This window comes from Lepisosteus oculatus, chromosome 28, assembly GCF_040954835.1.
Source record: "Lepisosteus oculatus isolate fLepOcu1 chromosome 28, fLepOcu1.hap2, whole genome shotgun sequence".
NCBI lineage: Eukaryota > Metazoa > Chordata > Actinopteri > Semionotiformes > Lepisosteidae > Lepisosteus > Lepisosteus oculatus.
In genome coordinates this window covers 8,168,750-8,745,465 of record NC_090723.1, presented here as the reverse complement: position 1 = coordinate 8,745,465, position 576,716 = coordinate 8,168,750, and the positions used below count along the sequence as shown (strand labels likewise).

Below are 576,716 nucleotides of genomic sequence, written 5' to 3'. Positions count from 1 at the left end.
AGGGTGCTAATATGAATCGCCTCGCTTGTATAATTAATGAGAATTAATTAACGTGGATTTGAGCTCCAATGTAGCACCTCCTGATCGCCTCGGCTGCGGTGAGAATTCAGGACGTCAGAGTTTCAGGGCTGCAGTCTCGTCCTGAGATCCCGGTGAAACCCGTCTAGTTTATCCGTACAATATAAAACAGCGAACTGTTGTTATTCACAGCGAAAACAAGGCGGCGTCCGTCAAATAGCCACCTCGATTTGTCTGTTTTGAAGCGGCCTGTTGCTTTGAATTAACGCCCGCAATAAACCCCAAACCCAAACAGAAATATATGGGATTTCTGGGTTTAAAGTTTCCAACAGCGCACAGATAATGAGTTTGTACGGACTGAGTCAATGAATTCCACTGTATTAGAGTGTTATGTAATGTGGTTGCCACATCTCAACCTGTTACATCGGTATTTATTTTCCGTTTGTAGAAAACGGACGACGTCGTGAAGATCCGGAAAGCCCCGTGCAGGTATTAGTTTAATATCGTCACTGTATGCTTCTGAAGAATCAGACCTACTGGGAAAGGATACTGTAAAACTGAAAATGGATTAGTAACTCTTTAAAGCGAACAGTTTTTTTTTAAAAAAAAGGAAATTAAGTGTAAATCTCGACAAACACATTCGCGCATCCAAAATGCAAGACCTGCAAAACAATTTGAGACAAAAACGTTTTCTCGAAGCTACACCAGGAGAACTTGGCTACAGAATGACTTTCATTGCCTAAGATACTTAACTGAAGCTCTTAATGTGCATTTGTAACTTTTTAACAATTGGACACAGGTCGTTTTTTGTACACGTATCCTTTGGGGGCAGACGTGTACTATCATTTAATATAAGGTTTTCGAATTCACTTTGAGCTCCAGTACTTAACCCTGGCCCCTGAAAGCTAACTCATACCATAATCTTACTATTATGCATTAAAAAATAAGGGGGGAAATTAACGTTTTCATAGTTAAGAAAACGGAATTTCTCGTTTCAGTCTGGGCCACACGAGGCTGGAAGGAATCGACGGCAGCTCATCTGTTTTGCAGTGTTTTCACAAAGCTTCGGAGGCAGAGGTTTGTGGCACGGAATCAGGCCGGAAAATTCGGGGTACTTCTGTGCAGGGTTAGAGAGCCGAGGTTCAAAGCACTGAGGCAGGGACACCGCGTATTGATGTGTGTCTCTATATATAACCATCTCGTTGGCCGCTTCGTACAACGGGGCTCCCCGGCCGCCTGTGTGAGCGAGGCAGGGCTCGGGCGGCGCTTTTCCAGCACTGGGCTTCTGCTCGGTCCTGCGGTTTCGAAACAGGATGGGCGGGTGCGCTGGGTGCTGTAGCTTCGCTTCAAGACGTTCAGCTTTGTGTTACCAGGAGGAGGGGAGGGGAGGGGGTTGGGTGGAGGGGTGCTTAAGCAAGTACCATGACATCCCAGGACCGCGAGGTAAGAAAATACGTTCAATATCAAATAGGTCCAACAAGAAAAGCACACCAGGACAAGTTGTCGTCTGCTCACGCATACAGGCAAACGGCAGATTGGATTAAATTTCACTTCTTTCGATTGATATCTATTGTTCCACACTCATTGGTGTCAAAATCGGTCAGGTATTGGTAGGTTCATTAGCTGTGCTGTGCCCAACCCGTAGATCCTCCCTCTGTTTCGGCTGTGAGCCGGCTGCGGGTCGGCTTGTTTCTGTTCGTAAAGACCCGGCGAACAGGCCGAGCCCCGCCCTGGACCCACTGGAGACCCCAGCATCGGACACAGCGCTGGGGGAAACAGGGACGTGGGTCTTGTGTTCAGAGGAAGAAACATTGTCACAGCTGATTCAACTCTTTGCCGAAGGTTCTCGGCTTTGATGAAGATAGGGATGACCTTGTTGGGTCGCCCATTGATGTTTTTCAAAGAATTATTGTTTTTTTTTTATTTTAACCCAGCCTGAAGGCTGGAATCTCTGACGTGCCTTTCCGAGCCCCTTATTAATGAACTCATTGATCAGTCTAATGATGAAATGTAGTCCCTTTCCAGCTGTTAATAGGTGTGTAACTCAAACTGAGGAGCACATCGGGAGCAGCTGAGCGGCAGAGGAGGTCTGTCTGTCCTAGAGAGGGACTACTCTGCTGCTATAGGCCGTGGGAACTTTTGATTTAGGAAGTTTCATTTGCATTAAACAGAGGACAGGGACTCCGGTGCGATCTCATGGCTGGGCGGTCTCGCACAAGTGCCGCTGCCGTACCCCGCTTAAGAGAGGGATTTCAGCAAACTGCTGACTCTCTAAAGGCTGACAGTTAGACTGCAGGCGCTGGTCTCCTCTCAACGTGTGCGCCTGCTGCACGAGTCAAAGAGCGAGCTCTGGAGGGCAGCTCCAGCCCGAGCAGGCCTGTCCCCGCCCCCGCCCGCCGGCAGAAAGGCCCGGCCACTCTGGGGACTCGCCGACCGCACCAGGCCGGGGAGAGATCGCCGAGAGCCAGGAGACGTTGAAAACGGCGGGGTGACCGGGCCTTGCCTGACAGCCGTGAGCTAGCCTGGACTAGCGGAAGGTGCAGCACTGAGAGCTGGATTGTCTCAATACGATGGTAAGTGTTACAGAGTAATTGCTATGCCCGGTAACTGACGTGCACGCTACCTACAGGATAGGGTATCACGGAAGGCGGCCTACAGAGTGGCGGAGAACACTTTCCAAGGCACTGGATAGATGCATCTTATTTACTTAGAACTCAGTCCCCCGTGGTTCTACGCAATCCGCCTCCTTATGGGAACCCGCTGGGCCGTCTACGCGTTTCTCACTTCCTGGCTCTGGTTTCCGCGCCAGCCCGCGATCGTGCGAATGACGAGGTGCGTTCTGGAGCGCGGGGAGAGATTCGGGGTGTGTGTGTGTGGCGGTGGGGGGTGGAGAGAGGTGATTTTCTCGTCCTCCGTCGCGTCGAGGGGGAACTTGCGCTCCGCCGGTGGCATCCCGGCAGCCGCTCTGGAAAACGCGGGATCAGACTACGTCTCGGAAACTTCAGCACCAAGTCGCCGAGGACCGTGAAAAGCAGGGCTATGCTCTCCAGCAATGAAGACACGGTTGCGTTTATGAATGTAAATTCTTCTCGACTTGTGGTATCGAAGAGGCTGTCTTTAGGAGGTTTTTATTTTCTCTTTCTTTGCACACAGGATCCTGCAATGCAACAGCAGGCCGGACTCGTCTCATTTTTTTTGTGCAGCCGAGCGCATTTATCACAAGCCCTCAAATTATCAGACTCACACCATCTCTTGAGCTCTCATGCGCTAAGTCTAAACCGGAGGTGTGAAGTCAATCTGAGTTTTAGCCCTGCAGCACATCTTTTTTTTTTTAGCTTCTCGCTCCTTTGAAATTACTTTGCTAAACAATTCAGAGATATTTAGCCATTAGCGTCCACAAAAGTACTTAAAGAACAAATTACTTATAAATAGCGGAGTAAGGCCCCTTTCCTGCTGTTGTTAAGAGCAATAGAAAAGAATCCCTCAAAACACTTGATCAATGTATTAAAGGTGTAATTACTTATTAGTCATAACATAATTAAATTGTCACTACAACCAGTTCTGAAGGCAGTTTCTGCAATCAGTAATTGCCTTTCATTGCTTCACTGTTAAAACTAAGTGCAGTTCCTATGTCCCTGATTTTGGATTCTTTTTGGATTTTGTGAAGGCGGTATACATTAGATTAACAACATCGGTTATAAAATAAACGCCAAGGTATCACGTAAAAACAAAGATGTGCATATCATCTGAAGCTTAAGATTTGTTTAACTTTTCCACACCAGGGTTTATGGTGAGAGAAATGTGTCACAGCCGACTACCTGCATTTAATTAGAGAAAAGGTATTGCTAGTATTATTAGAATTCTTGCTATTATTATCATTAACATGCACAAAAAGTACTTACAGAACAAATTATAAAAAACAGGCAGCATGGTGGGGCAGAGGGTAGGATTGCTGGGACCCAGGGTTAAATTCCTGGGGTGCTGTCTGTGTGGAGTTTGTATGTTCTCTCTGCGTTTGCCTGGGTTTTCCCCAGATGCTGTGTTTTCCTCCCACAATCCCACAAAAGTGTACTGGTAGGTTAATTCTCTCCTGGGGAAAGCTGGCAAAGGTGGGAGTGTGACTGTGTGGGCCCTACCATGGACTGGCGTCCCATCCAGGGCGTACCCTGCCTTACACACGTTGCTTGCTGGGATAGGCCCCAGCTCCACTGCAACACTGACTTGGAAGAAGCGGTCAGAAAATGGATGGATTATTATGAATCAAAAGAAATATCTATCAGTGTTGAAATCAAGTTTCATTAATGAGTTAGCTGAGTAGTTTTGGCTATTCTTAACAGGTGTTTCTTCATAAAGGAAGCTGCACTTCGATATTCATTTGTGCAACTTGAAGGACACCATTGCATTTGTTTACATTTTTAGAGATGGAGATGTTGGAAATTATTATTTTAATTAATAGAATTTGTATTGTAGATGGGCATCACAATGGCTTGGCAGTGGTGCTTAGAGCTTCCGAGTCTTGGGCTTGATTCTGGGCAGGGGAAACCTTCTGTGTGGAGTCTGCATGCTCTCCTTGTGTGCTTCCTTCCTCTCAGGGACCAGTAGGTTCAGGGCAACGTGGCTGGTTAACAAGGCCTGTAGGCTGACTGGCTGAGCTCAATGACCTCTTGCCTGTGAGCTCATTCCTCACAGCAGTGGGGATAAGATTAAATAAAAAAGGACAAAGTGGAGTTTATCCATGGTACAGAGATTTGTATCTGTGTACACAAGAAAACTAAAGACAGCCTGTTTGCTGCTGGATCCATCAGTAATTAACAGGAGTCACCTGAAAGGTGTTTAACAAGCCAACACTTTAGTCTCAGGAGTGTCAGCTCAGTGCACAGGGCTTTGACATTAGGCGAAAAATAAAATGAACTTTTGGTTTTCAAAATAGAACACAGTACAAAAAAAAACATCAAAGAGCTGGAGCTTCTTTTTGCATCGTGTTCTAATACAATTTGCATGCTAAACAGAAACAAAAAGGACAGGGAGGGGGGCTCAATACACATGTTTTGAAGATTAAAAAAAAGGGTGTCACAGCCGAGTTTTAAGAGTGCAGACTCGAACCAGCTCTTTCATGAAAACCTAATCTTCACGGGACTACAGCAAAGGATCGCAGCAAGGCGATTCACGCTTGGTAGCTAATAATAATAATAATAATAATAATAATAATAATAATAATAATAATAATAATAATATTTGCTTACACTTACATAGTGCTTTTCTGGACACTCCACTCAAAGCGCTTTACAGGTAATGGGGATCCCCTCCACCACCACCAGTGTGCAGCCCCACCTGGATGCCCAGCTAAGGGTAATTGACTGGAGCTGCCAGAACTAAGACCTGTGAGCAGCACATCGATAACCCTGATGACTATTTTTTTATTCCATTGCAATTCTGCAGTAGCCAAGATATCCTGCTGAATAACATTAGACAGAAACAGCGTCTCCCCCTGCCTCTCTGGGTGCACCGCCCCGGCCTGGGGCCTGTTCGTTTCAGTGCAGGGCTGCGTGAGGAGTGTAAAAGGAACTGAAAATGTCCCTTTACGGGGGCAGGCTTGTGCACACGCTCCTGTGGCGCTCAGGCGGAGATGTTTGACACAGATCAGCATCCCTTCACCTCCCAGGGACTTCCCAGCTTCTTCCTGTAGCACCCAGTGAGGTACGGACCTGCACGGTATGGATCGGAGCCGATAGAAATATTGATACAACTTATATGATGTATAAAATATTTCATAAATGTGTATAATATTCAATGATACTTTACCATTTATATTTGGTATTTGTAGAATATAAAATATTGATAGAAATTGATAAAATACTGGCAAAAATATTGATTAGGGCACTGAGAAATTCCACCAATCACGATAACCTATTCTCTGGCGTGTTTCACAGTCCTCTTTCTGTTCAACACAGTAAGGGGGTCCCAGATGCCAATCTGATTAATTTCCTTCCAGCCCTACTCCTAATTACGTATTAGATCTCTTTATTGAACTAACCATTTGACTCATCAAGATGAGTTATATGAGCTCATTCTGTGAACCTCAGCAATTAGACTGACTGTTCAATTGCAACTGGTTAGCAACTGAAAACGACCAACGCTCATTTAGAAAATGATTCGTTCATTTAATTTAAGGGGTTAACCCTTTACAATTTCTTGCATTAGGAATTGTCTTTTCGCATACCCCAGCTTGCTCTCCGTGAGACACACAGACAGGGAGAGAAGCTGGGGGTCAGAGCGCAGGGTCAGCCATTGAACAGCGCCCCCGAAGCAGTTGGGGTGAAGGGCCTTGCTCAGGGGCCCAGTGGAGTAGGATTCCTCTGCCGGCTGCGGGATTTGAACCGGCAACCTTCCAGCCACAGGCGCAGATCCTGTGATTGCAGATACTGTGATTTAAATGTGATTGTATAAAACATTCCCAGTATATTTTGTATAATTCAGCCTAATTTTTCAGGAGTCCTAAATTTCACATCCACCCATCCATTTCTTAACTGTTTCTTTATATTCAGGGCGGAGGGGGAGCCAGAGACTATCCCAGCAAGCAACGGGCACAAGGCAGGATACACGCTGGACCTCCTGGGACACCGGTGTCTTTCAGGCCACACACACAGACCGGCACCCACTCACACCAGGGCCATTTTTCCCAGAAGCCAATTAACCTTCCAACATGTCTTTGGACTGTGGGAGGAAACCGGAGCACCTGGAGGAAACCCACATGAACATGGGGTGAACATACAAGCTCCACACAGACGTCCAGAACTGCACCCAGGGACCCAGTGCTGTGAGGCAGTAACACTGACCACTGCGCCACAGTGCTGCCCAATTCAACATCCATCTCCAGCCCATCCCCAGAATTTGGCTTCCAGCACAGACTGAGCAGTTGCCTTAGAGGTAGATGTGTGATTTGTGCCAGAACAGCAAGTGAGCCCCCTCTTGTATGTAAACTGCTTTCTGAGCCATCGTGTTGAAAAGTCTTGTATAAATTCATTGGATTCCTTGGTCTTATTATCAGTGGCGTACCTTTCCCCTGCCTCCTCCGTTCATGTATCTGTGGCTGAAGTTACATTTCTGACTCATCTGTTGGTCCACTGAAAACAGGGGTCTCCACCCCTGGTCTTGGAGAGCTGTGATCCAGCTGCCTCTAGAGACCTAAGCAGGTGAATTGTTAGGTTAATTTCGAGGGCACTGGGAGCAAATCTCAATACGCCTTTTCCCTCGAGGATAAGAGTTCCCTTAATTAAAGCAGTCGCTTGCTCAACTGGTCAACAACTTGCAAGCGTTCTCTTCTGAAAGAGGTGATTCAATAGGACATATAAACCCCCTGTCAGTGTGGAAGCAAAATTGGTTTGCAAAGGCGTTTTGATGCACTGCGTTTCGCCCCCTCCCATCTAAACCACAGGCTCCTTCTGAAGCCCCCAGTGGGCTACAGGAGGGGGGGGGGGTGTGAGTAGGAGTTGTGGGGGGGAACCCTGCAAATTCTGGAGTCATGTGATTTAAGAAAATCAAGAGGCTTTCGCAGCAGCAGAGAGGCTCGGGGACCGAACTCTCAGTTGATTCAGTTTCTTAACGTTCTCTTCTCTTTTTCACACTGCCTTTGTGTGCCATGACACCCACAGCCTTCCTGCTCATTTCTGTACACAGAGTGCTCTCGCCAGCCTTCGCCTTTCTAAACACGCAGAGAACCGAGAGAGAGAGAGAGAGGGCTTGGGCATTAAAGTATTAACACAGCCGTCGAATGCTACAAACTGCAGCGCAGAACAGAACAGGTAGTGAATAAACTTAATCAGAGCGTTTCCGTTAATGATTACGTACAGAGAGAGAGACTGATTGTGCATTCTGCTTATCCTGGGGAGAAATCAGAGATAAGGAAATGGCAGAGTCTGATAGGGGTGGTGTGCATATTGGGGAGAAATGCTTTAGAAAAGCAGGCTTGATGCTATCACCCGCAGAGCACAGCGCAGCGCCGCTGTGGTAAAGACACAGTGGGAGATGCAGATCAACTATGGTGAAAGCAAGATCACTGTGCGTTTATTGACACGGCGCATTAGAAAGCTTAGATGAAACCACCCAGCATCACCCAGGTTCCGTGTGGAGCGGCTTAGGGAAGGGAGGTTTCTGGGCTTTCTCAGCCCCCAGAGACTGTGTCTCAGCGCCCTGTGGGGCTGTGAGCCCCAGATTGGAACCCCAGGTCCTGGACAGGAGTCACATGGACTGAGCTCTTTCAGGACTGCAGCAGGGAACGCTCCTGTGCTGCTAGTGAAGCTGCCTTTGCTGAGAACAGACAGAGGGCTTGTGCTGTAGACACAGCTCGCGAGACCCTTATACTGTCCACAGAGGCTCCAATACTAATAGCCTGTAGGGGTATTCCACAGGTTTTATACTTCTCCCAAAACCATTGGCCTCAAAGGAACTGGGAAAGTCCCTTGAACCAGTTCAATTAGACAGTTGTCCTTGAATGAGAGTCTCCCAGGGGACTGGGCTAGGATCTCCTCTGGAAAGGGAATGGAGCTCCTGGGTTGAGTGTTGATAGAGCCTCTTGTGATAATGCCAATAGTGCTAATGCTAGTAGTGTTAATAAGAAGACTTCCTCAGTTATATAGCACTCTTCTGGACGCTCCACCTTAAAGCGCTATACAGGTAGTGGGGACACACCTCCACCACAACCAGCCCCACCTGGATGATAGACCAGTCTGCTCCCCACACACCAGCTCTAAGTGGGGAGGAGAGCAGAGTGATGAAGCCAGTTCAGAGAGGGGGATTATTAGGAGGCCATGATTGGTGAAGGTCAGGGGGAATTTGGCAGGGAAGCCAGGGTGTTATACATACCATCTATTTATATAGAGCTTTTTAAAAGTTCTGTACAGACAGCACTCTTATATTTACATCCTCACGTACACGTTGGGGATCAGGGCTCTGCCCTTCGTCAGAGCTCTTAATACTGAGCACAAACGACCGTTTTCTTGTGTGACCCTTCATATTCCGACAGTCGGCCAAAGACTGGGATGTTAACATGAAGACGTGGATAAAAATGAAATTTAAAAAAAAAAAACGCCACGAGGTGTTTTGCCAGGTGATTGACAGGTGAGGCCTTGGCGCGGCTCCCGGGGGCGGAAGTGACGTCACCCGTAGAGTCCGCGAAGGTGGACGGTCTAGTGTCTTTCTTTCTGCCTGGGAAGTTTTTGTTTTCAACCTGCTACAGAGGAAACACAGGTTGGCGTCGAGGCGCTTGGTTCTCATCACCACGTTTTTAAGAGGAAGACCCGTTAAAACGTTGACGCGGCATAATGAGGTGAGGAGCCGTTAATTCCTCTGAAAACACAAACCGCGTCAGTTGAACGTACTTCGCTGGCCGAATGGCGACCTCTCACTTTTGTGGGTTTTCTAAAACGTATATTTTTTAAAGGAAACTGAGCCTCTACCAGCAATTTCGGATAGTGGGTGTGTCAGAAAAGGTGGAAAACCATGAAGTATTGTTTTCCAACTCGAGGTGTGCTGTAGGTAGGGCCTTCGCTAACAGGTTACTAATTTAATAATTGTTTGTTACCAGCGCTACGTGCTGCCTGTATCAGTTCTGTTGCCGAAGATAAACTCGTTTATTTATCGGCGAACGTGGCGCGTGAAAAAGCCTTTTAGCAGAAATTAATGTTGACCTTCGACCCATAGTGGGTGGGGGGTGTATAGGTAACCCGTTTTAAGGTCTAGACATGGAAACGGGTGTGTGCACATACATTCATCAAAACTCCCATGCGTTCTCTGTGTATGTCTTAATGTGTTAGTATGAATTGAAGGCAACTGTTCTGTTGTGTGTCGTTGTAATCAGTGCTTCCTCAAATTCTCCTGGTCCTAGTGTAGGAGTCCTGCTCATCCTGAAACATTCCCAGACAGAATACCCCCCATTCGCTGCTTTCTGTTCCAGACAGCTGTTGCCTACAGACGTTCCAAGACCTTGGAGGAATGTCTAAGTCAAGCAAAAAAAATGAAATTAAAAAAAAAACGCCACGAGGTGTTTTGCCAGGTGATTGACAGGTGAGGCCTGTTCGATCAAGACAAGTCAAACGCAAGAGGAGTTCTAGTGATAGTAAATGGTGGAGTATGGCACACTTGGGTGTCCTGGCTTGCAGTGGAAAGCCTTGTGTCAGAGGCAGCAGTTCTAATAGAAATCCCCATTTTGCAGTGCCGTTGTTTGTTTTTTCTGTTGATCTGTACATCCAGACGCACACACGCACGCACACGCATGCCACACTCGGCCTGTCCTTCGGGTCAGAGGTGAAGCCACAAGCTTTTCCTGTGATGGAAACTTCAAGGGCAGATCGGCTCTTCTTTGACACAAGCAGAGAGAAACAGGCTTCCTGGAACTGCGCGCAGGAGATGAGAGAGAAGGCCCAGGGTGTGTGTCTGCAGCCTGCGAGGCACCGAGCGCAAGGCGGGGGATGTTTGACAGCAGTGTGGAAGGTGTGATGATAAAGAAAGAGCCGAGTTATTGCATAAAAGCAGCAAAGAAAAGACGCAGTCCTCTGTCCAGGAGAGTGGAACAGAGAAAGATCTTCGATCCTTTCATAAGCTAGACAAAAAAAACTCATTTCCGCCACGGTGTGACCAGTGATTTTGTTTGTGCCTCTTTCGGGGCTTTTGTAAAATGCTTAGCTTTTTTTCGTAAAGTGGTTGATATGTTTCATTGCAGTTGTGTATAACCTTTGTGACTGTTGCGGAGTTAAAAAGGACAATTATCTGAAGCGGTGCTTCTCTTTTGTATATATTAGACAAGCAGACATCAGCCTGGACTAAACCTCACAGTTCAGCAGACCTCTGCCGAGTGCTGAAGAGGGTAGGCGTGACGCACAAGTTACGCATTCGCGGGTGCTGACGCAGCCACCCTATTACCCGTCTTCATGATCGGCAGCAAAACACGGTTAGCTGTTAGCTCAGCAAAGCAGAGGAAAAAAGGAGAAAATATGAGGAAGTCCATTTAAAACTGAGAACGGGGGGGTTGTTATTTACACAGAGGGTTGTGGAGGTGCTGAACCAGTTTACCCAGCCGTGATTTTGAAGCCGGTTTCCAGGCTTCTTTCAAGACATGGCTGGGTGAGATCCCCAGGTCATTTAACTCCTAACTACCACATGAACTAGAAGTGCCAGGTCTCCACTTGTTTGCAAACGTTTCGTTTTTTTATGGTACTTTCAATAACTGGCTGTTATGTCCCCACAGAGGATGGAGTCAAGTGATTCACTTCTAGCTCTTAGTTTCGTACCAAGCCTTTCTTTTATTATAAACTGGGGGCCTGTCTTCTCGTGCCTTTTGAATGTCCTGTGTGCAGTGCTAATCTGCTTCTCAGTACCTGTGTTGTAAAGCACAGCAAACGTCCCAGTTTCATGGAGACAGTGAAATACAAGGCGTTGCTTTCCCAGAGAATGTTATCATGGTAAATGTACTTAAACAATAGGATTAAATATAAAGTGATGTGTTGAGGACCTGATGTGAATCTCAGTGCTGTGGGCACTGAGTTAGAGCTCAGACTATGGACCCCAGCTTAAATACACCAGTCTGAAATGCACTTTCTTTACCAATAGCACCGGTTTGCTGTACTCCTCCACTATGATCATACCTTTCTGACTTTTTTTGGCCTGTTGCTTTCATTGTCATAATTTCTTTTCTTTCAGTGCTTGAAATTCTGCTTTTTCCTGGCTTGGTATGGTTGAAGCTCAGTGACCGCCTGATTCAGGTTTCTATGTTACTCTCCATATGCCGCTGTTGCATCTTCCCCAAGCTGCAGAATGACTCGTTTTGAAAAGCTTTGTGATGGCGCTTGCTTACGGTCAGAGAATTGTGCAAAACATGCATTCTGCACTCATTAAGACAGCTCAGGAATGGCCAATATCTCTGCAAATTTTTTGGGAGGGGTGCAAAACTCATTGACATCCTTAATGTCTTTTGTTGTTTGTACTGTATTGCCTTCATCGAATTCTGTGCAGAAGGTTTATACATCTTAGCCACAATCCAGACAATACATCCGCAGTGTGTACGTTAGAAACATCAACGATTTACTCAGAACCAGCACTGGTGTTTTGTACTTGGGCTGTTATTAACGGAGCTTAGTCTGGGTGAGAAGCAGCCAAGCTTGTTGTTTAGCATCTTTGATTAACACGTTGATCAGAATCTTCAAAAACGTGATCACAACATCTCAAGGTTAACTATACACGAGCAGCCAATATGATGTGTTGTAGCAGCAAATCCATCACATTTGCCAATCGGGTCTAATTAACTCGTTGTCAGGTGTTACTTGTCATTAACGTTTGTTATTCTCTCCACATCCATCCACCCATCTATGAAGCTAAAAAGCTACTGTTTCTACTACAAAATACAGATTTGCACTAGCTGCTATCACAAAACAAAATGGCTAAAACTTCAGCAGAAGGTTACCATAAAACTGTTACCGTATAGTAAGAAAAACTTAGAGTGGAAAGAGCAGAACAGTGTAAAATGTCTTTTGTACCGCAGTAGAATTGAAATAATTATTCAGACTCAAGCATTTAAATCCTTGTGTTGCAGTTCCTAATGTGGTGAGATATTTAAAGGAACCACCTTAGAGCCCGCTGGGTGGTGGGTGGTGACCTGTCACTAGAGTCTAAAAGCGCTGGGAGGAACTGTGCATTTATCTGCAGTGGTTTAGCTGTGCAGTTTATCGTCAGCCTGTCTGTCTCATTACTCAGGTGCACCCCCTGCTTTGCTTTTTTTGGCTCAAGTGCAGAATGATAGAATCTAATCATAACCAACTTGTCAAAACAAATTTATTTTTCTCTTGAACCTAATCTGCTTGGTTCTAATTTATGAGTACGTTCTTAGCTTAAAAAATAAACCTGGCAGCTGTTTTCCGTGCATTAGTCTGCATTGGGAACAAAAAATCCTGGTTTGGACTCTTTCAGTGAAAATTAAACTGACATTAGGGACTTTCTAATAACCACATCTACCTAGCAGTGAGTTCTTATCATCATAATAAGTTGCATGTGTTGTGTCACAAAGTCAGAAGTATTCACACAGCACAGCAGTCAAAAAGTTTTATTGCATGGTTTGCTATGTATCAAATATAATTTTCAGGACAATATTTAAAAATGACTGCTTTTTGCTTGTGAATTTCCTTTTTAAACTAGTCTCTCCTTAGGCATTTCTATTTTATTGGTAAGGGTTCAGTTCCAGTTTTGCTCAGCATGTCTTGTTGAAGCTGTTGTTTTTGCATTTCCTCAAATATTCCTCTGCTCGTCATTAAAGAAAGGTTTAAGCTGCCATGAGATGTTTTCAGTGATGTTTTAACACTTTCAGTTTTCTTCTCACATTGTGGTGGGGCATGTCGCCCATTAAAAGTAGACTGATGGCAGCTTACAGTAGCCTTTAATAGTCATTGCTGTTTGTTAGTGATGGGACACAAGCTACTTGCTGTTTCGTGTGTTTCTCTCGACTGCTGATCTCTTGTAGCCTTAAAAAGAGATTGGAAAATAAATCCATAAATCATTTAAATTAATTCAGCGGAAAAAAAAATTCGGTTTGGAATTCTGTATTTTCTTGCATCACAGTATCTGCTTACTGCACAAAATCAATGGGTTGCACGCTAAATCGTTCTAAGGGAGGAAAAGATTTTTCGATATAAAGATGTAACACAGAACTTCCCCTGTGTGGAAGCACTTTGTCTGAAACCTGAGCCTCCTCTGCACAGTTAGGAAAGTAAGGCCCTCAGTTTCAAAAACTGGCAGATAATTTGCTAGTGAACAAAACACATTTTCAAAAATTTTATTCAGTTCTTGCAAATGAAACAAAAAAATGTTGCTTTTCTTTTCCAAATTAAGATGACCTGTATTAAATCACACATTTCCTTAAAAATGGTCTGTTTAAGTATATTTTACTTTATAAAATATTTGATTCCTGTGAGTTGAGTGAGTTAATTTTTTAGCTTTGACGCTAAAAGCCCTCACTCATTTTGCAGACTCAGAGTCCATGTAGAAATGACCAGTAGGTTGAGATCAAGGAGAGGAGAAAAGACTGCCATTTTGTTCAATTTTTAATGACTGCTCAGTTTTTTTTAAATGAACCATGTTTCTAAAACGACCACATTTTACAGAACCTTTTACCTAGTAAAAAAAAAAACAAGAATAAAAAAATTGCGTTGCCATTTTAAACCCAGACCGTTCTCTCAAAACAGAACAGAGGCATCTATATTTTTATAAACTGTACGCTCTTCAATGCTTCCTTTAAAAAAATGAAAAAGATCTTAGTCTTAGAGGTTAACACCATTGTATTTCCTCCAGTTCTGTGGGCTATAGAGCTACGAGCTGTGTTTCTTTCACCCAGGCTATGGTGGTAGAGAGAACAGCAGCTCAAACCACAAACTCGACTGCTCACAGTCGGGTTTAACACATGAAGAGAGAGAGGCAAACACACCTCGCAGCCAGAGCCCTCCTCCCTCCCCACACCACCTCTCCAAGCCCCCAGACCCCTCCATCGGCATTCCAGGCTCTGATGGTCTGAATTTCACAAGACCACACGTTCGAAAGGCAAACCTCTGTTTTTGAAAGTGTGGTCAATGGCTTGTTCGCGGCCACCGCTGGCTGCCCCTTGTTTCGCACCGCATTTCCCCTTTGCCACTTGGGTATGCATTCCCTCAGCGAGCCTGTCTCTAACACAGTGGCCGTGTGCTGTACCGCGCCGTGCCCAGAGCGCACAGGGGTAGTGACCAGGCACAGTGCAGTTTTCATATTGGCGACGTCTCCAAGAAAACCTACGGCCTCTCTTGTGCAAAGTAAAAACCACCAATGCCCAAACACAAGTCCACATTTTACTTGAAGGTTATTTCTGGCTTAAAAAACAGGGCACCAGATATATATGCTCAGGGTACGCTGTGAAATACCAACCTTGTCTCTTCTTGGATCACTGAATAATTTAGCAGGTACTGTATTCCCCCACTTTTGGGAAAGCTGCTGTCGCACGTTCCTCCAGATACACAAGTTTATACACAGTAGACATTCGTCATCAAAAGAACTGCCTGTATCTACAAAAATCAGCTTATTTGTCAGGCATAACCCATGTGTTATAAGCTCAGCTACTAAAAGATGGTCACGTGGGTTTCACTGTCTTTTTTTTTCTGGAAGAAAAAGCAGAGAGGACTTCACGATAGTTTGGCGGTTGGTGCTCCCGCATCAGACCTCTTGGGTTCTGGGTTTGATTCTGCCACTCTCTGTGAGGGATTTGCATGCTCTCCCCATGATCCTTTTGGATTTTTTCTGGGTGTCCTGGTTTAAGGATATAATCTTAACTGGTGACTCTAAACGTCCCCCCATATGCAAGTGACTGAGATGTCATGGTGTCCTGTCCAGGGTGTGTCCTGCTTAATGCCCATTGTGTGCTGGGTGAGACTCTGGAGGACTGTGACCCTGTATTGGACTACGTTGGGGCTGATAATGAATGGATAGAATGTGTGCAGGTGTCCTGTGCCGTTATCTTTTTCATTTTTTAACAAGAGGCAAGGAGACTGTTCTACTAGACTTGTAACATAATGTGAAATCTTAGCATTCAAATTTCTGGATTTACTGTATATTACCGTCCCAGAGCTCATCTGTGCTGAGATGTCAATAGGGTGACTTCATGTCCAAATGTGGGAGGTTATCAGATAAGAGCAAGAATATTTTATATTTTTAATATGAAGCATTGTTTTTCAAAAGTGACTTATGCTACGATGTATGTCACTCAAAAAATTGAAATGATAATTGATTGCTTTTTTAAAATCAGCTTCCTGCTCTCTCTCTTGTATAAACATATTCAGTTTTTTTCTCAGTCCCTCACTTCATCTTTATAGGAAATCTTGTTCATGTTGATTATTCGTAGGTGTGAATACAGTGTGCAGTGTACCTGAGATGTCTCTTGGTTCACAGTGTTATTTTATCTCATTTAATAGGACTTAAATATCCTCGTGTTCAACAGGATCTCATAGCGCTTTACAACAAGTTGAGTTCCAATAGAGCCAAATGGTGTTACCAGTTTGCAAGTTATTGTAAAATTGTATTTGGAAGTAACTTTTTGTGATTTTTTTTGTGGTGTAGATCTAAACTGAAGAATTAAATACACACATTGTTAAAATTAGGATTCTTACTGCTAACTTATGGTATAAAGGAAAAATAACTGATATAAAGGTTGTTAGGCAATCAGGAAGCTAAATCCTCACAGCTGGCCTTTAAACTGTTGCCTCTAAACAGAAAGCAAGAGCCAGTTTTGTTTTTATGATGTGTTTTTAAAAAACGGGCTATTACACGTTCTTCTGAGCTTTTGAGATCTGCTGAAAGTCACTCAGCTTCAGCCGAACTTCAGAGGGAATGGGGCACTCTGGGGTGCCATAATGTTCACGGGCTTCACCCTGCTCCTCAGTGAGGTGGGAGTTGTGGTTCATGAGCCATCACTGATGGATGATGAAATGTTTACTGTGGTTCTGGCAAGGGAATCTGTGTAGCCGGGTTTGTGTATATGTTTTAATTTTATAACTTAATAAGTTTTATGTTCTTGGCTCATTTTGGTAACGTACTACCCAAATGTACTGCGTGGCTACAGAATTTTACAGCCTGCATCCTTCTGCCAAACTGCCAACAGACCTTTGCGCAGTATGAAAGCGTGTGTCTGCATACGTGCAGAAAATACATACAAATGTGTGTGACCGGGACCTAAAAATGTGTACATATCATTGTGTGCACATCTAAACCTGGGGTCTCTTTGCATTGTTTTTTTTTTGCTAGGGGCAGGGCAAAACCTTTGTGTCAGGTTACAATTTTTGGTGTGCGTTGTGCACACAGCTCTCAAGCATTTATAGCCCTGATGCAATTTGCTTCAATAGAAGGAGTGCATTGATGCCAAAAAGTACAACTGAAAGTTATCAAAGTTCTGGTCTGTTTATCTGGCTTCTGGCTAGGGCTGGACGATATGGCTAAAAACATTATCACGATAAAAAATGTCATATCAGTCGATATCGATAATTATCACGATAAATGTCAAATCACTATTTCTTTCAGGTTTAAAGGCAGATTTTTTCTCCTGAGTGAAAGTTGAAGAAACCAGACAGTTAATTGGTAAATTAAACAACTCTTTATTTTAAGAACACAACAAACACTTGCCAAACAGCAGAAACATTAACCAAATCTGAGGTAGCGAGTATCCAAGTCTTTTTATGTCAAAATATGCATGAGTAAAATTTACAAAATAAATATCTTAACAGAAAAATTAAATACTGCAGTGTGATAAAACACACATAGAAGATGGCTAAGACAGACTGCAATGTTGAAAGTGCTCTGTTTTATGTCTGATCGTAAAAAGCCAAAATATCTCCAAATTACCGAAGTTGAATGACCTTTTCTGTCGACGATGTCATTGTCCTTCAAGCTGGTCATTGGCAGCACTACATTTGCTTCAGTGTCGCTCATTTCTCCACTCTTAACTACAGTCCTGTCTGCCACCACCGTGTGGGTAAACACCACCACGTTAGCTGCCCAGTCTGCAACACGCACGCACACTCGCGCAGTATTTTGCGCAAAGCACAAACATATATATCGAACTTTTGTTAAAAATATATCGCAATAATTATCGTTATCGAATTATCGCCCAGCACTACTTCTGGCCACAACTGTGACTGCTGTACGAACTGCCCAGCTGGCACTGCTCTGTGCTCACCTGTGTGTTGTCCCTTCTTGTAGCACAAGAGTCTGGCGGCGGTCAGTGTGATGTTCCCTCACCCAGCTAGGCACAAGTCGGGGAAAATAGTTCTTTGTCTTTTGTTTTTGTTTTGTAAATGTGAAAAAAAAAAATTGCAGTTAAACCACTATAGGCTTGTGGCTAGACCTAATCAGAAACAAAAATCACAGTGGTTTTCAATATGATTCACCTTTTTTTATTACTGTTCTTTACAGTTTTATAAATTGGCAGCATTGGCAGAAATGTTGGATGGAGTCCATTTTTCTCCCTCCTCGTCTAAGGCTTCTTTTAACGGACTTCTCGGAAGCTAATAGTGTGACTGGTGGCGTGACTCTGTGTTTTACAGAGTTGGGTTCTGACACCCGGTGTCGAGGATGGCCAGTAGGAAAGCCCCTGGTCCTGATGTTTAAGAGCAGCATTGTCCTTTGCTGGAATCCCATTGAGAGGAGGTGTCAGAGGTCGGGGAGGGTGGACGAACGTTGTCCTTGGCACGTGTCATTAGCACATCAGCACGTGTATTTCAGGTAGATGTCTCAGTGGAAACATGAAGCAGAGCAACGCTGGATGTGGCAAACTGTTGATTTGACTCAGACAGCCATACAGGACAACAGACAACGGAAGGGTGGCAGGGCAGGAAAATGGAAAGTGTCTCTGATTGTGAGTCAGACAGCTACTTTACCCTAAATTGATGTCCTCCCATCATTTTTGTTTTCCTGCTGTTCTGCAGCATCTTTTTTCTGAGACTGAAGACATTGCTCTGTTGCTGGCTTGTTAAACCTTTTCATCTTTTTTTTTTATTTTCTACCACCAGCTCCTGTTTTTACAGATATCTCTCTGCACTTCTTCGGTAGACCACTAGGGGGGCCAGGCAGACCACAAATGTTGCTCTCATCCCATAACCACAAGCACAGGGGACTGGAGCGCCAAAATGTAGTTTTAGGTTCTGCAGTTACGAGAAATGACACTTGTGTTCACTCAGCATTACCATGCACGGTATAGGAAGTAAAAGCCCAGGATTTAAAGGGATTTAGTGTTTGGATAAAGGGCTCCTTAAAATGTTGTTTGAATAAACTTTGTCATGGCATCAACCTTAGAACCCAGCAAAGAACCTAGCAAACATTTGAAGTATTCAGATCACAGTGGTTATGTTGTGAAAAACCGTAGAGCCCTCGATCTTTAAACTGAGGCCCTTTAGTGAGAACGAAAGACGTGACAGAAAGCGAGTGCTGACAGGACAGATGTCGAGGCAGCATGTTCATGTGTTAGTTCTTTATGACTGGAGGGGGAGAGAGAGAGTTGTAAGGATGCACTTTTTTGACTCGCCCACCCTTCCCAACTTTTAGTCCAGGGACGTGCTGCAGGGCCCACCGAGCTCTACAGGGGATTTGGAGCTGTTGCGCCACTAAACCTGGAACATCCTGGTGTTGAAAGCCTGCCAGACCTGTCGGTGCTGAGCAGATGGTGTTTCTCCCTAACCTGTTACTGTGAGCCGGCGACCAGTAACCATGCCTTCATGGGCTGGGCAACTTGGTGGTGCAGCCCCCCCAGTCTGAACCCCAGTTTCTGGTTTCCTCAGAGGATCCAAATGAAACAAGCAGGACGGGTCTGTGCTTTGCAGTCATACACTAAGGGCAGTGGTTAATGCAAATGAATGGTTTTTAATTTGGGAGTATGCTCCTGATGCTGTTCATCCTTAATCATGCCACTGCTTTATATATGTTTTTTTTTTTTACAATGCAGACAAAGTGTTATTAAAAATGAGTATAGTTTTTGTCTTGAGCTTTTTTTCCTGTCTGGTTTCTTGACTGTGGCCAGTCTCGCAGTGGGTGTAAAAGGTGAAAGGTTATTGCTTTCTGATAGTGCTTGATGCTGAAATTTCTCTGACTGCCTGCAGTTGTCAACATGTCGATAACAAAGCAGTACCCCTGGCAAAATTCCCCTGACTGAAGAAATCTTCAGTTATTTTTAATTGTGCAATTTCAGCGATTCAGACAAAGGTTGTCTGGCCTTAAAGAACAATGGTGAAGTAAATCAAATGATCACTAGTTAGAATTATTTCAGTTCTTTTCTCACCCTAAAGAACAGGAGTCTCTGAACCCTCAACTTTGAACTGCAGGAATCTCCATTGTCTGGGATGGACACTTGTGTATGTGAAAGTCTACTGCCTTTAGTGCAGTGATTGGTAAGTGGTGGCTAGTTGATATTAGATATTATGATCAGTATATATAGCTTTTAAACATATCTGAATGTTCCACTTTGATTTTGCTGGTGGTGCAGAGGCTCTGTGGCTAAGAGCCCCTGATCAAGGCCCTTAACCCCAGCTGCTCCAGGGGTGCCCTATAGATGGCCGACCCTGCCCTCTGACCCCCAGCTTCTCTCCCTGTCTGTGTGTCTCATGGAGGGCAAGCTGGGGTATGCGACAAGACAAATTCCTAAGACAAGAAAATTGTATATGGCCAATGAAGTGATCTTCTCGTATGTGTGTGCATAGCTATATGTATGCCTTTCAAAAGATGATCCCTAAAAATAAATCCAAATGGAGGATTTTTCAAAAGCTGTGTAGAAAGGTGCTACTGGAGCTAAAGGAGTCAGGTCTCGATTAGCCTCTGCTGCTTAATTAGCTACTTGCACTTAGATAGGGAGTATGAGAATTGTGCAGAACACACTGACTGCCACATGCTGGGGGTTCCCCACTTTACTAAACATGACTGCAGAATCACTCTCCTGCACTTAGGGCATTTGTGTCTCAACCTCTAAGGAGTTAATATCAATATTGTTGTACGTCTGACCTCTCTTTCCTTAGTTAAATCAATCAATTAGTTTATTATGAAAGCAATAAAGATGTAAATACTGTCTTACGTTTTGAACCAGAGCCACATTTTCCCTGACATCCTGAAAAATGTCTTCCGGTATAGAATAGGGCTAAGGGCACTGAAGGTGTCCATCTAGATCTGTGCTCTTATATTTTCCTGTGTTAATTGGGAATCTGTGCTCTGAAAGCCATCCGTCCCAAAATTTGTTTAGCTTGTTTTTTGTGCTGGTTCCCACTATCTCATCTGACTAGTAAACTATTGACCTGTCAGATACTAGGTACGTTGGGATGCAGCATCACACGAAAATCTCATTCATGAGTATATTGAATGTTTAAGGTACTTTTTCAATGGAAGTAACTTCGTTTTGTGAAATAATCATCCATCACCAATTCACACTGGTTTTGTTTTGTTGTTAATGTTTCAGATTCATTAATGCCACCCCAGTTCATGTTATTCCAGGGGTGCTGTATAAATGGCTGACCCAAATCCCTAATACAACAAATTATATATTGCCAATAAAGTGATCTTATCTGTAGATCCTGAGACCGGCAGGTCTTGGGCATGGAAGGCAGCTCTTTCATATAAAATCACCTGTCCCTGTGGATCTGCAGCTGGTAAGCTACATCTGCCAGTTTTAATATTTTGTTCACATGCCCAAGATGTTAGTATTGGAACATGCAATGCTCTTGGGCTGTTGAGGACAGTGAGCTGGAACTTCTCTCGCGTGTTCTGTACTACACAGCCCTTTATTGCTGGAAATAAGTGTTGCATTCTTTTCTCACACCTTCTGCCCCTTGGCAGTTGAAAGATTTGTGTTGCTCTTGGAGGATTTGTGGCTTGTTGGAAGGTAACGGACACTAATAGTCTTCTCGCATTTTAGCAGAGTGGCACTGCAGCATTGGCATCTGAACCAGCGGGTGCTTGTGACCGGCTGTCTGGTACAGTGCTGCTCTTATCCGCATTATGGACAAGTGCTCCGCTGTTAGGTAGAGTGTCAGATAGGGTCTTGCTTCTCCACTGTCTTGTCCTTCGTCTTTTTCATGGTCTTTGGCATGTGCCAGAGTTTCCCCTTCCTGTCAGGGGCTGAGCTGGCCAGATTGGAGTGGTTAAACAGTGATTTAAGATGGCAGAGCTCTGGAAGGAAAGGAAATTGTGTCCCTGTGGTTTTTGTCAGTTGAAAGACAGAGCTGTCATTGGTGATGACAATGCAGTTGTCCTTCTTTTACAGAGCCTCCAAATTAACTGCATTGGGTGGTGAACTGAGGGTGCATCGTGGTATGATTATACATCGGCGCTACAAAAAGTCTTAGTAATGCAGATGCATAACAATGTAGATATTAAAAAATAAAAAGGGTTCAGGATGATGATGTTTTTAAAAAAAACCCAGGACATCGCCCGTGCACGCTGGAGAGTGAGGAGGGAGGGCCCGCAGAGCGAGAGGAGAGGAGAGAGAGTTCACAGTAAACAAGCGGCCGTGAAAACATTAACGAGCAGAGCTGACATTTGGCAGAGGCTCGACAGCATGTAGGTCTGACCTGCGTTTGAACCGCTGACCTATGTAACTCACCCCTATCGGTGACGGGGCACACTCACAGCACCGCGCCTGACTGAGCACAGTGTGCCCAGGGGCATGGGCACTGGAGGAGGGAGGGGGGGTTGGTTGGGGAATAAGTGCTGGAGTAACACTGAGGCACGGCTGCCAGCCTGTAAGTGGAGTTGGGTTTATTTGTTCAGTTCTGTCTTGAAATAATTACTGGATGATACAAGAGAGAGAGATCAGGAGCAAGTGCTGTGACAAATGCAGAATGTGCCTTCTAGGCCCCTTTTTGTGCGTGTTAAGCGGGATACATCGTGGTTCATCTGCAGCCAGCCTGCATTCGTCTTGTAGTGCAGAAAAAGCGGTCTAGTGCCCTGCCTTGCTAAAGACACAGGGGGACACTGGTTCAAGGTGAGGTTCCACCCGAGCTGAAACTTGACCTTAAGTGGCAGCGATCAGAAAATGTTTTTGTTTTTTTATTGTAAAACGCTGAGAATCTCCAGTTACTTTATATACCCGACCAAGCTGGCAATGTCAAGTGTGTTTAATGGCGAGGTCACAGCTGTGATCCCCCGGTAATGTCTGGGCTAGGTGAGGACCTGCAGATGGGCAGCCCCGACGTGTCCCCCTGTCGGAGCTGTTCAGTGTTTTGACGCGCTGCGAGCCTCCTACGGCAGAGGTAGGTCAAATCGCAAACCTGCAGGGGCCCAAAAAATGACAGGAGTCATCGTCCCGCGAAAGCCCTGATAATGCCCACCCTACTTTGGCGCTGCCCTACCTACTGTGTGCCCCTGTCTGGGGAGTGATATAGGCTCGATACAGCAACATCTGGGTTGCTCTGCTTTTACGCAGCATTTTGCGAGACCCAGGAAAAATATTTCCTTTCACACTCCTGGAACCGGCTGAGAGGTGGAGGGCTGAGACTGCCTGGGTAAAGCCCAGCTTTTTCGGCTACACTTGGGTTCTCGGTCCAGGGCAGAGCTGTAATTTTAGAATTTCAGAATTGGACAGTTAAACTTGTCACCAGCACTATTACGGTTTACCTGGGTGCATCTCAGGATGTTAAAACATTCTAGACAGAAACTTACTGCTGACATGAACCATATCCTCAATGGGTAATATAATAATAACAAATGTTGTTTACACTTCTATAGCGCTTTTCTGGACACTCCACTCAAAGTGCTTTACAGGAAATGGGGATCACCTCCGCCAGTGTGCAGCCCCACTTGGATTATGCGCCAGTACACTCCTCACACACCAGCTCTCAGTGGGGGGGATAACAGAGTAATTAAACCAATACAGAGATGGGGACTAATAGGAGGTAATGATTGGTAAAGGCCAATGGGAAATTTGGCCCAGATGGTAAGCCTTCATGCTTAGAAGCATAGAAGTAAGTGGGTACATATTTGAAGTTCATGTGCTCCTGCTGACACCAACAGCCTTACTCAAACTGGAAATTATGGCTTTCAACTATTTGACTGCCCAGCATAGCCACTGCAAATCTTACTAGCAGTTACACATAAAATGTTCATGCTCAAATACTCACATAGAATGAGAAAGATGTTTCAGGGTGGTTAAGGATATGTATGAAGGTACTCTCAAGTGTTGTATTGGAAGTGAATTGATTTCAAGGGATGTGTCTTTCAGAATAGCATGGGTATTACTACAGAAATGTATTGACATTCATTAGTAATAATTGTCTAAATTCCTAGAAAAATGATGGATTGTGACATAAGCTATATCCATGCATAAGTTTGTGTATTATGCATGGTATTTTAGACCTTCAGAAACATATATCTGAAGGGGGATACATATATCAATAACATGAACTGAATTTCATATAAACACCTCTTTTTATAGGAAACAGAAAATGTCTGAAAAGAAATCAGCCCTTTTATTTTTTAGAAGTTTCTTTTTTGGATATTATTCAAAGTTTCTTTCCATTCTGTGTCACAGATATGTGGTCGCAAGGTCTGAATGATTCAGGCCCTCACATGTGGTTTCATAACCACACACACAGGCACACACCAGGACCTCCCACACAGCACCTCCGTTCTCTAGTGACATGTCCCTGTGATAAGTACTTTTCTCAAAACAATGTCAAAGATCCAAAATATTCATACACTTTCTGTCCCGTCAAGGTTTGTATTTAAGAGTCCATTGAATAAGAGTTTTGTAACCAGCTTCTAGATTGGTAATATAATTGGTTTCACCACTTGATTAAACAGCTCCATATCACCTGAATGTGGGAGAAAGAAGTGAGATTGTAGCCTCCTGGAAGAAGGAGATATAAGGTTAATCAATCTTGTGTGCTGATTTTATGTAGACTCTGTCATGTGTCTACAATATACAACAGGTCTCAGACGTGTATTTAAAGAATTAAAGAAGGATCAAAATATGCTTCCTTACATCCAATTCCCATATCCGGGAGCAGAAACAGGAAAGGCTGGTTTGCATCTGTGAAGCTCCTTCTTACTGTCAGTGCAGTTTAAAGGTGTTTTTTCCCCTCCTTCACTGTTGTGCATAAGCAATTGCAGGGCACTGCTTACTCTCAAAGAGATGCTGTTGTTTTTTTTAAACTATTTTTTTAAGGTGTACCAAGCAAGAAAATGTATTAAAAAAAGATTTCTCTAACAGTTGCTTTGTTGTTGGATACTTTGGGGGAAAGAATCTTAACTGATTTTCAGGAGTTACATGAAATCACCCCGTTCTTGCAGAATGATCCAGACTGTTATTGATCTGATTGAATGTTTGCAGGAATTAGTACTGTTTTACTGAAAATCTCTTGAGATCTCAAATCTGATAGTGGATCTTCTGTTTAGAAGATGGCAGCAATAAAGTCATCTCAGAACTGTAGTAGAACTGTAACAGAATCTAATTTTTCTAAGAAAATGATACTTTTTCTTGATACATTTTCTTAGGGTAAGTTCATACGGAGTTCTTTCTCATCACATGCATTGCACCTTTAAAACAACCTAAACAATTTTAGAAGATGTTCATTGCAGTTGCACTCAGAATTGCAAAGGTAACCCTAAAAAATGATGTCTCCCCCAATTCAGCATAAAAGAAAGGTCTTTATTCTTCACCCCCACCACGACAGGCGCAGGAACATGCTTGGAGCTCAATGCTGTGATGTCTTTTAATTTCAAGCTAAAAGTCTACTTGAACACCCCTTCAGGTACAATCCACCATATATTTAATCCCATTAGTTACCAGTCCACAGTAAAGGTGGTAACCCTAATTACAGGTGAGGGTTTACATCACAGTAAGAGATGCTTGCTACCTCCACACCTCTGTAAGCATGTTTTAGCTGCAGCTCTGGGTTCGACTGAGCAGCTCTTCATTTTAAGATGCTGTGCCATGGCAGACGGGTGGCAGAGCATTTCTTTTACACTTGGCAGTATCACAGCTCCGATCTGTCACCCTCTGCCTGTCTTAATGTGCGAAAGGAAGACGTGTTGCGCCTATTAGCACTTCCTGGCGAGGCTGGCACGCTGATCCCCCTTCCCCGGGGAAGGAGGCAATATGGTGTCGCGCGGCCCCATTCCGCCGGCGCGCGCGCGCTCTCCGGCTGTCACAACAAATCAGGGCGCTGCCGGCCGCCTGGGCCAAACCAGGCGAGCTCCGGAGCATGCCGGCTCGCATCCCTGTCGCGCGGTCCCGTGGCCTGAGAGACTTCCTCACGCGGTCTGTCCACTGCCCCTTATCACCTTGAGGCTGGCCAGGGCCCCAGTGATTGCTCTGATTGCGTTCTTGTCTTCTAATGTAAGATCCCTTGACCAGTCTCAAGTGCAGGCACTAAGCTCAGTTTGTCATCACCTAAAACCTTTTTTTTTTGCCCTATCTCACTGCCCTCCCTGCCTCGCTCTCTTGTATAGGACAAAGATCATTTTACAAGGGCAGCTTTCTAGGAACCTGGTAGACTGAGTCAGATTTTGAGGTGAACTTGTGGTTTTTCTCAGGAGACAAGTGAAGCCGTTTGAGGCAAACCCACTAATGATGGAAGAGTGCATTTTGGGGTCACCGCTCTTTCACATGATCCTTAGGTCTCCTTGGCTCATATTCTCTAAACCAGTAAATGAAGTGATCTTTTCTGAAGGCATTTCCAGCCTCTAATATAAACATCTGGAAGATAACCTTACTCTGGTCCTGATTTTATTTTTACTTCTGTAATGTGTTTACACTTACAATAATAATATTACTCAAATCAGTTTGCACACATCACAGTAGCAATGTTATATATCAGAAAGCCAAAAGATCAAAAGTCTCAAAATGGAGACTTGGTCTTTTACCCTGCTTTGGATGAACTTGTGCTCCCCTGACCTCCCGATAGCAGTTTTCCCCTTCTCCGTCTGACGACAGTACCTTGGAGAGACTGTTATGGGTGAAATTGATGCAGAGGCTTAACCTTTTAAGCAGAGCAAATCACAGTATAGGTTTAGACATCCAAGCAGGAGGGACTTTTCCTAAAATGGTTCTGAAGAGCTGGACCAGGTCTTCACATCTGACTCAGATCTATTATTTTCAGCTCTTTCTCCTTTAAAAGCAATACTTTGCAAGATGGATGTTGACCTGATTGGATGGAGTCAGATAAAAGTGAGAGACAGTACTCTGAGTTGCTCCAAACTCCCCACTCCTGATCAGCTCACGAGGTGCATAGGTCAGGAACTCATTAACCTAGAAGCTGGTGATTCCCCATAGCTTGTGATGGGTGCTTATTGAACTCCTGCATGTAAAACAGGAAGATGCCTGCCTCTGTTCCTACAAGTGTTGTTGAGACGTTTGTGTTGTGGTCTTGTCCCTTTCCAGAGAACCATGCTTGTCATGGGAGCTTTATTGCCTCTCAACTACAGGAGATGGGCTCTACCGTTTGTGTAGGTTTGCATGTTCTCTCCATGTTGGCATGGGAGTTCCACCTGGTGCTCCATTTTACTCTTACTTTCCAGAGACATGCAGAGTAGGGCTCATCATCTAATCCAGGGATATCCAATACTGGTCATGGAGAGCAGGGGGTGTCTGCAGGTTTTCCTTCAAACCTGGCTCTAACAAGCTATTCCAGTTTGTTACTGGCTTCACTGGGCCATTTTACACATTTCTTTCAGCTCTTCAGGGGAGTTGATGAAAAGAAACCTAGAAAATCGCAGTTACTGCAGCTCTCCAGCACCAGAATTGGATGCCATTGGAAAGGCAGAGCCCTAGTCCGATAAACCCAAGGCTAGCAGCACTGGCAGTGACAATGGGGATGGAAGAAGAGTTTGGGCTTGACCAATGCTAGTCCATAATGTTTCCGAGGCCCATCTTTATGCTCAAGTGAGCTGGCGATGGACAGGAACTAACAGTGGTCCTTCTCTTGGGCTTTCATTACTAGCTTGATTTAGTGGCAGAATTATAATTAGACAATTTTATAGTTTATATTGCAAAACTGGGCACCATCAGCTGAGGTCAGTGGAAGCCACTCTGACACTTTGCTGACTGTCTAGATGTGCTGTTGTGCCTGGGCGGGCAGACTTCCTGTCTGTTGAATTGGGCACATGGGTCATCTCATCTTGCACTAGAGGAGAACCTTGCTTTTTACTGTTAAAAAACAAATGATTTCCTTCAAAGGGTTGGGCTGAGACTCTCTTACAGTTTTTAAGATTTCAGCTTTGGTCTCTCTTCATAATGTCTGATATATTCGAGTTTGGTCCAGGAAGCGGTTTTGTCATTTTTGTTAACTTTAGCACTGTAGGTTTTAGGAGTTGTCCTATAGTCAAACCTGTGCCTTCAAGTATTTGTTCAACAAAGCTGGCAGCCTGCTCAATTGTTATAGTTATCTGGCAGTCAGTTCTTATTAAAGGTCAACTTTTCAAAGCTCTTGAATAGGCCTTAATAAAAGTGTAATGTGGAAATTAAAGTATTAATTGGCTTCAAAAAATATTTAAAAAAGTATTTATATTTTGAGAATTTTATTTCCCCCAAAAAAAGACTGGCACAATCAGTTCAGAGCACCAACAATTAGAAGAAATAACAGATTCTCTAACTTTGTGTCAATTTGTGTTAAATTTCTTAGCAAAAATAAATACTAATGAAAAATACTCTTCCACTCTGTTTAGAGACAAATCTATTCTGTAGATCAGTTCTCCTTCAGATGTCTCGGTAAAGAAACAGTTGTCAAATAAACGCTTGGGAAATAGTCGTGTATTTTCAAGGAGAAACGGCGTGAAAAATTAAAATAAATTGCATTCTCTGCCGTGTTACCCACTTCCCCCTCTTGCACCCTGAGTTCTCTCCCTGTGGGGAGCTTCCCTGGAGGTTTTCGCACCCTGACGCCAAAGATCACCAGGTTTTTGACCTAAAATTAAATCAAAATTAAACGAGCCGGCGGCCAGGCCGAGGAAGCCGATATTAGAGAGGTTCACCAAGGTGGGGGCTGGGCTGTCTACTGATCTTCCACAGCTGTGTGCTTGGATGCCTCTGCTCTTATTAGCTGTGACGAGACACCAGAGTGACATGTTGAAGCTCGGGGGGGTGGTGGCTGCAGAGATTTAAATACAGGCGCACACGCACAGGAACAAACATTCCTGCATATCTGTATCCACACGCGTGTGCAATCGCAGGGATGCGGGGGGGGGGGGCAGTCATAAAAATCCGCGGAGGAAAAACCACGCGCATTGGCATGGTTCACAGACGGGCAGCCTGACGGATTTGGGGGGCGTGCGAAACGATGCCAGGGGGTGACAGGTTTGAACTTTGGGACATCTCCGCTCCCGACAGATGACACAGTCAGGGGGCACCCGGCGGTCACCGGGGGCACGATGGCGGTCAACGGGGATGACACAGCCCCAGAGGGGGAGGGGTCTGGGATGGCGAGGCGGTGGAGGGGAGGGGGGGGGGTATGAACACGCGAGGCGTCACAGTGTCGCCGTCATGTCAGCCATTGTCAAGTGCAATCAGCGTTCGTTGTAATTTTCTGAGCAATTAGAGCGCTTATATTGAGAGGGCTGGCTGACTAACAGGAGGCTGGTTGATACTCGGCGCCCGTGCAAGCACAGATCCACACACACAGGCCTCGCACTTTCTCTCTGCCTTCCTTTCACATCTTGCAGTTTGTTCACATCTTTTTTTTATTTTAGTTTCTTTGCTTTTCGCCGTTTTCTCCAAAACCATGTTGATTTTACTATGCTTTTTTTCTGCCCCTTTTTCACACTCCAGATTTCATTGAAGCGTTTTTAAGGCGTCCCAGTTTGAATTGACTGATTTTAAACAGGTACAGTTGTGATGAAATGCCTTCAAGGCATTTGGGAGCAAAGAGCATAAGAACTCAACAATATTTGCATGTACAAGGAGGTCCAGATCATGTGCTGTATAGTAGAAAATTGCATGAGTATCTCACCTAAGTGTGTCTTGAAGAAAGCCAAGGTTTTATAGTCATGATTTAGATATCAAAGGTGTTGATAATGAACTAGGTATCAGTGAAGACCTTGTCATAGGGTCAGAATCACAATTCAGGAGTTTTGCCTTTTTCTTTCATCAACTTGTACCTACATTTATTTTGTTTGGGGGCTTTTCCTTTTCTTCTGGTGAAACTTGTCTGCAGAGACTCGACTGTGGAAAGAGGCAGTAGGATTGTCCGGAGGTGGTGCCCGGTTCAGCAGGGACGACTTGGTGGGGGGTCTTCGTCCTCCCTGAGAGTGGCTCTGAGTAATACTTGCCGCCACCCCCCACCCCAATCAGAGCTAAACTTCCTCTCTGCCTGCCTCCTCAGCTCTGTCACCTCTCACCTCTCACCAGAATGTTCCAGTGTACCGCGCTGCTGTAGCCAAGCTGCTCATTCAGACGGGCTGTGGTTACACAAACCCACAAAACAAGATGTGAAAAACAAAATCACCAAAACCAAGGACATCTCAAGAAGCAATATTTGTACAGTTTAATTTTATATACCGCTTCCTAGAATCCATTGTCTTGGTTTAATGCTAGACAATAATACAGTAGTCGAAAATTGCCATGCGATTGCCAATCTCTGTATCGGTTCTGAGCAGTGTTAATAAAGTACTGGACAGGTTCCTGGAAAAAAAAAGGCAAAACAAAATAAAGACAGGCAAAAGTCCTGAGCTTATTCACTGATGCTGTATCTTCTGGAATCCTTATACTTTTAAAATCCCCTTTTCTTTGCTTTTAAACATGTCCTGATAGACTACATCTTGCACATGTGCTATTTATCGTATTTTTAGCAGATCATGGCTGATCAGTATTTTCCTGACCTGTGTTTTAGTCCTTTTGCCCATTTTTTAAAAGATGAAGCTTGGTCTGATGCGCACTGGAGTTATCTTACAAGTTTAATGACTAAATTAAGAAAATGTTTTTTCAGCACAAATAGGTATCATGTTATTCCCCTGCACCTCCTATCACATACACTGTAGTTACAGTGCTTGCCCAGATTTTTTTTTAACACCGTCTCTTGAACAATTAAGTTTGAATGAATGATTTTTTTATTGACTGGATTCAATTTCAGCAAAGTTGATAAAAAAAAGAAGGTAGACGGAGCGGGGTTCTGAGAAGGTCAGGACCCCGAGGGGCTGGCTGGTGCCGAGGCTGCTAGGGACCCCCCTGCGCCTCAGTTTCTAAATCTAGGGGTGTTCACAGCTCTGCTGCTGCCGTCGCTGCCTCATGCCTCACTGAACCAGAAGACACCAGCAGGAGAGAATCTGCAAGTGTCTGGTGGGATCAGACCAGATGACCGCTCATCCTCATGCCCCTGCCCCCCCGCGCCTCCCCCTGACTTTCACGAAGCCTGAGCGGCGATGCTTGCGTGGCGTCCGCACACGTCGACGGCGCTCTCCCGTTGCCCGAGGCCTGGCGCTCCTCGGCTCCGGCCCTGCCTGATGAAAATGAGCAGCCGTGGCATATGGGTCATGGAACAGCAGTGCAACGCCAAGCACAGAACAGAGGAAGTACCACACACTGGTACAGTGTTTGTAAATTAGACTGTTGCTTTTTCCCATGGTGTGCGCTGATTCTGTGGGAGATGTATCCTGTTGTTTCTTCTCCAAGGCGGGCACGGGGTGGATGTCATGGGGGGTTGCCTTGATAGGGCTTCATGTGACTTCTTCTTTTGCTGACTCCAGTGTGGAGCACTCAGTGCTTCAGAGTTTTCTATAATAGTTTGTTTTTAATTGGTTCAAATTCAGCTTCATTCTATTGGTTTAGAATTCTAATACTTTGTCGTTTTGACTTCATAACAGTGCTTCAGTGAAAGACAAACACCAGTCCTTTCCAGCCTTAAGTCCTTGTTACTAGCAGCTGCTTAATTACATCATTCAGTTAATTATGAATTGATTATTCAAGCAATTAACTGGGAGGCTGTGCCTAGCCGTGAGTTTTGCAATGGGAGGAATTGCTAAGGCTGTTGTTTGGCTGCTCCTGCAAGAGTATGTTGTGAGGTTGGATAGTATCTAAATGATTGTACAGTGGTTAATGGGGTGAGCATTGAGGTGAATCGGGGTATGTGGGAGCCTAGAAAAGGCCTGGATGAGGATTTGCTTTCTTGTGTTTAGGAGATAATCTATGTGTTCCACAGATTCAGGTAAAGCTGGCCAAGAGCAGTGGTGATGACCACTTGCTGGTGAAAGCCTTTGCCCTTTTCTCTTTGATGTTTTTTATGTAAAAAGTGTCCTTCATGCCAATATACTGAAACAAAGGGGGCTGCAGTTCCACAACCCAGGGTTCTTACTTAATTATCATTCATAGGAAGATGATTATATATCATCCTGGTATGAATCAGCCTTCTTCAGTCTCCCACTGAAGGAAGACAAAGTTCTTCTATATGAGTCTTCTCTCTCAGCCAGCTGGCTCTTGCAAGCCCGATGCTTTCGTCATGGGGGTAGTTTTTTGGACCGTTGTGGTCTCCTGAGATGCACTTTTATATTTACCTGGTGCATCGCATTTCCGTTTTAGTGTCTTGACTCTGGTTATGGTGAGGAGACACCTGTGTGTTTCAGGAATGTAAAGGAATGCAGAAGAGCACTGCTCTGTTCCCCAGCTTCATTTCACAGGGTTTCCAAACTTTTGAATAGTGCTCTGTGTGTGCGTTTGTATATATATATAAGAAACCCAGCAGGGCTATCCAGACAGCCCCCACAACCCCTCCTGATTCATGGTCTAATTAGGATCTCCTGCTCGTTAACGCTAGTCACCCCTCGGGCTTTGTAATAAAAAGTTGATTTTATATGACTAAACAAGTCAGTGTCAGGGGTTGTTGTGTGTGTGTGGGGGGTTAATTTAATCAAACTCAAGTGCTGCTCCTCCAACAGTGTCAAAGATGAAAAACAAAGTGAAAACTCAGAGTGGCGTTAAAGAGAAGATTAGCAGGTGTTTGATTTGTGTCTGCGGATAGCTCTCTGGCCCCCTGTGATACTTTGTCTCTCCCTACATTAGGGTTCTGCCTGTCGTTCTGAGCACCTTCAGGGCAATGTTGGCAAGGAGATTCAACGGAGACACTCAAACATGGCCCATATATTGTGGATATACAGTAATTACTTTAATCACATCTTCCTTACCCCCCTCTCTCCCCTCTTCCTCCCTCACTCCATCATCCCCTCCCTCCCTCTCTCCTCTTCCTCCCTCTCTCTCTGTGCTTTCCTTGCTGCCCTCTCTCTTTCCCCTGCCTAACCCTCTCTCTCCCCTCTTCCTCCCTCACTCTGTCTCCTCTTCCCCCCTCTTCCTCCCTCTCCCCCCCTTCTCTCTTCTCCTTGCTGCCCCCTCTCTCTCCGCCCTGACCTACTTTTGTCATTTGATCTTGACGGGAAGGTTATCCCCCGTAGGGTGTACAGTGTCAGCCTTTTGCCACATCAGTTTCCATACAAAGGGCACCCTTTGTCACTTCATATTTCTAATTTTTTAAAAGTACCTTTTTTTCTAATACTGTTATCGTCATTAGTATTTTCATTTTGCGTTTGCTTCACATTTTGTCCCCCCCGCCCCCGATTGTTGCTGTTTAACCCAGGGGGAGTTTGTGGCGTGTTGTCAGAGGGAAAACGAACACAATCTCCATCTTTGCTGCAACAAAGCATCCTCAGCTGTACAAAGTGCCTTTTTAACTAAGGGGTCCTCTGGACGGTTAAATAAAGTGCCTTCAGTTCAATTTTTCAGTTATTTTAAAGGTGTTGCGCAGAGCATTTGAAAATAATCGCCTGGATAAAAGTGTGATCAGCAAGCCAGGGCCAGAGACCTTTCTGTTGACACAGATCAACCACTTGAGAGGCTCAGTTTTTTTTTTAACTTCAACTTAAAAATGAGCGAAAAAAAAGACACAAAGATGAGGGAAGTGTCCCTAGCCTTGTTTACACCAAATCATAACACTGTTTATTTGTTCCAAAAATCTCGCAACTGTTAACGAAAAAGATTCCACTTATAAGCGTTAACTAGCAGCTTAGAAAGTAAGCTGATGGGTTTTTTTATTTCTCTCACCCAAGTAACTTGCAAAACAATGCACTTCAGCACAAGACCCTGGCGAAACAGGTGGGGAAGGAAGGAGGGGGATGAAGAGCAGGATGGTTGTTTTTTTTACCCCCCAGGGCCAATGGCAGCCTTGTGAAACCGTGGCATGCTGGAGCACTGTTGGCACGCGGTGGGCCTGACCCTGGCACCCCTCACGCCAGCCGTGTCGTGGGCCGTGTGGCGCCGGGAGGGGTCAGCGCCCATCATCGCGCGGCGGCCTAATGGTACTGATGAGCTGGAGCCAGCCCCGCGGCCCACGCGCCCCGAGGCCTGGCCTCTCCCCGTCACGCTAAGCAGGGCCGACAGAAATCAACGGAGATGGAGGAGGGGGGGGATTTAGGGGGAAACTAAACTTTCCCTGGCTTCATAGGACATGGTGAGGTCAACTCCGAGCGTGAGGAGCTGATCCCAGGATCACCACCACTGCCAGAGTAGGGAGAGAGCAGAGCGAGCCCAGCTCTGTGTAAAACTGCCAGTGCCAAGCAAGACTGGAGGACAGTGCTTGTGCAGTCTTGCTGTTTTAATGTTAGGTGAGGCATTTGATGAGAGGAAACTTGAGTCGGAGTTACAGCTTCAAAGTGTTTAATTCTAACAGTTATTTTCCTTTTATATGCCTACTTTGAATGTGCAGTACTGTGTAGTATACAGTCTGTACTGTATGATTTCTGGAAATAAGATGGTGTGTACTAAAAATGTTGTATTTATGAATAACACTGTGATGTTTTTGTGTGAAAACCATATAGATCGCCAGTTAAGAAGTTATCTTTCTGTGGTCTACCACTTCTGGCTGCTCTGTATGGATGTGGGTTAAGTTTTTGTTTTCTGAGACCAAGTGCATAAAAATAACAATTATGTATCCACTTTTGCACAGAATTTTAATTTAATTAATTTAACAAATTTTAAAAGGCAATGGTAACATGTAATGTACCTGTGTTAAATTGATTATACTGCTAGTTTCACAGCTCTGTCCACTTGTTCTTGGTTCACTGACCTTTTTCTTTGTCAAGATGTCTCAGAGCGACAAGCTGGTTAACAGCTGAAGAGACATTCTGATCCTGTACAGCAGAGCATCAGCGCATGACTCCGCTGAGTGTCATCACAAAACATTTGCCCCTGTGCAACATTAGCACCATGTTTTGGCTGAAAAAGAGAATCTTTGCCTTGAGTAGTACATTTGTGTGCAATATCCTGAGCTTCTATTTGCATTCAAGTTGCTCTTTGTCTGTCCTGAAACTCTTAACCAATCTTTTGTATAACTGGAACATGTTAAGTATAGTTCTTTGATTCACTGAAATTTTGATTTAGGATTATACTTGTTACTACCTCCTTCTGTATGGCTGAGAAGTTACATACGTTGCTTAAACTATGTAAAAAGCAGTGCATATTAATTTCCTTCAAATATTCGTGGCAAAAAGTAGAGGAGTCAAAATACTAGTGGACATAACTTGGCATTTAAGTGCAACAGTGAAAGCCTGGCTTGTTCACAGCTGCAGTTGGAGGTAGCGACGTTCCTGCAGTGTCTCTCCTGACCTGGGCTCTGAACCACGGCTAGTACAGACTCTGTAAGCTCATCACAACCCCCTGAACCTCACTCCTAGGCCAAATTGTTCTTCTGCTTTTCAGTCCTGGGCCTCTCGCAGACAGAGATGGCTATCCCATCTGGCCCACAGCCAGACTTGGCACCAGCTGATCTGAGCAACTCGGCAGGAAGCAGCTTGTTCTGTAATAGAACAGGCTACCTCTAAGGGGACCTGGGAACTGCATTTAACCAGCTGGAATGATTCCTTCAAGCAGGGGGCATCCTTTCTCCTGAATTAACCTGAGACTTGTGTGACTATCACAAAATTATAGAATGACTCTCAACATTCTTCATGGGTTATTTAAACACCTCTCTTCCTGACATTAGTGCTGTTTTAATTTTATACTTTTATTGAGGAAAGTGTACAAGTCCGTGCATACTGTTGAGTTGGGCTGACAGGGTTCAAAGGTCACGTGTAGAACCTGACAGTGGACTCCAGAGCCACATCACTAGAAGGTGTGACAGAGCAGACACGTACAACTGGGCTGTGCTAACCTTGGCTTTGAGACTTGAGCAGAAAACTTTCATTGATAAGACAGTTGTCCTGCATGAGGAAGAGAGAGAATAAAAGAGGCCAAGGGAAGGAGAGAACAGAAGACGGAGGTTGAATCGAGGGGGAAAACTATGCAGCCGCTCTCATTGACAGATGCCAGCCTGCTACATTAGCATTATTAATGATCCTGATGTAGCTAGACTTGGGGGAGGGGGGCTGGAAGCGAAGAGAGCTGGATGAAACTGAACACTGTAGCGTTGATTTCCAGGAATGCAAGCTTGCAGAGCCCTGCTCAGCTGGCACCAGACCCAAATACCTTCGCCTGCCCCTCTTCCTGCCCCCCCCCCAGCCCCATTTATCCCCTGCAAGCTATCACTCCCTGTGAAATGGGAACTTCCCCTCTCCACTTCCTCTCACCAGCGTTCCACCCCCCCCGCACACACACACAGCACCACCGCTTTTATTAAAGCAGTGAGCCAGCTTGCGGTGCCTGCCCTGCTGTTATAACTGGCCTTCCATAAAAGACCGTGTCAAATGAGTTACTAGAAAACCGGACAATCCCTGGAACCCTGAGAGCAAGGACTCCAAGATCCCACCATTCCTACAGTTTTTCCATTGTTCTTTACTGCTGCGCCAGGAGAGGTTTTTCAGGGAACTGAAGCTCCTCATTAGAAGGGTGAATGGGTGGACACAGTGCAAATTAAGATATGAATTTTAAATACAATAAAGTGACTGGGAGCAGAAGGCACATAAGCTTTGTGGGGCCAGGTTGAGGCCAGCATTTCTTGGTCTTGCCTACTGCTGTCTCAGCCGTTCCACTCCTCTTATCCCTTGTCCCTTATCTCTGCTAGACTTAATGTATCTCTTCTCTGTTCCCTCTCCCAGAGTCTGTTCCTTGCTCCTCAGTGGTGCAATAAACTGCCTACAGAAGTTGGGATAGTCAGTTCCTGACTCTCTTTCTCAGACAGGACCTGTGACCTCTGAACTGTAATTCCTCACGCACTCTTGCACTGTATAGCTCTACTGGACTGTACTCTCAAACTGGACGTAGAAGGTATGTATTGCACTTCTTAGCTATAAACAAGGAATGAATGACTTTCCTTGGACGTATATACAGGCTGCTCTCCCAAATGCAGATGCGAGTGCACTTGACTGCAGCTCTCTAACATTACCAGCACTAGTGCACTGAGGTGGAATGTAGTCAAATACATTTGCCCACTACTGCAGTGATGTTCCCTCCTATTCTGCGGTCTCCAGAGACCTTAGAAAATGTGCCTGCGGAACGTAAGCATGGTAACATTGCAGTTTACCACGCTCCTATGTTTATACTGCAATGTACATTTACTTTGCTTTACCGAGGGCACTCTTGATCTTGTGCAATGCTTTGTTGCGCTTTTCCCCCTCTTCGGCATAATCCTGTTTTTCTGTACTTCAGTCCGCTGTGCTTTTATCAGGTTTTACTCCAGTAATCTTTTGTGAGGGGACAGCTTGGACGCAAGACGTGCTCCTTCTGAGAGCAGTCCTGGGCTCGAAGGGGAATTCTGGCTGTTTTAATTAAGGTTCATGTAATTTACATTGGACGAGGCCCGTGTCACGGCACGTCATGTGCGCCTCGCAAATTACAAGACACACGTTAGCCGAAATAGCGCTTGGGCACTTAGACAGATTGACACTCATTATCTAGCACTGCAGGCTGTGGGCTGGGAGTAAGATAGTGGTGGTGGTGGTGTTGTTGTTGTTTTTACAGCTCTGTCCTGGGGTGGCCGCTCCGGGTACACCTTGGGCTTTGCAGGGGCTCGGACTTCACGTACGATCAAGCCCAGGGAGCAGACACAGCAAGATCCAGCTAAAAATAATTAAAAACAAAAAGATTGGATGATTGATACAGATAGAGGCCGACTGGTAAAGCCAGATAAATTAATAACGAAGGGGAAATGAGCTTTCCCTGCTGGCTGGTGTCAGGTTATGTGGCTGCTTAAACCCATTCGGATACCCCCCCCACCCAGCTGTAGACCCTTTTAAGCCCTATAAACAGAATCCCCCCCCCCCACCATAACCACCACCTCACACACTGAGCCACCACTCCTCCCCCCACAGAACCCAGTGCCAGAGAGTAGTTGGAAAGAGCCTGAGTGGAGTGTGGAGTCCAAGAGCAGGGCCACATGCGCACACGGTCCTTCTCGTCTCCCCCTGACATTTGAGTTGCCTGCACCGCGCACAGTGCAGCACCAAGGCCTGTGTTTTTTTTTTTTACTCTTTTGACACAGTTTTTGTAACTTCTTGTTAGTTTGAATGTAACCCCACCCCTCCGTTACCCTTCTGCCGTCAGCGTGAGGTCTCTCTAGGCCTGGCCATGCTCTGCACGCTTGAATGTGCCGATGTCGCTGATGGGGCGGCAGGCTAGCTAACTTAAGCCCTCCGCCTCTCATCGCCGCTGTGTGCGCTTCTGACTTTGCAGCAGGAGAGGGCAGGAGGCTCCTCGGATCTCCCGTCGTCTCATCATGCTGTGACCGAGAACGGGTACCATCTGCAGCACCGTCCTGGGCGATGGTGGATGGGGGGAGCTGCAAGGGAAATGAGAATAGGTGCAGAGGAAGAAGCAGTTTCATTACAGGATATGGGGGGTCCTTCTCCTCTTCCTGGGATCTTCAACAGCATCTCTTTCTCACCCAACCGATTTCCCCCTTCCACCCCACACCTACCCCCCCGCCACTGCGGTATTTCCTGAACGAGGGCTAAATATACCACAGGACAGAAACGAGAGCTTGATCCGGGCTGGGCACACGCGCCAAGTGGGTCAGCGTGGGCTGGTCCTCCACCACGTCTGGGCGGGACGCTGCCAGCCCCCGTGTAGTGAACAAAAGAGTAAAAATATAAACGGCCACAGCTGCAGGGAACATCGCTGCTTTGACGCGTAACACTGAAGCTATGAGCAACTACAGACAGTACTGGCCCCCCGCCTCACAAATAATTAATTCACTGGCACGTCTAAACTGCCATTCGTACATGACACCTTTTCAACAAACTTACAGAAGGTGTCATTCACAAATCACTGTAGTTTGTTTCAACTATCGCAACTTTGTTTCAGACACTGATTGGAGGATCTTACGTTTGCAGCTGTATCTAATAATGTAACAGTTTCCCTGTTCTTTGCTATAACTTCTCTTCCGTTTACAAGCAGGTGTGCAAGTGAGTTATTCTTTTCTTTGTAGTGATAAAGTGCAAGTGTTTTGTGCTCCATATTTATTGTGTTGCCACAGAGCAGGTACACTTCTGGCCATATAGGGATCTGAGGATTACATCTGGGTTACAGGCACTAATATGCAGAATAATTTTGAAAAATGTTTTGTGGAAGTCCTGTATTATAAAACAGAAAATATATTTTTTACCACGTTCCGTTCAAGGGGGTACAACCTAATGTTTAATAGAGATTTTAAGAAAATCTACATTTTATTCTTCTCTGTAACTCTCCATACATCTATTGTCAAAGCTCGAGCCTGTCCTGAAGTGTAGGATGCAGGGCAGGACAAGCTCCCTGGACAGTCACAGGATGCACATACACGGGGACAATTTCAGAAACCAGTTGACCTAAGGCAGCCTCCATGTCTCTGGGAAGTGGGATGAAGCACAGGTGAACATGATGAGACCACACAAGCTCCTCACAGGAGCTCAGCAGCTGGTAGCTTGGCCAGGCTGCTGTGGTGCCATCCAGTTGCTCTAACTGTTTGGATTAACAACCAAAGAGTGTAGGACATCACGGAACACGGGAGTGGGGAAGAGCAGATGGAGGCAAGAGACTTGACGTCTTGTGATGTGTCGCTGTCGGTGAGACAAGTTACAACGTGCCCAGTCAGTTTCTGGAGTTTCAGGGGCAGGAACAGAGACATCAGAATGTCTGTGCTTTACTGACACAGTCAGTCACTTTAATTTGTGGGATCCCTGGCATGTGAAATGCCAGATATTACAGGATAGAGACTCCCATCTTCGCAATGTCAGTGCAGCAGAGCTTCTTTATTTGGGCGACGAAAGAGAAAGTAAAGAGTTTGTATTGCCACATGGTTAATTTTAATAGCAGTGGTAAGAAAGGTCATAAGCTAGCAGCTTCAGTAAACACTCTACTGTAATTTCAGAATATATCTTTAAATAATTATGTATTAAGGTTCCTTACAAACCCAAAATACGAGCATTTGCAGAGAGCAGCTTTGAAAAGCTCTTAAAATGTTTAGGTTTTCTTGCAGTTCGTTCTGAGCCCCAGCCTTTATTTCCTTTATGCTCCCTAATTGAACTTGTCTTGAACTTGCAGTGAACTTACTGAAATGCACAGAAATCAAGCAGGGTGACTAAACACACAATCTTTTCATAGCTCTACCCTGGCGCCCTGGGTGAACTAAAAGCAAGAAAAAAAAAGCACTACGGAAGCTGTAAGAACTATCACAGGTTTCATCTGCAGATTTCATCAGTGCAGTAATAAGTCTTTTAGATTTAAACTAGCAACCAAGCAAATGACCTCTTTCATTAGTAACTTGATGTGCTTTCTCTGATCATCTCCTCCCCCCCAAAAAATAAAATTAACTTCTTGACTTGAAAAAATTCGAATCCTGGGAAAAAGCCCTCTCCTTTTTCTTCCAGGCGTTTGTACAGAAAGTAACTCGTGCCTGTTTTTGTAATGTGACTAAAAATAAAGGGTGAAGTGTTTAGGTACTTCTGTACACCCTTTTCAACCTACATAGATCACAGTGATAAAAATAAAATGGCAGAAGGCTACTGATGCACCATATCTCTGTGCCGAGCAGGGAGAGATACAGAGCAGTGATAGGAGGCAGATGCGATACCAGGACTGATGTACAGAACCTAGGAAATGGGTGCTATGGCAACCTAATATTTACGTATATAAGTATAAAGAACTGGAATGGAACTCTGCTATCTTTCTATGGGGGAAGTTTAACTCGTTCACCTATTTTTGTGTGCAGTGCTTCAGATGAGGACTGGAAATCAAAACATCATCGTGTTAATCTGATATAAAAAACAAAGAACTGGAGGGATGTTCAGCACCAGTGTGCAGCCAGCTCTTTTCTCTTGGCGTTTCTGTTTTGTTGTTGTTTTCTGTTTTCGTTCAGAGGTGCTCCTCTCAACTTCTGAGTAGTTGATCAGCATGGTGTCTGAACTGAGACAACACTGAGTTTCTGTGACAGACAACAGCATCGCTATGCTCAAAACAACTGTCTTCCCCCTTTTCTTAGTCTGTGGTTAGTGCTCTGTAGTGGTCACTGACAAAAAATAACAAAAAAAAAACGCCTGTCATTTGGAGTGTTTTCCGGAAACCTTCTGGTGTCATGGACACATGGAATCTATGCCCAGTTCCTTGGCTGCAAATCCAGCTATGATCACAGAATCCTGAACAGGGCAGCAGTGGCATGCTCATTAAGAGGTGTCTGGAAGTGTGCTCGGTCATGTGAACGTCATGCACTGTGTGAAGCTCGGTAATTCGTTCATGCCAGATGCCTAGTGCATTGCATTAGGAATCTGCTTGTTAACAGTCACTACAGCTTCAGCCCTTGTTCGCTTGTCCCTAGCTCCTTGAGTTAACTTTAAATTTGCTAGGAGAGTAAAGCGAATTTGAATAGCCACTGTTTGTTACATTGGTAAGAATGTAGTAAAAGAGATACGGTAAAACAGAGTTGGGTGGTAAAATGTATATATATATGATCTTTGAGTGGAAATGGTAAAATACATTTTAACCACAAAGAATTACCGACTTTAAATTTGCATGAGGGTGCAGATCATGGACGATGGCTATGGTGCTCGCACATGGTCGTGAAAAGTGGTGAGACTTAGCACATGCACAATTGTGTGACGGTTTATCTACTGCTTGGAGCAGTATTTCTCAGTGGGTGCAGGGTTCGGGGGGGTTAGGACTGCCTCTGTGTGGTTGCAATGCCCCTGTGAGTTAAGGGCCGTGTTGTGAAGGGCAGCTTGAAACTTCTGCACACGCTCAGGCTAGAGGAATGTGCCTCTGGCGGCAGCTGCTGTACCCCATCAACTGCAAAGTGCCTTACCATTACAGCCGAGCATCACGCTTTTGGAAGAACGAGAAAACTTAAGATCGCAACTAGTTGTTATGTAGTAACCTAGCAAACAGTGTAGGCTACGTCGCTCCAGGAAGTAGTTCAAAACTTGTCTTGCCCAAATTCAACCTGACTTCCTGCTCTTCTTCTCAGCTGGAGCCAGCCAGGCTCTGGGCGGCCGTATGATGCCGTAGTGCCCGTATCGCGGAACTAAAGCTGAGCCTTTGAACAACGTCGGATCGAGACAGACGGTTAAAAGATTCCAGTTGATTCTCTGGGTGGGCACTCAAAAGTATTAATTTTATTTTAATCTCTTGCTGTGACAAACCGAATAATTTCCATTCCAGACTGAATGAGAGTCATATCTGGGGCATCCCTGCACAGGCAGTTAAAACGGTTTTGCATGGCTGAGTAAGTCAATGAAGCCTGACTCATGCCAGAGTGCAGCATTCAAGACTGAACTTCCAGGGCCCTGCTGTCAGGGACGTGCAGTTCCAGTCAGGAGGGGTGTCCACATAACAGACCACATAAGTACAGATCTGTTGCCGTCCCTGGAGGTAATGAAGATAGTAAAAGAAGAATGAAGGACACCCAGTGATACAGGCCTATTATAAACTTGTGGCCCTCTGAAAGCCCCTCTCTCTTTGTTTCTGGCCTTTTCTGTGTTGCAAGGCTGATCCACCTCAGTGCTCAGCGCAAGGCTAGCTGGCTGCTTTGCAGGAGCAAACCCAGCATTGATTACCAGCTAATTATAAACTGAGGAAGCAGCAGCTTGTTTGTTTCTAGGGTTGCGGTGGAATATATTTGCACTTCTTCTCCAGCAGTTCATGTGATATCGGGTGCGAATTCCACAGGGCACTAAGTGCTGCCTCTCTCTTCCTCTCTCTCTGCTTCTTCTTCATTTCCCTCCTGCTCCCTCTCTCTGCTTTCACAGACTCCATAGGTGGTGCCTCCTGAAGCTTTTTTTTTTTCGCACCAAATGTGGAGAACATTTAAATAAACATATGTTCAGTTAATTCCGCCCCGTGTCTCTGCGTAACGACCCGCAAGGAGGATCGCACTTCTCCAGGAGCGTGTCGGAAAGCGCGCGCTGTTGAGTTTCTCGGGGCGGGGCTGGGCTGCTCCTGCCTCACCTTCAGGGCTGCAGGGCTCATGCAGATCTCCCTGGCATCACTGGGGGCCACATGCAAACAATACCCGTTGTGTGGTTCTTGCACTTCAAAGCACTTGTTCTACATTTTCGGTGTTTTATTTCCACCTACATACCTCCCTTTAAACTGTAATTAGCAATAAATGAGTCTTCACTAGATCCCAGTTTAGTGACATTAATATTGCCCTCTGGGTTTAGGGTGCTTCTTTTCAAATTAACCATACTTTTTGTAAAAGGTTTTACTTGTGATTATTAAAAAAAACTATTTTCAGGATTATTTATTGGGACATCTTATTCAACAACTGACTAAAATAAAAATGTTACCATGTATGCTGAAAGGAGTTTGTGTTTGTGCCCAAGGTTAAAGTGTTTTATTCAGACAAAAGTCCTTTTTCAGCTGTTTTGAAAGATCCGCAACCACAGTCACTTTGCTGGAGGGATTCACGGGGAGAAACACTCAGTTTTAAGTGAGAAGCAGCTCACTTTGTTTGGTAAGAAGCAAATGTTTGGCAAGTTGAAGTGACATCATGTGATGGAATAACATATGTTAGTAAAAGGGTCCTGAATGTAGGTCAGCTCTTAGTTTATTTTGTACTCTATTTTATTACTCTACTTTACTCTATTTTATTTTTCACTTTCTTTTATTTTGCACTCTTCAATGACTAAAAGACTTGGAAACATTTGTAAGATCTATTAAGTCACTAATTGATTCAGTTCAGCCATTAAGAAATTGGAGTGAAATCTAGAAGACCTTGTCATGAAAATTACTGGGGATGTTGATGTATGTATAGAAGGGTTACACAGAGTTCACTCCAGGAGTAAGTGCACATTGAATACACTTTCTTAAGTCTGAAGAAATTTTTAAATATTTTCTAATTAACTGAACTCCAGAATGAAATAAAGCCACTAAATAGGAGAAGACTTTTTAAATGCTAAGGAGACAAACTCCTAAGGAGGACACTCTTTGAAATGTTCAGTGTTAATATTTAAAGACCTTTAGAACCCGAGACTGTTTGTGCTGTATGGGCTAATTGAAAGACCGCCGTGTCTCAGGAGGTGGTTCAACTTTTTATAGAGCAGGTAAAATTCCCCAGAAAACCTTTCTGCGTACAGATGACTCAAAAAGAGTTGTCAAATTACTCAACCCACTCTGTGACTTGGTGGAAAGCATGGTGTCCAATCTCATCCTCAGTTCAGTGCTGAAAAATGGACGGGTCATTTTTGGAACCTTGTGCATGTAAAGTCATGAAAGGAGAAGGAATGATGACAATGTTATCCTGTAGCCTGCAGCTGATATTAACTGAGCTGTCAGAATCCAGTGCCGTTTGCTCAGATTTCTGCTTTGAGAAACTGTTCCAGGCTTATGCTTTTTCTCGGTGTTCCTCTCGATACCGATGCACTGTTTGCACAGACCGGTAACAGTTATCTAAAAGCCATGTGGACTCAGCTCAGCTCGGTTCTGTCCACTAGCCTTCTGGGCCCCTGTATTCCAGGCAGCTGTTGTAAGATGAAGTTGTGTGCCAAGGGAGCTTGTCTTGTCCTGTTTGAGCTCGGTGACTCGCATGTGACACAGTGCAGATTCCAGGCAGGTAAACGGCCAGACCCTGGCATTTTGTTTTCTCAAAAACAGAAGAGACAGGGAGAGAGGTTTGGGAATGCAGGCAGCAGGCAGTAAGACACGGAGAGAGGAGAAAAGCTGTTCTTGAGATATAGATCCCTTCTGCCTAGTCAAAGAGATCGTCCTCTTAATTTCAGCCACTCTGCGTGAAACTGTGTTGTAGAAGGACTTTGAAAATGAATTACATGCCAAAGGCCATTTAAGAAGCGCTGTCACTAATATGCTTTAAAAGTCACACAGCAGTTGGTCAGGCAGTGACACCAGACTGGCTTTTGGTCAAGCAGCGTCCTTAGATCTGCTAATAATTGATCAAAAAGACTGAAATGTAGGGATCCTGACTGCGTGAATCAGTAAGGTTTCTCTCTTGGAGAGCGGGTCAAGACCTCCCTCCTTTGAGGCTGGGCTCTGTCCCTGGCTTGGGTACCCTTCTTGAGTCACACCACCAGCCGTGCGCTTGCAGCGCTGGCGATGAGAGCTGCCGTGCTCCTCCGGTGGGAGAGGACTGTCCTGTGGGAGCTGTGCCCGCCCATGATGAGGAAAAGGAGGCGGACGTTCATTTCTGGGGCCTTTTTCAGAAAAATATAGCATAATAATAATTGCTTACACTTATATAGTGCTCTCCTGGACACTCCACTCAAAGCGCTTTACAGGTGATGGGGACTCCCCTCCACCACCAACAGTGTGCAGCCCCACCTGGATGATGTGACAGCAGCCATAGCGCGCCAGAACGCTCCCCACACATCAGCTCTCAGTGGGGAGGAGAACAGAGTGATGAACCCAATTCAAAGATGGGGATTATTAGGAGGCCGTGATTGGTAAGGGCCAATGGGGATTTTCTTTTCGAGAAACGCCCTGGGATTTTTAATGACCACAGAGAGTCAGGACCTCGGTTTTATGTCTCATCTGAAGAACGGTGCCTGTTTACAGTATAGTGTCACCGTCGCTATACTGGGGCATTAGGACCCACATGGACCACAGGGTGAGCGCCCCCTGCTGGCCCCTGCTGGCCCCACTCACACCTCTTCCAGCAGCAACCTTAGTTTTTCCCAGGAGTCTCCCATCCAGGTACTGACCAGCCTCACACCTGCTGAGCTCCAGTGGGCTGCCAGTTGTGAGTTGCAGAGTGATATGACTGCTGGCATGTGCGTGGCAGCATGGTCATCAATCCTCTGCAGTAAAGCGAAAGAAATGTTCTCAGGTGAGGGTTTTTTCAAAACGAAACAATTGCAGATTCCCAACTAAAGGTAGAAGAACTAACTGACATTCAGTGTTGCACGTTGGGGGTCGGAATTAAAGGCTGGGAGAAGGGATTGCGTTGAAGACACCTTTCTTCTGTGGATCTTAATCTCCATGATGCTCAGTGTCTCCCGTCTTAGGTGTTGTTCTGAACACTGTCGGGCTTGCAGATGCCTTTGGGGCTTTTAATTTTTGTTTGATTGTAATTAAGATAATTACTGGCTTAATTGGATAAATTATTTATTTTCCCATGCAGTGGAAAACATTTAAGATTTTGTTTTACAAAAATCAAATCCCTCTTTATGTACCAAGAACATTTAAAAAGAAAATATCAGAGGTGTGATTTTCAATCAGACTTTAAAAAAGAAAAAGTCCCCTGGCCTACCACAGCCCAGGTGCTACATTTTCTCTGGCTTCTTCATCTTAAATGGTTGGTAAATTTAAGCTTTTTATAGCTTTACTGAATGTGGCAGACCTCTAACTTCTCAACAGGAACAACATACAGCAACAGAGCTTTGCTGTCACGCATTGTGCAGTGTCCAAAAAGATTTTTCCTGTCATGGACGGAAACACCTGTTCCGCATTGTCCTCATTTAAGTAGCTAAATCAGAGACTGTCCTTTGTCTTTAAGGCCCACACACTTCCAGATAGCATTTTATTACGGGGAATTGTGCAGAATTTCTCTTTATTTTTCCAAGTTGATTTTGGAATAGCCAGGCCTAGATAGTGGATTTTGTGCCTGATGCACAAGGGACAGGACTCCCCTTGGACCATTTTGACCATTTGTGCCCAACACTTAATCAAGAAGTTCATATGACAACCCTTGATGTGGACACTCCTCAAAAGCTTACAACATGCTGACACTCCACTGTTCTAAATATGAGCCTTTTCATTGAGCCTTTCAGTTCGGTTAGTATTGTGTCCATGTCCCAGAACTCCTTGCTGTGTTGTATACAATTTCAGGTTCTGCTAGAGGCAGCTCAGACTGTGCAAGCACAGTAAACCACCCAAGACACCCCAAGTCTGAACAGGAATCAGAAGCCTCTCTGCTTCCTTCGCAGATATGCAGGCTGCATGTGTTTGACAGATTGCGACTGCCAGTCTCACAGAGCAGGGCATGATGGTAGACAAGGTGCTGTGTCTCCAGTCACCTGACCTGCGAGACGGTTTTCACAGCAGATGAATGTGCACTGCTCTTGCTTCAGGGAGAATCAGGCCCAGGTCTTGTCCCTCCTGCACAGTGTCAGCACCAATGAAATCATAGTGTGACCTTCTGTGCTCACCTTGCTACAAGAAACACAGGAAGTGGGATAAGAGCAATTGCAGTGAAGGAGGAACCACAGAATATCCGTGGTGTTTCTGCGATGAACTATGTTGGCCTAAAGGCTTGACGAGCAGAGATTGCTCTTTCATTACCTTTCTCCTAACCACATTAACCAGATATCGTTTTCCTATTTCAACACAAATTAAATTTGTTCTTTTTTTCAATTTTTCCTGGCTTTGGAAGAAAAAGATAATTTCACTTTTTATTTGCAAATTTAAAGGGTTGCTACTTACAGTATATATTTTGTAATTCGGGGGGGTCATAAAGAGTAAGAGACAGTTGAAATGGTGCTTAAAGTAGAACTAGGGTATTTTTTTTTTCAATCTGTATGATATGAAGGCTTCAGTCTGAACTATTAGTTCTTCTGAAGATGTCCTTTATAAATGGCAGCAGTATCAATAGTTTTTTCTTATTTATTCTGTTTGATGAACTGGAGCTAACAATACCTTTAACAAAGAAGGAATAAAGCTGTGTGTCTGCAGTAGTGTAGAAATGTGATTCTTGCTCTTTTTTTCCACAGGTTGGCAAGCTTTTGGTGTTTGGGATCTGCTGTCATGCCCTGTGTTTTCCCTTGTGCTGTTCAGGCATTAGGAAGGTGAAGTTTGATGTGCCTTTAAGGAAAGGGCTGAAGCCTACGGCGTGAAATGCAGTAAGTTAAATTCCCCGTTCGTTCTTCCTTCGAGTATTGACAGTTCCTACAGCTTTGAGTGTTGCTCAGAGCTTATCACCTATGCCCTTTTGTAATGGAAAAAGTCTCCATGTTTAATACTTCAGGTGTTCTGTGCTGTGAGCACCAGGTTTCTGGATTCCAGCTGCTGGTGGTTTAACTGAAATCATGTTAGTCATCATGAAGTCGAAAGTAGCAGAGATAGGCATCTAACTGTTCTATTTCTTACATAAACCCTCTCTTATTCTTTCTTGCATTTCATCTTACCACACTGCCACCCATCCCTCTCTCTTGAAGTGAGCACAGCGCAGGGGGCAGGGATGTGTAGTCTTTACCCTGAAGCTGTTTGTCCACATCTCTGGGGCTGTGTGGAACAGCCAGGGACCCTGGCCGAGATATTGTCATCTTTGTGGCGTTTGGACTGAGAATAAATGTTGGCCGGCACAGATATTTCACTGCATTGGGTGTCAGAATGGCTTGAATTAGCAGAGACCTCAATCAAATTCTTACTCTGCGAGTTATAAGGCACATAAGCCCAATTTGCCAACACTGAATCCTGTCCTTAATTTACACTTAAATAACATTCTCCTTCCGAGAGACTTGATGCCTTCGGGGGCTCAGAGCTTTGCTCCTCGTGTGTTTTGTAATGGGACGGTTATTCCCAGCGATCTGGTAGGGGGCTGTCTCCCGGTATATTGGCCCCACGGGTTATCACTCTTAAAGCTTCGCAGTTTGCGCTGGCTTCATGGAGATTTTAAGTCTGTAATGGTATTCACCACTATTTACTGGAATAAACATTCTGAATAAGCATGTTGACACCTTCCCCCGGCCCAGTCGGTGAGTTACAGCACATTTACATAGACATTTCCGGTTTTTGGTTAATGTCTTTACCCCCGTTAAAATATCAAACACAAGACTCTTTCCACTAGTTCTTTTTTTTGGTCCTGGTGCCCAGTAATCCCACATTCAGCCTTTTTTAAAAAAAAGTCTCCTTTACCTCTGGACAGGCACGGCATCACCCGGCGTTTTTAACAGCAGTGAATTCCAGCGCAGGGACTTAAATGAAACTTAACTAAGATGGAGTTTTATCTTTTGAGTCTGTTTAAAAATTCACCGTGAAGACTGTGACGTGCATATCGAAAATAAACTGCGTTAATATTCATTTTTTAAACCTAGGTGAAATGAAAAAAAAACGTTGTTACCAGTGTGCATGTATACCTATTTTAGAAAACTTATAAAGATGCAGGTATTCGAATAGCAGCATCATCATCATTATTTGTATTTTATTGAAATGGGGCGTTCGTACTTCCACTGTGCAGTCCTAAGTTTGCAGTGAAACTGGTATAGAACTGAGCGATAGTCTGGCTAATGGGGAGTACCGACTCACCAGCACGGTTCATGCAGAGAGAGAACATGTTTAAAACAGGGCGACAGCCTACTCGAAATGTGAAAGGTGCAAAAACGACCTGCAAAAAACAGGTGACTTTATAGGAGCAGCAGCAGCAGCTAACATCTTTAAGCAAGATGAGCATGTGTTCTCAGTGTCCGGGGTATCTTAGAGAGCGAGGATCTTGAGAGCCCGTCTTGAGCAGAGCGAGTCGGGCGCGGACGCGTGGTACCGGGGGGTATTTCGGTTGATTTTTTGCAGTTTCTGCGGTGCCGATTTCCTGATGGAAACCGATCGCAAGGAGGCTCGATGCGCAGATAACCGGGCACTAGGCTCGCATTTCAAGCCGGCAAAGAACCTTAAAGGAAACTGCGAAACCAGTTCAGTGTTATCTGGGCACATCATCAGAAGAGCCACTTCCAAAATCACTCTAGCCAGCATAATGCTTAATAAGTTTCTAAAATGTGTGGCGTTTTGTGCCACGTAAAACGTTCTTGATGCATCGTTATTTCTGATGGTGTAGCTGTTCGTTGACGCTCCAGTTACTGTCATTACCAAGTAAGATTTGTTCGTCAGATTAAAGAACTGCGACTTTAGACATTTAAACAGAAGCCCCCCGATTTAATGAGGGGTTCGGGGCTATATGGTGTTTTCACACAACCCATAAATGTGGGGGGGGAAAAACGCGTTGACTTTCAGGTGAAGACATCTCGTTCTCTCTTGTGGAGGGGTGGGTATACATCGTGTTTCTGGGCGATCACAGATACAGCAGTGGGCACCTTTTCTTTCGCGTAAATGAATACACCCCTTGTGCTTTGGAAAAGGGAAAGGCGGTTTTTCTTTTTACCTGACAACCCGTGCTGTTCTGTTAAACTAGAGGAATGCAGACTCGTTCTTGGGCGCTTTACACCAGCCCCTCAATTCCTAAACGAAAGGGGCAGATCGCTGCCTTCTTTAAAAAGCGCCTCGGTGCGCGAGTGATGAGGACTGACTCTCGACAGCCCCAGGCGAGACAGCACAGCCCTCTGTGAAAGAGGTCCCGCCGCTCCAGCCAATCAGCGGCTCTAGAAACTATATATGATTTAAGAAGGCGAGCATGTGTTTCCAGCTTTAATAGCGAGCTGGGTGAAACACGCTGTGATGTCTACTATACTTTCAAAATAGCTCACTTGAACTATCCAGTTCACGAACGGCTACTGCTATCGCGTTAATTTAAGTTCCTTGGCGTTGCTTTTTTTTAAACTTATTCTTTTTGGGCACAACACTGTACAGCAGCAAACTTGTAAGTTGGAGGAAAAAAAAAGAAATCCCCCCCCACCTGATTAGCGGTAGTTAAGAAGAGTAACCGCGCTCGAACCCATCCCACCTGTCTCGGTGCGTCCTCGGCGCCGGTTCGGGCACCTTGCGGGCTTGCGCTGCTGCAGGTTCTGGGTTCATTGAAAGACGAGGAAGAACGGAAGACAAGGCGAACTTATGAAATTACACGGACACCTGGGCTGACGCAGCAAATGGGCGGAATAGGTGGCAATTTTTACGTGAGCATGTTGAATGGGACTGAGGCGCAAAGTTTTGGAAAGGACTCGGACATCAACAGCCACCTGCACCGCAGCAAGGATCTGTCCGACTTCAAAATGGGGATCCAGGACACCCGGTTTTACTACCAGGACCCGCTGCAGGCGGGCCAGGACAGCTGCTCCATCACCCTGCCGTACTCGGCCGGCCAGACCGTCACGGGCTTCGGGTCGCACATGGGGAGGTTGTTCACGTCGCCGGGCCTCGACAGCTGCCCCTACAGCGCCGTCCGGTCCCCGACCCGCAGCGGCGCCGGCCAGAGCTTCGCGCCGGGCGGCGGTGAGAGTTTCGTGCACTCGGGCAAAGAGGTCTACCCGGCCGGGGGAGACGGGTACACGGCGCCCTTCCAGCACGGGTACCCCCGCCCGCCTATGTACCCGCTGCCCGGGCTGCAGGTGTCCGGGAAGACCCAAGCCGTCCTGAACAACTACCCGCTCTGGGCGAAGTTTCACAAATACCAGACCGAGATGATTATCACCAAACAGGGGCGGTAAGAGGACTGTTTCTGTGTTATTTTTAAAACGCCAGACCGCTGGGTTTATTCCTGATGGGTGCTCACACGAAATGTGGGGTCAATTATAGCAGCGGTGTCATCGTCGTCGTTGGTATTAGCGGCGCAGATTGTAATTCGTTTGGTAAGGACGCGCAAGTTTGCTGCCTCGTAGCTTACGTTGTTTTTGTTTTTCTGACGGCCTCCTCTTTACTATCGAGTTAATTAACGATATTCTGCATTCAGCGTTGTCTCTATCACGCTCCGCTCTCGGCTCAGAAACCCGGCTCTGTCGGATACGAGCAGTGCCCAGTGAAGACGCACAGGCGGGTCGCGGCAAAACCGAAACCGGTTCGGAAGCCACACGCTCTCTCGTGGGTTTTAATAAAGCGACATAAATAATGCTAAATAGCCGGACCTTTTGTTTCCTGTCAAGTTTTCTGGAGCTATGCATTTCGGGTTTTTTTTGCACTACCGTTTCCGCACACGGCTCACCACCACCACAAAAAAACAACAACATATATATCTTGAAATAGTTTTGCTCTTTTGCCAGTGTGGTATCTGCAGTCTGAAAGTTGACCGTCCTCTGGAGTTCTCACCGGCTGTATATGGACCCCCTGTCTCCAACACATCAAATAGGTATACACAGAGACCTCGCATTCAAACCACACACACATGCACTGCTCCACATAAACACACAACCCCAATGACCGCATGAAGCTGACTACTTCTGGGCTGTGCGTAAACTAAAGATTAAGGCAGTACTTTCTTCTTTTAAAGAGCAGTGCTAACCTTTCGTAGTTAGAAGCTCAATTATTTCATTGGCCTTATCTAGGTACTGGCTATTGCGTGTCAAAAGGGCTATTTTACTTTAGGTTGATCGTGGCCACTAAAAATTCCCAAGTGATTAAAAAAGGCCCGTACTCTTTAGAGCTCTTTTCATATTTTTTTTTTAAAAACATACTGCATTTCACCGCATTTTGAGATGCTTTGGTACTTTCCCTGCCTTGCGTTAAAAATTCCTCGATGAAGACGAATGCATTATCTGAGCAATTGGTATTGGACCTGCCCTAGCGCTCCCGTCGTGACGGGCGGTGTGCGGTTAATTAGGGGATGGGGATTGTGAAATACCTCGAGGACGTTGTGACACCTCGGCGCGCCCCCCCAGGACAGAAGCGCCCCCGGTGTGGTCTGATAGGTCAGCGAGCATTAGCGCGAGGAGGGCGATTAATCTCCTAACGCGCGACACGTCTTCCTGACATCGGGCTTTCGGGCTGTGGGCTTTCTGTCCGTCGAAAATTCTTACAGGAGGCGAAGACGTAAAACGAATCCATCAATTTATTTTTTAAACAAGCCCTTCCTGCTGCCTCCACAGGCTACATTAACACTCGGTGCAAAAGTTCTCTTAGGAAAAAACTCAGCCGAATCCTTTAAAGAGCATTGTGGTTTTTTTTTTTATTTCTTATTATTAGTCCTTTGTTATTTTCTTTCTAATTATAATTGACAATCAAAAAAGCAACTTGCCGTTAACATTAACAAACCGGAAAGAACTATCAACAGCTGTGAGAGACAGTAAATGCTGGATGAAAGAAATATTCGTGGCATTAGTATATCATTATTAGATCAAAGTATAGTAACTATGGCTTGTGTATTTTGCATATGGGTATAGTCTTCCTAAGATGTAAAAATCGACTTTAGATGAGCTTTACAGCAGATACTGCCCGGTCTTTCTGGCAATGCACAGATGCTTATTTATATTTTAAATAACAATGTAATATAAGGACCATGATGATCTATTGGCAACATAAGCTTGCCTAGAAATTGAGTCTTTTTTTTGAATTAGTGGCAAAACATGGTTAGGATATCAATAAGGTTGAGCAAACTAATGGAGAAGTGTATAAGCCTTTTAAAAATTGAAAAAAAATGCAAAAATGAATCAGTTTTTTGCTTTGACTTTAATAGTAGAAATAAAGTAGTCATCAATCCACTGTAATTTCAGTGTATTTTTCCTATATCCAAGCAGAACTTATTATATATATGAAATACAATCTACCTAATTACGCCTGAAGATTTTCTATTACAATATTGTTGAAATAAGTTGAAAAAGTACTGTTTTTAATGTCTTACATTTACATTTGTTATACTTTTGCTCATTAATGAAACAAATTCCACCTTGTTAAGGTAATATTAATCTTTGTCAAATTTGCTTGATAACGGTAATTCAACTACTGTTGAAGTAAATACCTGTTGGGGTGACATTGCTTATTTATTCAATACCAATGCAAGTCGGACGGCACCACAATTCAGTCACCCTGGTTTGTCGCTTCCTCTTGTTTCACTGCAACTCAGTTGACCAATTTGAAAGTTCAAATGGTAGAAAAAGCAGCGAGAAAGCGCTGTTCCCTTGCGAAACGACCGACAGCAGTCTAGAATAAGTGTGGCCTTGTGAAGCTGAAGAGGGCTGCAGCTCGATGGCGACCTGCTGTCTCCCAGTTCGACAAGGGCGCTGCAGCAGGCAGGGGACTCGCGTGTAGCGAATAGGAAGTGCAGGGAGACCCAGACTTATTGCTGTTCTGTGTTCCTCTGACTTGCCTGGACCCCGTGCTGGTGTCCTCAGCCACAAAGAGAACGGTGTTCAGTGTCGTAAGACTGCTTGAGCTTCAGTACAGCAGTAAAAGAAAACGAGGGCGCCCAGGTGTTGAGAGTTGTGTAGCTTACGTTTTATTTCACCAGTTGCTGCCAGAGTTCAGCGGCCTTGTCAGTGTTCTGTTTTGACAGAGAGGCGTTTTCCACAGATATTTGATTTTGAAAACCCTGTGGGACCAGGAGCGTTTTTTTTTAATTGTAAAGCAGAGCATCAATATAATTATTGCCTCTATTTTTCATGTTCTTTTAGCTTCTGCTGGTGCTCCCTCTTATCACGATTAGGATTATTCCATCTCAGCTTTAAGAAGACTTCATTGACCCACAGTGTGTAAGTGGGTGAGGAGTTAAGTCAGGATTGTTTTATAGGTCTTAAACAGGTTCTGACTGAAAGCTGACTCATAAACCTGCAGAAACCCATCATTTGCAGACTGGAGGTGCCTGCCCCTGAGTTAGACTGAGTACAGGAGATTATACCATACAGTGTTCAATATACAGAACAGTACAGTAAATGCTATTACTGTGATTACAAGTGACAAAGGTAAAGTGTAAGAAAAAATTGGATAGCAGATGATACAGTGGGCCAACAGAGACAGTCAGCTCTGGTGCTGATGAGCAGACAGAGATGAAACTGCTTTAAAACGAGTGACTGGGAGCACTGTGCTGCCTGTTGAAGGGCCAGCAGCACCTTGTGCCATTCATGAAGACGCACAGTTTCAGTGTGTGAGTGTGTCGTAGCCTTTGAAAAACCTGTACTCACTGTCAGCATTCAGAAGATCTTCATGACGTATATGGTCAAACAAGTCAAATAATTCAAAATAATAGGGAGATTCTTGAAAGATTATTTTGTGTTGGAATTATTTAGTAGCGTGTCATAAAAGATGGTGTTTTACATTTGAAATTTTGACCGATCAGCCTGTTTTAAAGGAATAAATAATTTGTGATTTTTTTTTCAATGATGTTTTGCTATTTTGACAAAAAAAGAAATTCAAATCTGACCTTTTGGTTCACTTTAGATAAGCAATTTTATTTTTAGTCAGAGTTCTCTGCATTGTTTCTGAAGAGTGTTGTGAAAGTATATATTTTATAAAGAAGAGCTCCTGCCCATTTCCTAGTTATGTTAGATAATTGAACATGTTAATGATTAATATGCATATACATATCTTATCGTCTGATCGGAAGTGATTATTTCAGAGACGAAAAATCTATGACTATTGAACAGATAAAATCCTTTTTGAACTTAATTCTCAAGGCTTACAATTACAGTAAATTTGTAGTATCTTTACTGTAAAATAATTAAGGTTGAAATGTACATAATGAAAAATAAAGAGAATAACATTAAGCGTGTTTAATGGGACATATCTAAGAGCTCTTTGGTTGCACTACAGAAAGTTTTCATTCGTCTCATTTGAGAACCTCTTGGTGTGTATTGGTGCCCTGTAAACTCTTTCAGAACTTTTAAAATTGTCGTCAGACAGAAGTTTCAGAATTGTCCTGTTCCGATTCAGGTTTTGCTTGTTTTTTTTAAATAATTGAACTAATTGCAGAGTTGGCCTACAGGGATTACTCAACCTGTACGTGTTGAGCAGGAGGCGATGAGGTTCAGCAGGAGAGGATAAAGAGGTGTTGCTTTGTTCACGAGGGCATGTTAACCTCACATGGCCTGCGCCAACTTTTTGAACCACACCTGCTTGCGCTCCCTTTAAAGACTCTTTTTTTCTCTTGTGTGGTCTTTTTACAATGCACTTTCTGTTAGTAAACACAAACTAAGATCTATGTATGTTTTGCTGTTGCTGTTTCAGTCTAAAAATAAGTGTTTAGAGGAGGTTTCATACCACAAGAATAGGTTTCATATTGTCCTTGTCTTAGAAGGTTACAGCCTAGCTGGTCTTCACACAGGTTTGAAATTAAAATTCAAGTAGATACATTTGATCAACCTTTTCCTCACCTCCAAAGAGGCCGTGGAGTCTTGGAAAAACTGTAGGGACTGTAGCCCTGGGGAATGCACGTTGTGGGGCTGTGCTGTAGAGGATCATGGGAAGAGTTTTGTGTTCTGTACCGGAAGCCCGTTCCTCTGGTTTTAAAATCTGTGTCATGTGGATTTTCACCTTGCGTGATAAACCTGTGCGTGAAACCCCTTTAGGCCTACAGTCTCTGAAGCCAGCTGGGCAGAGGTACACTGGCCCAGCACGAGCCATGTAAAAAGCCGAATATTTACCCCTCCTGCCTCGCCGTTTCTCTTGCGAGGTAGTGTGGGCACAGGAGGGAGGCGATTCTCTGGTTTCTCACATCCCACAGCTCGCCTCACTCGCCTTGAACGCGTCCAGGACCGCCTTCAGCGTCGCAGCAAAGTTTCTTTAACGTCAGTTACTTGACGTTAAAGGAGCAAGAGGGAACGTTTAAGTTTTTTTTTAATGTTTTGAATGTCTGGAGGTTGGTGGAGTCATGCCATGAGGTGGGTAGTGACAGGAATGCCCCAGCAAGTGTTCTTGACCATGCGTGTATGGCCACATACTGGACTGCCAGTTCCAGGTCCGCTGCCCCTGGGTCACAGGCTGTCAGTCCATCCCGCTTGTGAGGTCAGAGGAAATAGCTATCCGTTACTCAGCCTGGGTATTTTGGAGTCGCACCGATGAGTCTGAGGCGGGTCGAGGGCTCTGCTTAAGTCAGGGTCGCTGGGGTCTTGTGTCGTTTATGTTGGTTCCATGTTGGCAGGTCATCAGGATAAAGTATAAAATATTAGTGATGCTTGCTGTAATTGTTTAGTGAGATCTAGCTCAGAACATCTGAGAACAGAGGTTTGGGCAAGAGAATAGGCCTTTTAATTGTCAGCAAGGTAAAGTCATGTTCTTTCTACAAGATGGCAATGGCCATATAGTCACAATTGCTGACTTTACCGGTTCGAACCGCTGGGCAGCTGCGGTCAGCACCACTCATACTAGCTCTTCCATGTGAAGGAAGCTCAGTACGAAAACTCAAGTCATCATTTCACATAGGTCTTTTCGGCTGGTCCACAGCAGCTGTCTATAAAAAGCACAGACATAAACCTCTTTGGATGTCTCTGTGTGCTAGGGGAGGGGAGTTTTTTTGGGGTATATTTATTGCTTTAAATCCTTCAGCGCAGCTAGCAAAGACCAGCATGTCATTTTCATTTGGATCCCAGGGCATCTGCCAACACGGTTTATATCAAAACCAGCGCATCACAACACCGTGCGCGCACATGCACCCTCGCAGGGCACTTGAGCGCTAACTAAGTGGTAAAGAGGGATAACGTACGTAGCGTAAACGCCGAGCCTTGCAACCAGCCATGCCTCTCTTTAAAAAAAAGAAATGGTTTTAAACTGCCGGCTGCCAGTTTTTGTCTTTGTCTAATCTCTCTCGAGTTTTGAACGCTAGCCATTCAACCCCCATCTTTAACCTTTACAGTTTTAAATAAGCAGTAATGTTATTTTCTTAATCCTGCACTGATCTAGAAGGGAAATGAGAGGAGAGGTGGTGTACCAGTGATTAAGGTTTCCAGCAAGGGAGGTTATTCCATTGTGGACAGGTTCGGTCAGGGTGCTGAGCAAGTCAGAGGCGTTTTGGCTGTGGGAGGTGATTGTTACAGAGAACCGCTCTGTCCCGCTGTCACTCAGTTGAAACAAAAACTGCAGGGAGAAAGAAAAACCCGTCACTTGGCAGCACAGGTCTGCCCGCCGAAATCTGCAGCCCGCTAATATTGATAGTAACGCCACTTCTAGTAGCGTAACTACAGTTACTACTTTTAAAAAATAACACCTGTTCTGCAAGTGTGTGAAGATATACATCACGATTTTTGGGGAAAAAAAAAAGATGGACTCAGTTAGCGGTGTTTGATTGTTTTGAAATTGTTTTTGTGTGCAGTCTTCTTTTTCCATGTGTAGATGCTCGGTAGACCACAGAAAGGCAACTAGTGATTAGTTTTCAGCCCTTGCTTTGCATTACATAAGCATACGTACAGTAATTCAGGCCTACACACTCGAAAACAGGGAAACAGTTTCCTCTAACATTTGCTCAGTAATAGATGCCTTTAATCTAGGTAACATCCTACTTCCTACATCCTACATCCGCAGCACCTGTTCAAGGGCAGATCTGTCAGCTGGCCCTTGGGGCATCTCGGTTTCACGGCCCTTTGCCGTTTCGGGTAGAAAGAAAAGGTTTTTTGAACATTATGACCGCGTAGACTAGTGAATTTTGAAGTTACATGAGGCTCCGGCATGTCCAAAGTTTCCATATATGCAGCTTCATAAATCAGAAAGAAACTAAAGTGAATCGTGAATCATACTAGGAACACAGAAAAAAAAACCCATAGAAAACAAAGCAGGGAATTGTGTATATATATAAACACAGATTCATACGTGATTATTTTCATCTTCTGTTTGAAACAAGGGTTTTCATTTTTACGTAAGATTGATAAAAATATTTTTGGGATGGTATACCTACATGTCAGTGATTTCTCTCCTATGTGTGTCAGTGCGTGTGCTTTTTAATCCTAGACGGGTCGAGGAATGCTTGTGAATCAAGTAAAGATGCAGTTACTATCGCCATGTGTGTATGTTGATTTTTATACCGCAAGTATATACACTTGCTCCTCTGGACAGGCCCTGTACCTCCATGCCTTCGGCTCACAGGCCGTCACTCTGTTATTCCGCTGGGTTACGTATCGCACCATCTTTACAAAAGGAAGTTATGTTCTATTTTCTACCGTTCAAAGTCGATAAAGCTAATAGTTCATCTGGTTCTGTGCATGATTTAAGTATCAATACCGATTATTTATTACCGTTTGTTAAGGTATTATTTAAGTGCAATTTATAGATTTGCATTTTGTTGTCAGTGTAAACGTTACTTTGGCTAATAATTCTGGTATAGTTATTGCCGATTAATTAATTAAGTGCCCAACGATGCACTAGTGTTGTGTTCTCATTGGGAAAATGAAAAGATGTGATTTCCTGGAACACCGCTCCGGAGTCTTGCCTGGGGTACCTTAGGCGGCCCTGACAGTTGGGGCCCTGGCAGATGTTGGGGTGCCTGGAGTTTGGCTGTGCGACTGAGTCCGAGCCGCGGCACAATCCCCTCCACAGAACAGCAGTCCGAGCGAGTGACGGTTCAGACCGAATTGAAGAAAGCTCTGACAGGAACCCCCCTTTTCAGACGGCAGGTTGCGTTCTCCCTCCTGCCCAGAGCAGCGTTCCTTTTTAGGTTGGCTAACGCCTTTTCTTTTTCCTGATTGGTACAATCTAAAATTTAATTTAAAGTCCTCACAATATGAATCCGTCTTCCGACCATTTTGGTATGAGAGCGACTTTACGAGCTGTTGCGATTCTCACATTGGAGTTTTAATGGCAGCTGAAGAATCAATTTGCCTTAGTACCCTTTAAAGCAATCTTTATCTTGTTTTAAATATACTAATATGTAACATTAATGTTTTATTATAATATTAATATAATTGTTATAGGTTATATAATATATATATACTAATGTTATATATGTGTTGATTACATATGCAGATTACAAGGTACTTCTGCAGTCTTGTCTGGGAAGTTTTATAGCTTAAATATGACCTTTGAAAGCAAACTGCGAAAGCATGGCTCTCTGTGGTGTGAAAGGTGTGTGGATGTGCTGAAAGGGAGTTCCTTGTTGCATTGAGTCAAAGCAATATACATATGTATGTGTGCTGAGACTAGATTCTTGGTTTTCCTGCCTGAATATATACACTCTAGTAGTGCAAGAGTAATCAGAAGCATGTTTCAGATGGAAAGGCTCACCTTTTGTCTTTTGTTCAAATTGAAATCAGCTGGTGGTAGTGGTGGGATTGCGATAAAGTGTGCAGACTTTGTGACTTAGAATTGCACTAGAAGGAAACCGGAATTAAAGTCATCTAATTTAAGTATCTCTGCCGATGGGTTTCTGTGGTATTTAATTGACCAAGGCAGTAAGAACATTGCATCCACACTGAAAAACAAGTTCTTCATCTGATATGTGCTTAAAGATGCAAAAACAGAAATCTCGCCTTGCTGCGATAAGGGGCAGGGCTGTTGTTCCACTGCGTTGTTTCTTTAGATGCAGCTGACAGAAAGGAAGCTGACTGTATGGAACCTTGTTTTCGGTGCTTCTCAGCCACAACAGAAATGTCAATTATCTCCCTCTTGATCAAACCAAATACAACCCTGTCATGGTTCTGAGCTTTGGGGGTGAAGTTGAGCTTGCCCTCATCGTGATGGAATGTATATACCATTCGAAACACAGGATGGTAATCTTCAAACACTACTGTGGGTTACTTCTGAACACGAGTCACCTTTGACTAAGCACCAACAATGATTGAGCATGTTCCTGTGGAATTCGCATCGACTCAGCAGAAAATGGCAATTCCTGTGTTAGGCTTTTGGATGCTTGCACCTTCTTGGTTAAGTTGTGTGTATTGCAGAAGAATCTCGGAGTAGATTTATGTTTTTAACAAAATATTGAATACTTCATACAGTTGCACTCAAAATAGTATATATATACAGGAACAAGTAATAGGTTTATTCCATGCTGAAAAGAGAAGAGGGAAAACACAATGTTTCCACTGTGGAGCCTTTATACCAGTTAGTTATTCTGATGGCTGTACCAGGCGTTGTTGCTGAAGCTGCTACCTTCGCCTCTTTAACCCGTTTTGGTTATTTTAGTATTGAAGTTACTAATTATTAAATGGGCTGGATGGCCTCCTGTCGTTTGCCGACCTCGGGGTGTTCTTACGCAGAGCAACATGTATGTGTAATTCCCAGTGAGTTTCCACTCTTTAAATTCAAATCCAAAAACCCTTTTTTAATGTGCTTTTGCAGTGGCACGGACAGGCCATCGTGTGTGAGATGAGGAAATTGTGAAATCTGTTCAAGGTGTGTATTATCAGCGGGGTTGTTTTAAGTGTAATCAATATAGTTGAGTACGTTCTTGTCCCAGTCAGGGGTAGTTGTGATGAAGTCGTTTCAGAAGCAGGGCGCTGAGACTTGTGACTGCAGCTGGACGGAGCCGCTGTGTATCTGGAGCAGAGATGATGATGATAATAATAATAAACTTTATTTTATATAGCGCCTTATATAGCGCCTTTAAACGTGGCTTTTCAAAGCGCTTTACAGGACGACAACAACAATAAATAAGAAGACTACACAAGATAAAAACAATTACAATATACAGAGGAGACCGTGGATGGTGGTACTAAGAAAAGCGGAGGTGTGAAGAATGGAACCAGTTAAGTAAAGGCTTTTGAGGGTTTTGAGTCTGGATTTGAAGGAGTTTAGAGAAGGTGACTCTCTGATATCCTTGGGGAGAGAGTTCCAGAGATCATGGGTCCTGCTGTCCTGTTTTCAATTGGAATGGCACTCCAGGGCTACTTTGGCAAAAAGGGTGCCGTGTTCCGCGTGTCCTTTGCCCAGGAATCTGCTTGACCTGCTTGGTTTTCAGTCAGTTTTCTCAGGAGGATTGATTGGTCTCTCCTCCTCTGCACCAGGGGGCCAGACCAAGCTCTTAGTGGGGTTGAGCATCAATTTCTGGCTTTTACCAAGGGAAGCTCCAGGAGTTTCAAATTCAGGTTTACAATGTGGTTGGAGAGAAATACACAAATAATAACCGAATCTCATACTGAAATTTCTTTAAATAATTTCAGTGACTTAAACACATAGTAACATTTTACAGTGGGAAACCAACAGTGAATTAAGCTAGGGGTAATTTTTTTAAAGCCTTAATTCATAGATCGTATGTTTATTTGATTTTTTTTCTGAATTCATTTTTATGTTTTAAGTGGTAAACTGATAAATAGTTTAATCAATATCAGCATGTTATTATCTGTAAAATAAGGTTTTAAGTCTCTTAGGAACTCAGGATATAAGTAACCTGCTGCGGTGAAGAAAATTGCGTGTGGAAAAAAAAGATTTAGATTTACGTACTCAACCAAGCAAGAGAAGGTTTCCTCTCTCACAGGTAGGGGTACTGCTTGGCTGTACTTCAGCGTGATTATAAAATGGGTACACGTATACCAGCTGGCGGTTGAGCTGCAGTGTGTTAGGCGATGAGGAAGGAGGCAGGGTTGTGGTTATCTCAGAGTCAACTGAGCCTCATAGACTAGCTCGGAGACTCTGGAGTGCGGTGAACTCCGCGCCTCACAGACAGGGCAGCTAGCAAGAATGTGTTTGAAAAACAAATACAAAAAAACACAATCAGCTGAGATACTTTCAGAGTCTTCATTTCTTTTAAACAGTGAAGATAAAAAAAAAAATGGAAAACCCGTTTGGCCCCTACTCTTAAACATGGACCTCACTGCACACATGCAGAGGCTGGGTGGCCCAGGGATTTAAACCACTCACATGAGGGTGCAGGACCATGCCCAGCCTCTGCCTTTGGCTCCCTGAGCCAGTTACTGGGCCTCCTTGTGCCTCCTTCTTAAGATGAGCAGGACACCCGAGGTCCCACTGTGAGCAGTGCTTCAGCAGTAGTTGCTGGTGTGCAGTTCATCCCCTTCACTCTGCTAGTCACTCTGAATGGTGATTATTGTTATTACTGTGCGGGTCGTTTCCACAGGGGACCTTCCATATTGAGACGTACAGCAACCTGAGAGGGGTTGGGGGGTCAGTCAGGCTTGATCTGGCCTTGTACTTGTTGTCTTCTCAAGCTGTGGAGTAGAAAACCTCCAGGACCTTCTGTCGGAGGGATGGGAATGTTCTTGGCCACCATGCCTGGTGTTGGAAGCACGGCTGTAACTCGTGTACTTCAAGTGTGGTGAAGTGCTAAGCTGTGGTATCGAGCCATCAGTGGCTTTTCAGTTCCGTGCCCTGACCAACACGCTGATTGATACACACACACGCATTTTATCTGATTATACACACAGTACAAAGGAGGAGGTTGAGTGTTCTGCTGGTGTCAAAGTATAAGTCTACTACCGGTTATTTTCAACAGCAACATCCTGCAAAACACAAGGAAGTTCTGTGGTGCACCTTGTCAGCAAAGGAGCCTCAGAGTTCACAGTGCAATAGCAAGAAAGAAAACTCAGAGGGAGGACAAGAAAGAGCCGAAAAGCACGAGTACACTACAAAATCTCTTACAGCCATGTGGCTTTGATGTGCAGGGTGCAGGGAGAGCTATGCTGTCTTTTCGCTCTTTTTTTGTGCAGGTATATTTAGAGGAAAGCCAGCTGAGTTCCCTTCTGAAGATTTCGGCCTGCTCTGAGCTCTTGCTTTGAAATGCACCCGAACCATGGGGCTTGTGGCTTGGACGAAACTCGCTGGCTCTTTTCAAGTTTTCCTCTAAAACAGGAGAAATTCACTCAAAATAACCCAGAGTCATAGTACTGCGTTTCACTTTGATTCAAATGAGGTTGAGCTCTGTGCCGTTTTCTGTTACTCTCCTGAGGCTTTAGGATCTAATTTAACTGTTTTGATTAAAACATTAATTTCTGTTTTAGTTTTAAAGGTGTACAATAGAGTGCCCTCTTGATTTATTCCTATCCCTGATGAAAGAGCAACAATAGCATCAAATAACAGGAACATTTCTAAAAATATTATGCAGTAATTAATCTTAATTAGATTGCATAGAGAAAAATCCTATTTGGCATGAATAATCTTGAAAATAGGAGGGTCACATTCATTCACACCCCTGTAGTTAATTTTTTGTAAATCATCCTCTGGCCATGAGACTCTGTCACTTCAGATGGGAAATCTGTGAACATTTCTCCTTTTAAAATTGCTACTTTGGTTTCCTTTAGTGAACTACTGTCATCTTGAGTTACAATTACAAAAGTTTAATTAATTCGATCGAATTCTGGAGTTTGAGTTGGCCAGTCAAGAGCACTTAACCTTGTGTGCAGTTAACCATTTCTTTGTTAATTGAATTTATGCTTTGGGTCGTTGTGATGCAAGAACGTTCATTTCCTGCCTAGCCACTAGTTTCTTGACAAAAAAAGAAATAGTTCTCAGGGTAAAATATCTTGGTATGTGTTGGAGTTCATGATTTCCTTGTGGACTGGTGATATTACCTTCTGTTTGAGAGCCCATAACAATAGACACTACTGCAGAAAGTGGTAGGTTCAGATTTTTTCTGGATTCTTGTATATCCATGATACTACTAATGAATATTCTTCGTGTGTTGCCTCCTTTATAACCCAGGGAAATAGGAAGCGTTCAAAGAAACAAACAACTTCCAAAGAGCAGAATGTTGTTGTAGGTTTTTCTTTGCTGAATTTTATTTAAAGTGACACTTAGGTGTGTGAATAAATGTGACCCTCTCGTTTTTTTGGAATTCAATTGTGTATTTATGGCAGGTATGACTTTGTGCTTTGAGTACTCTACTGGAATGTTTTTAAGCAAGGGACATTATCCAGCCTGTCACCCCTTCTATTCTCTGTCCCTATTTCATCGGTGCTATGAATAAACGTGGAGCAGGAAAAAACATTTCTGTTAATCAGGGTTTAATTTCTTTGTACTTTATATAAAGCACTCATATTGAACGGTTTCCTGTCAAATGCAGGGCAGCTTTGGCCAAGACAGTGAGTAGTGATTAACTAAAACCTCAGTCTTGGCCAGCATGTTACAGACCTAATCCTAGGACAGGTTGTGAAGGAGCAGCTGAAGATCTCAGCCTGCAGCTGATCTTAGTGCCCGAGTCCCTCCTGGCCACCACTGTACTGTTTTCTTAACAAGGTTTGTTCCTTCTTGCTGAGGATAATTCCAGGTGGCCTCTTTCTGAGGAAACCTCCCTCGACAGACAACTGCGTGTAGATCTCTCACTATGCAGAGAAAATCAAAAGACTCCTATCAGCGAGAGATGCTTTCAGAAGATTTTGGCTTGCGATGAAGCAACAAAGCATGTGGCCAATTTCAGACTTGTGCGGGAAATCTACCAAACTGTTAGAAAGCTTTAATAAAAAAAAAATAGAACAGTCTGTGTTTTCTTCAGTACACTCTGTTGAAGAGCTTTTGTTGCCAAAAAATAAGTTACTTATACGCATGCATAAATCAGTTTTTCTTATCAACTATCAGCTACCTGAAAATACAGAGAAAGGAAGCCAAATGGTTTTTGTTTCAAAAGTTCTCTAAATAGAGATACCTTCTGAAAAGTTTTTCTGGTTCCTAAAGTTATTTTTATGTGTTTTTCATTAATGCGCCGTTAGGAGTTGAAGGCGATTCGAGTGTCGATATTCGCTTCGGTCGCCACCCAGATAGCAGTCACGCCCGGCGCAGCTCCGTTAAATTTAAAACACAGGTCGAAGAATAAGTCTGGAAACATCGCTCGTAATCATCCGTTTGAAGAGTCACTTCTCCAGTTGCAGCCTAATATTTTATTTATTCCGGTTGTCATATTGCATTTTCGGCTTAATGCAAAAGCGATGTTTGCCGCATTGTGCTTTTCGTGTCAAAATCTCAGACATTATTAAATGATGTCACATCATTATTCAAGAAGCTTTTCATTAAGCTGTGACAGTGGTTAAAACTGATCAGCTTTAGACTGCTTGGCCGTACATGCTTTTCAATATTCATATTTCATGTTAACGGAGACCCTCCAAGGGTGTTCAGAGGTGCGGCTTTTTATTCTTAGAAAAAGGCAGATCGACAGGGGAAGCAAGAGTGTCTATTTCTGGTTTGGTTTTGTTGTAACTTTTTCATTTGTGTGTGTTTTTTTTTTTGTTTTCTTGCACTCGCGCTTCCTGCTGTGCTCTCGGGGTTTGACACCCAACGTGCGAGGGCCCCTCTGTTGCCCGCAGGTGCGGCTCTTTCATCTCCTTCCACTCTCCACGGCAGTGAGCCGCTCCAGTCGCGCTGGGCCTCCCCGCCGTGGGTCAGCGCCGACCCCCGCTGTCCCGGCTCGTGCCGAGGAGCTCGGGGTCCCCCTCCCCCCACTGTCCCACCCTGCGGGGTCACGAGGACGCTTGTGCACTCGGGCGAGACCTGCACTGTGCTGCTCTCGCCTTGTCTTCGATGCATCGCAGCCCTGTGAGCGTTTTATTTTGGGTAGACACGATGACCAGTGCATTTTTTTAAAATGCTAAAGAAATATCCTGTTCATCTTATTAATATTAGCGAGTTGGAAATCCTATAACTGCTGTATAATGCATGTATTTGGCGTTGCTGACAAACCTCGCATGCTCAGTTTTGTGATGTGTGGAGTGTTACACGCAATAGGAGACCGACCGGCCCTCCCGGGCCTCTTGGTGCTAGCAGATGATCGAGCTAGATCATCTCATCCAGCCGTTTCCTGAAATCGGCTTCTCCAGCTTAAGATCCCGCAAGCCAGTGCTAGTGCGTTAGTCATAAAGGAGGAACGCTTGTGCATCTGACAAAGTGTGAAGAACGTTTTTTCACATGTGGTGTCAGAAACCCACTCAAGTAAAACAGAGTAGTTAGAAGGCAACCGTACCGTTGGAAGTCATTTGGTTAGAGAAGAGAGCAGGGGTTGTGAGCCCTGTGCTCTCCAGGCACCCAGGTGCTTATCGATAATATTCCTGAGTGTGTTGCTCTGACAGGTGCGCCAGAGTGGTGCTCCCAGCTGGAAGAGCAGGTATCCACAGAATACCTTCGGACTCGTCGATGCTTGAAAGTCCGTTACCGTCTCTCCACCTCACACAGTAACGAGGCGGTGGAGAAGGAGACCCAGTACGAAGCAATGTGCTGTGCAGGTCCCGAGCAGGGCAGCTCCACTGGCAACACCATCTTGAGCTGGCAGCCCTGCCATAATCTGGAAGTGAACTCTTTTTCTGTATTCCTTTTCAACACATTTCTCAATTGGTTCTCCAAGTTATTCATTTTTTTATTTTAAAAAATGATTTAAGTTCTTGGGCGCAATAACTCGGGTGATAATTTACACTAAGTTTACAATTTTTTAGGACTTAAGTCATTACTGTCTAGTTAAGACCAGTGGTGGTCAGTAATCCCAGCGAGTGATCAATGATGAGTCCTGCAGGTGAGCGGATGTCGTCGGGCGGCGGCGCGAGACGGGCCGTGCTCACGTGAGAGGTCATTTCGCAGGGCTGCGGAACAGCGCGCCGTGTTCCCGGATTGCAGGTCTGGAAGGCCATCAAACAGACAAACGGCGATTCCACTGGGGGAGGAGACGTACAGCTAAAGCCTGTATAGCCGTGGTGCCTGAGGCCTGGAGTTTACCCCCTGCCGCGGTCTCTCTGCGGCACAGCCTGAGGTGTACCCCAGAGCGCCTCTCTCTGCAGGCTTCTCACCTCCAGCGCGGCCTACAGCCCGGGGCTGCGGGTTCGAGCCGCTCCTGCTGCCTCCCCTGTGTCTCCGAGTTCAGCACACTCAGTGAAACTCTGCGATTCCCCCGCATGCAAATGAGCACCCTCTCTGGTACTTTCTTTGGTTTCTTCCCCCGTCTTCTGATTTCCTATAAAAAGGCTCTGTTTTAATAACTCTGACAATATCAGGGTCAATTCAACTTAGGAAAATGACACAACTCTATTTTTGTTTCAGTCTTTTTCTCTCTTTCATTGAGTTTGTGTGGGCTGGCAGGCTGGTCTCGTATGAAGAAAGTTCACGGCTGGTTTCTTTTTTCAGTTATATCAGTGACTGAATTGTGTCCTGAACAATCCTTCTGAGCCCAGAGACTGTGCCCTTTCTCATCTCTAGCCCGGTGACTTCCGTATTCCTCTCCTGCGAGAGAGAAATCTACAGCTGAGTGATTTTAAGATATCAATTAAGCTGCTTATTTAACACCATAGAATGTATTTTTAATATAGATGGTAGTGTGCAAAAGTCTTTTTTTTGCTTTGTTCTTGACACAAAACTCAATTCTGTGGTGTCCTGTTGAAATTTTACTTAGGTTTAATAGCAGTTATCCCTTGCCATCCTTTTAAGGTGGCTTGTTCTTCTCGTACAGGGTCCTTGGGTTTGGAAAGGCGCTTTATGAGTAAAAGTTATTATTAACCTCTACACATGCATAAAACTAAAAGGCAACTGATTGTATCGCAGAATACTGTATGATAGCAACGAGATTTGATTGGCTAATGTGCTGGATCCGCTGCTGCTTCCGTTTATATTGGCTGCTCATGAATAGTTCACCTGCTGTGATCACGTTTTTGAAGACTCTGATCAATGTGTCAATTAAAGATGCTAAAATGATGAACTGGGCTTTTTCCCTTCCGGACTGAGCTGTATTAAATACAGGCCATGTTTTTATCTCGGTAGAAAGCATTCGGAGGCTTTGAGTAAGTTTTCGATGCTCATCGTATGCACACCTATCATGACTCATGATTGTGTCTAAGATATCTAGGCTTTTGCTTTGCAGGCCACATAGTATAAATTTGGGCAAATGTGCTGATGCTTTTGTATCAATGTAAATGATTAGAATGCTTTACAAGACATCACACTGTCACTGAGGTGCACAAAATCATTTTTTTCCCCTTTCAAGCCCCCAGTAAAATGCAGATGTTGCACTTGTTAAGTTATGCGCACGCCGCCCTTGCTGTATGTGAATCGTTTCAGCCCACACACCCGCACGGCACCTTTCAAGTGAGCCAACTGCAATAATAGCCAGATGCCACCCTGGGCTGCTAAAAAAAAAGAGAAGTTTTGGGTTTATTTTTTTCTCTCGACGCGCTGCTCCTTGTCAAGCGTGCAGCCTGTCGGTCTCCAGTCTGCTGCACACGCAAGGAGTGAAAAGCAGAAGCGTGGAGCCGGGACCCTCTGCTCCTGCGCGCGGGGTCCGTGCCCCTCCCCGAGGGAGGAGCGGTGTGTAAGGGCAGCTGGCGGCGGACGGCCCACCCACCCTGCGGGACTGAGGCTGCCACTTACTGGACATGTGCTCCCCTACTTGTTCGGTTATGCCCGGGGGGCGCAGGGGGCGCGGGGTGGGGGGGCTTTACCATATCTTCCTTCCGAATGATTCCCACTTTGGCTGAGGAAGCGCTCTGGGATTCTTAAGTGGGATTAAACTGCCTAGGTGCAGCTTCTTCCCCTTCTTGGGTGCAGGCCGGACGTGGTGTTGATTGAAGCTTGTCTTCTGAGTAATTCAGTTCGTCAGGGTACCTCCCGGCCTGACCCACACACACAGAACAAATAACCTAGATTATTTATTTCTACAGTAATTAGACCTTTTCTGTTTTATAAGACTTCTAATAAATGGGCTGATTTAACAGAAAGCCACTGGTTAGTTTGTTGGCTAAGGGGAAAATAAAATACCAAGGCCACCCACTGTCTGTGCGCTGTGCCCAGGCAGGCGGAGTGAGTCAGTGCAGGGCTGAGCCGCTCTCTCCTCGCCCTCAGTGTGATGGGTGGCGTGGGGCTGTTTGTTCTCGGAGTCCTTCCTGTGCACTGAGAGCTCAGACCCTCTGTTACTCTGCAGGGCTGCACCAGACCTCAGCAGCTGCAGGTTCAGCTGCGTAGTCCTGGATACACGCTTGTCAACCTTATTCTGCAGCGTCAGTTTAGATTCACATGAAAAGGTTAATATTTTCCTGCTATTCCAGGGTTACGAATACTAAATACCATTTGCTTTGGCGTGAACCTTTTTAACGAAGCGTTCAAAGTCAGGATGTACTCACGAAACATTCCACATTGATTCATATTATTTCCATTCTTAATCACAAACACCTACGTATAAAAATTGTTTTCCTGCTGTGGTAGTATGGACACGAGGGTGCCGCTTGCAAGACTTAAAATGGGTTGAATCTCTGTGACCCTCTGTGTTTGTGCACTTTTATTATTACACTCCACATTTCCAGCTGTGGACTTTACTGGAAACACTTGCCTCCACATCTGGAACTGGATTTGTTCTAGATTCTTATCCAGAGCTTCAAAGCCTCTTGTTGGAATATTGAGAAAACGAAGAAACTCATTTTTCCATTACTTTTGTGGCAACTTTTCAGCACATAGACACTCTGTTTTACAGTGCTGAGTCTTGGGCGCTCGTGCTCCTTAACAGTTATCAGTGCCCCCTGCCGTGCTCTGTGCTTTGGGCAAGGCTTAAAGTTTGCAGCTCTGCACTCATTTGGGTCCTCAACTTCCCACTTTCTCCTGAAAATATTTAGAGTATCACAGCAGTGTAATAAACTCTGGTGACAAGATGTTAATCCCCTATTGCAAATGTCTTGGCACTCGAGCTGATTACAAGCTAACCTTTAACTGAAACACAGCCGTGGGTAAGACGGGCCAGCACCCTCTTTTATTGGTTTTAGTACATTGATGACTAACTATATAGAACTTTTATTGAATCTGTTCGAACATTCGCTGTGGTCACCTGGTGTGGTAACTGTGCTGACTATCCTGCTCCGTCTGTTTTTATGGTGAATATTCAGGTTATCTGCGCACAACAGCTACAGCTGGCAGACATCGACAACAGGCGAGTGGTGTGGAAGGACAGTATAATCACAACCACCCTTGTAGTTTTAGCTCCTTCCATCAAGACGTTGATTTACACTTCCTATTTTTAAAGTGCAGTAGAACTAGGTTACCTTTTCTTCATTTTTCACCTGCTTAATTTGGAGGACTGTCAGGTTTTTTTTTTTGTCATGTATCTCACTCACGGATGACCCATCTTCTTTCTAAATTGTGAGGATTATTTAAAGCCTCAGACTTGTTCATCTACATCCATCTGATGCATGTAGGTTTGTTATTGGTTGATTATAATGTGTATATTGTTATTTTACTTATAAGCAAAGCAAATGTTCCGTCTGGGACAATATTAAGGAAGGAAGTATTGTTTACTGTGTGCGTCGCATGCTTGAGCTGAAAGTATATTTGGGGTTTTCTAGTATCTGTAGTTGATCTGGTATCATTATTGAATGTGTTTTATCGTACATCAGGTTTACCAGAAACAGTTGATCGCTTATCTGAAAAGAAGATCAGCCTTTAATTCACAAATGTGTTTCTGGGAAGCATGGTTAGGCAACACAGACGTGGAGAGCTAATGCACTGCAGTGTAGTCAGGGTGAGCCCATGAAGGAGGCACGCCGAAGAAAAGGTTTACCAAGAGGAACTCGTGCACGTGCTGGAGCACTCCGGGTTGCAGAATTGTCTTCACCTCGCTCTCAAGAGCCTGCGCTCCCCGCTGAGGAAAAAGAATACCACATCAATGACACACACCGAACAGGAAAAGGCACGCGCGCACACACACGGCTCTTGCAGTAACCCGCTGCCGTGGCGACGGCAAGCTCCACCTGAGAGGAGCTGGTCTGAGGGTTCAGGAGAATGCTACGGCGGTTTATATAAACCTGCAGCAGCCTCTGGGCAGGTGGCCGGGTGGCTTGTGCATAACAAAAGCGTGCCCCCTACACCTCGGAGTCCTTGTCCGCAGGGTTCGACCCTTTTGAAAAGTCTGGCCTGGCCGTCACTGTGAAAGAGGACAGTGGTGTGGAAACATGGCAAACGTTAGAGAGCGCTCATAAAGCATGGTGTGACTGGAAAAGCAGGACAACGTCAGGATGCATTGTGGGAGAACTGCAGAAATACCATGGGGGTGATCTTGCAAAGCTGTGATGGGGTTACAGCAGTGCCATGTGTAGAGCTATACAGGCTGCGGTTTGCGGTGTATAGTGATGTCACTTTGTGTCCTTTCTAAGAAGTCCAGCTCTAACTGCAGTGCCTGTGTGTTCATCAGACAATGGCCTTCTCAATAGTGGTAACTAGAGAGTATTGGCACAGCTCCCTAGCCTCTTAAAAAGAATTAGTCTGCAGAATTAACAGAATCTCCCCGTTTCCCCCCCAGCCTTTACCCTTGTGATACAGATGCATTGCTGTGGAAGCCTGACCTACTGTATAGCCGATACGGTACTTTTTGTGACTTCTTTGTTTAATGCTTTGTATTGAGCCACAGCTGTAATATATCCAAGTCAAGACAGCTCACATTAGTACAGCCAGGTTCTCTAATGTTTTGCCACTTTTGAAAGTTTCTGATTTATTGAAGCACAGACCAGTTTAGTGTTTGCTGATTGTAGGTATAACCTACAGTAAAAGGTTAATTGAGGGGAAAATATGAGTGTTTGTTGAGCAGCACGGGCACCTGCTTACAGTTCTCCCCTTGGCACTGTTTAAATGCAGACTGTTGATGCAGCACCGCAGACATTAATCCCACACTGAATATAAACATGGAGTTCACGTTATGACTATAAATAGGGTTTTTGAGTGTTAATTATGAACTTTCAAGTGTGTGAATGAAAGTGTTGCTTTGGTAAGGCGCTGAGGAGTGATCCTGGGCGTCTCAGTCTGAGCTGTTCTAATGTCACAGTGTTAAGTGATGTGAATATTTGAGCTGTGGCAAGAAGCTGCAGCACTGCCCTGCGACCTCTGTGTTGAGACCTTTGCAGACAGACAGGTGGATAACGGTGACCGATCAAGACAGAGGCAGCAGGTTGTCAGTCCAAGGCTCTCATTGACTTCGAGGGGTGATGGTTTCCACAGGCTGTGCTGGAGCTGCAGCTCTGCTCCTGCTGCGCAGCACACTCAGCCTGGGCCCTGGCAGAGTGTGTGAGTGTCTTCCCCCCCCGCGTGTTTGATAGCACCACCGGCTCGGCGCCTGGGGATTCGCCGACCTTTCCGTTACCTCTTCTCTGTGTCGGCCGCGCCGTTATCAGGATCAGTTCAGCGAGTATAGAAGGAGTGGTGCCCCCTTTCTCCCTGCCAGCATCTTTTATTAAACACTCTTATTAATCATTCAGGTCCCGCCCAGCACTCAGTCCCGTTAACCACTTCCCTCTAGGAGCATCGCGGCTTCTGAGAGTTTTTTTGGGGCCTGTCTGTATTCATTAACGTCTGCTCTCCCCTCGCAGGAGGATGTTCCCTTTCCTCAGCTTCAACCTGAGCGGGCTGGACCCCTCGGCCCACTACAACGTCTACGTGGACGTCATCCTGGCCGACCAGCACCACTGGAGGTACCAGGGGGGCAAGTGGGTCCAGTGCGGAAAGGCCGAGGGCAACATGCCAGGTGAGCCTCGGGCCCCGGAGAAAGGCTCTTGCTTGTGGGCATCAGTGGGATTGTGGAGGAGCAGCAGGGAGAGCAAGATGCCAAGGCCTCAGTTCTCATCGTGTCTGCAGAGTTTGTTTTTGTTTAATGCAATTGCAGCATCTTAATTACCTGTTTCTTGTTACAGAAGCTTCCGAGAGCTATCATTGACCAGTAAAGCTTGAGCAGTGCTTGTGTCTGCAACCGAAAATCTCATTTACGTCACAGATCCCGATAGGGAGCCCTCACCTGGGGTGTTTCCTGGGTTTTCAGAGTGCGAATGGGGGTGGGGTTGTGATACTGAATGTTTTTACCTGTCACGTGTAAAACTGAGGGCACCTCCCTTTCTTCACTGTCTGCCAGGTAACAGGATGTATATGCACCCTGACTCGCCCAACTCAGGGGCTCACTGGATGAGGCAGGAAATCTCCTTTGGGAAACTGAAGCTCACAAACAACAAGGGCAGCTCCAACAATGTGGCACAGGTAACTGCGACCCAGTGACACACTGAGAGGCACTGAGAGGCTCTGAGAGACAGTGGCACACTGACACACTGAGAGGCTCTGAGAGACAGTGGCACACTGACACACTGAGAGGCTCGGAGTCACAGTGGCACACCGACACACTGAGAGGCTCGGAGTCACAGTGGCACAGTGGCACACTGAGAGGCTCTGAGACACACTGGCACACTGAGAGGCTCTGAGTCACAGTGGCACACTGACACACTGAGAGGCTCTGAGTCACAGTGGCACACTGACACACTGAGAGGCTCTGAGACACAGTGGCACACTGACACACTGAGAGGCTCTGAGTCACAGTGGCACACTGACACACTGAGAGGCTCTGAGTCACAGTGGCACACTGACACACTGAGAGGCTCTGAGTCACAGTGGCACACTGACACACTGAGAGGCTCTGAGTCACAGTGGCACACTGACACACTGAGAGGCTCTGAGTCACAGTGGCACACTGACACACTGAGAGGCTCTGAGTCACAGTGGCACACTGACCCACAGAGAGGCTCTGAGACACAGTGGCACACTGAGAGGCTCTGAGACACAGTGGCACACTGACACACTGAGAGGCTCTGAGACACAGTGGCACACTGACACACTGAGAGGCTCTGAGACACAGTGGCACACTGACACACTGAGAGGCTCTGAGACACAGTGGCACACTGACACACTGAGAGGCTCTGAGACACAGTGGCACACTGACACCGACAGCTACGTAAGCTGTGTTCCTGCCATTGTAGAGACTGACTTTTTATATTTTAATTGATTCCTAATTCCTCTGAAATTGGAAAAAAAGACAGTTAAAAGCACATTTGCCATTTTTTTAAATATATTGGTTTAGCCTGTAGGAAAAAAAGTCCTTATCAAACTGAGGAAATCCCCACTTTGTCACTTTTTGAGGAGTTACTGTCTCTGTGGGGAGGTTATGTGAAACTTTTCACCCACATTGACAGCAATTCCAGACCACATGCCCCAGAAGAGACACAAATCCACCCACATTGATGCACCTATACACAGTCGAGCTCACCGCCTCACACAAAAACTGATAGTTACACTTGCAGAATTTAACTGCTCGTCCATGTTAACCTGCACAGTGCAGAGTCAGCCCTCAGTCACAGTCGGCAGGCGCTTTTCTGCAGAGCCACATGCTCGTCCTTTAGGGGCTGGATATTGGTTTTGGTTTAAAGTGACTTGAGAGCAGGGTGACGCACAGTGAGTCAGCAGCAGAGCTGGGGCTGGAGCCTGCACCCTGAAGCAGCAGAGCGCCTAGGCAGCAGATCCCTGGAAGGGAGACGTGCCTTAAGGAGTGAGCGCTGTGCGGTTCTCCCCAGCAGATGATCGTGCTGCAGTCCCTGCACAAGTACCAGCCCCGCCTGCACGTGGTGGAGGTCAGGGAGGACGGCACAGAGGACCCCTTCGCGGATAACAAATCGCAGACCTTCGTCTTCCAGGAGACGCAGTTCATCGCCGTCACCGCCTACCAGAACGCTGACGTGAGTCACACTCGGGCGGGCGGAGTGGCAGCGACACCTTGCCAACTGACTGGCGTGGGAGTAAAACTCAAGTCTTGGGCATCTTCACCTGAATTAGACGTCTGCTGAGGAAAGGGCTGACGTGCAGTGTCTTAAATAAGGTCCACTTGCTCCATTGGCCTTGTGGTTGCTGTAACCAGTGTGGAAATACATATTAAGCTGGTAAAAAATATTGATCTCGACATGGGTTCATAATAATAATAATAATAATAATTGCTTACACTTATATAGCGCTTTTCTGGACAGTCCACTCAAAGCGCTTTACAGGTAATGGGGTCTCCCCTCCACCACCACCAATGTGCAGCATCCACCTGGTTGCACTGTCTTTCACAAAAGACAACATGATTATTGCTTTGTTACAATGTGCTCAGTGAAGTGAGGCAGGAGCAGTAGAAATTAGCCATTAGGAATATACCAGCGTTAGCTATATCTGCTGCTGTTTAGTGCTCGTCTTGTATGCTTTAGTTTAATCAAGCCCATGATTCTTGCTTTTAATATCCACAATGCTGTAAATGGCAACACAGCATTATGTAAAAGAAATATACACTGTAAAAATGCATGATAAGGTTTTTCCTGGGGGATCCAGGAAAGGCTATGCAAACTTTGCATGAATGGGTGTGTGGAAACATCAGAGAAGGAAGATTTAAGTTTCTTTCAGTGGCCCCAAAATCCCAGATAGATTTAGGTGAGCTGTTGCAAAAGCTGATACAATGCTTCGGGCTTTTGGGCAGATGAAGTAGACTGGTACTGAAGATACGAAGACTCTTATTCGGACAACAAAACACATTAACTTAAAAAACCCAGCCCTTCTGAAATTTAGTACATTCTCGTGTCGGGTCTTAGTCCTAATATTGTTGGCTTCAACTGGAAGATTGGACATTACATCACACATACATGAAGTTGAGGATTTGCAATTTTAAGATGTATGGGGAGAACCTATAACTGGATTCACTGGATTGCAGAGCTCTTGCTGACAGCAAAACCTCATGCTGCAGAATTGTGTACCTGGGGTCTATCCACAACATTAACAAAAATGATCATAAGCCAGTCTCTGTTGCAATAGGTTCTGCAGGAATTAAAAGGCATAAAGTAAGATAGATAAAATGGAATATCATATTAAAATTGTTGTAAATGCAAAAGATTGAAAGAAAGGAGGTTCTGCCTAGATATTTTGTAACAAACCCCAGACTGTTATTTCTTTTAGCCAGGAAAGATCTTGAGATTTAAAGTGGTTCTTACAGAGCGTTTTAGTTCTTGGGATGAGCCATGATTGCTGTCTTATTGCCTTATTTTCTGTCTGCTGTCTCCTGTCGTTTGGTATACAGATCACACAGCTGAAAATAGACCACAACCCTTTTGCTAAAGGGTTTCGGGACAATTTTGACACGTAAGTAAAAGATTTTTGATTTCTAGCGTTCCCTAGCTTGAAGGGAGCCCTTCTGAATTTTGGTGCATGATCACATCAGCCTTTAACCCTAATATGCTCAGTGCCTTTTATATTGGTTTATCCTTAGGAGGATGATTATACTGTACTAATCTAAGTGTTATTCCTTTTACAGTGCAGCTCGTGAAGGACCCCTAATGGGTTAGGAGCTTGTGACCGAACCCTTGCACCGTGCACTGCTAACCACTGTTCTTTTGTGCTTGAATTGACGTGACCTACAGGCCCGAGTCTGTGCTGAGGTGAACCTGTGCTTCTGTCCTTGTCGTCCACAGGATCTACGCCTCCGCCGACTCTGACCGGCTGACCCCCTCCCCGACCGACAGCCAGCAGCTGCTGCCCGGGGGCTGCTACCACCAGCCCTACCTCCCCGAGCAGTACATGAGCCCCCTGCCCCAGGGCCGCTACTTCAGCCGGGACCGCATGGGCGTGGGCATGGGCCACGCGGGGCATGCCGCTCACCCTGGGCAGCCCAAGGACCCGAGCGGCAGCCCGCACAGCCGCTGGTACCTGCCCGGCCAGCAGGGGGCGGGCGCCAACCGCCTGGACTTCAACTCCTTCGATGCCGACTACTCCGGCAACGGCTTCATGTCCTACAAGCCCTTCCCCCTGCAGACCTCCGCGCACCACGCCCTGGGCTACTACCAGGAGCACCACCCCTTCGGCTCCAGCGCCGTGTCCGCCCCGGCCGGGGGCTGGGGAGCCAGCCGCCCCCCCGCGCCGTACCTCAACCCCCACCCCCACCCCAAGAGCGGGCCCGGCCTGGGCTGGTTCCGGCCCGTGCCCGCGGACCCCCGGCTCCACCCCTCCCCGGCTGCCGCCGCCGCCGCCGCCAGCGCCGCCGCCCCCGAGCTGCAGCAGCACAACCCGCCCCTGCCCCTGCCCCCCCCGCCGGACAAGCCCAAGGAGGCCGGGCCGGGGGAGGACTCCTGGCTGGAGCCCCCCTCCGTCAAGTCCGTGGACTCGGCCGACTCCGGGCTGTACGAGGGCGCCGAGACCAAGAAGAGGAGGGTGTCGCCCTACGCCTCCAGCACCGAGAGCTCGCCGCCCACCCGCGGGGGGGAGGCCTGCGAGAAGGACAGCAGCAGCGACGCAGGCTACTACGGCTTTTACGGGAACTGAGCACCCCCCCCCACCCCCAGCTGCGCAGCTGGATCCCGCCAGTCAGTATTTTTCAGGAGAGGGGGTGCGGAGCAGAGCCGGAAGTCCGCGTCTGCAAAAGGGAAGTGTTGTTGGGAGAGGTACGATGCGGCGCTTGGACGAACACCTTATTCTGATTGTCTGGTCCTGGTGCATCGGTGTGTCTCGTGTTTCGTTAGTAATTATACGATTATTCATTTTGTTTTACTGCTCGTCGAAGTTCGCACTTCTGCCGGCTGGCAAGGGAGGAGGGCAGAGGCTGCAGGCAGACAGTCCCTGGGAGTTAGGGCGTGGCGAAAGGTCATGGACGGCCACCCCAACTGTTTTTAGACGGGTCTGTGGGTCGCAGGGCTCCGCAGCAGGGCGGGGGGAGACAGTGCCTGGAGGGGGGGGGGGCCCTCCAACAGGCTTCTCCCTCCAGCTCTGCACCAGGCCGGGGGGCTGCACTGCGCCGGACACTGTGGGCTCCCGGGGGACAATTCCAGTGCAGAACTGAGCCAGGGCTCACGTGAGAGCAGCCTGCAGGGCAGGGCCTCTAACCTGCACCACTCTTAATCACCATGAGAATAATAATAGCAGACAGGGCTGGGGTTTAATACGTCTTCTGAAAGACCGTCACTGTAACAATCCATCAAGAGAGACTGCAGGAGACGGTATGACCAGCTCGTTCCTCAGGGCTCGTTTCGAACACAAGGGAGTAACACTTGTGGACAGTTTAGTTGGTGGCACCTGCTGGCCTGCCCTTGACGGATGCTGAAAGTTGGCATTTTGGTTTTTTTTCTTGCGCTCCAGACATTTCCAGACAGGCTTGTTGAGGATATTGACTGTGACGATTACAGTGGCTTCATGTGTCAGGGATCTAACAGAGGGATACAGTTTGACACGGAGAAGGTATTTCTTAGGGAGCTAACGTGAAAGGCAGCAAAGGGGGGGGTGGGCGGTTTTCCTTTGGGAAGGACCATCCCATTGCTGCAGTGAAAGGGATCACTATCACCCAGAACCTGGGTGCCTTTAACAGGAGGCACCTTGTTACACAAAGGGTTGTGGGAGCAGGGAACAGGCAGTTGAAACTGATACCCTGGCTTCTTTCGGGAAACAGCTGGATGGGATCCTTGGTTCAACTACCTACTGACAACCAGTTAAACAAGCTGGGCTGAATGGCTCTTCTTGCTTGTAACCTTAGTGGAAGAGTCGAGACAGAATGTGCAGTGGCAATACGGTGAGCTAAGATCTTATTGAATGTCTAGGGAAAAGGCAGCTCTGAGGAGGCACTCACTGATAGTCTGCTTGTGGCTTTCAGATACTTAAGCTACACAACCCCCAAAAGAAGGAGGGATTGAATTATCTCCACTCAGATGTAGCTTTTCTGATGTTCTGATGTTTTAATTGTGTTTTTATATAAACCATATAAAGTGTGTTGTATTTTTTCTATATTGGGTGCCAGAAGACAGTGATGTGATATTTTTATATGTATATATTGTACAGGGGAACTAACAGAGAATAATTTTGTTCAATTCTGTAACAGAAGAACCTAATGAAATCATAATGACAATCGGCCACTACCCGAGACTATGGAGTAAAGATTGTTGCATCCACAGCTCACAAGCTCATGGTTAGGTCAAAGAAATTATAGAAGTATCAACAAAGGAACAATCTTTAAGAACTGGAATTAGTCCTGTCTGCACTGTGGCTCCATCTAGTGGCCATTTACTTGCATTGACTCTCCAGCCAAGCGCAGTTCAGTCCGGCGAATGAATCGCCTTATTAGAACGTGGGGACAACCTTACGGAGCAAAAGGCATCTTAGAAACAGGTCAAACCTTTTATTAAGACAATAAGCACCAATTAGCTCAATTCAGGAAGAATTTATTTGTAAGCTGGGTTTCCCCCTTTCACAGTGAAAAGGTTCTAGGCAGTTTGAGTTATTTATATTTTTATGTAATTTTTTTTCCCTGTTTGTTTTTAAGACTTTGTATGTTAGATGTGCACATTGTGTGTGGTGTGCAAAGTCCCACTCTGACGATCTCACCTTTGACTTGCAGAGTATGCTGTTACTGAGCCATTTTTATTTTGCAAACACTGGTAACATTTGCTTTGCACAGACCCTGAGAGCGACTGTTAGGCTCCTGGGCTTTTTGTCTTCTGGGTCATTGTTGCATTCAGGAAGCAATGCGTTTGTTCATACTGATACCAGGCATCATTCTTTAGAGGGTCTCTCTTCAGGACCCAGCTCTGCTCCGCTGCAGGATGTTGACAAAGCAATAGGAGGGCAGGGGCAGGGGTGGAAGTTAGACCCTCTTCATATGAGGGTGTATTTGGGACTTATGAAATAAGCACACAGCAGCTAAGACATTAATAAAGGCAAAAAAAAATAGTGATTTCTTTATGCAACTCATTACATCCCCCCCCCAAAAAAAATCATTCATTTAAAAAAAGGTCATGAAAAGCAGCAGTTGGATCAGTAAACCACACTATAGACCACGGGCCTGGGTCTGCTGTTGGGGGTCTTTGTTGGCGATACCTGATCTATTTAGAGCAATAGGAAAGGGGATCATTGTCTGAGATCTGCAAATGAACAGGGGATGGCTGCAGAAGGAGCAGACAGGTGGGGATGCTAGGTCTGTTTTTATTGAAGAGAATGTGATTCTATCAGATTTTATTAGGATCATCTGTACATGAAGCCCTCTCCCTGGCATCTGGTCTGTTCCCTCAGTTTCTATTTTAATGCAAAGACAGGTCAGGGGTCAAAGTTGACTCCTATTAATGTTTCCTTCCTAGGTGTGGGGATGGGAGGGGTGTGAAGGGCAGTCAGGCGTTTATAAAGATACAGTATATGAAAGTTAAATGGATAACAATTTATAATGTGCAAGATTTTTTTAAAAAAGTTTAAAGCATTTATTTATTAAAAGCAGGCTTTACCTCGTGCAAATGTGTATGAATTGTTGTTTTTTATTATTGTTCTTGAATAAAATGTTAAATACCCAACCATCTTTTTATTGTATGATGCCACTGCTTTTGAAAAAGTGTAAACAGAGAGGAGAGTTATTCTCTGTATCTTACTACAGTAACTAATACCTGAGCTTCAGGTGACTCAGGACTGTCCATAGTGCCACTGAGCTGTCATTACTTGGAACAGTTCAAGTTAAAAACTGCAGCCTGAAAAATTACAGCCTAAAAAATTACAACAAGAGATTAAAGAAGGAAATACTAATTACTAGTGTTCTCATTTTTTTATAGAATCCTACTGGATATAGAATAGTTCCTGCAATGCTTATAAAGTTACCCAAGAATATGTCAAATGCTGGTGTAATTAAGGGTAATTGTAAGTCAGGAACTGAAGTGCAGTTTGTTTTGTTTACCTTATGAAGAGGTATCAGAGGCAAACAGTTTTCCGTGAGTCTTTTCTCCCCTGAGCTTCAGCAGCGATGTTGAGTTTGTGACATTGTTTCTGTACTCCTGTTTCCTGTGGTTTGAGAGGTGAAGGATTACAGGGACATATTCCTACTAGGTCAGCAAAGAAAGTGAGTTTAACTGAAGTCTAGGACCACATTCGAAAGGTCTAACTCTCACTTTATCCTTCTGTAGTCCTGGCCAGTAACAGGACAAGGCAGGATACACTCTGGACAGGATGCCAGTCTGTAACAGGGCAGATACACACATGCACTCACAGCAGGGCCAATCTTCCCAGAAGTCAACTAACCTACCAGGGTGTCTTTAGACTGTAAGAGGAAACGGGCACCCAGAGGAAACCCACTTTAACACATGGAGAACATACAAACTCCACTCCAATAGCAACCCAGGCATGTAATTGAATCTGAGGCCCTAGCGCTCTGCGGTGGAGAATGGCCACAATGAAAACAATACTTTTTAAAGACATTCACCTTGGCAGCAAAGATCCAAGTAAGGAAGAAACAACATTGCAACTTTTAAGTCTACCACTGTGAGAACCTTTTGGAGCTAAACGGCCAAAACTTGTTGCTGTATATTGTTTCAAATGGAACAGGTAAAGGTTAATTCCATTCTGAAAAGTAAAATGAAAAATTAAGTCAAGCCATTAGGATTTGTTAAAAAATACTTTTAGTAACACTGAATAGTACAACATAAATTGACTCTCAACAGTGTTTTTTTTTAAAGCAAAATGAATGTGTACAAATACATGAAACAAACTAAACATTTAAATATTGGTATGTGCATGAGTATGTATATATGTACAACAGACACAATCATTTATATGCCTCTAATCAGGCATCAGAATAAATGCACATTCTTGGAAACAATTACATACACCCTTTTGAAAGAGCAATATTAAAATTAGACATCTGGTCCCAGAAGAGACTAGTACCTCTGTGAAATTTAACCAATTCCAATCTAACAATGCTAGCTGAACAGAAGATCAATTTAAAAGTGTAAGAGATTCCCTCCCCCATCTTTTTCTCTGGGAATGACGTTATTCCAAGGACAAGTAGTTCAAGTAGGCAGTTGCGTCAGCAGACGTAGGCTGCAAAGGAACAAGTAAAGGTTTATTCCCTGCTGGAAAGAAGACGGGAAACAACTTTTCGGCTGTGGAGCCTTCTTCGCCTGATGGCACAAACCTTTACTTGTTCCTTTATTCCAAGGACTGACAATATCAGTACCACAGCTAGAAAACACTGCAGAACTGAAATGCTGCACTTGTGTTTGAAATGGAGTGCAGTATCCAACAGCTTTTCACCATGTGAGAGCTGTATATCTTTACCTGGTTTACAGTGGATTGTGACAGACAATTTGAAACCAAACAATTCACTGGTTTGAATCACATTTCTCTATTAAACCATCTATACCTTTTATAAAACGTATGCATGAAAAACAAACTGAACATGTCAATATCAAATTAAACACTTCAAAGCCCCTTTCATTCACTCACAATATCCAGCAGGCTGTAAAACAATTCAGAATAAATACACTAGAGGCCTAGAACAGTTTGGAATTAGACAGAATCAAGTACATTTTCACTTTTAAAGTCAGAATATTTTCAAGGCAACATGGAGCCCCGGAGCTCCTGCAGAGCCCTGTGGGCTACAGCTCTCGATAACGTCTCACTGTCAAGTCCAGTGTTCAAGGGCACAGAACCCGTCCAGTCAACCGGAGAGCCCTAATCGGGGATCCCCAGGCAGTGACGCCCCGTGACCCACAAGCCAGAAGGACAGAAGGGCGCGCCAGTGCCGTGTTAAAAGGCGAGTGGCTCAGCCTGTACTGCTGCAGTGTGGGACAGCAAGGCCACACACACACACACACAGCTGGCCATCAGCGGGTTTCAAAACTAACTGGCGATTCGAGATTAAAAACAAGGCACCAGGACGCGACAATATGAAGTCCCAATAGCAGCATCACAAGTTGCACAAGTTGCGCAAAATCTGAAGCCAGGACTTCAAAAGGTAAGGGGGGGTAAAATGACAACCAGTTTTAAATCCTATTACAGCACTGGAACAATGCTGGGGGTCAGCTCACCACGGTTTTCAATCCCTAGACAAGCCTAAGGTAAAAATGGCATCTCTGAGTCAAATTCAAGCAGTGTGCAACTGGGAGGGAGGTGTTAGGCTTGAGGCAGTTTAGGCACAAAAAGATCCAATAAGAAAATATATTTTTGAAATGGAGTGGTTTCACACATGAAAAAGATAAAAGTATAGCCCCTTTAAAATGTTTTTTTTTTTTAAACTCTATCAAAATATTTTGAAATTTGTGACTATCCTGTCTGAACAGAATAGCTACTACAATATTGCACTAGAAAACAAAATATTCTGATAAGCCCAGCTCAGGCATTTACCTCATCTCCCCTACCGTCGGTAAAGGTACAGGAAACTCAGCAGTCGCCTTCCGGCTGGGACGCCACAACCCTATTGGGCAGGACTGGCCACGCCCAGGCTTCAGAGAGGCGGAGCTTGTGCAGTGCAGTTCCCCATCTTCCAATGAGGAGTTCCCACAGAAACCAGGGGGAGGGGCTAGAGGGATTAGTAGTAATAGCGTTGCATTTCGGTCCAGTTGGTGACCCAGTGCTTCTTCCTGGTACTCCTGGTCAGGAAGCCCTCGTTGAACTGGTAGCGCTCCTCCTTGCGGATCTTCACAGCATGGTACTTTGGCATTATCCTGTAGTAGCTGGCTCGCTTAAAGAAGCCACACTGCCGCAACAGGAGGAAAAAAAACAACAACAACGAGGACCATGAAAGTGAACTTTGTCAAATGCTCTGTTTCATTGCAGTAGCTACTACTTCTGAATCAAGGTTTGTCCCAATAATGATCAGCTTCTGTTCAACAGCTACTTTACTATACATCTATTACTTGGCTAATGCAAGTCAACTCTATAGCAAGATGAGCTTGTGCTCAGTGTTGTGTCTGGGGTACTTCTGAGGGCTGTGTACCCCATCTGTCTACTGTTTCAGGTTCTCATGAGCAAGACCCCAAGCTGGATTCGAACCCAGGACCGTGGGTCTGGCAGGCATCAACACCAACCTCCCCATCGTGAAATTTGTAACTAGGTAAGACAGGAAGGTTTTTGGACAGGAGACAGGCACTGGGTCACCCTGCACTTTTCACTAAGCCTTGTGCGACACTTAAAACTCTCATGCATGCTGGAACTGTTTCAGCTTTTACTGCATCCTTGAGTACAAGGTCTAAAAGCAAGAAGGGAGAAAGATGACAGCTGTGAAGAAAGAGGAAGAGTTGAGCAAAGAAAAGCCAGCGTGTCTACATTTCCTGGACACACAGGACACTGATCGTGTGCAGGAGGTGAGCTAGAGGAAACAGAGAGAAAGGGAGTGATTAATCTGGCTGAAAAGTGAAAACAGTGTGCGAGTACATTTATTTAGGAAGCCATTAGTTAGGGGAAAGAAAGAATAAAGTGGTTAGTGGAGTAAAGCAGTTTTCTCTTACAGAGGAAAAAAAACGTTAAGTATTTTCAAAGGAGTAGCTAAAAAATAGCATTCCCAAGACAGGAAAAAAGGTTAATGTCCCTGGAAGGAGAAATATCAGAAGACACTTAAGAATTTGTGACAGAGGCAGGGAAGGACATAAATGTGACGACATCCGGAGAGTCCACACCGCTGTCTGGGAAGGACTCTCGGATGCTGTCCAGATCTATCTCCTTCCTTGACATCAAACCTAAGCGCCTGTCTAGGTAATTCTCACAGCTCTTTGCTCCAGAGGGAGGGAGGTGCAGGTGTAGCAGAGAGAGATGAAAGCCCTCTTGAGCAGTCATGAGAAACGCGCTGGAACGCAGCAGAATAGAAGAGCCTATTTTTGTGCAAGAGCAGACAAGGCTTTCCAGCAGTCCTGCTGGTCCACAGAAGAGAAAAAGGAGCCAGTCTGTGGGAGGAGGTTTAGTGTCTGACTGTGGGGCCCTGCGGTGCTTCACAGCAGTCGGCTCGTGACTCACCTGGGGGTTAGGGATTTTGAGTAGCACGTAAAGCCAAATTCACATATAATCAAGTTTTACCCCTGCTAACCTCTTACGGTAATTCAAGATAATACATATAAGTATAAAAACGACTGAGAAGGAAGACAACTGAATAGGCTCACAAACTAGCTCTCGTAGATGTGCTTGAGGAATTTTTCAGAGAATAAAGCATTTTTCCAATATTTTGTTATCTTCCGGAGCCGACCGCACAAGTTGCGAGTCGATGGTAAATAAGAGAGAAGATCCTCCTCTTGATACATGAAAATTGCCAAAACGTGACCAACACCGTGCTATTACACGAAGAGACTGGCTCCTCTTTTAACCCTGCTGCGCTGCACTCCCAGTTCCAGGAAGGTCTCGTCTGGAAGAGGTCAGACTGAGCTGCGCAGTGCTTCCAGATTTCCACCAGCTCACTGCCGCCTGCTCTCCCTTCGCTCTTTACTCTGCGGAGGTTTCCGACCATGATGATCTGACGGTCTTCCTCCTGTAACTGGGATGCTGCCCCCCGCCTGCCCCCATCGCTCTCCCTCCCCCGGACAGAGCGCGGTCGAGGCTCATTACCAACGCTGCCCAGCGGCACACGACAGCGGCCCTCGGGGCCCCCTGGTCAGTAGTCCTCGGTCAGCCGCTCGGTCTCGGACGGCTGGATCTTCATCTCGGCTTTCTGCGCCTTGGCCTCGTACATCTCTCGCCTGCTGGCCCGCCTGAAGAAGCCGCACTGGGGGAACCAGGGAGGGAGGTTGAAGAGAGCAGCCGGGCGAGGGCCCTTCGGGGAGCAGATGGGACCCCCCGTCCGGTGGAGCAAACGGACGCTACAGAGCCTGGCCATTTTGAAATGAGCAACACCAAGCACAAAAGGGAGTGGGCACCAACACCCCGTATTGGGCAGCCTGGCATGGCGAGTGTAGAGGCTAAGAGTGAAGGCAGATATCTACATCGCATTCCATGGGGAAAATCCTGACGTTACCATTCATGTGGGGGATTTTATTCAGCTTTTTGAATGACAGCGCTCTGTAGGCATTAAATGTTAGTATTGGTTAATCTCCACCAGAATGTTATCCACTGCAACCTGCTGTGAGGATCACAGCGAACTGACAGCTTTAAGATGCCTTCATGGAACACCCCCTGTAATTCGCTGAGTAAAGAAACAAACATGTTTAAAAAGCACTTCTATCAGCCTCTGTTAAGTTTACATAGCAAGCAGTGTCTGTCCCTTCGGAAGTTTCAAAGAGATTCAGCCTCCCCACCTGACAGGGAATCACCTTGATTACAGCACATGAAGTCTCTCCATGGCCAAAGTGTTGAGCTGACATTAATGATGCTCCAGCGAGCACCTGCCTACTAATTGACATACAGCCTCTTCACACTGAGTGCTCTGTGCTGGGTCAGTGCCAGCAAACTCATGTTGGAATGTGGAAGAACAATGTGGAGGTCTGTTACAGGTCCAGATGCTGGCTATTTGTTGCTTAATGAACTGCACTGCTGATCCCATTTCATATTGTCAGTTTTTCCACAATTCCTGCGCTGCAGCAATGAGATTTGCTGTGCTTCATTTCATGAGAGAAACCAGACTGAATTGATCCAAAGGAGAAAGGAGAAAAGGTGGTCTAATGTGAGTGGTGGTCTAGTGTGTAGTTGTTAATTCTGCAATTCATTTTCTCTTTGATCTTACAATTGACAGGACTCGGAGGGTGATGGCACAAGCCGTGAAGCACAGCAGATACAACAGCCACACGGACAGACTCGCAGGAGGAACAGGTTCAGCTTTGACCAGGTGAGGCCCGAGAACCTGTTCCACAGTCCTCACGGTAACTGGGGCCGGACGACACAGACGGCAGTTCTGTGCCGACGGAAACGGGGTGATTATAGGTTGGAGGGGTGTGGTGAGCACTTGCGAAACTGACAGGCTGAAGGCACTGAACCTTTTCAGTCTTGAACAGAGAAGATTACAAGGAGATCTGATCCAAAGTCTTCGGCATCCACCTGTTACAGGTATAAAAGATCACCCAGCAGATTTCTATCGTATCACCAGTGAGATAGGAACCAGACAGCGCAAATGTTAACTGCATGGAAGTGCGTTTAAAAGTGATAACAGGGGGCACTTCTTTACACTTAGTGGTAGTATGGAACTACTTATCCAGCCATGTTGATAAAGACAACATCCAAGCTTCTTTCAGGAAACAAACGGATGAACTCCTGACTACCCACTGGAACTCTGAAGAGCAAGACCTGACGTTATCAGACAGCAGCAGAGAGAGGGGCTCACCTTCCAGAGCAGCAGGATGATCAAGCCCAGGAGCAGCACGCCAGCCAGCACCGCCACGATGATGATCCACAGCGGAATCTCGTAGGGCACCTCCTTGCCCAGCACGGGCAGAATTTGCACTTCAAACTGAGAGGAGGGAGCAACAGACTGAGTGTACACCATGCCATGAGGCTCATGACTAGGACTGTGGGCATGCAGGACATCGGACTCTGACATTCTGGTCCTCCAGCTCTGCCTGCTGTCATGTCAGATCACAGCTCCCCTGGTGGCCCAACCCACGTGCTTCCCCTTCTCGAACCCAGCCCTGCTCACCTCCGTCGTCTGCTGGCTCATCCTGATGGTGGGCTTGTCCGTCTGCAGCTTCAGGGTGGCCCTGCCCTTCACCTTCACCTGCCAGGCGTTGATGTAGTCCTGGGCACAGACAGGGTCCTAACAGGTCAAGGGCTGCAGAAGGCCACTGAGCCATCAGCTGCTCCTCTAGCGACGTGGCCAGAAAACAGCTCACAACTCTTCTGGAGCCAATGCAATTACTGAGGACCTTACTGATTACTGATGCACAGCTTCCAGAAAACCTTTGAGTCTGCAATTCTGTTCTTATGTCCCACTAGCAACAATAGCAACCCAGAGGTGTTCAGAACAGCAACATGGAAACATTTGGAAGGGATAAACTTTAAAGGGAGACACGAGAACTATGTGGGGAAAACAAAAACAAGAACAGGAGTCAGGAATGGTTTGATGATAATGCAAATTGAACAATATGTGCAATCAATCAGACAGCGTGGTGGTCAAGTCTGACTGCTCTAATAACCCACTGAGAGCGTAAACTTAGCTGCATTCTGGGAAAACAGCTTGAGGTAGCGCTGCAGAGCCCTGCACCCACCTCCAGCAGGGTGCTGTTCCACACGCGCGCTCTGACGGTCACCTGGGCCTCGTTGCTCATGTTGCGCAGAGGGCAAGTGAACTTCTCGCACCTGGCCGTCGAGACGGCACAGTCCTGCAGGAGGAAAAACACCCCGCTGAATTAAAACACCCAGCGCCAGTCTGAGGGCTCTCTCCACCCAGTGCCCGGCTCTTTGCTTACCAGCAGGAAGTCCTCTTTCTTGGCCTTCTGGACCGTGATGGCCGCCTGGGGCTCCACCTTCTTCTCCTTCCCATCGGCCTCTCTCTTCCGCCGGCCGGAGTCGGTGCTGGACAGCTGAGCACAGTGACAGAGAGAGAGAGAACAATGTTCTAACTCCTGGCGATGGGTGCCGCGTCCTGGATGCTGCCCCAGAAGCAGAGTGCACAAGGCGGTACTACACCCTGTGGGCAGGATACCTTGGACATGTGCAAATGAAGCACTTAGCCTTTGGGAGGAGGCAGGAAACTGGAGGGAGCGATTGAAGGGAAGTTTTAAAAAGCCGATATCACCCAAAAGAAAAGAGGGAGTCTGAACTTGGGTGGAGAAGAAAGGAATTCTGGGACGGACTATTGATGCAACGGTATTAAAATGCATTTCATGTCACGCACGTCAGGCGCTCTCTCTATACAAGGAGAACCAAAATCACACAAGGCCCCCAGGAGGCTAATGCAGTCTACGATCACTTGCTTGTACATGTCTGCTGTTCTGTGCAGCACAGGGAACTCTGCCCACTGGCAGGACAGAGCCCAGACAGCCCAGGTGACGCCAAGCCAGACGCAGACTCACAGTCAGGTTGAGTGGGTTGATGATGTCGCCGGGCGGCACGCAGCGAGTCTCAGCTGTGCCCCTAGTCACCACCTCCGTTGGGTACAGCAGCCACTTGCCGTTGGGCACCTCGTAGGGCCAGTCGATCTCCACCTCTAACGTGCCGATGGAGCCCAGGGGCTCCCCTTGAATCTGGACCTGAGAGCAATCACAGAGACAAACACCTTGCCAGCCACAGGAACACCACCTTCAGCAGAGGCACGAACCCACAGGAGGGCAATTGTCTGAGTGCAGAAACTTTCCAACCCGCTGTTGGTTGGCAGCCAGAGAATGTGATGACAGCGATACTCAGATCTTCATCAGGCTGTTCCTCCCAGCGCCCCCGATCGGGTCCGGTTCCGGACCGTTTGCGTGACACTCACCTTGAAGGTGAAGTCCACCGGGCTTCCTATATCCCTGGTCTGCTTCATGGCTGACTCGCCCATCACTGTCCCACTGAAGGAGGTCTTCACTTGAGACTGCGTCCTGTAGGGGAAAGCTGCTCTCGTCACTGAGCAACAATACCAGGCCACTGAGCTGGGCTTTGCCTGTGCCTAACGAGCACTGAGGCACCATTGCCCTGAGCCGTGCAGAGGGAGCAGGGGAGCGCGGGACTTGCTTTCTACTTACATAGAGAAGGTGACGTCTACGGAGTACACGACCTGCAGCAGCACCGGCACAGGGTTCAGGTCGCTCTGCTCGCTCAGCCTGCGGACCACACACACAGAGGGGCGTGCTGATAGCCTCTACACACACAGTGGCAGGAGGGTGGAGCAGGACAGGCAAGCCTTCAGCGAAGGCCAGCTGTGTAAGGAGGCTGGAGGAGTGCCTGTCCTGGTCTCACTAACATTCTGCAACAGGAGCCTGTTATACATTCAGCCTTTACTGAGCTCAACACACAGCAGCACAGCATCTGCCCTGCAGAACTGTTGAACTGCTCCAGGTTCCTAACCCTTTTTATACAGTATAGAACAGTCTGGGTGACTGAGAAGTTCTGGTGCTTAAATGCATTGTGCAAAATTGTGAATAATGCACAATTGGTGTTTCAGTTGTGAATAATGTTTACAGGGGTATTTGGGTATTTTTTAGGGGTTGAAAATATTTTATGTTGTCTTTGTTTTCTGTCAGTAAAGTCTAGTTATACAATACAGCCTCATGGAGTATGTGACCAGTTGGTTTGTTTTAGATTTAAGTGGTTTTCTTCAGGGTCTTTGAAGAAGTCAGTTCATATCGGACTTTAGGAGACCTTGAAACGGTCTGGTCACTAACACAGGGCGGCACAGCTAAGTTCAAATCTTGCAGTAATTATTCCACTCCACAGTGTAATTAAGCACTAACACTCCAGCCTATGACAGGTGCCGATGTGCGTGTCCCACTTCAGGGAGAGTCCCACAAGACAAGCTTGCTCTGAACTGAATCTGCAGGGGATCTGCACAGCTGTTGGGAGACGCAGCCAGCAGATCTGTCCAGCTCTGCGCTGGGGGTGGGCTCCACGGCTGAAATCAGGGGACAGCTGGGGCGAACACCCCCCTCATGAGATGAGGGAACGTCCCTGCAGGGTTCAGACGCAGACTCACGTGGACAGCTGGAGCTGGGTCTCTATCTTGTCCGTGTACAAGTTGATTCCCGAGGTCTCAAAGATAATCAGGATTGTGGCCTGCAGGAGGGGAAACAGGGGAGTTTGGGGGTCAGAGAGGGATCGGTAAATGGAAATTTTACTCACTTAAACCAGAAACATTTCTTTGGTTTATGAGCTAAAGTCTGAAAAGACATCACGATGGACATCTTTGCCATCAGAGATTCCTAGTTTGGTTTCGATTCATGTGCAAGACGAGCACTATCTTTCTCTCTGCGTGATGCTGAAACAATGTAAGAATCTTAAGTTTACCACTATAAGTATTAAGTATATAGGCATTATCCCCTTAAGCAAGACTTACAGTTTAATTACTTTACATGATACCCTTTAGATAAAAAAACTTAAGAGATAAGTGGAAATTTGGTTTTAGGTCTTCTATGCAGCACAGATCACAAACTCCATTGAGGAGTCACAGTGCCCCGTGCACCCAGCAGGGGGCAGTAGTGAGGGACTCAGCCCAGCACAAAGCTTTCCGTACCTTTTCATTGCTTTTGAAGGGGTTTCCCAGCTGGCAAAGCAACGTCTCGTCTGCAGAACAAACAATGTTCTTCTTGTCCTGGGGATTCACAAAATGAACTTTGACATCCAGCACACATTTAATTCAGCTGTCCACCCTTAACCCACGTGCACACGTTTGCCCCAGTCTCTCCCCATACCTCTTCGACTCTGCAAGCATGCATGCCCCCCCCGCAGAGCTACTGCTGCCCTCCTGCACCCCGGAGTCAACACACCGACCCCTGGCTCAGTCCGCGCGGAGGCCGGCTCTCACCGAGTGGCTGGAGCGCACCCCGGAGTAGCGCAGCGCGGCGGGGATGGTGACGTTCAGCTCGGCCCGGTGAGCGTCCTCCGCCTCCGCGGCCCCCGAGGGCAGATTGGTCACGTTCACCACCAGCAGCAGCTTCTTCACACTGGTGCTGTACTGCAGGACCTGCAGGCCGCCCTGACTGCACACACACACACACACACGGGGCAGAGCTCAGCCAGCGCATCACCGGCGTCTGAGCACACCTCAGCTTCACATCAGCGAGAGCGCTGCAGCACCCAACTGTACCTGCATGAGCCTGGCTGTGCCAGACCCTGAGCTGGACCCAGGGACTCTCCAGGACTGTGGACCCCAGGCACCCCAGAAACTCTCCCCACACACCCTGCACAGATCCTGGACACTCTCCTGGCACCACCTGAGTGCTCTTGAGACACATCCTCTGGCCACCCCCCCCGACCGCCCCTGGACACGCCCCCGACCCCCCTGGACACGCCCCCCTGGACACTCTCCAGATACTTCCCCTGCATACCCCGGACACGGTCCTGTAGCTGAAGGGCGGGCACACTCGACCCTACGCACCTGGGGAGGGGTACCTGCTGCTCGCTGGCGAACAGCGCCGAGAGCTGCAGGTTACTCCTGCACCTGTTGTCATCGCCGCAGTCCTTCTGGAAATTGATCTGAGAGAAAGAAGCACAAGGAACTGACCCTGGGACACCAAGAGTTGGGGATTTACCTCGCTGCAGAGGCCGAATTTCTCACACCCAGTATAACCAAGTCATTCAATATGAAACGGACAGCTCTGAAGGACTGCCCTCACTTTCAAGAGTCCTTATTACAGAGGTAAAGCCCATTTCAAGTACTACTACAATTACTACTACTAGTGCTGCTAATACTACTGCCATGGTAAATGCTACTGCTACATGAATGTTCCTGCTTCTATCAACACCACTTCCACTTTACTAACGCAACTGCTCCTGCGTCCGACACTAGCGCTGCCATTTCTGTCACGACTAGGGCCAGTTCGGACTCAGTGTGCTGGTGGGGGGTACCTCGGCGGTCTCCGAGAGTTTGTGCCCCTCTCTCAGTATGGGGAACCCGTCCAGGTTCTGCAGGGCCCGGCGTCCCCTGCCCCTCTGGGTCTGCTCCGCCAGCGAGAAGTTCAGAGCGAACACCACAGGGTGCAGCTTGTCTTGGATGTTACTGTCCTGAGAGGAAACAGAGAGCAGACCTCCTCTCACTAACAGGCCAGTCACCTCTTAAAATGACATTTTCAGTCACGTATACTCAATACTGATACAGACACTCACACAGGTGCCCCCGGAACCTTTATAAAAGTAAAGGAACACTACGGTAAAAGCAGAGTACAATACATAAATCCCAGTGGCTGATAAGCAAAACCAGAGTACAGTGCAGTAAAGTCCAGTAAAAGAAGAGTACAATTTGTGTGAATTAACAGTAATTGAAGTGAAAGAAGTACAGCACAGTAAAGCACTGGTGTAAAGGAGGGATAAAATAGAGCAACCAGTCTTACGTGGGTCAGCTACATGAAGACAAGGCAGTGAAACCGAACAGATGTGCACAGCCCTTGTACTAACTTTATGAAATAAAAAAAAACATTAAATATTATTTTCCTACATTGCTCTGGTTTTTCATCAAATTAAAAATAACAGACTCTCCAGAAGCTGCCTGGAAAAGGAGGAGAGGGCCTGTGGCATGTTTCCTGCGTGGACTGAGCTCTCCTTACCACCAGGACGAGCTCGAGGGTCTGGCAGCTGGTCTCGGGCATGGAGAAGGAGCCTCTGTAGGTGTTCTGGTTGTTGCTGAGGAATCGGACTCGTGGGCTTCGCCGGTCCCTGTCGGCACTCAGGTCATAAGCCAGAGCTGAGCGGTGGGAGACAGACAGGTTGGTGTGCGGCTCACCAGTGATAAAACTATGTCAGACCAGTGATAAACCAGTGTCAGAGCAGGGTTAAACCAGTGCCAGACCGGTGTCAGACCAGGGTTAAACCAGAGTCAGACCAGGCATTTGAAAAGCATTACTGACTCCCTCCTGTACAGAACAGGAATCTGAACTCACTGATGTTCCTCTTGAAGTTCTTGTTGCCAGTGCTCAGTGTGTAGGAGAAGCACAGGTTCACTTGGATACTGGAAAACACCATCAACACACAGTAAGAGGCAGCTTAGGACGAGCATGAATAAAATAAATAAAATCCTCGCTCATAACAGACCACAACGGGCGTTTCTGCAGCTCTCTCACCAGGAGTTTGAGGTACATTTACTGGGGTCCACGATCTTGGGCTCAACGGCAAACGTCGTGGAGAGATTAATGACTGGCCGAGCCCTGAAACCAAGCAACGGAAAGAGGAGGGATTTGAGATATCTGGGGATCGGGAAAAGAGGCAAGAGGGAGATATCTGGTCTGATTTCTGCTTTCTGATCCGATTTCAGGTCCAGAGACAAACAGCCCAAGCTGTGAAGTGGATCCAGATAGGAATTGTGAGCTTTCACAGGAAAATGTTTTTTAGGAGGAATCAAAAATGGAAGACTACTTTTCTGCCCAAGCCTCACGGATACGCAGGCCCTGTATATGCACATGCATGCTGACAGAAGAAGCAAACGGATAAAAGCAGCCGACGGGACGCTCCGAGGGGTCCGGCGCTGCGGCCCACCTGAGCAGGGCTATCTTGTTGTCCAGGGAGCCCACCAGGACATCAGGGTAGCTGTTGTCGTCCACATCCAGCCCCCCGGCGATGGAGTAGCCAAAGGTCATGAATCCACCCTTGCCCACCTCTTGCCCCTCAATCACCTGCCGTCAGAAGCACAGCGTCAGTCAGACACGGTTTTAGGGGTGCCCTCATCTCTTTGCGGGGGATTGTCAAATGGGGTTCAAGAGTCGAATCACGAGTCGCCCCCCCCCCCCCCCCATAAAAAGACATCAAGCCTGTGAAGGTTTAAGAAGCACAGGCAACGTGTCCAGGGGTACCCCCACACACACTCACTTCCAGCCTCCTAGTGAGGCCCCCATGTAAAGATGGGGACAGAAAATAGCAGTCAGAAGCCCCCTCATAATAATTTTAAGTAAACGTTTTAAGTACGGGGTGAGAAATTCATTATTCATTAAAACCTCCAAGGCGTTCTGTGAAAAAGCACATCTGCTCTCACACTGTGCGAATGGCACATGGCTCTGGCACACTGAACGACTTACCTGACTGTACTCCGCAGAAATCCCCTTGTTACGGCCACACCAGATAAACACCTTCCCCGAGCCATCGAAAGGGGCTCCGACTGCAAAATCTGCACGGGAAGGAGATTAGAGATTGGCAAGGAAATGTACAACGGATGCAGTTCGGTAAGGTTTCAGGATTGCATTGCACTGCTACACAACGCCAGTAAGTGGCGGCACTCCAATGCACTTCAACTCAACATGAGGGAGAATGGCGAGAACCTCAGGGGACCTCAGTCTGCAGATGTCCTCTGCTTCTGCTGTCATCTTGTCCTCCTCAGGTGATGCTGCTCTGGGAAGCAGGGGGAGTCTTGAGGCAGGTTTACCGTTAAGCGGTATGCAAAAGCTCTTGGCATGCATCTCATAAGAGTCCTCATGCAAACACACCGCCAGGAAATTAAACCACCAGGACGTCTCGCACACTCTCTCAGATGCTCCAGCTGTTAGCGCAGAGCCCTGTAATGTTAACGTTGTTGTGGTGTGGCAGATCTCTCTTAGTTCAAGCGCAAAAGGCCAGATGCACACATAATCGCTTGTCAAAATACTGCAGCCCCCCGACTCCCACAATGGGACAGGCCAGGGCTCCCCGTGTGTGCTCTGCAAGGCTGTGACATGTCTGAAGCTCAATGCCATCTCACTTTGGGCGGCCTTCGGCTGAGGCTGTGGACAAGGTGACCGAGCACGAGACCGAACTGTGCATTGCAGGGGCTCTGCTGTTCTATGGCTCATTCTGGACAGGGAAGCTGATGAAAACAAGCCCCTGTCGCCGTCCAGGTCCTTGTATTTCCACCAGCGAGCGCGGGTCTTCCGAGTTTGCCTTGTGCTGCAACTTTACAGAACGCCAGTAGGTGGCAGCAGCGCAACGCAGGCAAATTGCCTGTTTCATTAATCTCGGCTGCGCCAGTACACTGCACAGCCCTCATGGTAAAACAGTCTTGCCTGTGGTCCACTCTGTCCTGGGACCTCACGTCTAACCAGATCATCGAAAAGCACAAGGCTGTGGAAGAATGAATGCCTCATTCCAAAAGGCTACATGGCAGCTGAGAATTTTGAATAAATTAAACTGTTAAGAAGTATTATTCTTATTAATAATAACAATAACACCTGAAGAAGGCTCCACGGCAGAAACGTTGTGTTTTCTCTCTTCTCTTTTCAGCATGGAATAAACCTAATACTTGTTCCATAACAATAATAAGTCTTATATATTAATACAATAGATTCATGTATTTATATAGATATACGATATTAATATATCATTATTGTATAATATTGTTAATATGTTATAGTAATAATTAATTCTAAAGCACTTTTCCCAAACACAAGGACCAAGGAAAGATAATGCAATAAAAAGTAAAAGAAAAACAGGAGGGTTTTGAGATTTGAAGAGACTCAGAGAATTTGTCTCCTGCAGAGTCCGAGTCCGAGTGGGAGGAAGGGCAGTCCGTGTGGATGAAGCAGCAGGAGAGGAGGATGAAGAGTGACCGTCAGATGAAGACGAGCTTTCGGGAGGAATGAGCCACTCCGTTCGTCTCCAGGCGGGGTGGTTGGGGCGGAGGAGGGGAGGGGAGAGACAAGGGGTTCACCTTGGAAGCCATCCTGGTTAATGTCCCCGATGGCGGCGACGGCGATGCCGAACCCGGAGCCGGGGGCGCCCGGCAGCACCACGCTGGCCCCGTCCCGGAAGGAGCCGTTCTCGTTCATGAAGACGTACACCGAGCCGCCCTGCTCCCTCTTGTGGTGGAAGTAGAAGGGGGCCCCGACGATCAGGTCGTTCCACCTGCGCGGACACAGGGGAGCAGGAGGCATGAGGACCCGTCCCCCCCAGCTCCTCTCGGCCTGGCTCAAGCAAGCGCCAGACCTCCTTTCACCTGAGAATGGCCCCATCTGGAGGGCTCATTCATCAGCCTTCAAAGAGAAAGAGTCTACCGTAACCCCAAGTGACTGTCTACTGGGCTGTCGTGATTTTTATGACACAGTGCTGATCAACTTCGTACAATCATGCAGATCAGTCCGTTTATTATAGCTGAAGTTATAAAGAAACTATCAGTATTGATTAAATCATAGTGAATAAATCACCCTAACGCAGTTTTCTATATTTTTGGCATTTAGAGCTTTATCACAAGGTGTCCTTTAAAACTTGCTTTGATCCCTTTGCTCCCTAGTTAACTTTCAGTTACATGCTGGGACCACGTTAAACCATAACTGATGAAGGTACCCAAGAACTTGAAGCTGCTAACCACCTCTACAGCCACCCCATTGGTGTAAATAGGGGCGTGGTCCCCACCCTGCTTTCTAAAATCGATGACCGGCTCTTTGATCATCTTCCACACTCGGTCGTTTCCACATGTGTCTTCTAGTTTGCGTTTCACCGTTGTTTCTGATTAAATCTGCTGTGATCTTCAGAAAGCACCATCTTACACTCAGAAGCCCATATACACACTTACGTTGTTGAGATATTGGGGACATGATATAAAAGGTTCCCCGATCTTGGGTACAGGCGTTTTCAATCTAAAGAGTGTATCTTGCGTTTAAGAGAGTTGGTGGTGAGAGCAAGCAAGGACGACCTTCAGCACATGTGATCTCGGTGCCCGGAGCCAGTGAGAAGAGGCACGACTCAGATGCATCTCATCTACAGGTGCTTGGATCCATTAAAAAAAGTAAAATGCTTACAATGGTGTCATGTGAAAAACACTGGTAGGTCATGATAGAAATGAGTGACAGCTTAGTGTAAAACGCCCCCATCTCTACTCTAGTGCATTGATCCTAAGAATGTGTCTGTCATGTTGCTTTTCACAGGAGGAAACACGCAAGGAAGCAGTTCATTGTACTGGGGTACACATGACAAACCTGAAACTTGGGAAGAGCCCCCCATTCGTTTATTTCCCATAGGTTTGAACTCATAGGGTCCAAACGTCCCTTATTTTTATTGCCCTTATGTCTTCTCATCATCGCACTACAAGTCGGGACTTTTGGGGTTCCCAACCCCAGCGTACATCGGGTACCCCCTGTGCCCGTCTGCCCAGCCTACCCATCCTTGTTCAGATCAGTGGCCGCTATGCTGCTCCCGAAGTAGGAGCCCAGCTGCTCCCCCAACAGGACCACGCGGGGGGTCAGGGTGGCATCGATATCGGCCAGCATCACCGAGCCCCGGCTCTCGTTGCGCGGCGCCCCGGTGATCAGCGTGTACGAGTTCTTCCGCAGGACGTTCTGCTCTTGCAGGACGGAATACCCTGCAAAGACACAGCACGGCGGCCTTAGTGGGGAACCCCCCAGCCCGGACGGGCTGCTCCTGATTCCAGAGCCACACACACTTCCCTCCCGCCAACCCGCCCCGCGCCCACCGCCGCCCCCTGCAGCAACACCAGCTGTCCCGTCTCGCCAAACCGGCTTCCTTCCTGCCGCCGCTGTCTGGGACCAGCTGTCAATCTGCTGTTACACTCCATTCCCCCTCCTCCCCTATTTGAAAATGTGGGTTTCATGAACCACTGCGGCCCCGCAGGGGGACCAAGTGGAACCAGGTGCAGGAGAAGAAACCATCTGCTGGTGTCCTGCACTGGAGAGGACAGCGCCAATGGCCGAGGCCGGACAACCCCGGGCGGGCGGTGTGCCCGGTGTCCCCGACAGAAATGCTGCTTCACATCTGCCCCAGCAAGAACCAAACAAGCTCCTGTAGCAAGCGCTGCCTGGCACCACGATCTGGCATTGAATACTCTGGCTGAAGTAGATGGACCGGATTACTGTACCGATGTAGAGGTATCGCTGGCCACGCAGGTCAGGGAAGGACTTCTCATTCGAGTCCCAGGACTCCTGGGGGTTCCTCCAGGTGTTATGGACATTTCCTGGAAACCACAAACAAACCACACAGCTGGGTGACAAAGCCATTCTGCCAAGGGCCAGGAACTGCAACAGGGACAGCCTTGTCCCCAAGGTCCCTCAAGCTGGAGACGCGCTCCGCCTTCCTCAACCGCACCAGACGCGCTTGCACCCAAAGCTTTTGTCGCGTCTGTGCCGATGCAAAATGCCCTCGGCAACCTCTCCCACCTCCCTGCGCGGAGAGGGCGCCGCCCACCTTGCCACAGGAAGCTCCCCGGAGCGCCGATGTACACGTCGGTTTCCGTCATGCCCGCGGAGATGCCCATGGTGCACATGCCCTCCAGCTCCATGTCGTGGTTGGGGTTGCACACCTCGTAGCGGGAGGTCTGCCAGTCGTCGTTGGCGTCGTACTGGAGGTCGTTCCCTCGGACGTAGCACCTCCCGATCATCCGCCTCTGCTCCATCGAGCCCGACCACGTGATCTTCACAAAGCGGTGGCCGCAGGCCTGCTCACGGGGAGAGAGAGGCCGCAGTTACACAGAGGCTCCAGAAGGGGGCAGCACAGAGCAGCGACGACGCTTGCAGAAACGGAAGGCAAACAGACCAGGAGAGGGATTTTGCCAGGATTTGAGCTCTGGACTTTGGAAGCAAGTTCGGAAGGGCTAAATCCCTGGAAATCCTCACCTGCTACACGTTCCAGGGCAGCGGTTTGGAACTGGCTCAACTCTAGAAAGTTAGTTGGAACGGCCGATTAAGACCTTGTGCTGAACGACGAGCAGAGAACTCTGCAGGGCTCAGGGATGGGAGAGAGCAAGACAGAAGCCCATGTAAAAAATGGGGGGCAGAGAGAGGCCAGCAGAGGAGGAGAGAAAATGAGAGCACGAGCAGGACTCAAGAAGATGGGAGTGCGACGCTCACCAGCACACGGCCCCCGTTCGGCCCTCCCTGACTGGCCACGGTCACGCCCAGCCACATCCCCTCCACCATCTCGGTGTTCTCCACTGCAATCAGAGGTCAGGATCAGAGAGCATGCTGGGCACATCCTGGACTGGCATGTCAGTTCCATACCATGGCACACCATCAATGCAAACAGAGCAAAGAGAAACCCCAGTTTGGTTGCCGGATCTTCATGGTCTGAGGACCTCACCCAGCTGTTTCTTGAAAGAAGCCAGTGTGCATTATTGACTTGTAAAGGAACAAGTAACAGGTTTATTCCATGCTGAAAAAAAGAAGAAAGAAAACAAACGTTTCGGCCGTAGAACAGGTGATCACACCTGAAGAAGGCTCCACAGCCGAAAAGTTGTTTTCTTTGTTCTTTTTTTCAGCATGGAATGATCCTATTACTTGTTCCTTTGCTGCCTACGCATGCTGACGCAGCTACCCCCCTGAACTTAGTTACCTGTCGGTGTCTTAATGGCTGAAGCAGTGTGTTCAGCTAATGGGACTTGACTTGCGTCTGGAGAAAACCCACAAAGCTGACGTCCTTACTTCACTAACCACCACAACCCTGTGCTGCCCACTAATCCAAATGATCAGGAAAAAATGATCCAAAATGTAAGGCGGGACTGTAGAGGCACCGCTCTGAAAAACTGCAACCCGAGCTCTAGCAACGATAGCTTTAACTTGAACAGATTTTAAGTGTAAATCTGTCACTCCTCTTCCCAATCAAAAGTTTAATGGTGCTTTGCAATTATCTTATGACAGAGAGGGACCTGACCTCTGTTGCAGCTCCGACATATGAAAACTTGCAGGTGGCATACCGAGTTAACCTACGAGCCAACGTAATGAGAGGGGAGACAGACCCATTCTCGATCACTGGGCCTAATGCAGGGCCTGACACGGAAGGTCACAGACACGGGCAATGATGTACTGTGAGGAAAGTGCTTAGGTAGGCATGGAGGTGTATGTTGTGAATAAGTGTGTAACCCCAGTTTATTCAGTCCTGGCACCTACAGGCACTAATTGTCAGTATTACACACTTTTGTTCTTGCTACACAGAAGTATGCCTGTCATTCGCTTTCTAAATTGCATGTTCCTTGCGCCTACAAAGACACGGGACAGTGAAATTAAAGAGCTGAGCATCTCTACAAGGTTTGCTACTTTCTGTTAAATGGTCAGCAACCTCAGTGTGTGTCAGATGTGGTAAACATACATTGGCACAGCAGTCTGTGGGCTCTGTTCAGATAAAAACCCATCGTCACTCCTGACGTGTGGAGAACCACAACACTGCTGACAGCAGCCAACATGGTAGCCTCAGATCACATAAAAGATGTTCAATTATTTTCCACCACTGACAGTCACTATTATCTTCACAGTGCCTGAACAAAAAAGAATCACTTAAAAACATATTTCTTGCCAATATAAAAGAATCCAACATGCAAGACTTGGAAATCCATGGCCAGATGTATTAAACATGCACAGCTAGAAGCCCACCCAGTTCCCCCCTTGAGGGAGTCCTATAGTTTACGGCTGGGATTCTGAGCAGCTTGACCAAGGGCAATATCTAATAACACTTCTGTCACAAGCCAACATGTGGCAGTTCTGGATGGTGGACATAGCAGCACCTAAGCAGTCGTTGACAAACCCCTTTATAAAGGTTAGGAAGGTCCATATTACCCTACATCAGTAATAATTATCTAACACAGGCCCTATATGACCCCTAATAAAGGCAAAATAATACGCATCTGCCAGCACTAAGCAGTGTTTGAGCAATGTTTCTGGCCAGCGATCTGAACAGAACCACTGTCCCACTACGTGACAGTGATCTAACATACTTTGGGGTAGCCTGATTCCCCCTAACATATTAGCAGGTCTCTTTAAGAAGAGGGATGAGCCAAAGCTTTTCCTGTATTCCTACGGCAAACTGAGATAAGGTGACATGCATGCAGAATCAGTTACAGGAATTTATTTTTTTAAAAACTGAATGTAATAGAATCCGATTGTTTATTAATCTGGTATCCGACGAGTAACACCCGGATGAGATGGCTGAATCAACAGAGATGAGTTTTCCAAGCCAGACAGCCTGCCTGGGCTGCAGATGGTATAACAGTACCTGCATCGACCAGGCCCATTCTGGTACAGTCATCTGGGTCAGTGGTCACTGGACAGGAGTAGATGGCTCCTGTCTCGTTTGCCTTCACCTGGGGCAGTGCCTTCTCTTTCGGAGCTCCCGTTAAGAGTCTGAGGACAAAAACAATTGAGAGGAAAATGACATGAACCCATAAGCTTCAGCTTAAACAAACACATAGTGCCATTCCAAAAAATTAGAGAAAATTCGTAGCTGATCAGACCTTGTGAGCTGATTGCTGCCCTGAATATGGGACCACTCGTTCCCAAATTGTGGGCACCACTTCAACAGCTACTTAGGGTGTAAACTGGCTTCCTGTTGGCGATATTTTTATTTCTTCAAATCAAAGAACGTAAACCCTTTAGGTTGTCTGAAAAGACACATTAGACAGGTGTGCTATTGCCTTCAACTCTGCACCAACCTCTTGTGAGGTCACTGACATCACGGCTTTGCATCTCGCAGAATGACACACTGAGGATAAGGCCTTGCCTGCTACGTCTTTACAGTTCTCAGGAGGTGTGAGGAATGCCACAAGTTGGGTGATTCCAGATACTTGGAGATATAACTGGGTTTCCCTTACAGCACTCACTATTCCCTCATATTTACCAGGAAAATATGTGCACTCATCTTCAGAAACTGTAACAAGCAATAATACTAGGGATAGCTTCTGCCTGAGCCAGACAAAACATTTTTCTTGGAACAAGATCTAACACCAGTTAAAATAACATATTGTATTTGTGTTGTACAGGACACCACACACCCCATCTGCACCTGTGCCAAAACAAGCTATTGTAACCTCAGTAAAGGACACCGATTTAATGTATCGGATTAATTCAGCACTGACATTAACCACAGACATCAAGTGGAGTATCAGTAAGGTGAACAGTACAGGTTTTAAAAATAACCACCAGCTACACTTGCAATAGTATTTAATTGTATTTGCAGCTAGCATATAATCACTGGAGCAAAGACTGCCTTTCCAGAGTGTGAACATTTTCTGGCAATTCAAATAATATTTTGCACTTGCCCTGGGTCAAAGACCTCATCAGTCACTTAACACCAGCTCTGTTGCCAGTGACTGTTTGCTTAGAGTTTATCACTATCTCAGAGACCTGCTGGAATGTATCAAAGAGCTGGCTGGCTGTGCTGTATTTTTCTCTCTCGTTTACCACTCGACTGGTGATCCAAACACTGGGTGAACAGCAGGGGGCGCTGTACTGTGCACCACGAGACCGGAGAGGGAGGAGGCGATGGCAGAGGGAAAGTGAGTGAAGGGAGAGATTAAAAAGACGGGAAGACACACAGAGAGAAAAGCTGAGTGAAGCAGAAAGCAAAAAGGTTTGTTACAGCTTTGGCAACACTGTAATTTATCAACCATGCCAATAAAGCTCTTTAAATTGAATTTAAATTGAGAGGAGCAGAAGAGTGGGGGGCACGAAGGATTTCTATATTTCTACTTGCGACACTCACATGTCCAAATCACATCATCCACAGGAGGTGTGTTGACAAGCAGCCATATCAGCCTGCAACTCACAGCTGGCAGCCCACTGGAGCTCAGCGGGTGGGAACCTGGATGGGAGACTCCTCGGAAAAACTAAGGCTGCTGCTGGAAGAGGCCAGTAGGGGGCGCTGATCTCCCTGCAGTCTGTGTGGGTCCTAATGCCCCAGTATAGTGACGGGGACACTATACTGTAAACAGGCGCCGTCCTTCGAATGCGCCGTAAAACCGAGGTCCTGACTCTCTGTGGTCATTAAAAATCCCAGGGCATTTCTCGAAAAGAGAAGGGGTGTAACCCTGGGGTCCTGGCCACATTTCCCATTGGGCTTTACCAATCATGGCCTCCTAATAATCCCCATCTATGAATTGGCTTCATTACTCTGTTCTCCTCCTCACTGACAACTGATGTGTGATGAGTGTACTGGTGCACTATGGCTGCCGTTGCATCATCCAGGTGGGGGTGGGCTGCACACTGGTGGGGGTGGAGGGGATCCCCATGACCTGTAAAGTGCACTATAGAAGCACTATAGAAGTGTGAGAAACTATTATCATCATTAAACCTACTGCACAATAGTTCAGGTGGGTAGCTGCTTCGGCTGGATAGGAACAAGGAAAGGTTTATTCCCTGCTGGAAAGAGAAGAAAGGAAACAACGTTTCGGCTGTGGAGCCTTCTCCAGGTGTACACTTAAATCACACCCCAAGATTTTACACCTTTCTTCTCTTTCCAGCAGGGAATAGACCTTTCCTCGTTCCCCGTCTGCACAACACAGCGGCTGCTCACGTGGCGGACAGAGAGGGAGGTGAACGGGTGGAGAGGGCGAGGTCTGTCCTTGCCCTGCTGCAGCGAGCGGGTCTGCGCGAGGGCGCGGGGCGACACCAGGAGTGCGGGCCTCGTAATCGGGTTTCACAGGAGAGCCAGGAAACGATGCCCGGGGGGGTGAAAGTTGAATTCGTTTTTGAGCGTGCCAGAACACGACCGCGATTAAAAGGAGATAAATGGGACAATCTCATTTAAATGCTCCCTTTTTGTTCAACCTCTGTGTCAGCAATCAGCTGGGGGGGGAGATGCTTTGAAGTGGGCAGATTAGCTGCTAGGCCCCAGGTTGAGTCAGCAGGGAAGACGGCGCCCTGTCTCGGCCTCGGAGGTGGGCGAAACATCGTATCGCTTGCTGTCTGGCAGAGGGTTTTCTGCCCAACTAAACAATCAAGTCACCATTAAAACAAAAGGGGTATGTTTGCTTCAGAGACGGCAGACCAATATCGAAATTCTTGGAACTTTACTCTGGAATGTCCTTGCATAGGCCTGCAGGGGAAATGGATGAAAACGACAGAGAGAGTAGCTGACTATGCAAAATCACAGCAAAAGCAGATTACTGCCAAGGAAGGCCCAGAAAAAGCATGAAATGGAATAAAGGAGAAAATCCATAGTAAAAGTTAAAAAGGTTTAGCAAAGCATGATAAGGCAAGGGAAGTCAACATTCAGGATAAAGGTGGTAAAATTCACTATGGGCAATCAGAGGACTGAAGAGATTCTCTTGCCTGAGAGCTACACAGCCCTCTGTTCTGAATGTTTTCTCTATCTCCAGGCAGTGGAATTAGAGGACCTGCATGATCAGACACGCACGGGTGAAGCTGCCTTATTCAAATGAGCCAAAACGTGTTGGTGCCCCCAAGACACACATTCGATAACCCGCGGTTTCACTCTGGAAACGTCAGCCACAACCAGACCTTAAAGAAACAAGGAAAATATGAATCCTGATTTATAACCTCGCATTTTATTGATACTAATTGCAGTTGATAAGTGCAGGGTTCACTGCTGTCTTTTTCAAACTTTTCCATCAATAAAATGACATACAAGGGACATAAAAATGCTTCAGCTGTTACAGTGGCTGAATTTTGTGCAATGATTCTTTAGCCATTTTTTTTAAACCCAGGCTCAAAGTCATATACTACACTGACAGCCTAAAATATACAGTATCAAAAACCTGCAAAAGGGCCTGATTGAAGTACTATATTCATAATCCTCTAAGGAATAGGATAAATTCAAGTGACTTCTTTAGATCCAACAGCGGAACAGGAACACAAGTCGAAACTAATGTTCTCTGCATTTAAAACATAGAATGAGAGGCAATTCTTTACAAAGCAATTTATAGGGGCCTGGAACATGTTACCCATTAATGTTGTTGAAGCTGATGCCCTGGTTTCTTTCAAGAAGGGTCTGGAAGAGATCCTCAGATTAATTAATTACAGCAAATTAACAAGATCAGTGAGCTAAGTGGCCTCCTCTCATTTGTCAGCTTCCTTTTGCTCTTCTGGTTACTGCACAGAGAGAGACTCACTGCAGCTTTTCCATCGTAGATGGAGAGGGGAGTGGCAACTGTGTGTACCTGGCTCCTGCAGGCTTTGTCTCCGGGTTAATGTTCACCAGGAAAGCACACCTGAGAGAGCTGACTTGTCAGTGCCCCACACCCTCTGCACTACAGGCAGCTATCGTGCACACACACACAACCCACTGATAAGAGTTAATTCCACTTGCCAATCTGGCCTGGCTCCATCTGCCTGCTTTCCAAGTAAATATGGCCTCACACACAAAGCAATGTTATTGCACTCTGATACTGTAGATTTTACAGGCGATTTATAGAAAACATGATCCCATCAACTTGAAGTTATTTAAATAAAAAATGGCCCCATATAAATCAGCATGTAATGGTTTAAAAACCATTTTGCAATCGGTTTCGAATTCTCACCTCTCCTGAAAATCAAATGCACACAGAAAACATTGCACAGACATTTTACTGATGGCTTAGTTACAGTGAGTCCCTAAAAAGCATGGCAGATTCCAGATGAAGCTACAGGAGATCTGGCAAGACTGGAGGACCAGAAGCGTGGGAAGAGTCAAGGAGGTGCACTGCACTGTTAGAAGAGGGAGACTGGAGAAAGAACACCGCGTTCATTCCTGAAGAGGGAGGACTGCTCTCTCACTGGAGGCACTAGGCCCTGGAATTTGATTCATCTTTTGGATAACAGATACAGAAAAAAAATCTGTCCTGGGCCATCACCTACTGGTACGACCGCCTGGTTTCTCTCCTTGAACTGGCATATTTCTCAAACAGCTCCCCTAAAACACACACGGCAATGTAATTAGCTACAGCAGTTTTTAGATTCCAGAGGGGAGAAGCAGTGCACACCCTCATCACGTGATCTCTGAGTCCTCTCTTGTTCACCTGCTGCCCTTATCATCCTGGAACAAAAGGCATTCTCTTTGCCCTTTGATATGGTGCATATTATTGTGAATACGTTAATCTATGCATTGGCTGTTTTGTCTACCTTACTGGTTGTGGAGCCTCAGTCCTGTCCTCCATGTCGTGCCTGGGTTAGAGAGCCTAGCTCACCTCTGGGTGAAATGGAAGCTCACCTGTCCACCAGGGGGGGCTGGGGGCAGAGCTCAGGCCCCCTCACCTGGAGCTCATGGTGCAGCAGTGAGTCGTAGTCTGCTCTTGGCCAAGTGTTTGCACATTGTGCGAGTGTACCCTCCTCTAGTACGAAATGCCTTAAACGACTACAGTTTACTATTTTGTGGAATGTTTTCTCTTTTTGATCATATTTGTTCCCTACAAGAACACTTAGTCAAAATGATTTTTAAGACACCTTTTTTGCACCATCTTTTTGCGAGGCCTGTATTTGTAGGGCTTCTAGATATACAATCAGGTAGTTTAATCATGAGTTCTTCAGCTTCTTTGTGGTCTTTGACCACACAGAAGTGCAATTATATGCAAATGTCTAAAACAAAAGGCACATCTTCATGCACAGGGTTGTGGGAGAGTGGAACAAGCTACCCAGCCATGCTGTTGAAGCCAATAGCCTGGCTTCTTTCAGGAAATGGCTTTTTCCACATTCTTGGATCAATTAGCTACTAATTACCAAACAGGCTAGATGGGCTGAATGCCCTCTTCATTTTTCACCCTTTTAAGGACTGCAATAAAAAGGACAAATGAATGAATTATATTGCACACTGATGGCAGCGTGTAACAAGGACTCATGCTCCTGAAGGTGAACATGAGCATTTGTAATTGTTCCGCAAGAGCACAGTTCAGGGTTCACAGCATGAATTTAATGGGATAATGGAACAATCAAGCCCCTCAACCAAGTGCATTCAGGTTTGTTGGATAAGCTAGACTTCTCTTCCAAAGCTTCCTGGGCACCCATACATCCAAGCCAGCGGTAGCTCGAGTGAATAAACCTAGTTAGGAGACAGGGTGCCCTGTGCTTATTCTGTAATGTGCCTTTCGTGACACGTGACCTCAAAGTGCTTTTCAATCCCGCACAGCGAAAGCTGTAGAAACACAGGAATCTGGAATGCGGAGGGCAGCAGGGCGGGCAGCCAGCTCACACCCTGGCTCTGCTTGGCACTCGGGCAGAGTGGGCAGCCACCCCCACCCCTCTGAGATTCTGCAGCTCCAGGGCCCTCATGTCCAGCATGGGGCAAGTTAAAGGTGAGTCACCCCCCCCAATCAAAAATCAAAACCTTATCAAAATGCTCAGGAACCGGACGTTGGTTTGATACCAAGAAACACCACCCTGGCAGCTTACTCACAGCTTACTCACTTCCTACGCCTCCCCCACAATCCCCCACCTGGTCCAGGATGCAGCTGGCAAAAAGAGCAAGGTCATCCTGAAATACTCCTTTTATTTTAGAGACCGCTCTGTGTGCCCGGAGTGGGACAGGCAGTGCTGTGATCGTCTTCAGTATCCTTGCTTTAACAATATAACCCCACCACCACCACCATCACACCCCCCAGCACAGCCAGCGTGCCAAAGTGCCTGGAGAGGAGTTTGAGTACTTAACTGGATCCCCAGTGCATCCAACAGGAGGAACATTCCTGGAATTTCTTTCCAGTTGCCTGTGGTTCCGTACAAAATCGGGCAAGAAAGCAACTTTACATGATGCGTTTTTCCCTTTTGCAACTGCAGGGGACACCGAGTTTCCTTGCTTTCTTAACGCAAACATGAGTTAAAATTATTTTCATTCCCAGGGGGCACCATCCCACAGCCCTTAAGATCAAGGGTTACAAACGAGAAGAGTTCGTCTAGCCTGTTTGGTAGAATTGATCCCAGGATCTCATCCAGCTGTTTCTTCAAAGCAGCCAGAGTATCGACTTCAACAACGTGGCTGGGAAACCTGTTCCATGCTCCCACAACACTTTGTGTAAATAAGTAACTCCTTCTCTCAGTTTTAAAAGCACGTCAGCGTAGACTGGGGATGATCACTACATTTTACTTATAATCCAGCCCTGCAAGGCCCTTTGTAGAGCTTCCCCACAATGAATGAACAAGGCAAGTTGAAATATGTGGAACGAGTCCTTTAATTTCAATAATATTAACCGGCTGGGAGTCCCCCTTCCATCTGCAGTGAAAGGGGAAATTGTCCTGTGTGGTTTATGTGAACAATGCATCAGTGACTCACCCACACCGAGACAGCTACATGGGAAATATAATCTACACACAAGCAGGTTGCCCCTTTCGAGTATAAAAGAATATAAAACACTTTCCTTTCTGCAAACAGTAACAGCTACACGTGGTAACAATGTTAGGCCTCACTTAAGCTCTGGCAAACAGACAGATCAGTCTTCCCTGCCAGAGCTCTCTCTGCGTGTGTGGCTTTCTGCTCAGAGACAGCTCAATACTGCTCAGTGAACAACAGCCACTAGGGAGGGATTGGAACAACGCGGATCACAGCTTCTGCAAAGCATCTCATTCATTCACCCTGATCAGTGAAGCCACATATGTCGATAACTGGCTTTCAGCAACGTACCGGGGAGGAGAGCTTGCTGTGAAACTCCGCCGATACGGATTCTACAGGTGACATAACAGCCCCAGCAGGTCTCAGCGGGCGGAGCAGTGGCTCTGTGGCTAAGGATCTGTGCCTGTGACTGGAAGGTTTCCGGTTCAAATCCCGCAGCTGGGCAAGGCCCTTAACCCCAACTGCTCAAGGGGCGCTGCACAATGTCTGACCCTGCGCTGTGACCCCCAGCTTCTCTCCCTGTCCGTGTGTCTCATGGAGAGCAAGCTGGGGTATGTGAAAAAAGATGAATTCCTAATGCAAGAAATTGTATAGGGCCAATAATACAACATTATTATTATTATTACACATTCAAAGACAGATCCTGTCTGCCACCATATTTCACACCCTACAGCCCCGATCTCCCTCCTCCTGTACTCCTTACTGTCGGAGAGAGGCACAGAGGGAAAGGACGTTGTTGTTTTCCCTGTCGATGCTTTAATGTCTGTGTTTTGCATTTGTTGAGCTTGTTTTTTTTTTCTTTATTGCCTAAGTGCTTAAAGCTTTGGAATGCATGCCAATAGAGCCTTTTCAATTTGAACTGGAATCCGAGAGGCTAGGCGCTCATTGCCCACAGTGCGTGTTCTTAGTGTTTGTGCGTTCTCTCACCTCCCCCGCAGAATATTTCACACTCAGGTCACAATGCCCGACTGAGAGGCAGAGCTGCAGAGAACCTCACAGCTCGTGCCGTCGAGGACGCGACAACGCGAAGCTGACCATCGTAGAGATTCATACGAACGGGAAACTAGAGCCGCCTTTTCACACAGAACGTTGTTTTCACAGAGCAATGTCAGGTTTCTGGAATCTGCTAATAAAGCTTTGCCAGGACTCAACAAATGAAGTTGCTGACGATGTCGGTTTTTAATTAATGCAATATATGTCATCACCTCCCACTTGTTCAACCACAACCTCAGAATCCCAGGTCATGGTATATCAACTAATTTCCGACATTCTTGGGGGAATGAAATCTAAAACCTTTTTACAGATTTTTGCCCAAAAGCAAAATGTAGCCCTCTTGTTTGTAACCACTTAATAAAAAAAAAATCTTATGTTTACTAACACAGAGAAAGGAAGTCTTATAATCTTCTATATTTTCTAGAATCTTCCTCTAGGCAGGAGGTCCTGTTTTAGCCGAACTGGAGCCTGGAAGCCCCTAACACTCTAAGCCAGCTCAAAAGGAGCTCACATCCCAACACCAAGATCAGATTTGTATGATGCCCCCTACAGAAACTAGAAGGTCAACAGCCAATTATTTTCTAATGAGCTATTAAAAACCAATGGCAACCAGGACAGAAATCCAGCAATCTGGAAGGTCTCAACTGTAAGGTGAAGTCAGTAAGATGCAAATGATCAAATTCAGCCCCATCTGGAGGAAAATGACCAAAATGACATCAGGACTGGATCTGCTGTGCCTCGTTAGCACAAGACATTCTGTTCTCCCTCTCCGCTTGATAAGTATTCAATGGGAGGGAATTTACTTTCCCCCTCTCGTGGCATATAGAAATGGATCTGAAAGATAGATATTAAAAGAGAAGCTGCTAACGATGCAGTATAACACCAGCTGCCCACGGAGTAACAAGAGCTGCCCTAATGTGTCGAGGCTCCCAGTAGGTCAGTGTATCGCAGCAGCAGTCCCAGACACCAACAGATGAGCAGGGCTCAGTTTACCAGCCCTGCTGCTCACCGGCAAGAAAAAAACAAATAGGAAAAAAAAACTCTACGTGCATACTGTTGCCTTTCGTATTTCTTGCAAAATGTAAAAAGGGGCAAAGTCAATTAGAAAATCTCCCATTTCAGCCCACTGCTGCGTTTTTTTGTGCAATCTTAGGCATTGTATAAGGATTTCCTTGTGACTTAGGCAGGGAGATCATGGAATCAGCCAGGTGTTTCAGCTCAGGGTGGGCAGTGTGTATATAAAGAGGCTCCTACATGATCAGGCCGTGCCTGGCTCTTTTAAAAGGGATCAAGCTCAGTTCACTGCAGGTATCTTATAATACTGATATATTGGTCACCTGCAAAATTAATATGGAAAAATGAACGTCACTGAGAGCTGTAGAATTTGCAAACTGCTCTTCTAGTGCTGTGCTCCTCTAGGCACTGGAGCAGTGCTTCCTCCCAGAGACAGGCTGCCCCCGATCGCAGGGGATGAGCAACAGCCCTCCAGTGCCCTGCCAGACCACGGCCACTGTGGCAGTACAGGCAGTAGCCCAGCCTCTACTTCCAACGCAGGTCTGCAGGACGGCCTTCCACTGCTAGCTGCTACAAAACCTCCACCGCACCCGGCAGAACGGTAGCCAGATAGTCAGTCTCCTCGCAGCTCTGCCTCAGCTCTGCTGGAGCTCAGTTTTGTTTTAACTCTGAAAAGCTGGAGCTGCAAGGAGACTGGCTGTGCAGCAAGAACTGCACACACATCGCTCAAACCCTCAGGCTCGGTTTGCTGGCTGCCTTCTGCGAGGATGAGAACTTCCAACAGGGGAGTTGTGGGCTGTCTGAACTGGCTGATAAGCTATTGCAGCTGCCCAGCTTGTCTAAATTATGAGCTACAAGCACATGGTAGCAAAGGAAGGTCCACAATCCTGCTCTGATTAACTACTATCTGCTGTAATAATCAGTTCTTTCTTCCCTGCCTCAAAGAGGGAATACGATGGGAACTGTTTTTCTTACAAGAACCCTTTGCTTCCAGGAGGCTCTTTTGAAGTTTTTCACCTTGTGATACACAGGTGATCTAAACAGGTGTTGCTCAGAAAAAAGGGGGGGGGGAATAAAATGACAAAATGCTCAAATGCTTTCAGCACACAAAGAAAAGATTAAAGATAAAAATGCAGACTGACTGAAAAGAAATGTCTTTGCACTTTATCAGTATGAGGCTCTGTGTATCCATCCCCATATTATTTTATTCACACAGCCTGGTCTGCCTCTGTATTTGTGTCCCTGGAGCACATCTGCAAAAGGAAACATGTTGCTTTTTCTCTGCTGTTAAAAAAAACACTGTTCTCTGCAGGTTATTTCCTGTGAACAAGGTCTATCTATCCTGCAATGTGGTTGATCACAGGCTCTGATCTGTTTGCTTGATCTCTTTTTCTGCTGGCTGTGTCACCGCTCACTGTAACAGAGCCATACTCCCAGCTGGAGGGCCACATGTGAATTAGTGACCAGCTATATCAGACCACCGCCAGCCTTTCGTCCCCGAGTCCAACTGCGTTTTCTTGCTTTCGACATTCTCTTCCCTTGCAAACGAATAGACTGGAGATGCCAGAATTCTGGCGTGTTGATCTCTCCCAGCACACTCTGCAGGTACTGCCCATCGTCAGCACAGGACTGCCTGAGCAAAGCGTCAGACGACCACACTATCTGGAAAAGCGTACTTAACGGTGCCAGGGATCTCGGACAGCGGACTCGATCAATCATCAGAAAGCTCCTCTTTCAGCAAAATTTACGGGGGAGCAGACAAAGACATTAGCTTTTGCAGCAGATTTGCGGACGGATCAAGCAGTCGAGCAATACATTAACAGGCCCATTAGACAGAAACTTCATTAAGGGACAAGGTTTTCCACTGGACGCGTCTCTGCGTTCTTTCTGCAGATAAATCACTTCCCGTCACGAAAGGCTGAGGGCCGTGGAGGTCTCCAGCAGATCCCTACCGCGTCTGATGAAATTCTGCAGAATAAGCTTTCATTCCATGGTGCGCACCCCCATCTTAGCAGTGTTCCCTCCTGTCGGGGGTGTGGGGGACCCCAGACCCCCCTGGGGAAGGGGAAAAACATGGGCAGGGAAGCTCAGAGAGCTATCTACAACAACCCTCCCTGACTGTGTCGTCCTGACTGACTCGTCACCTAAGCGTTTAGCGCTGGAACAGGCTGAAAGATCTTCCTCGGCACGCAGCCCAGTGGGTCGTGGCGGAGGGCTGAAGGCTCAGGCCTTCGTTTCAAAACACAGTGGTTGTGTTCACGCCACAGGTGTGCTCACCTGGACAATCAACAATTCGCTAGGCCTAACGTCACATACTGAAAGGATTAGGGAGTGTAGTGAAAATCTGTCTTAACGCTCCTGGCCAGGGGACGAGGAGGCGGAGACCCCCCCAGCAGAGTGAAGGGTGACCCAAGGAGCATCTGCAGGCAGGGAGATGGGGTGGAGGAGGGATGCAGAAAGATGTATGCTAGCGAGAGAAGGGGAAAATGTGCTGTATCTAGAGTGTTTGGTCAGTGTTTACTGACAGCCAAGTCTGACTGAACCCGGCTGCTGTCATCCCTCAAACAGAAGGGTCCTCTTGCACACTCTGAGTAGTGCCGTCAGTGCTCCGGGTCGGGTGAAGAAATAAAATAAAAAATAAAACTCTATTCCTGCCAGTATAGGGCAGTTCTTTGACCCTGGGGGGGACTTTGTGTGCCGCCTGCACATGGTCAGTCCCTCTGCTAGAAAACAGTTTTATTAAATGCAAGCAGCCATCCATCTGTTAGCAGGTATTTTAACTTAAGTTCTGTACGTGTATCAGTCTCAAGTCAAAGGGTTCTTGTCATTTCCAGAGCTGACATCTGTCAGAAACCACACATCGATTTAGGAGGTCCTGCGGCCAACGGGCTGTCTGAAGAATTAGAAATACGAGACGTGAGCGTGTGGGCAGGGGGGCTTGCGGTACTGGTATTTATGATGACAGCAATGGGACACACGTCTCACAATTCCACCCCCACCTTCCCAATTCAAAACCAGGGTCAGAAAAGCAGAATGAACAGTGAAGCACAAGAGCGCACAAGTGGAAACTGTGTGGGAGGCGCATTTAACGCAGGGAACCGGGGCCACTTCTTTACACAAAGGGTGGCGGGGGTGTGAAACAAGCTGCATAGGAATAAAACCCTTCCCCCGTTTCAGACTGGGCTCAGATGAAATCAAAACTAACTCAGCTGCCAACTCTGCAAACGCGAGAAGCATCTACACACAAAAAAACCTCCATCAGCTACTAGGTTTTCTGACCGAGTTCTCCGTTTCAGCTGGGTTTCCATTTCAACCATCATCCAACAACACCCGTTTGAAATCAATGTAATGGCCTGACTTTTGAAATCAACTTCATACTGGTAGAGAATGAAAAGGGGGGTGCACACCCCCCCCCACACACAAAAACAAATATACACAAGGCAGGCCGTCAACCATGCAACAGCAGATTGACCCGGCATCTCACTCACGTCTGGGAAAAATGAAACCCTGGATTCTTTCGAGGAACAGCTGGATGAGACCCGGGGATCAATTAGCTACACCGAAAGCGCTAGCTGGGCTGAAGGGCCCCCCCCTCTTGTTCGTTAACTCTCCGCAAATTTATATTTCTGATCGTGGTCCCGGAAAGCCCGCGCAGTGCTTGTAAAAGCTGACGCTCCCATTTCGGGCATCTTCCAGCAGATGAAACAGCAAACAAAATGAAAGCTTTCGCTTTCCTCTGCACACGGGAACCACACCTGACACCCCATCATAATGAGCAATAAATGGTAATTAGTCATCGTTTCGTTTCTTATTCAGCTCTGTTCCTGCTGTTGGCTGCAGGCAGGTAGGCATGACTGGGGCAGGCAGGCAGGGAGAGAGAGAGAGACAGACACAGGACAGCAGAGGCGAGGCTGTTACCGACAGGAGATAACAGGCCTCTCCGTCTCTTGGCTCAGGTTCTAAGGAGACGGTGCAATGAGCTTTGTCAGGTCTTTTACCACGGAAGTATGAAAGAGCTTGCTCAGGGGTCTGCAGCACCTGGGGGAGAGAGAGCGCACCAGGAATGTGCGGATCACCACAATACAAACGTCCTTCGTCCAACCAGCAGGCCCCTGCGCCCCAGGATGAGCTCGTCTTGCAAGGCTGGTAGAGAAGCAGCCTCCCGGAGCTGTGTTTATGCGCGCTGATACTAGCTATTATCTCCAGATCCATCCCGCTCTCAGCTCAGTGGCTTTGAAAGCTGAATTACAACGTGCTGCGATTATAAGATGGCAGGGTGATGAGAACGTTTTGGCCTACAGATACCACCTTGCAGCTAGAAATCGTTATTTATACATTTAGAAGTGTTAGACTGGTGAACTGCATCCCTCAGAAACCACGGACCACAGAAGAAGCTATTGCATTGTCTGACTGAAGTCTGCTCTCAGGCTGTAACAGAAGGGCTGCTATTAGCACAGAACCTTCACAAAACGAAGAAAAGGCTGCTCTCGCGCTCCTCCCTGCCCAGCAAGGCTCCGAATCTAGACAGCCCAGTGCTTGAATGACGCTGCCTTATTTTGTCACCTGAACTGTCCACAGGGAGGTAAAGAAATGGGATACAGTCTGGTGAGAAACTGCAAACAACAAAGCGACCAAGCCACCCTCCGTTATGAGCGTCTCATATCGCCGACGTGTGGCACTCCTTCATCGTGATTCTGCTGTTCGGCTGTATCTATACCCTCCGGCAAGGCTCTTTACATGTTAATTCCTCGCTGCTCCACGGGCAGGAGTCAGAGGTGGACAGAGGTGTCCCATTAGCGTCGCTCCCTGTGCCCCGTTATCGGTGTTAAAGAATCTGTACCCCCGTTAAAAAAAAAAACTTTAACAATCGAACACCCTGGACAAGTAGAGGAGCTCGCGCCAATGCATTGGATCTCGGGTTCGACTAGGATGTGCTCTGGGTTCCACAACTGGTAGAGCAGCACTGGGGAGGAGGGGGGTGGGGGGGGTCAGCTTTTTGACTGACGGCGGCTCCTGACACTTGTGGGGTACCCGCCGGCCGGCGTGCAGGGACATCAGTGATGGGCCGCCCTGCTTCCCTAGAGACGTTTGGCTGGAAGGCGCGGCGCCCCCCCCCCCCACCCGAGCTGTCCGCCCCCCCCGTCTCCGTGCGAGCGCCGGGCAGGCCACAAAGACGCGACAGGGCGATTCCACACCAGGCGGGACCGAAACAGACTGACACAAAAACCGCTGCCGAAAAAAGCACAAAGTGCAAACTGCCGACAGCAGGGGTCATGTGGGGATTGAACAACAGGGCAGTGCCGCACAGTGGCGCAGTGGTTAGCACTGCTGCCTCACCCTGGGGTCAATCCCAGATCTGGGGTGCTCTCTGTGTTCTTCCCATGGGCTTCCTCCCACAGTACAAAGACCTACTGATGAGGTCTATGGACTGTGATCAGGCCTACTTAATTGGCTCCTGGGAGAACTGGCCCAGGTGTGAGTGAGCGTCTGCCCCGCGATGGACAGGGTGTACCCTTGCTTGCGGTCTTGTGCCCACTGCTTGCCGGGACAGGCTCCGGCTACCCCCCCAAAATCCTGAACTGAAAGAAACAATTAGGAAACTCATGGATAATAGGGCAGCTTCAGGCTGGGGGGAGCACGCAGTGAGGCAGAGGAAGAGGGAGGAAGGTGGAAAGATGTTTACTGAAAACCAGTGCGGTGGGGAGCTGCTCAGGCCGAGCCAGAGAAGGGCAGGCAAGAGTTCTCATTAATCACAGTGACATTCATTGACTACAGAGCACTGCCTAAAGCACAGAGTCACAGCCTTTCTACAGCACGGGGAGGTACAACTTAATTCACCAGCATAAATCAGATTTGAAGAGACAGTGGACACAGGCTGCTCTTTATATAGCGGAAGCAAGTACATTTCTGGATTTTGTTAATAGGCCTGTCCATTAGCAAGGAAATGCTGACTTCTTATGAAAATTACAAGAACTGGGTTTGGAAAATCTCTCGAGACTTAGTCTTATTCTGCTCTTTGCACTAAATCCAAATATTTTTTTCTTTCTTCGGAAACACAAATCTATCATCTGGAACACATTGACACTGGAGAAGTTTTGCTCCAGACTTCTCACTGCAGAAGAAAATAGGAGAACAAATCCTCATAGATCTGCATTTTGAAGTCCAAAAAGACCTTTTAGAGTGAAAGAAATTACGTTAATGATCTGACATCAATTCATTTTCATTGGTAAATTAGCTACTATAGTGGCTGCTCAACAAATTCCCCTTGCGATGCTGTGATCAGGTTTTTGAAGATTCTGCTCAACGTGGGGATTAAAGATGCTCAATGAGTTTGCTTTCTTCTTACCCAAACTGAGTTGCGTTAATACTAATACTAGTAATAAAGGCAGATAACAACATGAGTAGATGGTGCAGACCTGTAACACGCATATATTGTAACTCCTGATGGAGTCTAAAGTGTCTGAGCCTTTTGCACACTAGTGAACACTAGTGAACGCTGCCCACACTGCAGATCCCTGAACTCACACTAGCTGCCAGCAGGCAGTGCTGAACTCTTCTTGACAGTTTCAGGGTGAATGGAGGCTGTTGCATTGATTATTCAGCCTTTCAGCACACGGGAGGGGGCAGCTCAAGGCTCCAGAGGGTCCGTTTGCTCTAGGAAATGCTAAGGTGATGCATCAGACAGGGAGGGGCCCATGACTACTCAGCCGGTTTCCGAAACCTTGTGGGGGTTTCTGCTCATTCCAGTTCTGTCCCAACCTGCAGGACTAAGTGAGCTGGGAAGAAGAAGACAGGCATTCCTGGGATTCCAGAGGGTCAGGGAGCTGAACTGGGAGAGTGTGGATCTCAGCGGAGCACTAAACCTTCCCTGAGCAAGGCAGCCCCTTGAGGGAGGAGGAGACTGATTAACAAACACTCCGTGTACATTAACACATCAATGGAGCGAGACCCAACCAGCCAGGAGAAAAGCACATTCCGAACATTTTTGGAGCAACTCGCAATTGCAAATTCCTCATCCCACCGAATCAGGTAAAAATGATCAAGTCTTAATAGTTAATCTAGTTAAAAGTAGTTGCTGCACTTTGGGCTCCTATGATATTTTAATGTTAGCTGTAATGGCCTTTTGCTATAACACTGTAGAATCAGAATAAATTGAACCACTGAATCACAGTAAAATAGCATCTAAAGAGACACACAGTGTTAGAGAAATAAAAAGTAGCTGTGGCAAAGTATGCTTATGGTATAATCCTTGGAAAAGCTCCAAGCATTCCACACAAATGTACTGTGGTTAAATTACACCCCTTTTTCTGGGCAACCTCACAGTACTGCATGTGGGCCAACACAAAGGAGCCCGTCTACAACAGTAATAATGCTCTAGAAGAGAGAGCTATGCTCCTGACATTGTGCCCAATACACTACAGGGAGCTGAGGGTTAAGCCATGTAGCAGGACTTAAAACTAAACCACAGCAATTCCACCCCCTCCTCATGTATCTGTTACCTGAGATGATGTGTGGGGCAGTGACACGTGCACATTCATTCATCCAACGTGTAGCTTCATTTCTATAATGCCACAGCCCGTGTTCCTGCAGACAAGCTCATCTTCAGCTCCTGTTGAGCTCCCTGCCTCCTCCTCCTCCTCCATGCTCCCACCCCTGGGACCGGCTGGAGCAAGCACCAGCACCGCCGCTGACCTCGGCCGCCCCGAACGGCCCGTTTCCCCCCCGAAGCCTGGTTCAGAGCACGCGGACCTGCACCACAGCCAGAAGCCCTTCGCTTTGATCTCACCCGAAAAAATGCGAATCATGTTTACCTGCCTCAGCAAGAGATGAATTCTAAAGCAAAAAAATTCAAGGATCCAATTACACACAGTACCCTAAAAGCTCCAACTACATATACACAGTTTATTTCTGCTCGGCGCTGATGGACAGAGGCCTGGGGAGGCCGAGTCACGGAGTCGTTTTCTGACTCAGCCACAGTTCCCAGGCTCCCTCCTTGACCACTATCCCACAAGCGGCAAGGCCGCAGTGCCAGGGAAGCACCAGGCTGTCCCGTCGCCCTCCACCCCCCCCGCTGCTGGGTCTGGGAACAGCCCGAGGGCCTGCTGCCAGCTCCTCTCATCTGCTCAGGCTGGCAGACGCTGGACTCGAACACAGTGCGTTTCCCCGCCTCGCCCCCTCTGCCCACTTCCAGACAGAGAGCCCCCAAGCCTCCTCTGGTCCTTCACCACCGCCAGAGGACAATGGGACTGAGGGAAGAGACAGATCCTGTCTGCCTGGAAGGAGACAATCCCTGTGGCTGAAGACTACAGCAAACGCTTACACTATGAGCCTCACTTCAACATGCAGAGGAACTGCTATGCTATTTTTATATTTCGGGGTTACAAAGAATCAGCACTGATGAGCGCATTTCAAACCCCAATGGAGGTAAAATGTACCCAGTAACATGTGAAACCTCCCATTTACATCACAAAATAGACTATTTCCAGGTATGCGCAACATCATGTTCTGCGATTTAGAACCACAACAAAACTTCTGGTGATGTGATGCGGCTCTATAAACACTGTAAACAAGCAGGCTTGTGAATACATCTCTTTTAATCCAACAGAAATATTGCTCTTGACTTTGAGATGGTTTTGCCAACAAATACCACTTTCTTGTTAACTCAGCATGCAGATCGTGCTGGAATATTTCTGCAGTGAAATGTCTGCTGTACAACCTGCACTTATTCGCTCGTACATCACATTAGGCATTACAGGGACTAGTGAGCAGGAAGGGCTGCATCACGTCGCAATCCATGGGACCCCAAATTCGAGTTTGCGACAACTGGGCGACCTACAGCCCTTCCCAGATTTGACCCGACTGATCATTTCCGTCCCCCCACCAGCCTTTTCTCAGTTTTAAATGCACTTCCACCTGCTTCCAGGGCAGCTTGGTGTGTCCCCCTCCCCCAAACCCGCCACTCGTTTTAACTCCGAGACCGTTGTGACTTCGCGTTTTTGCTGACCAGTGACTGCATCCCCCACCCCCCCCCCAACCCACCTCGAAACTGCCAGCCCCCACGCTGGACGAGATCCAGTTGTTGATTTCCAATTTGCTTTCTGTGGAAGAGCTGCAGGGGCCCCCTCACACAGGACGAGACAGTGCAGGAATGCTGAGCTTGACCAGACTGAACGGGCACGCGAGCGCACTACTGTAGGCCCGCGCCTGCCTGTCTGCTCCAGGGCCGAGGGACTCTGGGCGGGACACTGCTCAAAAGATTTAAAATGAGTGAACTGTAGAGTCTCTCCCCTTTAATTAAACCACCAAGGGGCTTTTGGTTTTACAGAAAATAACAAGAGTTATGGTCTTGATTCCTCATTCATTTTTATGAAGTTATTTGATCATGCCCACAATGCTGTACCCCATACGGCATTTCATGTGACAAAGATACCCTTCTTCTTCTCAACAGGACTGTTTCTTTCACCTGTCCAAATGCTGAGCTGTATCTAAAATCACTTGAAAATGTTTCTCTATGGGACTGCCCTCAAACCCCCCTGACTACCGCCCTGCAGAAGCAAATAGGAAACAAACGGAACGACAGTGGCTACTGCGCGGTTCTGAAAAAATCTGGAACCAAACGGAGTTGAGCGTTTCTACAATCACCGCGTGGACCACTTAATGAAAATGGGCTTGTACTATTTACAAGAACAAATTCAGCAGTAATAAAAATGAAAGATTTACGACAGGCATTCATTAATGTCGGGAAAAGAAGTCAACTGCAAAGCTCCAAGCGCAGGGGCCTGTTGCCTGGAGGGGTGGGAGACTTTCATGTACAACTGCAGTGCCTATTTATTCTCCAGCTCTCACAGCACATCTGCCAAGAGCACTGTCTCACAGACACAACAGCCTGACCGCAATAAAGAGGAGGCAGGCTTCCCTTTGAAGGCATAAGACAAACATTTGCTTTGCTTTCAGTGCAGTCATTTTTTTTTTGTTAATTTCTTTGCACAAAAAAAAAAAGGAAATTTGTGTTTTAATTTGTTTTGGTACATCATGCAGGAGCTCACCGGGATTTGAAGTTGTTTCTCTTATTCCACACTGGATTAAAGCTATTAATCAACAGATGATATTTTTCTATAGATAAGGCTTTGACGAAACCTGTTTAGGGAAAGACCACTGATTAAAACATGAAAAAAATTAAAGTGTGTTTGTACAATATCACTCAAGTCCTCCTGTTTTCCTCCCGAGCTCCTGTTTAGATTATAATTATGCTTCACTTAATCATACTCATTCCTGCAGGCCCTCCTCCCTCAGCTCGTGCAGATTCATGGAGCAGGAGCTGGTCAGTTCTCCTTCGGCGGTGCAGAACGCGAGCTTATCTGTTGCATTAAACAGACATGTTGAGCTATTCATAACCTAACACAATCAGCAAGGAATCATGAAACACCTGATGGGATTTCCAAAACCTCTACAAAGCACAGATGCATTTATTATACCCCCATTTGATTAATGTCTCCTTGCAAGCATTTTACCAACGTAGCCACTACTAGTGCTTGTATTCATATCAACTATATCACACTAGTGTTACCTCTTACTAAGCTGTAAAGATATACAACTTTACAATAATGATAAATTATCCCTCAGGAAAGGTTCCACAGAACTTGAATTAACAGCTTTTACACTGATGCGCTGTAGTGTCTATACCAGCCCAATCACTTCAATTATGTTTGACCTGCCCTCATCACTGCTGAATATCTATAGATGCTTTATTGACATTCAATATGCCCACAACCGATGATAAATTGATGATTAGTATGGTATCCCTTAAACCTGCATTCATACAACAATCTTAAGCACAGCCTCATTTTCTAAAGTACCTTTCAAGGTGAATCAGATCAAAGCTCTGCACAGAGAAACACTGAGAAATGAAGAGGATATTCAGATCTCTCTCATGCCGGACGTGAAAGCACCTTTCTGGATGCAGAATAACAAAAGCTGTTGTCAGCTACACAATTCTCTATAAAAAGCTCACTTCCTGAGACGCTCCTGGAATAAATTACACCAAACTGAACCCACGTTTAACAAGGTTAATTGTACAACAAGGGATTCAATGTAAAAAACTGAGATATAGGAAATGATTTTTTTTTGCCTCTATGCATAAGGCCTTGAGATGAAAGCGCTGCACAAAGCAGGCAGCGAGGCAGATGTGCTGCACCCAGCTGCTGATTCACCGCTGCCCAGCTGCCTGGTCCCAGCCAGAACGCCAGGAAACGTCACTGTTGCTACCCACAGACCCCTGCCTCCTTCCACAGGTTACCATGGAGTTTCATTAGCATCTCCTGCCTCCGCAAGATATCCAAGGGGCAGGGAAAACCTGGAACCTGGAAATCAGGGGGTCTTGAAAGTTAAGTTAGCTGAAAGCCTTAAGAGTACCCCTAGCCCCCCCTGGCTCAAAACCATTGACTGGCAAGTCAAGAAACGGGACTTTTTGAAGACCATGCTGACAACCCCCCCTCCCCAAGCTACTTCAAACCTTACGCCCAGCAGAGTGGAGAGATTTAACACACCTTTACCAATGCAGCTCTCTCCCAGCCACACAGGAGGAAGGTCTGGGAGGCGCTAAGCCCGATGTATAAAGGGAGCTTAAGTGGCTACTGCTGCTGAAGCCACCGACAACCCAAGATAAAATGACACAAGGCCAAGTTCAGTATCGCACATTGCTTTGCTCATCAGTGGAGTTATGTCTCTGGCATGTAGATCACAATCGGGGCTTAAAATAAAAAAAAAAACTTCAGAATTTTGCAAAGACGTGTAATGAATGGAAGTTTACAAATATGGCTCAAGAATACATGATCATACCTGTTTTTAAGTCTTCTAATCTTCGTACTGTATGACTCACAAAACTTTTTCTGATCCAGGGCTTCGAAAAGTGACTGCTCCAGGACACAATTATGCTGCAGTCGAGCCCTTAAATATTTAAGGGATAATTAGCAGGATAAATGTAGTAATGAAGGAGCCGGTTGCCGTGTGTCACAATGAAGCCGATTAGACAGTGTCACAGTTGGAACAGCCCTGATCCGATTTGTTTGTTCAGAATCAGTGGTTCTGCTCTAGTTGCAGCTCATGGGAAAGGCCAAGAATTTCTCCAGATTCGCAGTACAGCAAAGTGAATCGGCACTACTGCACCAAATCCAAGGACTGGCATTTTCTTGTTACCATATTCGAACATCGGCCTAATGCAAGAAATACAGAAGAAACTTTTCACTTTTTACCCTAATTAACAAAGGCTTTAGTGAAGTTTACAACAGGGGTCTACAAAGCTCCTGAGAGAAAGAGGAACAATCTTTAGAACATAAGAAAGGTAACAGACAAGGGGAGGCTATTCAGCCCATTTGCATGTTAGTATCTGACTGATCCACGTATCTCACCCAGCTATTTCCATAAACCAAGGGAAAACCACATGGCTGGGTAGCTTGTTCCACATTCCTGTAATCTTAAATCAAAGATCTGCTCTTTGGGGGTTCTGAAATGAAGCAGGTTTTCTACATCTCTTTGAGTGACAGAACAGCTCTTCACCCGAGAGAAGTCGTAAATGTATACAATGAAGGTTCACCTGGACCTGTGTGTCCCTCCTCCATAGCCTTAAGTGGAGATGATTTAAAGGCAGACAGAAGCCCAGGGTTCCAGCACTACGGATTTGGGAAGCCCGGTCTTAGGCACACAGGAAAATCCTAAACGGATCAGACTGCCCGGCAAGAGCATGCAATGCCAGAGGCCATGTCACCACAGCGACAATTTCATAATCATGAAGTTCACAGGAAAAATACCAAGGCAGATAGCCCAGTTTTCTGAAATCTACAGTATATACTGGATCCCACTGGGGTCAGCGCCAAGCAGGTCATGCTAAATGAGCTAGAATTACCACTGCTGCTATTTATTATTATTGCTCTCAGAACAGACGGCTTTGTGACACAGGGATCACCAGTCCTGATCCTGGCCAGCCGGGCCTGGAGAGACCTGGTTCCGATCACGACTGGATTGATTGGACTGGATTCACCGCTGCTCCCAGCTTTTCAGTTGGCTACTGCTTGAAAAGGACCCGGAAAACTTTGAAGGTTGCCCCTGGATTGGGGGACCCCCTGATCTAAAGTGGAGGTACAAAGTGGAGGTAACCCCTCTGGGTTGCAGAGAAAATAGGGAAAAAAAAAAAAAGCATGATCATTTCCCAGCCTAGAGCACACTTTAGAAATTAAGAAAATTCTTTGTTTTGCAATGCACAAAGTGGATAAGATTGTGCATTGGGAAATCACAAAGTATATATGCCTTCTTGTTTAACAATCGGGAGCAATTCTTCAGTCAGGCAGGCACCCTGGCATATCTCACCTGAGCACTTCAATTCTGAAGTAGAGATGTGGAGAACGGGTTAATGACTGACTAAACCTGGGGCCTGCTCAGGACTTCCATATGGCCGACATCAGTGCCAGAAATACCGCACTCTGGGATTTCACAAACATTCTTTCCCAAAGTCACAAATCGGATCCCAGAATTCCCACACCTGCCAGAACCAGAACAGCTTCTGGTCCTGCTGGCGGAGGAAACTCAGCAGGGCTGCAGCCCAGTGTGTGGTCACTGTCCCAGCCCGAGGAACAGCGAGCCCGTCTCACACTAGTCTTGTATGCGATGTCTGCAAAAGACCGATACTAGGTTGTTACTGTACATGTTGTGTTAACTGCGCTGTAATTCCCCAGCCACGCCGATAAAGACCCTTCAAACTGAATGGAACAACGAGGAGAGCAGGCTTTGCCCAGAACGACAGCTGCGAGTGACTATTCACAACGTGGCTCGTCACACTATGGGCCGCTTGATTAAAAGGCCTGACCGCCACGAGTCTTCGGCAGCTCCTGTCTGTCCCAGCTCCGCTGTGCCCCTGTACCGGGGTGGAGTCCCATGGCCAGGGACCCCCTTCAGCTGAAGACACCTCTCCGGGTTCACCTGACAGCCCCGTGATTACTGGCCACAGTCTGGAAACAGACACTGCACAACCTTCAGGGGTTTCTAATGGTCACCAACCCGTCGGTCTGCCTACTGCCATTTCCCTTTGGAGTGAAGCTGGCTAGCTATAGGGGACAGTGGGGGCAGTAAGAGAGGAGGAGAGGGGCAGAGAGCGCAGGAATTATATTTAAGGCGGTGAAATATAAATTCAGGTGCATACTGTATGAATCTACTGACCGGAGACCTCCTGTAAAGACGAGACTTCACAGTTTTTAAAAGTAAACCGCAGGACGCGTTTAGTGCTTGTGTTTAGCCGTGACTTTGCAGACTCTGCAACTTCAGTCCTTGCATATTTTTTAAAAAAAGAGTGATCGCTGGGGTGGAAAGGCAGCTCTGAATTACCTTCCAACGAACGAGCAGGAATCCGCGTCCCCGTACTAAGCACAGTGTTGATCTGTAAATGTGTGAGGTTATTACGGATTGTGGAAGGATACTGCAGCTCACACAGTGACAGGCTCACACACCAGGTGCTGAAGCCCCATTTAATTTCCGTCCTGAAGTCTAAAACAAGCAGGTGTCTGCTATCGTGAATTTATAGTGACGACGGAAAAACAAAGTGGTTTGATGTTTGCGACAGGGGCAACAACTTTATCACCCACATGACAGACTGTCGGTTTTTAGTTCCTTAAACAAACAGATCTCGGCGCCCTTTTTTTTTCCTTCAAGGGGTATAAACTGAACTATTAACTGCTTGCAAAAGTTTGAACCAAACTACCGAGGTCTGAAACCTCTCGGGAGATTTCTCGAAAAAGCACGGTGCCCGCAGGAGCAGTTTAATCCGCGCCGGTTTGAGCAGACTTTTAACGTCGCTTCTCGGGCTCCTATCAGTTTGAGAACTGCAAGGAGCCCGGTGTGGTCTGTCCCCCCGTCCCTCTTGAAAAGCTTGATAAGAAAGAGACTGGACCGTACTCACAGGTATCTCTGCTCTCCGGCTGTCTGTCTGTGCAGCGCCACGGAGAAGCCGAAGAAGCTGCCGTTGGTCTTGCCCTCTTTGATGACCGGGAAGCGCAGATCTAAATTGTATCCCCCACAGGTCCGAGCCGCGCAGAAGAAGGCGAGCACCAAAACGCCGAGGTCCCTGGGGAACAAGTGTAATTGACTAGAAGCCATGTTTTCACTCCCTAGCTCCTGCGGCCGCCCCGGGTCCCACTTGCCAGCGAGAGCAACGAAAAAGATTTTTTTTTTCCCCCTCAGCTCTTGAGGAAGGAGGAGGGGGGGGGAGAGAAAAACTCGGAGGGCGCTTCAGACCTGTTCCCTGCTTTCCAAGCACCGCAGCAACGCGACACCTTCCTCTAGGGTTTTGCGTGAACTCGCTCGCTGGTTAGATCGCCCTCTCCTCTCCTCCCCTCTCTCTCTCTCTCCGTCTCTCCACACCCCTTTGCACAACATGCGCTGAATAAAACCGACTTTCCAACATAGATAATAGCCTTTTCTTCCGGGAGCAGAGGCACCGAGATGATTCGGAGTTCTGAGGCGAAATGGAGCCGCCGCCGCCACCTTGCACGAAAGGGCCTGGAGTCTGAGCACTTGACGTGATTAGTTTTGCCAACGCTACAGCTCAAAGCGTACTCACTCTCACACACACACACACGAGGGGCAGAGGCAATTTCTGTCGCCTGCTTTCTCCGGCGGTTTAAATTAATAACGCAGGCTGACAAAAATACACAGCAGCGAACTTCGGAGAGGTAGAATAAATCAATTCACGGGCTCAGAGATCTGCTCTGGGGGAACTTACTTATAGTGTATGTGTTGTTTTTTTTTGTCCCCGTCAAACCTAAGGGACAGCCCATTTACAGGAACCCTCATGTTGCAGTTCAGTGACCTGATAAAGGGATACCTGGGACCGGGAAACCACTGTCCCGAGCATTGCACTCTCTTTATACAGTGTTATATTAGGCGTCAGTGCTGAATTCAGATTGTTTCAGTCCCCCAGTCCTGGAGATGAACATGCTGATGGCAGGACTGGAACCCGAGACAGCATGAATGAATATAACTGTCTGAGCGCTGAGAGCTGGCTTTCGGAACGATGCTCACAGGTTCCGCTGTCTCAGAGGCTGTCTGTCTGTACCAGACCTGCTCTTAAACCTGTTGCCTCAGAGGCCGCTAGGTCTTTCTGTGACCTGTCTGGGAGCACAGACAACAATTCACAAAACGCAGTGCACAGAGACGCCCCCGTTTTAACCCCCGTGTGTGTCAGACACCCAGAGCAAACATAAACCAGGAGCTCGTCCTAGTCTCGGGAGTGTCGAGTGAAGTCAGACACAATTCCCACCTGGAAGAAACTCGGCTCCATCCCGGAGTTACGCCATTCTTGTTGTCCGTGCGTACTGGAGCAGAGAAGGGTCAATCATTCAGAAACACCTAAGCAGCCTCTTAATTTGGGACACAATAATAATAATAATAAACTTTATTTTATATAGCACCTTTAAAGGTGGCTTCTCAAAGCGCTTTACAGGATGACAATAATAAGTAAGAAGATTTCACAAGATAAGACAATTACAATTACAACAATAACAATAGAGGAGACTGTGGAAGGTGGTACTAAGAAGAGCAGAGGGGTGAAGAATGGAACCAGTTCAGTAAAGGCTTTTCTGAAGAAGAAGGTTTTGAGTCTGGATTTGAAGGAGTTTAGAGAAGGTGACTCTCGGATATCCTTGGGGAGAGAGTTCCAGAGCTTGGGGGCATAGCAGGAGAAGGCCCTGTCGCCCATACAATGTAGACGGGCCTGGGGGACAGTAAGGAGGGCAGAATTTGAAGAGCGGAGGTTGCGAGGTGGGGAGTAGGGCGATAAAAGTTCAGACAGGTATTGAGGTGCCAAGCCATGTAAAGCCTTAAAGGTGAGCATGAGGATTTTAAAGTCTGCGCGGAATTTGACAAACCCATCACTTTCAGAACATTACAGTGCCACTACTCTGCACTGAGTCTACGAACTGTACTCACTCCAAAATACCTCCCTTCACCCAGGAACAATTCTGGCACCCTCTCTTTCGCCACTGGGGGTATTTGTAGTATTAGACTCGACAAGCGTTCAAAGCTTGTGCTCAAAGCAACCACATGTGGCAGTAAAACGCATTTTCAGACCAACACTGCAATCTGCTTTTCTGTCTGAACAAACAGACACTACTAGTCGTCTGCCTCCGGTGGCTCAGTTATGTAGTGGCTGGGGTCTGTAGATTCTGTTTTGCGCGTTTCTCTTTGTTTAAAAGTATGTAAGAACACACAAACTATCCCAGGGAGGGAGAAAGGGCTTCCTTCTTTGTTGTGTTCAAAACATTACAAAAGCCAAAGGAATCACAAATGTAACCGCAAACTAAGAGGTTATAATTCCTAACCAACAGTATACAGTAAAATGCAAAAATGAAAAGCACATTGCACTTCAGATTCTGCTGTTCCAGTGCAACAAGAAACAAGGTTTCTCCCCTCCACAGAAACCACAGGTACTGCAGATTTTTACAATAAAATATTTCATGTATAATTGCAAATAACTATCATTGTCATCAACAACAGTAATAATAATAATAAATTAACCAAGCTAACAACCATGTTAAAATGAATCTGAAGGTAATGAAGGCATTCAGAGTTCTCACTTGCTATGATGTTATGTTGCAAAATTAAATCTGCAAATTCTGCAAGATTGGTCTCTGTGCTCCAGGCAGTCAGGGTCACAAGAGTAGCGGTGTGGTTCTGTATCGCCTGTGTCCGATTTAGCTACATAGACTGATGGCCAAGGCTGACCCCAGTGAAAGTGTCTTCGCTGTCGGATTTTGTACTGTATGGCAACAAACTGTTACTGACAAATCACAGAAATGTCTGTTTTTGCATGGAAGTTTTGCTCATCCCCAAAAATAGAAGCCTGTTGCTGTCCTAGACAAAGCAAGTGAGAGGCAGGCTTCATCTGTCCTCCTTTCTTTAAAGACATCTCCAGCTTTATTTACCAGAATCATGTGGTTTTCTGAGAGGGGTCTAACAGTGGCCAATAGTGGGGGCAAACAGTGGGGTTACAGGCCGTGTGTCTCATGTAGATTAATGGGCAGCTGCTGACTGTGGATTATCATCGATTTACATGTATCCGGCTCATCAAAACACCCACTACATGTTTAAGAAACAGCTGCTGTGCCCTATAAATAATTTCCCTCAGCCACCATGCTGTTATAAAGTCCTGGTTGTGCTGAATTAAGTGTCTACAAGGGCTGGCATTCCCTCTCTTTACTCCAAACTCCACATCACTTCTCCAGGAAACTGCTCTTTAGGATGCTTCCCAGGGGTATAGAGAATAGTCTGTTTGCCAATATCCTGGCAGGGCACAGCTGTGCAGAATAACAATGTTTGTTTTAAAATCCCTGCAGAGGAAAGGATGAGCTCGGAGGCGATGCATCAGGGAGGTGGAGGACTGGGTCACACAGGGTTAAACGTATCTCTGATAAATACTTCATCTTCACCTTCATCCTTCTCGCTGGGTATTTTTGTGTTATTATTTTATATCATTTTATTCTCGTCTTTAACTAAGTGTCTGATGCAGTGACCTCCGATGGGAAAGGTATCAGTGTTCTCCTATATTGAAATTTGAGCCCTAATAAAATTCTAACCTTCACGTTGCGAGTTGTGAGCGATTTCCCCGTCTCCAAGTGTACACGCTTCAGAAACTTCAGCGGAAAACCAAAGCCTCAGGATGGAAATGCAGTAAGTTTCTGCTCACACCAGATCAGCTGACCATGCTGGTGAATCACTGAAGTTTTCCGCTTCGCGTGAAGAATTGTGTCTCGGGACCAGGTGGTGTGAAAATAGTTCAAGAGCCACATTTCTGCTTGCTGGGAAGGGTCTCGGATGAGAGATGGCTGAGAAGAATCTGCTCAGCTCCCTTGTCCTCGAGTTAAGATATGGGCCTTGAAAGTGGGCACAGGGTGAACAAACGGTCTGCTGATGGCACTGGATTAAGGCCACAGCAGCAGAACACATTCCTCTGGCACCAGGCCCTGTCCACACAGCAGTGGCAGGGAGGACTGAGCACCTCATGTAGGCTACCCTGCTTTCTGCCTGTGGCGTACCAGGTAGCCTTCGAGAGCAAGAGGCAACAGTTCACTGCCCAAGGGGGCTGGGTAGTTGCCAGCGCTCACAGCAGATTAAAACCTCCCCTCTTACAGAGAGTATCTGGAGACCGGCTATTGATCAAAGGAGTTGTGAGAAAAAAATACAGCCACAGTGAAAACCAAGTAACTCCCATCCAATGGACAGTATCAGGTTCCAGCAATGCAGGCACGCAGTCAGGAAGCACAGACTGGATACGCCATCACAGGGAAGAGGGCGCTGCTACACAGGCCACTGGCCTACGTCCACCCTCAAGGCCTGGTAGTCCTTCAGGGCTGGCAAAGAGTTAAGGGCCTGGACAGATCAAAGGGGCAGTGGGTGATGGGAAGAGGCTAGAATTCATACAGTGTGCAAGAGTGAACACAGCTCTGGTCAGACTGGGTCTCTCTGAGGCAGTGAAACCTCTGATTAATGGAAGGTCAGAGAGGCAACAGTCATCTCGGTAGCAGCTACTTGTAAAAAGCCCTTCTCACATTAAAGGGAAACAGCGACGCTATTTTTATATTTCGGGGTGAGACAGAATCAGCTCTGGTGAGCGCGTTTGAAACCACAATAAAAACAACACGTACACTGTAGCTTGTGAAATCTCCAATTCACATCACAAAATAGAGGAAATTTCCAAAAACTTTTGCACGGCGCCCCAAAAGTTCCTGTGACATGTTGCGGCCTTGTTACAACAAAAAAAGCAGGCTTGTCAATACATCTCTTTCAATCCAATAGAAATATCGCTCTCGACTTCGAGATGGGTTTGCCAACAAATACCACTTCATTTTGCATGCAGGCCACATTGGAACATTTCTGCTGCACCACCTGTACTTATTGGCTTGTACCTCCCACTACATCAGTCATTACAGTGACTCGTGAGCAGGAAGGGAGGCATCGCGTCGCAATTCATGGAAACTTGAACGCGAGTTTGTGTCAGCATGGCGGCTGACGGTACTTTAACAAAGTTCATGATTTTGTGCTTAATTCCAAATGTGCTAACTTTTTTCTAGAACGTCAGATTAATTTACTTTGTTACTAAGATTTAATAACCAGTCTGGGAAATTGGGCCTGGTGTTGCACAGACCCATAAGAATACCGTATAAGTGTCATTTGGTGTTAAATATGGAGGATCGATCTTATTATAATAACTTGTTACAGAAGCAAGTGATAGTTAAGATGTTTTATTTTAATGGATTAACTCTAAGATACGGGGGGGCTGATATTTACCTGCGAATGTTTCAAACCTTACTCGCAGGTTCATTTTTCTATGACTCTTCGTGAGGCATTAGCAATAACATCCTATGTGAAACCAAACCTCCCTGGTTCTATACAGATCTGTACACCTGCAACCACTCTGTAGCCTATATCTATCAGATTTCTATACCTATATATAGAAATCTGAACCCCACTACTATTCAGCAGTAGTTAACCAGAGAGGCTGTTTTTTATCATTCAGAGGGCAGCAAGGGAGAATTTGTTCTGAGCTTTGCAACTGTGTGTGACAGCATCTTCACAAAGGCAATGGGAGTCTCCTCAGCAATGCAGCACTGCAGAACTTAATCCAGCTGGAAATGTGGGACCTCCAGAACCTCCGGGGTTCAATGCAGTTTGTCCAGTCAGACCTAGGGATTTAGGGATAGTTATCATACAAAAAGACAACCGTTCTGTCTGGCAAAGCCTTCCGCTGAACAGTTTCTGCTGTAAACAGGGGCTGTGTTCCTTTTGAAGCTGCTGATCTGATGCTAAATAAATAAGTACTGAAAGATCTTACAGTCGCAGGCTTTGGAAAGGCCCGACGGAATGAAGAACAGAGGAAAGAAACAGGAAGCGACAGCTGTGATTCTACAGTTACCAGGTCTGTTTGCTTCAGAAAACCCAGCTGCACCGAGCAACATGATGAACTGTTGTAAAGTTACGGAGCAGCACAGGAGGATGCAGACAAGCAGGGTGCCATCAATAGGAAAGCTTAAAACTGCAAGAACAGAGGAAAGGATACAATCGAGAGGCCATTGAGCGCATTACAGTACACTGTGTTTTCTGTGTTCTTATTACACAGATAAGCCATTTGATGACTGAAGGCTGGGAAATCTGTAGAATGCGCTTCTACTGTTTTGTGAGCGCCCTTATTTTAGATACATTTTAAAGCATTGAAAAAGGCTGCTTTTATTGTTCATCTGATGCAAATATTTTGCAGTTCTACAATGCTACAGTGTGCGTGTTACTGATGGAAAAAGCAAACTTTTAAGACAGTAGAAAAGAGTCTTAATGCAGATGCACTAGTCATTTTTACAGGACAAAAGAGCTAGGCCGGAATTATAATTCCCCCTTCATTTCACACCTGCCTATTTTAGCATTCCACATATGCACAAACACACAGAAAAAGAAACTGCTGATGGGCGTTTCATAAAAAAGAAAAGCGTTCCTTTACCAGTTCCATTGTTATCCCTACATCCTGGCTTTCTTATCGGGGAGCCCCAGTCAGGCAGCATCGTCACTCAGTACTGGGCGCACGGGCCTGCGTCAGGCACAGACAGGAAAGGCAACAGGAAGTACCACACTACACACTGATGGACTAGTGTGGGTCACACAGGCACCGCTGGGCTCGAGCGGGTCACACAGGCACCGCCAGTGGTGTAAAAGCCCATTCAGCAGTTATTTACTGCTGGCAGCTTTGTTATTTAAACAGGCTGCTGACCTGGACTGCTCAGCAACTGCAGGTTCCAATTTTCCTGTTGTTTCAAAGAAGAACACAAGCACGCAGGGAGAAATCTCGGTTAAAAAAAAACAGCCGAGGCTGGTAGTTACCAGATTGTCCAGCACACAATTAAAATAACCCCTACGGAGCAGTTTTAATCTGCTTCACACTTATTCTCCCTCACAGAAGCAAATCGATTGAGTTTTGCTCCCAGGATCGCGGATTCCGGGACAGCAGATGAAAAACTCGGCTTGCAACGGGTACTGTGGCTGTTCTGAACAGAGCAGGTCATCCGCAGGCACATAACGGGCCATCAGTCAGCAAAGTAGCTTTTCTTTCATTTTAAGGCCCGCAAGCGCGAGAGTGCAGCAGTTTCATTAGTTATATAGAAACGCACAGGGTCTTTACAGTTCCTTTTCTGAACAGGGATAGTGGCTGTAGATCAGTTCCTGGGGACCTGTGCCCAAGTCAGGACCAAGAGCTGAGAGCAGTGGAGGTCCAGCCTCCAGCTGGGCAGCTCTGGAGTCAGGAGTGACCTTGGGCCTCCTTTTGTGGGCAAAACAAGCCAGTCTGTTGTAGGTCACAACACGCAAGATGGAGTAGGAGGGTTTCTATTTAGAAGGAAGTTGACAGTCTGGATCTTTAAAAGATGCCATGGTTGTGTAATATTTCAACCTCCCTTTTACAGGAGTAAATAAGAAAAGCTTCACATGTGCCAATCTGTTCATGCATTTTTTATACAGTTGGGTTGTTTATGGTGGATTGACTACAGTGTGTCCTGTGTACAAGCCTGTACAATGAGCCTGTTGTGTCATAGGTCAAAAGATCCATATCTTTTCCTTCACATAGAAAAAGTTACAACAATATCTATGTTTACACAGCCTTTTTCATGCAGAGCAAGTGCCAAAGAGCAGCAATGCCTGATAAAGAAAAATTTAAAATATTCAGCTTCATGGCTGCATCAGTGGTGAATTTTGGGACGATGGTTTTCCCTCCTTGTCGCATTGCCCATTTTTTTTTTTAACTATAGATTATTCCACAAATCAGTTTCTAAAATAAACCAACAACTCCAAGTAAGAGTAACAGGAGTTCTTCAGCCACTGCATTTAAAGATGCTCTAGCAACAGGAGCACAGAGGGCTGACTGTTTCACCTGGCCTCTGTGCAGGTCACTGCAGTGTGAGCACATTACAACTGCAGAGCTGCCGATGTGAAACACTGTGTCTGAGATAGCAGATTCCCAGTGTCTACAGAACCCTAACGGAGTTCCTGACTCTCTGGGTCATTACAAATCCCAGGGCGCGTCTCAAAAATTGTAGGGATGTTACCCCAGCGTCCTGGCCAAATTTCCCATTGGCCTTTATCAATCATGACCTCCTATTAGTCCCTATTTCTGAACTGGCTTCATAACTCTGCTCTCCTCCCCACTGAGAGCTGGTGTGTGGGGAGCGTTCTGGTGCACTATGGCTGCTGTCGCATCATCCAGGTGGGGCTGCACACTGGTGGTGGTGGAGGGGATCCCCTTTACCTGTAAAGCGCTTTGAGTGGAGTGTCCAGAAAAGCGCTATAGAAGGGTAATGAATTCTTATTCTCATTCCTGATCTGAACACCACAACATTACACATCAGGAAAACAAGTCACCCGAATGCCAGACAGACATTTCTGGGTCTGGCCAGGAATTTCATTCAGATATACATTCTTACATCATTAGATCTTTATATGGTATGCATGTTAGACTGAGTGGGTTTGACATCGAGAAGAGTCTGACACGACACAAACATCTTTGTCTAAATGTACACCTATAAATTGGAGCCCTGCATTACTTATGAATTGATTGCATGCTTTGTACTTCTAGATAGGAATAAGGGCCTGTCCCAGTTACAAGAAATACCTTTATGTCCCTTTAGTTTTCCTTTTAAATGCACTGCGGTATGTGTGCAGCATAATGTGCTAACACATTGATGTCTACACTCCAGTTGAAGTGAAAATAGTCCGTATTTTATCATTAAGCCATTTAATGCGTCCAGCTCTGCCTGTGCGAGATGTGACCTTTTCACCCAGATCTTGCCAGCTGAGCCCTATAAATAGAAACAAAGTGGCACCAATGACCCCTGTCCACCTGACCGAATCATGACGAGCTTCCTGTCATGCTAGGTGAAGGCGGGGCTAATTAACACAGGAAGTGCTTTCATCGCCCTCGTCATCCTACTTGAGCGGACAGGCTGGCGCCTCACTTCTGCGCTTCCTCTTGATCAGATTATAAATCATAACATAATGAAATCATCACAGTGTGGCGCAGATTTTGAATGTGAGAGTGCAGTGTGTTTGTGGATATGCTAATCATTAAAAACAAACTTCCCTCGGTTGTTTGTTTCTTACTGTTTTTTTTGCAAGTGAGACGGACGTGACACAGCCTTGTGTTGTGACACACGAAGAACCCCCGCCCAGGCGGTCTTGTGCACGGACTTTCTTAATAGAAATCAGAGCAGAGAATTCAGCACCTACTCTCTGAAACCATTCATTTGATGACCAGGGCAGTGCGTTCTGGTTTCTAATTACTGGTACTAAAAATAATCTGGCTTATGTTTTTACCATTGATCCACCTGTGTTACTGGGGTTTATTGCATGCTTTGGAATTTGCTTTACATGTTAAATATAAGCTTCCAGTTTATAGTTCAGTAGTATAATGGAATTGTCCAGAAAGTTAAGATCCTTGCAGTATCTACTAAACAAAAACTCCAGGAATAATGCAGTTTGCCTCAGTGCAGTTTCCATTAGCTGCACACGAATTGCTTGGAAATCTGTGAGTGCAACGAAGTAACACTGAATTCTCAACCACGGATCTGAACTCTAAGACAAAAGTTCCACGCCCACCCTCATGATTTAGGCTGGGGAAAGTCACTGTACTCATGTAGTCAGGTCAGTGTTCATTACAGGCACATTATCAAAGAGGAAATCAGGCATTGCTGATCAACAGGAGACCCGCTCAAACCAAACATGACACAAGCCTCTTTGTTTAAAGGCTCAAAATGTCCATTTATGACAAACAGCGATTCGTAACTCATTATTTTCCATTTGCAACAAAACAGCAGATCAAAGCAGTTAGAGGTGACCTGTGCACTCTGCATGCACAGAGCTTACAAGCTCTCGGAAATGGGGTTTGAGTATACAACGTGTTGCTCTCAAATGCCAGAGCAGGACAGGAGAAAGGAGCTCGGCCTCTGTCTCGCTGCAGGTCCATGCAATCAAGTGCCGAGAGCTGAATGTGCATAGCAACCGACAGCTCCATGGCAACAGCAGGACGTTTACCCACATGAAGTTGCAGCTAGAAATGCATGAGTATGCCCAGACGAGACGGACCTGAGAAGCACTTTTATACTCTCGGTCCTTGCTTCTTGGCATCTTCCCTGGCACTTGTCTCATGCTGCTCTTCTGCTTATTTCCCGTGCTGATTATGTTTAGATCAGGCTCCTGGAAAAGTGGTCTTCAACCCAAGGGTTCTGGGGGAAGCACGCCGACGTCCCGTTGAGCTCTGAAGCCCGTCTGTGAAGCTATGTGCTCGTTAACTCCCTCGCAGAACGCAACACGCACCCCTCCGAAATCACCTCGCGCGCCTGTCCAAAGCAATTGAAGAAAGAAGGAAAAGAGAAGAAAGAAATAGGAAGAGGAACAGAAGAAAAGCACCAGCTGTAAAGAGAGAAATGAAGATAAATCATTTGCATTCCACGCGTCAGTGCACGACCTGCAGCAGGGTCTCGGGAGCCATGACACTTCTATGACCGCTTTCTGCCCGAGGGCACAGGGGCTGGTATTGACTTACAGGAGCCCTGGGAACATGTGGGACAGGATCCGGTTCACCTGGCCATAGCAGCGGCCTCCCCAGGGCCCCCATCAGGCAGCCCTGGGTGTGCGCGACAGGAGAGGGGTGCTCAGGTTACCACCGAGGAAGGAAGCAGGAGATATGTGGATGTGTTTTCTGGGCCAGGACAAGCGCCGAGCGAATACGCTGAAGAGGCGGAGGTGGGGGGAGGGGGGGCTTCTGTCTGCAGGTGACAGTGCTCTCCCTTCGTGCGGCCTCATGACCTCAGATCTGATGGCACAGAGCAGACGTCTGACTCTGCAGGCTTGTTGAGGTTCCTGTTTTAGAAGATAAAAAGCTTCACTGAGCGCACTGCGAGCCGCGCTGTACACTGTCAGTCACGGGTATCTTAGCGTGCTGTGACAGAAGAAGGCCTGTTAATGGTACTTGTTGGTTTATTTTAGAAATGGATCTGTTGAGCGATCAATCCACAATTAAAAAAGCCGGTGATGTGCCAATGAGGGAGAACCATCGTCCCCAAATTTTCCACTGACACAGCCAAGAATATTTTAAATCAAGCTGCAATGATTGCTGCAGAGAAGCTAACAAGCCAGGCAATAAAACCTGAATGTGTTCTGCTACTAACCGTGCAAATGCAGAAAACAGTCTGGCACTTCAGATAACTGCATTCAAAACCCTGTGAAGTCAGCTGGGTGTGCCAACACTCCCAGGATATTATGAGAAACGTAGAGTGACCTCAGTCCCCAGGGTAAGAGCTTTCAACCACCCCTTCATCAAGAGACCTGTGCTCTGAGGTTCCTTATCGCTGTGTGGCTTGAGCCAAGAGCTAAGGTAGAGTCTGACCTTCAGCTCTGTCCTTATCCTCTCCGATTACAAAACCACCCTGAGATCTTTCCCTGCGGTGGCTGCAGCAGGTCATGCCCAACCTCGAAGTAGACGCCACTGGCCCGGACATGCAGAACGCGCCTGCGGAAGGGCCAAGAGAGACAGAATGCGGGCAAGTTGGAGCTCATTCCCCAGGAGAACCGGAGACCAGAGAGGGGAAGTTGAACCAGCACCCCCTGCTTTCTGAGTCACGCTGAGGTTTGTTGCGGTTGCCTGCGGAGGCATTAGACAGGAATGACGCAGGGTGCATTTCACCAGCAAGACCAGCCCAGCAGGCCCACAGCTCTGCCTGGTGCATGAGAATTAGGGGAGGAAATGCCTGTTCTCAAATGGATTGATAAAGTAACCGAGTTAACCAAATTAATTTGAACGTGGTTGATACTACAAGAACACCACATGCAATCACATGGACCCAGGACAGTGTATTTTTATTGCAAGGTTTCTCGATATAGAAGTTTGATCTCCAATTATGTATAGTCTTCCATATTGTCAGGTTTTCTGCCCTATACCGGTTCAAAATTCAAATTATGCTGTCCAAAAATTCAACAGGTTGGGGGGAGGGGGGGTCTGGATCATACATGTACAAAACTCCACCAAACAGGAACAGAATTTTAACAGCTGCAGATTCCAATTTGTTTACTGAGCTTGTTTTCAACTAGTTGATCTTGAATATATTGGAAAGGGCAATTGATATTTCAGCACGTAGTAAGAGCACAAGACAGCCACCACATGCCTTAAAGTGCCCCGCAACGATTTTCAGCACCGGGTTCAGGAAATGAAGGCTCATAGTTTAACACCGAATTTCTTCTTCTTCGGCTAGTGGCCAAGAGAGGAATACCTTTCAGACAGAGAAATGAAAGGGCGAGTATGTAACCAACCCTCTCCGGTGATGTCTTCCCAGTTTTCCTCCTTTCTCTCTCAAAGTGTGCTATTCATACATTAACGGCTCAGGATAAAATAAACTTTCTGTGTGGTTTAATGTTCCAAGGCGTGGGGCGTGGGGCTCCTGCCAGCTTGATCCCTGGATTATCGTGCATGCGTTCATGAGGGCCGGCTCGTTCCCAACCCGCCCCTGCACGTCTCCTGCGCCCAGGTCCCAACACGTCAGGCACAGCCCGAGGAATCGGCGCCGGGCGTGGGGAGAGGGGAGAGGGGAGAGGGGAGTCAGGGGGAGGAGAAAAAGACGCCTCCCAGCCAGGGAGAGACAAGAATTCATCCCCGCAGGGGGAGGGGGGGGTTTGATTGCGCTCTGCTGGGGGGGGAAATAAGGCTGTTTGGGATTTCTTTCCTCTTCGTTTGAGAGACGCACCTCCGAGAACGCGGCCAGGTGGGCTCGGCTCAGTGCGAGAGAGACCCGCCTCGGACCCCAGAGGGGTGGAGGGGGGGGATTGCTGCCTTTACAAGTTTCCAGGAAGCATTTCCCCTCTCAACCCCTGGTCATAAAAGAGCTGATTTATGACCTCATCTGCTACACACCCCGACAGCGCTTTTTGCAATGTGCGTTTAAAAGGTGGAATCGATGATATTCCTTTTCCTGCCCGCTCGATTTGGAAGCGCTAACGGGTGATGAACGAGTCCCAGTGTGCGCTCGTCAGACCCGCTGACATCACAGGCTCACAGCCACCCGCACAGTCACAGGGAGCCACTGTCCGAGTCCAGACCACCTGATCCAGGAAGAGCGCAGGGGAGCTGGGCAGTGGAGAAGCTGGGTAATGATGTAGCCCATCCCAGCAGATAGGAGCTGAAGCTACATTAATGCAATCTCTTACACAGAGTTACACAAAGCACCTAAAGGAGGAATTTCTCCAGCTACTTAGATGACCTTATGGTTTATTACTGGTTTATTTCCTCTCCATCTAATCCAGTAACCATTATACCATGCACACTGGCAACGACACGGGCCCTGCCAGGAGTAAATCGGGATTATGTGAGGAACTGAGGAGACATGACTGGTCCCTTGGCAACAGACTGAAGGGGTAACTCCTGCCATCTGCCATCCATTCAGCTTTATTTTTTCCTCTTCTTCCGATTACTGGAAGTGCTGCGTCATGATGCGACTACATCTCGCCATGGGGAAAAAAAAAAAATCTTCCAAAATTCCGGCATGACTTCAGAATCTTTCATGGGTTCAACCTCTGAAGGCTGGGGGCACAGTGCGAGCTCGATTGGCGAGGCCGAGCCTGTCAATCCAGGTTCGAACCTGGGTCACGTCGCATACAAACTCGCAAAACAAGCGCACAGGGACATTACTGTAACATGACGGGTGTGTGTGAGAGGGCTCAGGTCTCCTGAATTTCCAGAGCTATCTGTGTCTTCGCACTCGTCCTTATCACTCTGCAGGAGTGAGCTATGTGTATTCACTACTGGACTAGAAATGACTGGGGTCATGATCATTTCTTCTACCATCAAGAAACCAAACACACTCTTGCACAGATAAAGAAAAATGGTAGACTCATGGGAAAGGCTTTGTCCTGTTTGCTCATCTAACATCCGATCGTAAACAGGCTGGACTGCTCAACCGGAAATGCCACTGCCCAGGCCTTTAGTGATTTCCATTCGGAAATCAGGTTCTTTCACTGGGGTAGAAACAAACTACATGAGGAAAAGAACTTTAGGGAGGGAGTCGGTGATTATAATGGAACCAGGACACGTGTAACCCCTACAGGCACAATAGCAGAAACCCAGGCACAAACCCCTCTGCAACTGCATGTACCAAGGTGACGTGCAACCACTGGCCCTACCTTACTGACTGCATTGGACCGGGACCATTTCCTCTGTGAACTATTAGCGCGTGCGTGTCTGCAGGTCCTGGCTTTCTCGTAATTGAGTGCCTGATTTTATACTGTCTTATTCAGAGTTTGCCGTCTTGTTTTGGCTTGCTGCTTTCTTTCAATACTTTTTTTGTGCACAGCATTAACAGGACAAAAGAGATATCGTTTAAAACTATTAAAAATATTCCAAAATTCAAATATCATTGCACCTCACAGGCAAAGCCTCACAAATCCCAGAAACGGAAGGACAAGGCCTTAGCCAAACAACTATTTTAGAGAAATCCCTTTTTAATCTTCACGAAGAAAGGAGAAGACGTATTTGCCCAGCATACAATTCACTAGGTCACACCCACGATTTGTCCAAAGAGAGAAGAGCAAGAGGTCACCCACACTGGAGTTCAAACAAGGGCCAGGACACTCAGGAGCTCCAAACCAGTGGAGCCAGACCAGTGCTAGCTGCGCTTTGCCTCAAGGGCTCTGAACCCGGCTTTTCACATTTTCAGCTCTGGCCTAAAAGCTCTTTAAATGTGGTCGTACAAAACGGGTTATACTGTATATCAGAGACCACAGCTCCAGCTGTACTCTGCTAAGGAGAATTCTACCCAGGTCCAAAGTCTCAAAGAAGGCTGGAGCCGAGCTGTCTCTGGGCTGCAGGCGAGGATGACAGTAAGAGAGATCTATGGCAACCATACATTGGCCAAATATAATTTGCTTGATTATACAATAAATAATCGTGATTAGGAGGCCAGTAACTGTGTATAAGAGCTGATTGAGGCAGTATGCTGTTGTACAGCACTGGCCACCCTCCATTAGTGTTAATTGGTTTGATTTAATATAGCCCCCCCCCCGCCCCCCCAACCTCCAGAGTCAGCTCCAGGAAATGGACTCCCGCTGAAGGTAGATTCATGCACCTGGGTCACTCATTCTCCCTGCTGTATTGTCTTTCACATGTGACCACATACACATTACATATAAACATAAGCACAGAAATCATAAACAGCAGTAATAACTGTAGCTCAGCCCTCTGCACTTAGAGATTTGACAAGGTGATCATTTTGTGCTTTTTAAATATGAAAAAGCACATTAATTCAGAATGTGTAGGCAGTTAAATGGATTGAGTTAGGCGTCACCTGAAATTTCAGCTAACAATGCTTTTTTGATTTAGGTTCTGAAATGATTCCAGATGCTATTACCTTCAATCATTCTAGCCTGCAAAGATGCAATGGTTCTTCCTAAAATCAGGAGTTTGGAATCAGGCAAAGCCATTGGGCAATGAAGACAGTTGAAATGCAAGTAAAATTAAGCAAAACGACCACAATTGCTAGTGTGTGAGAAACAAAAACTGCAAATGAATAAAGGAGGAATGAATGGGTGAAAGGTGTCTAATTAGCAGCTGGAGAGACTGGGATTCACGTCACGAGACTGAGTGACTGGTAGGCAGTAGCATGAATGTGGATGCAGACTACTTTATCATTAAAGTATTGGATTCATAGCTACAGAAGAAACTTTTAGGTGTGTAAGGGATTCCATATCATACCTTTTATTGAATAAGCTGGGTTTCAGAATTGCAAGAAATACAACAGTATTGAGACAAACATTTCCAAACAATAGCACTGGGTTCCCAATTTAAAGATCTATTTCCTTTTATCCCATTGCATTTCTATAATAAAAAGCTCAATTAAAAAGCAATATAATATTAATTGTGGTTCTAAAAGGATACCTTTTTAACTCTGATCTTGATCCTGGGATTTTGTGCTCTCTGATAGTATTTACCTTTCACCTCAAAAGAGGAAGGACTGAGTCCATTATTAAATAATAAGCTGTTTGATTTGACCTAGAGTAAACCGTTTTGAGAATGCTGAAAATATTCAACATGTCATTGCTGTGAACTGCATGTTGTCACTGCTGTTGCCGATGTTGTTGAAATTCAGTTCTAAAGCAGTGAATTTTGTTCCTTCAGTAAGTCACTAAAATACCCTTTCTGCAACGAAATAAAGACTCATGGGAGTCTGATCTGCCACTCAATTGAATTGGCCTTTCAGATCATTAAAAGCCCATTCATTACAGCAGGAGGTCGGGGTCACAGACTTCATGTACCGAGACAGACAAAGAGGGGTTTCAGTTCACTCTCTCCAGCTTCATTCCGAAAATCTGGAGGCCCTTTTCACTCTGCCTATCAAAGGTTTGAACAATTAAATACTAATAATAACATTTTCCTGGAATTCCGTCTCTGGAACCCTTCTTGAAACATTTAGAATTGCTGATTGAGACTGACACTAAGCCAGAATTGTGGTTCTCTGCTCACTATCTGAACAGCCAAACCCCTGAGGCTCTGCGCTGTGCCCCCACATACTGTACTTATAGCGGACCAAGCAGAATTCGGCTACAAAGAACAGGATCTGTCCAAACGTGTAGCTCCGAATTCAGCTCAGGTATGAGTGAGCAGGAACTGTGAGAAACCTCTGGTGTAATAACTGTAAAAATACTCCCCCCTGGGCACTTCTGAGTCAGACCACTAACACTCAACAGCAAGAATCCGTGGTGGATCCAAGTAGGGTGTCTGTCACCTTGAAGAGAAAAATCTGAGCGTATCGGAGACAGTTTAACCCTTATCTCTACATTCTTCTCCTTATCCCACTGCAGCAGGGCAGCTGATCTGCAAGCAGTAGTCAGAGAGCATGCATTGCTCTGGGCTTGCTTGGGCTAGCCCTGCAAACTCCTGCTGTCTCCCACCCCACCAGGATACACTCACAGACATACAGAAACCACAACTGACCAGGCTGTAATTCTCTGTGTGGGAACATGTCTCTTGTTCCATAAAGCTACCTTATCATTGATTTTGCCCCTCAGAAGCATCTGATCGAGGACAGGAGCTACATAAATGCTCTTCTGGGACACTTTGTAAATTCATTACATACAATTCCTTCTGGTTAATAAGCTATTACTCATTAACAGAAGACATTTCTACTAGGTTATCACATTCTGCTGTTAACAGTTTACAGGATACAGTGAATGTACTGTATACGAATACCTCATGCAAACAGTTAATTTTACGAAAAAAGATCTCTTAACTTCTTCAATCAGCTGGACCAGATGGGTACTCTTTTCACATCCTTACAAAGTGAACTATAAAAAAAAGACAAGAATCTGGCCTCTGAGGGTTGGACTGGGGACAAGCTTCAAGTAACAGCTCAAAGGTCGAGAGAAGCAGAAGATGCTCTCGTTTAATTTGCATTTCTTTGACCTCGGTGCCAAATTCCCTCTTATGAAAGTTTGTCGTGGCGGCTCTGCGCGACAAATTCAGTTTTATGGTCACCGTTCCTGCTTTCCCTGCCTCTGCTGGGTTCAGCATTTCCACACCTGACTTTCAGGCCACATCGCGGTGCCGTCTTACACCCCCGACTGGGAACAGATCTGAAACGGAGAGCAGGGCTCTGTGAGAACTGAGAGCTACTTCAGACTGCACGACCAACAGCTGTGTTATGGGAACCCCTGCCAGATATTTTATTATCAGCCTAGGGAGCGTTTAAAATAAAACTTGGATGCTATTCCTGTCCTTTGGGGGGAGAAGGATGGGGGGGGGCTGCACAAGTAGTAGCATTTTGTTTTGCTTTTTGTAGGGCATTCTGTTGTCAATATCCCATTCCGCGTTTCTGTGTTATGTTAGTGAATCTCGCAGCCAAACCAGAATCGTAAAAGATCTCAGTCATCCCGAAGCCCCCCCATGAGCAGAAGAGCCCCCCCGGTGTGAGAGGGGGCGTTGTTGCTCACGTACGGGCGAACAACAGGCCTCATTATTACAGGCCTGGAGCTCGGCCAGGTCCATGGAGAAAGGGAGGCGATCCCGAGCCTGAAAAGAAAGGATTTGATCCAGAATGTGAAGGCTGTGTTATCATCGTCTAAAGAGCATGTTGAACTTGAAGCGCACGGGCTGGGTACGCTCGGCTAGCTGAAAGAGGCTTTTTTTTTCCCTGGCTCAGGGAAAAAGAAAATGCTGTGCGAGATGAACTGAAATTGGAAGCCTGCATATCAGGCAGGCTGTATAAATCTGCACCACCAAGGTCCGACTCCTACATACCGTGGTAGGATCACAGCAAAGCAGGGATCTCCAGCCCCGTTTCTGGAGAGCCACCAGTCCAGCAGGTCACCATTAACTCAACTGATTTCTAAAGATATGGACATTATGGTTATAATGAGGGCTTGGAATACAGCAGGAAAGCGAAGGGGCAGGCACAGAACCAGTTAAATGAAAGCCCTTTGAAAGAAGGAGGTTTTGAGTCTGGATTGGACAGAGCTCAGGGACGGTGACTCTCCTATATCCTATTGGGACGGAAGTCCAGAGCTTTGGGCTCCCATCACCCACAGGGTGGAGACAAGCCTGAGGGACAGACAGGACACCAGAATTTGAGACAGCTTCTCCCCACCAGCGGTCAGATTACTGAACTCTACCCCTACCACTGGCTCACACTGATGTTTGTTTTTCTCTCTAAGATGTACGTTATTTAATTTCTTGTTGTTGCTGCCGCTGTTCTGCGTTTCCTTGATGTCTTTGTCTAGGAGCATACGTGCAAATAAGCAGCTCATTGCACTTGTGCACATGACAATAAACCCTACTCTACTCACGAAGGTCGCGAGGTGGGGAGTAGGATGATAGCAACACAGACAGGCACTGAGGTGCCAAGCAGTGCAGAGCCTTAGAGGTGAGCATCAGGATTCTGAATCCGACAAAATGCAACTTTGAAGCCTTTGCCCAGAATTGCAAAAAAAAACGTGATTTCAGGGTCCAACAGCGAGGAGACGGGGGAGAGAAGGTGGAAGGGAGCCGTGCCGAGGAAGCCGGAGAAGCTTTCAGGCTGCGCTGCAGCAGCGCGTTGACCTTCCTCTGCTGACAGAGCGTCGGTGTGAGTCACGGGGCAGGTGAGGTCTGAGCTTAGAGGAGCGGTTTTACAAATCAATTCATCTGAACAGGACGTTGATGACTATATAGCTTCCAGGGAAGTTTCTTGAACAGCCAAGGTGGTGAAGCAGTGATTCATCTGCTGAAGTGAACACGATTCCAGGATGTCACATGTGAGAAACCACTGTGATGTGATTGAGACATCAAGGGCTGGAAGCTTTACCTCATTTATAAAGCTGCAGCACTCTGATCATGCAGAAGGACTGGTGCTGCCCCTCTCCCTGTTTTCTTCAGGAGAATATCCTCCCGTGCAGGAAATCCCACGTCAGTTCAGTGCTAAACAAACAGGTGTCTCGTGGTGCCGAACGGAATGTGAACTTAATGAAAGAACAAGGTTCTGTGTCGTAATTCTCCGCCTGCATTCCAGAGGCCAGAGGAGAGAGGCTGCAGCCTGGCTCCACTTCAACACGCGGCATCTGGGAACAGCTGGAGCCTGTATCCCGCTACCTGGCTGCCCCCTGCAGCTGTCCGCTTCCAGGCTGCTCCGATGAGGTTGCTGGCTGTGGTAAACACTCTCCTGGTCCAGCACAGCAGAGACGCACATATCTTTTGACATTTTGACAAGCTAATGGCTTATTTTACCTTGTTTCAATTTGTCACTGTTAGAAACACAAGGTGGGGGGCAGGCGCTGCCTGTCTCCATTAACCCCGAAGCCACATTAAAGTGCTCTGTAATCCCTCAGAGAGCCCCGCTCCAGTCACTAACCTCAAGCGATACAGACTAGTGGTTCTTAAGAAGCAATAAGGAAAAAATGCTCAACAAATTGTCCTTCCAGACCGTGAACAGAAATCTTGCTTAACAAGAACCACAGTTTTTTTTTTTATTATTTTGTATTAATGTTTAAAAAAAATCAGTAGGGTAGAAAATGCGACTGAGCACTACTTCTTCATTATAAGGAAGCAATGAACGAGAAAAGACTAGGTGGTTTGGCAGTGATCTAGACACCAGAATGAGCCTGCTGTGGTTCCGATTACCCTTCCTGAAGCTGGGGTACAGTACCCCATCCCCACTATGTGCCCTAAACAGTGGGGCACCCATAGTGAACCACAAGCACTCTTTTAGACCAACACAGGAGAGACATACAGTATCAAGACAGGGTTTTATTGGATCAAGGCCTCTAAACAAACCTCACTTCATACTGTTAATCAGAAGTGACGGATGAAATGTGAAACATCAGGTTATTTCAATTTTCCCTTAAGCACCACTCTGCCATGAAACTAAAGCTGACGCTTTCTTGCGCTCTGTGGGACAAAGTTTTCATCACAGTTTTGCAGTGCCACTAAAACCCCTGCTTCCTGATTTCTGCTACCCTCTTGGTCAGGAAGAGTTACAGACGTCTTCCAGTTCAGCGCTGCTCTAGTGAGAGATAGCATGCGTGTCTGACAGCTGCCTCCCCACACTGACATTCAGAAACGTCCATCGTAATCTGTCTTGTTGCTTCCACAGAGACATTTATATGCAACACCTGTATACAGATGCAATAAGACACTGCCCTCTGATTGATCACTTCCAGCAAGCTTCCCTCTTGCAACCAGTTTTATTACTTAGTCAGCAAACTCGGCTACAGCTAAAAAGCTCCAATCTAATCGATGGAAAAGGGAGAGACTTCAGCAAGGGAAAAAGAAAGTCATTTTCCATGGATGCAAACAAACACCATATGAACACAACACCTAGAACATGAACAAACCGAGACCCTTGTCCATGTCAGCCTCCACATGGGGTTTAACAGCAGCAGCAGATCAAGATGGCAGCTGTGCTGGCTCTCTGCGTCACAGATGTCGGAAGGGCATGCCGTGGAAAGACAAGGAGAGCAGCCTAGACCCTATGCGTAGCGGCAAAGGGGGTAACATGGAGGTTAGCCCAGGCTCAGGGGGCCGGACGATGTCGGTAAAGAAACCTACAGTATGCCCTCAGGCCATGTGCTAGGCGGGTCTCAGGACATCCGTACCCTCAATGCTGAGCAGACACAGGAAGTAAACAGGCTCCACAACAAGACACACCGGAAAGACATGAATAAATCACCGGGAACTAGGAACAGGGCAGAAGTAGAGCGCCCTCTAGGTGTACAGGGCGTGACACTAAGGATCTGAACAACACAATTATAAGTGAACCTGAGTTTCTGATGCAGCACCTCTCTGAGTACCTCTGAGCCTCATCACTGTCCTGTCCTCAGATTGTATTACTGCCTATTGTGCATTGCACATTTTTCATTTTCAATCTTCTCTAATTTAGATTATTTTTTTTGAAAGCATGCAATGAACTGCCACTGGGGCATGTTTTGAGATGAGACACTGAACTCTTTTTCTGTTACCAATCCGCTTGATGAATCAACATAATTCCGTAACCGCAAAGGAGCTGATAAGGAGAACTGTGCACATTTGCCATGGTAAACAGTGTGAACTAGACATGGGGAAATCTGTATCTGAACGAATGTGTAATAACATATAGTAAAGCAGAGGGGTGTTAAGTTAAAAAGACAGAAATGCACAGTAATATCATTACATATGTCCCAGTTACCTTATTTTAATATTAGGTGGCCCTTTTGCAAAATAATATCCAATCGTAAAACCATCTCTCTTGGTAACTGTGTAAGATTTGCCATCTAAGCCGAAGACCGACGTAATGACATGCTTATAATGCACACATTGTTTCAACACATAACAGTAAATACTGATGCAATTAGTAAAACAATGAAATAATGAAAAATACATGTAAAACTACTGCTGAGATCACCTCTTTGATGCAGGAATCAGAGCGGAATGAGGAATCCATAAGAAAGGGAGTCACATCTGTCTGGATCAGGGTTTCCCTGACAACCTACGATTCTGATATTAAAGCAGGGCTACACTCGGGAACATGCTGTACTGATGATTTACCATGGGGACTGTGGCACACCCAGAATTAAAAAAATCGGGAGGGCATTTCTTTTAGGATCTTGAAAGGAACACAAGGAACGCCTGAAACGCTACTATCTGTTACCCGTCGCTATGTTTTGCTTTGTATCCTTCAAAGAAAAGCAAGTGTGTGTGTGTGTGTGCGTGCGTGCAGTATACAGTATGATAATGTTTTTTCTCATTAAAAAGGAGAAAGTACCAAAATGAGGACACAGTAACTGCCTCTTCCAGGACTCCCCTCTGGCCTGTGGTTGCCAGCCCTGAGGATCAAAGTCTCTCCCTGCCGCCCCACGCTGTGCTGAGGAGGGAACAGGAGTACAGAGCCGGCAGTATTTCTTGATGGGGAGTTGCAGATGGAAATGAAAGTGCTCGACCGAGCCACACTGCGGAGGTTCTCTGGCCGCGCGCTCGTTAATTGAATTAGAAAGAGGCTGCGCGGGGTCGCGGGATTCTCACAAGCTGACAGCTCAGCGGCCCACTGGGGGATTGGTGCGTGGGTGTGCGCGTGTGCCTGCGCGTCTCGGAAGGCGATAGATCTTACTATCTAAGCGCTGCCCAACCACTTTTTTAAACAAGCTTGACCCGAGTTTTTCCAACAGCGAGCTATGCGACCCTTCTCTCACGGGTTATGCTGTGTATGCTTTTGAGCCTAAGGGTATTCATGATGCAGTTGCAGAATACGGCCAATGGAGACTGGAATCTTTCAGCCTCCTGATGACGAGGCTGTGCTGTGCACTTGATCCTCAGTACTCCCTGTGCTGCAGGAGAAAGTCATCGGAGGTGGACACAATTCCCAGGGTCCTTTTTTGTCCTAAGGTCCAGAACCACTTTCCAGAAGTGAAATTCAGGACTTCAGTTCAAAACGTGGTTTTATCTCCTTCCTAGAGAACCAGACTTTTCAAACTGATTCACCGAGATGCAGTTTGGTTTTAACTTTTGTTTTACGGCACATCCACGTTTTGTTTCTGTGTACAGGTCTTTGAGATGGACGATGAAAGAGGCTTCCTAAAATAACGTCAAAACCCTGTGGGAGAGCTTCTTGAATGTAATTCACATTTTCTCTCCGCCATCCGAGTGCTCGTTCTCCGGCCGTAAGGGTTACCTCTCTGCAGAAAGAGATCAAAGCTGGTGCTTCTTTTGGCCTAGTTTTCCACAGTTTCTTGGAAAAGCAGAAAGGGGCCGACTTCCAGGCAGTCAAGTGTCTCTTTTAAAAGTAGAGGTTAAGGTTGCCAAATGATGAGCACAGCGGAAACACGGACATAAAAAGAAGGAGATATTAACGATGCTTTTCTGGTGCTGGGGAATTCTTATCAGCGATGACTAATGTTGGGGAAAGCTACCTAATCCACTGCAGTCCCAAGGAACTAGTCAAAGGGATTACTATTCCTGAAGGCTGGCGATGCCCACACAGCCTCATCATCCCAGGGCAGCTAAGTCGAGCCCAACACTAGATTGCTCTGGACCAGTTTACAGAAACCAGCCTCCAAAAGACCAGTTAATTTCAATTAATCCGAGTAAAAGGGGCACAGGTCCCTGTCTGGAACCCCCATGTCTCACGTGGGGTATCGGAGCCAGGTCCTGGAGGGTTGGTGGGCCTGTAGGTTTGCCTTCCAACTCAACTTTAAATGACCTAACTCAGTTAATTATTGGCTTAAATGGACTAGTTTAACAGCTGCTCCCATCCCCCCAGCTGTGCGCCGGCTTTAAAGAGATCTCCAAAAGCCTGCAGGCACAGAACCCCACCGGGACAGGAGTTTGACCACCCTGAAACATGGTGAAAGTATCCGCATCTGCAGTTTTAGACAAGACCCACTGTCTAAAACAGACCCACTGATTTTCAGATTCTCAGATAATGAAAGTCTCCCTCATGCTGAGTAACGGGGCAGTTTAAAATGGAACATCGCCTCTGTGTCCCTCTGAAGGACTTTATCACACACCTGCTGCAGGACAGCAAACGCGCTCAAAGACACAGAACCGGTCTTCACACACAAACACCACAATCAGCATCACTTTTACTTGTGCTAAAAACATTTCGGGCTTAATTGCTCCTCTCTACAGTCCGATTCCAAAACCGGTAGAACTCCCTCTTCATTCCATTGTATTTCTTTTCAACAACCTGATCCTTTATTTTATTGATATTTAGCAGGATCGGAGGAAACGGTGAAGTTGTATTTATTTTCTGCAGCACAGTGGACAGGATTTGCATCCCTGCAGCAGAGGACAGCTACACGCCACCAACCAGAACTGCAAAGCGACTTCTATCCACCAGACTTGCTTGCATGCAAAAGCATTGAAATTACAGTCGATCCCCATCTCAGCCCAAACAAGCCGGAGCAGGAGCAGGAAGTGGAGCAGAGCGTGACGAAGAGATCAGAAGTTGGTCTCTTTGCACAGCTCATGACCGACAAGTCGGCAAAGAGCCTCTGGGGCAACTCTCTACGTCTACGGCAATGTGTTACTTCCAAACACAGACTCTGCTCCTGCAACATTAGCTAAGGGCAGGACCCTAACGAGCAAACAAGCACAAGTGGCAGGAGGGATCTTTTCCTATTTAAAGTTCTAAAAAGAACCGTTTCCTCCAGTGCAAAAGGTGCTTTCCTAAAATAAATGCTTTCTGACCTTTAAGAAACATTCTCGGTTTTAAAACTCATTTCAACCTCTTTTTCCCCCCCAGATTTCTGCTTTTACATATGCGCAGCACCAGAAAGAATGCATCAGCCCCTTTCTTCCCTCTGGTATAAAGCAAGCCTGCCCTGCTTCTTTCCCAGGCGAAGCTGCACTGAAGCCTCAGAGTGCAGATTCAGCCCAATTCTCCTGACACTTCTGGGAAATCCTTCCCCGACGGAGCTACAGAAACAGGTCGATGGGCCTGGGCTTCAGCTGTCGTGTCCGCTCCGAGAGAACACTTCATCAAGCCTGACAAACTGATTGGCTCGTCAAAGCTGCTCAGCACAGGGCTTTGCAGGATCTATAGAGAAGCTGTCGTCAAGGAGCTGCAGATCGGTCGATACAGTACGTCGCTCACGGAATGAATCACAGGCTGATGAATTGGCAGATATCATTCACGTCTGAGCCACAGAGAGAGAAAATCGATCACTGCAACAGAAAACCCGCAGATCATAAATCATGGGATGTGCAAAATATACGAGTGTTGAGATATTTAAACCAGCGCTGCAGGTATTTTGATTGTTACAATGTAGGAATGCAGTTAAGAAAATAAGTTCAGCTGTTGGTTCTGAGTCTAGACCCATACACTGAATTGCTCCATCGAACAAAACAAGTGGTTTTTTAAAATGCCCCCAAGTTCTGCGTTATAAACATCAGATTATCTACTGCAGTTCATAAATGATCTAATTATACATATCAGGACGCTAGATAACTGCTGAGCCTGTTATATTAAAAAGAATAGCCCCACATCAGTGCAATTATTACGGCTCTCTGGGTCAGACCTTCTGCGATACACAAGGCAGAGTGACCTGGCTGGTCTTAAAATGACAGGGATTCTGCACTGGTGAGAGCCGAGAGGGAGAGAGGGACGTTCCTGCCCCTGACTCTGGGGGGGCACGGATTCCTGCACATGCTGCGACTGTGCTGCCAGGCCACACTGAGATCACCCCCCTGGCAGGACACAGCCTTCTACAACAGACCGGGAACTCCAGAGGAGCTCAGGCTAGGATTTCACAGGCACACTGCTGGATCTGTTTCCAACTGACTGATTATTAACATTTCATGTGCTGAGCATCAAGATGGGGTGGTGCTTAGTGAAGACCTTTACTGCGGTCAATGACGTATGTGATTGGTTAAATGAAGGAATTTTGGAATATTTTGCCACCAGAACCTAAGAATCTTTCAACCCTTCAACAGGCAACAGATTTCTCTTAATTGAATAGATTAATGGTCAATTGATAAAAAAAATACACACAGATGCTCCCAATCTCCACAAGCACGTGATTTGTAAGGTTTCTCGATTAAGTGATGGTATCCGCAGCTCAAGAGAGTCACAAACTGCGATGCGTTGAGCGGCCCCAATGCCAAAAGCATCAGGGAGTGTGTGCGTTTCACGCCCTCCATTGTGAATTCACACTTCTCCCATCCGGGAGACGCCTCTGTGCCCCAGGTGTAAAACCAACAGTAAATCTTTCATTCGCACTGCAATCACACAAGGTAGTGCCTTTGCATTGTTCAAGTCTCTTGTTTCTTCTCTCCTGTAACACTTCTGTATTCTTTTCCGTTTTGATAATGTGTATTGTCATTGTGTTGTGTTTGACTGTGCCATAAGACAAATTTCCCCTAAGGGATAATAAAGCTTGAATTGAATTGAAAAATACTATGGATAAGGGCTCCACCTGCTGGTGAGAACCGTGACTTTACTGTCATTTTTATTCTGTTACATAGGCACCCAGTTTCAGGGCCATTCCAACTTCCTGCTCCAATTAATCCTTGATTATAGAAATTATCTGCAGGGTTAATTTAGCAATTAAGGAACAATTAGTAGCCTATTAGTAGGATCAAAGTACTGTAACTGCACACAAAAAAAAACAACCCGTTCTGTCTCATTTGCGATAGTGGTTTAGTGGAGCAGCAGTAGGAAGCCTGATAGTGGTTTAGTGGAGCAGCAGGAAAAACGCCTGTAACGCCAGAAACTAAAAGCAACATAGTTGTTTCCACTCTGACGGGAAACACAAACAACTATCAACGTTCTTAAAACGTGCTCCCTAGTCTCAATTTCCTTCAACACGGCAAAACAGAGCAGAGGCCTTTCCAGCAAGATGTAATCAAGGAGTCTAGATGCAGGGAAGTCCGTGCCTCCGTCTGGGGAGCGGGTGCCAGCTGCCAGAGGCCTCTTATCTCCCAGATCGCGGCACCGTCTCGGCTGACACGGACTGAGCCGAGCCCGGTCCTGCGCTCGCCCGGAAAACCGCGGAGCTACAGTACAATCCGGGAGGGAAAAAAAACAGCAGGAAAGCAGAAACTTAGACGTGGTGATTATGGAGTCGGTTTAAACACCATGATCCGTTTCCCCATGATCAGCAGTATAATCGCAACTGGCATCACGTGGATCAGGGGGTGAATGGTGCCCAACTGGCAGGCAGGGGAACACAGGGGTTTTTTTTTATTTGTTTTTTTTCCTCTGCGGCGCTGCTGGGGCATTTCAGGACTGGCCAGGGCTGGAATGTCGCCGAGTCCTTCGGAACCCGAAAGGGCCGCATGAAGCCAGACGCCGCGAGAGGAGTGCAGTCCAGGCCGTGTGAGGGGTTTACTGGTCTTGTCCAGCTGGGCCTGGCGGGGCACCAACACGACAAAACAGCACGACTGGACGAACACGAGAGAGGCAACCGCGATTCCATCTGTCGCAGGTTACAGAGCCACAGAAGTCCACCTTTCACACTGAAAAATCATGTGGCTGCAACTCAATGTATAAAGCATGCAGACATGGTCAAGAGGTTTAGTTGTCGTTCGAGCAAACATCCGAATGGGGACGACGTGTGATCTGAGCGACTAAGCGCGGTGGGATTGTTGGTGCCAGACGTGGTGGTTCCAGCACCTCGGAGACAGCCGACCTCCTGGGATTTTCACACACTGCAGTCTCCAGAGCTTACAGAGAACGGCGCGATAAACAAAACATCCAGTGAGCTGCAGTTCTGTGGACGAAAACATCTCGCTAATGAGAGAGGTCAGAGGAGAATGGCCAGACTCGTTCAAGCTGACAGAAAGGCCACAAATACTCCAATAACCAGTCTTTACAGCAGTGGCATCTCTGAACGCACAGCGCGTCGAACCCTGGAGCGGATGGGCTACAGCAGCAGACCATGCCGGGTCCCACTCCTGCCAGCTAAGACCAGGAAGGCGAGGCTACAGTGGGCACGTGATCACCAAAACGGCACGACTGAAGACTGGAAAAACGTCGCCCAGTCTGACGCATCTCGATTTCTGCTGCGACGTGCAGATGGCAGGGTCAGAATTCGGCCTGAACACCATGAATCCATCCTGTCAACAGTACAGGCTGGTGGTGGTGTGATGGTGTAATGGTGTGGGGAATGTTTCCTTGGCACACGTTAAGCCCCTCAATACCAGCTGAGCACCATTCGATGCCACAGCGTACCTAAGCATCGCTGCCGACCACGTGCCTTCCTTTATGGCCACAGTCTCCCCCTTTCCAAATGTATACTTCCAGCAGGATAACGCCCCATCTCGCAAAGCGCGCGTCACCGCAGGCTGGTTCCACGAACACGACGGCGACGTCAGTGGACTCCAGCGGCCTGCACAGTCCCCAGATCTCCATCCCATAGAGCACCTCCGGGATGAGGTGGAACGGCAGGCTCGCAGCATGAGCGTGTGGCCGAACAATCTGCAGGAACTGCTATCGAGCCGGCGTGGACCAATGTTTCCAGGACCTTCTTGAACCCATGCCCTGAAGAAATCAGGCTGTTCTGGAGGCATAAGGGGGTTCTACCTGGTACTAGACAGGTGTACCTAATAAAGTGGCCACTGAGTGTATATTCCTAAAACAGTATATATGAAACCATCTCGTTACGTTCCCAAAGACAGAAGTTACAGAACAATAATTATTTTTGCTCAGGAGCACTAGCTCAGGTCATTCTGAATCCAAAATTGAGGACGAGGGTCATTTTTCCTGGACGTGATCATCGATATCATGGGTTTTTGAGATTCAGTCCCAAGTCCTCTGTTTTCCACAGCTTTTTAAACTTCCTCCTTCCCTCCTCTCCACAAACACAGGGGTACAGTAGGTGAACTCCCATGCAGGTGGAAAATCGGCCCCAGTGCGAGGCTCCGTGTGCCCCGAGGTGGACTGGCGTCCCGTCCAGGGTGTATCCCGCCGTGCCGGGACAGGCTCCACCTCCTCCATGACCCTGTACTGGGCGGAGCGATGAGCGCACTGGGGGGTGGCTGTGCTGATCAGCAGGAGGTCACCGAGGTTGTCCCACTCTCACGCCTGCCCTTTCGCCACGTTAGAGAAGCACACCTGCAGTCGAGTGAACTAAAACTTCAGGTGGTTTCCTTCTTTTAAACTTTCCCCCTCCCACAATAAAAAAAAAAAATCCAGATTCATCATACCGCAGAGGTACTATAGTTGACGTATTTATTTATGAGGTTTCACCCAGCGGTTGGCTTTTGTAGTTGGAAGCGTTTTCTTCCCATCAAGATGAACGTTATCCACCCGGCATCACTGGCTAAGCTCTTTAGAGACGCCGGTGCCTGGAGTCACGGTCAATGACGGTGTTTCCTATCGAGACATTATCGATCTAGATCTCGAGTCCTGCGTTCTCTGAAGACGTCACGCGCGAGGAAGAGAGGGGTGTTCGTGGGTGACGAGGAATAACAACAAGGCTCCCAGCTTAGTAAGGCCACCCGCCCAGAGAGGTCTGCGTGGGACAATGCAGGGCGACACCTCGCAGGTGGAATCCCTGTGCATTATTGAACAGGACAGGAGGCTCCGTGCCACTCGTCATGAATTATTAATGCTCGCCGCGAGGTGGCGCCATCACACAGTGAATTCATAAGCGCCGCGAATGCAGGTCGCGTTTTCAACACGGGCGCCACGCAGGGCCGAATGTAACTGGGAGATCAGGCGCCAGGATCATCAAATAAGTAGCCTAAATAGTTACTTTTAATATATAAAAATGACAACAATGGGGGATGGCCCAGACGGTATTAGTCACCATCGACTTTGACGGCGTTTTGCTTTTTTAAGCGCGCTTTGCTCAGTTCCAAAATCATTCACGGGACAAAATACAATTTGCGACCAACACACCCAGTCTTGTTCACTCACACTGCCTGACACGATTCTGTAGGCGACAGCAGCTGACGAGTCCGGCCAGAGAGTCCATAATATTATAACGTCCATCCAGTATACTTTACAGCGATTATAGGTGTTTTTTACCGTCTTAAACACAAGGGAACGCTGTTGTACTGCAAAATAGAACAGCTCTCCCTCATAATTAACCAGGCCAAGGACTGGGCAAATAATTACACAGTGAAATCCACTGGGGCTTATTCTTCAATTCTTAATTGCACATCCACTACAATCAAATTATTTTTACCAATTATTTCCAGAAGGTTTCATAGCAACTTGTATTACGTTTCATCTTCCATGTAAATATTAGTGTAGAACATTCCATACTTTTGATTGTATTTTTATTTTGATTGTCTTTTTTTATTTTTATTTTAAAAAAGACATCTTATTCGTTTCATACTTTCAAGACCGAAGTACTCCATTTTTGACGAAAAACAAAACCACCCAGAGACACGATCACAAAAAAAACTGGGACCCTCCAGCCGAAAATGCCGCCAAACTGGCCAGAACTATTTCTACAAGCCCTGCAGGTTGCCCGTGTACCAGAGTACCCATTTGGAAATCTACCGTGCTGCTCACAATTTAGAACCGAGTAACGAGGGATGGAGGTGATGGAGGATGTGAATTGCACTCTCCGAAGAATCTGGCAGATTACGATGAAAGTGATTTAATGTTTTGCCGACATTTGTATAATTTCAGCTTCTCTGAAGGACTGGTTTTACCCTTGGGCCTTACCTCAGCCAACGACACAAGTACCCAAAGCGTCTTGTAGTCAAATTTCGAGCCGGCGAACGAGGTGCTGAAATAAAGGTTACGGTTAAATTTGAATCTTAACTGACCCAGTGAAGGAAGGGGGGGGTTCTAAACCACATCTTACTGAAACGAATACATTTTTTTGCCTATCCCGTACGGGTTTTATTTTCGTGGTTTAAATGGATTGTACTGGCCACTTGTTCGGGCTGGAGAAAAACTCGAATCGCAGGTTGCGCCACGCCTAGACTTCAATGCAGCCAAAATAAAAACACACACACAAAAACAAAGGAGCCCCCCAGGCGAGCTTGGGGCGATTTCCCTAATCAAATCAATCGCCCCCCACCAACTTCTCCCTGTAAGAGATCAACCCTCAGTACCTCTGCCGCTACAGATTTCAGAGCGCTTCGGACTTGGCACAGTGTGCAGCTCCGACTGACCAGAACACTTCTTGACAAGATAGATCTGGTGTTCTTGGGAAAACACCAGGATTTGGGGGGAAGAGGTACCGATTTGTCACCTGTTTGTCTGGCTTTTAATTCAAGGCCAAACGAAAACAAAGAGTAATATTTCAGACATGAATCACGCAGCTATTGTGTGACAGAGCTGGGAGGGGAGGTGATCGGGAGCCCAACCAGTTCTCTGCGCGAAACAGCGGGGGGATATTTATTTATTTTAATCGTTTATTGGGAATCGCTTCTCCACTCAGTCCATCTGAGATACACACATACGCGTCCCTCATACTGCAGGGCGACTGAGCTGGAAAGTCGGATTGCTCGGAAGTAAAGAGCAACTGGTTTTGAGAGCGATTTACATGACAAAACAGCACAACAACAAGAGCGCTGACGTTTTATTAAAACACACAGAGGCGGGGGTGGGGGGTGTGGTGGGGGGGTAAACGTTTTCAATTAAAACGCATACTTTCAGATAAAGAGGTGGCGTTTTTGAAAGTTTTCTGAAACGTCTTGAAAGGCTTCAGATCCTCCAGTCAGCCTGCAGTCGGGACTTGGCACAGGGGAGGTTTGCGCGGACGCGTTTTCCGAGGGGCGGAGGGAAGAGCTTCGGAGACTTTGTTTAGCCTTCTGGGCAAAAAAAAAAAGAGAAAAAAAACGATGTTCTCCGGAGCCAATGGGAAGGCAGCATCCACCCTAGGGAACTATAATTAAGTGTTTAACTAGATTGGGCGCTGCCGAAGCGCAAGCAGTACAGCCGAGAGAATTAGCAGCGAGGAGGGCTCTCTGAGGATTTATGCTGCTGGCGCTCAAGGAGAGACGAACCCCATCCGCAGCCGACGGCTCATCTTGACACGAACCGCTCCCCCCCGAAAGAGAGTCTCTTATCTGGACGCTTGTCTGTCTGTTTTCAGGACGGGGGGCGACGCATGATGAGCGGACCGACCTATGAGAAGAAACTATCGAGCATTTTGACCGACCTGCCGGGCTCTATGACTTGTCACCCCGCGTCCAAAGACTCCCCTACGCTGCCGGAGTCCTCCGCCACGGACATGGGTTACTACAGCGGACAGACGACGCACAGCCAGCACGAGTACTACCAGAGCCAGGGCTACACCCAGCCCATGAACCCTTACACGTACCACCAGTTCAACATAAACGGCATGGGGGGCGCGGGCGGCTACCCCACCAAATCCGAATACGCCTATTCCAACTCCTACCGGCAATACGGACATTATAACAGAGAGCTACAGACGCCACCCCAGGATATAGGTAAGGCTTCACCACCCCGAGAGCTGAGATCAGCCTCTGGGTCCGTGCTGGTGTGGTTCTGGCGAGGAGACGGCGACCCGTGGGCTCGGGTGGGACTGACAGCGGAATGACGCGGACGCGGTCCCACAGAGACTTCACCGCGTCCGTCTCTCGGCACCCCTCTGCGTCTCCGGGTTTTGGGGTCCAGTGTTCTCCCCGCCGAGACAACTCCGGGGCGAGAATCGTAGCGTTGGAAGTCCGTGCTTAGTCACGTTATCAGGCACTGGAAGGGAAATGCGTGCGTGTCTGGAATCGTGAATTAAATCGTGCGTTCGCAACGGGAGATGCGTTTACCTGGATAGCCCAGCGCACCTGCCTCTCCCAGCCTGTAGAGTCTGGGGCTGAGACACGGGGCTCTGTCCCCGGACAGCGACTCGGAGAGTCTCTCCCAGACCCCGGGGACAAGCCCTGTAACTCCTACCGGACCAACCCCAACAGTCTTAAGATGTTCTCACTGTGACACTGATTCAGGAGCGATTTAAAAAAAACAAAACGCCGTTAGCCCTTCACAACTCTTTCAGGCTGATCATATTACACATCCTGAAAGCAACGATACTGAGCTGAGTTGAGAATCGAATAGACGAAAATACTGGACTCTGCCCGGAACAGTAAAAAAAAAAAACAGTGACAATTTGTTTTGACGCTGTTGTGGGTTTAATTTTTATTTGGCTTATTTTATTATACAATAAAACGTTCACGCTCCAGGTTTACAGGCGGTGAAGAAAAATGTAATCCTCTTGTTTTTTCGAATTTTGTTGCTAGAGCTCCGATGTACGCAGAAATTTCACCAAAAGAAATGAAACTAAATTTGAAACAAAAAACAATACTGTATAAAAAAAAAACTGTGCGCACTAGTGTACTGAACCTTAGAATAAATAGGTCCACAAATCTTGCTGTTGAATGATATAATTGGTCTCTCCCGGTGTATGTTGACTGTTTTTGTAAAAATTTCAAACTGAGTTAAGAAGCGAAGACCAGCCCAGTAACTGAACATTTTTATCGTTTTTAAAGGTTTTAAACACGAATCATGTGTTTAGAAAAAATACTCTGCCTCACTGTTAGGAAGAAGTACTAATACTAACTACAATTTAGTACAATTCCTAATACTACAGTATCTAATTTAATACTGCAGCTCCTTGTAATTACAAATGTATGACTATTGTGAATCCAGATTTTTTTTATTTTAAAAAAGAAATCGAAAATAAACGAAGTTGAAATGTACGAACTCAGGCGAGTTTGCTCGGCGTTTTATCTGCAAGTCTCTATTAAAAAAGAAGTGGAAATCTGCAGAATTAAAACACCCTCGCCGGCCGACAGAGCAAGCCTTTCCTTGATGACAAGCCCTGATCGTCATTGTAATGAAAATGTGATCTCGATTGTCTTATCCAATGAGTAATTCACTACAATAGCTTATTATAATGATGATGATGATTAGTGTTGTTTGGAATGCGGAGATGGTCTGAACAAGCCTTTATCGCGACATACAGGGAAGACCTCGACAGCAGCGCATCCCGTAGGCAGCTGTCGCGACATGTATCGAACAGACCACAATCGCCGACACAGACGTTTTCTCTCCGCGAAACGCAAATCTCGATTCAAAGTCAGGTCGTGTTTGGAAAAATCAGTCACCCGGGCCGAGCCAGGAGCGACACGAACGCGATTTCGGGCTTCCGGGGGGCTCGGGGAGCCGGCGAAAAGCGTCCTTTCTGGCCTTTTCTGCAATACGGCGACCGCACACCGACGGCTGTTCTCCAGCCAGCCCAGCGAGTTTTATGTGGATATGCTGTGTAACTTTATTGAGTGAATGTGTGCTACAGCTGTTTCAATTGAGAGGCAATTATTTTTTCATGGTTTTGTCCCCCTCCCAAATATAGAGCAAAGGGAACAGGCGAAGGAGAACGTGCCTTGCGTTTCAGGAAACGTTACCGAAAGCGCGAAATAAGAACAGTAACTGACGAGTGAAACGTGTTCATCCCTCCCAGTTTCCTGCCTTCGGTCATCTGCGTTCTTCACAATACGATCACATTGTGCTGGGTCCTTCCCAACTGCATCTGTCCCCAACACTAACCCCCCCTCTCTCTCTCTCTCCCCCTTCTCCAGTCAAAGAGGAGCCCGAACCCGAGGTTCGGATGGTGAACGGAAAACCGAAGAAGATCCGCAAACCCCGCACCATCTACTCCAGCTACCAGCTCGCCGCCCTCCAGCGCCGCTTCCAGAAGGCGCAGTACCTGGCCCTGCCGGAGCGGGCGGAGCTGGCCGCGCAGCTCGGCCTGACCCAGACTCAGGTGAGCACGACCACAGACGCGCGTCGGCCCGTTTCCACGCCGAGTGGGGGAGGGCGAACGCCAATCGCGGCGACGGGGGTAGTCTTCTGCTTATTCTTCACCTAAAATCCTCATTTAAAAAGATCTCTGCGAGTGGTGACGGAGAACAGCTGAAATAAGATTTTAAAACCACGACGACGTTATGCCCATTTTAATAGCTCCAGTGCGATTCACGGAGTTGGGGGAGGTAAAAAGTTCCTTCTGCGTTTGTAACCGTGTGGAATTTCAGTTGCAAACCGCACGATTTGTTTTTACGTCCCTCCAGTGAAGTGCTGGCCGGGATTATAAAGCTTTCGGCCCTGCTGGAAGAATCAAGGACCGACCCGCGCACAGGCCGGGCTTCTCATCACACTGCTCTCTCTGCCTTGTGACAACTAGGGTCGTCATTACCAGATGAGAATCACACGGAAAGAAATGGTCAATTCGGGCTTTGAGCATATGTTAGAGCCCTGAGCTGAAGCCTATAAAACTACTGCAACCATAAAAACGGTCAGAATTAAAATGACCTCTGATCGGTTCGGATATCCGTATTCAGATATTGTGACCACAAGCAACAATATAAAAAAACGCGTGGGTATTAGTTCAGTTCCGATTAAATCCTATCAGTACTATTTCGTATCATTTAGGTATTTTTTTTATTTAAACGATTTAAAGAACTAATCAAAATGTCTATATTATACTCGGCGTATGACTGTTTAAACGGGTCATTTCGAGAGCGTACTTTAAACAAATATTCTTCTGCTAGTAGCTTCACCAGAAATTACACTAAAGAAGCGTGTTTGGATGTTTCAGTTGGAAATATCATTTGGGTTGCAATTTGATCTCATAATTGGATACTTATTATGAGGACTCTAATTAGATCAGCCGCAGAGTGGTAAAAAAAGGTACCAAACGAATTATTAACTACTTCTGAAAGGGACATTCATATTTCCATCAAACTATATCATTTTAACAGTTACATCTCATTTTCAAATGATTTTAAAGCACAAGAACCTCCACTGTATTTTCCGAAAGGTTTTTTAAGCGCATCGGTGACTAAATATGATTGTCAGCACAATCCTGACTGACAATAAAAAAAAATTATATATATATGATTATAATTTACCTTTTGGGAAATTAATTTACATATTTCCTATAGCTGTTTTTAGTTAGAAATAACGGCTCATGTACATACTGTAAAAAAAATTAAAAAACATTTTTACTGTGATGTAAAGAAAACCATCTTCGCTGGCTGTTTTATTTTTTGTTCGTTTCGTGCAGCTCTTTACAATTATTGGAGCGAATTCGCGGTTTTAAACCCTGAAATCGTGCGCGACCAGCCGCTGTTTTTGCTAAAATCCGTTTCGCTTGCGTTTTCTTTTTTACAGGTGAAAATCTGGTTTCAGAACCGAAGGTCCAAGTTCAAGAAGCTGTACAAGAACGGGGAGGTCCCCCTGGAACACAGCCCCAACGCCAGCGACTCGATGGCCTGCAACTCCCCGCCCTCCCCCGCCGTCTGGGACAGTAACTCTCACCCCAACCCCGCCACTAGGGGGCAGCTACAGCAGGCGCCCCTCAGCTCCTCGCCCACCTACATGGAAGAGTACAGCAATCACTGGTACCAGCAGGGCTCGAACCTACAGCACCCGGCCTCCGTCCACCACACTCCGCCGACGCAAGCTATGGGAGCGGTGTATTAAAAAAAAAAAAAGACTGCGGCCGTAATTTAAAATCGAGAAGAGACTGAAAACCAGCCAGCTCATTTCTTCACCCTCATTATGATTTCAATTCCGCCCCCCCTATCACTTTATCAGACGAACTCCGACATAAGCTGACGTTATCGGGAGTACCCACGATGTACGAGTGTTTTTTTTCCCCCTTCTTCTTTTTGTTCTGTTGCTTAAAGAAATGACAGGAAAAAAAAAAACATTCTTGAAAGGCCAGGAGAGACATTACTGTAACCCATACAACTTCACCCTTCAAGACATCTTTTATTTCCGAGCACACATCTCCCCTGTCACTTCTCCGCTCTTGAAAATGTATTATCTCCACAAAGTATGGAACGCGGTTTTTAAATTATTGTTTTTTTTATTGGCTTCTTTTCTTGGTAAGCATTAAACCCATCTTAGGTATAATTAAACCAAAATGAAAAAATAAGATAATAGGTTCAAAAAACGACACATTTAAAAGCATTAAAACAGAGATGTAACCATGTTTTGAATCTCAGGTTATTATTTATATATTTTGTACAAAAAATAAATGTCTAAGATGTACATAAATTCATTTGTTTTGTATTAAAAAAACCACTAAAACCATATTGATCTTGCAATAAGATTGCACTATGGTACCCAAAGCCTTAAAACACAAATGTAAGTAGCTGTAATTATTATTATTATTATAATTATTGTTAGTCTGTGGCAAGAATGTTAATAAATATGACTTAGAACTGAATTTCATCTATGTAACTTTTGTGAATTGTCTCAAAGTACAAATGATATTTGTTGAAGAGGAGCTTATGGGAGGATATTCCACTTAAAGAGTTTAATTCTATTCTAATTTATTTTCAACACCTAAGAAAGGCTGTACTGGACCAGATGTGTGAACGCACAGAGCAATTCAAAACGGATCTGAAATAATCGGTTAGCATGAGAGAAGATGAGACAGATTTGTTATTAGATTATTTAATTTAATTCTCAGATGAGGCATGTACACCTACTTCATCTGTTAATTTTACTTTCTGAAAAGCGTGGAGGTCATAAGCAAGCCCACAATGCATTCTTTTAAAAAAGGATTTGTTGAAACTAATTTTTTTGCCACTGCCAAAAGAATTGCGATGGCATTACTTGGTCAAGAGAGGAGACCTGTATTCAAGAGGAAGGGGGCAGATAAAAAACAAAAAAAGTGAGACAGATCGGGCCTCTAACAAGGGCCTGATGTGATGGTAAATGAAGACCAACCCCCCAAAACCGGGCACAAACTAGAAATGTAGACCCTTTCCCCGTGTTCGGGCTTGTGGCAAGGAAGGGGTTAAGTCCGCCAGCTGCCCTGCCTGCCTGCCTGCAGCTCCGAGAGTCGGCCCCAGTCTGGTTTCAGGGCTGCGTGCAAAGGGGGCCGTAGGAGGCGACAGGCAAGCAGACATGGTGGAGACACTGAGTTTTATTAGTATTCTGTTGCCAGATAATGAGAAAGAGAAAGAAGGCAGAGAGAGAGAGAGCTCAGACTCTGCAGGAGCAGTTCTGTTGCCTGAGGACACTAGCAGGCTGCAAGCGCAAATACCGAACAAGAGCATCAAAAAAAGAAAAAAAAAATGCAATTCTAAAGCTGTCAGTCTTTTCAGTAACACTATACTGTAATTTAACCCGTTGTATTCTGAGACTTTGCATGCCTGTAACTTCTGAAAATATAAAAGCCATTACTGGTGCTTATTCAGGTTAGGTTAGACATAGCATAGGTGTTGTGTACTGGACTTGCCGTTACCCAGAAAGCCCTGCTTCGCCAGCGTCTGTGTTTAGCGCTGTGGGCCGGTCCCTGTCTATTGATCCTGTGAAGTTTCTGGAACAGTGAGAGATACTGTGTTCGGGCTAAAACGCTGGAAACGGTCTCATCACAGAGTCCCACCAAGAACTGGATTACAAATGGTTTGTCGGGAATTCCCACAAAGCTGAAATATAATAAATTCTGCAGACACTCAGAAGCCACTCGTGTTTCATGTGGGATTTGCATTTCTTCTAGGATCAGAGGGAAACAGTTGCTCCCAGGACAGAGGCTATTCCACTAGGACTCCTCCACAAACAGGCTGCAGAAGACATTCTCTCACTCGGACGCATGTCCACACATCTTCCTCTGATCGACTTGCCACCAGAATTTAGTTCCTTTTCACATAAAAAGTACCGACCTGCTCAGCAAAAATAAATCTCTTTCAAGTCAATTCTCAGGCTTACCCATTTCACTACTTGCAGATGTGTTCCTACTAACATTCCCATTTTTAAAGCCAGATTTTTAAAACGAATGAAGGCAAACCGAAATGCTAGACTGGGCTCTCTTTCAGAGCTTTCTGGTCAAGTTCAAAACCCAGCACTCAGATCTGACCTCAGTTTTGACAAAGTAGGTCTCTCTACTGTACATTAACATACATAGGTGCAGATTTGTTCACTTTCTGCATGTTTGAAAGATCTTAAACATAAATTTCCGCTTTGGGGCTACGTTAAGACACGACAGCCTAAATTGGTTTTAAATTGAACTATTCAAGGACATGTCACTGGTTGCTTTAAGTTCAACAAATAAAGTAAAACAAACACAGAGCAAAGACGTCCGAGATCAGGCCCCGAGCCCTCGTAGAGAAGTCTTTGTATACGCAGGTTGGCCTTTAGGAAACCAGGCAGGATGGGGAAAGGCGAGGCTGCAGTTTGCACGGCCCGTTGCAGCACAGACAGCTCGACACCGAGCGAGCAGAACCGTCCTCCGACGCCCATCAGCTGCAGGAGGTGACCGGTGGGACCCTGCGCCTTACTGTCCAATCTCCGGGGAACCACACCCACAGGACACGGAGCACCAGCCCTCTGCCCGGGTCCTTCGCCGCTCGCTCGGGGGACAGGCCTGCAGGCTCGTTTGTTTTGACCGCTCTGTGGAAGGCGTCCAAGCACCAACAAGGAACTCGTCAGAGGGGCAGCGCAGGGAAAGTGGGATAATGAATGAGAACAGGTGTGACTGGAAACCGTGAAGTCTTAATCTGTATTGTCTGGGAAAACGCGAGGCGGCCCAACATGACACACTACTGCCTTGGCTAACGACTTGCGTTGGGGCGTTTGTGGGGGGTTTTTCCTACAGCTGTGGGGTCTCAGTTCTGGCTGCGTGTTGTGATGCGTTTTACTCTCTCGTTGTGGTGGGTGGGGGTTCAGTACCGACAACGGCCTCTGTTCTTTCGCGCCCCTTCTTTTATTGCCCACTCTCTCCCACAAAGTCGCTGCGCCAGTGAACCCCGAAAAGCCCTGCTCTCCCTCCCAGACCACCTGCTCTCTGCTCAAGCAGGATGACGCGTTTCTGATCTGGTCCTACGAACCCCGGTGAAGACTAGTAAATCGCATTCAGATAAGGACAGAGGACCGCTGGGCATCGCAGAACACCGACTAGCCAGGGTCACAGTGGGGCACTGGCCCGTGTGGGTATATATATAGGAACAGGGGTCAGCCCACAGCAGGGACAGACGGGAACTGAGCACTGGTCACTGGTGGAGGAAGCATCTTGCTCAAACTAACTGGGAAAACTGGGACAAGGTGCAAATCTGCCATGGTGTCCCATGGAGGCTGAGTGGGACAGGAGAGGATCCCAGGATGACGTTGGGGGTCCGAGGCTCTGGAATTGCATTCCCACTGTAATCCCAGAACGGCACATAGTGCAACAGCCCACTAGACAGGTCACCAGGGCGGGCTGAGGTCAGGGCCTGCTTCCACACGGTGGGCTCTTTTTCCAGCTGGATGCCTTTATTGACGAGGAGAAGAGGAAAAAGTGGGTTTTGCCCTGAAGCCTCACTCGGAGGATGTTCCTCTCTCCCATAAATGATATTAATAACGGCAACACATCCATAACCAGAACTACAGCCTGGCTTCGGGTCAAGTCTCTGGTCTGTAACGCATCTTTTATTCATTTTGTAAGGTCTGTTTACAACTCAGCTTGTATTAGACGCATTATAAGGACAATTCCTGTGGCCTTTCAACACGCCGGAGCGATGGGAAGACACGGGCGGCCGGGGAGCGCTCAGCTCGTGAGAACGGGCCTGTGACGTCATGAGCTCGCGTCGCCAAAGCCACGTGCAGTCAGCGGGCGTGCTTGACAACAGCGCGGGCACAGGCCGGCAACGAACAAACACGGAGCAAAAATGTCAAACATTTTCTGCCTTATTGTAGTAAGCTTTTATTTGTGTTAACGACGTGACTCACTTGGGTGAGTTTCATACATCATACATGAAAGTGCCAAGCGTGTCCTCGGGCGCAAATATTCATTTAGCTTATTTATGTACATAACGAGACAAATTATGCAGACCAACGTTTAATGAATAAATTAAAATCAAACAAATTAACAAAAAATACCGCAACGGCAGAAGATGATCGTGAAAGGTGCAGTTAGGGTTCAATTTAAATTCGCAAATCGTTGCGACGGTAGCAGAAACTAGATACTAGATTTTCCGGATGGTTCAAAAACAAACTAAAAAAAAAATAATCGAAAAGTCTACAAATATCATGGCACAACTGTTTGATGAAAGGTGTGCTGTATTTTTTAGTCGCCGATGAAAGTTTGTGCTACTACTACTACTACTACTACTACTAATAAATAAATGCAGAATTGTAAAAACGACGACAAGAATAACAAGAATAATAATTAACAATACAACTACTACTAATAGCTGCGCCAAGACAGTTCTTTAAGAAAAGGCGGCCGCACAGCTCCGCGTGCAGCGCGTGTTTCTTGGCAACCGCGCGAGCCCCGGGCGCAGGAGAGCGGGTGACGACCTGAACCGGCTGGGCGCGTCCCGCGAGCGAGCCAGCACAGCGACACGCGGCAGCTCAACAGAAACCGGCCCCCGCCAGTCCCGTGAACCCCCACCCCTCGGACCGGAGGCCCTTAGCGCCGCTCTGAAGAGTTGGAGGGGGGTGGAAGAGGTCGGGGCTTTACTCGCACGGTTAGCGTGATTACGACTTTCCTTAAACGCGAAATAGAAAGATGAATTGCCGGGAAAAATAATCTGAAAACCCCAACAAAAACGACACACTTAAATCTCTGGAGCACTTTATGTGTAAAACTGAGTCAGGGCCCCTGGTCTCCTACCGGACAGGTGTGAGACCAGGAAAAACCTTTCGCAATTTTACCTAGAGCTGCTCGTCTCTTCTCCCCCCCCCAAAAAAAAATAAAAAAATAATCAAAACCCTCAGCAGCGCGTTAACCCCTCTCCTCCATCCTCGGGCCGCGGCTGGCTGCTCGCTCACAGGGTCCAGGGCCGAATCTCCCGAGGCGCGGCAGCTGCGCGCATACCTGCCGGCCCGGCCTGTCGCCGCGCATTTTGCGCTGTTTTGCCCCGACAAAGAATGTCGTTAGTGAAACAAAGAGCCCGTTCTGCTCTTTTTCCAATGCGCTGTCAAGACGCATAACTGGCAAAAGCTAACAGCTGTTAATGAATGTACTTCTGCTGCTTGGAGAGACACCAGAGGATGGGGAGGAAACGCACAGGAATGCACACACACACACGCTCCTTGCCTCGATGCGGGAGCCTGCGTACCGGACTAATTGGTGCCAGGGTGTACAGTAATGACTGCATTCATATTAAACCACACAAAATACTAATTTGCTTACTTAACCAGCTAATGTCGCCGGGCCACGCGTCTCCAGCCCGGTACTTCCAGACGCCCGGTTGCTCTGCAGGGTCAGGTGTATATGATCAGGCAGAGGCGCGTCTGAGAGGGACACGGCCCGAGGACCGAAGATGACGTCACGGAGCCAGCCTGGAATGTGGCGATTACGTCCCGGCACGTCCACGGGAAAACAATTAAGCAGGTGCCGGATTTTCCAGGTGGCGGAAACAAAGCAAGGTAGTCCACGTGTTTAAGGACAGCGCGGAAGGGTTTTGTTCATCCAACAATAGGAGCTGTAACTATCCCGACCATCATTCCGAACACATTCCCTAAACCAGCAGTTCTCTCATCCCGGGTGCGCCCCCCAGCGGTGCCAGTAACCGACTTGGACATTCCTTTGCGCTCAGGCCTTGGGTTCAAAATCCCACCTCTCCCCGATACATAATGCGATTTCCAACAACCTCGGGACGGAGGAGGTCACGCAGCCTCGCCTATGCCGCTAGAAAATCGTTCACCCGTTAATTCTCATTCCAAAAAAAAAACTCTAAAAAGGCAATCAATTTCTAACGAGTCGAAGCTGGGGTTCCTCGGGCTCTCGGAGTCGTGGAGGCTTCCTCACGAATACGAAGGTCTTTTTGTGTGTTCGATCCCCGCAAGACCTACAGCGACCGCCAGCGACTCTGGGCAGCGGGAGCGAGTGCAGCTCACTGCTGAGGCCGCAGGTAGACAGCTCAGGTAATCAGGGCCTGCCACCCGGGCGACTCGAGTCCCACCGCCCTGGCGAGACGCGCCAGTTACTGCCCATCGACCGCTGAACGGACAGACGCGCCCAGGATCAAGGGAAGATAACGATCTTCTACGCGCGTCTAAACTTCATAAACCCGAACCCAGTCGCACTGTTTTACAGAACCTGCTACGACACGGTTCCTTTCTATAACTACTACAGCACTGAAGTGCTCCGGTCAGGCCGTGAGCCTCGTTTGCAAACCTTTTAGTCAATCTGGGGTCGGGCGTTTCTTCCGTCACTTTCAAGCATACGGTTGGACGCAAAAGTTCGGGCACCCCTGGCCAAATTACACGTTTTGTTGATTTTCTAAGTGAAAAGAAGTTCACGCAACCTCTGCGGCGAACACACTTAAACTTGACAGATGTCTGCAAATGTTTAAGGCACTAAGGTTACTATTTATTTGCTGAATTTAACAAAAATAAACGAAAAAGGTCTCTGGCGTAAAAGGTGCGCTGTCCCAAGACGTAATCGTGCGTGAAAATCTTAAAACCGAATAATCGTGTCGCCGCGGCTCCGTGGCGCCCCAGGTCCTTGCCGAAGCCCCGCACACGCGTGGGGAGTGGGCTTGGAGTCAGGTGGAGCAGGCAGACCGGGGTCCCCCGCGCCAGCGTCCTTCATGGGGAAAAGGGGGGCTCTGCTATTCTTTATTACTGTCGCTTGCACCCGACACCGCGCGGCTAGCCTGCTGTAAGGGCTCCGCAGCCGTCTCTCCGCCTGGCCTTTCCAGTTCCGACCCGGAGCCCCTTCCCCCCGAGAGCTCGGGAGTCGTGGATCCCATCCCGTCTTCCCGGAAAACAGGATGAAACGTTTCATTTCAAATCTGCAAAAGTCCATTCAGGAACGTACACCGTAAAAAAAACGCATACTTAACGCCGCAGAAAACGGGTTCTCTTAAGGCGAAATGTGTCTAGAAAGCATAGCTAGCATCGCTCAGGGACTAGCTAAAGATTAGAGTCTTGAATTAGTAACTATATATCATTTGTAGAGATAGCCATCTCAAAGCCCTTATAATATTACAACATGCTTTAAAGTAATTACTGTCTGTCATCGGTTTCCTGACTGTTTACAAACGGTGCCGAAGTTACAAAAGAGCACACTTAGCAGCTACTGCCGAGCTCATTCATCCATCCAATAGGGCTTTTAATGTCAAAATACGGAACGCATATGTAAAAAGAATAACATTAAAATATGTCAATCTCTAGAGAAGGGATGGGGTATTAACAGGACTTTGGGATTGCCTTCAATATCCCATAGTTTTGCTTAATCCAAAAACGCCGTTACCATGGACACCTCCGCAAAACCACAATGCCTCCTTTTCTGAAGACTTAGATATGGTTCTCATTATGAAAAATGTGAGACTTTGGGGAAAATAGGCTACTGTTGTAGATTGGTTTAATCTGCGCCTAAAACGATCTGTCTGTCCTTGGTATGAAATTATGACCCGCAGAGGCGAAGCTATAATAAAGGCCGCAGAACCCATTCTGTAACAAGTCTCTCGCTGAAATCACATGAGACCGAGACCGCTAATGCGGAGGTTCAGATCGCAGCAGATGGACCACCGGGCACTAACCCGCCCCCGCCCCCCCCGCCACTGCGTGGGTATCAGACCGCTCTGGACCAACGGAGAGAATCGGAAGGCAGATTCACACCGATGTCTTCTCCACGCAGGAACCGGCTTTACGCCTTCTGTCACTCCTGTAACAGGATGTGTGATATTATCCCACAGCATCACGCGCAGCGAGAAGCAGAGGACAAGACTTATTGCTTCAGGAAGGGGAAAATAATCACGTATTTCTCTCGCATTAAACTCATACGGTCCAACCAGCATCCCATACGTCAATGAAAGACGGAGACAGCGTGTGTTTTCAGAGGGGGTAGAGTCCTTCACCAACAATTTCCTGAGCAATAGACAGCATCTGAAGAAGAGGAATAATATTTGATTATGGTCGTCCCTACGACAGTCTCACAGGAGTTTAGATAATACTGCTCGATCTGGGGGTACGCTACCCCAAGTAATGACTGTTTTTGCAACCCGCACGTCTCGCTAAGAAGCGGGCACGTACAAACACACAGACCCGCCGCCGCACCGAGACACGACCGCACTGCAAGCGGAAAGGCGTTCAGTCGTCCCGCCGTCCAACAGCTCCGTTTGAGAACGGTCACGGTTCCCCTCAACGCTGTCGACACGCATGGAGCCCAACTGTGCGGGTGCAAGGCTGCAAAAACAGCTATTACCTGGGGTAGCGTACCCCCAAATCAAGCAGTATTATCTCAACTCCCGTGAGACTGTCGTAGGGACGACCTTAATCAAATATGATGTTGTGAGCCCATCACGACGCTCCATTGCGCAACAGGTTCAGGAAAGCGATCCCAGCTCCGAGCCGGTTCCCAGCTCTCCAGACACGCACAGGCAGGGCCGGAGCTCGTGACTGGGGGGGGCATTAAGCCCTTCTCACGTCTCTCCACTGTGAGAAGCGGGGGTTCGGGCTCTGCTGTTATTTTCCACACTCCGCGGCTCCGTACAATGGGTTTAACCGCGGCGATTTGATCCGAACCGCGGGTGTATATTCTCGTGTGGGAAGCAGGGATCTGGGCTTTTCCCTTGGGTAAGCAGAGGAGAGTCGAGTGTGGGAATACCGTGTAAACCTCCCGCGTGATTTGTCAGAAAACAATGCACGCCTTGAATGAGTTCACACCGATGGAAGGCAGACATACTCGGTACTTTGTGTTTGCCCAACATTTAATTCAGCTACAAAACAAGAAAGCACAACTACCAGGGGCTAGTGTCTGCAAGTTGAGACTATTGTTAAGGCTGTAAATGTAAATTTTCTCAGATGCTGTTTTCCCAAAACGGCCGTAAGGAAACCCAGCAATTTCAGTGCGTTTTCCAGCAGAACTCTGATGACATGACAGGCTGATTTTACAACCCCCACTTATCAGCTTAAACGACTGAGAAATTGTATGATTATTGACCGTGATAACAGCATTTACGATGGGTGCTTTAAGTCCACCTGGGAGTATTTTTCGGTGTGCTTACATACACACAGGAATAGGTTTGCAAGCCCACGCCTGAATTTCCTTTTCCAGGAAATAAGGGACACGCCAATGACAGGGAACTGTGCTGGCCATCCAATCACGCTGAACAGTCAAGTTAAACACAGACTACAACAGACAGACAGCTATCTCGTCTATCAGACGGAACTCGCAAGCAGGCCACTCAAACTGCAGCGTCTGCTTCTGGCCTCTAGAGGCGCCATATTCTATCACAAATTTCGCCAGCAAGTATAAACGAAACCAATCTAGATAGACCAGCTATAGACCCAAAATAAAAACACTATAACTTACTTTAAAAAAAATGTTAGTAAAAGATGCTCTTTTCTCACTTGAGAAAAGCAAAGGGCTGTTTGTACCCACCAGAAAATTAGGAAAGCCAAAACCGGTCAAAGAGTCATGGGATAGCAGCTCTGTTCTATATAAAATCATTACGGAAAAGTCCAACACAGTCTCCACAGCCGAAAATCCGGCTTCCCGACTATACTGCCTTGAAATGTTTTTTAAATCAACGCGATGTGATCCCAAGCGGGCCAGGACTGTGTTAAAGGGGGTGCAAAGTCACCAGTGCCAGGAGGCCCTTCACCACCTCTGGGGCTCACGGCACAGATGAAGGATTCAGGGTTCATGACAAGAGGGGGAGCTCGGCTGTGCAGTCCACACCCCCGTGAAGTGCTGGAAAAACACGTCAGCTTTATTTTCATTCCAGCTCCCACCCTGAAACTGCACCGGTGAGAAAACACAAGGATGCCAACTGGACTCGTCCCTGGGCCAGAGGTCCACAGTGGGCTCCCGCGGGCTGGGGTGACAGGGAGCAGCAGGAGGGCCCACAGCTGGGCCCCGAGAACCGCCGGCCAATGACATCACGCTCCCGAACCCGGCTCAGCTCAGAGAGCAAGAGAGCTCCGCCTGAAAGGGAGGTTCTTCAAGAAGCGAACCCCACCATGATCCCAGAGATCTGGGCTGCCATTTCCTGCTCCGCCCCAAACCCCTTTCAGATTACCAGCAAAACCAGTCAGGTCACTTGCTCACGGACGCGAGGGAAATAAGGCGTTTTACAGGCTGAGCTCCCTCTCCCCAGATCATCTCCTGTGTGTGAGGGCAAAGGGCATGACCAGATTTTACACACACACACACACACCTCCACTGGAAAATTCTGCTTCCTCGCCAACATGTGTGTGTGTGTGCGCTTGAGAATTACGAGCTGACCACAAAAAAAAATTTCCACAAATGCTCGCTCATTCACAAACACGGACGTACTTTCCCTGCAACGGTCCGAGAAAATGATTTAAACATTGCAATCAAAAGCATGTACACAGAGAAGGACAACTACATTGCAGACTCGTTACCATGAGCCTCTCCTTCTTAGAAGCTGGACGTTTCTAGTGACCACGGTCAAGATTGTAAAGACATGTCCATGTATGTTTATACTGTGAACTAATTATATACCTTCTGTCAGGAAAAGCAAATGATTCAAACAGCCTGGCAATGTTTGCTAACTTGTCACTTTAAGGACTACAACAATGTAAACTGGACAAAATTCCACTTAGTCAACGTAAAACACTTCTTAGTTGTTTTTAGATGAAACAAAAGAAAACAAAAATCGCTTTTTTATAGCACACAACAAAAATCTCAAACAACTGCACTAATGTAATTCATGTAAAAAATCTACATAAAACAGAAGCTATTACTAACTATATTTCTTACATTTTCTCTGCGGTTATTTCACACCCTTTATGACCTTTGTTGAGCTCAGGAACGATGAGGGATGAGGATGATTCTTTGACATTTCAGTCTGGTGTGAGCCTGTCTGGCAGCCAAAAAGCTCGAACGGACAGTACAGCAGATACACAACATGTCTTCATCCCTGGGGGGACCTCTTTCAGAGACATAATTCTCAAATAGGTGCCCCGGTTTACAACCTATATCAGATTGGGCTGGTGTCCCGCTCAGAGTGCGCCCTGCCTGTTGCTTGCTGGGACAGGCTCTCCCATGCCCTGAACTACCTGAAGTGATTAGAAAATGGTGGGATTGATGATACTTGGTTAAGAGCTATTAAACAATTAAGAGCTATAGATTCAATCACTGGAGGTTTGCTAATTCTGTTCTTTATTGTTTGGTCTGCTGGTGAAGACAGACTTCAGTAACAAGCACAGCTCCTAAAGACACCACACTGAAGCACTGACCCTCTACATGGGTAATTACAGTTCTCCCACTCTGCACCCCAACTCCAGCAACAGGTGGCCATGGAAAGAGAAGGCAGCCACCTGGGGTGAAAACCGCCCCTCCACCTGTCCCCCAAAAAACTGTTTGGTAAGATGACATCACTGATCAGGACTTGGGTATCAAAAGCATGATGGATCACAGAGATGAGCCACAGCACAGCCCGACAGTGCCTTAGTGTTGCCAGAGCGCTGGGCTCTTAAAGCACTGAAAGTGTATAACCAAGCTGGTTCAGGTCTGTCAAGAAAGGCAACTGAGAAGCCGAGACAGAAAAAGGTGCCGAGGAGCCTGGCACGGCCCTGAACCAGCTCCCCAGCCCAGAGCACGGCTTCCATCCGCCATGAGCACTTCTGCTGGAGTCAGAGTTACTTCGCGTTGCCAGATGAAAACCTGATTTCTCTTTCATGCCGCGGTTTTAATTGGCACATAAAAACGATGCCCCACGGATTCAGCCCTCCGCTAATTAATTCGGTTTCCGAAAGGATCTCGAGGAATCTGGGAAAACAAAAACCGCAGGCAGCCAGAAGGAACTGTTCCCTCCACCACCCCCCAGCCTCTCCGCTTATTCGAAACAAACTTTTCGAATAAGTTGAGTTCACTGTAAATCCAAGGTCAGTGTCCTCCGTCGCACTATCAAGACATGATTCTGATGCATCAGGAAAAACAACATCCTCCTCTCCTTTGTTCTAAAGCATTGGGATTAACTGCTCTGTTCAAGTGCTAAAACAAATACTGCGAATGCCGTTTTAAGTGACCGTGAAGGTTTGCATGGCGAAACGTTAAGGAGTTAGTAGAGATTAAACCAACACCTCTGTCCCAGGGGCCCTGTCTGCTGGAGTGACAGTGCCAAGTGCACGTGGCCAGCGAAGCTGCTGGACGCTCAGGTGTTTCGTCATCAGGTTACCACTCTGCTTCCTGTGTGGCCCCGTTTGCTCCACTATAGACCACTTCATCACCACCCAGGGGCACGTTGCTCCACAGATCATGGGCCAGTCTGGTGTGTGGCCACAGCTTCACACTGCTCTCGGCACAACCCACTTAGCACACTCCTGATTGGACCTGCGTGGGCCGACTTGAGCTGCTGACCTTTATCATGATAATGTCAAGCAATGCGATTCCAGACCCTACGAGGGGGTGGAGGCGATGACTTGTCGGGGGGGGAGAAAAAACAGTCTGACTGCGTAGGGGGGCTACGGGGTAGAGGAGAGGGTGGGAGGGAGCGGGTGGTTTATCTGGGGGTCAAGAAGCAAGCAGGATTTAAAGCTGATGAGAGAAGAGACAGCCGGCAGCTGCTGGGCACTTGTTCAAAGTGAGAACGAGATATTATTTTGCTCCCTCCTGAACGATCACTCAATGATGCCATTTAGATACAGAAAAACAGAACAAGGGTGGCATTCCCAACAGCTGTGTCCAAACGACCCCTGGTTCGACATCTCTCGGGAGAGAAACGCAGACATGAGGGCCAGCCCCTTCGCGACGGGTTGAGTAACTAAAGAAGTGCCTGGGAGTTGCACACCACAGCGCATCTATAACAGGAACACACTCTGAAGCCGTCACCACATTCCTCTGTCTCTACTGTTTAGGTGTCAGGAGTCACAGCAGGGACAAATCATGGCTGGTATTCAGGGAGCGCATGTGGTCCCTCCTCCCAGCTCTCAACTATGCTAATCAGGGCATTGTATCTTTGGATTACCCGGCACTTCGGCGAGCTGCAATAAGACATTCGCTCGCAGAAACGGGAAGTGGCGCACAATTAGAACAGTTATCGGATCACTCATGCTAATACCAATAATCATAATAATTAGCGTTCGAGGCAGCTGGGATTTCTGGTTAATAACACACCATCCATCCATAATTTTTGTATCCCACAATTAAAATTCATCAGACACCCCGGGTACAAAACAACAAAGCCTGAAGTCAACATCAGCGAGCACCAGCTCCCTTTATCGTCCTCCTCCTCCTCTCTTTCAGTACCTCCTTCCCTCCCTCTCCCCCTTCTCCCTCCACTTTCTCTTTCATTCTCTCTCTAGAGTTTCCAAAATCCCGTTTTTCAGTAATTGCCCTGTTTGGAAGGCAATGTGCAGCCTGTCCAAATTGGACTCCCATTATTCTAATCTCAAGATGTTAAATTACCTATAATTTGCTACGATGGCTTGCCACTCCATTCAATAACACTTCTTTTTTTTTCTATTTTCTCTCGGCCTCAAGTAAACAGGGTCCATAATCGCTGTTAACAGAGCAAGGGAGAGGGGTATATAAGTAGGTTCGGAGTAGCCAAATTAATCAACACTCAATGCTTTATCTAGGAAGTCACATTAGACAGCGGAGCACCGTTTGTGTCTTCCTGTACGCAGCTCTGTCTGGCCGCTACGTCCTTGCACACTGCTGCTCCAGAAGCCCAGTCCTGCCTCACCATGCAGGTAAGACATCTCCCGCTTGAGTCAAAGAGCTGAGAATAACCATAGCCTTCCGCTCTCCAGCTGCTTAAACGTGTTGAAGCGTAGCTGTCGGTTCATAACCAGTGAAACGCTGCACTGCTCTGCTGGCTCACGTCCGCCTGTCCCCTGACAACAGCGTCTGGAGATCTGAGCCTGCTGTCGGAGCAGTGCCTGCGGATTTAGGACGTGGAGTTTCACCTGCAGTGGGGAAAGAAGGGGGGGGAGGAACTGGGCGCTCTGTGTCACCCAGATGTGAAGGGCCTCACTGCTGGTTCAAATTGCTCCACACACCTGTGACAAAGATATTGAGGTTCTTGCTGCTGCCGATTTGTACCTCGGGGAACTGAATAAACACGCTGCACTGACTCAAGCTTTGTAATGAAATATAATTTTTGCAATTTGGGTTTATTTTGGTGTCGAATTAACTAGGTATATAGGGCTTAACCTTACAGTATACAGTATGTGTGCAAATTGCCTATAACGGGGCCAAAAGCCTCTTGTTAGAATCTGTTCTTTTATATTGGAAGCAGGGTATTTGGGTTTTAAAGTGGTAGTTCTTATCAGGGGCATTTCCTAACATTATCTTGGTTAAATCCACTGAATACTGTTTTACTAAGACTGGAGTAACATAGCTGTCCATCCTTAAACTCAAGACTAAGGGCAATCTTTTGAAGAGCGACACAAGCTGTTGCTGTCTGCGCATGTGTAGACAGGGCTGGAGCTGAGCCCTGTGGTGTTTCCAGATGTCTGGGGCCTGGCTGCAGGCTGACCCATGGGCTGTGCAATCAGAGATTTAATACCCGACACCTGGAAGGCTACTGGAGTACAATGGTCATTGATCGCCGAGCACAAACTGATGCAGGACCGCAAGTTTGGAAGATTTGTTTTGTCCCCCGAGTTTCTACCCAGCCTGCAGTGGACCAGAAGAGACGACAAATACAACGGGGAGCAGGGGCCTGATGGCAAGATTGAGCTGTTTTGTTCCACAAGTAATGGACTCTGTTAACTAGCCCTGAGCCTCAGGAGAGCACAGAACCACACCAGCTGCCAAGTCTGCAGTCTCACTCCGGGTTAATCACTCATTTCAAGCTGTACCCATTTTACAGGAAGACAGAAGATACACTCTGCATTTTCAGCTCCAATAATAAACATCAAACGCCCGTGACAGAAAATCTCTGAACATTGTATTCACTTTTCTTGTAGCTAATTCTATTTTCCCCACTATTTCCCCAAGTGCTATAAAGGATAAGCCACAGAGAGGCTGGTGCTCCTGACTGTCTCGCCCTGTTCTAGCAGGAACGGATTGAGAAGGAAGGATGTTTTGGGAAGAGGAGACCCAGGTCTTTCGGAACAGCCCAGGCAAACGGAGACCATGTTCAGTTAAGAGCCTGAACAAAACGCTGAAGATCAAGGTTCAAACTCTGGTGTGTCAGGATCTCGAGAAACAGGTGTAATCGGTCTTGTCCTTAACAGCTGTGTTTCACACCCGGCAGACAGCTGTATATAAGCAATGCACTATGGGAAACTGACCAACGAGCAGCTTGGATCAGCTGAATGTACAAACTGGAGGAGGTCTAGGCACCGGTGGGAATCACATCTTTCACTGAAGCCGGTTACGTTACAATTTTAAGAAAATTACTCATTATGACAGCGGCATGGAAACCACAGAAATCGCCCAGAACACACTGTGAAGAGCGTACAACTGTAAAACTGTCAGCCACCCCACCCCCGCTCCATCCTAACACACATCGTGTGAAACAGCCCTGTGACACACAACCCGCCTGGTACGGCCCGCCCCGGGCGATGCCGCGCACAGAGAGGTGCGCTCAGCCGGACCAGGCCTCGGGGCGTCGGCGAAGGCCTTCGTCTGGTGGCGGAGAATAGACCACGTTCATTCCCTTACGCTTAAAACATTACAACACAAGTAGAATAATATAATGGTATATTTTAAAACGTGACCCCCCACAGATATTCCATTTTGAAAACGCAGCAAGTCAAATGCGGTGCAATTCGGCGTCAATCCCGCCACCCGTGAAAGTAAACGGGATTTCTTACCTCGACGGGCGCCAAGAGGACTGTCCGGCGGCAGCAGACACCGCGAATTCGAGGGAAATCCCCACATTTCCGTCAGCCAACCAACACCGGACCAGCCTTACAATTTTTACCAACAACACCCTCGGCCTCTCCGCCTGAAACGGCCGCCAAGTTGGCCGTCCATGATGTCGAATCGGGAGAGGAGAGTGCCGGGCATTTTCTGAAGACACTGCCAGGGGTCAGATTCAGGTCAGCTGTTTCACCGGATTCCAATTGAACTGATTGTCAACTTAACTACACGCTTCGAGCCTTGGTCATACCCGCCCAAATTAAAAACTACAAAGGCAGTTACCCTTTCATTGTTATTAAAAGGTGAATTACGGCGATCGAGCTCTAAACACAGAACTATGTTTAGCGTCAGATATAAAACAGTGTAAAAAAAACCCAAAACGGTACATCACATGGGCTTGATAAAAAAAAATATTCTGAAGTCTAACAACAAAAATCCAAACTGAAGTGTTCGCGTTCTCTGTTTCTGTGCCTGTTAAATATGGAAAAATATTAATTTATCAGCAAGTCGTTGCCGTTACCGAAATTGGAAGTATCTGATTATAGCACGCGTTCACGGTGCAGAAAAAGTCATTTTTTCTAAATCTATAAATAATAATAATAATAATAGCTGAAAAGGTATTTAACCAGAAAGCTCGCACCTGAGCAAACCGTTCATTGAGATATCTTGAGATAGCCCGGAGCAGATTCGCCCTGGCTTGCCCAGGATTAAGATTTAATTTGTTTTACACAGATATTGTTGTTATTTGTATTTGACCTATGTCATTTCACAAGGCCGCTAAGAACATGCAGGTGTAGCTGAGGAGATAACTAGGGGAAAAAAATCCATATTTTTTATTTGTACATCGCGTTGCATTGCAATATCAGCAAAGTGAGTTGTTCAATACGACAAAGGTTAATGGTTTTCTACAAAATGACAAAAATACGTCGGTCTAAATATGGTCTTCCTCGATAATGTTTGACAATTATCGATGAGATGGAGCAGACAAAGAATGGTTTACATAGAGCTATTCATTCCTTCGTTAAAAACTAAGAATGGTTTATTGTGTACATTTTAAACCTGTGCCGAATAAATTATGTCTATAAAATGTTTGAAAATGTAAACTAGCAGTATCGCACAACAATCCAAACCCTGTTAAAAGCGCAGGGAATTCTACACAACTTCAGAAAAAAATTCTGCAGAGGAATGCAAATGTTAACATCAATATAAAATTGTTTAACGCATTCCACTGACGAAAGAGCCTACTCTAGCACGTTATATACCGTCATTTAACAAACATTAAAAATAACATCAGCAATTTTACCTGGATGAAAATTACCGTCCCCCCAAATTAAAAATGTACTGTATTAACAACAACAAAAGCGAGTGGAACATTTACAGGATCTGTCATGACTCCGAAACACATGAACGTGTCTAAAATAAAATTGGTTTGAATGTTTTGATCCGTTAAATGGGTTGTAGAAAAAAAGAGTCCCTCAGATCAGTGTTGTTTTCAGTCACCGTGATCTTCAAAACACCTTTAGAAACTTTCTAAAATATCAAGAACAGATTCCACAAAAAAAACAACCTAGTCAGAAATAATTCACCGATTCCATTTTGTTCATTGTAAATTTGCTGATATTGTAGCACATTGTTAACAGTACGGTAGGCTATCGGTGACCGCAACCTTGCTGTCGACAATTCGTAAAGCAGAAATTAACGCTATAATGGAAAATCTAAGACGTCTAAGAAGATAAACCACGTCGAAACCATGTTTCAATAATTTGTAAGGATCCTCGGACCATAAGCATACAAGTCGGAACTCCACAGGGCCTGGCCGGTCACTCCGGCTGGACATTAAACTGTATATCATCAGTCTACATTGAGAAATATAACGGTACCCAGTTCAATGTGTTGAAGTGCAGGATTTGTAGTTACCAGTAAGCCTGTTTTCCATGAAAACATGTGCGGTCATTAATCATTGTTCGGCGTAACGCAATTTCTACAGCATTGAATTTAGCACAGTTATCTCGGAACGGACGTGTTTAAATGCAGTGTAAACAGCTTGTTAGCGATGTTTAAACAGTTTAAGCCTTGCAATGTGCCCATCGCTATATGCAGCTATTAATCAGGCTGCAAGTTTGGAGATTGAATAGAGGAGCCATTTATCATTTTTTAATGACAGCAGTGTAGCTTTCTTCCTGCGTATTTCAGAAGACAGCAGGGGGGGATACGTTTAAACGTTGGCGAAGGTTATACTGTACTTAATCACGTTGTGTATGTTTTGAAAGGAGGGATGAAAGCTGACCAAATAGGAAAAACACACTAATGGTAGGACATAAATTACACTTGAAGGTGTTTTTCTATCAAATCCCAGCCCGATCCCATCGCGCAGCCGGGCTCCAAATGCAGGAACTGGAATATTCCCACAGGCCTCCCCGAATCCCAGCGAACTGCTAAGAGGGACTTAACCGGTTCCGAAACTCTCTTTCTAAACCGCGCGATTTCTCCCAGAGAGATCGATTACAGTTAAGGGTAAGTGAATTGTCTGTATGAGTTGACAATTACGGAAATTCGGATTGTTAACGAGCAGGCGGTATATTCACTGCCGTTAAATATATATATATACAGTTTAATTGGCATCAAACCCATTATTACAGCTCGGTGTCGTCTAAACTTAACATGATACCTAAAGCCCCAACCTAGCGCTTCTCAAACTAACCAAGAATAAATATGAACACTAAAAAAAAGAATACTGTGATTGCTACAGGCTCCTTCCCTCGTGTATACATGTCTAATAACTTCGGTGTTTTCAGCGTCTTTTTTTCTTACGGCTTTTTTTTTTTGTTTTCCCTGTTCTTTGTGATTTCCACCTGCAAGTAATTTCAGATAATGGCAAAGCCCCCATCAGGCCGCGGATCCTCCTCGTATTCTATGCGTCCTTATTCCGATAGGGCCTTATAGGATTTTTTAACATATTAAGAAAGACATTTTGTAGGCTGTAAATTGCTTGTAATTATCCTGTTGGAATGAAAGCTTTATTTAACAAGCTGTGTCCCAAATTGCTATAATTGGCGAGCCCATTTTAGAAGAGCATTCAAAGATTCTTAAAATAGCGCCCCTTTTTTTGGCTTGTCCAGATGTTTAGGGGGTGAAAGATTTGACCCCCCATTTTTTTTTGTTGTTTTGCGTCCCATCCCTTTCCCTGGCGCACGTGACAGTCGGGGGGAGCCGCAGAAACCGTCGGACCCCCCCGAGCCCCCCCGACGAGAGCCCGTCCTCCCGTGAGGAAGGACCGCTCGTGTTGGCTGACCGCTGGAACGGACCAGCGGACACCGGACCGGCGCTGCAACGCGAATCCGCTCCGTGCTCATCCGGGCGGGTCACCGGCCGGTTCCCCTTGGCCTGCGGTGCGGCTCGGTGCCGCTGGGCTCTGCGACTGTAACCTGCAGAAAGACGGACGCGCTGGCGGTCCCCACGGCAACATTATCTCCCCACTCGCAGTTTTACAGAGTAGAGTAGCTGTGTAATTGACTTTATTGTTAAAATATGACTTTATTAGATTATGGTGGTATATTTAAATATATATCTATTTATTAATTATTGTCATCGGATTGAAGCGGCAAAAGGTAAACATCACAACTTGCAAAAGGAGTTTCAACGACTGTAACAAACTATAATAATAATAATAATAATAATAATAATAACGACACTATTATTATTGTTATTATTAATTGTTATCTCTACATCGGCTTGGCCTGTGCTCTGTACACCTTGCAGTACTAGAGCAGTTGGAGGAGAAACCTCGGTCATTTCGGGTAACTGGGCTGATGGCTCCGTTCCCCTTCGGCGACCAGTTAACAGTGCTGGCGAGAGGAGGTCTGCACGGTTAGACCGTGACGATAAAACAGGATCCAGTGACACACCAGTTACAGCCTTGAGGCGGCCTCATTTCGGACGGTTTCGCCGGTAACAGCCGTGTGGAAAGCGATTTCTTTTCGGTTAGCGAAGCGGTCTGCGCTGCGATACTCTCGCTGAGAAAAGCTGAAACCTTTGCGTCTTATTAAAGTTTAATGAATGGGGTATAATTAAGTGTAATGCCCGTTTGTTTTAACGAGAGAAGGAGGAATGTGATGTTAATAAAAATCAGCTAAATGTATAGACTTAAAACTTCGAGGGGACGGGATCGCTGAGGCAGACTGTACATAACCCCGAGATCCACTTAATAATAACCGCTGGTCACATACGAGAAATATCATGTTCATGAAAACCACGCCGTTGTAATATGACAAAACCATGTTCTAATGAGAAGACAACCATAAAAACCTTAAACAAACACGGAACGGCAACAACCGTGTAGTGTTTCCGCGCCAGATGAGCCTCCGAGCTCAGACTGTGGGATCTGTCAGCAGGCTAGAAGTGGAGAGCGGGGGGCCCCGGGGTGTGATCTCCCACGGCAGGCCCTTCCACCAGCCCCTCTCCCCACGGCCAGCCGCTCTCTGACCGCTTCTTCCAGTTCGGGGCAACGGGTACGGCCACCAGTCTGCCTTCCTTTCCGAGTCAATCTCAGCCCGTTTCCCTTTGCGCGCTAACAACGGCGCCCGCCTTTCAAAACAAAATGGCGTTAGGCCTACAGCGGCAGGTCTGCGACGGTAAGAACAGGCTTTTTTTTTAATAAATAATGAAGGGATGGACAAACTCAAGAAATGAGAATAGAAATAAAAGGGACGTATTTGTCTTTGTGGATAACATAGGAATGCTGCGCACAACCTCAGTCAAACTGACTGCTTAAGCATTGTATCCCTGAGGCGACAACAGCCTGTTATCGATGAAAGCCTCTCGCTGAGCTCACATGGATAAATAAGTCAAATGAGGTGTTTATAAAATCAGGCAACACGTGACCCTTTTTTTTACATTCAGTGCGTTTAAATTCTCATTTCCAGTTCTAGAAAAAAATCAATTTGAAGACGTTTTTCTCCTGCTACTGCATATTATTCCTAATTAATCACGAATAAACTTTCTACAAAAATATGGTATATTTTACGAAAATTTGAGTTTGAATATGATCCAGTTTAAATCGGTATTACGTTACACTTTTCCAAACAGAAATATACTCCTATCATTATTTGGATTCACGAATGATTAATGTTTTAAAATCTGTGCATTTATGAGTCGCACTTAAAGAGAAGCTTAACACATCTCTTAAAGCCGAAATGCGCCAGTTTCAGTGAGAAACGAAACTTTCCTTTTTCTTTAACGAAACCTGTATCTCACGAGTGTAACGCCCATTTCACGTCTTGTAGCTTTCAAGTACTTAAAAAAACTTTTACAAAAAATAAGAATTTAATGTTCTGCTAATTTAATATACAGCTAATCATTTTGAAGATTACCAGGCTCAAATATTACAAATTTCCCCCGCCGACTTACACAAGTGCAATGATATCGGTATTATATGCGCTCGAAAAATAGTATTATTAGCGTTATCAATAGCATAAATCTCTAGTTAACGGAATTGTAAAACCCTCTCTTTAAATACGCTGCTATAATGTTATCGTTCTGATACCAGGTAAGAAATGGCACACATTAATTTTGAACTGTTAGTACTAACAATTTCTATTTCAGAGCACTCGTTAAGCAGAGAAATCGGGCTGTTTGATCCCCACTACTCTGTGAAACAATCCACGGCCAGGTCAGGCTCACGCGTGTCCGTGTTTCAGACCACATTCCCCCACCCGGAGTAAATAACTCACATGCGCACCTGCTTAACTAATCAGCCCTTTTAAGAGGACCCTTTCTACGTTAAAACCTCACGCGTTAATAAACGGGGGTGCCTTGTACGCGCGTTTAGGTTTGATAAATCACGGAATTAAGACTTTTAAAACTCGTTTGAAACACCCGTGTCCTCTGCAGGCTGACATCTCTATAACAGCGTGCTCAAATGTAAATGAAAACTTTCCTGCTCTTTTCATCTCATCCCGTCGCTTGACTATAAATCATCTACGGGTTTGATTTCGCTGAAAACCCGTCATTTTGTTTTCCAGCTGTAATTTAAGAGCTCGTTTTAAAGTCGTCTCATTACACGCAGCGAGACTGTTTGTATAACCCCACGTGTCACGCGCCGCAGAGCGGTAACAAACTTTCGGGCTGCCATGGCAACGGCCGTCATTTAAAACGACCTCAACATACAGCTGTGTTTCGGGACGAGCAGAACTTGAACTTTACTGTGCATTTAAAAAAAAAAAACATTCTCTTTCTTTAGAAAGGGGGACCTCCCGCTGGAGACAGACTTTTATTAAACTTTATGTCCCTAGAATGTAATAAATGAAAACTTAATGTGATCAAAAACGACTTAAAATTGTAACATTCCATTGTTGAAAAATTAACCAACAGAGTATTTTCTATATTACGAAGCCGCTTTAGCAGAACGTTTTAAAAAAGTATCCTTGATTTGGCTCGTTGGATTCGATTAAGCACTGTTGCTAGCGTTTTAACTCCAGTCTGCGTTAGACCGTGCAATTTGTTTTACGGTGCAGATGGTTGTATACACACAACTAAAATAATGCATCGCAGTAAGATTAATTTTAGACACGTTTTACTTATTTTTACAAGTAAATGTGTTTTCTTTTACCTCGCTTTGCTTCTGTCTCAACACATGACGTTTTGTAATTTAACTGTTTCACCTGAAGAAAATAATTCATTATCATTTACCGAGGATTTTTGTTTTTCAAACAGCCTGGACCTGTTCAATCAGCTGATCCTGACCGTGGTGAATTGTGTGCCACTGCTGACCATGCTGGTAGCTTTAGAGCCTGGAGAAGAATCTTTGTGGCAATAACTGTGCAAACTTGCAGGATTTCACAAAATCTCGTTTCCTTAATAATTTCGTCCAGTCTGCATGACATTACTTTTTCTCTCCGTTTTATAATTCCAGTCATCGCGCTCAATGTAACCAACCGTTCTCTGCATTTTCGTTATTGCTGCAATGTTTCTATTACAAACAGTACTTACAGTAAGAACACAACTAATAATTATTATCTGTTGTTATTTCTGTTGGTGGTTTCCTGAACTAATGCCGATTTTTTGTTGTGAATTAATAGTAGCAGTAATATGTGGTATTACTGTCGTTGTTAAGAATATCCTGGTGCTCTGTTTGATTATAGAGTAAAAATGTTCTAAACATAAACAACTTTATTTCCATAAGATGGCTTCTCCGTTTCACACTACGATACTGCAGGGGGGCACACAAGCCCTTTTCTAGACCCACTGCTGAGTTTTGTGCTAAAGCATTTCAATGGAAAAACAAATCGAAGTTACTCTTATGCCTTATTTTCGTCCGTCCCAAAGCAAGAGTGAGGAGTATTCCAGAGCGTTTCACCTCGCAGCCTGTATTTATCCCCTCTGCAGCAAAGTCTGCTGGCCCTGCTGCTTCCAGCGTCTTAAAACTAAAGTGGGAAGACACGAATCGAGTTCGATCGCACACTGTTTTTTTATCACAAATAACGCGACTTTTTGTATCGGCCTGCTGGGGACGCGTAGCCCGCCGAGGTTTCGGGAGTGAAGAGCAGGGATCGCCGGACAGCTCCGCGTTTCCGCCTCAATCTACACAGCCCGATTGACGGACGACTGCGAGAGGTTAGATCAGGGAGGATTTATTTGAACCAGAGCCTCAACAACGTGTCATTCTGAGCGCAGGGCAGCGCAGGGAGGAGGTGACAAGGGCGCAGGGCTGTTCTCCGCTGGCGAGGGTGCAGGTTCAAATATTGCTTTTTTGGGGGGGGGGCGGGAAACAACTCAAAACATACAATAAAATAAAAAAACCAAACGATTTGAAGCATTCCCCCCCAAAAAACGAAGTCTCTTTTTTTTAAAAGGCACATCATTCTTCAAACTAGAAAAGGAAAACAAAAAAGATTAAAATATATTTTAAAAAAACAGTTCTTGAGAAAATAAGAAAAAAAACTCTTAACTGTGTTTTATTGAGTCTGAAATTGCTGGATTTGCTTTTTATATATAATATATTTGGGGGGGAAAAAAAGCGATTATTGTTCGTGGAGGTGATGCGTCACATCATCTGAGGTCTGGGCATGGAGTCCTGGTGGTGCGCCGGGTACCAGTGTCCGAAACTGTTCATGTAGCTGCTGGCGTGGACCGGCGCGCCCTTGCTGCCCATGGACACGTCCCACAGAGGCGGCAGGCCGGGCGAGCAGGGCGACATGGAGGCGGCGGGGTGGAGGTGCTCGCCCTCCGGGCCGTTGGAGCCGTGCTTCATGATCTTCTTGTACTTGGAGCGCTTGTTCTGGAACCAGATCTTGACCTTGGAGGGACAGGGGCGGCCCGGGAGAAGCCCAGAGAGAGAGAGACAAGAAAAAGAAACGCACAATAAACGCGGAGCTTAATTACAGGTCTCCCTCCCGACGCATCGGAAAACATGACCGGTTTTTAATGAGCATGAAAGCTGAGGGCTTGTCATTTATGGTCGCGCCGGTTTTAAAATGCGTTATGGTGCAAGAGCCTTTTCCCATCCCTCCACTGTGAGAAATCGGATTTTTTAAAGCAGAAAATCGCGACACAAAAGCTCCCTGTTCAGTTTTGTTCCGCTGTAAATGGAAGCCTATTGTTCCGTCCTACATTTTCCACTCTGGCAAAGCCTTTTGGTGGGGAATTTCATTGACAACAACAACAAAACAAAGATACCGAGGACATACACACCAAAAAAAAAACGACCAAACAAACAGATATTCCTGCATCTCCCAGAGGACGTTGCTGTAAAAATATGTCAGGACAAACTGGCTCTGCTTTTATCGTTTGCATGCAATCTACACAATTGGAGAGAAATAATAAAGTGTTGTAAAGGAGTCATAAAAGTCATTAATTTTTTTATTGATTTCTACCACACTGACTGAGACCTTGTAAAAGGACCGCTATACTGCAGAGCCTGAAGTGACCTTAACCCACATGGCGCAGATCTGCAGAGCAGCGCGGATACGGGGACGGAAGAAACTGTTCGGGCTCGGCCGAGTCCACTTTCCTTTATTTCTCATCAGGTTATTTTATCTGCCTTTTTTTTCTCTTTTTCTTTCTGGCGGTTTCAAATTTTAGTAAACGGCTTTTCATTTGCGCCATTTTCAAGATGGAAAAAAAAACCCCCACGATGTTCCGAAGAAGTCATTAGCTAAAAAAAAAGAGTGCATTTGAAATCGGATGAAAACAAGAACACGTTTACCCAAGCTCACCACGTCGGTTATACGTTATATATGAATTATCAACAAATAAACTGGCGAACGAGCATGTGTTTGACTTATAACATGAGAGTTAATTTCTTCACCGCACATTTCTGCGTTCTTAAAATATCTTACGCCGTGTTTCAGTAAAGCCTGGAATCCGTGTTCAAAGACGGTGGTAAAGAGAGGTTTTCATCTTGTATTTAAGATAATTGAGCCCTTTTGTGTGGGAAATAAATCTCCAACAATTGGGTGGATTATTCTTGTGATGGGAGAGAAGTGGGAAGCTCTCAGGCAATCCCTGAGCCGCCCGTGCACGTCAGGAGGCAGTTGTGCAGTTAGCCTTGGACTATCCTTCAGCAGAATGTCTTCTATCCCTACAACAAATTAGCTTTAAAAACACCCTGTGCAAAAATGACCAACAGTAATCCATTTCAGTTATAGGACAAGTTGGAAAGAAGTGTTCAAAAGCCGTATATTCTTTTCCTGATTCCTACTTCAGATCCCCAAACGCAAGGACTTAAGCCTGCTGTAATTGCTGGTTTGCACTGCTACATCAACATTAACCACTGACAAGGGCTCCATTTCAGAGGTATGGCGATTAAGACCGAGCAAAAAAAAAAAAAGAATACAACTGCTGTCCAAATGTCCTCTTATTTTATTTTTTAAAACATGTTTCCATGCTAAACGTGCCTGTATGTCCCTGAGTAGGGCTGAAGGGATCCGGGCGAAGGCACAGGCCTGGGTGATAAAACCCAATTTTTACTCCCGGTGAACAGACAGATTTATCAGGCTGCTGTCTGGGTAAGAGCCCTGCCGAACTGCTGCGGGGGGAAGGCGAGCCAGCTACGTGCGGTCCACCTGTTTCTGGAAAGGGCCGTGCAGTGGGAGCCACTCTCGTGGTGACCCAGAGGCCAGGGGACGGCACACAGGACTTCGCCACATTCAGTTCACTGTTCAAGAGGGTGGGGAACACGGCTCTATCTGTACTTTCTGCAGCAATTTCACATTCCTCCAGTGAAATCTGGTTGGATTCATTGTCCCGTCATTCGTCCGTAATGAACAGCGAGAAACGGGTTTCACAAAGACCGACTCGGAGCTGATGTGGGGATGGGAACAGCTTCATCCATCTTCTCACTGCATGATGGGATACAGGAAGGCGGGGAGCCAGAGCCCGTCCCGGCACGCAAATGGCACAGGGCGGGATACACCCCGGGCCGGGACGTCAGTGCGTCGGCAGAGCAGACACAAGCGCACACACCCACAGAAAGGCCCTTTTTTCCCACAAGCCAATTAACCTTCCAGTATTGTTTCTGGACTGGGAGGAAACCCACGTGAACACGGGGAGAACATGCAAACTCCACACAGACAGCACCCCAGGAGTGGAACCCGGGGCCCCAGCGCCGTGAGACGGCAATGTTGACCCCCTGCAGCAGCGCGCCGCCCACCCTTGCAAAGCAGGCTGCTCCCATTTCTGGTTTCACGAGCTGCGGGCTCATTGTACTCGTGGAACAGAAAGGTCGCCGGAGGTGGAGACATCCGTCTGTGCACCTTTTCTCACAGCCCAGCAGAGCCAAAGTGAATCCCCTCCCAGGGCCGAGCCTGCTGGCGGCTTCAACACAAAACCCTGAGACAGCCGAAGCTGTTCCCTCCCTGGAAGGACCTGCTGCCCGATCTTCACCAATAGGCTTCAGAGCACTGCTCAAGGCCAGACCCCCTCCCCCTGAAACACCTGCTCAGATTTGTCTCCGAGAACTCTTGCACAGGTGGTTTTTAATGGACATGTAATATAATACAATTAAAAAAAAAACCTCCAGAGCTCATTCAAAAGAGCATAACAGGTGCATTGTCAAAGCTACCAAAAAATCGGATAAGGACAGAGGCGTTGAAACATTATTATTGCCACCCCTGATGGAGAAATACATTTTAATTGTCGGGTCTTGGATCTTTTGTATGTAATGTAAAATGAAAAACTAAGAGATAAAGTGCAGATGATATAAGCTTCTTGTTTTAAATGTATTGTTATCAGCAATATGGTTTAAATCAGTTTGAGGTCTGGATGACATTTTTGGAAGTTTTGCTGGGGTGGGCGGCAGGGGCTGCTGTTGGATGGGCAGTTCTTCCTCCTGATTGGCCTGCCTTACTGAGGTAAGGGAGAAGACGAAGATGAAGGAGAAGGGAAGTTCTAAGGTTTCAAATGCTTGTTGCTGCAATATGGGGACACCGGAGCATTAGCAGTGTGACGCTGATGACAGAACTATGCTGTCTGCGTCTCTGCTGGGTGTGAAAAAGGAAAGAATAACACATTTCTGAAAAAAAAACACCAGATACTATCAAGAATTTGTCTGGATTTTGCAAAAGAAGATTATCAGGGAACTGAAAAACTAAATCACGCTGCAGAGGACTCTACTTGCTGGCTGCCTCCAAACATGGAGCAGAATTTACAGTGTAATCTGAAGGCTGAAATCAATTAGGCTAATATGGTCCAATAGTTAAACTTCTTTCACTATATTTACGAAGCTACATTAGCTACATTCAATTATATTTCCTTGGCATTACATTCAGAGCAATAACTCACTTCTTCAGTGAGAGAGCACTTGTCTCAATTCAAATGCTTTTCACCAGCCAAGTGTTAGGAAAATATTAAGCCATTTAGAGATTACATGGAGTGGCAAGATGTCCATCTCCAAAAAAAAAAACTGCTCAATAAAAACTGTGTTGTTGCATCCCTGCCTGCCCGTGGATATTTCTTGTGTGTGAAAGCAGCAACAGCCCACTCCACTCAGATGAGACAGACGCTAGCACTGATAGGCAGAACTGGCAAGCAGTTACTCCTTTGGGTTTAAGTGATGAACTAAAACTCAATTAAATTATATCTGTGGATAAAGTGAGTTGGACGATAACAGCCTCACTGAGGAGGGAGAAAGGGGCAATGTTTCAATTTAACATTCTTTGGGCAAAACAACATCCCAGTACAACTTTTAAACCATTTTTCTTCGAAATTGACTTTGCCCTGGGAAAAAAAAAGTCTATTTTAATTGTCTTTTCAACACAGGAACATAATGACTAATGTAAGCCCTGACACAAACCCTTTTTTAAATTCTGCATTAGTTAAATGAACAAGAATTTACTTTCTCTTTGAACAAACAGATGAAAAAAAGCAGCCAGATTCCCTCCTGATCTCCATTATAATCCCATTAGCATTCTTTGTGCAGCACGTCCGAGAGTAGTGCCCAGGTTGTTTTCATTGGGGGGCTGAGGGAAAGCAGTCTCTCGAAACCCTCAAAATTCACATCTTCATTATGTGGCTCCTTCAGGCTAAAAGGAAAAATTACTGCTACGTCCAGGCGAATGTGTGAACCTCAAAACCTGGTTTTCAAACAGCAAAACGTCCTTTAAAAGCCTGCAACTATCCTTCCATCAGTCACGGCTGGGTGACGGGCAGGACTCATTAACCCCCACACTGTCTCTAGACTGGCTCTGAAAGTCTCAGGCACAGAGAGAACCGAGTCCAAAAGGAACCGGTGAAATCGGTCTCCCAAGGCAAAAAAAAATATCACTGCTCTAGCATTGCCTCGTTTAAAATAACGCCTGACCGAAAGGTCTCCTTTTTTATTTAGTGCTTAAGGTACCAACAGTAGATCCTTCTGGGGTTATTTTTTTATTTAATTGAACAATTAAAAATGCACAGAACCTGTACTGTCGCGGGGTACCAGATCAGACTATTGAAAAACAATCTAGATGAAATTGGTTGAAAAAAAATGAATTGGGGAAGAATTAAGTTTACCTTTCATATTTTTAAGACGTAAAAGTCGAGCTAATGAGCCGTAAAACGAAGTCCTCGGTTTTTTAACAAAAAACAAAACACTCAGATGGATTTATCAAATCTGTGAAATACTACATATATTTATTTCCAGTTTTGTTTAAAAGGTATTTCCAATAAAACGGTGCTTCTGCCATACGTCTGGTGTGAATAGTTTATTCAGCACCTAATAAAATACTGAACGTTTTTTTCAATGATTGCATACAATCGAGAAGGACCATATGGAATTTACAGGTACAATGTTCTGTTTTTGTTTGGACACTAATCAATCTTGTTTGATAATAAAACAAACAGATTTCTATTCAAGCATGGCTTACATGTTTAGGACACAACAGCCTCCGTTAGGGCGTTTTGTTGTAAAAAACATTTCAGGAACGCCAGTGGCGAGGAGTAAATCATTAAGGGAAAATATTAAACTAACGACCGACACAGAATACAGAGCAGAATCGCATTTTCCTTCTCCAGCAAAACCCTAATTACACACTAATTAAGAATTCCCGCCATCTTGCCGACTTTTAATTTAAATTACACAGGCTTCTTCGCGATGACCGGCAAGACCTCGTTTGCAGAGTACGTAGGCATGCCTGCTGGTACAGAACCGCCAGACTCGGAAATCCACCTCAGTTAAATTTGAAATGTAACCCGCATTCTCAACATCGGTCCAGAGGCGTAGTGTGAGGCCCAGCATAAAATTTTACGGAGCTCATTTGGAAAATTCCAGGTAGCTGCTTTCCAAGAGAAAGGATTGAAGCACAACAGCCAAAGGGTTTACTTTTTAGGGTTTTGAATTCACACATCAGGCCAATATGCAGTTTCCGTACCGTTGTTATTATTATTATTTTGTGGTGTGCACATGGCTTTCAGACTGACTCGTTGTGTTACGCCCCTGAATGGAAATAAATATTATTGTTGACAGTAAGTCTTGGTGTAAGTGAATTATTATTCATCTATGACGTTATGCAATGATTTCATAACAGAATATTAGTCGTCTTTTTAGTGTTTTCAGTAATACAAAATGGGGTAAGTTTCCTGGAGAGAGCTAGCTTTCTAAACACTTTCATATAATCCACCGGGTTTATCTCGGAAATAATTTCATGTACGCCTATATTTTCATCGATGCCCTTTCCTTTGGTGTCTTGTGAGGTTTCTTATTTTGTTTGATACATGTAAACTCGAGACTAATGTGCTGTCTAAAATATTCTGTAATTGTGAGAAGCCTTGCGTGCAGCTGTCCCTGGTGGGCCGGCTGGGGTTATTTTCTTCCCGGCCCGGGAGCTGGGTCCGGGAGTTTTCCGCGTACAAAGTCGACATGGGAGATTGTCTGTATTTTTCACATCAAAATAAACGACATGTATATATATATAACCGTGTGTGACCGTGTACACAAATTTTACATTTCAACTCATCCGTGCCTTTTCAGTTCCTATCTAATTTAATCTTTGCAGCGGCTTTTTCAGTGCGGAATACGTCTGGACGGGTTACCTCTCTCATGGTGTTCGTGTGCAATGAGGCACCAATGTGTTTTCTATCATGTTTTTCGCTGGGCTCAAAGATATTCGACAGTACTCCAGTGGGCAACCAGACGGCAAACCTACCGTCGCCTTTAACACCCCCAAAACACAGGCAAGCGGCCCATCACTGCACAGAACGAGACAGAATCCGCCGACGGGCCAGTTACCTGCGTCTGCGTCAGGCCCAGCTTGGCCGCCAGGTCGGCCCGCTCGGGCAGCGCCAGGTACTGGGTCTGCTGGAAGCGCTGGTTCAGCGCCTGCAGCTGCAGGCTGGAGTAGATGGTCCTGGGTTTGCGGATTTTCTTGCCTTTGCCGTTCAGCCGAATTTCTCCATTTTCGATCACCGTCGACTTCTCGTGATCTTGAAAGAAAGACACAGAGAAGGGCGATGAGAGACCCCCGGGGCTGACAGTGAAGACCCCCCCCAGCCCCTGGACAGGCGCTCGGGCGCGGCCTGTCTGGAGCTGCGGGCGGGACCGCGGTGCACACGGTGGGGTTCAAGCTAGATCTGTCTGCAGAAACGTTCAAAACCAATTTCGCTGTGCCACTATGCGATCTGCATTGCGGCCTTACGGTATATCTGAATTCGCAGGGAAACGTAAAGGAAGTAAAGAAACGTTGCACGCGTGATAAGACAGGCCATTCTCTGACACATCATGTTTGCCGACGTAGCCTTGAGCGCCACGGAAAGCCCTGTCATGTGGAACCACCGAATTAAAAGGTAAATAAATATGAATGAAATGAATCAAATTGATTCAGCATTAAGACCAAGTCCTTATTCGAGCGGCTGGCATTAGCGTGCGGACTAACGCGCTCAACGTGTCCCTCTTTCACAGGACCCGACTTGCTCGTAAAGGCCCGCACCGCACTCGGGCCTGAAGAGGCGAGGAAACACTTTCAATCCCGAAGACACTTACGGATGTTTTTCTAAAACAGCCTGCTACCCGCGATATTTTAGACTTCTGTAAAGCTAAACTCGTGTTTTGCCGTCAGGTTTGGTCTTCAGTTTCAGAAGCAGGACTGAGTTGGTTTTTGACAGCTGTTTTAATTTACAGCTTCACCTTGACATTTCACTGTAAATGGATCTAATTTCCCGACGAGATTTATAGGAGCCGTCAAACGCTCTGCCGTAAATTCACGTTTTACAACAACATCCATTGGATAACAGGTTGATGAAATACAACACATAAAACACGACGATGCTGTTGTTGTCCTGAAAACAACAACTTTAATATTTAAAATGGAATATCACTTTAACAAAACCCGTTTCTACTAATAGCGATGCAGTCCAGACAAGCGCCAACTCGCGCTATAAAAGACTGATGGATTTTTAAAAGTTCCAAAATTAGACCAGATTCCAAAACAAAACTGTAGAAGCCTATAACCGATGTGCTTGTTTTCTGGAGACGATTGTCGTGTTTATTCAATCTGCAAATACTCCAGATGTAGCTTTAAACAAACCCCAGCGCACTCGGGATGATGTGTATGCAAGATGAAACTCGATGAGACGGAGGGAATCTCAGATGTTTTTTAAACCGCCGCATTGCATTATTATTACAAGTGGTTTAAACGAATCAAGAAATTAAAAATATTCAACTCGAAAAGCAAAAAGTAATGCAGCTCTGATTTAAGTGGGAGTATTATAAATTACAAAACTCGACTGGACGAGGAAGAGGAAAATATGCGCGATGAAAACGGTGGGCAGGTGTGAAAATGAAGTCCGAAGTTGCAGAAAATTTTCTGCAAAAAGCACGTACAGACATTTCGCCCTCCGCGTGCGCAGATGCAGGCTGTGCGCTCTTACACGATCAGAACCAGGTACGACAGACAGAGCTTCTCACAAATGCATCTTTTGTTCTTTACGATTTTGGCAATAATAAACCGCACAAAGGATCCTTTCTTTTCAAATCGCTGGGATTAATCTTCTAAGCTTCGCAGGCGGTGGAAGAAGAGGGTCTTCTTATGGAAATTATATTGCCGCATTAAGTTAACTACCGGGGTTAATTCGGTTTTGTCGAGGCCAAGAAATACTCGACACTTTGGGCGCGATTTTTTCCTCTGATTTTTTTTTTAATTCCAAACGAGGATGCTGACATTTTCTGCTCCCGCAAAATTTAGAGCGGGTAGGTAAACCTGAGAGAACAGTTTGACTTGTATATCCACACCTGTGCCATTTAATAATACCAATACTACTAATACAAATAATATTCAGACTCAATTTCACCCAAAAGTTAAATTTCTCTTTTGTCATGTATACTCGTATCCTTAAAAAACGTGATTAACTTTTTTTTTTCGTTTTTAAAAATCAAGGTACTCCAAACATAATCCTGAAATTTCTGCTGAGGCCCACTGACTACCAGTCCTCCTCTACCGGTGACAACAAACATTAATGGCACCACTTCATAAAATTATCCCGGTCTTATTACAGCGCGTCTGAATCTTTCAGATGCGCCTGCTGTTTTCAGCAGTTCCAGCCCGACGCTGCTGTCCCCAGAAGATAATTCTCAAATGATTTTCTCATGGCACGCTTGTGGAAGACCACAAGACGCAGAGAAGAAAGATGTTGTCTCTCGTGTGGTCGGGTCGCTTCACAGCTCCAGCGGGAGGAGAAAACCCCTTTGCTGACTCAGAAGCCTGCAGAAGCAGGTTAACCACGAACAGGACTGTCGTTTACACTTGACGAAAACAAAATCCGAGGAGGACATATTGAATATATCTTAAACCACAGAAATTGCAGTTATTATTTTAGCCAAAGCAGCGAAACGAAGTTTAAAAAAAAAACTAGAAAAACTCAGCGGCCCCTGAACACTGGGCGACAGGACAGTAACTGAGCAAACGCAAAGCAGAAGGAAAGCGCACGTTTTGTTTCATGCTTCTAAAAGAATTAATGTGGAGGGCAGGAAACGTAGCCTGCAATTCAACAATTAAGTAATTTACAATTTCAACAATAGATGAAGAAGTGTGGGGTATTTGCGGGTTGCACCACTACTTTCGGCTTCAGCCCAAAAAAGCGTGCACGAGAAGGCGGCACGAGGCGTCTTAGGAGCCACTTAAAAGGAGAATCATCTATTCCATCAAATTTAATTTTCTACGGTCCTTCAAAGAGAACACGCCTCCGAGGCAAATGTCTCCCTAGGATGTTTTTTATTTATTTCTCTTTCAAGACAAACGCTCAGACGGAAGAAAGCTCGCCTGCCTTCAATTCGGAATCAACGCTCTCTCTCCCTCTCGTCCCCAGCTGAAAATAACTTTCGAGGACACATAACTGGTTTGGCGAAAATCTACAAACAGAAACACCACACCGTGTCACCTTCCGTGCTAAGAAAACCGTGACTTAAAAGAATTCTCTTAACGTGTCATCATTCATCGACTTTAACACGAGCCCTGCGCTCGGATCCACAAGCAACGCCTTTTCTGACAGGCTAATGTTTTCACAATCCAAACCCGCTGTCTTTACCGACAGACGCAGCCCGATGACTTCAGATCTAATCTGCAAGCGATTTATGAAATGCATAATTATTGAATAACATACGTCCGTTCGTTTTAATATGCCCATCATAGCACAGCCGGGGGGGGGGACATTATCGAGAAACGAGACGGGATAGCCGAGCCGGAAAAAAAAAAGGATGTTAAGCGTCTGTGTTACTGTTGCACACTTTTATTTTCCATTTCGTGTGAAAAGCGAGATTACCGAGGCGTTAGCCTCGGTCAGAAATGCGTGTGCTATTTACTTCAATGTCAAATATTGACGAATATGTACAAAAGATCACTTGGAAAATAAAGGACACCCAACAGCACTGTGAGAGCTTGCTCAAGCGGTGGACAGGCGCTGTAGCTGACGCTCAGCTCTAACGCTGTCGGGGGAGAAGGACAGACATCATGCACACACACCGCCCGACGCCGGGCGGAATAACTGTACCTGCTTCTTCTATCCTCGTGTGTCCCAGAGCGCCGCTGTGGCCGCTGGGCTGGTAGGACAGATAGGCGCTCGAGTGGTGCGTGCCCACCGCGCTCGGGTACGGGTACCCCAGGGAGCGGCCGTAGGAGGAGGCGGCGGGGGAGAAGGGCCCGTCGTGCTGCGGGTGCCCGCCGGAGTGCAAGCCGTGCACGGGGTAGTGGTTGTGCTGCTGGTGCGCGGGCAGCCCGTGCCCGAACTCCAGGAAGGCCGACTTGGACGGGTCTGAGGCAATCAAGCTGTCAGACATCGAGCTCATAGTCATCATCGGTCGCCGAGTCCATAAAGACGAAGAGCGGTGGAGGCGCGCATATAGAGGAGGGACCCGCTAGACAGAGAAAACTTCCCCCGGATCCATCTGGCACATTAGCACCAGGAAAGAAAAAGGACAGGCGAAAACCAGCACAGCACCACGGCGACGTATTCCTGAAGCTGGAAGAGGACGTCCAGATCCTCCTGAGCTGCCCGCGCAGAGTTAAATTGACTTGAGACAGAAAACTCCCCACAAATCTCGGGTAAACTTCCCAATTTCTCCGGACACTTCGTACATATGGATCTGATGTGTCACAACCCCACTCGGCTTCTGCCAGCGAGCCCGCTGATTGGCTGCGAGCGCTTACCATGTCACACGACCCCGAGGGCAAGCCTAATTAAGTTAATTAACATACGTTAATGAAAGCCGCCTTTCAGCTCCGCTAATGTCAGACCGGGCTTCAAAACTGATCAAGTCATTCAATAAATAAGGTATTTACACGAGACGTTTTGAGCAGCAATTTCTGTTCTCTTATCATACTCTGAAACGCGTGTTTACAAAACGAAACCTGGAGAAATAAACGCCAAATTAATGTGCATCAACATTTCCTATCATCCTTCACGAAAAGAAAACGTGACCTTTTTAACGTGACGATTTTAGAAGGTGCATAATAATTAAATTGAGACGAATGTATTTTTAAAGCTGCAGACAACGATATATTTAATATTAAAATAAAAACAGTAGGTGTGCTGATTTTATTACGCGAGTTAGAGAATGACTCAACCTTTAGCGCGCAGCACAAGACAGCAGTTTTGAAGTACTGAGGTGTTCACTGAAAAACTAGGGATGAAAAAGACACATTTTAGAGTTCAAGGAAAGGCGCAGTGTGATGCATTGATTTTAACAGCGCAACACAGCAACGCGTTTTCTGACACAAGCCGCCGTTCCTGCAGATTGACGTTGAAAACACTGGTTGAACACAAATTATACTGTTTCATTTCTGGGGAGGGGTGGTTAACATAGTTTAACGTGACCCACAAACCATACAAACGAAAGATATTTCAGACGGGTACAGTGCCATCCGTCTGAGACACCCCCGTCGAATTCAAGGCCACGGAGCTTAATTCAGATATTTCGGAGGTCACGCCGCCACTGGTAAATAAATCGATTGTATCAGACATGGCACAGACTGTGGCTTGTCATAAAATTTCAAATTCTGCTCCCGAGTGTAATTTAAAACATGTGATTTTGTGTAATTCGAGAACCAAACAGGCTATAATTTGAACCAAACATTGTTCACCCGCTTGGAATTTACTACCGATGCTTTCAGTTCAGCGGAATGTTTGTAAACAGAACAGATGAGGGGGGGAAAACCCAAAAGGTTCTTTTTTTAATTTAATTTATTTAAAATTAAATGGTGTTTTATTTGTTTTGTCCTCGGGACTGGGTTACAAGGCACTAAGCAGGTGAAACCCCAGATAGTGGATTCAACGCGCAGTCCGCGTAGAAACAACGAGAGCTGTAATTTTGTGTGTAATTTAAAATCAACTTGAAAAGAATTAAACACGGCCGCATAAATATGGATGGACTGTTTAACAGACAGGTGGATGGATGAAATTGTGGAACGATAGCAGCAATTTATTTATATTGGGGATCAGCGCCTTTCGCGAACGCAGCGCGAACGGTAAACTTTTTAATGCGTGTGATTTGAGAGATTTAACTCGCATTATCCCTTAATTACAGCACTTTCTTACCTCCCTCCCCTGTTTTCCACAAACGCAAGTAGTGATTAAAATAAACTCGCGTGACGGTCACACAGCAACTTTAAAGCGACTTTAAGCTCGGTGGCTCGGGGCACTGAGGCTCTGCGGCTTTGGCAAGCGGCTGTACGAAATGAGCGAGTTCAGGGACTCGATGTTACCGATCGTGAGTCAACACAACAGCACGTTTTGTGCAGGTACGGTAAAGTGCACCTGGTTTACGGACAGCGACATCCATCCACACCCATCTCTGCCCGCTACCTTGCGGCTGTGTGTGCGGCCAGGGAAAAGCAGAAAGAAAAAAACACCGTTCAGTCTTCCTGAGGTGTGGTATTCGTCAAATCGTTTATTAATCCATACATAGAAAACGGTGAAACTGTTTATCCGTCGGTCAGTCCGTCTACTCGCCGTACTGACAGATCATGAGCAAGCAGGGCACGCCTTTTACACCGCTTTGTGATTTAATTCGATAGGCAGATTTCTAGCACGTCGATAACAGCTGCAACACAGCGTCCGGCGGTCTAAATTACAGCCTGGCATTCAAAGACGAGTTTCTACCCTCTACCCTACAAGAAGTGATTTATGAGAAAGACACTACGAGAAATATCTGTTTCTAGTTGGAGAAAACGGAATGCCATATTACATCAGACACGTTCAAATAAATAAGCAAAAAAAAGGGAAAGGAATTAAAAAATAATATTCATATACATACAGACAATATAAATCCAATATGTACAGGGAATTAGTATATACATCAAATTGTATTTTTTTGTTCATGCCAGAATGTGTACATTTCCGAAAACATTGCGGTAGAAAAAATAATTCAGGTTAATAACATTAATAACAACTATTGTAGCAGAATCGCGCATTCGCGTTCCCTCATGAATTCACTCAAAACTGTGAGAAAGAGCAGACCTGTAAGCTGTAGTTCATGATTATCCATTTGTGTTTCAAACACTTCAGGACTTATTATGTTTAACACGCCATGAACGCAGTCACCCGTCTGACTGGTGTATTGTCTTTAAAGCAACGGCAGATCTTCATCTTTCTCCGCTTGTGTGATGTTTTCGTATTAAACGAGAATTTAGGGGCTTAAGAAATAAAAGAATGGTATACAAAAATCTTGCTTTATACATATTGAGGCAGTAGATTGTGTGGTCCTTCGTTTCAGTTTTCAAGAAATAAATGATGAATGCATTTTTTTTTAACTGAAGACTTTCAAATTCAAGTACAAATACTATGGTTCATGAGCTAGATGAGATGTTTGGGAATACATACATTAAGCTTTCATATAAGTCCGCTATAGATATCTATATGTGCCCTTCACACATTATTGGGTTTTTAACTGTTTCCAACAGGTCATTTATCTCAAAACTCCCAGGGCTGATGTCGGACAGACTGCTGCAGGCAAAATGTCGGTTTGCGACTCCGCGGTGAGTTTGCACTCATCCGAACACGGTGTCGAGGGAAGGCGAAGTGGACCGAGGCACCTGATTCTGCACACGGAACACATCTGCATCCGCATCTGCGCTGCGAGACCACGGACTCAAAACCCAAAACTCAAAACGAAATGGGAGGAAAATTAACATTAAAAATACCGAATAAGACTGTTTTCTATTGAACTGTTATATACATTTTAAAAACGTGTCACGACTTTTAGTTTAACCTCAACATCAGCATCTGTACTGCGAAACCTAAACCCTCGTTGGTTTTTTATGACTGAAGGTATTTAAATCAAAAGCTATGCAATTTGTAGAAATCCGTCGAAATATTAATTAAGAGTTATTGTTATTTATTGCTGTAACATCGTTTTTTCAGATGTAGTTACCATTATATATATTTATATTTTAAAAGCCGGAAACACTTGATTTTAAAAGATCTGAATTTAGTCACTCGGTCAGATCTCTTACATCCAAACTGTATTTTTCGTTCTTTTCGGTATTTACATTCCTGTCACATTCCTCGATTTCTAACAAGAAATCAAGCAGAACAACATGATGGATTTTGCAAGGTGGTATTAATTGTTGTGACACTGGCCGCCTAAGAGAGGATTTATTTTTACAATCTCAAGTGAAAAGGAATTTTGCATAATTTAAAACAATTTTAAACAGCACGACCTTTAACTTACATTTAATAGGTTAGTCCATTATATCTGTACTATTTTCACGGGCAAAGTTGTTATTATCTGATCGTTATAAATAGTTTTCCTATTATTTAGACTGAAAAATCTTTGTCTTTCGAGGGCGTTTTAAGTTCAGTTGAAAACGCCGCGGTAGATTCCGGTGGCGTCAGGAACAGCGGTCAGAGAGTTCTTGCTCTTGTCTGGTGAAAAGGGAAACACGGCTCGCCGGTCATTCCCTTGCGCAGACCTGACCATCACCAGTGCCGAGGCTGCTGCCTCCCCAGAGCCCCTCTGAACAGCAGTCCTGTCCTGCCGCCGGTCCAGAAATCCGACCAGGACGGCTCTGAATCCAGGTGAAGAGCTTTCAAGAGGAGCTGGACTGTTAGTCTACGGACACAGTTTGCATACGAAGGCCGACAAGCAGATCTGAGCGCGTATGCGTCAACACCACCTTTAAAACTCATTGAATGGAATGGAGTCAACAGTTGCACATAATTCCTATTCACAAAAATAATACACACTTAGTCATTTAAAATGAAAAAAGATATACACGAATTTATATAAATATTAACATAAATTAAAATAAGGTAACAATATTTTTTTCTTTTTAAAAAATATATATATATGGGACATAAACCCATTTGCTGGAGAAATTTAGGCTCAAATGAAATTTCAGAAAATCATTTCTGCGGCGAGTCGAACAGGAGAGCTCGCAGGAGGCTGACCCTAACGCCTTCCGCGTGCAGGCCGCGCGGTAGCGTCACCAGCAACATCAACGCGACATAGGCCGACAGTTCCAGAAGCCATTACAGGGTTAATCCTGCAAACAGGTGTATCCAGCGGTCCAGGACAAATCAGACCATGGACAAAATACACGTTTTAACACACACAAGTGCAGATATTTCATGCAAATAGCAAATTTAGAGACATTTCCACGAGCAGGCCTAGTGATTTCAAGGGTCACGTCGAATACCAGCAAAATATTCCCATTAAGAAACACTGCTAAATAAAACAAAATAAACGCGCAAAATAAATGAATTCAAAACCAGTACTGTTATAGAGAGATTATTACAATTCATAGCTATTAGGGACTAGGATTAAAAACGCAAACGCGGTATCAATGAGCAAAATGCTGCAAAAAGCAGGCGGCGCTGCCTTTAAGTCTGAATTTTATTAATGGCTGATTCTCTATAATCTTAATTTTACTACTCATAATAATTTCCATATCAATGCATCACCCGCGGCCCTGAGTATCCGAGTAGACTTAACACATGTAAAAACACTGGTTTTAAAACACACTCCGAATTTCATTGTCAAATCGAAGAGAGGCTTAGAATGAGACCAGCGCAATTTATTTCAAACCAGCTGGTTTTATTGAGAATGTGCACGGGGATAATCGTGTCCATCAATGAGGTCTCATTTGGAGCCCAACGAACCGCCGTTTTAAGGCACGAAATGCGCTGCGAACAGTGTTCGCGCGGTTTGAAACTGATGGCGAGCCCCCCGTCCCAGACGGAGACTCACCGGCAATTTGCACGACTGTTTAGAGTATTAATAGTAAGAGAAAAGATGTCATTCTCTCATGCCTGCAGGTCACCCCTCTCCCACTCGGTGTACAGTGTGTAATTCTGCAGTAACAAGTAACTGTTCGAGCTGGCGGCGCTCTGAGCAGATGTCGGGCTCCAAGCACGACGCTGAGCTCAGCTGCTGCGAGAGGGCTTTTCTAACAGAGCTGACCTCGGAGCTGCGGCGGTATCTCTACACACACACGCCAGCTTTCAACAACAACAACAACAACAGCGGAAACAGCAAAAATAATAATAATAATAAAGAATGACAGTTTGCTTCTTGCACTCTGCTATAAGATATCAATGGACTTCCATGCCCTGACAGCGTTTCATACAAATAAAAAAGATCTATCAGTCATCAGTCCTGTTTTTTTTTTGACACAGCAGAACAAAGACTGTTCACTCCAGTGTGCAAATAAAAACATACTTACAATTTATTTACAAACTGATATAGCACTATTCTACGTAAAAAGACAAATATTTCATTCCGGGGTCTGGACCAGGGCATTGTGGGTTCGAGCCCCTGAGCAGGAGACAGCACTCCCCTGCTCTAGTGAAAACTGGCTGCTGGACACTGGCCATGCTTGGAAAGGGGACTTTTTACTCCATTTGCTTAACTGGTTAAAGGATTAGGTCAAAAGAAACACAACTCCTTTTCATCACAGACTGTCTCTCTCATAGTTTTTCCTGTCTAAAAGATATTATTCTCTTGCATATAAACGAAAGGCTGGCATCGAATCACATCCACACACACACACACACACACACACACACACACACACGAAAAGGGAAAACACATATTAAATATGAGAATTTATTTCTTGCTGCTCAGGCCAATACTCTATAACAGAGCTGTCAGAACATATCTAGTACTTTTAATTCAAAGACAGTGGGGGTATTTTATGTATCCCATTGAGAAAGATTTGACTATAATTGTAGCACTGCACCGAGTGCCAAGGAGCAGGCTGTATTGGCATGTTCATACTGCAAAGAAATCCCGGGCTGTTGGGTTATTGCTATGAGGCCTGTTATTAGGCCAGAGAGTGGTGATGTGTAGTGAATTATTGGTTGTTTGAACTTTTATCAAGTGCCAACATTCTTCAAGTCTCCGATTCAATGTGTAACAATTGAACACTTGGACTCGCCTTATTCCAGATCTGGCCCCTTGTTCCTTTGGCACTTCCCACCCGGACTGGTGTCTTTCATTAGTGTCCCCCTCTGAATCGCCCAGCCCTCGTGCCCTTCTGGGACCTCGTGGTGCTCGCTTCAATAAAACAGACGTGCTGCCTGCTCTACTGTTTGGATCTCCTCACCAGAAACAAACCCGCGAAGCCTATGACCAAACAGAAAGCTCACGACATCTTGGAGTTTTCTGAATATGCATAGTTTTAGAAACATTACAATATCGACGTGATAATTTCTACTTTTTTAGTCATTGTGCTAGATCTGACTTTACTTTTTGCTTTTAATATATATGTATGAATGATGTCAATACTAAGTCCTTAGATCAACAAAGGCATAATTAAAGAACAAGAAAAGGTGTCAAATACAGCAAAATTGACTTTGGCTAATTAACCAGCCCCCTGTCAGAGTTAAAAAACAATGCTTCACTGTTACATTTAATTCTGCTAGGGATGAACTGACACTGGATGAACCTGCTGTGTAGAATTTAGTCAATCTTAGTGTACTGCTGCTTCCCATGTTAACAGACAACATGGGGGGGAATGTGCCTGCTTTCATTGCTGCAGTTAAGGAATACTCTTAAGGTGCCAGAATATCATGGGACAATGTCTCTGTTTATACTGTCCTTTTGGAGAAGGCCCTTAAGTCTTCTGAAAAGACAGGGTGCCTTACTTTTAAATCAAGGCTACTGGAGCTATTTAAACCAATGGATGTCAGGCGAAGCTCTCACAAGATCAGGAATGTAATACAGCCAACCTGAGGTCTAGATCACATAGAAGACTGCATACTGTACATGCACTGTGACCCAGCAAATCCTCTGAAGAGCAAAACAGCACAACCGCAACCCAGAAGGAAACCACATTCTCTCTTCTAATCAAATTCTGACTGGTTATAAGAATGGTACTCATCTAATTCAGAACGAAACACCCCGAGTCCCTGAAGATTGTCCCCCTGTACTAATAGCTGGTTTTGTAAGCCCTCTGCACCCAAAGTGTTCGAAAGCACCCATCACATGAGCAGAATCTCTCCGCGACTTCTCACTCTCTGTCCAGAATAACCCTAAGATCCCGGACCAAATGAAAACTGGTGGAACTGGTGGAACATGCACAGTTCAGTTCCACACACCCTTACACACAGTACAACCTCAGCTGAAAGCATTCTTGGCAGAAGAAAGGGATTGGGATAGGCTTACAAATATTTCAAAACCTTCTGGAAGTAAAGCCATGTCCTGTTGAAGTTAATCTTGCTCACAGTGGCCCGACATCTTCTTCAGTGGGTGTGTGTGTGTTTGGGGGGGGGCTGACATCTGGGCCAGCGAATGCTTGCAAGATGGATGTAATCGATTCACAGGTCTGCACAATCATTCGACAGGCCATGTCAGGCAAAGGGAAGGGAAAAAAAACAACTCTGAATCACACACACAAAAAAAATCTGACCTGTCTGAGAGCAGGGGTGTAATGACTGACACAGTAGAGGCATGAAAACAGCCTGAAGTAAGGAGAACAGCAGGGGTCACAGTTCGATACACACTGCAGTGCTTTTCTTCCTGGCTGGACATCTCAGCTCGCAGGTTAACAATCTGCTGCAAACAGTATTTTAAAATGACAGGTGAGACACAGCAAGGAGCCAACAAGCAACAATGAAATATATATATATAGTAAGGAAGGCACACGTAGCTAAGGCATCTTTCTAAAGGTGCATCAGTATAAATCAATCAATAATGCTTTTCTCTATAGAGATAAAAGCCAGATCTAATGACATTCATAGACAGTGAACACCATCTCTGCTCTCCTGCTTCATTAAGTACCTTTTGCGGCAGGCAGGTAATGCTTTTATCTCTGTGAGCCGACATTTAGATCTGAACCCGGAAAAGGACAAGAAAGAATGATAAGAAGCTTTTACAGAAGCCCAGTCATCACTTCCTTGAAGGCAAAGCTGCCCGAGATGAGAAAGGTGAACTTGTTAGTGATGGCAGAGCTTGTGCTACATTATTGAAACATTAATGTCAACATTAATCATTAGTAACCTGACAGTACTTTTACGTGTGCTTCTATACAATATGTTGCTGAAGGTTTTGGAAGCAGCTACTTTATCGAGAGAATGTCTCTTTAAAAAAAACTTTAAAATGACATAGATAATTAAGTGACAGTGGGTAGGTAGATAGAGGCTAAGAAGAAATGGCACTAAAGATATCCAAAAAAACAAAATGATTTCATATAAAGTATGCCAGTGGATGGATACAGCTAGACAGACTGAATGAGGTGAGGGGTGGGGTGGAGTGGAGTGGGGGACAGATGTGAGAAAGAAAGGAAAGGTAGACACTCTTTAAGGTTGTAATTATGTCTGCATTACGGAGAAGAACAAAGCAGAGCCCTCAAGTCATAGCACAGGGATGTGTCCTCTCTGTGGCTTAATGCACGCCGGGGAAAATGTTAATAACAATACTCCTGCGCAGAGCCCAGACTCGCTGGCGTCTCTACTCCCACACGTTGTGAATGTGTTTGTGCACGCGCGTGTGCGTGCATCAATCTGTCTGTCCATCCCCACTGCTTCAGGTATGTGCATCCGGCCCTTGTGCACAAGCTGCAGACTTCCCTCGCCCCAGCTCCAGCTTGACTTCAGACACGCTTGCAGAGTACAGCCCCTGGCCTCCATAATCGCTGGTGCTCGGGGGTCAAAGCTACAGAGGGTGAAGTGGAAAGAAACGGTGCCTGAATAAAAACTTTTGTCCTCTCCAGCATGCACAGTTCTTTCAGCTAGTCTCGTTTCCCCCAGGTGCCTGTGCTCACCCTGGCACTGACTGCTTTCATGCTAATGTGAAGCTCTTCTGGCCTTGATAAACACAAGAACTGGACATGAAAAGGAGCTCCATCTGATGTCAGGACACCTTTTGTATTTGCCTGTTGCAATATTTATGCTCCATGCCTCCTGGCCTTGTCAGTTGACTCATGAGGTTGAATTGTGCTGGGAGAGACTGAGTGCACAGTCAGACTGTGGCTGACAAGCAAGGCAGTAAATTATATTCCTGACTGAATCTGCTTCCACAACTAATCAGCAAACTATGATAGCTTACTATAAACATCACGTTCTCATCCTCGTTCATTATCCTCACAGACTGACAGCAATGCCAGGTGACATCAAAACACACATTTAAAAATGTACAATAAATTGACTTTGTGACTTGGGAAAGTGAAATGCATTATAATCAATAACTGCTACCACTTTCACAGACCAACGCTTATGATATGAAATAGGAACTGGAATAAACACACTGGTGTAAAGCTACCGTCTGTGAGATTATGACTGACTGCCTGTAAATCAGAATCCCACTAAAGGGTGGAGTTGTGTTTAATTTCTCTTTATATCAGTTTAAATCTATTCCAATGCAATTGATATCACAACACCCTAAATTAAAACTTGCCCTTTCCTTATAAAAGCAGCGTAAGCATCTGGGAAGCAGCCCAGATATTTTGGGACACTAATACACATTATTAAAAGACGTTTAAATTTTGCTTTCTTTTATTTTGTAACATTAGGAGTGCATATTTTCTGTAACAAGTAACTGGTGATAAAATAAACATGAAGGGAAAGTTTTATGCACAAGACTATATATTTGTTTTACTCCAAGTCCGTGTTTTTCAAAACTACAGTGACGGAGCCGTGCTAACGTGCAGGATGAACAAACATGGATCTGTGTGGCGGAAGCCGAGAAGGTTACACCCAGGGCTGTTTATCTGTTTTTAGTGACTTTATTTTCAGCAAATAAAAAAAAAATGGTTTCACCCAAAATTGCCGTGTTTGGAGCACAATAAATTCACTGCAATGACCAACTGAGAATAAACAAAAACTGCAGCAAATGCCTGAATCATGAAACAGACCACAGCTTTGCCATCTAAGTTGCAACTACGTGAGCTGTAGTTTATTGTGAGCACATTACCTAAACATTAAACTACAGCATCCCACCCTCTCTCCCCTTCTATCTAATTATGTATCCTGTCTAGAAAATGACTCCATTAATCTCTTCATAATATTTCAGAAGTCTCTGTTCAAGTAAATTGTATTTGTTTATGACTACGAAATACAAATACAAATATAAGAGCTGTTCAAATCACTGTGTTCATATGAGACCTCTTTGGGTTTTCCAGTTTCCTCTCTTTCCACTGATGTGCTGGCTGGATAGATTGGTGGCGTGTTTCTAAATTGTACCTTAGTGTTGTGAGTGTGCATGTGCTCCGAGACGGACTGGCTTCGTGTCCAGGGTGTAGTTCTACTTTACACCCTACACTTACAAGACAGACTCGGGGGTGCTTTCTGATAATGGCTGGACAAACCAAGCAGCATAGCCAGTACTATCACAACATTAGTAGTGATTTTATTTCAGTGTTGCAAAAAAAAAAAGAAAAAAAGAAGGTTTTTCCATTGCTGGGATAATCTGTCTTACAGGCGGCTGCCCTGTAAGAAGACTAATATGTACCCCTATTGAACGAACCCCTGATTGACTGCTATAAGTGTATTCCACTATATACTGGATACAGGTGATAGTTTAAGGCAGGAGAGAGGAGTGGGCAGGTACAGTATTTAGATAAGATATTGTGAAAGGATGGGAGCAGAAGTGTGCTTGCTATAAACTTCGCTCGCTGGAAGATGTCCCTTCAAAACATCCTCCACCTGTCTGCAGCCACTGATAAGTTCCTAAGGTCCCACTGAACTTGCTGTAGCACACCAGTGCGCCTGCGTCCGGACAATTTCAGGCAGCGGTGTGTGTGCAGCAGGCAGGCTGCGGAGCTATACAGGAGACGAGCAGAACACGACACCTTCTCGGAAGTCAACAGGCCACATGAAGTGTTGTTCTGCTTTGCAGACTGGAAGAAATGACCATTCATCCCTGCAACACCTTTTCACATTATTTTACTTTTTCCAGTTCAGAAAACAGCTAATTCCATACCCTAAAATGAATCATAGTTCTAAATATAACTTATAAATATTGATTAATTATGCAATTTATAATTTATGCAATTATGCAATTTAATTCTCTTCGCTCTGATGTTTTGTTCTACAGAAATAAGCTAGACTCCGCTTGCAATCCATGTTAAAATAATGTAGTGCTTCAAAGCAGCGCTCTGTCTTACTCTGTTCGGTTTATTTGTCCAAGTCCTGGAATACTAACACAGCATGTGAACTTGCTTTGAAACTCACCTCACTCTCAGTTTATAAAAACACAAACTGAGGCGCATTCAAAATCCACAGAAAGCCTGTCCAATAAACATTTCAACTACAGTCGCCACTCTCCTACACTTAAAGGTGAACAATAACAAGCCCACAGAGCTTTTACAACCCATGAGCTCTTCCTATATAGTGGACAGCAGGACCTTTTCTATTCTATCTTTTAATACTGTACCGAGCTTTAATATAGTGATTACGCAGGAATACACGTGAACAGTCAGTGTGTGTGTGCCTGGTCTCCAACAGCGTCTCTTGAATATGATCACAGTGCTGGCAAGAGCAAAAGACAGTCCTGCAATAACCTAAATGCTGGCTGTGAAAACTGAATTTCCTTTGCTTTGCTGACGAATGCTAGAAATATGAAAGAAACCCCCCTTTTCTTGGAATTTGCAGAGCTCCTCTTTCAGCCTTTTCTGTGGGAACGGTGGGTGAACCACTATGTACATCCCTGGATAACTGCTGCCAGAAAGAGATCTGTTAAAAATCACCAAGGCCGTCTCTCCTGTCCAGGGTCTTGTCTATTTTTTTAACCGAACCACCTTATTACAAAGTGTTGGTACAATCTCCTATTTATCCAATGATTGCTGTGCTAACGCACCACCAAATGTTCTGTCCGTCATGCTTTAAGTAGCTGTACATTGGAGAGAATTTGTCTTAATTCCTGTGATTGTCAGTATCCTTAGCCACCTCCCTTTCATCGGATACAATCAAGACGCGCTAAATTGGTTCATTACCAAGACTGCTGCTTTTTTTCTTAATTTTGTAACGCTCCAACGCGGTGTGAAATTGTGTTATTCTTGCAGGTACTTGACGCGTAAATGTACTGTGTAATTGTAATTAGACGACTGCAGCCTCTGAGTGTTCAGGAGGTGGTGTTGGGGGCCTAATTTGGAGCAGAAACTGTGACAAATTCGGCGTGCTATTTCCACTCATTATGCGGCGCTCCCGACCGCAAATGTGACAACAAATTTAATTAGTAATGCTTGTAAACATTTTTTCAAAAGCAACCCGTTCACGTCAGGAGACATCCTAGACTCCTGAGCACAGCTCCATACAGTGCAGTTCTGGAATAAACGCTCTGAGGAAAATACAAAACCATAACACAATAGCTAAAGGATCAAAGGGAAAACTATCACGTCGATCAAAAGCACAATAGATAAATCTTTCTGCTCCTACTACATTTGTACTATAGCTGTTACTGGTACAATTACAACCTGTGTTAACAGCAGTCAATTACGAGATAAGCGGAAGGTCTTCTACACATGCGAGTCTTACTAGAAAAAGACCTCGGTGTGTAAAGATAGAAAAAAATACGTCACCATCTTTACCGTTTACGTCATCTTAACGCAACTTTACGTCACGTGTTAGAAGAAAAATATTTAATTCCTGATTTCCTAAAAATTACTAAAGAGCAACGACAAAATCAAAAACAACAATGACTACGATGATGATGATTTCGTGCTGTTTTACCTCTGACAGACGTATGAAAAGACTAATCTGTCGCAGAGCCCTCTCGATATTTAGTCCGATATTACGTTCTGAAGTGCTTGTATACATAATTCGTCTAGAAATCGGCTCGATTACGAATAGACACTTTTTATTTGGAATCATAACGTAGTTTCCAAAATACTGTTCTGTTGATAAGGCAAAACAAAAATAACGCAAAAATAGAAGATTTTTTTAAACTTCAATTTGAAAAAGTTTGAATATCATCAGCAGTGTCAAAATAGATCATGGCGAAATAACGCAGTAAGAACAACTTTTTTTCCTCAATTAAATATGTGAAAAATAGAATATTAGATATTTTGCGATAAACTAAAATATCTAATAACATAGTTTAATATATTTTGAGAAAATAATGATGTATTCAGAACGTTATAAGCTCCTTTCCCCAGTTTTCGTATGTTTTCCTCGTGTTTTTCCTATTAGTTCGTAAATTAAAAAGGTAAAAAAAAAACCCCAATCACGGCACTAATCCTTCTACGACGTGACAAGGAAGTAACAAAATAAAAGCGAAAATATTGCTATGGATATATTACGACTGAAATGTAAAAAATAATTAAGGCAGGAGTCTACACTTGAAGTTGATTAACATTTGCTTTAAATTTATGTCAAAACGTATATTACATTCCACTGGTTCTGAAGAGAACAATAAATAGGAGCAATATTTCAGAACGTTAGTCAAAACCCAGCATTTCCTCCACGGTTCCAGGGACCTGCTCATAAATCACCAGGGTGTAAGCCTTATAATAGCTGTGAAATAGCAGGGCTGCCTGAACTATACTCCGACCCTAAGTTCCAGCTCCTAAATCAAACGAAATTGCACATATTGGCAACAATATAAAGAAATCAGAGACATACTGATTTTCCCGAACAAAAGTGGGAGGCAGCCAAGTATTAAATTGTGCATTTCTCTGCTTGCGTATAAACACTGAAGAGAAGTGAACAGAGAATAAACCTTACAGGCACGCATACCGACTGGAAGTGGGTCGAGGGCTTCATCTCCTTTCAGAATGACATGACCGAGGCTCTAATCATCCTTGAAAAGGGCCGATTCGCTTGTTCATAACCGCCAGAAAGCATTTTCCCTCGCTCTTTTGTTTGAGCTACTACTACCCGGTCTGGTATGCGTGAAAGAACAGACAAGATATTTAAAAAAAAAACAGTTACGGTTAATTTATAGCCGGGACAAGTGGCAACATATGGGCAATATTTCTGTGGAGTGGGGGAAAATGTGTATTATTATCTCGTAATTTTACACATTAACGGAAGAGACAAAAAAAATGGAAACACAGTCAGTATGTCAAGAACCGTCTAAATAGCGCGTCATGTCTAATAAATATCAAGGCCCTTGAACAGAGAGCTCCCGGAGTTGTGCTAAAATCGAAGATGTGCCAGTAGACCTCCTCTTTGCGGGACAGAACGACCACACACGCAGCGCCGTCTCCCAGATCCCCTCCATCCCAGCTCGCCAGCGGTAGGAGACAGGGTGCATCCGTGAGCTCTGGAAAGCTGCACAGGAGATCAAGCCCCGGCACTCATTTACGCGTGTGCATTAATGAGACATCTCGTGGCGGCAGCAAGAGCAACAGCAACAGTGATCATACGCGAATTCAGCGGATGCCAGTTATGTAATTGCTGTTCTGTTCGGCAGAAGCGTTTTGCTCTAGCGCAGGTGCGGAGACTGATCTCACAGTGGTACAAACGGACCTTCACATTCCGCGACAAAACCTGCGCTTGAGAAATAAACCTTCCTCCTTTTCTTCCAGAATTCGTTCAGCCCGAGTGTGGTGAGAAAAAAATAAATGAAAGAACGAATACACTGGCTAGTGGATTTTAATTATTGGGTTTTTTTAAAAATAAAATATAAACCCATTAAGCTTGTCTACATGGGGTTCATAAACTCAACGCCACCTTATCGCATCAGACTCTCTATAGCCTTCACTTCATTAAAGTGGTTTTCTTTTTCTTTCTTTTCCTGTGAAACAATAGTGTTATTTTCGCTCCAAATGCGGCGTCAGAAAAGGCCGAAGGGGAGTTCCTTGCTCCCCGCATACCAAAAATACCTCCAGTAACGCTTAATTCCTCGGATTTGAGAAGAGCGCATTTTAAAACGTTTGGGAGGTTACAGTCATTTTAATCTATTAATCTCTGCCCCAAGGGAAGGAACGAGAAACCAATTGAATTTCTGTCATACACGCGAGGGGGGTTGAATGGAATCAAACGAACGAATTTTAAACATTTTTCCCCCCCTTTCCAAAGTGTTCTCCTACAAAAGGTGCTTGTAAAACGAACGTGTCGGTAAAACTGGTGCGTATCCGATTTTCTCCAGCCTTATCTGAATGTCTACCATTAAACCCGACCCCCCTTCCACTCTATGTAATCAGGTACAGTAAGTCTAATGCAGAGGGATGAAGTCTACAGGGAGGGACTCGAATCCGGAGCCCCACCGTGAGACCTCACCGCCGAGGTCGCCGAGTCAAACCCTCCGACACAGTTCTGCCGGACTGGGGCGCTTTTCATTTTCATGCGACTTTCCAGCCGATCACCGTGCAGCGCGGTGCGACTACCCCGCCATCTGAAGACATCCCATCTGCAGAACTGTTTATTTCCCTCTTAACTGAAATACAGATGATCACAGGGGTTTAACCGAGACTTCAAGCCTCTCATTATGCTCGACGCTTGGTGCTGCTAAGCCAAGTGGTACTAGTTAAAGAATCTGAAGTTAAAGACAAATAATAATTTAGGGGTGGCTGGGTGGCTTCACGTGCATTTCATTCATCCCATCCGCTTGAGTAACCGCCGGGGAGCTAAGCCTGCGAGCCGTTCCATTTCAGGCGACTTTTTAAAACGTTATTACAACGTAAGACTCGAAGTGACACGTTTACTTCGTGCAGAGGTCTTCGGTCCCGTTGCACAGTTTCTCTGCACATACTCTTTAGTAAAACCCACAGTCAGTAACGCATATTCTAGGTTCCCCGAGCAGCTCCTGAGTTCTGCAGCTGACCTGCTGTGGAGGGGGGCTGCGGGAGCAGACAGGCTTCAGTGTCAGGAGCGCATACCGTCCTCCGTGTGAGGCTCGTTGAGATTGTTTTGGGCTGAAAGTCGCTATATAATGCAATGTGTATTTATTATTATTAAATTATTATTAAAGCAAGGTTTCATTTTGAAACAACCCTTAGAACATATTATGGAAAGTACAGGGATAATATCACTTGCCAGACGTCTATGCACCTTTTTATTTCTGATGTATTTGGCTCAATCTTTAAAATGTACTTTGTGTGCCTCTGTTTTAACAAATCATCCATTCTGCCAAACCGAATCTGCTACAAAAGAGACATTCACTGCAGAAATTCCACCGAATAGACGCTTGCACTTAAAAATCCCAAACTCTGAAGTACAGATAGACATCTTTTCTTAATTGGCTGTGATTGGTCTTCATGTATTGTAGGGCCTAATTACTGTTGTGGTCTCTTAACTACGCTTTTCCTTACAAGATTTCTCTGATAAGGTCATATGTAGACTACTTTTTTCCCCAACAACAACCAAAAACCTTTAATATTCTGAAACATGACAAGCCTGCTTTTAATATTTATTTTCGTACACAGATACCTCTCTGTGATTCAGATTTAAACAAACTTTGGGCAAGTGCAATTAAGGCACTATCAGAGCAACTTGCCTATGACGATGGGAGTCATCTCACTTGGGAGCTGAGCTAGATCTGGAACCCTGATGTGCTGAGCTGAAGGTTTTCAAAGGCTGACGAATAACAGTCGCTCTTAAGCCCATATCTCTCTCTTGAACTTCCTTGCATGTCTGAAATGCGGTATGCGAAGAGAAGGTTTGCACGTCCCCGGTGCAATGAAATAAATTCTGCCTTCCTGTATGTCTGCTACATCATCCAGGTGGGGCTGCATGTTGGTGGTGGTGGAGGGGAGTCCCCTTTACCTTTGATTGGAGTGTCCAGAAAAGCGCTATATAAGTGTAAGCAATTATTATTAATACCTATAGCTGAAACATGTGACTCCAGGCAGAGACTGCCTGGGTTGAGCTGGAGGCATTATCATCTGCAGAACCCTTTAACACCCAATGAATGGGTTTCAGCAGGTGCTAATCACATCAGACTATATTTATTAGAGCCAATCAGTAAGATTATCTTACTTCAGGAGGCATGTTCAAATACTTTCATCTGCATACTCCAGTACATACAGTATACAGTATATATCTACAGTCTAATTATGTATTGATGAATAATTAAATGTAAAAATAAATAAACTTTAAGGTAATTCTATGCCTCATCCAGTAAATAATCCTGACGCCAGTAATGCACACATTGTATTAGAAGGCCAATTTGCAGTTTGAAGGAGCCAGCAAAACAAACAACATAATGAAAAAGAGAAACTTTTCACTTTTCAAACCATGATGGTTTAGCGAGACCCATCAAAGAAGAAGCACTCGTTTAATTTTCCACTTCCTCTGTTTTGTTTAAGCCAAGTTTACTTTCTTTCATTGAATAGAAATGTATGTCCATCGGCTCGATGCGCCATGATAGGCTATTCCTGACCCTGAGATACACACATCTCCTTGGTGGCACCTGGGCACTTTCTTTTAACAAGTTAATTTATGTTTGTGAAGCAGAAAAAAAATAAATATCAAAACTCAGATATGAAGGACAGGGAATGAGTGATCACTAATTCTGATCTAAGGGAACACAATTACCAGCTCTTCCCGTCTTTTGAGCTGCTTGTTCTCTTCTAAAGGACCCACTTAACACACACAATCACCCCCCTGTCTGCTGCATAAGAAATGATCTCCTTCTCAACCACTGATGATGCTTTCAGCACAGTCCCTGGAACAGCACTGGATACTTTAGTGCTCCTATTTGTTTTAAGGTGCCGATAATTGGCAGCAAAGAATCAAAATAATTGACCTTTTCAGACGCCTTTGTAAGAACCCACTGCAGGACTGCAGTGAGGATGATTAGGATGAAAGAGGCCACAGGGAAGATGGATGGCTTTTGACTCCATCTGGGAATTCGGTCTGTGAAACAGCTAAACAGAACAAGGGCAGCAACAGGGTGATTGCCTGAAAAATACATTTTTTTCAAAACCTAAAACCCAAAAGCTTACTGTCTCATAGTCAGAAATAACCATCACAGAAGTAGGGACGGAGGCAGGGAAAAGCCATATTGCAGTTTTTCCATAGTATTTCAAAAACAAACTATATTGCACAACATGTAAGGGTTAGGGTTAGTGTTAACCTTAACCCAGATAGATTCTGCATATTTGCAGTGCAGAAATAATATTCTGCCAGTAGCAACCTGTGACCTGTCCTTGGTGTCGAGGCACCTCGTTGGGTTTTCGCTCTGCTGGCAGAAGGCAGTCTTGTCTCTCTTTATCCGAGTTCCAGGCAGACAGAGGTCCGTGATAAGTTGTTTTTAGGTGGCGGTAGATGTGTTACGGCTTGCAGGAACAGGTAGGAATCTTCTTTCACTTGAAAGAAACAAAAGAGGAGAGAAAGAAGCCAACAGGAAAGGGCTGTAATCCTGTGGTCTGACAGCACAGCCTGCCTCATTTGCGAACACTTTGCTGGGATGATGAGGGGAAATTGCGCTGTCACCCAGATCAGAAGGAGGAGATCAGTGGCAGACAGTGCGATGCTAATTGTACTTCATCCTAGCCGTGATTGAGGGGGTCAAGGTGCGGGAGAACAGAAATTACTGCCCATGTAATAGACAGGAGGACTTGGGAGACTAAACACTTTTGGGGAAAGAAATGCCAGCTCTTTTGTCGACTTTGTGCACCCCCCCGTTCCCTGGCAGAGAAAGAATGAAACTGTCTTTTCCAAACAAGAAGGAAGGCATTCTCCAAGTTAAAACCAAATGGCTGTAAAAGAGGCTTTGCACTGCTTCAAATCAAGGGCTCCTTACAGCCTCCCAGACTTCAGTCTCTGAAGAGCTCTGTAAAACTGTGAAGAGTATTAATTTTGGCCTTGAACAGTCCGGCCTGGCTACAATGTGCTGGATGGCTGCCGGTGCTGCCTCTGCTCCGGCTCCCATCCTGCATGTGGAAAGAATTTGGATCTGAGAAAAGGGGGCTACCCTCAGTGTTTACAGGACTGCATTGTTTTCTCACACCCTGGGATGCAAGCATGGGGAAAATAAAAAAAATGAAAAAAAAAAAGAAAACAAAGAAAAAATAAACCATTTTTTTCCACTCTACATCAACCTTGTGCCAAAATAGTAAAGAAAAACAAGTTCAGCTCTGTCTTAAATCAATGACTGGGTGTCTCAGTGGCCTGATGAGTCTCCCGGGACATATTTGGGAATCTTTCCGTGGTTACTGACTGCGTTGCAGAGCGATCCTTAACCCAGTTCATCTTGGGTCACAACGGCTGGGAGCCTGGCATCGCTGCTGACATTTCCCCGTCTTGTTCCTCAGCACTCCGAGGGCAAAAGCAACACGGCCTATTGCATCGGGCCGCTGGGACAGCTGCTGCCGGACAGGAATCGGCTGGCTCAGAGGTTGAATGTCAGCCTGTGTTGATTAGCTTGAATCGAAAAATAAATAAAGTGGTCAATCGTTCACGGTGCATGTGAACAGCAGAGAGGAAACGAACGAGAAAGTCACGCTTGCGTGGAGGATTCAAAACGGAGAGGAGAAAGGGCATTTTTCTCATCAAATCCCGCTATTTTAACTTAAACTTTTATGTTACTATTTAACTGCTGCCTTGTTTCTTTCTTCTGGTGGGCGGCCATTTGAAACCGCTGAAGGAAGAGCAGGAACTGCCTTGGTGTCTTCTTGACGGCTCGCTCGGGCCTGAGCCGCAGATCATGGCAGTAAGGGGCCCGATCGTTTTCGTGGCCAACGGCGAAACGGGGGCCCCAGCCCTGGGGCTGCAGGGTGCGCTCGCCGGCCCAGCTGCACAGCGGCCTCTTCTCAGCCCGAGCAGCGAGGCCTGGATTCCAAGCAGCACAAACGGGGGGGGGGTTGCCGCGGGAGGCGGGGGCAGCTGCCCCCGGCTGTTTTCTGGCGAAAGTATTTTCAGATGTGTTCAGGTCTTCGTTCGCGGCCCTCCTGCGAGCGCATGAATTGTCTCTTTGATTCGTCACAACCCACCGCTCCAGAGGAGGGTGCGGGCGGGCAGAGCCCAGAAAGGAGAGCCGACCGGCTCTTCCCTGACGGGAACGAGGTGTTCATAAAGGCTGAGGGTGGATCTGAGCTGTGCTCCGACGGCGCTGTAGGCAACAGCGATGTAACTCCTAGCAACAAAACAAGCAACACAAGCCCAATGGCTTCCTCTTTCTTGTGTTAAGTTCTGTCTTACGGCCATCTCCAGAGTTATCATCTCCATATTTTCGTACCGTTACGTGAGAAGGCAAGCCCTGTGGAGATGGGGGTGTTTTGTTTGTCATGTGCTGGTGGACGGGTGTAACACCTGCATTATGCCAAATGGTCCAGATGGACAATGAGTCCAGCAGCAAAAGTAACACACTGCAGCAAAATGGTTTAAGGAACAAACAAACAGGAAGGATAAGAAGGATACTGTCGGGGACGGGGGGAAAAAACCTGAAAAGCAGAAGGAATTTCTCAAAGGAAAGTCATTGTAATGGGACAAAATGGACTTTAAAGGAGAAGAAGAGCAGAATGTGGATTTTCCTGGCAGTGTGGCACTGGCATTAATGCCAGCCAGTGGCTTCTCACTGCAGGGGTGAGGAGGTGAGAGTCGCCTGATCACCAGGTGCTCATGAGCTGCAGGCTCTGTGGACAGTAAAACTGCTCATGAAACAGACGTTATAAATAAAAGTTATGATTTTTCTTATCATGGTCATTATTATAAAAGCAAGGCAGGAACCTCTGGAGAATGGAAGCGATGCACGCTGATGAATATGGAAAGGCGGACTCTCATGTCTTGAAAGGACTGGCACCTAGCGTCTGCGAGACGGACTGAGAATCAGCCTGTAAAATAATAAACACGGGCTGGACCGCGCGCCCAGACACACCTGCGACACCAAACGACGGCACGTTCTCCTCCCTTGCCGTACTTCAGAAAATCATTTCGCCTCACGCCCCACCTTGAAACAGCTAGGATGGATGAGCAAAGTTAATGACAACCGTGCCAAAAAGGCAAAGATGCACACAGATCTCACACACACATTTGTTCAGCCTGTCCTTTCGCCCAGTGCACCACCGAGAGCTGAGCTGGGAAGCAGGGGAGGGGGGGAGGAATGCAAATTTCTTTGCAAAATGAAACTAATCCCAGAAAGCAGAAATAAGAAGGAGAATAAAAGAGCCGAGCGGCAGCAGAGATGCCATGGAACTGCTGCCCTGTTTTCAAACCGGTTTTCCCAGGTAAGGGATTATCTGGCTGGAGTTACCTGTCCTTCAGGTAATGCAGCCACTGTTTAAATGCTCTGTTGCTGTTGTCATTGTACAGGACATCTTTTAATAGGTTCAGGTTCACAGCATGTTAAGTAAGAATGTTCCTTAATGGATCTTTTAGATCGACGTGTCATTGTTTGTAATCCTACTCAGTTCTACCAAGCACATGGCAGTGATGTTATTGGCTGAACCAGGGAGGCAGATCAAATAAAAGGTGCTGAGCAGCTCAAGCTGAAATCCTCCAGTGGAACCTTTAAAAGTGTAAAATATATATGTACACAGACATATACATAATTATACAATACTTACCCAAACACACACACTCTGCCTTATCTTCTTTGATGCCCTGTAAGAGCTACAATGTGATTTCTTCATCTGCGAGGGTATCCCATGAGCTCCCGTGGGCTGACAGTCTGACTGGGCTCTAACCGAAACAGTGTGCCAAGAACAGTAGTGTTCCAACGCGACAAAAAAAATTCAAATCAAGTTTGCATGAAAACCGCCCCCCCCTCGCCAGAGCCCTTCCAAAGGATACTGCAGAACAAAATCGTCTGACAAAACGGAGAGAATTCTCTAAATTTAATGATGGCCCTACGAGTTAGAGCTCAGATTAAACAGCTGGCCTGGTGATGCTGTGGAGGGTTCAGCTATACAAAGGCAGCCTGGATTCTTGGCTTAAATATTTTATCTTGATCAATTATGAGTTTAAGTGCAATCGTGTGGGCTGAACTGGAACCCTGTGCTCAAGGCTGTTAAGAAGGAAAGGTGTTTCGCTGTCCAAGAGAATCCTCCAGAAGTCTAAGCTGCAGCCAGGCCATAAGGTTTTTTTTTAATGAAAGCAATGAGAAAGCAACACAACTAAACATGAACACACAACACCTCCCTCTACCCCTGCAACCCATCTCCTCCAAACCCTGAGGGAGGGAAGCTGCTCTTTACAGCTGTTTAAGGAGAACAATTTCTGCAGATCAAGTTCAGTTCTTGACTCTAAGCCTGGCTCTGTAAAGTGTTTAGTTCCTTTGTGATCCAGAGCTGCGAACAATAGCACCTATAGCCCCCTGCCTGTTCAAGCCACCTATTGAATAACCAGAGAGCTCAGGTTCGGAGCACTGTGAAGCGTGTCACGTCAACGTCACAGCAAAACTCAGAACAATAAGGGGTTTGAAATGGTCTCCTCCGGGGATCAGACCTCGCTTGACAAGGGAGTGGCTGCACTAAAAACATGACCAGAAAATAACCTGCTCCCGTTTTATTTTAATGATCATTTAGTATTGCAACTATAATACCTCCTTATTTTGTACAGCACTTTCCAGGATACATCATCCCCCGGCATTTGAGTATTAAGCAAAAAAGAAAAGATAAAACATGTTAATACAACAAAGGAAACATTTGCAAACTGGAGTATAAAAGTCAATTTCGAGATGGGATTTGAAAGCACTGATAGAAGTGCAAGATCTAATATGGGACTGAATGACTGTTTCAAAGCCTTGGAACCACAGACCAGAAAAGCATGGTCTTCCAGGGTTCAGAGCCTTGTTTTGGGAACTGTTAGGATGCCAAAAGAGGGCAAATTACATGTTCATGCACAGGGAGTTAATAGTTCACTAATGTATTAAGGAGTCCAACCACTCAATACCTTAGAGATGAACAGCAGCTGAGTTAGGAAACTAGTGCAACTTGTTAAGAACACGTTTGGATACAACAGCAAGTATTATAATAATGAAGCCTGGAAAAGACAAATATATGTTGTTCGCTTCTCTGCATCAGACTGGGAGAGACGTGAAGAGCTACCAGGAAAAAAAAAACACCGGCACAACGTTGTGAACAAGAGTTTCAAATGCTGAAAGCTGGATCAAAGACGACACCAAAATTACTGAACTGAAAAGGAGGAATAAGAAAGAGAATAAAAGAGCTGAGCGTCTTGATTGTACCTTGATCGATTCCAATGATTGACCGATTTAAATAATTCAACTAAAGAAGGCATATTTGAGTTGATAAGGAAAATCAGTTAGTACAACGTCAGTCTTGCAGCAGTCACTTGTAAAAAATGTTGCATACATTTTTTGACCATAATCTAAGCAGTGTGACAAGGCTGATAATATTCAAATAACGTCAGCCTTTGTGTCTGCATACATTTGTGTGTTATCAGTATAGAAATGAAAAGTGATACCATACTTACAAAGAGCAATAACATACATACACAGAATAATGGGACCAAGAACAGAGACTTGTGGGATGCCAGAGAAGGCCAACTTTGTTGAGAAAGAATAAACCCCAGTTTATTGACAGGTAATATTTTAAACTACATCAAAGCTGTTACAGTAATATCAAAACAGCAGGGTGGTCTGATCAACTGTATTAAATGCAGCACTGAGGTCCAGCAGGACAAGAAAGGGTAAAAACATAGACACCAGTAATTCTAATCCAGCAGGTTACCATCTGATTACCATCTGTAACCTTAATAAGAGCTTTTCTTTTTAAACTGAGGAATCACAACTGTAACTTTGAGAGCTAAGCAAAATATCTCCGCTTCTTAATGATTCATTGATGATTTCAGCGACAAAGGGACAGTGCGCTATATAATGGGTGCAAAGAAAGACAGCAAGGAATATATCCCAAGAAAAAGAATCCAAGGAAGATTCTGTTTCCCTTTTCATGACTGCAGTGATTTTACATTTGTGCAAAAAGAGGATTTTATAAATATCACTTCCTTGCATGAAAGTAGTTTCTTAATGCATCACATGCCTCGGGTGATTTTTCTTAAAATATTATTTTAGAAAAAGTGAATACACGTTGGCTAGCAACCCACTACATTACTCAAGTCTATTTTCAAGAGCACCTTCACACTAAATGCTTTGGTAGACCTGTAAAGCGCTTTGAGTGGAGTGTCCAGAAAAGCGCTATATAAGTGTAAGCAATTATTATTATTATTATTATTATAATAATAATAATTATTATTATTACTAAGACTAATCTAGGCATTCTGAGAGCAATAAACCAGCTACTGGAACCCAGAGGTGTAGTTCAGTTCCTTGCTCATAAAGCAAAGCTTTAGGCATTTCAAGCTTGTGGACACACACATTACAAACCTTGCCACAACAGTTCCATCTGAGAAATGGCCTTCGATCCCGCACACGTACAAGCTACGGGAACAACAAGACCACCCAGTCCCAGAAATTAATAAATGAATCAATGACACTTCATGGTCGGCAGAGAACCTGAGAAAACAACTTAAATGTATCCAATTAAGCCTTGCTATGACTAAGTTCTGCATTCTCCAAGATTCAATTATTTAAAGAGACTTGGGAGCCATGATGGATGACGGCCCTTGAGGACAAAATCTGGTTTCTAATTAGAATTGGAAAAGACAAGAGAAAGAGCACAATGTCATCGATTATGTCATTTATTGGTCCAGGTCACAACATTATCTGCACCGGCTTGCTTGACTGTAAGGCAAAACTAACAGTTTTGCTATCCCAGTACAATGGAAGAGCACTGTTTTAGATGTGGGTTTCACTGGAAAACAATGGCTGGATTTGCCTTATTACAAGTGAAGACATTTTAAAATGTCTAAACTACACAAAACAAAACAAAAAAATGTGCTTATACTCAAAAGGGTGACCTGCTAACCCCGGTCTCATAAAGCCATTGTGCTTTGGTGCTTCAGGTGTTTAACCTTGTCATATTAAACCAGCCGTCACAGGTAATTCACCAAGGCCTGCTTCAGAGCAGCTCCAGGGAGGAAGGGAATTCGCCAGCTCTGTTCTCTTAAGCGACAGATTGTCTGCCGCTGTCTGAAGCTGCCAGAGACTTCAAAGGCAGCAATTTTACTTGTCTCATCTTTGAACCTCGCCGAATCTTCCTTCCCCCACCCCCAGAGAAGCTGTGCTCTGCCATCTACAGACAAGCTCTTGCAGGCTGGGCACTCCCCTTGCGAGCACAATGGGCATCCGCGATGCCGCCCTCCCTCTTCCTCGCCAGAGCTGCGTGGAGTGTCCCATAGGTGCGGGAGGCAGGCCGGGGCTTTCGACAGAACGTGGGTCAATGCCAAAGTTCACCGCTGCCTTCCATTCAGAATTCAGGCGAACCGCTGCAGGCTAGCACGCAGTATCAGCTTTCGACGTGCTACTCTGCAGTGTCAAGGTGAGCTGTAGTTGTGCTCATTATGACAGGGCCTACATGAAAGATACTGCCTGTGTTATATGCTTGTGTGTTTTGTCCCCCCCTGCTGAATGTTCTAAATAAAATCATTCAGAAGTGATCAGTGAATCGGGTTACAGGTCCAGGGCTGGTTAGTACATTGCTTGGGGACTTTGCAGCAGCACTGTGGCCTGTGGACAAGCACGTACAACAGCTACATTTATTACGACTGTGGAAAGCTCAGACGCTAAACGTGCACATGTAGTATGAGGCTCTCCACAACGGCGCTGGGCTACAGCGTAAATGCACACTGGTCAAACGTCAAGAAGCAAAAACTGGACTTGAGTAAAACAGAATATGTGTTCCAAACAAAGGAGCTGGACTTAAAGAGTGATTTATGAGGTTCATTTTCTTTTTTATTTTTAGTTGCTGGACTTCAATTACACATCATAAGGGGTATTAATCACTTCCCACGGAGAAAGGAGTGCGATATCTTTGTGCTGCCTTTTCGGTTATTTGGTTTGGCTGAGGGACGCGCTGGGCTCTGCTAAGAGACTTCATCCAGCAGCCCCCCAGCCAGAGCCAGCCTTGAGGCGGCGTTTCTGCTCAGTGAAGCCCAGGCACTCCCGGGCAGACTAAACTGTCTTTAACTGCTCCTAGGGTGGATTAACGTGCTCCAAAAGCCCTCTGTAAAGCAGACAGTAAGATTGATGGGGATGCTGGAGTTACGTGAGCAGCACATCAAAGGGAGCTGCAACCTGTGCAAATATGTCGATGGTTAACCCTTCCATCTCACTCAGAAGACTCCTGGTGTTTGTTTTAGTTCTTTACAAAAACATTTATTTTTGCCACTGCATCTTGTTCTAGGGGTTGTACACCGTGCAATGGCAGGCGCCATGGAGTGGAGTTGAGATGTTGGTCCCCTTGTTTTATTCTAACATATCTGCCAGTCATTTCAGGCCCAAAACACAATGACCAGAACAGTCTCACCTACTGTACATGAGGTTTTCAAGAGAATATATATATATATCCCACCCCCAAACATGTGGCTCTCAGCTCTGAGTCATTCATGGATCTGATAATTAATGAGGAGCAGATGATCGCCAGACAAGCCATTAGACAATAATATTTTTTTCAATTTTCTTTTAAATGATCATTATCATATGGAAAGAAATGTTTTTTAGGGGTACTACTGGAGACTTTATCAGGAGTGAATGTTTGAAAGGGGGGTACCCAGTAACAACGTTTTGGGGACCCCTCACGTTAACAGGAAAGACAGGACAAATTCTGCACAAGACAAGGTGATGCAGGGTTCGTATTACACCCAGGAAACGAAAAAGTACAAGAGAAAAAGGACAGGGCTTCGGGGCAAAGAGAAAAACAAAGACTTCTTATTTTTCAGGCTTGAAACCTTACTGTGTGACCACAAAACCCAACAGTCTGAAATAAAAAAAAACTTTTTAGATAATATTTTTAAGATATATTTTTTTAACCCTCAAGTGCATGATTTTGCTATTGTTGTTGTTTTCGTGAAGTGCCTTACCTGTTTAATTAGTTTCAAGAAGAAAAGAATCCAAGTGCACTTTTTTTCTTATGTACCTTTGGATCTGCCTACGTTACAAATCATGTTTCTAAACTATACAAGAGTAGAAACCTGTCCAAAAATTGCACAATCTTCTTCTCAGCTCAAATGGCTTCAAAGCTCAAAGTTCACGCTAAATGACAGCGGCTGACAATATCTGACTAGTGCAGAGTCGGTTATGTTATAATTTTCTTTTGTAAGATATGCCATGTTTATCACACGTGTCATTCCTTAATGGACAGCACACAGCTCCGCGTGACAGGAGGTATATTTACACCCAGGGGTGAACAGTCTCGCGTCAACGTTCTTTCCAACAGACGAGCTGCAGGATGGTAAGGTGCGTGCCATTCTGCTGTTGTTGCCCAGAGCAGTCTCACACATGACTCACAGGAAACGAAAGGCCGAAGAGTTAACGCATTTGACTGCAGGGCAGTGCGTCACGTCATAAAACAGTTCTTCTCACCCGTCTACCATCTTTTACAGGCACCTCGATGACTGAGGAGAGTACAGATCTGGGAAATACCTGAGTCCTCAGCAGTCACTGATTAAACATCTCAACTTGTACGCATTTCCTTACCTGCTGTTCCAGTGGGTGGGGGGGGGGGGGTCTTTGTACACCCTCTTTGCAGTGTCCCCCTAAAACTCCTCAACACCACTGGGCATTGCGGTCCCCGAATGGTGTAATCCAGGGCAGAAAGATGTGGGCTGGACAGTGCAAAGCAGCCCAGGCCCTGCTGTCTCTGTCCAGATGTTCTGTAGTAGTGTCTGCACATCAACTGGGAAAGAGTGAAAACAAACAGTGGTGATATATGTGAACAGGTTACTTCAACAGGCGACATCTGAACCTTCACAGCACTGCAGTCATCAGAGAGGGCAGATGTCAGAACACTTTGCTTTTCAGATATGAACGTTTACAGTAAACATAGAGCACTGAGGCGCTCTGGCAAAGTTTCTGTGCATGTGTAAAGGGTGATAACCTCATTAGAAATTAACGATGGTTGCAAAGCTCATGCAAGAAAGTGTCAGTAGAAATCTTCAAACGGCCCCGACACATTTGCGGAGGGAGAACAACGACACCTTTTTTTGCCTGCAGCCCAGTGAATTCTTTCATCTGTCCTGTCCAGTGTTTGATATGAAGAAAAAAAAGAGTCCAGCCAGCAGAAAGAAAAGTCCCATGGATCGTCACCGACCCAGACAGGGTCAAGGTGCAAGAGCCCACAAGGAATAATTGTAACTGGAAAGCCAGGAGGCTTGTCCTTTGCATCCAGGGACTGTGGAGAGCTATTTGCATTCCAGCAGTGAAAGTCAAGACAATTATGCCATTTCCCTTCCACTATCTCTCACCCCAGATCAATAGCAGCTGCAGCTGGGCATGTGCTGCACGCAGATGGAGAAGATTGGGGTTAAGCCTGCTCTGGCCCCCGAGAGGAAGAGCCCAGAGATTGCCTCCATACCTGATGTTGGGAGCTTTTTTTCCCAAGGAACGCTGCTTCAGAACATGGGGTGTTCCACTGAGCGTGGGGCGGAGGAGGGGGTGCTCTGAAGCTCTATAGACAGGAAAACAAACAATCAAGACTTTAGAGCTCCTCCTGAACTACATTTGTTTCAAACCAAGCCAGCTTAGACTGCCCCTCTCTCCTATGTCCGCTCATTTTTCACAACTGGCAATTTCTTGCTTTATGATCATCAGAACGATTTTGTGATATACAAATGAGTAGCACAGGGTAACAAAAGAGGAAGGCAATGCACTGTTTTTCTGCATCAGAGAAGAAGCCCTCCAACTGGCTGGTCGGTCACATTCACATAATTGCGCACAAGTAGGGATGGTCTAAAATTTAAGACTGAGCCTAGGTTTTGTTCCTGAAGAATTCTGTGCTGCATGCAATTATTTACCATCTGGTTGAGGATTTGGACAGGCCAGATCTCCATTTCTCAAACCAATTATGCTCAGATCATTGCAATTTTTAAAAGTGGGTAAACTGCTACCAATAACTCCTTCCTTTATGTTACAAAGAGTGGCTTAAACTATCTTTGGAGAGAGGCTACAGACACATAATGAGAGGATTATGGCTGACAATGGGCTGCTGACACCTCCTGACACCTGCGCTACCTGTGTTCGGAAGCTAAATCAGAAAGAGCATGCCATTCAGTACAGCTGTCCAAATCTAACCTTTCTCAGATAACTCAATTTAGGGGCCATAAAGGTATCCCCTTTTCTGTCTTCATCGAGTTGTTCCCTGGCCTCTGATGACAGGAAAGGGCATCAACTATTCTCCTGCTAAACCCCGGTGATCAATCACTGAGATCTACAATTAGGCTCTTGAGTCAAAACAGTAACCATACACTTCATGGAGGTTGCTGCAATGGATGTCAGACCTGGAGCACTGTGAAGAGGTTAAAAAAGATCCAGGATTTTGTTGCTGCACCCATCTTTACCAGATTCCATGTCCACTTAGGCTGGAAGCTTCCTTTAAAATGACAGTAGGCTAAATGGTGTTTTAATCCAGTAACTAATCCCAGTCCTGTCCAGGTTTTAGATTGAGAATTGAACCAGATAATAGTCATTACACTTTCTAACTTTACCTAACAATAATACATTTCCATTATTAAGCTACATCCGTGCACATTCTCTATTGGAAGTCTATAGGCCCAGGTCTGCCTGGAATCATTTAGAACATGTCTTAGGCCTGAAGCAATGGGGTTAAAAGGAAACTGCAGTCCCAATTTCTCAAACTGGTTATTAAATCTCAGTAACAAAATACATTTATTGACGGTATAGAAACATTTGACAAATTTCAAATTAAGGACAAAAACGTGAACTTTGTGAAAGTACTGTAAGTTTCCATGTTGTCGCAAACCCCTAGTCTCACCACGGGTGAATGAACAAGTTTGCGCAAGTTGTGAGGTTATGGGGCCCTTCCTGCTCTCTAGTCTCTGTAGTGACTAAGGTAATGTGATGTACAAGAGAATAAATAGAGGTTGTGCATCTGACATTTCACTGCAGAAATGTTACAATGCGATCTGTATCCAGACATAACAAGTAAGTTGTATTTGTCAGCAAAAACCATCTCAAAGTTGAGAGCAATATTTCTATTGGATTAAAAGAGATGTATTCACAAGCCTACTTGTTTACAGCATCAAAGAGCAGCTCCACCTCACCGGAAGTTTTGTTGCCTCATTCTGAATCGTAGAACATAGTGCTGTGCATACCTGGAAATTTATTTAGTTTATTTTGCGATGTGAATTGGAGAAGGGAATTGTGATTGTGAAGTTCCTGTGTATGTTTTACTTTCATTGTGGTTTGGAATGCACTCATCAATGCTGATTCTTCCAAACCCCAAAATGTAAATATAGCGTTGCAGTTCCCCTTTTCGTGGTTGGTCTTAAGAGAGAGAATCCAGCAGCAAATGTGCTGTAAAGAGAACCAGCACACACCAGGCCTTAAAGACCTCCTAATCTTACAAATCAAGTCGCTTGACAACATCAAAAATAATAGTTTCTCCAGTTTACACAGCACTTTACATCCCAAAGGATCCCAGAGCACTTCACATTAAAGAGGAGCCCCACTTCAACCACCAGTGAAGCGCGGCAGCCATTCTGCTCCAACAGACCCGCTACAGTGCTGCCTCTCAAGGTGATCCATGCTTCACAACACTCCTCCACTCCAGCTTTCTCTTTCTGAGGGCTAAACAAAGGATTACAAGGAGCAAAGGATAGCCAAACAAGGGCGGGCAGCTGGCTGCACGGGGTGGAAGGTGTGTCCATTGTTGTATATTTCCCCCTCCGCTCCCCATTTGCACTAACCTGCGGAGCAGAGTTGCCCGTTTCCACCGCAACAAACATACAAAAATGGCTTTTAAAGTCACCAAATGATTGCCACACTCCCGTAAAAATCACCCTGCCCTGCGCTGATGTCATAACCCATTGACACGCAGATGCTGTGAGAACTCCTGATTGCTGTAAATGATAATGCACAGGCCAGAAAGGGTAACATGTATCAAATAGCTTTCAAAGTGCAGCAGACAGATGCATATTTCACTGGAGCGACTGGTGTGAAGCACCTTGCTCACAGGTATGACAGCAGAGCCCCTCATGTTTCTGACAAACCCGTTTCCAGCCGAGAGAGAAAGAGAGGAAAAGCCACACAGAGCCTTTGTCTTTGGCTCTTACTTTGTTTTTCATTAGACGCGACAGTGACATCACACCCCACCTGTTTGCCCCAGCATTCCGCTGTCGTCATGGAGAGGTGCTGACGGGGGGGGGGGGGGGATGGGGTTGGGGGGGGGGTAGTTGGAAGATTAGTGCTGTGCATCCCGCTCCTCTTAGTTTGGTGATTTTGACGGTCTTAAATACCTCCTTGTTCCCCTCAGGGGAAGTGGGTGTTTCAAAGGCTGTCAAAGGCTTGAGGTTCCCAGGAGTAAAGTTCTCCTGCTTTGAAGGTAAACGAGGAATTCCATGATGTGTAATAATGGATTATGGCCGTGTCTCGCTGGGAGAGGCGAAGGTGAAGACCCCTGGAGGACTCCTGGGTCATAGGCAGATGGACCTCTTCATGAGGAAAGCTTAGATACCCAGGTTGGGAGTGTGTTTGAAGTCAGTTCTCAAGATCCAGATATTCATTTGAGAATTTGAATTTGTCCATTCACGTACCCTGGTTTTATACCTCTAAATGAAGGAAACCCACTGTTTTGAAAGTTCTCTTTTTATGAACTTGTTAGTAGGACTAACAATTGATCACTGAGAGCTAACCTCAGTGAGTTTGGTTGTGACAGAGCATAAAAACATAATACACTTTTTTTTAAAGTATTCTGAAGTATAGGAAATGAGGAGAGCCACAGAGGCATACCACTATAATGTTCCAATGGTTTGAAAACAAAGTTTTTAACATTCACATAAGCAAACTTCAAATAAATGAAAAAAACAAGCACCTTGTCCAAGCCCTGAGGTTTAAGTGACTTGAAGAATTCCACCAGGACATAGGTTCACTCAGTTAGGTTAGAGACAGGTCGCCATGGCGATGACCTCTTCTACCTCTGAACTGTCTCACGTGCGCGCGCGCACACACACACGCGTACCTGAGTGAAAGGCCTGTATCTGCTATCTTTTCACTTGGCTGAGCTCTAAAGAGAGTGATGAAGGACGCCTTCTTAGCGTGGAGCTGGTCAATACCACATCACAACACATTCCACAGAAGCCTATTCCCCTCAGCACCCCCCCCCCCCCCAATTTTACCCCTGCACCCCTGCCCTCCAGACAAGCCCTGCCTCCACCCAAACTCCCTTTGGGGTATGCAAGTGACTGTATGAGTGCACAGCGGAGCTGAAAGGACTCATTGTTGGCTTATCTCTGTTGTGCAATGTGCTGAACCACTGCAATCAGCCCATCTAGAGCTGTGCTGTTCCCAGACCTCCAGGGAAGACCAGGTGCTCGCTGTGACTCCACAGGTGGAGGTACCCTTCCTGAATTGAGTGGGGGAATCCTCTCTGCTGTCCATTTACAAAACACACATAGACAGGTTGAGCTGCCATCTAAAGGGATAATCCTGTAGCTGTGCTGCTTTGCTTTATTTTAGGAGCGGCTCCTCATTCCAGTTACACAAAATTAAAAACCAAAATCACCTCTCCTCTCTCTTCCCAACCAGTATTCACCCTTAGTGCAGCCGTAGACCGTATTCAACCCCACTGCCTGCTTCTGCTCATTCCACAGAGAGAGCACCTCAGAAAACAACTCAAGTAAACTGCTCTTGTAGTCTGCCATGGGAAAAGCAGAGTGAAGTGTATTGCAATTCAGCGAAAGCATGGAAAACCATACGGAGGTATGGTACAGAAGACAGCAGCTATGTGAAAAAACATACACGTGCATGAGCACTGCAAAACACCGGGAGACTTCTAAAATATTTTACAGCAGTAAACTGTGAAAAGGGTCAGCAAAAGAATGAAAGACATCCTTGACTAAAGTTCAGTCAACTAGTTGTGACAGGCAACTTCAAAGGAAGATTGATAGTTAATGGGATTTAAAAAAAGACAATTCTCTATCTGCTGAGATTGTCAAGATTGATCTATATGGAAGTAATTTATAATAATAATAACTGCTTACACTTATATAGCGCTTTTCTGGACACTCCACTCAACTCACTCAGTTCACTCCACTCAGTTCATAAATGGGGATTATTAAGAAGGCCATGATTGGTAAAGGCCAATAGGAAATTTGGCCAGGACACAGGGGTTACACCCCTACTCTTTTCAAGAAACTGGGATTTTTAATGACCACAGAGAGCCAGGACCTCGGTTTTACATCTTATCCGAAGGACGGCGCCTGTTTACAGTATAGTGTCCCCGTCACTATACTGGGGCACTAGGACCGACGTGGACCACAGGGTGAGCTCCCCCTGCTGGCCCCACTCACACCTCTTCCAGCAGCAACCTTAGTTTTTCCCAGGAGGTCTCCCATCCAGGTACTGACCAGGCTCACACCTGCTGAGCTTCAGTGGGCTGCCAGCTGTGAGTTGCAGAGTGATATGGCTGCTGAGGGTTAAAGGAAGAAAAAAACCCTCTGTAGCCCAGTGATTTGCAGGGGAGGAGAGCTAAGAGAAATACTGTCAGCACTTCAGTCCAGAGAGGGGAGAGAATATTGCCAGGTGTCACCTAGAGCCTCAAGTCACCTGCTAGAAAAGTATTTGGATTGTTGACACAGATGAGTACATTCCCTATCGAGATGACCACCGTATCTCAAAGAAAGAAACACGTCATCAGGAATCTTCATGGGAAACGAGTGCAGGCCTGCAATCATTTAAAAAAATTGACTGCATCGGTGTTTCACTGCTGTGGGTTTCTGGCTGAGGAATACCCAGGTTCTTTACTTTCAAGTAAATGCCTTTTTTTGTGGCAGATTTTCAAAGTACCATAATGCCAAATCTAAACTGCACTCATTAAAGGATAAAGCAGACAATTTAGAGGTAAACTTGCAGGACTTTCTTTTTCATTATTTCTTTTCATTCAGTCCCTCACAAAGATGATGTTTAATTGCGTTCAGATTGATTCTGGGAAGATGGCCACAAAGAAACCTATAGGTTTCCTCATCCAGACTAAAATCATTACCATCAAAAGGTGTATGGTGAAGTAGTAACTACTGCTCTTCCCTGTGGATCAGAATTTCAATACCAGTGCCCCTCTGTGTTGACCAGGGCCAATGTGATGCAGGAAGTGCTGTCCTTCAAATGAGACATTAATTGACATGCTGGGTCATTTAAGATCCTCTGGCTTTTCTTAAGAGTAGGGTTGCAAACCCCAGTGTCCTGGATAAATTCTTCTCTGGTCTTAGGCAATCTCACTTCCCCCAGAACTTTAATTCAGCCGCTGAAGCAATTACTCACTCCTCCACCTGAACTGCTGTGTAATGGAGCTGCTGGTCACCACCCTGGAATTCGATTAAAGTGCACTCTGCAGTTTGATGGAGTGCGTCCCCTTCCCATGAATAAAATGCTTTGAGATTCTTCTGGGGGTAATGCAGAATGCAGTGTTTGAATTTCACATTCCCGTTTCTCTTCACCTCGCACTTATCGGTTAAATCCAGACGCAGGGTGCCAACCCTTTCCCAATTTAAGTCTCATTTCTTGTATTACGCGTGCTGGCGTTAAACCCTTGGCAACACCTCCTACTTTCATATGACAAACGCAAATACAAATTTCACCTTCGTCAAGGATGATGGGGCCTTTTCTCAGATTATTGAATGACTCCTTCCCAACTCACCCTGCTCGCCCACAGAAACAGCGAGAGCACTGCAGCGCCAGGCTGTGTCCACAGTGGCTTTGAAGTTGTGGAATGGCTAGAATCTGTGGAGATCACAGGCTGCCCTGCCTCAGGTGTGGGTGGTGGGGAGGATGTCACAGGAAGGCCTAGCCAGACTTCATACACCTGGACACGGCACAAAAAGAGAGAGAGAGGGGGGACATGGGGTTATAAACACTCATTTACAAAGCCTGGGAACCACTCTGGAAAAAACAAAATCCCGCAAATCTTAACCCTTTCGTCTACAGTAGCTCGAAGAAAACAAATGCTTAGCAGATATACTAAAAATTGTAAACTGATACATTATATTGCAATTAACAGTTTACAGTTAGCAGTTAGCTTTTCACATTACGTTGGACTGAATATTGACACAGTGTCAGTTATGTATTTGGTAAGAGGTTATTGAACAGGCAGATTAGATTCAAACCAGTTAAAGTGCACAATGAGGATAACATCATTTAGCTCCCTGTTTGACTGGCTTGAAGTACTGGTATCTCTTTTGGCACAACAATCATATGGCTGGTAAAGATGTTTTGCTTATGCGTATATACATTAATATAAAACCTACTGCCCCATTATCACAATCCAACAAACAATGGCATAAGTACAAATCATTCAAGCTCTGGTGGCTAGAAATGTATTTTTGAGTTTTCCCACCCATCTTTACTGTACATAATATAACATTAAAGAGAGGCTCATTTTGGAAACTACACGAACATTATGGTGCTTTTTTATTTTCCTAAAAAAACGAATCAAGAAATAGTTAATTTGCTGGAGCAGTGAGACACTGTCAGGAACACAACAAAGGGAGCTGATAGGGTGAGCATTTGAGGTCTATAAAGAGCCGATCTCCTCTGGCAGCTCTTTCCCGAGGGACGGGGCCGAGCTGGGGTGTAAATGAAGTACACTGCCTCGCTCTGCTCACCTGCGAGCTCAGCTGCCCACTCTCCGCGCTGTAATCGTATCACCTTGGCAGTTGCCTGTGCCAAAGAGAGACAATGTGAACAGGTTGAGGGGGCTGTGAATGGGGAGAGTTCATCTGGAGAGGTGTGCGTATGGCAGGGTGGACCTGCTCACATCCACACCTGTGCAGAATCTCACACTGGATGCAGTTCCCTCGATATTGCTCCACAGGGAACTTTTTCCTTCTGTGTCTAATTAAACACCCTGGATACAAGGAAACAGATTTTTCAGTCTCCAAAAGGCACAACTGCTTTTATTTTGGCTTGTTCACTAACTTGCTTCACGGCCAATTCCACATATCTGTAAAAGTGCTAAGATGCGTTTTTTATGATGTTAAACATTCAATGAATAGAATGATTTTGTTTTAGAGTGCAGCAGCTGCTCCACTGTTTTTAAACTCCTTATCTTTTTTATGATCATAGTTAACTGTTGAACAACAGCTTATTTTCAAAATGCCCTATTATTACATATATTAATGACATGTATGTGTTTCTATATATTTTAGAAAAAATTGCACTGAATAATTAATCTTTCCCTCATTGGTTTAGTCCAGTATTACTGCACCTTTATTTTTTTTATTTCTTGAGATGACTGGTGCCCTACTGTGCTTGTGTCACCAGAAAACTGATACATAAATGGAGCATTTAGGTTTTAAGATATTGATGGTACAACATGAACAACACGGTGCTTCTAAAAAAATAAAGCTTTTGAAATTGCCATAATTACACCCCTAGTGGGAGTCCACACCAGGATCACCATGAGAAATCACTGACAGCTGAAGGAAAACATAAAGGAACTCAGAGACAGACTGAGGCACAACGAGCAGGCCTAATTACAACAGAGTGTCTGATGACAGGTTAACAAGGTGAGGAATAGGTAGTGTTGGATAAAAAAAAACAAATGAGTCAAAACAGCACTCAGTATAACATAGGGCAATCTCATGAGACGGCTCTCATCAATTAATTTTAATTCTCTTTAATGGAAAAATACATGCTCCTCATTTTCAAATTTACAAATTAGCGGTTAGGAGCCTGGGAATAAAACAGAGCACACAAGGTGCTGTTCTTGACAAATAAACAGATCTCAGCCATGAGAGAACGCTGCCTCAGATTTGATGTGGAGAGGCCAGGGGTCTTTGTCTTGTTCCACAGCTCCCAAGACCTGACTTGTCCCTGGGAGCAATGGGCACCTGCCAGGAAAAATCACATCCATATCAGCCGCTCAGCGCCACAAGGCTCGGTTAAAAACTGACTGTGGGTTTGGATTCAGCTCGTAGCACAAGATGCGGAAAGCACCAAAACCACAAAGCATTTTGTAGTTCTGCAGAATGATCTGCAGGGAAAACTAAGTCCGACAGGATAAAAAAAAAGAGAGAAAACTAAAAAAAAAAGATGGAAGATTTATTTTTTTAAACCAGACACAAACAAAAAGACTTGCTTCCACGCACCACTGGATTCAAAATAATCAGGGCAGTGCAGTGTTCCAGGAACTGTTACAAAATTCCATGTTTACACATCCTTACTTGGAAATCTTCATTTCGCTAAAAAGGAAAGCCCAGTAAGAAAAGGAAACAATTTCGGCCCTGAGACTGCTGGGACCTTCGGAGTACCCCATTCCCAAGAGGAATCTACTACTGTCTTGCAGACCCCATGACAGAACTGAATTGGCCAGGTTTTCGCCAAAAAACTTCCATCACACCCAAGGCACAAACATCAGGCATCTGCATCGCTTCTGTGTCAGGGCCCGTGAGGTACTTTAGGCCAATCCTCAAGCTAAATCTGTGGTGTGTCTTCTCTCCTTTGTGCTTTAAGGTTTGCTGACTGCTTTTTCCTCTCTGTCAAGGTTTCTCATTTTAATATGGCCAGGAACAGAATACACATCCCAGAGCCAATGGAGTGACAGCACTTCTCCGGGTAACTTCACTTCAAAATAAAGGGAAAATCGACAAAGTTCTTTGGATTTTAACCTACTAAAAACAGAAATGCTGTAACAGAATGATAAAAAAAAGTCGAAATCAAATGAATTGTTAAAATCAGGATGAAAACTGTATGGTGTTCTGAGTAAAGTTCCACAGCTCCTCTACAGTTAACACGCTCTTAAGAAGAGGTGGCCCAGTTATGATGTCTTTCAGACATAAAGGATAGTAGAGTATCAATATAAAAAAGGAAGATGAGACTGAAAATGAGTTTAGTCAGGTATTGTTCTGTCACATTAAATCCACACTGTGTGCTGCAGAAAGCAGTGCAACAGCAGCAATAAAAATGAAAACGCCTTGCATTCCTTTGAGTCAGATTTCCTTAGGGGAGTGCTTTACAAAAAGGTTGACTGTCAAGGCAGCTGCCGTTTCTGTGTGGATGTGTGGCCTACCTCTCCACATCCCATCAACCAGTACAGACCTTCTGGCTTGTGTTGTTTCTATAATTTGATGAGGGAAACCAGTGCCACCAGTTTTCCAGTCTGATCAAGTGTATTCCATGGGAAAAAACAGTGACCTCCCCAACTCTGCCTGCTTTACAGTTCCGCCTGAAGTACTTCTCATTACCAAGGAAACCTCCAAACTAATGTCTTCAAATAGTTTACGCCTTCACATCACTTTTGACATTTTTTGCTCTCACATTGGTGCACTTGCGTTCTGAAGTGGCTGAAGGACATTTTTATCTTCTTCTACAAACTCGGCTAGAGATTCTCCATTTTAAGCAACGGGGCCAAATGTTTATTGTGAAAATGAGTATGCCCACAGATGCAGTTTAGTTACTACCACCCAGTTTTGCATGCAATAGAAAATTAAGAACTAAATACTGTAACACAACGGGGGCTCAGGCGGGCGCCCTTGCCGCATCTGGACGGCCCCATCCCGACTGGAGGCTCGAACCCGGGACTTCCGCGTCTCTCTGCAGCGACCTAGCCCCGTGAGCTAAAGAGAGATCTCTCCACAGCCCAGTAGCTGTGGTCCTGCTATCACAGGGAAGGGCGGTGACGTCACCCGCTCTGGTATGCCGGCTCTTACACACAGTGCTTGTCGGCCGTAAGCGTTACAATACATTTCCATCATTATAAATGCATTTACTCATGTTGAGCACATATTACAGTAGCCACATTATACCAGGAGGAAAACTGCTAGCGTGAGGCAACAGATTTGAAATCATGTCACCTTGTCAGGTCAGACTCATAGGACAGTGGGCAGTAAAGGGCAAGTAAGTAGTGCACAAAACTGCGCCCACAACAAGACGATTTCTGCTGAATTGATCGATAGTTATGAAAGCGTAACTTGCCTACTGAGAAAGTGAGAAAGATAGAGTCAGTACCAGAGCAGAGTGGCTCACTGGGTCAGAGCCCATCCTGGTTTCTGTGGTGTTTTAGTGGACTAGAGGGCACATAACGCCCCCCTGGGTGGGGCAAAGGTCCCAAGCAGGTTAACCCCCAGGAATCCTTGTCCCCACTCACACAGCTGGGTGGACTGGAGCACCTCACTTCATGTACAACAACGGTGTCTCAAGCAGGGACTCAAACCCACAACCTGTCACCCATGAGTCTAAAGACTTACCCACGACACCATCCCGTCCTCCGGGTGAGGGCACACATACAGCACAGCAAGAAATGGTAAGTAAAAAAAGAAGAGGACATATTTTTTTTTTCAATTAAATATGTTTTAAACAGCCTCAAATTATGATAAATTGGGTGATTAAGTCGTCTAAACTATCACAAAAAGCTGAAGAACTGCAAAACGAACACAGACAGCCTTTTCTATTTTTAAACAAACAGATCTCTTAACTTTTACTAGAGGAACAGGATATATTTTCCCTCTTCCCCCAACAAACATTTCCACTCCATTAGCTGAAAGTCCCAGCGGTGACCTCATTAGACAGGGAAAGAACAACACTACCACAAGCCTGTTGGAGGCACATGATATTCTGAACGGTCAGGTCTTTGGGGAGAAATATAATTATTTTCTCATAGGACCAAACATCATTTAATTACCAACAACAGCTGTCTGCCCCCAGGAGGTCCTGAGGAGACCTGCCTCTGCGCCGGTGTTGGCAGTGTGAGGCCAGTACTGGACACAACCCCGTCCAGTTTCAGACCTTGTGATCTTTCTCCTCTGATCCCTGCAACAAACATCAGGCACCCATAAATATCACCCACATGTCTTGAAAAAGAATCTCCCCATCAGGCTCATAGTCTTTTTACTAATTTAAATATGTACACCCTTCAGGGGGCATACAGTTTATATATGGTTTGATTCTAGTTAAAGTATTAATTCAGTATGATATGCCATAGTTTCACAAAGCTTTCATCATGATTTATTCTTCCCTGTGCCTTACTACACTCCTAACCGCTTTTAGCAGAGTTTATCACAGTAAACCTTCAAGACTGCAGAATCTGTCTGATTAGAATGAGCACCGTCCACCCAAAGCCAGAGGACCTTTAATACCACCCTGGTCTAAATTTCAGCTTTCTATATATAAGCGTCTGCCTTGGGAGGTGCCAATGCAAACAGCACAGCTCCAGTATCTGGGTGTGTGAGAATCTGCTCTGTTTGGGGCATCATGTTGTGTTACAGTCATGCTGTCACTATGTCAAGGCAGCTAATACTAATTAACAGTGCAGGGCTGCACACGATTGGGTTTCTGAAGGGATCTGCACAGCTAAAACCAGGGCACAAACCCATGCAACCCAATCTATGGCATTAATATTCAATATACACAATATTGGCCCTGACTGGAAATGTCTAATTATATATTGTGTAACATTCTCTGAATTCCACAGAAGGCTGGATAAGTAGCCAGAGACCAAAACTGTTTAAAAGCAGGCCAGCAGGTGGAGAGGTTCGTTAATTAGCCCACAATGCCACCTAGCCTCTCCCCGGTGAGCAGTGCTTTTGATCTTCGGAGTGACAAAAGGACACCGTCACCTGACGGATGTTTCGATATTGATCTTGCTCCTTTATCCTTTTTGTAAAATGTATTTGTCACTCCAAGCGACAGGTCTTCCTTCAAACTGTCCCTCTACAGCTCGCGTCTGCTTGGAGGGTCGGGTTACAGGACCTGCTGTTGTGGCTTCACTCTGCCTCCCTCCACCCCCCCCCGCTGCTGCCATCTGTCCCAGCGCCCGGCTGACCCCTCGTCCGGGAGGCTTGAGCGACAGACAGGACGGAGCAGCGGAGATCCTCTGAGCTCTGAAAGCCCTTCTACGGGGAGGTGAAGAACTTGTCTTTTATTACTAGGAATCCTTTCCTACTGTGAGAAAAAAAGAACAGGTCTGGGAATGATTTCAACAGACCCAAAGAAACAAGAACTTGTTCTGGTAAACAAGCTGCACCACCAGTCCCAACTCTTCCTGTAACAGGACAGTAACTCTTAACAAGAGTTAGACTCCTATTGCACAGCAGTTTCAGCCATGTTAGGACCTCTGCTGAAGACCTCTGCACACATGGGTATTCCATGTGACCTGGTTTCGTAAAAGATGGATCTGCAAATGTTTTGAAATGGATTTCTATTGACATCTATTCCTTCTTTGTTTTTGTTTTCACTATATACTGTATGTGCAGACACATAGTATTAAGGATATTTAGAATTGCTCACAGTTCTGAAGGTTCTGTAGGAGAGATGAACACTGATTTTTACTCAAAGCAGAAGTGACTTTTATCTAAGCACCTCACACCAGAGGAAAAAAATGTTTGGATGAAAATATTGCAGTGTTAATAACCAGCCGGTTGAATACTTATATTGAATATTCAAAACCATTCGTTACTTTATCATACAGCTGCAGACCTGGTGATTTAAGCTGCTGCTAAATCAGTAAGAAGAAACTCATAATAAGCGAGCAAGATCAGTATCTTTCATTAACTGCCTGAGGTAAGAGTGCAAGTACTGCTGTTCAAAAAGGCCTTAATGTGTACATTCCCACTTATGAACATTTGTAATAGGTTAATTTTTCTCACGGGTTGCTTTGCTGCTCCCATTAATTAAGCTTCCTTGTTTAGAAGGTTTATTTATTGCATTTTGCAATATACATCCTAAAATATTGTTTGCACATGTAAATTGTTGTGACAGTGTTTCAATTGAGATTAATCCGGCAAAAGGAAAACACAAAAGTTCCCATCCCCTTCCCATGTCCCTCACAAAAAGGGGTAAAAGTAAAGGAAAAGGGGACAGGCACAAAAAGAGGACATGGAGAAACACTCATTCTGCCAAAGACGCTGCCTTTCTTAAACACAAAAAAGTGAAGCTGGGTCTACCAGTTGTCGTTTTGTTCAGTTTCTTTCTGTTCCATGGTAAGGTGGAGAAAAAGCAGGAGATCATCTTCAATGTGATTTTGTTCTTTGTTCAGTTAGGAGATGTTTAAAAAAAGGTGGACTGTTTACAGCCGCTTTAGTAACACAAATTATTATCAGTTTTCTTTGTGATGTGGGAAATTCCAGCAGGAATAATACTTCCAGGCGAACATGTCATGGAAATTGATCTATACTAGAGCATTCTTCTGTTCGATCCCCTTTATTAGGCTCACCAACATATTGCGTAGATGAAACGGTACGATAAACTACTGACCTGATGGTGAAATTCATCGCCCTGGACACCTACTGCTTACCGTCATGTTAACCTGAACCAAACTGCACCCACATCAGTTACACCTTGCTCTCCAGGGCAACAGTTAAAAAAGTAAAAATGTTCAAATCTTTCTTATAAACTTTCAGTACAAATTATTCAAATTGTCTTCCGTCTTTGTATGGGCCTTAACACTCACAGGCTCCGATCACAGCAGTGTTGCTCAAATAGTTAGATTGGTTAGATTTCTGTACACTTCGCTTGGCTCAGATGGCCCCGATTCCTGTAAGAATGGGTACTCTGCAGATTGGCACAATAAATAAGAATTAGCTGGTTAAATAATGGTTTAAAAATAAAAACATTGTGCACAATGTACCATTCATGGTTGCACTTAGAAACATCCAGAAAATTGTGAATCACAGCTAAAGGAAGCGTCCAGGCAGCTGGCAGGGAATGTTGGTACAGAGTGCAGTCAGGGCCTTGGAGAAATCCGACCTCACAACGGTACAGCACGCAGAGATGGGCAGAACCAAGCCGTGGAAAAATCCAAAGAGGGCACACGGCACCTGCTGGGTTCCTCTTCGCGGGTTGAAAGCTACAGCAAAGTTAATATTGCGCCAGAAACCAGATGAGGAAGACCTTTCCTTGCCTGGAACTGCTTCTCTCTGCCAGCTGAAGATATGCCAAGCAGCAGCCCTGTGTATAAGACACACGACCCTGATCCCTCCAGTGGCAACCACAGGGAGATTTGAACCATGCTGTATAGCCATCTCTGTTTGAATCCAACTAGGACAAAAAGGAGTTTCTTCATCTATATTATGTAGGAATTACCACTAATAATAGGATACTGCAAAAACAAAATACCTATAGTCTTATGAAAATACCAACCTATGTCTTAGACACAACCTTCACTTACACTAAGTGTATGTGGTGAACAATCAGAGCCTCCCTAGTATTAGAACACCTTGGGCAGGTATTAACACAGATCACACTGGGTGCGAAGAAACCAGGCTTGTCATTTAGCATCTTTAATTCACAATCTGATCAGACCAGAATCTTCAAATACATGACCATAGCAAGAGAAGGCGAACTGCTTTAGCAGACAATATAGAGTGTTGCAGCAGCAAACCCATCACGTTCGTGAATCAGATCCGAGCGACCTGTTGTCAGTCCTACACTGCTCGGGTACGGCTTTGGAACAATTTGAATTATTCTTGGCTATCCAGCTCCTGACAATACTATACTTTACATGGTGGTGGTGGTGGTGATGATGATGACGAACATGTCAAATACACCTCATCAAACTCGAAAGACCAGCCCGGCCTTTGTGTTTAGGTGGGAGCTGTAGCGTGCAGGCCCTGTGAACACCAGCGGATTTTGCCTATCCCTGCTGCGGCGGAGCTCAGGGCAGGTTACGCACAGGAGGGGGGCGGGGGGAAGCACATGGGGCTGCAGGAAAGGTTTTACAAGCCAGGCGGGTGTGTGATCTGGCTCTCTGGGTAGCGCAAAAACAGCAGGTGGGGGCAAGACAGAGGGCGGCGCTTGAGGCAGCACAATACTGGGCGTCCTTCTCAATGACAGCTGAGAGAGGCTCCGGGGCATGCTGATGACACAATCACACCCAGGGCCTCCCACCAGGTGTGTGGCTGCTGAGGCACTGTCTCAGGTGCCCCTAGCAAACATTCTCCAGGGCAACACTGTACAGGGTGTGGTGGGACTGAATATAGGGGCTCCGGATCTCAGATCTTAAAGCTGCAGCATTCTACAGTCAAGAGGTTCGACAGAATGAGGAGAAGCTGAACACAGTACCTTGGCGTTGTCCTCTGCGTCCTCACTGCATCGGGGATGTGCAAACAGGGGGAAGATAGGTTTAATTCAACTGTAAAGAAAATAAAAAAAAATAATTGAAAACTAAGAAAATAATACATTGATCTGGGGTGCTAGAACTCAAATTCTCTTCTTCTCAGAGGGAAAGAAAGCAGAGAAATATCTTTCTATACTTGGCACATATGCTTAATTATCATAGTCCTTTAAAGAAATTAATCTCCTTTTCCTGGAAACACTAAGGCTATTCTATAAATAATATCCTTTGATCTTAATTGGTTTTATTAATATAGACCCTGCTCCCTCTGTGTATATAACTTTGGACAAAACAGGTGGGGTCCAATGATCTGTTGTCTTTCAAAGATAAAATACACTGTGAATGGATTATTAAAAATCATTATCATGACCAAGCATTTGAAGATTTGGATCAATTTGCATTAAAGAGCCTAAATGCTTGGTTTCTTCTCACCTAAACTAAAATGCATTCCTAACATTCCAAGATATTATTAATATAAAACCCTAGCACTGAGCAGTTTTTCATACTCATATCATGCTGTATAGTATGTATATATATATATTGTAGCTCCGGATTGTGCCTAAGATGCATGAGACATTTGAACAGTAGTTTACTTGTAAATTTACGACTGAGGTGTTACACTGTGCAAAGAGAGAACATGCTAAAGTCTTCTGTACTTGCATTTAATATTCAGTTTGTGTCTTTTATAAATGTTGAATTGGAAAAAAAAAAACTTTGGAGAGCATTCAAGTGAAATCAACTGGTTTCAATCCTTTCCAGAACACATGAAACAGAGGCCTTAACCATGAGCGAGGTTCAATCCAGCATCATTATACCTAATCAAATAAGTAAATAAACAATATATGCCTGGATTGACACAGCACAACAGTTAATTGGCAGTAATTAGCACTATTAATCCGCATTATTCTGCATCAGAATAACTGGAGGCTAATGGATTGTCTGTGGCCAGAAGCTGAGCAGACAAAGGGATTTAGAGGTGTGGTGAAGCAGTAAAAAACAACTACTAACCACTAACCACTAAAGATCCAACTAGGACTTTGATCTGCTACTTCCTAACATGTGACATACTTGCCTACTGTATAAGACCTTTATGTTTAGTATGGTAGGAAACAGCTGCTTTTGAATGTCTGAATGTCTGTTCTATTCTGCACATGCTTTTCGTTTTCAGAGTCACTCAAGGCAATTCTGTGCGATAATAATACTACAGGGTCCTGACACAGTGGGGTAAACTTCCACAAGAACACCAGCGCTGTACAAACACAAGGTTACAGTGTCATGGAAACATGGTTTACTTGATGGTGTCTGGACAAATGGACTCCCCTTGGGCTCCAACTTCCTGAAACCACCCTTCACATGGCAAAGACAGCAAGGAGAGAAAAATATGTGTTCTAGCATCATACCCTATAAAAAAACATCAAAGAATTCAACATCATGCATGTAATTAAACAATCTGGCCAGCAAGGAAACAGAACACATTTAGAAGTTGCAATAAATAACACTTTCTAAGCAGTGATTTACAATGCTTCTCATCAATGTGATCATGTTAACATTAATATCAAATTAAAAATTTTACTTGCATAACAATATCTAAGTTAAAAAATGTCATTCTTTAAAGAAAGTGAAATAATTGACTTGGTTTGTCAGACAAAACAAATGGTGATAACAGTGACTCAATTTCAGCGCTTAAATTGGTACCAGTGTGAAAAACGAAGGAAGAAAAAAAATATTAATAAATTAGTACAGGTATGTAAACTGCAAGCTTCAGTTTTCTCAATGCACCTGTGACTGTAAAACCCTGTATGACATTAACAAGGCAGCTCTGAGCTTTTGAGCGGTAGACAAGGTGTTTGCCTATGCAGGAAGCTTCTAGCTCTGATTGCACATTTCTCCCGAGAGCAGACCGTTTGGTGTGGTATTGTCATGCAGTTCTCCTGGTTACTCCCTGGTCTTCAGCCTCCAGGGCATATCCCTCAATGAACAGGCCAGCATTGTCCTCTAAGGCCTTTAAAAGGTCCAACTGCCTCTTTCTATTGCAACTTCCCCTCCTCCTCCACAATAACGCCTTCGCCCCTGGGGCAAGGAATGTTTTGCAAAATCCACTCCTGCCTCCTCCCAGCTTCCCCCTCCCCCTCACACTCCAGCTAACAAAGGTAGCAAAAACAAAACCCCAGTCTCGTCCACCTGAGAAGACCTCTTCAAACAGTGTTCCTGCCTCCTTTCTTCTCCCTTCTCCTTTTCCCTGAAAGAGGACATGGAGAGGGGTGTCATGGCCCATCCCAGACCTCTCCCTCCCCACCAGGGACTCGGGCACGCAATGTGCTCCTCAGGCCCCGTGGAAAGGTGCCGGGATTTTGTCAAGGGTCCCTGATCTGCACACCAGGTAGAAAGGCCATTGAAGTATCTTTGATGGTTTCGTTTCAATAAATGAAGGAGGGAGGAGGAAAAGATGAAGAAGGAGAAACAGAAGGGGTTAAGTGAAAATGGAGGAGAACAAGAAACTGACGACCACACTACTCTGTGGAACAAGGAGCAGAAGTCATAAATTCCCCAAGACTCACGACACTCCCCCACGGTAAACTGACACTGCAGTTTTTCAGGCTTTCCATGACTAAGCATCTACGTTACTTCAGCATGGTTTCCCACATGTCTCCATCCTTTATCCTGAGCCCACACTTTGCTCTGCAATACGTTAATAAGTGAAGCCTGGCTGACAGATGGCTCATTTTCTCTTTCTTTGTGAGAGGAAACTTTCCGAAATCTAGTCAGGGCTCTGGCTGAGCTTGCTGCTCTGCGGGATGTGCACAGGAACTCCTAGACATTCCGGGCCCATCATGCCACTGAACTGGTTCTTCTTCTTCACGCTGTCCTGGCTTGTAAGCGGGTTTCAGGCGTTTCGAGCAGGCGGAGGCTTTCTCTGGATGTCCCTGGGGCTGACATTGTCCAAATGACAAACTCGGAGCCCTGGCTGGATTCCAAGTCAACAGTCTTGTAGTATTTCCTTGGACACTGGTCCTGTCACAATCACTTACCGTCGCTGGCAGATCATCCCCAGAACCAATGACTAACAGCAGTACAAAGCAGAGACTTAGCCTTGGATAACTAAGGCTACCTGGTAGCTTGTTTGTTCTCAGTAAGGTCTATATCCTGGCCTGTAAACCTTTGCCGAGGACTGATTTTTATACTCACTTTTGAAGAAGTGCTGGATAAACACGGAGCTATGGAATATATTTTGGAGTGTCCATGCTATTAAAACAGGGCTGTGTAAATCATGTATCTGTACAGACAGGTAACAGATTAACTTTTAATAGCTGTTAAAACAAAATTGCCAATTAATAAAACACTGTATTTATATAAAGGAACAATCTGATTTTTCTGTTAATCAATAGTAGGGATCAATTCTTACTAGTCCATGAGCTCTGTTATTAACCTCTGTTAACCTGTTGGTTAACCATGCATCCATTAACAGAAAGCTGCTTATTCTTGTTGAGGATCAAGACAACATGGATTCCATCCCAAAAGCACAGAAAGCAGGGTGGGACTCCACCCTGGATGGGATTCCATACACAGGGAACACACACACATTTCACAGACTCTGACAAATCCAGCCAGTATGTCTTTGAAAACTGCGAAGAAACCGCAGCAAAGCCCAGGCGAACATGGGGAAAATATGCTTACTCTTAACAGCCCATAACCGAACCAGCATCCACTGCAGGTTATAAAGATTATGTACTGTAACAGGACTTTGCAACCAGCAGTCTTTAAAACAACGTGAGTGACCTTATGCTGCACCACCCTGTTTCCTGTGCCTTCCAATCTTGTGCTTTACCTGTAAGTAAAGCACAGGCTTCTCTAGCCTTGCACTACCCCAGTGCAGGAAAAATCCTGCTTAAAAGCCTTTGAGCAGATTGCGCTCTCTGGAGTCTGCTCAGAGGGGAGGAAGCCGGATCTCCAGCTCTTGCACCGAGCAGAAAACACTCTAATGACAAAATGAGGACTGTATCAGCAAACTGCTCTGTGCTGCTTGGGGAGACAGCTCCAACCCCCATGTGGACTGACAGCCGTATTGGAGCAGGAAGGGGGAAAAGTGCCAAAATACACAAAGAAAACAAAACAAAGACCCTACGCAGATGGTGGTCGGCCCAGGAGAGACAGGTCTATATCTACCTGGGCGAGAGGACCAGACCATGGAGAGTTAGCCGGGAACCAAGTCAGATTAAGCCACGTGAAAGGCTGGGTTATATCTTTTTTATGAATCCCAGTCTCCAGATCTGCATGTAAAAGATAGATGCCTACATTAATAAAGCTACTATTAATACTAATGTTTAATTCCAATACTAGCATAGCGCTGCTTTTAAAATTAACGTTAATAAAGTCCTGGCCTGGTCACAACATCCTCTTTTTCATTATTTCATGTGCGATTTGACTTATTCTTTTATTTCTTCAAGATTACATTCTGGGTCTCTGTGGTCTACATTCAACACCAATGAACTGTTATCTGTTTTACAGTCTGAGAAATGTTTTAGGCCCAAATGGGTTTCATTCTGAGACTAGCATAGCGCTGCTTTTAAAATTAACGTTAATAAAGTCCTGGCCTGGTCACAACATCCTCTTTTTCATTATTTCATGTGCGATTTGACTTATTCTTTTATTTCTTCAAGATTACATTCTGGGTCTCTGTGGTCTACATTCAACACCAATGAACTGTTATCTGTTTTACAGTCTGAGAAATGTTTTAGGCCCAAATGGGTTTCATTCTGAGACTATTCATTCTGAGGCAACAGGCAAGGCTCACCCAAGGAGAAATCAGGCAGTGCTTAAGTAGGTCAGTCATGTGAACACGTATCGAGTTCAGCTGGTTGATGTGCAGTTTGGCAAAGCCTGCCGTAGTGATGCGCTGATGCGTCCCCTTGTGCCTGGAAGCAGGAGGGGCAGGCGACACCTGTACAGGGCCCTGCAGATAGCCGCTGAACACACGAGGGGGAGATCAGAAAAGCTCCACAGCAAAACTGAAGCCCTACAACCAGCTGCATGGGAGGAAACAGACTCTTATGAGTCATCTCCAGCCTAGAAACGACTTTCGAAGGGAATTCTAGGGAGAAGATCCCAAATGGGCTCTGCTGTGTGACTCACGCAAACATCACAGATAGAAAGCATTTCTTGGCACTGAGTCCACAACACATTGAAGATGTCCACACAGGCACCCACCGCCCTGGCAAGGACGTTAGTCACACAACAGGCTGGCAAAGGTGCAGCTTTTGCTTAGAAAAGGACACTTGCTCAGGCTGGGGTCCGCATGACTTGAGAAACTAAAAGGAATAATAAAGAAGGACAACTGAGTGGATATTTTAATTAAATTCATATTTTTTCCTTCTTCCTCATCATACTGTATGTGTGTCTCTTATTTTTAAGGGGTTCACGCTGCTTTAAATGTATTTTGCATTGTGTTCCGTCTTTTACCGGTCAACAAAATAAATTTCCCATCGGGGACAATAAAAGGAAATAAAAACACTCACAAAAAAAATGTAAACAAATGAACAGTAACTTCACGCTTGAGGAGTGTGGTAAAACCCAATCTGACTGTAAATAGAGAGTTCAAATAATTATCCTGTTCCTTATGGAATATAATATTTAATTATTGATGCAAGTAGAAAAGTCTGTCAGGCTACAGTGAGTCCATTTGCAGGTATGACCTGCGACCTACCCAACTACCCACAGCTACCTTAGAACCCAGGATCCAACTTATCACATGCGTTGTAATGCATCATGAAAGAAGAAGACATTAAGTCTCCGTTTTCATTAACAGACGTATTAACAGTGTAATAATCATGGAACAGTACCATGACCAAATTTAAGTATCAGGCTGTGCATAATTCATGTTCCCTAACCTTTTTGCAAAACCTGAGGTGTTGGCAATCTCTTCGTGTGTGCATTCCGGCAGCATGGTAGTAAAAGCACGTTTTCCAAAACTATTTTACTGATTAAGATGATGACATGGCGAAAGAAGGCAACTGATCAATTATCAGTCCTGTTTAGCTTCTGATAGATAGATACTTTATTGATCCCGTGAGGGAAATTGCAGGAATTTGCAATTCCTGATAATAATAATAATTGCTTACACTTATATAGCGCTTTTCTGGACACTTCACTCAAAGCGCTTTACAGGTAATGGGGACTCCCCTCCACCACCACCAATGTGCAGCATCCACCTGGATGATGCGACGGCAGCCATAGTGCGCCAGAACACTCACCACACATCAGATATCAGTGGGGAAGAGAGCAGAGTAATGTAGCCAATTCATAGAGGGGGATTATTAGGAGGCCATGATTGGTAAGAGCCAATGGGAAATTTGGCCAGGATGCCGGGGCTACACCCCTACTCCTTTCGAGAAATGCCCTGGGATTCTTAATGACCACAGAGAGTCAGGACCTCGGTTTTACGTCTCATCCGAAGGACGGCGCCTGTTTACAGTATAGTGTCCCCATCACTATACTGGGGCACTAGGACCGACGTGGACCACAGGGTGAGCTCCCCTTGCTGGCCCCACTCACACCTCTTCCAGCAGCAACCTTAGCTTTCCCAGGAGTCTCCCATCCAGGTACTGACCAGGCTCACACCTGCTGAGCTCCAGTGGGCTGCCAGTTGTGAGTTGCAGGTTGATATGGCTGCTGCTGTGGAGCAGGAAATTAAATGGTTCAGCTAGGATGGGCCTTTATACTCATACCTGTTGCTATGATTCTGGCTCGACCCCATGAGTGACACGTCCTTGTGGGATGGATCCCGTTTAATAAAAAAGCAGGTAAAACAAAACACCTGCTTTTGTGCTATCTCTTGCCTCACTGCCGGAGAGATGGCTGAGCTGCCTTGTCTTTGGATGTCTGCTTTTGTAGGTTTGAAACGCCGCTGTGAGTGTCAATGCCTCTGAAAAAGGGATGAAGCAGCCGTATGGTGGCAAGGACTTGAGGTCTTCAGGGCTACAGGAGTTCAAAGCACCTTACAATCAAGGTGCCAGCACCTTAATCGCCCTGCAACTCACAACTGGGAGCCCACTGAAGCTCAGCAGGTGTGAGCCTGGTCAGTACCTGGATGGAAGACTCCTGGGAAAGCTGAGGCTGCTGCTGGAAGAGGTGCTAGTAGAGGGGGAGAAGAGGAGTCCCCATTACCTACTGTATAAAGCTCTTTGAGTGGAGTGTCCAGAAAAGCTTTATGTGAGCATAAGGAATTATTAATCACTAGTAGTCATAGACTGGATGGTCATATTGACCAAAGAAATCAAATGAATGAAAACTCCAGAGATCAAGCTCTTGACTCTCAGGGGGCTTGGTCGTCCACTGTTATTACAGTATATTGCAATAAACATTGTCTTTTAACAGCTGAATTGAGAATAAAATATTGAATATAAATATTAATATATATATATTAATAAAATATTAAAGGTTTTAGGTAAATGTTTAAAAACATCTCACAAATGCATCTAAAAAAAGCCTATGCCTATTTTGAGAAGCTTTTAATACAATTGCAGACGTATAATTAATATGAAAGAGCGAGCCAACTCACCACGAGAGTGTGCCCCCTGTCTTTTTCCTGCGATACAATTCAATCAGGAAAATGCTTCGGCTCAATCAGGATCAAGGCTCACAGCCAAGGAAGGGCTAAAGGTGGTGTGTGTGTGTGGGGGGTGTTCGACAAAGAATCACAAGAAGAATGTCCACCACGAAATGCCAGAAACAGAAATATGCACCTGCTGTGAGCAAGAACATGAAGCCCATTTATCACGAATCCAGATCGAGGTCTTTGTAGTGTCAGAACCGATTTGCAGGTGAAGACATGCAGGCCCGAGCACTCGTATTGTGTCGAGTGGGCGGGTAATGATAGGAAACGTGAAGAGTAGGATACAGGCTCCTGGGTCTGTCAATTATCAACAGCAGGATGGCAACAGCAACTGACAAGAGGGCCTCCTTTTCAGAAAAGCCGGATTTCTGAGACGTTTCCGCACCATTCATCCAGAAATTAAAAAAAAAAAACAAAGCTGGAGAGGTCCGCAGCTACTGCTTTCAGACCAGTAAATCATGCAATAGATATGAACAGTGAAAGGCAAGCAGAGCCGTTCTTTTCCTCACTCATTAATATTTGTTTTTTGCCTATTTTATCAGGCTCTTGAGAGAGGTGGACGGACATCTCGGGACACCAGATGTTCTGGATCTACAAGGGAAGGACAGGATTCATTTGACTGTCTACAATAAACTTTAAGTTAAAACAAATAATAGAGGGCAAGGTAAAGTCGAAAGAAAACAAGCCAAATGAATAAGTATTTTAACAAAACTTGACGTGAAGATTCATGGGAAAGTTTCAAAGCATTTTGCCATTAGAAAACATTTAATCTCAATTTTCAAGTGTCAACTTAATATTTAAATAAAAACTATATTATTTTTAATTTGGTCTTTTCCCCATTTGACACTCTTTCACTTACAGGTTAGCACTTGTAAAAGTGTTCAATGAGTCTGTGGAGCAAAACTGAGCTCTTCAGAAGGTCCAGGGGAAGTTTAAATCACAGTGACGTCTTTGACTGGAGAGACAGACCATCATGCTCTCTTCTCCCAATCTGCTCTCTTTCAGAGGAAGTCTGGCTTCACAAGTGAGAGGTCACAAGGGGGGAGGCATATGAGAAATATGTACAGAAATATAATTTCATCCCACTGTTTCCCCATCTAGCCATATACAAAGGAAATACTGAGAAAATAAGAAAAAATGCACAAATGTGCCGTGCATTTTAGACAACACTGAAAAAGCGGGCAGGTTGCTTCGCTGTTTGTTTACGACTGTTTTGTGCACATGTGCTGCCTGTCAGCTCGTGTGAAATGCTCTTGCACTGCGGTCTCCCTGGCAACGGAGTAAACAGGAGGAAACGCTACACCTCACCAGTGGTCTGCAGTGTGCCAGGCCCAGGGCGGCAGGGCTCGACTGCCAGGGAAAACAGGAGCCCCGCAAGCTGGCCAGGGAGAGGTCACTGCCAGGCCAGGCCAGGTCAGGCCAGGGACTGCCCGACAGTCAGCCAGCATGGAAAGAGAGAGCTGAGGCAGTCAGTCTTCAGGAGGGGATGAAAAATCACCATGTGCTATCTCAATTAAGGCAGCATTTCCAACCCAGAGCACTGTGAAGTTTTACTCTATTTCCTTAATTAGTTTCACGGTGAAGGTATTGACTGTATGTCAGATTAAGCCATGTGAAAGGCTGGGTTATGTCTTTTTTATGAATCCCAATCTCTGGACCTGCATGTAAAAGATAGATGCCTACATTAATAAAGCTACTATTAATACTAATGTTTAATTCCAATACTAGCATAGCACTGCTCTTAAAACTAATGTGAATGAAGTCCTGGTATGGTTACAACATCCTCTTTCATTTGACTTATTTGACTGCGATTTGACTTATTCTTTTATTTCTTCAAGATTACATTCTGGGTCTCTGTGGTCTACATTCAACACCAATGAACTGTTATCTGTTTTACAGTCTGAGAAATGTTTTAGGCCCAAATGGGTTTCATTCTGAGACTATTCATTCTGAGGCAACAGGCAAGGCTCACCCAAGGAGAAATCAGGCAGTGCTTAAGTAGGTCAGTCATGTGAACACGTATCGAGTTCAGCAGGTTGATGTGCAGTTTGGCAAAGCCTGCCGTAGTGATGCACCGATGCGTCCCCTTGTGCCTGGAAGCAGGTGGGGCGGGCGACACCTGTACAGGGCCCTGCAGATAGCCGCTGAACACACAAGGGGGAGATCGGAAAAGCTCCACAGCAACGACTGATGATAACAGGTCATTTTAAAGTTTAAATTTAAAACATTCGCGGAGAATACTGATCTTAATTAAGCTTTAACACATAGATGCTCTCTAAAGCATAAAGCATATGAAGTTGTTCAAGTGTTGCAGGAACTGCTAAGCTTTTGAAGACACTCCAGGAAGAATGGAGACAAAACGATTTTTTTCCATCATCATTTTCCATCATCATTTTACAGTTCACATCCTCACTGCAGGTGCACCAGTAAGCACTCACAGGCGCGGTGCAAGAATAATTACTGGAGACAGCGTGTGCACCCTATACCTGACAACAACAGCATGTACTACTTGCAGCCCAACACACAACACAAGCTGGCTGCTCACTCCATCTCTACAATTTTGAGGGTCTGAGGACACTGAAAGTACATTTCAAATATATTTATTGGAAACATTAAACTAGAAAGCCTTACTTGTTTTTCTAGAACAATAGGCCCCAGTAACACACTTATCAAGTCACAACAGACCAAAGCTCTGGCTTGGGGGTTTCATGAATGGCACCAGTGCACAGAGCCAGCTCTGTTTCAACACGGATCTCATTGCTGTTTTTACAGTGGATGGCCACTCTTGGGATTGCTGGGCTTGCGGAGCGGTGACTAACCCTGCAGCAATGAAAAGAAGACAGTGCGGGGCTTTGATGATCTGGTGAGGGGCAGAGGCGGGGTGCAAGCCTACCTATGGCCATCCTGCTGTGATCAGAAGAGCAGGGAGGATTCCTGAGCTGCATGGCGTCCTGCTGCCAAGAGAACCAGAGCAAAACAACACTAAGTCACCTTCCTCGATGAAGAGTATTCTCACAGAAACACAGCGGTGTGTAGAATTATCATCATCATCATCATCATCAGAGAATCAGAGAATCAGACTCCTTTAAACACAGAAAAGGTTTAAACTTTTCAAACTTGTTTAAAAGTATTTTGCACACAAAACAACTTACAGGTGGAATCCCAATGGTTCTAGAGACTCTATGATGCAATGTTTTCATAAAGGCAGATATTACTCTATATTCCAAGTCAGGAGAATAGCTTATGGTCACATAATGCGTTTAAATGCAAAAAAACATTCATTTCCATATTACTAGTGCATAAGGATAAGATAAGATAGATAACATCACTTTACTGGCCATATACAATTTCTTGCATTAGGAATTTGTCTTTTCGCATACCCCAACTTGCTCTCCATGAGACACACAGATAGAGAAGAAGCTGGGGGTCAGAGCGCAGGGTCAGCTGTTGTACGGCGCCCCTGGAGTAGTTGGGGTTAAGGGCCTTGCTCAGGGGCCCAATGGAGTAGGATTCCTCTGCTGGCTGCGGGATACAAACCGGCAAACTTCAAGCCACAGGTGCAGATCCTGAGCCACAGAACCTCTGCACCGTGGTGTATGGAGTATGGACGTGCATGCATCTTTTATGCACTAGGTAAATTGATCCAATTAAGCCACGAATGTGTTGATCTACAGTAGGTTGTTAATAGATGAACTGGGAAACACTGGCTCTCAAATACCAGTTTAACATATCCTGCCCAACTTGCTTATTTGGTAGCTGGTTCCTAATTGATCAGAGAATTATAAAATTAAATTATTAAAACTATTAAAATTAGAAAAAACTTACAGAAAGGCCTTGAACGGAAGGAAATTAGCAGAATTATAATATGAATTTTAAATCACTTCTTCAGATCTCAATTTAAGTTAAACATATGTAAGTTAAAATATACAGATGCTTTAAAAATGTCATTTAAATAAAAAAAACAACAACAAGCGCAGAGAAGACATTTCATGTTTGACTTCAGCTGTATAGGTCATGACATTCCAGGAAACATATTTTATCACATGCTAATTAAATTCAAATATGCAGGATTTGATTTGTTCGTCTGATTGCATGAACTTACAGTATGTTCTCCACCGCAACATGTCCCTGCAGTGAAAAAAACAGGATTCTTAAGAAAATTCAGGAATTGAGCCAGACTCTCCCCAACCACCACCTCCTTTCTTTTTGAACAATTATTTATTGCTCTGCATCGAAATCAGCTCAAACGCAGGATGAGGCACCTCCTGGCCAGCGGCAAACGGGAGCCTGTTTGATCTACAGAGATTGCTCAACCTGCCGGCTCTGTTTGTTTCGGCTTTGTGTGCCTTCCCATACTGTCATTCTGTGCGGTTAGCAAGATTTTCCTATGTACAGTTACAGCTGACCTGTGACGGGAGATTTAGGGCCTGTGTTTGGGGAGGGAATAATCAAAAAAGAGTGATACTCACGAGTTGTTAGAACTTTATGAGGACGTTGGCTTAGGTTTAAAGAAGCAGACAATGCTCGGAGCCCGTGAGAATACGAAACGATCAAACAATTGACGCCTCTCTAGTTTTCAATGTGAAAAAACGCATCTTTCCCTGCCCAGGAAGACTACTGAAGAGGAGGGGATTACACGATTGCAGCTTTAAGAAAGGAAACGTCAAAGGAAAAATTGTATTTCTTTAAAATGTTTTGAAATAACAAGAGAAATATCCAGATAGTGAATTTCATTTCCTAATTTGCCATCACATTGCAAACCTGCATGTTAACACATCGGAACTTAGGCGAGATCCATTTTCATGCAATGTGACTATCTGGTAGGTAAACACTTCTTGTGCCTTCAATGCAGTGTGTATTGCTCTCATGCAACTACGCGACAGTGTCAATTAATGATGCTTGACATTTTCCAGTTTTCCTGTAGAAACCCCCCACACTGCCCTCTCCCCTCTCTTTAACTTCAGGTTTACCACGAGAAGGGCTGCTTCTCTCTGTATCAGGCCTCCACAAGCACCTTTCAAACAAGGCTGTATTTACCATCCCCGCTCAGCAGTGCTGGTTGTTTATTCCGGAGGTTTGCAAGCTGACCGGCTGTGTCCGGACACAGCCCGGTGGTCCCAGGCTCAATGCGCCCTTTCAGCGTTTAACTTCTTGTGAGAGGCGAATAAAGGCCAGAAATTAAAGATTCCAAGAAAGGAGTGAGCTGTGTTTAATTACGCACTATAATCAAGTGTAGCGCTGTGGGTGTCTATGCCCCGCAGGATGCCCCAGCTTGCTGCTGCCACAGAAAGCATGCCCCCCCCCCCCCCCCAGTCTCCTGCCCTGCTGCTCCCCAAGAGCTTGTGGATTGATGGCGAGGGGGGAGGTAAAGACTGGAGTCTGCCTGCACGGTGGCCATCAGCATTCTTAGAAATCTCAGAGGGAGGTTCACCCCTGTCAGCACCGAACTGCTGCACTGCTGGGTGCTCCCGTGCAGGGTCCTTCTGACAGACATGCCCTCTCTGCATTGTGACAGTGCGAACAGAGCTGCTGAGAACCAGGATAAAGGGGATTTCTGCTTACAGAAGATATAACACAACTGTACAGAAATCGCAACTGCTACAGAGATGTATGCTACAAGCAGAATTCTGCTTACAACATAAGAAAGGTTACAAACTAGAGGAGGCCATTCACCCCTTCCAGTTAATTTGGTGGCTAACTGATCCGAGGATTCTCATCTCGCCATTCGTAGGAAGAAGCCAGGATATCAGCTTCAACGACTTGGTTGGGTAGCTTGTTTCATGCTCCCACAACCCTATGTGTAAAGAAGTGTCTGGTGTTCTGGGTGTTTCATTTACTTCAATGATGGATATTGCTCAATTAAAAAAAAAAAACACAATAAAAAGCATCACCGAAGAATTACTGGAGAGCAAACTAAGCAAGTCAGAGACTACAAAGAATGAAAAGTGCAGACTGGGTTATAACCCCACCCCCCAACCCCAAAACTATCAGATGCTTAAAGCTCAAAGAACAATGAAAATCAAAACCGTGGACAAAAACCATAAAAGCTTTTGTCAACAATAACGCCTTGAAGCTGTGAGAGTTGTGTTACTTGCAGCAGTAAAACACAGTTGCTGTTGTTGGAAACGATTGTTTTTGATTTCAGAATCTTCTTCTGGATTTTCAGATGTGATCCAGGACCGACCTTAGGACGGGTCACCTTTTACCACGTCAAAATACCACACCGAGAAGTCAAAACAAACTCCGCCATTGCAGACAGGTAAAACTACCACTGACTGTTTTTACAATACGTACTCCTAGATATTCATCTATGTTCACAAGTACACTTTGAATGACAAAAAATACAACTGAAAGCGCTTGGTCTCAGACGCTGGGTGAACACTAGAAGAACAAGAAGAAATCTGGTAGCGTGGAGAGAGAAAGAAAATCGCACAAAATTCCAGCAAAAAGGAAAAAAAACAGTTGGTATTTAACTTCAGATCGTCAGGGTTTAAGCGTAATTACTGTGAAGTGTTACCAGATGCGTTTATAGCGAGGTCCACACTCAGAGGTTATCTTATCCTCGTACTTCATTTTTTCTTAATATTTTTGGTGCATGTGCTGCTGGATAAGAACACAAAACCATACACCCCACATTGTTCTGAGTAACGAACCCAGAGTGATTTATTGTGTCATGCACAAAACACAGTTACAGCAACAGCAACATTATACTAAATTTCCACAATGAACCTTTTTACTCTGATTAGTGTAAATATTCCAGTCTGCCACTAAGCAACTTTTATGTCTACAAAACCAAAAGGGATTGAAAATAATGTGACCTTAATACTCTTATATTAATGTTTTGGCCTCTAGCTCAGAAATAATATCGGAAAACTGTGACACAATCTTTTCATATGGATTGTCAGGCAGCTCCATCAGTTTGTTCAATTTCAACTGGAGAGTGGTTTTGTACTGAGGAATAGAACCATTGACAAATGATAAAGTAAACTATTGATCAAATCAATCTCGTTCTTTCTTGAGTAACACAGTTTATGTCTTTATGACATCAGGCTGGGCAAAGGCTTGAATGAGAAAGAGGCTGGCAGTGTCCTGTGTCTGTCAAATCTTAAGGTGTTCATCATTTTTTATTTCAAATTCTAAGATCAAGAATTTTATACTGGCCTCCTTAGCAAATGGTTTATAACTGTGCATTTGCAATTTTCAGTATAAACAGCATTATGAATTTTTCAGAAATGGTTATTGGCCAATGGCAAATGGTAATCCATTCAAGCTGCTTATAAAAAAAACTCTAAGAGAAAGAGAAATAAACACCCCCACTCTGAGACCGGACTGGAACAGACCTGAGGCAAGGCTCTGCTTGGTCTCAGGCAAGGGGCCCGCAGAACTCTCAGTGGGGATGTTAATAATGACATCATGACAGTTTTATTATCTCATAGTGAAGCAATGCCAAGTGCAAAGAAGTAAAAATGAATAGGCAGAATATGCTGCTTTGGAGGACAAGGAGCCTTGGTTACTACACACAGGCTGCTGGCCACACTCGTCTTTCTTCACCAGTGGCGACACTGACTGCAGGGACACTGGAAATTCACTTTTTTTTGCTGATCCTAGCTGGACAATTACGAGCCTAGGAAACATCACCTCCATAATGAATAAGAAGGCCATGCATAACATGCTTATAAGAATGTCTTATATAATAATAGTCATTATGCTGAACTATTGGGTCTCCCTGGGCCATTTTAATATTGGAAACAGCTCTGGTGTGCAGACAGCATAGCTTGATTCCCTTGTCTTTTATTCAAATGCACTGTAGATTAATAAGGTGCTCACAGACTAGCTGTGCTGACCTGTGCTTCATACACGAGACCCTCAATCTTTCACTCACTGAAAAAGCTTCAAAAGCACAACTTTTGGAAAGCTATCCAATCTGATCACCTACTCCCCAATGTAACTGTCGAATTTACGTGATTAGTCATGGAAAAAGTCTACTTGCAAAAAAATATTACTAGACAAGGAAACAATGCTCCTTTGGCATTATACTAATAAAAAATAAAGGGCTCAAATGAGGCTTGCCACGGTAATTGTCATTGGCATCCAACGTCATTCCAGATGAAACCAATACACTGCTCTCCTTTCTTTCACTGGGACTTTCTTAAAATGATCAAAACGACTAAGAGAGAAAATGAAAACATAAAGAGTTATTTTACCTGCTGATGTCGGGGGCTTTGGTAGGGGGTATGTTTAGGGTCACCTAATTGCTTTAGCAAGACTGCTTCTCTTCCTGGTGCCGCTTCAAGAAAAGGGTGACGTTGTACTTTGACGGTCACTGAAAGGTCCCGTTTTCGTGCGGCGGTCCTGATCAGAGAGGCCCACTGGATCGTGGGGTGGAGACTGCGGGGCACTCAGGCCCTGGGAAGTCTGGGCTCCATCAGCGATTTCCACTGCAGCCTGGGACAGGGTAATAACAGGCCTTCAGCAGGCCATCAGCTCAGAAATCAAAGGACGACAGCTTGGAACACCTATATTAAGCTGTCAAGAAAGGGGTTAATGAATGACTCAGGCTTTGAAAGATCATAAAGTATTTTTGTGTATGTTAAGAGAGGCACAGATAGACAGAAAGAAGGAGGGGGAAGGTTATTGGGGGTTGAGGGAACACTGTAAGCTTAGCACGCTTCCGTTAGAAGTGTTTACACTGCAGATGACTATCATTACTGTGTCTTCCTCTGTTCCTCAGTGCCTCCCAATCGGTTTTTAATTCTCTCCCTTTCACTGACAGAGAGAAGTCGCTTTTTACCGAAAAGCAAAATTTCCTCTCTGGTTCCATATAGAGGCAGTCGGTATTAACAAAAGAGTGGCGTGCGCTTATGAGTTTCCTCAAATCACCGCCGTATAACCAGCATCACAAAAGCTGCTCATTCCTGGAACAGCAATGTCAAACCCAACCCCAGAAGCAGGAGTGGACAGGATGGACAGGATGCCAGTCCATCATAGGGTACACACCTGCAAACTCCAGCAACATCAGTTCAGCTAGCATGGGCTTTGAAGGTAGAAACCAGTGCAACCTGCATACAGAAGGCTCTGTGGGCCAGATTCGAACACCTAATTGGTGGCTTTGCTGACCACTACCACACCATGCTGCTCCTCAAGTAACATTTAAAAAGGAATTCAACCTACTGCTTTGATACACAGTTAATCATAAATAACATTAACTGAAAGTTCAACTGAAAAATAATTTTGAATTCCATACCGGAAATAACCTGACAACTATAGCACCGTGAGATAATTTCCTTTAAAAGTGTGACGTAAAATAAAGTCAACACACAAGGAGACCTCTAGTAATGAGCTCTGTGCTAAAACACATTTATCTTGTCTTACTTACCCCAGATAGTAATCAAATAATTCTGTCAAGATTCCTTCTCTGATTACTGGGGAGCCACAGGGATAGGCAACGGGCAGAAAAGGGATTGAAACACTTTTCGAAAAGTTAAGATTTTGAAGTCAGACGTGATGAGATACATCAGACATTCCTCACACTATTCCAGCTGCATATGCTGCAGGGCTACTTAGATTGAGCTTTAAAACACAGCACCCAATATGTCTAGAAAATTGCACATAAGAACAACATCCCTGTTTCCAAAAGGATTGGTTCGGTTTTATTTTTGCAAAGTGCAGAGGTTTATTTTGTAATAGCTGAACTAACAGTCCAAGGTATTGCTGCTATCTGACAAGCAGAGAGAAACAAGTCCAAGATGTGTGTTTGAGCAAGTAACCCTACCTCAACTGCCCTGTCCTCTTTGATGGCAGAGATGACAAATCATATTTTTATTGCCTTGGCACCGAATGAAGCACAAACTGATTGCAGAGAGTATCCGAAGCACTTAATTAGGAAATTAATCATCAGTGGTGCTAATGAGCTTGGTGCTGCAACAGAAACTCGATTCCATCAACCAGACTTCAGCCAGAGCAAGGCTGGGCAGACTATGGGCCACTGCACAGAACCTCCTACCCCTCCAAGGACCAGACTGGATCAACAGTTCACCGACATTCCATGAAATGTCGAATATCACAAAGAAAGCACAACATTTCATAGATCTGTTTCCGTTTCTGCATCTGAAACACAGAGTAAATCAGATCACACAACACAAGTACACACAAGGTGGGACGATACACAGACACGCAGGGAGCTTGGTATATACAAAAATGAAGACGGGCAGAAACGATGATGGACAGAAATGAAAACCCATGTGGACACACTTCCCTGCTGACCTGAGTCTGCATCCTGTCCTGGCTTCTGCGGGTAGATTTTTAATTGTCTGACCAGGTGACATTAACACCCTTAATGCCTCCTTAGACTAAACAGAGCCCCACAGATAAGCCCAGCAGCACACCAGCACTAATCCCGGGCCTGCTTCCTTTCTCAATCAGGCACCCGTCCACTCCCAGAACTCGGCGGGCTTAACTGTTTTATTTCAACCTGCCTCTGCTGCTGACCACAAAATAAGTCCAAATCAACCAATTACTTAGTCACCCCTAAACGGTTTAACCTAAACCGATCTGAAATTCCCCAGCGATGGCTCGGGTGATCATTCTGGTCTTGTACTATCCCTTCTGTCCCCCCCCCCCGCCAGCACCACCAAATCATTCATTACACAGCCCATGAGCCAGTCCAGAGAGATATTCAAGCGAGTCCAACACTCTGGAGAGCAATAATGCAATCGAGTCAAATTGCTGACAACAAAATCGTGAAGGGAGAAACTCACAGAGACGTCTGCCATATCTGTGGCTCGTCAGCTTGCAAGGATTTATGACCTCGACAGTCCAGCTTCTGTACCTAAAGCTACTGAACCTTCGCTAGGCCTCAAGACTGCAGCAGGAAGTCTGCATGTTCCTACTTCGTTCTGATAGACAGTTCCAGGCTTTCAAGTGGAGGGTTTGAAAAACTGATGGACAGATAATCTGTGTAAATAGTTGTATACATGTGTGCTTCCTATGTTAAGAATTTCACATGCAAAACAATTCTCTATTGGAAACTGCTATTAAAATATGATGCTGAAAGCAGCAAATGTTTGTCTTTTCCTAAGACTATACGAGGGGAATGAGCAACAGCTTGAGATCTGCCACCTTTAATCAAGGACTACATTCAGAACAATGGACTACAAAGAGGACGGTTCAGGTCAAAGGTCGGATCATTACAAAATTAGGGCTATTTAAGGAAAAAATTAAGAAATAAACAGAGCACATTCTAAATGTTTCTTTCTTCCTTGCATTTTAAAATTGACTGTCGGACCATTTTAGCTGTTGAAAAATCTGTCTGTCAAGGCAAGGTACTAACTACGGGATGTTTCATTATGACAAACATCCCCTCTTTCACAAAATACTGTAGGAGAAATAGAGCAGAGCTATTTACTCAGTCCCCTCTTCTTTCATGTTACAAGAACATTAAATAAGCCACAAATACTATCTGGAGGACTCAGACTAAACCTGCACGCTAACCATGTCTGTGGCTTGGTGGTACACAAAGCCAGAAGGGGAGTGAGAGAGACCACTTAGGTCAACCTACCATGCACATCTGGCCAGCCACACACACACGCAGACAGCACAACACTTGTGAGAGATAGCAGAGGTGGGAAGCAGCAGACCCCCTTGTCTGGGAACATCTGGCTGCAATTGGGAGGGGTTAAAAAAAAAGCCAGTCAGTTCTGTTATAATTAACAGTCAACCTCTGCAGTTTCCTTAAATAGCTCAGGTTGCCTTTTTAGACTAAAAATAAACAGCCAATTAAGGATGGCAAAGGAGACCGTCGATTTTCGGAGCATGAACTCTAACCTTGGCCAGAGCTCGCAAGGTGTCCACGTTGACAGTGGGCCCTATAAATAGAAAACGCGCCCCTTTCGATCCTGAACCCAGAGACCCCCCTCCAGTCTCAGTGGTAGGGGGGTCCCGGGGGTCAGGGGCTTGGAGTGAAGCCTCAGTGTGGTGGGCCTGCATTTCAAAGACATCGAAGCCCACCTGTGTCTTCTAATCCCTAGTCACCCCACACTGCGTGCAAGGGGGGGGCGATAAGGAAACAAGCTGGTATTTAGCAATGGCTCGGACCTTTGTGCTGGGTGTGGTAATAACAGACTGACCTCTGCAGAGCTGCTGGATGAAAGCGACTCTTGTGGGAGGTTCAGTCACCGGGTCCAGCCTAGTGAAGGACAGGGTAAAGACACAGGAGGATAAGTAACAGTCCCTTCCGCAGAAAACCAGACAAACTGCGGGAAGGATGCCTCAGCACGTTTACAAACATTTTTACTATCATAAATCGTCAATAAGGATCACTGCAATACAAAGCTCCCATATCGCTATAAGAACCAGCTTAGTTCTCATTTCCCAGACCATCGGCTTCCTCCAAGTTCACTGGATCAGCATCACACTTTCTTGTACAGAGGGGTTTTTGTCAAGTTGAAGCGCACAATGCAAATCATTTACATAGCACAGAAGAGTCATGTGGGTGTGGCATTTTAAGTGTTAAAGGCGTGAACGAGCAGAATTCCCAATTCTGTAAACGCTGGAAGATTAGTTTTTGCGTTTCTTTAAAAAAAAAAAGTGTAATTTTCACATGGTTGCGAAATCGTCGACTAACCCGGGCCAAAGCCTCCATTTGACTAGCAGACGTAAGGTTAGATTTTAGCCCTCTTGTGTTTTTTTTTAAATTACCCTCTTGTTTAAACGGAGTTCTGAGCCAAAATTCAGCTTGAATCCATTCCAGAGCCTGGGCTAATCGTCCCACACAGATGTCCGGCCTCAAACAGCCCAAGAACAACAAGGCGAGCCGTTCGCACCTGGCATCTTTCAAGACCGAATTTGGCATCCAACTTGGAACCTGCAAGGCCTGCCCCGGCCTCACCTCTCACCCTGCATGATGTCAGCCGGCCCCGTGGCCAATCAGGAGGCTGGGATCTGCCCTTGACATTGCCGGGCCCAGACACAAAGACAAATGATTCTATCAGATTAAATGGTTTTTAATGGCATGCAGAGAAAGGAACTGTGGACCTTGCTGGAAGCCAGATGTGAATTTCTCTGATAATCATTCCAAATGAGCCTAATTTGTAACCAATCTGTGAATGGAACTGTTTATCTCCAGCCGAACCATGTGGAAGCAGTGTTATGTGTTACACCAGACATTCCATATAAAAGGGCAACAAGGATGTTCTGCACTATTAGTTCATCTCCAGCCACTCAGCGCATTCAGTACTAAGGACGTACAATGCAGGGGTGGGGGTTTTGTGGCAGGATTGTGAGTGGAAATGTAACATTCTGAAGTTCCCATTAGCCCTTGTCTCTGTGGAAAGAAACTGTTTAATTAGGCCCCATTTAACTAGCTAAGTTGTGTTTTTCCGAAAGGACCAAAAAAGGTTTTGAATGAATTTCACAATTGTAGTTTATGTGTATGTGTTTATAAATTCCAAAGCTCAACGGGTGGGGAACAGAGCTAAAATGTACGTTGAAGAAAACGGGACAGCTGTGAAATAAGGACATTTAAAAAAAACGGATCCGAAGTGGAAAACCAAGCCATACCAAGTAAATGGCACTTTTCGATGACTGGATCACTGCCTTAAAACCTCGAGTCAGAAGGTAGCAAGAGACCAGGATTGTGGTGGAGAATTCAGACTCCCAGGAGTTAAAAAGCCTCTTGAACTCCTCTTGCTACAAATATAGATTGTGAAGGTTTGTGAAGCTTCAAAGCTATGGTCAAGTCAAGTGTTGCATATTGCATACCTTAAACTGCTGGGGCTCCCTAGGGCAGTGGGCGGTGTGCTGGCTAGCCCTGAAGTCTTCAATTAAAACACGCGAGGGGTAGGGGGATGATCTCGGGAGGCCACTGTCCTTGCTTTGTGCACAGCTCTCCTGCCTGTGATCTCCCAGTCATGGCCGCCTCGCCCCAACTGCTGCCCTCCCCAGTCGGCTCTTCTCCTTGTCATCGGAGACCCTGGCCTCAGCGAGGCGATGTGCCCATCGCGGCGCTTATTAAACCCCAGTTCGCCCGCCATCATCGGCCCAAATTGCGGGTAATTGTCTCTTTCAGGTCCCCGGCTCTCTGATCTGCCATCCATTACCTCGAAGTGATTAAGGTAATCTTTTCTCCTTCTGCTTCATGGATATTGATTTTAAAAAAATCCGAACTGGGTCCATTAAATACTACAAAGCGTTTAAAAGTCTACACAGTAAAGCTAATCACTGACCCTAATTAAATTTCAACACTGTTGTTTTTGGAAAGGACTCATTGGATTTCATTGTTTTTTTTTTAAATAACCATACAATCTGCAGCGTGTTACTAAAGCCGAAGCAGAGATGTACATAGGCGCGTCTGGCGCAATTACTTTTCATGCTTTGCTTTTTTGCTTGGGTTTATCAACCTATCTGGGGAACCTCCTTTGGAATAGAGACCTCAACATTTATTCTGTGATGCTGTCATTTGCCTTTAAGGTTGTGCAATAAAATTAATTCTAAGAAAGGAAGAGATACTTCATATGTAAAAAAAAAGTTGCAATTCATGAGCAAAAAAAATCCCAAATTCACCACTCTCACCCCTCATTCAAGTGAGGGGTGGGAGTGGTGGCAGGGACAGAGATATTAATATGACAAAACGGGCTGAGATTTTCTCCTTTAGGCATAGTTTTAAGTTCTTCTTTTCTCAGACGTAATGCACTCACACGTATTTCATTAAAGGCCTCTGGAATGTTGCCACGGGGTCAGGCGTGACTTCATACACCAGGACTTTGTCCTGCTACGTCACGTCTCGGCCCTGCATGGTAAACTGGTGGGACCGAGAGAGCCTGATAGCATTGGTTCGATTCCACTGAGAGTCGGACTGCACTTAGGCTAAGGGCCTTACATAAAAGGTGTCTTCACAGCATCAAAGCAAGCACCAAAATCAGGAACTGTGCAAACTAAGCAGAGGGCGGAGAGCAGGGTACTTCTTATTTTCACACACATGCCGAAGTAGAGGAGCGTGAATTAACCAGCACTTTCTCACTAAACCTGCTCACTCGTCAACAGCAACGGGTAGCCTACAGTGCAGACGGTAACTCACACATGAGGAGATGCTGACGAAGAGGCACCCATCTGCAAAAGACGTGTTACGACCAAGAAGAAGAACACGACAACGACAACCCCCAGTGAGCAGGTCTAACGCCCTGCTGCTGTTTCTGCGCTTTTCTCGGTAACTCACTTGCACTGAGGGAGGAAACGGAATAAAAAAAGACTTCAAAAGGCATCGGAACATGAAAAAAACTTAAGGGAATGCCAAAACCCATCAACAAGAAGAGGGAGAGAGAGAAAGAGGTTAATATTAGTTTCCAAGATTCCACACCACCTCTTGTTCAACTCCCTTGGCAGCTGAAAGAGCCACAGGCGAACACTTCAGAGGTTAAAGGATTAGATTTAATCTTCTGTTTCTTATGTTGCGAATAAATGTTTACATCGCCCCGGTCCCCAGAAGGAATGTAACTCAATCGCCGCACAATATCATGTCTTTTTTGTTTTGCCTCTGCCCTTTGCTGGAGCCGCTGTAACTGGATTCCTAGGTGTATCTTTCAGCAGAACGTTATCTGGGGAGCAGCCCTGCCAGGAGGCCTGGAGTGAGGCGGGCGAAGGCAGGCAGCGAGGGACGAGGACCGAGGGAGAGGAGGAGGACACTGAGCAACCGAGGGGTTTCCAGCCTCAGTCCTAGAGAGCAGCAGAGTGTTCTTTTTCAAACCCAGCTCTCAATTACTTAACTGAACCCACTGCTGGCCTAATGAGCACATGTAAATATATGATCTTCAGTCACTGCTTGAAGGCACCGAGAAAACCTAAAGAACCGAAGCTTTCTAGAAGCAGGGCTGAAGACCAACTGAGATTACAGATTGCAATTAATTAACAAATGAAACATATTTAGATAGCGAGCATAGGGTTCCACACAAGTGATAATAACCAACCCCTACTCCAGATTATGTTGATGTTAGAAATAAAATCCTATTCCTGACTACATAAGACTTTATAACCACTTCTAACTGAATTAATTACATGTTAATAGACTGCGTATAGACTGTTATGGAAACCTACACTAAACAAAGATCGGAGGTCGTTGCTAAAATCAGTCACTCCCCAACACCACACTTGTTTCATTTGAAGTCGCAGTGTGGTCTAAAAATGCCGTCATCTTTTAAAGTTTAATATGTGTGAGCAGTGAAAAAAAGCCTTCTTTTATTTGTTTTGTTGCTTTACAGAGGAGTTGAAAGGCACAGCTCTCTTTGATGATTTTCCGTTTTCTTCTGTTTTTTCCTTCCGAGGCTGGGAAGGGAGCGTCTGTAGTCCCACGGAGGTAGACGGAGGCCGCACAGAGCCCCCCCCGAGAAGCTACCGGGTCTGTGGCAGGGCCCGGCCGCTCACTCCAGCTCAGGTACGGGCCACGAGGCCACCAGGAACGGGGGCAAGCAGCCACACGGACATGCCTGTCATTTTCGCATATGTGATGATGGACACTGTTTAAAAAAAAAAAAAACAGTGTTCTCTTTTTCTTTACCTCCCAGTAAACGCCTGTGTGGGCTGGGCAGGGTTAAAATCAGCCTGATTGCTTGTATACCAAAGTGTAGGCAGTGCTGTAATCTGGAGAGCAGATTGTTATCGGCTCCATTTTTGAGGTTGTCTGGCGGTGGTTCCCACTGTCGACTTCCCTGTGGTTAGGAGGCAGGGAGGGGTGGAGGGAAGGAGGGGGCGAGGAGACCCCCCCTGGTGGTCCCCTCTCACAATCACTCCCGTTGCAGCCCCACTTGTCCTGGCTCCTTCCCCCACCAGCGGTGACCCCAATCTGATTGCTACCGCATGTGGGTCTCCTCGCCCAAGAAGTAGGGACTACGGCACCCAGCACCCAAAATTCCTTCCACGCACTGAAGTAAGCGCCCGCTGAAACATGCGGAGCCCTCCTCTACATCTCCCGCAGATCCCAGCAGCTCCCAAATAAGGGGAGTGAAACGACGGAAGTGTGAGAGACACAGACTAGGGCTCAGCCTGGAGCGAAAACAGCCACAAGTTTCTCTTCTCTTAAAACGTCCTGCATCTTTTCAAAAAGATGTTTTATTCAAAAATATATCAAGGGAAATAGAAATGTTAGAGAAATTCCGTAGAGGTAGGACACACATGGTAGGAAACATGCATCTATCTATTCTTCTGGTGCTTTGGGCTTATCAGCACTGATAAGAGGTATTTCAGTAGTTTTATTACACATTCCACACAAAAAATGTAATAGCTTGCAGTAAGAGAGACACGGAAAAAGCAAGATAAAGTTCATCATTCACCACATAGTTTATACAGGAGCTTGAAGCACTGAAACCACAGCACAGGGAGTGAAACTTTAGTAAAAAGCCTTTGGAAGAAATATTCCACATCCAGTAAGTCTCATCTTTTCCTCACTTAATTTTAAAGGAAATTTGAGGTTTTCCTATTCATTAAAAAACAGTTCATTCCGCATGCAAGTTTAAAAAAATAGGTCAAAGTTAAGTAAATTGAAAAGAAGTCGACGACATACCATACCTCCATATGAAGGTTCGACAACATATCCGATCTGTGCAAACGAACGACTTCATGTGTGTGAAGCAACATGCTGTCAGCCCTGATCCCCGATTTGTAAAAACACGCAGACAGACACCTGCAGTGGCTCCTACTGTGAGGAAAGGTCTGTGTTATTATTTGTATTCAATCTGGTTGACATCACCCTAATTCAAGGTACACTCCTTGCATTTTTATCCCATAAACAGCTGCAGCTGGCCTTATAATAAACTCCTAATGGCGCTGAATTAACCAGCCAGCTGCGTTGCAACAACAAAACCATGTGTGAAATGAGTATGCTGCATGGTATTTTCTTGAATCTTTTATCAGCATAGGCCCTTGCGACACTACTCAATCACAGCACTTCCAGAAAGCGAAAGTGAAGGCAAAGCACTCTGTACTTCAGGGCTGACAGACACTTTAGACAACAGAGACTGGAATGAATTAATTTCTTCATTATCCTGTGGTCAGTTCCTGCAGTCATCAATTAGAAGAGACCTCTACAGACTCTTCTGGACTTGGGATGTCCTGGCCTGAAATCTATTCTTAAAACCATTTTTGTCTGTTACAATGGTGTCCTTTACATGACCTCTAAATTGGAACAGCATTTGTTTAGCTAATCTGTGAATCCACATTCAACGAAGAAAAATGCTAAATATGAGACATCACATCTCTCTGACAGCTCAAAAACAATCCTCTCATCATCAAGACGACATCACATCATTATCATAGCATTTATCCCACATGTTTTACAGTGACGATATGCCACACACGTTATCAATCAAGGAGGATCTTAAAAGTCTGGATTATAATCATGGCATGACGTTTTTATGGTGTCGTGCAAACATTCAAGCATTTAAAAAAGATCCTGACTTACAATCTATTAATCATTAAAACTGAAGTTAACTTTAACTTCAAACACCCTGATGGGTGTTTTATATTTTTTTTAATCTGCTCTTTTCTCTTGCAAAAGGTAGGCGAAGCAGAAATTCAGGTATTGCAAGGGTTACGACAACTGTTTGATGACACTTTTGTTACACTGAAAAGAGTGCAATTGCTTGTTGTCACGAAGACTGCCTGTAGTCACAGAGCCTCAAAAATATTAAACAGGACCTTAGGCTGCATGATGTGTACATGTGCACGATTCCTTCACATTTTGAAAAAGAAAACTTCACTCTTCAATCTTTATGTAAGATGAAACCATGCCAGGGCTTAAAACCATGCTTGACTTTAACTGTGCATTTGAGCACTTTGTGACTTTTAGCTTCAAAATATTTGTCCATGTTGCCATTGCCCCACCCCCCCAGTTTACCCCCCTTGGGGTAAACTAATACCCCCACCCTGAATAACCGAGGTCTTACTGCCCCCGTCTCGCCTCATGTGGTGACAATGTGTGCACTTGGGTGGAAGTCTATAAAAGAGGAAGCTGCCTGTTGCCTGGAGGAGCCCGTTACAGGGAGGAATGTTTATCCTGTCCAGTGCCTTTGATCTTTTACAGTTAATAACTTCCTGCACACTGTACATGAACTGTGGCGTTTATTGTAGATGTTGTGATCGTAAGGGGGGGGGGGGGGGCGACTGGGGTAATTTCCACCTTCTCAGAATTATTAGATGGCTGAAAGTGATAAGACAAACCAGAAACCACGAGGTCACCAGCTTTAAATATCTGTCTCGTTCACGGCTTGAGAACTGCCCACTGTGTGATTCTAAGTACAGTCTCACAGTCATACACTAAAGGCATGATTACAACAATATTAATGCATTACTGTACAGCAACTATGCACTGTGAATGTTCAGCTTGATCAGCATCAAGTAGTTTTCTTCATCATGCTCAGACGGAAACTGACAGCCATTCTAAATGCTGAATTGTGATGCACTACATCACCCATGACCCAGAAGACTGTGGAATTGTCTCATTCAAAAGGCTCAGAAAGGTTCTCATTCAGAAATCAGAGGTAAAGAGAGTGAGCATTAGGAAAGCCTTTTGCTCCTGAACTGGAAAGCCTGCAGAGGGAGGGAACTGAGAGTGAGGCCCATCTGCAAAATGTAAAGGCAGCTCCGCCACATTCTCCAGGTGTTAACAGGGAAGAAAGGCCCAAGGCAGTCTTCCTCCCTCCAGCCCCTGGCGTCTGAAGACATTGGGGGGCAGGAATTCTGGTAAAACCAGGGCTTTGAAAAAGGCCTAACAGGTGGCAGGCAAAAAAAAAGACAAAAAGAAGGAGGTTTTTGAGCTTGTAGGGTGAGGCTGACAGAGACCATTGTTCTCAGCTGGAGACTGTTTATGCGACATACACTCAGCTACTCATCCAGAGGGAAGGTGCAATAATTGAGATTGTGCTTTCCTTTCTTTTGTCAGGGTCTTGGAATGCTCAATTTGTAGCATTCCTAATTCCTTGAGGCTGGAGCACAGTGGGAAAGAGAAAATATTGTGGCTTACTCGCAGGTTTGTTCTGAGTGGTCCCCAAAGGGACTGAGATTCATTAAAGTTACATGACATCAACACATTTGCCAGGACTGCTGGGCAGAGTCCAACAGGTACCTTATTTGCCCAGTTTCTTAGACTGAAATGTCGAACACCATGGAGATCAATAATACTAATACTGAAGGTGCACACTAAATTGGTGATTGTGTGTCTAAGTGTACAAAAAAAGTAAACAGAATTTGAAAGCACAAGACTTGCACTGCTGTTTTCTTTAACGAATTTAAGGGTAATGGTTTATACCATTGCTGGAGGATCCATTATGCCATCCATAATTTTATGGTTAAGTATCTGTCATGACTTGAGGGCAAGGGAAAAAATGACAAGGAATTGCTACGTGCAACAGAACTCTAGAGTCTTGTGTTTCAACTGAGCCCTCGTAAACAGCAGATTGACAAGTGCCTGTAAATCTGAGTCACATTTTGGTGATGAAACCCATTACCTGTACACTCTATTAAAACACAGCGAGCCACTGCTGGTCTGGGATTTAGTGGTCAGAGTCCCTGGCATACTCTTAAAAAATATTGTTGGCGTACACCAGTCACTTAAAATTCTCCTTTGCAGTGGAACAACAGATTGACAGTGACCGTTGTTGAGCAGCGGTATTGAAAAGGTTAATATTTGACGTACTTCTCTCAGCACAGCTCTCCAGCCTGCTGTGCCTTGTCATGGTTGTCTGGTGGTAAATGGGGGAGAGTCTGCCAGCTTGAGGAGAACGGTCGCGAGCCCGGTTTCTCAATTGATGCACGCCACACTTTTCAGAACTAACCCCACTGCACACATCACTCTCCACCTTCCAGCCCTCCATCAGAGCAGCGCCGAAGGGGCCGAGGTGTTGAGAAAGAGGACGCTGAGCTGGCAGGACGATGTTCGCCCACCCCCATACCCCCGAGTCTCTCCCCTGTCAGCCGCGCACGCCTGAAGACCTGTCTTGCTCGCTCGCTTGCGTGCAAAACAAGCCTTACCGTGAGCAAACTGCAGCCCCTCCTGCCTGGGGAGACGGCAACAGAATGGAACAGCTTCCAAACATGAACGCTTAAAAACCTTTCAGACACTTCAGTGCCCCACCACATAAAACAAAACAGAAAAACAATGAAGTACTCGCCGCAGACAGGTGATGACGTAACGGGCTCGTGAAACTGGGGTTCCCCTTGCGTGGCGGGTGGGTGTTGCACAACATCTTAAAATCCACACCCTCAAACTCAGACCTCACTGGCCCTGGCCCAAAGGCATAAGCATCAACTATAAGAAGAAATGAAATGAGGAGGCATTTCCCTTTCTGAACCTTCTCCATTGGGATGCTTGAATTAGACCAGTCGCAATGCGAGAGTGAAGAGGGGGAAGGGTAGACTATCCTGAGGTTGCTGGAGTGCAATAGTGATGAATCCCCCAGTTCTCTGGCGAGCCCATTCTCTGACCCCACTTGTATCTCGGAAATAACTAAAAATAACTAAGAACTAATAACTAAAAAGGTTTGTTGTATATATAATGACTAGCAACGTGGATTTCAAGTCTGTATGCCATAGAACTTGTGGAATCACTTGCTTGGGTGTCACCTTTAAAAATCCCCAATTGCTCTTTGAAGTGGGAAAGCATCTACTGTGCCTTCACGCAGTGTGAACCTCTGCCGTAGGCAAGCAATGACAAACACAATGCCCACGGACTGTGCCAGTCAGTGCCAAAAGCAGCTCATTGTTGATGCCAGCAGAGACTGGTGCCACATTTAGAAAAAAGGCAAATAACTAAAGCCCCCCCCACCCCCCTCTTAGTTTTATAGTTTTTTTTTATTTGTCTTGAGCTTCATGAGTCAGGATCTGAACCACAAAATTCTCAAGCTCTTAGTCCACCAGCCGTGGGGTCCAGCCCATGGTTCTCAGGGCTGCTTTTAATACCAACATGCTTTTAAATACCAAAACACGGCTTGAACAAAATTTTCCATTTGTTCATTTCAAGTTTCCCAGCTTAATAGGTTACATTGTTTTGCTTTGTCTTTTGTTTTGCCCCCTTAAAAAAAAAATCTAACACTGGCGTAAAACTCTATGAATTCTGTCCCAGGGCTCTTAAAATAGTCCACTATTTTAGGTGGTAATAGACTGTTACTAGTGAGAGGTTGCGGATCTGCACAAACCTCACATTGAAGCAATGTCTGCTTGGCTGTACCCCAATTCCCCTTGTACCCCAATTCCTTTCAAGACATTTTTTAAAAATATGATATATTAATTTATCTCCATAAGCCAATCCTACTGTATTAGGCACTTAAAATTAAAATTAAACAATGTGTGAATTTAACTCATAAATATTTTGCTGTATGACACTTCCACTGCTAAAATGTAAGAAACATAATTCCTGTATGCACCAACACAGCTGGAGATCCTAGGGAACAGACTGAATTAATTGCTGGTGATTTCTTACACTGTGGACACTGACTCAGGCTGAAAAGATTTGTTGCCAACTGAAAATAATGGTTTACTGATTTCTAGCAGGTTTTGAGTGACATTTGTGAAAAATTTCTAAAGGCTTTGAGTCGATGTGTTAATTGGATAATGCGATTGCAACACAACGGTGTATTTTGATGTTACATGATATTACACAAGACGTCAGTGTGCAATGCTGAGTGCAGCTGAAATCTCAACGCAAAGATTTTCTACGAATTCTGGGGGTCTTGGAAATCCACTGATCCATCTGCAGAACAGTATGAGGGAACGACCGCATGGCTTGTGCAGAAATTATATAAATCAATATCTACAAGCACTGTTCCAAAACAAGATTTTTTTTTTAAGATCACTTTATTGGCCATATACAATTTCTTGCAATAGGAGTTTGTCTTTTTCGCAGACCCCAGTTTGCTCTATGAGACACACAGAGACAGGGAGAGAAGCTTAGGGTCAGCCATTTATATGGTGCCCCTGGAGCAGTTGGGGTTAAGGGCCTTGCTCTGAGGCCCAATGGAGTAGGATTCCTCTGTCGGCCGCGGGATACGAACCGGCAACCATCCACAGGCGCAGATCCTGAGCCACAGAGCCACTGCTCCGCTCTGCTCGCCAATTTCATAGCCAGTTCTTGGAGAACAACATTGCACGACTATACCGATTTTTGAATCTATCACTGAAACTAAGCACAAGCAACTAATTCATAGCCAGTTTACTATATAACAGCAGATGGCTGTGATGTTGCAAAATACCAGAAACAACAATTTACAATAACAAATTGTTTGATCCATCTTTTAACTTAACTTAAGGTATGTCTGCACCAAAAACTAAGCTGGCACTCTGGAATGAAATGAGGTTGTTGATTAAATCACAGGTTAAATTCAAATATAAATGATAAAAACATATATTGTACAATTTTAAAGATGGGACTTCAGTTGATGATTGATTCAGTGAACATTTGCTCTCTCAACATCTTTCGTGAAATATGCAGACTGTTTACCAAAAATGTGAATGGGAAAAACACTCTATTGTCCTTCTCTCTGTATAAAACATTTTTGCGTTATGTTTACTACATTAGCAAAAGATGTATGAATTTCAGGGAGTATATAATCTATAAAATAAAGGCAACAGAGCTGCAATAACTTATTATGGGTGGGGTGGGGGATGTTGAAAGTTTCAGGAGAAATAACTGTGACCTCATGTTTAGTATATGGCTCTCCTGAAGCTTTTAGCCCTGTATATTGTGACACCTGCTGGTCAATAGGTTGAAGTACAGAAGTTATGCAATTACTGCAGACAGAAATGGGTAGGCAGAAATCTACAAATATCTAAAACTAGGAAAGGTTGAAGACTTCCTTCTGTATTTAAGTCAGATGGTTTGTAATAGGCAAAGTATGTGTAACTTTGCCTTTTAAATTATGTTTTATAAATACAGTAGCTAGACAGTCCATTCACATGGTTACAGATTAAAAGCCCTGTTAATATGGACTATTATCAAATACTAATAATACATGAGCAAGATTTCACATAAAACTTCCCTAAAGATTCAAAGGGACTCCAATAACTTTTTTACTTATTTCCAAAAGAACTCATATTGCAACACTGCTGTTTTATGATTATGGTTGCATTTCCTAATGTTGCTGCTGCTGTTTTGTGTGGAGCATAACTCAACAAGTGACACTACAAGGCATGTCTCTACTTCATATTAAACTACAATGAAGCTTAAACTGGAGGAAGATGGAAGTGAACATACAGCAAGCAGACAGCAACATTTTCATGTCAATGATGATGACAACTCTAGATTGGGCCACTGACACTCCCTGACTGCTCTGTCATGGAAGGTAAATACAAAATGACTATAAGGAGCTTCCTAGGTTCTGCAGGTGATGGATTAGATCGTATTCATCTGTATAAACAGCAGAAGAAGTGACACTCACTGGACTGCCTGTGCAGAGTGCGACAGAGGTGGTCCTGTCCTATCATTTCATGTGGATTTCTCCTACAGCGAGCTCAATGTGTGATAACCTCCCGTCCACCAGACTGCCCAACTATGTCAATACACACAGCTCAAGGATGGCATTTGGTAACGGAATGAAACAGAAATACAATCCCCCATTAAGATGGATTCTTTTTCCAATTTGAAAGGACAACGTTTTACAGTTTCCTTGCAGGATGAGGTCAGAAATTGTTTAAGTGGTCATCAGCCAGGCTGGACGAGGTCCAATCGCGAGGCCAGAGCAGTCTCCCTTGCGATGCCTCTGTAGAGCTGGGACCCTGTAGACAGCTGGTCCTAAAATATGGGGGACATAGTTTACACGGCTGAGGTTGCTAATAGCGATCTGGGGTGGGGGTGGCCCTGCTGCACCCACAATGCAGGGAAGATTCCAGGTTTTTGTGTGACAGGTGTAGAGGGGAGGTGATGGCTGGGGGAGGGGGGGGGGGATGTCAAAGAATTAGTCCCACCTCCTGCTGAGCCATTGGGAGAGACCTCACCTGTTTCTCTCATGTCTGGACAGGTAACATCCCAGCCTGCTGCACTCAATATGTTCTTTGCTCCAGAGCCAGATTGCAAATGAAAGCTGCAGCTTCCACTGGCACACTGCACCCCCCAAAGAAGAAAAACAGAAAAGTTGCCATCTGCTTCCTTTGATAGCAAGCCAAGTATACTGGTAAAAAAAGTTGATCGAGAAGATTAAAAACGATTCTTTTCGGCTGTGTCTCTAGCTTGAAATACATCTGCCGGTGATGAGAATCACATAAACCAATGACATTTTTGAAGGACACTTAAGTAGCCACATATTCTGGTACTTACTAAACTCCACCTGCAGAATTATCGGAGAGAAAGAGGCCTTCCTTATTCCTTATTTCAAATAATTCACTGTTGCATTCAAAAACAAACACATTTCAGCCATAAGGAAATCTGAGACCTTAAAATGTGCAATGATACATTATATCTCCCCCAAAGCACTAATTAGCAGGACACTGGGCATCAGTTTGAAAGAAAACTACAATACTATAATGTACTACTGTCCTACAAAACCATAAAGACCAGGAAACAGTGGATGACATACAAGACAGCAGAGTAAAGAGGTCTTTTCTGTGTCAGTTGCAAAAAATCCACTGTAAATAATTCACACATTATTCTTACTGCATGTGTGACAGATCATAGAGATATAGAGAGATATTTTGATTGGGATTTTGCAAACCTTTAAAAGAATATATTGTACCAATAGCATTTTTCAAATGCTGCTTTAGCACAATTGTTTTCAGTTGCTGGAAGCCTGTAAGATCTAAATACTATAAAAAATCTACAAAACCTTCAAACCTGTCCTGCAAGAAAGCAATTCCAGAAACAAGGTGAGCTGATATTAAATCTCTGCAGTGGGTTCAGGATACACTGTGACAGGACAGACAAAACTGGGTTCTACTGCTACTCTAGAAGGCAATACAAATAGAGCCATAAGCTACAGTCAATCTTGCTGTCATTACGTTGGGAAAAACTACCGATAATACACTTACAGTGATCTACAAGGGCATGACTTGAAAGTAGCAACTGCAGGAACCTGGCTTGAACCTGATGCTGCCAGCCAGCCAGCTGTGACAGCAATTCAGCTTCTTTTAATGGCGAAAATCACTTCATTTTAATCACCACTAAATCGAATTTGAAAGGAAATTTTGCTTGCAGCTTAAGAGTTAGGAGGCTTCTGCTCGTTGGCTGTATTGTACCAACCACAAGGATTCAGCTGCTTTCACAGGTCAATGGAGAAACACCGCAAAACAATGATAAAAACAACAATAAAACTAACTTCTGTTACAAACGATTGCTACAGTAAACAAATCACTGTATATGCTCCTAGTCAACCCAAACAGCACAACAGTGTGGTTTTGTGACAATAAAGGTTCAGTAAAAGTACAATAAGTTGATCATTTTTTGTCCTATGGCTTTAAACAGAACATACAAAAAGTTGCAGCTTGTTGCAATGATTATTTGGTTTGTGGGAAATGGCCTTAGGTGGACTCCACTCTTTGACCTCAGAGGTCAGAGGTAACACAAAGGGCCACTGGAAGAGTGCAGTGAGGCTCCCATTCAGAACCTTGAGTATTCTTCATGAGGAGCTGTTCTGCAAGGAGGAAGAAGCAGCCACAAAGAAGTAGGATTTGAAAATGCCAGGGACAAAAACAGTACTTTGAAAGTGTCTTTGAACTGAACGATCACCCAGAGAAGGGAAAAACTAAAATCAAACAGGAAATATGAAACAGCTCTTCTTACACGTAATGTAGCTCTCATCTTAACACATGGGGTAGCATGGGGGAAAGGAGATACACATGCTAACATGGATGTATGATCATGTGAATGGCAATAGAATAAAAAAGCAGGGCAAATGACAACACATGTAATTCTATATAAAATGTGTTTGCAAAATGGCCATCTAAAAGCAGATAAAAACCTGTACCAGGCTGATTTCTAGGTTTCAGAATTAGCAACATCATGTTTTCAACACACTTGTCTTCCAAAACAAAACCCACACAAAGGGAAACAAACACAAAGAGCGGGAACTTTAAAATGTCCGGGGGGTGAATTTTTTATACTTTTTTTTCCTATGTTTCATCCCTAGAGTTTTGAGGGGAGGACATGAGTAAGGGATGAATGCATTCAAATTAAGACCTAAATGCAATTCAAAATGTTCATACCTTTTGTTTTTTTTAAGTGCTGTTTATACATTGTAGAGCAGCACTGTCATGGCAGCAGAGGGACGGAGGTCATCAGGTGTCAGTGTCCCTAGAAATACGATGACATCAGCCGTCAACAGCAGTGCTTCAGGGCCTGGTTGCCCTGTAGCCCTTACATGACTTTACTGGAGTCTAGGCATGATGGCTGCTTTGTGTTGACACTCTTGTTTCTAGGGCACTGGATACAGTGGTAACAGTTCAGACCTCTGGCTCCTCCAGTGAGGACACTGTGCACACTGTTCTTGCTTCAGAGCGAGAATTCTCATGTGGTATGAGGCCGGGACATGAGACCACAACAATGAGATTTACAGGATCTCTTTCATTTCTAGAGATCTCGCTCAAGAATTACACTTGTGGGAAAATAGTAGTACTGAGCCTCCACTTCCCTGTCTAAAATAGCTCCAATTGCTGATACCAGTGAATAAATCTGTTTGACACATAATGAATTTATCAAATTCTTAAATTACAAATACAAACTTAGTTGCGAAGAAGAGAAACAATTTAACTAAACTGATCAGTTTACAGATCTATCTGATGAACGCCCACAACGTGTACATTGCAACTTACTGTACCAAAGCTTCTTACACTTTTCTGTTTCATAATTAAAAATAAAAAAAAAATTAATACAATAGTTCTCAGTATAAACTACAGGGCTTGAGGAAGAAAATTCTATAAGCTGAATTAGAAATCAAACTATTTTGCATATAATAATGTAGTAGGACATGAGAACCTCCATAAGTCAAACAGGCATTAAAAGCGTAATGCAAAAAAACAGCAGGAAACACTATGTTTTTCCTGTTTCGTCACTACTAGCACTGAAACAGAAGGTAAAGCCGGTCAGCACAGATCAGTTGGCCATGTGGAAGCTCAGAGGTTTGCAGAGCCTAATTATAATTGCTACAGAAATTTCACCCAGGCTTTTCTTAAAGTTTCTCAGCACACTCGAGAATCGGCCCTTTCTGAAATGCGTGTCAACCTTTCCTGTTAACAAAGCTGTCCAGCAGGCAGCAGTGCCTACTGGATCTCTACCGCTTGTGCCTGTTGGGGATTCACCAACATACCGTTGAATACAACAAGTGGATGTTACAGAAACTAAGTAAACTGCACATGAAAAAAGCGCATGAACTTGACATTTGGTGCAGTCTATAATCTAGGTTCTTCATGTACTGTAGTACCTTCCTAGAGACCAAACAGAGAGGACGAGACAAAAGGATCACTTTTACTGTATACTCAAGATAGCTCAAGATTGCTATCTAGTGGCAATGACTGTGTAATAGCCCCATTAACACAGTGTGCTCTCTACACAATAAAACAGTTAAAAATCCTATAACACAGGCACACAAATCAGCTTGAACGTCTTCCCCTGCACTGCGGAGGTCTCAGTTCTTTTTGAATTTGGAAATTCAGTAGATGTGGTTAAGCTGGCAGCATGACCTCACTCCAGAAAAAATAAATAACAGGAAGAATGGGGTTTTTTCAAATTTATTTTTAAAGACGAACGGGGAGCTAATTTGGAAAGACAAGCTGGACAAGGCGCTCAAGTTTCCTCTGTCATGACTCTGGGCTGTTTCATTTGTTCCTGAAGGAATGAAACGTACAGAAACGGCATACTGAGTTTTAAAAATGTGCCTGCATTGTTTTCACTTTTCTTTTTTAACTTGGCACTTATTCATGTTGTGTATCAATTTTGGATTTGTGAGGGTATTATCCCTCTACGTACAGTACAGGGATGCAGTGCTGTGCAGTATTTAGTGATTATTCATCCACTGACTTCCAGCCAAATTTGCATAATTAATCTGACGTGCGGTTTCAGAAGACTGATCCCGTCATTATTCATTTAAGTTTGTGGGTTTAACGGCATGAAAGCCTTGGACTCTGCTGAGATTGTATGGGAAACGTACACAACACCGTTGATCTACGATACAATTATACAAGAAATTATGATCAATGTTGACTTTTTTGGTTTTCTTCTTTTTGTAAATTAAAAAAAACACCTTGAATCCCAGTAGAAATCCATTCCAGCCATTTGCAAGTTTTAGCAATTTAATTCATTTACATTAATATAATTACTAGATACCTACATGGAGATGAGAAGCGCTGTACCTGCCAGAATAGTTCTGATCTATTCCAGGTGAGATGGAAGTAACAGTTTCATTCTCTAAAGCTCCTAACGCAGGGAAAAATCCCCAAAGTTTAAGGGCATCGATGATGAGACAATGAAAGAGAATGACCAAAAGAACAAAAATAAAATAGGTCTATTTAAGGACACATTTATGTCCAAGGGAAAAACAAAACTGAGTTACAATAATGTCCTCCAGAGCACCAGAAGATTTGACCACAAACGTTTAGAAAAAAAACAGGCCATTGTCATCTGATGTCAATCAATCAAACGGATCAATAACGAAACTGCCATTACGAGCTTTGACTTTACTTGAAATGCAATCCGTTAGTCAGGTATACAAACAAATAATTACATTTTTGTTAAAAATGGAAAAACGACTGTACTGCTTCGTTCTGCTTTGGTTTCTGTAGATGTTTTTTGTTGTGCGTTTGCGAGTTCAGGAAGTGAAACAAACAAACAAACAAACAGATGGACCCGTGAGAGAAAAGGAGCTGCTTGCTCGGGGGATTGCACAACGCTGCGAGCTGAACAATGAGGCCGTCGCCACCGTGTGGATGCTCCAGAGCCATGGCGTAAACAGAGACGCACAACAACACCAACCAGCGGTGAGGCTGCAATTAAGAGCAGCCACTCTGTCTTCAGGACTGCCTGGTACACAGCCCCACGCACAGCATGAGGGGGGCAGGGGCTCCTCAGGTCAGCTGGTGAGGAGCAGAGCTCTGTCCTCAGCAGAAGAGGCAAAAAGTACTTCACACTGAGCGGCAGGTCAGCGAAAGCACTGTTCTTGAGATGGTCAGATTGACATTACATTTGCATTGTTCTGGGGGACCTGCTATGCATGTTTTAGGATGAGGAGCAAAGAATAGTTGCCAAGAGAAATTGTCTGTGCCTGGCAGCAGCATTACGGCCCTGTGTTCTTGTGTGCTGTCTCACATCCTGAGCTTCAGCTGCGTACGGCTCGTAAAAGCGGAAAGAGACAAAACCACTGCCGCTTCCAACTCCAGACACCTGCGGGGAAGAAGGTACTACACAAGAAGAGGAAAAAAAGAAAGAAAAAAGTACAGACATGAAATGAAATGGAAATGTATCTAATTCAGGGAAGGAACGGTTTGACCAGCAGTGGATGTGTAGGAAACTACTCACTTTCCCTTTGTGATTCCAGGGCCTGCTGGTATTGACTTTCCTCTACAGGACAACAGGTAGCTGGTCTGATTCTCACAAGTGTGAAACGGTATGAAATTCAATATTCATTAATATTGCAGGGAGAGCTCTGAGCTCTGAGCTTCCCTCCCTGTGCTCCTCGCAGAGATATCCACAGCACCTCCTGGAGCAATGGAACATAACTCTTTCTTTCCTGCTCTGACAGCCAATATATCCGGAAAGGGTCTTTTCCCCCCCCTAATTAGACTGATGTACTCCACAGAAGAACAGAAGACTGGAAGTGAGATCCAAGCTGCCTCCACCATGGCAAATTCGCCTCTATTTAATTAATTAGCAAGATCCATGCTAACCTGACCTCTGTTGTGTTTATCACTGGAGATAGTAAATCTTCATACATGACAGCCTCCCCCATGGATGTCATTAAAATTGCAGGATGACAATTCCTGCTTTTTATCTGATGATGAACTGCATTCATGATGATGCGTTTTACACACTGCTTTAGTTGCACCATGTTACTTGCAGATTCCATGCATGAAGACTGCAACAAGAAATGACTTTACGTGTGTTTCCAGTCATATATTACAGAAGGAAAAAGATAAGGCAATTTGTTTCTCCTGCAACACTAGAAGACTCCAGACTGTTCTTGCAAAATGTCCTGCACTGACTAAGCCTGAGGCACACAAAGGAACACTATACAGTGTCACTATTCACTAAATAAGCCTAGATCAATCCACCTTGGATGAATAATTTCAAGCAAATTACAAATTGAGGTGTCTAAAGCAATTATAATACTTGCCATCGGGGGGAGTGTATAATTACTGATCCCTGAACTACAGAAGATTATCTTGTGATCCACCGAATGCCTAATCAAAGACAACTTCTATTTATTCTGTTTAAAAACTGAACTGCTGAAAAAGGACTAGAGTGGTTCGCGTTTGGCTGTGCCCTCTCCTCTGTCTGCCGCAGCTGTAGCGGCTGGGTCTGCGTCCGAGCGCTTCAGTCCAGCACCACTGGCTGCTCTGTGTGCTGACAGAGTGAGAACCAACAGCAGAATGTGCCAAGGCATGAAAAAGTAATGGTTCGTTAAAATAAAGCGCTGTAAAGCATTCATTAAGGTGAGTCACTGTAAACCACACTGTTTTGAATTTTTGCAGCTCACACCCACCTCCCCGCCGGTTCCTGATCTTGGCTGGCTGTCCTGTGGTGCCACGCAGGTATCCCAGGTATCCCAGACTCCTGGTTGCATGAGAACCGACACCGAGACACAACCTAGTCTTGCACCAACAGCCAGCAGAGCAGCTCCTGCCAGCCTGTGTTTCTACCTGCGGATTACGACACGCAGCGCGGGCCTGCCTGGAGCCTGATGATCCCTGGGCGACACCACCACCCCGGCACACCAAGCCGTTTTCTCCTTCCTTTACCTGAGCAGTTCTTGAAAGAGTCAGATGACCAACTCTCTGGGATTAAACCAGTTTAGAGAGCCACAAGAAATCTTTTATGCAGTGTGGACAATGATACTTGAAACAAATCTGTCAAGAGTGTCCCAACATAGCGTTGACAGTATCATCATACAACTTTGTATGAAAACATGTTAAAATATAGCTCTGGTTTAAACATCCAACTAATATAACGACTTACTACTAATTACTGCTTAGACAACATAGGTACGTTTTCACCCGTTAATCTGCAGCCTTTACAAATGCAATGTAGCGTCCAACACAACAAAGGATGAACCTCACACCTGAAATAGTGCGCTCAAAGTTCCTGCGTATATCTGACTATACCATCTCTGCCAGAGTTATTAATTAAACCACAGCCGAAATTGATCAGCCTTTAATCCACCACCCATGGAACATAAATCAATATTTCTCTTCACTGTTACTGCATCTAAAACATTAACACCAGTATCATTCAGTTAGTACGACTTGTTAAAAATATGGTACAAAATAACAGCAGATTAGTTGCATGTGGACATTGCCAACTGGGTATTTGAATCCATAATAGCAGCCACTATGGGTATCATTAATGAAAGATTATTGAATTACAATAATTACACACAAGAATAGTGATTCAATGGACTAAGCACTGAACTTAAGAAACTAAAAACAAAACAAAAAAATAAAAAGACTAAACATTCCTCGAATGTGCTGCTTAACACTGGAGTTCCAACATGAATACCAGAAAAGATATGGGGAATTACACATGCTGTTCAAAAATATTCTTTTTGACAAGAAGTGTGATGTTTGCCAGCTCAGCAAGGTAGTGAAAATGAAAAAAGCAAAAGGAAGACCTCTGTTCATTAACTCTGTTAACACTGATTCAGCCGATTCAGCCTTTACATGTATACGTGTCGTCCTGTGCATTTTCATGGAGATACTCTCACATCTCCACTGTTAAGGTTTACTCTTCCATGCAGACCTCCCAGGTCTTCCTTCAGCAGAGCAAAAAAAAAAACAAAGAAGGAATGCGATAAACAAAGACACCCGAGATTCGGCTGCAACAGTAAGTTTTTAACACATTTTCTCCAATTGCTAAACTTGTCGCTGGATGCGACTGTTGCTCTGATAGAAGAGCAGAGTGAACCCACCTGTCGTTTTAGCATACTGCTCTAGGGCTGCTCTGCCAGGGCTATGCTTTGACAGGCAGATTTGCCTTTTAAATAAGATGGGTGTTATTCTCATATCTCACGCCAACACTAACCTGTGTCCACCTGACAGCGCTTTTCAGCAGGTGGCACCTATGTCACTGGCATCTCGGAGGAAGAGAGTGTCACTGCGGCGTTGTGTTGGCATGGCTCAGAGAGCAGACGTTGGCGTGTTGACACATTCTTGCTCATGAGGAACACAGGCTCTCCACGTTTCTTTAGCTACATTTCCAGACATGATGTTGGTTCAACTTGGACTGTAACTACCCTGAAAGGTATCTGGAACAACAGAGCTGTAATCTGTCCTTCATGAAGACAAAGCTAGATGTTAAGCTTAAAGAACGGTTTGGACACAAAAGCTGCCAAGTGTCAAAACCTTATGCATTATAACCATTTTTTTCTTGTAAACTTTGTGGATTCCACAGTTACATTTTTTCAACAAATCCTACTTGTGTCCTGAGGCAGACCACAGCCATTTCTAAGCGATTCAACAAGTCATGAACACACATCAAGATTTAAAGTACAGCCACACAGAGGCTGAAATCAACACCTATTCCACAGCTGCCTCTTAAATTTGCTTTTGACTAATCATTTGATCATTTTAGCTTTTCCCCCTATAATTAAGAAGATGCTATATAAAGAAATAGAAATATATCTATAATATGTAAATATATGCAAGTATTTAAAACAAACAATGATACAATATATCGGCAAATTCCTTCTACAGTAGAAACAATAAAACTCAATAAAGCTTGTCCAATCAAATTTTTGGCTTATGTCATCCCAGGAGGTTAGAATCACATTAACTGTGGTGACTGGAACAGTTATTACAGTTTGCATTAGTAACCCAGGCTCTCATCTGGAAAAAAAAGGAAAGGAATTCTTCTCACACACCCATCTTTTCAGCTTTCATTCACTGGTCTCCAGTAAATTCAAAACTGCTCTTGATTTTCCACTCCACTGCATAGCTAGAATAAATTGACAGCTAATATGAAGGAAACCTATTTTCTTAATAAAGCAAAACAAAATCAAATACTCCTGTCATGCAAATGAAAGGTCATGCTGGTCTGCTGTGTACACTGGTCCCACTGAGGGCACGGATGTTGAATAAGCCGAATGCCATGACAGTCAACATTGCCCTAGCATTCCTGCATGTTCCTTCAAGGTGCACTTGTAACCAGAACAGGGCTTAATGATGACCCTGGTGGCTTAAATGATAAGACGCTGCATGTATTCCCTGGCCTCTGTGCAGAACCACATTATTAAGAACAAGTGTTAATGAATAGTCTCTGCAGGGCTCAAATGCTCACTTATCGGTTTTTCATATCTCTGCTGTTTTGTTCTGTCAATTAAGGTTTACCTTAATGGCTGTTTCAATTACACAGAGTGCACGGGCAAAAGCTAATGTAAATTACTTACACATTAAAGAGGGCAATTACAACGCAGGTACTTAATTGCTATTTTTGAAAACTAAATGACACATGTGATAAATGCTGCCTGTAACCTTAAACTATTAATCTCTTCTTTCTTTAGTGCCATTTCCCTTTTTAATTGCCTTCCTATCCATCATGTTATTCTTAAAGTGAGACGATCAGCACGAGCTATGAGCATTGAGCTCTAATAAGTAGGCTAGAGATTAATAAGCACAACAAGCTGTGCTCTGTAGCTCCTGAAGCACGGAGCAGGACTCCACTGAACTGAGGATTCACCCCATATGACTCCTCTTGCACGTGTCCTGGGTGGGTCGGGTTCTCACGTTAACATGAGGGACGTTTCAGCAGCCGAAAGCAATATTAATAAAAAGTGTCGCGTACAACTTGTCTGCTTCTAAATGCATTTCTTTCCCCTTATTAATGGGCATTTCAATATTCAAAGCACAAGAGCTGAAGAACCGGGAAATCGCCTGTCCTCATTACCAGCTTGCCAAAGTTTTAGTCTCTTAAGGTACTTATGTTATCTGGCACACACTAGAAAAACTTCACTCTGAATTAACAACATAATGACATGCTCATAAAAGAAACACCTGATCTTAATCTTTTGGCGCAATTATTAGTTTATATATGTATAATTTATTGCTTTGCTTGCTCAGAATGAAATTTACAAAGGAATCCGATTGATTTTGTCACAGGCACCAAAATTAAGTATGAACAAACAAGCAAAAAACTATACTGGCAAATAACTTTTATGATCCAGATAATCTCAACAATTACTGATACATTTTCTCATTAACCCTAAAACAAAACATTTTTAAGCCTCAAGTAGAATGCCATGTGTATTGGATCCATTTACGAACCTTTTATTCCTAGTTTTTGAAAATCAGGTTAGATAGATACTTTATTGATCCCTTGAGGGAAATTGCAGTGCAACAGCAGCTTAACACAGACAACACAGCCACAGTGTAACGAATGATACAATAATAATAATAGTACAATACATACAATACAATCAGTACAGTGAGGGGTGCACTAAAAGAGTTACTCACAGTCCAGGACACACAAAGAACAAACTAGAACAGAACAGTACGCAGAAAAATCATATTGCATATATGAATATATAGATGTAAATATAGATATAAATATAAATATAAATGTATTGCACGGGTCCCTGGCATATATTGCACAAACAACGGTTGTAAACGGGAAAAGAAAAAGAACAGATGTATCAAAAACACATCTAACAGTCATGTTAAAAAACATGACTGTACAAAATACATGAACATGCTGGAAGATTCAGGACCTTATATGCAGTAACCAATATTTCCATTACTACAAATCAATGCCTTTTATATTCAAGAGTGAGAGCGATTAATTCCAGCTCCCTGAACACTAGTTACTATTAATTCCATTAATTCCAACTCATTTTACTCCTGCAGCCTCCATGTCTAGAAAAAGAGGCTCCCCATCTTTCTCTGAGAAAACGAGGAGATGCCTGGAAGCCAGATCTCCCAGGGTACAGGTATGCATGTTGACACATGCCAAATCCTTCTTTCTTTTTTTATTCTGGTAAACGCCCTGTCTAAACCGCAGACGTCAGGAAGCTGACTGAGAGCAGAACAGGACTTGTTTGATCACATGGTTCCACCCCCCGATCCTCCCCCACAGCTCCACACACACACACCTCCACTAGCAACAGAAATGTCATCTATCAATCATGTTGCAGCCTGCAGGGCTGGGCGGTCCGGGATTACTGGTCCTCAGCCATACCGACAGTGGGACTCGCTGACGGATAAGGGCATCAGTGAATTCTTGCGGCAGGTGACTACAGCACTGCCGGCCATTTTATGTGCTGCTGGAGAGAGCTGCGATGGGGGGGGAGAGGAGCCCTTGCAAAGGGGAATGGATGAGGAAAGAGCCATGGAGGGCATCTGAGAGATGACTCATTTTGTGTGGGGCTGATTCCCAAGGCCTGAGTAAAACTTCACTGCAATTTATAGGTGGACACTTCCCCAATTAAGGAAAAGGCATTCCATTGCTTTTAACAGAAGATGGGTCAGAGTCTATTCAGCTTTCATCCTCTGGTATTCAAAGATGCCGAGATCCCCCCAGTTTCACAAATTATGGAAATGCACTGCTGCACCATACAATACTGCTCTGCTAGAGTTCTGAGTGTTCTCCATTGTGCCAATATCTAGGCTTCAAACACTCTGGCTGGCTCACTGTTATACAGTATGTAATATGATAGATCGCAAACCACATTATACCAGAACTAACTCACTAATGCAATACATTCGGTTGCACACAAACATGTAGGACAACACAGAATTGACTTGATACCTCATATCTTAACTGAAGATACTTTCTAATGACTCAGGCCTGTAAATGAAAATGTGTAAAATTAAAAATCTGTTTGGCTTCTGACCATGTGCACTCTGCGCAAACCACAATGGCTAAGTATGAACACAGTTCGGTGCTTCTGGGTTTAAAAAGATATTAACAGGTCTAAAAACGAACTGATTTAAAATTCAGGTCGTCTAACACCTTGAGCTTCTGCAGCCCACTTTAAAAAGGTGAAATACTCCAATTTCGTTACTGTATCCAAAATACAACACTTCCCTCCTAATGGAGAACAGTTTCAATATGTTTGTTGTGCAACTATGGTGACTGTGTGTATGTGAAAACATTAACAAGCCCAGTCGTGGGAGGTATAGTGATGAAAAAGTTACTCTTCACAATTGCAAAAGAAGAGCAGTGATGAAGAATGAAAAGCAAAGTCTGTTTCGTCAAACTCGTGACCATCAGACTGGCAGGAGGGAACAGTTTTGCACAAGACCGGTTTGCTCCTCAGGTTTTCAGGAAGAAAGGTGGCGGAAAGTCTCATTACGGCAAATCACATCTTTCAACAAAAGGAGAAGCTCCATGTTATACTTTGGGCTCAGATACCCAGCACCTGTGTTGTAGGACTGTGTCAACCCCTTCCTGTCCAGAGAGTTAAAACAATACAAAAAAGAGTATCGCTCCTTGAACGTGGCAATTCAATAGTCTCCTTTAAACCTATAAGAAGCATTAATTGAACTTATTAAATCTAATTTCTGAGCTCCTTTTCTAAATGATCTAAATCAATCATTTTAAATTATATTTGAAATTTAAAGAGTTATGCTCTACAGACTTGCAAGAACAGATGCTATCCACTCTTTAGCTGCCCCATTTTCACCTATGCCTTTTCTGAATCTGGATATACAACCTAACAACAAGTGAAGCTGAAGATGAGCTTTTGCAATTTGGCACTTGCGAGTGTTTATATCTCTAGGACCTGGCAAAAACAAGTGACAATTAAAAAGAATTTGCAACGTGAAAGGATTTTGAGTCAGAACTGCACGTCGCAGAGCAGACAGACATGGATGTTTTTGCATGATCAGAACAGATGCAATCAATTCTTTTGCAAAAGGTTTTCTGAAGTGAAATACCCAATGGATTTGTTCATCTACAGGCAATACAGTCTTCTTTAAACAAAACGTCCTTTACCACACAGTTATGCTAGTAATTAAGAGAATTAAAATGTGCTTCACCAAACCTCAACCTTCTCAAGTTCATTACAGTTCTTCAACCATGATTAACTGCATCTTATAAAGCTATTTCCATGCTGATCATCCAGTGGTATTATAATCTGCTGTTACTGTTTCATGTCTTCATTTGAGCCCTATCTGAACTACACAGTGGTTAGCATAGTAGCAGAGGTACTCCAGACAGTCAATCAGTGTCTTAGCAAGAATGATGACCCTGATGCTGTGCCTCAAGGAATGGGCAGCTGATTGAACAGAGAGAGGGAGAAACAGGGACACAGGGAGAAGATCCAGATTCTATGCTGAATTAAATTAACTTTATTTTTCAATGTTTTGTTTTCACCTAGATGGCTTCTCTGAGTCTTATTAGCTCAAACGTATTTTATATATATCTCAAAACCACCCAATTTCAATAATAAAGGAATATCCTGTTTTTCGTCTCTTCTTAAATCAGACATGTTACAGGTTATAATTATTAATAATCATGCATTCTTATGTTCCTTAGGATGCTTACGATTAATGCGGCTACACATTTTAAACTCAAATCACAGGGTGATTAGAACGTGCTTATGTATCCTGCAGGTTTCCAAGGAACTGGATAAACCGCGGCAGTTTCAGCTCTTTTCGATGATGAAGATTTTCTTCATCGTGTCACCAGTCCTCTGTGGGTGGGACTGGCAGCGTGCCACAGAGGGCAGGGTGGGATTAGTCAGCCTGGGCGCTCTCAGAGGCACAGCGCGCCCTAAGGCTTCCTGGGCGCTTGCAGGTGGTGTAAGGTGCCAACACTGCTGTGATGTGAAAAACAGAGTATTCCAAATCAGATGGGTGGAATAATCGGTGATTCTAATATGATATATTAAAATATACATATATTATTCTGAGAGGTGACTGAAATGTTTTATCTCCACCTTCCAAATCAATGTGCATTTTTCTTCCTAGGACTCTAGAAGCTGAGGCTACCATATTAGGACTAATCTTTTTAATAATATTTAAAGGTAGAACAAGTCCCTTCCATTCTTAAAATCTACATCCAGAGAGTTGGACCTGGACTGGAGGTGTTGAGTATTGGAGGTCAGTGGGACCTTCTTTTTGTTTCCGTCTCAACAAAAGGGAAGCAGAGAAGTCCCACCTGTTTTGCTCCGTGTAGGAAGGTGTTGAAAAACCCAGTAAATTACAAAACTTCGTGCATCATTCAGTTTTGATTCTGAACAGGGGGAAATGGTGATGAACGGACAATACTACCAACTGCAATGTCCCTTGGTTGTTAAATGAAACACAGGTCATGCAGGGCAAGGAATTTCTCATGAGGGCTGACGGGAAAGGTAAGCAATAGTGTTAAACTGTAGTGGTCATCTATAAGGTAGCATGTGCCTTCAGTAATTGGAGCCACATTCCTATGAGTGGCTCTTATTGCCTTCCTGTGCTGTCTATCTTATCACTCATCTAAAATCATATCTATCTCATAGAGCATCCCTACCCAGGAACACAGCATCCCACATCTTCACAGCAAACACAGCTACAGACGCAACAGTCACCCAAGAAGTGTGTTGGCTTAGCCATCAGCAATTAAAGCTTTAACAATCTCCCTCTCCTTGCTGCACGCGTGTTTCAGATGACCGGATGGGAAGATGGACTTGCAGCCTGCTGCTGGCAGCACAGCATCACTGCCCCGGCCACGAAGCAGTTAATAAAATTTCCATCATTGCCGTCGGTATTTACAGCGCCTGAAACATTGCATCACACACTGTGCTTGTAAATAAGCTCTTCTTGTATTTCCTGTTGCTTTGCACGCTACTTTCTTGGCAGGTCCCAGACAGCTCTCTGCAATAACATAGTTGAGGTAGAGCCGAGGACTGATTGCGCTGTGAGCGAGCTGGGCGGGAACGAGACTCGAGCGAGCAGCCTCCCTCGCAGCCCGACATGTAGGCACCTTAACAAAAACCACCGGCCCAGGCCCTGCAAAACACAGGCGTTCCCCCTCCCAGCCGCCTGTTACCATAGCAAGGAAGAAGGAAAAAAAACACTGTGGAAAAAGAACCCGGAATGACAAAAGGTGACGTGCGCAGAACAGAGGTGATCAGTGGGCACCTGTTTCTGTAGGCAGAGTGTACCATGGTGCATCTGTCTTGTTTACACCGACGGCAATCAGATCCATCAATTAGTGTTGGTAATTAACTCTTGATAATCTCAGATGCCTACCTTGAATTTTGACAGAGCTGCCTCTTTGGTTAAGCTCCTCTATTTTATTCTGTCTGCTGTTTTTACAATCGCTGTTAAACTACAAAACGACACCCCCCAAAAAATCAAGAAGCATAGAATCTGTTTGTGTGTACAGTATGTGTGTGTGTGTGAGGAGGGGGGAGTCACAAACTTTTGACAGACGAAATACCTGTGATAACGCCACGTCAATTAATTGATCGATCAATCCATAAAACAAATTCATCGATTTATTTTTCCCCTTCACAACACCGCGCCACAGTTCTTAACGATTTCTATATTGGTTAACAATGTAATAACAGCTGAACACTGGAGGAGAAAAAACAAAATGCCCAGTGTGATCAACAAAACCTCTGGGGGGTCCCAGGCCCGACAGTTACCCCCTTCTGGGCAATGAGCTTGTGGTATATCAGCTTCCTGCCTCATGGGTCTAGCGTCATGGTTATCTGAGGGCGGCAGCTAAGGTGATGTCACAGGCTGGCACATCATGCATTGCCAGATGAGGATACCCCAGCGACTTGAATCCTGGTGCCAAGTATGTGCCAATACCTAGGGAGTACCTGGGGTATCCTGACCACAGTTAATCAATGATACGGAGAGATAAGAAGCAAGCAGACTGAACTAGAAGCTCACCTCTTCTTTTTCAATGTGAATAATCACTAGAGAGAAAGCACAAATAGTACAGAGTTTACTGAATCCCATTAATCCCATTAATCCCAACATAAAAGGGGAAAACAACAGAAGTAATATATTTATGTCACTTGAATAGAACAGACGTTCCCCAAAACCTAAACTGTGAATATGCCCGTTACAAATGAACATGCTACTGCTATTGCAAATCGGTGGCACCTGTAAGTGTAATACAGTGTACTGTTTTTGGAAAGACAACCGTGTGCAGGCTCTGATATTTGGAAGTCACCTTGTTCTTTCACGAGGCGTTTTGTTCTGAATGCCCTCTGGCGGTGCGTCTTTGTCTGAAAACACGCCAGTGTCCTGAACAAAACACTGCCTTGCCACGGAACCTTTTGTTAATACCCCAGTAAACAATCCAGAAGATCTGGTCCGCTGGGTGGGAAGCTCGCATGGCGATCTGTGGTTTCTGGGAGTGAGTGCTGGCAGAGGAACAAGAAAGGACAGGCAAGGGTGATAAAGCCAGGGAATCTGCACAGTACAGATTTTCAGAACAGTTTTCCTGTTTGCTGCAGTGGTTCACCCCTCCTAGCTACAGCAGGTGCTCAGCTTCATGCCGTTTAAAACTGCCCACGATTTTAAATGTCAATGCTTTTGTGCGTGCCAATAAAAAGACGAGACCACCTCAGTATTATAGGAGTAACCCTCCCAAGAATGCAAGCTTTATGCGCTTCCTTCACAACACTTGCCATCAAAACCCCATTCCTTAATCACCATTTATTTCTTATTATATATCCAACCAATCTGGATCTCCAGGATGCACTCCTGTCTTCACCTACTAGACACACCTACTCTGACACACCCAGCTGCAGAAGCATTCCTCATTTGACATGCAGAGACCTTCACAGTGCCCAACAGGAGAGACAGTGCTGACTGGAGGAGTCAGCAAGTCACATACTGACATCACTGCAGGTTCCTGTCAAGTTGCAGGAGATGCTGTTGCACCAAAAGCCAAGGGGATCCTGGCCAAATAACCCCAACTCTAGCCAGGCGGGTTGGTAAATCCTTTAACTCCTAGGAGACATCGAGGCCAGCTTCCAACTTACAGTAACCCCTGTTAAGCCTTAACTTAGTTAAGCCACTAAGGAGCCCTCAAATGATTAGTTTAAAAATATCTAGAGAGATTGTTATTCCTTGTGTGAAAACCACAGTCTAATTTTGCACAGCTCTGTAGTCTAATTTGGAGACAGTCATGTCCAGAATACGTTTCCATTGTCAGAAGCGAAGCATTTTTGTATGTAAGTGCATCTATCTGCAGGCCTGTGTTTAATACGGGATTCAGTTGAGGTTTGACTGACAGAGACCACTAGACAGTGAAATGCCTAGAAGAAACAGCATTTCAGAGAGGCAGGGAAAATACTTCAAAGGGCTGCAGTGGGTGCAGATATACAGGGGTATAATTACACCTTAAGCAACAACAAGAGGCACCAGAAGAACTGAGGGTTGAAGCTCGAACCCCCCACCCACACACACACACACCGGAGAAAATAAAGCCGAACTTCAAAGGAAGCTCAGAGATTTTGCTGATACATAGTCTGAGCGACTGTGCAGCAAAAAAAAAAAACACCTGCTAATTTTGGAGGCCTCACACCTGCTCCTCTCTCCACAAACTTCCATCCCACACACTTCAGACCCAGCAAGCCAAGCTGTGAAGGAGCCTGTCTCCCCTAAAGTAATGGTTGCAGGATACCATTTATCCTCTTTATCGCAGCTTTCTGTCAGTTGCTGTGATGACCATCCAGAGCCCAGACAAAAGACAGCTCATTTACTTCAGATATCTCACAGACAGGAAGTGCTGCCTCCCACTTGATCAAGATTTATTTATGGACAGGACACCAGGATTATGAATCCCAATTAGCATTTACCCAGTAGAGCCGTAAGTGCTTTATGATATAATAATATTGTATTATATACTGTATAAAACATTTATCCTTTCTCTTAATAATGACCGTGATTCCAATCTGAATGAGCCCACATTCATTACACACATTTCAACACTATCTGTATATTATCATGAATTGTCTTTCAGGCAACATGTCCTCACCCATTTGTGGAGTCAACTTTAAAAATCAATTTTAATCTCCGCACTTTGAAATCAGAAAAAGTCTGATTTTCTCAGTCACACTTAGACACAAAAAACTATTAGTAAATGTAATTATTGTAATTAATTATTTAAATGTAATTATTCAATTATAAGCAATTGGATTACACTTTAACTGGTCAATAACAAACACTGCCACATTGGCTATAATATTATGTCGATTCTCACTTCATCAAAATCAATTCTTGAAAGTTCCAGTTGGAATGAATCTCTCAGTGAACAGAAGGCTCTGTATTGGGTGAGAAATAATATACAGTACAGCTTTGTTTTGGGAAACAAACAGAAAGAACCTAAAAATTAGACATGACCATTCAATGCTCAGCACTTGGCAGGAATCAAAGATTTTGATCATGAAAATGGAAATCTAAAGTTGAGAAAACAGTACTCTTAGCATTCTATTTGTGAAAAGCAGTATTTAAACATACAGTTTCAGTATAGGAGACACTGAAAAAAATAACTCGGTGGCTCTGGGTCAAGGGCTCAAGGTGATATTTTGAGAAGATGTCACAGGTACTACAGTATGTAAAATAAAGTTTATTAGCATTAATGTATACTAAATTGGTCTGCAACTGCACAGAAGATTAACATTACTCCTTACTGCCATTGACGTTTTAGAAAGGCAAGATGTATAAAATGACGACACATGGATTAGAAGAAGATGTGACAAATTTTGCCCTGGCCAATAAAGAATTAATCTCCTTTAAAATGCAATTCTGATTCAAACCTTTAGCATTTCCAATGGCATCGTTCGCCTTTTACGCTAATTAGTTATTTTCAATTACTTCAATTTAAAAACAGAATTTTCCTCGTCCTGAAGACCGAGAACCCACGACCCCAGCCAGTGGGGAAGCTCAATGAAATGATCTTCGGATTCCATTTTGTGACCAACTGAATGCGCTTTTAAACCTTCTGAACCCCCGTTGCCACGGGACACTGAGGCCGGGGAGGCCAGGCGAGTGTGCTCTGGTTGGGCCCACGCATCCGAAAGGAGCCGAGTCACGGGAAGCCAAATCCATCCGCTCCTAAAAACAAACTCCGAATCCTCCTGGTACCTTCCTGTGTCCCTCTCCACCCCTCCCTCCTCATCCTCCCGCGACACCGCAAGCCTATAATTCATCCAAAGCCACACCACACAGCCAGGGATATAAATACGGATTTTACTCGGCCTTTTCAAAATAAAGGCGGTTTTGTAAAAAAGTTCTTAGTATGTAGCCTGATTTGGGTCTATTTTCGGACGGGTTAGCTGTACCTATTCCTCTGACAAGAGGAGTTAGAAGATGCTTAAAATATCCTACTTAGTCACTAGCCACTGGATATATGTGCCACAGAAAAGGTTTTATACATTTTTAAGGCTCCTGTTCTTATTAACAAAAGCAGTAAATATACCCTTGGGAAACCTAGAACAGAGGATCCTGCTTGCATGTGTTTTATCTTATTTCTTGCAAAAAGAGGACCAGGGACCACATCCAAACTTCAATCACTGAGTCTTTCCAATAGCGTCCATTCAACTGTCATATGGAATTAAATGAATTATTGGCAGTGTTTTTCAGGGAAATTAGCATCTGGGTTTTACAGACTGAGGATATACATACAAAAAGGTATTGCTCAGAGACAAAATCCACTGAGGACTTCCACCAGCGACAGCACTGGACATGTCTGGTATTGCACCCTAACCAATCAACACAAGAGACCACTGTTTACTGGGCATCACAACCCCGCACATGTTTTATAACAGTGCTGTGGTTCGACAAGATGATTGCAATTTAAGTGACTTGAGCAGCAGTTAACGCTGCAGTTAACCTCCCTGGAAGCAGCACCACAATGTCCCCTGCAGGGAGGACCCAGCTTCTGTCCTGCTTGTTTGTCTCCTACTCAGTGGACCCCACGCAACTGGCACACCCTTATAACCAATGCAGTGCGTCCCTGCCTTGAAACACACAAGCAGGAAGAGTTCACAGCTCACGACACTCCCCCGTTATGAGTACTGCCCTTCAAGACACACGCCATTCTGTGTTTTTTTCACCTGATTGCTAGAGCTCACATTCAATAAAATGAGCAGACTGCCGACTGAGAAATAAAGGGGTGCAATGCAAAGAGCAGAATAAAATGTAGCACCTTACATAGTCGTTCGTGCACAACAGAGAACAACAGTGATGTGGAAAAACAGGACACTTCTATACTGACAGAGAGAAGAGCTTCTAAAAAGACATCCAAACACTGAGAAATAGCCAGGATGGCAAACGTGAAATAATGACTGTAGAAAACACTGGAAGTGGACAGAGGTGGACAGCAGCCTGCCTTGTAGGACGGTGAAGATCAGATAAAAAATTGTTTGATCCCTACTTATATTGCTAGATTATTATCCGACAAAGTGACAAGTCAGTTCTTGAACTGAATTCTGCAATCTGTTCACCCTGATCTGTCACTTGCAGATGAACTTGGCCCGATTTCTCTGGCCTGGGGACAAAGCCACACTCCCCACCACACTTTTATTTACCAATATTTTGACTCCATAAAGTATCTCCACAAACTCTGACTGCCAAAAACCTTTAGCTCTTATTGATAGACTCTGAAATTGTTACATATTCATGAACTTTCTCATTCACCTTCAAAAACTTAGATCATTAACCTTCTTACTGGCCTGAGGTGCTACACTGAAAAAGGACAATATATATGCCCCAGTAATATGTGCTTCACTGGTCTTGGCACAGAGCTGAAATTCAATCATGAATAACAGTGCAACATGCCTAGCGAATTCCAAGATGCTGCATTTCTTTCAGCTTCATTATTCTACAAACACTCCTATTTCAAAACTGATGGCTCTCCGAATCCTCTATGGTGCACTTTGTTCTTGTTCAAAAGGGAAAGGGCATGACAACGGAGGGGTTTGTTCACGGTCAATAATATGACAAAATAACCATCCAGACCAGCACGTTTCAGGAATTCCAAACTGCTCCTGTTCGTTGGTGACAAGCAAGTCAAAAAAAAGTAATCAGGCAGGAGATCTGGAGATTAATTACACAGATGAATTCTGCCAAGTGCTGTGTGGAGGTTCAACCGTTTGACAGCACTCCACAACACAGATACTCAACACAGAAAGAGCTGTGGCACTCCCTTGTGGAAACATCCTTATTAAGCTTGTGAAAAACGACTGCAGTACTGTACATGGAGCTCATGACTACTGCAGAGCAGGACACTTTTGCTCCTAAGGAGTCTTAGTAAGAGATTTCATGGGATTCTAAAATGAATGGGAAAATCAGGAAAGATAAAGTCAAATGACAGGTTCTTCTTCTTCATCTCCCTTGCTTGGATATACTGTAGTAATTCATAGTAAATACAATAAATTGGAGCAGGGGGATTGTTAAAGCATTAGGGGAATACCACCAAAAGTGAATACCAAAGGAATCCATGACAATGTACATGTGAGTGTAAGCATGGGGGAAGCATCAAGCTCACCAAGGAAAACGTGCCGAACGGGGATGAAGCGACCTCTCCTACCTCCTTACACAGCTACCCACAAAGCCATCATGAAATTCTCTCGCCACTACATCCCTGTACACTTCTACATCTGCCCTTAAAGCCGAGGAGGCGACTGATTGATATTTATATACACAGAATATAGTTATACAGTTACATATATAAACACAAACACCCACGATTTGTTAGTTAGACACACACACACACACACACACACACACACGTACACATCTGTTGTCTGAAAAAAAAAAAGCTAAAGACCAATAATTGAAGATCTTTGTTCCACTTTCTGTCTCCGTTCTATTGTCGGTACCGTGAGTTTGGCTGTGCCGCCTGAGCTTCCCAGGTCGGTTATTTATTTATACTGCGCGTAGACAGACTGCACAAACACAGCGAGCCCCGTCTGGGAGGCGGTGTGCGAGGAATGCTCTCAGCCCGGTATGGTGTTCTGACTTGTCCCAGACTTCATGCCGTCACCGCTGGGGGATCTGTGGCTAGGCCTCCCCTGCCAGACCCACTGGCTCCAACACCCGCCCAGGCCAGTTCGGCTGGAGCTCAGGCCCATAATTAGCCAGCACGCCTCCATCCCCCTTCCCCTGCTCCGGCAGGGGGAAAAAAAAAGAGGAAAAGGAAAAAACGCTACCAAAGAAAGCATTGAAATAAGTCGAGTATATCATGCACAATAATTTTCCGCATTTTTATTCGATTCCTTCATTTTCGTATGGGATGGCACAGAAAGAAAAATAATACAAGCTGGATACTTCATGTCAACGAGCCCCTGAGAGTCCTGGGCAGAGGAGAGGGTGCTATAGAGCTTCATGTAAGGCACATAAAATGTCAGGTTTCTGCAAGACGCACAAAGCAGACAATGCTTAGATGGATGTAATTTGTCAAAGTAGAATACAAAATATGAATAATTTCTTTCAAGAAATGTGCTGAAGTTTAGACTCTGTGACGCTTCTTTTTAATTCCCCTGGGAGACGGGGGTGAGCCCTGTACCTGACAACTTGCCTTGACAGGCAGAGAGAAGAGCACTTTTGCTGGGGTTCTGTCGAAAAACACTGAGCTCGGCTCGGGGTTTGTTTGTGTAGAGGGACTCAGGTCTACAATTTAGAGGGATTTAAGACGCTTAAGAAGGCAGACGAGGGAGACTTGGACTGGGGGGGGCATCATGGGAGCTTCTGTGCCACAATACCTGTGGAAGCTTTAGTCTGCCTCTCAAGCCTGCCAGTGTTCTGGTGGGGGCTGGCTGTATTTTCTCCCAAAAAAGAATTTGTTGGGGGGGGGGGTAAATACAGAGACAGTCAGTGGCTTTGTTGGTTACAGCTGTGCATTGCTTTTGATTGGCCTCGTTTGCCATCACATATAACATTATGCAGATCCTTTAGGCTCAGGTTCTGTATAAACCAGTTTCCTCACGAGAGTTATTCCCGTTCTCCCCTCTCCCCCATACCACTGCTTGTATCTTTGTTTAACTTGCCGTCATTGTAAATTTCTTGGGTTTTTTTCTGGCACTGTAACAATGACTAACGTGTGTTAGTCTTCTGCTCAGATATCCAGAGATATCGATATTCTGAAAATGACTTTTTAAGTTCAAAGCGAGAACTGGCTTCTCATGAATTTATTAATTTTCTCAGAAGGGAGAACCAGTGTACAGGATGTCTTTTACATCACCCAAACAAAACCATACACTAATGGATGGGGTCCTGGTTTTGAATTTGCCTTCTGCTGATTTTCAACCATTGATATAATTATTGCAGTGCAGCAGGGAGCTGAATTTGACAGGGAGTAAGAAAAAGAACCATTTTTATTTTGCGTATTTTCTGAATCCGTGTTTAAAATCACTCTGCATCTGAATATTGAAGTCGTGCTGCTGTATCCGCCCATGACTTGCCGGTGGTCTCAGAAGGCCAAAGTCAATGCAGTTATAAAGAGAGCTCACACATTACTAACTGTCTAATAGGACTTCTATGTATAATGACTGGACTGTGTATTGTGTACAGACATATTTCTAAAAAAAGCTTTAAAAGGTAATTGACAAGTAATTAAGTTTAAACTTCCAATGACCATTTATGACTATAAAAAATGTAACTGGCCACAGGACAAAAAAAAACTTCACATGAAATTTAGCATCAGTGATACACTACTTGCTAATCTTTTCTCTAACCCATACTTCCCAAATCACAGCTTTCGAGACACATGAGCAGCAAAACTAAACACGCGTGAGTGTCTTCTGATTTTATGGACACTGTAGTAAAATGGTCTCCCATCAAGAGTTTCACTTGGGTCCATGTAAAGCAGGAAGGTGGACGCACCCAAACCCACGTCCCCTCTTTAGCATATGGGATAATAAAAACCTACAATCCAAAATAGCCACATCCCAAAACACATGGCCCACTTCGCCCCCTGTGCTGGACTCCAGGGTCCATCTGCACCACCCTTTCCATTAACACCTCAGGAAACCCCCTGCCTTGCAGAACCTGCAAGGGCACAGAAGGCTGGGTGGCCATATGTCCAGTGAACCTCCTGAGCTTCCCCCAGACATACGTAATTCTTACAGAACCAACATGGAAATTATACAGTGGAGGGTTTGTTTTTCTATAGATTACAAGGGCACAGCTCGCCCTGTAATTTTCCTTGAGTAACACTGCCTGAAATAACCCCGACCTCTTGTACAAAGCTGAAGTGTACGTGATAGTGCCTAGGATATCAGGAGGTGTTCCAGTGCACAGGGCTGGCGAGGCCACTCTCCTGTCCCCTGAAGACCACCACCATACCTCTGTAATCAGTGTTTTATACAGCTGAAGCCAAATGACTTTTCCGGATTCAAACCGCAGTAACGGTGGCAAGGATCTGATCGAATGATCATGGCACTTCTAAAAAAGACCAGGCTGGGGCACATTTTTTTAGCAGAAGGCATTTTATAACATGAAACCTGAAGGTCTGCTGAGTTAAGCAGTCAGTGTAGCATCTGTAATTGTGGTGGTGGTGTGGCTTTTTAGTCAAACTGAAGCATCAGCTGTGAGAAAGAGCTAGCAGCTTCACGTCTTCACAGGAGCAAGCATTGACTTGAACTGCCTCGGTTGCACCACACAGGACTTCTAACTACGGTGCACGATTTGAAAGGGGAGCCAACCATTCAGTCAGCTTTCAGTATAAAAGAAAGATAATGACTATTGTCGAATTGTGTGCCGAATTAGGTGTCGCCAAGCACATTTCCCAGCAGGACATTGTGTCCCTTGTGTGAATCTGGGACACAATCATACAAGGGACACAACGAGTTAAGTGGTCACTTCCATCAAATACCCCCAAGTCTTTCAGATAAGAATGGAATCAAGTACGCAAACTAAAAAAAGACCAGAAATCAAAAGAAGAATTCGACATGATAGCAGGAAAAATTATGTAACTGAAGATGTGCAGTTAAAGTCCAATCATTCATTGAAGAAAAATGCATTTCTTAACCATACCTCCTTTCACTCTCAGTGAGTAAATTATGACAGCCTTTTAAATTATGGACAAGAAAGTTAAACTTAAACAAGGGCAAATGAACATATGAGTCAACCTCTAACTTAACCTAGCTGTCCCCGAATATAGAAACAATTACAGAGTCCACTTATCCCATACACTTTGCAATAGTTCAGCATATCGTCATTGGGCAAGCTACCTCTGACCAGAATGCTACTTTCTGAAACATTTGGATCTCACACAAGCATGGAAGATTTCTTATCTCCTATTCAGATTTCCGAGACCCACAGAATAGAAATAATCGATAGCACATTCCCAAATTCCTGGAAGTTTTACTCACATTTTCATGGACAGAAAGGACAACATTTTCATGGGATAGATAAGAGTATAATCAAAATGAGACTTTTGTGAAGAATATAGCTTTGCAGATTCCACTAGCTAAACCAATACTTCTTCTAGACATTTTAAAGGATAATTATCAAGCTGAAGTCGACATTAGCGATCAGATCTCAGCCTGCACATATCCTCCTGCATGAGAGTAGCACAGGCAGAAAGGATGAGATCATCTAAATTAACCTCTCTTTCGGGTCTGCCGTCCCGGCATAATTTTAAAAAGGCAGAAACCTTCCTTTGGAATTTTTCTTTGGGAATGTTAGGCCAATCTGAACTTTGCTGACCCTTTAATAAACAGCCGCACCATGAGGCAAACTGCACTATTTTTCTAGGAGCCCATTTGAAGCGGTAGGACCGACACACAAATAAACTGGAAATGTAGTGCGTTATGCAAGTTTCTCTTTCACTATTGCCAGCATTCACATTTTCCAGGCCTGCCGTCTTCCCGCAAATTCCGAACTTGGTAGGCCTGGAGCTGGGGACTGGAGCGGGAGCCGATGTCAATGACTGCATGTAGCAGCAATGTCTGCTTGAGGACAGGCGCTCCGGGCTCCCCTGATTGCTTTTCCGAATGTGCTCCTTTCATCCCTTGCATCACGCCTCCTTCTCTCCCTCTCTCTTCCCCCCCCCCTCCCTCCCTTCCTCTCTCTCATGTGGAATATCGTGGGTGGCACTGGAACGGCAGCGGGGTCTGTAAATAGCTCAGAAGCAAGCCCTCCATTTCTGAAACCCAGATTTCCTTTTCTGAGGTTAGGGCAGAGGCTGGAAGTGCTGTGCAGCAAGCCTCCAGTCGCCATGGGAAACCGCCGCGGCTTCGCCGGCAGCACTTCAAGAGGACCGCAGGGCTGACCAGATGGCCCTTGCGGAGCGTGGTCCTGCCAGCCCCTCCCCCCACGCCCCACCCCGGCCATCATGGTATCATCTCCTTTAACCGTTTCGGGCTTGGCAGCCAATCAAAGCTTTTCCCAGGGACCGGATTTTCCAAAGAGAGGCCTGTGGATGGGGCAAGCAAGGGAAGGGAAGAGGGGGGGGGGGGGGGGATGTCTCGCCCAAGTCATCACCCAAGAGTGCAAATACTCAAAGCGGCTCGGCGCTCAGGCTACGTAGTAAACATTTCAACACCTGTCATCAATGGCTCTTTGCAGTTTGGAAGAGGAAGTGTGATGGAAACAGGGCTATGCACACAGAGAAGACAGATTTCAACACCTTGTTTCCACTTGTTGGGCTCTAGATTGTAGTCCTACTATACTGAGCGCCACGGATATCTCAGGAAGGCAGCATTTGTTTGATGTACTTTATGAAAGAAGACAGAACTTCCTGCGACTGCTGCTTATCTAGGACCTGCCTCAAGGCAGTAATAAAAATACATGCCTAGAAATATCACAACAATAATAATCCATGTTTTAAATGTAAACACATTCTGTACATACACATACTCTGTAAATATACAATGAACAGTATCAATCGCAGGTCTCCAAACATCTAAATTTGTGTTTGGTTTCACACACCACATGAAAGAGACCAGATGAAGAAATTCAAACATGAATCCTTAAACTTATAAATGGTGATTTCATCATTTTTCTTCTAATCTGAACTCATGGATATTGTGAGATGCATTTAAGCCTCTTCTTCATCATGGGTTGTGTGTTTGAGGATTCAGAGTAATTATAACAGCAACATTATATTATTATTATTATTATTATTATTGCAAAGAAACAAGAAAAAAATCTGGGGAGCAAAGAAAGAAAGAGAAAGTAAAAAGTCTGATTCTTTATATCAGAGCTAGAACAGCACTAATTTCCTTCATCAAACAATGAGGCTCTGATATGAAGTACATCAATTACACCAATTCACCAACAAAGTAAAAAAAAATATGAAAAGTTTTTGCTCAAGCATTTCTTTCTGTTGATTATCATTTAACTGCTTTTCATAATAAACGATAATTCAGCATGCAGGTGTGGGATCTAGCCTTTCCAGAACCACACCATGTGGTTTTGCATCCCCTGTAGGATCACAAAGAAAGGGGCCTCCATGCCTCAGAACGACCACTCTTCAGCTGAACCACACGTTCAATGAAGTGGTTTGGCAAAGAGCTCGACAGCCGTATTAAGGGCCCTTGAGTTATATTTCTCTGAAAGAGAGAAGGAGAAACCAGAAGGCATTAGCTCAGCCCAAGAGAAACATGCTGTGGGACATTTCAGATTTCTCAGATATGGTCAGAGCTCAGCTTCGTTTGGTTGGTCAGGAAAGCCGAAGAAGGAAAATTCAGAGTAAGGGAATATTTCTGCAGTTCGTAATGCTCTCTCGGGGGCATTTCTTAATGCAACTATGAAATGTTGCAGACACTTCTTATAAGAATAACCCATATTTGATGGTACAAATAATTTGCTTAGCCTGCATCTCTTGTAGCTGCTCAGCAATGAAAGATGCAGAATTGGAAGCCTGTAACTATCTACGTGTCCCCTCAAAATATTCTTCATACTCTACCTAATTTGTCTGCCAAACTCAACAGCACGGATTGGGACAGCACAGAAATACCTCTTTCATCAGTGAGAAACAATCAGCAGGTCCTGGGGGTCTGTGGTGAGCAGCACATTCTAGGATGTCCTGTTGAACCCTGGAGGTGCCCACTACCACACGACAGCAGTCCAGTCAACACTGGGCTTGCAGCAGGGACTTTCAGTCTTGTGGGGGTTTAGTCTGGGTGGCCATGCGCTTACTGTACACTGCATGGCAGAAAGCTGGAGAAATAACAAATCACACAAGTCTTTCTCACGGAAATGTGACAATCAATAAATCAGTTTATGTAAAAATTCTAAACTTCTGTTTAATGACTTCAATGAGAAAACGACTTCTGCTGTAGGAACATGACATTTAAACCAAATCAAAGATACCAAAGTAAGTTTTTGTCTTAGTAAATGGATCTTACCAACAGCCTTTAATGAGACTGTGATGATAAACGAAGAGATTTTAAAGGGGATGGTTTATTGTTAGCTATTGAAATAGTGTCTCTTTTAATCTTCAAATCAACGTATATTTTACTATGCCCCCAGCAACTTTAGAATAGTTTGTTTCTGTTAATCATTTAGTTAGCATTTAACTTATGGCGATAGTAGATGTTACATGTAACTGTAATATCTATGTTTATTAGCTTTATAAAACTGATGGGTGTAACAATAATAGTTTGTCCAATTAATCAATTAATTAATCTCCTAAAATTCTGAATTGCTAAAGTACTAATACACATGCTAAACAAGTCACGCATAGATTTTCATTATAAGTGGCTATGAATAATTTAACAGGTTTTTAATGATATTGAAAATTTAATGTGCTAGTGTTAATAAAGTGTTTATTAATAAATAAAGCGTAAATGAATGTGTTAGTGTTATAGAACACTGCTACTCAAACTATTACTACTCAGGTTTAAAGCTTTGCTACTAACATGCAATTAAGCTTTATTAGCGACTGATTATCACATTTATTTGACTATTCACACACTATTATATTACATTAATAAGACTTTTATAAACCACATTACCCTAGATCTAAACTATAACCAATAAATATAAATCTTATTGAGCTGTGTAGCATGAACTTGTCAATTCAGAAAAGCGATACAAAATAATATAGACCAAAAAACACCAATACAGCATATTTCAAACGTTACAATGTAGGGACACAGAAAGTACTGCTTAATTTTGACAGAGAGCCCAAGTCGATTTTTTATGTTCCAGAAGCACTTATACAAGCAGCAGCGTGAGTGTGCTCATAAAACCAGATGAAATTCATTACACCTAACTTTTCAAGCCCTTTTGTTTTTACAGGAAAGCTGCACGCTGCAATTTTCAGGTCCATTTTTACCCAGGACAATATTTTTTGAGTCCTCTGAAGGCTCCACTTCCTTTTCCTGTGGTCTGAGAGGCCCAGCGAGCGTGAGGGAGCAGCCAAACCAAGCTGTCAGGGCACGTCTTGGCCACTCCAACCAGTGTATCCAGGACAGACAAGGCCACGAGAAACTTTTAAAAAAATATAGATCACTCCAATTTATTTATATTTTCTGCGGTTTTACATTTTGCATCCCAGACATCCAGTCCTCGGGAGGATACTCCTATAGAAGCAAATACAGCTTAATGGTTTTCTATTCTTGCTTGTTGCAGGACAGTCACAGAAATCCATCCATATCACTGACATTCCTACAGGTGTGCACTTTACTTTAGCAGGATTTCAGGACTCAGGTCCAACACCTGTCTGTGTACTCTTCTAAGTAACAATAGGCATAAAGGCTTGTTTTGTATTTAAGATGCCAGCCGTGCATTCTTCATCACCAACTCTTCCAACGCAAAACTAAAACATTCATTGCTTTGTACTCCACAGAACAACAACAGCAATGACACTCACACATACAACATTTTTACAACAATGTCTGCCTGAGGCATTGCGGTGTTGGGTGATATCAGGAGAAACGATAACAGATCTTCCTCACCCAAGAAGGGAGACAGATCTTCATGAGGAATGGAATCAATTAACAATGCTTCATTCTGACAGCAGGGTTTGTGGCCTCTCGCCCATCCTCTTGTTTTCCTGTGTGACTTTTAGCATCTTTGAGCACCTGGCACGCATCCAACATCATAACAAAACCACCTCATTCATATTTACATCAGAGTTTTTACAATACATAAATTAAAATAAATAACTCGGAACCCACAAGCCCTTTAGAAGACGTTGATCGCGGCTTTTCCGCAAAGACTTAAACTGCAGTAACCCAGTGGCAGAGCTAGGACTTGCATAACACCGACCTCTGTGGATTTCTGACAATAGCTCTTAAGACTCCACTGTTAGTTTTCCATACAGAGTGGTTGGCTATATGGGTTTCAGTTAGTTTGTTGTAGTCCTTGTGAATTGTTCTTCTGTGTCATTGTATTCTTCAGAGGAAATGAGATCATTGAGGTTTTTCTGATCACCATGATCTAACTGCAGACTGAAAATCTCAAACTCATATTGTTTTTAAATGCACACGTTTGTGTGTTCAAAATGCACAAAGAGATACTGTATTTCAGTTCCTGTGTTCATGCAAGACTTAAACATCCCTGATCCTAACCAGATCACATCAAAACATGATTTAACTCCCCTTTTGTTGAGTTTAAAAAAACATCTGGCTCTTTTAATTCAAATTGTCATTTCGTATGCCTAGAACTACAAATTAAAATGATCAAGAAATGTACAAAAAGGTTCATTTAAAAATTGCAGTTTAATCTCGGGTTGTGCAATTTTAGAATGTGCTGAACACTTGTATTTGATAACTGATATTGTACAAACAGCCAAACATAAAAATGGCAAACATATATATATATGATTATCACATATTTTGGCATCTGTCATTTACAATAGCGCTTATTGAAAAAATGTTGATTTTGGATAGTTCTAGTGCGTTCTAAAATGATATCTATCCCACAATCCAGACAAACTGGCTGAAGAATCTGGCCTAGTGTGCTACTAATTATTACAATCTACAGTACACTACAGCACTAACAGCACCAGGTACTGACTCATTAAAATGTAAAATCACTTGTAGCAAATTAAATTAAACCAGTAATGAATGAAGGAACCAAACCTTGTGTAAAAAAAGGCAACAAAAATGAAGGCCATTTTCTTATGTCACTGAATTCAAAGCTTTACTTAACAGCTAACTCACAAACCTACTGCAGGTGGCTTGACACAACAGGGGCTATTTATTGCAGGGTACTAGACAATTAAGTTCAAAAAGGCTTAGCCTCATACATGTCAGAATCAGACTTCAAGACTGACCAAAGATTTTGGAAAAAAGGCAACACAGAACCTTCCCTTTTTTCTAATGGTTTTAACATATTAATGGGAAAATACGGATCTTCAAATCAGTGAACAGCAGTACACCACAGATCATCATAACACAGATTAAAGGCTCATAACACCGTAAACCTCCATCTCCGTAGACTAGCTGTGGGGGCACGCAGTGTGAAAGCTTTTACGCAAATTGTAAATGGTCTGTAATCAAGACAAATAAGCTGTAATATCTCTATGCCGGTTACCCTCAATTTCCCATGGGACTCAATAACTTTACGCGCTCTCTCTTTTTTTCTCCACGTCATACTCTTGTGCTGCAGCTAAACAATCTCCAGAATGCCAGATTAGCTGGGGAGACGAAGACTTCACCTCTGCGAGCTCTTCCCAAGCTCCAGTCCCCATCACCGTCACATGCCCCTGTGTCTCCTCGGGCCTTGGCCTGCTCACACACGTCAGAAACGGTGGCTAAGCCCTCTGGTCAGGCTGGGCGCCAGCTCATGCCGAACACTGGGAGCCTTGTGTCTTGTTTTAGGAGCCTCTGGTTTTCTCCCAAGCTTGTTTCAAAATACACTGTGGCTTAGCGGAACAGCACTCTCAGCAATTCAGACCAGAGCCATGGAAAATTTAGGCTGTTCAGAAGACGAAGAAAAAAAAAAAAGACGAGGGTGATTTATACGCTCATTTGCAGGAGCAGGATCATTCTTCCTCCCCCCTGATCGTTTTAACAAAGAGACAAAGGAAAAGGAAAGGAAAAGTAAAAAAAAATGACAGACCCCTGTATGGCGATAATGCTTTCAGTGAGTGTAAAAACTGTGACCTCCCATACGTACAGTATGTGTAAAAATATGACAGCAGAGGAGGAGAAGCACAGATGCAACATGTGAGAGTGCAAAATCCAAACCATTTTTCTTTAGCTTTTACAAAACCTGCCAGACCAAGAACAGCCTTGCATTCCAACAACAGCAAAATTCTCTATTTATATAAGGTTTTTCATCTACTGTATGCATCCAGGTCTGATGTTGGAGAGCCACCTTGTCTTCTGGTTTTCATTACTGCCAAATTCTCAGTTACCTAATTGCACCATTTATTGGCTTAGAGATGAATGTGATCTTTAGCCACCTCGATTGAAGATCCTGAAGGACCACAGTGCTCCAGGACCAGCTGGGGAGTCCACTGGTGGTGTGCCGATGGAGTTATCGACTATGTGTTTATAACGAAGGGCTGCTTGATTTCTTTGGGCTTTAGAAGTGAAGGCAGTGCTATAGAACTAATTATAATATTTTAGCTCTTCAGGTCAATGTGTCACATATGGGAAGCTTTATTCCCAATGTAATAATATACAATTACAGGGCCACATAACCCATGTGTCTACACTTCCTGGTACACTGTGAAGGCCATGTGGATCATATCACAGCAAACCTCTCATATATGCACTGTGTCTTAACAAGAGCAGCAGACTAAAAAAAGGACCTGTAAAATTAAATATGTGTTTGTTTGGGTGAACACGTTTTGGCTGATTTACGATGTGCTGACAAAAGATAGGAGATCTCTGGCACCAGATCTGAAGCTTGATAGAGTGATTTCAGCAACAGTCACTGATGTGTCAACTGTTTTCTCAAAAAACATGCTTCAGCCTAATACTGAATGATAATGTTGCATTGCAGAAAAAAAAACAGTTTGGCTGGGCTCAGGGTTCAGTTTGAATACAGGCAAAAACTGATTCATTGATCCATCTCCATGTTTCCTATGCAAATGAAGGTAAGTGAGAGACAAACCATGCAACTCCATCTTAAGCGGTCATTATCTCATGCTGCCGCTTAATTTGTATTTTCAACAGTTAAAACCCTTTCAAATGGAAAGTTCAGTTTAGGATTTGCCAAAAACATCTTGAGATTATTTGGCAGTCCTTAATGTGTTTAAAAAAATACACACAAATCTACTTGAAAGGACTGATCATCCCAGCAAGGGCACAAGTGCGGCTCATTGCACAGCTGACTCTGAGTCCAAGTTCTTTGATAAGACTCTCTGACACTTTACCTGGATAATTACAACCTTCCTAATGATGTGTTTTTATTTTTTCTGCTCTGTAATCACTTTCATTTTTCTGTGGTGATACTCTGGAATTCACAGCATCACAATGTCATGGAGAGGTGAACCAGCAGAGGCAAGACATGAAAAAAAAAGATACCCTAATTGCCTGGATAAGGCCACATCACCGCAGACTACAGCTAATTCTGACAAACACATGGGATGACACACGTTTCAGAAGTCAACCAGCAAGGACCGGATTCACCAATGTTCATGACACATACTAATTACAGGTGAGGAGCAGAAAGGTCAGCTCTTTCTTGTGCCTTTGCAGGACAGCTGCAGGCAAGTTCCTTGACTCATATTTGTCAGCATGGTACTGGACTTCGCCTGATTGGATCACACTGTGGATGGGACACCAGGCCCTTGCAGGGCAGATACATGCAGGCAAGCAAACCGGGATCTTTCCAAAATTTGTTTTGATCTGTACACATAGTCGTGATGGAGCCAGTGAGAGGATGGAAACGTACTCCATTCCAAAATCAGTCCTTTGTTTGACCTCTGTTCACAAATTCTCAGCCTGAAGTTTCTAAAACCTCCTCCAGGACACAGGCTTTTAGCTTTATAGGGGCAAAGCGACTTTAAATGAGAGCCAATTAAGTTGAGAAGAGAGCATCCCTGCCACAGCACATTCAGTTTCTGTGCTTGTGCTGTCTCTGTCTACGAGGGGACAAAACAGACATCTGGTAACTTTAGAAAACAAGAGATCTCTCAGTGTAGATCCAAACAATATGTCTATCAAGACACTCTCCCAAGCGTTCTTGGTGTGATGCCAACTACTGTGGAGGGAAACTTCAGATCTGGCTGTAAAGAAGTCTGTTACAGATTCCTGCTACCAGATGTGTCTCTCAGTTGACAGATGTGCTTCACAGTTGACAGATGTGCAACGATATACCAAGTAACAAGTATTCATGCAGTAGTTGCATAGCATGTGCCAACAAATATTTCCATTTCCTTTATCTTTTTCTATCTTTCACAGCTTCACCCTCCCATTTCTAATTATCAGACCATTACAACGATTCATAAAGCTAGAAACTACTTACATAAGTCAGTTTTCAATGCCTAAATGATCAAAAAAGAAATTAACTTGAATCAAATGGCTTCTAGGTGTTCAGCCAACAGAAGTAATTGTCATTCTGTTGGTGTGCATGCCTTTTCACAGAAAAAAAAATGAGTGTTCATTTTCTTCAGTCACTTCAATAGCTGAAGAAAAAACGTTCCAATCAATTATCAAGTCTATGTTATTTTCAAAGGCATGTATACACTGCTCTCTCACCTTGACAACAGGAGTAAAGAAAGATCAGTCTTCTACTAGTCAGCTGTATTCTACATCTTGGCATGGTGCTTGTTGTACAAATGTGTTAATTTTCTGCCATTTTGGTATATTCCATTAATCTAGGCCAGAAAACCATTCTCAAAAGAGCTGTGGCATTGTTAGAATTAAAGGTCTATGAATGCTACTTTAATACAGAGGTTGTGTCACCTTTTCCACTAACAGTGTACTCACTCGCAGCTTCCACATCTTAAAGCCTGCATCCAGATGTGCTTCCAAGGACAGAGATAAAAGAAACCATTTTTTAAAAGGAGCGTAATGAGGCAGACCAGACCGAAGTGTCTAGTGTGGCACTATACAATTGAACACCACTCCTCTTTGATTCCTACGCGCTGAGTGCAAAACTGAATTTGCAGCGCAGCGCTTAATACAAAGCATTTCAAAGCAAATAAAAACACAGTGCAATACTGGCTGGCATACGACTTCCAGCACTGCACGACAGAATCTACACTGTATGTTTTCAGACTCTTTACATTATACAATCAGCAATGCAGCTGTCTTTCTCACTGGCCAGTCGCTTCCAGAACAGGACTTCGAACTTCTAGTCCTAGGCGGTGCAGTTACATGGAAAGCAGCCAGATCCAGGGCCTATACAGTCCCACCAGCACTCTGGGAATTGTGCCTTGGGATTCCCAATCCCAATTTTATAATTTTATACTGCCGGGCTGTTTAAAACAGCAGAGCTCAGGAAATCTCAATGGTGAAAGGTAACTTATTATTGCCACTTCTTTCTTTCTCTGTGGGGAAACCGCAGTAACAATTCCACCCAGCAAGGAAAAACACAAACAGTGCAACTGTTTCCCTATTTAGATGTTTGCTGCACTGAACCTACCTTTTGAAGCACTTCAAAGCACACTCAGCACCATTGATGGTTGTGTGTTTAATACTAACGGGATATGCCCGTAGCTATTGTGTGATCTATAGAAACCCAACCTTGATCCTACAGCGAAACCGAGGAATTTCAATTCATCTTGGTAGGGGGGTCTCCACCTCTGCCAGTCTGCCTCCTTACTAATCCCTGCTCTCAGAAGCCCTGAAAATTCCTCTGGCACTTTCTAGTGCCTACCAACTGTAGCATTAAACACTGCAAAATTAGAAGGCCTTTCTAGCGCAGACAAAACATAAATAGAGAGAGAGAGGGAAGAGGGAGCCAACAAGTAGCAGTGTGAAGAGATGCGGCACAAATATTAAAATCTCCCTCTCTGACTGGGGGGTCTCCGCTGGCAGATTAGGGCAGATTCCTTGCGCTCCAGGTTGTGTGGTGTGCAGGCTTGGCTTGTCTTATTTATCCCACAAAAGCCGCACATGAGGGAACTCATCCTGCTGCGTGTTCCTTTTTTTTAACGCTCCAAGATGGAAAACGCTCTTCCCAAGGTTTGCTGAAAATAGCCTCATGAGGGTAAAGTACAAGACAGCTCTGCCTGGTGCGAGAGATTCATACCTCATAGCTAGGCCTCGTCATTCACACAACAAGACATTCTTTCTCATTGAAAAAATCAAGGGTTCTAATGTTTAGGGAAAACCCAATTGACATCAATCTCCTATTTGATTTCCTATTTATTCCATGCTGAAACGAGAAGAAAGAAAACACAACATTTCGGCCGTGGAGCCTCCTTCAGGTGTGGTGCTCCCAGTCACACCTGAAGGTGTTCCCACGTTGCGTTTTCTTTCTTCTCTTTTCAGCCTGGAATACACCTATTACTTGTTCCTTTGCTACTACAGAAATGCACAGTATTCTTACTTTTCCCATGATTATTCCATTCTGACATCATACATTTACATTCCCTGCCAGAGGAAAAGTAAATGTTTGACTAGACCTCTGTGTTTTACTATGTTTTCCTCGGTGCTTAAGTGCTTCTTACCTTATATTTATCATAGTGCAGCGCGTTAAACCTTGTAGTGAGTATAAGGAGAGGCCCAGGTGGAGAGCAATGCTCGGGGTACAGAGGTACCAAACCGGGGGTACTTTGCGAACAGACAGCCTCCGTTAATACCAGCTCCACTTCCCCTGGTCACAGTGGGGCTGCATATCAGTGAATATAGTATTTACAGAACATTATTACCTTAAGGCAAAGCCCGGTGCTGTATCTTTAAATGGGACCTTTAGAAATATTTTTTTTTAAAAAAAACATTAAGAGAAGAGAAAACAAAAAGAAAAAGAGAAAAGAAGGGGCCCTCCTTCCCCAAGTCATCTCCCTGCCCACACAGACAGAGAGAGGAGCTGGGCGGATGTCAGGCCACATGACATTTCAGTCCTTCCCTGTGTGTGCGCTGTTTTCTTTTTTTCCCTTCCCCTAACTCACTCCTCTGCCCTTCAAAGCTTCAACATGTCATCTCCTACCACAAAAACAGAGGTGGGAAGACTCACTGGCGCTAGAGCTGCCTCAGGGTGTCTGGCAGCCACTGCCTACAAATACAAAAAAAGGACGATGTGTATTAAACAAGCCCCATAAACCCGACAGCATCAAAGCGTGCACGCGGAGATAGGCTGTTATTAAGGTAGAAGAGCTGAGCCCAACGTTGAGGCACGTCTGCATGGCTCTGTTTAAAGAGACACTGCATCATGTTGCCTGAGCTCTCTCAGCAAAGCCTGTCTTTACCGTTCCTTACCGCATCCCCCAGCACCCCCCCACCACCCCGAAGGGGCGACTTAAAAAAATCCATAATGTACATATAAAAAAAAAAATCAGCAAGGAGGAGAAGGAATTTTTAGGCTTTGTGAGAAAGACAAACGAAATTACTCATAAGCCATCTCAGGGCATCTCCACCAGCTTCAGCGACTCACATTTCTGTACAGTGCTTCTCATTACAAGTGGCTCATAAGTCAGTCCCAGCCAAACCACTGATCTTGCACCGAGCCCCCATGGCTACAGCTCACATACCAGTCCACAGAAAGACGGGGTTTTCTTCCTTCTTGCTTTTATCTGACATCTGACTACACTAGCAAAAAGTACTAAATTTACAATTTTTGATGTAGGGAGCAGCTCAAACGCACTGATTTATTTGCGTTTCTGTGGCCTCTCAAAAAGCTAATGCCTGGCACCAGCACAAAGTAAGCATTCTAGGGCACTGGCTCATGTTTGTAATACTCACTTGACCAAGAAGGAATTGGTTTGCATCGTCTGCTTCAACCCAGCAGCAAACGCATGAGACTGGTGCAATTAGTCATTCCTGGCTTGTGGATTTAAGTCTAAAATACGTCCTAGGATATTCTGAAAATTACATATACAGATAAAATAATGAGAAAAAAGATCGACAGTACCATGAATGATAAATTACATTAATTTTAAAATGATTGCAATGTCTTAGAAAAGTATGATAAAGTGTTCTCCGAGACTTCTAACCACACAGTTTACTGCTAGCCTAAGCGGGAAAGGGCCATGTTCATTTACTGTGTGCTGTGCAGTTTGTTTGGTTGTTTGTAATCCTACCGAAGGCCCTGTTTTCAGGGAGCATGATTATGTGTAGGGCATAAAGAGAGCAAAGGGTTCTTGCTTCCCATGAGGTGTCGTCAGTTGTTGTTGACCAGGCTGGAAGAGGAGGTCAGCAGGAGCCTAGAGGTTGCAGGGGTCAAGGTGCATGGAGTTTTAGTGCACACAGCATATACTGTAGTGCAGCCTAGGCCAGCAGGTTGTGTATTTTATTCATATGCCCATAGCTATTGGAGAATACTGATGTTATTTTTGTATGTAGGTTAACAGCACAGTCCTCAGATTAATAAAGGTACACAATTCACACAAAAAACAACAAACACGCTTGGAGCAACAGATTTTCTTTATACCCGCCTTGATACAGTAACAGCTTATTAATATTCTTATACTAAATTAGTTTGTCATGAGGCACCATCAGTGCTTTTGTCACATTCAATTACCCACCTCCACCCAGGTTATTCCCATATACAATGAGTGAAGTTGGTAGGTTATGTGTAGTGGCAAGATGTTTAGCAGAGCTCTGGGTTGGACAGTATATGGTACAGCACCTGAAACACCTGGTCAGATCCTTCTCTGCCCCTCCTGATACCCTGATATCCTCCTGCTGCTCTGAGACCATATGAGGGTGCCTGCTCTGCCACCAGTGCAGCTTCCTGTCCTCTCTCAGTGCTGTTGGGCGGCTATGCTGCCGGTCTGACTATTTCTCATGAACTGTACCAGACTTCTGCCACCGTGGGGAGCAGACTGAAACGTGCAAATGGGTCCTACCAAACACAGGTGAAACTTCTCCACTCAAATCAACAGACATTGGTTTCCTCAACCATATAATTCAGCTGACACTAATGAGATAAGGTGCTGCAGACTCTTAAAGGTATAACACAGGTTCATTTAGGAAAAAATCAAGTCAATCAGAAACCAGAAAGGAAAGAATTGGTTGCACTGCTCTGCTTATAGGGGCCAAAAATATTATCCTAAGATAACATTAGGCAAAAGATCATCTTAAGATTACTGGGTGATGTTTTCATATACCTTTTAAACATATATAAACTATTTGTTGGGGGGAAATTATTTTATGAATAAGATTCATCAAAGAAGACATGAACCAATTGCTCTCTCACCAGAGATACTGTACCCATCTCACGGACGTACTTCTGATTTCCGGAGCAGTGCTGAAGCACACGCTTCCCTCGGGGCTTTTCCGAGCAGTAAACAGGTTAGCCTTTGGAGAAGAGCAAGGAAACTGGCTGTCCCCCGAAAGCTAGGAGATGTCAACGTCTGATCGACAAGCACTGAGTTACGTTGACTGCTAAGCATCCGAAGAACCTACCAACAGGGCTGAGTGTGCTGCCAGGAATGTTATAGCTGTCTGAAGTTAGCCAGTAGGTGTGAAAGCCCTACAGTACATTGAAGCTGCTGATAGAAGAATTCTAGTGATAATAAAAAGTCACGTGACCGATGCACTTATCTAAAGAGACCGACAGAAACAGGGGTACGCTATCCACAGCAGCTGCCAATGAGTTAATCTCACACAAAAGGCAGAGAACAGGGAGTCTGGGTTTGAACTGGTAACCCACTCGTAGCACCTCCCTAAACAATGTCCTTTAATATCATATAACCATATAGATTCATACAATATTGTCACAGGAGGACAGTGTTGCATGAATCCAGTAACTGGAACAAGACGTTACAGGACAGGGCCCCGGATCTACACTCACATCTCCTGTTTACTGAACTCTTTATGTTTCTTGAAGAAAGTGCAGTAGAGTCTTTGTGAGATGGCACCAGCCGCCTGTGTGAAGTGGAGGAGGCGAAGGCAGTGCCAGGGCAGCCTGACACACAATTCTACCCTCCCATGGACCTCAACCCTGGCCTGGGGCAGAATAAACTTCCTTTAAGCATGCTTTGAAAAATCACAGCTGATAGAGTTTTAAAAATATTTCCGAATAGTGTTGATGGTACAGTATACTGTGTGAAAGTGGTATCAGTCCACTGGATCCCAAGAGCGGCCATTACATCTGTGAGCATTTCAACCTTTTCCCAATTAATACTGTAGGTTGACAAAAACTCAGTCCAACTGCTTTTAACAATCACGCCTTCAACTTTTCATTTCTGATTAATTTTATTTATATTACTTTTAACTTTTGCATTCTTTATCATGAAATATGATTCACTTCTATCATATTTGCTACAGGCAAATCGGAATAGCACAAAGAAATGTGCTCTGACTGTCAGGACCATTTGTTTCTGCCAACAAAATAAACTCTCTCTTGTTAACATAAATAAAAAAGTTTGCTTGGTGGTACAGAGGAGCAATAAGAATAAGAAAGAAAGTTTGCCCTGTGACAATTTCCAGAGCCATCCCTACTAAATCCTAAAACACCTGGTTCATTAGACCCTGTGGAAATGCATATAAATATATATAACCTAAGGACTAAGGACTATAACCTTAGAACAATTCTTCACAGAGAAATGAGGCAGTAAGTAACTCACATCTTCCCTGACTAACACTGGGGAGACTTACCGTCTATGATAGATTTGTATCATATGCTGTACAAATCTAGGAGATTAAAAATAAAATAAAGCTTAACAGAACTTTAGTGTAAACAGACAAATGGTCACACAGAAACCATAAAAAAAAACATTTGCGTTCAACGATAACAGCAGAATCCATCTGATTTACATGTTTTTGCTTTCCTGCTTTTATCATTTATAGTAGTGCCAGGCTATCGCTTGCTGTGCCAGCTGTATCCGAGACCCCCTGGCTGCTGCCACAGTACAGGCTTGGCATTCACCTGATAATGTAGAAGGTGGCATTTATACATGCAGAATTGGTCGAATATTCTACGATGGAAGGACAATTAAAGATCCATACAAACTGGTGACCTTCCACACTGTCTCCAAATTGTGGACAGCAAAATTAAAAATGACAGTGTAATGTCAGAAAAGAAAGACCGGAGCTGGAGGTGAACCCTTTTCTCTTTCAGTCTTTGGCTTGCTGTTCACATTCTGTATATTGACATTTCCAGTACTGTGTATCTCCACATACAATAAATCTGCTCTGCAAGCTCCTTGGTATAGGAGCCTACGAAGAAGCGGACACTGCAGTGTCTCTGAGAACATGTAACACAGTGGACAACCCCAAGCTGCTCCGTTTTCACCTGAGTCAGTTCAGGACATTAGCCAATTAAACTTCTCAGGGACACAGGGAATCTCATTTGGTAGGAAGGGCTACAAAACACATCCAATACAGAGACTTTCAAAGAAAAAAGTAAAAACTGTGAATACCACCTTTACTTTATTCATGAAGACACAGCTCCCCCTAATGTCCAACAACTAACTTTAAAATATTTACATCTATTTTTGCACTGTTCAGCTTTGGCTTTAGGCCATGATAGTTGTAAAAGGTTACTACAGCTCTAACAAGATAAATGGAAAATCCACTGAAAATATGCAACTATATATATTCAGTGTATATAACATAAAGTGATAATAGGCCAAGTTATCATATGTAAGAAAGTAAAATGTTTATTTTCAGAGAAAAGCTGTGCAATGTTGTAAAGTGACACATTTTACAGACATAAATAGGGCTCAAAATGGTTGAACGATTATGTTTCACATTTACAACTTCGACTTTAAAGATATTTCTTCAGAAAGGTTTTTAACTAAAAACAGCGAGAGATTAAAGGTTGCACATTCATTCTTTAAGATACCTGACATGTGACATCTCTGTTATCCCAGGGGGTATTTAATGGACATGGGGTAAGGCTGCATTGCTTCGTAAAATTAAAGACGTAAAGCCAAAATGAAACATCTTGATATGGTTTCATGACAAAAACATATTAGAAAAAAAACATTACAAGCACTTTTGTAGTTGCTTTTCTTTCTACCTTCATGATATACATTGTAAATGACTGCGCTGTGATAAAATTCAGAAATAAGGTGACACTGCCCTCTACTGGAAAACTGAAAATATACATCTGATAAACAGAATTGAGCTTTAAATTAAATAAATGGCTAACTGTTTCAGCAATGAAGGATTACAAAAACAGATGATTGTTTTTTTTAAATAATTTTATATTGTAGACCTAGACATAAGAATGCTTTTGATGATTGGTTATCACCAGTATGAGCATGGGTTTGTTCTGGAACGTTATTAAATAACATTTAATGGGACGGATAAGGATTATAGTAAATTCTGTTAGTTTTCCTTGTGAATGAAAAGTGGAACACATTGAAATGTTTGGTAATGGCTTCTTCTAAGCACATACATATTGACAGAAATAAGTTGATTTCTAATATATTGTAACAATACAAGAAAGGACATGTGTTAAACTACTGATTGGTCAATGATATTCTCTACTAAATTAAAATGGATTTTTTTGCAGCTCAGCAGAAGCAATTCTTTCTGGCCAAGTGGAATAATGGAGGTTATTTTTGAAGGGTTTTTTCAAACCCTGTCAATAAGATTACCAGATGAACTTTGAGAGTTAACCTTGAAGAGCCAGGTCATGTATTAGAAACACGTAAGGGAGGATCTCTTTAATATCAACTTGTGGCTACACGCAGTGTGGAATCTGGCACTGGCTCCCTTAACCAGCCCTTCTACACTTGTCATTCGCTTTGAATTAAGATCCGCACAGTCAAAGACAGTGGGCTGGGCTGCCCTGAGCTATCATGTGTCGCCAGTCTTTCATTCTGCTGCTTCTTTTTTTGGCGAGCTTAAATTCCTGCCTTGAGTAGCGTGAGGGCAATGATTTTGTCATGACATCTCAGCAATGCAGAAAAGATTTTATTTTTTCCAGAATGCATGAGTGCACCCACCAAAGAAACTGGAAACAGAAAGAGAGAAATATTTGCGCTGAAAGCCAACACCTGAGTTAAGCTGCTTAAATGTTCACATGCTGGAAAATCTAGAGCTGAAGACACCCAGCCCTGGGAGCAAACTGAGGACATGGCAGGCAAAAAGTGATAAGTGGTAGTGGTATAGGAGAGCACTTCACAGGAATCCTGACTAAGCTTCAGAACAGGTAGGCCTTGTAGGCTACATGTAAAAAAAAACAACTGTAAAACTCTGCATTTAGAATAAATGCTAATCAATTCCATCAATTTATGTAATATATTGCACTTTTTCAGATTTTAAAACACATTTGAAAAAGTCACGTAAAACAAACAAAACAAGTCTTAAATAAAATGTTAAAAATGCATTAAGGTCAAAAAGTACTGATACATGGATCAGTTCAGGGTCATTTGAATTCCAAGCACTGCCACAGAAGAGTATATGAAAATTTAACAGAATTTGAAGCTGAAGGTTCCCTCACCTCCTACTCCCCACTGAAAGGAAAGCTTCATATTGCACATCACATTACACAGCTGCAATGAGTAACTTTTGTGCGATCTATATTTTTACAGTTCCACATTTGTTCTAGGACATGCAGAGCTGCAGAAAGGTCCTGAGGTCTAAAAGATCAGCAATTAAGTCGTTTCAGATGGAACTTTAGCTCTGCCGAATCAATGACACCACATGGCAGATGGTAAAAAGGTTGATATTCCTAAAGCAATGTGTTCATGTACAAAAAAAAAATTCTTAGAAAAGGGAATGATGGAATAACAGTACAACTAGGAACAACAGCTATGACGAAAAAACGTACCTACTACTGTATATTGAACTAGATTTCTCATTTCTAGGGGCTACACTCCAATACTGGTCAAATAGAGGAAAAGCAGTGTGGTTAGGCATTGCAACCGTTACAAGTTTATATCATCATTAAAACCTAGCAACTTCTACTGCAAAATGACCTGAGGTCATGAAACGGAAATACTGTCCTTCTGAGAGGGCTGGTAAAACTGGCATTAAAAATCAGCTTTGTCACGAGGAAACCTACAATAAAATCTCATTTCCACCTATATTAAAGGACGTGCACTAGATTAGGAAAATGAAGAGACCTCTCGGAAATAAAAGGCAATATGAAAACAAACAACCTGCAAGCACTCAATAAAATCTCCTCTGATGACAGATCAAGCTGTGAAGTGATCCTCCACATCAGCCCGCACCTTCTACCTCCTGGCTCCCTGCTCATCGGCTGAGTGACAGCAGCTGTCAGCGGGAGATTACGCCACAGAACGTCCACATTCAGTATCAGATAACAAAACAACAGGGCGGTGTCTCCAGACGAGATTCAGGACGTGTGCCCACTGCACAGTGCTAAGACACATTACGCTGAATGCAGAAGGAGGGACATAAACATCGGTTTCACCTGTGGCCTCCGCCTTGTCCTGTCAAAATATTCCCATGATGCTTCTACAAAACGTCTATGGCTTCAGAATTATTTCCTTAATATCACATCTCGGAAAACTGTTCCGGGAGGGCTGTTGGGGTTGCAGATTTTATTTCAGCTCAGCTATTAATTATAAATTGGCTCTTTACTGGCTTAATTGGAGTAATTTAACACCTTCTGGTAGCTCTTTAGGTACTGGTGCTTTAAAGACACCTACAAAATACACAGAACAAAAGAGGAGGGCAACATTCAGATAAAAGTGGTTCATTTGTTCAGTTTTAGTCACATCACATACTGTAATAACCTCCCCCTTGGAAAGGGACAATGTGGAGAAGTCACTCACATTTAAACTACTGATCCTCCAGGATCAGGCCTAGAGACTGCTGCTTGAGTGGCAGAGTGATCTTTCACAGTAAACTGATCAATGTGATTTAATCAACCTGTAAAACAGGAGTGCATGCATAGACAGTGTTATCTAGTAGCTTTGCCCAGTGTGCCACACAGGGCCTGATGCAGAGGCTCATACCCATATCGTGGGCAGTGAAGTGCTGGAATAAGCCTGCATCACGGTACTGTTCAAGGTTACTCAACGGCTTTGCAAAATTAACATTAAAAACAAGAACCCAAATTCTGTTCATAATAATTTTGCAAACAATTAGGCTATCAAATGTTTGTAATATATTTTCCGATTCCATTTTAACCATGAAGAAAACTAAAGCAACTGTAATCCAAAACTGTAGTAAGAGGCATTATATGGATACAAAGGAACAAGTAATAGGTTCATTCCATGCTGAAAAGAGAAGAAAGAAAACACAACGTTTCGTCTGTGGTGCCTTCATCTGGTGTTTTCTTTCTTCTCTTTTCAGCATGGAATAAACCCAATACTTGTTCCTTTGCAGCCTACGCATGCTGACGCAGCTCCCCACCTGAACTGTATGGATATGTCAGGCCAGATGATTTTCCTGCAGTTCTGCAGGAAAGCCCCATGGTGGTGCAATAACCTTTTCTGCAATCTGTACAATCTTGTCATGTCACAATTTTGATATTCTTTCATATTGTTATCGTCCTTTCATAATAATAATGTGGACATCTCTCAAGGAAAGCTAAACCAGAACGGTGGCCTTTAGGGTTGGGTTTCAGAATTAAACTCTTGACCTTCAGCAGCCAGCAGCTATATCCCCCTGAGACACAACCTGCAGCCCACTGCAGCTCCGCAGGTGTGAGCCTGGCCAGTACCTAGAGGGGAGTCCTCCCAGGGAAGCTAAGGTTTCTGCTGGAAGAGGTGTTTGTGGGAGCAATAGGGAGTGCTCTCCCTGAGGTCTGTGTGGGTCCTAATGGCCCTGTACAATGATGAGGACGTGATACTGTAAAAAAGCACGGTCCTTTTAATGAGGAGTAAAACCGAGGTCGTTAATCTCCGTTTTCATTAAAAATCCTAGGGCATTTCTCGAAAAGAGTACGGGTCTTAAACCTGGTGCCCTGGCCAAACTTTCCTCTGGCCTTTACAAATCATTGTCTCCTAATTATCCCCATCTATGAACTGGCCTCATCACTCTGTTCTCCTCCCCACTGAGAGCTGGTGTGTGGTGAGCGTACTGGTGCACTATGGCTACTGTTGCATCATCCAGGTGGGGCTGCACACTGGTGGAGATGGAGGGGATCCCCATTACCTGTAAAGTGCTTTGAGTGGAGTGTCCAGAAAAGCGCTACATAAGTGTGAGGATTATTTATTTATGACTGACAACTTTCAATCCCTCTTGCCTCTGCTACACTACAGCCATGTGCATCCTTTCACATTTCTGTCAGCATGCTGTGGCCAAGGCAGGAAATCACAATATTTGTAGCGAATCACACGCAGACATCGGTTTTGTTTTTATCTTGCAAATTACTTCCTATGCCCCAGCATTATTTATGGTATCGCCTCCTGACTGTTAGAATATCTTAAATTACGAAAAGAAGAGAACAGCCTGAAGGAGGGGATGAAATGATGGCAGAAATTCATCCCTGGTTCTCATCTTATTAAGAATAAGGAGCTTCCAGGCCTATCGACACAGTACAATAAATTAAAGGGGAGGCCTGCAGCCAGAGTGATACAATGTGAAGTATTGTTAGGGAGATGTTAGCCAGCAATGGGAAGCAACAGAGCCCAGCGAAGGAAGACAGCCATTTCTCTTGATTCAGTCCTGCTGAGTAGCAAAGCCTTGAGATGTTACAGTGGCTCAAGCACTCAATCCAAGAGGAAATTAAAAACACAACTCTCAGGCCCCATCTCCAGAGACAGCACAGTCAAGAAACAAATGAGGTAGAGCCTACTCCAATCTTTAAAAAAAATAAAAGCAAATTGGTGCAGAAGAGTTGCAAGGGCAGCCATACAGTATAACTGGTAAAAGAATGTAGACATGAGAGTGAAGCTGAGGGCAGGCACAAGGCCAGCAGGCTAAAATCTAATATTTTACCTTCAATACTGGTTAACATGCAGGGGAACTTTGTGCATTTGAAACTCCAGGTAGTCCAACACAGCTATTACTGAGTACCATTATAAAAGAACGGCACTGTGAGATTAAAACGTGCACTAATTGATGGAATAGTGTAAGAAATCTCCGTAAGAAATCTAGTGTAAGAAAAGCCGGGACGTATGTCAGATCAGATCACTTTATTAGCCATGTACAATCTCTTGCATTAGGAATTTGTCTTTTCACAAACCCCAGCTTGCTCTCCATGAGACACACAGACAGGGAGAGAAACTGGGGGTCAGAGCACAGGGTCAGCCATTGTACAGCACCCCTGGAGCAGTTGGGGCTAAGGGCTTTGCTCAGGGGCCCGACAGAGTAGGATTCCTCTGCCGGCTGCAGGATTTGAACCGGAGACCTTCCAGCCACAGGTGCAGATCCTTAGCTACAGTGCCACCGTTCCACCCCATGTGCACACGATATGAATAGCAGCCATATCTATGTCTGTGTCTTTATCAGGCGTCCTGCATAACATACAAAGTTATTTGAATTGGCTCTAGAGAGAACTTCGGTTATATTTTCCATGCACAGAGTAATGTAATATACAGAGGAGAAATAAACAAACTCCTACACTCATTTCAACACATTCTTTACGTTACATACGGTAAGTGAAAATGAAAATTTGTATGTTAACATACAGTATTTGTAACTGTTACCCTAAGAACATAATTTGTATCTCTGTTCACAGAAAACCAGCAAATGGTCTGCATTGCGTTGTCTGCTCTGCACACATTCCCCACAACATCCTACCAACATTAACAAAACCCATTTATTGTCTCTCAAATGATGAACCTTAATTCTTCTTAATCAATGTCAAAAGCTGGATGAGGCTATGAAACAGAAATTGCACAATTAAGATAATTACAAAATCAATTAAACACAAATTGGTCCAGGCGTTACTCTAGTTGTCTTTGCTTTAACAATGATTTCTGCATTTATACATCAGGGTAAAAAAGATGATGAAATTAGGAGCACAGACACACATTCAAACATGCACACACAGAAAAAAATTAAATGCATGAGGTCTTCCAGCAAGAAATTAAACAAACATTAAACAAGCTGAATGAACACTGCTCCAGGTACAATGCACACTTTTATCTTAAGTGTTCTGTTTTGATTTATTTCCCCTACGATTTTGGGTGCAGTCACATTTAAGATAAATGAAGAAGAGACTTTAGATGTATATTAAAATTCTGAAGCATCATTAGGAACACACATTGGAAAGTAAAAGCAGAACAAGGAAAAGAAGAAAAAACTTTCTACTGTAGAGCCTTTACAGGGGTGCTCAAAAGCATTTCTGCACTCTTCCTTTCAGTTGCTAATGCCACAGGTCACAGAAAGTGAATCAATTCAACAGTCTCTTCCTCAGAGTAAACATTTCTCATGTTTTATATTGCTCTCGGGGAGGTAAACAGCGGGAGTGTTTTTCTTAATGAGAAATACTGTTTTCTTTAAAAGAAAGTGTCATTTTTTTTAAAATAATGTACAGCTCACAATAGATCAATTTAAATCTGCCTTTGGACACACTTATGCCAAATCATTCAGTGTCTGTGATAAAGTGTAACTTAAAAAAAAAAATTATAACTTATAAGTGACAAAAATCTAACACAAAAAAATACTTCAAAACCAGTCACTGTCTTTTCCCTGCAATGTGGTTAGAGCCTGAAAAGACAGACACAAAACAGCTTTCTATGCTGATGTGCTATCAACTGACACATCTCTCAAAGGTAAAAGGCTACAACCCCACCCCTTCCCAGCACTGGAGAAAGGAAAGATTACAGCTTCTCCAGGGGACAATTTCAGTACAGGCTGTGCTTGAAATTACGTGCATCTCCACAATGGACTGCCTGTATGAGTGAAATATGGCTGAAATTCATATCCATAAAAGGGCGCCAGATTCAAGGATTCACTAACAACACAGCAGCGAGTCAAAGGTCTTTAATGCGTTTTTCCAATTCACCACTCGGACAGTCAAGATGAAACCCAAGCCACATTCCACAAATCCATGTCCTAGCTATCACTGGAGAAGACATCCAAAGTGGCAATATTAACACAGAGTGCAATCAGATTCTGAAGCATGTGGGGTCACTGAGAGTCAAGCAATCTTAATAAGCCTTCAGGGCTGTATTTAGGGTAGAGAGAGCCCATAGAATTTTGAGTGACACATCTTTATTCATCATTATAAGAATAACTGTACAGCTCAATTCTTCCGTAAGATTCACATGTACCCTGAAAAGAAAATGTGGTAAGATCTAAGCTTTTCTGACAATGTGTCCTGTGCAATTGTTACTTTGCACTGCTGACAATTGGAAGTCATTTCCACCTGGTTTTCCGTCTGAAGGCACCACCTGTACATGAAAACGAAGTCTGCTTCAGAATGCCTTTTCAGTTTCACCTGTCACTCCAGCCTGTCAGAGGGGACAGAAAGAGTTCTTCCTCTGGGAACACTGTGTCAAGTCTACCCTCACACTCTGTTCTGAGCACTTCAAGGAAAACAGCACCATGCGGCTTGAATGCCCATGAACAGCGATTCTGCTCTCTGTTGACTTCTGAAAACCAAGCACCATTTCAAAGTCCGGAATACTCATTAATGCACTGAAAAAAACACAATCGTACACAATTCTTGTTTATTTCCAAGATCTAAAAAAAACATATGCGCAATCATTAAAAGGAGATTTTTACATACAGAGACTGAGGGGCGAGCAGTGATTGTGGAAATCAAACTCTTGTATTTGTTACATACAGCAAATTGGCTGTTGTACATTCCACAGCACAACAGATACAAAATTTTAATTCAATAATGTTGTTTAGACTGGAACAGAAACAGATGCAAATAACGTCCTTTTCACTATATCTCTGTCCATGATAATGAAAGTACCAGAACCCAATTAGGGCTCGAGTGCCACTGCATTCAAATACAAGTTGTCCTAACAAAGGCCGATGCCACTAGGTATACTTGGAAAGAGGATTGTTACGGGAACCCATTGCATAAAATGCTTCTCATGCAAATATAGCATTTCTGATTCTATTGTACTGCCTAACAGGGGCACTTACTCTGGCTATCCATTGAGCACAGAGGGACCATATGGGAGTATGTGCAATCAACAGCCACCACAAAGTGTCCCGCTAATGGCTGCACCGTTCAGCAGATGTTCTGCATGGAGAACGATCAAAGCGTTGGAAGAGGGCACACTACACAATTTCATTTTAGTTATACTTAAAACAACAAATACTTGTTATACTCTTCTTAAAAGCACCCCCCAAAACAGCTGAAAATGAAAGGCAGAAAGCTACAGTAATGGGGTGTTTACTGCAGATGCATTAATTTGGTTGTTCAGTTCTAGTTTTTTTCTCATTCGATATATTTTCATTATTATGGGCACGAAACAGTACTTTTTAACACCAAACTGAAAAGCAAGGGATTAAAACCTCCAGCCAGGCACTCACGCATTGAATCGTGATCTCTCATTGTCTCAAGATATTGTTTTAGCTCTTCTGAGGTATGTCATTCTGGATCAAGCAGGATAAGTTGCATCATATGATTCAAGTCATTTTTGTAACACAAAATGCAATGTAATGTTTTGCAATATAAAAGCTCTTTTGTGTTGTCAGCGAGAGAAGCATATACAATGTCACTCCAAGATACTGGAATGATTCACTGCTGTTTTCCCTTAAATACATCGATGCAGATCATGACCCTGTGGTTGCTAGTAAATATCTGATGGTGCGAGGCTGCTTCTGTATAAAGTTAATACCACAGGTACTTGATTCCATATACCTGCACAGAACTGTGCTATTAAGCTAAAGCAGGGGTATCAGACCCCTGTCTTTGAAGGTCCAGAGGTCTTGTTTTGTTCCTGAGTTTTAAATAAACTGGTTAAATTTAACTATAGAGTACCTATAACTTATAGGTGTTTTATAGGTAACTATCTTTAATGAAGTATTAGTAAAGTGAAAAAGACAATTCTGAACTACCCTAAATATCTCAAATATAGATTAATTGTGTAACTGATTATTCAAGTTGATAATTCAAGATTATTCAAAAAATACAGAAGGCACTAGGTGTTCCAGGAATAGAATCTTATTGCTTATAGCAACTTTACATCCTAAAGTTATGAAACCCAAATCATTAACTTCAGCCCAAACCAAACTTCAGAGCAAAAATTCTGTATTACGGGTTTAATAAAGACATCAAACAGCTTAGGACAGGATATCCTGTGACTCCATGAAACAACATAACTAACTCCAATTATTACTCTATTATTAATAATATATTAATAAATTATTAATATTTTACTTTTCTGCAATGTATTTATTATTTAGTACAATAGATTGTACATTATTACCTATTAACTGGAACTTCCTCTGCTGATGGAAAACCCCACCTGGAACTAATGAGCATCCCTTGTTAGTCTGATTAAAAAGTCATCACTCAGGTTAAATAGCAAATGTACAGAGCAAAAGAAAGAACACAGCAGCAAATGACACAAGTGCCCCTCAGATTTTCCCATTGGTCTTTGGTACAATGACCTTTTTAAAAAGAGATTTCCAAAAACAGCACTGCCGGCCAAGACAACCTGTGAGAGCATTCATATCTAAATCACGTGCAGGTCACCCGTCTATACGCAAAAAGTCTCAAAGATGCAAATAACACAGTCACCTCAGTGTTAGCTCAGAAAATAAAGTCAAGGAAAACAAAAGGAAAGCTGAACATCCTCTCGCAGGTTATCAATAGAACATTTATGTTCATGCATGTTTAAATCCACCTAACAACTCACAGATAGGGGACAGATAGACACATGTTGCTCTCATTTAATCCGTATAGATGAATTATTAACACCATCATTCATGACGACAGCTAAAACACTTCCCTGAAATGACAACGGAGCACAGCGAGATGCACACTGCTCTGGGCAAGATTAAACATCCTTCTCTATTGGCTGGGGCTCTTCAGAAGTCAGGATACAGAAAACACAAAAATGTTATTACAGTAGTTGCTACTAGCCAAAATGTTGTTCTTTAATGCAGAATTATAGGTAAATAACAGGATGCACAAAGTTTAATCATCTTAAAAATATCTAGTATCTAGTACCGTGTCCAGGGTGTATCCTGCCTTGTGCCTGTTGCAAATTAATAATAAAAACACACGCAGCTTGGAGAAGGCAATGTCACTGATGGGTTGCATCACAGTTGTAGGCTGTAAAGGCAACACAGGAGTTAAGGCAGATGTCTTGTCCCGGATTATTACCGAGGAAGAGCAACTGATCTCCAAACAGATGAAACCTCAGAAGAACTGGACTTGGACAACTTACACGAGTAAGACCCCAGAGCTTCAACTTTTTTTAAAAACAACTTTTTTAAAGACAAATAGAAAGTCGACAACAATCCCCGTCTGCCTATCAATCTCTGCAAAGCAAAGCCTTTTTAAAAAAATGCAGGGTGCCTGTGTCACGCAAGTGATTTAGACCAATGTAAAAGAAGTGAGATGTGAGAGGGACTGTCCAGATTCCCTGAAGGATTGTGCTACAGACACCCAGTCAGCCCCCAAAGGGCAACCAATTAGAGATGACGTGGCTGGCTGAGACGAGGGCAATCACTCCTGGGTCTTTCTCCGTCAACGACAGACCCCCTGACACTTCCCATTATCCCTTTCTCTGTGATAAAATGAGGGCCGGAGCTCCACAGCACAATCCGCTGTGTTTCAATCAGCACAAACGTCATTTACAATCAGTAGCTTTCCCCCAGATGGTTCAGCAGCACAGCACAAGCCCCCTTCCAATTTTACAAGGAAACCGCAAGCCCCCCAGTCCATGTTTGGGACAATCTGTACAGCAGAATCCACAAGCACCACTGTGACAGGCCTTCACTGATGACGTCTTTCAAAAGCTCTTCACAGAGGCAGCTCTATGCAGCTGAGAAAGATAAAGTTTTAAAAATGTTGCGTCATTAGCAATCACATTTTTTTTTATTTTCTGGATTTTAAAATTCCCACTCCCTAAAATAAAAAAAAGAGACCAACTCAAACAGCGAGATGGAATATATGTTCTAACCAGTTTAAGGTAGAGAAGGACCTGCAGATGAGGTGGACAGTCTCAGTATTGGACAACTATAAGTCTTGTTTCTTATGCGTCAGATTCCCGCACTGACCTGATGGAAGACCAAGGTCTGCAGGAGGGGGGCACGGGGGGCAGGAGAAAATGAAACTAAGTTTCCCAGGCAGTCTGGTTTCATGGTCAAAGAAACAGGAGCCAAGCAGGGAGAAATCAGTCCAGAGTGAGGTGGAACAGGCTGTGTCGGAACGCAGAAGACGATGTAGAAGACAGGGGAGACCCAGAAAATGCTCGAGATGAAGCAGTAGTGTTTGAGCTAGTATTCCCACAGGAGTAACAGCATCTGGCTAAGATCAGAGTGAATGTAACTGTATCACCTTCACATTTGATATGGATCTTTGGAGAAAGCATAAGTATTGTTAAACACAGGTGACGGAACAGGTGGGTATATCTTCTCCAACTCATGGATGGTTTTAAACCTACAAAATAATCATGTCTTCTGAACACCTTCTTTCAGAATATAAGAAATTAACAAAGCTTGGGACTCTGAAATGATAATGCTGACATATTCCTTTAAGATGTACTAATAAGCTCACTCTACAACAGAGAAAGAACTCTCCTTGGGACCACTTGTCATTTTGTGCAGGGTCTCATATTAACAATTTCACCACATACTTTTTATTCCGCAATGTTTAATCTGACATCTCATCTTGTGCTGCCATAGAATGTAAGAAGAAATAATTAATCATCCATGAATCCTTAGCAACTTCCTGTGAGCCTCCTACCAAGACTTTCTCACAGGGTGCCATTAAAAATACAAACTGTAGAGTTATAGTTCAGCTTCCTCAGACCCACGGGGGCAAGGATATAAGCAGGCCGATTAGAGTAACAAGCCTAGCTGCAATAACTTCAGACAGCGATTGATTGTAGAAATGATTCATCGGGTACCCTTCTCCAAGGTTCAGACAGAACAGTGGTGTGGAGAGCTTTGCCTTATTGCCACTCTAACAAGAAGCAGATATCGTAATTTGTTTGTGACCTGAGGGACAATTTGAAAGCGCAGATGCTCAGAATAATAATAAAAAAAGGTGGTTTCAAATCAATACAAGAAATGAACCAAGAAAAGTACTCTTACAGTTGGCGGAAGAGCCTTTTATTTCAAGTGGCGCCTTTTTCTCAAGCGTGACAGCTTAGAAAACCACCAAAACAGGGTTTAACGGGCAAACACACATGCAGGCAGGGGACAGAAGCAATTATATGTTGAAACTTTGATACACGACCTAGAGAAATTTGAACATGTTGCCATTTTCATGCTCATATTGTCCTGCTGATTTCAGTAATACAATTGTTTTTTTTAAAAAAACAATGGATTTAACCATTTCTTTTACCTACAGAAATTCTCATTACCTTCTCACTTACATTTCTAGATTGTGGTATTAATTAACCACAAGGGCCTATCACTGACAAAACAATGTGAGTAAAATCCACAAGAGCAGAGGACTGCAGTTCTCAACGATCTCAAGTACTGCTTCATATGGCTCCCTCCCACACGACAGGACTTCTTACTTTCAGATGTTCCTGCCACTGGAATAGAGTGATGATAAAACCATTTGAAGCCGGAATCGAGCTTTAAACGGATCACCCTTCAATCACTGCTGGCATCTCTCACAGCTGAGGATGCCAGGTGAAGTGCCTGGAGAGATTTCTCCTCTCCTGCTTCTTAATCTCAGATTGAAGTGCTGCTCAGCTTCTCACGGCTGTGAAGGAGCTATTTTGCTTGAATCTTTAATGCACTGGTGTGGGATGGAAGAGATGACCTAACCTCTTGGCTGTTCACAGGATACTGGGGCTCTTGTGGCTGTAGTTAGTTCGGGTCTTTTTTATAAAATCGTCTGGGATTACAACTCACGCGAGGACTGACCAGGCCAGTGCCTTTATCCCTTTTGATATGCTTCATCAAAGGGCTACCATAGCAGTGTAAGCTAATTGCCATGCCCTAACTCTTTTAATCCTTTTACATACAAAAGTAAGACTTGGCAGCCCACGAAAGATGACAGATGATTTCAACAGAACAAGGAAGAGTGAGATTTTTTAAACTGGCAATATTACAATTTCGTGCAAAACGAAAAAAAAAATGATCCCACGGGGAATCCTTTTCTTCTCTGTAAGTTAATTACATGGTAACATTCTCCACAGTGTGCAGGGAAGATTCAGGTCTTTTCATACTTAGATTCATATATACATCTGAATGTCTCTCAAAATATATAACCTTTTCTCTGAAGTGAAAACAAAAACTTTAAATCCTGTACTAACAATTGTTCTTTTGCAAATCCCAAGATAAAGGACAAGTGCACCCACAGTAGTTTTCTGCCAAGTGTGTTCTCACTGCAGCACTCTCCCATACATTGGAACAGAGGTATTTTATTTCTGTTCAAACAATAATTTGGACAATATGCCAGATTAACGATCTTTCCCCAAGGCAAAAGGTTAACGATGGTGTCTGCATGCACCTAATCAAACATCAATCTTCATTTAAGAGTAATAAAATGGACAAAAGACTTGCAGGTAGTTTATCTAATGCACCTAATCAAACATCAATCTTTATTAAAGAGTAATAAGGAGAACAAAAAAATTGAAGGGTGTTTATTTAACATGCTAATGGTAATCAATAATCCCTCAATGCAAGGGGCCTAAAGTTTCAGAACAAAAGACAACATATAAATAATATATGTTGTATATATAATATAAATATAATGAATTCTACTAATCCTAAATGTTTTCCATATTTTCATATCTCTTTGGGAAAGAGGCATCTGTTCATGACAAGCCATACTCTGAAATTAATAAATCTGTTCATTAAGCACAAACATCAGTCTTTCCATTTAAGATGGGTCTCTGCCTTTTTAACCTTTATGATTTCTTGATTGATGTTACACATCAGCAGCATAAATTTTAAGACTTTGTTTACCAATTCAGAAAAGGATAAGGAATAGGATTTGGAACGTTTAGGGAGACGTCACAGAATGGCCATGAAATTAACTTTAATAAACTGGCCGAATTAAAAGGCAGCTTTAATAACAAAATTACAAAAATTAAAATTGCCTTAAATTCATTACAGTTCATCAAAGAGTGTGAAGTCCCAGTGTTTCAGGTGTTCATTTACAACTGTAAATTGTGTATAGCAAGAGCACATGTTACATACTGATCATATACTTTGACAATCCGGACCTTGCTCTTAAACATGAACATTTTTCTCTGTGTTGTCATTTGGTGACATTATATTTGACAATGCAGAGAACAGAATATGCTGAATGGACAGAATAATTAAGATAAGAACATGTATGCCACTCTGACCAGAAATGAATCTGTAAATCCAACAAAAATATTAATTAAGTTTTGGTTTCCAAAATTTGTTGTAGATACCAAACCCATTACCACACATTTATGAAGTCTAAGGATTCTTTACAACAACCCAAATTATTATCCTGACAAAATCAAACATTTTGTAAACCCATCCCTGCACCTTCATCTACTAACATTGACAGCAGTGGGGGGGGGGGAATATTAATAACTGTGGAGTAAAAACACTTAGGAGGCTTGACTTCACCACAGAGAAAACACATCTGCAGCTTTAATGCATCACAACACCAATTAGCTTTCAATAAAGCATATTACCACATTAATGAAGCAGTTCCTGCTTTTAAAGTGCAGTTTCTCTCCATCACCACAAATTGACTGCAGTCCTCAGGACAAAGCACTGAAGATGTGGATTCTGCTGAGAAGATCTAAGACCAGATGCACTGATACTTTGAGTTACAGGCAGTGTTAAAATTTTGCAAGTTACTTAATTAACATGTTTGCTTGAAAAAAACAATGTTTTAAAACACACTGCCATCTGATTAAGATAATTACAGCTCAAGCAATTGGATAGAGCTTTTTTTTTGTATAAGCACTCACAAATTGGTCTGCTAACATATTATATGTACGTTCGTCTTGTGAAAAGGAAGCGAACAAAATTACAGGATATGTAGCTAAAAGTGTAGGACTTAAATCAAAGAGACATTATGTTAAAATTGTATAACACACTAGTAAAGCTCCATTTGGAATACTGATACATTTTTAGTCACTACGTTACAGAAACCAAGAAAAATGGCAACGGGATACATTCTGCAGCTAAAGGGATGTCTTACACTAATAGCCTGAAGGAACAGATAAGACCTTTTTAGTCTTGATAATAGAGTTACATGGTATCCAAATGATGTTACTGATCTTTGAAAAATCAGTCAATGTAAAATATTCAAAATAACAGACCACTTAAAGGGGTTTTACTTAGAGCAAATAAAATAAACGCTCGTTGTGTCAGGTTTAAAAAAAATCAATGGAAAAGAGAGGCAGGGGTTGGTTCCTGGTTAAAGCAGCGATGCATCAATGCCACTTTCATTTTTATATTGAAACTAATGTGTATCGCTCTTTGCAAGACTACCACTCACAAGGGAAAGCCCTCAGGACAGGTGTGTACTGTATATGAAATAGGTCTTCCAAACACTCATTCAAACTCCTCTCTCTTGAAGGCCCAGGATCACAGAATCCCAGATAAAATTTTCTACCTGGGCTTGTGCCAGACAAATGCATTGCGATACTCCGCAACTGGCACAAATGAATCATTTTTGTTTCAGCCCTAGGAGGAACAATGAGAAGGAAAGACAGCTAATGAACCTGTGGCATTAACAGCAATGGCAGCAGTCATGTTTAGCATCGCAGTAATTGTTGTGCAAAGCGAGTGAGGCAGAAAGAAGCAACAGGGTGCCACTGGGGTGAACCAGTCAGAGCAATTATCCTTGTACACGAAGTCAAGGACGCCCCTCAATTCCTGTCGCAACATGTCAGTTTGATTGCACTTACCCACAACTAATTACAATCTTGGGAAGCCCCTCACTCATTCTGTCCACCTCTGAAGAGATAAATGGCTACTGAAGAGAGAACTAAGCAGACCTTGTTTAAATGAGAGTTTTGTAGTAGCTCACATTTTAAACTTCTTCAAAAAGGCTTAACATTTTGAAACTTACCAATAGGTTACTGAAGCATAAAATATAGTTATGCAGCTTTATTCGTGTGCAAGTTTTCATGTCGAGCTAGTGCTGTAATGCTGTGTGACTTTTCCCTCCCTCACTAGTGCAATACATGCTTGGTGTGGTGCGGCGCTCACACACATAAAACAGCCCTTACATTACATCCATTACAAATTAAGCAACAATCAAGGGCAGAAAAGAGCACTAAGAATCTGGCACAAAGTAAATGTTATGAAAACTGACACTCAAGTGGAATATTAGGACCTCTTTCCTATATCAGCAGCATTGTTATCTCCTGCTAATTCCTAAAGTCAGATCCAAAAACTTCCATAAATTAGAAATTTTATACATTTCCCAGCTGAAGGGTCAAGTTTATCCTTTCGGTAGCAGTTAGCCACAGAAAAGGCAATGTCATACCATATCTGGACATACAGTAAAAACAACACAGACGCCTCCAGGAACTGAGGAATGAAACTCTTACATTAACTTTGGTCAAAACCATGAATATACAGCTATCAGGCTTGCATCAAAGAATTTATACAATTACCACAAAAAGTATTTTATACATTTCCCAGCTGAAGGGTCAAGTTTATCCTTTCGGTAGCGGTTAGCCACAGAAAAGGCAATGTCATACCATATCTGGACATACAGTAAAAACAACACAAACGCCTCCAGGAACTGAGGAATGAAACTCTTACATTAACTTTGGTCAAATCCATGAATATACAGCTATCAGGCTTGCATCAAAGCATTTATACAATTACCACAAAAAGTATTTTATTGCTCATTAATTGAGTAATTATTGCATGACGCACAGAGCCAGACTTCTGCTGTTACTTTGTTTACTTCAATAAACCTGGTGATAGTTACCTTCATTAGACACCACGTGCCTCATTAATGCTTCATTACCTGTAATAAATCAATCAGATTTTACAATGTAATATTGTAATATTGAAAGGAGTGTAATATCTGGCAAGTATGTCTTTCTGCTTTATTAAATCCTACCCCATCTAATTAGGAATGAGACAGATGGGTCGAATGATCTCTGTTTCTTATGTTCTGAAACGCAGGTCTGATAGGACCCCAGTTTTGATAAATGAAGTGATTTTTTTTTCAGCAATGTAATATTGTAATATTGAAAGGAGTGCAGAACCTTGTCATAATTCAATAACTTCCAAGTGCACCTCTGAGCTTTACTCGATTACAGGCAGCGCTTGCTTTGTTTGTAATGTTTATTACTGTATTTGTGCACTTTTACCATCGTTGTGTCCTGTACTTTTCTGTCCATCACTTCCCACTTTTAGCATCACCCTTCAGCTGACACACTGCCACAAAGTGACTGACCTGTCATATTATGGAAGGGTGACAGCTCTTTCAGTCACTGCCTGAGAAAATGACTATTTAAGCAGGAAGAAACCAAAATGAATCTGCTAAGGGACAAGTAAGGGTTTATTCCATGTTGAAAAGAAACACATTTCGGCTGTGGAGCCTTCTTCGGGTGTGAGGAAAGTCAACAGCTGATAAAGCTTGGGAGAACAAAATCCAGGAGTGGGGAGGAGTTGGGAGCAGGCGAGAAGCAGAGTGGGCACTCGGGTGGTGTGAAGGGAAAAGGCTCTGTTAAAATATGCAGTAGTAGATTCACAAAACAGATTTGCCTTATATTCAGCCAGCTGGCACAGTCAAATGTATGGGGCGAGGAGTGGGCTTAAGGAAGCCTGACAGAACAACCCTCCACAAAATGATGATGCGTCTTACAAAAGCTTCTTGAGATTCGTCACAAAATATTACAAGGGAGCCAGGGGCTCTTTATATACTATCTCAGCACAAGGACGCCATTAAACCAGCATACAGCTATGACCATGACAGTGACGTCTTTGCATTTGGGAAACAGACACGGGCATTTACAATGTCAGAGCACATTGTGACAGTCCCACCCTCGGCTGGGACAGTCCCATGGATCTGATGGCGACAAAAAAAAATCACATTGGCTCTGCAAGCAAAGTGCAAGCAGCTTTGTTGTAAAGTTCTTGCAGGTTTTCCAACAAAAAGAATCACAAGCTTCCCTCTCTTTATTGCTACCACAGACTTTACAGCCATTAAGCAAGCCCTTTATACACCAAACCCAAGATTAATTACCCCCACTTGAAAATACGCATTTCTCCACTATATAATATAATGGTCTAATCATCTTCTAGTGAGACTATCTGCAATAGTTAGAGGCCTTTTGGCTGCCTCTAGTGACAGGTTAGAAGCTACTGAAGTCATTTTACTGGCCAGCCTGCCAAACACATTGTTAGACCAGAGCCCACAGAGCTGAAAACCCATGAGGCAGGTGTACTGGAGCTGTGTTGGGTACATCACAAAAGCCTAGACCTGTGAGTTACCATTTTGATGTATTCTTTGTATATTGCACAAGAGTTACTGTAACTATTAATCAGTTAACAAATAAATAGCTACACAACTCCCTTTGACTCTGCAATAGGGAAAACAGAAAACCTAAAAGCAATTAGAAATAAGTCATAAATTAATCTTTCCCATTGAGGTGTGGACCATTACAAAAACAAAGACAGAGACTCATACAGACACCTGGACCAGTCACACAGGAGCCTTACAGCAGAAGATATGTAGCTTTGCCTTGCATCTATTATACTTATGACGGGGTGATTTATGTTTCGCTGACATCATATTAGCACCGTGCTACTGTACAGCCCATTAGCTGGATGTGGCTAGCCCATTAATATCACAATGAATAAGTCAACCTTTCATAAATTCTGATTGAGAAAACATGTGTCTTGTGTCTGACCTGAAAGATGGCTTAATGAGTTCATAAATAACATATTGAAAAGTGCCCTGTACGATCTTCCAGATCATCACTCTTAGTGCAGGCACATCACCCTCAACTAGGCTGAGCAACAAAAACAAACAGTCCAGTGAAAAATAAATGCTCCAGTACAGATAACAAATATATACACTACATAACAGTTAGTTACAGGTCTGTTTCAAAACTTTTATAGGTTTTATAGGTGCTGCCTTAGACAACATTACTTAAGCATCACAGTAGATCATCACACTCCACTCTTCTTATACTTATTGTCTTATCATTGGTTATCTGATCAAGACATATACTTCCTGCATAAAAGAAATCATAGAGGATTCCTAAAGCACATAGCACTGTGCAGGTCAGGGCCCCATTAGGAAAAACCTAAATGCAAAGAAGCTACATAACATAAGAAAGGTTTTACCCCAAAAAGATGGATCCTGTTAAAATCTTGCTGTTACGAGAGATGTTTGAAGGAAAACTTGGTAGATAGTGACACTGACATTAACAGAGGTCGTCTCCTTCTTGGTCTTAATGATCCTGGGGCCAGTTAATTCTCATGTCACCTGAGTTCTCTGCTGCTTATCTCAACCAACAGTATATAACAGTGGCAAATTAGAGCTATTTGTAATGTTTTGAGATTCCACAGTGCTGTAAATTTTAGGTTCCTTATAAAAGTGAAGATTAAGTAGATTAGATACTTAATTGAAAGTAGACTGAAACACCCTAGCATGAGAAGATCTGAAAACAATTATAGAAATCATAGTGATGAAGTTATTAGTGCACTTTAAGTATATTAGGACTTCGCTAGAACACTGGGGTTATACAGACAGGTACTTTGAAACTCTGCGGTGAGTCTTACAAAAGATATTGGCTGATTGGCTTAGGTAGTCTCCTAACATGATGCTGACAGAACCCCAGCCTGAATCTGAAATTGACACTGCTCCCAAGTGAGACACTAGCCATTCCCTTGTAAATAGGTTCCATGATAGATGCAGAGATTGAAACATCCGGAAGGCCAGTCTAATTTAATCTCTCCATCAATGACACCACTCTCCCTGTGTTACCATAGCTAAATGAGATCCTTATGTTAAGTGGGAAACTAGAAGCGTAGTGGGATGGTACACAGGGATTGGCAGCTAGCAATGCTGCCTCACAGCTCCCCGGTCCGATTGTTGATTCAGGACTGGGGTGCTTTCTGTGTGGAGTCCAGATGTTCACAAGGGTTTTTTTCTGGGTACTCCAGTTTAGTCCCAACGTCAAAATACATGCTGGATAGTTTAACTAAAGTCTCTAAATTGTGTGTGTGCCTTGTGATGCTCTAGCTTCCTGCCCAGGATATAATCCAGCCTTAAGACCTATGCTTCAAGGACAGGCTCTAGGTTTCTAATGAAGAATAGGTGGCCAAGAAGTCTGGTTTTTAACCCCAGACATGATCCTGAGTCCCTTTCAATGTTTGAAACAAATATACTGGCATTCACAAGACGGAATGCTGTACAATTTACTGGGATAAGGTTGAACAATAGGACTACAACTGCACCTTATCTGGTGTCATCTCTGAAGGTTGCTGCATGACTCACTAAATACGTGCCCTTCATCCTCTCATATTCCCCTAACAGCAGGGGCTCCCCTGTGTCAGAAACCTTTTAAAATCAATTTTAAAGTCAGTTTCTACACAGACTTTGACACTTCTGCCAATTCTCCCTTAAAAAGGTAAAAAACGGATACATTTGAACAGGTTCTGCCAATTGCTCCTAAAAATCCATTTGTTACACCTCTGCCTTAAGCCAAGCTCCATTTGTTATCCACCTCTGAGCTTAACTGCACGAACACAGATGTCTCACAATAGCGCCGCACATTACAGTATCTCTACTGAAAAGAAGAAGGAATAAAACTTTCCTTTTGAATTTATTACGTTACTCACACTAATGAAGGACAAATTGAGAAGGCAGGGTTTCTTAATGAGCTGCATGATTAAAGCTGGAGCTTTAAGTTATCTTGTTTTTGGTGTTGATTTTGGTGTTCACCTCACCTCAAGCGAAAGAGCAAAGACATCTCTAGTGTCTCGTGTCCCCCTCTACCCATTAAAGTACAGGGGTGATCCTGTAGAGATATGTACATCTTACACAACAGCTTCTTGTTCGACTGCAGCACAGAGAGCAAGGCAGACCAAGGCAGTTTTGGACCAGAAGAGTTCAGGAAGCTCACGCACTTGGCTAGATCCCCATTCAGGCATGCAGGGTGAAGACCAAAGAGCAGGAAATCTCCACTGCTCTTCCCCTGCCTCTCACACGAGAGCAATGTGGGCATCTGCTGGTATCTCAGTGCTCAGCTCTTCACCGATCTGCTTGGACTTTGTTGGTAGAGAAAAAAGGAAAAGAAAAACTAACTTAAAACGTCAGTAGTGATAGATCTGGATCCTGTACTTCACTCCTGTCTGTAAAGGCCTAGGTTAGGAAAGTAACAGCCCTGCAAGAGGCCAGCCGGAAAGAGAGTCAGGCTAGTGGTAGGGAGAGGTGATTGCAGCCAATAACACCAGTATCTCCAAGGACAGATCACAGGTTTATTGCAGCAGTGGTCTAAATGGGGTTCCTTTTTAATAAAAAAACACCCATCACGATAATGCTGTGCCTTCCATCATTCGGTAATAAAACACATGTGAAATGGATTACAATAGGGACTGCAGACATTGTAGAAACCTTTAACTCTTCGTAATTCTCAGTTCCTACATCATTAAATAATTTGATGGACGTGTCCTGAGATCTAATTCTGCACTTGTGAAATAGAGATATTAATAACTTCACAAAATTAAAGGTTTTATAAGCTAAACTGTGAAGACAGAACCGAGAGCATGTGAAACCTTGTGAGGAAAACAGTATCTGCGAACATACAGTGTAAGGTTCAATAATTTCACAAGAATCGTGTTATTATTTAAAAAAATCAAGAGTTGGCTACGTTAACAATGGGCAGTAGCCTGAAATATTTTAATAAGTAATAGTGATAAACTGAATGCAACCACCTGCTTCCCAAAATGACCTTTGAAAGAGTACCCTTGAAAAGCTTAACGCATTCGAATCCCCATTAATTTTCACTTGTGGGCGACAGGACACGCCGCGGGCAAACAAGCCATGAAAGTCCCATCTTTCCCGGCCGGACAATGGGAGGGAAGGCGCGCCGCCCAGCCTCGCACCAGCCGGCAGAAGAGGCTCTGGGAAAACGATCAGGTGGCGCTTCCGGTCCGCTGTTGTCCTCCAGCTTCTCACGCCGCGCAGTGATTCACTCCCTGCCGGTAGGGGGGGGCGTTCTGCCGTGTAAAGGGAGGAGCTCATCGGACTGCTTCTTTAGCATCCTTGAGTATAAATAGAGGCGGATCCAGTGGACGATCAGAATAGAGCTAGGTGACTGCCTAGGGTTTTAAGAACATTGAGAACCTACAGACGACTTTTTTTTAATTTATTTTGCACCAAAACTAGATCTAAAAGATTTCCCTTTTTTTAATTGGTTTTTTTTAATTAACGTAATCGTTACAATTATTTTTGCTGAAGCTGCCCCCTTCTTCCCGACGAGACATGGACAGTTTAAAACTTCTGGTCTTGGCGGTGGTCCTGGTTGCGCACGTGTACTGCGATCAAGACTCGGCGGCTCCCAGCGAGAACCGGGAGCTCTGGTCCTCGGAGGGCTGGCAGGTAAGACTCTTCTCCGGGCAGAACTAACACCGCCGATCCATTCAGAGCTGCTACTGTCCGCTTAGATATGAAAAGCGCCTTCCCGCGGTAGATCGAGACTGGAGGAGAAAGGCGTGAACGGACCGAGGCCAGCAGACTGAATTTTGACCACTTTAACTCAAGCTAAACGCTTCGTTCGCCCATTGCGAGTTTCGATGGCTTAGCCAAGCGCGCAAAACGCAGTTAAAAACGTGCAGACGTATTCACAGTTTCTTTTAAGAATTTCCATTCTTTGCTTGTTATGCCGGATATATTTCGAACACGCCTGCTTCGAGATAGGGGGGTTAACTCCTTGCGGGTCTCCCCAGTATCTGCGGTCTATTAGGGTCTGAGTTCTCCGATGGCTTTTATTTGAATACACTGCAATAGGTGCAGATGAAATCGAAACATTACCGTTTAAATCCTGATGCTCAAACAGTGAGCGATGCCGAAACATAGATGATACAGCAGCCGACACGTTTGTTTGTTCAAAGGACACTGCTCCGGGCAGCACTGGCGTAGAGTTGAACAACTTTTCAGCACCGCGGACAGCGCCTGCTCAGCCCCCTGCGGTTTCCCTCCGCCGCTAATCAAGTTTTCAAAGACCAGTGCAAGCAAAACACCTGCAGAAGGCTCCACGGCCAAAACGTTGTATTTTACTCCTTCTCTTTTCAGCCTGGAATGCACCTATAGTATTACACTTCCTTTGCAGCCTACGCATGCAAACGCAGCTACCCACCAGAAATAAAATGTATATACTTAATTAAGGCTGCCAGGTATCCAATACTTCCTGGTACTCTCCATTTTTGAACAAACAGCATTTATATTTGCAGAACCTGATTAAACGCATTAAGATATCTGAATTATTGTCAATTGTTTTATTGCTTCTGTATTGACGGAGACAAATATCGCGTTTTTGCTGTGAAATTCAAACAGAACAATTTAAAAAAAGACTTAAAGGATTAAAAACACGATGTCAAACAAAAATATTGTAGGAATGATATTTGCTAATTGGGTAAAAAGTAACAACTAAAAGTGAAAGGCCGATCGCGTATTGGAGTATGAGAGCGGACCGTACAACATCGTTGAAATATTTTCCCACATTTCAACGATCAACAGTACTTCGCTTGTCTTTGCAGGACGAACCTTCGGAGAACAGTCTGGCGAACCGGGTAGCGGAGATAATAAAGAGATCCAAATCGCACCAGTTCTACGGACTCATGGGGAGACGCTCAGGTAAGAACCGGATTTTTATTCCGATTTAACACGGGAAATCCCTACGCAAGACGGTAGGCGAGGAGGAGCTGGGATACAACAGATTAGTGGGCTTGTAGTCATACTGTATATAGTCGCCTTCAAAATCAATGCATTCGAATCAGAGTCGCTATAACAGTGACAATGCTTCACAGATCACTGTGTACCGATTTTGATCTGTGCTAGCATCCCACCAAAGTCGCTAGCACTAGTAGCAATTTTGGTTTCCCACCAGCACTTTGGAAACGTCCTGCAAATATCGCTGAAATCATGTTCCCACAGACCGATTTCCTGTACAGAGAATCCGATTGATCCTGTTTCGGAGTTCTAATGAAACTGTGTTTCACACTCCTTGGTTACCTCTTGATAACGATCAACCAAACGTGTTTTAACCAGTAAAGTGTAAATTGTTGGATCTGAAGTAGACTGAAGTGGGCTTTAGGGTATTATTGTGCAGTTACATATGGTATACCATGTAATACGTTGTTCACTGTGTTAGAGTAATTAGTAAGATCTCTCTGTGAAGGGATTGTGACCGCAGAAAGACTGCTAATGGTCAATTGCTTGAGAAATGAACTGCAACCTGCCAGCAGTTGGGAACAATGTCATGTGTGTGCTAATAAATCCTTCAATCTACAGTTCTATTGTGGAATCTTGAAAATTGTCTCTTAAAATAAAATAAAACATGGATTAGTCATTGGACATGACATCACGCTGGGTATTATTTAGCTTGGTTTTTTTTCTTCATCTTTACTTGATGAATAAGTTGCCAAGAGAATAATCGGTTAATTAGACTAATCTTATTACGGCATCCATATCCGGATAGATCAATCTGGAGAATATTAAACTTAATCTTGCTTTTCTTTAATCTTGTTTCTTTTTTGTATTTAAATGCAAAAAAGTAATATTCATGTCTAGGAAAATGACTTGTCAGTTATAAGGGAACTGTACTGCACAGATCATCGTGCTCACTTCAGAACACCATGTCTAAATTGATCATTCTTAACACATGGGAATAGAATAACATGAACATCACTGAGCATCACCAACATCGCCAAAATACAATTGACAAACACCAGCAGCTGTCTGGTTTATTAGCAGCATCCTGATATAACTCAATAGAATATTAACTCATGCAAGTTAACAAAACAAGTAAAGAAATACCTACAGTAGGATCCACATACTCATTGAGTTTTAATCTGGCAAGTATTTCTTTCTGCTTTATTAAGTTCTGTTTCCTACCCCATCTAATTAGGAATGAGACAGATGGGTTGAATGATCTCTGTTTCTTATGTTCTGAAACGCAGGTCTGATAGGACCCCAGTTTTGATAAATGAAGTGATTTTTTTTGTCTCGGTAATTCCCAGGGAAATATATTTCCATGTCTCTGTGACACATCACAACAACGTTGGAGAAAAGTGGACCTTACTCTTTGGTGTGCTAAAAAATACTACACTGATTAATCCATCAATGGCTCAGAGTCTTTTAACACTTCACAAAGCAGGGATAACAGCAGAATTCAGGGTGGAAGTGAATGAAAGTTAAGATTAGCTGTCAGGTACTTTGTAACAGAATACCATTTTCCAGACCCTCTGTGGGTTTGTCTTCAGTGAAGCAGAGTAATCACACACCGCTCAACAGTGACAACATGCTTCAGACCAGACTGCACTAACTGTATTCTACATCGTACATGATGATGATGTTTTCATGATACATCAGTGTATGATGTTTTTTTATTATAACAAAATTGTCAAAAAGCAAAAAAAAACAACAACATAAAGTTAAAATGACTGAAACTCCCTTCCCATGGCAACACGCAGATCCGAGAGCAGAGAAACACACTGCACAAAACACTGTCACAACAAAATGCCAGCTTGTAATTTAACAAAGACATTCTGGGACAAATCGCCAGGAAAGATTTCCTTCTGCTTCGAGAATTGACTAATGTACCTAGCGAAACATAAATTAACAACCAACACATTACCCCACCATTGACATTGACAAGAACCACCATACCTAAAATCAATACATTCTAAAAAATATTTAGAATTCCTGCAACAATCCCGGCAGATAAGTCTTCATTCCCTGTCCCCACCCACTAGGTAAGTTTCATATCTAGAAACCTAGCATGTGTATATATACTGTATATATGAATAGGAACGCGTTCCCATAGCATCAAGAGCAAGCAGCGCTCTGTGAATTATGGGAAACATACATTAGTTCATGCAGCTACACAACGCTAAGGACGCTGCGGTAGGTGAAGATATATATCTAGTACAGAAAGTCAAAGTTAACAGCCAAGGACAGGTGTTTTGCTCTTATTTGGGGCTTATCTGTGGGATATGTCTAACTTTACGACTTCCCAACGCTATAAGATATTTAACCACATAGAGGTCACACACGTATTAAACTGGTGCTCGTCAGTAAAAAAACATTGCGACAGTCTTACCTCATTTAGAGCCTGAAAAGCAGTCGTTTTCTCCTACAAAGGCGTCCAGTGTTATTTCAGTATATTGTTGATACCCGGTATTTTGCCGCTATCCGTGCCTGCTACTTACAGCCGCCGCTGGGATAAAAAGTTTCCGAATTACTTTTTCTATAGAAAATGAACGTCCAGGTAAATGTACGTGTGTCCCCTCATTATCTTTCTCTCTTTCAGGGGTTCAGCAACCGGTTCCACTGGGCCGAAAAAGTAAGTCTCAGAAAAAACTTCAACAAAATAGTTTTTTTAGGGTAATCGCCTCAAAGTGCACTTCCGGTCCGACTTCCGTTTCGTGTAACTATGACAACCCTCCAGGGGAGTTCGCCGCAGTACAGTTAAATACCGCATCCGGACACAATAGGATAAAAAAAAGATCAATTGTGTCTCTTTTCAGGAGTGAATATAACTTCTGTGACTTAGACACATATCCGTATTTAGAAAGATGTAATTAAAGTGGTTTGTAACTGTAGGTTTGGTCTGATTTTCGTCATTGTGCCAGGTATATTATGCCCTACATTGGTCAAGAGGTGGTGCTGTAATCGTCGATCCTCTAACAGACTGTTAACGTACGTTAAACGTTTTTCTAGCAGTAAAGTGAGTTATGAGCTTTCACAACGGATTTACCTGCTTGTTTAGCCCAACATAACACCTAATTCTGTGACATTTTCTCAGTACAGTAGGTACACATCAGCAGATGTGTGGAATCTGTTTCTGTCTTCTAAATGTTCTTGGTTTCATTGTAAATATAACTGAAGCAGATTTTACAATGATTGTGAAGTTTACAATACACGATAAAAATAGATTATGTCTTTGATTAATGAGTGGTGTTCAGAAGGCTTATATACAGCGTGAACAAAAACAAGCAAATATTACCACCCAATGTACCAAAACGTTTACTTTTCTGGTGAGTTTGATGTATAATTTAAGCCCCGTCTACACTTCATGTCCCGATTTTGATAACCTTCATCAAAAACGTTTTTAATTAGTCGTGAGAACATAATAAAGATTTCAATCAAGGCCATCTCGGTGCGTTCATACTGCAGTATCGTTTTTTTTAGTCGGGTCTGAGAATTACCAATAAAAATATAATAATAAAAACAGTTCGGTTTAGTAAAGCAATCGGGAAATAAGGCTCCATTCACACTAACTTCACATTTGTATATCCACGTCATTCAGGACATATGGCAGGAGAACGCACAGCTCTTCTTAAAATGAAGACTTAGGGTTTCGACCTTTAAAGACATATTAAGATAAAGACTAGCTTTACAAAAAGGTTCATGCCTGAAATGTTCGTTATGAACATTCAGTATAGCCGAGCACTGTGGGATATTGGAGGATCCACACTGCCTGTCAAACCCCACTGATTGAACCGGCACCATTAGAGCCTGACTGGTGCGGATACAAACCGTCGTCAGCACGTTCAAGCCGGTTGACGATGCAACTAATACGGTTTAAATGCATTGGTAGGTCTGGGACGTAGTGGAGTTTTAATCTCATGTATGTTTTCATTTATGCCCAACAGGACACAGAGGGGAGATGTTTATAGGTCTCATGGGGAGGAGGTCCTCCAGTGGAGGTAGTGTATCAATCCATCAATGCTTCCGTTTGATTGTTTTGTGTTTCTTACCGTTATAATGTCTTCACGTCGCATGTTGTGTGTAGTTCATATTCGCGAGTAGTTTCTGAACACCTGAAATGTATTCAAATAGGCTTCATTTTTCACTGATGGGTGCACACACAAATAAATCTGTTGAGAGAGGGGGAAAAAAGTACGGACCGGGAGAGGCCATCAGTAGGAAATAAAAAAGTTATATCGAGGGAACGATTTACAATTCGTGCGCACGAAGTAACTACACCGTTCCCTCGTTTTCTTTAATTCGTGCGCACGAAATAATGTTGTCTGATACTTTCTTTCGCAGTTGGTCAACAATAAAGCCAATCACTTTTTCTATGTCGCCATCGGTAGAGCCCATTAAACCTGAGAATCCTCTTTAGTTGCCGCTTGCCGACAGTGATGCCCTGTAGTTCAAGAGTAGCCACAATGCCCTCATAGCCCATCCCCAAAGCAAAAAAAAAAACTTAATCAGTTCATCTCTATCCATTACCCTAATTTGCAGCAGTGTCAGAGAGTTAAGCTTTATTGTACAGTAGCGCTCACGGGTTCACGTGGTTATGCGTCCTCGCCTCTGCCGCCTCAGGTCGGCCCCCCACCGCTAGGGACTGAACCCGGGTCTCCAGCGTCACTCAACAGGGACCAAGCCAGTTGAGCCAAAGGGCAATCTCCCGTCAGCCCGGCGGCTGAGGTCCCTGCTATTCACAGGGAAGGGCGGTGACGTCACCGCGCTGGTTAGCCGGCTCGAACAACCTGCAATGGTGGTCATTTGCGTTACAGTACTAATATAAAGACGCTGTAACGTGTTAAGTAGTGTTTGATAGCGTTGTCGCCAGGAGCCGGGGATAATGCTGGCGTTTTAGAAGCCTTCTATGTGCGCACGACTTCCGCGACACAAAGGAAACGAAGGAAAGACTTAGAAAATGTTATTTCGTGCGCACGAATTAACGAAAACGAGGGAACGATTGAGTTATTTCGTACGCACGAATGGTAAATCCTTCCCTCGATATAACTCCCCCCCTACTGATGGCCGCTCCTGGGCTCCGTAGAAAAGTTTCTAAGAGCATTTTCTACTTTTTGAACTCACTAGAAAACTAGTACTAGAAAACACCTGCATTTGTGAAAATTGTTTTTACTTTTTTTTGTAGAACTGCAAGAGGAACAGGACAGACCTCAGCTTTCTGAAAGAAGACGCAAATAGATACAGCACCACACCTTTGCCTTCTGCAACCCTCCCATTCCTTCTGTTCACTTTAGGGCCCGTGGATCTGCTCTTGTAAGACATTCTACCTGCAGACATCTTAAAAACACATGGCCAAAGCCATTCAGATCACTAATGGAATGTACACGCTGGCCAATTAAAAATCGCGAATGCCACGCCTTCATCACCTTAAGACAAATGGAGACTCCTCTGCTTTTTGACAACATGATGTGTGCTAATACGTCATCTCCCCCTCTTTGACCTTCAGTAGAATAAATCTGCTTTTCCACATGTCAAGACAATAATGCAGTTATACTGTCCATGTAGCGATATTAAGTTCATGCACGCTTTTGCAGTAAGTTTTCACAATGTGATCACATTTCCAATGGCCATCTAGTGTGAGGTCAGTGTAGAATATGGCATAGATTAATTCACTTTGGTTTGGACTCCAAATTAGCAAAACACAGGTGCACTTATTTTAAAGAAGCTGCCACTAGATGTAAGTAAAATCTTCACAGCTGGTAAATTTTAACACCTTTTCTCCATTTTGATTCTAATTTTGAGATAAATACAGTAGGAAGCAACAAAAACTGACCCATCAACTCCACATTTTGTATTTCAAGTTAACACTCAATTTACATGTTTCCTTTTCCAGCTGTGACACTACTCCCAAATCAAACATCCACTTTATATATCTCCTTTGTACTCTGCACCCAAATGATGTCTTAACAAACAGTTCAATTCTAAAGTTTATATCCATTTAATTGCACTGTTCCATTCATTGTAGTTATCACAAATGTATCTAGCTGATGCTATAAATAAAATGTAGAAACACTTTTAATAAACTCCATGTAACAAAATAAAGACTTGATTAATTTATGCTGGCAGTTCCTTCAGTTCTTTTGTAATTATTTTACATAAAACATGAAACACGATTTTTTTTTGCAAATATTAACTTAATTAAAGAATGTATAAAAACACAGGGACAGCATATTTTTAAACCAACAGCATATGAGTTGCTTTAAAACTGTCAGAATGGCTCAGATATGTCTGGGTCATGAGGACCATTTGTGTTCAGATAAAGCTACTGAGTATTGTTGGAATATTCCACAAGTTGCATGCTAACCTCAAGAGACTTCAAAACCTGACGAGAGCCTTTTACTTCACGGTTTTTGTGGGGAAAAAAGCCCCTCTCATCTGCAGTTCAGAAGCAATGACACACACATACTGTAGGATCAAGCTGTTATTACATCTAAGAGCAACAGTGCTGTACTGACGCAAATCTGTACCTTTTCATCTGAATGGAAAAGGTTTCAGTGCTTATTGCTTAAAAGAAACAAACAGCTTGCACATTTAAGTTTGGTCTTATTTTATTGACGAGACAGCAGGTACAGAAGAAGATATATCACCTGCTCACTGGTGGCATAGAACAGTATCTCAATCTTTCAGCCACAAATGTAAATTCAATGGGCCCATTACAAACCTTTAACCCCAGCCCCCACATACTCTAGGCATTAATTTTAGCCTAGTTCCAGCTTCAAGAATTTCCAGAGAAGCCAAGCTGTAATATGTAGCTAACCTTAACCGTCACTGACACAATCCAGTCATTGACTGTGGTAAAATACCATGTGACAGACTTGGTGACACATACCAATGGGAAGCTTTGCTTGAAATTCAATTTTTTAGAAATACTTGTTAGAAACGTTTTTTTTTTTAAACTTTATTTACATTTATGTTTGTTCAAATGCAGACATTTATCTTCCCATTGTATTCATACTGTAAGAAAAACACAAGACTACCCAAAGTGTATTATAAATAACACTGACAGACTAGAAGATTGGAGCAGGGGAGAGAAAGCATTACACTGTCTAGAAAACAAGCACAATTCACAAAAAAATAATTTAATAAAACATGAAGTCATGTAAGTTGATGTGCTGAAATGTACTCATTATGAGAGTGAAAAATTAAAACACACTAAACAGAGCCATGATAAAATTTGATGGCTTTCTCAAGGCAAGAGATCCAGACTTAAAACTCTGATAACACGTTGCTATCCATTTGATAGTGAACTAGAAGCCAGAGCCCACCTCATGAATTACAACCATTTCAAAGGCAGGTAAACTAGCAGTTTTTTTATTAAACCATTCTGTTCTCACGTTTAAAGTTTAAAGCAGACATTTTCTAAAACGTTCTCTCGATTTCTTTTAGTAGTGAAGGAATCTTCATTCACTTGTACACCTTGAATAAGAAGGCAATTATCACTGTATTAAACTACAAAAATAGTTTTGTATTAAAATAATTTAAAAGGGAACCACAAAAGACATAGTGCACTTTTCAAATTAATTCAGTCTTTGCACTGGATTAAGCATGTGCTGTCACAATAAAGTCTTCTGCTTATCCAAGCCTCACTGTAGCTGCACTTAATCTGGGCAAGAGGAATAATCGTGTGGAGCTAATGGAAAAAGACTTTGGTAACAGAGACATAAAAAAATTAATCTTTAAATAAACACAAACTGAAGATAGCTTTTTCACCAGTATGTTAATGAAGGTATATTTAGAGCATTTAATTTCGAACAGTGCAAAGCTTTCATTTACTACCATTTAATTTTAGGAATTTATTTTAGATTTCAAGTTACTTTGAAATTATCTGATTACTAGCTAATTATTCAACATACAAAACTGAATGCATGCACTGTAGTACAGCAGTATGTAAGTAGTTATGTACTATGGGAAGTTCAGTTAAAACGTTTCAGATAATGGTATGCTCATATTTAGATAGACATATACACAACACTGATGAATTACAACTGGAATGTTCAGTCCTGAACGTGAAAGACCAGACGCTGGTATTCTAGTTCTCTTTAAAACACAAGCACCAGCAACAATTTAAGTAGTCCAATTAAGCCAGTACTGAACCGATTGATGTAGGTCATTAAGAGTCAAGTTAGAATGAAAACATGCAGATGCACCACTCTCCCTGGATTAGGGAGGTCAACGTCCAAATTATAACTGCTCCACCCTCACCATGGTATTATAGGGTGTGACAGACAACAGTAATACAAGTTTTCTCTAAGTACATCTTCTCTGGTTTGTCTGTTCCTGACCTCCTCATGCAAAATGTCCCTTACTGACAGGGAAAGATTGAAGGAGTAATCTTCAGTTGCTTGGCATCAACAGTCTTTAATCTTTAATGTTGCCATTCCAGAGTCCTGAAATCCTTTTGTCTCCAGGAGACCAAAAAGGGGCAATTCTGTATCAACAATGTGAATGCACAAGCAATTAACAGTGGTTCTGAGAATTCCTGCTCTTCAAATTAACTCAAAGTCTTTGCACTGGGTAATGTATATGTTTTTTAAATAATAAAAAAAGGTTTATGTTCAGTTATTAAGGGGAGCACAAGCAACATTCCAGATTAGATTAACTGAGTAAAACTTAAATCTGCAAGAAGAGCATCAATTCACTCTTTTTGTAAATATCTGGACAAGCAGCCTGTATTTTACAGTTTTCTGGACTGTCAAGGAAATGGAAGAACTTAACTTTTTCCCCCTTTAGATTAGCAGGTGAACCATGGCATACAAAAGTACTAAACTGTGGACTGTAATAGGAGTATAGGAAAACTAACATATGATTCTAGATCATTGAGTACTTTTTTCTTGATTTTAAAATGGCAAAGAATCAGTTTCAAGGTTAATGTACTGCAATGCGAAACATTCAGCTGATTCCAGTACAAAACCTAATCTTTACTTTTGTTAAGCAAGTTTCTCTTTCAAGCATGATAACCAAAGTTTTAGGCATGTTTTAAATTACAGATCTTCAAAAAGGACGTGTTCAAACATATAAATTTAAAATAGCTTTTTTAGAAAACCTTTATTTAATTGCCAGTTTTATTGCCAGCAAATAACTGAGCATTAATACACACACACACGCGCACACAGACCTTTCTTCTTGGAAAGTTTCTTGCATGTTTGTCTTGACTCCAGAAAAGTTACAAAGTGTTGTGACCTCACGTGCAACAAAATCTCACACAATCTTGTGCAGTGCTCCTGTAGCACGGCTAAACTTTGCTACTCTGCTTAAGGGCACAATGTGCTGTATAACATCACAAGGGCATAATCAACTACAATTGCAACTGCTTGGTAGTCATTAAGAAGCTTCACTGCCTTCCAGATGGCACTGACCAACAAAACTACTGGCAAGCAGACAGACTCAGACTAGCCCACTCAGATGCATAGTCACAAGCATGGGCAGACTAGGTAAGATAGGCAGCCTCTCACAAGCCAGAAATGTACTGAATCTTTCAAAGCACTTTTTGCGGGAACAGGCCTTCACACAGATGAATGCAAACATTAAAAACAAGATGCTGGCATGTCTGAAACCCGACACAGCAGGCATAAAAGCTTCCTTGAAAGGCGTGCAGACCGCTGAAAACAACACGTCTGCATGAAGTGGCGAGCCCGACGGAGAGAATGGCACCAGTCTCTCAACACAGACAGCCAGCCTTTGGCTACGCAGAGCAAGACAAGGACAGTGTTTCTGAAGCCTACAGCCGTGTTTTGACCTGATCACACCTTGTGTCGTAAATGACGAGCATTTCGTAACAGCAAGAGATTGGCGATGGTGGGGTGCCACAGGCAGTGATGGTCAATATAAAACGGAATAAGAAGGATGAAAAATAGAAATACTATTCCACTGCCACCAGTACCTTGGTCCTACTCCCAACAGCAGCAATAGCTCTACATCTAGTACTGACAGGTTTGCTAGCTGATTAATACAGTGTTTTTATTGAGAAGTTCTACTGTGAGCGCTTTATGTTCCTTTGGGAGGCGTCCACTTCAAGGAGCTGGGGTCGATGATTTTGTTGCTGCTGCCTCTTTTGGCCTCCTTGGCTTTCCACTCGTCTATCAGGTCCTGAAATGACACAATATATTAATCCCCCTGTTCAGACGGAAATTACAATTATCTTTGACGTTAACAAATAAAGTTATATAAGATAAGTTATATAAGATCTGTTTATTGGCCATACACAATTTCTTGTATTAGGAATTTGTCTTTTCGCAGACCCCAGCTTGGGGTCAGAGCGCAGGGTCAGCCATTTATAAGGCGCCCCGGGAGCAGTTGGGGTTAAGGGCCTTGCTCAGGGTCCCAACGACTAGGATTCCGTGGGACAACCTGCCAGCCACAGGCACAGATCCTTAGCCACAGAGCCACAGCTCCGCCCAAAGTTAAACTCTAGAATAGTTTGTAAACTCATCAAGTTTGCACATGATGCCAAAACAGGAGGATGAGCAAACATTATAGAAGCATAAAATTCAATTCAATAAGATTGCCCAAGACTGGACAAACACCTGGAAGATGACATGTAACACAGAGAAACACAGAATACTAAATGCATGAAGCAAAACCAAACTATAAATACAAAACGGGAAATACTGAGCTTGAAGAGGTTACTTATGAAAAAGACTGAGGTGATGACATTACTTATATGTACTAGACTATGTGGAAGCAACAAAAAGGCTAATAAAATGCTAGGATATATAGCAAAAAGAATAGAATTTACATCACAGAGTGACATCAAGAGAGATAATGCTATAATTGTAGAATTCCCTAGTAAGGCCCTAATTTAGACTACAGTGCACAATTCTGGTCGCCATGTGATGCAAAATGATGGGTCTGTTCTTGAATCACTTCAGAGAACAGCAACTAGATACATTCTTGGGGGGTCAAGGGAATGTCCTACACTTACAGGCTGAAGGAACTAAAATATTTAAGGCCTGAATAGAGAGGACTAAGAGAAGGATCTAATCCCAGTATTCCAGGTAATCCAAATACTCTTTAAGGGACCGATGGAGTCAGTCTAGTGCACCTCTTCAGAATAAACACTCAAGAGCACAAATAATGTATTGATAAAAGACCAGCATTATTAATAGAGCTATTTAGCTGTTTCTGCATGGTGGAGGCGTGACAAATCTTTTGTTGTTAAGAACATTACCTGTGGTCTTCTATTGATTCATCACAAGGAGAAAATGAAATTACATGAAATGACTGTCTGCATCGTTCGTAAAAACCCTGCTGTCAGATAGTTTTCTTTAATAACAGTTGAATGTTCCAGTTCACAGTGCACAAAAGGGAAAATTACTCACCAAGTCTAAAAAGACTGATCACACAATTTTTAATACAATGAAACATTGCTGACTTTACAATACACATTTGACTTCATACAATTCGATTTTCAAATGACACACACCCTTAGATTTAATTTCCCACTGCGTTCTATCCTTAAGCGCTTGTTGGAATAATACATGCACACTGCAACATATAGCATCTCAATGTGCTCTCTCGGTCTCACCTGTCTCTTTAAGACAAGATGTTTTCCCTTCCAATACTTCAGCATCTGGAGAGACTGCAACGTGCTGACAATGTCCACCGGGTTCACTGCTGTCTCCTGACTGATTTCTGCACTCAGAAGGACAGGCAGATGAGGCATTAACACAAAGATACAACCTAACAAGCAAGTCAACACCACCACCATACAACAACAAACACAGGACTAAGCAGACTCAAACCCTGCAGAGGGCGTTACCCTGGCTTTTTGGATCATGCAGGGCCTGACACAAATGGCATACGGACATTCATAGTGCTTGCTGGGCTGCTCATTTTAATATGGCAGAATTCTTTACATTAAAACACGGGGATGCGACCATATGAGTAACACAAGCTATCCGAACCCGCCTGGACAGTAGTAAAATCCTTTGCATTTGAGAACATGAGGCTCAACAGATGAAAAATCTAAAATCAGAAACATATACTCAAAGGATACCGCTTCTTATTCAAAACTCAAGGTCATTTGTAATCTCTCTCTATATATACACAGTTTCAAATCTGCAGGATAAATGCAGAAACAAAGTTTCCTATGAACATTACTAACCACAGAGAAATAAACAGTGCTGAGTGGCATCAGTGACCAAGGACTTGTGGAAGAATTTAAAACAAATGGGAAAAAAAGTCTGGTTGTTCACAATTCTGTAGCACAGTTTAAAATACTTAGAGGAACACAGATAAAGGGACAAACATGCAGAGAATTAACAGAATACCAGAGATGGAAATTGTGCAATAAGGAAAGCTAATACTTCTGTTCAAATCCAGATCAGAAAAATAGCACACGTGTTTACAGTAAGACTGTGTAGGTCTATATCTGAACAAACATTGGACTACATGAAGTCTTTTAGTTGACAGGGTCTCATTACGTAGAACTATCTGTATAAATCACACCTACTGGTTTGGATAAATAATCAAGCAATTATCAAGGACTTTAGCCAGCAGCTATATTGTCCTGCAACTCACAACTGGCAGCCCACTGAAGCTCAGGAGCTGTGAGCCTGGCCAGTCCCTGGATGGGGGACCTCCTGAGCAAGATCAAGTTGCTGCAGGAAGAGGTGTTAGTGGGACCAGTAGGGGAAGCTCCCCCTCACAAATCCCCCCCCTGGCCTCTACCAATCATGGCCTAAACACTAATGAACTGGCTCCATCACTCTGTCCTCTTCCCCACTGACAGCTGATGTGTGGTGAGCGTACTAGCGTGCTTTGGCTGCCGTCACATCATCCAGTAACTTAACAGAAAAATGATTTAGAACTTGCGATATTTGTTTTTAGAAAGAGTCGGCAAGCAGTCAAGTCATGCGTGTTTTTTTTCCTTATGTGGCTCAAGCTAGCTTTCTGGCCGGGAGTCTCTACAGTGAGTCCAAGGAGGGACCCCCGTGCCAACGGGAGCAGCGAGGCCAGGTTTCGTTCACACAACCGTTGCATACGACTGAACAAATGAAGAGGGGTTTTACTGACGAGCCTTTGACCGAGTGGACTATTTTACAGAATATCATTCCGCCCCCTCACCTTTAATGGAGATCTCCTTCCCCTGGAAGTTGTGCAGGTAGCGTAGCAGCACCTCCTTCCAGTAGCTCCGGTAGCTGATGAGACCCAGATCTGAGAGTGGACGCTCCGGGGAGCCAACCTTCTCCTCGACTTTCGACAGCAGGTAACCTGAAAAGAATTAAAAGTACATGCAATCTGAGCATTACCGCATACCAAAATAAGAAGTCTCCAAAGGAACAGCAAGGTCTTGGAGAATACTCACTGAAGTCGATCAGCATCTTGCCATACCCCTGCCGCATGTACTGTGGCATTGTGAGAATGCAGGAGACATTGTAGTTGAGGAAGGAATTCTTCTCCTGCAGGACAGTGGGAAAGAACGTTTAGTAAACCTGAAATGTGAGCGGAGTTCTTAATCAACATCGACGTGTAAAGGTCCTTAACTGGAGTCATGTTATTACAGCAGTTTTAGATGCTTTATTGTCATAATCTGGTCTTTTATATGATCATGCTTAGAGAACCTTCTTCAGAAGGTGTATCCAGCTGTGGTCTCGTAGAGGGTTGTCGCAGAAAACAGAGCCAAGGTTTTAAGTGAACCACTGATGGGCACAGAATTAATGTGATCTTTAACCACTGAAGGAAGACAATTGAAAACCTTGGACACAGGGCTCTTTAGGACCACACCTGCCCAACAGTCTAATAAACTGTACAAGCGTCTGCTTAAAACAAATAATTGGTACAAGGTGGGGGCAGCTACACAAAAAGCTTTGTGCTTCAGGCCATGCAAAGAGGCAACAGAGCACACTAAAAAAAACTGTCAAAGCTACTGTAAAAAGGAAGTTGAGTTTTTACCTTGGAAAAGTATCCAACAAGATGACATCCTGTGTTGTCCGCTTCTGTCATGACATAAAACAGGAAGGGCTCCACGTCGTAATACAGAGTTTTATGGTCCAGGAACAGCTTTGCTAGCAAGCATAAGTTCTGGCAGTATATCTTTTAAGACAAAATAGTGACAATCGGGGCTACTGTTTAATAAATAAAACAGACTTTACCAGCTTTAACACTCTTCTACTGCCACCTGTTGGCCTCATGGCAGTAGTGCATTCTGGGTTTTACTATTAAAAGTAAACCCGAACTGTTAGCACTCGGTCTGTATCAGTGGATTGAGGAATTTCATTGTTCAAAAGATCCATAGGACGTGCTAAGGCCCCCCCAGTGCTTAGGGTGAATGCTGTTTCCATTCAATCAGTACCAGTTCGTCTGCTTACCCAGGCAAGGGCCGTGGAAAGCCAGAGAAGCAGAGAAGGCAAGGTGGGACCGAGAGGATCGTCACCCTGGACTGGCCATTCCAGATTGCGAGGGAAACAGGATCATTTGGAACAGCCAATCAAACCTAGCCAGAGCACCTTCGGCAAGCCCCGCCTAATGACTTCAAATTATATAAGTTCAAGTTTGATTGCCCACGCTTAAAGAACCTGCCATCCCACTGTCCACAGTCCAGAATGCAGCCCGGTATTCAGACTGCTGATGGTCTCTTTACCTTGTTTTTCTTCCCGTCAACCTCAAACACCGATATCGCTCCCTTTCTGTAGATTTCGTCTCCAGGAGGGTGCTTCCACACGCACTTAGCCTTTCCCAAAGAAAAATGAAGTAACAGACAGTCATGGCTTTGCTTCCTTACACTGCAAACTATATTGGTTTTTCCCCCTCATCACATTTGCAGAGCTGTGCTAAGTGAAACCCTCTACCAGGCAGTAAAACAATAAGGTTGAAAGTACCAGCGCAGTACTAAGGGGGGGGACTATAAATGCTCTCAACACAAACAAAAACCTCCTATAAAGAGGCACAAATAAAGACAAAGGACCATCCTGTCTCTTTTCTGGAATCTCTGTCTTGTAACCTTAATAAGGTCTTTTTCTGCAGTTAGGAGGTAGTTCAAAGTAGGAACTGTAACTGAGAGACTAAAAAACAAAACATTGGCTGTTCCAGACTAGCTGAGTGAAAGAACCCAGAGACCCGGAGATCCTGACATCATTCACAGGATGAAGAGCAGCCAGCCCCCTCCTCACCATGTGTCTGCGGAGGATGGTCTGACTCTTCATGTACTTGAGGCAGAACTCGCACATGTAGAGCCGGCCCAGGCGGGCATACTCCTCAGGGTAGGGGGAGTGGTACCAGGTGTCCAGCTCGTAGCGGCCGAACAGGATGGTCTTGATCATGTTGCTGCCTTCCGTGATCTGGCCTTGGAGCCTCAGCTTCTCCTGCGCACGTGGGGGTCAGGTGGGTGGGGGCCGTGGAAAAGCCAAAAAAAACAAACAAATGGAACCAGGAATTAGATCCAGCGCTACTTCTTTGTAAGATTCGGAAATTATTTTGCTGGAGGGGCAACTTCCCTATGATATAATTCTTCGATGAAAATGTCAAACTTATACTGCATATTTTCTCCAAGACTGGCAAGGAGCCGAAAAACCGCACTAACAAAGCAAACCGCATCCATGATGTACAGAATTTCCGTACAACATTACAATTCAAGAAGTTAATACTCTTTTCAATACCCTTGAAGATTTGCTGACTATTCTGCTACTCTAGTTCTGAAAGTGGAAGAACTAAAGCTTCTCTGTAAGGCAATCCTAAAAAATAAGTTTTTGCCTCTCAAATTCAGATTCTTACTAATTACTTAGGTCTTAATGCTCTCCCATGTGAAGAAGAAACATTCAAATATGCTCTAAACAATCAGAAAAAAGGGAAAACCACACCATGTTCAGAAAAGAAATTACCCTTAGCTGCTAAAAACTCCCCCTGGCTCCATAAAACAATGTAAAAACACTGAAATTTAAACCAAATTAGATTTCAAAGCAAAGAAAGAAAACAGTTCGATGTTCATTTAATTCATGTCTAATAATTGTATTAATAATGCACTTTTAATTAAGATGCACATTGATGAAGGTAGAAACAGAATAGCTTCCTTCCTGTATGGGTAACAGATTACCAAGAACAAGGCTATAAAAAGATGGATTTTAAGACAAGTGTATGTCAGTGATCACACTCAGATGCTCTCAGTTTATAGACTGAAGTGCTGATGCTTTTTTTGAACTCCTTGTGTGAGAGCAGAGTTTTTTGTTTTTCAACGCCTCTATGCTCGTTGCACGTTGACAGTAACTCTCAGTAAAAGCCGTCCAGGACGCTAGTACGACTGGCCGCAAGTCCTTGTGACAGCTGCACGAGACAAAAGATAGTTTTAATATGCAAACCTGTAACTGCAAATCAATCGCCCTGTGTCCTTTAGCCCAATAAACCATTAATTTTGCTCCAGTCAGAGACATAAGCTAGAATTTCATATTTTTATTTGAAATCCACAGCGACATTCATACTCAATATCGCTGTACTGCCCAAATAAAATATAACGGGCACTTTGTTTGCCCACAGGTTCAAAAGTCTGGAGGCTTTGCCCTACATGAAGCAGTAATTAAGGAGTGAAACAAGAGCAGGAAGATATGTCTTTAGCTCAGCCATCTTAACCAAAGAGGCTGCTAACAGAAATTGCACACTGAAAGGCTGAAAGAAATCGAAAAAGGGAATGAATTTTCTCTCTTACAAGATCCTCCGATGCACGTGCCTGGGCTTTTCTAAAGAGCTCCAGGTCATAATCACTTGTGATGTTTTCCAAGAGAGGCTCTCTGGTGGTGCCGTGGGTCTGCCGGTGTTCCTGGGGAGGGAGGAGAGAGGGCAAAAGGGCAGCCAGTTCAGCAACCGCATGGTAACAAGAATGTGCTGATTGCGTTCATCTGTTCATCACGTACAAAGCTTTGAAGTGCCATAAACTTCTCTTTTGGGAAGCATAATCAATTCATTTTAGATTATGAAACGGAAACCAACTATAGGTTTCAGCGCACGCTAACATCTGCGCTGGCAAAGAGGGAACCAATAATATTTATGGTTATGGTTTTAGAAAAGAACCTTCAGATTTCCATTTAGAAAGCTCTACTGCACCTTAATAGCAATAGAAACCCTGGTCGTGTACTTATGAGCAGCATGATCCTTCCACATATTCTTACCATGTATTTCTCCTTCTGCTCCTTCAGGAGACCAGAGTTCCTCTTCTTCCTCATCTCCGTCACCTTCTCCTTGTACCTCATCTGCCTCTCTGTTGGGGCCTGGGCACCACAGAAGGTTATAAATTAAATCCGCAGTTGACGACAGGGAGCAAAAGGAGGAGCCATGTTTTCAATTCCACTCCCTGGTGAAGACCCCATGAGGCTGTGGCCCGAGTTCCTACCTGGTGGCGTGTGGCGTGTCGGTTGTTCTCATCCTGGCGGTGTGACAGAGTCCGGTCTTCCACCTGTTTGTCCCGGTTGGTGGCTCTCACCTGAAGACACAGAGTCGGCTGCTACATTAGCGCTGTGGTCTAAAGCTCCGAACCCGGGCCCGCCGGTTACACAGTGTTACAGTGTTAACAACGCGTCGCTTTGCCACGTGAGCAGCGCCACTGAAAAATGGTGCAGAAATGATACTGTTTTAACAAAATGAGCTGTCATAGAAGGCCTAATAATGAAAACTTAATTCCAAATTCTTTGAAAAGTGGGGACAAGAGAAAACCACAGTGCCTTGTGTGTTGCTATTAGTGGCAATTAAAGCCTGGGTTTAATGGGTGTGTGTTCCCATGAGCACTATTTCTTGCATATGAGCAACGTACGAGGACTTCATGGGGGTCTCAGTAATGGCATTACTAATACTTTAACTACTGAACATAATAAAAAACTCATTTTACACATAACAGTTTATTTTTAAGCAGTTAACCAGTCAGAGAAGTCATCGGGGCTTGTGCAGATTAACCAACTCATCAGGAAGACTGATGGAAGCAGCAGCAGCTACATCCTTGAGACTTGCTTTTGATGAGGAATTACAAACGGGCCTTGGCATACAGTAAACTCGCATGTCATGCCACACTCACTGGCTGAGAGCTTGCACGCAGTGTTGCATTGCATTTAGCCTTTAGCATGAATAGTAGTAAGACGCAAAACTACTGCCTGAGCTGAGGGGGCTCTGGCTGCATCTGCCAGGTGTGCTTGTGCTTTTATACAGGTGTGATTAAAATAATGGCCAGGACAAAGCCCGTAAGGCAAATCAGCACTAACAGAAGCAGAGCTAAGGGAGGAGTCCCAATAAAAAAAGAACACCTTATCCAGTTATCTCTTATGTTCATGTGCTCAATTACATGTGCAAGAATGCCTGCGTTCACTAATTCCATAAAGAAAAGTATTTCAGGTACCTTGCATTCGTCTGCAGACAAGTTGTGGTAAAGGGGACACCCAGATATGGAGAAATGTCTTTCGTGCTTCCCCGTCAGATGCCCTGAAAAGGAAATATGGTCATTGCATGGAAGGGGAAACAATAGCAAATGAGATTTAATTTTAAACAATGCTCCTAAAATAAAGGAAACTTTGCGGATATTAACAATAGTAAGAAGTAACAGACTCTGCCACAGTATTTAAGTCGCATTGCATCGCATCGCATGGTGCAAAAAGACATGTGACAAACTTGTCCAAAATATTATTTTCTTTTCCAAAAAGGACCAATGGAGGGATGAGAATGAACCCAATGTGAGAAGAAAAGGGCAGAAGTCTTCTGCAGTGTTTCGGAGCGAGCGGCGTGCTCGTGTGGAACAGCGCTCGGAGAGTCTGAGGAAGGGCAGCCGCCCCCCCCTCACACCCTGACGGGCTGAGATTCGGCCGAGGCACAGGACCGCTGCGGAGGCGTGGCGGAGTCACCCGCGGGGTGTGCCCAGACCCCACGAGCGACCAGGGCCGCGCGGAACAGGCCAGCCGCGAGAGGAAGGGGCCAGGGGAGGCGGTTACCCAGGGAGTTGCAGCCCGGCGTGGGGCACTTCATGTTGAAGTTGTAGCTCTCGTGGAAGCGGCGGCGCTTGGGCCGGTGGGAAAGGTCGCTGCCCGAGTCCTTCAGCGACACGTCCTTCGCCAGGCTCTCGTCGTGGGAGGCGCTCGGGCTGGAGATGTCGATGTCGGACTCCGAGGAGGGCGCGTTCCCGGTGGGGGTGCGTGGCGGGGACTCGTCGTGGTCGGCTGCGTGCTTCAGGTCTACAGAGGAAAGGAGAAGGCAACACGTTCATGGATCACCACAAACACAAGAGAACAGGCATCCCGGGCACTGGCAACCTAATATCCCTCAAGTCGTGCTTACCTCTCCAGTTAGAAACAAGACATCATGGCGTGTGCTCGCTTCCCCTCTCTAATTTATTGGAGAAGTAGCCAAGAGATATGCTGGCAACTGAAACAATTTAGAATAGTTACATGGCAGTGGCTGTCAAACCACAGAGCATGTAATAACGTATCCGGGGGAGGTTTAAACAGGAAAGAAAAGGTTTCGAGCAGCGCGTTCCACTGCTACTGAATATCTTCAACAGCAAGGAATGTTTTTACAGAAAATCCCACTACTGTCGGATCCACAGACCAATAGTCTGTAAATGGCACAGTAAGTACTTTTGGAAGATTTTCTTGTGTTTGCTTGCTACTGGAGACCTCTTGTGGTCTTACAAGGCTTTAACCATTTATTCTGTTAAGGTCTATAGGAGTTGCTGGGGCATCTGTAAGATTTCCAACTATTTAATCCTATTTGAATTGGCAACATTAGGTTTTATTAGAATCAGGTTTTTGAGGGGGATGGCCTGAAAACCATTATAGGGTAGAGGGCAAAAGTATACAACATTAAAGTCACTTATGGGAAATACTAATCTCAGTAAATAAAGATGAGGGAAAAAAACTCAACCAAGCAAAATAGCCATGAGCTTCAAAAATATACACCACAGTGTTAAGTTAAAGGTTTTTTCATGCATCTTTTATCTTTAAAACAATACATGTAGAAATTAAAGTACCCATTTGACATTATTGTGCTTGCTCTGAATAGACCATTGAATTATCCACCAATAAGCTATCTTCTGCTTTCAAGAATTATTACTCTATGCATGCCCTCCCCGAACACCTGTCACATGAGCATGTTAAAGTTGTGCTATCAATACTATGCTCTCTCTGTAAATGGGGGGTATACCACAGATAGTACAGAAATGAGGAAAGAGGGATGCTATAGAAAACGTCTGGCAACAGCTGCATCATGGCTTCACATGCCAAAGTGATTCAAATAATACCAGGAGGAAAAGCAATTGATTGTTGAGTTTGTGCACTTAACCTCTTTTTTTGCAAACAGCTCCAACAGTATAAAAATGCATCATGCATTTATGAGAGTAAACTGAGTGAACCATGTTAAGGTTACTTTTTCCAAGGTTCCAGAAAACCAACTGTTATAGTTTTTAAATTAAAAAGACATCTTTAGCCTAAGTGTTTTTTGATGAAAAGGAACAGGTTATTGACAGTCCTCAATTTACTGTGATCAAGGAGGAGCTTATAATTAACTACTTTAATCAACATCTCCATCATCTTGGAACAGCCCACAAAAGCTTTTACCAACCATCAGAGCTCCCATTATCAGGATTCAAACTCCAACACCATGACAATCACAACAGTAACTTTAAACGTCCCATATCAAACCATCTTCATTCCCTTTTATATGCATATCTGCGAGAGTTTACCATATTGCAGCACCACTTTGAAGATACTTGTAGAGATTGTATAGATACAAAACTTCCTTCGTGCTTTTAAGATTACTTGTACCATCAGATAAAACCAGTCTGAACTATTATGTTTCTCACACTGATGTGTGTGACTATTTGCAAATGCACAATTGACCAGGTCTGGGTGCTTCGGAGATTTCCTAGTGGCATCAACAGGAGTTAGTAACATGACTTCAATTGGAACCATAACATTGCAGAATGGAAAAGTTTCCATAGTATTATACATCTTTCCCTCACAGTCTTTTTGTTGCCATTTCAATATTTCAATGCGTTTTTTTGCCCAGAAGGTTAGTGCAGGGCCTCTGAACAGCACTGAAAAAGTGACATGGGATCAAACAAAAACAGGAAATTATTTTATTGGGAAAAAACATAACAAAAACATGAAATAGTGGTCCCAGCCCCACCCTCTCCAAATTATGGACAAGACATAGCATCATGAGGAGAAAAGTTAAAAAAAGGAGAATTATTTTTAATTTTACAGGCAGCATACTTAACACAGATGCACTACAAACTAAAAAAAAATCAAGAGACAGCAAAAGCAAAGCAAGAACTCAGTTCTGGGGATGCAAATGACCAATTTTAAGTCGAAAAACCTCGAGGCTAATGCATTACCGAATTAGAACGCAGACTGGGAAATTAGAAACCAAGACATCTGATGTCAGAAATCAGCGCTGGGGATCTCAAAGACAGAATACCCAGGGACAAAAGGAGAGTCTGGATCACACACTCTAAGAGTCTTTGTTTGGGCTTTCAGAACAGTATTAAAAGGCAGCACAGAAAACCATAAGCATGAGAACAAATACATGACAAATCTGAAATGCACTTCTGAGGAGAGTGTACTGAATCTGAAAACCTCCACACTTCACAAAAGCAAGCAGGTGAAATTAAGAAACTACCCAAAAGCCAACTCAGTGTTTGATGTGATGGAAAATGATACACAGGTTTGACTGACATAGACCCATTTTGGCTCTCAAAAACAGCAAACAACAAATACCTATGACATCATTCATCTGGAAAAAAAACCATCATATCACGTGGATATCCCTATGACAAGGACAACACAGCAGATGACATTACAACTTTCTCTCTCATAAAGCAACTCACGTCAGCTAAGAATGCTAGCTGATCTCCTGATTAAATAATCAAACCTGAAACAATTACTGTATTCAGTAATTCTGTTCTGAAACGGTCAAGAGACTTTACCCGAACTACAAGAAAAAAAAACTTTAAAAAACACCATTTTGGTAGAGGAGAAGAATTAAAAGGGTCCTATTAAACAAATTCTTTCAATCAGACAATTAAAAAACCAGCAGACTCTGGGTTCTGCTGTATCAGGGCAGAAAGCCATGGCCTAACCATGCCTTCTCAATCCTTAACTATGATCCAAATATGAAACGTTCAAAAGAATCAAATTTCTACCTAAATGTATCCACTGTAATTCCCAAAACCACATCAAAATCAGTAATTCCTACACATCAGCTGAAATAAAAGCACAAGGGGGGCAATACGATGAAAACGGAATCAAGAAAAAGAAATCAGACAAGCGTGCTGGGTTAAGATTACACATACTCACAATCCTATCATCACACCATCAACGTGTGAAAACCTCAAGCACAAATGACGTTATTCTTGCTCATTCAGAATGACTGACACATCAAAACTTCTTCTCCTTCCTCACATAAAGCTCTGTGAACCCTCACTGGCCACATTAACTTTGCCACCAAGTACACTCAGTTCTAGAAATGTGCAGATTTGCAAGAACAAATCCTACCTAAAAAGCTTTTATAATCATTGGAAAATAAAATGATCACACAAGCCAGGAGTCTGGAAAGCTTTTGGCCTTTCGCTGAAAGAAAGGGCGAATTCACAGCAAAAACATTAGGAGTTGTCTTTTAACAAAGCCCTGACCCATATTGGAAAACCATGCCACTTGAAAAAAATCAATCAGAAACTACAACCACATAGACTGGGGTTCGAGCACTCCCGGGAGGAAAGAAACAAGCAATAATAAAGGGACCAGAATGAAAAGCCACCTTTTTTAACTCCCAGAAATATTTAATTGAAAGGCTTCCACAAAAAAAAAAGATGAAACTGAGCTTCTTCTACTTTTGAAGGGCTTTACAGTTGGATATTTGAGCTGCCTTTTTTCTGGGATCGGTTGCAGAATTTTTCAGATTTTGGTAAAAAAAAAACAGATCCCATTTTCCAAGAACTCTGCTGCAGACAATGGCCTGAGTGCCAAGCCCAAGCCCACTTTGGACTTTTTACGCAGAACATGTTCTGAGATCTCAGTTAAGCCAGCGGATTTCTTATGGAGCATTTAATAGGGAGTAAAACAATAAAAAAAAAGTGAAACTAGTTCAGTTCAGGAAATAATAAAAACCTCCAACAGGTTAACAGTTCTTTCCTTTTTTCAACGATAAGAAACACTGCCCTGCAAACACTGATCCTGACTGTCAACTGCAGTTATCAAAATAAAGATGGCCTCATTATTAGAGCTCATTTAAAGTGTCCGAAGGAAATTTTCAAATTTCAACGTGTGCCCAAACTGAACATAGCTCAGAGGATATCCTATGCAAAAAAACTGGACACTTGCTATGTGGACTAGGAAAAAGGACCACAGTTTTCCAGAAACACGTTATGTAGCAAGGCTGTTTTCCCTGATCCCTGCTGTAAAGGTTACTTCTACTGCTCTGTAAGATTTTGTCAATTTAATTTTTGATGCAAATGAAAATGCACTTCGCCGTGTCCACAACATTTGCTTTATTGTACAACAGGGACGAGCTGTTAATTGGACGACAATAATCTGCTCCAACTATGAATGCATTTAAAGAGAATCCCAGGGGAAATCTGCTTCAAAACAGGCTAGAATAAAGAACACTGTGGTCAGGACACTCCCAAGTTAAATTAGGAATTTCAGAGATTCTATGCTCTTTAACACATGAACAATGCTCTTTAACACAATAGCAAAAGCTCTAATAAAGTAACAAAGCTGAGAAACTCACTCTTCCCTTGATTACAGCATCACAATGCACTGATAAATCAAGACGGATTTTAAAGTTCAATAAATTTATAGGTTTAGCGAGGGATGTGCCGACACCGGCATTTTAGAACTGAACTAGTTTCTTTTTGTCTCACTTTAAAAAAAAAAATACTTATTTTGGTTACAAAAACAAAACAAGAAAAAATAAAAGTGAACGGGACAATTTGGGGGATCAAGAACTGAGTTCTGGAACGGTAGAGCTGAGAGACTGGAGTATGGAGCGGACTGGACTGGGGTGACAGTGAGGCGCACACTGAAGCCCCGTCTCCTACCCCTGTCGGAGAAGTCCATGGCTTGCTCCGTCTCCGATCCGGAGGAACGGCTCTGACGCAAGGGGTATTTCTTTGGGGTGACTGGCGCCCCCTGCTGCTGGCTACGGGTCACACGCCTGGTGCAATAGGCGGCATCATCCGAACCCAGGGCTGGCAGGTTCCGAACTGGACTGGAATCTAAAAACAAAAGCCTTTACATTTTACAGAGAGCCACAGTCTTCTGCTTCCAACCTTAGGGATTAAAGAGGGACAAATGTCAGCGACAGCTGGGGGAAAAAGTCAAAGACGAAAAAAATCCTCTAAATAGCTCATTGTTTTTAAGGGAACTATTCCAGTCCCCAGGAAGTTAGGGAGCCAGAGATCCAAAAACAATTCAAAGGTTAAAAAAAACACAAGCTGCTGCAGCGAGAGAGTAACTCCAGAAAGCTTCTTTATAACTTGTAGACATCAACTCAACACTAAACTAGACATTCAACACAATTTCCAAGTAGTGCTAAAACGGAAGATCTAATGAAGATTAAACATGCCTTTGTCTTTCACAGAACACTACATTCTGGTAGGAGCCCAAACACATAAAAAACGGATTCAACTGTTGGGTGGGACCCTGAAAAAACTAGTCACCCCGATAGTTCCTATCTGCTGCCCATTTTCTGGTCTATCGGTTACAATTTACTGTCACAACTGCTGCAGCAAAGAAAGAAGCCTCTTTAGTCAGCCGAAACCCAATCTAGAAACGGCAGGCTTTTGCACCGAGTCTATGCTGCATATTCGGAGGGATTTGCAACTGTATTATAAATCTTCACCATCAATACCACATGAAAAGGTTTCAGACAATAACTGAAATGATTACAGATGTATATTAGAAATGCTCTCTAGCATCACATGATAAATGTTGCTAAAAAGCAAGACAAATAGGACATTTCACTTCAGTTTGGAGCACAGGACGAATACCAGATCTTATTGTCAGGTATATTATTTACATGCCACGCTTTTTATATATTTTTCCCCAAGTTACACAAACCCATGGACCTGGAGAACTTTTATGCATGAAAAGGATCTTTAACAGCATAATATCGACCAGGCGTCTCAAACGCAATAAGTTACCCAAGTTCATTTGATCTGGGCCAAGAAAACTGAGGCCAAAAAAAGGCCTCTTATTTTCACTGACCACCAATGAAGCAGAATAGATGTACCCTACAAGAGTAGGACTTGGAACCCCAGCCTATGCACCTCACAAAGCTCTGCAAGGCTGTGCCACAAACATCGCATGACAAATGACTCTCTTTATGGGAAAGATCTTCCTAACTCTGCTGCAAAGACAGAATTAAGAACAATGTTGACAAAGCAAAACCGCTGAGCAGTTAGTCCTATCCAAGGACTATACATGAAAAGGCATGTCATCTCAAATAACTTGCTTTTCAATCTATTAAACACAATGCAGTGCAACTGCAGAGCTCCTATTGTTTCTTTTATAAGAAACAATGTTTCTTACAAAAAGGGGTGTTTGGGTGTTGACGTGGAACTACGTGTACTTTACAAGTGAGGGATTAGGTGCCTGAAATACAAACCACAGCTTTGTTTCCCACCTTTGAGCAGAAAACTCCAGATGACTCTTTTGCTCCCCACAAAACACGTACTGTGACTTACTAGTTTCCAAAGCACATTCAATCATTAATCCCAAAAGTCAGGTAAGGAATGCCACTGTACTTCAAGGTACAACTCATTAACGAATTTTCAAGAAGAGAACATTCACTTTTCAGATGCATTTCAGAAGCACAATTCACATCCCCTTACAGAAACTCCAATGGCAATTCTCTAGCCATCGGACCCTGCCTAGCAATTTGGGTGCCTTCAGTTCGGCGCACAGCCCAATTCGCGCCGTGCCTTCCTGGAGCGAGCTCTGTCGGGTCGATTGGTTCCCCCTCAAAGGCAGCCGGGCCCGGCGGTACCTTGTGAGCTCTGGCTGAGGCGCACGGAGGCGCGGGTCAGGCGCGTGTTCCTGCGCGAGTTCACGTCGCTCTCCGAGCTGTCCGTGTGCTCCAGGTCGGCAGAGAAATCCGAGTCCTCCGTCCCATCAGAGCTGCTCCCTGCGTTCCTCTACACCAAAAAAAGCATGGTTAGCTATACAGGTATATCCACCACATTCCCATTTTTGAGTTTTAAGAACTTTATTTTCTTTTCACAAATACAGGGAATCACAAAATAGAGAGCTTTACATTAATATACATACTTAAAACAGTATATATGATCACATCTCATTAAGTTTCAACACAGTAACAGTTACATAGCAACAATTTATCTTGTTCCGATGCAAATCCCACTCTTTACTTTAACATGACATCGTTTTTCACAGCGTCTTGAGATACTGTCCTCTGCCCTCTATTTCCCACAGGTTTTCTGCTTCCTCGCTCCCTTCTCTCCACACACAGTTAATAGTTCTCTCGGGTAATGGACAGGGCCAGGCTACCTGCTGCCTCGATGCCTCGATTTACACTGGTTGGCTTGGTCAAATGGCCACCTCTTGTTTGCTATATTTCTTGTGTTCTAATCTGAATGGAAAGCAAAATCCTCATGTCACCTCCTTCAACACTGCGGTCTCTCAGTGTCACCATACTAGGGCACTAGTTTGGAAATTCTTGTCCAGAGGTTAGTGTTACCTACTGTACAACTGCCGTAGCACAAAACATAGCACCTGTTTAAAATGGATGCACGATAGTGAGAGAATAACCCGTTTAAAGAATTTTGCTTTAACATTTAACATGAAGTGCCTCCTTATGTCACGGTGTCTTCAGACCCGAGCGCACAGGGCGAATTTCTCTTGGGTTCGGTCGATTCGGATCAATGTTTTGGGTGTCAGCCTCTGCAAGATTGCCTAAATCTTTCCAGCAGCTATAATTTAAACACATTCTTTCGTCATAGTCGGACTACCGCTGCCCTGTTAACCCAGAACTAAATTTTAATAAGTGACCAGAAACAAGAGATAGAAGCCTGAATTTTATGGTTGTAGCTCCTGAACATCTATATTCAGAGCAACAGAGCGAATGTAAATATGCAACGATTTATATATCCGTTGCCGCTCAACTGACTTGATGAAATAATTATAACAAAATAGTTGATCAAACCCAGCCAAACCAAGAGATCTAGAGATATGCGTGGCGAGTCTACTGTATGTTCTATACAATTTAATTTAAACCATTTTATTTTTATTCCCACATTCTTGGCCAAGCCCACTGCGACATCCGCATTGAAAACAGGTTCCATCTCGCCTTGCCTAGGAATAAACTAACACATCGCCCTGTATTAAGTACGTGTGGTGCAACTGGAATTTGTGACCGGTTGGTCTCAAAGAGTAACAACAGTACATTGTCACTAATGGAGTGAACCGAAATACTCAGCACAATGGGATTGTGGGTAGCGGTTACCACGGTAACCGTGTAAACGAATATGGCCTGCGATTTACTCGCCAATAGCGTACACAAGAAAGACACTCCCCTAATCCGAGAACAAGGATCGAGTCCAGAAAGCCCCAGCGGAAAAGCACTTATAAAGTTCCGCAATTACCAACGGGTGGAGAAAGGGAAGTTTTCCTTCTTTGTTGTGCCAGTGCGTTCAGAGTCCGCAAATTCAGAGTGAATCATTTCACGCTGCAAAAGGTCCGCACAACTCACACAAGAAGTATTCTCCCAAATACAGAGGGGAGACTTCACGTCATGTTTACCGACTGTAATCTGTTTTTACCTTTCCTTACTGAAATGCACAACTTGTTCAGCTAATGTTTGGCCGGAAGAGCAGTATCCTTAGCAACACAACCCCACCCGGATAGATGTGGGCGTCTAGAACCCCCCCCCCACACTGTAACAACCAGCTGCTGGGAGCACAAGAAACACGCTGCCTCCGGGAGCTGCTCACTTCCGCCCGCACCGATCCCAGAGTGCACCTTTTGCATAGATGGGTTAAACGAGGTAGAAAACGCTCAGGACAGAAAAAACAAACGTTTAGTGGTCACCAATCACGAATTCCATAACTTGTGCATCCTTTCCGCAAAAAACAAACCACCACCTACTACAATAACGGAACCCCGCTTACTCCATAACAAAGGCTCTTCCTAGCAAAAGGAGCCAGTTACAGCGCTCCAAAACACACCGACCAATCAGGAGAGATCGAAGGCGGGAGTAATCCTTGACAGGCAGCCTCCAGCACCAATGAACAAGCCCCCCAGCCCGCAGATCCACCAATCCTAACACAGCTGGCGGAGGTTCCGTTCTTATCCTCAGGCCCCGACTGCAGCCTCGGCTTCTAGTAGTTTCCTCAGCCGCGGGGGCGCCAACTGCGACCAGCCGAGCAAGCCAAGATGGAAGCCGACGGGAGGCGTGTTTTACGATTTTCTTCAAAATATTTTGAATCCCCAAGTTGTTTTTTGGGTGGAAATGCCTAAATGTAAGCGTCGGCGAAGACGAAACGGGATACAATTTGCACGTAAATTCCCCAAAACAAGGCAACCATCTTTAACACAGCCCTGACAGTCCTGAGGGCTGTGCAAAAGGCTTTTTGCCCATGACCATTAAAAATAAAACAATTCAGGCGTCTTCAAAGACAGATACATTCTTACCTTCCTGCGGGGCATACTTCGTTTGGCGGTAGTGCGGCGTTGATTTTGCGAGGGCAGCAGTGAATCTCAAGGTCGATAAATGTTGCAGGTATTAATGGAAAACGCGCCGCGACTTCCAAAATTCATATGTACACAGAAGAGACTGGCAGGAACTCGCGCCACACACTGGCCACAGCTTCCCCCCCCCACCCGCACTTCCGGTCTACTGTGGCGAGGGGAGGGGACTCACGTGATTAGGTCTTGTTTGTTCGGAATCTCGGAAAGGAACATCGAGAGGAATATTTAGGCTAGAGCGACCTTGACGTAGTACATTAGGCGGCCATCTTGGTAGAGGTAAGACGAATAGGGGTGTATGTTCAGGCAGGTGGTTACTTCTTGGCTCAGAAAAAAATTTTAAGTCTTAAGTGAATATAAATTCGTGGAAAAATGATAAATGGGATTGTGTTCCTGAAGTTAACTATTATGTTGTATTGAAAACACGTCTGTTTTTAAACATAGGTACTGAATACTGCTGTCCCAGGGGTGTCCTTTGTACCCACAAATGGATGTTGTTACTCCCAAGTCTTTAAAGTGACAAAAATAGCACACTTGCAGTAGGAGTAAAAACACCAGAAACCCAAGTCGTGTAGTGAAAATGACATTTTGGTAAACATGCTTTACAAGTCCAGATCCCAGAATTACCTACTCATAGCTCTACATTTGTCCAAAAAATTAGGTACCATCATCTATTTAGGCTAAGATACTCCATCAATACTCTCAATTCCTTCAAGCATCAGCTGGAAATATTTGACTTAAATATACTTATAAACCTACACGTGTGATCATGTATTGCCTATCCAAAATGTTGTGAATGTGTTGTTTGTGTAACAAAACCTATGTCTTAAGGAATAACTTTCATCTTCAATACATCATTTTGTTTACTACACATGCTTTTCTATAGAAGGTGCTGTCTTTTTTTCTTGGCCTTAAATCTGAAGCAAAATTACAAATATCGTCATTAAAGCAAAAGAACGAACAAGACGACTTATAGAAATGATTTATTTTAATTTGTATATACACACACAATTGTCTTTAATAGAGTAAAATCCCTTTTCAATCAAGATAGCAGGGCAAAGCCTCCAGTGCAAATAGTCTGAAGGGAGAATCCAGTGGTGTGTATTAGTTATGAAGATTAATGGAAAAGCTACATGATGCTTGGTTAGATATGTGGTTCACAGGACAAGATGCTGAAGTTAAAGAATTGCAAAGAAAGAGTTTTCTTTTTCTTATTTAATCTGTTTGGCCTTTTCTTTAGTTACCGTGAAGTGATTTTCCTTTCATATCTCCCCATACAAAAAGCACAGGTGTTTTAAGTCTACAAAGACAGAACCCTTCTATTCAGTTCTGAAATCGGCATGTACAAAACCACGTTTGGACATATGAGGAGCAACAGTGGTAGTTCTAGCAAGGTCCCATTAAGATGGTGCAAGTAAATTCTTATGTAGCACAATCTTTTAAACACATCCCAAATGCACTTTGAAATACAGCATCTCCCTTATGCTTATGGGTATGAACAAGATGTTCTTGTCATACAAATTATCTACTGGAATGAAAATTCCATACCTTTTTGTAAAAGTGCACTAAATAAAAAAAGAGCACCAATTTTATTATGAAGTTACACTTGTTGCATTAATGGTAACGGATGTTTGATCAATATTTTAAAACCGTAAGCAAAACTAAAGCACATTGGCACAAAGCTGGTTCTTTGCATTTAGGTTTTATTGAGATTTACAGCAATAATAAATGGGGTCTAAATCAGTTCTTGTTCAGAAGGCCACAAAAAAAGAAGCCTTAATGCCCCCTTTTGAAGTCAAAGATAAAACATTAATAAATTCAATTTCACACTACTCAACTAAAAAAAAAGTGCAAATTTACAAAATCGTACGGATTTTATGCTTACAGGCAGACTGCAAGTATCAAGGGATTTATAAGTGGACTGTATAATTGAACTGTGATGTTGTGATTCTCTGGCTTGTTTGCAAGGATAGAGTACAATTAAAACCAAACCCGCACAAAAGGACAAAACAAATGCTTTTTGTAGTTCACATTTTCTAGTTCCAGAGAGAAATGTGGTTAGTGCTTCAGTAAAACATTCCTAGAGAACAGTTCTCCCTGGTTTTTCCTCAGTTTACAATTCACTTTGGGTCAAATAAGTGTAAAAATCCTCTTCTGTACCAGACAGTATTGCAAGGCCGAAGACAATTAGATTTTGCTACCTTGTGTCAGCATCTACAAAAGTGTGCTTCTTTTTCTAGAACAGCTGCTTCATCACCGCCATCTAGCCCTTCATACGTTTCTTAAAACAGGTTTGTCTTTTCAGGGTGTCAATTTCATGCTCGTCTGCAGGGGGCACCACAGTAGCCAACAAGAGGCAGTGCCAATTGGAAAAGCAGCATGATGTCTTCGCGAGCCTGCAGGCACCTGGCCAAGCAGCAGAAACTCCGCTTGCCAATGGTTTGTAAAGCCCCGAGAAGAGTTCGACATCATCCTCCTCCATTATGCTATTATCTCACTGCATAGAAAAACTGGGTTTAACAACGCGTTCTTTAAAACTAAATTTCACTTAAAATCAATTCTCTTGAAATCTGAATCCTTTTATTCCAAAGATGTGGGGGTGAATCTAGTTGCTTTGAAATGTCAGTTAGTGCAGAGCACACAGGCAAGGGCCCTTGATCTAATGAAGTGGTCAGTTTTGCAGAAATCTAACGTCACTTTTCAGGTCACAGCACATCGTTAAACACAAAAAGGTACAGGCTTGAAGCTCCTTTAGTGGAGCACAATAAAGCAAGTCTTGCAAAGCACAAACATTCCAAAAAAAAAATCATTCAGCAGGTTCCAGCTGATGTCCCCCATTTTAAATCTGTTTCCACTTCATCGCAGACCCCCTACCAAATAAACAGTATTTGTCACAAATAACAGGTCAGTTATGTCTCATTGTACATTCCCCTTCCCTCCTTAACACGTTGCCGATTATGGAGGGTGTGGATATGTGCTGCAGGCCGAGAAGAGATTTACAAAGTGTTGTGGTTTAAGGCTCTCTCCCTCTCCGTGAAGAACATATCCCAGGTCAGACGCCCATCCCGGACACACGACCCTCCAGCGCCATCGCAGGAGTATCCAGAGGGGCAGCAGTGTTTCTGATCGTCGCAGCACACGGCCTGCAGAGACACCACCGCTCGGTCAGCTGGAGCCCAGAAGAGCTGAACAGCACAAGCGCACCCAGTGCCACCATACTGCTGCAGCCTCACTCATCGGCCGAGTGCGGGGAATTAAAAATTAAGATGACATGACGTCCCCACGCGTACAGCATTTTAACCGAGGTCTTGACTCTCTGTGGTCAATTAAAATCCCAGGGTGTTTCTCGAAAAGAGTAGGGGTGTAACCCCGGCGTCCTGGCCAAATGTCCCATACCAATCATGGCCTCCTAATAATCCCCATCTATGAATTGGCTTCATCACTCTGCTCTCCTCCCCACTGAGAGCTGGTGTTTGGGGAGAGTACTGGCGCATCATCCAGGTGGGGCTGCACACTGGTGCTGGTGGAGGGGATCCCCATAACCTGTAAAGCGCTTTGAGTGGAGTGTCCAGAAAAGCGCTATATAAGTGAAAGCAATACTGCTGAGCAATTATGTTTGATTCGTGGGGAATTAAGGAAAAAGGTCCCATCTTTGGACAGTAATGGTAAGCAGCAGAGGGCACTGCAAATAGTGCCTGCTAGAAGAGAATGCACAAGAACTGCTCCAGTCTGAGGTGATGGTTTGACTCAAGCCCTGGGACACATGGTTTCCCCATGCACACATAAATTTAGCTCCATGGTGCACCATGTAAACTGGAGAGCTGTTTGGCTGGTAAGCAACAAGCACCCACATTCCAGTAAGGTGTACCACTGCGATGGTGAGATGTCATATTGACACTCCTTTTAGACTAAGGCCTAAAACTGCACTTTAAAGTTTTTGAAGTGCTAAAGTGAAAGCACATGTGCACAAGAACATGAACACCTTGCACGAATATATATCTACATTGTTCTCACCGTGACTTTCTTACACAAGGGTATTTCAGAAAACAACTGCAAGTCATTTTCTTTACATTTATAGTTTCCTGCCCCTCTCCTCCTTGCATTTGCACTGGAGTGCGAGACACGGAAAATGTTTGGATACTGCAACTCCCGAGATGCGCTCTGCACTGGAAGTGTCAGGGTACCTTGGGGAAAGGGCAGCAGCCCCAGGAACTGGAGGAGGTCCTGCAGCAGGTCTGCGAGTCGGGGCAGCGATGCTCCTCATCGCACTGCACGTCCCTCCTGGGGCGCTGCTCCGAGGGGGACACGAGGACCGCGGGGAAGCTCCGGGACACCCAGGGGACGCCCTCGTGGCGCTTCTCGCAGGTGCCGGCCTTGATGTTGCAGGAGTAGCCCTGTGGGCAGCAGTGCTCGTGATCCGAGCAGCACACCCCCTGAAGCCAAAGAAAGCGCAGCACGTCGTCAGTGGATGAGTCGAACATGACCCTCAAAACGCCCACCCACAGGTGAACACAAAAATCAAACACGTTAAAGCAATATTAAAAACAAACTTTAAATTGCATTGGTATCAAAGTGGTCAATTATCCTTCAAAATTGACTTAATTATTTATAGGGGACGGGCAATTTAAACTCCTCTTGTGGTGGTCCAGAACCTGTAACATGGTTAACACTATTCTGAAGCCCCCCATATCATTACTGGATATCACTAGCGGGTAGCCTGCACATTCTTGGCCAGAAAACAACGTGATCAAAACTTTTACACTAAACTTCAGATCATTTGCAGCTGGCAAACCTTTTAAGATTTAAGGACAGATGCGATCAGCCGAGACTTTGTCAGCCACCTTGAGGGAGCACCTCGAGGTCCTGTTGGTGGACGGGGAGGGTCGGACATCTTGAGTTTGGCCAACTCAAACCTGCTGTAACGATGGAGGACTCTCTGGCCCTGCCTTACCTTGACCAGGGGACAGCAGCCCCATTTGCCGGTGGGCAGCTGGCAGCAGGTCGTTCCAGCCGCGCAGCTGGTCTCGGGGTCACACTTCACACCCTTCTCACCCCCAGGTCCGATGGGCTCCCCCGTCTTGGCGGGCTCCTTCTCCAACCAGGGAACGGACAGGGTGGAGGACTTGCAGTAGCCAGCGGTAAGGTCACAGGTGGTGCCCTGTGGACAGCAATGAGCGTGGTCTTCACAGCATACAGCCTGGGGGAGGAAGGGCACACAGAGGAACACCCTCAATCACCCCAGAGATGACTCCACTGCAATTCTCTGGATTTATTCCAGAGATTCCCTTCACTCTGCATAGATCCTGATCCAGGGACTGAATACCTTAGAACACAGGTCAGGAAAAATTCCCATCTCAACAGCAGGAACTAAATTTTAGTTCAGAATTTTTTTTTTTTAAAACAAAAACTTGTAGAACCTGGTTTCTCAATGACTGGAGTTAATAAAATCTAGAAAATGGAAGCATCAAATCTGAGCTTCTTAATTATATGCAACAATCTCAGTTGTGCCGTTAGATGAATAGCATTTTGGTTACTACAGCAGAAAAATATAGGTTTTGGCCACAGTGTAAAACCACAGATGGATCAAAGCCTCTACAGAAGTCTGGAAAACTCCAAACATATGGGGACAACAGTTTGTTTTTCAGAACTATCCTTAAGCAAAACACTCAGATTCATCTTGGAGAAGAGGATAACTAAATTAACGCATCTGGTTCCTAGAAACAGTCAAAATGTTAATGTTTGAGAGCTCCACTTGTAAATCGACCAGTCTAACTTTACACTATTTGGAATAACACATCATTAATGCATGCAGAAGCTCTTGGTTGCCTGTCAAGAAGGGTCCCCCATCATTTAACCGAATGCTACATGCTAGCCTTTTTCTACAGATATCGATAAAATATCAACAGCTCGTGTCCCGAGGGCAAAAAGCTTTAAAATAAGAACTTTCGACCCTACAGCCACAACTATTCCTCAAAGGCCTTAAACGGTCACTTTCACATCACTTGTCTATTAGCCAATTGAGACCCCAAACCCTATCCCATGTAAATGGATATTGAACAGTTACTTTACTCCGTACCATTAAAAGTGCTTACCTTGGGGAATGGACAGCATGCCCATTCTCCCTTTGCAGTTTTGCAGCAGGTAGTGTCATGGGGACAGTATGCAGTATCGTTGCACTTCACACTTTTGACTACGAGAGAAAAGAAGGATTTCTAGGCTAGTCAGGTCTAGTGGGTAGACATCACATGAATGATTTTGCTCGTAGGATCTGCAATCTTTTGCTTCCCGACACCCAGTGACCGATGTTTTCATTTCAGTTACACTATTGATCCCCTCCAGTATTCCATGGTGGTTGTGCAAAACACATTTATGATGAACAACCTCTAACCATCTGACCGAGGAAGGAACTTCGATTTACTTCAATATCAATCCAAGCTGAGGTGGACACTATTCAGTACCACGTGGAGGACACGACAACGTCACAGTGCATCCTAATAACCTCAGATCACACCTGAACTTGGTAAAAATAAAAAACTTCATTTACAATATAATTAATGAAAAGAAGGTTTGCTAATCAAACACATTTATTTAGAAATCCAAGAACATGAGAAACTAAAACCTGGACAGCAGGATATTTAGTCCTTCTCATCAAGCTATCTAATATAAACAAGTCCCCGCTTTGAATGCTTTTCAGCATCATTTTGATAAACTGATCATTCATGAGTGACCCATGATGGAATGGTGGACAAGCATTAAACCTTATTAATAAGAGTCCATTGGGCACAAGGGATTAGAAGACTTAATCTGCTGAATACCCCTCGTTTCCAGAGACCTCACCTTCAAGCAGAGCAGGGAGCTTCTTCTGCAGGGGGGTCTGTCTCTCGGCAGACGTGCACGTGTTGTGCTCCAGGTCGCAGGTCGTACCGCTGGGGCAGCAGTGTAGGTGGTCAGTGCAGCACACCGCCTGGGAACAGCAGACACTCGCATGAGCAACACTGGCTCCGTCCCGCTCTGGGCTGGGAGTCGGGCCTCCCTGAAGCTCCCGCTCAGCCCCACTGGTGGAGCAGCTTCTCGCCCCTCCCCCTGGCCTGCGGGGTCATGAGGATGCTGCTGTAGAGGGGCTGGAGCTGCAGGTGCATCAGCTCCGACACGTAAAGCTCTTTGGGAGCCTTTCGAGTGAGAAGGGCTGCAGCGCGGCGAGGAACTATCAGACACTCACATCAGGGAAAGGGCAGCAGCCGTATCCACCGCCCTCCTTCTGGCAGCAGGTGGTGTTATCTGGACACTTGGACACGCCGTCTGGACAGTTCACATCCCCTTCGGTCAGAGCTGCACAGAACGGAGCAAGTGGAAATTGTTTCAATTGTTTAACCTTCCATGTTAAATTATGAAAAGGGGGAGAATATAGAGGAGAATGATTGTACATCACCTTCACATACTGCTCGGCCTTATCATTTGTTTTGAGTACAAGATCACCCCACTTTTAAACCGTTTACACAGTAATAAAAGTGATGGCAATGACAAAGCTACCATCTTCATTCCTTCCAGAGTAGCAATGTTCACTTCCTGGCTCCTAGAGACATACCAGCAAATTCCTAGATTGCAATTCTGCTGCAAACTGGTGGAACCAGAGCAGTGTGCAGTTTAGCACCACACACCATCACCCTCATTACAAGCTCAACTGGAGGTGATCCTCCTAGAACAGGGATGGATAAACCTGGGTGTCTGTAGGTTACGGAGAAGAATGGCCTTCTCTCTCTAATCTGCAAGCTCTCACAAGACAGAAGTGGAACAGGTGGTGACAGGCTGATCAGGAACGAGGAGACCTCACCTTCCTTGACTTCAAGCAGAGCAGGGAGCTTCTTCTGCAGGGGGGTCTGTCTCTCGGCAGAAGTGCACGTGTTGTGCTCCAGGTCGCAGGTCGTACCACTGGGGCAGCAGTGTAGGTGGTCAGTGCAGCACACAGCCTGGGAACAGCAAACACTCGCATGAGCAACACTGGCTCCGTCCCGCTCTGGGCTGGGAGTCGGGCCTCCCTGAAGCTCCCGCTCAGCCCCACTGGTGGAGCAGCTTCTCGCCCCTCCCCCTGGCCTGCGGGGTCATGAGGATGCTGCTGTAGAGGGGCTGGAGCTACAGGTGCATCAGCTCCGACACGTAAAGCTCTTTGGGAGCCTTTAGAGTGAGAAGGGCTGCAGCGCGGCGAGGAACTATCAGACACTCACATCAGGGAAAGGGCAGCAGCCGTATCCACCGCCCTCCTTCTGGCAGCAGGTGGTGTTATCTGGACACTTGGACACGCCGTCTGGACAGTTCACGTCCCCTTCGGTCAGAGCTGCACAGAACGGAGCAAGTGGAAATTGTTTCAATTGTTTAACCTTCCATGTTAAATTATGAAAAGGGGGAGAATATAGAGGAGAATGATTGTACATCACCTTCACATACTGCTCGGCCTTATCATTTGTTTTGAGTACAAGATCACCCCACTTTTAAACCGTTTACACAGTAATAAAAGTGATGGCGATGACAAAGCTACCATCTTCATTCCTCCCAGAGTAGCAATGTTCACTTCCTGGCTCCTAGAGACATACCAGCAAATTCCTAGATTGCAATTCTGATGCAAACTGGTGGAACCAGAGCAGTGTGCAGTTTAGCACCACACACCATCACCCTCATTACAAGCTCAACTGGAGGTGATCCTCCTAGAACAGGGGTGGATAAACCTGGGTGTCTGTAGGTTACGGAGAAGAATGGCCTTCTCTCTCTAATCTGCAAGCTCTCACAAGACAGAAGTGGAACAGGTGGTGACAGGCTGATCAGGAACGAGGAGACCTCACCTTCCTTGACTTCAAGCAGAGCAGGGAGCTTCTTCTGCAGGGGGGTCTGTCTCTCGGCAGACGAGCACATGCCGTGCTCCAGGTCGCAGGTCGTACCGCTGGGGCAGCAGTGCACGTGGTCAGTGCAGCACACAGCCTGGGAACAGCAGACACTCGCATGAGCAACACTGGCTCCGTCCCGCTCTGGGCTGGGAGTCGGGCCTCCCTGAAGCTCCCGCTCAGCCCCACTGGTGGAGAAGCTTCTCGCCCCTCCCCCTGGCCTGCGGGGTCATGAGGATGCTGCTGTAGAGGGGCTGGAGCTGCAGGTGCATCAGCTCCGATACGTAAAGCTCTTTGGGAGCCTTTAGAGTGAGAAGGGCTGCAGCGCGGCGAGGAACTATCAGACACTCACATCAGGGAAAGGGCAGCAGCCATATCCACCGCCCTCCTTCTGGCAGCAGGTGGTGTTATCTGGACACTTGGACACGCCGTCTGGACAGTTCACGTCCCCTTCGGTCAGAGCTGCACAGAACGGAGCAAGTGGAAATTGTTTTGTTTAAATATCCATGTTATATTCTTATTAATAAAACAGTAAAGAAATATAAAACACAGATCGGGATAAGATTAATTTTATCCCAAAATGTTAAAATTTTGCCAAGAATTTAACCGAGTGGTAAGTATAGTTAGAGGCACCAGAGCCAAAATACAAGGTAGCCTAACAAAGGCCACTGAGCACATCAGAGGAGTTTAATATAAGACACCACCTTCACAGTGAGATCAGCCCTACCTATAATTTTGAGCAGAAGAGCAGGCCACCTTCAAACGTGGAACACAGGAATAAGTGATGGTGAAGACAAGCTACAATCTTCATTACCTCTAGAGCAGCCATGTTTTCTTCATGGCACTAGAGACACCCAATCTCACTTCTGTTGCAGAATGGTGGAACCAGAGCAACGTGCAGATTAGCATCACACATCACGCTCAATATAAACTCAACTGGAGGTGATCCTCCCAGAACAGGGGTGGATAAACCTGGGTGTCCGTAGGTTACAGAGAAGAATGGCCTTCTCTCATCTGCAAGCTCTCACAAGACAGAAGTGGAACAGGTGGTGACAGGCTGATCAGGAACGAGGAGACCTTACCTTCCTTGACTTCAAGCAGAGCAGGGAGCTTCTTCTGCAGGGGGGTCTGTCTCTCGGCAGACGAGCACATGCCGTGCTCCAGGTCGCAGGTCGTACCGCTGGGGCAGCAGTGCACGTGGTCAGTGCAGCACACAGCCTGGGAACAGCAGACACTCGCATGAGCAACACTGGCTCCGTCCCGCTCTGGGCTGGGAGTCGGGCCTCCCTGAAGCTCCCGCTCAGCCCCACTGGTGGAGCAGCTTCTCGCCCCTCCCCCTGGCCTGCGGGGTCATGAGGATGCTGCTGTAGAGGGGCTGGAGCTGCAGGTGCATCAGCTCCGACACGTAAAGCTCTTTGGGAGCCTTTAGAGTGAGAAGGGCTGCAGCACGGCGAGGAACTATCAGACACTCACATCAGGGAAAGGGCAGCAGCCGTATCCACCGCCCTCCTTCTGGCAGCAGGTGGTGTTATCTGGACACTTGGACACGCCGTCTGGACAGTTCACGTCCCCTTCGGTCAGAGCTGCACAGAACGGAGCAAGTGGAAATTGTTTCAATTATTTAACCTTCCATGTTAAAATTATGAAAAGGGGGAGAATATAGAGGAGAATGATTTAAAATGATTATGAATTGTTAAAGAAATGCCAAGAATATAGCCAAATTGTTGGTATAGTTGGAGGCACACAACTTGTTTGCCCTCAACCTCATGTATTAATCTTTTGCCTGAGCTGTGCCAAACTACGATAAGTAACAATATCTAGAGAAACTAAACTCTACTGGATTAGTTACGACACACTAGATTACTGTATTTACAGACAAGGTGTTTCAGAGGCCTACAAACCTAACTACTCAGGATCCCTCCACTGCTAACCTAGTATTAGCCATCCTATACAATATCTAAACAGGCCACAAGAGAGAAACCTGTGCTTCAAAAAAACACAATTCTGAGCTAAATCCCCCTTCCTATAAATCCAGATTGTCCAAAGTGAATGGGAATCTAAAACCTAAAAATGCATCCCTAACCAGGAGAGAACATCTCTAGCCTAGGGATTCCTCATAAAGGAAATCAGGGTTTACTAAAACTCTCTTAAATGGGTTCAAATACTTAGCTGGAATCTTAAGGTTGATCAGAACAAGGTCCTCTTGCCTGGCACACTTCTCAACCCTTCCTGCTTCTCCCTATCCATCCTTTATCTTATGTTTCTAGGCTGATAAGAACTCAATGATTCACCAAGGAGCTATTTAACTAGGGAAACATGGGGAGTCAGGCCAACTGATCCTTAGGCCCTGACAGGAGGAGATCACATTCTGGGCTGCAGCTTGAGTTTCCTCCTCCCTCTCCCAGGAGGAGGTTTGGAAATAATTCTGAGTCTGACAGGTGTGGGATTGTGATTTATTTTTGTGAAGAATGTCTAACCCCATGGTATTTTTCACAGTGCTTCTCCGTCTCTGCTTCTCCCCACTGGAAGTGAGAAAAACAGCGGTCTTCTCTGGAAAGCCAGGTCTGCCTGTGCCACCCAGTTTCTATGGCCAGACTGTGGTCATCAAGCCTGTACTTCATCAGCGTGCGTTTCTCTTTGCCATTTCTTACCTGGTCTGATATTCGGCAAGTGGGTATTGTCTTTTTAGTGTCCTGTAGAACTCAAATGGTTGTTTGTGGGGAGTGACAGTGTTGTTCAACTTATCCGGCTCCCACCATCGACAACTTGGTAAGCACCTTAGCTCCTACTTGTTGCTTTAAAGCCACAAGAACTGAAAATGTTGACTCTTCAATAATTGTAACAACATACGCAAGCCTAACAAAGACCAGTGAGCAAAGAGAAGTTTAATATTGTACATCACCTTCACATACTGCTCGGCCTTATCATTTGTTTTGAGTACAAGATCACCCCACTTTTAAACCGTTTACACAGTAATAAAAGTGATGGCGATGACAAAGCTACCATCTTCATTCCTCCCAGAGTAGCAATGTTCACTTCCTGGCTCCTAGAGACATACCAGCAATTTCCTAGATTGCAATTCTGCTGCAAACTGGTGGAACCAGAGCAGTGTGCAGTTTAGCACCACAAACCATCACCCTCATTACAAGCTCAACTGGAGGTGATCCTCCTAGAACAGGGGTGGAGGACCCTGGGTGTCCATAGGTTACGGAGAAGAATGGCCTTTTCTCCCATCTGCAAGCTCTCAAAAGACAGAAGTGGAACAGGTGGCGACAGGCTGATCAGAAACGAGGAGACCTCACCTTCCTTGACTTCAAGCAGAGCAGGGAGCTTCTTCTGCAGGGGGGTCTGTCTCTCGGCAGACGTGCATCTGTTGTGCTCCAGGTCGCAGGTCGTACCGCTGGGGCAGCAGTGTAGGTGGTCAGTGCAGCACACAGCCTGGGAACAGCAGACACTCGCATGAGCAACACTGGCTCCGTCCCGCTCTGGGAGTCAGGTGCATCAGCTCCGACACGTAAAGCTCTTTGGGAGCCTTTAGAGTGAGAAGGGCTGCAGCGCGGCGAGGAACTATCAGACACTCACATCAGGGAAAGGGCAGCAGCCGTATCCACCGCCCTCCTTCTGGCAGCAGGTGGTGTTATCTGGACACTTGGACACGCCGTCTGGACAGTTCACATCTCCTTCGGTCAGAGCTAAACAGAACAGAGGAAGTTGTTTTGTTTAAATATCCATGTTATATTCTTATTAATAAAACAGTAAAGAAATATAAAACACAGATCGGGATAAGATTAATTTTATCCCAAAATGTAAAAGTTTTGCCAAGAATTTAACCGAGTGGTAAGTATAGTTAGAGGCACCAGAGCCAAAATACAAGGTAGCCTAACAAAAGCCACTGAGCACATCAGAGGAGTTTAATATAAGACACCACCTTCACAGTGAGGTCAGCCCTACCTATAATTTTGAGCAGAAGAGCAGGCCACCTTCAAACGTGGAACACAGGAATAAAAGTGATGGTGAAGACAAGCTACAATCTTCATTACCTCTAGAGAAGCCATGTTCTCTTCATGGCACTAGAGAGCCCCAATCTCACTTCTGCTGCAGAATGGTGGAACCAGAGCAGTGTGCAGTTTAGCACCACACACCATCACCCTCATTACAAGCTCAACTGGAGGTGATCCTCCTAGAACAGGGGTGGATAAACCTGGGTGTCTGTAGGTTACGGAGAAGAATGGCCTTCTCTCTCATCTGCAAGCTCTCAAGACAGAAGTGGAACAGGTGATGACAGGCTGATCAGGAACGAGGAGACCTCACCTTCCTTGACTTCAAGCAGAGCAGGGAGCTTCTTCTGCAGGGGGGTCTGTCTCTCGGCAGACGAGCACATGCCGTGCTCCAGGTCGCAGGTCGTACCGCTGGGGCAGCAGTGCACGTGGTCAGTGCAGCACACAGCCTGGGAACAGCAGACACTCGCATGAGCAACACTGGCTCCGTCCCGCTCTGGGCTGGGAGTCGGGCCTCCCTGAAGCTCCCGCTCAGCCCCACTGGTGGAGCAGCTTCTCGCCCCTCCCCCTGGCCTGCGGGGTCATGAGGATGCTGCTGTAGAGGGGCTGGAGCTGCAGGTGCATCAGCTCCGACACGTAAAGCTCTTTGGGAGCCTTTAGAGTGAGAAGGGCTGCAGCGCGGCGAGGAACTATCAGACACTCACATCAGGGAAAGGGCAGCAGCCGTATCCACCGCCCTCCTTCTGGCAGCAGGTGGTGTTATCTGGACACTTGGACACGCCGTCTGGACAGTTCACATCCAGAACTGTACAGAACACAGAGGAAGGAAACTAAGAAATAAGGGGGGGCCAGCAGCTTACCGTTCAAAACCTACTCTTAAGAACAAACTGGTATTAAACATATTTGCTGGTTTAACGGACCCCACTTAACAGCTCCTTCCAGCTCTTAACATTCTACTGCTTTGAAGACACCTAGAAAATCTGCAGACATACCAGTCCTCCAGGACGAGCCCTGTCCATTCCTGTGCTATAACAAGGGAGTCGCAAATTATGGAAAACATGCCATATCAATCAACGACTTTCATGGCCAGCAAAAGCCCAAAACATTCCCACTGGAGGGCTTAAAGCACATAGGTGGCGAGTGTACATCCAGCACCGTCTCGAACCACGCACTGGCAGCTCCACAGAATCACTGTTCAGGTAAAACCTGAAGATAACATTACACTGTCTTTTTTCTGCCCCTTTTTAAAAGTCTTAATAAAGCAGTAGCTTGTAATTTGCGACTGGCATATGGAACACATTTTTGTTGAATCCAGGCCTAAGGGGGAAAAGCGGGACAGGTCACCTCGCTGGCCTCCAGCCCTTTTCCTTGCTGAGATCTTGCTCCACATGGGCATCTCCTTGGTCCCAGACAAGCACCGGGAGTGCTGCATGTCACATCTGGTGCCTTGGGGACAGCAGTGCTTCTTGTCATCACAGCAGATTGCCTGAGGCAGGACGACAGACCGGGGGTCGGATTAGGCCCTAATGCAAATCGGCACGATCCATGCCCGCTTATGCACAAGTCAACACCCACATACCGCATTTTCCAGGCAACCTAACTCACTAAAAAAAAAAAAAAAAAAGACACCCATTCACCGATCCAAGTGTGTCAAGCCAACCTCAATGCAATCCAGCAGGTCACAGCCGTTATTCCCCAGACAGGATTCTGGGCAACACACACCAGACCTCTCATGTGTCAGCCTCCCTGTTGTGAGCCACTGCTTGGGGAATCTTGGCTTGCATACACAACAAGCACTTCTAATACTGCCTACACTTATATAGCACTTTTCTGGACACTCCACTCAAGGTGCTTCACAGGTAATGGGGATCCCCTCCACCACCAATGTGCAGCCCTGCCTGGATGACATTCACTGAAACCGAGAGCCAACACAAAGTGCAAAGGCTGAGAGCTTAAATGAAGCCTCTGCGTGGGGCTTCCATACCTGCACTAAGGGACAGCAGCCCCATGAGCCATCAGGAAGTGGACAGCAGGTTGCATGACTGGGACACTCCGACTCCCCATCGGGACAGATAATCGCCCGCGCTCCAGACAGCTCTGCAGAATCAAGTGCCAGAGAAGCCAAAGACCAAGATCAGTACAAATGCAAAATGCTTGTTCTGCTCACGTTAAGTGCAGGGTTAAGTCTCCAGTTACAAGACACGATCCTCCCCACCCCCTCTCAGACATGAGCTCTAAGTACTGCCACTTCTACCAATCAAGTTAGAAATAATATTAACCCACAGAATTAGGTTCAGGGCTGCTAATGGACATTTTAGAACTACGTCAGCATTAGGCATTTAGGAACAATTCCACCATGGAAAAACCTGGCTTTCATTAAGTTACTTCTGTGCTTTTAAAGCATTTCCTTTATCAAAGACTAGAATCCACTGTCTTGAGTATAATCCAAGTCAATGGATGCACACCTTTGCTCCGAGTACAGGAGGTCCCATCTTCACTGCACTGGTAGCCCTCAGGACAGCAATGTCTGCCATCAGCACAAGAGACAGCCTAGAAAAAGAAGGAGGCTAGATAAATAAGAATGCAGAACATACTAATAAAACCCCAGAATATTAGAAGCTAGAAAAGAAGATCCAAAGAGACTAACCGGACGTTGAGTCAATACAATGTCCACCCTCTGCTTACAATGAGGATTAAGATGACCTTTTACCCTTTGAGATCACAGGCTGACGCTTCCAGCAGCCAGTGAGAAAAGGGCAACACGAGGTCCTGTCCTAGCAGTTCTGTAGTGTAGTAATAGACTAGAAGTATTGAGCAGGTGGCAGTTAACACTTGTGCCTTGCACTATTAAACCACTGGCACTTCGTGGAAGGGCGAGTTGGATGAACGTAGAAGAGCACCAGGACTAATTCTTTAACGCAATGCATCCGTTTCCAGTTTTGTGGTTTAAAATGTCTTTCAGTGCTGTGCATTGAGATTTAGCTGCTTGCAAGAATGGTGCACTGTGTGTGAAAGTGCATGGATGATCAGCAGAAGAATGCTATTCAGTATAAAAGTACACATTCATTTTATAAAAGAATAAATCTAGGATGGCACAGTGTTTAGCATTGCTGCCCCGCAGCGCTGGGACCCTGGGATCAGCTCTTGCTCTCGAGTCCTCCGACTTGCTGTAGCCCCCCTTCCCAAGAATAAGTGGGTGGGGGACTTCTTCTGCAACGAGTGTCAACTCTAATGCCCCCTTGCTCCCAGCATTGAAAGTCCTAAAATGACTGTTGCATACATTAAACTGTCACCGTTTGACAACCTGGATTCTCAAACCCCTTCTCACCTGAAGAGGTGTCGGATACGAAGCATCAGCACACTGCACTACTGACCACCCTCTAGGACTTACTTATTCCAGTCCTACAGACAGAAATCCACTGTCGGGAGTATATATCCCAAGTTAATATCAAGCAGGATATTTATCAAATACAGATCAAAGTCATCTGTGCCCTTGCAGCAGCTGGCTCCACCGAGTGGTCGGATAACTGTGCCCTGGATTGATTTTCCTCAGCCAGGTGAGGGAATGCTAAAACCGCTCCAAGTTGCTTTTGTCACCCCATCATGCAAATGTTGTGGAGTCTGTCTGGAAAGGAACTGTTCTTGGTGGAAAGTCCTCATCAGCCTCATATCAGCTGCTGAAGGCCAGGTCTCTAAACACAGCCTCTTCACCTTCTTGCTCATTTCCATTCTTCATAGTGTCACACTACCAACCTCCTGACAGATCTTTAATAACTGGGAGAGCCTGGAGCACCTGCAGGAATGGGTGATAAATATAATTAGCAATTCTTTAACCGAAAAAGGCAACCATAATCACCTGGGGTAAGGGGCAGCATCCATAGGACCCTGCAGCAGTCTGCAGACAGGCGTATTCCCAGGGGCACCTTGTATTATCTGGGCAGACATTCTGATAATTGTTGTCTTCTGGGCCAGAGTGGAACATGGGGAAAGAGCTTACACTCTGTAAAACAAACCAAAAAAAATGTATTCACAAAGTTTTCGCAAAAAACAACTGGACAGCTGGTAAATTCAAAGGAAAGGAAAGTGAGCATTTTATTAGGTAATAGTGAGCCATTAACGGTACTGACCATACATATTCTTTTTGGCTTACATTTAGATAAGATCACTTTATTGGCCATATACAATTTCTTGTATTAGGAATTTGTCTTTTCACAGACCCCAGCTTGCTCTCCATGAGTCACACAGACAGGGAGAGAAGCTGGGGGTCAGAGCGCAGGGTCAGCCATTTATACGGCGCCCCTGGAGCAGCTGGGGTGAAGGGCCTTGCTCAGGGGCCCAACGGAGTAGGATTCCTCTGCCGGCCGCGGGATACGAACCAGCAACCTTCCTTAGCTACAGAGCCATCGCACCACCCCACTGTTCCAGTTGTACAAGACAACACTACTGAAAAGTCTGTGCAAAACAACACGTGCAAACTGGTGCACAAAGACCACTTTTTTTTTTTAATTGATCAAATTGATTTTAATTATCAAAATAACTAGTTAAAGAAAAATGCTAATCGTGTCTTTACCAGTGGAAACTCGGGTACCTGCGCGTGGACTTTTTCCACCCAGGGGACGGAGGAGGTCTTGTTGAGGCACTCCGAGTGTTTCACATCACACACCGTGCCCTCGAAGCAGCAGTGCTTGTGGTCCTCGCAGCACACGGCCTGAAAACATGATCCAATTGGCCACAGATGATTTAAAAATATACAGATCCGCGATCCATCAAACAGACTTCTTGAAAAACTTTGCTGGTAACCATCTAGTCATTTAAAGGGGAACTTCAATGCTATTTTTATATTTTGGGTTTAGAAAGAATCAGCACTGATTTCAAACCACTATAAAAGTCAAACGCACACATTACATGTAAAACCTCCAATCCAATCACCAAATAGATTAAACTTCCAGGTATGTGCAACACCAAGTTCTGCGATTCAGAACGAGGCAACTCAGCTTCCAGTGAGGTGAAGCTGCCCTATTACACTATAAACAAGCAGGCGTGTGAATACATCTCTTTTAATCCAATAGAAATATTGCTTTCAACTTGGAGATGGTTTTGCGGACAAATACTAATTTGTTAACCCTGCCTGCAGATCACAAACATTTCTACAGTGAAATGTAGAAGCGAATGAGTACAGATTGTGCAGCAGGCATCTCATTACATTAGTCACTACAGGGACTAGTGAGCAGGAAGGGCTGCATCATGTCACGGATTGGGAGAACTCTTGCTCTCGGTGACTTTACAGCATTTTCCACAATTTTGTGCTTCATTCGAAATTTTAAACTTTTTCTATACCGTTTATTAATTTATTTTGTTACCACAAAATTGGGACTGTAGTTCCCCTTTAAATCTATTTCCTTAATTTTTTTCCCCTGAACAGCTAGCAGAAGAGTGATTAAAAATACTACGGTTTGGATGGAATTGGCAGAAAAACAAACTTTTGCACCAATTTGTACTGCCAGACTGAAGCAGTCCAAGGGATGCCACCAACTCAAAAGTAGATTGGCAGTACCCCAACTCGGATTCAAACCCACATCCTTTCAATTTCAACCCCAAAACGCTATGCCACACTGCCGTCTGAGTTAAGAAGTTGAAAACCCCTCTTTTTCAGGGCTCAATTATGTTTACTCTGATAAAGAAACCTGAAGTGCAGGGAAATTAGCACAATGAAAAAGGTACTTCTGTTGAATGTCTGACTTTAAGATAAGATCATTTTATTGGCCAAATTCTTGGGTTAGGAATGCAAACTCCCCTGCTTGCTCTCCATTCAACACACAAGCTTTATGCACTAAATGAAACAAAGCAGTCAAATGTCTTTGCGCAACACCGCAGCAATAAGGAAGAAGGAGTTGGGAGGGGGGAAAAAAAGTCTTTGTACACCTTGTTTACACTGTGCTTCAAAGCGCATCTGATTTCCTCCTTTGAAACAGGAATGCAGAAGCTGTTAAAATAAGTCAGGCAGCTCAGAGTCCTGGTTTGCCCCCACGGCAGAATACATTATACGCCTGGTACGATTTAGATCAACAGAACCCCGGTGCAGTACCGACAAGCTGGGCCCTCGAGAGCCACAGACCTGATGGTTTTATAGGTCACTTGTTTGTAAAGATTGGGAATGACCGCATCGTTAATTAATTAAGCCTTCGGTTCAGTATAGCGAACTCCAGTCCCGGGCGCGAGTAGGTCTTCTGATTTTGGGCGGTAATGATCTCCCCTTTATGATTAAAGGGATCACCCACCTCCGACCTTTTCAGGTCTTCTGAATCTATCGATCGCGACCCGTAACACCGGCTCCCCAGGACCAGCGGAGGAGAAACCCCACCCCCCCACCCCGAGTCCGGCCGGCGTGCACACGACCTCCTCGTTTGGGACGGCCACGTGCACGCAGGCCCGCCCCCGGCGACGACCGCACCAGCGAGGGGACATACGTACGTGAGGCAGGGGGCAGCAGCTGTATCTGCCCGAGGGGCTCCGGCAGCACGTGCTTCCGTCTTCACACAGCCCCCCATCGGGACACCTGAGGGCCGAGGCCAGGGCCAGCCAGCACAGGCAGAGGACTCCCCCCTTCAGCATCTGCAGCAGGGAGAGGGAGCAGCCGTGAGCACAGAGACACAGCCGGTGCACCTCTAAAGGCAAGAGAAATGCATGGTTATTTGCACAGACCACCAGCTACACTAGAGGAGCTCAGAAAGCCGACAATCCGTTATGAACTAGATACGCAGAGTTCGGTTTGTCCGTCACGGGTCATATTCATCATTTCTCAGCCAGCAGCTCTGTCACCCTGCAACGTATAACTGGCAGCCCCACTTTAGCTCAGTTGGTTTGAGCCTGGTCAGTACCTGGATGGGAGACTCCTGGGAAAAACTAAGGTTGCTGCTGGAAGAGGTGTGAGTGGGGCCAGCAGGGGGCGCTCACCCTGCAGTCTGTGTGGTTCCTAATGCCCCAGTATAGTGACGGGGGACACTATGCTGTAATAAGGTGACGTCCTTTGGATGAGATGTAAAGTCCTGACTCTCTGTGGTCATTAAAATCCTTGGGTAAAATCCTGGCCAATTGCCAATTGACCTTTACCAATCATGGCCCCCTAATAATGCCCATATATAAATTGGCTTCATCATTTTGCTCTCCTCCCCACTGATAGCTGGTGTGTGGCGAGTGCGACAGCAGCCATAGTGCGCCAGTGCATCATCCAGGTGGGGCTGCACACTGGTGGTGGTGGAGGGGATCCCCATTACCTTTAAAGCGCTTGGAGTGGAGTGTCCCGAAAAGTGCTATACAACTGTAAGGAATTATTTGCACAAGCGCAATTAAAGGCTGATTAGTACGTATGCTCCAATACAAATACATTAAGGAAACACCAACTTAAACACAAAGCAGCAGCAGCAATAAAGTTAAATAACACTCAACTTAAAAACTCAGCACAAGCAGTGTGTAAAAAAAAAAAAATTGTGGGAGAAAAGGCTGTTTTTGGCAAGAGGGTAGCCTGCAGAGAACGAGAGTCTGCCCATCATTTTAATCTTATTAAGGCTGAAAGGAAAGCTTATCGCAGGCCGAAAAGTTGAATCACACACTAGGAATTTCAAGTCAGGAGATATAAATAAATCAAAGTCACGCTTTGTTCTCATTTTCACTTCATGTTCTTTCATCCTGTTGTTCACAAGTGAAGACCGTTTCAGGGAAGTGCTTTCGAGCACAACAGCTGTCAAACAGGTTTCCATAAATAAACAGCAGCACAGCTAGAGGAGCAATGCTCTATGCAGAAACGGCAATGATGCTTATTATTTTGGTACTTTGCTTTTCACAGTAAAGGTCTCGATTATGTTTCCCTAGGCCGACGGGCTTCACTGGGACTGCTGAAAGAGGTCAACAAGTCAAGAACTGGTACCCAGGGCTTTTGATCCCAAACGGAGGCCATACCCAACACACAGAACCGACTTTTAAAAATGATTTAACTACAGGTGCAATCAAAAACCAGGGCAAAGAGACTTAACCTCACTCAAACCACCTGGAAACCTTTTCATGCTTGACTCACTCTCACATGACTGCAAGAAGGAACTTCCTCTTTCACTCTCTACCATAGCCACACTTAACACCAACACCTCTAAAGGCAAACCGATATCCTGAAGCGAGATTGCTCCTGCTATAGGGATCTCTCGCTTCAGCTATGATAACTAGTTAAAGAGGAGGATCAGAACATTAATCTCATTGCACAACCAAGGCAAAACTGGGCTGTGTGATCAGTGGCACATGTTTCTGCAGGACTTTTTCTCCCCAACAACGCCCCGGTGCCAGTTACACCGAACCTACGGTTCACCGATTCAGCAGAAGCAGGCATACAGAAAGTACTTCTGTATTCGCTTCTTTGTTCCATTTTTTCAAGGAAACCCCCTTGTCGGAGAGCCAAAAAGAAAAGTTCCCCCAGTCACAGTGAAGAACTAAAACCACTTTTTAAACAGACTGAGCAGCGCTGACAATGAGGGAGCTGAGCACTGGATCGGAAAACTTTCAACACCACTCACATTGATATGCAGTGCTATTTCTTGGATTCCGTTATGGTTTGAAAGCTGGTGCGGGAAATATCACTTGAGCACAGAGAGGTTGCAGCCTAAACCATACTCCAGACAACATACTTCAAACAAAAGTGGAACAAGAAACAAGAGATGTTTCATTTTCCACCACAGGCTCCTTTCGCCTTGATTAGCTCCTTTCCCAAGTCTTTAGCGGTTGGAGGCTCTCTAGAGCCAGGACTGAGTAGCACTGGTTTATGATATTGCTTAAGTTTGGCGATTGGCTAAAGCAAATCAAGACAAAGGAAAACACACAGTTGTTATGAAGTGATATCCAATTATCAAGTACGAATATGCTCTTGAATTATTGTTGGAGGTGGGACGTTTCAGAAGGGCAGCTGAAGACGCAGGAACTAGTACCGACATGCGTGATAAGAAGCACATTTGACTAACAGGATCTCTTTGAAAAATGAGAACACCCCTTGGTGACTCTGAAGGTCTCCATGCAAAACCTAACAAAATCCCCTTTAAGATGTGCATTTCTTCATTGCTCTGGGTACTCATACCAGAAGAGCAGTCTAGACTATTGGAAAAACAAATGATTTGATTTCATCACTTTTCACTAGAATCCTCCATAGCAACTTTTCTGGAAAGTCCAAGTAACTCTGAAAACCACAACAGGTTACACCCCGACTAACGCAATACCGTGCAATGTAAGTTTTGTGACAATGTCCTAGACATTCACCTTACATCAGCAACTAATTAATGCTGATCAAAGACGGGCATTAGATAAAGACAGCATGTTTCTGACTGATGCATTCTTGAAAGCAGAAGTGAAAAACAAAGAGGCAGCCTTTTCCCCAAGGTTTGATAGAAAACAATAAGTGAAATGTAAAATGAGGAAGAGTAATCAGACTGTCTATTGTGCGAGTTTAGCTGACCTTCAGTTCAGTGATATCTTTATGAAGAATATGCATATAAAACTTAAGAGTATATCACTTAGCAATGCAAAGCATATGACAAACCAACACCAAATGCAATAAACTCTTATGTTGGAATTTTAAATTCTTGGATTATGATAATTCATGGTATTAACATCTTATTTGTAATAAATGATTGACATGGTTAGTTTTATTTACTAGCGTTAACAATTTACCAATTGGACAAAGTCAGTGTCTCAATAGAGAAACATCACGCCAGACAACCATATTTTCTGTGCCTCATTTTAACAGTGCAAAAAAAAACGTTTAGCATATTTACAACAAAACAATTCCTGAGTCTGGCCTTCATATATATATACATACACACACGTTTTTGCATTTTCAAACTAAAATAAAAAATACCAACATGATTTTGCAGTCAGGCCTGCACACCTGGTCCAACAGGTCTCATTTTACAGGTAACCATGACCTAGAGACTTGGAACAATGCCACTGTTTTACTGAAATTAAAAGGAATGTAACAGCCTGTAACAGAATGCCCAAGCACCCCCCCGACATTCAGATCAACAAATTATATCTCATGTAGAAATTCAGGTGATTCACAGCGATGTACTAAACTAACTGGTTGGGGCTGTCCAGGCCGAGGGCTGAAGTTAAAGAATGTCAAGGGAGGTGCAGTACGAAAAGGAGCATTCAGATAAAGCAGGGATCCCCCATTCTGTCTCTGCTGGGATGGGGTCTCTTGAGGGGGGTCCCCCATTCTGTCTCTGCTGGGATGGGGTCTCTTGAGGGGGATCCCCCATTCTGTCTCTGCTGGGATGGGGTCTCTTGAGGTTTTCAATGCAGCTGGGCTGGTAGCGACCCGACTCCACAATAGTTTTCACTGGGCCACTTGAACAGCTCTTCAGGTGCTGCCGTCTTTAAAAACACCTGGCAATCCTGCAGATAATGGATCTGGAGCTGCTCATTCAAGGAGATCAAATGCAGCTCCTCTCCTGGATTCAGGCAGCTGTGTCTCTGGACCCTTACCTCACTAATGCTAACAGAATACACTCTCCTAGGCCAGGTGTAGCAGTCCCGGACTGGAAAGGCCAGTGTCTCTACAGACTGAGTGCAAGTGCGTCTCTAAACCAAACAGAGCTCGTTGTCCTAACCGAACCATGTTAACTGCTTCTCCCTGCTCTAAAACAGACCTGGTACACCTGCAGACTGGGGGGGGGAGGGGTTCAATTTAGACTGAAGCTCAAGTACAGGACCATCTACAGACAAGGTTACAGGATTGGCTTTACGAAGTTGATGGGGGGTGCCAATAAGCATGACTTCAGTCTTGTCACAGTTAAGATGAAGGAGATTTTGAGTCGTCCAAGTTTTTATGTCAGAGATGCAATTAGATAGAATAGAGGCAGCCTTGAACAGCAGGACCACGACTGGACACCCTTACTTTGAAGTTTGAAGGCATTGCCAATTCAAGTGCTTAATCATCCCCGACTTCGGAATCAGAGTATTTGGCGATCAAGCCCAAAAACGCGCTTGAGTTCTTAAAGCCTGTCAGAGCAAAACATGTCTTTTGAGTCCGGGATTGGATTCGGTTGTTCTTCTCTGGACGGACTCCCGGGCACCAAGATATTTCGTGTATTTTGAGCGCCATGGTACATCATAGAAATGCAATGTTGTACAACAAACGTTCATCCACTCGCACAGCTAAACACGTGTTGGTATGGGATTCAAATACTAATTAGCAAAAGGGTAACAAAAAAGGAGGTTTCACAAAAAAAAAAACAGCACGTTAGTAGCTCGGGAGGCGAAATACAACAGCGGCTTAAATCGGTGTACAGCGGGACCAGAGGAGATCCACTTTCCCAACAATTAGGAATGGAAATCCACAAAAACAAAATGAGAAGCCGATAACTCCCGCAAACTAATTGGTCTCCATCCTTAAAACAAGAATCAGGGGAAAACTTGAAACCTGGGTTCAAATACACTGTTGGCTCCTTGCCAGCGATGTTTTACGAGAACATTTTAATGCAATTCTGCATTAAAAGAGCTAAACGTTATCCATGTATCCCGAAAGGGCGATTATTCACGAAAGTGTCGTTGAAAACTGCTGGACGACAGCGCAGGAACTGCACTTTAGCAACACCTGTGTGTGTGTGTTTTCCAGTTAATAATTAAAAAGAAAGGAAGTAACAGAACAGGTACAATTCACCCGCACGAAACAAGCGACAAAACCCCGCTAACGTCCTCCGCCGCGAAACATTTTATCTCCCTTTTTCAAAAGGCGTTGTTGATAAATATGACATCTTACCTCCTGAGGCGATATCTCAATCCCAAATCAACGAGCCGCCTTGCTTTCTCTTTACAACTTAAACCAGCACTAATAACTGCCTAAGTAGGACCCGCCCACCTCACATCCTTATTGGCTACAGCGCTCACCTGGCGTTCGTGAGTGGTCCTGCCGCGTTGTCAATCAACGTGGTCACATGATACGTATCATATGATGATGCTTATCGGGTCAGTCATGCTTTTAACAACAATAAAGGGTTTTAGAAATACGGAAATTGCGTGTTTGTTGAGCGGCAGTGTTATGCTGGATCACTAAAATACCGAATGGTATTTAGTCTATAGTGTGTGTCTGTGGGGGGGGGGAGGTTGTGATCAGTGGATTTTTCGTTTTCAAAAATAAAAATAGTTTGCGGTGTGTTTATCTCTCAATTTAATACATTCGTAACGAAGGACCGGGTTTCATGGCAAAGACCGAGCTTGCCGCTGTTCTGTTACTGGTTTGCCTTTATTAATTCCGCCGTTCAATGGTTCTGTCGGAGAAGCTCCAGGACGCCCCCTAACGGTTCTGCTTTTCAAACCGTTCAGCCGCCATGGCTTCGTGTCACGTGACTCCCGGGCTGAGAGCCACTAAAGGGAGCATATTTTTAACCTTGTTTTTTTTCAGATTAGATAAGATCATTCTTTCTTCCCACACAACAATAGTTGGTGGAATTTGCTTTCGGCACAGCAAAGAACACAGATGAGACACACTTACAACATATACAGTACAAGTTTAAATCGGGACAGAAGACAAACATCGTCACATAGATATGTAAACAACTATTCATGTAGCAGCATAATACAGTGGAAATTCAGAGTTTAATGTGAATTCAGACCTCGTATGGCAGCGGGAAAGAAGCTGAGGTTGACAGTCCTTGACAGGAAGGATTTGAAACGTTTTCCAGAAGGGACACGCTGAAAGAGATGATGAGCTGGGTGAGAGGGTTCTGAGGTGATTGTCTTGGCACGACTTGAGTAGAGAGATGAAGTGGAAGGAAGATCACAGCCTACAATTTTTTTGCAGTTTTGGACTACAAATATTTCCAGTTTGCCTTTTGAGTCGTTGTCCAAGCTCCCATACCAGACTGTAATAGAGGTTGTCAGAACTTTGGATTATGGCTGTGTAAAATTAAAGAAGGAGTTGCCTAAGAGTTGCCTTTAAGTTGCTGTGCTTTTTTAACGATGTTGTCAGTGTTGATGCTCCATTTAAGATCAGTGTTTATGTACCCAGAAATTTAAAGGAGTTTGTGGTTTCTATAGGAAGATAATTAATGAGGTTGTATGTGAAAAGGGAAAAGAGCCGTGGAGATAGGACAGTGCCTTGGGGAGCACCTGTGCACCTGAGAGGCAGAGGGCAAGATGTCCCATTATTCACCCTGACAGTCTGTTGGCGATCCAATGACACATAGCAGGGTTGATGTCCATCAGTTTACTGAATAATCTATGTAGATTAATGGTATTGAATGCTGAGCTGAAAACCCAAAAAATATAAGCAGGCATAGGATTTTGCCTTCTCCACATGCTGGAGTGGGCAATGGAGAGCCAGGTTAACAGTATCTTCAACAGAGTAGTTGGCCCTGTAGGCAAACTGGTGAGGATCCAGCAGAGGAGATGTACAGTGCTGGAGGGGCTTAAGCACGAGACACTCAAAGGCTTTCACAGCCACCGAATATAGTGGATATTTTAAACCTGTGAGGGACTTTCTGCTGAAGTGAAGCATTTTAAATGTTGGCAAACACAAGAGCCAATCGATCAGCACAGTAGCTGAGGGTTGCAACTCACAAATTGTCGGGGCCTGTAGCTTTTCTTTTCTGAACATTGCTCTTACTTTGTCAGTATGGATGGAGGAAGGAGGAGGCAAAGGGGTGAAAGAAAATGAAGGTAATGAGGAGGCCTTCACATCAGGTTTTCCAAAGGGAGCAATAAAACTGGTTCAGTTTATCTGGGAGACTGGGGTCATCATCCAGTAAGGTGATGGGAGTTTTTTTTCCTTGTAGTTGGTCATTTCCTGAATTTTCCTCTAAACTGGTCTTGAGTTGTTGTCAGCAAATTGTTCCTCTAGTTTTTTACTGTAGTTACTCTTACCTTTCCTCCCTGCGGAGCGCAGTTCATATTTGGCTGAGATATATTCCGTCCAGTCACCCTTAGTTAAAGTAAGCCTTAAATTTGAATGATCAAACATCTAACAAATATCTCTTTCTGTTTTTGAATAAATTGTTATATAATTTTTTACAGTATGTTGATATAATCTAGATAGATCTGTCATACATCTACAGTCTGTGTGGCTCCTAATGCCTCAATAGGGTGATGGGGAAACTATGTTGTAAATATAATCCTTCCAATGAGCCTTAAAACCGAAGTCCTGACTCTCCGTGGTCATTAAAAAAAGAGTAGGGGTGTTACCCCGGCGTCCTGACCAAATTTTTTCCCCTGGCTTTTACCAGTCATGGCCTCCTATTAATCCCCATCTCTGAACTGGCTTCATCACTCTGCTCTCCTCCTCACTGAGAGCTGGTGTGTGGTGAGTGTACTGGCACACCTGTAAAGCAATTATAGAGGATAGAATTAAACTGTGGAAATGTGTTTCTGTCTTTGACTTTTGCCATAGAAGTACAAAACACACAAGCAAAAACATAAAAGTCACATGAAGTACTTGAAATCACATCAACGGTATAGATAAACATTTAGGTAAGTGGGTGGGCTACATTTACATGCATTCATTGAGCTGGTTTATCGCAGGGTGGACAAGAGACTTCTTATAAATTTATTATCATGTTATGTTCAGAAATTGTAATGCATTCAACCACTAAGGTATCGTGCGTCAGTCACCATCACAGAAGTCGGTCTTTTTCATGTACTTAAAAACAAACAAACATCGGTCTCCAGAACAGCCAGTCGCGGCCTGTGGGAATCAATGTCATTACTGCGGGAGAGCTGCGCCTCCCCAGTCGGAAACCGACGAAGCTTTCCGGGAACGGCCGAAGGCCGGGCGAGCGGCCTGACTGCGGCTTCGGCGCATAAGCCCGGGCGGTGACGTGTTTGCGGAGGAGCGCGAGCCCCCCGAGTGGTTGGCAGGCAGACGCTGGCCGGGCGAGCAGCTGGGGCGGTGCGAGGTCCCGGTGGGCTCCGGGAGCATGAGTTTGTTTCGGGTTTTAAAAACATGAAGGGCGACAATTACAAAACAGGAATCATCTCCTCTTAGACTGAACCGAGACCGAGGTAAGGCACGTTCGAGGCTCAGGTTTAAGGCTCGGACTGTAATATGGCGTTCAGGTTGTTTTTTGTTTTTGAGGTGCGTTTCTCGTGGCCCGGCCGAGGGGGTTGCGGGTACAGTACAATCCCTAAAAACGGACATCGAGTTTAATAATAAAATAAAAAAAAAACACGAACTTCATTTTTTTTAATTTGAAATGATAGAACGTGGGAGCACCATGTGTTGGAAAAGTTGAGTCTCGTTGCATGCGGTTTTTACTGTCCTTGAATTTTTGGCTTTTTCTGCAGCTGGCAGTTAAAGATTTGAACGTGTAAATGTAACTGACGCAGAAAAATGAACGTTTTTGTAACTGAGTGTTTTTCAAATAATGTTGCTATGGGACAGCTCCTATACTTTCCATATACTGTATCTGCACGTTCTGTGGAAACACAGTCGCGCTAAGCAAAATTATATAAATAACCTAGGAATGTCTTAACGTTTTAAGATGTGATGCACAGAGAATAATTTAACGACAGCGTATAAGAGCACAAGAATCGACCTACAACAATATCCAGATCTTAACATTTCGGGGGGGGGAGAGGTTTATCTTCTGCAAGATGGAATCCCTCTCTTCGTTTTGCTCATTGCAAAATGCACCGTCGTGTATTCTTTTCCCCCCTTATGATGCATGTTTTTAGCGAGAAACCGGGATTAGTTATCTGAACGGATAGGTTCATGTTACATAAAACGGATGCAACAACACTAAAATAGCATCGCAGTATTTTCTTCCAGGCGCTTCCAAATCAGCGGCTAATACTCTACTTGCAGTCGGATAGGAAGTTAGGAGGCTGTGCTAACAGCGCTCTTTGTTCCTTGTCCCGGTTAGGAAATCTGTAGTTGAAAGGACAAACATGCTATTGGGCTCTGAGGCTTTAGCTGCGTGCTGCGCCATCTAAAATTTGCTAGCCAGATTTTCCAGGGCAGACCCCCACAAAAGCGGAGAAAAGTCTTCTTGCAAAACGCATCCTGTATCCTATTGAGGAGGTCGATACATTTGCACCTTAATTGCCCCTTCATGGCGATTGCTGAGCTGTTTTTGTCAAGTGCAGAGTGAGAAATCCTTTGTCTTAAAACGCGCACCACGACAAGCGGGCCGTGGAGAGTGGCCGGCATGGACTGGCATCAAATCCTGTGAAGTCTGCAGACCTGATCGATTTCGGGTCTGCTGCCTTCGCCCGTCTCTGACAGGAGTGCGATATTCAAGTCGGTCAAGATCGAAGGGGAGAGCGTGTTAAATAGCCAGAGTCGTGCAATTGAAAGACGCCCTGCAGCAGTGAACGTACGGACGCTGAGATGTGGCTGCTTGAAAGATTTTATTCCATTTTGCTGAAATACGCAAAGACCCACAGCGGCGAATCCGCGGAGCTGTTGTGTTCCGGTTGGTGCTCTTCATTCATGGGGCGCTGTTTTGCAGCGGGTGCACGAGCAGGGTGGGGGTCTCACTGACGCTCAGACAAAGGGACAAAGCCCCCCCCGTGTTCGTGGGTGCGCTCTCGTGAGAGCGCGGGGGGAAGGGGGTGCCCTGTCCGTGGGGTGGGAGGCCGACTGTCCTTCCGTTTCACGCATGTGCGAGTCTCCCTCTGCTCTCTGGAGTGGGGGTGGGGTGCAAACCTCTAGACAGCTACCCCCCCCGTGTGACAAACCCCCTTTGCGCTTGAACCTGACTTGTCGAATCGTAAACAAGGTCTGTTGGATTCTTCCTGCACGTTTTAACCTGGAACTCCGATCAGAAACGGATATAGTCATTATTGGCTGCGGGCTTCTAAACTACCACAATGTAAATATGCAATTACAGCAATTGTAAGATTGATATTTTAACGTAACCCCCCCCAAAAAAAAACGTGTTATTTGTAAGATTTTGTTACTATATGGTTATAAAGAAACGATTTCAGTGTCCCTTGCCAACAAAGTTTTTTTCGCGGTGTTTTCTCCAATGCTCAGGAATAGCAGCCTTTGCGGTTATACAAATTAAAAACAAAAACTGCTTTGCAGTCTTAAGAAGATCATTTGCAAATCATTTTGCAAAAAAATAACGATGTTTTGAAGATCTTATTTTTTTGTCGCATATAGCTGTATCACATTCACATGCATGAGAACGGATTTTCAATTGATAACTACATTAGAATGTGATTATAATAATAATATCCCTACATTTATATAGCTTAGATATTTTCTGGACACTCAACTCAAAGCGCTTTGCAGGCAATGGGGATCCCCTCCACCACCACTGGTGTGCAGCCCCACCTGGATGATGCATCAGTACTCTCCCCACACACCAGCTCTCAGTGGGGAGGAGAGCAGAGTGATGAAGCCAGTTCAGGAATGGGGATTATTAGGAGGCCATGATTGGTAAAGGCCAGGGGGAAAAGTGGCCAGGACACCAGGGTAAACATACCGAATCTTTTTAGAAACGCCCTGGGATTTATAATGACCACAGAGAGTCAGGAGCTCAGTTTTGTCTCAGCTGAAGGACGGTGTCGTTATTGTAAATTTCAGAGCTCGCTTGCATGCATGTTTGAAATGGGCAGGGCTTTAGATATCTGTCAGGGAAACATGTCCTTCATTTCTAACTGCACTGCCGGGCGTGAGTATATCCACACCCTCCTCACTGTGGACTGAAGATAACAGTCCTGTTGGAGCAGTGTACTGCTGCTGAGCAGAGCACGATTCTTCATCGTGTTACGTATTGATGTTGGAGTTTAAATTCGAGTGGGCAGATCTGTGCTAATCTTTGTACCCTCATTCCACAGAACCACCCCCCCCCCCCACAGGTGACCTAAACCACTTAGATGGCTAGTGTAGGATTCAGCCCTCACTTGCAGGTGTTTGCAGTGACACAAACACCCAGGTAAAGGTAAACTCCTCAGGGCTGTGCTACACCTCCCATTGATCAGGCCCTGTACCTGTGAGAATCGAGGTAGCTTCAGGGACACCTTCACCTTGGAAACAAACCCTAGACAAAAGAGATCCAAACAGTGGGGCCACAAAACTGGCCACAGATGGAAACTGCACTCACCCGAGTTCCCCTCCTGCTGTAAAACTCAGCCAGCGGAAGAAACGTTTGTCAGTTTTCGGGTCGAAAAAACCTGTAACTGATTTACAGCGCTACAGAATTGATTTTCTCTCGATTTTAGGTTAGGTGTCTTCTCTTTTTCGGTTTCAGCACATTTACCAGAGAACAGCTTCACCGGACATAGAGCTTTCATGACATTTTCTTGCATCTCGGGAGTTTTATTATAAGGGATCAATGAAGCTTTTAAGGATTCGAACATTTCCAGTGACTATAACTGCAGGACTAATGAGTCTTTTTCACTGCGCAGATAAGAGTCTGCTGTACTTCATTAATTATTGACAGCAGGTTACTGCAGGACAATTGCCTGAACCATTTTGTGCTTTCCTTGAGAGTCGCATAGCTCCACTGACCTGCATATATAAATGCATACATGCACTCATACCGTTTCTAGATCCACTTGTCAGGCTAGGCTTGTGTGCTCAAAACAAGGCAACAGGCATGATGTTGAAGTGGTTCATGTGAAGGTTTATTCCTTGCTGAAAAGAAAAGGGACACAGGAGAGTTCTTTCACACCTGAAGAAGGCTCCACAGCCGAAACGTGTTTCTTGTCAGCGTGGAATAAACCTTTACCTGTCCTTTGCAGCCTACGCCTGCTGACACAGCTCCCTACTAGAACATGATTTTCAGGTGCTTGGTGTAGACTATCGGATACCTTTATTCAGCAGATTGGCCAATTGAGATAAAATACATAGTGAATTACAAAGTAATTTACTATAATGACCTGGAGTTTGCATGTTTAAACAGTGGAGCATGTTAAAACACACCTGAACGCGTCTGGCTACAGTTCCTTGCTTGAGAGTGTAACAGGAGTGCTGCACCTGAGATCTGGACCTACATCCACATCCACACTGTTGCTCCAAAATGGGAGAAAAAAAGCCTTGTGGCTGACATAGTCTGAAAGTCCCAGTCAGTGCAGTGAGAATCTTAATTGTTTCCATTCATCCATCCAGTTTCTAACCGCCTGATTAATTCAGGATCGCGGGGGAGCTAGACACTATCCGGGCAAGCAACAGGCCCAAGGCAGGATACACCCTGGATGGGACACCAGTCCATCGCAGGGCACACAGACTCACACCAGGGCCAACTTTCTTAGAAGCCAGTTAACCTCCCAGTATGTCTTTGGAGTGTGGGAGGAAGCGCTCATTAGGGAAGCATTCATAAGGGACATTAACATGGGGAAACGTACAAAGAACATGCAGATAGCATGCAGGAATAGAAGCCGGGGATCCAGCGTTGCAAGGCAACAATGCTGACCCATGTGCCGCTTACGACAGTAAATTGTGTATGCCCTTTACCCTCCTAACACACTGTGGCTGCTCCACAGCTCCATGTGGGGCCCATGTCCCCGTCTCTGATGCTGATGCTGGTGTCCCATGGTGTGTTTCAGGTGTGCAGGATGGGGGACAGGGCTGCTGTGACCCCCTCAGCCAGCATCACCCCAGTACAGCAGATGCTGGCCTCTGGGACTGGGGCCCTCTTCACATCCCTGTTCGGTGAGTTTGGAAGTGAGCCTAGCTTGTCTTGTGTGTGATGGATAAGAGAGATCAATTTATTGGCCATATACAATTTCTTATATTAGGAATTTGTCTTGTCGCATACCCCAGCTTGCTCTCCATGAGACACACAGGTGGGGAGTGAGAAGCTTGGGGTCAGAGCGCAGGGTCAGCCATTTATATGGCGCCCCTGGCGCAGCTGGGGTTAAGGGCCTTGCTCAGGGGCCTAATGAAGTAGGATTCCTCTGCCGGCTGTGGGATTTGAGCCGGCAACCTCCCAGCCACAGACGCAGATCCTGAGCCACAGAGCCACTGCACTGCTCAATGCCCAGTTTCTGAAGGAAAAGTAATGGTTCAAGTCTTCATTTTAAATCGTGTTAAAAATCAGTAAGTAAACAGTAAGTAAAATATGGTTAATTTAAGAAAATCTAAAGTGAGATAGAGTTCTGGGCTGAGGAGGGTGTACAATCTCATATGACCAGTTCAACACACATTTCTTTGGGTAATGAAAAGGCAGGTCATGCGGACTTTCTGGTAGTTTCATCATGCTTGGCTCAGAGTTTCAGCAGGCGAAGATTAATACTAATCCCCACCTTCCCCCATGTAATAGCTCTAATGCTTTCTTTCTCTCAGCCTGGATTTTTAACTCTTCATCTCAAATTACATGTCAGTCTTTTTGAATAAAGACCTTTATGGCTGCGCTCTTAGTAACGTCAGTTCCAGATACAAAGTCCCAGAGGTGCGCTTTGTTAGCACATACAGTTGTAGACCCAGCCCAACCAGCTGAGTTTGTTTTGTATTGTTTGACTTTTCTCCTGATGGTATTAAAAGCTGTTCTTCATTTCAGTCACACCACTGGATGTAGTCAAGATAAGACTGCAAGCCCAGAGGACACCATTCTATCAAGGTGCTTCTTTGTTTCTTAAAAACCGCATGATTGTTTTCAGACGAGTGTGCGTGTATCTGTGTCCTACCCACCGGCCTTTGGCCTTTTTAAAAGGAAAACTGGCTGGTGCAGCTTGCATGTCTTTTCGTATAAAAACACAGCTGTTTTCCACCTGTGTGTTTCAGGAATGCATTGCATCTCCTTTGCCTGATACATATACCCTTTGCATCTCCTCTGCCTGATTTCTGTTTTTAACTCTCAGCCCTGCACTCCAGCTTTTCCCTGGTTTTGCCCTCTCATCTTTGAACGAGACAATGAGTGTGGAAATATCAGTACAACCTAACAGCCTGAACTTGAGCGAAGTAATATTCCAAGCAGCGCAAAAGAATGGTCTTTATGGCTTTCATTCGATTGTGAAAGTCTGAAAGAGTGCTTAGCAAGACCTAGGCCTATTAACCAAACTCGCCTTGTTGATGGCTTCTGCTAACCTCGCTGTTAAGAAAGCATGTTTTGGTTTTGCTTACCTATGCTGTTGTTTGTTTGTAGCTTTGGCTGTAGAATCAGTGCCCTGGAGCAATGTTATTCGTCAATCTAAGTGTGAGTATTTCCCTCTCGCCACATCACCCTCTGGTGATGCTAACACAGAGTTCCTGCAGTTGCCAAGCTCAGCTCACACGCTAACGTGCAAAACACTTGTCGCATAGAGAGACTGTCTTAACTCTGCATAGTGTTCTCTGGGATTTTATTTAATGTAAGCACAACAGTTGTCTGCTAGGATTTGTTTAATTCCACATATAAACTAGCACGTTAAATGGCATGAAAATGCATCAGGGATATACAGAGGAACATGTCTTATGCTTGAGGATTATAAACCTGGGTCATTGTGGCTGGATAGATGCACGTCTCCACTGAAATGTTCAGGAACGTCTATAAACAGCAGGCAGCAGTAATTGATGGGCAAGGATGATATACAGTGTAGATGCTGCAGTAATTATCAAAGATCCAGGGACAAAGCATGTCGAAATGTGTGAGTGCTTACATTTCCGAAGCCCAGCATGCTGTCCCAGCAACACTGTCACACTGCTTAGCACAATTGTGCACTAACCCAAAGCATTATCTATACATTGTTAAATCAAGAATATGCAATATGAGGAAACTCTTTCCACATGTAGCATCTCAAACCCTTCTGAGCTTAGGTTTTTGCTGTGAATGCATTCTGTCGTCTTAGTTCTGAATTGGTCTTTTATGCGCCTGTAAAAACAGCAGATGGTTATCGACGGGGAAAATCTATTTGACCCACTTTCCTGTGCCATCTCACAAAGCAGAGCGTTTCTGTTCAGGGTGAGAAAAAGCCCAGTGCAACCCCTTTCTTTATTAATTTTAAATGTGCACTAGCGCGATTAACAGCAATGTAGCCAGTGTAGCAATGTAGCCAGCTGCTGCATATCCTTTGAAGAAGGAGCCACAGTGTGGGTTTTGGAGGATGATTGCTTCATCATCATTAGCTCTACATGATATCCCATCCCTCCCTACATTCTGCTTTTTAAATTAACACGTCTTAATGTAATCTGTTGCACCCATTGTGTATGAATCTCGTACAACAGCAGGAGCACAGTCTCTTTTCCTGAAATGTAGACATCTAATAATATAGCTCTGAATATAAGACAGTTGATGCCTCTTCTTCGTATGCAAAGGCTTTGTTTGATTTAAGAACTGGTGAACTGAAACATAATTCATTGCTTAATCTAAACCGCTGCAAGACAATGAAACACATTTTGATAATGTGTTATCCCACTGTGGTTAATATCGTGCCTTTAAGCTACCCCCTTCTTCACCCGCTTATATGTGGTGATAGGTAGTTTGAACAACCCTGACATTTTTATTTGTCTATTCCAGGTCATGGCCGATGTGCTGCTATTTATAGTGCAGTTAGGAACAGGCGCCGTCCTGATTGGTTGTATGTTCTCTCATAAAGAACTGGATAAATAAAACACACATTATGTTCCTGGACCGAAATCTGTTGCTCGCTTTGTAGGGATACCTTACGAAACGCATCTGCCAAACCTGTTTTGTTTTTAAAGCCTTTCTGTTCGATAGCTTCTGAGGGGCGATTGAGGGGTTTTATTTGTACAATAAAGGGTAAAGGTGACCCCCCCCGAGCCCCCTTCTCCCTCTCTTTTGCGAAAGTGGGGGCATTAGCAGTCATTGTGATCTGCATTTTCAGGGAAATGTTTCCTGTATTGTAATGGCTTGATGGACCACCTCTATGTGTGCCGGAATGGAGCCAGCTGTGTCAGCTGGTACAAGACCCCCACACACTTCCGAGGGACCCTGGTAAGGCCTGCTGGGGCTGTGATGCAAGGGCTGGGCGGACTTTCCACGCTTGGATTTCTGGGATTTTGAACGGATGCCCAGCGGAATGTTCTGGGGATTTTTTTCTCTGTCGGGGGTGGGGGCAGGGGGCGCTACAGAAGAATTTCAGTTTCCTTACCTGTGGCAGAGGAAGGAATTGCTTAGGGTTAAAGCCTGAATTAACCTGGGAGGTGGGTGTGTTTATTTCCTCCCCCGTTTCCAATGCAGTCACAAAGTGCTCGAATGCACAAACGATGGAGCTAGGAACAATCCCCAGGCATCGAAACAGCTTAGGAACCGGTCCCCAGGAAAGGATCAGAATTTTCCATGGGGGAAGATCTCACTCTGTATTACTGCAGGGAGATGTGGGTTGGGAACCAGCATGGTTCTCTTTATTCCAGCATCTGACTTTTGCCCCATGACATTGTGGTTATCCAGAGTAATTTTTACTTTCATTAGGCCTTACAATGCCTAAGGAGAGCAATAAAGACACCCTTATATAACCTAGCACCTTTGAAAGCCTCTCATCATGTCGGCCTGTAACAACCCTAGTTACCACTGGGGCCTTGGAATACGGCCTGGGTGCATGTCGAGCAGACAGTGTGTAGCTCCCCGTTTGAGCAGTGGAAGGCAGCCTGCTTCCTCTTTTGCCCTGCCTGCAGTGGGGTACCTCCTGGGCGTCTGTCTCGATTCCAGCGCGGAGTCCAGGCTCTCATGTGGTAGGCAGGGCTCCATCATGGATGCTTCAAGGAATGTGATGATCAGAGTACGATTACAGCACAGTGTTGATCTCAAAAGTAAAAAAAATGTTTGAAAGGGAAAGGAATTTTCTGACTCCTAAGAAAAGTCTAAAAGTGGGGGTTTGAAAGTATATATAGACAGATTGTCTGTTATTGGGAATAGACCTGTGTAAGCCGGCTGCAGCTGAACCAAAATGCTTTCCTTGCAACTTGTCTGTTGCACTGAAGGAATGGTGATGCTGCAAACCCAGGAACTGTGCTGCCCAGGTGTAGTGGCGAAGGGTTAGGTAAGGCGTGCAGCGGCGTCTCTGGTAAAAAAGCGGGCTTAATCATCAGCGACGCGTCGCTGCGTGGTTCAGTTGCTCAGCATGTGTGTTCCAATTTCAGGACGCCTTTGTGAAGATCACGCGCTACGAGGGGATCCGGTCCCTGTGGAGCGGACTGCCACCCACACTGTGAGTTTAGAGGAAATCAAGCAGGCTGACTTGATGGTGCATTTTCTTGTAACTCCAAAAAATACATTTCAGTGGACAGGAAGTAGTGTTGAAACGCTAGAGGTCCGTTTCTTTCTAAAGCAAACTGGAAACAAGGCCGAGACAGGAAACAAAAATCCATAGAATTGACCTGTTGCTGGACCATCAGCTCCAGTGGTTAGAAAGTGATTATAGATGGCAATGTGCTGAGAAGAAACATGCTTCGTTGTCCTGTTCTGCTACACCTGGGCAATGTAGGGGACATCATTTACAGCTGGCTGACATAGTTTAGGCCCTGACAGAGCCAGCACAAACAGAGCACATAATTTAGCTGCAAGGGACCTGAATTAAAATGCTTTTTTCTGTCATCACTGGACTTCATTAAAGCTTCAGCGAGCTGTAATGGAATTTCTGGACCAAAAGTTGCCAAGAAAACTTAACAGCACCTAGGCTGTTGCTTTAAAACCTTTTCAATCCACTGTACTTAAAATGGTTACATTTACAGAGGCAGGATCAGAAGAAGATTCTTTACAGTAATCTCTCCACCCTCTGAACTGGTGCATCTGTTTTAATTCTGCTTGTCCTGTTACTGTACAGAGGTTAGAACAGTGAATGAGATGGAAATAGAAGAGCAGTTACAAATATCGAAATCAGTAGTTTTCTGCACATGGAGTGCAAAAGTTGAATACAAACAAAAATCGCGCTTCAGTCTCTGTGCTGTACAAATACTCTGGCCTGCATATTCTGCTGAAACATGAGATACTCGCATGCTGGTCATGCAGCAGTGAGTTTACGTGGGCGAAGGCTGGCTTATGACCCTTCGCGCTGTGCTGTTTTTTTGCCCGCAGGGTGATGGCAGTGCCCGCCACAGTGATCTACTTCACCTGCTACGACCAGCTGAGGGACTTCCTCCGGTATGGCATGGGGTACCAAGGCAGCCACGTGCCCCTCGTCGCAGGGGGGCTTGCCAGATGTGAGTGGCGCGTGCGTCAGCGCTGGCGTGGGTGGGTGGGGTTCTGCAGTCCACAAATGGGTAACACATTTAGGTCCTCAGTTCATGTTACATCTAGCTATACTGAGAAGGATACATGCATGACACTCTTGCTATAATGTGAATCTTGTGCATTAGATTATAGGCAGGGGGATCTTTATTAATATATTGTAGTGGCAAAAGCAGTAAAGAGATCAGACCTGATCACCTTAACTGTGCTGGTGTTATCGTGACTGACATGCCTGCGGACTCAAACTGATAAAGACTCGGTAGTCAGAAATTATAATGCCCAGAGCTCGAGAGATTTTTCCTGCACATATTCCTGGACAAGAAGAGACTGTCTTCGCACGTAGTGTCGTGTTCATTCCCAGCCATTCCTATCATAACCGGAAGTGGTGTAGATCTGTTGTGCCGCAGTTTTGTGCTTACCTGCCTGCCGTGTTCCTGTGTCCCAGTGGGCGCCGTCACTGTGATCAGCCCTCTGGAGCTGGTCCGGACCAAGATGCAGTCCAGGCAGCTGTCGTACCGAGAGCTGGGGGTCTGTATCCAGTCGGCGGTGGCCCAGGATGGCTGGCTCTCCCTCTGGAGGGGCTGGGGGCCCACTATACTCAGGGATGTGCCCTTCTCAGGTAGGCCTTTGTTCTCGAGCAAAGGGGCGTCAGACGCGTACAGCTCCACCCGTCTTGCCAGGGGCCCCACTTCTGCAGCCGCTGTTTCGTGACGGCTGGCTCTGCTGATTGCATTCTGGTGTGCTCACCTCACGCCACCTTCTGGCTTGACCACGGCTGCTTGTGATTTGCCATCTTCCAGAGCGCTAACTGTAGAGGTTTAGACACCTCCACACTCCTCTAGATCTGCTGACGTGACTTCCTGTGCAATGAAGCAGTTCATTGAAGGTGGTGGGGGGGGTTGTCCATTTGAAGGCATAAAACCAAAAGTGTAGTTTTGCCCAGAAAGTTTTTGCATAGAGTGTCAATTACAAGACAGTCAGTTGCCTTTGCCAAATTTCCTTTACACAAAGGGTTGTGGGTGTCTGGAACAAGCTTGCCAATGGAGCTGATGCCCTGGCTTCTTTCAACAAACAGCTGGATGAGAGGGTAGGAGCACGAGCTGTTAACACTGATTTTGTCTCTCTCTTCACAGCCCTTTATTGGTTCAACTACGAGCTAGTTAAAGCCCAGCTGTGCAAGGGCTACAGAGTTCATGAAGCCACGTTCACAATGAGCTTCTCCGCTGGGGCAGTTTCAGGCGCTGTGAGTATACCTCCCCGTGCACTGCCTGTCACAACAATGGAAGAGCCATGCTGTGGCCACATTCTGACAGGGAAAATCGGGAGAGGTGCAGATTTTGAGCCCGTTCAGTTTGGTTTGTCACAGGCACAAGTGCAATGAAATGCTTATCTGCATGTGTGCTCCAATACAAAGACATTAAAAGAATCACCAAAGACAAACAGAACAGCAGCAACAACATTGGGTTAAATAACATACAACTTAAAAGAGAAGTCAGACAAGCAGTGTGAGAAAAGTATTATACCTTGTTATACCATATACAGGGTTCGTGTTATATACAGTGTTATACCTTGGTATTCTGAAAGATGCATGTGATGCACATTGAGAGATACAGGGGCCCAAAGTCCAGTAAGCTCCAGTTTTTGCACAAACCACAGTAGTACATTGTAATTAGTATAACAGAACCCCAGTCCCCTGTTGCCACTGTGTGATCGGATCCAGATGCTTTTCCGTTCCGAACTCGAGCGGGGCTTCAGCGATCTTGCCGGGGGCGGTGGCTAAACGAGGCTGTCACCCGGTCGCAGGTGGCAGCTGTCATGACGCTCCCCTTCGACGTGGTGAAGACCCGCCGGCAGATCGAGCTGGGGGAGATGGAGACGCTGCGAGGTAAGGGGGCGGGGGGGCGGGGTGACACCACCAGCAGCAGCACCCAGGTGCACGCTGTCTCGCCAGCTGCCCCCTCTAAACTCTCTCAACACCTTCCGCGACACCACTATTTAAATCTCTCCCGGTTTTATCCCCTTTCTTGGAAACAGGACGACTCGGGCTGGATGGTCTGGTGTGATGTAGTGTGGGGGGGTGCTGAGGGGATCTGGAGTTGTACTTTCCCCCCTCCTCTCAGGTCGGCTCTCTCCTCGGCTCAGACAGAGGCAGGCTGCGGCGCGAGACGGCGAAGACCAGCGGCTCGACTAACTAGCTTCACGGAGACGGTCGGGCACCTGACCTCAATGCTGCAGTGCTAGATAAGACTGCTGTGTACCCACTGGATTCATTCATGCGAAGACGGCAATTTTTGGCTTGCGTGTGGTGTTTTTTGGCAGGCACTAAAGCCTGTGCTCATTTCCTTTTTTCTGGAGGGGAAAAGGGAAGATTTCCCCTGGACTGACCACCACCTCAGGAACGATGACGCTGCTCCTGACATTGGACACTCTGGGGTGGGGGGGCGTTCAGAGAGGATGACAGTCAGGTCGTCTGTTGCTCTCTATTGCTTCCTTTTTTTTTTCCTAGCTAATAACTGTCATTCTCTGCCTGTGCTGTTCCAGAGTCTACAAAAGGGATAAAAGAAGGAATCGAGCTGGGAGACGAGAGAGGCTCAGGAGTTTCCCTCCAGCTGCTTTCTTCCTGTCGACATGCTGGGCTAAGAGAGCTGAGTGAATACCCAATGTGATCTTCCCCTTTCTTACAGCTGGAGCACTGAAGCCGTCCTCCACCTGGCTCCTCATGAACAGAATCTGGGCAGAGGCTGGATACCGTGGGCTCTTTGCAGGTAAAAAGATGTTAAACTGAGGTCCTGATTTAATTAGTAATTATGAGATCCCAGGGTAGTTTCCATGAGAGTAGGGGGTGTGAACCCTGATGTCCTGGATAAATGCCAGTCTGCACCTAAACTGGTGCACTTAAGCAGCAGGCTGGCCTTCGTGAAGCTCCCCTTTCATTCACTAGGTGATGCGAAGGCTGACTTTCCTACCTGATCTGTTGTGCCTTTGGTCTGATCGCCACACATCACCCCCGCGGAGCTACGGTGATCAGTGATCTATGATCAGTGATCGATGGCTCCCTTTCTTGACGTAAAACACTCTGGGATCCTTGAGCCTCAAAAAAAATAAAAAAGTGTGAATGCAAGGAAATATTAAAGTCCGGTGCATTTCTGCCCCAGGTTTCCTACCGCGGGTGATCAAAGTTGCCCCGGCCTGTGCGGTTATGATCAGCACCTACGAATTTGGAAAGGCCTTCTTCCAAAAACACAACCAGGAGCGGGACCTGCAGGGCCTGTGAGGCCTCGTTCCGGCCGCGCGCAAGCGGAGCATCACGCACGCAGACGGCAGAAACGCACAAGCGGCCTCCACGATCCAGGCAGTTTGAAACACCCCTAATTCCTGACCGCAGCCCGTGTCCCTGTGTGAGCTCTTGCTCATCTCCTCCAGAGAGCTACAGTACATTTTAAGAGAATTTCTAATCCCAAACTAGTTTTTCAGGAATTCCAAAGATTCGTTAAAGGCAGAAAATTCCTACTTTACAGATGTTTTATTGTGTGCAGGCTTAACCCCTCCAACCCCACTGGATAGTGTATTGCTGAGAGACTCTGTGCTGCAATAGGATTATTGATATCCATTGTTGGGTATTAGTGTGTAGGGCTACTGCTTTTAACAAGCAGGTGAGCATCAGAAAGAAAATGCTTTCTTTTCTTTCCCCAACACAGAGTATAACATGCGGTCCTGCATTGGATAGACCGACCCCCCCCCCATTCTGTTAATACTTCTGCACGTTAGCTGTCACAGATCTGTTTTTCAAACTCCCTGGCTCAGGTCGTTCTTGGCTGCTAGATCAACCCTCCCCACCCAGAACCCAGAGGACCCCTTTTTTGATTTTAGTCGCATCAGCCGAGAAATGTGCCTTTTTTTGGGGGGGGGTCACTGGCGCGGTCAGCCTTTAAGAGCCAGGACAGCATTTTCCGTTTGCTTCTGCCGAACCGCACCACCTGCGGTGGGGTTTTGGAGGGGGAGTTGAAAAGTTGCCTTGGGTGGATGGAGGAAACGGGGGGACAGACCTCATCAGAACAGCCCCCTCAGCCTGGCTCGGGTCTGGGCAGTGTGCTTGCAGGAGGTCATAGACTCTGTGATGGACCCATTCCCCACGTGCACGTGCTGCAGGCAGAGGACAGTGGACACGGCTTTAGGTAGTAACTCTTGCGAGAGCCTGGCCAGTGCAGAGGACTGTTGAGCCCTGTGGGTGCTCAGCCGCAGGCCAGGGTGAGGTGGGGTGGAAGACTGAAATCACACAGGCATGCTGCATTTCTCCTTGTAAAGCAAGAATGAGGCAGAGATCTTTCACCAGGTAAGTTGACATTTCAGGCTTGGGGGACGAAAAAAGGGACTTGCATGGATTTAGGAGTGGGGAAAAAAAAACAGATCAGTAAGGTCACACAAGGCTTTTTCAGTTGTGTTGCACCTTCTGTGTTTTTGTTTTCCTGTTTAATTTTCCCGGGATTAGTTCATCTATATCACTGCTGCCAAGTCTCATTGCCCAGTAGCCATAAAGCCAGGGAAAAGCCCAAAACGCTTTCAGCTGGACTTGCTGTGTGACAGTTTGTGGCACCTAATAGTAGCTCACATTCCATGCAACTCTTTCCTCTGTCCTTTCAGCAGAACAGGTAGTCCAGCATGTAGAGGGCGGAGTATTTAAACCTGTTTGCCGCTGAGCTCGACCTAGCAGTAAAACAAACACGACTGGTTTGATACTCACCGCCTCCTTCAGTATGTGTAGCACAGCCTTGAGGGAAGTGGGACGGCGTCATTGATGAAGAGCCAGGCCAGAGCACGTACCTGATGAAGCCTGCACGGGCCGTGCGCCTGTATGGCAGTAAGCCTTCGAAAGGGCTGAGCTGGAAAGGGTTGCAAAACCAGCAAACGACAGGCTGTAAAAACGGGGAACAGGCAGGGTCTTGCAAGGCCGAATGTCACTGCCATAGCTGTAATCGGAGGTAGTGACCACTCAGATGCACATCAGTTTTACTCGGCTTCTGATCACATGGGATAAACACTCTACTGTGAAACTGCAATAACTTTCACTCGATTGTAATACTAGTGTTTTGATAAGCTAGAGGTAACGGCTTGTAGCCCTCGGCACCTACTTCACTCTTTACCAAACTCTATATACGTCACCTTCAACTAGAATCCTCTACAGGTTTTAGCAGACATCAGTATGTCAATGTGTGCACCGGTGCATAGTATGTTGCATTTGTGCTACGTTCTTCATTTCAGACTAGTTTTTAAAAAGTTGGCCTACAAAACTACATTAGATCAAATCCAGATGGGTATTAGTTCATTTTCTAGCATTTAATAAAATTCAAAACACAATTATGTTTGAAGAAAGTGCTTCAGTTTTCCTCTTTCCTCTGTGTCTATAAGACACAGCATGTTCTGATTGGCTTGCAATCAGGTTCTCATTGAATTGTAGACTGTGAATTTTCTCTTAATGGGGTTGGAAATACACTTGGTGGTTGTATTTGTTTGTCAGAACGTTTTCTGTTCAGTTTATACTTTTTATGTTTCCAATACTTTGTACTTTACCATTACCTGAATGTAAGAAGCAAAGATTAATAAACACTTTATTTGATCTGTAGTGTGTTCGTTTCACACAATGGTGAGGTGGGTTTTGTGGTAATTTTAACAAAATTCCATTTTATTCCACCAAAGGTTATATTTGTTTATACAGTGCTGTGCAAAAGTCTTGGGTAACACCAGTAGTTTGAGGCACATCAACAATTTAAATCCAAGATTTCCTCTGTCTCTTCTAGGATTATAACTTATGAGAGGAAGTTAAGCAGGTTATTTAGCAATCTTTACATATTGATAAGAACCTTCATAAAATCGATCACAACAAAGTAAATCATACACTAGCGCTAGGCAGTATTGGAGCTGCTAAACCACCACCTTTACCTGTTGGATCAAATCACCCAATAAGGTGTTAACATTTGTTATTGTTATTCTCTACACATCCATAAAGCTACAGGGATATTACATAGCTTTTGTGAATTACAACATGCAGGTCTGTTGGAATAATGTTAAAATGGATAACATTTCTGTAAAGGATCACCACAGAATGTTGCTTTCTGCGTAAAGAACATGTAACAACACTTCATCCATCATCCATTTCCTAACAGCTTCTTCCAGTACAGGGTCAGGGGGAGCCAGAGCCCATCCCCACAAGCAGTTACACCCTGGGTGGGACACCAGTTCACTGCAGAGCAGACGGATGCACCCTCTCGCACCAGAGCCAATTTTCCCAGAAGCCATTTAACCTACCAGTATGTGTTTCGACTGCGGGAGGAAACCTACGCAAACGGAGAGGATACAAACTGCAGGTAGCACCTGGAATTGATTGAAGGGCCCCAGCACTCCAAGGTGGAAATGCTTTAACCACTGCGCCATCATGACACCAGCATTTCCGGTGTATATTATTACCAATCTGCGGACTACAGGGCCTTGCTGCACAGTTGCAAACCCACTCGAAAGCCTTAGTTTATCCATTTCCTGATTTCGCTCAATGCCAACTATAATAAAGCTTGACAGTGCACAACAAAAAACAGCAACCCTGTTAAGACACTGCATTGTTAATAAACCACAACACCTGCATATGTCAGTTCTGGTAGGAAGGAAAGAACAAACGCATCACTTGTTAAATTCTTTAATCAGCTTTGTATATTAACATCATTAAGAACAAGCATAAAAGATTGCACAAAAACAGAAAGGAGAAAGAAAATCAGAGAAACAGAAGAAAATGGCATCTTTCAGTCAAGGGGGTGGTATGTTTTAGTATGAACCAAAAGAAACTACAACCTACTACTTAGCCACAGAGGAATGGATTTGCTGCACGTTCATTACACACAAAAAAAACAGCCTTAAGGGATGACATAGCATTTCTCAGCCCTGCTTATTCGGCCTTTTCAATCATTTGCAAACTGCTGCCACCTTGTGGAGAGATTAGATGCTCGACACCAATCGCTTTTCAAAACAAAAATTCGGTCCTTTCTAAAGCGGTTGGTTAAACAAAGAAGCGACCTCAAAAAATAAAAGACCTGGGAAGCAAAATTTCCAAAAACAAACATAAAAAAAAGGTCTCAGATTTTTTTAGGAGTATTGTGCGATAGTACGCCAAATCACACTTCTGAGAGCATCAACTGCATTTCGTTCATGTCCAGCTTCATGCAGGGCAGTAGATTCCTGGCAGAACTAGAGCATATAGGTGTAATACCCACTTTGGCATGTGACTGGCTTTATTATTCATAGTCTAGCAACCTCTTCTTTAAACTCATCCATGTGTGCCGACCCTGCAAGACTGCTGGAGAAACACAATGACACGTGCGGAGCGCACACAGGGTTAAACTGGGTCAGACGATGGCACAGCAGTCTTGCCAGGACTTCCACGCATGTGCGCCAAGGGGAGAATATGGCTGGACATTAACACCTGAGCCACACAATACAGGGCAAGGCAAAAGGAAATTTGACCCTTTTGTGCGATCATGTTTTAAAAGAGAAAAATCACCCCAAAGTGTCTACACAGGATAACAATGGACGCCTAAGGAATATGCACGGAGCAGAGCTAAGGCACAAATATTTCACAGTTGTGCATCATCTAGAAGAGCATGGGCTGGTTTTTAAGACCTGATTTTAGCCATAAAATGACCAGGAATGTTATCTTTTAATCAGGAGACCTTGAGGTGGGATTTTTTTTTTTGCAACAATATACTGCAGCTCTTGCAGGGTCTGGTCATCAACGTGCCTTTCCATCATCGCAGCCCAAGGTAAATCCCGAGGAATGACTGAGGTGGAGCTCAGATCGGCTGAGGGTGTGTTCCGTGGGATGCACAGGAAGTAAAAGCAGATCAGCAAGGAAGCTGATCCCTCACAAACCCGTGCTATGGCGAGTCGTGGAAAAAGAAGCAAAGTGTAGTACACTGGGACACGCGTCTCCAACGTCATGTGTCAAGCAAGACGGGTAGAAACGAATACAAACTGGCAAATAAAACACACGAGTAAATACCAGAAGAATAAAAGCACAGGGAATGAATTTAGAGAAACAGGCATCTTGGATCTAATCCCAGCAAATTCTTTGCACTTCCAAAATCTAACAGGCACCTCAAAATCTTCAAGTCTCATGTTCAAATACTGCAGCTGAAATAAATTTGTCCAGCTTCAGATCTTTAATCACGTCGAAGAAGATCAACTTCAATAGGGAAATGCTCCAAACCAAGTATCATTTTGCTGGTCTGCATGATTGTTTTTGAAGGTAGTCTCAATAGAATACATACCTCCAAAAGTTACCAAATCTATATTTAACCTATTGGGTTAATTCCTGACACCAAATGCCTCTCAATGAAGGTCAAAAGATTCTTTAAGGCAGAGATATCTCAACATGGGACGAGCAAACTGATTATTTCAAAGTGTAACTACTTGGGATGTTGGCAGGGCCCTGTAGACTGGACAGCAATGTAGTCGAAGGCTTTAATCCTACATTGATTTACTGAAACACTCTGAGAACCCTCCCTTCTGCTTCTCTTGGCAAAGGATATTCCAAATGGAAAGAGTAGGAACAGGTCAGTGATCTGCAAATGAAATCATAATTAGTACAAATTGGGGAAAAAAAACAGATATTGTGTAGCCAGTATTTAACAAAGAGGTGTCTTTGTTTTTGTTTTATGTACATTTTTCTTTATTTTTTTATTTCCATCTTAAAATGAAGGCTGACCTATTAGGGCCAACACTGTCCCAAACACCCTATGAAATGAACTCCTTTCCTACAGACTAGTACACAAGGGCAGTGGCTTCACAACATCTTTAAATAAACCAGTTTCCTCTAAAAACTCTCACTCATTGACTCCGCACAGCAATAAGCACTGATTATAAAAAAAAGGGATGAGGTTTGCTTTCAATATAAATCAGAAGTACATTCTGGGTAACAGGTATAAACCCAATGCTGGAGGAATAGTTCTGAGATTAAATGAGCAGGCAATTATGGCTTAAATGTAAAAAGAACATATTCATATTCATTTTTACTTATAAAACACAGAGACATGGTAGCAGAAAGTGTGAGGTTTAGCATTTTTTAGTAAAACTGGCAAATAGTGTTTCAATAAATTGCAAAAACAAACCTAACCAAAAAAACGAGGATAATAACTCCATTCACAGAGTGAGCATCCTTTTAAAAGCATTTTGTGTAGAGTGGTCATAGGCAGTGCTGTTGCTTATTGTGCAATGGAAGTTATTATACTTATACTAAGGAAGATACTTATGTTTTTGTTAAGAAAATAATTAAAACAGCTTTGTGGTCCTGAAGGACACTGAACTGGTACTGTAATTTAAAAAAAATATTCCCGTACAAATTTATCTTCAAATTGAAACTTTCCCTCATCTTCACCAAAGACATGTCCTATACCATTTTTATCTCTACTCTACAGTGTGCATGCAAGATAGTACTTTTTTATAATTCCATTACTTTTTTCTTCTAAAAAAACTTTATCACATAGTTTAGATTTTGGAAAGAATGCAGGTAAAAAAAAAAGCACTTTATAAATTGGGCTAAAGTCAGTTGGTTTGGCACGTCTGCTAAATCTGTGACCTTTTTCGCAAATATGTAGCCATGAACTGACATGTTTTGTTTTACCGATGAATTTTTTTTTTTGGTTGCAAGAAACACAAAATCAGTTCACTGCATGCTAGAAAGGGCCTTCAGAATCCAGAAGATCTATGCAAAGAAGGCACTTGATTAAGATCTGTCTTCAGCAAGCGGATAGTGAGAGGGATCAGGTGCAAGCTCTTCCTCCACGTTCATTTACATGTTATAAGCAGGGCAAAAAGCTGATTCCTCTGACCTCACACACACGTGCAGCTGAAAGGATATAGGCAGAGATGCTCTACTACTGCATTGAATAACCAGTTATTCTGGTTTCTGTGCACCTTTCTCATTGATCCTAATTAATCCCCATTCACTATCTGCCTAGAAACAATCAGACAGTTAAGTGAATGTGCCTTGTTGTTTGCAATCAGGAGTCCATTTTTAGTGATTCAAATATTTTTTGGACTGAGTCGAAAGAACCCCTGCTTTCAAACCTACAGAAGTAATTCGGCTACGGACATTTTTATATTGTGCTTTAAATAAATGCATATGAGAGGTAGGGACAACTGTTTCTTGAATCTTGAATGTTCAGCACAAAACCTTTATCATCTTTACATTGCAAGGTTTGCAATAGAAACTGCAATCTACCAATCATATTTGTTTTGCTGATTTTTTTTCACAATCCAGACCTTACAGGATGCATTCCAAATCTCCGTCATTTGCAAATATGTTTCTCCTGGGGACGGTCAACAATGACGTAATCCAGATTTTGCACTGAACATAAGAGCTGCCCTCTTATAACATATTAATGAGGCGCCCCTTAGAAACACTGCCTACAGAACGGCTGAGATGAGCTGTTAAACATTTCTTTTTCAGTGTATGCTTTAACAAAGGTTATATTACACGCTGTACAGTCTAGTCATTAAATCCACAGGTTAGAAAAACTGCTGACCAAAAAACTCCAAACAGCCACACGGTTCATTCACAGCACTGCAAAAAAAAAACTCCGAAACAAAACTAAACAAAAAGAATCCTCTTTTGCAACAGCTGCTGAGATTTGAGAAGAGTCTCTCCGTCCCTTTTCCCCTGCATCCTTCCCAAGTGGCAAAACACGCCCAGCTGCAAAGCGCCGAGCCGCTCCATCAGGTCGGGATTCAGCAGCCCAGGCGGGCAAAAAGAGCAACTTCCTGGAGACAAACAGCGTTAGCTGCTCCACGGAGAGGCTGTTCTGCTGAGGGGGGCTTCCTCTGCTCCAAATAAAATGAACGTTCACCTACAAAACAGAAACGCCCCTCTGCACGTTGCCAGTCCAGTCCATTCTATTTCCTCCCTTTTCTGATCTCGTCCCCAAACTGCACTGGCAAGGAACGTGCTCAGAACTGGTCCAGCCCACCCGACTGCCGGGCTGTTGCACCTGGGTCCGACCAAGAGGAGGAATCGAGCAATATTTACACCACGCCCGCGCTCTGCCCTGCCTCACCCCGGTCCCTTTCACCTGCTTTCCATAGGAATAAAGCAGTTCAATAAAACCTGCTGGATCATTCCAAAAGTCAATACAAAATGGCTCACCGTAGATTTTTCTGGTAACAGGAATATATAAGGACGACAGTCCTTTGGCAAGCTGACGAGAGAGGTTCACAGCTCAGTACTCATGGGCACAAACGTCTCCAGCCTTGGTAAACGACACCCCGAGCTGGCTAGTCTCCCCCAGGACGCGGCTTTCAAGTTCAAAAGGTCAAAAGGTTTCGCCAATTTCAAGTCCAGACCAAATGCCAGGGATGCCAACTCAATAATCCACCGCTGCCGAATGAATGTGGATTAAAAGTACTACGAAGGAAATGGAAACGTTCACTTTGAAACGATGGAGGCGACTATGAACATAGCGGGTCTCACGCGGTCCGTGCCCAGCTTGTGCTTGTCTCTTCCTTTTACCCACCCCTCCCCCCCACAAGGATGTATAGTGACGCCGGTTAAGGAAATGGGTTGGTAACTGTGTCAAGGGATGCGACCTCCCCCCTCCCCACCGCTTCTGGAACAGGAGAACGCCAGGCCTCCGGGCCTACTTGACGTTGAAGACCATCAGAGGCCTCTCCTCTCTCTTCTGCCAGGGGCTCTTCTTGTTCTCCCCTTGGTCGTCGCCTTCTCCCGACTGATCGTTCATCTCGTCCTCGGGACTCGTCATGGAGTCTCGCCGGATCTCGCTGTTGCTGCTCCTGGAGCTGTTGCCCCTGCTGCGCCCCTTCCTGGGGATGGTGGCCCCCCGGCTCTCCAGGCTCTCGTCCAGGAGTGGGGTGAGGGAGTTGTCCTCCGGCGAGCACATGGCCGTCCGGCTCTCGCTGCTGCTCTGCTCGGTGTCGTCCATGTAGGCCAGCTTGGAGTAGGCCATGCTCCCGGGGCCCGCCCTCTCCCGGTCCTCCTTGAGCCTCCTGTGGGGCTTGGCCTCGTTCACGTCCACCCCCGAATCCAAGCTGGCGTCGTTGCTGCGGACCCTCTCGCCGCCCTGCAGGTCGATGTAGGAGTGCCGCACGTGGGAGTTGGAGCGCCCATCCAGGGAGACGAACCAGGCCCTGGGGTGCGGCTTGACCCCCAGCTCCAGGAGCTTCTTCTCCGTCAGCGCCTGGAGCTCCCCGTTCATCTGGTTCATGGTGGAGTCGTTGAACAGGACGGGGATCCGGACGGGCCCCGTGGAAGGGTGGGGCCCCCACCCCCGGCCCTCGGGGTCTTCATTTTGCTGGCTGGCCTGCTGCTGCATCTGCTGCTGTTGCTGCGGAGTCAGCTGGTGGGGCATGGAAAGGTTGACGTGGATCCCCTCCATCTCCTGCTGGTGCTGCTGCTGCTGCTGGTCCAGGCCCATCCCCATGGCGTGCTCCATGCCCGAGAAATCCGAAGACAGTCTCATGTAATGCGCCGGGATGACCAGAGTGGGCATCACGCTTCTGTACATGTTGTCCTTCATCTGGTCGATGGACCCACAGAAGATCAGCTGGCCCGGGTGGGACAAGGAGGTGGGTCTGGCCAGGTGGTCCGCAGACTGGGATATCAAGAAATCCGGGGGCTTATTTTCCACCTTGTGCCCCTGGTAGTGCTCAAAAGGTGGGGGCAGGGGAGGCGGGGAGGGGGGGTCCTGGGAGTAGGCTTTGTTGTCATTGACAACATGGCGCCGATGACCTTCCCCACTCTTATCCTCCACATTCTGCTGGCCGGCCAGGTTGTTGGGGACCTCTGCGGACCGGGCCACCTTCATTTGGAAGCTCTCCACCCCCCGGCGGGTGATGGTGTCCGTGTTGAACTTGGAGTGCCTCCCCTTCTGCGCCGGGATCTGCTTGAAGAACTCCTCCCGGGAGCTCTGGAACTCCCGCGAGGAGGAGAAGGCCGACTTCATGACGGGGGTGTTGGCGTCCATGTCCCCATTGGAAGAGGCCGTCTCGATGTGGCTGCTGCTGATCAGGTTGATGTGAGAGGTCGAGGTCCCCTGGTCCTTCTTGGAGCTGTCCAGCGTCGAGGAAATGTGCATTTTGCGGTGTTGCTGTCGGGGCTTCAGACATCTCCTCCTGGGGGAAAAAAGACAACAGAACAACATCGCTCATGCAGAACGAACATTCCCACACGGACCTCAAAACGCAAGTCTGCCAACGTGTTAGCGCACATCTCTATAACTCAGAAATTGAATTCTCTCACATTCAGATAAACTGTGTTTTCTGCTTGAAGAACAGCAACCTGTGAGTCACCGAATCACTACTGTAGGACAGTTAAGCGTCTTCTGTTTCTGTCTGGGTTCCTACCCTGCATATTTTACAGCTGAACTACTCAACTTTCAGTCCGTTCAAATGCAGCATTGTGCTACATTTCAAATATTTTGTTGTTAATTCGTAGAATCAATTTAATGGATAAGCTGCTCATTGCATTCGCTTCCTTAAACGGAGCTCAAGGCTGAAGGTGTACCTGCAGTAATACAGCAGCAGACAGAGCAGGATCAGGACCAGCAGGGCCATCGAGCCCAGGATAGTGAGCAGGAAGATGGTGTGATACGTGGTGATGTCCCGCAGACCTGAAGGGTTCAGAGCCATGCCTGCAAAACACGTGAAGCAAATAAGGGCTTCAATTCAACCTAATCAATGTAAACAAGCAACCAATCCATCAAAACGAAACATGAGTGAAGAAGAGTAAATCTCTGAACAGGGCATCGCTTGCTGCAATAATCAAGACCTAAGAGAAGGAGCATGTGATCTTTGGAAATTGACAAAGGGGAAGACTGGATCTAGTAATGACTACACGTTCATTTCCCAAGTAGAATTTAATGGCTTTTGCAAAATGTTCGGGGTGAGGTTCCCCTTACGGACATTCTACTAGTGACATTAGGCCTCAGGTTCACCCCTAGTCTCTCTGCGTTGCCTCACCTCCTGTGGCGGAAGGAACAGCGGCGATCCAGTAGCCAAGCTGAGGGGCTACGAAACTCCAAGTCAGCTGGGCTCCCTCTTTCTTTATGTATCCCGTCCCATTCCTGACCCAGACCCCTGCAGGAAAACACAGCCGTCAGAACAGCCCGGACGCTCGCATCAGGAGTGCTAAGAAACCGCGATTCCTGAAGGCGATGCCCCCTTTTCCAGTTCCGTCTTTCCTTCCTCCTGCCAGGGCAAGAAGAACAAGGGACGGATGTTCTGTCTGAGGCAGGAGACCCCGGCTCCATTTCAGCGTATTCACGCAGGATCTGACAAAGCGGGTTTACTTTGTTGCTGCCACTCGAAAAGCGAAATAACCGTCTGAGCAACTGGTCGGCCATGCTGAGAACATGTAGCCTAAACTTGCTGGGAAATCCTGTCAAAGTTCATGGTCATTCGCAATGCCTAGCTGGCTCACAGGGCCTGGGCTTAGCCCAGCGATTGCAGCGTTCAGTGAGCAAAGAGCACCAGAGACACCCCTTCAGACGGCATTTCATTTAAGATCACATCCCACTTCTTACCCGTGGGGTTGACGAATGCAATCAGGACACTGCACCAATCTCAGGAAAAACAACACCACCTCAACACAGAGAGCCGGAACCTAACCACCCTCTGGCAAACGTGACATGCGCACCCCACCTCCCCCGAATTCAGAATGGAACCAGATATCGGGGCAAAAACACCTGGGAGATCATCATTAAAACAAAGAGGACCCAACACAAGCAATATCACAGAACACTCCCAGAGCTTAAAATTACCCAAATCAAAACTTGATATAGCTGAACAGACCTACCAAGAAGAAAAGGCTTGGTCCTGTCACAGTTTAATTTAAGCAGATGGGAGCCAGAGGAGATTAGATGCCCCACAGGTAACAGCTGCTCCTGCCTGCGTGCCGCGCTGTGTGGGAGACAGGCCCTGCTCTGTTTCTGATCGGTATTCCTCGGTGACAAACAAGGTCACATGGCTGGCGTTCCTGTCTCTGCCTTCAGTCGGCTGCACATGGTCTGGCCAAGCAGCCGCTTGGGAAAACACAGCTTCAGACCAGGGCTGCCGGTTGGCTGCTCCTAATGAAAGCATGCAATCGTCTTCGCCTCTCCAAACCAGACCAGATAACGCCATTCCCATTCTGCAGAGGAAAAGGAAGACGCAGATGTCTGCACGCTCCCCCCCCCCCTTAGGATCTTCTGATATCGTTCATCCACACTGTTAACAGGGCTGAGTGTGTGCGAGCATTTTTGGCAAGAGGATTTTAAAGTGAGAAGGATAAATTTAGAAAGTGAAGGGAAGAACAGAGCTGTGCCAATACAAAGGGCTCGGAGAAACGATTTAAAACAAAACTTTATTAAAGATCAGAAGTCTCCCATCTTATCCTATCAGTATAAAAAGCAGGTGACAAGTAATGGGTTGATATGGGAGTCACAGTCTGTCTCACCTGCCCAGCCCATTCCCATGAGCTTTCTTCCAATTTCCTTTGTCTCATATCCCTGAAGCTTTTCTCTCTCTCTTTCTTATCCGAAGAGACTCCACAGCCAAATGGTTGTGTTTTATCTTTCTACTTTTCAGCATGTAATTAACCTCGGTAATGATATACGTACTAAAACTCTATCATGGGCACAGAAAAAAAAGTTGAATAGCCAAAAAACAAGACCTGAATCACAACAAGATCTAGGTCTAAATCAACAGTGCCTCTGGCCTCAGGTGCTGTCGAACACAGGAGAGGGCTGTGCATCCAGAGGGTATTTGTCCCAAGATATTATCCAGAAGCTCTTGGCAACAAAAGATGAAATATGTTAAATACTGCTTGAGTTTTTCAATTGTTCTGTGATAAAGCAGAACCCAATATACCTGGTGCAAAGGTGCATCATAAAGGGAAGGTCATTAATAAGTCTTAACAGTGACTGTAGTAAAGATCTTAGCACAAAGTACTCCAACTGAGCCAGGAAATGGTTCTAAATTTATTGCAGTTAATAGCTGTAAAGTCACAACTGCCCTTCTTTTCCAAGAGGCAGGTAAGTTAAGGTTGCTGTTCTCAAGCAATAGAGCTGAGACCATGATTCTGACTGTGCACAGTGACTGGTAAGAGTTAGCCAGCAATGCCAGGAGGAACACTGTAGAAGAGAAACAGAAATGAAAAGGTAAAAACAAAGAGGCAGTTGCTTTTAACAACAGCCATTATTAATATCAGACTAATCCAAGATTCCAGTTGCTTTTAACAACAGCCATTATTAATATCAGACTCATCCAAACTGACTCATCCATGAGAAAAGATTCCAGTTGCTTTTAACAACAGCCATTATTAATAATCTAACTAATCCAAACGATCTCATCTATGGGAACGGATTCAATAAACTGCTTCTACTGAGTGCGCGCAAGAAAAAAAAGCCTTTTGCCGTTTTGAAATGTACACTGTCTTAAGAATGTGATGACTCTAGAGTAGAAAGCCGTCTCTCTTTAAAGCAAACTGAACGCAGGCCATGTGATCTCAGGGGTGGAATTTAGGTAAAGGTGGGTGTAGATGAGTCTCAGGGAGAACTCTGGTTTACTCTATGGCTGCCCCAATCCCTGGCTGAAAATTAGCCGTCCATATAGCAAAAGGAGACACCATCGTTGCAAGAGCCTTGTCTGCTCTCCCCCAGCCTGCCAGCTCCACTTTCCCCTAATCTCAGCCTTGCTTAAGGAACAGTGATGGAAGAGAGACTGAGTGCTCTCCCTCAGGATAACAGCAGTTCAGGTGCAACTCTCCGAGAAACACTTCAAAGACAGAATGGAAAACGCCTGAACAACACAACCAGAGGAATGATGAACATGCTGTACTTTGTCGTTCACAAAGACAAGAGCACCCAGGGATTTTTGTATTTTAAAAATAAAACGTTTCATTCTTATTCCAACGTATTTATTTCAGAAAACGACTGATTTTAGAAGAAAAACTGAAAGAAATGGGACCTGAGCTCACAGACAAAAAAAAAAAAAACAGGGTGAAACCATCCAGGTTTTAAAAAGATGGAGACTGCACTGTCCCTGTTTCGGCACTAGTAAAACGTAACCAATCAGTACTTTTTTTCCCAGAAGAAAAATATCTGCAATCTATTTTACCCAATGCGATTAAGGTGATCCTGTTAAAAAGTCAAACTCAGTGAATCAGACCATGCTGGACGACAGGATACATTAACATTGAATCACAAAATGGAAGATTTTGTGGTTTGTGAAAGACAGTAAGCAAATGAATTTCGAACTGTCAAGATTTGTATGTATTTTTTTAACTATAAGGCTCCTGCACACAGCTTAACAGAAGAATTTTGAGGTACGATGAGCGATGCCTGTTAAGAAAAAGGCAGAGAGAGAATGTGGTCTAACCACAGAATCTGAAGGCGCAAGAGCTAGTGGTCAGCCAGGAATTTCCATGGATGTGTCTTGTGAAACGATGAGCAGCAGCTTAATTTGTATTGTCAGGTCGCCCTTGTTACAGTGCTTAAAGTAAATGGAGAACATTAATGTTACTTCATAAATACTTGACATAATCCATTTGACAATGCATAATAACTCATTAATAAAACATAATTATGTTCCTTTATCTGGTACTAGAAAACCTGTCTTGGTGCTTCTCAATTTCCCAACACCTACTTTTAAGAAACACCACTAAAGGCCTGATAGTGCAAAGAACAATCTTGTTTTGCATTATTAAACCAGTAGTGGGTTTTATATCGGCTGCTAAACGCACATCTGATCTCATATGATCACTCACCGTGGCTTTCACAGTGGAAAATCTATGTGCCGGTCTCCTCAGATACCAGACTGTCTCTGCTAACATCTCCCATCCATCTACCGGTGAAGTTCCCCTGTCTGAGACAATACAGCCCCTACAGGTTCCCTGTCTGCGAGATCAATGCAATTAACTTGCCATAAAAAAATCCAGATTTATAATAAAATTTGGCTCAGGCTGCTGACATCTCCCCAGGCAGCAAATGGTTAAACTCCTCCACCCACTCCCCTAGCAGCACTGCAATCATTTCCAGAAAAAAAAAAAGATATGGAAGCACAAATATCTTTCAGTGTGATTCCGGTTCCTCTCGCAAAGCCATCATTATTTTTTTTGCAATCAGCCCAACAGTTGCAGGCAGGAGTGCTGGTCAGGCCAGTCGTGTGCAGAGCAGGGGCTGTGAATATGAAGTGTGTTCTAGAGAGCTGGAACCAGTCTGACACTGTACCGGAGAAAGGACAGGTCCTTTCACTGTGCTGTAGGAGATATGGTAAAATACAATTGTTTCATGCATGAAGGCATTCAGCCACTGTCCACTGTATTCTTCATAGCATGTTTTTTTAGCTGAAACTTACAATCTAGGAAGTGAATAAGGGAATGAAGCCAACTCAAAATTATATACAACAGAAATGTCAAATAAAGCCAGGTGCGTGCTCGGGCTACCTGTATCGGTGTCTGTAGCCACTATGTACGTCATACCAGACACACACTGAACAGCAGAACCACAGACTGGGCTCTTTCACACCCTCACTGCTCACGCTTCTGTTGGAAAGGCAGACTGGCCACTAGGGACACTGTTTTCCTGTGACTGCGCCTCGGGTCTAGTCTACACACCTTCACAAAATGTCACTCTTTTTTTCTGAGGTGTTCCTAAACATAGAGAGAAAGCTTCTAATTGGGAGGAGCAAAATATAAGCTCTACCTTTGCAGAAAGGGCAGTCTTCTTCAATTCACCACGACCTCATTGTGGCAATACAGTAAAATAATATCTCCCAGTGTGAGCAGGAAACCATGTCAGAGACCTGTGAGGATGCTCTGAAGGCTGCTATTTCAGAAACCCACCACATGAGGGTGCTGTGCACCACTAAGTAGGAAGCTCTTTGTCAGCAGAAGCCAGGGGTTTTCCCAAACTCTTCCGGTATTGAATATCTTAAGGACAGGCCTAGGTTAGATCTTTTTCCCTTTTGCACAATCTGTGCTTGCTCAAAGAAAATGCACAAAAGCTTGCCTTCAGATGACAGAGGCAATGTGAGTCTGCCCCTAGTTTTAACTCTGTGGAACACAGTACACACGCACAAGTCTACGGAGAGCTCCCTCTACTGGCCGAGGAGTGGTAGTGGCTCAGTCAGAATTCAAGGACATTCCTGCCCAATCTTTATCGACTCATACAGAGCATATTAATATCCATTTCAAAAGATTATTAAATGGTGCTGGCTTTCCAGAGGTATTTCTCCAAGCCTATTGTTTCTCATTTCACCTCTGACGGCCATGATCACACTGATCTCTCTGTCTGTGTTCTCAAAGATGGTTTTCCTAACTCCCACATCAGAAAGACTGCAGAAACTAAAATGATCCTGCAGCTAGGATCACACCTTTCCCCTTCTCTCAATGACAAGACTGATTTTCTTCTAAATTCTCTCTATTCATCGTAGGTTTCATTTCACACCCCTCTTCACCTATCCTGCCTTCACACTACCTGACTGGCCACTCTGTCTGTCCCCTGCTCCTGCCTCCTGCTCCTCCTCTCTCCCAGCTCTTGTTCTCCTGCTACATTACCTTTGCCTACTGCCCTGTCTTTCTTGTTGTGTTTTCTTTCTTCTCTTTTCAGCAGGGAATAAACCTATTACTTGTTCCTTTCCAGGAGTACTGCAAGGTACTGCACCACTCAGGTTGGAAGTAGTGCTCCCTTAACAAATCAGGTATAAAAGGAACTATTTCAAACTCTGCACTAGGCAGGAGTGCAGAGTAGTGGTTAGGTCTGTGTACTGTAAAAGGGGCAGGTGTGGGTTGGAATCATGCGCTGGGCTCTGCTGTTGTGGTTTTAAAGGGATTTCACTCAGACTGCTCCAGATGTGTACAGGTTTCTAAGGGGGGGTTGGCCCCTAAGCAGCACATTGATGAGAGTAGGGGAAGCTGGAAGAGATAAATACTTGCTTAAGGTATTTTTAGCTATAGCACATAGATTGCTACAAAGAGATCCCCCAACCAAAGAAAACTTGATTGTTATTGTTTCAGAGATTTATGAAATGGAAAAATTAACCAGTTAAGACTCCAGAAGGAGGTCTTTGCGAGATTTCAGGAGAGGTGGATCAATTATATTACCTAATTACAATGATTTTATGTTTTTGAAGTTTGTTCTTTTTACTCCGCCCTCCTTTCTCCCCAGAACTATACCCTCTGTCACAATGATAAACGACACTTTATACTCATTTATATTTGTAATACTTGATGTTTTGAGATGACTGTCGATTGTTTTTTATTTCTGATTTGTAAGATTATAAAAAAAATACAAGTAAAAAAAGATTTTCCATCTGGTGCACCTGGTATGAATTATGGCTAATTGATCAGGGGATGTCACCCAGCTGTGTCCTGAAAGAAACCAGAGCTTCAGTTTCAAGAACGGATCTTGTTCCAGACCCCCGCAACCCTTTGTGTAAAGAAGTTCCCTCTCCCCCCCCTTCTCCATTTTCAATGCCCTCTAATTTTAAATGCAAATCCATCTCTATGTACTCTGGTTTATGTTTTTAAGAAGCCCATCAGGCTATCTTTGAGTAATAATAAAAAAATACATATTTTTATTTTGAGTAAGGCATTCGCCTTCATTCTCAGACCAGTGAATTGGCCAGCTAAGTAGTTTAGTTACTGAAATGCACCAGCACTGGGCAATGTAATTATAGTCCCATCTAGCATGTGGTGTGCCGGTTGTAAAAGTGAAATACCAACACACAAGAAAGTTAAACACCATAACAAATAATGACAATTTCAATTAATTACTGTGCACAGATGTCGCTGTGTGACGTTTTGCAAAGTTGCAATTAAAGTTTCAAATTAGCTTCCCCCATCTCCCTCAGCTTTCAAGCATGTGTGCAATCTTGCATGTCTGGGAATTCCTGTAGGAACCCTAAACCACAAACAGCTTCCAGAGAAGAGAGACCACCAGCTGCAGCTCATCCAGCTCAGCCAGTTCCCCAGATCTCCTCCCACACAGAGCGCAGCCCTGGAGGAGTCGGTCTCGGCCTGCTGAACACCGCCAGGTGGCTGGCGAGGCGATCCATGCCCGGTGAAAACCCAGCGCAAGATGCCTGTCCCTTCACCTCCCCTCCCCCCCAGACTCTCACCTATCGCCCGTCTCTCTCATCTCAAACAGCGGGAGTGTGGAATGTGCTCAAATGTATTCACTGAAGCTGTTTCAAACACAGCTCAGCTGGTTCCGGGTCTCCGAACTTCAAGGGGAGAGAATAAGTCTCAGTTGAACTGTCTTCAAACCTCAACGTTTTAGAATGCACTGGAGCCACTGCAGGAGATGGATGCATTATGCAAGCATTCAGCGGCTAACACACAAGTAACGTTATGTTTCTCAGGGTAGATAACAGGAAGAGGCACATACTCGTGATTTTCCAGCTCTTCTGAGCTTGGTTCTGTGACTAATGTTTTGATGCAGAAGAATACTTGTTCCTGCTGTCTGGCTTCTTATAGTTCTCCTTTATTCTCTCTCACGCAAGTTATTCATTTGTACCAAATAGTCCAGTTTAACCCTTTGCCTGTTCAACTTTCCTGAAACCCCCCCCCCCAAAAACCACACTCGTTTCTGCAGACCAACGACCATGCTGTCGGACAAAACGTGGAAAGTCAGCCTGCAAGATAATCCCTCTGCAAATACATTTCTTAAACAATGGCGGCATTTTGTGTTGAAACCTATGATATCATGCTTCTCGTCTAATGCACTCCAGGATTCGTACTTTGCATTGTGCTATATTTCTTACAGGATGTGATTCCTACACAGCCATGTCATAGACACCTGCAGTTAGCTCATGCCCACCATTGTTTATAGCTGATAAACACTTCAGTATACCATCCCTCCTGCAAATTCTAGGGATGCTTAATTTATTGATCACTGTCTAAAATAAACAACACAAAAGGACACATTATATTCAGACCGGTTAAATTATGTAGAGAAAAAATGGGTGAACAAAATGTTTGGATATATACATAAAAGCACAGACTTCACAGCAGGGAATGTTATTGACATAATATACAATGGAGCAGTAAGGCCTCACTAAGAATACCCTCGACACACTGGGTCACCAGGTTATAGAAAATTTATTGCTGCTCTGGAATCAGGCCAGAGCTCAGCACACATACTTCCAGGGGGTTTAAGGTTCAGCTGTTCTGCACTCACATCCTGAAATAAAAGAACCTGCTTAGTCTTGGGCACAAAAGACAACGAGAGAAGCTGATACAAGCATTTAAAATCCTAAAAGCAAGCCAGTGACGAACCCAGCAGACTTCTTCAAAAAGAGCAGTGAGAGGTGAACCAGAGGACACCAGTGAAAACTGCACAGATGTATGCATTTACAAGCGCGAACAGCACAGGCACTTCTTTACACTAAGAGTTGTGGGAGTGTGGAACAAACGACAAGCCATGTGGCTACCCTGGCCTCCTTCAAGAAACGGATCCTGGGATCAATTAGCTACTATCACACGCCCAGCCTGCCAGAGTCCAACCACAGTCCGCTCCACTCTCTCATCTCATCTCCTGTGCAGAGCCGGTTACCGCGGCAACAGTGGCCTATCTAAAAGGCCTGCGCTGGGAGAAGGCAGACCCGAATATCTGTGAACGACCATATACACTTCCTTCGATCTACACAATATGTTTAAATAACAGAGTGCCGAGGGTGTTAATCAGATTGATAGTCACGCAGGGCGAACTGCTCATCACCTGTTTCCAACAGCAACTGGAATAAACAAGCCCAGCGTCTCCAGGAAACCTGAAAACAACAGCAGCTCTCGGATCCAAATTCTACAGGTCTCAGTAAACAGATGCACAGATGGAGAGTGAGAGCACTACCAATGGTCTGTACAAATTGTCCTTCGGCAGAGCCTAATTTGAAGCCTAAGTGCTTACATAAGACAGCTTTCAGACTTGCGAACGCTCCAGGCTGTCTCAAGTTAACTCTTCAGAAGGACAGAAGCAGCTCCACTTCAAAACTATAAATATTCTTCATGCACCCATGATTTAACGAAGGTTCTTTGATTATATGATCCTGTCTTCCACTGGTGTTTTTATTTTTATGAGTTTAATTAATTTCCGAAGTACAGGACAGAGTCAAGACATTGTGTTTTTCCAGCTGTCTGCGCGGTAAATTGAACTGCTCTGATCCCCGCAAACAAACGATCATCTCACTCCCCCTCACAAGATCAAGCCAAAATCCTCACGTTACTCTTGCAAGTTTTAGGCTGCGTTTCAAGCGCTTCTTCTGTTTTTTCTTTTACAAATCACAAGATTTCGTCCGTCGATCGAAAATGAAATTTAACCTTGTGGAATTGCGAGGAATGTTCCTGAATTTGGGTTTCATCTTTTCCGGAGGCTAAGCTCAAAGGGGTTTTTAAATAATCTAGCCTCTAGGTAAGAGGAATGTAAAGCAGGGACAGAAGCGAGAGGAGGCCATGTGGAACATCCAGGCTGCATTGCACCTTTTTGCATGGTGTTCGATTTCAGGAAACCAGCAGCAGACCTGGCTCTGCAGCAAAACCCTCTGCTCCCGGCTCCGTGACCTCTGACCTACCTGTCTTGGAGTCGAACCTCCAGGCGGGGATGCTGGTGGCCACCCTCACGGGGCTGTCGCTGGGCATGGGGATGGAGATGTGGACGGGGTCCGACACCTGGATCAGCGTCCCATTCCGGGTGAAGAGGTGGGCGCTGACCGCCGCCACTGCCGTCAGGTCCAGCCAGCTGCCATTCCCCCCTGGACGCACAGAGCGGACAAGCAAACCCATGCCAGAAGCTTCCCACAATGCACCACATGCTAATCACTGCACATTCACCCCTGGATTCCTGTGAAGGTGTCCATTTCATCATTCTCTCATTGAGCTGCCTACATCACCCTCTTACCAGAGCATATACCACACAGCATATGGGGCCGTCAGGATTCTAGACTTGTAACTGGGAGGTTGTGGGTTTGAATCCCAGCTGAGGCACTGCTGTCGCACCATGGAGAGAGGTACTGCACTGGAGGTCCTCCAGTAAAATAATCAGCCGTATACACTAGGGCAAAATGTTAAGTCGCTTTGATCAAAACCGACAGTCCAACACAGACTGTTAAACAGAAATATCAGAGGTGGGCAGCTCCAGCCATCTTGGGCAGATTTTACTGGTCCGTTTTTATAAAAAAAGATTAAGACTTAAAAACTGTGCGCTGGAATTTGTCTACTTAATTGTTTGCATGAATGTGCTAACCATCTGTATCATCTAAGATAACTATTTTATTTGCTGGAACAGAGGTCGGGAAAGTAAAAGATGAAGTGATGAGTTTCCGGAGGGCCGTCGCCGCAAGCCTGCAGCCCTGCGGTGCAGCTGTGCTCTCCGCCCCCTCACCTGTGCCGTTGCTCTCCTGGCCGAGGAGGTAGGGGAAGCCCCCGATCTCGTACTGGCTCTTGGCCGAGGTCAGCACCGCGGACAGCTCTGTGTAGGTGGAGTTGAGCGGCAGGCGGACCGCCTTCCTCTGGAACTGCACCCAGGGCTGGTTCCTGGCTCCTGCGAAGGACAGGCCCGGGGCACTCAAGACGAAAAAGCAAGGATTGCAAAAGCCACCACACCCGTCAGCACTGTGCAATCACCCCGGTTTCCCCACTGCGTGTCACGTGTAACCCAGCGAGACACCGGCTTTCTGTCTGCCCATTCCCAACCGGCCCCGCGCGGTGCTCCAGGCTACTCGACCCAACGCCGCTGGCCTTGTTTTGCTCAGTTTTGTGCTTGGTGTTGTACCGCATGCACGACGGATGCTCGCTTCAATCTGACGGAGCTGTACAATACAGTGACAAAGCAAGATGATTATTTCTACAACAATCATCGCGACAGCTGTTGTATCCTTGGGCGTGGCCGCGGCTGTTGTATCCTTGAGCACCTGTACAGACAGGTACCAGGAGTGCTTGGGGGGTAACCTTGCAATGGACTAGCGTCTTGGTTTGTTTAAAGGTGACAAATCCTACAAACCTGCAATGGTTAATCCTTTTATTCCCCCTCCCTGGACTTAATGTAACCCGCACAGATAGGAGAGCCTAAAAATATACTCTATCCCGACTCACTCCAGGTTGTCCTGAAGATTTATCATTCAGCGAGCCGGCACTTAATCCAGCCAGACAGTGCCACCGCCGTGTGCCAGCCGTGTCCGAACGGCAGGAAGGCAGCGTTTCCAATCGGCGTCTCTCTCTCCCCCTCTCTGCGCATCCAGAGAGCTGGGAAGCAGCGATGTGGTGACAAGACGAGGCAACGACAGGGTCGTAAAACCGAGGTCCTGACTCTCTGTGGTCATTAAAAATCCCAGGGCGTTTCTCGAAAAGAGTAGGGGTGTAACCCCGGCGTCCTGGCCAAATTTCCCATAGGCCCTTACCAATCATGGCCTCCTAATAATCCCCATCTAGGAATTGGCTTCATTACTCTCTGCTCTCCTCCCCACTGAGAGCTGGTGTGTGGGGAGCGTTCTGGCGCACTATGGCTGCCGTCGCATCATCCAGGTGGGGCTGCACACTGGTGGTGGTGGAGGGGATCCCCATTACCTGTAAAGCGCTTGGAGTGGAGTGTCCAGAAAAGCGCTATATAAGTGTAAGCAAATATTATTATTATAAGACGAGGCAACGACAGGGTTGAGCCCACTGATCGGAGAGAAGACTGAGGAGGGGGCAGGAGTCGCTACGCACACTGCACCCCACAGTTAGCGGGGAGGGAACATACCGAAAATTCAAACAGCAGTAATAAGACAAGAAAGCCATCCAAACACTGCTTAGTATTTGCTATGGTATTCTACACCCTCAGTCATTTTAGGTCAAGCATCTCAGATCTGTTTCCCAGCTGTGACACAGAAAGCATCTTAAGCATTTTTGAGAGGGGGGGGAGGGGGAACTTCGAGTGGGCTCCAACAATCCAATCCCTTTAGATTTTGGAGGATTAAGCCACATTTGGGTTGATCCTCCGTGCCGAAGAAGCGATGACCCCTCGACACCTCTTGATTAACTCTCGCGGGCTGAGCGCACGGCGTCACCTGGCACAGAGCGTCTGCCCTGCATTTTTCTGCCACGCGCTGGAAACGCAGCACAGTCTCGAGCTGTCTGATGGCCGCGGTGGGCTCGATCCCGAAATCGCACCCCCAGAGAAGAGCACCTTCTCAATCAAATCTGAATGCCGCCTCCTCCTAAATTGGCAGCCAATTTTTTCCACTGCTTCCACAGAAGATTGCGTTCAATCGCATGCGGCGCTGGGCAAGATTGTTATTTTGTTCCCTGTCATTACAGCTGATGCTCTTGAAGATCAAACTGCAAAATTGCTGGTTGATACCGACAATTAGGGTTAATAATGAAAACGAAGATGATCGTTTCGTTTGCTAAAGCGCTTTCCAAAGCCTCTCTCATTGCTTGAAAACATTTCGCCAGCAGTTGGGTGAAAAGCCTGCCCACTCATCAAGCGTTTCAATGCCTGTCTTCACAGCCAGAAATCAGCAGAGCTGCATACAGCGTTGATTATTATTCTGGTCAAGTCCGTTTCCAGCTCTCAACTGGCATTTTTGAGTTCGCTGTGTTTTTCCCCCAAGAACCCGAAAGACAGGCTGGGTGGCGCTCAGCTTTCTTAATGAGAAGTCCTGGAAAAGACACCCCCCCGCAGAGGGCAGACGTGATCTGGGTCAGCAGTTCCCTCTCGCTCCGCAGCAGAGGAAGACCCGAACGGGGCCTGGTTTCTGCGCCTGCTTTCCATGAGTGCATCCGGACAGAGCACCCCTGTCCACCACCAGCGTGCACTGGAGCACAGCCCAGCGCAACTCCCAAAGGAGCTGGCAGGCTGTCTAAAGAAATGCTTGTGGGGAAAACGGTCAGACAATCGCAAGCCCACTCACTTCTCCGCTGGTGTTTGAAACAGCCAATGGGGCAGAGGATCAGCCTGAGAAACACAGCACAATCCCAAAGACTGGGCTCTGTCGAAAGGGGGGATGTCATGCAACAGTGTGAGTCATCAGGCTACAAAATGACCCATTGTGCTTTGTGGATTATCAATGGGGGTGCAGGGGGTGGTATATACTATTTGGGTACAAGATCCAGATCTTATCCAATAGGCAGCACCTTTAATAGGTACTTTCTTTGAACGGATCAACAAAAGTTCTCTATTTCTTTATATTTTCTAAATTGATCAAAGAATCCCAAAATGCTTTAAACAAAAAACGCAGGAGGAAGGAATAGGAAACGGAATGCCTTCAACACCTGCGGCCTTCACGAACGCACGGCAATGCTTTCGTGAAAGGAGCTATTTGACAGGCTCCCAGCCTACGTGTTTTGCAGGCAGGCCGATCCTCTGCACTTGAATCCGACGAGTCTCATCCAAACCACTTCCTCTTGTTCCGAGGCTCAGCCGTTGGGCTTGCTCAGTGGCTGGGTACCGGCCGAAGGTCAACGTCAATCGAGCGGACTCCCTGCCCGGAATACCAAAAGAAGCCCACTAATGAAACGCGTTCCTCAGGCAAGTTAATTACGGACTGTGCCTGGGAGGCTCGGTTGGGGAAAAGGCCTGATATCCCCCCACCCCCTCCACCACTTCTCTCCAAGACCCTGGCTGGTTTGTTCAGAGCATCAGCAGCTGATGGGTGAGAGGCAGTTTCTGGCTTCAGGCCAGGCCATAGTGGGTACTGGGGCTTTTAATATGGTAGAGGCACCACTAACCTCCTAGCCTCTCTCTCCCAAGGGTAGTGATGAATGCGGTAGACCCCCACCACACTAACACGCACTGCCCCTCTGGAAAGCAGGCTCCAACATGATGCAGATTCCTGATCCCTGTGTTATCCCCACGGAGAGTTGGGGAAACACGCCGCACGGCCGATCCCTTCACCCCCACCCCCGGCTGTCTCCGAGCTCATCCATTAAGGAGGCCGGGGAGGGGGGCCAAAACGTGGACTCATGGTGAGCAGAAGGAGAGCTCATCGCACGCGTTTCCAGACGGAACGCTGAGTGCTTTATATGAGAGCTCACAGGGACACAAGGGTGTCATCTGTTTTAAAATGTGAGAAGCATGGTCTTTGGGTCCATTTGTTATTTCAAAGAGGATCTCAGTCCCATGCTGTTTAATAACTTGCTGTAGTCAATATGCCCTAGATACGGGTCTCTCTTGTGCATTAGCTCCACACAATGATTAATTAATAACCAGTGCCGGAGCTCCTCCAGCTCAGTGAAGACAAAGACGGAGTCTTCTCTCGGTGCAACCCCGGGCTCCACAGGAGTCTGAAAGTCTAGAGAGCCCTGCTACTGGAAATCATCAAGCCAGTTACAAGCGCTCTAGCTGCTGCTGAACCCTCACACTGGGCCAACACATTTCCCAGCCAACGTGGCACAACAGCTGCAGCCCAAAACGAAATCATAAAAGCATCCCATGAAAACAGTGCGAGTCCCCCACTTGGCAATTCAAACAGCGCAGAGAGCAGGGGTCCTCACAAGAACATCACCATTCTAAATTAATGTTATACGTTTTGGGCGAACAGATAAATAAGAGATTGATAAATGGAAATTTGGGAAGTGTGACCGAAAAGCAAAAGAAAAAAGGCAGTGAAATGAAAAGACCTAACAAAAAGTCACATTTTTGCATTGTAAAGAACTAATACCATCAGCAGCCCTTACTGCCAACTGCTTCACAACAGCAGCCTCGGGGAAAAGTAACAAAACCTGATTTGTCACATGAAGCTCATAGGAATGAGGTCATTTCAAAGCAATCTCGTGTCTTCCCACCATTTGTAGGTCACTGTACAAGCTGAGATTTAAAGCTATCATTTGTTAATCGGAGCTACAGGAATAAAAACAATAGAAAAAGAGCATAGAAAGAGGAAGAATTAACACTGGCTTTGTTTAATGTACTGAAAGGAAAAGGTGATCAGCTATTGTTATTATTAGATACTTTTTTAGATGTGCTGCATCTTCCATTCTCAATGCTGTGCTTTTCAGTATTAAACCTAGAAATATTAACCATGTGCTTTTGGGGCCAATAGATCTAGTGTTAATTACTATCAGATGTGGCAGACAGGATAACTTATAAGCATCTGCCCATCCCCATAGTCATTAAAAATTAATGGAGACTTCAATTTGTGTGTAGTCATATTTACACAGTACCTTATACAAGACTTACAGTTAAAACAATATCATGCACTGTCTTGCACAGTGATGTCATACACTCTACATACTTCCCCGTTGCCCTGACACCATCACCATGGCAACGGCTGTAGAACAGCACATCTCCTTATCAACTTCTACCAATCCCTCTTGCCTTCAGACACTTTCTGGCTCAGGAACTGCACTTTACTCTTAAAGAAACGGATTGCGTTCCTGGGCCTTATTCGGGCCGCGATCAAAAGCCACACAACAACACTTGCACCCACGTGAAATCTGTGCGTGAGAGACCCCTACACACTAAGACAGAAAACAGACTTCAGGTTTAAAAGGGATGAGAGCTTTTATTAACCTGAGGAGTGTGGCCTGAGCCTGTATGGGAACTCCTTGCTTACTGGTAGTGAACAGGGAAGAAAAACATTTAGAAAAACAGAGGGATGGATGTTAACACATCAACAGGGCGTGTACTGTAATGTCTACATTGCGTGGTGTTGTCTGTTGTAATGTGTCGTCTGCTGTACTGCGCAAGTCCCAAGAGATAATAAGAATCCCAATGTACAAGTACATATGGCAATAAACTCCTCTACTTCTCTAAAGTCACAGTCTTGTACTGCCCTGTAGTGTGGTCACTACTGGTAGCAATATGCTCTGTACAAGTGGAGGTCTAGCAATCAGCCCTCCGGATCTTGCAATCGGTCTGTTGGACTCAATGATTTGCGTATTGTTCTGCATGACGGTCACAGACGCCAACCTGGGCGGTCTACCTAAACCCTTGATCCATCCCTGAAGAGGTCTGACCCACCCTCTCAATCATGTTTTCATCAAAAAAGACATCCCAGTGCAAGAGAATCCTCTGTAACGTACATAACCCTGCAGAGCGCAGGTTTTCAGCTCGTTCATTCTCCAGTGTCCGCAGTGGTAGAATGAGCCACCTACAGAAATCTGGACCGCGCATCTGTTCAGACAGCATGTCCTCAGTCACTCCGACACCGTACTGCACTAAAAGCAGAGTGGCAGTGCTGTTCCCTTGTTTGTCTCCCTCAATGGAAACATGGCATGCGTGCCAGGTGGCAGTCTGCACTGCTGCTTTGCTCCTGCGCAACCTGTATGTGTCCGCAGATGTCTTGGCACTCAGATCTTCGGTTTGTTTCTACGTGGTGTAAGAGGACCAGGGGAAGGGTCATTCATAACAGGTATTTTCTGAATGACCTACTTCAAATACTAGATATGGACCTAAGCAAAATGGCTGCCAAGAAGAATCAGCTGACCCGTATATGGAAAGGGTCTACCCTGAGAAACAATGAGACACAGCTGAGCCTCATCAGGAACCGAAATATAAGTGCCCCGGAGGCAGTGAACAGGGCGGAAGGTGGATGCGGTTTGGAGGAAGAGAGAGGAAAGAGGATTGTGTTAAAGATCAGACTAAAGAATCATGGACTACTGAAAGGAGAAATGGTTTATGGTTTTCGGATTGCGGATAGTGGATAAGGATACATCGTGGATTGGCGTTATTACGGACTTTTGGAACTCGGATCGGATCAGGATTAAGAGAGCGAATTACGGACTGGATTTGGAAGATAACTGGACGGAAGAAACGCCACAAAACACAGGAAAGAAAAGCGTGGCGTGAGTACTTCTCTCATTTACAGAAACACCACAGTGGCTCTTGAGTTACACTTTTCTGTTCCAGCGTGCTCATTAAAAAGAGCCAGCCAGGGAGTGCCTGCCACCTGGCGCCTGGCAGAGTGCACATGGCTTTCCTCAGCACTGCCCTGGTGTGCCAGCCCCCCAGGCGCAGCTGGGGCTACAGCCCTGTCTAGACCCAGGTAAGATCTGATGCCACCACCGCGATCCATCAAGGGCATGGCCCCCCCGAGCGCCCGTGTCCTGAAACGGTTTTAGATACGAGGAAACAGACCTCAGGCCTGTGCATCAGAAAGCTACAGGCACCACATTTTCCTTTCAGTCGACAATCGCACAACACTCTAAACTCTGCTTAAACAGAAAATCCCTTCCAATGTTCAAGGGCAACATCAGGTTCCCCTCCCCCCCACACACACCACACACAAACCCCCTGTGCTCAAACTCTTCCTAAAATAAGCTCCCCCATTTTCTCTCGTGTTTACGGGTAAGCTGCCTGCCAAACCAAAAAGGTCAGCGTGGTTTTGTTTTTACCAGGGGGTTCTGAAAGACGGGCAAGCGGGTCTTGGGTCGGCAGCACCTACCTGGGGATCCTAGCAGAACCTGGACCACATCGTCGTAGAGGATGAGAGTCGCCGGTCTCTGGGGAAGGAGGTAGAGACTAACAGAGGCGTACACTGCAACAGAGCACAGGACAAGATTGTCAGCTTCCACGCAATTCGTCAGTCAGAGTGCGACACGGATCACTCTGGGGGCAACAGCACCGGCTGTGGGGTGTCAGGCTGATCCACACTGATGGCGATTCCAAAACTGAAACAAAAGCAGTGCAGCAGCCAAACAAAAGCTCGAGATGAAAAGTTCTTCTTGTCCTTCTTGTTCTGAGGAAATGCTCCCACCCTCTTGAAACTCAAGTTTTGAAAATCAGCTGATTGTCACGACCTTCAAAGTTATAAGAAGGAGATGAACCCAAACTACCCCTCCATGAGCTAACGTCACTTGTGAAATAAAATACTGTGTCTGAAGTTTTTTTTAAGGCGAGTTAACAAAAATAGCGGAGGCATTTGTGGGGTTTTGACAGCTGTTTTGACAGCTGCGGCATTTCTTCAACGCTTATGCATTGCTGTTGGTATCAAACAACTTTGCGACGGAGCCTTCTAAAACATCTGGGCATCTTGGGTCGTGATATCTTTTTCTACAGCAGTAAAATGCAAATTCAGCAGAAGAGACATCAATAGTTCTGCTCCATATATAAAAGACACCACAGCAAAACCCAGGACATTACCCAGAAACCACATTTTTAAATGGGAAGTGATTTTAATAAAGTCAAGGAAAGTAATCCGATTGAACAATGTTTTTTAAAGCCGATTCTTCAAGATAAAATTCTGCAGGTTATTCCTAAGGGCCCCACACACCTGCTGCTGTTTGTCATTCCAGCCCACCTGCATTAGATCACCGGTGCCTTACCTGAGCTAAGAAGTTGCTTCAGTTGAATATTTGCATTTTGTTTCCAGTCACATATTTGGGGATTTTATTTCACTTACAAACTATTACAGATAAACACATATACCAGTATATAACAGTTAAAGCACATGATTAAACAAGTTGAAGAGCTGAGAACAAACAATTACTAATTTCATGAAGGGTTTGATGCTCGGCTGGAACAAAACCCAGCAGGTATGTGGGTCACCAGGACCAGGACTGGAAACTACTGGTGGAAATGGTATTTTTCCTGTCGTATCATCTTGATACACATTTCCTTAAAGGAAGAACTACAACATGTTGTCTACAACTCCATGTAAGCAGACAGGACTTTAGAGAGAGTGGAGAAAGGAACTAGTGAATGAGACCCAAGACTAAACTCAGATAAGGCTGACTCAAGAATAACATTTCAGAGATGAAGGGAAAAAAACAAGGATTTAACTTTTTTTTATTTTACTTAAATATAGGATTGAAGTGAGTAAGACGATAACTCATAGACAGTCTCAGCCTCACAGCTGTGCAAACGTCCTATTACATGAGCTCTGTCACGTCCAGGGAGATGATCTTTCTGTTAAAAGCCTCACCTCGCTGTGTGACTTTACAGTGAAATACAATCTTCAGGGTTCTGGGTTCATATCAATCAGATCTGTTTTGTGCCTCTTGGAAAAAACACTGAACATTAATTTGATGATAAAATACTCAGCTAAGGCCAAGACCAGCAAAGACCTGTGAATGAACTGCCAAGCACAAATGACAAAATCAAAACCCTGCATCCACATGACACTTGGGTTATTCCTAAGAAATCAGTGTCCTGTCGGCTTCACTCTTTTTGATTTTAATGAAAATTTCCAGAATGTCTGAAGCTATGAGAAATCATATTGTGATTTCTGGACCTGGATGGTCATCCATTTAGGAAACAGAGTTACTCAAAGATGACTCAATCTTGACCCTTCATTGTACTGTAACACAATCATATCCTCACCACTGATCAACATATCAGCGTGATTTTAATACCGTTTCAAACAGTGTAATATACTTTTAAATTGGTGTTGGAAAATAGCTACAGAAATTAGGTCATTCTGACCTTTGACCTCTATCTCAAAATTCATGCTCATTTTTCAGTATGTCACAGATAGGCCACTGTTTGCATCTCCTGAATTGTTGGCCAGCTGTTGTTAAAATCAAAAGGTGTGAGGTCAAAAACAGCCACATATTGACTGATTTCATATGGAATTGCCCTTTATGCTAAGAAGAATCTTATTCCCAATGAAAGAGCAAAAGTATGTCTAGGATTTATAATTTGCTGCTGGCAAATGGGTCCATGCTTTGACTTCACTTGAGCCTAAATAAGAAAAATGGATAATTGTACACATAAGATTGCTGATTTTATGATGAAATTGGTTGCACCTGACATTTCCAGCTCTTTATCTAGTCATAGACGTGTTTCTTGGAAATACTAAGCTGCTGTGTATGATCTCAAGTCTTTCTAACATGACTCCTTCAGCCAACAGTTCAATGACGGAAAGACCAGCCCCCTTTAGAGTCCTGCTCAATGGGCTGGGCTAGCATCCAGTGGACAAGCAGTGAAGACAAAAGACCGGGCTGAAGTTTACAAACCGCTGCATGTGAAAGTGGGTTTGAAAATGGTGGCAACCATCTCATCTGAAGAGCCTTTAAGGTGAAGCTATCCAGAAGAGAAAACACTCCCAGATGGTACTGCACAGGCCTGTCCAATCCAGGTCGTAAGAGGCTGTGAAATGGGTCCAATTAATCAGTAACCAGCTGGTTTTGCTTCTGAAGTGCGAAAACGGAATGACAAATTGCAGGCACACTGGGCCTCAAGGACCAGAGCTGGACAGCCCTGCACGAGAACAACCGTAGCCCTCACCAGCAGGACAGAGGAGGAGCGTGACTGAGGGTCAATGGCATAGAAAAGCCCAATGAGAACCAGAAAGGCGACACGCTGGTATTAGCAAGGCCTCTGTACATACAAATGGAAAGGCTCTGAGAAGCAATAAAAAATGACAAGTGTGTCAAATCAATTCCAGTGACGACCAGAGGAACAACCGCTGCATTTAGAAGATCATCCCTTCCAGTGCAGCTCAGTAATTCACGGCCAGTCACATGGGGATGATCCAGTCAGCCATTATAATCCGTTTACGAGATCCTTGCATCCTGAACTCTAGACTAGTGAAGGAACAGGAACATTTTGGGGTGGCAGGGGTGTGGGGTGAACCCAAACTATTGTCCTGTGTTATAAAAACGGATCACAATCTGTTAGGGAGTGATTTTTGCGAACGATACACAACACAGAGCAAATGTACTTCTTTTCCCTCAAAAATTCTGATTTGAAACACAAGATAACTAGGCACTAGTTACCAATGACTCATTTAATCAGCAAATTCAGCAACTAAAGCCAACAGTTTCTGCAGATACTAGGAATCGGCACCCAATCAATACTTTTCTCAGCATAGAATAACAAAGACACCATTTATTCCATTTCAACAGGTACAACTGTTGCAATTCAACAAAGAAGCAATTTCTTCTCCCACAGACAGAAATTTGAACACTTTGACATAGGATAAGAAAAACAAGCAGCTTAGCCGAACTGATCTAGGCTTCGTTTTGTGGAGACATTCTTCACTGGGTGAACTCCCTTTCATTTTCAAAGCAGTGTCTGAAGTTCAGCATGGACATCGTTAAAATCACAGCCATGTGTCTCAGGTCTGTCTCCTCATGCTTCGCAGAGCAAGAGTGCAATGCTGGAAACTCTGGTGCTTGCAGACCTAAGTAGCTTCCAGCTGTTCTTATAGACAGATCCATGTTCTTCGCCACCACTGAATTTGCCATATCTGCCTGGAATCAAAGAGCTTCAGAACACGAATCAAAATAAACTGCAACTGCAAAGGGGTTTGAAATAGTTTGTCCTGTGAAATAACAGGGACGCTGTCAAACAGGTGGGCTCTCAGCCGGCTCTGTAGTCGCTGATGCCACGTCGCCTGGGAGAAAGCTGGGGCCAATGCAACATCCGGCCTTTGAGTCAACCAACAGCAGCATCAACAGGCAGTCCAAGGGGGTTCGATCACCAGCGGCCGAGCAGGCATGTCCTTTTGCGTGGACAAGGATGGTTTTTGACATACATGACGTGGCATGTCTGCAGCTAAACCACCCTGCAACTCACAACTGGCAGCCCCATTGAAGCTCAGCAGGTGTGAGCCTGGCCAGTACCTGGAGGGGAGACTCCTGGGAAAAATTTGCTGCTGGAAGTGATGTTAGTGGGACCAGCAGGGGGTGCTCACCCTTTGGCTTGTGTGGGTCCTAAAGCCCCAGCATAGCGATGGGGACACTGTACTGTAAAAAAGGTGCTGTCCTTCAGATGAGACGTAAAACCGTGGTCCTGACTCATTAAAAATCCTAGAATTTTTCTCAATTCCTGGCCAAAAATTTCGCCACTGGCTTTTACTGGCTTCCTAATAATCCGCATCTATGAACTGGTTTCTGTTGCCCTCCACACTGAGAGCTGGTGTGTGGGGAGCGTACTGGTGCATCATCCGCGTAGAGTCACATACTGGTGGTGGTGGAGGGGATCCCCATTACCTGCAAAGCGCTTTGAGTGGAGTGGAGTGTCCAGAAAAGCGCTATATAAGTGTGAGGATTAATTATTCCAGAACAGCCACTAACTTATTTAGTATTTATGTCAAAAGGGCTGTAGAACAGATTGGTATTATACCTCAGGAGAAGTCAAAGGTCACAGATAAGGGACTCGGCAACCAGAGCACATAAGCACATGTTGTAAACCATGACCCTATCTGTACTCATCACAGAGTCAGAAGTTTTCATGTGAACCAAAATAAATATACTGTCACCAATCAATTTTATTCCTTGGTGAACTAGAATTGCCATGGACTACTATTACAGCAACATCTGGTTAATCACAGATGTCAAAACATAAAAAATGCCTTTTCTCAGAAAATGTTTTTGGCACATTTCAAATGTCATTTCTGAGCAATGGCCACATTTCCTCATGGAGCACTTGATCTTCAAGGATTTTCAGAGATTATCTGTACACCCCAGTTTGCTCCGTACAGCAAAGTGCAGTCAGGGAAAACACTGAAATGATTGGTCTTTCAACAAATCTGACACTACAGCCAAATCATGGGAGCCCACATAACCCCGTGCACCACCTTTCAGAACTGGACCTTCAGCGGTTTCGAAGAGGAACGTTTTTGGACACTGTGAGAAACGCAGATCACCGCACGTGGGAACCACACCATGCAGCTGGTCAGCTTTATTTCCACCCTGAAGGTGCATGGGAGCTCTGAGACTGCATGAAGATCTGTCACGCTTGACCATCAGGGTATAATGCTTTGTACTGCAATACGCATGCCTAAAACCCTGTCAGCCCTGCTTTTGGAAAAAGCATCTTGCTGTTATCAAATACAGCCAACAATACGACACCTCCTTTCCACACACTTCATTTCACTCTATTTGACATTACAGTCTCCTTACAGCACTCATAAGGACACAAGAATGGTCACATTCTTTTTCTGAGAGGAGGCCTTGCAACTCATCTAGCTTTGCTTTGTCAGCAGTGAATTGATCAGAGGATCTCATCCAGCTGTTTCCTGAAAGGAATTCAAGTACATGGCTGGCCAGCTTGCTCAGACCCCCACAGGGGAACAAGTGCCTGCTGTTCACAGTTTTACACACATTTCCCTATTGTTTAACATCGTATCCACTAGGCTGAGTTACTGTTCTTTGTGGCTGCAGTACATTTCATCCCATCTTCACTGTGATTGGTTATCTGAATTAATTTGAAGGCAATTAACCTGCCATCTCTCACACTTACTGTGAAACCCTAAATTTGTTTCATTTTAGTTTTTTGTTGATTTTGATAGATGGGGGAGATGATGGTACTCCACAAACTTTATTCTAAACCGAAGTGTCATAATAATTTGTACTAATGTTTCCTTAGACTTCCATAGCGCTTTTCTGGACACTCCACTCAGAGCGCTTTACAGGTAATGGGGATCCCCTCCACCACCACCACCAGTGTGCAGCCCCACCTGGATGATGCGCCAGTACACTCCCCACACCAGCTCTCAGTGGGGAGGAGAACAGAGGTAAAGGCCATTGGGAAATCTGGCCAGGACTTTGGGATAACAGCCCTATTCTTTCTGAGAAATGCCCTGGGGATTTTCATGACCACAGAGAGTCAGGACCTCGGTTTTACGTCTCATCTGAAGGACGGCGCCTTTTTACAGTCTAGTGTTCCCGTCACTATACTGGGGCATTAGGACCCACACAGATCGCAGGGAGAGTGAGACCTTAGCTTTCCCACCTGCTGAGCTTCAGTGTGTTGCTAGTTGCGAGTTGCAGGGTAATACAGCAGCAAATTTGTGTGCAAATGTGTTTCACAAGCAAAGACTGGTTTCAGTGAAGTGACCAAAGAGAAGACTGCAAGTAGCAAAAACAGGCTGAACAACAGACAGAAAATTGAAAGAGAACATGTTTCTACTCACAGGGTATTCTGCTGGCGTGCCAGGGCGCCGAGTTGGTGACGAAGCCTTGCCTGGAGGCGGTAACAATAACCCACGTCCCCGGCCGGTACTGGAACCTGACCGCGACGGCCCCATCGTCGCCCGCCACTCCAGACGCCAAGGTCGACTGGTTCCCATAAACCTCCACAGCCGCGCGGGCCAAGGGTGAAAGGTCGCTGTTGTCAAACACTTGAACTCTGATGAAGACCTCTGTGGAGCAGAAGAGGAAGATAAGAGGAAAATGAAGGCCTGTCATCCATTTAATTAGTTTTACAGGTGAAATAACACAGCGTCAAATAACACAGGGGTCAGCGGTCCAATAATTCAGAACTGCTTTTTTTTTTTACAATTGCACATCAAACTAATTTACTGCTTCTTCGAAATTGAAATTGAAAAGATGCTCTGGTTTAGAGGTGTCAAATGAATTTTCGCTGTCAGGCTTATCAAAATGTGATAAGATGTATGTCTAAAAGTTCACAGATGTCAACAAAAGACAAGACGGCACTCATGACTGCTCGACTGCAATGATCACACAGCAGTCCAGCGCCATGAGGTTTTTGTTTTCTGAAAGTCATCTATGAATTGTAAATAATTCATTTCTCCATCTTATCCCATAAGTCAAACAAACCTGAGATTTCTTGCATCTCCAACCTCTATATAAAAACACATCCATCACAGAAGTTACACAGGTCCTGCAAATGTAATTAATGGCAGCATAGGCTCAGCTCCTCCTCTCAAACATCTTGCTTCACACCTGGCTCATTCAAACGGAAACATTTCTGGCACAGATGATGCACGTTTCAGCTCTCTCTTTATCTCAGCCTGTCCGCCTCCGATGACTCATAACTCCACGACAGACTGAGTGTTTTTAGGGAGATTAAAATGTGTTTAGCGCTGCTCAGTATGACAGAGCCCCATGAAGATCAAGAGGGAAACAAGCCAGTTGCTTCTATTGATTTGGAGGGTCTAGCCAAAGGAAAGGCCTGCAAGGTATTGACCTGATTTGGCCATTCTGGCTGTGTGCTGGTTACCGTGGCGACGACCTTGCTCACCAGGACAGAAGCCTGTTGGGAGAGGATCTACAGCTTCCACTGAACCCTGTGATCAGAGCTTTTCAGCTGAACAAGATTTTGCCCGTAGTTGGTAAAAAGCCTTACAAAAAGGCTGAGACATGTCTCGGTTTCCCACACTGTTGGGACATGTAATGCTTTTAGACTACAATCACTACTTTACCATTAATGGACCCACTGATTTCTGCTATCAGCCTCTCATGCTATGCTGTTTATTGAAGTCTGTTGGTGCTGATTTAAATAGGCCATCACAAGTCTCCATGGATATAGGAAGTGTTTCCAGCTAAAGAGGAAAAAAATGAGATGCCAAAAGTGCCTGTTCTTGGCATTTTAACTTGTATGTAATGCTGTTTGGACCATAAACAAATTAAAGGATAACTTTTAAAACAGTTGATTTTAGGACAACACAGGCTCTTTTACTACTTAGTTATTGTACATTATTCTGGTCAAGATGGTTACAAGACATCCCACAGCCAAACCAAACATCACTACTGGAATTTTGAATTATGCACAAAATCGTGAACTTTGTTAAAGTACTGCAAACTGCCATGTTTTTGCATACTGGCATTGAAGTTCCCATGTATTGCAACATGATGCAGCCCTTCCTGCTCACTAGTCACGGTAATGACTAATGTGACGTAATGTACGAGCGAATAAATACAGGTTGTGCAGCAGATACTTCACCTCAGAAATGTTCCAATGTGATCTGCATACAGAGTTAATGAGTAAGTAGTCTTTGTTGGTAAAACTGTCTCTAAATCAAAAAGTAATATTTCTATTGGATTAACAAGCCTGCTCGTTTACAATGTAATAGGGCCGCAACACGTCACTGGATGTTTCGTTGGCTTGTTCTGAAACTCAGAATATGGTGCTGTGCATACCTGGAAATGTCATCTCATCTGTGATGTAAATTGGAAGTTTTACAAGTTACTGTGTACGTTACTTTTATTGTGGTTTGAAATGCACTCATCAGCGCAGATTCCTTTTAACCCCAAAATAAAAACAACATTGCAGTTCCCCTTTAAAGAATGCAGGTCTTCCCTGTCGACAGCACCACAATGCACCACACCAGAGAAAAAGAGATTTCACACTTCCAGCCTTACAGTGGTCTGCTAACAACCTTCCTGCCTTAACACTGCTCCATATCCACTTAAGAAAATTATTCTTAGACAACAGGGGGGAAAAGGGCATGAAGCCCTCACACACACCTCCAACTGACTAAATCAGGCTGGGTCCTACTGATGTGGGCTAACTGTGCTTTACTCCAATATCCAGTTGTGACTGTGCACCATGGAATGGAGTACACCAGAGAGCAGGGATCTCTTGCCACTAAATACCCAGCACTGGGCCGTGTGATAACAGAGCCCTGAAGCACATCACTACCGCAGCAACACCATGCCCGAGGAGAGCCTGACCGCAGAGTGAAAAGAAGGACATATCTTCCAAGGATGCTGGACCAGTCAGTGAGGATTATTAGACTTAATCTGTCCCCAAGAAAGATCACAGCTGGCCCACCTCTGTGTCCATGAAAGGGAGGAACAGAGCAGTTCCTCAACGTGGGTGATTTTAGAGGAGGAACCCAGCTCCAGCCCGGCCAGCGCAGGCCCCTGTCCGAATCACGTCCTCTTGACCCGGAGCTCCGAACAACCAACGAAATCCTGAAATCCATCGCCATTCCCGGACGTCTTCCGAGTCGTGTGAGAATAAACACGAGCCTAATCGGTTAAATCCCACTGGTTTTCAACAGACCAGGGAGTCAAAGGGAGATCAGCTTGGTAGTTCCGTACCACCTACTGCCAAATCAGAAAATTAAAAGACATTTGATTAACAGCTTCAAGGATCCTACTGGAATGAATGGATGGGGTAGTCTAGGACCACACTGGGTCCTTATGCCCGAGACGCTGACCAGACCTGAGATTCTCTCTGTACCTTTATACAGACTAGGCCTGCACTGACCTAGAATAGACCTCCATAATGCAACGTGCATATTTTTTTTTTTGCAAAAGCCTAATCCTGGATCATTTTTCTCAGAGGAATGAAAAGCTGCTGGAAAAAGGTGTGAAGTCATTAATTGCATTACAGTGACTCATTCGCAGTGTAAACTAATGAACTAGTTCAGGGAACTATCTACATTATTCCAGGCAGCCAATGAGATGGAACGGTGACCACTGAGTAGAACAAGCACGAATGAGGAAACAGCTGATGCCAGAATCTGAAGCAAGCAGTGTGGGCATCTTTTAAAGAAGTGTTTGCCTAGACACACACTGTTAGATTGGAGTCACCTAGTCAGAAAGCACTATACTACACCTTATTCTTGATCCAAATAAATTGCAGATGTTGAATCCTCGCTCCTATTAAAAGTAGCATGTACTTTCTGTGCTAGAAAACGGCTATCAGCAAGAATATTTTCCACTGCATGGGGAATTCCACACCAAAGACCAAAGCACAGCTGCCTCAGTCTAGCCTGTGCCTGATAGCACATTGATCACAAAAAGAGGCACAATACAGTACAGCCATAACCCACTGGAATAACTGGGAAACTTCCCACAAAAGGTAAAACTTTCATCACCTGGAAAGCCAGCCTTGTAGACGATCACTTCAACACAGTGGTAAGGCTTCCTTCGCTAACGGGTGCAGCAGATTATGGGATAACGATTTAGTTTAGATCGTTCATAACTGTCTAGAAATACTTATTAAAATGTTATTAGCCATGTTTTAAAACATTACTACATACCCCTCACCTTAAGTTTAGGCTTAAGTGTCACCCTATTAATGTGTACATTTCTAAAACACCCAATAAGTGGCATCTGCAATGCCTGAAGTACTTTACTCCTCACAACTGGGTGCCTGACTTGCGCTACTGATCTTCATTTTGAAACAGCGCTTCATGTATACTAGTGTTATGTTCACATACAGTAAGTTTTAACCGTAGGTTCATTTCAGGAGCAATTGTCCAACACGGTGCCCGACACACCCCCCTGCCTGACATTCCTTCAATTAAGCAACACCCTGTCAGCTGTGGATGCATGAGAATAGGCCAGACACCACAGACAGCCTACATAGCGCACGCCTTCTGCACACGCAGGGGGTTCTTACCAGCCAGAAAGAGCCGCCCTCCCAGAGTGCCTCTGCTAATCCACTGACCACTGGTATTCACAGTTGACACAGCAGCACAGCTCCGGGAGGGGAACTTCAAAAATTCCGTCGAGGTCTCTTTCTTTTCTATGCTCTTCCTAGTGAAACATCCCTGGGTTTAAAAAGCCGTTGGCACGGGTGTGGTACCGGAGGCTTTAATTGCCAGAAGGAGCTCTCTCTCACTCCATGAACACTGGGTGAGCAGAGCTCGCAGCACCTTCTGAACAGATGCAGAGCAGTCTGAGCTGCTTCAGGGCTTAACGGCTGCAGTTGGCCTGACAAAGCAGAAAATTATCGCCATTTTTCCCCCACATTTGAGCTGAATAGCTGAGTACGCAAATCTTCTCAAAACAACTGGATGAAATACCCAGCAAACTGGTGTCGACATACTGTATATAAAAGAGCCCGAGGCTAGTAAAAACTGAAATAACTCCGACTGCTGTGAAGTGTTAGTCTCAATAGCACTCCCCGCATTAACAGAAAGAATTTCGCAATGGCCGATGAAACAGAAACCCAACAGCCAAGCAGAGGACATGAGGGGCTTTTCGGACTCGTGGCAGGGCGGTTTTAAAACTTTTAAAAATGTTGGATTCCCCCCCTCCTGTCCGATTGCTCAGGTGTCCCCCCCCCAGTCTGTCCGCAATCCGTTTCAGAGATCAGAGCCGGCGGAAACGGATTCTGGTGGATAATCCTCGGGGAGATAAATCACCTCCTTCCCTGGCACGGATTCGCGGAGCCACAGCAGGAATTTCCTCCTTGTCCTGATAAACACGCCGCCTTCCTCCAGATCCCAGAGCTCACTCTGCTAGTTCACCACGGAGAGCTGGTCATGGTTTTTTGCCCACATGTGGTCATTTTGACCTCACTTCTGCTGTGGTTTCCCATGCGTGAAACTCCTTTATTGTGCCATCTTACACTGGGTCATGAGTCAACGGTGGTGCAGGACCACAATCTCTCCTCAGAAACTCTTATCATGATCTTCCTGTGGCCCGGCCTATATCCACCATGGTGAAGGTGTGTTAAAACCATAGTAAATCCCAGCAAAAGTGAGGTAGGTGGGTAGTAATATTATTTTTTGCACTGTAATATGTTTGCCAAGAAAAACATTTTTCCAAGGCTCCAGTCCTGTGTCCCGTACACAGCAGCTCCAGAGAGCCAGGCAGTCTTTGGAATGTATGAGGAAGAGGAACAGATCCAGGTTTTAAAACCCAGGGCTTAAACTGTTAGGCAGACACATCGGCGCTTAGGGGCAGGGGATGCTGGGTGAAAACACCCTGATCGTGCAGCAGCCAGGACGCCAACTCATCAGACTGCCCGGGGGCACGACCCAGTGACATTAAAGAGGTGTCCTTTTCCCACCTCAACAACCTTGCACTTAATTGCGCTCAAGTGCAGATTCTGCAGACTTGTTTACCTCTCTTTTATCTTATACCTACTGAAGACTTGGGAAAGACTAAATAATTATTTCCCCCACTTCTATAGCACTCTCTTTCCCAGAGGATCCCAAAGAGCTGCACATACAGGAGGGAGCCCACTCTTGCACCACTGAGGTGCAGTCCCAGCTGGGCGACACACTGACACTCTGCACCAGCATGCCCCCCACTGCACAGCACAGGGTCAGGAGGAGGAGTGAGAAACTCAGTCAAGAAACTGAATTAGGGAGCAACTGGAACAAGGACAGATTCTTCCATCTGCCATCACTCTCGAGGTAACACCTCTGCTCTCACAGGAAGTGTCACAGGAGGTTTAACAAGCAAGCTGTCAGGAGCTGGATTTAACGTCTCGTCTGCAGGACGGCACTCCCTGCAGGACAGTGTCCCATTGAACAGGTAAAGCCTTTAGAAAACAGATGGATGGAAGACACAAGACCCACTCAAACTCCAGCCCCAGCCCGTAGCTTCTCTCCTACACCCCCACGCAAACACGTTACGTGAGGGAGCTCATTTGTTTTGAGAGACTTGCTGGTTCTTCTCTCACAAAGCAAGCGCTTGCGTCTGCGAGAAGCCTGCCTGACAGGCGTGTGCGGGGGACTGGGATGTGAAGCAGGCTGACTGACTTCAGGATCTGCTACTGAAAAGCAACGGGCTTCCCAGCTCATGGTCAAAGTTGTACTCAACAGGGACAGGTAGGCCTGGCTTTACTGACAGACAAAGAGAAAATGGTTAGGATAAAATATTCCAACACGGCAGCAGGGAATAATTAAACTGCGCCAGCTCTACAGTTCCAGCCTGCTACGCCCACCACACTTATAAAATTATTATTGAACTTACATGAACGTGGAAGTACTGCAGGTGGGACAGACCTACACTTGGGCATCAGTTTAGGTGGATACAGCCTGGAGGAGCAGTGACTGCTGCTTGTGCTTTGTCAGGTGTGCCGAAATCACCTGCCAGCTCTCTGATTTACTGCTAGCCACTCACAAGCACACACGCTGACAACTGAAACTGTGCAGCTTGAGCAGACTTATCTCATTAACACAGGGGCAGGACAGAAGTGCCCTTTTCTCACCTCAACAACTTGCACTTAATTGCGCTTAAACCAAGGCCGGTTTAGGGAGCTTGCAATGTTACTAAAGGAGAGTAAAATATGTAGATCAGGTGATTGGAAGCGAGTAGGACCAGCACTAGCATGAGGGTAGCTTTACAACCTGAGCAACTCGCCTCTCCCTCTCACAGTTCTAGCCCAGGGGGTGAGGAGAATGTGCTACATACATGCTCAACCCTTACAAAGAGCGATGCAGATGTTGCCTCATCATCAGCCCAGGCCAGATGTGGTAATGTTGTGGTGGGGGGGAGGACCTAAAATGAGCTACCGTTGCTCAGCCAATCGGCATGCAGACGTGACTAGATGGATTGCTACTCGTGAGCAGCCTTTTGGGTAGTTCCCAGAGAAAGGATTTACAAGCAGCCAGTCAGATATTAGCCTTACGACTGCATAAATCATGAGACACACTACAACAACCTCAAACTGTGACCACCCAAGGCCAAACATCTGGCACCTTTCCCTGGATAAACACTGAGCTGGTTCATGCTACACTCTGCATCTTTGCGGTAAAAAATCTTCTGGCACACTCTCTCTATGGACTTACTTAAAGGACATATAGGAGAATCTCTTCCCTATCCCGACCTTTGCTCTATATCTGAAATCACTTTCCACAGGGAAAAAAAAAATCTATAAATCAAGATTTTGAATGCAGATTAAAAATCTAAAATAGGATTTGGACTGCCCTGCAAGCACATATGGGAGGATATGTAACCTATGCGAAAGCCAATTTTATTCTTAAAGGATCGGATGATGTATAGCGTGGGGCATTAAAAATAAATTATACTGAAGTAACCAAGAACCGTGACACTTGTGTGTAATTGTGGCTCCTTAAGTAGGCCAGATCGTAGTTCTGGGCCCAGGCGTTTTGGAATGTTAGAGCTTCTTGGTACCTACTGTGACCAAAACCAATTAAAGCTGATCGGCCTCAGGCAGGTGGACACCAGTCTCAGCCCCTCTGTTTCCCCTGCGCCGGTAACTGACAGATCAAGGCCAGGTACACATATGAGCAACTGTATGTCAACACTGAGGAGACTATTTGCACAACGTTAGCCAGTTTGACACAGGTACTCCTTCGCTTTCTAGCTTGCTAGCATGTTTTTTCTTTTGCGGAGTACTGTTACTGTTCTTCCTGGAGCATGCTTTTTGCAAAAATCAAAAATCCTGTGCAAATCCCATCTAACCGCACGTTTTGAATGGCCGAAACATTGAAAATCTTCTGAATCGGCACTCAAAGACAACGCAGGGTTATCTTCTCTTCCTGGCCAACAAAACTTGCAGGAGACAACAAGATGCTGAACACCTCTTGCTTCCCAACTGAACAGCTTCAGGGGTTCATTTTTTTAATCATTTTTTGACTGTGGCACATGGATTGTAGATTCTCTGTTCGAAAGAACAAACTGAACTTTACCCATCCACATGGGTGCTCCCTGCTTGAGATCAAACTTGCAGGGAAGGGAGACCAGACAGGAGGTTGAGGATTTGACATTTTATCATTTGATTAATTTTGGCAATGCATGACACCTAATGAGCTTCACTGTACAGATTGCACTGTTTGCCAAACACCTGAATAAAAACCATCGGCACTTGGGTACAGCGATCTTAGCTGCACTGCTAATACTGAGGTAAGATGGACAAGCAGCTAAGAGTAACTGAGTGACTGCTATGTGCACAGGCTGTGCATGTTGTCTAAGTGTCTATTTGAGCACCTGCTTTGTCCAAACCTCCATCATCATCTGTCTGAAAGGGTGTCTGGTGTCAGCAGGCAAATTCTTTCCAAAACAGCTGTTCGAATTAAATTCCCCGGCAAAAGGCCAGCATTATTTTTACTGCCCAGCCGGGATGAGCCGTAATAATCTAGGGTCAGCGTAAACTAACCAGGATCCAGTTTTTCCGATTAACAGGCATTGTCCTCTGCCTCTTTAGTGTCTGCCCTCTACGGGAGAGCAAAATTGCAGCTCATCAATGAAGGCACATACATTAGAGACCAGTACTCACAATCCTGCAGATTCCAAAAGCTATTTAAACAATCAATCAATCAATTAATAAACGCAGAAGCACACAGAAGCATAAAGCTGGAGTAGTGCGAGTAGGAGATTGCAGAACTGTTAATGTTCTCACATCCAAAAGGAAAGGACCCCCCACACACACACAGTTACATTCCTGGGGTCTTCCAAAATCATCCATCGATTTTAAAAACATTTACAAAATGATGGGATTTTTGTATAATCCTGCTTATCCCTCCATCCATTTTCTAACAGCTTATGTCCGACGCAGTGTCACGGATGAGCCAGGGGCTATCCCAGCAAGCAATGGGAACAAGGCGGGCTACATCCTGGACAGGACGCAAATCCATCCCAGTCTTACAAAGGCATCACGCAGAAAAACCTTGCTAGATTATGAATGCCTAGGAAGTGAATGGATATTTCGACCAAATGATTCCGAAAACACTTCACAACTACTGTATTTTGAGAGCTGGCTGACCATCTAACGTAGTACAATGCTATCGTCTCATTTCGCTGAGTACGTGGCACTTAACTTCTTTAAAGGAGCTGACAATATGAGCTCTGCACCTCTGACGCCCACCTCATCCCCGGTACCTGTCCAAACAGGCCGTGGGAATCACAAGGGACGACAAGTGACAGCAAGTGACAAGACGTCAGTCAGGAGACACAGTACTCCTCCAGACTCCTTAATTCAAACCCTGGAGAGGCTGCAGCGCCTGTCAGCTGCATCCTCAGCGCTCCTGTGATTAGCGAGCCCAGTCCAAAAGAAAGGCCTTCGAATTTTCACCATCCACCCGGGTAGAGCTGTGGAAATAACTGCTACCATGCTCGTCAGGAGATGGAGACAAAAACCTTTAAGGTTTTTTTTGGTTTTCAGCTGACGAAAAGCAAGGAATCCAACTGGGTTACGGCGCAAAGGTCCGATTTTCAAACAGGCAGCGCCCCAACGGCTTGGGCCGTCCCACAGAGCTGCAGATTTCCTGAAGGGAACGCTCCAGTGGGGGATGTGGAACGACTTCCGGGTTGAACTCACGCGCTGCTTGTCCAGATACTGTCTGCTACGTGATGCCTCACAATTCTCTCACTTGCCCCTCGGACAGGAACAGGTGATGGTTCGGAATCTGGAGCCAATTTATAGAGGGGGGATTGTTAGAAGGCCATGATTGATAAAGGCCGATGGGAAATTTGGCCAGGACGCCAGGGTACACCCCTATGGATTTCAGGACTGCGAGACGAGAGAACTCCCCTGGCCGGCCTCAGCAGCCCTGAGGTGGACGTGGAAGCACGTTACCCATCGGGCAAAAACAAATAAGTGTCCTTTCTCAGTGCAGCATTTAATCAGGAAGTGGCATCTCGGTGCCAGTTTCCACGAAGGCAATTTTGACTCCTCTACAGCAGCTCTTAGGAGGTTATCGTCCAAAAATAAAGCTTTACTGTAAGATATGGATAATGAACAAAGGAATCAGTCCACTACACCCCTCTTTCTGCAAGGACACTATTTAAGAGAGGATTTTTTCTCAACAGGCAACATTCCAAACTCACACTGTTAGTAGGAAAAAAACTGTATTTCAACAGCAAATCATTAATATTTATGGCCTGATTGCTAATGGAGCAGAAGGCACGCAATTTTATATGTACAATTATACTCGTGGGAGGGGACACAAGAATTCGAAAACCTCTCAAACACTCGAGCCGTTTTTTTCCCCGCATGGGGACTCTTAAATCAAAATGCTTCTTTCTCCATTCAGAAGCCTTCCTCTGAAGACACATTTCAACATCTGACGCTTCAGCATTCATTCTCCTGTTGTCTGCAATCCTAATTTCAACCACCATCATCCCCTATTTTTCTTTTTCACTCCAATCCTATTTATTTCGGCTGCACAGGGCTTAACAAAATGTTGCTTATTAAAGCTGTTAAGAACAGCCTCAGTCCACAGACCTCAGATAAATCTCTCGGCTACAATAAAAATGACAAAGCCCATCTCACTTGCTGATGCATTCTAAAACAACTCTGAAACAGAACGAAGTCAAGCCTGTTGAAATAAATATACATCTATCTACACCTGGACAAAAAACAAGATTGGTGCAAAGTATCATTCTACATTTCAATTGGGTCTCAAAATATAGCTTTGAGGTAAAGAAATAGCTTTGTACTAAGTGAGAGCTAACCCTAACCCCTGCTCGGATCTATCCTCGGCAGTTCTGGAATCTGTCTCCCCTCGTCAGAGCTGAAATCATCCTTCAATCAAAATAAATCAAAATTAAAATAACCAAAACCACACTCTGAAAGTGATGGAAATGCATCAAATGCATTCCTGCTGTTGGTAAGATCTCAGCCGTTTGAAAATGTCATTTTCCAGCATCCGTACAATATTTCCTAGGAACTGGTTATTTAAAAAGCTCACATGTCCACCTGTACTTAAGGAGAAGAGTTAAGCAGTGCGTGATGGGACAGGTAGACCTCCCACAGCACTGTGCAGACAGGGAAGACAGGACAAAGGCTCAAGACAGCAATTAATAATAATGATAATGATAATGTTGCTTTATTGACCCTATACAATTTCTTGCATTAGGAATTCGTCTTTTCGCATACCCCAGCTTGCTCTCCATGAGACACACAGACAGGTAGAGAAGCTGGGGGTCAGAGCGCAGGGTCAGCCATTTTACGGCGCCCCTGGAGCAGTTGGGGTTAAGGGCTTTGCTCAGGGGCCCAACGGAGTAGGATTCCTCTGCCGGCTGTGGGATCCGAACCGGCAACCTTCCAGCCACAGGTGCAGATCCTGAGCCACAGAGCCACTGCTCTGCCAAGAAAGGAGCCAATCTGAAGCAAACCCGGGCCTTGCATTAAACCTCCTAGGAGGCTTGGCAGTTTTGCTGTTCAATTAGATATTAATTTAGAAGTGGGAAGTGCTTGCCGCTGTTAAAACGAAGTCGAGCTCTTAGCCATTAAGCCTCCTGTTCATTTTTTCCCCAAAGATGAGAACAGAACCAAGCTGCCTGTCTGACAGGAAGTCGGGTGTGTGATTAAAGCTGGCTGGGGGTAAAATGCACTGGTTGTGCCACCTCTATACAATCATGCGCAACTCAAACCGAAGAACAGTGCTGAGATGGCACGGGCTTATCACTGCCTATGAAAGGAGTGGAATCAAGGTTGAACCTTTAACTGACCTGCCTGCTGCAAACTGTACTGTAGCTGACAAGGAGTATTCAGGAACAGGCCAACAGCCTTGCCTTTAACACTGTAGTTCCATCCAGACCAATCAGCAAGTTGAATGACCTGGGCAGCAGCATCTCTCTATGCAGATGCTGGATTTCCTGACTGGCAGACCACAGACTGTGAGGGTCGATGGAAAGCTTTCTTCCACGCTGACCGTCAATACAGATGCCCCTCAGGGCTGTGTGCTGAGCCCCCTGCTGTTTTCCTTGTTAACCCACGATCTTGTGGCCAGACACAGCTCCAACTCCATCTACCAATATGCTGATGACACCACCATCACTGGCCGAATCCCTGCTAATACAGGGATGAGGACAGGACCCTGGTGGAGTGGTGCACTGACAATAACCTCTCCCTCAACGTCGGCAAAACCAAGGAGCCGGTCATCGATCTTAGAAAGCAGGGTGGGGACCACACCCCTATTTACATCAATGGGGTGGCTGTAGAGGTGGTCAGCAGCTTCAGGTTCCTGGGTACCTTCGTCACTAATGATTTAACATGGTCCCAGCATGTAACTGGAGCTACAAAGGAGGCAAAACAGAGCCTTTACTCCCTCAGACAGTTGAAAAAATGTGGTCTGTCTTCAGCTGTCCTCACTACATTTCACAGGTGCGCTACTGAGAGTGTGCTCACGTGCGGTTTGCCAGCAGCTCGCTGTCTGACTGGAAGGTGTTACAGGGGGTGATCAGGTCAGCCCAGTCCGTCACTGGAGTCCAGCTCCCCTCTACTGGGGACATTTTTACAACCCGCTGTCTCAGGAAGGCTGGAAGGATCGCTAAGGACAAGAATCATCCCCATTTCTCCCTTCTCTCTCCCCTTGCCTCTGGTGAGCACAAACCTACAGATTCAGAGACCGTTTCTTCCCGCAAGCTGTCAGATTACTGAACTCCACCCCTTCCACTGGCTCACACTGATGTGTTTTTCCTCTTTTCACACTGCTTTTTTAAAGCTGCCTGTTATTTCACTCGTTGTTGCTGCTGCTGCTCTGTTTATTTTGTTGGTGATTTCTTAATGTCTTGGTATCGGAGCACACACGTAAATAACCATTTAATTGCACTTATGCACATGACAGACAAACTGAATTGATAAAAAAAGAGTCTTTTTAGCCTTGAATACTAAGACGGCCTGATTCAAGCACACTGTCTTAAAAGCAGAGTTCTCAACGTACCCTCTAAGTCAACCTAATGGACTTCAGAATCAACACTGAAATACAAATCGCACAACAAAAGAGAATTTCGATATGTGGAAGCACATTCAAAAACTGAGAAGGCGAGGCACTTCTTTACACAAAGGGGTGTGGGAGAATGGAACAAGCTATAAACGCCACGCCGCTGGACCTGATAGCCTGGTTTCTTTCAAGAAAACGCTGACAGACGACCTTAGATCAATTATCTACAAGCAGCCAAAGGCACTAGATGCATCATTTAAGCGCTTTGAGTGGAGTGTCCAGAGAAGCGTCATATAAGTGTAAGCAATTATTATTATTATTATCAGCTAGCCCGTGCTTGCTGGTAGCCTTTCTTACTCATTCCTGGTGTTAAAAAATGGAGCCTGTGGCGTCATTTATTTCACCATTTTATTTCCCAGGAGGACTGCCCACCCACTACACAGTATGCAAATCCTGATTTGTCTCCTGACTGCACACTGCATTGCTATTCCACAGCTGTTCGGTGCTCAGCAGCCTCTCTGTATCACAGGGCAGGACATCACCCAGAGAACAGAGGAGTGGGAGAGGAGGTTAGGTCAACATCAAGGACTCCAGATTCTAGACTCAGGACAAGCATCGGAAAGCTCCCACTCCGATCCCTAAACTTCAGTTCCGCACACGGCTAGCCCACGAAAACAGATGCTCGCTTAGCGACGAAGGGGCTTCAAACGCGCGTTTTGAAGACATCTATGGGCTGAATAACAAACGTGACCGAATAGCGCTGCAGTTGCCCATAAAACCAGACACCGTGGCTAATGAGGGTCAGATTTCTGTACCTCACCGAGTCCGAAACAATGCAGACTATAGCCCCAACCTGACACCGCGGCAGGGTGCCATAGCCAAACCGGCCTAGCTCCTGGCTCAGGCAGACACGGTCTCCCTGCCTGTGCTGTGCCTTCAACGCGCTTTGCATGTGGGCGTGAATGTCAATATCCCCCTTATTGCGCCCTGAACAAGCAACACCGAGTGCACTACCGGGGGGAGGAATCGTGCAGGTAACACGGGTGGCAAAATGTAACCCCTTTTCAATCCACCCGCGGTAGGTTTGCAGGATATTCTTTGTAAACACATAGTTTGCATCGTGTGGAAGATGAATTATTTTGAGGCCAAACGCACGTTTCGCATCGGTACGTGCGTCATTTTAAAACACCGGGGTATCGCAAGCGGCGGCTCAGGAAGAGAGACATTTTCTGCGTGAAGCGGATTCACGGCGCGGTGTCGAAAATCCCTGCCTGACACGCTCCCCCGCTCTTTAAAAAAAACACACAACAACAAAAATGACGGCGAAAACGCAAAGCCGCGGCTGTATTATCGCCTTTATCAGGGCCCCCTCCCACCTCCAACCTCACATACAGGACCCGGGAGGGGGCGGGGGTCCCGTGGAAAAATCCTTTGTTTCCAAACTGAACACCGATGGGGGGGCAATGCTCTCTGAAAACGCGTCTGGTCCCGGACCGAGGCGGCCGTGAAGGCGCAGCCGGACCGAACCGAGCCTTCACACCGGGGGGGTTGCTGGTACATCAGCCGGGTGGCTCAATTTCGGATAGCATGGGAGGGGTCGGCTTAAACCCCTCTATCCCACGCCGCCCCCACCAAAAAATCCCCACAAAACCTCGCCAACGTGCACCTCGGAACTCACCGTGTGTCCCCTGGTCCGGTATGGATTTGGGGGAAACCTCCCAGACGTCGCCGAGGAAAAGAAAGAGCAGGAGCAAACGAGGGGTGCGCAGGGGTGGCATTTCTCACGGCAGCATCACTATCCCACCGCTAAGGTAGCCGTTCTTCCATGTTGCTAGGTCTTTTTTTTTTTCCGGGCGGTATGTCTGCCGTCTCCCCTCGCACGCTCTCTGCCGTTAGCACCACAGTCCCATTGTCCTCGCATTGGGAGGAGATGCTGGGGGGGAGATTTCGGCTGCGCGACCGCCCTCTGTCGGCAAAGACGCGCAACTGCCGACAAATCCACTCCAGCCCTCTGACTCCCCCCCAAAAAAAACACTATCTCCTAGCGTTTCTCATGTCACGGAATATATATATATATGCATTTATCGCAACGTTTTATTTCAAATACATTTGAAATAAAACTTTAAGAGTAAAATTTTTATTTGTGAACTGCGGCCTGATAATCAAGAAAGAAAAAGGGATGTTCTGAGCTGCATAAAAGGGTTTTAAATTTGTTTTCTAAAAAATAACATCAGTAGGTTTCGAACCAAAGCCCTTCTTCGGCCTTTTAGATAAGTTCTAACTTATCTTTCGAAATCTTTCTCAGTTCCCATTTCTTTCAATTGAGCAGAAGCACGTTAGCAATGTTTTTAGTGATGTAAACCTCATGTAAAACCTTTAATTCCTTTTTCAACTCATGTATTTGTACATTGAAGTTCATCCTCCTCCTGACTTATCCATAAAATATCCTTCCGTCTAATTCCTTCTATTTCAGAGGGCCAGTCCTGCTATCCTTCAGTTGGCTTGGGGACAGGCTACAAACATAACACATAAAAGCCTTAAGATACATTTCGTGCAAGTGGAAACCGAAGTCGTCGAAAATCACATCTCCTACCTCTGACCACTGAAATAACAGGAAGCACACCCAATGTGAAAGATTAGTGGTGCCATTTTCTCTCACAATGGCTCTTGAAGGAAAACAGGAGCAGGCTAATGCCAGCAAGCAAACACAGATTTCCTTTCCTTTGGAAGAGTAAATAACAAAGCATCTTTTCCTTCCACAGACCTGAGCTTTAGGAGGAAGAGAATGTTAATTGCAGGGCACAGGATGCAAGGATTTTCTTAGGTTGCAGTTATTTGTTTTTCCTTAAGGCTGGGCGTTCCAGCTATAGTACTTAAATACAGAAATGTAACGAACAATGTTTGCTACACTTCACAAATATTTCTGAATTAACTGGTGTCAGATAGAGGCAGCCACTCAGAGTTTTAACTCCAGAACTGTAGTATATAATGGCTTAAACAGAGTTGTGCATTCTTATTTCTTGAAATAATTCTACCTGGTCCAACCTTGATAATGTTAGGTTTTCATAAACTAGGTGTTCACGTTAAAGAAGCTGCATTTCCATCTCAACACTTTTTCCTCTGATCAAACTTCAAAACAAAACTTTCAAAGCCAATTCTAGGAAAAACCTCAGCAAACCAAGACAAAACCCTCCGAACGGGTTTATTTTGCTCTTCTGGTCTGAAAGATAAGCCTTTCAAAAGATCTATCCAGGAGAACTTTTTTTTTAATCCTTTTCGCTGCTCTCAGGGCTGGATGCTGCCTCTAGCTCAGCAGACCTGCGTTTTGTCTGAGGAACAAACAGCCCCTGTCCTCTGCTGGTCAGGAAGGTGGGAGAGTGTGTTCAACATGGCCTGCATGCAGTGACCCAGGGTGTCTGTGCTCTGAAAGCAGGGGGACCCTACTTGCTTACTGTACTGTTAGATGACAATGGACAGCTGTTGGAATGACATTATCTTCGCCATGGAACAGAGCCAAGGCACTGCTGAATTCCCTAAGAAAACTCCCCCACCCCCCTGAATTCTTCTTTTCAACAGTTTGCCACTTCCATAGCAACTCAAATCCTGGCTACAAAGGAGCTCCAGGTTTTATATCAGCATTCATTCATTAAGCAGCCACTTCTAGCGTGGGGGACGTGAGTGAATCTGGAAGACCCGGCTCAGTTTTAGTCAGGTTAAGGTACTGCTGCAAACTGCCCACGACGCTACTAAAACTGGTGAACAGGTCACAGCTGTGTCTGGGGGAAAAAAAAGTGGTCTTTCCAAGGAAGTGAAGGCTAAAAAAAACCCACTGCCAGTTCTGTAAGTCGTCTCCTAGTGCACTTGAATTGTTGCCTGAAGGAAACAATTTCCAAGTGTGTCTTTTGTACAATCTAGCAAGGGGCTCTCTAAGCAAAAGAAAAAAGAAATTGCAATAGGATTTCCTGTTCTTTGTTTCAAACCATTTAAAACAAAGCTGTAGGTGACTCCCATTCCAGACATTTTTATATGTTAACCTTTGAGTTCATGAATAATGAACTTTAACACACATTGTGAGTTCACATGAATCATAATAATAATACATTTAATTTATACAGTACATCATACAGAATAATAAGAATCAGGGCTATTGAACATTACAGAGAAGTGCACTGATCACAGCTACTCGAGTAGATCTAGCAAAACCTTTAGACTCCTTATTGATGCTGCTGAATACTCAGGAGTACTCTTTAATAGACAAACCAGGAGACAGCTTTTGGTAATGCAAAGCTATCATCACAGTGCAATTAAATGCTGAACTAATCTACAAAGTCACAAGGTGAGAATTTAACAGGCAACGTGTTCAACAGCAAATTCAATTCATAGCATTATGAAGGTGACAGGTTAGACCTGAAAACTTAACTCTTCACCCCAGAAGCCCACTGGATAAACTTCCATATGTCAAATTACTTCACAATTTAAACAAAAATCTAAAATGTTTGAAAACCTAAAAAAGTAAAATATATTTTTAAAGATAACATTATCAAGAGGGTAACTATGAAAGAGCATAAAAGGTTATATATTCTCTGCATCAAAACGTACTGAAAGCAATGTGAAGCAATATTTATTTGTAAACCGGAATGAACTGTAATATATGAAGACGTCAGTGAACATACAGAGTTTAAACACTGTGATAGTATTACAAGAAAGCATCAGAACAGAAGTGTTACAGAAGTGTAACTTTTAACTTTTGACACAAAGGAAAGGAAAAAAAATGAAGAAACATGATTAGAGCCCATGAGTGGTGAAATCTGGCTTTTTATTGCTCTGTATGCAAGTTAATATATTCTATAGTAACTGTTCAGAGTGCTGTCGGTCTGTGTTTTGGCTGGGTACTGTAAATCTGAGCAAGTCAATGGTCCATCAAATCCCATTAGTGTGCTCCTGCTCCTCACCTGCCTTCTAACTGGTTCTTCTGAGGTATGAACTCAGTGTCGGGAAGCTCGGCACTCTGTTAATGTCCAGACTGAGGCATCTCTGCGTACTCCGACTGCTCAGGTTTGAGCTCCTGTGTGTCTTCCTTCGGGGGCCGGTTCCGTTTGAAAAAGCCAAGCTGAAAACAAAGCAGTATCAGTTCTGTTCCTGCTCTGGAAAACAGGCAGACATCATCAAGATATCCGAGGCACAGTGAGCAGCTGCAGTAACTAAGTGAATATGTGTTTAATATCAGTCTGCGAGTCACTGCTGTCCCCACAGTTATTATACTGTACAGATGCACGTCTGAGCTGGTTCCTGAACTGCTGGGCCAAAGATGGTGACTAATGAATGAGGTCATATCTAATAAATATTTAAGGTCAACATTCCCCTAAATATACTGTGACATGGTATGGGACTAGTTAATAGAGGGAATCTATTATGGGCCCTAGGTCTCTGGGTTCTGGAACCTTGCTAATAAAACACACACTTGATTGAGTCCATCAGGGCTGATATGAACTACATTTCCCAGTTGGCCTTGGTAGAAAATGATGGCCACCTGTATATTCCCCCTGGGTTCAAGGAGCACAGATTTCAGTCAAAGCCTGTGTTCATCATTTTAAAGGGCATGGGAACCAAACACTCAGACTGTTTTTGTTCGAGACCAAGCAAAGTACATTTTATGACTGGTTATACTGTATAATGTTTTTTTATTTTATTTACTCGTGGTCCCTAGAACAGCATAGCACTGCTTCCTGACTGCCTGCATGTTTCTACAGGAACTACAGAACCCATGCACACTGTCTGGTTCTTGGATCAAACACGCACCCCCTACAGCTTTCCAAAAGCCCCCCCAACAGACCGACTTTAAGTACCTTCCAGAAGATGAAACTGAAGAGAGCCAGCAGGAAGAGCCCAGCGACGATGGCCACGACGATCCACCAGACTGGCACCTCCTTCTCCCCCTCCAAAGCTCGCCACTCCACCGCTGTCTGCGTCTGGAATAACACCAGCCCAACACCAGCACTTGACTGACGCTCATTTATATGCAAGACTCCCTGATTTGGGTCTTCAGCACCCTACCATCACCTCCACTTCTATACATGTATCCAAAGTTATCAACAATCACATCCCGTTAAGATGCAAAAGGAACAATATAAGAGCAGTCCATCTGGCAGCTGATCCAGATCTGGGGAAGAATTAGCAACCAGCTCCCAAAATCTGCAAGGAGGTGCAGATAGCCTCCTCCAGTCTGCAGCCCTTGCTGATATCTGTTTCTGCTAGACAGAGTAGGACTGAGGTTAATAATCCTGGTCTTGCAAACCCATATACTTGCTTGTTTTAATTCCACCTGAATGCTCAGTTAAATTATTAAATCTTAATATACACAATAATGTATTTAATTTACCCCCACTCATTTTTTCTCAGGAAAAAAAACCATAGTGGGCTGGTCTTTCCTAGTGTGCTAAATCTGTCCTTATGTGATTCCTCTTGGTACACCTGCTGTACTGTAGCTGTTCTGCGACTACCAGTCGATTGGCTTTTGTGCTTCTTTTTATACTCTTACACAGGAGCTGTTGCCTTTCCAGGGTTTTCAAGCAAGTCTGGGATACAGAGGAAAGGGAAACAGAATTTCTCCCTTTCCTATTCAAGAGAACATTGTGTTCAAGAGGCTTACTGTATCCCACACCTTGTCCAGATAGTCCGAAACGGACAGACACAACTTACTTTACTAGTTCTTGTTCTGATTTAATTTAATTTGAACCGGGAACACGGTCGGACACAGGCACTTCGATAAAAAACTTAGCTGTCTGCATAACAGACATGACAGCATAACAGATTCTATGCCATGCATGTTAAGACACTTCAGTACATTTTTTTTAAAGCATGATGTAAAATCTCATTTTCCACACAGGTTCCTTTCGTCTCACCTCAGCAGATCCACTGGGAAGCACCTCCGGCTTGACCTTATACGGCATGCTGTACACACTGTAAGTGGCTACGGACTGCAGGAAGAAGTCCTCATAGGGTCTCTACAGAGGAAAGCATGATGCTACAGTTACTGTAACATGAAGTATCATCATACGTGCAGTTAACCAAAGAACGTGCTTGATAAGGGGAGGGAGGTTGGAGAGAGTACTGGATAAATTGTAAATTGCTATAAAGACCTGGCACAAACATTGCACAATATTTTCGAAGAAAAAAAACTCAATTAGAATTACAGCATTCACCATAAAGTGCTTGCAATTCATGACAAATCCACTAATGAATGTCGATGGATGCAGCTGGCCTTTAGGATAAAAGAAAACTTTTAATTGGAAACATTTCTAAAGACCAAGCTGGTCTGTTCAGCCAGCAGGCCCCCTCCTCACCTTCAGAAAGCTCTGGACCCAGAGTCTGGACATGATCTTGACCACAGCACTCCTGCCTCTCTCCAGCCCCACGGCCTCACAGGAGAAGGTCAGGCACACAGCGGTTGAGCAGTTCTGTCAAGGGGCGAGAGAAGACAGTCATCCTACCCCCCTCTGTCTCAGTGAGTCTCAGTCCTGGACCAGGGTGACCCCAGTTTATTCCAGTTTTTGCTCCAAGGTCTTACTCGCAGGCTGATTAATGTCGCTTTTCTGTTTGGGGTCGGTTTTTAAAATGTGCTTGCACCTCTCAAAACGCGGAATGAGATTTGTAACTGGTACAAACGCTGTGCTAATTAGAAAGTTGCAGGACTGAATTCATGCAGCTGGAATTCAATGAATGGGGCTTGGAGCCTCTGATCCAGTGATGGCCTAATCACCTGAAACCGTTCATCATCAATTGATCACCTATTAAGAGCTGCTCAGTCAGAGATAAGGGAGCAAAGTTTTAATTAGCAAGTAGAGGGGAAACTGCCATAAAGTTCTACATATGTGCAGAAGCTGTTAGCAGTTAGGCAATTCAGGGTATTTTGGATACCAAGGACTGAGTGCAGAAAAAAGTATAAACCAGCAAGTAAATCTGCTACAGGCTACCAGTCAGCACTGGCGATTAAGGGCCCAGCTGGGACAAAAAACAACAAGCACTCAATGGAGAACCACTCTTCTATACTGTTCAAGGCCTGACAGCAATTTAAATAGTAAGCCTTAATTTTAGAGGAGGCTGTCTCCCTCTTGTGGCCCATCTGAAGAATGACAGCAATGTTTGATGTGAAGATGTAACTGTCCAATAACATCGTTTGAACTGTAAATGTCTGAAAATGCTGTGTTAATTGTATCTGCTTTGACAACACTTATTTGTTATCAGTCATGTCAATAACGCCCTTTGAGTCTGAAGTAGTGACTCAGTGATTGCAAGCAAGCAGGCCAATGACCAGGTAGTGAGTAAGTGGACTGGCCAGTCAGTAAGTAGTGAGTAAGTGGACTGGCCAGTCAGTAAGTAGTGAGAAAGTGACTGGCCAGCCAGTAAGTAGCGAGTAAGTGACTGGCCAGTGATGTCCAGCTCCAGCAGAGCTCTTGAACTGGGCGGTGGAGTACCACATGAACAGGGTCCTTGCGCTGAGGCCCAGGAACCTCAGCCTGTCGCTTGTTGATGCGATGAGGGTGATCAGCCAGGGTTTTATTCAGAGGAGAGGGCTTCACCAGCTACAGCACAACGACACACGAGACAAAAGTACTATATTAAAATACGTATTAAACATAATCCCTTTTTCCAGCAATCTTAAGAAATACCCTAAATTCCACATTTATGAATTATTTCTACACTTCTCCTCCATGCACTTTAAAATGATTCACGGATGAATACTTTGGCCTAAAAGGCACGTTTGAGTATATCATTCAGTAAAGGCCTGAGTGGACAGCTTCCAGAGGGGAAAGGAATGTCGTTTTCCACTGCGGTAAGGCAGAGAGAAGTCTCGTAAATGGGCCCGGTTTTAGATGAGCTGGCACTGTGGATCCAAGCCTCCCCCAGCAGTACCACTGAGGTCCCTCCATCTCCGGCAGCCAGATCCCACCACGGTGAGCGAGAACACACGGCCACCGTCTTTATCTCACCTGCCCACCTATTTGGCATCGCTGCCCACACCATCTGCATCAGACCCACAAAGCGCAGCAGTGGACAAGACCAGCGCTACACACAGGGCAAAAGCACGAGGGAGCCCTACAGCTGCACACAATATCTCTCTCCTGTCCAAACACAGCGCATCACAATCACCAGTACAATCATTTACACAAGCGAACGTCCCGCAATTAAAGTTCCAGCGGCACAGATGACACAGTGATATGGTAAAAAGGTTTGAGTTTTAAACAGGGTGTGGGGCAGCGCAGGTTCTCACTTTCAGAGTGTCGATCTCGGGAGAGGCGGAGAAGCACGTCAGGTGCTCCTCGGAGGCGTTGGCAAAGACGTAGAGCAGGAGCTCGCCCTGGTAATGAGTGGGGAACTCCACCTCCACTCTGGCATTGACTGTGCTCGGGCCCAGGTTTTGTAGCTGGAAGAGATGGCAAAGCGATTGCTGGGAATGTTGAATTAATACAGTGCACGGGCCCGTTTAAATCCCATCTCCAGGACAGGACAGGACAGGACAGGACAGGACAGGACAGGACAGATTTTGGCAGCAACTCGGACAAGACCGCAATCCTTAACCCGATTTGTGCAAAGTTCATGACCAATTTCGTTATCATCAATAATATGCTCACATTCTTATTGAAATGCTTTATGTTTTTGTCACCACAAATCTTTATCAGGAAGGACAAAGGGAGGTCTTGTTTCATTGACTGTTATTGTCCTATTTCTACATCTGACTTACATCTTCTGTCACATCAGTTATCTTTATTAGACTGCCAGATATATTCTTTGTCTAGATGCAGATATTAACTATATCCAAATCTTGACTATGTTATTAAAACAAATATTTTTAAACCATTTAAGCAATCTACATTTTTTTACATTCACAATTGTACAATGCGTACAATTTTATAAAGTTTGCAGATCTGTGTGTTATCCTTAGTTTCTTGAACAGAATTAACTCTACAATGTAACCTCTTTCTGTATTTTCTCTGCCTTGGGTTCTTTATCTTACCTGGGGCAGGAGGTCAATATTTCTTCCAGATACTGTAAATATCACTATGTTTCCCATCTTTGTTAAAACTAAAAGGATCAACATAGGAAACCAAGGGCTAGGGAACACAATTGGAAAGCACACCATTGGTGCACTGGAACTGAAATCAGGAAGTGTTTTATTACGCAAAGAGTGGTGGGTGTCGGAAACAAATTGTCCAGTTGTGTGGTTGAAGTTGATTTCCTGGGAGCCTTCAACAAAAACAGCTGAACAGAATCCTTGGATCAAAAAGCAGTAAAATGGCCTCCTTTTATTTTGCTAGATTTCTTTCTCTCTTAGAAGTGTTCACTATGGGAAACATACTTCATACACATGCTCCACCAGTGGTCCGATGTCATCGATGACTTGAGGGGGTTCCTTTGGCTCCCACTTTGCTATAGGCAGGACCTGCTCAGCTGGAGAAGAACCCCTGGAAAGCACAAAGTGAAGATGAAGCCGTTTTAAAAAAGGGAAAAACCTGGTTTCACATTGTTTCTCACAATTAGCATAGAAAAGCAAACACTATGGCTGTTCCACTTGTTAAAAAACAGCAAAAGCCACACATCCAAATATGTTGTGTGCAAATACTTTAAACGCTAATGTTTAATACCATTACCTTCTTGAATTAGTCGTTTTACTAATAAATCAGTTGTTTTCTCAAAAATGACTGGTAAAATTTGAAATTATTGTAAGTGAAAAATGGTGCTCTCTCTGGGCACTAATGATTATGAGATGAAAATACTAATGACAGCTCGCAAAATCATTCAGGAACAGTAAATGTTATGGATAACAGAGAACGTTTTAGACCTCTCTTAGTTTTATTTTCCAAGGCCAGGCTTCCACCAGTTCCAGATAACATTTTTAAAATTAAGAATACTGTCTTCAAGGGGATGTGAAGTGCCAGGAAACTGATCCTGGGGAGAGGGCTGTCAGCCTGTTGCTGCCATGCTATGGTTTTCCTCCATATAGTCTCCATGGCAACGGGCCTAGTGACTCCACCAAGCCTGATCTTAAAGAGTAGCAGTTTATTATTTTTTAACAAAACACATAACTGCTTTTAGAATTCTAAATTCAATCTAAAAAATGTAAAGAAAAAACATCCTACAATTCATTTAATTTTTATGCTTTGCTTAAACATGTCAAAGTACTGCAAAATGAAAAGAGACAGACAAACCCTCGTAATTCCAGATGGGCCACTGCGCTGACATTGACTCTCAGAGAGACCATGTTGCTGTTTGGACTTTGACTGTTTTTGCTTGAAAGACAGTTCAAATGGAGAAAAGTTAAGATCTCACCTTGCTTTCCATTTCCTCTGAAACACTTTAGAGATGTGTCTAATAAAATACAGATTATTACTTATGTTTGGACACAATAAGTAAGGCTTTTATCATTAACAGATTAATACATGGCAAACATTGGGATACTTGAAATATGAACAAAAACATAATGAGTATGTGTTCTTGAAATACTGTATTTTCACCATTTATATTGATTTAAAAAAGAACTACAAAGCATTTTCTAAATCCCCAAAAATATTAAAGAGCATTATAGGCTTACCTGATGCTGTTTTCATTGAATAGAAGCCTCTATTGAATAAACTATGCCAGCAAGTAAATTTGAAACAAGCATTTTGGTACTGGATCAAATCTTTAAATTTTAACCATTAGTTCAGGAGGGTCAAACCTGCCTTTTTATCTGCAATTGAAACAACACGCTGCTCCCCGCCTCTTCCAAGTTGCCGACACTGAAGTAGAGACCCGCGTTCAGCTGGAGAGGAAAACACAAAAGGAACAGATTGATTCTTCCTGTTCCAGGGCTTGTCTTATTATTATAGTGTCTCGATAGTTCACAAGGACCATGATAGGCCCATCTATCGACCCACTGTTCACTCAAGTACATCCTCTAGGCCATTGAATTACCTTCTCCCCTGTTTTCATTGGGTTCCCCAAATTGCACATCACCACCACCGTCCTGTTCTCCTTCTTCTGATTACACATCAGCCCGCTGAAACCCTAGAAGACAGATAAAAATGTGTGTACAGCAGTACACGCTGATCAGCATAAATTACTTACAATTCAGTTATGCTTTAGAGGTGGAAAAAGTGGTCCCTGGACTGTCATAGCCAAGCCCAAACACAGTGAGCTTCTCCTTTGAAACATTAAGTTGTAGACAGGCATTGACAAATCACAATGTTTGGGTTAACAAATACACAGCTCTGTATGTGGGCTTTTGAGAACACATTAAGGGCAGTTGATCATCTGATTTGATCTTTCCTGGGATTCTTTGAGACAGGACAAGACTTACAAGTGGACCCTGAACTGAAAGACATTAAATTATAAATCTCATTGCAAAGAAGTTGCTATCCCTGCCGATCCAGAGCAGACAGCTTATTGATCGGTATTACTGGACTTGTTTTTACTTGTGAGTCAGCGAAAAACAAAGTTGATACATTACTATATAACACAAAAAATTGGTTAATCTGTTATTTCACGATGAATGATCATGATGATCAAATGATTGTTTGTATAGAGAGGTATTCTTTCTCTACAAGGTATGTGATCAACAATATGCAATTTAACAAGTAAAGGTTTATCCCATGCTGAAAAGAGAGAAAAGAAACACTGGCTGTCAAAGAAGGCTGTGGGTGTCACCTGAAAAAGGCTCCACAGCCGAAACATTGTGTTTCTTTTCTTCTCTTTTCAGCATGGAATAAACCTTTACTTGTTCCCTTGCAGCCCGTGCATGCTGACACAGCTCCCCTCTCAAACAACATTCAATTTCGCCAACTGAAATGGTCAAATGCAACTGACAGCAAACTGGGATGTTGGTCAGTTCAACGTTTTTTTCAGCCTTAGGCTGGCTGTACTGCCCTGTCCATTCTCATAGGACCCCAGACCCCGATGGTATCCTCTAAATTAAGGGGACCAGAATCAGGAACAAGCACCTCTCTTTGCCTTAGCACGCCCTGGTAATGTGTGTGAGGTGGGGGCCAGATGTACAGCTCTGTCTCATAGGCTCCCTCCCCCCGGTTCTCTGCGCCGATGGTCAGCAGCACTGGGTTGTCATCTCCGATTAGAAGTCGCTCCATCTGCCTGCAAAGAAGTCAACACAAGCATCAGGAGTTCAGGCCTTTTCCTGGTAAGCTAAGAGCCCTCTTCTGTGAAATAAGAACCACGGATTTGGCTATTAAGAAATCTGTGAACGTTCTTGTCTGAGGCATTCTGCAGGTTGCCAGAATATAAGAATGCTATGAGCTGGACAATGCATTCAGTTCATTACCTGACTGAGCTGGAATGAGGATGCACAGACCATGTGGTCCAGGACTGCAAAGCTTTCCTAAAGCAGCAGCACGGACCACAAGGAACAAGGAACAAGATTAAGGAAGTCCTACTCACATGGCAGCAGAGAGCCTCAGGTCTGGAATGCAAATGTTATCTGGGCCGCAGTCCAGGACAATCCGAGTCTGTAACGCACAAAAACATGCATCTGTGCTGAAAGCAAAGAAATTCAGGCTCTGCGGGCAGGACCTGCACTGAGGGGTCATCATGTATATGACACAAATCAACAGCTCTACTGTATTTGCACTTTATCCTTCATGCTATGATCGGGAGGCAGTGGGGGGGACTACATCCGATTTAAGTTTCACATGTGCTTCCCTGTTGTTTCCATACCACACCTCACGAAGCTTTAGGGTGCTCTTGCCACTCTGCCTAAATCAAGGCAACATTTATTTTTGCGTGAAGCAAGCTTGTATAATGGCACACTGGGAAAATACACATCCAAGCCATCAAGGGCTCCCAGCAGACAGCATCAAGACTTAGATCTTTAAGTATCAGGTACAGCGGCTCATCACCTGGACGACTGCAGCCTTCTGCCCATGCAGAACAGCCACTGGCGAGCGAGAGTCAACGAAGCTATAATTCAGGCTGATGAAAATGGGGCTCAGCTTGTCTCTCAGCTCCGACTCGTCCTAAAGACAAAGAGATGGGGAAGCTAACATATAGGAGCAAATGCAATGATGCTTTATTTTGTTTTCCCAGTCAATCAAACGTTCAGGCTGTATATAATATTCAATTCAATTAATTTTTGTATAGCACCTTTCACAAGGTTGCCCAAATTAATATTGCAGAGTTGTGCCCCCCCCCAAAGCACAGGGACCCAACAAAGGAGGTGTTTCACACAGTGTTGGTGGCTCATAATTAAGCATGTGTTACTGCTGAATTCACACGTCCACTCCCATCATAGTTCTCCACATGGGAGCTCATTTTCCACAGTGCGATGCCAGGCCTTTGGAAAATCCCCAAGTGCCTTTAGAGACCCGGAGATTTTCCAGCAGATCGTGCTTGTGTTGCGAATACCAGTAATCATGCTGGGGTCTGTACTGTGTGTGAGAAGGCGTGAGAAGGCAAGGAGTAAACAGGCCAAGGCCTACCCTAAGGTATGCAGTAAAGGTCTTGCACATCAATCCAGTGTTTCTCTTTATAGACATATTAAATCGATCCTGTGGCTGGTTAGAGTCCAGGAACAGAGTCCTTCTGTGCAATCTCTGTTTCATTCGGTCCAAATTGACCTCCGTGTCCAGGTCTGAAAATAAAAAGCATTTAGAAAATGTTTAAAATTGCACTGTGCTTCAGATTGCAAGGATTGCAATACTGAGTAGAATCCTTAAATTGCTTCAACTAAACGCACAAATTGAGTACAAATCCAGAGTTGGAGATTACTTGTTTTAAAAACAGAAATTGCAATTACCTATCTGTTCTGGTATGTTTTTCCCTGACACACTTACACACATCGTGATGTTAAAACTGAAATACAAAAAAGAGAGAATCAGCTCTTGATTTCATGCACATAGGTTTTAACAATAGTGTTGGAAGATTCATAAGTAATACAAATGAGGCATTTCGAGCTCAGGAGAAGGAAGAGCTTCTTAAAAAGCACTATTGATTGGGATCTCCTTCATGTGCAATTGGCCTGCATTTTTTAAAATAATAAATAATAAACCTCCTGAATGTGCTTTAAATAAAAATCCAAGTGCAATAATCTGTAATTTGGGGGAAATAAAACACTGTAATGGCAGGTTCAAGAGGGAGGGAGTATGATCTTTCTCTTTCTTACCAGGACACAGATATGCTGGTCTTTGGAAGATGGCATTTCTTTTCTTCAGGATTGAGGACACTGGGGCTGAGGGACAGGGTGGCTTTGGCCCTAATGACTGCCAGGGATCTATGAAGGAGAAGACCACAGCAGGGCACACAGATTGAACAGAATGAAAACTCTCCTTCTTAAACATCAGAGCTCCTTCTCTCAATCTCTTAGACCACCTTGCCAGTCGCTTTCAGATTTCCAACAAGAGGAACTCTAGGTCGTATTCTGAGGAGTGTGAAGGCATGTCACGCCAAGAAGGAATTCAAGACATTTTCATTTTGTTGCTTGTGTCCCTACCTGTACACAGCAACTCTGCCAGCACCCCACCCTCCAACAACGAGGTCTGTAAGACAAAGTAGCCCTGCATTTAATATTATTAAATATTATTAAATATTATCACTATCAGTATGAGCTCTTCTCATACTGATAGTGATTGCTTGTGCATTTACATGACTGATTATGGTAACTGCGTGGGCTGACCATGAATCTATGTCACTGCATTTCTTTTTCATGCTCTGTCTAAGGACTGTGTGTTACGGACACTGGGAACAAATTATGTCTCTGAACTCCTGGTCACCGTTCTAAAAAGAAAAAATTGAACTTTGTTTTTGTACCCCAGGGAAATTGAGCGATCTTCACAAAAACAAACCTCTACGCTGTAAAAAGACAAGTTGTGTCACAGAAGGCCCCTACAATCCCATAAGCACGCAGTATTATTTATCTAACTTGTCAGTTAGAGTTTTTCAGACCTGGGCTTTTGGTTTGACCTGCTGTGTATTTGAACCTGAAATCATTGGCGGAATTGTTGAATTACGTAAACAGCATTTACTTGTCTATAAAACCCTTTCAAATGGTCATCCCTAATTCCGATCTGATGAGCAAAGTATTTCTTCTTCTGCAGATTAATACTTTGATTAGTGAGAAATAATCCACCAAATTATCCCACAATAATTTTGGATAAGGTAATAACCGTACTTTGTGCTTTTTAACTGACTTACTCAGCAAAGCCCGCACAAAAATGTCTGGATATGTCTCGGGTCCACATTAGCGACACAAGTGCGACTGGAAGTTGTTCCCACCTGGGTAGCCGTTGTCATCGATGTCAGTTCCTCCCCTCAGGGCGAACCCAAACGCTGCAGGCAAAGCATGTGAGGGGAACGGGCTCTCGAGCAGCTGAGCGTACTGCGCCCTCAGCCCGTCACTCTGACCCATGAAGATAAACACACGCCCCTCTCCTGCGGAAAAGGGGGCCCCCACAGCTATATCTAAAACAGAACAGCAGGATGAAAGGCAAACACGATAAATACCTGCTCAGTGCGGCAGAAGAGCAGAGCCAGATCACATGGATGCTCTGAGAAATGCTTTGTTGGAACAGTAAGCCAATGCACCTTGGAGCTGGACCACTGCAAGGAGCCTGACCACTGTAAAGAGTTTGACCACTGTAAAGAGCTGTACCACTGCAAGGAGCCTGACCACTGTAAGGAGCCTGACCACTGCAAGGAGCCTGACCACCGTAAAGAGCCTGACCACTGCAAAGAGCCTGACCACTGCAAGGAGCCTGACCACTGCAAGGAGCCTGACCACTGCAAGGAGCTGGACCACTGTAAAGAGCTGGACCACTGCAAGGAGCCACTGCTCATGCAGGCTGTGCAGGTCAAGAGCTCAGACAGAGAAACAGCAGAAACGTTTAGTTGGGAGAGACCCAGATGACTAAATCCAAGCCCTACTCTGAAGGGAACCAGAATCTACCTGACTCCCGGTGACAGTCTTGCGTTCGTGACGCCCTAATCCAGCCTGCGCTCTACGAGGCGAGAGCGCCCTTGCTGACAGAGCCCCCCTGGGTGCCCCCACTTTGTGATTGCTAACGTTTCGCTGTTCAGGTTTAGCACACGGAAGAGCCGGGGCCTACAAGCGCAACAGCTACAACAACCAGGGCTCTCACCGTTAAAGCCATCCTGATCGATATCTCCCAGGGGGGCGATGGACGTCCCAAACCGGCCGTACACAGCCCCGCCCGTCAGCCTCTGGGTGGGCTTCTCGGAGAAAGCGCCGAGCTGCCGCTGCAGGAACAGGGACACCTGGCCGACCTCGTGCAGCTTCTTGTCTGACTGGTGCTCCATGAAGAGAGGCGCCCCGATCAAGACGTCGTCTCTCCTATGGCAAGCAGGGGCACAGGGGTCACGACTGCGCCCTTTTAAACTTCTGTCCTAGATCCTAGATCAGATCTCCGGAGCAGAAGGGTCGAGCTTTTCGTCCCTGCGGTTCCCAAGGAGATTCTCAGGTACTGGAGGAGAGGAGAGCCCTTTCATCCCCTACAGCAGTTCAAGCGGGGGAGAGAGAAGGTGGCGATGTCGCTGTCGTCTGAAACAGCGCAGGATTGCTGAAGAGCTGCAGGGGTGCTGTCAAGGGTACTTTTTCAAGTAAAGGTATAAGAGTAACAAATGAACACGCATATAAAAAAATAAGAGTGAACTTAGAGAGACTTCGGAGTTACAATGTACACACAATAGGCAATGTCTGTAGACGTTAACAGCAAGCTGTTTCAGGTGCAAAAGCACTCTAGCATAACAGCAGATTTGCTGGGTGTTTGGGGGAGGGAGAGAATGGGTTATTCATGAATCTGGGGAATGTGGATTTTATCGCAGTTTAGCAGGGCTTCAGCAAGACATTATTGTCTCACACAATGGCCAGGTCACTCCAAAAAGCACATCAGTCTTCATGCGTGTTAGTGCATGACGTGCACCATCACCTCTTACCAGCAGAGGGCACACTCTTCACCCATTCTTCCTGCCAGACTTCAAAACAAAGGGTTTAAACCAAGAAGAACTGGCACATTACAGTGTCCTGTTCCCATATTTTAATTCCTTTATCCAAAAGGAATGAATAATGTAAATATATCTTTCTATATACAGTATGCAGACGTACATCTAAACCTGGAATCCATTTCAAAGACTGGGCTTTGATGTGACCTGTAAATGTATAGAAATATCTAATAGCCTTACCCATCATTGTTAATGTCAGTCACAGCCACACTATGACCAAAGAAGGACGCTACCTAAAGAAAGAATAATGAAATTTTTTTTTTCTCTCAGTGATTACTTTTGCACCAGAATCGCACAAACTTCAAATTGTACAGCTCAGTAACACACATATACAGCAGTGATCAGAATAATGAAAGGGAAATAGAGCTATTGCAAACACAGATTGGAGGTTGTGGGAAATTTACACAAAAAACCTTCAGATTTCTGCAGAAGGATACTGTTGCTTTAGTAGAATACTTCTGCCGGTCAAAGACGACGACATAAGAAAACAGTAGCTTAAAAAAGAGATTTTTATAAGACCAAGGCACGATTTGTAATTGATAATCTGTTTTTACCTGGGTGCCGTGGAAAGTGTGGATTATATACAAAATGTAAGATGACATTCCATTGTAGATTTTCACCTGGAAGGACATCATACAAAACAAAAAGTAAGATTCCATACCTGTGACCCCTGTGACAGCTTGTTCCCTGTCATAGCTGGGTTTTCAGGTGCTTAATGGAGCTGATAATCTGATGAATAAATTGTATTTGTTTTCCTCTCCCGAAAAGACTATGTCAGACACAGATGGGAAAACGATTCAAAGGTGTGATCAGAAGATTATTAGTTACATCTCGGGTGCCATTAAATAATGCAGAGGCCAGATGGACCAGAAGCCAGCGCAGATTGGGGTCTGGAGACCCTGGACCGGAAAGCTCTGCTCTGTGCCTGTAGCCAGTTTGGAATTGCAGTATAATGAATCTCGATTCTGCACTCTTTACTCATTTACAGTTGGCCAGATACAGATGCAGCCATTCAAAATGCATGGTAAAACCCTGTACTGCGTGAATATATCTGCAGCTTAGGGCCTTATACCGCGGTACATGACTGGCTGGCCAAAATGACTAACAGGCGACACTCGTGGTGCATTTGTTGTTAGTGAAACGATTGCTTCATTTAATCTCTTTACTGTGCATGTTTAAATCCGCTTAATATGGAATATTTATATGGAATTTTACAACTAAAGGGACATTTTGGTAGCTGAGCACAAAACTAACAGGAGCATAACATCTCTGAACATCATAATTAAATTAATTTTGGAATATAAACATTGTGTAAGCTGTATATGGCTAAATAAAAAATACACACCAGTATTCCACTTTCTTCATAAATATTTTAAACATCAAAGTCTTACTTACTGTGGTTATTTTGGAAAAGTTTTTATGTGCTCCTTCTGACTATATTAAGATTATATACTTTATAAAAAGTCATAGTGTTATAACCTTTTCTGTGAATACTTGTGCTCCTTATCGCAGTAAAAAAAGCTTTCTTTTAAGAATTTGATTAATAGGGAATATAATATGGAATCGCATATCTAAAGAAATTAATAATGATATTTAAGGATTTATTTATTTTCATATAGCTCAAATCATTACCATAGTCCAATTTCTTTGTAAACATGGTATGTTGCGGTATGAGGCCATATGCTGTGCAACGTCCACCACATTTTAATGCAGCGCAGATATACTGTAAAGGCAGGTTCAACCCTCCTGAACTAATGCTCATTTTGAATGGCTAGCTCTGTATGTCCCCATTAAAGAGGTCTGAAGCTGAAGGAGTGAAGACACTTACAAAGCACCACGGACACAGCCCTTTACAGCCACTCAGTAAGCAGAAAGACAAATTAATGGACAAAAAAGAAGGGACTGTGTTTGTCACAGAAAGAAAAGACTTACAGAACCAGCTGTGTGTCTGTCATTTGGAACGCCCACTACATAATCTGCAATGGAAAACCGACATTATAGAGTGTCCAGAAATGAAACATAAGGAAATGAAAACGGGCTTGGATGACATGAACTCCAGTTTGACCTCCCTAGGATAACGAGAAGTTGAATTGTGTGTTCTCTCTACCTGCTTTTTAAAAAAAATAAGCTCACGATCACATGAGAAATTCTGATTTTTGTGTGGCAACAAGAAAGCCAAGTAATGCCTTGCTATTCCTCCTGCTGAGAGATCTTGAGTGTGGAATGTAATGTCACCAAATGCATATCCAGAAACCCAGGACATGTACAGTACGTGTAACTGGAAAATGGACTTCAGGAGCTTACCTGGCGTTGAGTCCCCTGTGAATTCTCCTACTGCCGTGGAGTAGCCTTGGAAAAGAGGGAAGAAGAGAAAGAAATGTCCTACTAACCCAGGCACTACTTCGCCAACAATCAACAACATGGCTGTTTGTGCTTATCGAACACACAAGCCCCTGGGGGTCCTGCTCAGAAAAGGGTCTTGTGTAGTAAGGGGCTCCTACTGAATGAGACAGGTGTATCTCCAACTACATTTGCAAATCAATGACAGAACTATACTGCATGGAGTTTGTACGTCAGCAGCTATATCACCCTGCAACTCACAGCTGGCAGCCCACTGGAGCTCAGTAGGTGTGAGCCTGGCTGGCACCTACATGAGAGACCTCCTGGGAAAGCTAAGGTTTTTGCTGTTGGTGGGGCCAGTAGGGGGCCCTTACCTGTGTGGGTCCTAATGCCTCAGTATAGTAATGGGGACACTATACTCTATAAAGGTGCCGTCCTACGTATGAGACATAAAACCAAGGTCCCGACTCTCTTTGGTCATTAAAAATCCCAGAGTGTTTCTTGAAAAGAGTAGGGGTGTTACCCCAGTGTCCTGGCCAAATTCCCATCTAAACTTCCATCATGGCCTCCTAATAATCCCCATCTCTGAACTGGCTTTATCACTCTGCTCTCCTCCCCACTGAGAGCTGGTGTGTGGGGAGAGTGTACTGTTGCACTATGGCTGCCAAGGCATCATCCAGGTGGGGCTGCACACTGGTGGTGGTGGAGGGGATCCCCATTACCTGTAGAGCGCTTTGAGTGGAGTGTCCAGAAAAGTGCTATAGGAGCCTAAGGAATTATTATCAATAATTATTAGATGTTCTCCCCATGATCGCAGGTGTTCGCTCCAGATGAATCCCACAGTCCAAAGATATACTTTAATAGGCTTGTAAGAAAACCGGCCCTGGTGGCAGTGTGTGCCTGTGTGTGCCCTACAATGGACTGGCGTCCCTTCCAGGATGTACACTCTGTCCTGCACCCACTGCTTGCTGGGACAGCTATGGGCTCTGCCGTAACCCCGTTTTAGATCAAGTATTTAGAAAATGGATGGAGGGACAGAACTGTACAACCCCCCTCCCTCCCTGCTCATGCTTCTGTTAATGCACAGACATCCCCATCACAGGTGTAGTGGTCCACCTTGACTTCTGGCAGCCCTACAAACCGAGCCTTACCGTAGTACTCATCGTATTCGCTTTCCTGGTATTCCAAGGAGAGAGTCTCTGTACTCATGGTGCGGATTGGATTTTGAGGTGAGAAGACTCTGAAGATCTCCGACATGTTGGCCGCGATGATCTGGCCTTTCGTGAAAGGGAAGAAATGGCCAATTTTTATTTTTAATTCACCGGACAGTTTGAAGTCTTTAAACATGAGGCACAACATGAGGTTTTCGCGCCCTCACATAAATCCCTTTTCATTTTTCAAGCAACGAAAGAAAGTTCAGTTTTGTACCTTGTGAACATGACTGTGCTTTAAATAGTTCACATACAGAATTCGGACGCTTGGCCGCGGACACGGTGTAGGAGATCGCGCCGTCCTACACACACCCGTTAAGTGCATAGCTAGAATTTTACCAGCAGAGGGCGCTCACGTCACACAATAAAGGCGCTAGGGAGGAGGGCGAGAACTTGCATTGATCGTGAGTGAAGTATGTCTTTGCTATTATAAGTGGTTTTTAAAATTACTCCAGAATTAAATGAAATTAACTCTAACTCGTTAATTAATACATCTTTCCTAACTGATACTGGCACTTAGGGAGCCCATTTTGGCCGTTTATTATTTGGTCTGGCTGCTGTTCAAGGTTTATATTTTCCATTACTTAACTCCATACCTGTTCTTTTTTCACTCTGCACTGTTTTCCACTTTTAAATAGGGACCCATAGGCTATTAATTAACACCAGACAAGTGGAAAATTCAATTAAGCTATACGCTTTCACAATAAATCATTCAAAACACAATTTTACACTGAATAAGAAAAAAAAACACCTTAATAGTTCTACTGTAATGCCTCGACCTGTTAATTAAGCCTCAACGGTCGATTTAGTAAAAAGGTTAAAAGTACAATTTCCACAGTCGTGGTAGGACAGGTTTTAAAACGTTCAGGGATCTCCCTGGAAGAGTCCCGAACCCGGCAGGACTACCTTACAAGACATGGGAACCTCCCCCCCAGCAGTGTCGGCACGTTCGGCAGATGCAACACACTCGCCGTCGTGCTCCCATGGTAACCACGGAGATGACCCTGTGACCTGACCGGTCACTAGCTGAGCCCTGCAGGCAGGAGATGGAAACCACTGGCCACTCGGCAGCTGCGGCGTGTCATACGTACCTTGAAAGAAATAGCCCCCAGGAGCCCCCAGTAAAATCTTCCCATCCTGAAAAAAAATTAAATTTTTATAGAGAGCAAGAGAATTCCTCCGGGTTTCAGTCTTTTTTGACATGTATTCCATGCACTTAAAAACTTTAAAAGTCAAATAAAGTTTTTGATGGAAGTTTTCAGGATGCATCTCTTGACTGCTGTCTAACAGTGCTGTATAATCATAATGCACAAATGTTGAAGTGGTACCTGTGTAATATCAGAGCTAAATCCAGCTTCACAGTATCGGCGGTCTCCACCTGGAAATAAAGCACAGTCAATGATTCATGTCATTTTCTTTGATCGTTTTCTGCCCATTTGTTGGTGAGAAAAATGTACCATAAGGTTAAAAAATGAACCTATTTATCTCCCTTACTTCCCCTATTCCCACCCCCCCCCGCTCCACATTCCCTCCCCCCAAATCAAGGAACACCCCAAAATCCTCAGGCACAGGGAAAAAACAATAGAAAAACAGGCTCATTTTCATTTATAATGATTAGCATATAGGATGCATGGTCAGAGAATTAACATTCTGTTTTTCATGGTGGTATAAACGAATTGTGGTGGTGTAAATGTAACGGACACTTTTATCCAAAATAAAATACAACTGGAGCAAATGCGGGTTACGTTTCTTGCTATCGAGTACAGCAGCTGTACCTCTCTGGAGACCAGGAGTCCAGATTCTCCAACCACCACTTGTCTGTCAAAGTCGAGTGTTAGTGACATTTCTCGGGAATCACCAGAGTGGCTCTGTGGCTCAGGATCTGTGCCTGTGGCAGGAAAGGTGCCGGTTCGAATCCCGCAGCCGGCAGAGGAATCCTACTCCGTTGAGCCCCTGAGCAAGGCCCTTCACCCCAGCTGCTCCAGGGGCGCTGTACAATGGCTGACCCTGCGCTCTGACCCCCAGCTTCTCTCCCTGTCTGTGTGTCTCATGGAGAGCAAGTTGGGGTATGCGAAAAAGACAAATTCCTAATGCAAGAAATTGTTTATGGCCAATAAAGTGGTCTGATCTTTATCTTATTTTCCCCACAGCAGAGAGGTCTGGGAAGATTAAGGGAGCTTGCGCTGCTTACGGTATCTGTTGTGGTCGTAGAACGTTTCTGTGTTGGTCTTCCTGCAGGGGGAGTAGTCCACCCACGTGTTAGACTGCATATCCAGGATCTGGCAAATCCCCACTGGCGTTTTTCCTGAAGTGTCGCCCAGATCCTCGACGTTCCATTCGTAGAGGGGAGCACAAGCCTGCGGGAGAGAGTACAGAGGAAGGCTCACAGGAAATGTGAGGAGTCCCTGCCGTAAGGCTTTTATAAATCCCTTGCTGTGCCGGTCAGTGCTGCCCCTGGCGAGTAAATCGTGTTCGCTGCTGCTGGACATTTTCATGCTGCGTCTATGGTTGGCAGGGTGGCCGCCGTGGAGAGAAAACACAACTCGTCACCGCGGTTTAAACTCCCTAGCCACCGCTGCAGATCCGCCCAGGAGAGAGAAGGGGAATTTCAAGGAGAAATCCGGAAACCAAAGATTATCAAGGGAAGCACATGACGTAAAAGAAAACGCGTCTCATGAAATGATAACAATATTAAAACGGTTTTCCCGCTGTTTGAATCTACCTAGCTATCCAAGTAACATTTTGGAGCCTACTTACTGCAATGAGATCTTGTTTGGATCGCACACTTGCTCCAAACCACTGGTGGGATTTATGCTCTGTTAAAGTCAGATGCCCAAATTTGTAAGTACCATCACCTGTTGAGGAATAAAAACAGCTTGGTGGCAAATTCTTCACTGGGGCTGCAGTATGAGTTTACTATGGAGCTAGACAGCAATGCATAGAAATTCCTGCACTGCTTCCATGAACATTTTCAAGCCCAAAATCTAATGAAAATCTTAGGAAACTACATTTCCTGGATATTTTGTAGTTCGAAACACTAACCAATTTAAGGATGAATCCAGCATTTTATTACAGTAAAAACGGTCATGAGACAGACTGTGAGCACCACACTGCCTCACAGGAGGGTCAAAGCCAATTGGAGGAGCAGCAAGGCTCCTTCTGACATCACCACAAGCACCCAGGAAGTCACAGGGGCATTTTTTTTTTAAAGAGGTCCCTGCTCAACTAATCCCAACTCTAACCCCCCCGCCACTACCCTAACAATCCTCTTCTAGTTGTACACTGCTGCTCGTGACCTGCCCCCAGCTCGAACCTGCAGCCGCTGGGTTACAGAGCTCTGAGCCAAAGCCTTCACTGGCTGAGCTACTGGGGCACCAGCTGCACTGTTGTTTTATTTATAGAATAAATCTGTCAAGAGGTCTTTGTTCCACAGCTCAACAAGGAAAAAAAAAGTCAACTAAAAATTAATAATAAAAGTTAAAAAAAGTCTATAAAAGTGAAAAGCAATCAGTCGAGACATTAGAAGTTTTGTAGCCGAAGTCACGATTCAGCTGCGTGCTGAAGACTTTGATCACATTACCTTTCATGTCAAAAGGCAAAACATCACATGTTCCTCCCTGTGGTGGCCAGGAGCAGAGGAACACTGAACCCCCCTCTGTCACGCCAGGCTGGCTTGTGTTGGCCTTGGGAGCCCCAACGACCACGTGAACTCTGCCGTAGGAAGAGACGGAGAGAGAGAACCTCAAAACTCTCCCAGAAGCGTCTGCTCCAGGAGAGCACCTCTTTGGTCTTGGAAAACATGTGGGTCAGCTCAAATACTGCTCCTGAGCCAGCTGATACCGATTTCGGTGAATCAGAACTGAAACAGCGTGCTTTTGTTTATTGGAGTGGGTTAAAAACCCACGTTAACAGGAAAAAGAGACCCACTGACCCAAAACAGACTTTCAGCAGGGACGGGGGGAGAGGGGGCTGTCCTACAAGCAATCAAAAACAAGAGTGATATTACATACAAAACAACCAGCTCATGAAACAAACAGCAACAGAATAAAAACATACCCGCATCAGAGAACTCAAGGCATTCTTTTTCATGGCTCCAAAATGGATTTCTGAGGAACCCTTGTAAATGTCTGTAACATGGAGGATGCTTTTAAGGTCCAGGTGGGGCTGCACACTGGTGGTGGTGGAGGGGAGACCCCATTACCTGTACAGCGCTTTGAGTGGAGTGTCCAGAAAAGCGCTATATAAGTGTAAGCAATTATTATGAATTATTATTATTATAAGGCGAGTGGATGCGCATTCTACAATGGTGTATGTTGTGAGAGAGATGACATTTTCGTCATATGATGACACTGGTGAGCCCAAGGGAGCACACATACTGTAGATTCATTTTGTTAGGATGGTTATACAGTTTCACGAATGGTGGTCTTCTTTCTTAGTACAGACCGCACTTGAAAAACCTGGACAAAATTATAGCAATCGGAGAGGCGGACCATATTAAATTTTAAAATACCACATTTTAATATAACCTGTAGTTATTTATTCACCTATCTGTAGCTGGTAGCTATGGGCATTAGAAATGAGACGGTATTCTAGAATGAGACATATATGACACACTTCGGCCTGAGAGTTGGCACCTCCCTGAGCGACAGTGAATTCAACTAGGGGTTAACGTATTTCGCATACACTGTTTATTATTCATTTTTTAAATTCACACACCAATGCCTTTCCAAAAATAAACCCACTGAATCCGTAAATATAAACCCTTTTGGTTATTTAAGAAAAGACCAGTTTCAATTAGACAAGGGGAGCGTGTTAAGAAATTCTAATTCCCATTATTGTATCGGGATTCACAGGCTTTTCCTTTGCATAGTAAATGAAACGTATACAGTAGGAACAAAACGGCTGAAATATTAAAACCATCATCTTGTGATCCCTGAAAAAGTCCAAATTTGGATGGGATTTTGATTGCAGCAACCAACCCGAACACCTGCTCTTGAGTTTAACCCTTCTATTGCACTGTATTTGCTGAGTGATTGATAAGGGAGTTTTAGGACTCCTTAAAACTTATTTCCTGAACTCTTTCACTTCACATTATGCGCCGAACAGGACAAATGTTCTTTCTAATCTGCCTGCTAGCAAGTGACTTTGCAAACTCTGTCCTGTTTGTGCATTTCTATCACAGGCTCTCATTTTAAAGCGCAAATGAAGAAATGCAGCTCGAAGAGAAACGCTGAATTAACCTTTAAAAATGAAAAGTACCTTTTACCATGCAACCTGGCACATCGCATTCCAAATATCTTAATGTTCCACATGAGAAAAGAGGTGGCACTCACAAGTTGTTACTTGTCTGATAAAAATCCACCGAAAACCCAAAATAGCTCCCCTCTGGCCCGGTGTAGATAGACGGGGTCTTGAGGTCAATGTTTATGCCGGAGGTTGTGCAGAGAAGAGCTGCAAAGAGCAGGGGTCCTGCGGCACAGAGGAGGCGCGCGCCCTGCGATCGATAACCATTACACCCCCTCGCCATCTTCAGAGTTGCGCCGCTTGGCTTCGGTGTGTTGAGCCTTCTGTCAGCTCTCAGTGGTATAAGACCATTTGCGGGACTTATCTGAGGGGATTTCCGTCAACCAGCTGAATGACTAGCAGAAACTGCAAACACCCTAGATATGTGGCTGTGATAGGCTTGCCCTGTGGTTGGAACTCGGCACTAAACTCAACAGTGACGAACATTTTATTGGATAATTTTCTACAGCTAAATAGGGCTTCAAACACTGTATTTCACCCGAAAATGTGTGCAGGCTTTTCTGAGAAGTTTCTAAAGCATACAATATATCCAGTTAAAAAGCTGTGTAAAGTGTAGTAACAAAACACTGGAAAGGTCATCGATGTTCCCTCCCTAAATAGGCACGGTCTGAAGCGATGATGGCAGTGTATTTTAAAGCAAGCTAACTTTTGAAGTCCAGGAGCAAGCTAGCCGTTTTGAACCATGGTGAACACATTGATATATACCGCAGATTATCCAGGTGCAGACAAGAGTCTGTTCATGGGGATTTTATGAAACTCTGCATTTTACAACTTACACCTTGTAACTCTAAGGAAATCGAGAAAAATTGGAAGGCTGGTACAACCATGTTCTAGGTGTTTAGTCAGAAAAGGTTGGTTAGGTTTTTTTTAGTTTGCATATCGAACACTGTTCCCATTTAATTTTGTCTCCACCTTTTAAAATATTGAAAATCTCCTTCTAAAAGGAGAATTTGTTGTGAAACAATGTTTCTTCAGGTACAGTAGAAGGTGGCTCTACAGCCAAAGCATTGGGTCACACCTTTCTCTGCGTGTATAATGAGAGGTTCTGTAGGTAATGGAATACTGCATTAAACCTTATATACTGTATGCCTTGTCATTCACCAAACCGCTTTATACCATACAGTGTCGCAGGAAGCCGGAGCCTACCCAGCAAGCAACGAGCGCAAGGCAGGGTACAGCCTGGACAGGGCGCCAGTCCATCGCAGGGCCAGTGCAAGCCCATCATACAGGGGGACAATTTGGAGGCCACAGTAAAGGTCAAGGGGGGAAATTCAGCCCAGACACTGGGATAACTCCCTACTCTTCTCAAGAAATGTCCGGGCATCTTTAATGACCACTGAGAGTCTGGACCTCGGTTTAAATTCTTATCCGAAAGACGGCACCCACTAGAGTATAGTGTCCCCACCACTATACTGGGGCATTAGGACCCACACAGCCCGCAGGGTGAGCGCCCCCCACTGGTCTCACTAACACCACTTCCAGCAGCAGCCAGGCTCAACCCTGCTTAGCTTCAGTGGGTAGCCAGTTGAGAGCTGCAGGGCGATATGGCTGCTGGCAGTCCTTATATGTGCATACTAATATAATACTGAAATATTACAATAGGCTGAACGTATATATTTCTAAATGATCCTGAGAAAACCCAGCTCATCACCATGCTTTGTTAGCAAGGCTTTGCTGAGCACACAGGTTATTCCTGGTCCCAAAGGCACAGGTTTGCCAGCTTTGTGAATCCAAGAAGTCTCTGGAAACTATGGAGGAAAGAAACAAAAGCAAACAGCTTCCAGTCTCCTTGGAACTTGAGGCCTGAACAGCCTGATTTCAACAGAATACGAAGACATGTGTCGCCTTCATGCCAGTCTCTCAATGCAGCAGCGAATACTGAAATTCCTCTGATAACAGATATTACAGCGATGCAATACAGAGAGCTGGGTGAACCAGATAATTAAGACACAACACAGCTCTTCCTAAAGAATGCTGATAAGGTTCCTTGGCAAGCTACACGGAATTAAAAATAAATTCAAGGAGGAAAAAGCAAACTTCCTGATCTCAGAGCAACTGTCAGGCTGCAGTGTCATGAGTGAAATAACTATTACTGTTCCAGTAATAGTTCTGAAGCAGTACTTAAACTACAGCATCAATAATAACAATAGTTTATTTTAACATCACCTTTCATGATACATCATTAATCGATTTTTATCAAACGAATTTTATGCATTACAGCAGCATTTTATTTTAGTGGTACAAATAATATTACATCTAAAGAGGCAACTAATATTATCCATCTTTAAGCTATACACTACCAGGGAATATTTGTGTTGTGGTGCACTATAAGTATAGCAGCTATCCCATGTATATCTGTTTTAAAAACAGCTTACAATTTGTTCACAGACATGTTGCTTATTAAATTTATGAGACCCGGTGTGTAAAATTATTTTCTGTCAAGAAAAAAAGATATTTGGACATGCTCCAAAAGAAATGATTAAGTAAACTAGTTTTAGTAGCTAATAACTTACATATTTTATTCCTGACAATAGTTTTTCATCACAAACTGCCTGTTGCACTTCTAAATACTTCATTCCGTCTGCCGTGTAGAGAGGTAATGGTGGTCTTTGGTGCAAAAAAACGCTCTAAAAGGCTTATGCATCTCTAGAAAGAGAAGGTTTGGTGTGAAATGAAAACATATTTCTCAGACTAGTTTTGGAAAGGGAGGCGAACAGATGTAGAGTGAAAAGATGTCTAACAAATGTCATGCTTTACCCGTATTTTGAAATGTGGTTCACAGTTATCATTTCCACATTTCCAATATAGTGAAGTCAGACTCAAAACTGTAACGCTCGCCCTGTTCCTATCGGAGGAGCGGCGTTTTTCCAGAACCCTACTCCGTCTCCCTGGTGCCTGGCTGCGGGCGGCTATCCCGGAGGCAGGACGCTCTCATCTCCAGCAGCCACTCCTTCCTGCCGCCCCACCTGGGAAAAAGGATCAGATCGTGCATCAGGCAGGCCAGGACAGCGCCTCCGCAGGGACCAGCCCAAAACACCTGCAAGACAAACGGTCCCAAAAAAAAAGCTTAGACAGTTCTGGGCTAGAGTGGCCTCCTTCTGTTCGTAACCATTCCTCATTCGTATTACAGTGCATCACCAAATCTGTAACACACCGCTCGTCAGAAGCCACAGCTGCCTTGAGCATGAATGATGAATGCATCTTCACCTTGACTCAAGGAAAGCTTATGCAGCAGATTCTTTTTTGATCACACTCACTTCGGTATCATGCCTGCCTAAAGGCTCTGAGTTACTGGCATTTGTTTTTCTGTGCTAGGCCTTGTTCAGTCAGCTGATGGGAACTGGGAGTAGTCCCTAGGGGACAACCAGGATTATCCAATGAAACCCAATCATGCATGCCTTCGGGAGGCGAGAGGAAACCAAAGCATCCGGGAAAAGCCCATTAAAACGCAAAGAGGGACATGCAAATCCACATACACAGGACCCCTGCTGTCACGAGATCACGGGTGTTAACCCGGGTGTCAATGATAAATTCCACTCTGGGCTCATACAGCCTGGCTTCACCACAGCTTCTCCTCCGTTAAAGTGGTGAAAGAATTTCTCCCTTTTCCACCTGATCTGCTGTGTCGTGGGGCAGCTGGTGCAGAATGGAGGTCCCCCACCATCCGCAAGGGATCTGCACTGCAGTGATGGGGAAGCAGGATCCCCTATGTGACCTACATTAAGGACTTAGGCATTCCTGTGTATTAAACATCGTAATTAATTGAAGACCAGTTCAAAGGGTACCCGAAGACCTGCGGAAAGAACAGGGCTCAGAGACGAGGGCTCACCCAGTGAGATCTGAAGTTAACAGTCACCGCAGCAGGACCGAAAGACCGAGCTGGATTCATGCTGCAGCCCGTGAAGCCAATCTGGAGAAATCAGACAAACAGGGCATGTGATCACCTCAGGAAGATTGTGGCCCAGGAAGAGAAGGCATGCTCATGCATTCATAAACTGGAAGCTGCTTATTCCTGGAAAGGGCCATGATGACCTGAGACCAATTAGAGAACCACAGGGCGCAAGCCAGTCTGTTGCGAGGCACAAACACACGCACAGTTTAAAACGAATGCAGATCTCTGGGGAGGTGGGAGGAAATTGGGAGCACCTGGAGAAAACCCATGCACCACGGGGGAGAACACGCAAGCTCCACACAGAAGGTGCCCCCCAGCCTGAAATCAAACCCAGGATCCACAATCTGCATCAATGCTAGCCACCCCACTTCAATTTCAGTGAGAGCATAAGAAGTACTTTTTTCTGCTTACTGTCTAGTGTTCAGTAGATATAGTTACAGTTCTAAAAAAAGAACGAGAACAAAAAAGAACAGATTGAATAAAGTAAATCTTACAGCAACAAGATGTCCCAGAGTGACGGCCAGTCCTATCGCAAGAGGCGCCAACTTATGGAGGGCAGATTTTGGATCCAACGTGGCAAAAACACACAGGACAAACTGGAAGGTGACAAACATCTCCACACACAGGGCTTGATACTCGCAGACCCCTGGGCTCAGCTGAAAAAGAAACGCCAGCAGAAAGGGATCATTGCGACAGAGGACTTGTTTTCAATGACCAAACCGACGATACAAGATGTCCACTCACCTCGTTTATGCCAGTTTTTCCCCGGATGGCCTCCGGAGTCACCCCCAGAAGCACCGCGGACGCCATCAAGGCGCCCCCAAGCTGGGATAAGACGTAAAGGACTGCCCGCAGTGGAGACACCCTCAGTCCAGCCAAGAGCGCCAGGGTCACTGCGGGGTTCAGATGAACACCCCCACCTGACCTCAGACACAGGGACACCAGAGCGACCGAAATCCCAAAGGCAAGAGACACGCGGACGGGGTCTGGGGACGCTCCGATCACAACAGCTGGCGAGGCGAGCGTGTGCGTGGCGGAAACTGTCCAAGACGCCCCAGGGTTTGCACCCCGAAACTCATCTGTCTGCCACAGGAGGGTGGAGGCCAAGCTTGCGAACAGGAAGATGCCGGTGCCTGCAAATTCAAAGAAGACGTCTCTCAGGAAAGAGAGAGTCCATATTTCCTTCAAAGCCAAGGCAAGCCCGCAGTCCCCCAGCATTTTAGCTTTGGGTTACCGTCTTAAGAAAGGTTGATTTCCACAAGAGCTATGTTTGCCTTTCTGACTGCCTTTCTGTATTTATAAGGTAACAGGTGACGCACGGCAGGGAGAATTTTTTTCTTTTCGTTTTTTTGAGACTTAAATAAGGGATCATATTGTAGTCTTAAGAAAAACTCAGCGGTGCAGTGTTCCGCACTCTCACGTTGCACCTTGTAAATGTCGGGAGGGGTCCCCTTTCTCGCACGGTGGTTTATCGAGTGTCAGTGAAGTATGTTCAAACGCCACTCATCAGCCTGCCTTCTTGTCTGTCCTTTAACCAGCTTGGCTGCCCGCGCCTCACTGGGGTCTTTTTTTCAGCACGCACGTGCTTGACAGAAGGCTCTTTATTTTCGCTGCACAAAATCTGAAGTGTAGCAAAAAAACAAAATCCAAGCAGGAATTGAAAGGATTAAGGATGCTGATGCTTTAAGACCTTCTCTCCTGGGTGTGTGCTTTCCTGATGTTTGTTGTAAACAGTCTATTTGCCAGCTGAATTATTCTTTCTTTTCCAGAAGATTTTGAAATAATCTGCCTTTCTTGACCTTCGCTGTGCCTCCGTTATTTAATGTGGAGAACCTCTGAGACTTTTCCAATTAAGAACAAGAGGTTTTGCTAAACGCCAATATTGTAATGAGGCACTAAGAACAGCGTGCAAAATTATTCTAGCTGAAAGCATTAATTCAGAAGGAAAAAAAGGCGGAAAGTAAAACATATTTTAGAACGGGGGCTTTTGTCACTTCAAAGAGAAATTGAAATTGTGTCTCTCTCTACTGCAACCCTGTTTCACTCACCCCAAGAAGACTGCATTTTGCAGTCTGAAAAAAAAAACATTAGCCTCTCCTTCAACAGAAAAAATGAAATGAAGAAACATATCCTAGAGCAAAGTGGTGCAAAAACCATTTATGTTATGCATGCACTTTAAGGAATCAAAAAAGGCCATTTGCACATTAGTCGCTGAAGAGAGCTTCAGTTTCCCTATTTGACTAAAAGTGACACTGAGCAAGCTGGCTCGACATGTTTGTCAAGCTGTGGGAGCTCACTGACAGTCTAATGGCTAAGAGAACCTCTCTCCGCAATGGGGCTGCTTCGCAACTAATGGACTGAGGCAACTGGCTGGTCATGTTCAGTAACTGACCAAAGAAACTGGCCAGAAACCGTTTAGCGCGGAGCCACAACATATTATTAAATATACAGTATGATATTATGATAAAGGAACGTAGACGTCTGCACAGTGGCACAGTATTTAGCGTTCCTGCCTTGCAGCTCTGGGTTCAATTCCAGAGCTGGGGTGCTGTCTGCGTGGAGTTTGCATGTTCTCCCCAGGTTCACATGTAATCCATCTAGGCACTCCACTTTCCTCCCACGGTCTGAAAACAAGCTGGTTTAGACTAATAGACTTGGGAAAGAATTGGCCCTGGTGTGACCGTGTGTATTTGTGTCTGTCTGCCCTGCAAAGGACAGGCGTCCCATCCAGGGTGTACCTCTCCTTGAGCCTGCTGGCCATTTCCCTGTATATGTGTTAGTAGAAGCTTTCTCCTCAGGTAGCACTGGTTGTCTCCATGCATGGAATAAGTGGGCTACGAGGAAATGCACAGAGCTGGATGATAAAGACTCTTTCATCACCGCATAAGGTGATAAAGCATTCGGGTAACGTGAAACCACCGAGACAAGTCACAGAGGACCGGCCTTAACAATACGAGCACAGTTGTGCAGGAGAAACGGGCCCGCAGCTAGGCCCCCAAGGTCGTGGAAACCAGCCAGCTGTTGAAAACTTTTTAGAAATAGGTTTTATTAAAAAGAATTATGTTTCTACTGCCAGCAAAGGAGGACGTTTAAAGGAGATTTTGTGATTTCGTTGTATAACAGCTTATACAGGAAGTGGAAGCTACCAGCTGGATTTCAGCTGGTTATTTGTTTTTCCTAAGACTCTTAACAATAAAAAGGAGATCTCTCTGAAATGCATAACAAACTGAAACCAGACATGAGCTGGTGCCTTAAACCCACACTCCTTGGGATATACTTTTAATGCCAAACTGTTTTTTGATTCTCAATGCAGCAGACGCAGAAGAGAGGACCACAGGACCACAGGAGTTTGCGCTCCCAGACGCAGGAGGAGAACAAAACACAGAAAAACTAAAAGGAAAAAAAAAAAATCAATAATAATAGAAAAAAACATTCTATCCAAAATGATACTGGCACCATGTCATTTGAGCTGTACGTTCTACAGCGACAGTCTCTACAGATAAATGCAGCCTTTAAGGATGTTTTAATATCCTAGTCTGCTTGAATGAAATCAACATAAGTGTTATTATGCGTGTTAAACATTCCAGTAGCATTTTAGTTTAGCCTGACAAATTCCGTTTCTACATTTTATAGCTGAACCCTATGGCTGTTTAATTATCAACTACACAGTTAATCACAATTTACATTGTTCAAATACATAAATGCAATAGAGTGTAAATACAGTTAATAAATACATTAACTGTGTTGATGCATTTGTCATCTACAGCCTCTAAAGTTTCGCCAAACTTCCATGATCTGTTTAATCTAGGCAGCATACAAGCACAAAAAAAAAATCAATCTGCACTCTTGGACAATTAAGTGCACGAAAATTATTTAATCACATAAAGATGCTAGTTTGCGTCCGTATACAACAGACATACCCTGCACTGGTGTTTTAAGCATCAGTAATACACTCATTGTTCTGTTAGTTTAGTAGAGATTAAAACACTCAGTCCTGACGGGTGAGATCACAGAAACCAACACGTACAACATTTTATTTACCCTTCTGCCTTCTAGGGTTGCTGATGAGCACTGATGCTTCAAGGCAATGACATAGCTGTGTAGTCATAGATTGCCTACTGGTGTAGCTGCAGGTACATGAGTAACATTTAGTTTCAGGGTCTGCAAATTACACTTCGCATACTGTATACATGACAAACAGACTATTAACTCTCAACTATACATCACATATACATTTTATGGCAATCAGACAATTGTTAATGAACATGCACTTAATCAGGGTCATGTACCAGGCTACTGACAATCTATAAGTGATGTTGAGTGAAGAAAGTACAAAAAACTGTAAATGGAATTTGCAACCCCTAATCTAAAGTGTTGGACAGAACGGCTCAATATGTGCCATTAACGCGCCTCCTGTCCCCCCAGGGGCCCTGAATACCCAGTGGTGCTCCACTGTTGTGCTGCTCATGTGAAGTCCTCTGAATTTGAGCCATGGGGACTCCACTTTGAATTGCAGGTCAGGAATGCTTCTAGCCACCATTACCAGACAGGGGATATCGCCTCCACCTGTTTGCCGCCTCGTTTTATTGCGGCATTTTATTTCCCGGCATCCGAATCGCACACAAGAAAGGCCTTTATTCCCCTCGAACAGACGGCAGCTTGTCAAGTCATGGGGCGGCCTCTGCTAATGGTGTGGGGGCTGGAAGAGTTTAAGATCTGAGCAGTTACAAACCCGTTTTTTTTTTCCCCGGCAAGGTCAGAGCATTTTCCATCGCCCGAGATGATTCCCTTTTCCCGACACACTCCACTGGCACCCATTACTGTCGCGCTGGCACTCTTCCTGTCCCTCCGGCGCGCTGGATCTTACCAGCCTGTGACCTACTTTTGGGTTTTAAATACATTTGTCCACCTAGTTTTATGCTCCATTAGCAAGGAGCATGTGGATTGCGTATCTAAGCCTGTTTGTAACACTTGATTAATGTGTTTCCATGGAGGACAGGCTACAGTTCCTTGGCAGAAACAACACTTCACTAAGAATAACAACACAGGAATTAAGCATCCTGAAAGGATTTGAGCGTTTTGGTCATGATACAATCTGGGCTTAACCTGCTTGGCTGAAGGGTGACCCGAGGAGGCTGGGGACCCCCCTGCGGAGTGAGGGGTGACTAAGGGGCAGCTGCAGAGGAGGGTGAGGGACGCAGACGATGCTGGCGAGTGTAAAAAGTGGATTCTGTACAGTATTTATAATGCTTAATGGGAGGAAATGACATCAGCATTGTTGAATGACTGACCGCGGAGGCCGACTGAACTTGGCTGATGTCACCCCTCCCAAACTTTCATCGCAAACCCCATTTATTTTTTACTCTGCAACCTGAACGCTTATTTTTGTCTTTTGTTGTACATCAGCCACAGACACTTCTGGAGTCACAGTGTGGGAACAATGTCATTTGTGTTTTCATTTCTCATGAAAGGTACTTGCAACACAACAAACTACTGACAATTAAAGCACTCTGAATAGCCCAAAGTGAATAGCTCTGTTTATAGAACATCCTGTTTTGTCTGACATACTTCTGGTAAAAAACAAACGAGACCCATTACAGAACCTAGGGCCAGCAAGTGAATCCACAAAGTCTATGCTAAGAGCACCCTGTATCAGCACTGACTAGCTTTTAGAATGTTCATGGATTCAACTAGCAATGCAGGAGGTTTACAACTATTTTTTTAAGGCACAGAAACCAAACTTGCACTCATTCTGCAGCTGCAAAACATGATAAATTGTAACATTTTAGTGCTCAAAAAAGCTTCTTTATTAGAAAAATACAGAAATATATTACCCCCTATTCCTATGCACATGCTCACTGCTACAATAATGATTTATTTTTAAAATATATCCATATGATATAAATAAAACCTTTTTCACCAGTAGATGGTGCCATGCTTTTCTATATCTGCAGAACAAAGGATGTTTTCACCCCACTTGAGTTTTACAAAGAGACTGGAATTGTGAATTTAAACATGTTGACTTTTCCAAGACCATCAAGAAACGCTTAGCCAGCATGCACAAGGATGACATCAATTTAATTATGGGCCTTTTCACTAATAACACATGAGTTTTCCATTTTACCCAATGAGATGTTTTCTTCCCTCTCACCAGTTCTGACAGATCCAGACAGAATTAAAACATATAAGTAGGAAGAGGCCAGATGGTGCCCTTCTGATTTTGAACTTTGAACATCTTATACGTATGTTAATGCATTTCCCTTTGAGATAACAAAGAGTCCATCACCGTTGTGATGCTAGGAAAGTTCTCAGTGTCCCCATCACACCAGACTGACCTGCATGATGTAAGTGAGTTATTAATTGACAGTGGCAGTACAAGATTCATTTGAATGGTCCAATCTTTTCTGGCTGTTGCTTTCACAGTGCTGTTGCCTGGGAAACCATTAAAAGCCCATAGTGACCGAAGAAAGTTCTCTGGGGGGAATGTTTTAAAGATTGTTTGTCAAACACATCACAGCCATTGAGAGCAAACAAAGAAATGAGCATCCTCCTTTGGGATTGTCTGGCTGCACTCTGCAAAATGAATATCCAGACTTTACAGTTGAGGTTTCAAACTCAATTTTCCAAAGGGCTGTAAAAGGAGAGAGCTACAGTGGTACGGCACTTGTAAGCATAATTGCTATTTTCCCATTTTGTTTCACAAAGTACTTTGCTTTGGTTTCAAAGGTAGCGACGCTCTTCTTTGTCACATGTGAAGACATCTGAAGCTTTAGCGAAGTCCAGGGTGACTTAGAGTCTCAATCTTAGAAGACCACCGAAAGTACACAGTAAATTCATTTCCCTCTAGATAATACAACAAATTAATTAGATACAATAGCAGCCATGAACTGAATGCTTTGTGAATGCTTGAAATTCTTGGTGAGAAAAGTTTGGTTTGACCTGCTTGGTTATTGGGTAGCCTCCTAGCCATAGGACAAGGAGGATCGAACCCCATTGAACTCAGGGGCAGCAAGGTGGAGATGGGGTGCAGGAGGGATACTGGAGACGAATGTGAAGGGAGTTTGTGATCGATATACTGTATAGAGCTAATGATGGTGTTTAGGAACAGCTGTGCACGATTGAATTGTCGCTGTTATCCCTTCTGAACTTCCTTTAATAACCTCCAATAAACCACAACAGTCTAATATAACTTTAACCCATCTAAACTGTGATTCCCAGCAATTCAGTCATGCTTTATCAAGACAGTCAATATCAGCACCTGGAATGCAACAGAAACCAGGAGTGTGGTTTTGAGTTTCTTCTGTGCATTGGCATAGTACCTAGCTTGTTCTGTGTGCCACAATCAGAAGTTTTTTTTAAGAGGAAGACAATCTTTTGAAGCACTTCCATAAGTTTTGAAAATATATTTTCCACTCAGATTTGCTTTTGACCACCACAAAACTTTTATAAAAAAAAACAGTTCAAGTTTAAGATCTGAACGATCTGTCTGTATTTTAAAAAGACCACCATCTGCATCATTAAAGGAGAGTCATTCTAGTCTGCTAATTATGAGAAACTCATATTTGATTAGAAGACCTCTGTTCTCTTCTCACATCGGCTAGCCTGCGTGACCTGTCACTCAACGTCTGCTGTGCTCCCACTGGCTCAGAGACACACGGACACAACAGGCTCCAGTACAGCTTCCTGACGCCCAATCACAGAACCTTGTCTCCAGCATGCCGAGGAATCACTGGCAAATGTTGCAAATTTCTTACGACTCGCCCGTAATCTTAGTGGAAAGGCATAGCAAGGAAAGTGTCGGAGGTTTTGAGAGTGATCATTTTGCAGATGTGCCGTTCAGAGAGCCGATTAACTTGGAGAGTGATCCTGACTTGCTTTAATTGGCTGTACCGAGTGAAAAATTAGCAATGCCAGGTCAGCAGGTCTGGAATCAATTGCTTGTGCTACCAGGCTCACAGCAATTTACAGTGGTTCAAAGGAGAAATGACAGGGAGCCCTTGCAAAGCAAAGACATCACAAACATCAGTGTCCTAATAACCTTGGTTTCTCAGTTACAACTAAATTACAAGTGTTAAAGAGAAAAAAAGACAAATTCACATTTTGCCTCTAATGTTGAAATTAACTTTTAAATTAACTGACCCCCCTCAGCCTTTGATTGCAGTGGAGGAAGAATGCCAAATTCGCCTGTCTTGTCTCTAGAATCCTAAAATGTCACCTGATCTGATCGTACACCTTCATACTGGCCTGATAGGACTACTGCTTTTTTTTTAATTTTCAGAATTGAATGGTTTGATTTCTTTGATTTGCATGTTCTTGAACGTTGCTTATTACTACTTACTACTGTGGTGAAAATTCACAGGTTACTCAGTAGATGGCGACATGTATCCTCTCATAACGTCAGTGGACCTGAAATGGAAATGTTTTAACAGCCCTGTGTTTTAATACCAATGGTGCAAACGCAGCTAATGCAGATAATACTGGAATGATTCATTCTGATCAAGCTTGTTGAGTTGTTTTAAATACATACTGATCAACGTAAAGGTGAAGGGATGACAGCTTAAAATTTGGACAGCAATTGAGTACGCATTGGGTTGATTACACACTTATTCTCTATGTGAGCACATGCATTCAGATGAAACCCAAATCGGAAACATTTAACCTAAATTTTAACACAGAACAATAACGCCTACCTACAGTAACACTGAACTCCTCTCTACAGCATTTCCGAAGGGGAATTCGACTGGTTTCATGGGAACGTGGTCCTGGGTTGATTCTGCTCAATCGTCTTGTGTGGAAAAGCCAGCCCAGAGCCTGGCAGATGTGCGACGGATCTGATCAGTCTAATGAAGGAACGCTCACGAAAGGAAGGAGGCGGGATGTACTCTGCCTCTTGAAATTCCCAATTCCCAGTTCCCCACATCACCAGCAGAACTGGGGCTACGCAGCTGGCCCGTCTCATCCAAGCCAGAAAAAAGCATGGAAAATGAGGAATTTTTAACTCTGATTTCTATGAGCAAACATGGTGTTTATAACAGTCATTAATGTTTTTTTGGTTGCCTTCAGAAACCGAGAAAAAAGGGAAATTTGGAAGTCTCATTCCCAAGGAAGAAGTCATTCTATTTGCCCCATAAGATGGTAATGTACGAAAGACTTAATTCTGACTGCTAAGGATCAAGATTTCATCCACTCTCTGTATCACTTATTAAAACATTTTAAAATGCCATGCGAGGCAAAAACAGTAACTGCACTACACAGACCAGGCCTCCCAGCCCTGAGCCTGGTGTTTGCCAATGTCTGCAGGTTTTCCCTACGGGTGTCAGCACAGTCAAGACAAACAGTCGTTCATCTTGTGAAGCTTCGCTGCCAAGGAGAGTTTTCATCTGCGCTTGAACCTACAGACAATATCCCTTCCTGTTGCTGTTTTTGAATTTCATATTATTTTATACCACAAAAAGTGTCAATGCAGAGCAACTGAAGAGGCCAAATATATAGGCTTAAAATCACCCCTATGACACAGAGCATCATCAATAGGAAGGCAGATATTAATCAACAACACTGTTTCAGTCTCTTGGCTGTTTGTGGTTGTTTTACCAACTACTGACCCGAGATTTAATGCAACACAGACAGTAAACAACAGATTAAGAAAATCAATCCTTAAATCAGCAGCTTCTGCTGTCCCTTGATAAAGACAGGAAAAATGTATTGTATGGTAAGTTGACTTTGTGTCGGTTTTGAAAGTGGTGTTGCAAAGTCTTTAGCTGTAGTTATACTATGCAAAAATGTGCATTTGCTTTGCATTTCCTGTTTGTATCACACTATTACTATACTATTCTGTGCACAGCAAATTTTCTAGTTTGCTGTTTTTACCCTGGTACACTTGGCCATCCCAGATTAAACCATGTAAGGAAAATCACCTTTCATACGCCACTGAGTGTCATCCATTGGTCCAGCCTTTCTGTGCAAGCTACCCACACATGAAAGACAGAGCTTTTTAGCCACAGTAGTTAGATCTGCACTGACACTCAGTGCTTTTAACATGATTCCGCACGCTTTCAGACAACAACGCACAAAAACCCGTGGTGAGCCAGTTTCAACTTAAGAAATAAAAAAAAATTTTCAAAGTAATACATTTAGTGAGTTATATTTTCCCTCCCTGATGCACAGCTATTCTCCATAAACTGTTACTCAGCTTTAAAATCAGGAAATGTGCATGGAATATTCTCTGCAAATACAGCTTCTTTGTAAGCTAAGTACCAATTATCTGTTCTAGGGTGGTTTCAGTCTCTAGTGATGTTGATCTTTATTAAAATACAATTTTTAAGAACTTTTCAAATGCACTCAACAGTTAGCTTTCAGTTTACATGTTTATTCACTACAAAACATCGATGGAGGATGAATCTCTTGCCAAGGAATGCAGTTATCCTCATGCCGTTAAAACAGCATCAAACAGAAACCTGAGCAGAGGGTTTGGTGCTCATCTTTCAGAACCTCCAGACTAACTGTTCGCAGATCGACACACAGTAGTTCAACCACAGCCTCTCCTGTTCAGTATGCTCCTGACCCTTTTGTGACCTTTCCTGATTATGAACTGCCTGAATACTAATGCAATTATGGGGGGAGGATGTTGAAGGCAGTTATGGCCTCTCATCTTCAATTACCTGTTGTCTGTCAACCGCTGTTGAGCTACTGCAGCTGTACTGTTTTATTATTTGCTGTTTGAACCTTAGGGTCACTGGGAGAAGGATATGTTGCACAGGGAGGACACATTTATTGTCATATATGGGCAGATGTCTTCACCACTTTGTTGGCACAGATATACAAACGTGGGGCACTAGCTCCTGATTAAAGGAGGAGAGTTTGTCTCCTGAAAGGTCTCATTTTTACCAGCTGTGTCAAGCAGAGCTTACAGAGCAAACCCCTAACAGCCTGTAGACTGCCAAACAAACTGCAAAGGCTTCATCAAATCAGGTGGTAGTTAACACTGCCACCTCCGGACTCATGGGATTTGGGGTAGGATCCTGCCCAGGTTTCTATTGCTCCTGTTTTCTCTGGTCTCCTCCTATCTCCCCCAAAACATGCTGGCTACACCAGCTGGCCCCTCTGTATGGTCCCTGCAGTATGTGCTTGGAAGTGTGAGTGCTGTGATGGACTAGCATCTCCTTGTGTGCCGTGCTTCCAGAAAACGTGTCCGGGACCCTTAACTAAAAGCAATGCGAGTAACAGACAGCTATATCCATGCCCCCTGATGCCGTCCACCAAATTTTTATCCAGTTTCTAACCGCTGCACTCAATTCAGGGTCGCAGGGCAGCCAGAGTCTATCCCAGCAAGCAACGGGAGCAAGGCGGGGTGCACCCTGCACAGGACGCAGGTCCATCACACATCAAACCTAAACGTGATAAATGTTATTGAGACTAAGCCTCCAGAACTCCAGTATTCCATCATCGTTGCCTTAAGAGAATGAATGAATCATGGTGCCATTAACTTTTTCATTGTTAGTACTGAACTTAACATATTTCTTTAAAACATGCATACGTTAGATTGATACCAAACATCACTGCTTGCATTCTCTTGTGATATTTACCTAATTATGATATCTAAGTATTACAAAAGAGTACCATCTCTTGTGTAATATTTACTTAATAATGCACTATATACAGCACAATGAAGGGTCGGTCGTCTGTGATTTACTGAATTGACAGTTTTCCCTGGGGTTCCAAAACATTACCCCTAGTTTGACCAGCACTAGCAAAGCAAGCTTTGCTCAAAACAAATTAATCTGCTCTCCCAGAAAATTCAAAACTGGCTCATGGGTTTGGCAACTACCGTCATCATATTTCCTGACCTCTTTGTTACAGGTAGACACTTTTTGGTGTCCGACACTCAAACTCCTGACATGGGCTGCTGTATTAGTCCGAATACCAAAAACTGTGCTCTCCGGCACCTCATCTGTTCTCCAAAAGTAAACTCCTTTCGGGACTCTAAGGTGCAAATTGAAATGGATTTTCTGAAACCACCTGTCTTGGATGCAAAACAAATGCAGTTCATGGCCTGGCAGTGTTTATCTGAGACCACTTGATCTTGAGTTGGGTGACATGGACAATTTGTTTTCAGGCTTCCTGTTTTAACTAATGGTTTTGGCCTGCAGGCTAATTCACATTCACAAATGTGCCTGTTAAATGCGTTCCTTGGAGGCAGGGTAAAGATTTTGTTACAAAGTCATTTGCATTGTGAAATCACTCTGTAATTTTTTTCTTTGTGCATATATTTCACGTTTTAATATTCCCACTGCAATATAAACCCCGTTGTAGACATTTTTCTGCTCCTTTCGGAGGTGGGCTACCATTATAGGGAGCAGATGTGGTGGTGGTGCTGGTGGGGGGAGTTGAAATAGATTTTTTTTTCTTCTCATTTTTGATTGCTGCTGATTGTGAAACTAAATAAAAATACAATTTGTATTTAAAAAAAGAATTTGCACGTGATGCAGCCGGGTTATTGTGCGGGCAGCTGGACTGGACTGTGGAGCTTCCTGGGAGACTAGCTGGCAGGAGACTGGAGATGCAGTTTAGTGCCCCGTCTGCCCATCCTTCTGGCCTCTAGACTCCTGACCAGCTGTGAAGCACAGGCCGGACAGAGTCGGGAAGAGACTTTGCCTTTCCTTGAGAGACTGCCCGGTAAGAGAAACGGATCGGATTTGCAGTATTTGAGTTTGTCTCCGTTTTCTTTGGACCCATGGCTGTTTCTGGCTGCCCAGCTTTGCCTCTACCATTGCATTTTCCTGCTTGCTTCACTAACAGTTTGATTTCCTATCGCTCACCTGCAAGGGCAGCCCCAACTCACACAAAGAGAACTGTATTAAGTTTCAAGCAAAAATGTATGAAACGTTCTTGAAGCCTCAGCTTCCATTTTGCCCTCCACTGAGCTCAAGAGTTTTGTTGCTTCAGAGACTGTTGTGGTGCACCAAGCCGAATGAGCAGTGGGCCACTGTAAACCAGGACAGTGGCTCGACGGAAATGAATCCAAAATTTAAATAGTGACTGACAGCATATAGGTATATTTGATTAAAACGGGGACACTCGTTGGCCTTAAACCCAGTCCCATGAATTATAACTCTCAACCTTCCTCTAGAACAACCCCCGGGAGCTCCAATCAGAAACATCTGTCCACAGGAGCAATGGGATTATCATACCGCTGAAGAATGCTGGCACCGAAGCATCCCGAAGACAAGCCGACGCACAGACGCATTCGGCACGTTCATTGACCTGCTGCCTGTCGGAGCCGGGACCACCGCTGTCTTCTCCTCTGCCGGGGCAAGACGCCAAGCCTCACGGGACACAGGCTCGCTGCACTGAGGCCGCCAGCGTGGTGAGCACCCCCCCCCCAGAGCGGCTTCAGCAAGCACCGCAGTGAAGAACCGCAGCACCAGCAGGCTCCAGTGCTACAGTATGTGCAGGAAAGAGTTTCACGCTTTGGCAAGGTGGGAGATGAAAATGGAAAAGCACTGGAAAAACTCATCGGATTTTACTGCTATTACGCTACTGCGAATATAACAGAACCAAAGCACACACTGAGGGAATGAAAGCATGATTGAATATTTTGTTGCCTCAATAATCCCATTCTGCAGTTTTCTCAATGACTTCAGAAAAGCTAATTCAACAGCTTGGCCGGGGAGTTTGTTCCACATCTACTCCATCCATTACCAGACAATTAATAATAATAATAATAATAATAATAATAATTGCTTACACTTATAAAGCGCTTTTCTGGACACTCCACTCAAAGCGCTTTACAGGTCATGGGGATCCCCTCCACCCCCACCAGTGTGCAGCCCCACCTGGATGATAAGACGGCAGCCATAGTGCGCCAGAACACTCCCCACACATCAGTGGGGAGGAGAACAAAGTGATGAAGCCAGTTCAGATTTGGCCAGGATGCTGGGGTTACACCCCTTATCTTTTCGAGAAACGCCCTGGGATTTTTAATGACCACAGAGAGTCAGGACCTCGGTTTTATGTCTCATCCGAAGGACGGCGCCTGTTTACAGTCTAGTGTACATTCCTTGCAGCTTCCATCTGGACCCTTGCTGATAGGGGGTCCGTGGGTCTGGCTGGCTCAGTTTACCTCTCATGAGTTTTCAACAAAATGGAGACAGATGCTAGGGACACAGGTACTATTTGGAAACACTTCAGAAAAGAAGCATCATTCTGGGGGTTTCAAACTCCACATGAAAAAAGGAAACATAGTTGATTTGCTGAAGAGGGGGGACAAATTCTGAAGTTTTTCTCCACCCCGAACACCTCAAGCAATTCTGTAAGTGCCAAGCACTCAAGAGTGAAGGGTGGCCCCAATAATTTTAGGACGAGGGAACGATTTACCTCTTCAGTGCCTCCCCTAGAGTAATGAGGAAACAATTTGGCACGGAGTTGCTAAAAATTGTTATGGGAGTAATTTTAATCTTTCAGTCTGTTCCTGGCCATAAGAATTACAAATTTAAAACTTTGCCATCTGTGAAGTGTTTGACGCCTCAGAAGTAATGTGGGCAACACAATATTCTCAATAAGCACAGAGGTTGAAATGCAGGACCCGTTCTGAGGCTACAATGAATCAAATCATGAGCTGAGAAGCTGCGATTGTAATAAACAAAATAATGCCTCCAAAACAAGATCCAACGTGCTCCCTCTCACTCCAGAACACTTTCAAAAATATAAAACAATAAACAGCACCTTTGCTTTATGGTAGGAGAGAGGATTTGTAAAGAAAGTGGCTTCCTTCAGGTGTAACAGGCAGATTTGATACCTGAAAGGCAGCATCATTGGTCAAATCATACTTTGTACTTTTCCAGGTCTTAAACCTCAAATGGAAAAAGAACTTCTCTCCGGTGTGATTAAACATCACCTTATCCTGATCTCTTCAGTGTAATTCCTGAGCTGTCTGAATGGTATACGAGTTTAGTCTCAGATCAGGAAATCTTAATAATGACTTAAAATGACAGGCATTAAAGTAATTGAAATGAGAAGAGATTTGAAAGATCCACAAAGCTGGATAACATATTATAGTGCTTGATCGTTTCAGGTTTGAAACTCTAAGGAAAAATACTAACCCCATTTTGTATATATGAAAGGCACCATGTCGTATCACGATGAGATTGTTCTTTTGAAAAAAATCCCCCTGCAGGAAAGCATGGAGCCTTTGATCTGTGACCTTGGCTTCTTTTTTAATGCCTCAACAACAGGAAGACAACAGGTGCCCATTTAAAAAAAAAAAAGAGGTGATTTCACCTTTATGTAGGGGTTGTGTAGTGGCTGCCTGAAGAGATCTGCACTGCCTGCTCTAATTTCAGCAGCGTCAGCCTTAAATTAAAGTAGCCTGCTCCCCTCGACCTTCACACCTGCATCTGTGGCGCTGAGCTCAGCATTCTGCAGATCCAGACGCTGTGAAGAGGAGCCAGCGATTTCAGCACAGGCGACATTCAATTTCTGAGGTGACAAAGTCTCTCTCGTGGACTGTGGGACACCCCAGCACTGCAGGCAGCACCTCACGACACGCAGAAGAGTTCACAGGGTCTCAGTCAGAAAATGTTCACCCGCTCGCCATCAGCTGTGTTTATTTTACACCAGAAAACCCGACGATCGGATTCAGCTTTCAGGCACCCGTTAATCCAGTGTCACCTGCAGAGCTATTGAACGGCCACAACAAAGACATAGTGTGACGCTGGCCAAGACGTGCCAGCATATTTCTGAAAACATATTTCAAATCAGCCTCCCCAAATACTTTAATATGTGGATTTTATATAAAAATCAAAATTACAAGTAAAACTGCAAACAAGACTGCACTAGTCTTTGTGCCCTGCAATGAAATTCTGAAATGACGTTTTAAAAACGATAAATAAATCCATTTTTAAACCAATTACCTTGTAATAAAACTTACATTACCAATCGCATTTTCAGCGAAGAAACCTATTTTCAATGTGTCCCTTAAGGTCTGCTCTGTAATTGCAGAGGAATGGATGGAGGACAAGATTGGCAGATCCGCATTTGTGTTTTCGAAGGATTTTCTGAGATGAGAACCAGAAATGTAATTTTCCATCCCCATAAAGGTGATACAAGAACACTCAAACATACAGCAGGTCATGCCAGTCCAGAAATAATTTCAGATCCACCGCATACGCCTACGCTAATGTGCATATATTAATGTCTTTCAACCTGTACAATATTTTATGTAGATCAAAGATTAATCCTATTAGCTGTGATGGGAATACAATACGAGAACAATCAATGCAAGGCGATTGTGGTGTCTTTCTTCCTACAGCAGCATTAAACTCTGCAGTGCTCAGTACTAACATCGATAAAGGCTGCACGGCTAATTAGGGGGAGCTACTGAATAATCAGACATCACTGGTGGAGCTGCCTGTCGCTCAGCTGGTGCGCCAGGCCTTAAGGCCCGTGTAACAGAGAAATATCCATGAGCAATTGGAGAGGGCGCACCAACACCCCCCGGAGAAAACAGTCAAACAGCTTTATCAAAGGCCACACCAAATACCCACCTCAACCCGTGGTGTTTACAGTTCTTCACGCCGGAAATGGGCCAGTCTTGAAGAAGCACTCTCCTCTCACAACACATCCAGGCTTGATGCGTATGTGCGAGTGGAGGCCAGCACTCTTGTTCTGGGGGCTCCTACTTTGCGGAAAATGAGAAAAGGGTCTTGTCTCTGTTGCTTCTAATGCAAGGAGCAGGCAGGAGAAGTGACATGCTCTGTTTCACTGGGGCGAGGAGAAGGTGGGGGTTCAAGACTGTGACATTAGAAACCGACATTCTGTCTGCTGCACACATCCACGAATCGCCGGCCTTTTTTAAAGGAAGAGATGACTACTCTTCTGGAACCCCAAACTCCTGTTAATCGGGACGTCTGCTTGTGGTTTACAGAGATTATTTTTTTTCAGTAAAAAAAGCTAGCATACGTTTTCTTTTTCAGCACTGCAATTCCTACTGGTACCAATACAAAAAACTCAAGTTTGTATGAGCTTTTTATTTTTCATCAAGGTTGAAAACGGACATTGATTTTGCGATAGTTTATCCCGAAACACTAAGAGCAAGGTACTGGTTTTCTGTGTCTCAGCCGCTTGAATTAATACCAAATTGCTCGGCTCCACTGCCTGGTTCCTCTTGTCTGGGTGTTTGACAGCTGTCACAGTGTATTTGGATTGCAAATACAACAGATTACAGCATGTCTGTTTCCTGCTGAGAATAACACGAATGCAATCCCTAGGAATCAGTTTGGAATGAGGTAAAAGTAAGGTTCAATTACTGGATAAGATCACAGCGCTTGAGCAGCCTGAAACGATACCAACACTTAACAATGGATTCTGCTTTACAGCGGTAAAGAGTACCATATTATAAAAATTCCCATCGCGTATAATGTTATTTGGTGAAGAAAACGATTGTTTGTCTCATCAACTTTAAAGGCTTTGCTGGGGAAATTATCTTCATCGAAGCATTTCCTCTTTTTTTTTTTTGAATGTGCCACCTTTGAAACGGAGGCCAGATTCAGATAAAAATGTGATTTGATGGCAATTACGAACTGCAGTGGAGAACCTGACAGGCATTGTCTAGAAGTGGTTAAGAAAGAACGAGCTGGCTTTGTGACTCATGAGCAGCTTCAAACCTTTATCCGCTACAAGCCTGTCCCTCTACTGTCGGCTGTGTCTGTGAGCAAACTATTATTTCTTTGACTGGAATTTCTTTTGAATGAAAGAAATGACAGAAGTCATGAAAACATTCCTTCTACAGCTTTAGTTTTTATCTGCCCCAAACCCCATTCCCCACAACTCCCCACTCTCCCCCAGGGTGTGACATTGTGAGACTTTATGGATGGAAAGATTCTGAGGTTTTCAGGAATGTAGGCTAGGGTTTCCTAACGAAAAACATCTCTCCTGGGCATTTTCTGTATTTATTTACTAGCCTGCTCCCCCCAGCATGTTAAATGCAGAATGCAGAGAGCCCAGTGGAACGTGATCGTCTGGTTTCCATCATTCCGTAGGAAGTTTGCCACCTCTTTCCCCATTTTGTTTTGTAGCCTTTACCTGACAAGCTGAGCAATCTGCCAAGCAGCGAGAGGCTGGTCAGCGAGTGCTGACTCCATCAAGCACCCATCGAATCAATGATGACTGCAACAGGGTCATGATCCTCAGCTCACTGATGTCACCACCTTATGACATTAAAACACTTTTGCAAAAAAAAAAGTGGAGATTTAGATCGTTACTAACTAAAGAAATCCACCCCATTTTCATTGTAATGAACCACACTAGGTCCACTTGAAAACATCCATTGGATGAGATTCAAGAAGGCCTGCCATGCTACTGCTTTATAGGTGTTTCTAGATACATCTTGAGGGCTGAGAGAGTGCATGTTAATACAGGATGCATGCCTGGCTTGTAATATGAAGAGATACCTGCATCCTCTTCACATTTCAAGAGATGTCCCCTTTAGTGGGACACGTAAATAGCAGCTCTGATAAAAGCACAGAAAAAAAAGTGAATTTTAGTGATTCTCAAATCAGTATGAGGAAACTGTCCCACTCTCCCAATTGAATATTGTAGGATGTCCCACCAGTGCAAAATGTCACAATGAGAATAGGGTCTTTGCAAGTGCATAAATTATTTTACGATATTTTGTCTTTCTGCCACCTCCCCGATCAACTGGGATTTCCAACATGATTAGAGTATAGCATATCCATCTCTGATCATGTTCACAAGGCAAAATGAGTAATTTCTGTTTCACAGGCTATATGCTCCCTCACAGCCCAGTCCAGTTATGTCAGATAAATTCATAGTTTACTGCAAAATAACTATATAAATACTGCGTTGCAGATGGAATGTCAGAGCAGCTGTGCATGTCTGGAAAATTAAAAACTCCAAAGCTTTTCTCAGTTTACAGAGCTTCTTTGCTATTGTTCTCACAGAAAAAGTTAATAGCATCTATTCAATCTCCTTGGCTGGACTGAAAACGGACATCAACTCTGGTTCCTTTGTGCTAGAAAGAAACGAGAGGGGAAGAATAACACAATAAGGCTAGTAGTCAGAATGGCTCCCATGCAGTCCTTTCTCTGTTCTGTAGCCCTGCTGCTCAAGACCCACTGTATCTTCTGCTCTTCAGGCTGAGCAAAGCTAAATGAATTCATTTGCTCAATAACATTCTATGGTAGGAGAAATCGGCACACTTTCTACATCTTTGTGAACTATTTCAGTTGCCTCTACAACCTCCAGGACTGGGGCTCTCCAAGACCAGCGCTGCAGACCCCTGGCTAAAATGGAAATTGTCACTCTATTAACTCACTATGCAGTGTGCTACATGTCATATGCAACCCAAAATAAGCATTACCATTGCTTGAGGTCCTACCTGGGCACTATATACTGTACATCACAGGCAGAAACTGCAGAAGCTCACGGTTTGCTAGAAGCTATTTCTTGCACGCCAAGTGCCCTTTTGAAATGCCGTTGTTCACATTTGGATCTTTGCCGATCTTTACGAGGTTGAAGACAAATTGATGGTCTTCCAGTTTCATGTTGATTTTTTAAAAAGTGGAAAAAAGCTTTGAGCTTGGGGAATAAATCATACTCGTCCTGCGGAGTTGATAAGTTGCGTTATCTCTTGGCATGCATGTGTTGTCAATTACTGATTCTACCGGTTTCATGACAGAAATGCCTCAAGAACAGATGTATTCTGCATGTGAACGGCAATAAAAGTTTGTCATTAACAGCATTAACAGTAACAGAAATTACTGATTTGGTGATATGGGATGTTTTCACACTGGAACTCAGAGCCTGTGAAATGATGGTATGTTTTTCCCTAGCGTACTGTCTGAAGAGCAACTTGAAGCAGGTCTAAGAGCTTCTTATTTGTGAGCTTGAAGTGAGAACAAAAATAAGAAAATACACAGAACATCATCTTTCAGGTGCCGAGCAAACATTCATCATCAGCACAAGGAGCATGTCAGACACACGTTCAAAGGCTCTTTGGGGAAACATCTCAGTAATAATATCAATATGTCTTGCAAACATCAGTACCCATCTATTTGTAACCCAGAATAATTGAAACTGCACTGAGGATTACAGGCTAAACAAGCCTGTGTAACTTAACATCTGATAGATTCTTGCACTTAAGATCATACACACTCCTGTGCTCAAAGGACAAAGTTTGACTTGCTTCTGATGCACTCCCTGAAACAGAGGTCTGACTGTACAGAAAAAAAGCATTTCGGGGCGGTGAGGGGGAGGGGACAGAAGGAGATGTGTTTCTGCTCGAGCGAGGAGTCTTGATAAGCCATCTTTTCATTTTAAGTAATACAAATGTACTTGATGAGAAGGACAATACAGGGCAGCAAATCTCAGTGAGCTCCTAAAGCATAAAGCAATGTCTATCCGCCTTGTACTTAATTCCACAGGACTATGTGCACTCGCATAACCAAGAGAAACAACATAACAGTGCAGCAGGCAAATGTGCTTGGAACACCATCACTTGAAACTACCCTGCAGTGGCAGGGTCCCACAGATACAGGGGTTTAACAAAGTGAAGTATGAAATTATGCCTAATGTGTAACTGATGCCTAAGACTGCACTCAATAAATGATTCCCAGCTTCCTCGGAGACACACTGACACTGACAAGGGCTGTCAACACCTGGTAAAGCAAAAGTCTTATTTCAGAATGTCATCATCACATAGCGTGGTGCCATCCTTTTATTACTATACCTGCTGGGATGAGAAGGGTCCAGTCTGCTGTGATATTCCTGAAGAAATCCCCTGAGGGAGGTACAATTTTTCCCATGTCTACTTTTAAAAAATGTCTTCCAGCAATTTTAAGCTGGTTTTAGCTCTCAGCGAGCCAATACATATGGAACAGGTAACATATGGAACATGCTGACACTTGGAATCACAAATACATCTCAAATACGAATATGTGTCTGCTTATCTATCTATTGTGGACTTTGAGAATAACCCATCAGCACCAATAATCCTAATGATAATGTATCAAGAGTGAAACCAGAAGGCTGCAGTTTCTCTCCGTATCTCCTTGACCCACTGACCTCTCGTTTCTTCCTGAGGCCTTTAACCCATTAATTATCTTCTCAATACGCGGCAATTATCCTGCCTCTCTCCTGGGAATAAGGGGAAAACCACGGAGGAGGAGATGAGGCTCATAAAGGGGTCTCTAGAATAAACAGGGCACCCCTCGAGTCAGCCCTCCTGTGCATCAAGCCCCTTGGGAAACTGACTCTTCAGTATGTCTGTGGGTATAGGTCAGTATAGTACCAATCCATCTTATTGTTCTTCTGACAATACTGTACAAGGCTTTTTTCATACAGCTTTACTCAAGCACCTCTGCGTCCCACTTCCCAGATGATGCCTTTTCTCACTGCTGCCAGCCCAAACCTTGACCTAGTCACTGGGCCGGTTCTCTTGCCTTCCATGTGGGCAGGAGGATCTGTGTGCGCTGATCTGTAGGCTGAGTTACGAAAAAACAGAAAATTTAACAGAGTTGTCCGAATAAAACAAAACAAATAGAGGGGAATGATCAAAAAGAAAATTAACATTCCTTGGGGAGCAGCCTGTAGTTCTGCAGATCAGCAGCATGGATTAATGCGTAGAGCTCTTAGCATTTAAGGGCTCTGTATAGATTTTCTAGGGATCTCTCTAATGTGTGCAGTGCAGCAGTAGCCTGCACGAGTGAGGTCTGATAAGGGCAGCATACAACCTGGGGCTCCACTTTCAGAATGGGGGGAAGTGGGGCACTGCTGCTGCTCCCTAGAACAAGGGGCTTCACTCAGACTGCTCCACTAAATGCCCGAGGGAAAGACAGACAAATTAGAATCCATCCAATACTACTACAATTGTTTTATTAATAAAAAGAGGTGTTTAAGAGACTGCACATCAGGTCAGTCTCTCTTTCACTCCTAGTTTGAGGTGCTTTCTCGATATAAGCACCTATAGGCCACCATCTGGAACACAAAGAGAAGCATCAGTCTACCTGCGTTTGTGCCAAAGCAAACACACGATGATGTTTATTTTATCTGTCCTTTCCCGTTGCTCTAAAATCTGATAAACAAGACTGTAAAATCAGTGACTGGATGCTTAGCCTGCCTGTTCTGTGTTTAAGTCGCCAACGTGAAAGCTGTGCTGTTTTCCTACTGTGATTGGAATGCACTGAGATTCGGTGTCTGCAACTGCCCAAAGTGAAGGCTCTGCAAGTTAACAGTATGTTTGCACACATTGTACAGTGCAGCCAAGTCTACAGTTGAACTATTCCTGCACTTGTCTTACATCTAGGAAGAAAGGTTGTGTGTGATCCTCCTACATACAAGTGTATGTTGCCTCACCTGTCCTTAAGTAAGTCACATAAACATAAAGAGAGAGCTATCTATTGACAGAGATCCTTCCTTGGCATCAGTAATGTTGGCATTAACCGGTACACTGGCACCATCGTTACAATGCCTCTGGTCATTACCCTGCTTGGTTGAGACCAGCCCGTGGTGCTTGCATTTTCTCCACAGCTTTGGATTTGCCATCAGTGCATAATTCTGCACACACTGTAGCGTGTAATGTAACAGTGTCCATTGATTACTGCTCAGTGTCTAACTTAGAAAGAGTATGCAATTATTTACTACACAGAAAGGTGACCGCAGCGCTGACAATATCGTGATTAATGGCTCACATCAAGGCACTGGGCATTTACGAATTCGAATGAGGGAAGGTGAGAAAATGGATATGAGGTATGGCACATGGCTATGTTGAGGTACTGCTCAATCTGGCAGTAAGGAGGACTCCAGACCCTCAGCAGGTACACTTAGCAGTTACAAACCACTTTGGAGTGTTCACTTCAAGGAATGAATGAAAAATACAGACTAAATAATTATACGGCATACAAAAGCACCAAATTGCTAATTATTCTCACCGAGCATTTTGATTTCACATGAGATCACATTATTTTATACCGGCGTTCATATCAATAACATTATTAAACATTATTAAATTAAAAACTATTATTTTTTTAAGCTATTGATCATTTCTAATGCACACTAAATTTGCCAGAAATTGGAAATCTTAACTTGAAATACTCCTCTAGCTGCATTGGTCAAGAGTCACAAGCTTATAAGTGAGGATTTGAAAACCGCAAATTTCACTTCAAAGCTGTAAATTACAGATGAAGTCAATCAAAGATACATCAGCTATACTTTTCACTCCTGGGTATACATCAGCACTGATATCAGAACAAGAGGACGGAGGAGCTGTGGGCACGAATTATTGCATAAATGTATTCTTTAAGGCCCTAACGGGTTATTCCCGTGGGAAAGAGGATGAGATTCATTGAGTTCTGAGACAGCAACCCATCTGAGCTGTTTTCTTTGGGTTTTCAGTCTTGACAGGTGCATAATTAATGTAAGATGAATTGAGATAAGTCAGAAGTCTTAAAGTCACAACGGTTGAGTTTAGACACACAATCACAGCGGGAACTGTGGGTTATGGTGAAGAAAAGTGTCAACGCCGAACACATGCTCAAGCCTCCGTCACAACACTTACTGATGGTACGGTGCACCATAATGAAAGCCAACTTGCCTGCAATCACTGGCAACCTCAGCTGAAGCCAACCCTAGCAGCTGAAAGGAACAGGCCACAAACATTGCTCATCCTAGAGGAGTGCATGCTATGTCTCACTCAAACGGCAAAGGCCAAGCAACTCTTTCGCTGGGAGTTCCTAAGAGTCTGGCCAGTGCATGCAGAAGCAGAAAGAATGATCTTATAAACCGCACTGTCTGCTGTGACAGTCCAAGTGAAACAGGCTTTTGAGTTTTCTCTCCAGTCAGATTATGTTACAATGTGGGAAAACAAGAATGCTATTAGACTTTGTTACACACAACACAACAAGAAGATACTTCAGAGCTGGTTTTGTTGTACCGGGCAAATTAAGACAGAAAAAAAAGAACTTTGGGAACTTCAAAGGCTGTTTGGATCCTTTAGTTACATGGACGCAGCAGGATAATAAACCACTTGAAACAGCAGCACAGCAAAAACATTTATGCCAGAAAGCAGATGACTGCTAATCGACCAATCACTATATTTCCTAGGTCTACATCAAACAATTCATTTTGAATTTTGCACAGGAAGATACTCCTGCACCTAAGTGGAAGGAGACACATTAAACACTAGAACGCACACCACAGATCTTTCACTCACTCATCAATGCATCCTTTTGAAGAGCAAAAGAGATAAGGGTGCCTAACTTAGTCATTGCACCTATTCACCATAAACATTGCACACATAACAATCAGGGTTTCCAGTGCTGCTCTCTATCCAGACTCTTTGTACAGACTCTTGTAAGTGCATGATTATTCCTTGTGCACTTCATGCAGATATTCTGGATGGGAAGTCACCCAGCAGTAGATAATGATGAGATACAGAGGAGACAAGGAATGTTGATGTTGGGTTGATTACTAAAACACAGACAAATAGACCCACTGTACCCTTGAGCAAGGTACTTCCTCAGATTGTTCCAGTTAGTGCCCAGATGAATAAACAGATGGAAATATTCGTCACTTTGGATGAGAGTGTCAACCAAATAAAGGTAAATAAGGAGTATGTGTTTACAGAAACCGCCAAACACAAATGTACACAAAAGAAGATGCAGTACCATTTTCATCCTGCAGGAGACTTGCCTTCTACCATGAAGCTAATAGAATATGACTGAGTTCTTACCAAAAGATAATCCTGCCTGAGGTCGGCATCTGGTCCTTTGGCTGTCAATTAAAGCAATTATTAATTTGACAGGTCAAATGTACTGCCCTGCACCACAACTTCTGAAAAACGGTGAAACACAAGCTTTCTATAGAAATGAAGTAAAGCAGCCTCAGGCTTGATTTCCAATGCCCAGAGACACGCGCAGTCGTAAAAGGTCTCTAAACATTTCACTGATTTTTTTTTATATACATGTGGACTCCAGGATGTTCGCCTTTTAGATAGCTTGGTTTTACAAATGTACACATCACGCCTGCATCTCACAACTAATGAGAGCACTGCAGAGCTAAAAAAAAGGAACTTTAGATGAGACCTTTGGGTCAGCTAATTGTTAAAGAAAAACCTAGTGAACCAGTAGTTTAGGTGATTTCTTAGGCTTTCCAATTTATTCCAGATAGGAACAACCCTTCATGTAAAAAATCCTTCTTTTTCCCCGTTTTAAGTCCTAAGTACATTAAATACTTCTTAAATTTCATTCTCTTTCTGGTCCTTGTTGCGAAGTGAATTTTTTTGTGTGCTGATTTTAATATATTAAAGGATTTTAAAGGCATGCATCAACCCCCCTCAGTCTGTCCTTTAACAACAAAAAGGACCAGCTGCTTTAAAAAGCCTTTTAAAACCAGGAATATAGAATATAGGGAAATTGAACAGTATGGCAGTGTTATAGGAGTGGCATAAAACATCTCAGCTAGGTCTATAGGAATTTTAAAGACAAACCCCAGGAATAGAAAGAGAATAATAACATCCAAGTCTATTTCCTATAAATTACTATAGCTCAGTGAGTCCATTCCCTGTCATAATTTATCAGGACTGCTCAAGGTGAGCTGAGCATCACGGAAAGGTCAAACATGATTTCACGGAGTCTCTTATGGCAGAGATGGTCCTATGATCCCAGCGAGCCACAGTCCAGCAGGTTTAATGGCTTTCTCTTTAAAAACCATCAATTTCCACATAATTGGAGCACACATTGATCACTGATGCAGGTTATCTGATCAATTAAGTTGTTTAGAGAGCACTTGAAATAAAAACAGCAATGCAATGTAGCTTTCAAGGACCATATTCACCCATTTATGATATAACTGAACCTATTATCTAGCTAAAACTGATCAAAACTAATGTTTATGGGTGAAGGATGACTTGCAGGACTGGGGCTCCTGGGGTGTCCACCTCAGCTCCCCATGGAGCGAATAAGCATTTTTGACTAAGAACTGCACAAAGTGGTAAACGCTGTTCACTCAGCAGGGCTGGGACCTGCCAGTTTCAGCATGACTTTCATAGAGATTTTGCCCTACAGCCAAGTTGCGTTTTTTTTTCTTTCCCTGGAAATTAAAACTGAGAATGCATTTTCCTCTCTGGCAGGAGGTGTAATCCTTCATAAAAGCTGCAAAAGGTCATTGTTTGATTGCCACTTAGACGAATCAAAGTAATGAACTAAACGTCTCTGCCCTTTTCGATAACTTATTTTGTGTTTTCATCTTCACAAATGGAAACGATGGCTGGAGGGCAGAGATTGAGGGGGGTGCTGCCACACTGTCTCCTGACCTCCAAAAAGTGGTACTGTGGGTTAATAACTCAGGATAAGGACATTGGAAAAGTGTCCTAAATCTGCCTGTCTTTACACGCTCACTGCTTCGACTGTAAGCAAAAGGAGCAATCTCTTCAACTACTTCAGGCCCGCCAGACCACAGGGGGCACATATCCATCCTGGCACATGAAATCAGGGCAAAACGAATCGCACCTGTTCACGCAGTGCCCACGCCACACACAGTCACAACGTTGCAATTTAAAACCTGCAGCAGCTGCAGCAGCTCTGTGACTTTATATTCAGAAGGTTAATCAATTAAGTCAAGGTAATTTGTGAATTCTGTCCACCAGATACACAGTTGCAGAGCACTGCTTGACTTTCTAACACAAGACCATCCTCAAGAGTGGATTCTGGTGCTGCTTCGTGTAAAAAGACTGCACAGCCTCGTGCAATCAGCACCTTGTGTTTTTAAACAAGTGAAGAAAGGGTCCAATACAGTATGATGTACAAAAGCTAGACCAGCACAAAATGTGATCAGCAGTGTATGTGCTTTTTACAGTAAGCAAAGTGAACTTGTGACATACAATACATTTCACTAACACGACTGATGCACCGGAATTAGTCCAGAGAAGAGCATTTGGATATGCGGATTAAATGAAAGTCCTAGAAATACTAGCCAAAAAAACTCGCTTTTTTGATCAGAGATAACTACAAGGGGATCTGATCCAAGTGTTCGAAATTGTCAAAGGCATTAAAAAAGTGATCCCGGTAAACCAGCAGACAATTCCAAAACAAATCCTTCAATGCACCACACCATTGCTTCTAATGCACTGGAACACAGCTTCTCCGTTACAGTACTTCATGACTGGGATCAGAATGTGGTATTTTGCTTCCATGAGTTGTCTCTTACAAATCTCTCAGATCTGGCAAAATGTGTCTTTCAAGCACTTGCTCTCTATCAAACGGTGGTGCAGAGATGGCTCGTGTCATGGTTCAATCTTTTCTTAAAAGGACATCAAGCAGCCTTGCGAATGGGTCACAGATGTGTGTGGATGCACAAGGGGAACTGTGTGGAAAAATAAATGACCTATGAATTTAATCACATGCGCACCTACACAATAAATAGCAAATTCACTTTACTTGCTGACTTGCACATTGTTAGCAAGGACGCAAGAAAGGTTAAACATGGGGAGCCTGTTCAGCCTATATCGCCTGTTAGCTAATTAGTAGATGGACTTATTTCAAGAAACGACTGGACGAGATCCTCGGATCAATTAGATACCAGCAGCAACATGGTTGTAAAATGTTGGTTTTAAGTGTGTGTGCTCATAGAAAACAATATTCCAAGCCTCATTATTCTGGACATCTGGGTTTCCCACAAAGATGATGGATACGTACAGAGAGACATATGCTCTGTACGCCACGTGCATTCTGTATGCAAATGAATGCAAACATTGTGAAGCAGGGATTTATTTTATGCGGTACCTACAGAATCTTTCATCTCTTTATCAATTAAACATTAGACTTCAAGAAAAAGATCTGGAAATCAATTAAAGAGAAGCACAGGTCTTCTTTAATACAAACAAGTTCTGAATTGCCATGGAAAGATGAAACTGGATTACTAAAAAAAGCATAGCCCTCAAAACCCTGTTCAAGGAGTCTGTAAAGCCTGATTTCCAGGTATCCACATCTGATGTTCCTGGGCTGTCACTGTGTTTCCAAGCACAGAAGATCCTGTTCCAGAGCGTAAGTGCAGTTGTCAGAGCCTTCACTGAAAAGGTGCTGGAAGCCCTAATAAATTTCGCATTAACAGCCAGATAACAAGAGAAAATGAAAAGGCACCGTGCAAAGCAAGGCTGTGCTTAAAGCCGTGCTGCTGAGCATCTCCCACTGGTGGGATACAATGCACGGGGAATCATTTAGTTTGAAGCATTCAGCCAAATGCTGCTCACAACATTCAGGGATCTTTATAAGACACGCAAGAATGGATTCCTACAGGATTAAGCATTCGAGCTGGGAGAAATCTGAATATGTGAAGGACTGGTGTCTAGGTATTAACTGTTTAATTGTAAAGATGGTAGTAAATACTCCCTAAGAAGCCTGATCTGCCTAAGCCAGGCTTCACAGTGAATTGCACTCTTGCAGTTTTAGTGTATTTGTTACAGGGAATCTGTAAAGGTTGCTGTTTTTCGTTTAGAGGAATGTCTTTTGAGGCTGTATTCTTTTATACTCCCTTTTGTGACCAACTGGCATAATCTATAATCGTGTAAATGCTGCTTTTGGATAAAAGCATCAGCCCTGTGAACAACTCCATCCTGCCACGAGCTCGGACGGGGAAGAATCAAAGTCGCCCTCTCTGCGTGTCCCTCTCTCGCCCCCGTCCCGCTCCGGGAATCACGCCCTCCTGCTCCCAAAACCAAGGCACGAGAGAAACCGCACGGACTGATGGGATGTGTAGGAATGGTGGTTGAAAAGCTGGGGGATGCCGTTGTTAGGTGTTGAAGGTGTTGATCTTTCAATTACTGTAGACCCTGGCTGCACATGCGTCCGGCAGAGAGATGCACAGCTCTGCCCGCAGTAAATTAGCAGCAATACATCAGCTGTCACCTGCGCTACAGAGAGATGCAGGGTTACCTTCAGCTCTCCTGATTTAATGCTGCACTGAGACAAATGTCAATTAACAAGTGGGGTAATACAGATTGCTTTCATATAAGTGACAGCCATTTGTTCAGGTCAGACTGCTGAGATGTGCGATACTTTGTCTTTTTTTTAATGATTGCCAATAAATTTCCTGACGTCCAGTCCTGGCCAAGGATAAGCAAATACTCAGGGGATTAAGCCTTCTGGGCAAGAGACAGAAACCGAATGATATAAAAACAAGGTGCCTGGAAGCTTCATGGGAAGGCCATTTCTGCAGAACATTTGCTTTCAGAAACCAAAAATTTTACTTCCCCCTAGAGTCCAATTGAAAGTGCATGAAGGAGCAGCTTGTATTTTTTTGTTTTCTCAGCTAGATTTTTACAGCTATGGAGCAGGTGGATGGCGGATTTCAAATTCATCAATTTTTCCAATTTCTTGCAGAAAGAAAGATCTGCTTTAAAAATGAAGAAAAAAGCCGATGGTTTTCCAGCAGCTGAAAAGGGTTTTTTTAAATAAATTCCTGCACCATTTAACAATGATTTTTTATCTGTGAGCGTGAATCTAGAAAAATATTCTATTACTGCAAGATGAGGTTCTGTTAAAGCACTGGATAGGAGGTTCCAATCAACTCTTCAATTTAACTTCATGCCCACAAAAACAAAGGGGAATGCCTTTGAGAAGGTGTTGCACTTTTTATACCACACTGTATGTCATTACTGTTTAAAATAAAGTGAGAGTTTGTGGGAGGGCTGTTCAGCTTTTCTGGTTCTCTGTATCTTATTGCTACATCACAATCAGTGATGCATTGGCACTCATTTACCATTGCACTCTTTGTCCTGCCCATTACTTTAATTACAACTGAATAAAATGCATGCCAGGTGTAAACATTTACAAGTCCTTTTAGTGCAGGCTGTAGTTGTACATCCTGTTACTATTCATGGTGAAGTCTAAATGAAGTGAAAAACTGTGCGCAGGCTCTCAGGGAATGAAAGAGAGGCACGGTACACATGTTTACATTACGGCCAGAGCCATTTGCAATCGCTGTTCTTCTGTGTATGTAGCGTGCTCGGCTGTGACCTCACCTATTCTGCATATTAATTTCCTATATTAATATTAATGAAATAATTGATCACTGGCCGGCAGAAAAGAAAAAAAAGGAGCCAGATGGATTTGAAGGGCAGGCCTGAGGCTGCTGAGACTGCTGAGCAGAGCGAAGGCTGGCCTGAGGCTGCTGAGACTGCTGAGCAGAGCGAAGGCTGGCCTGAGGCTGCTGAGACTGGTGTGCAGAGCGAAGGCTGGCCTGGGGCTGCTGAGACTGGTGTGCAGAGCGAAGGCTGGCCTGGGGCTGCTGAGACTGGTGTGCAGAGCGAAGGCTGGCTGGAGGACCCCAAGACTGCTGTGCAGAGCGAAGCGCTGTCTTCAAGGCAAAATTCCTGAGCCGAGCTAGGTGCTATTTTGAAGCTGAAATTGGTGCTAAACACAGTCCATCGGTCAGAAACAGGAAGCACCAGACACAGGAGAAACCAAATAGCAAGCCTCCAGAGAAAGGGGACAAAATGAGCAGGCTTCAGGCTTCAGGTTAAAAAACTGCCGCAAACCCCATGGGCTGGAAAACAAGGGAGCCTCGGGTACGGAAGAAAGCAAGAAAGCCTCCTGAAAAAGAGGAGCAAATGGGTTTGCAGGGAAGGCTTGAAGCTATAACTTTTGCGCAGAGCGAAGTGCTGTCTTGCTCAGAGAAGATATGCGGAGACGGAAAGCAGTAGTGAGAGCGAGATAAACCTCGGCTGAAGTGAAAAATGACGAAGTGCCATCAAAGCAGTGCCTCGGCTTTAATTCGAAAACTGGGAATTGAATAATAAGCAGGGAACTGCTCATAAACACGGGCCATGAAAAGGGGATCCGGTCAGAGCAGCAAACCCTGGAAAACCGTGAGCCCCTCATGAGAATGTGATGGTTTCCCAGGGCAACCACTCGCCAAAGGACACCGCCATGATAGAAACACGATGACTGTGTTCTACATCAAGACTCATATCTCTCCTGATGGCAAGAGGCTTGAAAATGGACACAGGACTGACCACATCCCTTGCCAGTACAGATGTCCGTGTGGCAGACCTGAAGAAAGCTTAGTGAGAAGGACAGGACTGCCTCTGGTTTAGCCTGGTGTGCTTCCTTCCTCCTCCTTCCCTGCTACTCGACAGATCGCTCCATGTGTTAATTTCACAGCTAATGGGTTCATTAGAAAATGCCTGTGCCTTCCTGCACCAAATTAACAAGGGATCACTGCATTGCGACAGTGCGGACACTGCTTCAATAACAGCTCCATACCTGTGAATTTCGTACAATTTCTAATTTCTACTAAATAATTAACCAAAAATTATAAATTAAGAAATGGTAGACTTGACATCATTATTGATGCTTGATCCATTACCTCCGCAGAAGGGCAACACTGTTCGGGCTTTAAGTGAGTCGATTTTTCAACCTGCGAGCAGATTTTAATCTCAACACCAGAATAATGTCTATGACAGCCTGATAGTGACCTGATAAGGACTCCTTTGAAAAAGCAAGCTTAATGACTTTGACCTTGTGGCCAAGGGAAAGTACAGATGCCTGCAAGTTTCTGTTCTGCTTTTCAGAAATAAACCCACTGGGTGAAGAGACCAAATGCAAGTGGATCTGAACAGAGCTGAAAACAGATTATTCAAAGTGTGATGACAGCAGGAGTGCTCAATACAATCTGGGAAAAGTGCTTGAAAAGTGAAGTAAAAAGCATACTCCAGAAAATTATTCCATTGAAGGAAATGCAGTCAATTATTATTAACTGTGAGGGTTTTGAATAGCTCTTTAGCAAAATTATTCATACCATGTCCTTGCTTTGACAATAGCAGAAGCATCACCCTAATAAAAGCTATGTCAGTGACTACCAACAATCGCCAAGCTATTTCCACAATATTTTAAAAATTATCACTGATGTAACATTCATTATTTCTACTCTGCTCATACATGTTATATCGTTTATAGCCCCGGATTTTAAAGTACATTCCAATGACGAAGTATGATTTGCTGAAGAAATTAATTTTTTAACTTTGAAACCTACGAACGCTCTCTGCATCTGCAAAGCAAATTCCTGCATACTGTCTGAGAGAGAACTGTGATGGATACCACTTTGTTCTGCAGATTTTGATATTGATTAACAGGGGAAATACTGAAAACAGCATAAATTAGATGTAGTGTTGTTTGTCATGAGAGTTCACAGATCTTCGCTCACCTAACAATGGGAGATTTTCATAGAAAGAGGGCAGTAATGTGGTACCCTCAGAATAAGAAAACGAAACAGCATGCTAAACGTTTGAGTTTGAGACAGTCAGGGTTACTGGCAGGCAGACCTGCCTTGTGGGAAGGAGGTCAGAAGTCAGGTCTCCTGTCTCAGGGACTAGAAACTTATACTATACAGAGAGGTAGCCCATATATCACAATGGTATTCAACCAAGCTGCTTTATTTGTTTTTTAAATCACTCTCATAATCTAGCATTTTAATTTCCATCCTTTCTTAGCTTTTTAATCCAAACAAGAATGTCTAAGTTCATGTTTATTATTTCAGCTGTTAGCTGTCTGACATCTTTTGACTGAGAAGCAAGCTTGTCCACGTCTCCAAATTAAGTACAAAGCTTCACAGTCAAGCAGTAAAACTTAAAGATGACTCAGAAGTGACAAAACATCTTAGGATCCCTGTGCTATAATTGCTCTCTGTCTACATTACACTCATTGTTTGTGCTGAATGCTCTGCTCTCACCTGTTACCTCTTAGGCATTTCTTAATGTAAAACTGCCTGTACTATATGTTTATAAATAGTATATTGTACATATACAACCTATTTTGAAAGCACTGGTTTGTAATAGCTTTGTGTGACCCATTTAGTTGATTTATAAGTAAAACTCTCTTGGGTGTTTTATCGTCTCCAGGCCCTTAAATGCCACAGGATGCAGGTGTCTGAACTCCAGGACCAGATGTCTCTCCAGACTGGAGGAATAACTTTCTGTTCTCTATACTGAGCACGCTCTCCTCATAATTCTCTCCTGCCCTTATGGCAAACGGACAAGCCATCAAGCTAAATTTGACAATGATAAGTCACAAGCAGGCCTGCTTGGGGAGGAGGGGTTCTGAGCTTATAAAAAGATGGAACTGACAGCACAAACTGGAAGAGATGCAGAACAACACAGATGGATGGACACTCCTCCAAATTGCTCTTTAGACTTTCACGGGGCTGGGGGAAACAAATCTCATCATGCTGATGGCAAGAGCCTGCGGAGACCACGACAGTCACTTGTAGAGCGAATTGAAGTTGTCCGCGCACACAGCATGCATGTGAGTTTGCCCACATCTTTACAATCTTGAAATGGCAGCAGAGGTTGGTTTTTTTTTTTAAAGCCTGGGAACTAAGTACACTGCAGTCAAACTGACGTTCAGTCCTTTTAATCTTTCTGACCCGTGTGCTGGTACATCTCTGTTCTGCGCCAAGGGGACAAGGTTCAAGTGAGGCTAAAAATGACTTCAGCTTTTTGGAACACAAAGCTGACAGCTGAGAAATCATTCAAAAAAAAGCCAACAGAAGTAAATAAAATCACTTTGATAGTCTTAAAAGGAGTGCAGAGGAGCCAGCCAGAACACTGTTTGTTATAAACAGAATAAAACTTGCATTCATATTGTGCAAGTGTGAGGAAATCCAAACAAAAATAGATATTCACAGTCTTTTCATTCTTTTATCTTTTCCTCCATCGCGCGTTACTTGTCTTCACTTATTCTGTCATGGTGGAGAAAGGCTCACACTACACCTTTAAACACCAAAGATGGAATTTTAATGCACTTCCACAATCCATCATTTTTGACATTGCTCTTAAAATGCTAAACGCTAAAAATAATTGTGACGAGAGAGAACGAGCATCGAGCAGCCGGCTTCCAGATGATAAATCCTCTGGTTGCTGTGTGGAGAAGACATCCAGATGACATAAAACCTCACTCTTTCTGCTCCCTCCTTTATCCCACTTTCCTTCCAATTTAATGCTCAAATTAAACATATACAATTAATCACATCTCAATAGATGGTCTTCTCAATTCAAGGAACTGATCTACATACATACCACACATATCTATCTGATTTTATTGCCCTTCTCTAATGGCATAGAGTGACCTGCAGTCAGTTAACTTCCTGCCTATTCTTCTACCTAGAGGAAGATGAAATCACCATGGTGGTGGAGTATGCACAGCACACAAGAGAGTGCCAAGTTTCATTTCACTTGTCACGGATCACAGGGGATTGCTGGGCTCATCGGAGACAGCAGGCGGCACTGATTCCATCTTCTCTCAAGAACACCGCCTTGCAAGCAATGTGACCGGAATGTTGCAACAGGGAAGTTAATTACTAGAAGTGATAAGGTATTATCTCACCACAAAGGCAAGGTGTATAGGCAAATAATTTCTAAATAAGAAGCATTTACAGTGTTTAGCTTTTGCATATGGAGAGACGTGTAATATCAGTTAAACTACAACGGGGGTATGTCACTAGCTCATCTAATATGATCCACCCTTTAATATATTCTCACCATCACTTGCACAGCACATGCACTGTTGTAATGTGTTTCTCAGGACTGTACAGCAATGTGGCAATGAATTCTGAAGCTTACCCTCACTGGAAGCTGTGAAGAATTAAATTGAGATATGGGATTTGGCATGTATTTCCACCACGGTACAATAAAAGAAACTATGAAGCTGTCCAGAGCCAATAATTTTATCTTATTTAACCATGTAAAGCAATTGTGCACAAACTCGTTTACAATGATGACCTGGAGACCCATTTATACAGTGGGCATTTACTGGAGTAGACAGCTACCAATACCCCCAATAGCATTAAGCACTGCTCAGAGACAAACTATTTATGGACAACCACTTCAAAGTAAATTCTCATCGTAAATTAAAACTTCACATGAATGCTTCTTACTGGAATGTTTTAAGTGTTTTTCTTGAAAACCAGAGGGGGTAGTGAAGTTTAGCGATTCTAAACATTAAGATTTCCCATTTGACTGCACACTAGCAAGATGAGTGTTCTGTATTTATGCTGATTAGTAAGCTCCAGATACAAGATTTAGTACGATACAGTACAATGGTACCCAATTAAGACAGTACTATATTCCCTTTTTTATAGTACGTCTGAGATTTAATAGGGTGATTAAAAGGAATGCAACATGGCTGTGACTTCAGAAGAGATGTCAAAGCGTGGCTTAATTGCTGGGGATGAAAACACAAAAACCTCAAAAAATACTTTCCCTAAACATCACTGAATAAACAGATGCGCCCTTTGACGCCTGCTGAACAAACTGCATCGCTAATTGATTATAACCATGGTAACGTGCTTTGAACGGGTCCAAGAGCTGCTGAACTTGTGTGTGCATGGCAGCACATACACAGCACTCCAGAGAAAGAGCTGCTCAGAAAAGCAAAAGAATAGCAGTCACTTGCTGAACAACACACCCAGCGCGCACACACGCACACACGTAACCTTTGACCAAAACATTTGATCACGAATGAAATACAACCCACAGACAAGAAACCATTAACTTCCAGTGATGACAAAAGAGGACTTTAAATGAGACATTTCAGGATAATGCCAAATTGGTGCTCGATCCTTTGCAAGGAAACTGTAACCAGTTCACCGCAGCCTGAAAGAATTAAACTGCTAATGCAGAAAGCCTGAGAAAGTGACAGTTCTACAGACTGTGTAAAAAGATAGGAAATCCATTTGGCCATTTCTTCTAGGAGAGGCACATACATAATGCCTGCTAGAGTAAGTTGTTAAAAAGATTTCTATTTCTTACATGAAAAGCACAAACATTCAATTGCTCCCAGTACAGCCACATTTGTTTCCAGTCGGCAGGGTTTTCTGTTCAGAAATCCTCACAGGCAAGGATAAAGCCAACCCATCAAGCTCCTTGTAAGTGAAAAGTGGTAAATGTGTACTTAAAGCCGAGAAACAGGAGGCACTGCTATACACAAAGGGCTGTAGGAGTCTGGAACAAACTATATAACCATGTTGTTGAAGACAATACCCAGGCTTCCTTCAAGAAAAGACTTGATTAATTAATCTTGTAACCTTTCTAAATCTCTTATGACATTTATGTGAAAAACATCAGCCTAACCAACTAGTGGGATCAAAAACCGTGAACTACATCTGGCCAGCTTTTGTTATCTGAGATTGCAAACGATTAACAGCAAATCAGAGGTCCACGAAAAATTCACCGGGGGAAGATAAAATTCACTGGAGGAAGTTTTCATTCTTGAGCCGAGCTGACATAATACACTTGGAAAAAGAAAATTAATTGCAGACTTTATTGCAGTCGTAGTGGTTCACAAACAATTCTACAAGAAAAACAAAACATGCATTTTGTTGAACAGAGGACACCGAAATCCCATTCCAAAATATTTTCGCTTTGTGAAGAAGAGATTAGGGCACTGGCTTCACATCTGGAAGGTTGTGGGCTTACATTTCAGTTATTGTACTGCCACTGTACCCTTGAGCTTTGGCACTTTAATGAAACTGCCCAGCTGTATGAAGGGAAACTAAGGTCCTTTAGGCTAAACGCACCGATAAACTCATGTTAATATCTGCTGTGTTGGGTCATTTATCTTCTGGTAAGGAGATGGAAAGGAAATGAAGCCAATACTCTCTGATCTCCAGCTGGTTCATCCCTGGGACATCCTCATGTTGAGAACTGACATCCATTAACAAGAGCACAGAACAGATTACAAACAAGAAGGGGGTGATCTGGCTGGTCTAGGTGCTAGGAGCCAATGAATCCCAAGACACCGGGTAAGTAACTGTTGCCATTATGCCTTAGGTAAGTGGAATGATATTGGGGAAAATAACATTGAGACACATTTACTGAGAAACCAAAAAACAGACAATTGCATGAAGCACAATGAAGATCTTAACAGCTGAGACAGGGTAAGCCTGCTCACAACAGGTCTGGAATAAAGCCTGAGAGAGCCATCAGCAGGAAAGAGGAATGCAGAGAAGGCACCATATGCGGTCGGCATGTGGGACAGCGAACCTGTCACTTCTCTCTACTGGGCGACGTTTTTCTTACCATGAAATTATCTCATTAGGTACACATGCACGCATGAAGCTTTACATCATAGTCTTGACTTTCTTCCAATTAATTGCGGAGAAACTGCATTAGATAGATCAATTCCCCACCTGGCAGAAAAGATTAACTCATCCCATACAGCAGCCACCACTCTTCTGTGTTCCTCCAGGGACGAGGAGTTAACTTGCTCCTGACTTTGCTGGGAAAATTCAATGAGGGAGAAGATGAACAGGCGTTTAAGCCCTAGGTACAGTAAATGCCACTTCATCACAAAATAGAGATTGTTGACAAACTTAATACCAAAATATTTTAAGACCTCAATAAAACCTTTTTTCATTCATTCAATGCCAATATTCAACAAGCATCCAAACACAGCAAAGAGCTAAAATAAAGCACACACTTATGTTTGTAGCTACATTGTTAGCAGCTGCATCGGAAACGGAGTCAGTTCATATTTGTTTAGTGTGCGTTCAGGAAGAATCCATATGTTCAATGACTTACGCTCCTTCCTGATTTATGCACCCTAGTGCTGTGGGCACCCCAAAACACATGAACCTTTTTGGGCATTCACACTCATGCAATGTGTGCTGGTCAATAGTCAGAGAAGATTCATCATCTTTCAGCACAGAAGTGATAAGAATGCATTCCTTTAATGAGCACTGAAAGATAAACCAATGCCTCCGATAACACTGAACCTTGAAAATGCATTTGGAACATTTATATCAGTGTACATGAAAAGCATCTTTTTGCAAGTGATCTGCAAGGTCTCTAGACATCCAACGGTGCCTGAAAGATTCATTATATTCTCGGTTCTGCATTAATAAAAACAACCACTTTGAATACCAGCAACTCACATGCAATTTTCAAAAAAGGGTCAGAGGATTTTCACATCCTTCTCATCCAATATCTGTGGAATTTAAACTCCATGGGTTATGTATGTACCATAATGTACTTTTAAAACCATGGCCCTTTTAAACCACAGTGAACTAGGATTTACTGAAAGGCAAGGCCAGTCCTGCAGGCAGCTCTGAAGGCAGTTAATCAAGGCAGCCAGGATATACGGAGACAGACACTGCTCTCTTGTTATTACAGTTCCATTGTAATACCGAGGCTTGAACACATGCAAGAACCTTCGAAGGCTGTAAATGAAAGGCACTCATTCTGCCAATCTTGTTGCTAGTAACTTACTGATTTGGGGATCTCAAGAGCTCTGCTTGAGGGCAGGTAATCCGATGCAGGATATCTATCACTGTGCACTTTATTGGCCATATACAATTTCTTATATTAGGAATTTATCTTTTCACAGACCCCAACTTGCTCTCTATGAGACACACAGACACGGATAGAAGCTTGGGGTCAGAGCGCAGGGTCAGCCATTTATACGGCGCCCCTGGAGCAGTTGGGGTTAAGGGCCTTGCTCCGCGGGACACGAACTGGCAACCTCCCATCCACAGGCGCAGATCCTGAGCCACCTCACCACCCCGAATCTCCTTACCCGATGCCACATTCACTTAATCTACGCCAGTATCTCTGTAATCTTTTCTCCCTGCTACTCTTGCAACCTGAGAGGCAATACAACCTGATAAATGGTACTTGCGTTCCTTCTTGATTTGTCAGTTGCATTTTGTATTCTGGTCCTGACAAAAGCTGCACGGCTCTAACACTTCAGAGACTTAAGGAGCATGACGACAAAAGGTAAGAGGGCATAAATGGAAATGTTTCATTTATGGGTGTGATCATTTCCCTTTTACATTTAAGTAGGATTCCTGGTCTCAAATGGTTCAAAATTGTTTGTCAACCATAAGAGAAATGGACTACAGAAATACTGACCTATATTAAAAAATTGGTTTTAAAGAGAACAGTGCGATTCAAAAGTGTCTCTGCAATTTCTCTAAAGGCAACTTCACAGAACTACAGGAACAAAACCTGACACTGTGCCAGGTATTAGTTGTTCTTATAGCAACTCCCAAAGACACGGCAAAAGACTATCGGCACAGCACTTTCTTGAAAAACTGTCGGCAACAGGCTGCTTGGTTCCTCAAGCCAGGCATGTTTATGAAGACACAAAAGAAAGCCCAGCAACAATGTGGCACAAATGTGGCATGAAGAGCTTCTTGAAAACAGTTGCATGAAAACATGAAAACAGTTACGTCAAAGATTGTCCAACTCCTGCAAAGAGCAAGGCCTTCCTTTCACACCTTTCCCAGGCTGCATTCAAGGTGATGAGAGCTTTAGGTGCTGAAGTGCACATAATTTGATGTTAATTGGAGGTGTGGAAGTGATCAGGCAGCTGGGCTCAGACACCACAGTTGACGTTTAACGTTTTTAATTCCAACAACTACAGTTTGCATCCCCTGGGCTTTTCACCTACTTATGGGGGTCAACCTCAGACTGCATGGGCAGAGAGTTCACACTTGTCAAAACCACTAATAGGCCAAAGATGACAAAATCTGGAGTATTGTTGCGTGGTTGGTGTGCAAAAGTGCCATGCCTTGCTTGTTTGCCAAGATGCAAATGTTCCCCTTGCCTTCAAGGACTAATTTGCTCTCCCTTGGCTTGCAGCTGTTTCCAAGAGACACTGTAGGACGATCTGGGCCAACTGAAAACTTTTAGTAGCGGCCCATTTGTGCACTAATTTCTTTTTCTTTTCCTTTTGTAGTTCCCATACAATCATTCATTGGATTCTCCCCCCCCCCTTCTGCTCAAGTTGAAATGCTTTTGAAAAATTCATCTAACAGGTTTTTTCAATGCATTTCCCATGGGAATTTGAATGACTAATCTGAAATTTGCACTGGGTACAATTGAAAAAAAAAACTTATAAATAGATATGAATCGATGAGAATTCCTTTATATATTACTTATATATACAACAGACAATTTCCATTTGTCCAGCAGTCATGCATAATGCATTATATTAAACCTCTCTCTTCTGAATTTCACGCATTGCACAGAGCATTTAACCAACTTTGTGTTGCATCAAAAAGTAAATCAAATTTTACTTGTGAAGTGAAGAGACGTGTATTATGTGTGCATGAACGCACAGCACAGGAAGTGGTTAAACCCCACTGTAAGGGAAACACCTTAGAGGACATCTGACTACTGTGCAAGACTAGGTACTCACTCTGTTGCCTATTCCTACTGCAATTACAACGATTCATCCAAAGTCTGATTGAAGGATGGCCTCTTTTGAAGGATTTGTTTTCTGGATGCTGCTTAGGGGAAGCACATTTTTTTTTCCCCCAGTGCAGTTGTCATTCCCCATATATCTGTCACTGTCTGCCTGCTGTCAGGCCGGCTTCATGGCCCACACACATCTCTCAGCACTTTTATATCTTCATTGTCTTCACCATCATCGGTGGATATAGGCCAGTTGCCCAGCTGCCCCCAATTTCAAGGAAGAAAAAAACTGCTGGATCTGTTTCTTGTGCAGCACAAGAAAAGAATTTAGGACTTTCAGGCCTTGCAAAATCACCTTGACATTTTTGACTAGGAGAGACTTCTGTTAATCTTGAGCACTCAGAAATTCCATTGTCTGTCTTATAATGAGGCTATTAGGCCTTTAAAGAGCACTACAAATGCATAATGCTGCAATGCTTTTATATTTAATCTAAATGTGGAAAGCATATTAAAAATTAAGATTATAGTTGCAAATATGAACGTACCTGCTTCAGAAACACCAATGCAGCACTAACACTGTTTCTATTCAGGGTTAACCTCTCATCCAGAGAGAATACGGTGGCTATGTACATATTTAGGGTACACACATCTGTTGGAATGCTGGCTATAGGAGTCCTTTATCTTTCTCTGCACTATACACATCATGTGGTCGAGAAAGTCATCCCTTAGGTTCTAATTCCTCTGATAATCCTATTAAAGCACCTTAAAATAATTAGAATATCAATTTGTCACATACTCACTTTGTTCAAAAGCTCTGAACACTGCCAAATGTTAGCCCATTAAGTGATTACAGTTACTCGCGTTCCAGCTTTTATTTCCAGGTAATTGGTGTAAATATAACTCCCCTCCAATTACATTTGGTAAATCATCCCAATTAGAGATGCAGTGCGGCAACAGTCATCAAAATGTTCCTGCACGCGCCCCCGCTATCTGGTGCGTCAACAACATTAAAAAAAACACTGCCCTCCTTGAGAAAGATATGCTAAGCAGTGTAGCCTGTAATGAATGTTAAGACCTTCAATCACACCCTAGTGAATTTGGGAGAGTTTAAGGCTATGAGATTCCCGAAATATATCCCACTTTTCCCTAAGCCATTTCTATCTTTTCAGTGTCGTGCTGTGAAAATGTGGCCCTGCATTATTGCAAAGGCACTTCTGTAAATCCACAGTCATGCATTCAGCTTTAAGCGCATGGATATTCACTTAGGCAGAAATGTGACAGCACAGCAGAGTACTTTCTTCTCCATAACCAGAGGTAAGAATGCCTGCCCATCTGGGTCCCATTTATTCTTTAAACTTCAAATTGAAAAGGAAAAATGGATGTGTTCGAAGATCGCCAGACCAAACACTACTATTTTAGCAAGAAGAACGGTGCTTTAACATGACCTAAAAAAAATATCGTTCTTATGCTGCATAACTGCTGGTGCGTTATTCTGAATTTGGAAACAGACAAAATTCTGGTGCACCCCACAGAAGGCGAAAATTTTGAGAAAGAAAGAGAAAATTGAAGAAAACTGACCCCCCAGCATAAAAAAACCATAGGGGGGGCAGCTCTGACAGGAGGACTGCACTTTGCTGCTGTATTAGCTACCATCGCAATCCATTTCCACACTCCATGTTTTGTGTTACTAACGTCTGCAAAAAATTAAAGTTAGAAAAAGGGATGCTTTTTGTCTTGACATTCCCTCTCTATCGAGGTGCCTGCTACTGTTTTGACATTTATTTCCTGTTCAGAAAGTGTGTGCGCGAAACAAGGCTTCACTGCTTATCTCATCTGTCAACAAGGAACTTTCCTGTCAAGATAAATAAAGCACAGCCTACATGCTGCAGAACAGCCTTGGCTTCCTGTTAAGGAATTCTGGGTAGTGCTGCGTTAAAATGAGACTTGACTCGTTACTTCACCCAAGTCAGGGAAAAAAAAAACAAAAAAAAACTGTGCATTCATCTACGCTGGCATTTTCTCCCTACCGCTCGGACAGGAGACATTTGCTCAGATGTATTTTTCGAGGAAATTGAGCCTGCTTCAGTGGTTCAAAGAGAATTCTATCAGTGGTCTCCTGGTCAGTCAGGTGGTGCAGTTCCCTGGACTGACAAGGAATGTTTATCATCTGTAACAGCCGCTCAGTCACAGAGGCAGCTACAGAGTCTACAAAATGCCTCCGCTAAACAGACCGAGGAAATAAATTTAGCTGAGCCCATGTCACCAGCACGTTTAATATGTAGGGCTATGTTCCTGACAACCTCAAGAGAGCTGCTTAATTTCAGGGGGAGTTTGGAAGAAGAAAACATTTTTCTCCCACTTCCTTCACATTAAGAACTGGAGAAAAGGCAGTATTAAAATGCCCTTCTGCAAGGCAGACGTTTACAGGGAAACATTAAGAACTGAATCTGATAGAAATCACGATAGTAGTGCTTGGGATTCATAGCTTTAGGATCAGTTATTATCCAGTTCTGTTTTAGCACTTTATTATGGGAGACAGAACTGTTACACTTGACTGCTGTTTCCGGTGTATTCAGTCGAGTCGTTTGCCTATCAACCCATCCTCAGAAAGCTGCTTTCTGCTAGTGTGGGCAGCAGAAGCTTCATGTCTATCCCGGGAGAAGACAGCGCAAGGGAGGTACTACATCCTGGACTAGAAGCCAATCCTCACAGGAAACACACACATTTTAGAGACCATAATCACATGAACGGGGGAGGGGGGACTGGGGGGGGGAGAACATGCAAACATGCAGAAGACATCCCAGCCTTGGATCTAACTTTGCACACTACAGCTGTGAGGCAGCCCTGCTAACATTCACTTCTCTCTCCTATAGGTAAAAGGCTTTTAGAATGTGTAGAATGTGCACGGACAAACAGCCCACACCACAGTGAACCAGATACCTGTTAAATCCATTTTTGCACAAATATATCTGCGCAGTCTGGCCCTAATTTTACTGCGCTTACATCTTTTTTCCACTGCTTTTATTTGGCAAAGCCTTGCCTCTAGCCAAGAGTTCCAATGAAGTCATCCGACTCCCCCACGAAGGAACAAAACTCCGTATGGTGCCTGTGCCAACGCCTCAGCCCACAGTCGCGAACTTTACTGCTCGAAACGCCCCGTGGCAAAGCCCATCTGGAGTGACAGGGACTGCAACAGCTCAGATCCAGCCCAGCACATGTGCAGAAAGGCACCAGCGACTAGAGAGCACTCCCAGGGCTGAACCCAGGGGTGAAAAACCTTATCTGGTAGCTTTTAATTATGACAGCCTGTGCCACTGACAACTTTTCTTCATTTCGCGAAATTTTTGGCACTAGAGAGGAAACAGGATCCCCACCCGGTCTTTTCTTTCAACTCTGACTCGTTAAGCCTGCTAATTAACTTTTCATTCAGTGTTGAGCAGATCATTTCCTCCCATCTCCACAGCTGGCCCTCAGTCCCACCTCACAAACGGAGCATCTTGCTCATTAGAGAACAGCAGTTTGCTACTTTTGTTGAGGTGGCAACAGAATAAGTACTGGGGGAGACAGAATTACAGCCACTCTCGGGCCTTGAAGGCTTATCCAGAAAAGCCTGAAATATTTTTACTTAAAGACCAGGAATCAGGCTCAGTCAGGTTCTGAACAGCTTTTTTAGATTCTTCTAAAACATTTTCTTTTTGTGACTTCATCAGTCCAAAAAACAATGTGTCAAACACAAGCATAGCATTATTAGTCTTAAAGCAGCCGGCAGTGGTCCCAGTCATAGAAAACAAAGTTAACAGGTCCTCTTACACTTTTCTCTTTCAAATTTAAGATTCTGATTTCCCATCAGGTTTCGAGGGTATTGCACTTTGCATTTGAAGTGGGAAAAGCTAACTGGTCAGGAGTTCCAGGAGTAGGTTCAGGCATTTCCTTTATTAAAGCCACCGGCAGAAATGTTTAAATACTAATAATTCCTTACACTGATATAGCGCTTTTCTGGACACTCCACTCAAAGCACTTTACAGGTAATGGGGATCCCCTCCTCCACCACCAGAGTGTGTCTACCACCTTGATGATGCAACAGCAGCTATAGTGCGCCAATATGCTCCCCACACACCAGCTCTCAGTGGGGAGGAGAACAGAGTGATGAAGCCAGTTCAGAGTGGGGGGGTTATTAGGAGGCCATGATTGGTAAGGGCCAAGGGGAAATTTGGCCAGGACACCGGGGTTACACCCCTACTCTTTTCGAGAAACGCCCTGGGATGTTTAATGACCACAGAGAGTCAGGACCTCGGTTTTAAGTCTCATCTAAAGGATGGCATCTCTTTACAGTATAGTGTCTCTGTCACTATACTGGGGCATTAGCACCCATAGACCACAGGACCCCCTACTGGCCTCTCTAACACCTCTTGTATCCCATCCAGATACTGAGCAGGCTCACACCCGCTCAGGTTCAGTGGGCCGCCAGCTGTGAGTTGCAGGGTGATACAGCTGCTGGCTTTTTGCCAAAGACGACCCCCCCCCCCCCTCCCCAAATTTCTCCTGCAGCCCACGCCCCCCCTTCTTTTTGCAGCCTCATCTGAGCTCCAGGCCAGGGCCTTCAGTCTATCTGCGGGTGAAGTACTGACAAAGCCCTGTGGCATGAAGGTTTGGTTCATAGATCCTTCTGTTACTCTGATGGGAAATAAATCACCCAGAAGACTGAGTTCATTTCATTAGTCTGCCTCTCCACTCACACAGTCACTATTTACAGCCCTTCTCATCACAAGCCAGGCTCCAGAACATGCTTCACTGCAGCCATCCATTCTGACTGTCAACTTATTTACTGGTTGGTCATGAACACTGGGAAAGTGCAACTTTATGAAGTGACTTGCTTCTTCTCTTTTTATGTCTGCATATAAACGGCGCTGGCGTTCCTATTGGCAAACCCATGTTTTTTTCCCTCAGCCTTCCTGCGTCACACGGGAATGTTATCTACAGCCATTATTAATATGGGGCTAATTACAACGCTGCATCATGTACTTACACTGCCCTGCATGCCTCATCACCGGCCACAAAAGTAGAAGAAAATCAAGAGATTATCCCTGAAAATGTTAACACTCGCATTACTCGCAAGCCTTCCATTACTGCGGCACACCTACCGAGACAGAAGAGTGTTCTGTGTGGTCAGTTACAGAGTTAAGTAACTCAAGTCTGGCTGACATAATAAAAAAAAACAAAAAAAGAGCACATACTGTATGAGAGCAGCTAAGCAGAAGTTTCACCTTCATTAATCCCTGTCAGGATGAGAGGACTATGCACTTTAAGAAAAAATCAGATTAAGCACTGAAATACGCCGATTATAATACAATAGCCAGCAGCCATATCAGCCTGAAACTCACAGCTGGCAGCCCACTGAGCAGCAGGTGTGAGCCTGGCCAGTACCTGGATGGGAGACCTCCTGGGAAAAACTAAGGTTGCTGCTGGAAGAGGTGTTAGTGGGGCCAGCAGGGGGCGCTCACCCTGCGGTCTATGTGGGTCCTAATGCCCCAATACAGGGACACTATACTCCAAAAAGGCGACGTCCTTTGGATGAGACGTAAAACTGAGGTACTGACTCTCTGTGGTCATTAAAAATCCCAGGATGTTTCTCAAAAAGAGTTTTGATGTTACCCCTGTGTCCTGGCCACATTTCCCCATCTCTGAACTGGCTTCATCAATCTGTTCTCCTCCCCATGGAGAGCTGGTGTGTGGTGAGCGTTCTGGCGCACTATGGCTGCCGTCGCATCATCCAGGTGGGGCTGCACACTGGTGGTGGTGGAGGGGATCCCCATTACTTGTAAAGCGCTTTGAGTGGAGTGTTCAGAAATGCATTATGTAAGTGTAAGGAATTATTATTAATACTACTACTAATAATATTAATACTACTAAGAATAATGCAGCTGGGGTGGTGATGTATGTGTGCTGTAGCATTTATTATGTTTATGTATGCATGCCTTACGGTGGAAAACATTGATCTGCTGAATATAAAGTCTGCAACACTGTAGTTATTGGTAATTATGTAGTACCCTGTAAAAAGTAATATCAAAGCAAATTCTGAAGCATGGAAAGCATGTTGGCTGATCCATGAACAACAGAAATACACACATGCTGGGCCAGGACTAGATAAGGGGCTGGGTCATTGATGGATGGTACTGTATGCCAACACCAGTATCCTGTGCTTTGTAGAGGCTTGGAGGAGTAATCCAAGCTCAAAAACTACATATCCCAGAAAGCTCAGTGATGGTCATTAACCCAAGATGAAAGGTCAGATTAAGTATCCCCCTGGGATATTGCATGATGGTTAATAGAAAGAAAAATGAAAGCATCTTTCATAAAACTCCAAGCACTGTACAACAGCCCACAGAATTCACAATAGAAGCAAAATAAAAAACAGCAAAGTGACTTTAGGACCTAAATAAAAATAAAATAAAATTATACATTATAGGCTTTAATGAAAAGATTTAAGCGAGTTTTCAAAATGCAGACACTGTAAACAGGTGAGGGAAAATAATGAAACCGTTTTTATGAGATATCCATTTTCTTATCAAGGTCGTTTGTTTTTTTTTGGTGGACAAATCAAATCTCGTCACAAATCAATCCCCCCCCCCCCAATCTATCCAGCTCCTTTCTCTGCCCGTTCCAGTGCTTTCAATCCTATCTGTTTCACAGCAGACCCGTCCTGGTAAATCACAGCCAGCTAGGGGACTCGGCGGCTCAATGAATTCTGCTCACATCGCTTCGGACATGACAGACGAGGCCAAGGAGCGCTTCTGTCTGCGGCCTGAAAAGACCCTCGGCGTCTCGTGGGAGCCTGCAGGTCTTCAGAGCCCGTTACTGGCTCGGCAGTCCGAAGAAGCCGCGCGGCTCTGCTGCTCTCCCTCGTGCCCTCATTTCTACAGTGAAGCGATACGATGAGTGGCGATGACAGACACAGCTCTCACCCCGTCCCCTGTTGCTGCAAGAGCTGCAGCTTCTTGAAGCAATTCTCCCCAGTGCAAATAAACAGCTACTGTATAGCGATTGATGTGATGTACGGCAGATCATGAATGTTGCATGATTGAATAATGCACTGTGTATTTCCGAGTGTAATATGTTATTGCTTTTGCAGTTTTTTTTGTAATCTGGGCTGCACGGGAGCGAATTCCAATCAACTTATTGACAAGGCAAGAAAGTATTGAATTGTTGTACTGTTCACCAGTAGCTACACACCTTCTGCATCCCCTAAAGCTAGTTAACTAATGCATCAGATTTCTGTATTTTTGCCCAATTCTGCTCTCCGGTTCTTTGATTCCTAATACCAGCTCTATCTAGGAGTGCTCCATCCCAACCCTCCCATAGCTGCAATGCCCCCCAGAACAAATACAGAAAAGGGTCTAGCTGGGGGGGTGTTGGAAGCAGTAAAATGAAGATCCTAATATTTGCAGAGCTTATCTGTCCAGTATCGTACCTGCCCCTGCATGCACACCTTCTGCAGTTCAGGCTCTGATCTTGTTGTATTGGAGCATACATGCAAATAAGCACTTCACTGCACATGTGAATATGACAACTACACTGAACTGAATTATGAAGTTGCATGGAGGTACCATAGCTACACAGACTCTTTCTGCCATCAGCAAGTGTTAGGACTTTGCATTTACTGAGCAGCAGCGGTAACCAGCTGTGCAATTTGAGCGCTAAGCAACCACGCAGTATGTCCCCAGAGTGAAGAGGCGATCTGAAGCAATGCACAGCTGCTTCTGGGGACGAGAGGATGTACAGCAGTCAGCACCAACACGAGTAGCTGGAGCAGATAGTTTAAGAAAGACTACAGTTTGACTCTTAGGATTTTACCCTACTAAAGTGACTCAAACAAAAACTCAAAGGCTAAATTATAACTCTCATAGAAAACCTGAGGCAGGATTAGCCTTTCTGCTAAAGGGGCGGTGCGATGGCTCTGTGGCTCAGGATCTGTGCCTGTGGGTGGGAGGTTGCCGGTTCAAATCCCACGGCCGGCAGAGGAATCCTACTCCACTGGGAACCCTGAGCAAGGCCCTTAACCCCAGCTGCTCCAGGGGAGCTGTATAAATGGCTGACCCTGCGCTCTGACCCCAAGCTTCTCTCCCTGTCTGTGTGTCTCAGCAAGTTGGGGTCTGCTAAAATACAAATTCCTAATACAAGAAATTGTATAGGGCCAATAAAGTAATCTTATCTTTCTAGCCATTATTGTTAATTTAGCCTGCACTAGTTAGTGGGCAGACATTGTCTCTTATCTTTTAACACTCACCACGGGTGCTGCACTGCTTTGTGATAGAAGAAGATATGGTAGAGTTTGCCTATAGTTGCAAAATGCATAAATCCATCACATAAGGAAACAACTTAACATTCTGCAAAATTACACATACTCCAACACAGACACTACTGTAGAGCCCTATTAAAGATTTCCATTTTGCATCAAAGCTCTGACAGTCCTAAATCAGATGCCCAGGCTATGCAGTAATGAGAGCTCCAATGGTCTAACTGATCAGTGCCCACTTTGCTTTTAGACCTAGGATTCGCAAAATGTCACATTTGAATCAACTAGAAATCGCGTGCAGTCTCTGCTCACTTTGCGGCCATTCACGGGGGCTTTCTTGCTTAACACAGCGACGCTTTCATCCCACATGGAGGAACCAGGAGCAGCAAATAGATAGATAGATACGACTTTATTGATCCCGAAGGGAAATTGATTAAATGGGGTTATGACATCCGTTTATCACTCATAGACAAGAGCTCTTCCCTCTTCTCACAGCCAATCTGGACATTTCTCACCAGAAAAAACAATAACATCAGAAGAAATACATGCAGGGCATAACCAGGAACAGGCAGTCTCCGCAGTTGCCTTGGGCGGTTGCATATCGGTCTGTTCTGTGAAACTGTTAAATACTGCATTAGCAGCACGACTCTGACATGCGACAAAGTCTGTGATTGCCAGGCAGATCCCCAGAAAGAGTCTCAATGCCTCAAAGCTTGCACAAGTACAGTATAGGCAGCAATACCATCGGAGCGTTTTACATAAGTTAAACTGGGAAAAACTAAGGTTGCTGCTGGAAGAGGTGTGAGTGGGGCCAGCAGGGGGCGCTCACCCTGCGGTCCATGTGGGTCCTAATGCCCCAGTATAGTGATGGGGACACTATACTGTAAACAGGCGCCGTCCTTCGGATGAGACGTAAAATCCCCCCTCTATGAACTTCATCACTCTGCTCTCCTCCCCACTGAGAGCTGGTGTGTGGGGAGTGTACTGGTGCACTATGGCTGCCAAGGCATCATCCAGGTGGGGCTGCACACTGATGGTGGTGGAGGGGAGACCCCAATACCTGTAAAAGCGCTTTGAGTGGAGTGTCCAGAAAAGCGCTATATAAGTGTAAGCAATTATTATTATTATTATTATTATTAAGTGGTGAACACTGTGGTTTGTAGCCCAGTATGAAGCTTCATCTGGTACTATAAGTAAGAGTGTGAAGGTGGTTTGAGAAAGAGTGTGAAGGTGGTTTGAGAAACCAATACTACTGATGGCATACGTGGTCAAGAAACATAAGGCCTGGACTTCCCAAAAGTTCCTCAGAGTAAACTCTTTGTACACCAGGCGGCAGACCAATACAGGTCTTGGGAATTACCAGGTGTTAACATTGCTTCAGGAACACTTAGCACAAGCTGACCTTGACGGGATGGTGTGGGAAGGAGTTCTGCTGTATTTTGAGTAAAACTGGAAACAGAAGTCCAGAAAACCCATATAACAGCTTATACGTGGCTTTAAAAAAGACACAACATGCTAAGGACAGCACTTTCTAAAACCTTTTTAAACAGACATTTCATTTACACGATAGTGGGGTACACTATATCTTACTGGCACTAGCAACTGATTTGAAAATCCTCTAACAAAAAAGGAAGCTATACGTCAGCATACAATTACAATCTCAGAGACGAATGTTTCTCAGTCCAGTTCCACGGCTTCCATTTTTGGGACCTTTATTAAAAATTTGCTGTCAGCTCTTAAGAAACGGAATAATGTTAAATAACTGGTATGAACCCTGTGCTAAACAGTGAGTTTCAGGACTGCCCTCATTCAGGCAGAAGGAAAAACACTCTCTGGATCCAATACAGGACAGTGGCATTCCCATGTCTATTCATCATCAATTAATGACTTTTAAGATCTGGTTAGTCAGAAAATGTAGGTGGAAAATAATTAGCAAGTTGTGGAAAACTGCAGAACATTTTGTGGACTAAGAAATTTGAAATAATGAACTTCAACTAGATTGTTTCAGAACTCCCGAGAACTGGGTGCAGACAAATTCCATACCAGCTAACAGATAGGTAACAAGCACCCATTAGGAAAGTTCCCAGTGGGAAAAAATCATCAGATACAGAGGACGCACAAGTCAGGACTCTGAACCACTGTCACTGGCAGTGGAATCGCCAATAACTCTGGAAACCTCCTGCGAACAATCCCTGTACCTTAACACTGGACCTAGACTCTAAAGTAACAAACCTACAGGACAGCTTTGTGACGTGTGTAAAAGAATACCTTTATAAACTCAAGCTTCGAACTGCTGTGTCATACAAATGACAACTTTCAGGTGTCTGTGAAGCAGAAGTCTCTATTTCATATGCATATGGAAGTCCGGCGTGCAACCACCAGACTTAAAAATAAGTAGCTGAAGATGGTCCTTTATACCTCAAAACAAACCAGTTACTATGACACATTCTAAACAAATGATAAGACAGCAACACATGCCAATTAATTATATCTAAGTTGCAGACTAGACAACAGTTAGTTCTTTTCATGTTCTGGGTGTACAGCCAGCTTACCAAATACATGCCCTTTATCTTAGTGACCAAGGACAGGCAGCATCTTCATATATGTGAGCGCAGAGCCAACGTCAAGCCACTAGACTGTATAGTTTGCAAAAATATTAAAACAGGAAATGATATTATTATCTCACTTCAGAGGTGTCTCTCTTATCTCTTCAGAACTAACTTAATAACCTGCCAATAATATGTATTGGAATGTCTTTTTTTATTCTGGATTTCAGTACAATTGAGAAAAATATAATTTATGGTAACTGCATTAAGTTAAATGCCAAAATGTAAAATTGGAAAATCAGTACTAGGGGGGTCAATGTCTAGTTATTTTTATATCGGTAGCCCCAAAAATACATGGCTTTGCTCTACAAAGCAAACATCCCGTTGCAAGAGTTTCAGAAAAAAGCTAAGCCATTCGTTCACGAGGAGAAGATTTCTCACCACCTAAAACTTTCTAAAACTTGGACTTCAGTGCTCTGGCGGCCCAACAGAGACAGACCAAGGGCTTAGCTCCTGAATTCAGAATCAAGGCATTTATTACACAAATGAATGACCTGACTATTGCTCTCTAAAGCTGTTGATTTTGGAGTCCTCAGTAGGCTTTTCTTTAAAGGGATTTAAAGGGATTTAAAAGTAAATAAATGTTTAAGATAAAAGTAAATGTTTCCCAATGAGAATTTTAAGTTGTAACACTTAAGTCTTAACGCTCTTCCCATTTTCCCATTATTATTCTTTGGCATGGCTTAAACCTAGCATTTTAGATCCAAAGAGTCATCTTTAAAAATAAACAAAAGAGGAACGATTTCTTGGCACAGACAACTGACGTTGATTGTATTAGCAGTTAATAAATACCCTCCCTGATGCCCTTTTTAAAAAGGACGTAGAAAGACAGGTCCCGTTAGAGCTGTGTGGTGTTCTAGCAACCAATTTTCAAAGGGTTGCAGAGCTTTGATGGTCTCTGGCTGATCATATCCAGTCCCGAGCTGTGGTGTTCTTTCAGTTGTCTCTTTAACGGATAGAGACAACCAGACCTTCTATTTCCAGCAGCAACTTTACTTTTCTCCCCCTTGCCTGGAGCCCCACATCTTATCTGAAGGAAAAGTAAGACCAGACCCAGTATCAGCCGATGCTGATACTGGCCAGACTGGCTAGGAAGCCTGTTTGAACCAAATGGAAGGAGCCAAGTGGTAATTAATCGATGGCAGCACTTCACGCAGGTAGGTGAGAGCATGACAATTAACAGTCTCAAACTTTCATGGTGTCGCATTGTGAGAAGTCTGTGGGTCTGTTTCTTTATCAACTCTCATCTCTCTAGAAACCGGACATAAAAAGCATCAGATGTTTCGATGAAGGATAGAAAGTTACTGCAGGTTTAAACAAGAAAAAGGGATCCAACCACGAATGACTCACATGCAATATTCATCAGTGGCCTTTACTGTAATGACCCAAACAAACTGAGTTTCAACACACTTCTTGCTTTTGCAAGGGAAACTATTTTCAAAAAATTTCTAGGCTCAGAAACAAAATCCATACGTGTATTAGTATAAATACAAAAAGCAAATTAAATTACATTTACTCACTCATGATGGTACACTGGATTATTATGTAAAGATTACTTTGGTGTTTGTTGAAGATTTGGTGTCGGTGATTAATGCTGAAAAGCAAACTTCAGATTCTTGACAAGGAATCACTGCCAAAAAAACAAACAAAACGTTTTTCAATGTAAAGTGACTGAGAAGATTCAAATATGTGCTGTAATCACACAATTTCAAGGTTTTGCACTTCCAGTATTTAAGTATAATGCCTAATTTCTATGAACAGGCAGACATTTGGTAAGGTTTGGTTTACTGATTGCCTGCATAAATTAAGACTAACACACTACTACTTAAAAAGTAGTCTAATAAATGTGAAACCTTTCTCATAAATTCAAGAAATTTTTTTCTGATGGTATTAGATAATCCTATATGTACACATTTTCATCTGTGTACATGTCAGAAATCCAAAGTTTGTGCAATGGTGTGACAACATTAGCCTAATTTTGAATGTTCATAAAACAAAAGAAAGTTTTTGATCAGTTGATTTTTTGAGCAGCTGGTGATCATGTAGTAATCCACAATGAATGTATCACTCAGGTTGATTCATATAAGTACTTAGCAGTACACATAGACAGTAACCTGTGCTGTAATACTCATGTTGAGAGCGTTCGCTCCAAAGTTCAGCAGCGCTTATGTTTCTTGCGAAGACTAAGAGTGTTTGGGGTTCAACAGGAAATAATGCTACTCTTTTACCATACTGTAATCGAGAGCATTATCAAATATGGTATAACAGTGTGGTTTGGCAATTTATCAGTTCAATTAAGATAGCAAATTACCTGTCTCATCCAAACAGCTTTGAAGGTCATGGGAGTGAAACAGCACCCCTCCCAGCCATAATCAAACAGGCAGAAAAAATCATATCAGATCCTTCCCACATCCTCAATTCTGAATACCGACTTCTTCCTTCTGGCAAACGTTTTAGGGTTCCCAAATGTAAGTCAAGCAGATACAAACTTTCCTTTGTTCCACTATCCATTAAAGCTGTCAATGCAATGGCCAGGACAAACACAGTTTCTTACCGTTACAATCCACTTGTGTGCAATATGTTTTGTAATGTGTTATATGTTGTTATGTGTTGTAAATGTGCAATAGAGTGATGTGCAATGCTTGTTTTTTGGGGGGGTGGTGTGTGCATTATATTTAAATGTACAGAACTGCTGTGTCCACAAAACATTTCGCTCAGGGGACAATAAATCTCATATTATCTTATATTGTCACGAAATAAAACGACAGAAAAGATTTCAGTTCTTACTGCTTCCTGCATGCTAATTCAGACCTGTCAGAGTCAACGTTTTGTTTTCTACTAATTACAATCAAACACTGCTGAGTAAAATTACCATGTTCAAAACACAAACTTGACAAGTGAGTAATATGCCACTGACATTTTACAATGGCAATTTTCTCATGCCTGATGGACTTTAAGCACTGCTGTACAAGTGTGAAAAAGGACTGTACAGAGGGTGTTGCAAGCTATCAGATTCTCCTGTCGTTTCTGCTGCTGTTCATTGTAGAATGTCATCCCTTATGCAATAAACATAGCCAAACATTTTAAGATTTTCAAGCAGGAGGACAAATTTAAATCTAGAGCTAGCTAACATTTATCTGTCACAATGACTTTTTGTGTTTATGCAGACTCTACTTAAATAAATGGTATTATGCAGTCAGAAAATCTAAAATGTTATTTTTTGTGCTACAAATCAGGCCCATAAAGATCAACAAAAGAAAATGCCTTAAGCTGTGAACAGTAAAGATGATTTGTCATTAAACTCCATCCTTATGATCTCCAATTTGATTCTCAGAGTAACAGAAAGAAAAGAGTGATCGATTGCCTATTAAATGTAATATTCCCATGCTAAGCTACGTGCTGAAGGGGATATTGAGCTTATCTGCCTTCACAGGCCATGTCTGACCCTCTCTGGTTCACCCATTGTCATAAAATCTGACGCCAACAGAGTGTGACCCCAAGTCTAAGACAAAACAAACCGACACAGAGCAAAGTTGCATTAAGATTCTCTCCACCATGTTCTCTAACAGTATTATCAAGCTCAAATATGATTACTCCAGCTTTAAGCAAAAAAGACATCCTTTCCAAGCAGTGACCCCAGGACTCTGAATTAGATATGCTGAGCACAGCTTTTAAAATTTGCTCGCAACCAAAAAAGTTTTTTTTTCTAAAAAAGCAAACTCAACACAACTATATCTCATATTGAGCTGTATAAAGGTGGTCAGGAACCACTTATTTGACTTTATTTTTCCACACAGCACAGTAGTAATTCCTGAAGGAAAACTGCAACAACTAAAACACCTTATTGACACGGTTCATCCTCTCTATGTGTTTTTGTGCTAACATACAGGCTACTTGAACTTTGATTGACTGTTTCTTTCTTTGAGAAACACAATACTGTTGACTGATTGAACCTTACGGTCCATTTGCAGATGTGGCTCATTTAATATCTTACAACCCTGGCCAGGGGCCTACATGCATGTGACACTGGTGCTCCTGTTTAGAGATGCAGGATAGTGACAGGTGAGCTGTGTGGCAGCACCGGAGAAAGGCAAGATATGACAGGAACATTTGGGCTTACACTCTATGCCTACTGCATGTCTGTCAGCAATTTAGATTTTTATAACCATGGTATTTTGGAAACCGTTTCATGTGAGCACAGAGAGGGACTCCGCTAGCAATATTTATTATAGACACATCCACTAAGGAATCTCGTTATGTCTTAGATCACAACCCCAGTCTGCACATGGGGAGAATTGGCCCAACAAGCCTGTTATCTCTTGACCCCTTGCACGTTTTGCAGTGACACACCAGATTTAGTGACAACTCGAGGAGAGGAATCCTTCACTGACATCACCACCAGCCCCTAAGCCCCCACAAAGTTGCCATCGATTTGCTGGGACCTGATGTAGCCCTGAAAATCGACTATAATTCCAGCAGGACTGAGCTAAAGAAGGTGCAGCCTGTGTAGCCATTCACAACTGGACAGTGCACAGGTCCCCAACTCCAATATTGAAACAAAAAAATAAAGACACAAGAACAGTCACGAACGTGATGGTCTTTTAGCCCGATTGGTAATTCATTGATCCAATCTCATCCAGCCATTTCTTGAAAGAAGCTAGGGTACTGGCTTCAGCCAAATGTCTGGGTAGCTCGTTTCTTTCTCCCACCACCCAATGAGGTCAATGAGGAGAGACCTAGAAATCATATCAGTTCCTACTGAATCAAGGGACTCATTCAACAGTCAATCAGAGCTTGACTTTCTCATGGAAAGAAAAAAAAAAAAGAGAAGAAACAATTGTGTGTCTGAACCATTTCTACTGCATACAAGTGGAAATAAGGATAAAAATTTCCCCATAGACACAAGTAAATTCAGGATGGAGTGGGTTAATCTCTGTTAAGGAGGAAACTGTAAATTGCTCTGAGAAAGCAGGTTCATGAAAGGCAGCCATGCAGACTTCTGACTACAGAAGGAAAGAGATTAATGGTCACAGATCCGCCCATGAAGTTTTAATGCAGATGTCATGACTGGGAATTCCACATTTTATGAATACAGGAGTGTAGACCAACGGTGTCATAGCTGATATAAGACTTCAAGTATCTCTATTCAATTGTCTCAAACAGCCATTTCTAGTCCTCAGCAATGCTGGTTCACATTTGCACAGCTTGATATACAGCAGTGTCTACAGAGGTGATCTAAACCGTCCCAGGAAGGAGACAGGGGCAGTGGACATTACATGGCACTGCTCACATATCACGTGTGCAATCATCTGATGCTGGGCTTTGTGTACAGTAAAGCCTCGCTCGATCTACCATGTGAACCCCAGTGACAAGACAACTGAAGGGGCTTGATGGCGAGAGCTCAAGTCCCTGCCGGAAGCTTGCCTTTATCAAGGAGACAGAAACATGCCAGTGCGAGATGAAAATACAAGCTCTGCAGCAGATCCTAACAGAGGTTCTCCACCACACTGCAGGCCACAAGCTACAGTAATATCGCCCCTTTCTCCCCCTCAGAGCCTCGTGATTCGGTACTGACTGTGACAGCCTCGATCTCTTTACAGAGCCCAGAGGACCGGAGAAGAAGGCTGTCACACATGGCTCACGTCCAGATGAATGATATCGGCACTGAACAAATCGCCGTGACCTCGAGGCTGAAGGGGGCAATAAATCACAACGCAGTGTGGAGAGGAAGAGCAGCGCTGACTGGGGGCCCTTCCGGCCAGTCAGACTCCTTGCCTCTGATGCTGCTTGCCGAAAATGAAGAGGATTTAAATCTGGTGTGGCTTCCCTCTTGCCATTCCGCTCAAGGACTTCCTTTTGTTTGGCATCAGCTCCCCGGACACAGCTTACCCTGAACAAATGCAATCTTTCACAACTCTGTCAGCATGCGGCATTTCTGCTTTTTTACATCTCTTTGTCTCCTTCCTCGTTACGGCCAGCGGAAGGAAGATGCCATGAATCAAAAGACCTATAAAGGTGTTACACGTGCCGCAGTGCCGTGCTAAAGCAGAATAGGTGTCAAGCTGTAAATGCCATTATGGTAGCTTATAACAAGGAACCCAAGCACGCTTGTTATTTGCAGTGCACCTTTAATTACACAGCACTGCCTGCATAATCAGTTCTGCTTGACAAACGGACTGCACCTTATTTCTATCTATCCCTCTGCAACTCGCATGCATACCTGCTCACTTCTTAACCTTGCACAGGCTTCTCTCCCTGTCTGTGTGCCTCATGGAGAGCAAGTTGGGGTCTGCGAGAAGACAAATTCCTCATACAAAATATGGCCAATAAAGTGATCGCATCTTATCTTTGACAGGCTTAGTGATCTACAAAGCATTAGCAGTCTAAAAAGCTTCTGAACAACAATGTGGTCATTTTTCTTCCTTTACCTTTATTTAACATCTGTAAATACATAAAGATCTAAAGGTTTGTGCATTAGGTGCAAGTGTCTGCTCGTTAATTGCTTCCTCTATCAGTGCCATGTGAATTAATGATGGCAGGACAGACCCACATACTTAGTGTGCATGCGGTGCTTGGTAACTAAGTCATAAAGAGACTCAATTAAGTCAGGCAGGCTCAGTTTATTAGCATCCTATACACCTCTTCACCAAACAGACAAAGAACAAGAAGCCTGTTTCATTGCCTTTAAAACAGCCACAGACATAAAAATCTGCACACATTCGGGAGAGTGAATTTGCACGTGAAGTACTTTCTATTGGCAAGGCCCAAGAAGTTCGCTAAAGTTATGCAGCCAACCGTGTGAAAATGTTTATGCAACTGTCCAAACATTATGCAAATGTATAAACATTACATAACATATTAGACATACCAGAGGATCTAATACGCATCAGCAACACAGCTAATGTAAGTACCCGTTTATTCCTCAATGAGCAGGTGAATTTCTCAATCTACAGGAGAAACTGCAAACCAGTTCAGGAAATTCTACCTTAATCCGTTTATACAGAAAAAATGCCAAAGTAAAGGCTGCAGATAATAGCAGCCATGTCCTTGCTGTGCAGTATGAGTGGGTGAGAAGTACTGTATTTCACTGCTGAATAAACAGCTTCTGTCATGAGTGGGGTAATTTTCCTTGTTAGCCATCCTGCCCCAGAGGACACCAAGCCAAGAAAGAATGGGATTCAGAGAGAAATCGTTCGTGCTGAAACACCTAGCACAGGTGGCTCTTTGTGCTTCCCCTTTAGATTAAATTTTCACTGTCAAAAACAATTTTTTTCCCCTCACTATTTACGATTCAAATCAAATTCATGCCTGATTTGATGCTGCCTCATTAAACACACTGGAAGCTTGATTCTCCTTGAGATGTCTGTGCAACAAAAACAGAACAGTGCTAATTAGTGCTAATAAAAAGGGAAAATTCAGTGAACCAGGGGTCCTTTGAGAATTTGAACACTTGCATCAACAGGAAGTTGTTTTTTTAAGATTTAATTTTCTCAGAACAGAACGCCAATGTGATTGTTTTAAAAGCGATTCTAGGAGCTATAAAAGCCTGGAATGAAAGTGACTTCAGAAGGGTTATATGGGAGGAAGCCCCTCAGCACATCCAGCCTGTGTGGTAGTTAGTAACTAATTGACCCAAGAAAGTGACCCAGCTGATTTTTAAAAGAAGCCAAGGTACAGTATGAGCTTCAACAGCATGGCTGGGTAGCTCGACCCACACTCCCACAACCTTTTTTTTCCCCACAAATTTGTTTACACAGCAAACTTTACGGATTGTGACTTTCACTCATTTTGCCAACTTCTTCTTCCAATTCAGTGTCACGGGGGAACTGGAGCCTATCCTGGCAAGCAGCGGGCACAAGGCAGGGTAAAGCCTTCCTTGAGAGGATGCAATCCAGGGCTGACACACACGCACGCGCACGCACGCACGCACGCACACCAGGGCCAATTTCCCCTGAAGCCAATGAACCTACCAGTAGGTTTTCGGACTGTGGGAGGAAACCGTGACATTTCCTTTTTTAATTCTCTTTTAAGCATTTGCTTTAAAACCAATCCAGGCCTTCTGTTCTCATTATGTTCAAAAGCCGGCTCATCTGAACTTTTTTTAAACTATTGGAAAAGTGCTGAAAAAGAATGAACAGCAATAAATATATTTCCCGCAGCTTGCACTGAAAAAGAAAATTAATATGATTGAATTAAATGATGCAAGCAGAGAGAGGCATCATCTTTCTTTTTTAGCGGTTTTAAAAGGCATCTTGAATTATTGAGTGTTCCTGCATGAGTTTTTAATACATTCTTCATCTGAGCATATTTTACTGTTAACCTATTCATCCCATCTCTGATGTGTTGGTGCTCAATAAAAGGAATCAAATTGGATTTCTCGTCTGCTTGTGAGGCTTGTATCAAGTTTCGGGCTTTATAAAGCAAAATGCTGAACTATCTGTTTTTTTGCCAATAATTAGTATTCTTTTATGTTAATGCGGACATTAACTCCGGCAGAGTAATGCACAAGTAGTGAAACTGGAAATTCCCAGTCTCTTAGTTTGTTGAGCTGTGACCTATAAACGCATTCACTGGAGGTATGAGGTGCTTAAAATAATAAAAGGATCACAAAAAATAAGAGGTCATTCTTTATGCCACAACAGACAAAAGAATCCTGCCAAAACTCAGGGGACCTTCATGGAGCCGCTGGTCAGGATTCAGGTATCAATCAGTATCAGAATCGGGTATCCAGCCTGTTCTCAAAGGAACCCAGGGTGTTGCATGCCCCTTCTTGTTAAAATGCACTTCCAAACACTTTCCACTGCACTGATTTTTAAACCAATATGGAAATTACAACATTGTATTTTTGTAACAGTTTTAAAAGGCTTTTTATCCTTTTAATTTGAACAAATTATATCAGCTGTGGTCTTTGTTCAAAGGAAAGGAAATAATCAAAGTATGTGAAGATTAGACTGCAGGACTGCAATAGGGGGCACTGTGTGGGTCCCAGTGCTGTGTCACTATACTGGAAAAAGGTGCCGTCCTTCAGATGAGATGTAAAACTGACTCTCTGTGGTCAATAAAAATCCCAGGGCATTTCTCCAAAAGAGTAGGGGTGTTATCCCGGCTCCCTGGCCAAATTTCCCATTTGCCCCTACCAATCATGGCCTCCTAATAATCCCCATCTCTGAATTGGCTTCATCACTCTGTTCTCCTCCCCACTAATAGCTTATGTGTGGTGAGTGTACTGGCACACTATGGCTGCTGTCACATCAGTGTGCAGCCACACCTGGATGGTGGTGGTGCAGGGGATCCCCATTACCTGTGAAGAGCTGTGAGTGGAGTGTCCACAGAACATGGCCAATGCTATGGGCAAGCGTGCATTGAAAACTGAGGCCAAGAGGCTCTTTCTTTTTCTAAGGGTCGTAGGTGTCTGGAACCAGCTACTCAGCCATGTTGTCGAAACCGTTAGCCTGGGTTCTTTCAAGTAACAGCTGGATCAGATCCTCCGATCAATTACCTTCACCAGCAGCCGATGGCTAGTGTTGGCTGAATCAAGCGTACCCTGGGATTCATTCTTTGTATGTCTATCAGCTGCACAGCAATTTGTCTTGCCTGAGTGAACCAATGCGAGTGAAAGCAAGTTGCCACAACGTGTTTACAATGTATGTCAGCGAAATTATTTAAAATGTCAGGACAAAGAGCTCCAATTATCAAAAGAGGACAGCAATTAAGATCAAGTGTGTTGCAACAGCAAGGATGTTATTTATTGGGGCGGAGCGGTGGCTCTGTGGCTAAGGATCTGCGCCTGTGGCTGGAAGGTTGCCAGTTCAAACCCCAACTGCTCCAGGGGCGCTGTACAATGACAGACCCTGCGCTCTGACCCCCAGCTTATCTCCCTGTCTGTGTCTCATGGAGAGCAAGCTGGGGTATGCGAAAAGACAAATTCCAAATGCAAGAAATTGTATAGGGCCAATAAAGCAACATTATTATTACTGCATTTTCAGCAGAAAAACACAGAATGATTGTAGGTAAAATCCAGTGCAATCCAGCGGTTCAGAAAAAAGGACTTATTGTAACTTAGTTCACCTTCGAAGCCTCCAATTCTGTTACTGACTCACAGCATTATTGCTTAACACGCTTATATTCTGACCTTCTGATGAAATGTAAAACAGAGGCCAAGCTCTGCAGCAGTAATAGCTGATGACTATGCCACCCACGAGTCTTTAGACATCACTTTGGATAAAGGCATATTCTTTTACAATTAATAATAAGAGAAAAGAGAACAGAGGAACCTTACTGCCTTATGTACATGTACATTGGAATTCTAAATGCACAATTGGAAAAATTGCAAAGGGCATTATCCTGGCTGTTATAATAAGAATGTCAAAGTAGTGAATTACCAGATGAAAGAAATAGGTCTATAACAATTCTCTGCAGTAAAGTCAGAACTTTATAAAGGAAGCTGGTAACAGCTGCATATGAAGGATAGTTTAGCCTTATTCGGAAGTGGAAGAGTGTAACAGACTTCTCCAATAATCATGACCTACTTGTCACCAGGCCCCCTGCTAGCTACCTGATAGCCAGGTACAGCCGAACCTGGCCTGAGCGCAAATCCTTTCAGACGACCTCCCGTTTCTTTTCCTTGCAAGGCTGCTGTGAAGTTGTATTCCGAAAGAACCTAAAACCTCTCCAAAACCCTCCTTCCATCCTACCACCTTGAAGAATTTAGCCTCCAGCATATTTTTCATTATAATGAGTTCTATAATTCTTCATCTAGTAATGCAAACATACCTTGCTCAGGATAGTTCTCTATGTCAATGTTGTGTCTGTTTTTAGAAAATCCCTACTTTAAATAGAAAGTAATAAGACGTAAGGATGATCAGACTCTCACTGCTCATAGAAAAGACCCCTTTATCGTCCCTGACAGTGAGAAAGGAATCCCATATTGCTGAGCCAATCATTAACTAAGGAGCTAACTTATTTTACTGCACCCAAGAACTGAAGACCAGACATTAATCTGCTTTAAGCCGATCATAATTAATAACCTGCAGGAATCAGAAAAGAAAAATTGAAATCCAGCTTTGCATGAAGCACTATCAAGTTTCCATATTTACAACCCTTGAGCCAAATCTCGGTCTTATTGGAAAATCCATTCATTATCACACTGGATTTGGGGAAAAGAATGCTTAAGTTGTAAAAGCTAAACTGGTGTGTCCCATTGCAGGTACCGTGATAATATTACGATTCAACCTGCATACCAATGATGCTGTCTGTAATAGCACATCAGCACTGGGATTCTGCTGAGCAATCCACACTGCGGTTAGCAGTGATGACTCTTTTTCGAGTTATTTAAGAGCTAGTTTTGAGTTATTCTGCTGAGTCACATGCTAACACATGGCAATGACTTCTTGCTCTCACGAGCTTTTCATGCTATGGCAGGAGGTGTGAACAGAGTACTTGCAATGTGCAATGCTACATTTTAAAACTACCATTGTGAGCCCACTATCTCTGACTCCAGCACACTTGGATAACTTAAAAGTGCCTAATCCTGCCCCACATACATTTCGAAGGCAGGCCTTAGAGATACCGACAAGAGCAGGCAAGCTTCACATACAGAGACAACCATGGTCTTGACCCCAGCTGTGAGGCAGCAGGATAAACCACCAAGCCAACAAGTCTCACTTCTGGCTCTGGAAAGTAAAACACTGATGCACAGCTTGTTTGGACTGTATAAATCTCAACAACTAAGAGAGTGTTTGGAGACAGTGTAAGTGATGGTTGTAATAAACTGATGTCAGTACCAATGTGGCAGCATAGATGGTTTCACACTGATATTTAGGAAACCTCAGCTCAATTTCCACCTAAACCACTTCCCAAATAAAAGGCGACTTCCTGACTTTTTGCTCGGAGCTGATCCTATAGCACAGACACAATGGTAACAGGTGGAGCCTGAAAAAAACAGAGGTCTGGTCTTCTTGGATGCTCCTTGAGAGCCGATATAAATCTGGCTTTGTAAGAGAGTTGGTGCTCTGCGTTTAGGGGGTTTTGTAGAAGAGGTAGATTCAGGGGTTCAAAGGCTTACCCATGTGTGGCTGTACAAATGTGTGCTCTTGCAGAAGAGGCTGAAAGACACTAAATTTACTGTATGTGCAGAATGGCAAACAGTTGCTTCTGAAAAAGTCAGACACTTCTACAAGCCTGAGCATGAATTTTAGGTGATCACCAACTGAAGTGTCCCACAATGACAGAACCCACCTGCTCTCCTGCCCCTCTTGTATGTGGAGCTGCAGGACCTCATTCTGTTCTTTGGAAGCTGGATTGGGGATGGTGGAAATCATGAATATTGGAAGAAGCAAGGACCAGTTTTACCGTCTCCCATCATGAAACGCAGTCTAAAGGAAAAAAATAAGAAAATAGCTCAGGGGTTCACACAAAGCACTTACCTTTTTAATCAGTTTTCCCCTCAAGATCTTCTTGCAATCAGCCTGAACCATCAGGGAAAAGTAAAAAATAAAATTCCTATCAACTGTGGCCTATAAAACTTAAACAATACTCCTCTGTTTAAAACAGCATAAGAGTCCATCAAGTCCATATATTTTCCACAATATTTCTTTATACTGTGTGTGTACTATACAAATAAAGATACAAGTCTTAAAACCATTTTTGGAAGCTTACTACATTGGGAGTAATAAAAGCAACATCTTCATTTTGACTGATAAAAACGTGTAAGGGGGAAAAAATGTAGGGAATGACCAGTTTCTGCAAATCTTTTACATCAGAAAAACACCACCTCATCTCTGCAAGGCTTTGTGTGGAAAAAAGTCAAATGGACAGAGTGTATAACAAGACTGGATGACAAAACACAAGGGGTTATCCTCTAATCTCAAGCAATTCAGGAACAAAATGCGCCCACACCCTGCCAAGACACTGTCACTTCACATTAAGCAAACCAGAACCCATATCTGTAAATGAGGCTGACGCACTGACTGATCCCGATAAAAGTATTTGAAAAGGTCTTTCTTTCTGATTAATCTTGGCCGAACCAGGGATTTACCCAGATGTGCGCTTCTAATTGCAGATTTACACACGGAATCGTGGGTGTCGACAAGCAAGCGGCTTAGCATCTGGAAAGGGAGATAAATTTATAAAAAAATCACTGAAGATGCTTTACTGCCAAGGCAAATTGTACAGCTGGCTGCAGATGAGGAACGATCTGGCTCTGGCAAATTCTATAAAGCTTTCAGCTCTTCAGAAAATCCAGTACCTACACTGCCATCAAACTATAAAGTGCTATAAAACTTATCTGAAACTTTTTTTTTATAAGAAATGTTTAAATGTTACACACTGTGTGTTAATTGTTGTTTACCCTGTTTCATAAGACAATTGCAGTCTCTAGACAAAGGGAATGATAATATAATATTTCTTGCAAGCCAAATACTGCATGATGTTATGCTACGTCTTGGGGTTGAGTTACCCATACTATTTGACTACGATACTGTAAATCAGTTTCAGATTTTCATAATCTCTGTGATGTTCAATGTCAGACAGAATTCCACATCTTCAAAAAACACTTGGTGCTTGTCCCTCGTTTAGAGAACCTCAAGTGTTTGATGTTTATATTATTTCACTATAAAACAACATTTGCATTTTTCTCAGATCTTAGGCTCCGATTCCAAAACAAAGGCAATTAAAATAATAATTACACTGATTTTAAAAAACAAATACAGTCTTCTTACAGAATACGTGACCTCATAAAAACTTATACACACAGCATAATCTCAACTAAACTTTATTAATCAATATAAGGGGCTTCTACCTAAATTAACCAAAATGGGTAAAAAATTTCATTTTAACAAACAGCACAAACTCCCACGAAGTGTCTGCAGATGTGTGGGAAGTTAGTTGCCATCTCAAAGAGTGTAAATGAGTGTATATTTCCTATTGAGAATTAAATCAGAGCAGAGGATACTGTTAATCAAACCCATCCCCTAAAGAGCTCTCGCTGATCAAGAGTTCCTGTGGGTTTTACATCTAATTATTAAACCACAGGGTATCTCTTAGCAAGGCTGCAAAGAGCTTGCAAACCTGAATTCTATAAAAAGAATTCAAGAAGATCCAACAGTAAAGTTCCTTACAAAACATTCTTTTGCCACACCTTGCAATAATCAGACAAGTGAAAAAACTAGTTGCTTCCCTCCAAATCGAAATGTCAAGTCAGAGGTATTCCATGTGAGAGAAGAAAATGTCATTCCAAGTGTTATTGAATTTTCTTAACCTCTCTGCACTTTGTAAAGTTTTGCATGTAAGTGTGTTTCAGTAGATGTATCTCCAAATCTTTAATGGGAAGCCATGTTATGAATTCACCAATAGTTTGGCATCAAAAGACCTCAATCCTTGAATACTGCTGTCTCTGTTGAAAGTCTGATCTGAACCAGTGCAGAGAGGGAAACGTGTGTTAAACCACAGATGTGCACTAGACCCATAAATACAAACAGCACACTCATTATTAAAAAAAACAGATCTTCAGTGCTCTTTATACCACACAAAATCAACCTCATCCAGAGTAATCTCTACAGAGCCAGATGTACCAGGAAGTGAGAAAAACATCATTACTCTTCCCAAAGACAAAAACCATCCCCGAAGGAGAACTTTTTACAAGAAGGTTACACTGTTAATGTTAATGAGCATAATAACATCTCAAGAGCTAGCAAGCATAACACCACTCCAACAGATTAAAGAAATGTGCAGAACAGACACAAATGTGGTAGTTCCTTGCTCCCGCGGTTAGTGCATTTCCCAAAAGGTGCTGCAATGACTAGGTGATCTGAGAAAAAATTATTCAAAAATAAATAAATAATAAAATAAATAAAAATCGCTCTTAATTATTCCATTAATAGCAGACCTGCAAAGGCTCATTATAGAAGCAAATAGAATTAGAAAAAAATTATGATAATCAATTGGGTTAATAGAACCAAAAATCAGTTATGCGTATGCCCAATTGCTTTTTCAGCATGACTTTCAGCAACGAGATTCTACACAAGGTATCGTGAAGCTGCACCTATGTGAATGCAGAGCTCAAAAACCTACGACCAATGCAGTCTTTGGTAAACTCCAATGATTTGCAATTCATGCAGTAAGGATATATAAGGATAATATTCAAAGATAGACATTCTCAGTTATTGTTTAATCCTTCCTAACTATTACAGATGATCTCAAGCAATGCTCAACAAACACGCGAGGGAGACCGTTAAAGTCTCCTCCTGTTTCAATGTGTGCACCTGAACCGGGGGCTTTGAAGCACAGACAGCTTTCCAGCTGAGCCCAGAACGATGCTGTTAAACTCATCTGGGAGGCGAGCCAAGTTTGAAAAAAGTTTCAATAATTTTTTTGAAGAGGACTAAACACTGTGTCAAATACTGCGATTTGGAGGCATGAACAAAATTAATGCTGCGCTTTAGGTTTTATCTTTCAAAGAGCAGACATTAAGGCTACCCTTTAGAAAAGATCACTGAATGCCAGGAGAAGAAGAGGTTTTCTAATAATTAAATAAGATGTGGTGCTGTGAGTGATAGTTCACATAACCCCTTCTGTGTCCAGGATGAGACCCTTACTAGCCTGTTGAGAGACACATGGACATTGTGCCCACCTATCTTTTAGGGGCACGTGGGGACTTGCCTGAATTCTGATGGACCATGCACCAGACCCCATGTGCATATGTGGTCCAAATGGCATCTTCTCACACTGGGCTTTGTGTTCCTGGAAAGCTCAAGCACCTGGAGTGTGAAGACTGGTGTACTTTCCGACAGTCCATTCATAGAGCCATTGACTCATCCATCCCCCCCTCCTCCCCTATCCAGTTAAGAAACCACCATTTTTTTATTTAGCTGTGCTTCGTGCTTCAAAGCAGCAATTCTATTTCTGGCCTATTGTGTTTGAGTGGTTGCAAAATCAGTTTGATTGAAAATCTAATATTTGCATGCACGTGTTTAAGCTGTACCTGGGATTGCTTCACTGTTTTCTGTGCTCATATATATGCGATGCTGCAAATTAATACAAGATCCTTAATTTTAACGGCACTAATGAACAATACCCGCATGGCAAAACTGTGGATTTATACTGTAATTGATTATTGTAAACAATCACAGATGGAGTTGGAGGGGTTGAAGATTTCCTTTCTTCCTGACATTTAAATTCGAAATTCATTTGACATGATATATTAAACATTCAGAAAAACCGAATCAAATCCATACTTCCTAATTACATTGGGAAGTAAGAATTGTCTCTTTTCCCTCCAAGATCAGTTTATTTATTCATTAATCCTGGTGATGCAGCGAATATGTAGTCTTTGTCACATTTTATCACAGGGGCTCAAATATTATGCAAATGATACTATTCCACGCCATTGGAATGAGGATAATAAGCTATTTAGGGATGCTTTTGGATCCTTCCATATTAGAGCTATGAAAGCTTTTCATCTTCAATGTTGGCAAATTCAACCACCAGTATGAGACATTCAACTTCTGTTGTTGACTGTGCAACATTTCACTTGTGCATCTTTTCCCCTGTCAAACCAGCACACAGAACTAGAACTCTTTGGTAAAGACCCTGATGTTACTGCATCAATTTGAAAGGGAAAAGAAATGCTGAATACGATACGGCTATGTGTGTGTGTCTCAATCCCACGCTGCTACCTCTTCAGAATCCTACAGGGATTGCATACTCAGGCATTTCCTGGGGTTGTCATGTTTTCCAGTAATTAAAAGAAAAGCCAGTGCTCTCCTCTGCAGAGGAAAAGTCTAATGTTAATAGAAATCTCAAATCAAAAGGAAGCATTTAGATAATTACAAATGCCCAACTATACACAATGAACTAAAAGTAGGGGTGTTACCCCAGTGTCCTGGCAAAATTTCCCATTGGCCCTTACCAATCATGGCCTCCTAATAATCCCCATCTATGAATTGGCTTCATCACTCTGCTCTCCTCCTCACTGATAACTGATAGGTGTGTGGGGAGTGTTCTGGCGCACTATGGCTGCCTTCGCATCATCCAGGTGGGGCTGCACACTGGTGGTCGTGGAGGGGATCCCCATTACTTGTAAAGGGCTTTGAGTGGAGTGTCCAGAACAGTGTAAATAATAATAATAATGATAATGATAATTATTATTATTAAAACAATAATAATATTGGGTCAGTCAACAAACTGCAGTACAATTGTGGGGCTGAAAAATGTTCCATTTGGAGGTGCACATCCATGATCATCAAGGACATGCAGGCCAGCAAACTTAATGTAGTGAACAACAGAAAATAAGGAGGTACACCAAGGGAACTTTACACTTTATACAGTGTGAAATTCAGCACAAAGAGGATTCACAAGTTGCTATTTGTGAATCCTAAGATATGTAGAGTAATACAATAAGAAGAGATAGGACGCTATCTATCACAACTTTAAGTAGCTGTAGCCTAGGTTCAGCTTGGGTTTGTCTGTCCAGGCACACTGATTCCCAAAATTTTAACCCTTTCTCTTAATTTATTTCCCTACCAAAAATTTGGTAGGTAGGTCAACCCACTAAAATATAATTAATCATAAAACCTGCTCATAAGGAGGAATTTGGTCATTTAGCTCTACACTTAAAGCTGAGGAAACAGGCTTTGTACTGTCCTTCTTAAAGCTGTCCTAACCTGGGTCCCTTGATGTGCCCGCAAGTGCTGACTAATGTTAGTTTACTGATGATAAATGCAAGCTGACTGCAAAGGGAAAACACAGTGAACATTGTACCCAAAACTTCAAGGATATACAGTACCAGTCAAAAGTTTGAGTACACCTCTTTGAAACCAGATTTTTCACGATTATCTGTGCTTTAAACTGCATAAACGTGTCTATAAACACTTAATATTTCATTAAGAACCCATTTTCTAGTCTAATCAAATGGTTATAACAACATAACAGGGCTAATGGTGAATGATGAGCCTGTTACTATGCTCCCTCTTTCTGTGGATCTCAAGAGCATTTCGATCCCTTCGCCCTGCCCTTAGGGGCAGTGGGTTCAGAACCATCTGAGACCTGGACGCTTGGAGGCGTGCATATATCAGCCCAGGGGACACCCTCATCTGCAAGGGTAGTGCCTTGGATCCAGTGAAGCAGGTGGATGCTGGTCAATCACGGAAGCTGCTGCAGAATTTAGAGAGTGACAAAGTGTAAAAAGGCTATACAGTTGTGTATACTGTATATATAAAAGTATATAACAGGTCTGCTGTTGTGGCACTGCTACTTGCAGGGTGGGCTGGGGAGCAGTCTCCATTCAAAACCCCATTCCAGAGGTCTGGCCTTTTGGTGTAATTAAGCACAAGGGTCCCGAAATACTCCACTCCAACTTTCATAAACGAGTTCTGCTTTAGAGCACGGCAAGTATTTTTTTTCAGCAAGAGCAGACAGAACACTGAATGGGCTCTCGCAACAGTGCGGAAGTCTATCCACTGATATGGATCCAACTGCATCTTCTTTGATTTTTTTCAAATTAAAAGCAGAATAGGCTTTGCTTTTCAATTATTTCTTTTCCTGTTTGGTCTTTTCTTGAAAGTGTCATCAATGTGAAAATTGCCTATCATCTAGCCATCCAATCACTGAGTTTTACAGCACCTTTCACCAAGAATGCCGTCCGCCACAGGAGAAGATCATCAATAACAAATCAGAGCAAAAACAAATCAGGACATAAGTTCTAATTGGTCTTTGTCCATAATACACAATTAAGTTCACAATTTTCAGTCTATCGATATCATCAATATAGTAAACTGTCAGCAACTGAGTGCAAGGTGCTTGAAATGTATTGACGTCTCTTAATTGGCCATTTGATCTCAGTCTAGATCTTAGTGCTGAAGGGCTATTAAGCTACAATTATCTGACAGGGCAAGCAGTGTGTGTGACAGTCTTGCATCCCATGATCTGCAATCATTTATCAGTGCTCATCATGAACTGAGAAACAGTCAGATGGAGTCGTCATCTTCTGCAGACCGTGTGTTTCGACAAAGCGTGCAGATTTTGAAGTTGTCCATTAAATCCTTCCATGTCAAGCATGGGGTCTAAAGTTAAAATCCAAGCTACTAGCGCTGGAGTAATATCTGAAAACTTCCTTTGTGTCATCCAGGTTCTGATGGAGGTACTAGGGTCACAGAATTTCAGACTCATACCTTAACCATTACGATGCAAGTCAGAACTCATCCCCAGAATTCAGGGGAAGCAGTATGGTGTGATTTCTGAGGCATTCCTTTGGAATTCTCCAAGACTCCCAGGCCTTCGCCAACATCTGTACAGCACTTAAACCACGCAGATCACTCAGACAGGTGACAAAAGCAAACTAGAGGAATGCATCTAGTTGGCATCTGTGAAGGCAAAGCAATAAAGCTGCTAATTTTAATGCTAAATTGATTCAAATGGTCAAAACAAGCAGAGCTGGGTTTGTGTTTTTCCAGTGGTATCAATAAAACATTATATATTTTACTAGCAAGGCACCACTCTGTGGAAGATACAGGGATGTTGAAAGGGGAACATCTTTGCAAATGCCAGTATTTACAAGGGAAGCCTTTTGATACTTGGCCAGCTGCTGTAGTTTTGCACAGTCACTGAGAACACAGCCCTCTAGTGGCTGCTTAGAAGAGTATGTTAAAACACTTTATCCTCTAACCTCAACAAGCCGGAATGATCTTAGTTTCCAACCAGCAACAAGTTCCTTTTGAATGCCAAAGTCTTAACTGCTTCAGCATTCTTTTGAAATACTAAAGAAATACTTAACTTACTTTAATATACCATCCCAAGCCCCAGCATTCATCTGAAGGCAAAATATTTCAAATTTCACATGAGAATATTAAATCAGCCTTTTAAAACTAAGGTAAAAGATTGGGAAACATACATATGCACTAATACATTCATGAGAATACGTTTGTGCAACAAATTCTACCGCAAAACAGCCCTATATACAGTATGTTATGGACGTTATGGAAAAAGGTTCACCTATCAAGATAAGAAAGCATTTAGAACAAAATTATTTTCTAACATTGTGCATTTCAGTTGTGTATGACTCATTAAATCATGTCAGTAATATATAGTATAGGGAACAAGTAAAGGTTTATTCCATGCTGAAAAGAGAAGAAAATAAACAATGTTTTGGCTGTGGAGCTTTCTTTGGGTGTTGCTTGGGAAATATAATATATACCTTGAATAGGGCAATGCATGCAATCCTTTGTTATTTTAAGAACACAGGTTATAAACGAGAAAGAAATTCAGCCCATCTAGGTTGTCAGGATGCTAGAAACGTATAGATCCAAGGATCTGATCCAGCCATTTCTTGGAACAAAAACAGGGTATTGGCTTTGATAATATGTGAAGTCTTGTGTTGTACTTTTCATTTATGGTCTTTGGCTTTCAGGTTTTGGGTCCACATATTAAATTATTCAGCAAAGGAACAACAAAAACATTCATTATCAAAAGTATACTCAGTGAAAAACTCCATCTGATAATTACCCAGTGGAAAAATCCAGAAAAATCAGGACCTTATTATCATAACAAAAACAATAAGGAAGAAGCTACTTTATAGTAATGACTACGTGTATTGTGCTATACTGTACAATCTGATTTCTTCTGTCCTCAAAATCAAAGAGTTCTCCCTGCAGAGATGTTGGGATAAGGGAGATTAACATGGTTGTACAAATACAGTTGCTCTTATGGATGGTGTATGTCAAACTTTTTTTCTAACAAAACCCTTGTATTTGAGGCAATTATAATTCCCTTTCAGGTAAGCCACAATTATTTAATTATTCCTGTGAAGCATGGTGCAGCATGGTCACTTAGGATCAGGGCTGTGAACATCTGCTGTACAACTGACAGCTTTTATTACTGTTATTACTGTGGTTGATATTATTACCATTCTAATTAGCATTGCAATTACAGGGTCAAGCCTGGCACAGCACAAAATGGAAAATATCCATTCATTTTTAAAAAGACACTTGTCTTCATCAGGGTCATAAGGAGAGGACAGGAGGCCATCCAGGCAACCCGAGTCTATCCTGGAAGAGCAGTGCGCAGGGTGGGGCATTTTTTTTGTTTAAACCAGTTTAACACCAGCCCATAGAATCATGTTAACATGTTACCGTGCACTTCTATCATTCTGGCATGTGGGGCCAATGTGACTATCAAAACTTTCTCAATAATCGGGACCTGGACGAGACTGAGGAATCAACTGAAGCCAGACGAGCAAGGAGTCAATGACCCGGTCTCTTCACAGAGAAACACTAGAAACAGAAAAGGCTAATAAATCAGAGAACAACATCTTGCTAGTTTGGTTACTTATGATTCCAGACATTTCATGAGTACAAAACCTGCCTCAACACCATGACTGACTGGTTAACATGTTCCAGTCTCCAACAACCCAGTGAGAAAGAAATACTTACTGCTTTGAATCATAAATGCACCTCGTCTTGATTATGAAACAGCCTCCCAGCACATAGTCGTGCTCTCTAATATTCTGTATCTGTTTGCTAGGAGGCCAACTTCACCCCTAATGCCAATCTTAGCCCTGTATGTATACTCACAGGCATCTCTTGGAGCACGGCAGCAGTTCTTGAACTTACTGATGCCCACAGTGGTATTTACACAATTTTAGGCTGCAGGCTTTGCCTTCCAAGTCAAAATCTGGAATAGAAAAGGGAGAAATAAAGGTTTTCTTAAAGTCATAAATTTTCCCCCTGGAGGCCAGTCACCCACCCTGGTGGAGCACAGGAGCTTTCCTTCTGCAGATCACAGTGAGCCGTGCCATAACCTCCCCAGTGAGGATGACGCAGAGCTCAGCAGCACTGCAGAAGGTTTGGTTGGAGAAGAAAGGGGTATTCGGCACAGGCAGAGGCGCTCTGACAGGGCCGGCCACCTGAATTTCTCAAGCATGCAATGCTACGTAGCTGAAATAGCATGCATGCGGACGTCTGTTGTTTGGTTAATAGCGGGACTGTACTGTTAAAAGGACCTGCTGCAAATCCACAAACAGCCAGCCTGACTGCCAGGAGAGCAAGCTTTCAGCTTGAAGAGGAGATGGCTGCCCTGCCCTGCGGGCGGCCCCTGAGGACACAGGTGATCACACCAGACATCACGGCCCGATAAGAGCAAGACTGCACAGAAGCCAGCACGACTGCGTTCAACACAGGCGAAACCACCAGAACTTGAGTTTCCAGTTGGCAAAGTAAGACCGTCTTGTAACAACCCCTTTTGTACAGAAGGCCTGCTGCACTTCAAGTGATCTTAATGTACTGCAACAACCTAACATAAAACGGAGCATACAACAACACAACAGGAGGTTGGCCTGTGCATAATGTAGCAAAGAGTGTATGTTTATTTTGTCACAGGTGCAGAAGCTTGGTGCTTAAAGTGTTCACTTTAATATGGCAGGACTATGTGTACAATTTACAAATGTGTGACCATGCATATGCCCACGCACTACAGCCAGTTTATATAAACTGACATCTACATTGCCCTGGTAATTCATTACAACTGTCAAGAAAGCAAAGGCATTAAATTAATTTGGAGGCAGCTTTCCACCGTCCCAGTCGACTGCTCAAGCTTAGGTGACTTTTCCACCCTCTCTGCCGATTCCTGTGGATGTCCACATGAGGTCTGCACTGGAACATGCAGCAGAAATTTAGCACTCCGTTTTCTCCTCTCCACCCCCTCTCACACACACACTGCTCCCAAAACCAGATTTGCTGCGAGGTACCAATTAGGTAAATGACAGCTATTTATTTCCCTCTCTGCAAAAGTCAATTCACACACCAACATTAACTCCAGGAAATACGCAAGGCAAGACGGTTTCAGGGTACTGTTAGACAGCCCTCTTCAAAAATGACAATTACTAGGAGATGAAAGTTAGTTCAGTGATGATTACAGGATGATTGGCTCCGAGTTATTTTCCCTGTCAGTTCCCAGGTGCTGTATCCATACTAACCAATTCTAATGAGGGAAAATAGGATAGGAACAATAGAGGAGAGAAAAAAAAATGACAGGATTATTTCATCTCCTAGACGCTAAAAGACATTTTCTGCTCCAAATGCTTCACAAAAGTGTAAGGGGCACACCCTTTTCCAGGTGCTTGTTGAAAGCTTTTCGAATACTGAGCCAACAGGGCGCTGGAGTATTGGCAGCTGCCAGTGTACAGGGTTAGCGCATACACCGTATTCTGCTCTCGCACTCTCCACACACTCTCAAGGGAGCACAAGTCACCCCACAGTCAGGAGGAACAGCAACACCCAGGAGTTCAATGGATTTAAACGGCTTATTCAGGACCCTCCAGGCTGAGCGTGGAGCAAACCACCGAGAGCCGCTGGACAGGTGGAGATGGGGTGGAGGAGGGAGATTCAAAAAGACGCAGGGGAAAACGCTCTCGCATGGCAATTTACGGCATTTTAATTTAGGATGTGATGTCAGGAATACCTGTCTATATCAGTGGGACTGCAGGGGAGAGGGCCAGCAGTTTTAAGTTCCTGGGAGTTAACATCACAGAGGACTTAACCTGGACCCACCACACCAACATCGTGGTCGAAAAGGCACGGCAGCACCTCTTCTTTCTCCGCAGGCTAAAGACGTTCGGCATGCCGTCACATATCCAGGCCAGCTTCTACAGGTGCGCTACTGAGAGCATCCTGACTGGCTGCATCACTTCCTGGTATGGGAGCTGCTCTGCCCAGGATCGCAAAGTACCGCAGAGGGTGGTGGAGTCAGCGCAGCTCATCACCGGCTGTGAGCTACCAAACATCCAGGAGATCTACTCAGCTAGATGTCTTAAGAAGTCCAGGTCCATTCTCAAGGACCCCAGTCATCCCAGTCATAAACTGTTTTCTCTCTTATCGTCCAGTAAACGGTACCGAAGCATTCAGTCAAAGTCCAACAGATTACAGAACATTTTCTACCTCCAGGCAATAAGACTGCTAAAAGAGCCAACCTGCAGCTCCTTCAGCAAATCACCCGTAATGGCTACAGGACACACAGTTTTCATTGTATTCGGCACACACCCTGGACACATAGCAGCTCTATTTATATTGAGTTTTGTCTGAGTTTTTTTAATTCAATTTCTATTGCATTATTATTATGTAACCTTAGCTTGTAACCCTAAATTTATTATTTTTTACCCTCCCGTGAGCTCGCAGAAAAGACATTTCATCGCCAGCAACTAGTGCTGCACGCTGTATTGTTGTGCATTTGATCAATAAACTTTGATTGAATGATTAGGGGGTGGGGCAGCTGAGGCGAACGGAGCTTGGCTCCTCACCTCCCTCAAGAGCACCCATTTTTAACACCCATCAAACCAGCTGTGTGGATTTGCAGGAGGAGAGAATCGAACAGCTCATAAAGGGCATGATGGACAGAGATTCAATCAAGATGCTGGAGAGTGTCCCATTTGGCAACAGCAGGAAGTGTGTCTTAACTGGTGCATGTAGTCGCTTTTTGTTCCCCAGAGAAGAAGGTAAAAAAAGGAGTTACAGCATTTCTTGCAACCTGAAACATGACGTTTGTCTGCACTCAGAAGGTAGAAAAAAAATCGGAGATTTTAATAATAATAATACATTTATATAAGGCTCTTCTGGACACTCCATTCAAAGCACTGTACAGGTAATGGGGATCCCCCTCCACCACCAGTGTGCAGCCCCACCTGGATTTATTTAATTTTGCTCTTACTTGAGTTACTTTCAGGCTAAAAACATCCTTTCAGAAAATCCATTCGGGCCTTATGCAGAGGCAGAAATTCTAACAATATTACAGGAAGAGTTTTTTTTAAATCAATCTTCGCATCTAAGCAAGCACATTCTTAACTAATGGAGCAAAACAAAAAACATCAACATGCTACCATCTCTGCGGTATTTAATAAATCATAAAACCTACCAGGTGTCTAATTGGATTTACAAACCGCGGCTGCCATGCTCGGAAAAACTTATAAAATTAATCAAATAGCTATCTTCCGCTGTGACAGACTATGTTTCTATGGACCTTTGGTAAAGCATTTTACTGCCAAGGAGAGCAAGCATCATGAGAGGTTTAGTTTTACACACCTGTAAATCACAGCACCTCTGTAGATGAAGCTGGGAATTCATCAATGGGCCAGGCAACTCATAATGCCACAGCTTTTTGTCTGTACCCAATTCTCAATGCTCAATATCAAGAATTGTTTAAAGATCTGTTCTGTCTAGAGATCCAATTATAATGTGTATAAATCATGTAATTGTCTGATTTCTCCGAAACGTGTTTTACCTCCAAGCAGCTATGTTTTCAACAGAGACTTACAAAGAATACATATAAACATTACATTAAAAATGAATAACATTACATAAAAGACATCAACCCATACATAGTCCTTACACAGCACTCCTATAAGAATTCCCACAGCTTCCAGAACCTGTCTTTCACTGTGAAGTGAGAAAAAGACAAGCTCCACACCTGTCACGGCCCAGATTCAGAATCGAAACTTTTCAAAACATGCTTGTACCAGGAAAATAAGTCATTTACAGTTTCATATTAAAGGGCTGACTTGAGAAGATCTTTGATAGATACAGGCATTTATTTGTCATATGTACATGTAAAATGGGATTGTGATTTTCTCAGGAGATACACTCCTACAACAGTAGGAGCAGCAACAGTATCAAAAACAACACAGTACAACAGATAACACCATACAATGTAGACTGCTCATTACTAAATAACATATAATAGTGGCATTATTATTATGTTTTGCTTTGCTTCCTTATACAAACTAAAAGATCATGGATATCCTAACCAAACTCACACAATCCCCTTTACCACTAAGACAGAATTGGAATGGAGCACAAAAGACTCCATCTTACTCTACATCCCTGTTAAATGATTTATTGTGAAAAGTGTGCATGCCCACAAACATACCCTCATTTCTCCCATACACAAATCCTGTGTATTTGGTGAAGGGGGTGATTTGTCAAGGAATGACTTCATTGAGAATGACCTCCACCCGTGTTCATGAAATGACTGCCGTCTGAAATCTCACTGTCATCATCATAGCAATACAAGCCTTTCATAGATGAACCCTCTCCATAGGCTTTGGTCAGGAACAATGTGGTCACCTGGTGATCCCAATGGGTTGTTGGTTGTTCCGTTTCCTGATGCTTTCCAGGCAAAACACCAGATCAAATCCAATTCCACAACCTCCAGATGCTCTTTGATAATCCCCAGCTGCTGTGTGTGTCTTCGAAGCCCCCCTCTCTCCCTCTTTCTCATGCCATGTAGTTCTCCAGCCCTGCAAGCCTTTGGAAGAACTCAAACTTTCCATCAGTATTTTCCGGTGCTTTTTCAATCATTATGTTCACTACATTTTGATTGTTCCTGTATGTAAAAAAATACATGTAATATAAAAACTAATGTTTTTTTTAGAAAAACAACGTTTTAAGTTTGGTTCTAGTACAAAACCACAAAAATAGTGAAAATGAAGAACAAAATTAAAACATTAAAGCTACAGATGTGTGCACTGGGCTACAGCATGCTGAAGCAGAGGAGTGTGATGACAACAACTGCATTAATTATTAGGACAATTATAAAAACAGCAAGCACAAATGAATTTATGCATTAAAAAGCATTTAAATTGATGGCGAGCATAATGTCTTGAGAACCTCTTTTTTGTGGTGATTTTTTTAAAATGTTTTTTTGTTAAGTTCAAGGTTAAAGTCTTAAACCAAACCCATAAATCACTCTGTCATAACAGATGCATTATAGAAAAACCCAGGAGAGTACCAGCAACCTCACAGCTACATTCAGGCATTAAACTGTGGGTCTAAATATAGAATCCTGGAAGCAAATAAATTAATGTAAAGTATCTTGTATATGTTTTTTTTTTAAAAAGGAAGGAGGGTTAAAACTAAAACCTTGTTTTTAAATTGTTCCCATTTTTGATCCCAAGTACTGTGGTTTCATTCCTCTCATGAAGTACAGTAAAGGCCGCATGTGTTCAGTATGCCCTGGTTTTTTTCTCCTAAGCACAATAGCAGCCATGCAGTCTGAGTCTCCTGGACATTTCTTAAATGGATTCACTATGTATAAACGATTTCATACAGATTTTATGGTCTACTTTGATATTAATGTAATAAAAATGTTGATATTAATGGACTTTGATATTAATGGAACATCCAAGCTAATGAACACGTTCCTACAGTAAGTATTTAATAAAACATCCGATGGCTATACCAGGGCTTACAGATAAAATGTATTATACAATGGACTATCTGCATGTGCCATGCAGGAATCTCATTATACATTCAATTACAGGAGAAAACCTGTTAAGACTTTTTTTGCTCATGTTCTTCTATAGGAGGCAATAAATAAGGTGTATTAAAAACTCCAAGACTGATCTGCACTCCTGGTCCTGAACAGCATTAGGGTCTTCTCATTTCCTGAGCTCTTGGACCAATCAGTGATTTAATTGGTTTTAATTGCCACTGGAGGGACAAACAATTTAGGGACAGTGTTCTTCAGGAGATGGAGTGAGAATCACTGCTCTAAGCACTGCTTTTGGATGCACAAAAAAAACTAGAAAACGGTCTCTGAATCAACCCAAATTACAGCTTTTATTTAGCTTTAAGCCCCACTTTTCCTCCTTTTAGAAGCTGGAAGTTATACCCACACTGTAATGCAAAACCTATAAAGAAAGTAAGATTACTAAATAGCTTCTGTGTCTGTGGTAAAATGTCTTACACAAATATAACCATTTCTTTTAGAAAAAGCACAAATATGAAACTGCAAAAACCAGTAGATGCATCTCAAGGAGGCAGATGTTTCTTCTGATATACTGTACAAGCCAAATGCACTTTGTAAAAATAGCAGTGCCTCTAAATCATTACGGTAATCCAAGTGCTTTTTACCCACCCCCCACCCCCCACAGTACACAGTGAGGTTTAGGATTATTGTAATTTATGACATTTTGTGCAATTTAGCAACAGACAGAAGAGTGTTACATCACTTAATGATCTCATTCTGAGGACAATAACTTCAAGGAAATTAGATTCTGCAGAACGATCTTGATTCCAACATTATTTTGCTTTTTGCAGCCAGCACCATACCCATCCATTCCTTTTCTGGCTTGATCCAATTCAGGGTCACAGGGGTGCCGGAGCCTATCCTGGCAAGCAATGGGCACAAGGCAGGGCACACCCTGGCACAGGACGTCAGTCCATCGCAGGGCACACACACGCTCACATCAGGGGAAGTCTTCCTGGAAGCCAGTTAACCTACCACTATGTCTCTGGACCATGGGAGGAACCCTTAGCACTTGGAGGAGACCCAGGGGATCATGGGGAGAGCATATGAACTCCACACAGACAGCACCCCAGTCCTGAAATGAACCCAAGGCCCGCAGTGCTACAAGGCAGCAATGCTACCTACTGCACCACCATGCCACCCAAGCACCGGTTTTTCAGTTCTGATCACTGAACCTACAATACCACATATTGGCATTCAATTGTACAAGAGAGCCCAGAACTGTAAATACACATTTACTCCCTCCCTGATGATAACGCAGGTGAATGGTTAGTGTCTCATTCAGACCTCCTATAGTCTGTAAACAATGATCTCTGGACCTCACTGTATGGATCGTTCGTGCACCTTAAACATTCACTTCCAAAACAAGCATTTCCATGTGTCTGAGGCTAAATTCAAACTTTAAACCAACACTCTCTTGTCTTTGGGCAGGAATTGTTTCAGATTCCAGATGATCCGTTATTTTTTCAATAGAAATATTTTACCACCAGCAGGACTCCCAATCCTATACCAGACTTGCATTACAGCCACCCTGGGGCTGGCTTTGATCCACTGGGGTCTTCTGCACCGAGACCCACAGGGGCGCAGCTACCAGGAAGCCAGTAAGAATGAGGCTTGCACTGGTTTAGAAACGAGTATATCCTGCAGCGCCACAGGAGACTAAAAAAAAGTACTAGCATCAGATGTATGCAATACCCCAGGAGCTGAAAAAGATAAGAACATAAAAGTTTTGAACGCGAGGAGGACATTTGGTTGCTTGGAGGCAGCTGATCTGAGGATCTTGTTGTTGAAAGAAACGACAGTGTTCAACATCAAGGCTGGGAAGCTTGTGCCCAGCTTCCACAACCCTAGCAGGATTTGATATATCGCTTTTATTTTCCCTCAGTGGCCCTCAACTGCATTTACTTCTTAATTTTAGGAATCCTGATTAAGAAAGTCACTAGAAGTGACTGAGAACGTGTAGTTTTGAATTGGACCCCAGATCTCTCCATTTAACATTGTACATTTCGAAAAAGGAAATGTTTCAGTATCAGAGATGCAAGTTAAGGTGGAGGTGTGTGCATCTGGAGAGGGGGCAAGTGGAGTAGCCCCATCTTTTATAAAGCAGTTATAGGAAAGGGTTATGCACTGTCCTGTTACTTTGTTCCTACTGCATGTGTTGTATTCGCTATTCTCAAATGAACAGAACCAGAGAATTATGAATAAGAGGAGGTTGCAATGGGGAGGCATTTCACTGCCACAGTTTTGGGCCTTAGCACCTTGTGCAACGCTGATTCATTTTCCTTCTATACATTCCCACCTCAATGATATGTACTGCGATGAAGAAATCAGCTTCTCGATATCCGTCAATGTGCTGTCCAGCAGGTTACGAAACAAACCACCCTTGCAAGAGACTACCAAGAGCTTGTGTTACTGCAGACTGCAAATACCAGCAGGCTTTTCAAACACACAATGATCATATAAAACCACAGCAAATCTTACCCTGATCACAGGAGTCTGTTAATGTACCGTGACATCCGAATCATGCCCTGTGGGGTTTCGAGCTGCCAGTATTCCACAGTTCTGTGACCTCTGGATGTCCGAAAGTCAAAATACTACAAATCACACAGGGCAATAAACGTTTATAGCCCTTCGGCTCCTAGATTATTATAATCATTTCATTTCTTACTCAATGTGATTGGAAACATTTCTGTCGGAACCAGGCCACTTGGGGTGCACGCTAAAGCTCTGTGATGCTAGTTTTAAAGTTGTTTGCAGAATGCCAGAGGAACAGGAGCTGTTTTCATTCTCTGTAACCACATTCTTACACTTCCAAAAGCTTCTGGTTTGTTTTTTCACATATCATACCTGAAGGGATCAGACTGCTTGTACACCAGCAGCCATATCCCCCTGAAACTCCCTACCTGTCCCTACCAGCATGAAACATAAATGCAAATTCACTGTGGTAGGAGCAGTACGCAGACTGATGCTGTGCTAATCAAATTCACAGCCCACTGGAGCTCAGCAGGTGTGAGCCTGGCCAGTACCTGGAGGGGAGACTCCTGGGAAAGCTAAGGTTGCCGCTGGAAGAGGTATTAGAGGGGCCAGCAGGGGGCGCTCATCCCACAGTCTGTGTGGGTCCTAATGCCCCAGTATAGTGACAGGGATACTATGCTGCAAAAAGGCACCATCCTTCGAATGAGATGTTAAACCGAGGTCCTGACTCTCTGTGGTCATTAAAAATCCCAGGGTGCTTCTCAAAAAGAGTAGGGGTGTAACCCTGGCCTTTACCAATCATGGCCTCTTAATAATCCCCATCTATGAAATCTTTATCACTCTGTTCTCCTCCCCACTGAGAGCTGCTGCGTGGTGTGTGGTGAGCCATGGCACACTCTGGCTGCCGTCACACCATCCAGGTGGGGCTGCACACTGGTGGTGGTGGAGGGGATCCCCATGACCTATAAAGCGCTTTGAGTGGAGTGTCCAGAAAAGGGCTATAGAAGTGTAAGCAATTATTAGTCCTTTCACTGGAAACCTACAGCTTCGCCACGACAATGTAAGCCTGAATTCTTACAGCCGCTGCACATCAGTCCAGCTGTTGTTCACTCTTTAGGGTCATCATTCAAGCTGGGGAATGGATGAAAAGCATAAAATGGGAAAAATATGCTGTGTTCAGTAAATATAAATGCAAAATAACTTAATTAAGCAGATTGTATTTAAAAGGAGAAATTAATTGGGACAGATGGTGGTTTAGGGTTTGGGTGACAGGGCTTGTGTGTGGATTGGAGTGTGTATTAGATACCAGCTTGGTACAAGCAGGCAATCAAATGAAAATGAACTTATTAATTAGTTCTCCTTCTCATTGGAAGAAGGAGGGCTGGTTTTTTTCCTTCGTTTCTTCCCACAGAGTGCAGATTACTCTATACCACCTCCCACAGCTGTCTTGCAGTCTCAAGTATTAATCAACACTAATCAGTGGCACTCCAATCACCTCCTAGAAAATGTATTTCATACATTTCCAAGGCTCACTCATGCTCACAAAATAAGGCATGATCTCTTAATCACAGGCAGTAACAAGAGGAATTCAAGTTCTTCCCCAGTGTAATATACTGTATCTTCTGAGCAATTACATCCCGGTAATTTATCTTATATATATATACAGGCAAGACAAAAATACTATAGCCTAAATACGGAGCAAAGGTTTTAAATCTGAATTGGTTCAAGTGGGGAGCTGCGTCATTTCAGCTGTTGAGCCTTCTTTACAACAAAAGCCAGACAGCCCTTCGAGCTTGTTCGACGCTACCAGCTACTCGACCCAAAACATTATTAAAACCGACAGTTCAGTTCTTACTTTGTTAGTCAGAGTTGTCATTTAAAAGGCAGATCAATGAGAGGCTGGTGCACTTCCCAGTAAAATAATGTATTATTGTCATTGTGTGTCGGCGGAGGGCAGTGGTGTCGGGTCTGTCCGTCAGACAAGCACACTTGCAAGAAGCAGTGACCTTTTGGCACCTTCGACCTCTAACAAAATAAATAAGCAGAAGTGCAAATAAACTGCTTGTCATGGTTGCCAATGGAGTTAATCCTCCGGTTGCTGCCTTGTTATGAGGCAATTAAATAGAGTTCCTTCAGTTTTCTGTTTGCTTTGCTTTAATAAACAAGCAAAATCAGAAACTGTAGCATAAGCCTGTCCCTACCAGCACGAAACATAAATGCAAATTGGCTGTGGTAGAAGCCGTATGCATATCGATGCCGTGCTAATCAAATTAATTTAGAATTCATTCACTGCATTCTCCAGCCACATCAACCACTTAATCATGCGTGAAAACGAACAACTTTCACACACAAATACACTCCTACCAAGCACTTCTTCAGTTTTCCAGTTTTAGCTGCATAATTGTGTTTATGATCCATTACTGCTACGCATACAGATAGAGGAACGCTGTTCAACAGACACGAGAAATGTTTTCGAAGATAAAACATTAGCGTGATTGAAGAGATGGAGTGCACCACCACACAATGCCTTTGTCTAAAACAAAAACTTTACAGGGCAGTGAATTTCCTTACAGTGTATTAACTTTCACTACCACTTTCTCCTCTCTCTCTCGCTGCCTTCTCAGTTTATAGAAGCATGGGAATCGAGCTGAAAGGTTAAGGGCCCTTTTAACCTTGTTTTCTTGAAGGGCCATCCCTGCGTAAATAACCCCAAGCAACAACATCGGACTAAAAATAAAATTGTTTTTGCACTCTTCTTCAGCTGTCATTTAGACTCAGACATTTTACATACATTTGCCTTGTGTACATTAAACACAAGCACTTGTCCCATTGAACATAACATTTTAAATAACACTAGTTACACTAAAACTAGTCCTTTGATTAAAGGAATGTGATCCTAATCAACAGGTATTCCTTTGATAAAATCAAGTCACTATATTAAACAACAGTATATTAAAACTCAAGTTACTTCACAATGACCTGATCCTAAGACCACAGAATTCCATGCCAGGAATGAGCCATTCCAGCTACCTAATAGAAGCCTTAACTGAACCTACAAACAGCCTGACTGAAATATTTTTTTCCCCCCAACTTGAAAGTTCATAATGCTAACAGGCTGAGCAAGTTCTGTCACTGGGTCTGATCTGGACCCCTTGGAGGTAGTGGCTGAGAGGAGAATGGTGTCCAAATGAATGGCCATCATGGACAATGTCTCCCGTCCCCTCTATGACACGCTTGTGAGAATGAAGAGCACGTTCAGCAATAGGCTGTTCCAACCACGGTGCGAGTCTTGCCTTCTGCCATGAGACTTTACAACTCACCCACTGTGCGCCTGGGCAGGACTGTTTTTGGACTAAACATGAATTCTCTGTTTACAGCTGGTTTTCCTGTTTACAACTGATTTTTGTGCAATATATTTATAATGTGCAATACATCGTTTTGTGTACTGTACATTTTTTTTACTGCACTTCTCACTGACTGTACCTACTGTATCGCACTGTTGTATTATTGTATCATTTCGTTACACTGTGCTGTGTTGACTGTGCCAGCCTGCTGCTGCACTGCAATTTTCCTCACGGGATTAATAAAGGATCTAAATGATTATTTAACTTCTAAAATGATATAGTTAAAATGTAAGCACCAACGGCTCAAATCTGTCCTATTATTAAGCGAATTGAGGCTTCAGTGGTGTAACAGCATTTGGCTGGAACAGAAACCAGCAGGTGTGTAGGTCCCCTGATTTAGCAGGAAGAGGATACAATGCTCCATATTAATGTGAGGTGAATCAATTCAGCATCCATTCACTCTCTGAACTAGTTTAACAAGATGCCCAGAATTGATCTGAGGCTGCAGCACCAGTCTTCCCCAGACTTTCCCAAACCCATCATCCCCCTGAAGACCTCTCTCCTCCAGCCTACAGCAAACTGAGCCTAACCAGACAGCTACTGTGAAGCCACAGAGCAAGTCCCAGAAAAAAAAAACCGATATGTTGATACCATCATTTGCAAACCTGCGGTCTTCACATAGACAGTAACATGACTGTGTGCATGAGATCAACACCAGGAACACACACACAGCACTAGGACATGGGTTGTGCATGACGCAGGGCCTGATGCAGATGCTCAGGCAGAAGATCACAGGTGCAGTCAGACATGCACCTTGCAGAAAAACCGCACGAGGTGTTGAGATTACCTTGAGATCAAGGTAAAAAAAAAATGCATTCACGGTACAGTGAACATGTTCTTTACACCTTTTGTGAGTGGGGCTTTCATGTCCCCAATTTGGCGATTGGTTCGCACAAGGTTTAAATGATCAATGCCCTGACTGAAAAGATTTTTGCAACCATTTTAACCTTGAGTGCGACACAGAAACTCCCTTTTAATTTTTAAAATCGTCATTCGTACGCCGCGGTTTCAACCTCCTCAAGGTAGCCCGCCCTGCCAAAACCTGACACACCTCGGGATACCTGAAATATCCAACTGGAAAAGGAGAAAGCGAGATGTTTCGTTTACGTTCACCCGTATTAACGCAGCGCATCTCCGCCAGCAGACAAGTCGCCCATGAGGTTGAAGGCTACGGTGTGAAAAGAACTGGCAGACACCAGGCAGTTGTTAATCAGGGATAATTAGTCAAGGTTGAGCGGAGTTTCTGTTTTCGGGCCGGATTAACCCGTTGATCAATCAAACTCGCAAACCTCCACTGTTATACAAATACCGCTTGAAACTCCCATCAAACGTGTGCGCGTCTGTATGTTAGCCTCCGCTGCTAATCGCGTCTAATTATCATACTGTTTAATTCTCAGTTTCAAGCTATTACGCACTGTTGACGGAATATGAATTTAGTACAACGGTCTAATAAACACCTTTCACGCTCCGTGATGAAATACAAGTTTATTCCAAATAAAGTGTTTCATAAACACATTGGACCAACACTAAACTACGATATACCCTAACCTTGTTAGTGAATTTGCTTTGGGGATGGTACCACCGAGGAAATAAATCTGATACATGTTACAACATACAACGACTGCAGACCCCACCCAAAAATGAATTAGAAACGTTATTTAAAATCACACTCACTTTCAAAACGCCTTTTCATCTTCCTTGCCTCCTGGCGAACTCTTCAACAACTTCATCAAAATCGGAGAACGCCGTAGTGCTGCTCTCAATCGCTTTTATGTAACGCAAAACGCATGCAGTTTTTCTTCCTTCTTTCTTGTTGGTCGGAGTTTCAACAAAGTTGCTCACAAGTTTCCACAGAGAAAACGACACGTCTGCTGTCCTCGACGAGCGGGAGAGCTTGAGCTCATTCAATGGCAGGCGTTCACTACTGTCCCTCAGGCCGAGCTTGGACATGGTTGATGCTGGTCTCTGCATTTCGAAGGGCAGCACGTACCAACCACCAATATACAGACATTTAGACTGTATACGGAAAATTTGTCCAAGACACCTTGTGTTTTCCTTTGTAGCCAACAGCCACAACTGATCGGAACTTGGGCGGCCATCTTTGCGGCGCTCAGTAGCAGAAAACCGCTGCTCGGCGTGAATCCGTGGGCAAAACATTTAATATAATTGTCAAACTAAAAATGATCGAATAGCATAACCGACAGAGTTCCGTTTTGAGCACTAAGCACACTGCTAAGTTTGCGCTGCCCTGTTTGGCCGTTGCTGTCACCCAGCAAATCATTTAAAAATAAGATTTATTTTTTAAGTGCGCGATGGCCTGGTGACCCGTCCAAGATGTCCTTGCCCCGTTCTCGTTGCTTGCTGGGATAGGCTCCGGCTCCCCCCTGACTCGAAATTGGATGAAGCTGTAAGAGAAATGGATGGATGGGTGTATTTGCCTCAAATCATTATCCACGTTGACTTTACAAGAATTAGAAGGGGGGGTGAAGCAGCCTTCCATGGGATTAACAAAACAAAGTAGTCAGTGGCACAAAGTTTCATCATTGGACAGAAAGAAGTTTAAAGGTGTGTTGCCAAGCAGTCATGTGACAGGAAGTCTTACCTGCAGCACTGAGACTTCCAGCAGACTGGCAGCTGCTGTGCAGTGTGACCCAATCAGTGAGGTTTAAATCAGCACAGGATGTCTGTGAGAGATAACTCGGTCCTGGAATTTGTGGGATGGCAGGAGCAGTGGGCCAGGAGGCCGGAGTGACAAGGGAGGAAAATTCCTGATACCAGATAGATGTGCAGTTTGACTCAATTGTGAGAAAGACTATTAATGTCTTTACATTCAATCTCAAGGAAGAGACTGAACAAGTGACAAGATCCACATCATATGTGGATCTAGGGACAGTATATCAGGGTTGAGCTGCTCATGTTTTGCTGAGGGGATTCCAGAAAATGAAACTCTGCACCTCCAAAAGGCATTTAGGAGAATTCATCTTTTTTTTGCCTCTGCAGTCAAAAACCTTTATTTACACTGTGGAGTCCACATAGAACAAGAATGTGCTCTTTCCTCCAGGGGGTCAATGGATTGACTAGTTCTGGGTAGGTGGACAGGTCAGAGGTCATCTAGCTGCCCTCAGTGTCTTTTAATGCCTTCTGGATCATAAGAGCGTGATGACGGTTCAATCTGATCATGCGTTAGTGGGAGATACGTTTTTTTTTTTGCACAGAGAGAACATAGGCAATTTGGCAGTGTGATCTTTATGATGATCCTGGTAGTTTATAATTGCTAGATTGTCATGGAGATGGTGAATCAGCATCGAGAACAACAGGACCATACTCCCACTGTAGACGAGCTCCAAGAAGGTCTGCTGCCTTCTGCCAATAATCCACCTCCACAACACCGCATTAGGTCATGAAAATGTAAGAAACAATTTTTGTTGCTAGTAACTTATTGATTTGAGGATCTTGTTCAGATGCATCTTGAAGGATTCGGGAGAATTAGCCTCAGCAACATGGTTGGACACGTTGTGCTGGATACCTAAACCCCTTTGAGTAAAGTTATGGCTCCTGTTGTTAATCCTCAATGCTATTGTACTTTCCTCTCTTTCTCATGCCCAAGGAAGGCTCCTCAGCCGAAATGTGTTTCTTTTCCACTCTTTTCAGCGTGGAATAAACCTTTACTTGCTCCTTTACAGCCTGTGCAATGCAACTCACCTCCCTCCTTGAACTGCTATTTCCTCTCTCAGCTTCCTTTCTGCCAGGTGGAGAAAGTTACTTTGCCTTAACCTGAATTCCGGAACGGAACAGTTTTATTGAAGTCCCCGGGGATGCAAGGGACAAATGTGTTAGAAACAATCCTTGCCATGCAAGAGGAGAGGCCTCCCCCTGGAGACTGTGATTCCCAGACCTTGGCAAAGTACTGCTGCAGACCTAGAAGAACAGAATAGCACTGCTAGAGTAGCACTCTTGTCTTTTGTATGTTGTTCAGGCTATACATTTCACTAATAGAAACTGGATGTCTACCTGGAAAAAAAAAAAACAAAACGGAACAAGACAGCAAGGTCTTCTTGTTGTCGGGGCTAGGAAAAACAAACAGACTGATTGGTACAGGGCATAGGGTGATTTCCACATCTACATGCAAAGCTCAGAAGAGATCTGATCACCATATTCTACAAGCTGCAATGCATTAAGACTACATTGGTTATTTGTCTTTCTTGCAAAACAAATACAGATAGAAGCAA

The 576,716-nt window shown here is 44.4% G+C and overlaps 11 protein-coding genes and 1 long non-coding RNA gene across 25 annotated transcripts; 5 read left to right on the top strand and 7 right to left on the bottom strand.

Moving 5' to 3' along the window:
• The first annotated feature begins 1,005 nt into the window (after positions 1-1,005).
• On the top strand, positions 1,006-7,041 carry LOC138225505 (uncharacterized). The gene is made up of 2 exons (XR_011183942.1): positions 1,006-2,591; positions 6,564-7,041. It is a non-coding gene; the product is annotated as an uncharacterized lncRNA (long non-coding RNA).
• A 42,764-nt stretch (positions 7,042-49,805) lies between these two features.
• On the top strand, positions 49,806-80,358 carry tbx21 (T-box transcription factor 21). 2 transcript variants are annotated; one of them, XM_069185680.1, is made up of 6 exons: positions 49,806-51,176; positions 72,574-72,728; positions 73,110-73,231; positions 74,593-74,754; positions 76,119-76,180; positions 76,510-80,358. In XM_069185680.1, exons 1-6 carry the CDS (start codon positions 50,623-50,625, stop codon positions 77,354-77,356), a joined length of 1,902 nt encoding a protein of 633 aa, XP_069041781.1. In that variant the 5' UTR covers positions 49,806-50,622; the 3' UTR covers positions 77,357-80,358. The 2 variants fall into 2 exon arrangements, with proteins under 2 accessions (XP_069041781.1, XP_069041782.1); XM_069185681.1 differs by having other exon boundaries at positions 49,808-51,176; positions 74,596-74,754.
• Positions 80,359-83,437: 3,079 nt separating this feature from the next.
• Positions 83,438-125,873, bottom strand: itga3b (integrin, alpha 3b). The gene is made up of 26 exons (XM_015362293.2): positions 125,247-125,873; positions 101,261-101,388; positions 99,127-99,209; positions 98,465-98,714; positions 98,139-98,234; positions 97,424-97,625; positions 95,979-96,172; positions 94,378-94,466; positions 93,842-93,978; positions 93,430-93,513; positions 93,250-93,317; positions 92,917-93,053; positions 92,222-92,377; positions 91,752-91,849; positions 91,179-91,353; positions 90,888-90,965; positions 90,351-90,430; positions 89,404-89,481; positions 89,157-89,259; positions 88,756-88,932; positions 88,150-88,263; positions 87,949-88,062; positions 87,381-87,479; positions 87,069-87,194; positions 85,364-85,520; positions 83,438-83,528 (listed from the first exon to the last, which is right to left on the bottom strand). Exons 1-25 carry the CDS (start codon positions 125,441-125,443, stop codon positions 85,410-85,412), a joined length of 3,174 nt encoding a protein of 1,057 aa, XP_015217779.2. The 5' UTR covers positions 125,444-125,873; the 3' UTR covers positions 83,438-83,528; positions 85,364-85,409.
• Positions 125,874-157,044: 31,171 nt separating this feature from the next.
• Positions 157,045-161,853, top strand: dlx3b (distal-less homeobox 3b). The gene is made up of 3 exons (XM_006638301.3): positions 157,045-157,715; positions 159,855-160,039; positions 161,446-161,853. Exons 1-3 carry the CDS (start codon positions 157,373-157,375, stop codon positions 161,755-161,757), a joined length of 840 nt encoding a protein of 279 aa, XP_006638364.1. The 5' UTR covers positions 157,045-157,372; the 3' UTR covers positions 161,758-161,853.
• A 23,762-nt stretch (positions 161,854-185,615) lies between these two features.
• On the bottom strand, positions 185,616-342,561 carry LOC102698037 (homeobox protein Dlx4b-like). Of its 6 annotated transcripts, XM_069185562.1 has the most exons (12): positions 342,246-342,561; positions 301,983-302,185; positions 251,862-251,922; positions 242,652-242,760; positions 241,308-241,377; positions 236,932-237,059; positions 232,916-232,970; positions 231,952-232,116; positions 225,658-225,750; positions 224,781-224,979; positions 192,705-192,898; positions 185,616-186,296 (listed from the first exon to the last, which is right to left on the bottom strand). In XM_069185562.1, exons 10-12 carry the CDS (start codon positions 224,974-224,976, stop codon positions 186,045-186,047), a joined length of 642 nt encoding a protein of 213 aa, XP_069041663.1. In that variant the 5' UTR covers positions 224,977-224,979; positions 225,658-225,750; positions 231,952-232,116; positions 232,916-232,970; positions 236,932-237,059; positions 241,308-241,377; positions 242,652-242,760; positions 251,862-251,922; positions 301,983-302,185; positions 342,246-342,561; the 3' UTR covers positions 185,616-186,044. The 6 variants fall into 6 exon arrangements, with proteins under 6 accessions (XP_069041663.1, XP_069041666.1, XP_069041664.1 ...); XM_069185565.1 differs by lacking the exon at positions 236,932-237,059; XM_069185563.1 differs by lacking the exon at positions 301,983-302,185.
• LOC107079304 (protachykinin) lies at positions 338,241-345,970 on the top strand. Its single transcript, XM_015362306.2, has 5 exons — positions 338,241-338,524; positions 339,682-339,778; positions 342,456-342,488; positions 343,801-343,854; positions 345,039-345,970. The coding sequence occupies exons 1-5, from the start codon at positions 338,408-338,410 to the stop codon at positions 345,089-345,091; spliced, it is 354 nt and encodes a 117-aa protein (XP_015217792.1). The 5' UTR covers positions 338,241-338,407; the 3' UTR covers positions 345,092-345,970.
• A 473-nt stretch (positions 345,971-346,443) lies between these two features.
• kat7b (K(lysine) acetyltransferase 7b) lies at positions 346,444-368,723 on the bottom strand. 3 transcript variants are annotated; one of them, XM_006638295.3, is made up of 15 exons: positions 368,521-368,723; positions 365,861-366,008; positions 363,912-364,088; positions 358,810-359,049; positions 358,224-358,306; positions 357,231-357,320; positions 357,010-357,108; positions 356,550-356,660; positions 355,024-355,215; positions 354,495-354,584; positions 353,807-353,947; positions 353,220-353,313; positions 352,979-353,125; positions 351,438-351,544; positions 346,444-349,999 (listed from the first exon to the last, which is right to left on the bottom strand). In XM_006638295.3, exons 1-15 carry the CDS (start codon positions 368,533-368,535, stop codon positions 349,898-349,900), a joined length of 1,836 nt encoding a protein of 611 aa, XP_006638358.1. In that variant the 5' UTR covers positions 368,536-368,723; the 3' UTR covers positions 346,444-349,897. The 3 variants fall into 3 exon arrangements, with proteins under 3 accessions (XP_006638358.1, XP_015217783.1, XP_015217784.1); XM_015362297.2 differs by having other exon boundaries at positions 356,571-356,660; XM_015362298.2 differs by lacking the exon at positions 363,912-364,088.
• An 821-nt stretch (positions 368,724-369,544) lies between these two features.
• On the bottom strand, positions 369,545-393,343 carry LOC102696688 (progranulin-like). 3 transcript variants are annotated; one of them, XM_069185559.1, is made up of 23 exons: positions 393,237-393,343; positions 387,917-388,057; positions 386,016-386,153; positions 385,302-385,445; positions 383,911-383,995; positions 383,430-383,542; positions 382,790-382,931; positions 382,150-382,250; positions 381,759-381,894; positions 381,030-381,139; positions 380,750-380,885; positions 378,921-379,030; positions 378,530-378,665; positions 377,800-377,909; positions 377,409-377,544; positions 376,797-376,906; positions 376,406-376,541; positions 375,794-375,903; positions 375,412-375,538; positions 374,667-374,764; positions 373,526-373,771; positions 372,759-373,007; positions 369,545-371,717 (listed from the first exon to the last, which is right to left on the bottom strand). In XM_069185559.1, the coding sequence occupies exons 2-23, from the start codon at positions 388,055-388,057 to the stop codon at positions 371,571-371,573; spliced, it is 2,961 nt and encodes a 986-aa protein (XP_069041660.1). In that variant the 5' UTR covers positions 393,237-393,343; the 3' UTR covers positions 369,545-371,570. The 3 variants fall into 3 exon arrangements, with proteins under 3 accessions (XP_069041660.1, XP_069041662.1, XP_069041661.1); XM_069185561.1 differs by having other exon boundaries at positions 386,034-386,153; XM_069185560.1 differs by having other exon boundaries at positions 387,917-388,110; positions 393,237-393,313.
• Positions 393,344-396,276: 2,933 nt separating this feature from the next.
• On the top strand, positions 396,277-412,138 carry LOC102688608 (mitochondrial glutathione transporter SLC25A39). Of its 3 annotated transcripts, none has more exons than XR_001480259.2 (12): positions 396,277-396,472; positions 400,967-401,072; positions 401,920-401,979; positions 402,505-402,555; positions 404,183-404,292; positions 405,438-405,505; positions 406,372-406,496; positions 406,970-407,143; positions 407,658-407,767; positions 408,328-408,409; positions 408,559-409,289; positions 409,680-409,698. XR_001480259.2 is itself a non-coding variant. In XM_006638342.3 (12 exons), exons 2-12 carry the CDS (start codon positions 400,976-400,978, stop codon positions 409,796-409,798), a joined length of 1,077 nt encoding a protein of 358 aa, XP_006638405.2. In that variant the 5' UTR covers positions 396,278-396,472; positions 400,967-400,975; the 3' UTR covers positions 409,799-412,138. The 3 variants fall into 3 exon arrangements, 2 of the variants coding, with proteins under 2 accessions (XP_006638405.2, XP_015217852.2); XM_006638342.3 differs by having other exon boundaries at positions 396,278-396,472; positions 409,209-409,289; positions 409,680-412,138; XM_015362366.2 differs by lacking the exon at positions 402,505-402,555 and having other exon boundaries at positions 396,278-396,472; positions 409,209-409,289; positions 409,680-412,138.
• Positions 412,139-413,193: 1,055 nt separating this feature from the next.
• Positions 413,194-459,426, bottom strand: fam171a2a (family with sequence similarity 171 member A2a). The gene is made up of 8 exons (XM_015362350.2): positions 459,158-459,426; positions 444,328-444,555; positions 437,911-438,003; positions 430,929-431,087; positions 430,120-430,299; positions 420,535-420,651; positions 420,080-420,206; positions 413,194-419,688 (listed from the first exon to the last, which is right to left on the bottom strand). Exons 1-8 carry the CDS (start codon positions 459,255-459,257, stop codon positions 418,197-418,199), a joined length of 2,496 nt encoding a protein of 831 aa, XP_015217836.2. The 5' UTR covers positions 459,258-459,426; the 3' UTR covers positions 413,194-418,196.
• A 2,138-nt stretch (positions 459,427-461,564) lies between these two features.
• On the bottom strand, positions 461,565-484,656 carry itga2b (integrin, alpha 2b). The gene is made up of 30 exons (XM_015362387.2): positions 484,364-484,656; positions 482,611-482,741; positions 481,788-481,885; positions 481,222-481,387; positions 480,359-480,408; positions 480,122-480,167; positions 478,971-479,096; positions 477,784-477,828; positions 477,412-477,455; positions 476,034-476,099; positions 475,660-475,712; positions 474,600-474,811; positions 473,737-473,922; positions 472,955-473,000; positions 472,628-472,735; positions 472,262-472,317; positions 471,945-472,096; positions 471,366-471,482; positions 470,908-470,975; positions 470,457-470,604; positions 469,432-469,524; positions 469,200-469,279; positions 468,687-468,767; positions 467,837-467,942; positions 466,751-466,903; positions 465,954-466,061; positions 464,823-464,936; positions 464,382-464,483; positions 463,326-463,448; positions 461,565-462,589 (listed from the first exon to the last, which is right to left on the bottom strand). Exons 1-30 carry the CDS (start codon positions 484,555-484,557, stop codon positions 462,491-462,493), a joined length of 3,171 nt encoding a protein of 1,056 aa, XP_015217873.2. The 5' UTR covers positions 484,558-484,656; the 3' UTR covers positions 461,565-462,490.
• A 1,846-nt stretch (positions 484,657-486,502) lies between these two features.
• LOC102687988 (aquaporin-1-like) lies at positions 486,503-551,691 on the bottom strand. Of its 2 annotated transcripts, none has more exons than XM_069185674.1 (5): positions 551,561-551,691; positions 488,971-489,359; positions 488,721-488,882; positions 488,164-488,244; positions 486,503-487,371 (listed from the first exon to the last, which is right to left on the bottom strand). In XM_069185674.1, exons 1-5 carry the CDS (start codon positions 551,601-551,603, stop codon positions 487,210-487,212), a joined length of 837 nt encoding a protein of 278 aa, XP_069041775.1. In that variant the 5' UTR covers positions 551,604-551,691; the 3' UTR covers positions 486,503-487,209. The 2 variants fall into 2 exon arrangements, with proteins under 2 accessions (XP_069041775.1, XP_069041776.1); XM_069185675.1 differs by having other exon boundaries at positions 486,503-487,300.
• Between the last annotated feature and the right edge of the window lie 25,025 nt (positions 551,692-576,716).

Excerpts from the sequence above, each read along its gene's own strand:
- tbx21 (XM_069185680.1), top strand. The coding sequence starts at position 50,623 with ATGGGCGGAATAGGTGGCAATTTTTACGTGAGCATGTTGAATGGGACT. Across the intron at positions 73,232-74,592 it reads GCTCCAACAATGTGGCACAG|CAGATGATCGTGCTGCAGTC; the intron begins GTAACTGCGACC and ends GGTTCTCCCCAG. Across the intron at positions 74,755-76,118 it reads CCGCCTACCAGAACGCTGAC|ATCACACAGCTGAAAATAGA; the intron begins GTGAGTCACACT and ends TTTGGTATACAG.
- itga3b (XM_015362293.2), bottom strand. The coding sequence starts at position 125,443 with ATGGCTTCTAGTCAATTACACTTGTTCCCCAGGGACCTCGGCGTTTTG. Across the intron at positions 93,514-93,841 it reads AACAAGATAGCCCTGCTCAG|GGCTCGGCCAGTCATTAATC; the intron begins GTGGGCCGCAGC and ends GCTTGGTTTCAG. Across the intron at positions 89,260-89,403 it reads GTAGACGTCACCTTCTCTAT|GACGCAGTCTCAAGTGAAGA; the intron begins GTAAGTAGAAAG and ends TTTCCCCTACAG.
- dlx3b (XM_006638301.3), top strand. The coding sequence starts at position 157,373 with ATGATGAGCGGACCGACCTATGAGAAGAAACTATCGAGCATTTTGACC. Across the intron at positions 157,716-159,854 it reads GACGCCACCCCAGGATATAG|TCAAAGAGGAGCCCGAACCC; the intron begins GTAAGGCTTCAC and ends CCCCTTCTCCAG. Across the intron at positions 160,040-161,445 it reads TCGGCCTGACCCAGACTCAG|GTGAAAATCTGGTTTCAGAA; the intron begins GTGAGCACGACC and ends TCTTTTTTACAG.
- LOC102698037 (XM_015362299.2), bottom strand. The coding sequence starts at position 196,760 with ATGATGACTATGAGCTCGATGTCTGACAGCTTGATTGCCTCAGACCCG. Across the intron at positions 192,899-196,456 it reads CACGAGGATAGAAGAAGCAG|ATCACGAGAAGTCGACGGTG; the intron begins GTACAGTTATTC and ends CTTTCTTTCAAG. Across the intron at positions 186,297-192,704 it reads TGGGCCTGACGCAGACGCAG|GTCAAGATCTGGTTCCAGAA; the intron begins GTAACTGGCCCG and ends TGTCCCTCCAAG.
- LOC107079304 (XM_015362306.2), top strand. The coding sequence starts at position 338,408 with ATGGACAGTTTAAAACTTCTGGTCTTGGCGGTGGTCCTGGTTGCGCAC. Across the intron at positions 338,525-339,681 it reads GGTCCTCGGAGGGCTGGCAG|GACGAACCTTCGGAGAACAG; the intron begins GTAAGACTCTTC and ends TTGTCTTTGCAG. Across the intron at positions 342,489-343,800 it reads GGTTCCACTGGGCCGAAAAA|GACACAGAGGGGAGATGTTT; the intron begins GTAAGTCTCAGA and ends TATGCCCAACAG.
- kat7b (XM_006638295.3), bottom strand. Across the intron at positions 358,307-358,809 it reads GCCGGGCTGCAACTCCCTGG|GGCATCTGACGGGGAAGCAC; the intron begins GTAACCGCCTCC and ends TTTCCTTTTCAG. Across the intron at positions 357,321-358,223 it reads TGTCTGCAGACGAATGCAAG|GTGAGAGCCACCAACCGGGA; the intron begins GTACCTGAAATA and ends CTGTGTCTTCAG.
- LOC102696688 (XM_069185559.1), bottom strand. The coding sequence starts at position 388,057 with ATGCTGAAGGGGGGAGTCCTCTGCCTGTGCTGGCTGGCCCTGGCCTCG. Across the intron at positions 380,886-381,029 it reads GCTGCTGCCCTTTCCCTGAT|GCTGTGTGCTGCACTGACCA; the intron begins GTGAGTGTCTGA and ends TGCTGTTCCCAG. Across the intron at positions 371,718-372,758 it reads GCTGCTGCCCTTTCCCCAAG|GCCGTGTGCTGCGACGATCA; the intron begins GTACCCTGACAC and ends GTGTCTCTGCAG.
- LOC102688608 (XM_006638342.3), top strand. The coding sequence starts at position 400,976 with ATGGGGGACAGGGCTGCTGTGACCCCCTCAGCCAGCATCACCCCAGTA. Across the intron at positions 401,980-402,504 it reads GAGGACACCATTCTATCAAG|CTTTGGCTGTAGAATCAGTG; the intron begins GTGCTTCTTTGT and ends GTTTGTTTGTAG. Across the intron at positions 408,410-409,208 it reads GGAGATGGAGACGCTGCGAG|CTGGAGCACTGAAGCCGTCC; the intron begins GTAAGGGGGCGG and ends CCTTTCTTACAG.
- fam171a2a (XM_015362350.2), bottom strand. The coding sequence starts at position 459,257 with ATGCCACCCCTGCGCACCCCTCGTTTGCTCCTGCTCTTTCTTTTCCTC. Across the intron at positions 444,556-459,157 it reads ACCGGACCAGGGGACACACG|AGGTCTTCATCAGAGTTCAA; the intron begins GTGAGTTCCGAG and ends TCTGCTCCACAG. Across the intron at positions 419,689-420,079 it reads CTGCTGCTGTATTACTGCAG|GAGGAGATGTCTGAAGCCCC; the intron begins GTACACCTTCAG and ends TTTTTCCCCCAG.
- itga2b (XM_015362387.2), bottom strand. The coding sequence starts at position 484,557 with ATGGCGAGGGGGTGTAATGGTTATCGATCGCAGGGCGCGCGCCTCCTC. Across the intron at positions 470,605-470,907 it reads CTGAGGCTCTCTGCTGCCAT|GCAGATGGAGCGACTTCTAA; the intron begins GTGAGTAGGACT and ends ACTTCTTTGCAG. Across the intron at positions 469,525-470,456 it reads GCGTGCTAAGGCAAAGAGAG|GGTTTCAGCGGGCTGATGTG; the intron begins GTGCTTGTTCCT and ends TCTGTCTTCTAG.
- LOC102687988 (XM_069185674.1), bottom strand. The coding sequence starts at position 551,603 with ATGAGGTCCTGCAGCTCCACATACAAGAGGGGCAGGAGAGCAG. Across the intron at positions 489,360-551,560 it reads CAAGAGGGGCAGGAGAGCAG|GCACCGGCATCTTCCTGTTC; the intron begins GTGGGTTCTGTC and ends TTGAATTTGCAG. Across the intron at positions 488,245-488,720 it reads CTCTGGGACATCTTGTTGCT|ATTGGCTTCACGGGCTGCAG; the intron begins GTAAGATTTACT and ends TGATTTCTCCAG.